The 493,867-nt window shown below is 37.3% G+C and overlaps 1 long non-coding RNA gene across 2 annotated transcripts; it reads right to left on the bottom strand.

Annotated features, from left to right (window-relative positions):
• Nucleotides 1-33,509: 33,509 nt before the first annotated feature.
• Nucleotides 33,510-403,209, bottom strand: LOC140597939 (uncharacterized). Of its 2 annotated transcripts, XR_012000007.1 has the most exons (5): nucleotides 208,492-208,568; nucleotides 152,678-152,796; nucleotides 142,555-142,738; nucleotides 35,540-35,575; nucleotides 33,510-33,620 (listed from the first exon to the last, which is right to left on the bottom strand). It is a non-coding gene; the product is annotated as an uncharacterized lncRNA (long non-coding RNA). The 2 variants fall into 2 exon arrangements; XR_012000006.1 differs by lacking the exons at nucleotides 33,510-33,620; nucleotides 35,540-35,575; nucleotides 152,678-152,796 and adding exons at nucleotides 226,774-226,863; nucleotides 403,075-403,209 and having other exon boundaries at nucleotides 142,609-142,738; nucleotides 208,496-208,568.
• Nucleotides 403,210-493,867: the final 90,658 nt, after the last annotated feature.

A 493,867-nucleotide genomic window follows, 5' to 3' on the forward strand; every position in this document is an offset into this window, starting at 1 on the left:
TATGGCTGTGGAAATTAAAGAAAAAATTAAGAATATAATAGCTTGAATTATTGGTCTTTCAATCCCATGTTATGGCCTTGTAGTGACAAAGTAGAATTTCCTCCCCCTTAGTTTAGGCTTGGTTCATGTTCTGCTTTGGCCAGTTATTTGGCAGACAGACAGGACACTGTCGGAACCTGAAATGAGCTTGTGCATTCTCTTCTGCATTCTGGCCATTGGCAATGGGTAAGGTGTGCCTTAGGTAACCATTGATCAAGGAGGATGAATGACCAGTGGAAAAGACCTGGACTTTAGAGCCACACCCAGATGAGGTCAGCCAAGATCACCCAAACCCCAGCCAACCTGCAGACACATGTTCTTAAGGAAGAAATAAATACTTATTGTCTTAAACCATTGCAAGTGTGTGGTTTTGTATCACACAGTAACTAATAGCTAACTCAGAGAGAGCATCTCAGTAAGTCATTACACAGTTGAAGATGTGCAGTAAGTGGATGGCAGAGTCACAATTAGGTCAGGGCTTCCGACTGCAGGCCCACTGTATTTTCTACTTCATCATGCTCTTAAGTCCTGGTGATCTATCTGTCACTTCCTCCTTATTTCTATACAGTCTACCTGTCACACGAAAGCCAGCAAAATGGGTCTGATCTTTGAGTCGTCTTTGCACCATTTTCTTGAAGGAATGATTTCAGTCTTTGTATACACCTACCAGAGCTCTGAATGGAGTTTTGAGATTTCCACAGATATAAATGAGAATAATCTAGCTTGAATGCTGCTAGACAGGTAAGATTTGCACAACCAGAGTTTGAATTTACATAAAATTAAACCAATCTCTGTGCAAGATGGAGTAGTTTAGAATTACCTCTAATTTAATTGAGGTTGCTTAAATGGCTTGTAATCGGTATGATTGTTGCCAATTGCTCGCATCTTCAGCAAGGTAATCAAAACTTGCTCAGCAATTTCTACCTCTAAATCAATTAAACTGTAGAACATATTCCTTTTATTTTAAGAAAGTTTTATGGTTTGGATTTTATCTTATCTACAATTATGCCTTTATTGCATTCTAATTTACTTGCCCAGAGAAATTCGAATAGTTTTTTTTCTTCAACTCTTCATTCATTTTTCCTAGTAATAGATTCTGTTAAGATTATACCCTTTCAAGCTACCAAGAATAATGCCAACCTCTTAGGGTTGTGACCAGGTATAAATTGTTACACATCACTTACACAAGCATATACACACACAACAACACCAGGCATATGGTGAAAGCTCACTTTCAGCAAGATTTTTATTCTTATTATAATCTGCTGTTAGGTTTACCTTTCTGGCTCTACATATATATCTTGAAAGTAGCCTTACTAAGAATTAATAAAGATAAGCTTGGGCACCTGGCAATGGAATAAATTTCCTGCTATCAACTCTCACCCTATGCCCCAAACCACGTGGATTTATAAAGCTCTCTGACTGTGATTCTAAGTGACATTCATGGCCCACTAGTGTAAGTGATGACATTTACCTATCTGGGGTGATTTGAGTGGTAAGAAAGAAAATTAGAAAATTCTCTTTTGAAGTATTTAAAAAATAAAATATTCTCCCTGAGAGTGCTTAGAATTGCTCAGGACAGTACTTCTCCCCCTTGCATGTGCATACAAATTCCCTGATGATCTTGTCAAAGTGCAGATTCTGATTCATTTTGTTTGCAATGCGGACTGAGATTCTTCATTTCTAACAAGCTCTGATGATGCCAATGCTGATGGTCCATGGGTCACATTTTGAGGAAGCAGTTTTCAAACTCCAGTGTGCATAAAAATCACCAGGGCTGCTTATTTAATGCAAATTTCTTGTACTATCCCCCAGGGATTTTGACACAGTGGATCCAGGAACTTGCATATTTAACAAGTCCCTGAGCTCTCAAGAGCACATCCTGAGAAGCAGTCTCTTGACCTTGAATCTGTGGACTGGCAGATGCCCCCAGGATTGTCACCCTCTAAGTCCCAACCTTGTTCTTCAGAAGAAAGATTTTAAAGATGACTAATATGTTCTATTAAAGTTTTAAAAATGAGAGGAATTATGATTCCATGTGTAAGTGGTTTTAGATCACTAAGTCGGTTGCCTGAAAATCTCTGGGCTGAGGGAAAACCTCAGGGCTTTCAGACCCTCACATGTGATCATGTATATGAAGACATTCCCCACTTGATATTTTTGAGATGCCACACATCATTTCCCAGAAGAATGTTTTTAGAAACATGACTTGGAAAGTTCTACCCTTAACTGGTTTGGCTCTGCTACTCCTGAAGGGAGAATGAAGTGAGCAGTGACTGTTAAAATGCTGGGAAAGATTTTCCAAATCTGGGAAAGATTCCCGGCCAGTAGAGTTGCTGCTCCAATGAAACAGATTTTCTTTCAGGACAGTGGACTGCTATGGACGGTGTTCTCACGAGCTTTCTCAACTTTCTCAGGAATACTGATGAGAACATCCATGTCATGCATTAATGTGTAAATTAATAATCTAGAAGATGTTTTCCTACGTGGGGCCCTGTGTTTTCCTCTTAGTGTAAAACAAACATATCAAATCAGGTAATGCCAAAGGGAAGGGAAGAGACAATGTGAATGTACAGGACCCCTCGTGGGTAAGCAATTTTTTTTAATGATTTCTAAGTCAAGATGTATAAAGATTCAGTGAAATTATTTATATACGTATCTAGTAGCATCCACACACTTATTCAACCTTCTGCTTGTTGACATAGGTGATGTCTCCATGTTTCTTTCTAGAGCTAATCGCTTTGCTACATACTAGACTCCAGCACCGTCACCTACTCAAGGGAGTAGTTTCAGAAATTGTCCTCTCTTCTTTCTACATCGTTTTCATCAGCTTCTAAATGTGCTATTTCTGTTACCTTGAAAACTAAAAACTTATTTTTGTTTCTTTGTGCTTTACAACATTCCTGAAAAGTCATCTCTACTGCCTCTGTCTCCAATTGCTTGCCTCATTTTTTTCCTAAGCTCCCTCTAACTGTGCTTTTCCTCACCATTCAACTGAAGCTACTTTTATCAAGATCTCCACTGGTCCACCCTGAGAATAGCAACAATGGACAGTCATATTCTCATCTTATTTATCGAGAACAATTGATATATTTGATTGCTCCCAACTTCTTGACATATTTTCTTTTGGTATTCAGAACATCACATTCTTGATTTACTTCTTATTCCATTGGTGACTTATTTGCAGTTCTGTGGAGAATTTCTCTCCTTTTTGAATCATTTTAATATCGGATGTCCAGGATCTAACTTTCCCTTCTCTTTCCTTTCATTCTCTTTCCTCCTGTTCTGTGTACATGCTTTCTCTTAGTGATTTTTATCCTATCACATGACTTTCAATCTTTCTAATATATTGCCATTGTCAAAATTATGTGTCTGTCCCATATCTTTCTCCTCAACTTCTCATGCATGTACCTAATTGCTCATCATCTACATATGGTCGCATAGTTAGATCTATCAAACTGAATGCATCCCAGACTTAACTCCTCATTGTCTCTTTCAAATCCACTCCATCCTCAGCCTGCCACCTCTTAGTTGGCTCCGGTGGCTCCAGCCAAAATGCTTGGTGAATCTTAACTCCTTTTTTGCCTCCCATATCCAAAATCCAATCCACCAGAAAGTCCTATTGGCTCCACTTTAAAAATACATCCACAAAATGGCTACTTCTCCGAACTCATTCTTTCTCATCTACACTATTTCTATAGGCTCCTAACTGGTCTTCTTACTTCACCCTTGACTCTTATAGTCTAGATTTACACACAATTCGACTACTAATCTATAAGTTAACTTGTGTAGCTCCTGTGTTTAAAATTTTCTAATAGCTTCTTATTTTACAAAGTAAAATGAAATGGCCTGAAAAGATTCTCTGTGGTATCATTTCCACATTCTGAACTGATCTCATACCACTGGCATTTTGGACTTGGTATCCCCCAAACATGCTGCACACATATCTGTCTTAAAATTGTTGCATGAGCTGTTTCCTCTGTCTGGGACATCTTCGTCCCAAATATCCCCAAAACTAGCTTCCTAATGTAGTTTATGTCTTAAAGATTGCTTTGTTAACAAGAACACTGTTACCTACTCTATTAATTGTTGCACTGTTCACTATCTGCACGACTCCTGGTCATCCTTAGTATTATATACTTGTTCTTTTCCATTCATCATCTTATGCTGTACAATCTAATTCTCTTATCCACTGTTTTAAATCAGCTTCATTGAGTTATACTTTATATACAATAAAATCCAACTATTTTAGTGTTCATGGTAATGAGTTGAAACAGATGTATACATGTATTCATATGTGTACCATACCTTTCAGATTTAAACACTTCCATGTTTTCCCCCAGAAATACTCTTTGCCTTTTCCCCAACAATTTTATCTCACATCTCCCACCAAAGTCACTGTATGATCTGTTTGATAGAGTTGATTTTATCTTTTCTAATTTACTGTAAACAGAATAACACAATATATGGTATCTTGTACTAACTTTCATTCACTATGATGTTTATGAGAAGTATGCATGCTGTTTTGTACATCACTAGTTTATTCATATTACTCAATATTGAGTAATATTCCACTGTGTGAATTTATAATAGTTTGTTTACACATTCACTTGTTCACCATTTGGAGTGTTGTCAGGTCAAAGCTATTATAAATAAAGCTGCTATGAACATTTTTATACAAGTCTTTCTGTAGAGGTACATTTGCATTTCTCTTGTGTAAATGCCAAGTACTAGAATGCTGGTTCATATGATAAGTACATACTTACCTTTGTAGGAAACGCCAAATTGTTTCAAAAGCGATTGGACCATTTTACATTTCTATCAGCAATGTATAAGAGTTCCAGTGCTCTATATCTTAACCTTTACTAGGTATTATCATTTATTACCACTACCATTTTGTAACTCTAATGGTGTGCAATGGTATCTCCTTGTGGTTTTAATTTGCATTCCCCTTCAAACTAATGATATTGAGCATCTTTCCACATGCTTAGCGTGCATGCATATATCTTCTATTGTGAGGTATCCAGGTCTTCTGTCCATTTTTTTGAATCAGTTTGTCTTTGAGGTGTAAAAGCTATTTATAAATCTTGGATGCAAGCCCTCTATCAGATAGATATATTTGTCACTATTTTCTCCTAGAAAAGAGTTGGAAAGAGTAACTCAGTCTGAGATAGAATTGAGGAAACATCAGCTAACTATGTTAAACTAAAGACATATGATCTTGAAGCCTTTCCTTAAGTGTTGAGTTTTAAAAACCAGTATTTGGCACACTTGGGTGGCTCAGTGGTTGGGCATCTGCCTTTGGTTCAGGTTGTTATCCCAGGGTCCTGGGATTGAGTCCTGTGTCAGACTCCCTGAGGCGAGCCTGCTTTTCCCTCTGCCTATGTCTACTCCTCTCTGTGTCTTGCATACATACATACATACATTCATCCTTAAAAAAAAACACCAATATTTTACTTCCCTGGAGGAAAGCCCTTGTTCATTTGTTTGCTTGTTTTGGCTACTTTGATTCTTCTACTCAGGAAAGCAATACATAATTGTATCAGTGCAAGTCTGGTGATGATGCCTTCAAGCCAGTCCGCCCTAATCTCCTGCCCTTACTCTTCATTAGAAAATATGTTATCTCAGGGATGCTGGTGTCTCCTCAGAGTCTAGAATATCATTCTTCTTTAATTTTTGCAAAATTGCAGAATAAGGAAGAAATCTTCAGGACACTGAACCCATTTCATAAAATGGCTCCCACATTACCTTCCCTTCAGAGGTTCTGGGCAATGTCCAGGTCACTGACAATATCTCCAGTATGACGTGATTCTCTGCCGAATGAGTGTGGCCAAACCATACTGAGTTTTTCTCTCCATACGAAAGTAATACAGGCTTGTCCCTACATTGAATTTCTTCACTTGGGTTGAATTGTCAAAGTAGAAAAGGAAGGACAAGATACAAGTCAAAATTTAATGAAAAGAGAGTAACTGCTAATTATGACAATAAACAAAAACAATAGTAAATGCAAAGACTATGCCAGCTCCATATCACTGTTTATTCAAAACTAAAGACAGCACACCAAACAGTTAGTAGATACATATATAATATTTGTTGGACATCATCAAATTAAATTTTGTCTAGGCAACAGTCACTATAGGATCTTTACAGATAATATTCCATTTAGTTTTTACTCTCCCCAACAAAGCATGCATTAGGCAATGTTACTTCAGCTTTACAAATAAGAAAATTGAAGTTCATAAAAGTTAAGTTACCTGCCCTAGGTCACATAGCTGTATAGTTGGAATCAAAACCCAGACTCTCTTGGGGTGCGTACATGGTTTAGTTGATTAAGTATCTGCCTTTGTCTCAAGTCATGATCCTTGGGTCCTGGGATTGAGCCTTGCATTGGACTCCCTCTCAGCAGGGAATCTGCTTCTCCCTCTCCACCCCACCCTCTGCCACTCCCCAAGCTTGTTTCTCTCTCTCAAATAAATAAATAATCTTTAAAAAAAAAAACCCTCTCTAAATGTTTACCCACTGTGCAAAAGTACCCAAAAAGTAAAGGGGTAACATTAAAGTTTTTTATTTGCTGGACTTAATTTAGGAACTCTACACACTTAAAAGTATATATACACATAAGACACTGCAGTTCTTTTAAGTTTTGTCCTGCATAAAGCCTTTAAAGTACCTCACTTTCTGAGTTTCATATACAGTCCAATTCAAAAACTAGTAAAAGTGTATTTTGAGTCATGAGTCAGCAAAATAATTTTTTTAAGTAGCTATTTTACTCTTTGCTATTAGAAAAGCTATTGGAACATGTATATGTGTTCACAGAGAGACAAGGTCTGCTACAGTAAGGATGACGTTTTCATATTTACATTCTTAGGGTCAGGCTTCTTTCTTGGCACATTGTAGTGCTCAATAACTTTTAGCTTTTAACTAGCAATAACTTTTAGCTCAAAAACTTTTAGTTTGTTTTGTTATTCATTTTGTTGCGTATTATTAATGAATAATGATCATTTAGTATCATTACATATGTATATGTATATGATTCAGGGGGGTGCACAAAATAGCTAAAAATCTCTGATTTCCAGTAGCTTACATTATAGTTGAGGAAGAAGAGAATATACACAACGAATAAGTAGGTCATATAGCATGTTAGAATGTAATAAGTTACATGAGTAAAATAAGAAGAGTGTGGATATATAAGGAGTAATGAAGAGCAGGGTTCCATTTTAGTCTAAAGTCAGAGAAGAGCTTACCAGAAGGTCAACATTTCAAGATTTAAAAGAGAGGAGAGAAGAAACTATGCATTCATTAGAAAGAAAAATCCTAGACAGAAGGAACAGCTAATGTGAAATCCCTAATGAGAATTTAGACTTCAAAGAAGAGATCCCTCTGGTGATAAATATTTGAAATTGTCAGCATGTAAATGGTATTCAAAACCAAAGTATGGAAGGAGGTTGAGTAAGGAGTGAGTCAGAGAAGTTCAAGGACAACTATGGGGGCTTTCCAATGTTAAAGGGGCAAGGAGGACAGTGCAGCAGAAGATAGGGGGAAAATCAGGTGAGAACGATAGCCTGTAATCCACAGAAGAAAGTGGTTCTAGGAGGAAGTGATGATGTAAAACAGTTATTCTGTCTCCAGTCTTCTCATACCAACCCATTCTCCATAATGTAATGAGAAGGGTCTTTCTAAGCAAAAGTCGAATTGTATTATATTCTTCCTTAAAATATTTTGTAATTCCACATTGCCTATAAAATAAGGTTCAGTCTTCTCGATATGGCTTACAAAGAGCTTAAGAAAAACCAATTCATTACTTCTCCAATTTCATCTCTTACTACATCTTTATTCATTCAGCAAACTTATTAAGCGCCTCTTAAAATCGAAGCACCGTTCTAGATACTAGGCAGAGAATAATATGGAAGGCAGACAAGGTCTCTGCCCATGCGGAAAGGACATTTTATAGGGTGTGGGTTAGACAGATAATAAGCAAAAAAAATTAGTAAATGAGGTAGAGGCTATGCTCCATGAGAGCAGAAATATGGTCTGTTTTCTTTTGTGCCCTCTCCCCAACAAGAGGACTGGAGCCTGAAATGGCGATGAAAGTGCTCAGCTGGTATTTGTTGAGTGAGTGACTGAATAAAGGTGATTTCAGTTGGCAATGTGTGCTATAAAGGAATTTGATACAGAAAATCAATGGCAACTGAGAGTGGGCTACTTAGTATGATGTAGAAGACCTGAGACCTCTTATTTTCACCTGCAGCCATTTGGTTGTTAACAAGCTGAGGCTTGTTAAGAATACCCATGTTCTGTTCAGCCCCTGGGCTTTTGAAAATCCTATTGTTCTTGTGAAAGAATGCTCTTTCCCTCCTGGTTCTAATATCTGGTCTTTGCCTAGCTAATTTTTTACCTTTTATAGTCGAGCATTAAACTTAAGATTTCAACTCGTCTAAAAAGGCTTTCTGCATCTTTCCACCCCTTAAACTAGGTTAGGTGCTTCTTGTAATTGCTTGAAGCATTCTGTACTTAGCCTGATGGTAGCTCTTATCTTGCTGTATTTTCACTGATATCCTTACGTAAGAGGAAATCGTAGAGAGGCAAGTAACCTGCTATGATTAATTACGGCAAACCTTTGGACACGGTGCTTTTCTATGGTTTCTGACAGCAGAAAATGTAGATGCAGGCTGGTTTCTGTTGGGCAGTCCTATTCCTTTCACAATACTTTGTATATTGGAGGATTTTTTTCCTGAACTGACGATCACAAGCACCTAATTTATATATTTGCTTTTTCTGTTTACTTGTTTATGTCTAACTTTATTCCAAATGATCTCTGACATAGAACAAGCATCAGTACCTGTCAAAGTGGAACTGCAACAATAGTACATTTAGTATTTACATTTTGATTTTAGAGAAGTAAAAACCTTAATCCTTTGTCTTTCCAAGTGTTTTTAAACTATTATAGGACGATGAGACCTTTTTGTTTGTTTTTTCTTTTTGTCTTAAATCTGATGAATTCTTCTCTCTAAAAAAAGGGGGGCATATTTCCCTCTTCACACACATAATTTAACATGCAATTTCTAGGGATTTACTAATCCCAGAAGCTGCTTATGTTTAAGATGCCCTGATAGATCTCAGCCTTTAAGCATGAAAGAAAAGGAAACTTGGCTTTGCAAATTAGGGTCTTTAAAGAAGGAATAGACTTTGAAGAGAAAGATCATGCTGTCATTCTGGTTTGGGACAGGAGATGGACATCCCAGCTCTACCTGGATAGTAGAACCAGTGAAGTATGAATGTACAAACTTAGTCTATCCTCACATTTTCCAGTGGGAGGGAAGATAAAATCAGTTTTCCGCAGAAGACAAAGGGTCCCATCATCTGGCAGCTGGGGGTCAGGTGAGGTGATGCAGGCTCTAACTGGAAGTACAGCCTCCAGGACCCTCTGGGAGTTCAGCCAGTAAAGACAAGTTGATTTGACTGCTGACCCACTTGCAGTATCAAACCACCCAGATTCATTCAGGCATATCATGAGATAATGAAGTGTGAGTTTAAAATAGTCTGAAATATATGAGAACCTGACACTACATTTACTAATGGAGATGATTTATGGTGTCACATTTAGCAGTGTTTTGGTCCTGACAGCACCGTTTATATTCATCTTCTTAGCATAAGAAGATCAGAAAGCAGGTATGTAACCAGAACCTCAAGTATTCTGAATCTTTGCATTTGTCTTTGGTTGAGATTTTTAAAGTAGCTTGCCTCTGAATAGCATGAGGAGAAGAAATGTGCTTTTTATTAAGATTTTTGGCAAATAATTGCATTATTGGAGCACAATCTTTTAGGGTCAGCACTTTGTATCCAATTACCAGTGAACGTAATGGATGGTTCCTCTGACTTGTCATTTCTGCTCTGCAGGCACTTAAGATAATCCTCTGTAACTTTTCCGGTTAAAGTGAATTTATTGCTGGCAAAAATATTCCTGGAATTGGATGCTCTCTCCGAAGTAAGAACACAGTGAACAAGCCCACTGGAAATTGGCTTTTCCCCAAACTACTTGTTTATGAAGGAGGGTTCTCCAGAGCAGAAGAGGCCCTTAAAAAACAAACAAACAAACAAGCTTAATCAGCATAATTTTTATCTTTTGCTGATCATTGACAAAAATGGCTGGATTGGATCTGAGACTTGTGAATGCCTGATGTGTTTCTGCTACTGTCTTTCTAGATTCCCCAAGGAGAGTCATTTAGACCGCTGTGGGCTTTCTTGCTTCAGTTCAAATGCCCACTCTGTCTCTTAATGGGGCAGACAAGTCAGTCTGAGCCTCAATTATAAGTCTGTAAGAAGGAAATGACATCTCTCTCAAAATGCTATGCAAGCTTAAATGAATCATGTGATAAAACACTTAGAACTGAGCTCAGCATGAAGCAGGCGCTCAGCTGTTTGTTGTTATTACTATTGTCTTAGAGATGCATATATGGAGAAGCAGATGAATTGACCAAAGAAGAAATGAGTTGAAATGTCACTTGATTTTTATGATTGGTGTCCTGAAAAGTCGGTATTGGAACACATTCCATGAAAATAGGATTTTTTTTCTTTGGCTTGATTTCTTTAATGAAAGGATGTTCCCGTGAAAGACTATTCAGCTTACACTTCAGTATTTTCATTTATGATAAATTATTCTCCTCTGTTGTTTTATGCTGTAAATACATAATGCACATGGTTTGCTCTAATTAAATTAAGTTAGAGGAGCTAAGCGATAACAATCACAACTTTAGCACAGGAGTAGAAAGAGCTCTGACCAGTGTGTTAAGAAGAAAAATGCCCCTTGCCCACTGCTGCCAAAGGTATCCCATCCTAACCTCTACACCCTGGGAATATGCAAAGTTCCATGGCAAATAGCAATTAAGAATGCATAGGGAGTTAAGATTGCTAATCAACTGATAAGGAATTTTTTTTTAATTATTTCAGATGGTCCATTGTAATCACTAGGGGCCTTAAAAAGTAGGGAAAGGAAATGAGTGCAGAGATTAATGTATTATGTGGAAGACTAGACTCACCTCTGCTGGCTTTGAAGATACAAGAAGGGAGCCACAGACCAAGGAATGCAAAATTCTTCCAGAATCTGGAAAAGGACAAGAAACAGATTTTCCCCCAAGAGCCTCCAGAAAGGAATACAGCCTTGATTTAGGTCCAGTGAGACCTCTGTTAGATTTGTGAACCTACAGAATTATAGGAAAATACATTAGTGTTGTGTAAGCCACCACATTTGTGGGAATTTGTTATATCAATAAAAGAAAACTGTTAAAATTCACAATAATAATGTCTGTTTTATAAAAATCATAGTGGTGTGTGACTTACATGCAGACATGTTTTCAGATATTTTTGAATACTGGGATATCTTCAGTCATTTACTTCATTGCATAGAGCAGTGGTCCGAAGCAGTGAGGAGGCTCTTATAGTACTAAAGCTTGCCCCTCGGCTCCATAGTCTGAATGTTGGTGTCACCCTAAAATTCGTGTTGACATCTTAACATTCAGTGTGATGGTGTTAGAAGGTGGGGCCCTTGGGAGGTACATAGTCATTAGGGTACGCATCCCATGAATGGGATTAGTGCTATTACAAAAGAGACGCCATAGAGCTCCTAAGCCCCTTCCACCTTGTGAGGATAGAGTGGGGAGTATGCAGCTTTCAACTGTGCTGATATTCTCATCTCAGACTTCTAACTTCCAGAACTATGAGGAATAAATGTCTATTGTTTCTAAGCTTCCCAGTTTATTGCATTTTGTTATAGCAGCTTAAATGAGCTAAGACACTGGAAGTAAGAAGAATGGATCAGATTCTAGATATATTGGTGTTAAAGTTATCACTTTTTGCTGGCAGATGAAATGTGGGCCTGAGAAAAAGGAAGATCAAATGATACTGCCATACTTTGGACCTGACCTTCAACTGAGTTACTGTGGGTAGAGCAGTTTTCCAAAGTAGAAAGAAACTGAAGAAGTTAATTTAATTTACTTTAATTTTTATTTCATTTTATTTATTTTATTTTACTTCTCTTTGCCAGTAAGAAGCCAAAAAGGTTTTATTATTATATTCTATTGCAGTATAGTTGACATACAATTTTATACTAGTTTCAAGTGTACAAACATAGTGATTTAACAATTATGTACATTATAAAATGTTCACCACGGTAAGTGCAGTTACCATCTGTTACTATAGTTATTACACATATACGTTTCCTAAGCTATGCTTTTAAAAGTGTGACTTACTTATTTTGCAGTTGGAGGTTTATACCTCCTAATCCCCTTTACCTATTTTGCCAATCTGCCAACCACCTTCCCCTTTGGTTCTCTGTATTTATGACTCTCTCTTTTTTTGTTGGTTGATTGGTTGGTTACTTGCTTTTGATTTTTAGGTTTCACAGGTAAGTGAAATCATCTGGTGTTTGGCTTTGTCTGACTTATTTCACTTAGCATAATATCTCTAGGTCCCTCATGTCACAAAGGGCAAGATCTCTTTTTATGGCTGATTAATATTCCATTGTACCTATATACCAAATCTTTTATCTATTTATCTTTCAATGGACACTTGAGTTGCTTCTGTGGTTTGGCTATTGTAAATAATGCTGAAGTAAACATAAAGGTACCTTTATCTTCTCAAATTAGACTTTCATTTTCCTTAAGTAAATACCCATACTGGGATTACACTTCTATCGTTAATTTTTTGAGGAACTTCCATCGTGTTTTCCATAGTGGCTGCACCAATTTACATTCCCACCAATGATGCATAAGGGTTCCCTTTTCTCCACATCCTCACCAACATTTGTTATTTCTTGTCTTTTTGATAGTAGTCATGCTGACTGATGTGAGGTGACATCTCATTATAATTTTGATTTGCATTTCCCTGATGATTAGTGACGTTGAATGTCTTTTCATGTGTCTGTTGGCCATTGTGTATCTTCTCTGGAAAAATGTCTATCCAGGTCCTCTGCTTGTTTTTAATTGGATTATTTGTGATTTTTTGCCATTTTGTGATTTCTTTATATGTTTTGGATATTAACCGCTTATCATCTATATCATTTACAAATATCTTCTCCAATTCAATAGTCTCCCTTTCTATTCATTTATGGTTTCCTTTGCTCTGCAAAACTTAGTTTGATGTAGTACCAGTTGTTTATTTTTGCTTTTGTTTACCTTGCCTGGAGAGACATATTTATAAGTATGTTGCTAAAGGCAGTATCCAATAGTGTGTTGTTTGTATTTTCCTTTAGGAGTTTTATGATTTCTGGTCTCAAATTTAGGCCTTTAATCCATGTTGAGTTTATTTTTGTATATGACATAAAAAAGTGGTCCACTTTTACTCTTTTTGCATGTAGCTGTCCAGTTTTTCCAGCACTATCTATTGAAGAGACTGTTCTCTCCCTATTATATACTCCTATTGTTGTAGATTACTTGATTATATAAGCACAGGTTTACTTCTGAACTCTTAATTGTGTTTTTTTTTTTTAAATCTATGTGCCTTTCTTTGTGCCAGTACAATACTGTTCAGATGACTATAGTTTTTTAGTATAGTTTAAAATCTGGAATGGTTATATCTCTATCTCTGTTCTTCTCTAATTGCTCATTAAACCTGTGGGTCTTTTGGTTTGGTTTGGGTTTGGCTTGGTGTTTGGTTTTTGACTCTGCCCCAGTTTGGCCAGATCTGTCTGGGACCCTCAGTTTTATCCCTCCCAAGTACAATAGAGTTTCCATCATTATTGTGTCTCCATTTCTCCTGCCTTTATCTAGTTCTTCAATTCTTTGCTTTGCATATATAGGTGTAGGTTTTATATGTCCACAGAAGGAGGTGAGTTTAAGTCTTTTTTCACTTCCATCTTGGGCTTTTCCTCTGGAGACATAATTTTAGACATATTAAGCTTGAAATATCTAATAAATACATAATAGAGAAGTCAAATGGCAGTTGGTTATGCTAGTCTAGTGTTCTAAGTCTGGAATAGTATAAACTTGAGAGTCTATAACATGTCATTAATGTTTTAGGCCCTAAGACTAGATCATCTAAAAAGTATGTAGGCAAAAAGATTTCAGAATTGAACCCTGAGTCATGACAACTTTTAAGGTCTCAAATATAAGGAAAAATAGCCAAGGAGATTCAGAAAGTTTGCTGGAAGAAATAAAAGAATAAGCAAGAAAGTGTTTGATCCCTGAATCCAATTGAAGACAGTGGTGATTCTTCTTCTTCGATGCTGCTTATAAGTCAGGTGGTAAGAGTACTATGTGTAGACTCAAAGTATGATTCCTTTGTAACAGTGTTTGTCTGCCAAGCCACTATTGACATTTTGGATCAAATAACTTTTTTTGCTGTGGGGATTTATCCTGTGCATTGTAGAATATTTAGCAGCATCCCTGGTCACTATGCACTAGATACCAGGAGCATGCCCCTAGTTGTGACAACCAGAAATGTCCACAGACATTGCTTATTTGCTATTTAAATTTACTTTCCAGACCAAATTTGTCCCAGTTGAGAATACTGTTGTAGATTATACATTCTAACTTACATTATTCTCATTTTTTAGCCCTTGCCAAGTTGAAAGCCTAGCACGATGCAGAAGAAAATCTTGGGGTTAAGGTGGAGCTGATCCTCTATCAGGAATATTGCAAATCATCAACAGAAAGCCAGCAGCCTTTACTCTAGACAGAAGGGCAGACCATCCATTTCATGGCTGAATTGCCTTTCAATGATATCTTGATTAGCACCATTTTCTACCAGGGCATCTTGGAAGCACTTCTCACAGTCACTAACTCTACCAACCTTCAGGGTAAAATGAAAATCCTCTGGCTTAATTTTGTCATGCAATTGTCTAGACTCCGAAGTGCCTAATTAACTTTGTTTTCTTGGTGTCTCTGTGCCTGGAGGACCAGAAACAGAAGCAGTTCTGCACACTAAAGAAGAAATTTTCTAGTGGGGTAATTAGAGCTACTGCTAACATATCATTGTCCACAAAGGTAGGAAAAACTGAGGACACAGAAGCTCTTGAAGATTGTGGTCAACCTGTTTCTGAAAAGGATAACATCTAAAATGGAAAAAGAAGCAGATATAAAAATAAGAATGGAAGTACCACATAGCTAGAAATCAAAACAAAGTTCTCACAAGCATAGAATAAAATGAATACGATGATGAGGAGGAGGATGATAATTATAGCCCATTTACTCAAGAAGTTCATATTGAGTACCACCTGGGCTGGTTCTTATTGCATACCTCTGTTCCTAGCATTTGAGAGTATAGTAGTACATAAAATAGAAAAATAAATCCTGCCTTAAGGATGCTTTCATTCCAGTAGAAGAGACAACAAATAAGGTAAGTCATTGCCTTAGTCTATTTGGGTTGGTGTAACAGAATACCATAAACTAGATGGCTCATAAGCAACAGAAATGTATTTCTCACAGTTCTGGAGGATATGGAGTCTAAAATCAAATCACTGGTAGATTCATTGTCTGGTGAGAGTCTGCTGCCTGTTTCATAGATGGGACTCTTCTCACTGTGTCCTATGGTAAAAGGGGTGAGGGATCCCTATGAGATCTATTTTATGAGGGCACTAATTCCATTCAAGAGGTTTCCACTCTCTTGACCTGAGTGCCTCCTCAAAGCCCCACCTCCTAATACCATCACATTGGGCATAGGTTTCAGCATATTAATTTTGAGGTGACACAAATATTTAGACTAGAACAGTTAGAGAGTGATAATGCTAAAGAGAAAAATCAGCAAAGGAAATACGAAATATTGAAGGAGTTGATATTTTAGTGAGAATCAGTGTAAGAGTTAGGAGATAGCATTCTAGGCAGAGGGAATAGCAAGTTCCCATGTGAGCATGTCTGGTATAGGGGAGGAATAGCAAGAAAAGCAGAGTTGCTCAAGACAAAAATGGACAAAAGTCAGTAGAACATAAGATAAAGTCAGAAAGTTAATGAGAGGCTGGATAATATAAAGCTTGTAGCTCTTGGTACTTCATAGTAAGAACATTAACTTTTATGCTGAGTGAGATGGGAAGCCAGCAAAAGGTGGTGAGCAGAGCAGTGACCTGATTAGATTTATATTTTAATAATATAATTCTTTTTTAAAAAGTTTAAATTCAATTAATTAACATGTAGTATATTATTAGCTTCAGAGGTAGAGTTTATAGATTCCTCAGTCTTACATAATACCCACTGCTCATTACATCTCACACCCTCCATGATGCCCATCATCCAGTTACCTCATCCCCCCACTCCCTTCCCTTCCAGGAACCCTCAGTTTGTTTACTATAGTTAAGAGCCTCTTACAGTTTGTTCCCCTTTCTGATTTCATTTGTTTTATTTTTTCCTCCCTTCCCCTATACTCCTCTGTTTTGTTTCTTAGATTCCACATGAGTGAAATTCTTATGATTAATTGTATTTCTCTGACTGACTTCTTTCACTTAGTATAATACCCTCTAGTTCTATCCCAATCATTGCAAATGGTAAGACTTCTTTCTTTTTTATGCTGTTTTATATATACATATATAGTACATAAATATATATATGTATATATATACTACATAGCATATATATGCTACATACATATGTATATAGTATATATAACATATATATGCTTTATATATACATATATAGTATGTAGTATATATATACATATGTATATATAAAACTCAGCTATATATATGTGTGTGTGTGTGTGTATATATACACACACTATATATATATATATATATATATATGTATAAATAAATATATATGCCACTTCTTTATCCATTCATCTGTCAGCAGACATCTAGGCTCTTTTTCCTCTTTCCATCTCTTTCCATAGTTTGACCCATTATGGACATTGCTGCTATAAACATTAGGATCCATGTTTCAGATCACTACATTTATATCTTTGCAGTAAATACCTAATAGTAACATTTCTGGGTCATAAGATAGCTCTATTTTCAACTTTTTGAGGAACCTCCATACTGTTTTCCAGAGCAACTGCACCAGTTTGCATTCCCACCAACAGTGTAAGAGGATTCCCCTTTCTCTGCATCCTTACCAACATCTGTTGTTTCCTGGGCTTTTTATTTTAGCCATTCTGACAGGTGTGAGGTGGTACATAGTTGTGGTTTTGATTTATCTGATGCAGAGTAAGGTTGAGCATTTTTTCATGTGTCTGTTGGCCATTTGTATGTCTTTGGAGAAATGTCTTTTCATCTCTTCTGCCCATTTCTTGATTGAATTATTTGGTCTTTGGGTGTTGAATTTGATAACTTCTGCATAGATTTTGGATACTAGCCCATTATCTCATAAGACATTTGCAAATACCTTCTCACCATTCTGTTGATTGTCTTTTGGTTTTGTCAATTGTTTCTTTGCTGGGCAAAAGTTTTTTATCTTGCTAAAGTCCCAATAGTTCATTCTTGCCTTTGTTTCCCTTGCCTTTGGAGATGTTAACAAGATCATTCTTATAGCTGTGTTGAGAATAGATGCCCAAGGGGAAGGTAGAAGCAAAGAGACTAGTTGGAACCAGTCTAAGAGAGATATAGTGATGCCTTGAATCAGACTGATGCCAATGGGGATGGTATGAATTGGTCAGTCCTATATCTCTCTGGAGTTACAATAGGTTTTGTTGCAGGAAATATGTAGGTTTGGGTGGAAGAGGAGGCAAGGATGACATCAAGTGTTTGGTCTGAAAGATTGGAAACATGGAGATGATTTAATGAATGTGGAATTTTGCAAATATGCTTTTGGGGGGAAGGTGAAAAATCAGACTTTTTCTAGACATGTAGAGAAAGCAAACATTTCAAGTAAGCAGTAAGATAAAGGGGTCTGAAGTTCAGTGGACAGGTATGAGATTTGTGAATCATCCATATATAATGGTGATGAGAAATACATTATTTTCCTTCGTCACATTTTAACCCTTTTAGGTCGGCTCAAGCTACATCATGCCAGGCATGCACCCTGTACGAGGCAGGTACCGCAATAACCAATAACCCAGGCTACTTCCAAATGTGAAACATTTTACAGGATAAAGAAGCAGCTTCTCCTGTTAAGTAATAACACTAGAAAAGGAAAAAGTCTGTATTATAAAAGGAACAAGACTTCTAAGACATAATAATCAAAATAAAATATATGGGAGTTGTTTAGATGCTGAATATAGCAAACCAATTGCTAAAAAACAGGCATTTTGAGAACATTTTTGGGGGGATTTTGAAAGTGAATTGGATATTTGGTGATTTATAGAATTAATGCATATGTGGTTATACTTTGTGTATTATGTATATGTGTGTACTGCATTTATGGTCCATTGTCCCATCCAGCTTACAAAACACAAATTCAAAAACCAAATTATTATTAAGAATGTGAAGATAGTGGGACACCTGGGTGGCTCAGTAGTTGAGCATCTGCGTTTGGCTCAGGGCATGATCCCGGAGTCCTGGGATCGGGTCCCACATCCGGTTTCCTGGATGGAGCCTGCTTCTCCCTCTGCCTATGTCTCTGCCTCTGTCTCTGTGTCTCTCATGAATAAATAAATAAATAAATAAATAAAATATTTTAAAAAAAAAAGAATTTGAAGACACTAACCGAAAAGCATTAAACCCCAAGAGCAGGATACATCTGAATATGGGCCCTGTGTGATGTCTCAGCTCAGGAAGTGGGCCCTGTTCCCATGTTCTAGAGCTTCTTCTATCATGTCTAGCTTTCTGAGCCTGGGAGAGACCTCCTTTTTCTCATTTGTCACCTGAGACAGAGCCTAGCACTGACCCAGACCCTGAACTCAACAAGGGCCATATGGATTTAACAGCCAAAATAATAAACTGGCCGTGTTGAAAGAGGAAATTGTTAGCAAGTTTTAAACTTGTAACCATCACTGGACCACTCAATATCTAGAACCCTGTACATTAATGTGGAAAAAAATCCTATAACTATGAATAATATATCACCTCAAGGTCTTAATGATTTTGAAGGTGTTAATTTGTTAAATATAAATATTTAAAATATGCCAGGGTTCTGCCTTTTTTTGGGGACTTCCTAAGCTTCTCTTATCCTTCAAGAGGATCTGAAAGGAGGACTTCTCACTTACCCTTCCTAGTTTGGGCAATGTTAGAAGCTGGCATTCACTGAGTATCTACTCTGCATCAGTCACAGCATGTGCTTACTTCAATGGGCATTCTTTTACCCACCCCACACATGGCTGTTTCAAATACTGTGGTTCTGTTCTTCCTTTGCCTTCCAGTGAAAGTTGACAGATTAGCACTATATAGGATATATTTTACTCAATATATGCTGTACACTTACCCTAGGACAATTGCCTAATATTTTTCTCAAGCTCAAATATAATTGGGCCTCCTCCTCTGAGTACAGCTCCCACTACACTTCCCAGACAGGAGTAAAGGCATTTTTCTTCCCATTGATTCATCCTTTCCATAAGAGCTTATCACCCATTTATATAAAGATGTGTGGATATGTGTGTGCATATGTGTGCGTTGAAAGAACAGAGAAATAGAGCATAACATCTCACAATGTTTTATATACCAGTCATGCTGCATAAGAGTATCAGAACACTTTTCATTTTATTGAAATGGCTTCATTTTTTCCAAATGATTGCATAAAGTCTACTGCTAACATCAATTGTGTATCAAAAACATCACCAAAATTGCTAGAAAGAAAAGTAATTTTCTCTATTGCCTCCTTCAGCCTCATTGTAAAGTAAGGCAGTGTAACTAACCCATGAAGCCATTCAACAACCTTTCATGAAATTATTTCATTTGTTCTTAGAATCTTTATGGAGAAATGACCACGTGAAAAACATAAGAGTGAAGCAAAGGGTCCTTATGTGAGAAATGGACATCTGACACCTCAAGGAGCTTATTGTCCTGACAAAGATATATTTTTTGATTTACCTATTTATTTGAGAGTGAGAGAGAACATGAGTGGCGAAAGAGAGAGGGTGTGGGGGAGAGAGAATCTCAAGGGGACTCCCCTCTGAGCTTGAAGCCTGATCCCAGGTTTGATCTCAAGACCCTGAGATCACTACCTGAGCTGAAACCAAGAGTTGATACTTAATGGATTGTGCCACTCTGGTGCCCTGACAAATCTCCTATTTGCAAGGGACTGTAGGACCACAGCACATCTCCCAGGTGGAAAGAGGCCCCGGTTACCTCACTTATTTAAGTACTCTGGTATGTTAAAAAAAAAAAAAAAAAAACTGAAGAAATCCCAAAGTAGAGTTTCACAAATTGTAATTTAATGTTTACATTTAACAATGTAACCCTGAAAATTATAACTCAATATCATTGTATTATTCCTCACTCAAAAATGAAGGATTTATTTTTACAACATTAATTCATATTAAGAAGTCTGTGGTCCTATAATGTAACAGGTGCTTATCTAGATCTAGGACCTGAAATTTTCAGCTTGAACTCTAGTGAGAACTGGTGATAGACCCCCATTCTTTTCTAGCACTTTAGTAAATCCCCTCTTCCCTGTGATCATGGGGAGAGCATGCTCTGGATCATCATCAGATTAGAGCACAAGGATTCAAGAGTTCAAAAAATAAAATAAAATAAAATAATAAAAAATAAAAAAATAAATTAAAAAAAAAAAGGATTCAATAGGTCAGATGGAAGTGAGATCGCCTCCAGTTGAACCTGTTCTTCTCTGTACCCTGTGCTGATGGCATCTAGTTAGTCATCCTGAAGAGCATTCTATGAACTTTTTTTTGGTACAAGTAACTTCCCACAGTTATCCTTAAAAATAAATAGATAAAAACCATTTATTTATCTTTCAAACATTCATATGTTTTATGTCTGGCTAGCTTGATTAATAACAAAAGTAAAATAATTAGCAAGAGTTGTTATTCCACTGCTCTGTTCCAGGGCGAAGAGTGAAGTTCTTGCTTTTATTGTATCCCCTTTAATTTTCACAAAAAATTCCATGAGGCCAGTTAATGAATGAATCTTATGACATCACGAATTGGAAGTTCACTCCTGATAACAGTTGATCTTTTTTATTTTGGTTTGATGAAATATGTTTAGGCAAAAGATGAAACTCTCTTTCTTTAGTCACTGAAAATTTAATTGAATTAATTCCCTGATCAGGATTCATGAGATCAGTGACATAAGCTGACATTGGGTTGTCACTATTACTGTCTTTTTTTTTTGTTGTTGTTGTTGTTGTTGTTATTTCTGAGTTTTGTCAGGTTGGAAAAACCAGCTAACCATGTGCTTAGTGACCCAGTTCACCATCCGCATTGCCCAGCCCTCGGGCACCCCCACATCTCCTCCATGCACAGAGTGCTTACATAAGGCTCTTGTAGAATCTCCTGGGCTTTACGGAACAGAAAATGCAAATGTAGAATCACATTTTAACTAGTTGAATACTTTTCCTTAATGACTACTCTCACAGATTGTGAGACCCCAGAGTGGCATGAGTCCTATAAGAAGATCATGTCTCCTGAGATGACTTAAAGTCAATGACTAAGTTATCCAAGACAGATTGACAAGTAGCCCTCTCCAGGCCATTGCAGGCTATAGTTTCCTTGGTTTTATTAAAGCTCTTTTACATGTTTCCCTAGGTTCCTGGGAAACAGGGTTAGAATTTTTTATTACTAGATGTTTTTTGTGCCAGGAATTACAAATCAAAGACATACTAGCCAGATTTGACCTACAGATATATTTTTGTTGTTTTTTGCCTTGCAAAGCGATTTTTAAAAATGAATTAGGATGTGAACATCAGGTGGTTTCACACATACAAAAACACATGTATGGATGGATGAATAAATGGGTTTGGATTTCTGTTTCTTTTTATTAAATTCGAAGTTTTGGCATTGTGGGGTATGTTTCCAGCTTACCAACAATTATTCAGAACTCAGGAGTGGGATCCACTTTAGCCTGGGTAGGTTCTCTCTGTTTTCCACAGTCCTCCTCCTCTCTTGTCCCTTGGCACTGAGGCCAAGTGTCAGCTACCATACATCACAGTGCTAGCATGCTTTCTTTGTCTTCCAATATACCCAAGTTTTCATACATCTGTGGCTCTGACTTTTATTTAATTATAAAGTACTGACTCCATACCAGCTACATATAATGACCCGTGTTCCCTGTCAAGACTCTTAATCCTATGGGACAGATACATACATAAATAATTAATTCAATTGTGTTAACACACGATCTGTGCTTCAGTTAAAGTTCATTTAAAGATATGTGAGACTTTGTCCTGGACACAGAGGGAGAATTGAGAGGGCTTCACAGAGTCAGTGGTATTTAAATAAGATTTTGTAGAAGAAGTAAGACATCAAATGAAGAAGGCGAGATAAGACACACTATACAAAAAGTGAGACACGGGAGTGCATTCGGGACCCAGTTTTCTGAGCTTTTACAGGAGGCTGAAAGGAATATTGAGAAATAAAATAATGAAGTTAGACTTTGAATGCCATGCTCAGTAATTTTTGAATTGCTATCAACCTTTACCAAGGAAGTTAGTATTAATAAGTAAAATCTTCCATGCTTCAATATGCATCCATTTCTATATCTTATAGTTTTCAAGGATTTTTCTTCACTAAAAGATCTTTTATTGCACTTAAAAGTATTAATTTAGACAAAACTTTTCTTCTTCAGGATAAATAACACTAATTATATTTAACATTTTTTTTTAGGACCTATGTTCTATCTCTTAAAGCTTTTTTTTTTCAAGATTTTATTTATTTATTCATGAGAGACACAGAGAGAGAGAAGAGAGATGCAGAGACACAGGCAGAGGGAGAAGCAGGCTCCATGCAGGGACCCTGACGTGAGACTTGATCCCAGGTCTGCAGGATCACGCCCTGGACTGAAGGCAGCGCTTAAACTGCTGAGCCACCAGGGCTGCCCATTTAAAGCTCTTTTATTCATCAGTGGTTCTGTGCATTTAAAAGACTGACTAATCTTTTTCTAAAGTATTATATTAATCACCCAGGTTATAGAGTCAACAGTCTACACAGTCCCAGTGTACGACCTTGGGCAAAGCTGCCTCCATTTCCTCTCTTAAAACTTAATATAATCTTCCCTGCAGGATTGGAAGAATTAAATATGATGGATGCAAAGCACTTAAAATAGTGCCTGGAACTCACTGAAAATCAGTGCTTATTGTTAGAGAATTTTTAGGTAGATACACATCCAATCTTTCGTAATATCCACACCCTAAGTGACCATAACCACCTTAACTTCAGAATGTTTTTATGCTTCTAAAGGGCCTCCCTCATTTTTTAACACTATTTATTAATTTTTTAAAAAAGATTTATGTATTTACTCATGAGAGAGAGACAGAGACATAGGCAGAGGAAGAAGCAGGCTCCCTATAGGGAGCCTGATGCAGGACTGGATCCCAGGACTTGGGGATCATGACCTGAGCCAAAGGCAGATGCTCAACTACTGAGCCACTCAGGTGTCCCTATTCATTAACTTTTTAAGATGACCCCTTAGTTTTGAAATTTTCTTAATGTTTCCTCAAACTATATCTATTATTTATATTTTTATAAATTATTTATATATTTTATCTTATTTATATATATTATATATTTTATTTTCCTTTAATAATAATAGCATACTCAGAAAATGGACAGAGTTTATACTAATTAATTAATAAGACAGATAATCCAATAGAAAAATGGGCAAAAAAATCTCAAACACGTACTTCATAATTCACAAAGAGAATAATACCAGTAGTCAATAGAAATGTGAAAATGAAAATATGATCAGCTTTTGTTAGTTATCAGAAAAATGTAAATGAGAGACACAATGCAGTACTTTTCCTGCACACACATAAGAATGACTAAAATAAAATAGAGAAAAAACGCCAACCATCAGTGAAGATATAGAACATCCAGAGTTTTCATAAACTTTTGGTGGGAGTGTAAATTGGTACAACAACTTTAGAAAATGACTCAGCAGTATATACACTACTGCTAAACATATACTTAACATGACTGGCAGTTCCATGCCTATGTGTATATCTAACAGAAATGTGTAAATACATGAATTTTCAGCAAAAGAAATGAATAAACTGTAATAGCAGTACAGTTTACAACACCACAAACTGGAAGCTACCCAAATGTCTATCAACATAAAATGCATAAATAAATTTTGGTATAGGTAGCAATGGAACAACAAGTTGTTCTATAACATTGAGCAAAAAACAATGAGTATCAACTAGCTGTGGAGGGCAGGGGTTGCAGGGGCAGAAAATTCTAGAAGGGCAAAGTAAGTAGCGGGATGGACCCTATCCCAACAAAACAACAATTTAATTAGTGCATTATTTTAAAAACAAGCAATCATTTAAAGTCTTGGGGAAATATCCTAAGGGTACACAGTAAATGGAAAAACAAAGTTCATTCATGAAAATCTACCAAATCTCCAAACGATGAGCCTATGTCATTTAAGCCTTTTCTTTACACTGCCCCCAGCTAGTGTTGAGGAAACTACCCCAGTGCTCAATTTGAGGCAGGCAAAGCCTAGAAGAGCTGAGTTTATTCTCCTCCCACCAGCCTTCCTGATCCCCATCCAGCATTCTGTTGTAAAAGCTCTATTATGGGGAGGCATGATAGAGGTGGTGGGGTCTACTTGCCCCAACCCTACTCTCACCTATAGGACATGAGCAGTACTCAGCACAGCCGGTCAAGAATAATGAGGCTTGTCCCTGCCCTAGCTTGCTTACAAGGTAAATGTTACAATGGGAGGTATATGCACAGTGTTTACATGCAGAATAGAGAGGGTGTCACTCCAGGAAAGTAAGTCCCTGCCCCCAGCTCTGTGCTTGGGAACAGGTTTCTGCCTGGGGAAAAAGGCCCCAAGAAAGAAGAGCTCCCTGATTCTATTTGAGAGGACTCACTTGACTTGAATGAAATGTTGAGAACTCCATGAATAAATGTGTTGTCAAAAAACATATAATTTTGGCAGAAAGTAGTTAAAAGGAGGATGTTGGCTTCATGACACAAGCAAAAACAGTAAGGTATCCAAAGGTGTAACAGAGAAAACTAGAAAAAGATAAAGCTAAGGAGAACCTCCATGAAATACAGCCAACTTTAGGGGTCAGGGAGGATGCCCTAGAATGTACAAGGCTGCATGCACACAGGAGCCTTAAGATCAGGATGGGGCCAGGTTTGAAAGCTGCACATAGACTCATCAGAACAGAATAGAAGCTTTACTGTCAGGTTGGGCTTAAACCTCTGACCAAACACTGACTGAACGATAAGCCACACTAACCCAGGGTCACCTTCTAGAAATCCAGGCTTAGAAATAAAATCACACACACACACAAAAAGGAAATAAAATCACAGTCATCCCCGTGATTCTGGAAGACTGTGTCCATGTCCAAGGCTGTACCCTCTCAAGAAAAATCAGAGAGGAAACCTTCAAAACACTAATCCCCGATTGAACCTGGAGCAAAACAGTGCACACTTCATGAACTATGAAAACAGCCTCAGCCACAAAGACCTCAAATGGCAAAGGGTGAAAATCTGTTTAAGGAAGCATGACTTATTTGACCAAGAAGTATCTTAAACTGACCCAAGGGGTAACTCCCAGGCACGCTGACTAAAAGAAAACAAGGAAAAAATAGTCTAAGCATGGACACTCTAAAGAAAGTGAAAAGACACCCCTCAGGATGGGAGAAAATATTTGTTAATGACATATCTCATTTGATTATCCTCTTAGAACACACTAAAAAAGACCAAAAAAAATCAAATTCAAATGCAGGCAATGTATTTAATAAGCATTTCTTCAAAAAATTTAATAAAAAGATGTACAACTGGCCAATAAGCACCTTCAGAGATGTTCACGTTATTAGTCATTAAGGAAAGATAATCAAAATGACAATGAAATCCTGCTTCACTAGGATGACTATAATCAAAACCCCCAAATTATTGCTGGCAAAGATGAAGAAAAGTCAGAACTCTCCTACTTTGCTGATGGTAATAAAAAGTGCTATAGTCACTTGGTAAAAATTCTGGCAGTCCCTCAAAAGATTAAACATAAAGTCACCATGTGACACAGCAGTTCTATCTCTGGTTGCATATCCAAGAAAATTGAAAACATACATCCACACAAAATCCTGTAGAAGATTGTTCACAGTAGCATTATTCATAAGAGCCAAAAGGTGGAAACACGCAAATGTTCATCGAATAATGAATTAATCAGAGTGTGGAATTTCTATAAAGTAGAAAATGTGGCACCAAAAAGGAGTGCGAAATTAGCCAGTCACAAATGATTACATTTGTGTGGAATATACATAATGGGTCTCTTTCTGTTTCTAGAAATACAAAGTATATTAATGTTTCCATAGGTTTAGGACCTGGGATGTGGTGAGGGGGATGGGAGCAATTGCTAAGGGTTGCTTCTTGAAGGGACACATATGTTCTAAAGATAGTCATTGAATTATATTATTTAAATCAGTGAATTATATTGTGTTTAAATTATGTCTCAGTAAATGTTTTTTTAAAGGTAGATTGCACTTGTTAAACATGAAAATAATGATGGTGAGGGGGAAAAAAGCCAGACATACTGAAACTATATACAGAATAATTCCTTCTATAGGAAAAAAGAAAGCAGGAAATAACAAAGCTAAGATATGTTGTTAGAAGTCATGATAGTGGTGGTTCTCACAGGCATAGGGTAGTAACTAAATGGGAATAAGAAGAATGCTTCTGGAAGACTGACAATATTTTTACTTTTTATCTGTATGCTAATTTTATGAGTCTGTTCAACTTAGGACAGTTCATCAGGGGACACATTTAGGATACATACATTTTATGCTTGCACAATGTACTTTAATAAACATTATTTTAAATTATGGAGCTATAATAATTTTAATGAAGAAAAGAAGGCAACTATTACTTTACTATGAATTTTCACTTTTGTAATTTCAACTAAAGAAATACTGGCCTATGGCCCAAGTCATTCCATTTAATTCATTGTACATTTATGTTCTTTGTTGGATTCATTCACTCAACAAATACTTGTTGAATGCATGTGGAGTACAAGGCCCTGGGGAAATATCTTTGTTCATCTTGCCCTCATTAGCTTTACAATATATCAGCCTGGAAGACAATAAAAATTAATCACATGTATAATAAATATCACCCAAAAAGGTGTCAGACCTTATGAGAATAGACAACAGAAGACCTGCTTCATTTGGGAGTTCCAGACAGTTATTTGAAAGAATGACTTCCAAGAGTAAGTCATGAGCATTAGTAGTTTCCCAGGTTAAGAGTGGGAGGAGAAAACTGTTCCAAGCAGAGACTAGAACTTGCATCAGGACCCTGAAGCAGGAACGAAGTTGGCACTTTACAGAAAGTAAGTTACCTAAATGTTGAATGGGAGAGTGATTCAAAATCGAACTGGAAAGAGAATCTAAAAAAAAAAATGTCTAGAAACGACATTTACAGGGAGTAAGTGACTCAAGCAAATAAGTCTTTTGATTTGTCCCAAATCTTGTTTAATTAAAATAAATAAAATAAAAATCTAATTACACAATGTTTCATTTAATTTTGTTAATGACTAGCCCTTAACTATTCTATATTCACCTTTCTTCTCACTTCTCTCCTTATTAGCTACATTCCAGAACTACCTGTATAGCCTCAAATGCATTCTCCTCTGTCTTGCCTCTAGACCTCTTTACATGCTTTCCCCTCTGCCTGGAATGCTCCCCATAATCCCTTTTTTTTCTGCTTATCTTTTAAGTTTCAACCTTGGTGGCATCTCTTCCATGCAGGCTTCCTTGGTTTCTTAAGTCTATGGTTAGTCATCTATGCTTTTCAATCAGAAAGTACTTAGTGAACTATAACACAGTTGTCTATTTACTTGGCTCTGTTTCTCAATACACTTTAAACTGCTTTTGATAGCATGGCTCTGTCTTCCATAGTCATCAGTGACTCCAGTTCTTTCCTCAGTGCTAGCACATACAAGTGCTGATATAATTCTGTTTCATTAATGGACTGCCATCACAATGTAGTATCAGTCTTGCCCAGAAATAGAAAAATGAAAATAGCAAGTGAAAATAAAACCAATTGGTATCTTTGTTTGGTAGGTTGAATAATGCTCCTTACGCCCCAGATGTCCACATCCTCATCCCCAGAACCTGTGAATATGTTACCTTCCATAGCAAAAGGGACTTTACACATATAATTAAATTCATGGTACTTATGTGGGGAGATAAACCTGGATTATTTGTGTGGGCCCAAGAGTATTTGTAAGAGAGAGGCAAATGGGTCAAACCAAAGAAGGACACAGGATGACAGGAGAATCAGAGTTGGAGACATGTCAGTGGAAGCAGAAGAGAGAGACAGAGAGACAGAGACAGAAAAAGACAGACCGGGAGAAAGAGAGCAATCACGCGATGCTATATTACTGGTTTGAATATGGAGAGAGGACATGTGAGCCAAGCATTGTAGGCAGCCTCCTGAAGCTGAGGACAGGGTAATAGACTGTCCCCTAGAGCCTCTGTTTATAACATAGCCCTACTGACAACTTGATTTTGGGACTTCTGGCCTCTGGAATTTATAAGATAATAAATTTGTATCTTTTTACCCCACTAAATTTGTGATAATTTATTATAGTAGCAGTAGGGAACTAACATACTTCAGCTTTTCTCATATAAATAGGTACTGCAGAAAACTGAAGATGAGGGCAGAAAGTGGATATGGATGCATGTAATTCCTATTTGGGATCTTCTATGCTTAGTATTGAGTTTATTTTAAATATATCTTTCCTCCTAGCTCATTGGAAAAGTTATTTTGAACAACATCTGCGTCAGAGTATATTTTTCTGGAGCAGGACATAAAACTGGAATAATTATATGCCATTATAATATACAGACTTTTTCTCTCTCTTTTCTATTGAAATAGAGTGGACACATATGTTACATTAGTTTTAGGTGAAGAACATAGTGATTCAGCAGCTCTGTATGTTATGCTCATCACAGTTGTAGCTACCGTCTGTCACGATACAACGTTATTACGGTATCATTGACTCTATTCCTTATGCTGTATCTTCCATCCTGTGATTTATTCATTTTACTTTTACTCTACCTCTTTACCATTTTCCACACTACCTCACACATATCCCCCCCCTCTCTGGTAACCATGAGTTCTTTGTATTTATGGATCTGTTTCTCTTTTATTTGTTTGTTTGTTTGTTTTAGACTCCACATATAAGTGAACTCATAAGGTATTTGTCTTTGTCTGACTTATTTCACTTAGCATAATATTCTGTAGGTCCATCCACGTCATCACAAATGGCAAGATTTCATTCTTTTTATGCCTGAGTAATATTCCATTGTATACCACATCTTCTTTATCCATTAATCAGTCAATGGACACATGGGTTGCTTCTGCATCTCAGCTGTTGTAAATAATGCTGCAGTAAACACAGAGGTGCATTTATCTTTTCAAATTAGTATTTTCATTTTCTTGGGAAAAATTCCAGTAGTGGAATTACTGGATCATATCATATTTCTATTTTTAATTCTTTGAAAAAACTCCACCCTGTGTTCCATAGTGGCTGCACCAATTTACAGTCCCACCAAAAGCACACAAATGTTCCCTTTTCTCCACATCCTTACCAACACTTCTTATTTTTGGTCTTTTTGATACTAGCCATTCCAAATGGTGTGAGATAATACCATTGTGGTTTTGATTTGTATTTACATGATGATTAGTGATGCTGAGCATCTTTTCAGGTGTCTGTTGACCATCGTATGTTTTGTTTGGAGAAATATCTATTCAGGTGCTTTGCTGATTTTTTAGCTGGATTTTTGTTGTTGAGTTGTATAATTTTTAATATGTTTTGCATTTTAACTACTTATAAGATGTAGTAATCTGATCAGATGTATCATTTGCAAATATCTTCTCCTACTGAGAAGGTTGCTTTTTTATTTTGTGAATACTTTCACTCTGCTAAAGCTTTTTATTTTGGTGTAATCCCATAGTTTATTTTTGCTTTTGTTTGATTAGCCTGAGGTGGCATATCTTGCAAAGTATTGCTAAGGTTGATGTCAAAGAGATTCCTGGCTTAGGTTTTTTTTCCAGAGTTTTATGATTTCATGTCTTAGTTTAGGTCATTAATCCATTTTGAGTTTAAGTATGGTAAAAGGGCGTGGTCTAGTTTCATGTAGCAGGCCAGGTTTTTTGGTACCATTTATTGAAGAGACTATTTTTTCCTCACTCTGTGTTCTTGCCTCCTTTTCTATAAATCAATTGACCATACGAGCCTGGGTTGATTTCAGAGCTCTCTATTTTGTTCCATTGATCTTTGTGTCTTTCTGTGCCAGTACTATACTGTCTTGATTATTATTGCTTCATAGCACATATGATATAGGATATCTTGAAATCTGGTATTATTGTAGCTCCAGTTCTGTTCTGTTTTCTCAAATTGCTTTGGCTCTTTGGTGGATCCATGCAAATTTTAGGATCATTCTAGTGTTGTGAAAAATACTATTGATAATATAAAAACTTTTGTATACCATAATTCTTCTTATAGCATCATTTATATGGGATAAATACTACTGTGTGCACAAGGGGATCAAAGAGAGTACATTGTTGCAAGGATATCATTGGGAGATGATGGACCCATATCTTCCATTTTGGTTGTATGAAATTTGTATCAGGTGTATTCTAGGGAAACCAAGAGGAGAACTGAAGCAGTTACTAGTATCATCAGAATTTCCTTGAAATAGTACTTGACATCAGTGTATCATTTGTTCATAAGTTAATTGCATAGTTCATTGAGTTCAGCTGGCATTAGGGTTATATCAAATGAAAAAGAATAGGAAAAATAAAATCAATCACTGTCAGATTTCTCAAACTAAGTAATATTTTTGATCACTTATTCTCTTGGCAGCAATATTTAATCGTTTGTAAAACAAAAAGAATATTTAAAACCTTGAAATTCTGTTGACTTCCACTTGTTCAACTGTACAGTCCCAGCATCATCAACATATGCTACTTTTTTCCAACCATACTCTCCTTTTTTAGATATACAAGGTATTTTAAAGTCAATGTGTAGCATGCCTATTTTAATCAAGTGTATTAGGTCACCACTGGAATTTTCTAAAAACTGTTAGATTTTTCTTGCCATCAGCTATTCACTGAATGCATCATCAAATCTCATGTTACATTTCATTATTAAAATCCCTAATAATGCTGTTTTTTTAAAAAACCAAGATGTGTTATGCTCTGCTCAAAAGTAACCTCGTAGTATTTCCTATAATAATTTTAATCAGATTTTAGCTCTTTACTTTTTATATTTCATTGTAAATTTTCTTGTGTTTAATTACAAATCCATATGTACTTGTTAATAAGTGCTGGTTTGATATTTTCCAGTGACAACTACATTTTATTCAAAGAAAAAAGGTATTACAATAAAAATTGCAAGAGACTAACCCATTGTATGAGATGATTAATTGAATTCCAGATTTATATGCATTTTTGATGAATGATTTCCCATAGCAAAATGACTTGAATGGTGTATCAGGGCACCATTATTCATTTTAATAGGTTTGCACAAAGTGCATATCACCATTATTATAGATCAACTGTGAAGATGTGAATTTCTTTCCACACTCATCCATTTTTAAGCCTGACAAACTTTGTTTTATAAACTTGGAGAAAGAGAAAAAATTATCCTGAGACTCTGAAGTCCTAAGATTGGCTTCACATCCTGTGCAAGAGGAAAATCTTTGATCCCTAATTCTCACAAAAATTCTAGTGAGTATTAGAAACCTATTTGTTTTGATTTAGCTAATGATGATTGTTATGGTTTTGAAAGCTGCAGTAAGGTGTTCTCCTCCACACTCCACCCTAAATAAGAATAAAGAGGCTTTCTTTAAAGTCATAAAATTACAATATTAGTCTTGTGATATGTTTGTGGGAGTAAATTAACATAACATTTCTAACAGTTTGAATAGAAGTTTTCTGAATATTCCTAATTCAAGACTAGAAAATGTTAGATAAAAGCAAATAACAATAATAATTAGTAATAAATGCATGTATAACTTGTTTGAAAAAATAAATGAGAGCGAAAGGATGATTAGCCAGACATGAGGGAATATAAAGAAATCTTTCATCAGTACCCAATAAGTCCTGTCTGCAAAAGTGTTAGTCTAGAGCAGATACTTTATTTGTGCCTTTTTTTTAAAGATTTTATTTTATTATTTATTCATGAGAGACAGAGGGAAAGAGGGAGAGAGAGAGGCAGAGACACAGGCAGAGGGAGAAGCAGGCTCCATGCACCGGGAGCCTGATGTGGGATTCGATCCTGGGTCTCCAGGTTCGCGCCCTGGGCCAAAGGCAGGCGCTAAACCGCTGCGCCACCCAGGGATCCCTAGAGCAGATACTTTATATATACAGTTGACGCTTCAGCAATACAGGGGTTAGGAACACTGACATCTGTGTAGTTGAGAATCTGCATGTAACATTTCACTCCCCACAAGTTAACTGCTGATGTACTATTGTTGACTGGAAGTCCTACTGATAACATAAACAGTTGATTAACACATATTTTATATGTATTATATACAATATTCTTATAATAAAGTAAGCTAGAGGAGAAAATATTAAGAAAATCATAAAGGAGAGAAAATACATTTACAATATTTATTGGTACCGTAAGTTTATATCATCTGTTTACAAAATAAATTATCTGTTAGTAGCTACATCAATGGTGTCTTCATGATACAGAACACTGTAGATTACACATATTAATAACACTACACAACAAAAATTAAAATATGAAAAGGAAATTTATATTTATTTGCATTATGTATATAATGATCCAAGCATTGATAACAAAGAAGCAGCAATATTATTGCTTTATGGGAGACTGATGTAACCAATATGTTTGTTTCATGGTAGCCTAGCCTATACATTAATGAATGTATTGTTATAAAATTTTTATGGCATGTAGTATTAGAGTCATATTTATAATACAGTATTGAAAACATTGTTACATTTAGAAAAATCATTTGTGATGATAGGTTGATACCCAGTTTCTCCAATTATGACAGAGAGAGATATTGTATGGTAATGTGATCCTTTGAAAGCAAAGCTATAAAACAGTAACAAAACTAACACATTATTAGCTTTATATTGAATATCACTCACCTTATGCCTATGTGAGGGTAGGCTATCCGCTTCCATACACATCCTGCCCATGATGTTCTAGACACTGAGTACTTAGGTGGTGGTGATGACACAGAAGCGTGTCCTACAGTTGTCACTGTAGAGTTAGTATATTTCCACACGAAGACACATACACAGCAGGTAAGTTTAACTATACAGCATGATGATTACTTACTATTCTTTTTTTTAATATGTATTTTATTTTTTTTAACTTTTATTTATTTATGATAGTCACACACAGAGAGACAGAGAGAGGCAGAGACATAGGCAGAGGGAGAAGCAGGCTCCGTGCACTGGGAGCCCGACGTGGGATTCAATCCCGGGTCTCCAGGATGGCGCCCTGGGCCAAAGGCAGACGCTAAACCGCTGCACCACCCAGGGATCCCGATTATTTACTATTCTTTAAGTGGAAGTGGGTCATCATAAGGGTCTTTGTCCTTGTTATGTTCAGGAAGCTGAGGAGGAGGATAAAGAATATGGGTCAGTCTTGTCTTGGGTAGCAAAGGTGAAGGAAGTAGAGGCAATGTAAAGGGAGGCAGGAGAGACACAGCACATTCAGTGTAACTTTATGGAAATACCTCATAATTTCTGTCTGACTTTTGCTTTTTCATTTCTCTCAAAATGTTTGTATACAGTATCAATCCTCCTTCCACTGAACAGTTTCATTTCAGTGCCTATATCATAAAAGGGTCCAAGTCTTAAAAGAAGTCTAAAGATTGAAGAATCAGAACCTTTCTACCATATTGGTTATTGTCAGTTTTTTTCTGGCACTGCTTTTTCTACATCTTTTCCTCATTATCTGGCACTGGTTCAGAAGCACTCATCTCCAGCAAGTCATCTTGCTGATGACTGGAGTCATCTCTGTGGTGGTGTCTATTAGCTCTTAAACTTCTACACAATCCATATCTTGAAACTCTTTGCCCCCCACCATTTTTTGCCATATCCTCAATCTCTTGCATAATTTCTTTGATTGTCTCTGTCAAAAATCCTATAAAGTCATGCACAACATCTGGACACAGTTTTCTCCAGAAGGAATTTACTGTTTTGTGTTTGATGGCTTTCATGGCTTTTCTATAACAATGATGACATCTTTATTGGTATCATCCTTCAAGACTTTCATGATGTTCTCACTTTCAGTCTTCTTTCCCATAATGTTGACAATTCCATAGAGTCCTTGTGTAACTAACCTTAAAGATTCTTATGACCCACTGATCTAGATGCTGAATTAGAGATTATTGTTTTAGGGGCAAATAGACCAACACTATTTGTGTTGAATTAATGGGGTTCTGATTGGTTTGGGCATTGTCCAATATAACAAGAACTAAAAAAGGCAGTTCCTTACTAGCAAAGTACTTCTTGACTTCAGGGACAAAGCATCTATGGAAGCACTGCAGAGAAAGGGTTCTCATTGTCTATGCCTCCCTGTTATACAACCAAAAGACTGGCAGCTGGTGTTTTTATTTTCCCATCTAGGCTGAATGCTTATCAGCTTTGTAGATAAGGGCACCTCTGATCACAAACCCAACTACATTTGCTCAAAATGGTAGAGTTAGCCTATCCTTTCCTGCCTTGAATGCTGTGCTTACTTCTCTTCCTAATAAATGTCTTCTGATATTTTTTTTATCCTGAATAGGATACTTTCATCTGCATTAAAAAAAAACCTGTTGCAGGCAGATATCCTTTCTCAATGATATTCTTTCTGGCATCTGGGAACTTGTTTGCTGCCTCTTGGTTCACAGAAGCTGTTTCTGCTATCTTGACATTTTTTAAGCCAAACCTTCTTCTAAAATTATCAAACCATCCTTGGCTGGCATTAAATTCTTCAGCTTTAGATCCTGCACTTTCCTTTTGATTTAAGTTGTCATCTAAGGACTTGTTTTTTTCTCTAATCATATTAGACTCTAGGTATGCCTTTCTTATAGCAGTCTTGCACCCACATAAAAATTACGTTTTCAATATGAGATGAAAAGGTATTTTGCAATAAGCGTAAGGGTTTTGCATTTGCTAAAGTAGCTGCAGTGACCTCTTCACAAATTGCCTTTTCTTTTTCTACAATGGTTCTTAGGCTAGATTCATTTACCTTGAAATGGTGGACAGCTGCAACTGCAGACCTCACTCAGTGTACATACATATTAAATGATTCGACTTGTTGTAATGTTGTAAGTTTTCTCTGCTTCTTGGAAGCACCTCCAGAATCACTAGGGGCACTTCATATGGGTCCCATAGTGTTGTTCATAGTCTATAGTATTATTGCATCAAACACAATGAAAAATACACGAAAATCACAAGACATGCCTCTTTACTGTGATGATACACCATTACTGGGGAGACATATTGCTGTGGCAGAGATGATTCACTTTAAACAAATACTTACAGTAGTTGAGTTCACCACAACAGCAAGAGGAGGTACCTATGAAGTACAGAAGGATAATAAGTGTAATAATACTGTAATAACAGTAGTGCTACAGTTAATTATATGGTTAATTTTATGCATTTATAATACTGCATGTGTACATTCGTTTATGTTTTTCTTGACTTTGGATGGCACTGTATCATTACAGTCTGTGTTTATGTTTGTAAGTTTTGATAAATTTCAACTTTTTATACTAGATTTATGCATATGTTATGATAGTAAATGATAAAAAAGACAAATATCTACCTATATTTTACTCATTCATGACATGCCTAACATTTTTCTTAATTTTAAAAAGATTTCTTTGCTAGCAGCTTGTTTGTGACTTTTGTCAAATTGTCCTAAATCTACAAAAACTTTTCCAGTAGATTTATTTTTTAAAAATCTACATGTAAGTGGATCCATGCAGTTCACACCTATGTCTGGCTTTTTTGTCCTTGAAGTAATTGTACTGTATGAGGGGGACCATGAGACACTATAAGAAACTTTAAACATGAGGCAATTCTGACTCTATCCTCCAACCAATCTGTTGATCATTTGGCTTCCCATGTAACTTGTCCATACAACAGAAACTGTGCTGTTTAAACTAACTCACACATTCTATTCCCCTTGTGGAAGCAGAGTTTTGAAAGTAATATAATTTGCCACATACTTCCTCACCCAATTCTCAGACATAAGCCATTTCACAAATTCAGAATCTCTTGAATGAAAGGTAGTCCAAGATTCAGTATCCTGAACATTTCACCCATCCTTTCTCAAAGGGACCTACTGCTATTTCCAAGGGAAAGGGAAACACTGACATATTTGAGGAATGTTGACAAATGTGTTTGAGACTATATTAATTCTTTAGGAATTAAACCTCCACTATAGTTCATCCAGAAGAATACTATCAAGGAATATTAAAGATTTTTCTTTAGTCCATCTCATAGAGGACCAAATGGGTTTAAGGATCCACACTGTGGTCATTTCTCAGTTTCTTAAAACACGGTTGCTACATACATACTTGATTGTTGTATGAATCCCTGCTTTCACTTCCCAATCTATGGGGTAAGGCCTACTGTGGTAAAAATGACCAATCAGAAACCTTTATAGTTGCCACCACTACTCCTCAAAACATGCACACATATGATCACAAAATAGTAAGTCAAAAGCAATAAATTGCATTACTTGAGGAATTAAAAATTATTCATAGTATCAAAGATATGAAATATGGACTAGTATTACCTACAACATTATGCTTAGCTGTTTGGCCTCTGCAGCAGAAATGTCTCAGAGAATTAGATTGGATTCTCATATACTTAATCAGGTAGTGACTTCAACTTCAGTTGCTATTCCAAACATTGTCTATCTATTAGTGTAAATCAACAGGGGCTCTAGCCTCTGGTTTACAGCTATTGATCTGGCAAATGCCTTTTTGCTTTATACCAATTAGCAAAGTCAGTCAGGTACAGTTTTCATCCACTTGATTTGGGTAATGGTTCATTTCACTGTCTTAGTTCAGGCTTAACAATTTTCTGGCTTTCTGTCATAATCTAGCATGCAGGAATTTTACTTATTTTGATGTCATCCCACATGGCATCATATTGGTCTACAAATGAATGATACAATACCAATCAGATCTATTCAATGGGAGTAATATGTTAAGAAACATGTGTGTCACAGAGTAAGAGATAAAAATCTAAAAATATCCAGGGTTCTTTGATCTTGTTGAGAATTTTAGAGGTTCACTGAGTCTAGGGCATAGCTATGTATACATTCCAACCTGAAATATCAGCTACACCTTTTAGTTCCATTAATAACAAAGAGGAACAATACCTGGAGGGTGTCTTTAGATCCTAGATCAAGAGACACCATATTCAAAAGTGTTTTTTCATTTATGAAACAATCTGTAGGATTGGCTGTTTAGATGAAGTCCAGAGAAAGAAGAGGGTCTTCAGTTGGATCAGGCTGGATTTCAGGCTGTCTTTCTGTTTAGGCTAATGACCTGACTTAAGGTACCCAAGTATCTGTTACTGATCAGGATGCTGTACTGAGCTTTTGATAGACTCTAATAAGATTATCATAACATGGATAACCAGAGGTTGAAAAGAAATATCACAAAATTATTTTTCTATTGAGACATAGTTCCTGCTAGTTATAGGAACTGGTAGAAATGGATACTTAATAGTTGGATAATGCTTATTACTGATTCTGCAACCTAAGCAAACCTTCTAGTCATTAACCAGGCATTTACTGCTCATAAATTTAAGTATGCAGAGAAGCTCTATTTTTTTTTTCTGAAAAGTTCTATTTCTCATGGACCTGAAGTAGTATGTATAAGAAGAAAATCTGTATGTCCTTAAGGTACAAGCAAGTTAGGTGAACTGTTAACTGACTTTCTTTGCATTTACATTGACTACATTGCCACTTCTCCATTAACACACCCATGGCCTCATAGAGATTTTCCTCCATCAGATTACTAAGGGGAAAAAAAATGGAGCTCCATTACTGAGTATATTGCATGATATGCTGATGTTGGCTAGAAACCAATGTAGCATTAAAACCCCCCTCAGTGGTGGCCCTAAACAATACTATGGAAAGGAAACATTTTCAGCAAGCAGAACATGGAACATGCATTTTGTTGAGCACTTTTTCTGGGAAGAGAGGTAGCCTGAAATAGTCTATAATGATACATAGACAGTGGCTAACAGTTTGAGAAAATGGTCAGAGATGTGGGAGAAACGATATTGAAGAACAGTTTGTAGATAGACCCCTTGAGATGGGCACAGAGTGTGAGAATATTTATATCTCGCCTGAATGCTTATCACAGGCTATCCCCTTCGTGGAATAGTCTCAGTACTCGGATGTTGAAGATGACACGTTCTGTGAGTACCATACATAGTCCTTTCCTACCTATTTAGTGCTCAATCAAAAGGTTTATGAATAAAGTGGCCAGTGCTACATGGACAGAGACATTGCCTGGAATTTCCCTCACCATGACTGACCTGGATGCCAAAAGTGCTGAGGGCCTCACCTGGTAACAACAGAGACCCAGTGCTGACAGATCACCATCGATCTAGTGGCAGGTAGCTCACACATAGACCACTTTCATCATGATTTTTCCCAGCTGAAATAAACACCTAGTACATGAATTTTTCTTCACTATTCAGAATGTTTCTCCCAACACCTCATCTCTGAATTTATTAACACTCTCTTCACCATCATGGTCTTATACACATCTTTGCTTCTGAGAAGGGAACTTACTTTACAGCAAAAAGAAGTCAGCCAATAAGATCAATCCTTTGTGATTTACTTCTCTATGTACCCTGTAATCCAGAAGCAACATCCTTGTCAGGAAACATGGAAAAGTTACTAAGGGCTCAGTTGTAGAGCTGACTAGATAGATACTGACACTTAGTAGGGTAGGAAAGCTGACCCTATTAGTTGTAGTATATGCTTTGAACCAATGACCAGTACCTCTTATCTTTTCCATGTAACCTAGAGGCTGAAATAAGAGAAGTTATTTTATTTTGCCTAGCAGACAATTTGCAAAACTTGCATTTTGTTCCCACATGTTTCCATGCAGGAAAGTGTGAGGTCTCACTTTTCAAGGTAAAAAATCAACTAGATACACAAAAACTCTTTGACCAGGAAATACAAAATTATTCTAATGAACCAGAAGCTGAGAGTTGCCACCTGTATGTTTTGAGTTCCCTCTGCCACTGAATCAGTAGGCAGAGAATAAGCTGCAGTAAAGAATCTTAGTTAACAAGGGAAAATATTGCCACACAAATAAGTTTGAATATGTCTGGAACCAGGAGGCTTATCAAGGTTTACTTCCATGTAGAGTAGTGAATGTTAATAGAAAATCATAGCAGCCTATCAGAGACTTAATTTCAATGGGTGAGACCCTTGAGGAATGAAGATTTGGATTGCCCCCACATAAAAACAATCATGAGCATCTAAGGTGCTGCCTGTGGATAAAGATGGGTAATGAGAAAAGGAAGTTTTCATGTATAGTTGTTTTCTTGACTGAACCCTTATTATTATAATGATTCTTTTTAGTTTTTTGACTTAAAATTTCAGAAAATAGGATACTTCCAGACACTTCTGAATATTACAATACTGCCATGTATACTAATTTTTGAGTCCTTCACTTGCTAGCCTTCACTTGCTGTGAACTGTGTGAAATGATAGCAACAGTGGTACTACGAATATCCATGAACCATGATCCTGTTTTCCTGTCTGGAAAATGAGATGGTTAGATTAGATTATGTCTTTTTTTTTTCAGCTTTAAGGTTTTATAATATTTGACGAGTATGAGGACAAAATCCAGTATAGTAATGATGAGTGCATTTACTTTTACCTCTCATTAAATCCCCCTGGTATGATTTTTTTTCCTTAGTTCTTGAGGGAACTTTTTGGCTTTTATCCAAGTGAGAATTTTCAGAGCTAGCATACCAACCAACTTCCTGAAACTAATTGGAATAAAGCTAGATGGTTGACCTTTGAGGCTAACACAAAGTGAATGAAATTCAACACCTGTGTTCTAATCCAACAATGTGGCTGACAAAGAAAGGTAAAGATTCAAACAACTGAGTAAATGCATTTAAAACAATGGCTTTTCATTTTTGCAACTTTATTAGCAACCTGTGCTATAGGCTTCAGAATGGTTTGAAAGCTTCTTAAGTAGTTTTTTTTAACTGTGGGTGAGCATATGAATAAGAATGGAATTAGGCAGAATTGAATAAAGCCCAAGATCCAGTCCCTGAATATTTTTACTTGAATCCCAGCCTGGAGCTCCTTAAATGCCAGTTGATTAGTTTGTTGACTGACTTGAGGCTTAGGATATGAAAGCATGATATGAAGGGAGGCTACGGACCGAAGTGCATTTGTATCCCTCCTGTTTCCCTTTGGCTCTAGTGCCTGAAAATACAATTCTGTGTTGCTCATTTTCCCTATTTCTAAATAATTTCCATTCTGCATTGTCAAGATTAAATGAGATAGATATTGTCTATAAAGTGATTTCTATAGTGCTGTAGTGCCTGGCATATAACAGAGGTCAGTTAATAGGGAGGAAAAAAAGAAAAACAACAAAACAGCTTCCTCACAGGAGATTTCAAAACAAGCGTAAAAATAGAGGAAATGATTTGAGTGAAGAGAGAGTTTAAGCTACACCTAAAGTGCAATTGTTTGTGGTACCACTAACCAAGATGGTAGAAGCACAAATGAAGGCCAGTGGTGAGGCAAGTTAAAACTTAGTGCCCCCACTGGTGGAAAAAGAGCCAGATAGGATACACCCAGAAAGCTCAAATAGCCCTCATTTATCAGGTAAATGGTATGTTCATCTGCAAGTGGTCACAGAGAATAAAGGATATTTTGGATGTAATTTTCAGGTTTTATTCATATGTTTGGCATCATGTAGAGACTAATCAAGCAGACTATAACCCTATTTAAAAATGAATACATCTCTGGCTAGAGCAATGAATAAATATTAGAAAGAAATGAAATCAGTCTTTCTCCTTTTTTTCCCCCTTGATCCATAGGGGATGCCTGGAGATCTAAAGTCCTGCCAGTGAATTGGATGTTAGCTAAGCATTGAGTTTTCAAATAATAGTCTTACACAACTATTCATAGAATTATTTTTATTTTCTAATGTCCTAGGGATTCTCCCAGGAGTTAACTGAGCTCAGCCAATTATCCTCCACCCCTTTTACCTCCACCCAGATTGGATGGAAGGGGCAGTGTACTAATGTTCAGTTATTGACCTCATCCTCAATAGCATCTAATTATAGCATTACACTGTTAATTCAGACCTTCAGATAATTCATATCAGCTAAAGTTTGTTTTTGTTCCTTTGATGAATAAAGCAGTTTCTAAGTAATTTAATTATCTAGAGTAAAAAGGAAGAGTTTATCTTTAGTATCCTTGCCTGCCCACTTAGTAGCATCATTTACCCACCAACATTATGAATCACCAATTAAAGACTGTTTTATTCTTTTCTTTATGAATTTTAATTTAATTGTATGTGTGTTTCCCAGGTTGGCTTTCTTGATTTGTTTAGAATTTGTAAAATTTAAAGCTTAAAAAAAAAAGGTTGGGAGGAGCCTCTGGATCTCATCAAGGTTATAAATGCAATGTTGAGTAAGAATTGCTCTGCATGTATTAGATGTAGATATATAGCTAAATAACATCCTTACACATCTCAGCAGTGCTTCAGCTCTTTAACTGCATGCCTATGTGCACATGACAATCATTATTAGCCATAGCCTAATTATACCACAATCACTGAATCTGAGAAAGCTAATTATAGAATCAGTGAAATCAGACTGAACAGAAAAAAGCTGAAACAGTGCTTCATTTTTGCAAAGAAAAAAGTCTAATTTATTATGCATCTGTACATTCCTGTGAAGTAAACTGGTTTTACTTTTTTCTTGTGTTCCTAGAATTCACTCAGGAAGATAGACACAGAACCAACATTAAAATACTGAGAACTCAGTCAGCAGACTTTCCAGGTAACTCTTCCTATATTTTTAAATAACCAGTCAGCTTGTGTTTAAAAAGTAGGGTTTCCTGTATGCTTCGATTCTGTGCCAGCACCATGGGAAACAGACAAAAAATGTATATCAATTTAGCAATTATTTTACAGGTATCTGGGCAAAAATTCTGGTGTGATTATAGAGTCTCCAAACAGTCATCAATTTATTCAGTGTACATTCAACAAAATATATTTAACAATATGTGTTACTTCCTCACTTCTCAGAGCCGGGGGGAATAACAGTGCTCAATAAGACCAAGTCCTTTCTCTAATGGGACTTACCTTTTAGCCGAGTAAGGAACTAAGTTGTGTTAGGTCTACAAGTAAAAATAGAATAAGAAGTCAGAGAATGTTGTGTACCTTGAGAAGTAGGGTGGACGTTTGAGTAGAAAAGCTACATTCAGTAAATTGTGAGCCATTGAAAGATCTTGGAAAGGACTTTCCCAATATAGGGGAAAAAATATAAATGTCATGAAATGAGAAATAACTTCATATTTTCTCAGAACAACAAGATGAAGTCTTGAGAGTAGATTTGTGCAGGTTAAATACATAAGGAGTTTGGATTTTAGTCTGATTCTACTGGGATTTCACTGTGGTGTTTGAAACAGGGAATTGAAAAAAATAAATAAACAGGGTATTGAACATAACATTTTTCCAATTTTAATTGTTTAGGTATAGCCTACCTACAAAATTTACCCTTTTTAAAAGGGTATTGTTCTGCTTATTTTGACATACACAGGTCATTGTGTCATATCATCATAATCAAGATATACAATAGTTCCACCACCCAAAAGAATGGACCTTTCTGCTTTGTAGTAACCTCCACCCTCACTAAATCTTTTTACTTGACTACTGTTTGACCTTTTCAGAATATCCTGTAAGTTGAATTATATAGTATGTAGCCTTTGATTCTGACTTTTTTCACCTGGCATAATGCATTTGAGAGCCATCCATGTTGTTGAGCGTATTAGTATTTTGTTTTATTACTGAATTATGTGCTGGTAAGTACATATACCACAATTTATCTGTTTCCCAGTTTTTCCTGAGTTTCCTTCCCTATTTACAAAATAGTCTATTGTAAAGACCCACATGCAGGTTTTTGTGTGAACATATGCTTTCATTTCACTTGGGTCAATACAAAGAAGTAGGATCACTAGCATGTACAAGTATGTATTTAAATGTAGTAGTTTCACCATTTTGCATTCTCATGAACAATGCCTGAGTTCCAGGTGTTTTGCATTTTCACCCACACAGGGTTTTGTCTTTTTTGATTGTTGCCTTTCAGAATTTGTTTTTAACATATCACTCTAGTTGAAGAACAGAAAATGATTATATTAAGCAAGGATGGAATACAAAAAAGCAGTGAAGAGGTTTACTGCAGTAGTCAAGATGACAGCTGATAGAGCTGTGACTCAAGATAGCCATGACATAGATAATAAGAAACACCAGTCTCGGGATATAAGTTGAAGATAGATTTGAAAGGACTTGCCCAGGAATTAGACATTAAGTGTGAGGAAAGAAAAGGAACCTGGGGCAATGCGATAAGTGGAATCCACTGAGGAAGAATAGATTTGGAAATCAAGAGTCTCCTTTAGACATGTTGTATTTGAGATGCCTCTTAAACATGCATGATAAAATGTCAAGTAATTAGACGATTATACAAAACAAAGTCCAAAGCAATGATCTGAGCCAGACATACGAGTTGGAGACTTACATTTGGGAGTTACCAGGTCTTTGTGATATTTAATACCTTTGTATGGAATAAGATTGCCTAGAAAGGATTTATGGGAAAGTGAACCTTCTGTCATCATAATGATTAGAATTTAAGAAGAAAAGGAGGAGATTGCCATGGTTAACTCGTAGAAAATGATCATTGGCATTAGAATTCCACGGGGCAATTTTACCATCTAGTCCTTGCTTTGGGCCATTGTCAATTATGTAGACAAAAGGCATACAAGTTCAGATAGCACAAGATTAGGTAGTTCTCAAGAAAAATCCTCAGATTTTGGTGGTGGGTGCTTGGCTGTCCTTCTTTGTCCTCCTCAAACACTTGTTGAAGTTACTTAAATATGAACGAAGAAATGGCTCAGTCACAGCATGAAAGCAGAAGGTCAATCTGAACTCCTATGGACTGAAATCAAAAACTTTTTGGTAGGATGACTAAAAGGCAGACCTGAGTAAGGAGGTTCACATCTTGAGCACCTGAACAAAGAATACTTCTTATTCATGCTCAGTGTTTTCCATAGCACAGAAAATATTGTAAAAGTAATGTAAATTATAGACATGGAAGTATGTGGAAGATATCAGCTTTGGTGTTAGGCAGGTTGGATTCAAATACCCTGTCTGCCGCTCTAGGATCTCAGTAGAGCCCCAGAGTGATATTTTAATGTCAGGTCATATCAGTCTCCTATTCAGAATCCTTTGGCTTTCTATCTCCCTAAAATAAAAAGTCCTTACAAGGTCTTAGAATACCCAACCTAATTGGTGTGTTCCCATTACCTCTGATGTAGCCTACTATAACTTTCCCCTTCTCTCATTTCCTTTCAGATACAATACACATGCTAATTACAGAGCACTGGTAGGCACATTAAACCTCAGATTCTTTGAAATGTTGTCCCTTCTCCCTGGAATGTTCTCCTCCAAGGCATCCTTATGGCTCTTGCCCTTAGCTCCTTTGGGACTTTGCCTCAAGTTATCTTCTTGGTAAGCCTCTTTCCTCAGTCCTTTATAGGATAACAGCATCCCTCTACCCACTTTCTCTGCCTGACCTCACATCAACTGACATATATTTATAACTCAAATGCATTTATGTGAATACATATGGAAGACGTTAAATTTAAGTATATATATTTACATTATATACATATTTAAATTTTATGTGTTCCATTTCCCACTAATACATAAACTCCCTAATGGAATGATTTCATTTGTCTTATTTACTGCCATATCTTCAGGAACCAGAAGAGTCTGGCACATAATTAGCATTCAGTAAATATGTATTGGATAAATGAATTAAATAATGCACAACAGTCACCACACACAGTGTCTAGATTTAAGGCTACTGCAAGTGAATGTGTGGCATTATTGGTGTTATCATCATTAATAGTTTTTCCATTAAATTTCCTAAATCTCAAGTGCAATCAAATTTTGAGATATTCATGTACATCTGTCTTATCCATCTTTATCAAAAACTGAATAGTTAGATTTTTCACTTTGGCTACCTTGAGGTCTAGGAAATCTCTCAGAACTGGGAGTGGCTTCTGGAGCAGGATACTGCATCTACAACGTATCATGAGCTATGTTTTGCATAGGTATGCTTCTGAGGGGTGTTTCTTTCTGTGCTATAAATGAGCTGGGCTTGCAGAACACACACATCACATCTTTCTTATAAGTCTGCTAAATCACCAGATATGTCTCTTAGGTAGTAAAATTGGATCCCAGAAACAGGGGTGTTATGTACCAGCCTATTAACCACTGAGCTTGGTCCCTTCCCCAGCTCCGAGCTGTTAAGAGGTTCTGACTTTCACATGTAAAGTGTTTCCCTCTCATAGATTGTAACATATAAACTGTGTGTCTTAACAAATACAAAAGTCTTGCCATAAAATAAAGATAATAATGTAAAGGCTAATATTTATAGTGAGCTTGGCACTCTGCTAGGGTCTTCTGATTGATCATATCTTGCAACTAATATGTCTGACAAGAGCTCAGATTAAGTAGGAAAGGCCCATTTTTGGCATAAGTGCAACCTTGAAGCAAGAAGAAGAATCAGAGGAGTAGGTTCAGAAATCTGGTGTCTGACTAGATAAGGTGCTTGTGGTAACTTCCTGGCAAGGTTTTAGAATTTCAGAAGCAAAAGTCCAATGAATCTCTGTTTTTGATTATCACTTTCTACTTGCAGTTGCAGTCACCTTCCCTCTAAAGCCCATTTTCTTATAAGGGCAAACGGAAAAATACATTAGAGTATATTTACTCTGTATTAGTTTTCCTATTGCTTCTGTAATAAATTATTACAATTAGCATAAAACAACTGAAATTTATTATCTTACTATTTCAGAAGCCAGAAGTCCAAAATGCATTTCATTGGGCTAAAGTCAAGGTGTCAGCAGGGCTTATTCCTTCTGGAGGTTCTAGGGGAGACTCCTCCTCTACTTTTCCCAACATCTGGATGCTACCCCATTCCTTGACTCCCAAAGCCAGCAGCATAGCATCTTCAAAGGTCTCTCTAGCTCTTCTGCCTTCCTCTTCCATTTATAAGGACGCTTGTGATTTCATTGATCCCACTTGGATAATCCAGGATAATCTCCCTCTCTCAAAGCCAGCTGATAATTTAACAGTGCACAGGTGCTAGAGATTGACATGGGCCAAAAAGCATGACTCAGGTGGTCACCGGAGCTGTTGGCGTTCATCTGGTGACAATGAGAGAAGTCAGGATGATGCTGACTATAGAAGGGGAAGAGTAGACAGTAAGAAAATGAAATAGGTCCTTGTTATTATTCTTAAAATGTTAAATGATGCTTTTCCTGAAATTTACTTTCTTTATAGATATTTTTAAAATATGAAAAATTCCATTTTCTCTCTTGTTTAAGTCAATTTGAGTTGAAAACTGATGTATGTTCTTACGCAAAACACTCAGTGAATACATTATTTGGGAGATGTGATGATACCGGAGCATTTAGATGTAGACAGTTATTCTCTGAGAATTCAATTTTGTTCAAGTTCAGCTTTAAGGGTTTTTATCATAACAATACTTGGAAATCATCTCTACGTTCTACTAACGTTGTACCTTTTCCTTCTACATAACCTCATATGTTTGATATTTTAAGCCTGTTAATAGGAAAATTCAGATCAATAGATTTTAACCTTTCTTCAGAGTATTATACTCTATGCTTTTTACTATGGCTATTTAAATTTTTTTTTCAGTGTCCCCTTATTTCTACATTGTTAATTAGGCCCTTTGGTAAAACTGTTATAACAATTCACTGCTCCTTTCTGCAAAGATTTATTGAACATCTAGTATGTGACTGGTGTGCCAGGTACTATTTATTTTATTATAGGTTCAGGGAAAGTAAATTGGAAAAGATTCCTGCTTCCATGAAATTTATATTCTAATAATGGTAAAGATATATAAATAGATAAAACAAAATAAATGAAAGTAACTTTAAAATGATAAGTGCTATGAAAATATAGCATCTTAGTACCCTTTTGCAATAATAAAAATTTGCAGCATATCAACTGAAACCCGAGTAGCTTGTAGGGAATTTATTTTTATCTGGGAATGGTCTGGGGTCAAGGTAATTCAAAGTGGGTTCAAAACAGTCAGATGCATAACACAGAGCAGTCCTTAATATATGTGGTCAACTTCAATGATAATAATGTCTCTACACTGGTTTGTTCTTTGTGATAAAAATTCCACACTAATGCAGGCATGTATGATCATGGAAAATATGTGCCAAGGGATCGGGTGATATGGAAATTTTTATATTATATGCTGCCTTATGACACCAGTCTAATCCTAATCTCAATAATAAGGTTTCCTTATTAAAACAAATCAGTGATTTTATGTTGTTAATACTGTACACAGACTAGTGTCCAAATGTTAGCTTCACAACCCCTACCTTTTAATTTGACCAAATTTGAGTGGTAAAAGCAGTTTTACTATTTTGGCATAAACTACTGACTGACCATTTAAATTATGAATTTCACATATAAAATGTAAATAATATCGAAAAAATATACAGCCTTGGCTTTAGGCTGTAGGGACTGGCATAGTTCTGTCTTGCTATGCTAGAGGTTTAAGAAAGCAGGTAAAAACAAAAGAGGCCTTTTAGGTTTTGTATTTGGAACTGGCAAGCTCTTATACTTGTATACTATTGGCCAAAAAAAATCATATGGACAAGCCAAAAGAGCAGAGATAAACACTGCTTGAAGATGAAGCTTTGGAAAGGAAAAGATGCTGGGAAGTTGAGTATTCGGGGCCAATAATTTGGTTTATCACACAGACTTATATGATGGAGAAGGATTGGGCTGAAGGGTGATAGTTTACATGAGTATTTAGGTGAAGACATCTCTGAGGTGAGAAATGAATGATGAAGAGACAACCATGGGAAGAGGTAAATGGAGAACATTTTTGTAGTAAATGGCTATGAAATCGGAGTCGTTCCAAAATTGCCAAATGATGGTGTTACCAATCAATCGATCATTGAACTGCTAATTCAGGAAATAGTGAGTGGGCCCTGGCAGTGCCGGGGCCAACTGCTCTGAGTCACAAAGCCGGAGGGTGCTGGCCAAATCAGAATCACAGCTCCTGGCTGGATTTGCCAACATCATTGCCCAACAAACTCAGATAAATTCTTGGCAAGAGCAGCTCATCATTCAAGAGAGGAGGGTTTGGAAAAGAGAAAGGGAGAAATTTTTTTCAGGTATAGACAGATGGGGGAGGTGACAGGTAACAACTGACCTCTCCACTGGCAAGATGGACACCTACAGCATTAAAAGAAGAGATTGGGGGAGGTACATACAAGAGAGCAGGCAGGGAGTATGTGATCATAGCGGCAGGGCACAGGGGGTCAGTGTGTGTTCAGCCCACAATTGTAGGGAGGGAAGTAGACATGTGGGATGTGGTCTTTTAGGCACTCCATGGCTATCAGAGCTTTTCTGGCCTGGCAGTTCAAATGTTCAGGTCATTGCAAAACATCTTTGTCAATGCCTCAAAAAAGTGCAATAGGAAACAAGAACAGTGGGTCTCAGGTAGAGCATCAGTTAAGCAGTCTTGTCTATTTCTCATTTTGACTCTTGAGGTCTACAGTTGAGCAAGTGGGCTCAATGACAATGGGAAGATCAGAATGGTTGAAGCATGGTAAACAAGAGAAAAAGGTTATAGAAGACATTAAAGATGTAGGCAGAGGCCAAATCATTGAGACCCTTGTAGTTCACATATTAATATTAAATTTTATTCAAATTATAATGTGACCCACTGGAGTATTTTAAGCAGAGAAAGATAATGGTATCAGTTATATTTTTAGGATATCACCTTGGCTGCTCTGTGGAAAGTTAGTCACAGAGTCAAGAGAGGAAGCAGGGAGAAATATTAGAGATTATTGTAGTGTTCTATGTTGAGGACAATAGAGTTTACACTAAAATGGTAACAGTAGTTATAAAGAGAAGTGCACTGATGATGCAGTGTATTCTGTAGCCAGGTCCTGTAAGTCTTGTTGATAATAGGATTGCAGCTATTTGTAGGAGTGAAAAAAGTGAAGGGAAAAAATGTCATTTGGAAACTGGTTGCCATTTATTTAGACAAGAAAGGGGTTTTGTATTCATGTGAAATAGTATTATAGTTCTAAACACGTAATATGAATGTAAGTTTCTTTTTCTGTTTTGTTTTAACTTGGATTGAATAAAAGAGTTCATTTCAGTTGGATTAGATTTTGGTTAAGTAGAAGAAATTTCAATGGCTTGTAGGCCTTATTTTTTAAACTTCTTATAACAAAGGTCTTCCTTCAGAATTCCAACTAGAACTCTAGATGACAAGCAGATAAATAAGAAATTAAAATTTGTTAGTATCAGTTCAGCCATGCACATAGATTTGGGTCTCATGACTCTGTTTCACTCCAATTGTCAAAGCAAATGTGTTGGTCATCAATTGATCATGATATAGTACAGGTCAGGAATGTCAAGAGAGGCAGAAATGACATATTGCTAAGAGGCTGTATATGTGGGCCACAAAGGCAAACACAGCCCATTTTGTAGGAGGCACTAAAGAAGCACTAAAAAGTTCAGCTGTCTATCAGAATTCTATAAAGGGACAGCTATAGCAGAATAATATATGCTTGTTATTAGTACCACCAAATTCAATGCCATTTTAATGGGCTAATTCTAGATAACATCCCAAATGAGTTCCAGGCAACAATGAGAAAGTAACCATGGAAAGATGAGACAGGGTGTTTTAAAAGCAGTTTTTAAGATTCACCCTCTGTCCCAGGGGTTTAATGGTCCAAATTAAAAATTAAACACAAAAACATGGATGGGAAAATATACTTAGAAAACTCTTTAATGGCAAATAATAAGCACAGAAATGTTGCAGTGGTCAGAAAGAAGTTGCTAAACACCTGATGGCTGCTAGTGACTTGTCTGGTTCTAGTAGCTCTTCCTTGTCTAAAAGGACTGTTGTCTCTAAGCATAAAATGCTAAGCATACCTTTCCACTAAAGTTTATCAGAGTCTTCATCCCATGAAATGTATATTTGTAAAGTTGTGAAACTTTAGCATTCTGCAACTTTATTTTATTTTTTATGTAACAGTTATGTTCATACCTAAATGGCACCAAAATACTAAACATATTTAAGAGAAAAGTCTTAAATAAAACTGTGTTTAGTCTTGAGAAACTCACTTCTCATGACATTCTAGATTATTTTGGGGGTAGTCCTCTTGGCTCTTCATATGGGTGATGGTTTTGCTTGGTAGATATTATGGGTAGTCAAAAACTTGTGACAATGAAAGAATTTGAAAAAATGAATAATAATGTTTAATTTTAAGTTCTTCATTGAAAGCAGTCATGGGCTAAGCATTTTAGATAAATTATCTCATATTATTCTCATAAAATTCCAGTTGTAGGGCTGGAAAGGAATCATGTTGGGGGAACGGCACCAAGAATCATGCTCCCCATTGACTGTGCAGCTAAATGACAATCATTCACAGTGTTCAAGGAATTCATAGAATTCCAGTTACCTTGAGCTGAAGCTGAAAAAACCTTAGATTTAGTTCTCATCATTGATTAGTGAATTGGGGTCATCTGCAAATGTAGGATAAAAGGAAATAAGAGTGGGACTTGGGATTGACCCTGAGTGTTCTCCAAAAGTCCCTTTTCCATGGACTCAGTCTCTGCTTCAGGGCTTTCTGCCCTAGGTTATCTGTTCTCTGCTACATTAAGAATGGAGTAGGTAACTGGGGAAGCCATATTGTTTCTGTCAATCAAGTGGATCCCCTGTCAGTAATCTGGATGCTGTAAGAAATGGTGCCATACTGGTTGCCAGAGAACAGTTTATTTAGTGAGGGACGCTGGCTCATTTACCATCTCTCAGAAGCAATCTGGATAAAATGAAACAAACAGGCAGAGAATCTTTTAATTATCCAAATCTAGTGATGGAACATCCCCTGGGTTCTAACAGATACCCTGAGAAAGAAGACTTATCCTTTAAGACTTCCCAGGTCACGTAAGCCAACATCCCTCTGCCACTTAGCATAATTTTTACTGAGTCATAATTTTTACTGAAAGATTATCTGATTCAAAAATCTGAAGCTTCCACTGATTCTGAGTTCTCCTCCCCTCTTTTCTGCTGCCAGCCATCTATGTTTTAAGAGTCTGTTACTCTCGTGTCTGTCTTCTTTGTATTTCTGGTGATTAACATAGTGTATAAAAACAGGCTGCATTCTCCAAGCATCCAGGCAGATGTTCAAGTTCAGTAAGGACTGGTGAAAACTGTGTATCCTTCACATTTGTCAGAAAAATATTTTTGTCAGCCAAAAAATGAGGAACTTTATCATCTTTATCAGAAGAGAGAAAAACCTGAGGCCCATTGAGTCAGGCAAAGGGGAAAATACTGTGCAGATAGCAGTGGCTCTCACAGATGAATGTTTCCAACATCATTAGGTTATTCACATTTGCCTGGGAACTTTGAAGGTCCAATGCCTTAATCTGGGGATCTTTTGTAGATATATCACAGGATGGGAGAGAAGAGGTTAAAAGTGTAGAGTCTTGTACTCCTGCCCCTCCAAAAAGTTTCAGATAAGGGCAAGTTTTTCTAATCATGAGAATATGAGATCTATGGGAGTTTGAAAACACGTGTAGAAGATGAGGTTTTGGGGATCCCTGGGTGGCTCAGCAGCTCAGCGGTTTAGCACCTGCCTTTGGCCCAGGGCACGATCCTGGAGTTCCGGGATCGAGTCCCACGTCAGGCTCCAAGTATGGAGCCTGCTTCTCCCTCTGCCTGTGTCTCTGCCTCAGTCTCTCTTTCTCTCCCTCTGTCTATCATAAATAAATAATTTTTTTAAAAAAAGAAGATGAGGTTTTTTAGGATTTCACATCACTTTGCATCACCCCTTGTGTTCATTGTTTTGCCTACACATATAACATGCATATGCTGTAGTTGTACGTTGGGGAGGACATATTGTCTGGGCACCATACAGGCCACCAAAGGGATACAGAGGCACCCAGTATATGTCAAACACTGGAAGAAGCATTTTCACATGGGTTGTTTAATCCTCATGTAAAGGTTGTGAGGGAAAAATGGTAATCCCCAAGGGGAGATGAAACTGAGTCTAGAGGAAAGCAAGTCAGTTGTGACAGCTGCTAAAGGGCCATGGTTTGAATCAGAAGCCAGGAGGGCCTGATTCCAGATCCCACCCACTTGCCCTATGTTTTGCTTTTTTTTGGTCATTAATGCCTCAGGGAATTGCTCCTTGATCACACTTTTGATTCAAGAAAAAACAACAACAACAACAAAAAAAAAACCTTTTTTAAAAATTCTTGATCCAAGAACTTTATGGAAGAATAGAAGGAAGGATGGAGGGAGAAAAATGAGGAAGGAACGTAGGAAGGACCGAAGAAAAGAAAGAAAGAAAATAGATTCTGTGGAATGAAAAGCCACTGTAGTGACTATGTAGAGCAGCCCTCTGGATGCTATGGGTTAGGAGACTGGTTTAGTTCTTACCTGATTCCTCCATAATGAACCACTATGGCACTTCCAAGAAGTTCCCAAGGAACTAGTCTGAAAACCAGTAAGATGGGGTCATCTTGGGGACAAAAGCTACCAACAGATCTGAGGCCTGTGAGCTCAGGGAGCAGCACAGTTGGAGCCATGGGTTTGCGTTAAATGTAGAGAGGACACAACACCCTACTTCCCTCCTCTCCTCCTTTCTTTTCTCGTTTTTTTTCTTTTCTTTTCCTTTTTTCTTTCTTCTTTTTCTTTCTTTCTTTCTTCTTTCTTTCTTTTTTCTTTTCTTTCTTCCTTTCTTTCTTTCTTTCTTTCTTTCTTTCTTTCTTTTTCTTTCTTTCTTTCTTCTTCCCTTGTTGTTTTGTAGACATAAAAGATGGTCATCTAGAAAAAGAGTTGGCAAACTATGGCCCAGTGGTCACATTGGACCCATATCTATTTTTGTATGGCCCTCAAGCTAAAGAATGAATTTTAGATTTTGAAAATGTTGTAAAAATTAACAAAGAATATGTAACTGAAACCATATATGGCCCCAAATGCCTAAAATACTTACAAATTCACCCTTTTCAGAGAAAGTCTGCCAAACCCCTGCCCTGGATGACTTCACTATGACTTCTGTTTTACCATTACCCAACTTAGCAGTGACCATGGTGATGCTGCCAGGAGTGCCTCTGCTGCTGTATTTCTTCTCTGGAGGCGAGCAGCTCAATATGATTCTTAGTGTATTCAATCTCATGTCAAGCCAGATTATGCTTCTGGAGGTGCTAGACTTGGTCTCCTCAAGAGGTGAGCGTATGGATGTACAGAGATATGTTCTTCCCTAAGGATGTGGCATTTTCAAGCTGAAAAGATACTCAAAAGATCTACTTCCACCCCCTTATCATAGTGGTGAGACAGCTAATGGTGAGTCACACATAGTACTTGGGGAAAGGCTATACTGGGACCCAAGTTCTCTGAGTGCTATAAAACAAACATTTATTGAGTATCTGTATGCACCAGAAATTATAGCATATGTTGATCATGAGATTAGTGAAAAAAAGGCAGATAAGGTAGAAGATCAGATTGACTTTTGGGATAAGTCCAGTATTTGCATTAGATATTCCAGGAAGAAGGCACTGAAACAGAGGTAGGAGTGCAAGAGGTTTATGGGGGTGTTGCTTGTGAAAGGTCAAAGGGGAGCATTGTGTTAACTTCCAGACTAAAATGTATATGTGATTCTTGGGAAACAGAAGAAGAAAGATTGAACTAGGACTGTGAGGCAATCTGACTGAGTCTCAGCCAGCCCAAAGGAGAGCCCCCTGGTCAGTATGACCCTTTGGAGGATTTGCACTTTGAGCAGAAATGACCAGGCCCTGGTTACCCATCATATGTAGTCATTGCTGGAGCTCTTGGGGAAGAGCATATTTTTTGCTCAGTCAGCATCTGTTGTGGATCCTAAGGGTGTTACTGATCTTAAAAAGAAAAAAAAGAAAAAAAAAAAGCTAGCAGTACCTCCCATGGGTGCACACTGAGTGAATTCATGGAGATGTTGTGAAATGGAGGGAGAGGGAGAGGTGCCATGAGAGCCTCATTGTCAAATCTTTTTCTCCCTCTGATGTGTCAGTCAAAAATTAGTTATTCATTCTTTTGAATATATATTTATCTTCTCCTGGTAGTCTCTTAAACATTTCCTAGGAAGGGGGGGACACATGAAGTTCTTTTTTTTTTTTTTAAGATTTTATTTATTTATTCATCAGGGACACAGAGAGAGAGAGAGGCAGAGACACGGGCAGAAGGAGAAGCAGGCTCCACACAGGGGGCTCAACATGGGACTTGATCCCGGGTCTCCAGGATCACACCCTGGGCTGAAGGCGGCGCTAAACTGCTGAGCCACCTGGGCTGCCCCATGAAGTTTTTAATACCTTAAGGTGAATGAATCATTCATATTAATTGTCTCCGTTATAAGAGAAAAAGGTATATTAGGACTATTGGAGCCCTATTTCCTTAGAATTACAAGAAAACTAGAAGATGCTCATCTACATCAAGTCCTTCCTCCATTTTATAGGAGAAATTGAACATAAAGTATATACAGTTAGATGGAAGAACATGGCAAGCCAGAGAGAAGGAAAAAAAAATCACACATTTTAAACTTTACGTAGAACTGTTAGCTCTACTTTTAGTTCAATAGACAGAATCAGTTGTCTTTCAATTCATCAATTTATCTCCATTGCTATACCCTGATCCAAGCTACCATGATTAGTCCCCCAACTTTTTGCATTAGCTTATCCACATAGGTGCCAGGATGATTCTCTTAAAATCTCAGTCAGATCATGACATCTCTGTGTTCAAAAAGTCCCAACAGCTGTCGTGTAACTCAGAGTACAAGTTAAAATCCTGAAGAGTTGTACATGCTCCTGCCCCCTTTACACATCCCGCTTGCCTGCTCCATTGCTCACTCAGATCCAGCCGTACTGTGTCCTTGACTCTCTTCTAACATGCTAGAAAAGTTTGTGCTAGTTAATCCTTCTCAGAAATCTCTTTGCATGGTATGTACAATTGATTTTACTTCTTAGTGTGAGATAATTGTAGACTTAGAGAAGAATTACAGAAATAGTACAGAGCTCCCATTTTTCCTTTACCCAGTTTCCCTTAATATTAATATCTTACATAACCAAGATAATTCTTACAGAATAATCAAGAAATAATAATATTAAGAATAATATAATAATAAGAAATTAATGTTTGTATTATACTGTAACTGAACTGCAGACTTGATTGAAATTTTACATTTGTCCACTAAGTCCCCATTTTCTGTTCCAGCCACCATTTAGTTGCCATGTCTCTTAGTCTCCCCCAGTCTGTAACAATTCCTTTGTCATTTTGTGTCTTTCAAGACCTTGAAGTGTTTTTGTTTTGTTTTTTGAAAGAGAAAGTATGCATGCCCATTGAGAGGGAGGGGCAGAGGGAAAGAGAATCTTAGGTTCCATGCCCATTGTGGAGCCAGAGGGGTGGGGGCTGGTGAGGAGGCTTGATCTCACAATCCTGAGATCATAACCAGAGCTGTAACCAAGAGTAGGATGTGCTTAACAAACGGAGCCACCCAGGCACCCCAAAGACCTTGAGATTTGGAGAGTACTGCCCAGTTATTTTGTAAAGTGCCCTCCAGTGTGCATACTCGGTATTTCTTTGGAAGTATTTTTCACTATGTCACTTCCCTCAGATCTTTGCTCAAATGATATCTCAGTGAAGTCTTTTCTGATCTTTGTATTTAAAAATGTAATTCAGTTTCCTCCAATGCCAGAGGTTTTCTTCCACAATTTCCTGGTTTATTTTCCTCAGCTGATGAAAATTAAATATTTTTTACTTCTTAACCAATTCTTTATTTATAATCAGTCTTCTTTTACTAGAATATTGACCCCATGAAGGCAAAGATTTCTATATTCATGGCTTCTTCCCTAGTTTCTAAAGAATTCCTTCACACATGGAAGATGTTCAATAAAGGTTTGTTGATAAAACTCAGTGGGGAAGAACTCGCTGTTCTCAAGAACCTAGGAAGCAAAATGAGCTTACTACAAAGTTAGAAATGGTATGCAACATGACATAATTCCAAGGGTATTGGAATTATCTAGATAAGATACTGGACAAAGCTTCATGAGATGCCTCACACAGAGATGTCAGTTTTCTTTGTCAGGGCAGTCAGAACTCTTATTGAAAATACATTTCTTGCTGAGCTGTGAAGGTCCAATTTATAAGCTTGGGTTTTTCTACTTTTTCCTGAAAAAAAATTGGTAAAATTATGGAAATGAAAACCTCTTAGCCTTTATGACTACTGTAGTTTGCTCAGTAAAATGGATTTCAGACGCAGAAACATTTCACCCTCAAACAGGGCCTTTCAAAATCATTCCCTGACATTTTCACTCATGCAAGTGCAAATGCCTCCTGATTCATGGAGATTTGAAGCATGTTAAAAACCCAGGCTGTTCTCAATTATGCCGGGCTTGCTATTCCATCAGCAAATTATGCAAGACTATTTTTGCTCTTCTCCTTTTTCATCCCACTTTTAGTCTCCAAAATAGTGTTAGAATTTCTACGCAAAGTGGGAAAAGGTAAAAGAAAGTAGACAAAACTTGAATCTGGTAATTTTCTTGCTTACGATCATCTAAGATGTTGAACAGTGGAGGTCCTGTGAGCTAGGAAGCTTGAGAATTACCTAGGAATTCACTGCCTAGGGCCAAGAAGAAGAATGAGGTAATGAAAAGATGTTGAATTCTAACATGAGATATTCTGAAAATCATCTCACCTCCTTGAGTGTAGATTTCTTTGTCTCCAAAGTGAAGCATGACCCCAGTTAACTCACTAACTTATTTATTCTCTGAATAAACAGTATTTGAGTCTTACCATGGCCAATCCCTGAGTGTATATACATGAAAGACATAGGTCTTCTCCTTAAGGATTTCACAGGTTAGGAACATAGATACTAATGAAAAACAAAAATTACATGGTAGTATGATAACATTTATAAAATAGAAATTATAAGGAGCTATAGGAGTACAGAGATGAGGTGGCTGGGGACAATAGGGAAGGCTTTCTGAAATAGTGATGTTTGAGATGAGCCCTAAAAGATTACAAGGGTTGGCTAAGTGAAGAAAACTAGAGCTGAGAATAGAGGAAGGTATTAATTGGAGGGAGCAGCAAAGTAACTTAATAAACATTTACTGGTACATGCTAAGTGTAAAGTACTGGACTAAAAGCTAGAAATAGAACAGAAAAGTAAACAGAAGAGTTTATTTTCTTCATTAAGCTGGCGTTCTAATCGAAGAGGTTTCAAAATTAATTATTCCAAGACAATTGTCAAAAGTAAGAGGTATGAAGAAAGGGTGGGGTCTTCTAAAGGTGATTATAAGAAGGGTGGTCAGGAAAAGATTTTTCTTTTTACATTTTATTTAAGTCTTGAAGGATTTTAAAGTACAAATTAGTAAGAAATTAACTTGAAAATGAGATTAGGGGACAAAGAGAGGGGAAACAGTTCAAGGCATTGGTAATGACAAGATCTGATTAGCTTTTAAAGAAGATCATTCTTGTCGCTTTGTAGAGTGAACAGATTGGTGACAATTAGAAGATAACCCACAACAGTCTGGGAAGCAATGATACCCCAGGGATTTATGAAATCTGTGGATGGTGGAGTGAGAGAGAAGTGTCTTGGATAACTTAGGAAGATGTGACATTGAGAAAAGGAGGTGTAAACTGAGGGATTGCCAGCACAAACATTATGAGGTCAGTCATCAGTGTGATGAGAATGAGACATTTGTGAGACAGCCAAACTGAAATTTGAGAAGGAAGATAGACACACAGGTCTGACCTTTGGGGGAAAAAAAAAGATCCAGAAGGAAATTAGAACCTTGAGTGGCATCAAGGTATAAATGATGGATGTTTCTCATGAAGATATTATAGAATGAGGAGGGCATGGAGTGTAGAACCAAGGCTTGAGCACTGCCAAAATTTAAAGTTAGATTAGAGGCAGATGAACCCACAAAGGAGTTAGAAAAAGGAGGAGGAATATTGTGAAACACCAAGGTAGCTTAATAAAGAGATTGTTATCACTGGAAATGGAAAAGTATCCACTGAATATAGCCAAGTAAATGTCATTGGTAACCTTCATGAGGTCCATTTTCCTGCTGTGGCTAGGGAAGATGGCATATTGAAATAGATACGAAATAGTGTGATGCAACTAACTGGAAAATAGGGCAGGAGAGAAAATGGAGGGCTATTAATTGAGATAATGTGTATAGGAGCCTATGTATTTCTATTGTATTAACCCACTTCATCCCTCATTCTCTTTGAACATGTAGGATTGTAATACTTATATGTAATATGTACACATGTATTAGATAGATAAGTAGATAGATAGATGACAGATGATAGATAGATAGATAGATAGATAGATGATAGATATCAACCAATTTGGACCCTGAATTAAAAGTAAACTTAAAATGGCAAACAGTTCTATTGCTTTTAGATTTTCCTTCTTAGAGAAATTGGGTACATTTCTTCTATAGCTATACTCTTGTACTTACTGAGCACCAAATGAAAATATTTATAGCCTGGAGGGAAACTAAGTGCTTTCTCTTGTGTCTCCCCTATTTTTTTTGAACCTGCAAGACCAAAACTAGAAGCTGTCTGCCAGCTGGTATTGTGGTCCTGCTGTGAATAGAATGAGGTCTCCTTAGACTAGAGTTTGTCAGGGGAACTTGAGCATGTCATGACTCAGAGAACCAAGCTCCTTATGACTTATCAGGAGTAACTACTTCAGGTAGATATTTTGGATTTCCGAGTAAGAGGCTTATTTACAGAGTATGTCCTCTTTGATGTTAGCCTCAGATATTGCTCAATTAAAGCTCATCAGCTTTTGAAATGTCATATTTTAAGTATAGTTTCTGATCACTTTTTTTCCATACCTTCACTCTTTTTAAAAATCAAGTGTCATCTAACTGAATTAACAAGTGCAAATCCAAAATATACAGTGAATCATGGCAAATACAAACATGTAATTCACATCAATATGGAGGTTTCCCCCTTTCCTTAGTTTCTCCCTAGACGTGTCCTAATTTCGAACTCTTTAAAAGAGAGTTATAAACTATGTACAGCTTTTTATTAGAGCAAAAGAGTGCTTAGCATTATATTTTTGAGAATATAGTTATTCTGTGTATCAGCAGCTGAGTAATTTTCTATTTGCTCAACATACAATAATTTGTATTCTTGCTGGTGAACATTTGGCTTATTTCTAATTTGTAGCTTTTATGAAGAAAGTGACTATCAAGACTCTTATTCCAGTTTATATGGGGTCAAGTGTTTTTATTTATCTCAGGTAAATACATATCAGTGAAATTAAAGGATTACTGGTAAGACGCATATTTAACTTTAAAAGAGACTGACCATTTTCCAAAGTAGATATATCACTTTCTATTTCTGCCAGCAAAGTATAAGAGTTTCTACGTTCTATACATTTGTCAACGTATACAAGATTTTGTCCTAGCAATTCTGCTGTGTGTAAAGTGGTATCTCATTGTGATTTTAATTTGCAGTTAATTGATGACTAATGATCTTGAGCCCTTTTCATGAGCTTATTTGTTATTTGTAATATTTCTTTGTAAAGAGTATATTCAAGACTTGTCACCAAATTTTGTTGAGTTAGTTGAACTGTATTTATATTATCAAGTTGTTAAAGTTCTCTGTATAGCCTGGATAGAAGTCCAGTTTCAGAAATAAACATACTGAGAGAATATTTTCTCTCAGTATGTAGCTTGCCTATTCATTGAATTTAATGATGTCTTTGATGAACAGAAATACGGAAACCAGAAGATAATGGAAGACATTTTTAAGTCCTTAAATAAAAGAACTATCAGTACAGAATTCTGTGTCCAACAAAAACACTCCAGGAATGAAGGCAAAAGATAGATACTCTCAGATGAAGAGATATTAAGAGAAGTGTTGTCAACAGACTACTCTGTAAGAAGCAGTAAAGTAAGTTCTTCAAGCTCAAGGAAAAAGATAAAAGGGGAAACTTGGATTTTTACAAACATAAAAAACAGGAATAGTAAATATAGAAGTGAAAAGGAAAAAAGATAGTTTTTACTCTTAAATATTTTAAAATACATATAATCATTTAAAGTAAATACTATCATATTGTCTTGTGGAATTTTCAACATATGTCAGCATACTAGACAGGACAAGTAGAGCAAAAATTTTACTGGTGAGAGGGATAAAGGAAACTATGGATGCCAAAGTTATACATCATATATGAAATAATATGATATTAACTCTGAATAGACTGTGAGAGGTTAGATAGATGTATAATAATCCATAGAGAAATCAATAAAGAAAAGCAAAAAGCAAAATTATATATAAAAAGTCAGTGAACACTACCAACAACAGCAGAATATTCTTTCTTCTCATACATATGAAATATTCTACATGCACACATAAACACAGGTGAAAGAAACTCAAGACCTAAATAAATGGAAAAACATACCCATATTCGTAGGTAGGATGTTTTAGTGATGTCAATACTACCAAAATGATCTACAGATTAAGGCAGTCCCTATCAAAATTCCAATAGCCATTTTTACAGAAATATAAAAAACTGATTTAAAAATTTATATAAAAAAAGGAAAAAATTCATGTGAAATTACAAGAGATTCCAAATAGCCAGAACAATTTGAAAAAAGAATAAAGCAGGACTCATACTAACACAAAGCAACAGCAATCAAACATGGTACTGGCACAAAAATAGACATATAAATCAATGGAATATAATTGAGAGTCCAGAAGTAAACCAGTACACATACAGCCAATCAATTTTCAACAAGGATTCCATGACAATTCAATAGTAAGCATTTTCATTATGATTAACGTGGTTTTTAAAACCATTTTTAGAATTATCCATATTTTCTAATTCTGCTCATGTCATTATTCCCAGTTTGTGAGTTACATGGCTTTGTGTATTCATTCACATTGACACATTTATTATCATAAAGTTGTTTGCTATATTCCCTTGTTAATCTTTTAATAACTGGAAGATCTAAATGTCATCCCCTCATTTATTACTGATATGGTTAATTTGCATTTTCTTTCTGTTTCATCAGTCTGGCTAAGGGTTTATCAACCTTATTAGTCTAGTTAAATAATCAACTTTAACTTTTTATCATCTATGTTTTGTCAGTTTTCTATTTTATCAGCTTTGTGATCATCCTTAAGTTTTCCTTTCTTCTGTTGATTCTTTCAATTTTCCTACTTTTTATTGTATTTTTAAGATGCACACATCAACCATTAATTTCATATTACTTTTCCTCTAGTAATAATTCCTGATTTAACTTAAATCCACACATTTTGATAATGTTTTTATTTTCATTTGTTATTTTATCTGCACTTTGAAGGAAATACTATATTTCCTTTTTCATAGAGAATGAAATCCAGAACAAGAGGGTTAAAGGACTAGCCCAAGACCACTTAGGAAGGAATTCATAGACCCCACAGTTAAATCCAGGTCTTTCCATTATGTCTGAGTGACCTCTCCACTGTGCAGAACCATTTCTTATCTCTATCTGAGCCTACCATTTTGACATTGACTTTCATCTACTTCTAGTCATCGTTAAAAGGACATACACAGGCAGTGCTGTCAAGGTATCTGCACTGTCTCTTCTGTTTGAATTTGAAACTATAGATGTTTCTCTAGAGAGAAATCAGAGAGAGGGATGTGGCTTTTCTTGAATTGTCCTCATTGAGATGCAGAATTTGTTCCATAGAATTCAGAAAGTAAGAATAGAGACAACACAACTGGTAAAATCACATCAGGTAACACTAACATCCTCAATCAGAAGCAGAAAAAGGCAAAGGAGATGCTTTTGATCATACCACATGCACAGAAATAAGAAAATGATAAAGCCCTGTCAAAAATCTGTTTTGTATGTCCCTTATCCTACATGTACTTTTTAAAAAATTGAATTTATTAATATCCTTCTGGTTCTGTAAGAAGAATTGATTTGACCACAAATTTTAGCTTTAAAGCACTACTGTAGTGGTTTTTCCAAGGTTTTGTTTTATTTTTTTATTTTTTTATTCTTTGTTTTTAGAAATACGTATTGAAATCTTTAGAGATTTTAAAATCTTAGAGTAATGTAACTTTAAACTATTGGTTAGAAAAGGCCATGTAGTACTTCCCTTAATTTAAAAATGTGGAAATTTTTCCCATGAGAGGAGAAGGAATTTATCCAAAGTAGTGATCTACACAGGGTTCCTGATCTCAAGCAGTATTTGTGTGTTTCTCTCTCCCTCTGTCCTCTCCTCCCTCTGGGTGTGTATGTGTGTGTGCCTGTGTGTATATTTGGTGAGAATATGGGTGCTTCTTATTTTCATCCTTTCAATTATACTCTTTCCTAATTTTTGACAATGAAAATAATTTTGTATTAGGAAATAAAGCTTGTTTTTGTTTTTTGTTTTTAAAAACCTTAGTCAAAAAAAAAATAAAAAAAAAATAAAAAAAAATAAAAACCTTAGTCAGTGGAGTCAACAGCAGCAAACGGCCAGGGGATGGTCAGAGGGAAAAGTTTGTCACTGCCCACATTGAGCTGGACTGAAACTCCGGGAAATGAGTTGAGGGGACTCTGAAGATCAGCTCTGCTTCCCTTAGCCTGGACTCCAGGGGAGGCCTACCCTAAATCTTCATTCAGAAGCCAGGTTACCCAGGAATCCTCTATCATGTTCACACAAAAACAGATGGAAATCTGAGTCTTACCTCAGTCACACTGCTTCTGGTGGGCTCTGATAACACAATCATGTGTTTCAAAGGTAACTCTCCCCCTGTGGGTTAAGTCATCAAGTAGAAGCTATTTACACAGTCATCTGCACATCCTTCCATCTCACTGAAGCCTGACCCCAAATAGTATGTTCCTTCTCTTATCCTTACAGTGGACTGCTTGCTAAGAAAGGGTTGACTTTTTATTTTTTCCTTTAACCTAGAGCCAACAAGAAGCTTTCTTGTGTATGTTGCTAAAGGTACATGAAACAAGCACTTAATTTTCTTTATTTGAGATATTTTGAAAATTTACTTGGAGAGAGAGAGAAAACAATGAGATAGTGCCAACCTTGAAAGAAGCAGATTAATTAATAGTTATTAAATTATTTCAAGCCACTTCAGTTTGGCACATACACAACTGAGGGCCTTTAGTGTATAACCATTGCTATGTTATACGGAAAACAGGAAAACAATAATAGAATAATAGATTTTTATCCCCCAAAATTCCAAACCCAACCATCCACCTGCATTCCATTTCTCTGGAACTATGTGCTTACAGAGACATCATCTACAGGTTTCCAGCTGTTAGGATCAGCACACTGTTTGTGGAATGATGAGCAAATGTAATCATATTGCTGAGAAAGAGATGGAGCCACATAATTATGATTGCTTAGAGAATAAAGTAACCAACTACATTTTACCCAGAGCTGCTCAGAGCCTGTTTGCTTCAACTTTAAGCGCTAGACATACAGCTCTTAATAATTTATGTCCTAACATTTTGCACCTGAGAGACCTAAAACATATTTAAATGTGGATTTACTCAACTATGAATCCTTACACATGAAATTACACCCACGCACCTTGCTAAATGAAGACAATATATAGCATATCGGAAATACAAGGAAGGAGCAATTTAAAAGTAAAAATACATATATGTAAAATACATAATTTTATTTATAAATAACATATATTAATAAATAAGTTAAAATGAGCAAAACAATATCACTATTATGGACAACTGATACACTTTGGGAACTATCTTGCTAAATATTTCTCAAAAAATATATTTTGTAGGTTGCAGGTCATACATAAAAATTTATATGCATAATACGCAGCTATGATATTTAAAGAAAAAGATTTTATATAAGTGCGTGTAAACACATTTTAGATCTATGAGAATTATGCCCACTGATTTTCTACTGTGAGTGATGCTGTAATCACTCATCATTGATGGAATTTCTTTCTTCCTCACTTCTCGAAAGGGTGTATGTGAGAACCGTTTGAAATCCCTTGAAGAGCCTTCCCAAGGAGGATATCATGTGTGGAAATCATTGAGGGAACACTTCTTCAGAAGTGGTGAATAATGTCTCTAATAAAGGACCATTAATACAAATCTATAGGATTTTCTTTTGAGAATTTGCAGAAGAGCCGTTCATTGCCAAAGGGAGATTCCCTGTGAGAAAAGAGTACCGTCCCAGGTTTTCATGGGACTGCTCTGTGCAGGACCCCAGAAGAGAGACCAGCACCATCTCTCAGACTTCGTGCTGCTGATTTTTAGTCACTCTACCAAGAGGTGGTAGATTGCAGTGACCTCCTCAGAGGAGTGGAAGCCAAGCCCACCTGTCACTTCCCCATACACCCTGACATCTGGGTCACATGTGCTCCCAATTTTCTTGGTTAATTTAGAGAGACTCAAGACCCTTTTAAAGGAGATTATGAATTTTCTGCAGTTAAGGTGTGTGGCAACTTCAGCAGTGAATTGGGTAAAACAAAGGAGATGTGACTGTATTTGTTGCCCAGGTTAGTGCAGTGCCATTATCTACTGGATAGAGATGGGAGGAATTACAGAGCTTGCGCTGTAAACACGGGGAGCAATGGAGGTATTGCTGGGGCTGCCCTTCTGTTCAGCTCCACCATACTGCCTGTGCGTGGTGCTCATGGCCCACAGTGGCACTGATGAATGTACAGAACTCACTATATCCATGATTTTGCAACTGGTTATTAGAGAAATGTTAGTGCATGTGGAAACATTTTATTATATTTTTAGGCAACAGAGTGCTATCACCATAATTTACCTAATCAATTCTTTATTGATATGTATTTCAATCTACTGTTTCCCTATTCCAATCATGTTGTAATAGATATCCTTTTGCATATATTCTTGTGCATTTTCCACTTACTTCAGATAAGTACCTTGAAAAGGGGATTGATGGATAAAAGGCAATTCACATTTGAAATTGGTACATATTTCCCCTCCCTGGCTTCCAGTGTTCAGTAACTTATGTTCCAACGAGAAAGACAGATTAAGCTGATTTGTCATTTGCTTTCTTTATTAATATTATGGCTAAGTGTCCCATGTCTCCTCATTCAGGCCATTTGTCTTTGTGTGTCCCTATGCATATGAATTGTGAAGGAGGGAGTCTGATGGCTGTTGCACACAGTGGCAAGTTGTTCACCGGCAGTTTTACCTCCTGGGCACCTAGCTAGACACCACATTTCCCATCTTGCCTTGCAGTTAATTTTGGTCCCAGGATTGAGTTCTGGACAGTGGAAGCAGAGGAAATGCTTATCATTTTGAGTCCTGGCCCAAAATCTTATCTCCCATAAGAATCACTAAGTTCTTTCTTTTTTCTGGTCTACCTGCTAAGTACAGTTACATGGGGCCCTGAATGATTGCATAAAGTTTAGCCTGCCTCCATCATCAGTCCTTTGCATTCCACCAACCTGCTTCAGACAATGAAAACCTAATTTTTATTGTATGAAACCACTGGTTTGGGAATTGTTTGTTTTGTTTGCTTGCTTGTTACAGCAGTTAGCCTGTTGTGACTATTATAGTTGCTGCTTCCCCAGAGTAAACGTTTTGATGCCTTCTTAGATGTTGCAAGTAGCCACAGTCTAATGTGCTTTCTTTTTAACAAGCAATTTATAACTAGGATGGATCAAAGCACGTGATGTAGCTTATGTATTTTGTCTGAAACATGAGCCTGATTTCAATGCCAGGTGAGTGAGAAGCTCAGAACCACATAAGAACACTAGTTGAAAATAGTGTGTATCCTGTCCATGGCAAGAGGTGGAGGTTTGTCCACAGAAATGTAGACATGGTATTTGGTATTAGTGGCATCTTGCTGATGACTTCCACAGGCTGCCCAGTCACAGCCGGGGTCTCCCTGGAGCCAAATTAGTCAGGATAAGTGGTAGGGATTTGTGGAATTGCATGTGCTGGAAGTCTAGAATCCAGTTCCCATACTATATTTGCCTCTATCCTGCTGTAATCTCGGGAAAGTAAGTCTCCTCAGGACATGAATGTCCTCCTGTATAAAATGAGCCAGTTGAAATAGATCTGAGGTTGCTAACAGTATACATCCTGTTTGCTAACTCTAACTGATCACAATTTCATGAATCTCCATTGAAAATAAGTCTGAGGAATAGAATTCTGAGGCTATATCGCTATGAAGATGGAGATGGGGATGTAGACTCAGTAGAAAAGTGCCAGAGCGGGGAAATGAAGGTGGCCTGTGTGTTGTTTTTTGTCATCTGTATTTACTGAGCCTTTGAAACCTAAAAAGAATACTCAGTGTTTATTTCTCTGTTTCAATTTTATTTCATCGTTTCTGGTCCAGGGGGAAATAGCAGAAGGCTACAAGTTAATATTGACAGTAAGACTAGAGCTTTTAAGTTCAACAAACCGAGTTCAAATCCTTGCTCTGCAACTATCCTTGTTGGTGAGATTCGAGGTAAATTATTTCCTCTCCCTGTGCCTCACTTACCTCACCTGTAAATGTCAAAAATGATATCTACCTCATAGGTTCTTATGGCAATGGAAAGAAATACAGTATATACGAGTTCTACATAAACCCTACCACTTGGTAGGGGCCATAATTCCTGTGGTTATCAGGGGGACTGAGAATGCTAGGTATGTTGGCATAAGGAGATGGGTGAGATCTCGAGGATATTCCCCATAAGCGTGGCTTGTGGATGGAGAATTGAGAAACTTCTCTTCTGGTCTTCACAGTAGGACCTCAACTTTCAGACCCTGATGCTTCATTACACGGTCTCATACAGAATTTGTGTATTCAGATCCAACTGAAAGATAAATTGCAAAATATTCTAGTCATTTTCTACCCTGTACTTTCCTCTAAAAGTTTTTCAAAATTTATAGGCTCCCAACGACTACCCTAACACATGGCTATAGCCATTCAGCTGCCTTTGAAGGAGATCAAGAGGTCTCTTGGTGAAAGACAGTACCCTAAAAGTTTATAATGAAGGTCTATACAACCTCAATTTTTGTTCCATCCCTAAATAAATTCTAATAAAGGAACACCTGCTATCAATTTGGTACCTCTAGGGAAAACACACACACATAGACACATACACAGACATACGCACCAGAAACATGCCTTACCCTACAATTAAAAATTCAATATCTTCTTTCATCTCTCAGCATGTTTATTTTTTCTTGGTAGGTTGGTTGGTTCTTTGGGGTTTTTTTTAGAGGGCAGAATTAAATCAACTTTTAGTGGCCTATGGAAGGAAAAAGTTTACTGCTTTGCATGTTATATTTTGCTGAAGCAATCAGTTCTCACAGCCAGGACATAAGAATTCCTAGTCTGTAATGCACACAGCTGTCAGGTGTCAACCTTGTAGTGTGTGCTAGGTAATCAAGTAAGTGATATGGCAAAACAGCCTTATGAGAAAGGTACTGTTATCATCTTATCTTATCAAAAAAGAAAATGAGGCTTAGAGAAATTAAATTACTACTTAATAACACATAGCCAGGAAGGAGCAAGGCCTGTCTGTCCCTATAGTCTGAGTATTTGACTATATATTCCTCTCTCACCTTTTATATTTTTACTGCTGAATCCACATAAAATAAACATCAAGAATAAGGGCTTCTACTGAATGTTTATTATGTGCTGTGCAATATTCTATATCATTTACCCCATAATTCCTTTTACTTCTACAACCCAATGAATTATTCATTTTTCCCATTTTATAGATGAAGCTACTGAGATATGGAGAAATAAAATAACTTGTCCAAAATTATATAGATGAGTTAGTAATATACCCAAGACCAGCACCAAGGCAGTGGAACCCCAAAGCCTGTGCATTTAACCATACAGTATACCACCTGGAGTACAAATGTGTGGAGACTCCTTTGTTCCTCCTGTTTGAACCTACTTAAGATACACACTGCTGTATTTTTCCATTGCCAGAGAATATATAGTATTTCAACCCATTCTGTGTTTCAGTCTTATTAATTAAAAAAAATAGGAGCTTTTTTCTTCTCTCAGCAGATACACTATGGATATGCATATTATTTTTTTAGTATATTACAAACACACAAAGACAGCAATTATCATTTATTTATCTCAGGAGAAATCTGGAACTCCCAAGCCTGATAACCTTCCAGGTACCCCTCAGGTGTGGATTTTTTTTTTAAGTTTTTTTTTTAATTTTTATTTATTTACGATAGTCACACTGAGAGAGAGAGAGAGAGAGAGAGAGGCAGAGACATAGGCAGAGGGAGAAGCAGGCTCCATGCACCGGGAGCCGGACGTGGGATTCCATCCCGGGTCTCCAGGATCGCGCCCTGGGCCAAAGGCAGGCGCCAAACTGCTGCGCCACCCAGGGATCCCATTAGGTGTGGATTTTTTTAATTAATTTATTTATTTATGATAGACACAGAGAGAGAGAGAGGAGAGAGAGAGAGAGAGAGAGGCAGAGACACAGGCAGAGGGAGAAGCAGGCTCCATGCCTGGAGCCCGATGCAGGACTCGATCCCTGGACTCGAGGATCGCGCCCTGGTCCAAAGGCAGGCGCCGAACCACTGAGCCACCCAGGGATCCCCAGGTGTGGATTTTTAAAGACAAAACATTTTGCTATTTTTGACTGACTCTCCATTCCTAGGGTTCTTGCTTTTCACTCCCAGTTGCCCTTGCTGTCAGCATTAGCCAACTTCGTTGCTTTTGTAAACTCCCGATTCACTGTAATACACAGGCTCATTTCTCCTTGTTTTATTCAGACCAAAGTATACACTCCCTAATCTTTCTTTCATCTCTGTTTCCACTTGGTTTTCACATCATCTACTGATTTTCTGACTCCATAGTCTGTTTTTCATGAGGTAGTACACATTTGGAAATGATCAGAGACTACTAAATGCTCATAGGACAACCATGCCTATCTTCCACTGTCATTTGAGATTCTCCTGGATTTATATGCTTAAACTCCCACTGCCCCACACTATGAGTCATCCTGCTTAAGTTCTCCCAACAGCTTTCTCTTTACCTATCACAGAAATAACTAAAAGCATTTTCTTTAAATGGAAGGATAATTGAAGAATCAGAATGTTTTTGTCCCAGTGTTAATAGTCTTAAAATTCAATGGTGGGAATGATGAATATGGAATCAGAACTACTTAATTCTATTGTGATTGCCTAGTCATAAGATTTGCACCCCCCCCCCTCAAATTGGAGATAGGAACACCTGTTTCTGAGGTTTTTTGGACAATTACCTCAAGTTATGCATGAAAAAGGATTGTGTAGCTATGAAGGACTCTGCAAATGGAACCCCCTCTGGGCAAGCCCAACACTATTCAGTGGGGACACGGATCAGTGAACACCACAGTCACCAGGCTGAGGCACGATGAATAGCACAAGCCCACGGATGAATGCCATCACTGGGTAAACAACATTTACTGAGCATTTGTTATGTAAGCTACTTCACTAGGTACTAAAAGGACAGAGTTGAATAAGATGCAGTAAATCCATCAGAGCATGCTTATTGAGACCTGTTACCTGCTGGTCGTGGTAATAGGTCACAACTGTGAAAAGCTATGTAGTATAGACTACTGGAAGAGAAGCAAACAGGAAATTTAAATATAATGAAGTAGGGAAAAAATAGAGTGTTCTAGGGCAACACATTGAAAGAATAGTTGATTCAGACTATTGGTATTAGGGGAGGTACCTTCACAAAGAAGGTACTTTGCACAGTTATACTCAAAGATAGTTGTATTCGTCTCCTAGAGTTGTTACAAATCCCACAAACTGGGTAATATAAAACAAGAGAAATATAATCTAACATTTCAGGAGGCTGGAAATCAGAATCAAAGTGTTCACAGTATATGTTTCTTCTGGAGTCTCTGTGAGACCAGCTGCCCCATGCCTCTCTCCTGGCTTGTGGTGGTTATAGGTAATCCTCGGTGTTCTTTGACTTGTAAATGCATCACTCCAGTCTCTGCCTCCATCTCCACATTGCCTTCTTCTCTGTGTCTCTGTGTGTCCTTGTCTGTCTCTTACAGGGACATTCTCTTTGGATTTCTTGTCCATCCTAATCCGATATAATATCACTTCAATCTTTTTTTAAAATTTTTTTATTATTTATTTATGATAGTCATATATATAGAGAGAGGCAGAGACAAGGCAGAGATAAAGGCAGAGGGAGAAGCAGGCTCCATTCACCGGGAGCCCGACATGGGATTTGATCCCAGGTCTCCAGGATCACGCCCTGGGCCAAAGGCAAGCGCCAAACCGCTGCGCCACCCAGGGATCCCTATCACTTCAATCTTTATCTGGATTTACCTCTGCAAAGACTCTCTTTACAAATAAGGCCTTATTTTGAGCTTCCAGGTGGACATGAATTTTGGAAGGATATTATTCAACCCTCTACAAAGGAGTAGAAACTATTTTAGAGACTAAGTAACAGAAGGGCATTCCCGGCAAAGAGCACAAAATATGTAAAGTCCTAAAATGAAAAAAAAAAAAAAAGTATGGCTTGCTGAAGGATTTTTTTAATGTCATTGTGGCTAAAGGAAAGAGGGCTAATGGGCAGTTGAAAGAAAAGATGGACAGAAAGGTAGGGTCTGTAAATTAAGCAGAACAATTAGGACTTTTTTCCTAAGAGTAATGAGAGATGATGTACGTGTCAAGGAAAGGATTGACATGATGCACACAATGTCTCAAAGAAATCATCCTGGTCTTGAGCAGACAATAAAATGAAGAAATGAGAAGACAAGAGTCTCTCAAGAAGATAGTAGCTTGAGTCAGAGGAGTCACCATGGAGAGGAAAATAGAGGATGTATTTGGGAATAAGAGATTTCATTGACTAGGACTTATAGGACTTTTCAATTAAATAAAAATTATAACTATGTGAGGTAATAGATGTTAACTAAACCAGTAATTATTTTGTAATATATACATATATCAAATCATTATGTTGTATGCTTTAATACATTCTTGTTTGTCGATTATATCTCAGTAAAACTAGGGGGAAAATAAGAAAAAAGAAAAAAGACTGGCAGGAGTTAACAGGAAGATACAGAAGTACAGATTTTTATATGCCTTAATTTTTTTAGGGATTGTTTCTTTCATATCCTAGCATCTGGCTAAATTTCCGATTGATGGTGGTGATTGTCCTAAGAGATGCAAGTGTTTATTTTTAAAAGTGAGAATATTGGCACATTTTCCTTAGATTTCCCTGTGTTAATTAGGGTTCATTTGCTTCTAAACAACAGTAATTGAATATTAACTAATGTAAAAAAGCACAAATAAATGAGAGAATTATTTACCCACATCCTGAGGAGTGGGCTACAGGCTAGGCTAGATCTCATGATTTGTGTTTGTGTCAAACACAATATTTGCAATTTTTTTCTCTCTTTCTACCCCTCAATTCTATTTTTTTCTTATATAAGAAAAGGTTTATTCTTATATAAGTTCTTCCTCTGATGGTGGAACAAAGGCTGTAGTAGCTCTAGTTCACATCAGCTTAATACTTACAGTCTCCTGGAACAGAGTATCTCCTCCACTAACCTTGCACATTGCCTTGGAAGAAGTCTAATTGTTCTTGTTTCTATTTCTGCACTGGAATACATGAAATGTTCTGTAGACCTAATAATGTGCCAAAGTTTAGGAATGAATAAGCCCATTTGAGCCTCATAGACCAACCAGGTTACTGTAGAATGGGTTAGAGTTTCCCCAAATGAAGGATTATGAAGCACACAAAAATAATAACAAAAGTAACGATATTCAGTACACACACTGCAATGGTTCTAAGCAAAGTAATTATCTTAAGATAATATTCTGAATTCATAATTTATTCCATTGGCTTGTTATTGCCTAATTCATCTAACCATCTATCCATCAATCCATCCATTCACTACATATTTACAAAGTACCCACCATTGAAAAGAAACTCTGGAGTTCAAAGCTGAATAACATATGATTTTTGTCCTCACATAGCTTATGATAAAAAAAAAGAAGGCAAAAACTGCAAATACATGTTTGGGTAGGAATTAAGTGAGACGCAGAGACGCTAATTTATTAATATAGATCAATTCATTTTTTGTTCAGTGGATGAATAAGTCAAGGATTGAACCCGACCTGCTTCATTAAAATACTTGTTTTCAAAAAAGGGAGTGGGGAGATAGATGCTTCATAACTTCTAAGCAAGTCAGAATGAAATAATGATATAAAAAATGAACTACTACATATTAAATACGGAGACAATATTCCATTTGGGAATTCAAGAGCAATGTCTTGGAAAAAAGTTGCATTTCACTGGGAACTAAAGAATGAAAAAAGTTTCAATACCTAGAAGGTTGTTCCGAGCTGGGGAAACATTAGAGATAAAAGGTAAGGAGGTGTGAAATTGCCTGAATAGGTCAAGAAAATAATGAGTAACTTTTATGGCCAAAATATAGGATACCTAGAAGATAAGAGAAATGGATATAATCAGAGAGATTTAGAGACAAATTATGGAGGATCTTGGAATCCAGACCAAATAATGTTAAACTATTTTCCATAGTTACGCTGGAGCCACTGCAATTTGGTGGGCAAGAAATTGAATAATCTGTGAAATCATCTGTGTTTGAAAGTTAATTCAAAGAAGAATAACTGGTACACATAAGTGCCATGGTCCCCACAGTCGTCCCAACTCTTGTGACCTTTCCATTTCTGGGAATCTGGAGAGAAATTGGGCATTTTAAAATATTTAAGAACTATTTTCTCTGAAGAAAAGAGACTTTCACTTTCTGAGCACTTCAGGAGTAAAAATTATTTCTTTACAACTGTCACCAAGAAGCCAAGCCTCTGTGATCGTGTGGCCTACTTTGCTTCAATTTATTCAAGTCTTGAAGTTGCAACAAGGTCAAGGAACACAGAATCATAAACACCTTCATGTTTGTACCTAATGCCACTGGGGGAAATCTCCAGACCCTTTTAGCACTCTCAGAGCTTCTGTGAGACATTAAATAAAACTGGATTTTAGCACTCAGTTTGGAACTATGTTTGTTCCATTTCCACCTCTGTTAAACATGTCCTTATTCCTTCTTTCTTTGTCTAAAGAGAGAAATACTGAGGAATCTGTGTTTTAAGATATAGCGAAGGTACCTCGAAAAAAAAATTGCACTTTGAAAGAAAGGAAAGTGCGAAAACACTTATCTTCAGATTTTATTTTTTTTCCTGGTTGAGACAAGTGTCCAAAGTCATCAGCATACAGTTGTGAATTGACATAGACATACGTGATGCAGGAGAGAGTCATTAGAGCCGTAAACTCTTGGAGAGTGGCATTTCTCCATCTGCAGTGGTGACAACATGAGTCATAGAACCACACCACCTCTTCCCTGAAGACACAGACAGCCCCCACGTGAGATGTGATCCTGTTGCTGGCAAGTGGGATGTGAGTGATAAGCCCTTTGAATGTAAGGCATCATTTCTCACTTTGGAAGGTCTTGCCCACACAGCCTCCCCTCCCCGGCCAATCCCACACATTCTCACCATCACCATAAAGAGAAATTGACAGAGTGTTAAAACAAGAGAAAACTTTGTAGACCACCACTTTCTTTTTTTCATGGAGAAAATAAGATCACCGTGAGATGTATTTATTGCTGGCCACTACTCATAATAAAGCTACCAGTGCTGAACAGTATAATCTCTTGCATGTGAATAGACTTTATAGTTTATGAACATCTTCAGGCCTAGTCTTACCGCTAATTCTCACAGCAGGTGAATGGGGTGGTATTTGCAACCTTCATTTTATAGATGAGGAAACCAGGGCTCAGAGAAGTTAAAATTATTCATCTAGCACCAAGAAGCTAGCAAGAACTGAGTTAAGACCGGAAGTGGGAAATTCTCAGGATTAAGCCACAATTCTTACCTCTCTATTTTATTGCCCCTGGCACGATTTCCGCCAAATGACCCCTTCACTGTGTTTCTTATTGTGAAAGATTCCAAGGGAGAATTTAAAAAGATTTCCCCGAGCTCCTAGGAAGTCAGAAACACTAAGTTTCCAGTAAAGGCAAGACTCTGTACAGGCATAAACATGGTACAGCTTAGAGCTCTTTCTATCACAGAAGAGTTATAATACAACTGGGGGCACCAGACAAGCCCACATTAAATAAACTGAGGGCAATTCAAAGTGAGTCACAATTACATGCTGAGTGTTTATAGCAACATTTAATACAGGAGCTTAGAGAGACATGTGATGAGTGAAGGTTGAAGAATTCTGGAAAGGCCATAGGTAAGCCTTATAGAAAGAAAGTTGGAACTTCAGTGGCACATGAATCCAGCTCTACCTTTGAGTAAGCCATATAAATCTTTTGAACATCCATTTCCCCATCATGTAAAATGTGGTAACTCCTACATCTTAGGGTTGTGACGAGAACCAAATAGGATGAAATATCCCCCATTCTTAGCATAAGACTTGGCACAGAAATATTTATGTAAGGTTTTAAAAAAGATGTGGAACTTAGACCAGCCCAGCCGCATGGCTAAGATGTGAGGGGCTGCTCCACTTGCTGTATGTGCTGATTAGCAGAGAACACAGCCACACATCTCTGTGCTTGCTCTGGGACCCTGCATGTCCACAAGTTTGTTTGGGCTGACTTTGGCAGTCTTGGAGGACACTGACAGTGAGGTGTGAAAAGCTCTGGGCTGATGGTCACACCAAGAGCATCAATATTTGTAAATGGGTGCTTTTAGAGCTTGAGAAGAGCATAACTGAAGTCTGGGTTTGTAACTAAAATCAGTGGAATACTCTGAGGCCAAACATTAATACTTCTGAGGCAGTGATGACTAAAACGCAAGGTAATCTGGCCGCTCCTAGAGTGCCAAAAATTTTCTGGGAGATGTGAACAAGTCTCTAGGGAAGAATCTTCCTTTTCCTGCAAGGGATCACTTAGAGAGTCCTCTTGGTCATACTGCTTGCCATTCAAATATCTGTTTGATATTTGTTAATTTGTCATGAATAGAAATAATGTAATACAAACCCTGCAGACTGTGGTGGTGAGTGGTTTATTAACTTCAGTGAATGACTTATTGAGGGTGAGTACAGCTCTGAAAGCCATTGGCAGAAGTATGGGAAGGGGGCTGGAGGGTTGTTTACATCTGCTAAGGCTGCCGTAACAAGTACCATAGATTGGGTGACTTAAAAACAGCTATTTTCTCACATTCTGGAGGCTCGAAGTCCAACATCTAGGTGTATACAGGGTTGGTTCTTTTTTGAGATGCCTCCCCATGGCTTGCTTGTACAGGGCGCTCTTCGTATTTACATGGTGTTCTCCCTCTGTGTGTGTTTCATCTTCTTAGAAGGACACCAGTCGTGTTGGATTAGAGCCCACCCTTACCACCTCATTGAACTTAACCACCTCTTGCCATATATCCAAATCCAGTTACATTCTAAGGCCCTGGGTGTCAGGACTTCAGCACATGAATTTTGAAAGCACATAATTCAGCCGGCAGCAAGGAAGCTTGAAAAAGCATTGCAGATTCCCTTAGCAGGCCAAGAAGCAAACATCAGGTCGATGCTTGGAGAAGAGACAAAATGGCAGAAATAGAAGAAGGCTTCCATCAGTATAACCACAGTCTGGGCCCACCGAGAACAAGAGCCAAGAAGGAGCTCCCTGTCACAGAGGAAAGGTGGGGAGTTCAGCGAGCCGTGACAGCCAGTTTTCATCACACTGTCTTCGTCTGAATTGATATGACTTCATAATATCTTTACGTTTTAAGGAAAGGTTATTATTCATTCTTACTTGTTTTTAGCCTCTTGTTAGCACTGTCTTGGGAATGAAGGAAGGGCCTATGTCACCGTTTTAAAGGCAAGACTAAAGGAAGAGAGTTTAAGGGACCCAGGAAGGTAGAGATAGAATATCCAAAAGTGAAGGGAGGAACTAGAAGCAATAGTCCAGGGCAAGAATTCAGAAAACCAACCAGGACATGGAAGCATTCCCTGGAAATACTCAGAAGGGAGTATTGGAAGGATTGGATTTCTTCTTCTTCTTCTTCTTCTTTTTTTTTTTTTTTCAGTATAGTTGACACACAATGTAATATTAGTGTCAGGTGTACAATATAATGTTTTGACAAGTTTTAACACTATGCTGTGCTCACAAGTGTAGCTATCATCTGTTACCAAGCAATGTTGTGACAGTAACTGACTGGGTTCTCTCTGTTGTGCCTTTCAACCCCAGAGCTTAGGAGCTTATTCATCCTCTAACTGGAAGCCTGTGTCTCCCTCTTCCCTTCATCCAGTTTGCCCATCCCCCATCTCCTTCCCCTCTAGGAACCATCAGTTATTTCCTCTGTATTTATAAGTCTATTTCTGTTTTTTGTTTGTTTATTCACTTGTTTTATTTTTTTAGGTTCTATATATATGTGAAACTATATGATATAGGTCTTTCTCTGTTTATTTCACTTAACATACTATCCTCTAGGTCCATATACACTGTCAAAAATGGCAAGATCTCATCCTTTTTTACAGCTGAGTAAAACTCCATTTTATAGTCATGTAGGATAGAGTTGACTTGACTTATCTTACTTTGTATGAGATTTACCTTCCATATAAAAGATCTTAAGGGAGAAAGCATGATTTCTTTACAAGTACACAAAAGAGGGTAGTGGGTTTTTTTTTTTTTAAACATTTTTTTTAATCTTTATTTATTTATGATAGTCACAGAGAGAGAGAAAGAGGCAGAGACATAGGCAGAGGGAGAAGCAGGCTCCATGCACCGGGAGCCCGATGTGGGATTCGATCCCGGGTCTCCAGGATCGCGCCCTGGGCCAAAGGCAGGCGCCAAACCGCTGCGCCACCCAGGGATCCCGGTAGTGGGTTTTTTTAATGTAGAAATTGCCACATCAGTTAAATAGCTTTTTGTTGTTACTTTTAAACCATGAGTTTTACACAGTGTTTCCAGTTTCTAAAAATAGTTTTTTTTTTTAAGCCAATATTTTAAAAAGATACTCATATGGTAGCACCAGCAGAGCTAGGAATGGAGGAAAAATGTGTGTGAGGAAAGTCAGAAGGAACTGTGGTGAGCCCAGGGTAGATAGGTCTGAAAGGTTTGACAGTAAGGATATGGGAGCAAAACCAAAATCTAAGGAGGTGAATTGTTTCCTGAAAACCTCCATCTCTGCCCATTTCATTAGTATGAAATTCAGTCTCCCCACCACAGCTGCAATCTGCTTGATCTAGTTTTACCCATCTTTGCAGCCTTACCACGTACCACTCTTTGCTTCTTCAAACTGAACCATTATGCTGGCATTCATTTTCCCCTTCCAATGTGCCAGTCTCATTTTTGCCTCAGGTCTTTTGTCTAGGGGTGCACTCCAGCTTTCATTCTCTTCCTTCAGATCTTTGCACATCTTCCCTTTATTGTCATTCAATTCTCATCTGAAGGGCTGCCCTCACTGGTAAGGTTTCTCTGATTACTCTAAGGAAGCCACACTCCCTCCCCTACTACCATTGTACATCATTTCTCATTACTTATTTCTTATTTATCTATTATTCATATATTTTGTGTTTATGTCCATTTGTATAGAAGATTGTTGAGGGGAAGTATCTTGTTTTCTTGTCTTTTGCTGTGTTCCCACCAGAGGAAATATATGTTGAGTGAATGAATGAATGAATGTCATCTCATCACTTCTCAGGGATGTGGCATCCACACATGCATAAACTCTTCCATGTAAACTGGAAAGACAGACATTGCAACATTCATCTTTGACCAAATATTTAATCTCTTCCTTAATAAGCTTTTTACCAGAATTATTTTCCCTCTTCCCTCTAAAAACAAAACTTTAAAATAATATACAAATCATAGAATTACTGGGCTTGAAAGAACAACTAAAGAGTATAGTCCTGTTGTCCTACTTGGTACTTAATATCCGCTGCATTACTCCCACTAAGAGGTTTTCTCTTGTCTACATGAATATTTCTATGACACCTCTACCATTCTAGCTACTGATTTCAAATATATACTCTCTCAGTGTCCATCAATGGTGTGCCTCATGGAACTGCCAGGTGTATATCTCACTCCCAAGGAGTAAAAATGTGGGAAATAAATAATTGCTGGGAAAGGTGAGTCAAAAAGACTAAAAAATAAAAGAAATAACTATCTGACTTTGAAAGCTTTGAGAACCAACCATATTCCATTAGACTTCAGGGCCTTTTTCTAGAATCAATATACATTGAACCTTATTGCATAACAGTATATGCCACAAAGATTAACCAATAGATTTTAGGCCCAAAAACAAATTTAAGAAACTGTTCAGTGAAGGAAAAATTATGCCTGTCTTAAAAGATGGGCCTATATTTCTTGTGATCACAGAAGGGGGTGATTTCTGAGAGCAGAAGCACAGCCAGGTCCTTCAAAAATACCAGTTGCAGGGACACATTTATTTTGAACCAGAGTATTCTGTTGACATCTCCCCAGGAGAAGGTACAAGAAACTGACATTAGCTTTAGATCTAAGGTGAGGCTGCAGCATGAAATCATATGGACACTCCTGTGTTCTCTTCCCCAAAGAGTTTCATTTTATATAAATTGCAGGAAACCTGACACACATATTAAAATTTACTATGGTTGAGTGAGAGAGAGAGAGAAAAAAAGACAAATGTTGCTTCCAGTAATAACATCCATTATCACCTGATACATGTTTTGTTCTCTTGGGGGCATTTCCTGACATAGATTTTCACACCAACCCAAATGTTGCATTTTCAATGGAAATACAGCATATATATTCTACTACAGAGAAGGTCTGGCTAAAATAAAAGAAAACTCTACTCTGGGTTCCTTTTCTCTTTCTTCCTTGGTGTTTTCCTAACCACTATCAGCTCTGTGAAGTTATCAACAGTACCATTTTTGGAGTGCCTACTTAGAGCGAGAGCCTTGCAACCTGATGCCCCTTAAGTATCTCAGTGCCCCACACACAGCGGTTCCAAATGCATGCAGGAGTGAAAGCCTGGAACCTGCTACTTTTCCCTGCATGGTCATTTCTTACTTTGTCCTAATATGCTACGTGCAGATGCTAAAAATAAGAGTTGGAAGAATGACATGCTTATCCATTACTGAAAAACACATAAACTGCCATATCTAACTGGAAAAATCATCAGGAGCCTAAAAATGCCCAAGACTGTTTATCCAATAAGATAACATCTGGAGCCCTCTTCTGAGAAAATATGTGGAGACTGAAATTGTAAGAATGAAGAGAAATGTAATAAGCAACCTAAATACCATCAGGAGATGAATGATAAAATAATTATTTATTGTGTAGCCTCTTAATTGAGTCATTGCTGTGCACCCCATAAGAAATATGTTTTCAAAACCCAGTCCTGTGAGGCTCAAGCTTAAATGAAAAAGAACCCAGCCATAGTTATTTTATATTTCTAAATTACATATGTAAATATATACACATATAACAAAGCTGAAATCATAGTGGCACATGGTAGGCACATAATAAATTAATTGTTGAAAAAACGAATTTACAACAAAAGCTTAATTGTGCATATGTTTGGGAGATTGATTTTGAGGTAGTTATATTTCTTCTTTATACTTCTCTATATTTTCCAATTTGTTTATAATGAGGACTTAATTCTTAAAATCAGAAAGCCTCTGCAAAATGAGTAGGGAAAGTATTATATCGTATAAGCAAAGTATCATGGAGAAATTGAAATCACTTGCTCAAGTTTATAACAATATTAAAAAATCTAGCTTAGGGCTGCGATGTGAATATCTTTTGTCCTGGGCCAACACATTTTCCATTCAACGAAGCAGATCTTTCTCTAAATTATTCCCTAAAGACCAACGCTGCTAGGCTCTCCCTTACCACTGTTGAATGAGAGAAAACCCAGTTGCATGCAGGTACAGTTTCTAATGAGTGTCTTCTTAGCCTTTCAGAGACCATGATCTCAGTCCTGGACACAAGTAAAAACCTCAGCTCATGTACCTAAGTAGTTTTCTGCTACTTAGAACTCTGAGCAGAAGTGTGACACTGAAAGACCAAAAGTCAGGCCATGTGAAGTATTTCCTGCAGTGTAGCTCACCCATTTCTTGAAGCTCCATGGGGCATTATATTTTAATGGTTGTGAACACTATTTGACTTGAATCTTGGTGTAGAGACCAATCAAAAATACAATTTTTAAATAAGTACTAATGACTATGTCAGTTTCAAGATCATCATCTGCCAGTCAGTATGTTTAGTGCCTCATATAATCCTTTAAAAATCTTTCTTTTTTTAATAATATCTATATATTTTTTATTGAAATTCGATTTGCCAACATACAGCATAACACCCAGTGCTCTGAGGAAAGTGGTATGACTATCCCCATTTTACAGATGAGGAAATGGGCTTGAGAAGCTCATTCAATCTTCATTTTATTTTAAAGACTTTATTTATTTATTCATGAGAGACACAGCGAGAGAGGCAGAGACATAGAGGTAGAAGCAGGCTCCCTGCAGGGAGCCAGATGTGGGACTCAATCCGGGAACCCTAGAATCACGACCTGAGCCAAAGGCAGACACTCAACCACTGAGTCACCCAGGTGTCCCCAAGCTTCACTTTAAAGGCCGCCTTCTTGGACAAGGTTTCTCTGATTATCTAAGGAAGCCATGCTCTCTCCCTTGTCATCATATGATCATGTGATTTTTTTTGGGGGGGGGTGTTTGATGTGATGAATTATATTCATTGACTTTTAAATGTTGAACTAGCATTGCATGCCTGGGATAAATCTCACTTAGTTGTGGTATATGACTGTTATTGCACACTGTTGTATTTAATTTGCTATCATTTGTTGAGAATTTTTTTTATCTGTGTTCATGAGAGAGATTGGTCTGTAGTTTTCTTTTCTTGTCTGTGTCTGGTTTTGGTTTTATGGTAATGGTGGCCTCACAGAAGAAATTAGAAAACATACAATGACTTTACTTACATTAAAAAATAACAGAATGAGGAAATGACTGACATGCATATTTAGGATGGAAGAGATACTGTGATAAGGAAAAGACACATGGTTATTTCAAAGCCACTGGTCTTAACCCGGGTGACAGGAGCAGAAGTTTTTGTTTCATTGATATTCTTTTTTTTAAGATTTTATTTGTTTGTTTGTTTGTTTAGAGAGCATGTGAGTGGCAGGGGGTACAGAAGGAGAGAAAGAGGGAGAATGTCAAGCAGACTCCATGCTGAGCTTGGAGCTCTACACAGAACTCAATCTCATGACCCTGAGATCATGACCTGAGCCAAAATCAAGAATCAGATGCTTAAACGACTGAACCATCTTGGTACCCATCATTGATATTCTTAACACCTGTAAAAATATGTCCCTATATAGGCTATTGTATTTGTAAAGTATAGGATAAAAGGAACCAAAGAGGGGAGGGAACAAGAGAGAGAGGGGGGAGGAAGGAAGAAAGGAAGGCAGGTAGTATAGCCAAAAAAAAAAGTGAGAGAGAGAAAAAAGAGAGAGAAAGACTGAACTTGAGATTCAGGTCACAATTGTGCCACTAACTAGTTATTAGGTCTTAGGCAGTTTACTTAAAATTTCAGAGCTTATGTTGCCTCACCCATAAGATTAATATAATATTTACGGCATTGTTAGAGAATTAAATAAAATGTTTTGAAGTGCTTGGCAGATAGTAAGTGCTCAATAAATAATAGTTATACTTGAAATGCGATGTAGAGTCTTGTATCTTTTCACTTATTTATGGGACATCATTTACCAGACACTGTACTATATACTAATATATCATATAGACTATATACTCATTAATAAAATACATACAGTATTTGCCCTTGTGGAGTTTACAGTTTAGCAATAGAGATGTTAAACAATGAGAGACATATATGAAGAACTAAATTATGATAAATGATAAGATAGTAGCACAAAAGGAAAGGAGAGATTTTACCATGAAGGCACAATTTAGATTGAGAGAACCAAAGGATGTTATGTTTGAAGAAATGACATTAGAAAGAGTCCTGAAAAATGCTTTCCCATCTCTCTGTGTTAAAGGAACTTATCTAGCTAGACCCCTTTTATGTGTAAGTCTCAGTTTAAATGACATTACAGTCTCTGCAAATTCAGTATCTATTCAGAATCTATATCTATCTATATCTATCTAATCTAATCTATATATATCTATTCAGTATCTATATCAGAAAAATATATGTCTAATATTTCCACGTGAATATAAAAATCCCTATAAACACTAAAATTTTCAGATTTGTATGCCTCGTTGAAGTCTTTTACACAAAGATGATCAGTGACAATAATAATCTCTGCATCAGATACCAACATGTGGAAAAATATCCTGGTTTCCAGATCCCTACCAACATATTCCTCAAAGCATATAGATTTAAATTTTTTAAATTTTAACTCCAGTGTAACATTACAGTGTGTGTATTTCAGGTGTGCCGTATAGTAATTCAACAATTCCATATATTACTCAGTGCTCATCATGACAAAAGTACTCTTAGCCCCTTAATTCCTTTCACCCACCTCCCCTCTGGTAACCCTCTGTTCTCTATAGTTAGGAGTCTGGTTTTGATTTGTCTCATTTTTTTCTTTTTGTTCTCTTGTTTTGTTTGTTAAATTCTACATATGAGTGAAATCATATGGTATCTTTCTCTGACTGGCTTATTTAGTTTAGCATTATACTCTCTAACTCCATCCATGTCATTTCAAATGGCAAGATTTCCCTCTTTTTATGGCTGAGTAATATTCCATTGTATATATATATACACACAATGGAATATTGTGTATATATATATATATATATCACATCTTTATTTATATATATATACCACATCTTCTTTATCCATTCATCTATTGATGAACACTTGGGTTGCTTCCATAATACACCATGTGTATAATGCTACAGTAAACATAGGGATGCATATTTTTTTTCAAATTAGTGTTTTAATATTTTGGGGGTAAATACCCAGTACTGTTTAGTGAATGATATGGTAGTTCCATTTAAGATTTTTTGAGGAACCTCCCTACTGTCTTCCACAGTGGCTAAAAGATAAAAGAAGCCAGTCATGGAAATTTAGAAAAGCACATCCAGAAAATAGTAATTAAGATTTTAAGAATAAATAAATAATGAAAGTAGCAAAGACTTTCCTCCATAGATTGCCAATTATGATCCTTCAAGCTTTGCTTATATAATCCTGGCTAGAATTGCTTTTGCTTTTAGAACCAAATCCCTAGACTCTTGTGCTCTTGTCTGGCACAGACAAAGTAAGATTATTGCAGGCAAACCTCCTAAATTCTGAATACAGCATTTTCCTACCTACTACAGTCACAGGTCTATCAAGTAATGGGAAGGAAAGAAAAAGGAGATAGCTTGGATACTAAGTTCATTTAAAAGGAAAAGGTAAAGTCAGTGTTGAATCTTGAATTTAATCAGATGTAACACTGTTTTCTTTGAGCCATGGGGAAAAAGTCTCTAGATTTGGGTAATAGCATAAGTAGAGAAGGAAAAATGAAGCTGTTTATTTAGAACCTTTGACCACCTTACCACAATAACTGGCCACACTGATAAAAAACCTAAAGCAAAGGGAAGTACTATAAAATCTACTTAATAAAAATCTCACACTTGAAATATTGGATTGTATATCAGAAGACCAGGACCATGACTCTTGCTTCCCAAGAGACCTGTACTATTTTGAGAATGTAGCTTCACACTACTGTTCTTCCTTTTTCCCATACTAACACAATGTAGTGCTTTATTATGGTATAGATAACAGGAAACAACAGAAAATATGGAAAGTATGATATTAGTAATGGGAAAAAGATTCAAAATTAGATAGAAGCCAGTAACATTTTGGTCCTTTGAGTTGCTTTCTGACCCTCACCAAAAGCAAAAACAAACAACAAACCAACAAAACACTTCTAGGTAAGTGAAAATGGCATGTGTGTGGAGTCATTACTTACACACAGAGAGGCTTTGCCTATTAATTTTGATGTACTCTGAAAGTTTATAGCACTGAGTAAAAGCACTTTTGTATCTTTGTGGAGACATTAACATTAGCAATCACTTCTGTCTCTACTGCTGAGGGTGAAATTGACTCTAGGAGAGCATCTCGTGTAAATTCTAGATTCTACAATTCCTCAAATTCTACTATTTCCTTTAATTTAGGAAGTACAACCCAAAATTCATTTGCTTCAAGGTGAGAGCCATGATTTGCTCCTCTAGCCACTAAATAGGCTTCAAGTTCTCAATGAAGTAAAGGTGTGTGTGTGTATGTGTGTGTGTGTGTGTGTGTGTGTGTGTACCTGAACCTTTACTTGGACCTAGTTTAGAAAGCAAAACTTCTAAATTTCCATAGAAAAATAGCCAAGCTTTTTTTGTCAAGGCCCACACACACATTCAACTTTCAACTTTGTCATTATGGGCAAAGGAAGACACTTGAGAGCTAATGTTATAACAATAATGACTTTCAACCACCATCACACCCCCCATCTTCAATCTACTAGGAAGAATTTTCATCATCATCATTAATAGTCAGAACAGAAAATAATTGGCATGTCTTGAAGCTCATACCACAAAGCCAGAGATGCTTTAACTGGGACTTGTAATTGAAATATATGAAAAATATACAGTGGCTCTGTGCTGTAGGAAGGAATTCCTGAGATTTAATCGGCGTTCAGTGAGTACCGCCAGTCATAGAAGGCAGTATATGTTATATGGTAAAACATACAGCTTCTTGTATTCTGTGATCACTAATGCCTTTCATTGAGCACCCTCCTTCTTCCCTATCCCACTTGTCCTCTCCCAGAAACTTGAACCAACCTGGGGCCAGCAGTTCCTCTGTGGTTGGCCTTTTACTTCTCATCTATAGCTGGCCCTAGTCCCCCTGTGGCAGAAGGTCTCAGAAATCCATTAGACCTCTGACTGCTTCCAGCTGTCACTTAGGTGATTATAGAAATAAGCCTTTAAAAAGTTCGTTTCTTAATCTGTATATCCTTTAAAGCTGCAAATAGAAAAAAGGCCTAGGATTTCATGTATTTATTTATTCAACAAATACTTATCATGGTTTATCATGCATTTACTTGGATTAGGTCCTAGAGATCTAATCTCCATTAACTCTTCTTCATAAGCATTTATCTGGAGCCAGTTATTTGGCATTAGAATCATGCCATTCAAACATTACTAGTGGTTCACTCTTGCTCTCTGCACTGTATATCATGGGTCTTCTGCGTAGATATCTTCCTTCTCCTCTTTATCTACCAGCCATTCTTAAAATCCCAGGTTGAATACCAAGTCCATGATGTCTTCTCACATCATCTCAATGATAAATGATCTTTTAAAAATCAGACATCTATTGTTATTATTTTTACGACTCATAGTGGACATTATATAATCACTTCCCTTTGATTGTGGGGTGGGTCTAGTACCTTATTTCTAGTGAATAAAATATGGCAAAAGTGATAGGATGTCACTTCTGAGATTAAATCATAAAGGACTGCAATTTCCATCTTACTAACACTCTCTCTGTCTTTACTATTCTCTATCACTTGCTCTGATGGAAGCCAGCTGCCCTATGCTAGGCTGCTTTATGGAGATAACCATGTAGTAAGAGAACTTCTCTCATAACTCTCTTGTAAGTCATCTGGAGAGTGGGAAAATGTCATTTGACTACTGAGATAACTACAGCCCTGACTATCCTCTTCACTGCAGCCATATAAGAGGCTCAGAACCAGAGAACTTTGTTTACCCATGAATTAGTTTCTGATCTATTGTGAGGCAAATGTTTTAAGTAACTAAATTTGGGGATATTGTTATATAGCAATAGATAACTAATAGAGTCCTGCAATTGTAGCTTTTTATCCTATGGTAATTCATTTATCAAATATTGAGTGGGTATCTATTCTTTCAGCCAGGTACTGTGTTAGGAGAGATGAGTCAGAGAGGAGAGGATAGAGAGGCAATGAATGTTACTGTTAAGATCTGAGGCCCAAATAAAAATATTATCATAGTGTATATGTAATTTTTTCAAGATTTCATTTATTTACTCATGAGAGGCACAGAAAAAGAGGCAGAGACACAGGCAGAGGGAGAAGCAAGCTCCCTGCAGTGAGCCTGACTCAGGACTTGATCCCAGGACCCCGGGATCATGGCCTGAGCCAAAGGCAGATGCTCAACCACTGAGCCACCCAGGCACTGCCACAGTATATATGCTTTTATAGTAATTACACTATTTACTGAGCATTGTTTTGGAAATTTATTGATGTCATAAATTGTAGCCATAGTTCATGTATTTCAGTTACTGCATAGTAAATAGCTCATCCAAAAAATATACCACATTAATTATTACATTTATTTCTAATGTATACTTTGGTTGGTTTGGAGCTTTTTCTATTATGTATTTCATTTTCTAATAGTTTTTTATGATATTTGTTCATACATTTTTGAGGGAGAAAAAAGTCTAGTTTTCATTTCTTATGCTATCTTTTTCTGATTATTCTCAGTTCCTATCAATACCTTCCAACTAATTCAAAATACCTGGTATGCATTACTCTTTTTTTCTACTATCTGAAAGAAATTGTGTAAGATTTGAGTTGTTTCTTCATTAAATTTTGGTTTAACTCATTTGGTTTAATATTTTTTTGTGGGAAAAACTTCAAATACTGATTCAACCTTTTTAATGATTATGGAATAACTTAAATTATCTTTTTCTTGAATTAGTCACAGTAAGTTGTATCCTTTAGAATCTAGTTCATTGCATGTAAGTTTTCAAATTTATTGACATGACATTGTTAATATATATTATGTTTAATTTTTTCCTGCCTTCTCTGTAGTTATATCATGCTTTCATACTTATTTTCGTAATTTTTCCTGAGGCTTATTAATTTTGTTAGTTTTGTCACATAAAAATTATTGCATCTACCGATATTCTATTTTATTTTGCTTTTCTTTTTATCTTCCATCTTTCCTTCCTCTTAGTTTCTTCACGCTTATTCTGCAATTTCTTTTTAAACTGAATCCTCTGTGTTTCTGTTTTTTATTACTAGTTAGCAATTCAGAGTCTCCCTTCTGTTACCCTACTTTGTGATGTTGGAGATGGACTCTGCAAAACAAATGTGTCTTTTTCCAGCTGCCTTTATGTTAGACTCTGACAGTGGAGGACACCAGAAGGAGATTAAAGGGCTAAAGAAAGGAAAAGGCTTGGTTCTTTCTGTTTTCCGCAGTAGCAGGTAGGCTGGTACGTGGTGGATCCCTGTAGCCTTTCCAGCAATAGCAGTCAGTTCCATGTGCAGCCAATCTCCTAGAAATGTTCTTTACCATGGGGGCAAGCTGCTCTCCGAATCCTGGTGAGTGGCCTCCAGCAACTGCCATGACAGGGTGTGTGTTTTTGAAAAACTGTGCCATCTCTCAGAGGTCTAAGTTTTATTATTACAGAGTCTTTCTTCTAAGTTTCTCCCTTGTTCATTTTTCCACCAGCCCTAAGGGCAGCAGCTGCTGTCTGCAGTTACGCTCTCTGTTAAGTCTTAAAGTACTCTTTTACCCTTCCAACAGCTTACTTTTTCTCAGCTAACAATTTTTTATACTATATGTTCCCTCCTCAAATTTCTGGTATGGTTTCTGTCTCCTAACAGGACCCTAATCCTTTTAATTCATTAATTATCACACTTTCTTGCTTTTTTTTTTTTTTTTAGAAATGTGAAGGGATGTCTGGGTGGCTCAGTGGTTCAACGTCAGCCTTTGGCTCAGGGCATGATCCTGGCTCCTGGGATCAAGTCCTAGACCCAGCTCCCTGCAAGAGAATCTGCTTCTCCTTCTGCCCGTGTCTCTGCCTTTTTCTCTGTGTCTCTCATGAGTAAATAAATAAATAAAATCTTTAAAAAAATAAAAATGTGAAAATTTAAGGCAGTAAAATTGCCTCTGCCTGTAACTACACATAAGCTATACTACATGAATTTGATCTATGATATTTTATTTATGGCCAAATTATTTTTTTACTATTGAAGGATAGTTCACATATAATGCTATATTAGTTTCACATGTACAATGTAGTGATTAGATAATCCTATACATTACTTCCTGTTCACCACAATAAGCATAGTTACCATCTGTCACCATACAGTGTTACTACAATATTTCTGGCTGTATCTTCTATGCTGTACTTTACATCTCTCTGATTTACTTTATAACTGGAAGCTGGCACTTCCTAATACCTTTCACATATTTCACCAATCTCCTCATCCAACTCCCATCTGGAAACCACCAGTTTGTTCTCTGTATTTAAAAGTCTGTTTTTTCATTTGTTGTTTTTTAGATGCCACATATAAGTAAAATCAGATGGTATTTGTTTCTCTCTTTCATTCTGTCTGACATTACACTTACCATGAACAATCTTCTAGGTCCATCCATGTTGTCACAAATGGCAGAATTTCATTCTTTTTTATAGCTAAGTAATCCTCCAGTGTGTGTGTGTGTGTGTGTGTGTGTACCACATCTTCCTCATCCATTTTTCCTTCGATGGACAGTTGGGTGGCTTCCATATTTTGGCTATTGTAAATAATGCTGCAATAAACATAGGGATTCATATGTCTTTTCCAATTAGTGTTTTCATTTTCCCTGGATAAATATGCAGTAGTGGAATTATTGGACCATATCATATTTCTGTTTTTAATTTTTGAGGATTCTCCATACTGTTTTCCACACTGGTTAGAGTGATTTATATTCTTTGCAGCAGTGCACATGAGTTCCCTTTACTCCACATCCTCACCGACACTTGTAATTTTTCTGTCTTTTTAATACTAACTATTCTGATTGGTATGAGATATCTCATTGTGGTTTTGATTTGTATTTCCCTGATGACTAGTAATGTTGAACATCTTTTTGTGTGTATGTTAGCCATCTATATGTCTTCTCTGGAGAAATGTCTCTTCAGGTCCTCTGCCCACTGTCATCAGATTGTTTATTTTGTTTTGTTTTATTTGGTTTGGTTTGGTTTGGTTTGAGTTGTGTTAAGTTCTTACATATTTTGGATATTAACTAACCCCTTATGAAATATATCATTTGCAAATATCTTCTCCCATTTTGTAGGTTGTCTTTTCATTTTGTTGATAGTTTCCTTCACTGTGCAAAAGCTTCTTGTTTTGGTGCAGTCTCAATAGTTTATATTTCCTTTGGTTCCCTTGCCTGAGGAGACAAATCAATAAATGTGTTGCTAAGGACTATGTCAAAGAGATTACTGCCTAAATTTTCGTTTAGGAGTTTTGTGGATTCAAGTGTCACATTTAGGTCTTTTTTTTTCAAATATTTTATTTATTTATTTATTCGAGAGAGAGAAAGAGAGAGAGAGAGAGAGAAGGAGAGGGAGAAGAAGAGGGAGAGAGAGAGGCAGAGACACAGGCAGAGGGAGAAGCAGGCTCCATGTTGGGAGCCTGATGTGGGACTCAATCCTGGCCTGGGCCAAAGGTAGGGACTAAACTGCTGAGCCACCCAGGGAGCCCCCACATTTAAGTCTTAATCCATTTTGAGTTAATTTTTCTGCATGTCGTGAGAAAGTGGTCCAGTTTCATTCTTTTGCATTTGATTATCCAGTTTTCCCAACACCATTTATGGAAAAGTTTGTCTTTTCTCCATTGTATATTCTTGCTTCACTTGTTGTAGATTGACCACATAAGCATGGGTTTATTTATGGGCTCTCTATTCTGCTCTATCAATCTATGCATCTAGTTTTGTGCCAATACTATACTGTTTTGATTATTATAGTTTTGTAGTATATCTTGAAATTTGGAATTGTAATACCTCCAGATTTGTTCTTCTTTCTCAAGATTGGTTTGGTTATCCAAGGTCTTTTGTAGTTCCATATGAATTTTAGTATTATTTGTTCTAGTTTTGTAAAAAACACTACTGGTATTTTGATAGAGATCACATTGAATCTACAGTTTATTTTAATGGACACTTTAAACAATATTAATTCTTCCAGTCTTCATTAATTCTTCATGAACATGAACTGTCTTTCCATTTGTTTGTCATCTTCAGTCTCATTCATACTGCCTTATAGTTTTCAGAGTGTAAGTCTTTCACCTCCTTGGTTAACTTTATTCCTGCATATATTATTTCTTTTAGGGCAATTGTAAATGAAATTGTTTTCTTAATTTATATTTGTGCTACTTTTTGAGAGCTTTTCATCATAAATGGATGTTGCATTTTGTCAAATGCTTTTGCTGCATCTTTGAGGTGATCATGGGGTTTTTATCCTTTTTTTAAGATTTTATTTATTTATTCATGAGAGACACACAGAGAGAGAGACAGAGAGACAGAGAGACAGAGACACGGCAGAGAGAGAAGCAGGCACCATGCAGGGAGCCCAATATGGGACTCGATCCCAGGACCCCAGGATCCTGCCCTGGGCTGAAGGCAGGTGCTAAACCACTGAGCTACCCAGGGATCCCCGGTTTGTATTCTTAACTCTTATTATTTTGATGTATCACAATTATTGACTTGGAGATAATGAACTCAGCTTGCATGTCTGGAATAAATCCCACTTAATCATGGTGAATGAACTTTTTCATGCATTGTCAGATTCAGTTTGCTAATATTTTTTTGAGAATTCTTGCATCTTTGTTTTTTAGGATATTGGCCTATAGTTCTCTCTTTTTTGTGTACGTGTGGTGTCTCTGGTTTTGGTATCAGAATAATGCTGGCCTCATGGAATCAATTTAGAAGTTTTCTTTCCTATTCCATTTTTTGAAATAGTTTGAGAAGAAAAGACATTAACCCTTATTTAAATATTTGACAGAATTTACCTCTGACACCATCTGACATCATAGAATTTACCTCTGACACCAAAAGTCCTGGACTTTTGCTATTTGGGAATTCTTTGATTACTGATTCAATTTTGTAACTAGTGATTGGTGTGTTCAAATTTTCTATTTCTTCTTGATTTACTTTTGTAAGATTGTATCTTTCTAGGAATTTCACCAGTTCTTCTAGGTTGTCCACTTTGTTTGCATATAAGTTTACATACTGCTCTCTTAAATTTTTTCGTATTCCTGTGATGTCACCTGTTATTTCTCCTCCTTAATTTCTGATTTTATTTATTTGAGTCCTCTCCTTTTTTCTGATGATCTAGCTAAAGGTTTGTCAATTTTGTTTTTGTTTTCTAAGAACCAAATCCTGGTTTAATTGATCTTTTCCCCTGTTTTATTTTTTGCTTTTTTCATTTATTTCTGTCCTAATCTTTATTATTTCCTTTCTTCTACTAATTTTGAGCTTTGTTTGTTCTTCTCTTTCTAGTTCCTTCAGGTATAAGGTTAGGTTGGTTGTTAGAAATTTTTCTTGCTTCTTGAGGAAGGCCTGTATTGCTATAAACTTTCCTCTTAGAACCACTTTTGCTGTATCTTGAAGACTTTGGACCATTCTGTTTTCATTTTCATTTGTCTGCATGTATTGTTTAATTTTCTTTCTTTGATTTCTACATTGACCCATTGATTGTATAGCCTCCATGTTTGTGTTTTTGCAGTTTTTTCTTCTAATTGATTACCTGTCCCATAGTGTTGTGGTCAGAAAAGATGCTTGACATAATTTCAGTCTTCTAAAATTTATTGAGACTTATTTGTGGCCTAATATGTGACCTATCCTGAAGAATGTTCTATGTTCACTTGAAGAAAATGTGTATTTTGCTGTTTGGGAATGGAATGTTCTTGCTCTATATATCTTAAGTCTATTTGATCTAATATGTTGTTCACAGCCACTGTTTTCCTTATTGATTTTCTGTCTGGATGATCTCTCCGTTGACGTAAGTACAGTGTTAAGGTCCTCTACTATTGGATTACTGTCAGTATTTCCATTGTCTGTTAATGTATGCTTTACATATTTTTGTGCTCCTCTATTGGATGTATGAATATTTACAATTGTTATGTCCTTTTCTGGATTAATCCCATTGTCATTATGTAATGCTCTTTGTCTCTTGCCACAGTCTTTGTGTTAAAGTCTATTTTATCTGATATAAGTATTGATACTCTGCCCTCCCTTTTTTTCCACTTTATTTTGCTTGGAGTATTTTGTTCCACCCCTTCACTTTCAGTCTGTAAGTCTGCATGTGTCATTAGGTCTGGAGTGACTCTCTTGTAGAGAGTATACAGATGGGTTTTGTTTTTTTATCCAGTAAGTCACCTTATGTCTTTGGATTGGAACATTTATGTTATTTACACTTAAAGTAATTATTGAGGGGCATCTGGGTGACTTAGTTGGATAAGTATCTGCCTTTGGCTTAGGTCATGATTCTGGGATGCTGGGATTGAGCCCCACATTAGACTCCCTGCTCAGAGGGGAGTCTATTTTTCCCTTTGCCTCTGCCTGCTTCTCTTTCTGCTTGTACTTTCTCTTTCTTTCTCTCTCTCAGATAAATAAGTAAGACATTAAAAAATAAATTACTGAAAAGTATGTACTTATTGACATTATTTAATTGTTTTCTGGTTGTTTTTGTAGTTCTTCTCTGTTCCTTTATTTTTTTCTTGCTCTCTTCACTTGTGGTTTGGTTACTTAAGTTCCAATACATTCTAAAAGCATTAAAGTTTTACTCCTCCTCCATGTTTTACGAATATAATGTCATATTTTGCATCTTTTTAGTTTGTTTATCCCTCGACTAATTTTTGTATATATAACTGATTTTCCTTCTTTTGTATTTTAACTGCTATGCTGGCTTTATAAGTGACTAATTTATAAATATTTTAACATTTCCATCTTGATTTCTGCTTTTTTTTAAGATATAGAACAGTGTTTCAAGCCTTTTTCTTCTCAATGTATCATTTATTGCTATTGTTTTTCTAATTATGTTGATATACATTCACAAAACATGATCTGAATGATACTAATCATGTAAAATATAGTGATGCTTGCTGTTAGGTCTGTTTATAAAGATAGTTTTATCTCCAATTATAGGGTTATTTCAGTTATCTCCTGCTGTATAATCAACTGTCCCAAAATTTGGTAGCTGAAATAATTTATTTTTAATCTCTCACAATTGTATGGGTTGATTTAGATCAGAAATTGGAGTCTCACATGCAATGTCAGTGAAATGGGGGCTGGTACTGATGATAGATATCTTTTAGCTTGAAAGAGGCAGACATCCAAGAAAACATCTGCAGCCATATTTCTGACACCTCAGGGAAGATCCTAAATATGGGGCTAATTGGGCATCTCTCTCTCTTCTCTCTCTCTTTCTCTCTCTCCCCTAGTGTTTACCAAACATGGCTAACTTTGGATTCCCCTCAGCATGGTGGTCCCAAGATAATTACACTTCTTACATGGGAACTGGCTTACCCTGGAACATACATTCATATTGACCAAGGTGGAAGCTGCAAGCATTCTTACCATCTAACTATGTGGAGGTCAGACAGCATTTTACCTCATTTGTTACACAGAGTGTTCCCATATTTAGTGTATATAGGCTACTTATGGTGTGAGCACCAGGAGGGTGTAGTTCATTATGGGTTCATCTTTGGAGACAAGGATGTTCCTCCATGGCTATTAGAAGGTTAAATGTGCTCTTTCAAGCTACTCTATATTACTGTTTTATTTTTGTCCATCTTGAGTTCTACTTTGCCTCAAATATTGTTTAGAATTGTTTTTCTAAATGTATTATTTTTGGTATTGTTTTCTTTTTTTTTTAAATTATTTATTTATTCATGAGAGACAGAGAGAGAGAGAGAGAGAGGCAGAGACACAGGCAGAGAGAAGCAGGCTCCACGCAGGGAGCCCAACGTGAGACTTGATCCTGGGACTACAGGATCATGCCCTGGGCCAAAGGTGGTGCTAAACCGTTGAGCCACCCAGGCTGCCCTTGGTATTGTTTTCTAACTGTATTAATCTGTACTCATCATGACCTGAGTATAGAGTTTTTTAAAATTTAGCATTACTTGTCTGTTTGATTTACCAATATCTTAGAAAATTGCTTTAAAAACTGCTACCCCAAAGCTGGGTTTATTATTTCTACTTAAATTTCTGTTACTATTAGCTTTCTACTTTTATTTAGAATTTTTTATCTCCCTGATGAATTATTTATCATTGTTTATCTTAATAAATTATATTATCTTTAATAATATTTTTACCTTAAAAGTATTTTGCCTGATATTCACATCATTATACTAATCTAATTTTGGTTTCATTTGTTTGTTACACTCTTCCATATTTGTGCTTTCAGCTTTTCTGTGTCCTTAAATTTTAGCTGTCTCATAAAAGCATATAACTCAATTTGCTGTTTTTGTTCAATCCATTCTAACAATTTTGTATTTTTAACTGTAGACATTAATTTACATTAACTGTGTTACACTGATACTTGGATTTATTTTTATCATTTTTTTATTTTTTTGCCCTCTTTATTTTTTATTTTTATTTTTATTTTTTTAATGATAAATTTATTTTTATTGGTGTTTAGTTTGCCAAAATACAGAATAACACCCAGTGCTCATCCCGTAAAGTGCCCACCTCAGTGCCCACCACCCAGTCACCCCCACCCCCCGCCATCCTCCCCTTCCACCAACCCTAGTTCGTTTCCCAGAGTTAGGAGTCTTCAATGTTCTGTCTCCCTTTCTGATATTTCCCACTTATTTTTTCTCCTTTCCCTTTTATTCCCTTTCACTATTATTTATATTCCCCAAGTGAATGAGACCATATAATGTTGTTTGTCCTTCTCCAATTGACTTATTTCATTCAGCATAATAGTTCAGTTCCATCCACATCGAAGCATTTTTTTTATATCTTAAAATTGACATATATCTTCAGGATTTATTCAACTTTTTTCAATTTCTTTTCTTTTTTTTTTCTTTCTTCATTAACTGAGTAGTAATTTGGGTTTTTATAACATTTTTATGGTGGTATAATTGATATGCAAATAACTGCACATGTTCAATGTGTACAATTTGATGAGTTTGGACATAAGCAAATACTTGTATTACCATCACCACAGTCAAAGTAATCAGAATATCTAGCACCTCCCAGAGTTTCCTTGTGCCCCTTTAGGGACTTTTGTTTTTGTTTTCAGTAAGAACATTTAACATTCAATCTACCCTCTTAACAGATTTTGAAGTACACAATACCATATTGTTAACTTAGACAATCTATTGTACGATAGATCTCCACAATTTATTCATCTAGTGTAACTGAAGAACAGCAATTCGGATATTATTTAAAAACTATTTTAATATGCTCACTTAATTAAATGAGGCCTCTCAGGGCATGATCCTGGGATTCCGGAAATGAGTCCCATATTGGGCTCCCTGCATGGAGCCTGCTTCTCTCTCTGCCTCCGTCTCTGCCTCTCTCTCTGTGTCTCTCATGAATAAATAAATAAAATATATTTTTTAAAAATTGAATGAAGCTAAAAATGAACCCCAATGACTTTGCTTTCCATATAAGCAATATAAAAACTTCAGCATGTTTTAGTTCAAACCACCACTACTCTCAATTTGCGTGTATCTTCCCATAGTTTTGTCTTGTTTTGTTTATAATCCTTAAACACTTCTATAAAATTGTTTAGATTTATTTATATGATAAAAAATCATAGTTCTCATTCTTTTTATATGTTAGACTTTCTGAGATAACTTTTATCCCATGGAAATACATCCTTTAGATAATCTTTATAGGGAGGTAAACTCTTGCAATGTTTTTATTTTGTTCTTGTCATTTTAGGTTATTTTTGTCTCAGTACCTTGAAGATATTTCATTGGTTTCTGACTTCCAGTGCATGCTGCTGATAATTCAGCTTTCAGGCTGCCATTCCTTTGTAGGTGGCCTCTCTTCCTTCTCTGGCTTCTTTAAAAATACAATCTTTGTTTTTGTGTTCTACAAATAGATAGATAGATAGATGATAGATAGATAGATAGATAGATAGATAGATAGATGATAGATAGACACACACATTTATGACCATATATATATATGTCTTTTTATATTTTGTTTGTGTTTTATCATGGGTTGTATAACCTTACAATTTGTTGCCTTTCAACAATTTTGAAGACTTCTATCATTATTACTTAGAATATTAACTCTTCCCAATTTTCTCTATTCTCACCTTTTGAATTCTGATCACTTCCTATTCTATTCTCCATACCTCCTGATCCCCACCTCTTAAAAAATATTTTCCATTTCTCTGTCTCTCTCCAAAACATGTTTCTTCAGATCCCTTCTCCAGATCACTATCTTTATTTTCAGCAGATTCTAATTTGTTCCTTTCACACTTCAGTTACTTTTTTACTTCAATTATTATATTTTTCATATCTAAAGCTGTATTTCATTCTTCTTCACATATGGCTGGTTGCTTTATAGTCTTCTTATTCATGATATCAATCCTTTCTGTTAAATCTTGAAACACATTACACATACTTAGTTTTAATTCTGTTGATAATTTCACTAATGAAGACTTTTGGGTAGGATTCAACTCTGTTAATTCTTTGGGTTTAACTCATGGTAGCTTGTTTGCTTACATGATATATGATTTTTGCCTGAGAGGTCTTATACTTTGGGAAAGCCTCTGCAAGAAAAGCCTCTGCAAGAAATCTTTGAAATCTAGTCTAAAGTTGGATTTCTCCAAAGAATATTGCATTTGATTTTGTTAGTTACCTCATGTTATTAGCTATTTGACATTATCTGCTGAGAAAATTTAAGTTATAAAAGGTAACAGGAATTTGAGCTCTAAACCTGAGGTAGGGCAATTGGTTGTTAATTAATTATCTTTTCCCTCCAGTCAGTATTGAGGCCAAATGTGACAAGGTTCCATGTTATCTTCTAGATAATGAATTAATTTCTTACTCATCCTTACGGTAAAAGAATAGTCCTTTGGATCTTCAGATTGATATTGGGGTTTCCTAATATGATTTTACTTTATACAAACCCTCATCTTTTTTTCCATTCTTTTATGCCCTGCATAGTTATTAAAACAAAATCCTAAAATCAACAAGGTTCATATGAGGATAAAATTTATTTACCTTTATGGATCCTTTCTTTGGTCCTTCTTCTTTTTCCTCTTCCTCCTCCTCTTCTTCCTTCTCTTCTTTTCCTTTTGTACATATATATGTTTGTGTCATGGCAGATTACATATACTCTGCACTTTGCCACAGTAATGTTAGATATTTTAAAAATGAGTTTAAAATATGTTTTATCCAGAATATTTTGTTGTTCTTAGTTATAAAATTATTTAGTTACCAATTCATCAAAGGACCAGAAACCAAAGTCATTTCGGGGTTCTATTTGCATTCCCAACACTTACTAACACTGTATCTTTCACAAATTTTGCATTCTGTAAATTTGTGGGGGCAAGGGGTGACTGAGTAAGGGAAGGAGGGTTCTTGAGTCCTTCCATCTCTATTGTACTTTTGCATTAGACTTTAGAAAATTGCTGTGCTGGGGGGCAAATTTAAAACTTCCCCATCCATTAAGAGGTACCTAAGATGGGTATATACTGCCTTATTGAACTGAATTGGGTTGAGCAATTACTTTTCCAATATGTTTTGTATGGGCTTCCTACAAAATACAATCTGTGAAAACGACCCTCAGGCCTGTTCTGACAATCAATCTTGGAGCCCTCTCTGGATCCTCAATTTGTTGAAATGTCCAATTTGCTAATGTTTTTTGCTAAACCAGTAACCTAAAGTGTGAAAATGCCTAAAATGTAGAAATGATCTATATTAACGTTTCCAAAGTTCCCCTGCCTTTAAAATGGTACAAAAGCAGTTTCACCTTGTAGGTGAATGCAGGTTTGGTTTGTGACCTGAGGAAAGAATAAGAAGAGTGTACTTTAAACACCCAGGATGGAAAACATAGTCAGTATTATACTGAAGTTCTTAAAAATCTCCAGGCTGATTTCACATTCCATAAAGGACAGAATCCTTTGAGAGGAGGAGGCAAAAGGAAGGAGAAATAGACATAGTGCCTGCTGCCTGTCTTCCTAGCTAGGATCCAAGTGTTACTTTTAAATTTATGAGTTCAGAACATCAAAAGATATCAGCTAAATATATTCAGGTAGAGTAGAAATTTTGACATAAATTTAGTGACTTATTTTTCCCCTCAAGAAATGAGTGCATGTGTTTTACAAGCTATTTCTTAGGATTTAATATACATAGAGACCCATTTATTTAGGGAAGAATTAATAAGTAGGGTTCCAAGAAAGAGTATCAATGGGGTCAGCTACTCTGGCACTGCAGTGTCACTGGTTACCTACCCTATATGCCTATTAGAGCATACACAGAAGACCTCTCAGAGGGTTCCCCACTGGAAGCAAGCCCATGATGAGGCATCCAACAGCACTATGGAAACAGGTTTCCGTTTTACCCTCTGCAGGGCACTTACTTGAAAGACTTAGAATCTGTGGGCTACTGAACTCTGGGACAGAGGTCGGGTTGTCCAACAGAGCCTATAAAATGTTTGGAATGTAGACATCAGTTGGAAAGCTCCAAACAGTTTCCTATACTGGATGTAGATAAATACACAGTGGGTTTTTGTATAGAAAATATTATAGAGTTGATAAATGAATATATAGAATAACATATCACTGTGGTTAAATCTCAAAATAAATTGCTAAATGGAAACAGCAAGCAACTTAAAAGAGCAAGTTGCAAATAAATATTATCATTTATGTACAAATTATAAGAAATATAGTTTATACTGTTTATCAATATATTCCTGCAAAAATATATTTGTGGGTGATTCATACCATCTTGAGGATAATAGTTACCTTTAGGAAAAAAGGAGGAGAAGGGAAGGGAATATGGGCTTTTCCTTATTTATAATATTTTATATCTTATATTTAAAAAAAGAAAGTCAGCTGAGACAAATATGAAATACAGCAGCATATGTTTCATCTTGGTAATGATTACAATAGATGCATATAATTTTCTTGGCTTTTCTGTAGGTTTAAGATAATTTATTATTAAACTTTCAAAGGTAATAACACTATTGTTATTTATTTATTTGGAATTCAATTTGCCAACATATAGCATAACACCCAGTGCTCATCCCATCAAGCGCCCTGCCCTCCTCAGAGCCCGTCACCCAGTCACCCCCACCCCCCACCCACCTCCCTTTCCACCACCCCTTGTTCATTTCCCAGAGTTAGGGGTCTCTCATGTTCTGTCACCCTCACTGATATTTCCCACTCATTTTTTCTCCTTTCCTCTTTATTCCATTTCACTATTTTTTATATTCCCCAAATGAATGAGACCATATAATGTTTGTTCTTCTCTGATTGACTTACTTCACTCAGCATCATACCCTCCAGTTCCATCCACATTGAAGCAAATGGTGGGTATTTGTTGTTTCTAATGGCTGAGTAATATTCCATTGTATACATAGACCACAGCTTCTTTATCCATTCATCTTTCGATGGACACCGAGGCTCCTTCCACAGTTTGGCTATTGTGGACATTGCTGCTATAAACATTGGGGTGCAGGTGTCCAGGCATTTCACTGCATCTGTATCTTTGTAGTAAATCCCCAGCAGTGCAATGGCTGGGTGGTAGGGCAGATCTATTTTTAACTCTTTGAGGAACCTCCACACAGTTTTCCAGAGTGGCTGCACCAGTTCACATTCCCACCAACAGTGCAAGAGGGTTCCCCTTTCCCCACGTCCACTCCAACATTTGTTTCCTGTTTTGTTAATTTTCCCCATTCTCACTGGCGTGAGGTGGTATCTCATTGTGGTTTTGATTTGTATTTCCCTGATGACAAGTGATGCAGAGCATTTTCTCATGTGCATGTTGGCCATGTCTATGTCTTTCTCTGTGAGATTTATCTTCATGTCTTTTGCCCATTTCATGATTGGATTGTTTGTTTCTTGGGTGTTGAGTTTAATAAGTTCTTTATAGATCTTGGAAACTAGCCCTTTATCTGATAGGTCATTTGCAAATATCTTCTCCCATTCTGTAGGTTGTCTTTTAGTTTTGTTGACTGTATCCTTTGCTGTGCAAAAGCTTCTTATCTTGATGAAGTCCCAATAGTTCATTTTTGCTTTTGTTTCTTTTGCCTTCGTGGATGTATCTTGCAAGAAGTTACTGTGTCCAAGATAGCCACATATGAGTAATAGCTATTGTATTAGCACAAGTCTAGATTATAAAGTCCTTAGTAATGCGGTACTTGTCAGTCTTCATAAGCTGTTATCCTAGTGCTCAGTATCAATCAGTTTCGATACTATTAGGTCCCCAAATGGAGTTTCTAAACTAATGAATTAATTAACCCCAGTGTATATATTCCACTTTCCTCCTTTGTTTTGGTTGCCATATATATGGTATCAAAAATTTACCAAGCCTAGAATTATTTTTGTTATTATCCTATAAATCAGTATTTTCTAGTAACTGTCCTTCTTTTCCTACCTACACTAACAAATTCTAGTGCATATTATAATTAGACTATATCATACATTTTGCATTGCTTTAATTTTGTTTTGTGACTCCTACTGTGTTATGTTCTCTATATTAGATAATCTGTCAATGTACAGGGTAAGGCTAATATTATACCAAATATCAATGACACATTTTTAGAAATTCATAAGATTATCTGAGTGCTTCTAAAACCTGAGCTACTGAAGTACAGTAATAATGAAACATAAATAAATGCTTACCAGAGAAGGGCACACCATGGACCAGAGAAATTACTGATCTCATGTGAAATAAAACAAAAAGTTTGGCAAGAAATAATTTGATAATAATCTAAAAAAACATGTCAATATCAAAAGTAGGTTTAGTGTTTGACTAAGAAACAAATAAAAGATGAGGATAAAAAATATATGACTGAAATGGTACTTTTGCTCTCACTCTTCCATTCCACTTGCTCCAAAAAATACTACAAAGGGGGTGGGTACTTTTTGTGATATGGAAACTATACCTCCATAAAAACTGCTATTAAAAAATACTATGAGGACACCTGGGTGGCTCAGTCAGTTGAGCATCCAACTCTTGGTTTCAACTCAGGTCATGATCTCAGAGTCCTCCCCTTCTCATGCTTTCTCTCCCTCTCTCAAATAAATAATCTTTAAAAAAGATAATATGAAAGAAGTGCATGTTGGAAGATTGACTCAAGCCTGGAAAAGCTAGCATAGTAAAACAGATAAAAGGGAAGGAAAGAAAATGAGCAGCAACATCTCCATGACAGAATTTCCTTTGATTCTCTACCCAAGAAGGAAAAATGTTAAAGAGAAAAGAAAGCTGTTAGTCTCAAAAAAGTGAGTCTGAAAATTGAAGAGACAGAAAATTACCTTCTGCCTTGTGTTTGCATATGAAGACAGTGAGTAGAGGATAAAGAGGGAAAATGATATGGGGACCAGGGGACATATAGCAAAACTTCAGCTATGTCTATATCAATAAGGAAAGTACCATTAAAGTACCATTATTTATGGATCCACAGTACCTGTTGCCCAGATGAAGTAAAATGGGCCTAGGAGGCAGAAGAATCAAGTGTAAGAATGTCAGTGGAATGGCATTGATCCTCACTGATGCAGTGTGATGGGGAAATAATTTGATACAGATTTAATAAGATCTTTTGTTGTGTGGGGCAAACAGAATGAATAAAGGAGTAAATAAAAGCTAAATGTCTGATGTCATGAACTCTCCAAAGCCAATATCAATCAGAGGAGAAAACTTCTCTTGCAGTTTTATGAAATTGTTTAGCTTTCCCTGACAGCATTCTCCAAAGGTCTATGTCTCTTAAAAAAATTAATTTATTTATCTTAGAGAGAAAGAGAGTGAGAGAGCATGTGCTTGTGCACAGGTAAGAGAAGAGGGAAAGCAAGAGAATCTTCAAGTAGACTTCCCATCCAGTGTGGAGCCCATCATGGGGCTCTGTTCCACAACTCATGAGATCACTACCTGAGCTGAAACCAAGAGACAGCCATTTAATCAACTGAACTACCCAGGAGCCCCCAAAAGTCTGTATATTTTTAAATGGCAATGCTACAGAACCAGATGGGGAGAGAAGAACCAATTAGAGTCACTCTAAGCGTGCATATTTGACGAAAGTTGGATCACAATAGCCGACGTCATCAGAGGGAAGTGCCACAAATACTTATGACTAACTCTGTCCATGAAGCAGAATTCCAAATTCAAATACAGAACTTTTTGGACCAGGTCACTCCCCAACCCTATTTTGGAAAATCCATTCATGAGCCTACCATTGCAGATGTCATAAATTTCATGTGGAAAGGAGTCCAGATGTGGAAGAGCATTTCTTTTGAGCTATTGTTAGTTTATTAAGAAGGAAGGTGTGACTTGTAAAATACCTACCTACAGCCTAGTCATGAGAACTAATTATGTTAAGACTGTTTCTATCTTAAATGGCATGGAACTGGAAAGCATTGAGAAAGGAGAAACCAAACTTTTGTCTAAATTTTTCTAAACATTTTGTTTAAAAACAAATTATGTTTTGACTATTTTATTGATCCAACAAAATTGACTAGTTTATTAAGTTTATTGTGGTCCTAATATGTTTCAAAACATTGGGGTGAATGTTATGCAGAAAAACAAGAATAAAAGTAGTTAATACTTAGGACTTTCCACCATGTACCAGTCATTGTGTGAGGGTTTACATAAATTATTTCATTTAATCCTCACCACTCTCTGAAGAAGAGAGACTATTTACCCCCACCCCCTTCTTTTTTTCAGAAGAAAAAAGCAGGTGTAGGGACATGGAAGAGCTTGTTCAGGTGAAAATTGATAAGTAAATCTTAACACTGGTGGACTCCACAGATATCCTTCCCATTTGTCTACACTGCTCTCCAGGGAATGAGATTTTTTTAAAAGACTTATTTATTAATGATAGACAGAGAGAGAGAGAGACAGAGACACAGGAGGAGGGAGAAGCAGGCTCCATGCCGGGAGCCTGACGCGGGACTCGATCCTCAGACTCCAGGATCGCGCCCTGGGCCAAAGGCAGGCACTAAACCGCTGAGCCACCCAGGGATCCCCAGGAATGAGATTTGTACAAGAATAAGCCCATTTTGCTCAGAAGTCTGCAATCTAGTTGGCATATGTGTGTATATAAAAGAGTATGGCCCACATTATATGATAGGAGTGGACAAGGAATATAAGAGTTCAGGGAGCTCTTACTAGCTAATGGCTTTTTAAAACAAGAAGAAAAAGAGTAACATCGGAGTTGAAAAATGAACAAAGGCCATGAACAGTCAGTTTCAAAAGTCAGGAAAATAAATAATAATTATATGTAGTAATATTAGAAGCAACCTATTAAAAAACAAAACAAAAATTCACATTCACTGCTGATGTCATTGTTTTTAGCTCTAGGATTACTAAACTCAACATGTTTGGACTAAAGCTGGTAAGTAGGGCAGCCTGGGTGGCTCAGTGGTTTAGCACCACCTTCAGCCCAGGGTGTGATTCTGGAGATCCGGGATCAAGTCCCATGTCGGGCTCCCTGCATGGAGCCTGCTTCTCCCTCTGCCTGTGTCTGTGCCTCTCTCTGTGTGTGTCTCTCATGAATAAATAAATAAAATCTTAAAAAAAATAAAGTTGGTAAATAGGTAAAGAAATAGGCAGTCAGTCCTCTCAGTAGAAGCAGAAAAAGCATTTGACAAAATAGAGCATCCCTGCTTGATAAAGACCCTCAACAAAGTAGGCATAGATGGAATATACCTCAACATCATAAAAGCCATATAGGAAAAACCCATAGCTAGTATCATTCTCATTGAGGAAAAACTGAGAGCTTTTCCTCTATGTTTAGGAACAAGACAGGGATGTCCACCCTCACCATTACTATTTACCATAGTACTGAAAGTCTTAGCTTCAGCAATCAGACAACAAGAAGAAATAAAAAAATGTTCAAATTGGCAAGGAGGAAGTCAAAATTTGGCTCCTCACAGATGACATGATACTCTATGTATAAAACCCAAAGATTCCACCAAAAAATTGTTAGAATTAATACATGAATTTAGCAAAGTCTCAGGATATAAAATCAATATCCAGAGAAATCTGTTGCATTTTAATATATCAATAATGAAGCAGCAGAAAAAGAAATCAAAGAATTGATCCCATTTGCAATTGCACCAAAAGTGATAAGATACCTAGGAATAAACCTAGCCAAAGACGTAAACTCTGAAAACTAGAGAGCACTTACATTAGAAATTAAAGAAGACATGAAGAAATAGAATAATATTCCATGCTCATGGATTGGAAGAACATTGTTAAAATATCTATTCTACCCAAAGCAATCTACACATTTAATGCAGTCCCTATCAAAATCAAAATAGCACCAGAATTTTTCACAGAGATAGAATAAATAATCCTAACATTTTTATGGAACCACCAAAAAAAGACCCCAAATAGCCAAAGCAACCCTGAAAAAGCACAGTAAAGTTAGAGGCACCACGATTCTGGACGTCAAACTAAATTACAAGCTATAGTCATCAAGACAGTATGGTACTAGTGTAAAAATAGACATAGATCAGTGTAACAGAATACAAAATCCAGAAATGAACCCACAACTATATGCTCAACTAATCTTCAACAAGGCAGGAAAGACACTCTCTTCAACAAATGGTGTTAGAAAAACTGGACAGTAACATGCAGAAGAATGAATCTGGATCACTTTCTTATACCATACACAGAAATAAATTCAAAATGGATGAACAATCTAAATGCAAGACAGGAAGCCATCACACTCCTAGAGGAGAACATAGGCAGCAACTTCTTACTAGACACATCACCAGAAGCAAGGGAAACAAAAACAAAAATGATCTACTGGGACTTCCAAGATAAAAAGCTTTTACATAGAGAAGAAAACAATCAACAAAACTGAAAGGCTGCCTACACAATAGAAGATTTTTGCAATTGACATATCTGATAAAGGGTTAGTATCCAAAATCTGTAAAGAACTTATCAAACTCAACACCCAAAAATCTGTGAAGAACTTATCAAACTCAGCACCCCCAAAAGTAATCCAGTTAAGAAATGGGAAGAAGACATGAATAGACATTTTTCCAAAGAAGACATCCAGATGGACAACAGACACATGAAAAGATGCTCAACATCATTTGGCATTGGCGAAATACAAATCAAAACTGTAATAAGATACCATCTCACACCTTTCAGAATGGCTAAAATTAGCAACACAGGAAACAGCAGGTGTTGGCAAGGATGCAGTGAAAAGGGAAACTTCTAACACTCTTGGTGGGAATGCAAACTGGTGCAGCCATGCTGGAAAACAGTGTGGAGGTTCCCCGAAAATTAAAAAATAGAACTACCCTGTGATGAAGTAATTGCACTATTAGGTATTTACCCAAAAGATACAAAAATACAGAAGGGGTACATGCACCCTGTGTTTATAGCAGTATTATCAACAACAGCCAAATTATGGACAATGGATGGACGAAGAAGTTGTGGTGTATATATACAATGGAATATTACTCAGCCATCAGAAAAGATGAATACCTGCCATTTACATCAATGTGGATGGAGCTAAAGTATGTTATGTCAAGCTAAAATAAGTCAGTCAGAGAAAGACAAATACCATATGATGTCACTCACATGTAGAATTTAAGAAACAAAACAGATAAACATATGGGAGGGGGGGAAATGAGAGAGGGAGAAAAACCATAAGAGATTTTTACCAAATAGAGAATAAATTGAGAGTTGATGGAGGTGGGGGTGGATAGATAGGTGAGTGACGGGTATTAAGGAGGGCCCTTGTAATGAACACGGGTGTTGTACGTAAGTGATGAACTACGAATTCTACTCCTGAAACCAATATTGCACTATGTGTTCATTAACTATAATTTAAATAAAAAGTTGAAGAAGAAAATAAAAAGAGAAATAGGTATTCATACTGTACTGAGGAGCGTGTGAGTTGCAATAGTCTCCTGGGGATGGGCATGATGTCACTTGTCACATTTTAGTGATACTATATAAAATTCTTATGACCTTTTCCCAAGTAATGTCACTTCTATTTATTTATGATATATATATACACATATATATTTAATAGACATACACAATGTCAAGTAGGAAATAATAGGTACACAATTAAAGTCTTGGCTATAAAGGCATCTATTATGGAGTTGTTTTCAAAGTGAAAAATTAAGAACAAAACAAATGTCCAACAAAAAATATGAAAAGTTTTATTAAATATATACTCATGCGTAATGGAATAATGAACTACCTTATAGGCATTAAAGTAAGATTCTTGAAAAATACTTCAACTCAGGAAAATTTCACATTAAGTGAAAAGCAGTGTAAAAATGTTATATATCTCCTGTTTTCAATTATATTCACATATATAATTAACCATATAGACATGTTAAAATGTCAGTAACTTATAGCAACAAAATCTTAACAGTTCTCTCTAGGGAATATTACTATAGACACTTGTTTTGTTCGTATTGTATACTTTGTTCATTTCTCAAATATTCTTAAATTTAAAAATATATGTATGTATTAAATTCTTAATAATTATTAAATTAGTTTTAATTTAATAATTAGTAAATTTAGAAATGAGAGGAGAATCAAAGTTACCATAGGAGCTGAAATATTCCCAGTAAGGCTTTGTGGGAAAATTCTGAGTAAACAGAGCAGAATCAACACAGGTAGGATATTACAAAAGATGCTTATAAAACAGAGACTAGATCAGCCAGGAAGACAGAAAGAGAGCACTGAATTTAGAATGTTCCTAGGAGTGGAATAAGTGCAAACTCTACATAACTGCACTAGAAGACAAGGGACCTTGGGTAAGCAGAGTTCAGGTGGTTATCACCAAGGCAAACTGTGTACTCCTTTATCCATTCACTCAGTGATTTATTCATGTAGAAAGTATCTTGAATACTTACTGTGCACCAGACCCTGTTTTAGTCACTAGGAAATACAAATGGGTCAAACTGAGGTGCTAACTCTCTTATGGAGTTTATAATCTAAGAAAGAAATAATCTTAGAAATTTTGTTCTTCAATTCCCTTCCTGAATTCCACCCAAAATCCCATAGGAACTCTAGGCTCCCATTCTGTCCATTTGCAGTAAAATAATCTATGTCTATGAAAGCTGTACATTTGCTCAAAGGAAGGGAGCATCAGGCTTCATCATGTCAGCAAAGCCACAAACCATACTTTTTTTTAAAGATTTTATTTATTTATTCATGATAGACACACACAGAGAGAGAGAGAGAGAGAGAGAGAGAGGCAGAAACACAGGCAGAGGGAGAAGCAGGCTCCACACTGGGAGCCCAACACGGGACTCAATCCCGGTGCCCCAGGATCATGCCCCAAGCCAAAGGCAAGCGCCCAACCACTGAGCCACCCAGGGATCCCCCACAAGCCATAATTGTGGCCTTTCCAGTGTAAACCATCCTTCCTCTTTCTCTACCTATCAAATTCTACTCATCTTTCCAAGTCATGTTAAATCTCACTTTCTTACAGTGCTCAAACACAATCCTGCCCTCATCTATTTACTCCTCAGCCAGTGTATTCAGAGAGCTTATACTTTATCCTGTGAGCTCTGCAAACCCCTGCATTCACAAGTATTACTGTATTGTATAATTCCTCCCATAAAGTGCAGTGAAGAGTAAATGAAAAATTTAAGTGACCCCATAAGACCTTTAATGATTGTGTAAACATGGGATTAAAGTAATTTATAATACTATTAAAATAAATTCTAGCTGGATACCCAGCTGAGACAGTTTGATCAACTGACTTCTTTACTGGTTTATTTATTCATATTGTTAATAGAGAGCAGTGTTTTTCAAACTGGGGGCTACAAACCATTAGTGGATTATAAAACCAATTTAGTGGATCATAATCAGCATTAAAAATATAAAAATAGAAAGGGTTGGGAAAATATCACAGTACATGACCTACAGTAAAGGCAAGTATTGTGTTATTGAAGTTTTGTTTCATTTTAGTGTGTGCGTGCATGTGTGCATGTGTGTGTATTTATTAGACTGTGAAGAAAAGTTATTTTGTGGATAAAAAAAAGTTTGAAAGCCACTTACATAAAACTTGTGGCACATTTCTGTCATATATCCAAACCCATAAAGGAATGTGACATGTTACTTCTTAAATTATCCAACAGTTCTACATTCTGTAAAGAACCAGCATTTCCTTAGACTGCTTCACTTTCTCCTCACATTTGTCACAAGCACTACATTTGGATTTGTTTTCAAATATAAAGTTTTTATCACTTAATGTGGGTTGTGCACATTAGGGCCATGAGGAGATACAGATGATGAGATGTCAGCATTGCTCACCCATTAATCAGTGATATGCTTCTCTTCCCATAATGACACCAAATCCTGAGTACTTCAATCCATGCTTAAGCAAAATAATAAATTATCCTGGTTTGTGGAACTTCAGTGCTTAGGAACAGTTGAAACCACAAATACTGAATTTTCCAAGATGTCTGATGGAACTTGTCAACTTATACTTAAAATTTGTTGGCATGGGCTGGCAAATGAACACGCAGGAGACTGTGTCTTGTTTTACATATAAATTCCTAGCTTCAGACTGGCCCTAGCTTTTGATGAGTGCTCCATGTTTACTAAGTGAATTACACTGGGGATGGACCCTAATTGAAAAAAAAAAATGTTACCCTTTGTGTAACATTTTCAGCTATCAAATCTGGTCACTCTGTTTAAAAGATTTTATGAAAATTACCATTAACAGTTTCTTGATTGGTGATTCCTAAGATATTATGAAACTGATTTGGAAAAACTCAACTTAGAAGATCACTTTTTTATCATCCACTATCTCTATAACCCCATTACCATTGATCACAGCCTTCTTTCCCTAAACCCTTCAAACATGGCAGAAAAAGGAGTAATGGCCTCTCTAAAACATTCCCTTCAGGAAACTGGTATCCTAGCATGACACATCAGAAACCTTTGGGAATAAACTGTAAGTAGGGGGAGGAAGAAAAAGCATTCTTGTAACAAGTTAGTTGCCACATGTTTAGGCCTGGTTACATCTTAGATGTAGAGACAATGAGCTGTGGTTATGGGGCACTAGGACTGCAGAGTCCAAACAACCTGGGCTTGGGTCCTGCCTGGTTCCCCCTCTTCCACCTAAGTAACCATTGGGATGATTACAGTAACTCCATCTCAGGATTCTTGTATGCCTAGAATCTAATACAGCATGTAAATTCTTTGACATATATATTGGCATGTGCTAAATGCTCAACATAAGTAGCTACTGTTTTGTTGTAATTTCTTTGATTACTATGAATGTGACAGGGATCCTAGCAGATTCATTCTTCCATCCAGCTTCAGAGGAATAACATGAAGACCCTATGTATAAGCATTTATAAGTATTAACATTTCTAAAGTGTTCATTTATAGCTAAATAGTACTTTATGTTTGGGGAGTATGTCTACCAGAACACACAAAATATACTCAGAAGAAAAATTCCACTGAATCAGGAAATTCTTGAAAAGAAGGAGGGGGAAATTAGCCAAGGTAGCAATAATCATCCTGAAGGAATTGGCATAGTTTCCAAGAATTTAATTTACTGCAAGCAAGCATCTTCTTTATTGGAAAAATGTGTTAACAGCAGAATTGGAAAACGGAAGAGAGAAACCAGTTAGCTTTATTTCACCAAAAAAGAAGGTAAAATGTAAAAACAGCAATTTGGGTCAGTTTTCCAAAAGCCCATTACAGTGTAAGGTCTCTTTACCTGCCATTTTAATGGGCTAAAGTGTCACTAATACAGAGGAAAAAAATCACAAGGTTTGTTTTAATGTATAGATTCAGCCCTTCAAGACTAAATAACCTTTAGAAACAATCTTATGGTCTTATTGCCTAGGACTTGGGGAGAGACCTGGGGAGAAGAAAGTTGGATCGTGTCTGTCAGGCAACAAGGAAGGAGGTTCTTTGACTAGCAACTCACCTGCAGCACAAAACTTCCTAAAGGGAAGTGAAACCTGCTTCAAGCGCCTTGTTAAATTCCTCACCTGAGTCTTTACTGGGAAGTTTCAAAGCCAGGGTTGCAACATAGCAGGTTACAAACTCAGATTTCTGAAGAGGCCAAGGAGATAAGGGGTTGGGTATAAATGGAACCATTTGTGATTACTCAATTTATGCCTATTATATAATTTGTGTGCACTTTTACTTGCTCAAAATGCACTTAAGATATTGTTAGCAGTAAGCATGTGTAGCTTTTACTAAGTAATCACACTGAAATAAAACCAATCTGTCAAGAAAGAGAAAGTTTTTCTAGCAGAAAAGCTGAATCATTTCAGGAAACAGATGCCCCCCCCCAAAAAAAACCCACTGAATTAGAAATTATTTCATGATTGGATAATTATGTGAGTATAGACAGGATTGAGAAAACAATTAGAGATGTAAGATGGCCAGAGAGTTGCTAACAGTGGGAATCTATTATCAGTCCTAAGCTTGCAAGGGCAAGGAGTGAAAAAAGGTGTTATCAGACCCAGAAGATCTGGAGTCATGAAGAAGTGGTTGGCTGTTAGATGCAAGAGCTGCAGAAGAGCATAGTTACCTCCAGCACCAGAACAAAGCAAAAGGACAGGCAGGGGATTAATAAATACTCTACCCTCTCTTTCCTCTCACTCTTTAATCTCCTGTCAGTGTCTCTCGTTGGTCAAAACCACGCAGACCAGAGGGCAAAAGAGCCTTCCATAAGTGCACAGAAGTTAGCTTTCCTGGTACAAAGCAAGAGAGAAAAAAAGCAAGATATACCTGGTGGAGGCAAACTCAGAATAAGCAGTAAACCTACAAACCATTCCTTTTACCTGCAAGCTCTCTAAGAATTAGGTTGACCCAAAAGATCTTTGTTCTCCCAGTAAATCACCAAATATTTTGCCAAATCCAGATAATCTGAGATATTTACATTGGATCAGGTCTGCCATATTGGTGGATCTGAGCATCTGGTTTATTCAAACAGTGTATTTCAGGGGGGGCTTACTGGTTGTTTACTGGTTACTTTTTTTGGTATTTCTTTAGATATAGCCTATTACATTTTCACTATTACATTTTCAAAGGTACTATAAGGCTTAAAGATCAGTCTTCTAGAGATCTGTCTGGGCTCCAGGACATTTCTCCTGAAGATGCATATTGCTCTGATAATAGAATTCAGGAGTTAAAGGCCTCTAGACCATTGCAACACATTTTATCAGCTGGTGACTCTCCCATTTCCTATTGCTTGAATGGGCAGCTCAAGATTCATGAAGGCACAATATGCTTTTGCCTGTGGCAGAGGTATGCTACTAAAAAAAGGAAGAGAGAGAGACAGAGAGAGAGAGAGGAGTGAAAAATGAAAAGTACTTAAACAAGCAGGACTACTGTTGCGCTCTCTAAAAGATAGATGATTGCAGTGAACATGATGTCTGCAACTGTAGTTTGCCCAAATTAAAGTGGAACATAAAAATAGTGAGGAAAGGAATCTAATTTCCATTTAAAGTTGCTATCAGTGGTAGTTGTACAATATTCTTTGTCACACCTTCGGGTGATGGACCTGCAGTGCCGCAGAGCTGTGGTAATTCAAAGGTAGCCAGGGGCAAGAGAAAAATATAGAACTTGAATCTGCCAAAAACAGATGTGAGTGTAGAGTTGGCCAGAGAAATGTGGCAAAAGAAATGGCATGATGCAGTTATGAAGAAGTAATCGATCGTGATTAATGGCACCTGCCTGGATAATAGAAAGTGAGGAGGGAAAGATTTTGCATGGATTTTCCCTCTCAGGAGAGTGTTCTAGAAGCTGGGCTATGACTGTTCAATCCTTGACTCTTTTGAAGTCAGGAAACTACTTTGCATATATATATTTCAAAATGTTTGAGTCCTTTTTGTACCCTAAGAAGAAAAACACACCTTGGTCCTACTACTTAAACTACTCCTAGACTTTTCTATGAAAAACCATGATAATCTGTTTCTCACTGGGATTGTGTCCCAGCAGGGTGGACAGAGCACTGGACTAGAATAAGGAGACCCATTGCTATCTCAGTCCTTGTGAGTATACGTTGGACATCATACATAAAAAAGAGTCCTTCAGCCTGGAAAACTCGCTCAAAACAAGGGGCTGAATGGATGGATCCTCATATCAAACTCCTCTCAGGAAATGAATCATCGTCTCTGTGACAGAATCCAAAATGTTGCCCTAGTTTCTGCTTTTAACATTTGCCCACACAGACTTTTCTCACACCTGGTTCTTTTCGCCTGCTAATAACCCCTGACTTCATTCCTCTGGCTGCACATCCAGTCAGTGGTTCGAATTAGCATTCTTACAAATGGGCAGTTTGGGGTAACTCAAATCTTTGGGAGATCTAATCTGATAGCCTGAGAAATGTAGGCTACAATATCATATAAAGCTGATGAGAGAATTAAATATGCTAAAATGAATTAAATGATATAAAGAGTAAAAGGAAAAATGGGTAAATTAAGTTTAATCAAAATTTAAAATTTTTCTCTTTGAAAAACATTATTAAAACGGAAAGGCAAGATATAGAATGATAAAAATATTTGAAATACATTTATCTAGTGACAGAATTGTATTCAAATATTTAAAGTATTTTTACAACTTGTTAATAAAAATTTGCACAATATTTGACCACATGCTTCACAAAAGATTATAAATATAGTGAACAATATCTGAAAAGATGCTTAGCATCATTAGTTATGAAGGAAATGCATATTAAAGCCACAATGAGATGCCATTTTGAACCCTTAGAATGTCTACAATTGAAAAGAAAATAAAAGGTGTTGATGAGGATGTGGAGCAAATGAAATTCTCATGTACTGCTTATGGAAATATAAAATTATACAACTACTTTCTAAAAAAATTGGTAATTTTTAAGAAGTTAAATATAAACCAACTATAGGTCTCAGTCATTCTACTGCAGGCATTTACCCCTAACAAAATAAAAAAACACAGGACATAAATTTGAATACTGTTTGAAGCTTTTTTCAAAATAACCAAATACTGGAAATAACTTAAATGTCCAATAGTTGATAAATAATGGGTAGACAAATATGGTATACCATTGCAATGGAATGCTTCTAATCTGTATAGAGGAATACTTATACACACATTAAAATGAGTGAACACAAACTATTATTCTGAATGGAAGAACTAAATACAAAAGAACACACTATATATTCATCCATTTATATAAAATTCTTTTTAAAAATTGAAATTAACCTGTAGTGACAAAAAAAAAAAGCAGACTAGTGGTTGCCTTGGGACAAAGATAGAGTATAGAATAGACTGCAAAGGGGCATAAGGATCCTGGGGATGATGGAAATACTCTGGATTGAGATAGTGGTTTCACAGGTGTATATATCTGTCATAATTCATCAAATTATATACTGTTAATAGATGCAGTTCATCATAAATGATTATACCTTAGCATGGTTGAGTTAAAAATAACAAAGTAAGTGAAGTGTTGAGATCCAGCTTGGTCCAGAGTTCTTAATATCAGATAAGTATTATTCTTGTGATTATTTCACTACAGCTATAATTATTACCATGGCACCATTGATGTCTGACTCTGTCCCATCCATACTTGATGGCATGTCTCATTTCCATCTTGTGTACACTGGATAGGTTGGTAGTATTAGGCCAAGGTCAGTCCTTCCTTAACCTCTTAATAAAACTTCTTCCTTCCTTAGAGGATAGGTGGTAGGATCACATGATGATACATTATATGGGAAGTTGTACTATAAATATTATCCTTTGTATTTTTATTATTATGTGCTTACTCATCTGATGCCCCCTCAGAAAGCTAGCACTGTTCCCAATAAAGGGCAAATAGGTAAACCAAAAAAAAAAAAAAGACATGAATATCAAGCTTTTTATCTGCCATCCTTATGGTTCTGTCTAGCAGTGGAATCTTAGAATTAGAAGATCTGAAGGATAAGAACAGGGTTTGACATGAAGTGAGTCTGGATTCATACTTCATGTCTGTCACTCACCAGCTGTGTGAACTTCAGCAAGGTACTTAATATCTTTCAAACTCCTCCATTTGTCATAAATAAAATGCAAAAGATAGCAATACCTCATATGATTGTTTTGAGATATAAAAAACAAAAAGTATGTTGTAGAATATATTACATAGTTACAATGACTGGGGCTAATAATCTCACAGCAGATGGTGCCTAATGGTCAGGTTTGATGCGTGTTTAACCACTGAGGAGCCAACTCTGGAGCTAGAGATCCATTTAGAATTGGTGGCATTTTATAGAGGTCTCTTCTTTGCATTGGTATTTCTTTACTCTGCTTGAGAAGCTGTGTGCTAAAAGGTCAGGGTGGAGAATGGTCTCACTCTCCATTCTCTCCTCTTGCTGTAGTAATTTCCTCTGTCCATGGTGCTGTTAATGATGTGCTTATCTGTGCTGGTGGCCATTCGTATGACCTCATCTTAGCCCTCAATCGCAACTCACCTCAACAGCTCCAGATGGCATCTAAACACTCATTGGAAAAAAAAAAAACAAACAGAGAAAGATTCTTTTAAAATTTTTAAAGTGTTCTCTAATCAATTTGAATAATTACCTCAAAAATAATAATAATTCTGAATCCTCTCCATAACCCATATGGAAAACCTTAAGATCATGAAGAAGTGAGCTACTAATTAGCTATTTTCATTTTACCTAAAAAGAACAGGACCAAAGGCATTCAGTCCAGAAACTGAAATCACATCTTCAAAAGCAAGTTTGATTAAGGAAAAAGTGAGGCAAGCATTCAAGAGCTTGCTGCAAATAAGTAGGTACTGAGGCAAATGTTAATGTGCAAAATGGGCCAAGGAAAATGGTGCAGAATCACCCAAATTTGGGGAAAGAAAGGGAAAAGCCATTCGCTTCCTGTAAGTGAAGAACTCAACTCAGCAGTTTTGTCATTTCATAGGGTCAAGATAGGAATTCTATAAAGTAAAAGGATATAATGAATGTGTTATATTGTTTTTAATAAAAAGAACACAACTTGCCCTTCATACTGCTTAATCTGCAGAAATACCAACATTTCATTAGAAGTATTCAGTCTCTTTCAATTAGTGTTGGTGGCAAAAAATGTTCCTGTTGCTTCTTGAGAGGTAAAATGAACTATTACAGATCCCTCCACAGGCAAAGGCCCGGATCTTGATGGATGTCCTGCAGAGTTTTAGATGCACCTACCAGAAAATGCTCTGGCATTACATGTGGACGCATTTAATGAAGCAAAGGATAATGGATTCCTTTTAGGCACAGAAAATACTGCTAAGAAAATGAGGTTTGAGCTGAAAAGTTAGGATTTAGCAGACTCTCTCTTGCTCAAATCGGAACTATATTATCCTTATGAAAATGTTAATGATGTGGTTAAAGAAAAGAAGACAAAGTAAATTTTTTAATGTAATAATCTCACTATAATATTTAGAGAAAATTCTCCTGTGAAAACTGTAGAACTCTTCCCATGAGTTTCAAAGTTTATATATCACAGAATTTATAATCCTGAGACCCCAAAAATACAGTGACTGAATTTTGGGGCCTTACCATCTCTGTAAAATGAGATGATGGTTTTGCTGTATTTTAGGCATCATAAATCCTAAAAGTACTAAGAAAAGTAATTGTGTAGGACAATCTGTCATTTTCTTGCCTGCCACCCATCTTTTTTTATTTTGGTAACACAACCTGAATGTTCCAAGAAACCACTACTATGTTCCTAAGCTCTTTGCCTGGTCAGACATAACATGGCATCTTTGGGCCATAAAATGGTACAAACCTGCTAAAATTGAATCTCACACAGATCAAAGACCCAAGAGATGGAAGAGAAGTTCCAATGGACATGAGTTGAGTCCCTTAACCTAGCCAGACCTGAATCTGGGGCATCCTGGACTCTACTATTGTAGGAACCAATAAATGTTCTTTTTTGCTCAAGCCAAGTTGAGTTGATTTCTGTCACTTCAAACCAGAAAGAGTCCTTGCTAACACAGGAAAGCAATTCTTGTATTTTAAAGTTGGATATGACATCTTGTAAAGGATGTTTAGTTTTCTTTATGTGGAAACTTATTCAGAAATATGTCCTGATTTTTAGATCATTGTCACAGCTCTTCTGAGGAAGAGAACAAGGAGGGGTTGAGAGAGGTGATATTAATGAGCTAGTAATGATTAAGAACTAGAGATTTTGAAGAACCCAGTCCTTTTACAGCCTAAGAAGGCCTCTAGGAAATACATTAGACCCAGAAGGAAGATAACTTGGAAAACTTTTATTGCTAATAAAATCCTGCTTAATTTCCATAGGCACAAATGAAAAAAAAAATCTTTGCTGGCAGGAATAAAACCTTCATGAAGGGGGAAAAAAGATGATATTTATGCATTTCTTAATGATACTGCTAAGTCCACCCCATACTTATAGGAAGGCAGTAATTTATTGAAATCTAAAAATGTGCAATATATCTGATTAAAGGTCATGCAAACATTAAAATGTTTTTTCCAAAAATCTTTCTGAGAGAGAGAAATAAGGATGACCAGATCTTCTCAGAATCTTTCAAGTATACTTAACATTATAAGCTTATTAATGACTCTGGTGACTCAAGTTTTCCTTTAAGCATGTGTAGGAAATACAGAGCAAGGTCACAAAAGCTAAGAAATATTATCTTTGGCATCCATTATTTCTTTGTGGGCTGTGAAAAGAAGTCATTGCTGCAAGAGTACAAACGAGCATACTCCTCACTTTTCACACTGATTACAATTGAAAACTGATGGATCTCTAATGAGCTCCTCATGCGCTGCTCCTGACAACTCTCCATTTCCTGCTACACAACGAGCCCAGGCTCTCATAAACACTAAACACGATCTATACTGGATTTGCACACAGTTCCTCACAGGTACCTCATTGCCTCTTACTTCCAGAATGCCCCATGTCTCCAGAGAAAGCCACCACCCATCTCCATCATACATATTCCTTCGTTACCTGGCTAACCTCTTTTGACATATATTTTTTCCTCAGGGAAGACTTTATTGATGCTCCTGGAATGAAATTAGTCCCTCATGAGCTCCAGAAAAGTCCTGTATTCTGACCTCATGGGCTCCACTGGAACTGATCACAATGTCTATAAGTGCTCATCTACTTTCTCTCTGCCATGCCAGACTGTAAATTGCCTAGAGATGAACATATCTGTCTCTCTCAACATTATAGCCTCTGTTTCTAGAACACAGTGATGCTCAGTTGATGCACATTAGACAATTAATATTTGAATGCTCAACACACTTCCAAGGCCCTACAGTATACTAGAATAATACTTGGCTACATACTAGACATGATCTAAGGCCTGATTCAGTTACTTACCAGAGCGGAGAATTTGACCCAGTTACTCGAACTTTCTGAACATCTTCATCTTTAAATGAGGCATATATTCTCATATCACAGTATTCCCATAAAAATTAAATTAAATGCCACATCAAAAGATTCTACTATTAGCAAACCATCCACAAATGTTCATCCTAATTTCTTTCTTAAAACTTCTTTATTCCACTATCCTCTACTGGGTTTCTCCCTGTTTTCTGCTTCCCTGCCTTCTCCATGATGGCTTGTCAGACCACTCCCCTTCTGGCACTGCAGTTGGAGTATCTATGGTAACCTATGTGGATTTCACATTTTGGCCTTTCACTTCTGGAGGGCAGTAGTTCTCATAACTTTGAATGGACTACTTATGATCTGCGAGAAAGTTTTCACTGTTCAGGATGAAAATGAGTAAAATGAGGTTTTCGGAAAATGAGTTTTTATTTTAAAAGAAATCAGTTGCTTTTTTTTTTTTTCTTCTTTCTTTTAATTGTAGTTCACATACAATGTTATATTAGTTTCAGGTGTACAACTTAGTGATCCAGCAATTCTATACATCACATAAAGCTTACCGTGGTAAATATAGTTACCATCTATTACAAAATTACCACTATTACAAAATTATTACAATATTTTTACTATTTTTCCTATGCTGTACTTTTCATATCCAAGACTTATTTATTTTATAGCTAGTAGTTTGTACTTTTTAATTTCCTTTACCTATTTTATCCATCCTCCACCACATCCATGTGGCAAGCACCAGTTTGTTCTCTAAGAGTATATTTGTTAGTTTGTTCGTTTGGTTTCTTAGATTCTACATATAAGTGAAATCATATGGTCTGTGTCTTTCTCTGAGTTATTTCACTTAGCATAACACCCTCTAGGTCCACCCATGTTATTGCATATGGCAAGATCTCATTCTTTTTATGGCTAAATAATATTCCCTTGTGTGCACATACCAAATTGTCTTTATTTATCTCTTGATGGACACTTGGGTTGCTTTTATATCTTGGCTATTATAAATAATACTGCAATAAACAAGGAAGTGCATATATATTTTCATATTAGTGTTTCTGTTTTCTTTGGGTAAAAAGTAGTGGAATTACTGGATTATATGACATTTCTAATTTTAATTTTTGAGGTAACATCCATAGTGTTTTCCAGAGTGGCTGAACCAATTTACATTTACATCAACAGCACACAGGGTACCCTTTTCTCCATATCTTTGCCAAAATTTGTTATTTTTTGTCTTTTTTGATTCTAGCCATTCTGACAGGTGTTACACTTCATTGTGGTTTTGATTTGCATTTCCTTGATGACTAGTGATGTTGAGCTTCTTTCTATGTGTTTCTTAGCTATCTGTGTAGCTTCTTTGGAAAAATGTCTATTCGAGTACTTGTCCCATATTTTCACTAGATTATTTGGGTCTTGGTGTTGAGTTGTATGAGTTCTTTATATATTTTGGATTTTTAGTCCTTACAAGATACATCATTAGCAAGTATCTTTTACCATTCAGTAGGTTGTTTTTCTGTTTATTAATCATTTCATTTTCTGTGCAGAAGATTTTTATTTTGATGTAGTCCCAGTAGTTTATTGTTGCTTGTTTTCTTGCATGAGGAAGACTGATTAAGAAAAAAAAGAGTTGCTAATGTCATTTTCCAAGAGATTACTGTATACGTTTTCTTTTAGGAGTTTAATGGTTTCAGGTCTCACACTTTTTAGTCCATTTTGAGTTAACTAACTTAATTCAACAGAACCAATGCTAATTTATTTTTGGAGTAAGGTTAAATGAAACTTTGTAGCTTCCACCTTAGATTCATAATGCATCTGCTGTGAGGAAAGCCAGCCACCTTGTACGTAGTTTGACTATTCCACGAACTGACGTGCTGTGAGAAAGCGCAGCTAGCCATCTCAGCCAGAGATCACTTGGAAAGAAAAAGATACTCAGCCAGCTCCAGTTATTCTAACCAGTCCTTTTAAGGTACCAGACATGTGAGTGAAGAAACCATTTTATATATTCCAAGAGATGTGATATAGAGAGTGAATGAGGACTCCAGCAGATAGCCAGACTGACATATGAAACTGCAAACCATCCAGTCATCTTTAGCCATTGAGGTCACACAAGCTAAGGGCCCAGTCATGTTGGAGCAGAGTCCAGCCATCTCCTCTGTGCCTTACCATAACTCATGACTTAGAGAACTAGGCATTTAATAAAACCCTGTCCTGTTATGCCAGTAAACTCGGGTGGCATGTTATGTGTCAGTAGTTACCAGAACAATTTTAGTAACATGGAGCAGCTCATAGAATTAAGAGAAAAGCTTAAGAACTACAGTCTGAAAGCATAAGTAACCAGAAGTTCTAGAAACTTCAGTAACAGAAACCAATAAAAAGTCTCTTCTGGACCCATCATCACATACTACTGTTTTCAGTCTTTGAGTTGTTCTACTTAAGATTAAAGTTCCAGGGAGAGATGATCTCATTGGCTTGTGAATTGTTTCCATTTTTATATCTAGGGTGGATTCATCCCAGCTAAATCACTTGGACTAAGAGTTAAGGAGGAATTCCTTGCCAAAGCAAAATCAAGATGTTGTACCAGATGAAGGAAAAATGCATTGGGGGTAAGAAAACAACAACCAAAAATAGTTGTGGACATAAAGAATATTCTTAATTACTGCCTTTTTTTTTAAACTTGATTCTTTTGGCTTAAGTGTCTGAAAATGCAAAGTGGCAGCTTTCAGAGAGATTTATATGTGAGCTAATTCTTAAATGTGAGCTCTAGAAAAAAGAAGTATCATTTTATTGTTTGAAAGCATTTTAACTTAATTTGTGTCTAACATTTAAGCAAAGAGAATTATCCTCATGCAGCCTTTGGAGGAATCCACCCGTGTTTCATTTTCTGACCGTTCAAAGTGCAACCTCATCACAACCACAGGATGCTTTGTGAGTTAACAGCAGATGAGGACTTTCACAGCAGAGAAGCACATGAAGCAGTTCATCATCATTTGTTTTTGTAATTGCCTAGAGCCAAGTACCTTTAATTATATTCAATGGACCCTCCATATCCGTGCTGGGAAGGCCACCATGAGCACAGTGAGGTAGGCCATGAACCCAGAAAACAGCTGCCTTTTGTGTGGAGAAGAGAGTGCCATGAGTTATTTCAGGAAATTCCCTCTGATTGGATATAATCAGCCTAGATGGGATCAGTGTAGATGAGTTTTCCTAGTTTAGTTTAAAAGATTCTGCTTTGTATGAAATTTAAGGGACAAAGGAGAAACACCACACACAAATCTATCCTTTCGTTTTTCCAGAATTATACCTTCCAAAATAATTTTAACTTTATCCACATTATCCCACTTTTGTATATTTTGCAAGGAAATATTTAAATGACTTATTAACATTGGATTTAAATGCAACAAGTATTATACGTTCTTTGCTTAGTGCCAGACATGGTGCTAGGCACCAGGGTACAAAGGAGAGCAAGACAGGTGAGGTGGCTGACTTCATGGAAGTAACATTATATTAGAGAAAGCAGGCAATAAACAAATAAGTTTAGATAATAATAAATGCTAGGAGGGAAATATAAACACCTTGTGGAAGAGATTATGAGGTAAGAAGTGTCCAGAGAAATTAGGGACCACCTCCCTGAAATGGTGACAGTTCAAATGAGATCTAAAGAAACAGAAGAAATGATTCAGAGGAGAAAACCAGCAGGCAGATGACATCATGAGCAGCCCTGAGCAGGGGGAAAAGCTCAACTCACAAACTAACAGAAACTGCTATGTCTGGAGCTAGGCGGGGACTAGCCACCATGCATCCATGGCCTGTCAGGAGCATGGGTTTTATTCTGTTAGCAATGAGAGTCCATTAGAGTGTTTCAAGTGGGGAAATGTTATGGTCTGATTAATATATTTGAAACATTGCCAGCTGCTATGTGGAAGGTCAGTTAGAGGGATCAAACTGGAAAATGAATGAGAAGGTGACTTCAGAAATCCAAATGAGACAGTGTTGGCCTGAGTGGGGATGTGGATAATGGAGGAAAGTAAACAAATGATCTATTTTGGAGGTAGAACGGTTTTCCTAATTGATTAGAAGTTGGAGGAAGGGATGAAGAGTAGAAAAGTGAACATTTGGGAAGGACAAGAGGAGTCAAGGATGAGTAACCAATGTTTATTTGAATGATCAGGTGGTTACTGATAAGGAAGATGTGGAGGTGAACAGTGTTCAGTGGGTAAAATATTAAAAGTTCTATGTGGGGCTAAATACAAGAGATCTAGGAAACAGGCAGGTAGAGATGCCACAAAAGAAGATAAATACGTCAACTTTGAATTTGGACTTAAGGAAGTACAAATCTATGGGAAGACCTCAAAGCATGAGAATGTTTTGAGAACAGGCTATAGTACCTACAGTTGTCTAAACATTTGCATTCCCACAAAATTCACATGTCGAAATCCTAACTCCAAAACGTGATGGTATTAGGAGGTGGCCTTTGGGAAGTGCTTAAGTCAGGAGGATGGAATCCTCATCAGTAGAATCAGTGCCTCATAAAGGAGACTCCAGAGAAATTGCTGGCTCTGGCATCTGAAGACAGAAAATCTGGACCCAGAGGAGAGCCCTCTGAACATGCCAGCCTCCTGAGCTTAGACTTTAGTCTCCAGAACTGTGAAAAATATATTTCTGTCATTTATATGTGACCTGGTAGGTGGTATTTCATTTTCGCAGCTCCAATCAACTCCAGAGCATCACTAGAACAGTTTTCCTTTAACATTATTTAATTGCATCAGAATGACTTACAGAGCCTGATAAAAATTCACACGTCTCTTATGATTTGCCTCCCCTTCTGTTTTCGTCTTACTTTATTTTTCCTTCCTTCCCCATGTTCATCTGTTTTGTTTCTTAAATTCTACAAATCATGAGACTTAACTCTAGGAAACAAACTGAGGGTTGCTGAAGGGAAGGTGTGAGGGGAGATGGGGTAACTTAGTGATAGGCATTAAGGAGGGCACCTGACATAATGAGCACTGGCTATTGTATGCAACTGGTGAATCAATAATTCTACCTCTGAAACCAATAGTACAGTATATGTTAATTAATTTGAATCTAAATTTTAAAAATTCACATGCCTGAGTCCCATATATTGGATCAGAATGTCCACAAAGGCACCTACGAATAGGCATTTTCAACAGCAACTTGGGTGATTTTAATGCTTTCCAAACTTTGAAAAACTTTTGCTCTGAGGCCCATTTTCAGGAAATTTTACTCCTTGACCCATCTTTTCTTCAAGTTGAAGATAGTTTCTTTGAGTTTTACAAGCAATTCTTCTATTTCCTGGTTCATTTCTACTCTTTAGGGAAATAGAAGAAATCAAGTGGACACTGGGAGATATGTGGTCCTCTGACTTTATTTCACTGCCACTTTCCACTGTGAACAGAAGTGGTTTGAGAAGACAGGGGAATGAGTTGTTAGTCTTTATTAAAATCCCCCCAAGCTAGCCAGTGGTTAAAGTAGTTAGAAAAATTGCATTTCATTTACTCAAAGTATTTCAGCTTTGAGACACAGACTCTTAGAGCTAGACAGGATCTTGGAAACAGCCTAATAGCTAAGCAGCAGGATCTGGCATCTGCTGCTGTGGTTCACCTTCTGCCTTTTGCATTTGCTCACAGTGTGTCCTTGGGCAAGTCACTTCGCATTTATATACCTCATCCTCTATAAATAGGGGCAATAATAATGCCTGACTTGTAAGATTAAAAAATAATAGAACAAGGGCAGCCCGGGTGGCTCAGCAGTTTAGCGCCTCCTTCAGCCCAGGGCCTGATCCTGGAGACTGGGGATCGAGTCCCATGTCGGGCTCCCTTCATGGAGCCTGCTTCTCCCTCTGCCTGTGTCTCTGCCCCCCTCTCTCTGTCTCTCTGTCTCTCTCTCATAAATAAAATCTTTAAAAAATAATAGAACAAAGATTAATACAAAACTACTCTTAATCATAAAGGCATATAATTTTAAAGCCAGAAGAGATTATAAATACCAACCAATACACTAATACTGTAGGTAAGGAAAGTGGGAGAGTCAGCTGGTTTGGTGACCAATGAGAACTAAAGCCTGGATTCTAAAAGGTTCTACTACTATAGATCATTACATAAGTAATTTGATTTCATTCAGTGTCCATTTATTTGTCTAAATTATAGATCATTTAGGAGGAGAATGATTTGTTGATTTATAAGTTTTTAAAAAATAAAATCCCTTTCTTTTTTAAAGTTCTTATTTAAATTCCAGTCAGTTAATATAGTGTAATACTAGTTTCAGGTATATTCAAATATAATGATTTAACATATATCACTGGTGCCCATCACTACAAGCACACCCATTACTCTGCATCACCAATTAAACTCCTCCCACTCCCCTTTGGTAACCATCAATTTGTTCTCTGTGCTGGAGTCTTTCTCTTGGTTTGTCTCTCTCTCTCTCTCTCTCTCTCTCTCTCTGCCTTTGGGTGTTTGTTTTGCTTCTTAAGTTTCACATATGAGTGAAATCCAATAGTATTTATCTTTCTATGAGTTATTTTGCTTAGCATAATACTCTCTAGCTCCATCCATATTGTTGCTTTGCCACATTATTAAAAAGCAGAAATGCTTTCACTGGATTGCTGGCCACTGCGCTGAGGTTGTTCATGTGAAAAATGTGCCTGTGGTGTGGTCAGTCCAAGCCCTCACTCAAGTTGGTTGTCTGGAAGCATTTCAGGACAAGCAGGGAAAACAGACAGATAAGTATTTCCAGTGTGTTGGGAACATCAGCCAAATAGCTCCAATGCCCATTCACATTTGAAATTTCAGAAAAACCCAGGAACAGCAACTCTCCTGCAACTGTGTAAATAACACCCAGGCTCATTTAGTAAAAAGGGAAGCAGATGACAACTTTGCTCTTTTGTTTCTGCCCTGAATGTTTGGGGCTAGTCTTGTGCTTTGGTCATCTTAAGACCTTTCTTCTTTTCTTTTTCTTTTCTTTCTTTGCCATTTTGATCAAGTTTGCTTATGAATCTAGAGAAGTCTCATTTTAGGGACGGGATCTATAAGAATGGAAATTGGTTTCTAAGCAGACTGAATGCTGGCCATGTAATAAATGTCACTGGTGTTGCTTTTCTCTTCTGATGGACTGCTCATGCCTTATATCTGACAGCTAATGAGCTCCACTAATCAAACCAAGGAGCAAATGCTATTTCCCAACCTCCTCTCCTACCTGAGAAGGTGAGGGGTTTTAACCCTCACCCTGGCAGACTGACAGCCCTGAATAGGAGCAGAAAACAAGGAAACTTGGAAGGTTAATTAAGGTAGTACCCAAAAGTTGTTCTTAAATGAATTTAATTAACCTGTGATCTCTTAAAATTAGAATATGTTGCAACTAGAATGAAGGCAAAATTTTTTAAATTTCATCTTACAAGACAAACTGAACAAGTCTCTGGGTAAAAGGTAGTAGGGAGACTGTTAATTACCACCTGGACTTTTTCAAATCCGTCTTTATTCCTTGTGTATCTCTGAATGGATGGTTTCCATTGTTGGAGGAAGAATCCATAGCATTAACATCCGGTACTGTTGTCAATCATCCAAGTTTCTGGTAGCACACTCCACCAAATGAATGTACTATTCTCCTCTCACCATGATTAAGGAGAAATGATCCAGGGACAAAAAACAAAACAGTAAGAGTATGGATAAGAGAGTGATTCAGGCTGCCAGAGTCCAAAATCAGCCTTGACAACTTCCTAACAGCCTGACCTCCTGAATCTCTCTCTCTCTCTCTCCTTTCCTTTATAAAACAGGGTTACCAATAGCATGTACTGTAGGGGATTGTAAGAAGAATTAAAAGACCTAACATCATAATGCAGGCAAATTGTTGAGTATAGGGCCTGGAACATAGTATGCTCTCAATAAATGCTAATTATTAAACAGGGATGGTTTTTGGATGTTTGTTTTGGTTTGGTTTTTGTTTGTTTGTTTTTTCTTTAACATGGTGGTTCATGACACCTCAATATAGAGTGTCATGGATGGGATTCAAAAGATCCCTTACCCACCCTCTCTGACAATTTTTGCCTACATTTATGCCCCATATGCATTCATTCTGGGAGAGAAATCTCAGTTTTCAAGAGTTTCTTAAAAGAGGTCTATGACTCAAATATGTAAAGAGTTAACTTTTACAAGGTATCAGTTTTAAGGATTTCTTCTGATCTGTTTGAGCATTGAGGCCAATACAATGCAGCCACAATCAGTGAACTTATTACTGATTCCTATGCAGCAAGGCTCCTGCCTGCTGCTCTGCCCGATCCCTTTCTTTTCTTCTCCCTGGCCCAGCCTAACACAAATCGCAAGAACACAATATGCAACACTCTGAAAAGCATCATGTCACTAGGATGAGGAGTGTTGAAGGAGACCTTCCCACATAAAATGGGGCTGGAATTAGAAGGAAAGCCCTGAATTTAAATCATTGTGGATTGGAAGAGGATACTGTGTGCCACAGGTAAACTGAGGTGGTAGAAGATATAATTTTAAGTAAATCATATATTACTTTATTTAAAAATTAATATGTATGCATTTATTTTAATGTAATTGGAAAAATACAGGGGATGATATTCAATATAATATAATCTTACAGATATTAGTGTTTAGTATATGGCTGTGGTATTTACCATTTAAGTTTTCTTAAGATTTTATTTAACATGAGAGACACAGGCAGAGAGGCAGAGACACAGGGAGAGGGAGAAGCAGGCTCCCTGGAGGGAGCCGGATGTGGGACTCGATCTCGGGGCCTCTGGGATCATGCCTTGAGCCAAAGGAAGACATCCAATCGCTGAGCCACCCCGATGTCCCACCATTTAAGTTTTTTAAAGTGAGTCAAATAATCACACATATAACAGCAATGTAGGTGAACTTTAGATAGGTAAAATTATGACAATTGGATGTGCATAGCTGAAGTTTTAGAAACATAGGAGTGTCAGTGTCTGGGAATTCCTAGAAGGAATGGAACTTTGTCACCAAGTCATGTAGACTAAAACACATTTAGAATATTCTAGAGATAGTAGAGGAAATAATTTTCTTAATACAGATAAATAGTTCACATGGCCCACTGAAGTCCCTTGGAGATGCCAGTGCTAAGAGGAAAGAGTCAATCAGTGTTCTGTAACAATCCTGTCACACATGTAAATTTACATAGAAGAATCATACAACCATTCCTTTAATTCTTCAAGTATTCAACAAAAGTAACAGAGGCCCTAACTGCTAAAGGAAAGATAGTGTGTACAAGGTGCAATCTTTGCCCTCAAGGTGACTACCAGCTTTTGGGGCAGACTCATGTAGAGATAATGTCAAGGTCTGACCCTCTTTTGGTTGTACAAAAATGCCAGCTGCTTTTTCAGGGCAAGGTCTGCACAGGCTTTGATTTCAGCCGAGGGTACTTTGTTTCCTTACATTTCTCCTATCTAACTTCTCACATGTTATGCCTCAGCATACACTTTACTTCCTCAAGGAAGTGTTTCTAATCACCACACTTAAATTGCAGAACACTTTCCTCACATCTTCAGTGATCACATAAGTCACATTGTTGGCTTATTTAATAGAACTTACACAAATTGTAATTATTTGGCTTATTGCATTCATTATTTTTCTTATCCCCCACTGAATGTTGGCTTTATGGGAGCAGAGACTTTGGGTCTTTCCCAAGACCTAATACAATGCTTAGACCAAGATGTATTAAGATCATTAAGACAAACTAAATGAATGAGGAAATGAGGGAGGGAGTGAAGAGTTATTCAATACATATGTAAAAAACAGGCAGTAAGAAGAAAGCTAGGAAGTAATTGTAGTAAGAATACTCTAGGAAGGAGTTATTTTTATGTATAAGAATATTTTGGTCAAGGTGCATAAAAGTAGTAAGATCTTACTTTAATCTACACACAGATATTCAGTTTATTCACTCAATGTCCAATACCATTTGAGAGTCTTTTAATAAAACCACAGTTGAAAGTTAAAGAAAACTTCGATAACCCAATGTGAATTTGCTAAATTCAAAGGGAAAGGAAGATCTCAAGGAGATGAGAACAAAGACCTTGGCATTTTCCTACTACACATGTATCCCCAGTAGCAGAAATTTATATATTCCCAATTCAGAAAATGATTACAGGAGTACAGTCTAAAACTACGTGCACTGTACTCTATTAGCACCTAGATGACAATAGACAGAGCATGGCCTGTTGCCAACCTGGTCAAGTGTCTGCTGGTCCTAACCAGAATGTTTTAATCATGTTGCAGCTTTCTTTGGTGAAGTTTTAGGTGGACTGGGTATTAAGTTGGAGCATCCTGACAAAGGCAACATGCAGTATGAATGGTGTTCTGCAAGGAAGCTGTAAATCCAAGTAAAATAATACCAAAACTATTCCTTCCAATGTTAAACACAGGCAGATATTTTTGGAGTTTTTTTTCCATTTTAATTATGGCATCAAAGACCCTTTCAAATGTCAGAATTAGTTAAGTTGTTTGTTCATTATGTGAATGAGACAAAGTAGCTGACTCCTACTCTTATTCTGTAGCCTTCCCAAGGAACTCCTATAGGCAGAGAATTGGTTTTACTAATAAAACAATGTCATAGGAAACAAACACAACTTTAATACTTTTTATCCTTATAAACTGAGAAGACAACTGCCTTTCTTTCCTTTCAAAGCACAGATGGAGGGCAGCCCAGGTGGCTCAGTGGTTTAGTGCCACCTTCAGCCCAGGGCCTGATCTGGAGACCCAGGATCGAGTCCCACATCAGGCTCCCTGCATGGAGCCTGCTTCTTCCTCTGCCTGTGTCTCTGCCTCTCTTTCTCTCTGTGTCTCTCACGAATAAATAAATAAAATCTTTAAAAACAAAACAAAACACAGATGGAGGTGTGAATTACAGCATCCTGGGAATGTATTCTCAATTTTCCTGTCTCAAGTATGTTGTCACCTGGTACTAAGAACCCTTAAAGAGTTTAGCTTGGTAATCTTGTTTTAGAAATCTTTCCTAAGAAAATAACCAGAATTATTATGAGGGTTTTTTTTAAAGGAAAAATAGTTTTTTATTGCTGCATATAAGAGTTAAAATATGAACTTCCAGTACTCTGTTGAATAAAGGTGGACATTCTTGTCTTGTTCCTGAAAAAACTCTCAGTTTCTCCACATTGAGTATGAAATTAGCTGTGGGTTTTTCATCTATGGAATTTATTGTGTTAAGGACATTCCCTCTAAACCCATTTTGCTGAACATTTTTTAATTGTAAATGGATGTTGAATTAGTCAAGTGCTTTTTCTGCATATTGAGATTATCATAAGATTTTTATTATTTATTTTGTGAATGTGGTGTATCACAGTGCTGCACTGCAGGTATTGAACCATCCTTGCATCCCTAGAATAAATCCCTCTGGGTCACGGTGAATGATCTTTTAACACATTGTTGAATCGATTTGCTAATATTTTGTTGAGAAATTTTGAATCCATGTTCATCAGGAATATTGGCCACTAATTTTTTTTTTTCCTTAGGATCTTTCTCAGGTCTGAGTATCAGTAGAATGATGTCCTAATAGAATCAATTTGAAATCATTTCTTCTTCTTTTATTTTTCTGGTACTGTTTGGGAAAGATATGTATAATTTATTCTTTAAATGTTTGGTAGAATTCAGCTATGAGTCCTCCTGGTCCTAGACTTTTGTTTGTTGGGAGGCTTTTGATTACTGATTCTATTTTCTTACTGGTAATTGACCTGTCCAGATTTTCTATTTCTTCCTAATTGAGTCTTGGAAGACTGTGTATTTCTGGGAATTTATCCGTTTCTTCTAGGTTGTCAAATTTGTTGGCATATGATTGTTTTGTAGTAGTCTCATAATCTTTGTATATTTCTGTGGTGTTGGTTGTAACTTGCCCTCTTTTATCTCTGATTTTACTTACTTGAGGCCTCTCTTTTGTTCCTGATGAGTACTGATAGAGATTTTATCAATTTTGTTTATCTCTGCAAAGAACCAGCTTGTAGTTTCATTGATTTGTTCTATGGGTTTTTATTTCATTTATTTTTACTCTGATCTTTATTACTTTCTTCTAATAACTTTGGGCTTAGTTTGTTTGTTCTTTGTCTTATCCCTTTAGGCATAGGTTAGATTGCTTATAGATTGGTTAGATTGGAGATTTTTCTTGTTTCTTGAAGTAGTCCTATATCACTATAAAATTCCCTCTTAGAACTGTTTTTGTCATACCCCAAAGATTTTGTTGTGATTTTTTTTTTCCATTTTCATGTTTCCATGTATTTTTTCATTTCCTGCTTAATTTCATCATTGACCCTTTGGTTGGTTAGAGGTATGTTGTTTAGCTTCCATGTGTTTGTGTTTTTCCCAGTTTTTTTATTGATTTCTAGTTTTATAACATTATGGTTGGAAAAGATGTTTTATATAATTTAAATCTTAAATTTATTGACAGTTGTTTTGTGTCCTATTATGTGATCTCTCCTGGAAAATATTCCATATATACTAAAAAGAATGTGTGTTCATCTGCTTTTGATAGAATGTTCTGTATATATCTATTAAGTCTATTTAATGTGTCATTCAAAGTTGCTATTTTCTTATTTTCTGTCTGGGTGATCTATCCATTGATATAAATGAGATTGTGTAGCACCCTACCCTTAATATATTACTAGTAATTTCTCCTTTATGTATGTTAATATTTGCTTGACATATTTATTTGCTCCTGTATTTGGATACACAGATATTTACAATTGTTATATCCTCCTGTTGGGTTGTTCCAACTATTATTATCCCTTTCTTTGTCTTTTGTTACAGTTTTTGTTTTCAAGTCTATTTTATCTGATAAAGGTATTGCTGCCCTGTCTGGCTTTTTTTTGGGGGGGGGGCAGCTTCCATTTGTATGGAATGCCTTTTCCTATCCTTTCACTGAAAGTTTTTATGTGTCTTCATTTTATGTATCTCTATTTTAAAGTGAGTCTCTTGTAAGTATCTTGTAGACAGTTCTAGTTTTTTGTTTGTTTGTTTTTAATCTGGCCTATCACCCTACATTTTTTTATTTAAAGCATTTAGATTACTTACATTTAAATTAATTATTGATAAGTATGTACTTATTGCTGTTTTGTTTATTCTCTTGCCCTCTTCGCTATTGATTTACTTTTGATTTTACTTTAATTAGTATAATCCTTGGCTTCCTTTCTCTTTATTTTATGTGTTTTTATTATAGGTTTTTTGGTTTGTGGTTATCACAAGAGTTAAATATTATATCCAATGTATATAGCAGTCTATATAAGTTGATGGTCAATTAAGTTTGAACACATTTTTAATGCTCCCCTATTTTATATACATGTTTTCATATTTTTGCATCTTACCATTTATGAGTTCCTTAACTTTTACTTCTGATCTTATTAGGTTTATAAGTAATTGATTTACCACTTTTACTGTATATTTGTTTTACCAGCAAATTTTTTTTCTTTTCATTATTTCTTATATAAGGTACAGACTTTTTCACCTAATGAAGTCCCTTTAACAGTTTTTGTAAATCTTATTTAGTGAAAATAATTACTTTTAACTTTTTGTTTTCTGGGAAATTCTTTATCCCTCCATCAATTCTGAATGATAACCTTGCTGGATAGATTATTTTTAGTGTAGTTTTTTTTTTTTCAGTATTTTGAATACATCATGATACCTCCTTCTGATCTGCAGTTTCTGCTGATAAACTAGCTGCTAGCCTTTGGAGGCTTATAGAGTTTCTCTCTATGTAACTAATTGTTTTTGTCTTTGACATTTTAATTATTATGTGTCTTGGTATGGACCTCCTTGGGTGCATCTTGCTTAGGTTTCTCTGTGCTTCTGGTACCTGGAAGTCTGTTTCCTTCTCCAGGTTAGGGAAGTTTTCAGCTATTATTTCTTCAGATAAGTTTTCTGCCCCTTTCTTTCTCTTTTACTTCTGGGACCCCTATAATGTGAATGTTAGTACCCTTGATTTTGTCCCAGAAACCTCTTAAGCTATCATCATGTTTTAAAATTCTTTAGGGGTTTTTTGGCACCCAACTTGAGTTCCTTACTATAACTTGTTTTCCAGATTGCTGATTTGTTTTTCTGCATATTCTAATCTGCTTTTTATTCTCTCTAGTATATTTTTCAATTCACTTATTAAATTCTTCAACTCTGACTGGTTCTTTTTTAATATTCTGTTTTTATTGATGTCCTCACTGAGTTCATGCACTCTTCTCTGAAGGCCTTTGAGCATCTTTATTATCATTACTCTGAACTCTTTATCAGGTAGATTGCTTATCTCCATTTCATATAGTTATTTTTCTGAAGTTTTATCTTACTTTTCCTTTTCATTTGGAGCATATTCCTCTGTCTCCTCATTGTGTGACTTGTTTGTTTCTATGAATTAGGGACTCAGCTACCTCTTCTAGTCTTGAAGGGATGGCTTTGTGTAGAGATGTCCCCTGTGTAGACTTGTGTATCTGGCAGCTTAAACTGGCTGACTGGAGGTGTAGTGGACATGGGCTAGAGTTTGCATGGCACTCTGCACTGGGACCACCCTCATGGAATGGTTAGAGCTAGAGCAGGTAGAAACTGCAGAATCCCAGAGCACTTTGTGCTAGATCCATTTGAGTGAGAGAATGGAAGCAGGGAAGGCATGGGCTGGGGTATTCCATGCAGTGGGTGCTCTAGCATGCTGGTTAGAGTGGAAGTAGGCTTGGTCTAGTGGGTCCTAATGGTCTCCACACCAGTGCTGCCTTGGGAATTGTTGGAGCTGGGGTGGGCACAAGCTGGATAACTCTGCATAAGGGAAACCCTAGTGATATAGCTGGAGCTGAAGCAGGTGCAGCCTGGGTTGTTCCTCTTAGGTGGCTCTGTGATGGGATGGCTAAAGCTGAAGTGGGTTAGGGTCGGTGGTGTCTGGCATTTTTCATACCATGGCTGCCCTGGTAAGGTGACCTGTAGTGGGCACAAGCTGGTGGTTTCCCAGTGTGCCCCATGCCAGGGCAGGCATGTGGGACAGCTGGAACTGGAATATGCAGGAATAGAGGAGCCGTTTTGGAGTAAGAGCAGGAACTGATATAGGCGACAGGGCTCACTGAGGGGTGGACTAGCTGGAGCACATGTACTTTCTCCCCTCCATGTTATCAAGGGGGAACCTAAACAGTGGTGCTTGCTAGTACCTCCAACCCTAGAGAAAGTTCTAGCAGTTTTTCCATTGTTTGGCAGAGCTTTAGCATTAGTAAATAGGTTTCTTTCACTTATAATCTGTTTGGCCTTTAAATCACTGTTTTTGTTTGTTTGTTATGCCCCAAATGAGGCAAATGTGGTTCACAGGCTCCTCAGTCAGGATATCCCTCCCTTATCCAAGTCGCCACATTAGGAATGGGGTTCTCATCTTCACTATGTCTCCATTTCTCCTGCCATTTTCTTTAATTTTTTTTTATTTATTTATGATAGTCAGAGAGAGAGAGAGAGAGAGGCAGAGACACAGGCAGAGGGAGAAGCAGGCTCCATGCACCGGGAGCCCGATGTGGGATTCGATCCCGGGTCTCCAGGACTGCGCCCTGGGCCAAAGGCAGGCGCCAAACCACTGCGCCACCCAGGGATCCCTCTCCTGCCATTTTCTGTGTGGCCCCTGTATCTTTTGTTGTGTGTAAAGTGCTTAGTCAGACTTCAGTTCTTCTTCAGGAGTAATTGCTCTATATATAGGTATGGATTTGGTGTGTCCGTGGGATGAGGTGAGTTCAGGGTCTTCCTATGCTGCCATCTTGGCCCCTCTTCTTTCGCCCTTGTGTTTTTAAGACTTTCAGAACCTTGTAAAGTTTAAATTAAATTATCTTACTATTAACAGATCAGATTTTGAGCACAATATTGACTTATATTTTGATACAACCACTTCATAATATCAGTACCACCCCATATGTATCATCTCTTCTATTGACAGTTATTTGTATTTACTTGTCTTCTATCCCAAAAATGAAAGTTTTGTTTTGTTTTGTTTCACAGCTCTTAATCTCCATGATAATTGCCATGATAAGAGAGCATAAAACAGGAGTTGAATTCTTCTCAGTTACAGCCCTTTATAAAATACCAACTGTGCACAGCAAATTGGATATGCTATGACTCTATGTTGATTTGTGCTTTTCATAGAAACTGTCTACCTAAATGCATTGCTGATTTAAATTCTACAGTAACAGTGTGGCAACATGGAAAAAAGTAGACTGGGAAGAAATGAAATAAAGTCCTATTTGCAGCAAAAAATCATGGAGGTTACCAGCTAGGGGAAATAATATATCCGAAGCCCAGAAATATGAGCACAGAAATTAAAAATTGGCTGTGTAGATGAAAAGATGAATCTTCACCAAGAAAAGAAAAATAGAAAATATAATCCAGGGAATAGGGTATGTGTGTGTGTGTTTTGAGGGAAGGTGACTGTGTGATGCCGAAGAAACTTGGAAATGCTAACACCAGGCAGCAAGTCTGATAAGGGACTTATGGAACTCAGTCTTTTCCAAAGACATATTGTACTTGGGCCTCAAACTATCCTCTTTTTTTAATTTTTTTTTGAAAGATTTTATTTATTTAATCATGAGAGACACAAAGGAGACAGAGGCAGAGACATAGGCAGACAGAGAAGCAGGGTACCTATAGGGAGCCTGATGCAGGACTCCATCCCAGGACCCTGGGATCATGACCTGAGCCAAAGGCAGACGATCAACCACTGAGCCACCAAGGTGCCCCCCACTTTTTAAAACTGTCTTTGAACTCAGGTATACTTCTCCTTAAACAAACCTCATCCATCCCACCATGAGCACACTCACACCATACCTACTTACCGTGAGGAGTTTTTCCATTCATAAATATTTCGTACAAATCCCATCTCTTCTAAGAACACTCCTTCAAGAGCCTGTGTAATCTAATTTTTACTATCATTTATTAACAGAACCCTGTATTTGACATTCATCTGTACTGTTGTTTTATAGTTTTTAGTTTGGTCAAATAGATCCTTCTTCCCTATTGAATTTGAAATTTATGCAAATTCTTATCACTAAATATAGTCCCATGTATTTTATTATTTGTATATCTGACTCCCTGCTATGCTTGATTTATTAAAGAGGAATGAGTAGGTCTCATCTATTCCTGTATTCCTAGCATTTAGAAAAGAGTTTTGCCCAGTAGTTACAGTGCTTGATCGCTATTGTATGAATGAATATTTTCCATTTTGTGATAGGAACATCTGTCTATGGCTTTGTATATTGTATGCATATTCTACTCCTAGTGTTTGTCTATTACTAACATTAGAACCACCTTTTCAATGTCTATGCCACATAAAGTTGTAATCTCTGCAGGGTACTAAGCTAACAGAGATAAAAGTATATACATGGTCACAAAATTATAGGGAGCAGTGTTGATATGGCATCCAATGGTATTATGAAAGCAAATAATGGAATCCATTAATACCATCATTAGCAGCTAATTATTTCTAAATTTTATAGGCCCCAGTTGTGATATTTTCACAATTTCCTCTCATTCTAGCCATTTTCTGCTACATTCATCAATATCTGTATTAAACAGTGGGAAGGACGTAATATAATCAAGCCTCCCAATTTGGAGATTTTTTTCCCATTGAGTTATTATTCAGGGATATTCTATTCTTGGCAAATTGTCATACAGAACCCTCCTGTGAACATTGGAAATTTTCTAAATGGATTCTTGCTCCCTGGCATATTGGCATCTTGGCTTTCTCTCAATTACAGTAGTAAAAAAGTGACAGCAAACTTTCTAAGACAGAAACAGAAGGCAGACTACAATCTGTGACCCTCTTTAATAGAGAGGCCATTAGAGGGCTGCATTTCTAGAAAACAAAAATGCAAATCAAAGCAGGTGTGATTTCTGACTCTCCCTCTATCCCCCTAAGCAGCATTTTCTCCTGTCACTCACTACTATTTCTGAAGAATGGGACAACAAAAATTTAAAAATTAAATGATATAAAATAGCCAGTTTCTTCAGACAATGTGATCACCAATCTGTGATTTCAGTTATTCACCTTTCAACTGGTTATTTTGACAAAAAGATCATATGTCGCCTAAGCCTTGGACCTGGAGCTAGAGAAAAGTAAATATGAGTTTAGGGTAACTTAAGCACACTGAACTCAGTATTCTCATCCATCAAATGGAAATGATCCTACTTATACCTTATAACTTTAGAATTGCTCTAGAAATCAAATGAGAGAAAAGGCATGACAGTGTTTTGAGATTTAGTAAGCACTGTCAACAGGGAATCAGTATTGCTACAATGAGACCAAGAATGGACCACCCCACTATCTATTTCACCCCTCCTTCCCTGTTCAATAGTTACACAGTTTGAAGAGTATTTATCTCCAGCTGCAGAAGGGACCCACCTGGCACAAATCAATTTATGCTTGACATTTCTGTGGCCATATGGGTTGATGCAAGGGTTAGCATGTAATCTAACCTAGTTTTATCAGACTAAAGGAAATCTTTTGTTAAATGGTGGGGAATATATTTCTCCCTCACTCCTTTCTTCCCACTTATTTATAGCACCTTTGGCAGTCACTTTGTGGCTGAAGGAGAACCAATCTTAGGATGAAACAGGCAACATACGAGGAAGAAAGATAAAAAGAATGAAAATGGGGATGACCCTTTTGGGTCACTTTTCAAAATCTTCATAAACTTCTATCTTTGATTACCATGGTTACTGAATATGTTTAATATAAGGAATAAGATCTTTAGTCCACCACTCAAAACAAAACAAAACAACTGAGAAAATAAAATAATGGCTTTTCTTAGCACCATAACAAGTGTTTTATATGACAAAAGTTCTCTTAAATGCCTCATTTGGGGAAAAAAATAATATTATTTGAATAAGTCATCTTAGACTGAAAAATCATCAATGTTAGTTTTGGCTGCACATAAAAGTTGCTTGACAGAATCATTTTTAAAAAAAGAAAAATTTAACATGAATTAAGTATTCTGGGAGGTATGATTCTAAAATTGAAAGCACTGAATGTCATTGTAAGAAAGACTTTACATCAGTTTCAGGATCCATTCAGTAAGTTGCATGCTATAATATATAAATATTCATATATACATTCCACTATAATAAATACATTGTATAATATAGTACATACATACACTATAATATATGCATTAAGATATATATATTACATATATATATACATATATATATATATGTGTAATGCATAAGAAAAACAGCCATCAAAGCCATACAATTAAGTACTTGTGGTTTAGGATAACATTTTTATGATAACATGAGACACAGATCCCAAAAGTGCTATGTCACAAACACCAAATGCTCTAGATAGAAGTGAAAATCGTTTGCCCTGGAAAACTGCTAGAAAGCTCAAAACTTAGTCCTCATGAGGGCAAAGAAGATGAATGTCCAGATACTTCCATGAAAAATGAGAATGGAGAAAAAAAAGCTATATTCCAAATTAATGTATCATTTTAGAATATGCTATTTAAAATGCATAAGTAATTACATTAATACCAAAAGTAAACTTTGATAATAGGCACAGGTAATAGTTTATATATTCACATTTAGACAGTCATTTTCAAGTTTTGGCTGCCATGGCACTTTCAGCTCTGGAGTAGCAATGGGATTAAACCTGGCATCTGGAGTTAGAAAAACTCACCTCTTCACCCACCATGCAGCTGAAGAATGCTGCTAAGTCCCTACAAGCTTCCGCTTTATAAGTGGGGATAATCATAGTATTTACTTCATAAATAGGTATGAAAATTAAATGAGGTAATGTAAGAAATGATTAGCACGCCACAGAACATACTAGGCTCTAAGTATTTATTGAACAAATGAATGAACAGCAAGAGAAGGAAGAACATGATTAAAAATGATTTCCTCTGTACTTTTAGTCATTGAGAGAAAGATTGTCTTCTATAGTTGAACCTCAATACAGGTTTCTAGAAACGCACGCTTACTTTTCTATTTCATTCTCTTTCATAGTGTTTTACCTTCTGACCTAGCCTGTCAGTAGGAACACCAGCATCCTGCTTCTGAATATTTTCATTTGACAGGCATTTTCTAACAATAAAATTGGTGTAGGGTATGTCAAAAATACTTTGGAGGGATATTTAGTTAATGACTAACAAGTCCTTTGAGATCCTTGGATAAAATGTCTCTAACTTTAAGTTAGTTTTCCAGATTGGTCCTTTTGAAGTTTTTGTTTTTTTCCCCTTTGTAGCTGTGAATATTTTTAAAAAATGAATTTCAGGTAGAAAATACACAACTTATCTTACCAAAATCAGTTTCTTCCTTAATCCATTTCCCACTTCAGTAAGAATGATCTGAATTAGAAATATATTTAGAGGGGCACATGGGTGGTTCAGTCCATTAAGCACCCAACTCATGATTTTGGCTTAGGTTGTGATCTCAGGGTCTTGAGATAGAGCCTGGGCTCAGCTCAGACCTCAGCAGGAAGTCTACTTAAGATTCTCTCATTCTTCTTCCTCTGACTCTGCCCCTCACCCCACTCCTGTGCTCTCACTCTCTCTTTAAAACATATATATATGTTATATATATATATATATATATATATATATATATGCTATATATTTTATATATATATATATATAATATTTATTTATCTAGAGTTTAAACACAATGCTTCATAGCACAGAAATTCCTAAGGAAAAAGCAACTTTACTTACATTAATTTTTTTTTTGGTGCTCATGTTTATTGCATTGTTAAAATCACATCATTTTGCAACTAAGCATTTAAAGGAACAGATAATAAAATGGTAGTTAACATTTATTGAGTGCTTCTAATATGCTAAGGACTACTAAAAAACATGTAATACCTCAGTTAAACATTAGAACAACCCCATTAGGTAGCATTTTTATTATTCCCATTTTATGAGTGTAAGAACTTAATTTTACAGAGGTATCAAATAATAGACCTAACATCACATATTGGAACTTGATGTTAAGTAAGGCTGTATGATGCCAGAGCCCATACTGGTAGCCACTACATTACATTGGCCCACTCCATGATTCTTAAAAGAAAATACCAGTTTTATAGTTAATAGTATTTTATGCCAAAAATATAGAATATTGGTCTGTGGATGTTTTCTGAAGACTTCTGTATCTAATTTTCTCTATCTTTCAGTCTTATTAAAAAGTGTCTTTCTTCTTACTTTTTCCTGTACCCTCTATTAACATAACACCCATGTGCCAGGCACAGTGCCAAGTGCCTTGTTACAGAAATGAATAAGACATTGCTCTTGCCCTCCAATGAATACATGCTGATTGAGGAAAGAAACCAGTAAACAAACTACTATATGAGTTGTGTAAAATGCTACATGAGAGAAAAATACAGGTGTTCCTTCAGAGCTGTGCTTCTCAAAGTGAGGTTCTGAACTAGCAGCATCAGCATCACCTGGAACTTGTTAAAAATGCACATTTTCGAGCCCCACCCCAGTTTCGAATTGAATATGCAACATTGAATCAGAAACTCTGGGGACAGGGTCTGACCATCTGTGTTACTACAAGGCCTCCAGGTGATTCCGATCACAGATTTTTGAGAATCACTGTTCTAGGGTAGAGATGTTAGGGCAGGATTTCTAGAGGATCTGATATCTTAATTGAGTTTTTAAGGAAGAAGAGAAATTTGCTGGACAAAGACCAGTGTTTCAATGAATAGAAGCAACCTTACCAGCCCCCAGAAATATGACAGAGCACAATCACAACAGAGATTTGTAAGCCATTCAATATGGCCAAAACCTGGATAATCCTCATGTGGCTCGAGAGGGATATGGGCACAGATATGGCTGGTCAAATGCAATGAATCTGAACATAAAAATTCTTGTTAGTCTTGTTAATGAGATTAAGCTTTATCTTGATAGTAGTGAAGCATCCCTGAAGGATTAGAATCAGAGAAGTGATTCACAGTGGGGCTAGACTAGAGACAAAAAGATCAAGTAAAATTATGGTACAAACAAAAGTAAGGAACAGAGATATTTAAAAATTAATAAGAAAACAGCAGTGGAGGAAGAGGGAAAAGGGCATATTTTAGAGATATTTTGATTAAGTTATATTGGCTTATTGGAGGTAGGGAACCACACAAAAGAGAGAGAGGGTCCAGGATCAGCCCTGAGACCTAGTTTGAGCATTACTGCATATGCCATTCAGTATACATCTTGCCTTTTATCCCAGGGCTACCCTGTTGACTCTGAAGTGTGACAAGCCATAGAACCCTACCCAGGACAGCCAGCCATAGGTAACCTAGAAATGAAGAACTATTACTGCTTTATGAGGCAAATATTTTATGGGAGAAAGAAACTAGTGGATAAAGCATTTTCCTTTTCTCTCTCTGAAACTAGTTTAAACAATTTCTTGGGTGGCCAGCTCGCATTGGTTTTCTCTCCTTCTCTGCTTAACCACCCCTGACCTTCACTCATCCAATATCTTAGATTGAGAGGGAAAGGTTCTCTTTACTTCCTATAGAGTCAAATCTGTAGTCACACAACCAGCATTCCCAGAAATCATCTGTACTTGTCCAGTACCCCTGGGTGATGAAGACCTCCTTCAGTAGTTAACTGAGTGTTTGTATTGTCTGCTGGTTCTCAGTTACCATAACAAGTTCAGTGGATTGTACTCATAAAAAGTGGTAGCAATTATTCTTTGCCTCAGTCTCTGCCTTCTGACGAACTCAGGATAATTTACCACTGTTATACTGAGCACTCTGTGATCACTCTACCATGTGTGAAGTATATACTAGGTGCTAGGGATAAAGCAATGAACAAAACACAGCCACTGCTACGATGGGCTTGGAATCTATGCTATATACGGATGAGCTCACTGACAAATATAGTATTATAAGTACTCTGCTGGAGAAATGTGAGTGCTATGGAAACACAGGAAAAACTCCCTTAAAAAAGAACTGAGAAGACAAGTTGAATTGAAGGCATCAAAGCATTCATGTGAAGAAGTCTAGTAAGCTAAAGAAATTTGGGCTGGAGAATTGACTTGGGACTCATCAGTTTATAGACAGTCTTTAATGTTGTCAGGATGAAAGGGGAAGAAATTATAGGAGACAGTCCTGTTTGGGAAAGAGGGGACTTCACTAAGTAAGTTCACTAAGCTACCATAGAGTCTAAGAAGAAGCAGCTAGAAAGGTTTTTGGCTCCATCACTAACCAGCTCCACAAAAATGTGAGTTACCTCATTGCTCCAATCCTTTGGGCCTTAGCTTCTCCATCTCTCATAAGCGAGTTTTTTTTTTAGATAATTTTTAAACTGCTTCTCCTCTCTGGCACTTTCTTTCATTCATTATCTATTAGATTACAGTCTGCAGGTAAAAGAAATGCGAGAGCTTGAGCAAAATACATCTTATTCTCAATGTGTATCCTATAAAATACTTCCTTAAGTAGATCTCTTGTTTTCTCCATGCAAAACAAGAAAAAGGTATTTGCATTCAGGCTATTTGAGATATGGATAAAAGGCATGTACAATACTGCAAAATATAAGCCTTCCTATTACCGTGTTTTCTCTCCCATGTACACGTGGGATAAATGCACTCAGGCATGACAAAATGGCTCATACGGTTGCAAAGGAAAGCAAAAAATCCTAACTTTCTGATCCCCAGATGTTTTGCAGTGTACATGCTCTTCTTTGTCAGGAAAAGCCTTGCATAATAGTGCAAGGAGCTGGCTTTTCAGCTCTCTTAACAGAGTTCTAGCGATCAGAAGCCAGACTGCATCTGTTGCTCTCTCCCAGCATCACCAACCAGAGCTGCATCCAATTGAGTTGCCACGTGATGGGAGCTGAAGGGGCGGCAAAATACCAAATAAGAACCAAATGTCTCATTGGAACCCACAAAAACAAAGCAGTTTGAAGCAGTGGTTCGCACCAGTGCTTCTCAAGTATGCGAAGTGGCTGGAGAAGTCGTTGACTTGAAGATTCTGATTCAGTAGGTCTGAGGTGCAGTGATGCTGAGAGCTGGCTCCTACTGCCTTGGAAGAAAGCTCATTAACATCTCTCCCTTACTCTGTGGGCAGTGACTTCACCTGTCACGTTGGCAGTCTGCAAGATGGCATAGTGGAAGTATTTCCACCATGGAAATCAGCAAACACTACAAAGGGTCCCTTCCACACACAGTCCCCGCCAAACCTGATTTAAAACATTTACCAGAACTGCAAGGGGGATAAGGTCTGAAATTCTGCATTTCTAACGAGCTCCTTTGTGATGCTTTTGATTCACAGACCACAGTTTGAGGAGGAAGAGTTTCTAGCACAGGTTCTGGAGTCAACCAGGTTAGGAGTAAATTCTGTTGCCACCTGGTAAGCTGGTGTAAATTGTGCAGCCTATACAAGTTACTTAGTAAGGCAGGGTATTTCATGGCATTTGCTTGCCTAAACTGGCCTGACATTTTCAATTTTAATCTCTGTGGGCCTCAGTCTCTCCATCTGTAAAACAGACAATGGGGATAAGTTCCTACTGCCTATTACTGTCTTAAGCAGTAAGTATATTAAATAATGTGCTTAGAGCATAGTGCCTGTACAGAATATGCATCGATAAATATCTGTGCTTGCTATTTTTACTTACCAGGATATAATTCCATAAAATTGATGCCAGCGACAGAGTAAAACCAAATAATATGGTGAACAAATACTTTATTAGAATGGGTCAGCATCATGATATATCAGGATGTACGCTTTAAACATTTTTGTCTCCCACTTAATGCATTCTTTGTTCTTTAAGTCTACGTCGACAATATTAAGATTCTAAGATGTTTGGAGGTAAGGAGAGGATTTGGGGGAGAGAGAAGGAAGAAAACTAATTTTGTACTATGTGTGTCATGGAAAATACAAAAGTTGTTTTTTGTGTTTTTTTTTTTTTTTGAAAAAAGCATTCTCTTTTTGTGCTCTCTTTCATGAAGATGAAAGCATTTCTCCTTGACATAGAGACAATATTAGGCATTTTATATTTCTGAAGCCCATCACATGCCTTTCATCCCCAAGTTCATGAATAACTTACATTCAGAGGACGAGAGGACGGGTTCTCTTTACTTCCTGTGGTGTCAAGTCTGCAGTCACACAACCAGAGTTCCCAGAAATCACCAGTATCTCTCCTGTGTATCTGGGTGATGAAGACCCCCTCAGCAGATAACTGAGTGTTGGTATTACTTGCTGATTCTTAGTTAGCTTAGCATGTCCTCCTCCTAACAAATCCAAGAGGACAGGGTGAGAATATGAATCATGACATATGGAAAAGAAAACTACTTTTTATTTTCCATACAGAATGTGGCTATAAGACTGGTGACATACTATACCTTTCATGATCTTTTAAGTAGAAAAGAAAAAGAGATGGTTGTAAAAATTTTAAGTATAAAAACTACCATATAAAGCCTGTTTTCACTGAACTTTCTGAAGTAGGTGGTAACCAAAAAATTGCATCAATATGTGATGTTACATTATGCTAACAGATCATTTTGACTTAGCCAGATATTTTATTATCAGGACAGAAATTTTCAACTTTTTAGCATCAATACACTGAAAGAACAAGACACGATGCCATCAGTTACAAAGCCAATAACAAGACCAATTCCTAGTAAGACTTGAGATGTTTGTGTCAGGGGTACAAAAGAGAAGCTGACCTCAACTCCCATTATTTCCTTTAATCATTCCTGTTGGGAATTACTTTGTTAGGGAAGAAGGACAGGTATTCCCAAATACCACAGTTCCACTTTGTTTTGGCAGAAGGAACAGTGGCAAAATGAAGAGCTTCTTAAACACTGGAGGCCATAAAACCCAAAGGAAAATGTTAGCACATAATGCAGTTTTCCATGCTCAAGATTCAAAACTTTCATGAGGTCCTTGAAAAGTCTATGAACCAAATTAAAAACAAAAGTAAAACTAAAACAAAGCTACTTCAGTGGTAAGAACATGAAATTCAGAGACATAAAGAATCCATTCAAATTAGGCTCTATCAGTTACTGAAACTGCACACTTTCGTCTATTATTGTCTCTGAGATTTCCTTTCTTTTCTCATCTATGAAATTGGAATCGTGTCAACCTGGAAAAACTGTTATAAATATAGAAATAACCTGTAGAAAATGTCCAGACCAGTTACTGGATTTATAAGATCCTGAGTGCATGTCAGTTCTCTGACACAGCAGCTCAACTATTTTACCTAAAAGAAGAAAGGGAAATGACATTTTCTCCTCAGCAGGACAAGTAAACGTGCAATACTAAATGTGATTTTCTTCTGCTCATCCATCATGGGTCATCCGGACTCAACCAGAGTTTTCCCATTTGGGCTGCCCCAATAACCTTGTCATCACCTAGCTGCGTTCTTATTCAACATGTTCTCTGTGTGACACTCTTATATTCCCCCAAAAGTTAAAGTCCAGATGAAAGAGCCTGAGTACTTGGTCATTAGAATCACTCTGCTGAGTTGAAATCTCTCTGGCTTCATTTCTTTCCAAGCAATGTTTTTTTGTTTGTTTGTTTTTGTTTTTTGTTTTTTGTTTTTTCCCAAACTGTTAAGACATTCTCATTCTACTCCCCACAGAAGAGCAAAGGGATTAGAGGCAAACTCAGTTAACTTTGGCTTTGTTTACACAAACAGGGACATTTGGAAATGAAGAGGACATTAGGGAATGCAGGGACTAGCAGAGCTACCAAGCCTGAAAACTGAGGGTCTAAGGAGCCTCAAACCACAGCTAGCCAGTGGCCCCGTAAATTATGCCTGCCAACCCAATGAGCAAATCGAAAAACCAAAACAGATCAGGAGGAATGTGAAATGTGGCCAGGGAGAGAAATTTAGCTACAGTAGCAATCGGAAGTGCTGCCCAGGAATTGTTCATGGTACAGTGATGCTAATTTCAGAGAAGCAATACAATTAAGTTGCCAGGCTAAATGATAGCCACATGCAGATGAGTATAGATTAGCAGACCTTGGAGAAAAACACAAAATCCACACAGGGACTCGCTGTTAAATAGAATACTTCTGAACCGTATAAACAGAGAAACTGTCTAAGACACTAGAGTTGTCCAACTGCCCAGCTGTAGCTTCTTAGACCAGCCTTTAGGGAGAGTTCATTGTCAGAAATCTTAACTAGAATGGACATCTCTGATGCCCCTCACTCCATAGAGAAACATAAGATATTTAAGATTTTCACCATGTCCTACACACTAGTTGGTTCTCTTAAATATATATCAAAGCAGTTTGGAGTATAATTAAGCTCTTATCCCTTCCTAAATTGTATCTAGAATCATTTTTAAAAATTATAACAGTTGTATATATGACTGAAATATAGATGAGGGAGGGGCTTTCATATGACTGTTTCCAGGAGTTTTTTTTTTTCTAATATAAGTGTAGTTGACATACAGTGTTACATTAGTTTCAGGTATACAACATCATGATTAGACAATTCTATACATTACGAATGGCTTACCAAAATAAATGTTCTCACCACCCGTCACCATACAGAGTTACTACAATCTTATTGACTATATTCCCTATCCTGTAATTTGCATTGCTGCGTTTTATTTATTTTATGACTGAAATTCTAGTAATCCCTTTCACCTATTTTGCCTATATTTTCCCATCATTAACTTTAGTTTGCTAATATTTTGTTGAAGATTTTTTAATGTGTTGATCAGAGGTATTAGAGGCCTATATTTTTTATGGTGTCTTTCTATGGTTTTGGTATCAGGGTAATGCTGGACCAATTCATAGAATTCAGTATGAAGCATTCCTCCCACTTTCACTTCATGTTTTAGAATAGCTGGAAAAGAGTGGGTATTAACTCTTCTTTAATGTTTGATGGTATTCACTGTGAAGCCATCTGGTTCTAGACTTTGGTTTGCTGGAAGTTTTTTTTTTTTTTTTCCTGTAAAAGCATAATTAACATATAGTGTTATATTAGTCTGTTGGGAGTTTAATTACCAATTTGATTTCATTACTGGTAATTAGTCTACTCATATTTTCTATTTCTTTCTGATTCAGTCTTAGAAGACTGTTTATTTTTAGGAATTTATCCATTTCTTTCAGATAGTCCAATTTTTTGGCATATAATTTCTCATGGTATTCTGTTACAATCCTTAATATTTCTGTGGTGTCCATTACAACTTCTCTTTCACTTCTGATTTTACTTCAGTTTTCTCTCTTTTTTCTCTTGTTTTTGCTTAAGTATAGTTGATACACGTTACATTAGTTTCAGGTATGCTGTATTCACCACAAGTGTAGCTACCATCTGTCACCATATAGTGCTATTTCACTGTCATTGATTATATTCCCTATCCTGCATCTTTTATCCCTGTGGCTTATTCATTCCATAACTGGAAGCTTATATCCCTCACTCCTCTTCACCCATTTTGGCCATCTTCCCTGCTCACCACTACTCTGGCAACCATTCTGTATTTATGGGTCTGCTTCTGCCTTTTAGTTTGCTTATTCATTTGTTTCATTTTTTAGCTTCCAAATATAAGTGGAATTATATGGTATCTCTTTCTCTCTCTTACTTATTTCACTTAGCACAATACTTTCTAGATCCATCCATGTTTTTGCAAATGACAATGTATACAAACATATACATACATACATAATATTCCATATCCACATAACCCACATCTTGTCTATCCATTTATCCATCATTGGATACTTAAAATTTGTCCATATCTTCTGTATTATGAATAATACTATAACAAACACAGGGGTGCATGTATCTTTTCAAATTAGTGTAAGGTTAGATTGGTTATTTGAGATTTTTCCTATTTCTTCTTGTAGGCTAGTATTGCTATGAACTTCCCTCTTAGAACTGCTTTTGCTGCATCCTAAAGATTTTAAACCTTTTTATTTCCATTTTAATTTCTCTTACAGGTATTCTTTTAGCTTCTTTGATTTTTCATTGACATTTCTATGTACTTGTGTCTTTTCTAGCTTTTTTCCTCCCCTTGTGATTGATTTTTCATTGCTTATCATTATGGTCAGAAAAGATGTATGGTATGATTTAGGTCTTCCTAAACTTATTGAGACTTGTTTGGGGATATAATGTGTTATCTATTCTGAAGAATGCCCCATGTGTACTCAAAAAGAATGTGTATCCTGCTGTTTTAAGAGGGAATGTTCTGTATATAACTGTTACATCCATCTGATCTCAATGTCTTTCACAGACACGGTTTCCTACTGATTTCTTCCTGGAAGATCTATTCACTGATGTAAGTTGGGTGTCACAGACCCCCACTATTACTGTATTACCATCAATTCCTCTTTTTATATCCATTAATATTTGCTTCATCTTTTTAGGTGCTCCAGTGTAGAGTGTATAGATATTTACAATTGTTATCTCCCCTTATAGGACTGATCCCTTTATCATTATGTAATGCCCTTCTTTGTCTTTTGCCACAGTCTTTGTTTTAAAGTCTATTTTGTTTGATAAAAGTATTGCTATCCTGGCTGCTTTTTTGTGTTGTTTTTTTGCTGTTGTTCTTTCTGCTTCCAAATGCATAGTAACTATTCTCTCATCTCTTTACTTTCAGCTGTGTCTTTTGGTCTGAGGTGAGTCTCTTTTAGACAGAATATAGATGTTACTAGCTTTTTTAAAATCTAGTCTGTCACCCTATATCTTTTGATATGAGCCTTTAGGCCATTTACCTTTAAAGTGATTATTGAAAGTTGTATACTTATTAACATTTTATTGTTTTATTGTTGTTTTTATAGTTCCTTTCTTCTTGCTCCATTTCTTTGTGATTGATGAGTTTCCATTAGTTTTTATTTTTTATATATCCATTACAGGTTTTGGGTTTATAGTTACCATTTTTTTCATATGTAACATCCTAGGTATATAGCAATCTTTATTTATTTTTTTTAATCTGTTTTTTTTTTAAATTTTATTTATGATAGTCACACAGAGAGAGAGAGAGAGGCAGAGACACAGGCAGAGGGAGAAGCAGGCTCCATGCACTGGGAGCCTGATGTGGGATTCGATCCCGCCCTCCAGGATCGCGCCCTGGGCCAAAGGCAGGCGCTAAACCGCTGCGCCACCCAGGGATCCCCTAGCAATCTTTATTAAAGTTGATAGTCATTTAAATTCAAACACATTCCAAAACACATTTTTTCTTGCTCTTCCATGTTTTATGTATATGCTATCATAGTTTATATATTTTTGTTCCTAACTTTCTTTGGTCTAATTATGGCCTTTTCTCTTATACTTAAAGAAGTCCTTTTAACATTTCATTTAAGGCTGGTTTAGTGGTTATAAACACCTTTGTTTATCTGTGAAAGTCTTTATATCTCCTTCAATTCTTGGTTGGTAGAGTATTCCTGGTTGTAGGTTTTCAGGATGTTTTTTTTTTCCTTTCAGCACTTTGAGCATATCATGTTACTCTCTTCTGGCCTGCCAACTTTCTGCTGATAAATCAACTGATAAAGTTATGGAGTTTCCTTTGTGTATAACTAGTTGCTTTTTGTCTTGGTGCTTTTAAGACAAAAAGTCTTTGTCTTTGGTGTTTATCTTGACTGTTTGAAATTTTAATTATATTATGTCTTGGTGTGGACCTCCTTGGATTCAATCTTGGTAGAGATTTTCTGTATTTCCTTAACTGGAATGTCTGTTTCCTTCCCCAGCATAGGCAAATTTTCAGCTTTTATTTCTTCAAATGAATTTTCTTTCCCTTTCATCTCCTTCTGGGACCCCATAATATGAATGTTAGTGTTCCTGAAGTTGTCCTAGAGGTTCCTTAACCTATCCTTATTTTTTTCATGCTTACTTTGGTCCTCTCCAATGCCCTGTCTTCCAGATCACTGATCATTCTTCTGCATCCTCTAATATGCTCTTAATCTTTTCTTGAGTATTTTCAGTTTAGTTACTGTATTCTTCAACTCTATTTTCTTTTTTACATTTTCTACCTCTTTGTCAAAGTTCACACTGATTTCATTCACTCTTTTTTCAAGTCCACTGAACCACTTTATGTCCATTACTTTGATCACTTTATCAAGTAGGTTGTTTATCTCCATTTCATTTGGCTCTTTTCCCTGAATATTTCTCTTGCTCTTTTGTTTGGATCATAGTTCTCTGTCTCCTCATCGTGTTTGATTTTGTGTGTTTGCTTCTATGAAATTGATAGAACTGATTTTTTCAGTCTTGAAGGAGTGAGCTTGTATAGGAACATCTCCAGTCCATTCTCTATGTAGTCCCTCTCTCCTTTGCTGTGTAAAAGCTTGTCAATCACCCCTTTGTTCTTCTTCAGGAGGAATTGCTCTATACATAGGTGCACATTTGCTATGTATATGGGAGGAGACAAGTTCAGAGTCTTCCCATGCCACCATCTTGGAACCTCCCTCTTCCACATGATTTTTATTTTCAAAACTTCTGTTGCTCCTGAGTGAGAATAGGTTATTTTTATAATCAGTACACTAGATATGAAAATTAGTATATATAAATATGCTTTATTACATCTAGATTTCAAGATGTAAGAGCAAATGACTGAAAAGAAATAGGTAATGTTAATAGTAGCTATTTCTGAGGGTGAGGCAGTTGTCGGGTTTTTTCCCTTTTATAATAATGATAAAGTGATTTTATGGTGTTGTTTGGTATTGGGAGGTGCCTTATTAAAGCATTAAAACTCACTATGTCTGGTTGCTGGAATGGCCTGACATTTTCCACTGACTTTCAAGTTGAATAGTTATATAAAAGAATATCTTTGAAAGTGTATTCCTTACAATGCCAGTTCTTGGCATGTTAATAGCTGTTACAAAAAAAAAAAAAGTTTTAGTGGTCAAGTTAAAAAATGCTGACTTATTAATGTATGCTGTACAGTCACATGCCAACAATAAAGTATGGTTTATTTGTGGAACTTACTTGATTATGGAACCATTTTTTTTAATAGTAGATAGGATCTTTAAAGGACTATACTTTGGAGTATATTAATATCATAGCTTAAGTAAATCTAAGATTTATATTTATAATTTTTTAATTCATTAGTTCATTTATTAAAATATTTGTTATGAATGTCCTTTAAAGTGCCTCTTGCCTTAATGTAGTTTAATAGCACCCAATTTATAAAACTATTTCTCTCCTACATGGTGGTGCTCCCAAAGGGCTTTGAATATAGCTCCATTATTGCATTCATATCAATGCCTTATATTTATTTGTTTTCATAGCAGCCTCCACCATTAAAGTATGATCTTTCTGAGCTCAGGGATGTTTTCTGAATCATCTTAGTATTGCTGACACATTAGAGGTGCTCAATAAATAGTTATTGACTAGATTAACTAGACATTATGTAGCTCAAAGTAAGTGCAATTTTGCAAAAATAATGATGGGAAGGCTGAAGTAGAGCTCATATGCTTTGGAAAGATTTTTTTTTTTTTTAAGTAAGAGGAATAACAGAGTGCTTTGGATTTACAAAGAACAATTCCTAGTTGAATCAAATTAGCCTAATAAAAGTCATGAAGGAAAATGAAACTGACAGGGCAGGTCCTTCAAATTGGTTCAAACTTCTCTTGAACCAAGCTTATAATAAAATGTAATGAAAATATTCGAAGCAGAGCAGACAGTTGTATCTTCAAGAGATGTATATTTTAAGATGTGGTAAAATAGTCCATTAAAATGAAAAGAGCTAAAGGCATAGGAGTAAAAGGGACTTGAGTTTAAAGATTGAAAAGGAAAATGTGTCCCTCAGGGACTTAGATGCTATTGAGGGCACCATGTGGACTGTTTTCTGAATCCTTAATTGTTCTTTTTCTTGCTTATGCTTTGCAAATTCTCTTTTGGAAAAAAAGACCGCATTGAAACTTGTGATGCAATTGGAATACATTATTTCAAATGGATGTACTGCCGTGACAGTGGCACTGTTTTGGGTTTCAAAACAACGCAGATAAAATTTGGGAATGAGGCATTAATAAAAATGTTAATTCTAGTACAATTAGCATACAATGTTACACTAGTTGCAGGTATACAATATAGTGATTCTGCAATTTTTCATATTACTCAGTGCTTATCATCATGAGCTTAATACCGTTTACCTATTTCACCCATCCCCCCGCCTTCCCTCTGGTAACCATCAGTTTGTTTTCTGTTGTTAAGAGTCTATTTTTGGGTTTGTCTTTTTATTTGTTTCTTAAGTTATACATATGAGTAAAAGCATATGGTACTTTTCTTTCTCTGACTTATTTTTGCTTAGCATCATATCCCTATATCCATCCAAGTCATTGCAACTGGCAAGATTTCATTCTTTTTTAATGGCTGAGTAATATTCCAGTGTGTGTGTGTGTATACATACATACATATGTATGTATGCTGTATCTTCTTTATATATATATATGTATATATATACATATACTTATACTTATGTAAGTATACTTATGTATACCGTATAAGTGTATATGTAAGTATACTTCTGTATACTGTATCTTCTTTATCCATCCCTCTGTCAATGGACTCTTGAACTGCTTCCATATCTTGGCTATTGTAAATAATGCTGCTATAAACATAGGGATGCATATATCTTTTCGAAAAATGTTTTTGTATTCTTCCCATTAGTACCTAGTAGCATGATTACTAGATCATAGGGTAGTTCTGGTTTTTTGGTTTTTGTTAAAACAAACAAACAAACAAACAAAACACCTCCATACTGTTTTCCACAGCAACAGTACCAGCTTGCATTCATTTTCACCAACAGTTTTTAAATCCCCTGACTCTTGTCCCTTTAGGGGTTTTTCATTTGCATACATGAATGTCTCTGTGCAGCTCCTCTCACTAGCCATGTAGATCAACTTCTGCAAGTATGCCACTTGGCTAAAGAGAACCCTAAACTGATAAACAGAAGATATTATCCCTAGTGAACAAATGCTCTTTTGTGTCCTTGTCTCTCACTTGGAATTATGCTTTTAAATGGCTTAGTATCCAAAATATCACAGGATGGAAATAGAGGCGACATTTTCATTTGACAAATATAATAATAACCCATAGATTTTACAACTGATTGTAGATTAGAAATCTCCATCAACCAGATACTTACCTAAACTGGACAAATATTCATGTAATAGAAAAATAACAAATCTGGCATTATTTGTTAAATATATTTGCATGATTTGTAAACCCTTAAAGCAACCCCACAAAGTATGTGTAAAATATCTCCTCTATTTTATAGATGAGGAAACAGGATTTGTGAGATTCAGTAATGTATCCATAGTCATCTAGCTGAAGCACGGAGATACAAATCTAGATTTTCCTGTTGACAAAAGCCAAAGCTTTTTCTGTCACCCCATTGCTGTAACTTAAACTTATTGGTGTTTTGTTTGTTTGAAAACAAAAACATCAGGGCACCTGGGTAGCTGCCATTGACTCAGGTCATGATCCCAGGGTTCTGGGATCAAGCCCTGTGTCAAGCTCCCTGCTTATCTGAGCATCTGCTTTTCCCTCTGCTCACCCCAACTTCTCTCTCTTTCTCATGCTCTCTCTGTCAAATAAATAAATAAAATCATTTTAAAAATTAAAAACAAATAAAAAACATCAAACTGGTTCTATATGACCAAGACAGCCTTAAAGTTCATATCAACTTGACTAAACTTTAGACAGGTTGCTTCCTAACCCAAAGTGGGCCAACCCCCACTTTTCTTAGGCATTTATTTTAGGAAACTTTCACTTATAAGTCCTTTCTCTGCCCCTTTGAGATGTAAATCTTCTCCAGCTTCTTGCTGGAGTGTTTACATCCCAGGAATATCTTTCTTGACACTGAAGAGCTATCCCTTTGAAATGGAATTATATAAGTAGATCTTGCTTCTATATCCCAGTCTTTGTGGGGGTGTAGGAATTTAACTTTAATAAGCACCAATTAGCAAACACTCATGGTCTAATCACATTGACCAAACTCTCCCCTAAACTCCAGCCAGTACTTTTCCTCTAGGTTGCATCAGTGTTTTAAAATCTCTTGCGTTTTGTTTCAGCAGAGTTCATTCACTCTCCCCTATTGCAGTAATTTTGTATAAAGTCTTTCTTGCCTGTTTCACTTGTCCAGTGCTATTTTTTCTTTGACAGATACTAATAAAGTGCAAGTTTAAAGAGAAATATTTTAATAGAACATCACAACCTTGCTCTTTTAGTTCAAAGGATCTGCAGGACAGATACTATTTGTTGAAAGATGGTATCTTACCGAAATGTTGCATTCCCTCTGTCTTTCCCTGGAGTTCCTCCCTCTTTTGAGAATTCATTTCATCTTGGCATCCAGAGCTCATCATAGAGCGGCTCCTTACTCTGTTCCTAGCTTGTTCTCTGGCCGCAAGAAAACATACCATCAACAGTCCATAATCTTTCTCACCTCTAATCTTTGTATATAGTGTGCCATCCATCAAAAATGTTCTCCTTTTCCCTAACCCTACCATATGCCTGCCAGTATTCCACCTCTTTATGGGTAAATTAAGTCTCTTTCACATTTTAAGGCAGCACTACCTTTTAGAAGTATTACTTGCTACTGAGCATGCCTCTCAAGCCCCCCACATCATCCTGGAAATCACTAGTTTTTCTCATTTAGTCAATAGTTAATGCTTTAGAGGTAGAAATTGCACCTTTCCCCCCTTTGTCTCTTCAGAATACAATACAGTGCCTGGACAAAGTAGACACCAACTCAACACTGGTTAAATGGATGCAAAGAAAGGAAGTAGATTTGATTCTTTTCACTTCTCTTATATGTGTTTCAAGGAAATGACTTTTTATCTTTTCATTTTAGTGGTTCTTCTTGGTAAAGAAATATTCCCTTAGTAGACATAGAAAACTGATTTGGTGAAAGGGTGATGTGTAGGGGCTAAGAATTGAGAAGAGCTAGACTTAAACCCTGAGTTTGAATTCTAGCTGTGCACTTGAAATTTGTACAATGCTGTCAAGCTACTTAACCACTGTTCTGTTTAATCTCCTTTTCAGTGAAATAGGGATGAGATTACTTATCACAGGGCTATTGTCAGGATTAAATTGTCATATTAGTTTCCTAGGGCTGCTATAACAAATTACCATAAACTTGGTGGCTTAAAACTATAGAAATGTATTATCTCACAGTTTTGGAAGCCAGAGTCTTTAATCAAGGTATTGACAAGATTGCTTTCTTCTGGAGGCTCTGAGGTAGAATCCATACCAAGACTCTTCCCTAGCTTTTGCTGGTTGTCTGCAAATTGCCTGTTCTTTCCATTATACGCCCATCACTCCCATCTCTAACCCTGTCTTCGCATGGCTTTCTCCTCTGGGTTTTCATGTCTCAGATCTCCCTTTGTTTTCTTTCATGAGTCCTTCTGGGTTTACGATCCACTTTAAATTGAGGACAATCTCTTCTCAAGATCCTAACTTAATTGTATCTTACATTGGTTTCCTAGGGATCCTAGGTAACAAAGTACCACCAAATCAAGTGGCTTGAATAACAGAAATTTATTCTCCAACAATTTTGGAGGCCAGAAGTCTGTAATCAAAGTGCCTTTGGGGCCATGCTTATTCCAAAGCCTCTAGAGGAGGTTTTTTCCTTGCTGCTTTCAGCATCTGGAGGTTCCTGGCTGTTGTTGGTTTGTGGCAGCATAGCTCCATTTTCATACAACTTACATTCTCTGTATGTTTGTCTGAGTCTCTATCCTCTTCTCTTCTTATAAGGATACCAGTCATTGAGTTTAGGACCTATCTTAGTGAAATAGAAGTTCATTTTTTATCCCTAGCTAATTATATATGCAAGAACTCTATTTCCAAATAATCCACATTCTAAGGCTTGAGGTATACATGAACTTTGGGATGACATTATTGAAACCCATTATATATATGCAAAGACCTTATTTGCACAGGCAAGAGGAAGTAGGACTTGGGTATATCTTTTTAAGGAATACAGTTTTGCGGGAGAAGCACAATTCAACCCACTACAATGGTAGAGGCCTTTTAAATTCTTAATACAAAGCTTGGCACAGAGTAAGTACTAAATTAGTAGAAGTCCTTATTACATGGCCATTTTAGTGGACACTGGCTGGATGGGTGGGGGAGGTAGGAAAATGGAACTGAGACTCCAACATAGAAAACAGCAAAGATTACTAGTGACTCTGTTCTTTTTAAAAGCACTGTAATGGGCCCCTTGCTTGTGGGTCCCCAAACAATGGCACACACCTTTTCCTAACTTCTGCTTTCTGCAGCCTGCTAAAAATAACATACTAGTCCTGCCAAAAAAAATAATGAAACATTCCAGACTATTAGGCCTTAGCAGAGTTTAATCAAAGACTCAGTGATCTATGCTGACTCTGGAGGCCTCTTCAAAGATGAAATCCACAATGTAATGACCGTGACATGAACTACAACCGAGAAAGAGCAGCATCTGTGAATGGTGGAAGACGTGCCTCTTTTCTGGTTAGTTACCCACTGCTCCACAAAGCTACCTGTGACTCAAGAGTGAATTCTAATGATAAATGCATGCATGCATCAGAGTTTATGTGTTTTAAATGCCTTTGACAAAACAACTTATTAATACACAAATTTGTATTATTCTGTTTCTCCCTTCTGCATCTTCTGAGTATGTAGCCAGGTCCTGTGTATTTTCTGGTCCTCCTGCCTCAAGCCAATTTTTGCAGTGTAGAAAGCAAAAGCAAATTCTGCTTGAGTTCAATAGATCTTTCTAGTTTTGGTGAAAGGTGTCAGAACATTTTTTAAAATAACGGGTGTTCTAGAGATGGTGTGGAAAAAAAAAAAAAAGAGCACCACCCTGGCTGGGAAGTGACCTTTGCATGGGGAAGATTGGGAGGAGCAAACATATGCCCCTAGGGAGGATGCTGCCTGGCAGAGGGGCCCAAGCTATGGCAAGCATCTCCATGTCTTAGGGAAGCATGGAAATAAGGCAAATGGGATTATAGACAATGGATATGTCTCATTGTTAGAAAGAGTAAACAAAGGGTCAGTAGCCTGAGGAAATCTCAGTGATTTAGTGATGCCAAGATACCTTCCTATAGAAAGAAAACTCAAAATGACTGAGATTGAATTTTCTGCCAGCCCACTGGGATGAGGGTGCAGATCCAATTTTAAATGAATGTTTTTTGATAAGTTTGCATATCTGAATTCATGAACATTAATTACATTTGCACATTTATTTTTTTGTTTTTTGTTTTTTTCTTTTTTGCAATAGGCTCTGAAAGTGTACCATCAGGTATTATTGTTCCCCCTTGACAATGTAAAAACTGAAGATCAGAGATGGCTCAGCTAAGGTCACACAGCCAATATGTGACTGGTAGGGAGGCAAACCCTGGCATGGTGGCAGCTCACAAGAGGAAGAAATATCGAATATCATAGGCAGAGAGTCACTCCCTGAGAACCAAGGGATTCAGTCCCAGATTAGACACCCCCAGCTCTGGGGACCTACATTGAGAAGACAAACCCACATAGTAATATAAATTTGTAAATCAATGGAGCTTAATTAACCCTTGGAGCTGGAGGTCTATAGGAAACTGGGTCTCTACTCTTAAAGGGCCAGCATGCTATATCACTAGGCCTGAGACCCAGCACAAGAACAGCAGTGTGAAAAGTGTCTGAGTATACAGGAAGATTTATTGACTAATTTTAGGACATACGCCAGAGGGGAAGGGATCTGCAGGAGCTTTCTCTTGGAATGGAAGTGCTGGCAGGTTCCATTTTTCTTGCCCTCCTAAAGCCTCCCTAACCAGATAATGGTGGGAATCAGTTCTGACACCTTCCATCTAACTTGCTTGCACTGCCTAGTCCATCTAGACATTTCTCTACAGAGCCACCGTGCCCACCCCACCTGCCCCAACAGGAACCCCTCCATAGTGACTCCTACCACAGCCTATAGGCAGCCTCAGTCAGGACTGGCACCCCTCCAAGAAATGTTAAAGGGACTTCTTTATGTGGAAAATGTAAGGTCATACTTGGAAGTAGAAATTTTTGAAAGGAGAAATTTCACTGGCAAAACCAAATGTACAATAAAGGTAGTAGATCAGTCACTTGAAAAGCTAGTATATAAAAACAGGACCAAAGTTTATGTGCCTTCTTCAGTAGTCTTAATTGACCTTTTCTTCCTATTTGAGACTAAGGTAGTGTCAGTATTCTGGTTTTCAGGAAATATGTACTATATCGTTTTAAAAGAATGTTATGCCACAGACTATTCATACAAGCAAAGAACTGTAACTGTATACATGAAGTCTCAGCTACACTTTTGCCTTTATCACATAATATTCATTCTATAGCATTGTGCAGGTCCAAGAATGAGCTGCTCTACATCTTTGTGGTAGTCGTTTTAGTTTTTGTAACCTGAGGCATATATTCCAGAGAACAGGGATATTTGTCTGGTCCAGTGACCTTGGTGATAATAGTCATGATTGAAAGCTGCTTATAGCAAGCTTAAGTCACCCCTGTAAACAGATTTTGTTGTGTTGTTTTCAGTTTTTGAATCTATGTAGTAGTTGTATTAACAAATATTTAAATAGATATTTTTGATGTCATTTTAAAAAAATGCTCTGGCCTTTTTTCCCCTTACCATTGTTACCCAGATCTTTTAAAAATTCATCCCACATCCAGAAAGTACTAATTATAGATTGCTGACCAAGCAAAGTTTTGCATCAAAATGTCACCTCATTGCTCTGACCAAAGACTTACTGTTCTGGTTTTAACTCCTCTCGTTAAGTATTTTTTCCCAAGCTCCTTTCTGAAAAAAGACCCAGTGCAAAGCGGCCTTTACTTTCTATCTCCTATTGGTGAATAGACTACTTAGAGGAAATGGGAGTATAAATTGAACAGAATGGATTAGGATGACAAGGGTTTGATGGGCATTTTCAGTCCTGTATTTAAGAGAAAAAAAAAATAGCACAGCTAGGAGCCTCTGACATTGTCTTGTGTTTTATGTGGTCTGTTCATAAAATTCCCTTTTTCAGTTTATAAGAATGTTCATCTAAAAGAAGAAAATGCTGTAAATATTTGTAACAACATTTTTTTTAACCAGGCCAAAAAAGAAAAAAAAAAAAGGTTTTTGGGAACAAGTTAACATATAAAGTGGTTTTATATAAAACATCAATTGTCTTGTATATTTTGATAAGCAGCATTTGATAAATCTAAAGAGAAGATAAAATATTAAAAAACATATTTTCTAAAATAAAATAAAATAAAATAAATTAAAAAATAAAAAAATAAAAATAAAAAACATTTTAAAAATAAAAAAATAAAAAAATGAAAAAAGAAAAAAGAAAAAAAAAGAAAAAAAGAAAAGCTAGTATATAAAGACAAAAGTAGTAAAATAAATTATATATATGCAAATTAGTCAAGGGGCACACAAAATAGAAAGATGTAAAATATAACATCATAAATGTAAAACCTGGAGAAGGAGTAAAATGTGTTCAAACTTAAGAGGCCATCAATAATATAGACTGCCATATACATGGGGTATTATATTTGACACCATCATAACCACAAACCAAAACCTACAATAGATAAAAAAAAAAAAATAAAGAGAAAGGAATCCAAGTATAATGTTAAAGAAAGTCATCAATCCCAAGGGAAGATAGCAAGAGGAAAAACAAAAACAAGAACTACACTACAGTCAGAAAAAAAAAAAATCAGCAAAATGGCAGTAAGTATGGTATACCTATCAGTAATTACTTTAAGGCTATCAAAAAAATTACTGCCTATGTTTTCTTTTAGGTGTTTTATAGTTACATGATTCACATTTAGATCCTTATCATTTTGAATTTATCTTTTTGTGTATGGCATGAGAAAGTGGTGTAGTTTCATTCTTTTGCAAGCAGCCATCCAGTTTTCCCAACACCATTTATTAAAGAGACTGTCTTTTCCTGTATATTCTTGGCCCCTTTGTCATAGACTGACATATAGGCTTAGATTTAATTTCTAGATTTTCTACTCTATTCCACTCATCTATGCATGTTTTTTATTTGTTTTTGAATGTTTATTTTTTGTTTTAGTTTTGTTTGGGTAACAGTACTATACTTAAAATCTGGGGCTATGATACTTCCAGCTTTGTTTTTCTTTTTCAAGATTACTTTGGCTATTCAGGGTTTTTTGTGGTTCTCCACGAATATTTAGATTATTTCTTCTAGTTCTGTAAAAAAATATTTTTGGTATTTTCATAAGAATTGAATCTGTAGATTACTTTGAGTAGTACGGACATCTGAACAATATCTTTCTTCTAATCCATAAGCCTGAACGTCTTTACATTTTTTTTGTGTTATTCAATTTTTTTATCATGTTTTATAGTTTTTAGAGTTATAGGTCTTTCATCCACTTTGTTAAGTTTATTCCTAAGGATACTATTCTTTCCATTGCAGTTGATTGTTTTCTTAATTTCTCTTATGGCTGCTTTGTTATTAGTGTATAGAAATGCAACACATTTCTCTATATTAATTTTGTATCCTACAACTTTACTGAATTTATATAGTAGTTTTAATATGTCTTTGGTGGAGTTTTTAGGATTTATTATATATGTTATCTAAAATTGGATAGTTTTAATTTATTATCTGCAGCTAGAACTTCTAATGCTATGTTGAATAAAAGTAGTGAAAGTAGAAATCCTTGTTTACTTCCTGATCTTAGAGGACAAGTTTTTATTTCTTTACATTGAGGATGATATTAGCTATGCATTTATCATATATGGCCTTTATTACATTGAGGCATATGCCTTCTAAGCTCTACTTTGCTGAGAGTTTTTGTCATGAACTAATGTTAAATTATGAGTAGAAGCTTATTTGCATTTCTTAAGATAATCATATGATTTTTATCCTTCACTTTGATTACATGGGTATTGTGTTGGTTGATTTGCAAAAATATTGAACTGTCCTAGTGTCTGAAGAAGAAGTTCCTCCTGATTGTGGTAAATGATCCTTTTGATGTTTTACTGAATGTAATTTGCTAATATTTTTTGAAGATTTTTATATCTTTGTTCATCAGAAATAGCGCCTGTTAAGTGTCTTTGTTTGGTTTTGGCATCAGGGTAAGAGTGGTCTCATAGAGTACGCATCTCTTCTATTTTTTTGGAATAGTTTGAGGAGAATAGACAATAACACTTTTTATACTTGGTAGAATTCACCTATGAATCCATCTGGTCCTGGACATTTCTTTGTTGGAGGTTTTTTGATTACTGATAGAATTTTGTTACTAGTAATCAATCTGGTTTAGATTTTCTATTACTTCCTGATTTAATTTTAATAGTTTATATTGGTAGAAATTTATTTCTTCTAGGTTGTTGAGTTTGTTGGCATATAATTTGTCATAGCAGTCTTGTAATTCTACATCTGTAGCATCTGTTACTATTCTCCTCTTTCACCTCTGATTTTATTTATTTGGGTTCTCTCTTTCTTGAGGAGTCTAACTAAAGGTTCATCAATTTAGTTTATCTTTGCAAAGACCTAACTCGTTTTTAGTCTCTGTTTATTTCTGTTCCAATTTTAGGTGTATGGGTAAAAGTGTTTGAGATTTTTCTTGTTTCTTAGAAGTCTTTATCACCTCTTAGAAATGCTCTGCCTGTGTCCCAAAGATTTTGGTCCATTTTGTTTCCATGTATTTTTTTATTTCCTCTTTGATTTCTTCATTTGCTCATTGGTTGCTTAGACAGAATAAACTTTAAAACAAATAATGATAAAGGGATCTATCCCACAAGAGGATATAACAATTGTAAATATCTATGCACTCAACATCTTATTAATATATATAAATATTTATATATAAATATATAAATATGAATATATATAAGATATTAAGAGACATTAAGAGAGAAGTTGAGAGTAATAAAATAATAGAAGCAGACTTTAACACCCCACTTGTATGAATGGATTAGTCATCCAGAAAGAAAATTAATAAGGAAACAGTGGTTTTCAATAACACCTTTGACCGAGGTGGGCTTACAAGATGTATATAGAATATTCCACCCCAAACAAGCAGAATGCACATACTTCTCAGTTGCAAATGATACATTCTTAAAGATACATATCTTAAAGATAAATCACATATTAGGATCAATAAATTTAAGAATATCAAGCATCATTTTCAACCACCAGGGTATGAAACTAAAATTCAGTCACAAAAAAAGAAGAGAAAAACTGAGGGGGCTGGGGGTAGAAGGGACATGTACAGGCTAACAACATGCTATGAAACAAAAAAATGGGTCAATGAAGAAATCAAAAAGGAAATAAAAATGTACCTCAAAAGTAAATAAAGTGGAAACATAATGGTTCAAAATCATTGTGAGGTAATAAAAGTAGTTCTAAGAGGAAAGTCTATAGCAATATAAACCTACCTCAAGAAACAAGAAAAATCTCAAATAAGCAATCTAACCTTACACCTAAATGAACCTGAAATAGACTAAAGCCTGAAGTTAGTAAAATAAATGAAATAGAGACAAAAAACAATAGAAAAGATCCATAAAAATCAAGAGCCGAGTCTTTGAAAAGATAAACAAAATAAATAAACCTTTTGCCAGGATGAAAATAATATCTGAAACAAATGAAAAGTTAAAGTCTACATATACCACAGAATTAGAAAGGATTATAAGACTACTATGAAAAATAGAAAATATGAGTAGATCCATTTCTAGTAATGAAATTGATGAGAAATCAAAGAACCTGTCAACAAACAAAAGTCCAGAACCAGATGGCTTCACAGGTGATTTCTACTAAACATTTAAAGAAAAGTTAATACCCTTTCTCCTCAAACTATTCCAAGAAATAGAAGAGGAAGAAATGCTTCCAAATTCAGTGTATGAGGCCAGAAGTACCCTGATACCAAAATAAGACAAATATACAAATTAACAAACAAACTACAGGCAAATGTATGTCTCTGATGAGCATTGATGCAAAAATCCTCATCAAAATATTAGCATATTGAATTTCAAAATATAGGATCATTGACCTTGACCAAATGGAATTTATTTCAGGGATGCAAGGGTGATTGCATATCTGCAAAACAATCAATGTGATATATACAACATTAACAAAGTTAAGGATGGGGTACCTGGATGGCTTAGTCAATTAAGAGTCTGACTCTTGATTTCAGCTCAGGTCATGATCTCAGGGTTGTGAGATTGAGCCCCGTGTCAGGATCTATGCTAGGCATGGAGCCTGCTTGAGATTCTTTCTCCACTCTCCCTCTGTTCCTCTCCCATCTCCCTCAAATAAATAAACAAATAAATAAATGAATGGATGATATAAATCATATGATTATTTCAAAAGATACAAAAAATGCATTTGACAAAATGCAACACCTGTCAATGATACAATCTCTCAACAGAATAGATTCAGAGCAAACATACCTTAACATAACAAAGTTACATATGACTAATCCAGCTAATGTGATACTTAATGGTAAAAAACTGAAAACTTTTCCTCTAAAATCAGGAATAAGAAAATAATGTCTACTCTCATCAATTTTATTCAACATAGTACTGAAGTCCCAGGCATAGTAATCAGACAAGAAATAAAAGGTATCCAAATTGTTAAGGAAAAAGTAAAACTATCACTATTTTCAGATGACATAATACTGTATATAGAAAACCCTAAAGACTCCACCAAAAAACTATTAGAATAAAGGGACTCAATAAATTAGCTGCAGGGTACAAAATCAATACAGAGATATCCACTGCTTTTATGTACACTAATAACAAAGGAACAGAAATAGAAATTAATAAAACAATCCCATTTACAGTTACACACACACACACAAAACCACAAGGAGGTGAAAGACTTGTACTCTGAAAACTACAAGATGTATGGGAAAGAGATTGAAAATGACAATGGAAAATGGAAAGATATACTCCTGAAGAATTAATTTTGTTAAAATATTTATACCACCCAAAGCAGCCTATAAATTCAATGCAATCCCCATTAATATACCAGTAGTATTTTTCAAGAATCTAGAACAAAAAGTCCTCAAATTTGTATGGAGCTACAAAATACCAGAAAAAAAAAAATGAAAACAGTCCTAAGATTAAAGAACAAAGCTGGAGGTATCACAATTCCAGATTTCAAACTAACCTACAAAGCTATAATAATCAAAAGTATAATTCTGGCACACAAAGAGCAAAAGAACAGAATGAGGAGCTTAGGAATAAATATATGTTTATATAGTTAATTTACAAGAAAGGAGTTAAGAATATACAATGGTGAGAATGCAGTCTCTTCAATAATTGGTGCTGAGAAAGCTAGACTCCTTTCTTAGACCGTACACAAAAATAACCTCAAAGTGGATTAAAGACCAAATTTGAGTCCTGAAACCATAAAAGTCCTAAAATAAATCATAAGCAGTAGTATCTTGGACAGCAGACTTAATTGTTTTTTGAGTATGTCTCCCTAGGCAAGGGAAAGAAAAGCAAACAAACAATTCGAAGTACATAAAACTAAAAAAACTCTTACACAGTGAAGGAAATCATCAATGTGACAAAAGGTACTGATTGGCACAATATATTTGCAAATAGTATATTCAATAATGAGTTAATATCCAAAATATATAGAGAATACATACAACGCAAAACCCCAAAATAAAAATTTGATTAAGAAATGAACAGAGGAAAAAAAGAAAGAAATGAGCAGAGGACTGGGAATATACATTTTTTCAAGGAAGACATTTAGCTAGCCAATAGGCACATGAAAAGATGCCCAACATCATCATCATCCATCAATCATCTGGGAGTCGCAAATCAAAACAATGGGATATCATCTCACCCCGATCAGAATGACTAGTATCAAAAAGACAAAATAATTACAAAGGTTGGCAAGGGTATAGAGAAAAGAGAATTTTTGTGCACTATCTCCCAAAACTTAAATAGAAACACCATACGATCTAGTAATTCCTCTTCTGGGTATTATTCAGTAGAAAACAAAAACATTAATTGGAAAAGATATATACACCTCTATGTTTATTGCAGCATTATCCACAATAGCCAAGACATGGATGCACCCCAAGTGTACATTGATAGACAGGTAAAAATAATATGAGATATACATATATATATAAAATGGAATATTAATCTGCCATAAAAAGATATATATAATATGATATATATATATAATAGGAGATATATGTATTAATCTGCCACATGGATACATATATATATAATATATATAATGGAATGTATATATATAATGGAATATTAATCTGCCACGTGGATGCACTCCAAGTGTCCATTTATAGATGGATAAAGATAATATGAGATAGATATAGATTATAGATAGATAGATAGATAGATAGATAGATAGATAGATATTAATCTGCCACAAAAAGAATTCAATCTTTCTCTTCATGAGAGCATAGATGGACTTTAGAGTATTATGCAAAATGGAGTATGTCAAAGAAAAACAAATAGAATTTCACTTACATGGGGAATCTAAAAAAGAAAACAAATGAACAAACAAAAGAAACAAACTCATAAATACAGAGAACAAACTATTTGTTGCCAAAAGGGAAAGTGGGTGGGGCTACATGTGAAACAGTTGAAGAGGAATAGGAGACACAAACTCCATAAAATAAATATGTCATTGGGATGAAAAGTACTACATAGGAAATATAGTCAGTGATTATGTAGTGACTTTTTATGGTGACCAGTGTTAACTAGAGTTATTGCGGTGAGCACTGCATCTTGCACACAATTCTCAAATAGTTATTATATACCGGAAACTAACATAGTATTATATGTCAACTATACCTAATTGAAATATTAAAAAAAATTAATATTAAATCGTTTGCTTGCTTAAATACAGTTTAGATTGTTGCTTTATGCGTGTTTCTATCAGCTGTCCATAAATACCTGAGCTATTCCACCCAATTCTTAGGCCTTAAAACATTATTTCACTTTCATCCTATTTATGAATATCATTTCCTCCCTCCCATCAGATTGACTGTGGCTTTCAAATGGTTCATGATTTCAAGACCCCAAATCTTGCTTCCGATGATAGTAGCACAAATAACAAAATACTGCTAACAACTAATTTTGCTGGGTGAAGATTTGTCATGAGTGATGTTATTAATCCTTCACAACAATGATATAAGTACAAATAAGGAGGAATATTGAATGAATCTCAGGCGACAGATGAGGAGTGACACAGCTGGAAATAGAACTCAATACTGACATAAATCAAAGTCATTACAATACTAAAGATGTCTAACTAATAGCTTTGTGTTTATTGAAGAGTCTGCCCATTAGGAAAAAATTGCCCCAAGAAGAGTATGTGCCTATGCTCAAATGAACAGTGCATCCCCAAATATGACTGCTTCCATTCCGCATTGTTAGGGGCAAGTCAGTATTATGTTGGCCTGTGTTACTTCAGTCTTTGTTCTAGGCTTATGTATTCTTTATTTGGGTTTATTGTCTTATTTGGTGAATTTTTTCAGTAAATTTTATGGCAGCACCCAGAGGCCCTAGAGCCCATGGTGCCAAAGAGTGATTATTAAAATCATAGTTATTAATATAAACATCACCAAGAGATCGCTTATAATGGTGGAAGAAAAGCAAAATACTGAAATTACAGTTGCCAAAGCAAGGCATCACTACTGCTCACTCTTTCTTTTAAATGCCTCCTCTCTGTTCTTCAGAAGATCAAGTTAGGAGATCCTTATAAGGTAGTTCTGGAAAAGGAGATTCCAGATCAAGTGCTTACAAATGGCTAAAGACGCAAATACAAATACATAACTACTGCATGTGGAGAAGCTTATTTATAAGTGATTTATGAATTAATGTATGCAATGGTTATTTCAGCAGGCATTTAGCTCTCTTGCCTTGGATAGAGTAAATAGGTTTGACTGCTGGACAACCCACTTTTGAAATGTTCATCTTCTCAAAATACACCATGGGTCAGAGAAATTATCAGTAAAGATGAAGCAGAGCACATAAAAGACAAAGGGTTTAGACTTCTGTTGGTCACTGAGAAAAAAAAAAAAACAACAACACAAATCATGAAGTAGACTTGTAAAAGAAAAAAGGAGGATAAGGCAGGAGGTTTTCCCAGTTTTTATTGGCTCCATTCCTTTTCCAGAAACAGAACCTGAAGGACAAAAAGGAAAGAGAACTGCCTGTTCTTTACCTACATGCTATCTTGTTTCTCTCTCTTCTCATCATGAGTGGAGGGTGGATAAAAAGAGTGTGGAAGAAGGAGGAGAATGTGATGAAAGACTGCACAGAATGGCATCGGTAAGTTCAGAGGAGAAAGTAAAGGCCCAGAAGAGAACACAAGATTTTCTGCTGCCACCATCTAAAATGTGACTCAGAGAGTGTCTGCAGCTACTGAGAGATACTTCTCCATCCTTGGTTAGATCTCTGTTACCTATCTAAAAAATACCCAATGCTGAAGTCAAAACTAACTGTGGCTAAATATCAAGATCCCTTGGGAAATTTAGCAAGTCTACATATGGCCCATCTCTACCCCAAAGGTGTACAGTGAGGTTGGCAAGACTGGACATTTACAAAACTTTAAAGTAATTTTGATGCCCTTCAGGATTGAACACCAAGGAAATGACCGACAACAATGCCATTTAACTGTTAGGTGCATGCGAAATTTGTGGGAATCTCGGTAAAATGTTAATTATGAATCTGTGACCTGGAGTAGAGCTTGAAATTCTGTATCTCTAGCAGACTTCTAGGTGATCCTGATGCTCTTGCTCTCTGGACCCCAGTTTGTGTGGCAAGGGTTTAAAGAATCTTAGAGTCAGACTATCTGAATGTGAAAACTGGATTAAAAGACCAATATACTTCTCCCTCTCTAATGTTGGCCCTTTCATTCTGGATAATAACGTTTTTAAAGGGTCATTTGATCAGTGGAAACGGAGACTTTTTTTTGTTGTTGTTAATATTGCCCATGCTTTGAATACAAGTTAAAGCATTGTATTAGGAGAAATCTTTATACAGATTTCATTTGCTTCAAAGTTAGAATTCCCCAATCCCTTGCATCTTATTACACCCCTCTCCCAGAACAATGCCATGACTGCCTAGATTCATTTTACAGGGTAGGTTTGGGGAAGGCTAAGAAAATTTTAACTAGAGAGAAATCTTGCGACTGGTGTATTTATCTTCTGTCCCTGAAGGACTTAACTTTGTATCAGTAATCACATTTTACTTTAGCATCAGTATTTTTTCACAAAAACTGAATTTCTTCATCTGTAGAATAAAAAATATAGTGATGCCATTTGAGGCCTAGATCAAGGAATTGATGTAAAGTTCTTCAGCATCTAGCAAACAATAAGAATTCAATAAATGTATTATTGTAACAATATTCCTTCTACTTAGCACTCCCTGCCAATTTAGTCAGAAGATGGCTAATGAAAAAAAAAAAGAAGAAGAAGAAGATGGCTAATGACCCGTGGAAAAGAAACAGGATCAAGTTTACAGAAGTACCCAGTCTCTTCCTCTGGTTCATTTGGGTAAACTGAGTCCACTGTATTCCAATCTCTCTTCCTAGGGCTCTTCCCAGCTCTCATGAAGTTGCCTCCATTGTCCAAACATGGACGAGCTCCCTGGATTTCTCCGATAACAGAACTCGGAGAAGAAGCAGAGAATTTTTTGTCCAATGAGCATGGATAATTAATTGCTGACAGTTTACTTCCTGTGCTTGAGATATGTTTCTAGAAATAGTAAGAAAAACTTCTTACAAAAAATTAAAAGGGGGGTAGCCCCAGTGGTTCAGTGGTTTAGCGCCGCCTTCAGCCCAGGGCCTCATCCTGGAGACCTGGGATCGAGTCCCACGCCAGGCTCTCTGCATGGAGCCTGCTTCTCCCTCTGCCTGTGTCTCTGTCTCTGTGTGTCTCTCTCTGTCTTTGTCTCTCTCTGTCTTTCTGTGTGTGTGTGTCTCTCATGAATAAACAAATAAAATCTTAAAAAAAAAATTAAAAGGGAAAACTGAGTTTACAATTCAGCCTGAAGGTGCAGGACTCTCTACATCTCAGTTCAGACTTGAGCTAAGAATCACACAATCTATAAAACACTCAGTTCTTCATGAGTTCAATTAAAGCCATGGATGCTCAAATGCAGACTATTCTGCTTTGTGTTGTGATTAAATTGCTCTTGTGCAAGTGGAGTCTGGTTTTACTACTTTTTTCAACACTCAGCTGAATTCTATACTTATGTTCAAAAGGCCAGGATTAATCTGATCTCCATGCTGTCCATATTTCCTCCTGGTTTCTCTAGCTAATCGCTTCTCGGCCTTTTGGCTAAGATCAAGTGTGGTTTCTCTAGCTAAGCACTTCAACTAATCTTTGTAGAAGGGGAGATTAATGTAAAAGGAATAATGAAACATTTGACTGATATTAGGTGCTTGTCATTCTTCATTAGCTGCTCCTGAGTCACCTTCTTAAAACCCTGCAAACAGAATAAAATGGGATATGCCTATAGTCCATGTAGCATATTAATAAGAAGAAATGTAAATGGGAGAAGACTTTCATTTTGCCAGAATAAACAGAGCGATATGCACCTCTCCATCTCTCAGCTTTTTGTACTTTCTCCAGGGGCTCGGTCCAATTAGCTATTTCATATTAATCACTATTTGTGCAGTTGATTCTTCCTGTGGCAGCTTTCCATTTTCAGGTGCCCGGAAGATCAAAAGGCTTTTATATTTCCTCAGATACTCTACAGGATCCAAAAAGGAAAACAACAATATTTTCTGTGTGCATTAGGATTTATTCTTTTCAAATTCATTCCATGTTTTAGCTCCTTGACACTCAGATCCCTTAAGAAATATTCAAGCCAAAAAAAAAAAATTGAAATGTTCAAGACATACATATGTCTCAATAAGAGGCATCAAAGATAGTATTAAACTTTGCATCTAGTAGGTATTCAAAATAATTTTTCCAAATGGCTGGATCTCCATTTGACAGGTAAAGGAAATGAAGCACAGAAATTTTAAGGGAAAAAGAAGATAGAAGTATTTAGGGACTAAGGTTAGATGAGCTCCCATTTCTCTTGATAACTTTTTTGGATGCTAGCAAATAAGTAGACCTCAATAAAAGGTTTAATAAAGCTTATACAAGGTATAATTGAGCTACTCTGACCAAGTGAACTACAAGTAAAGGTATGTGAGACAAGTCCACAACAATGACAAATTCAAAATATTTGTAGCACTTGTATTAGCCAAATAACCCAAATTAATTTAGTAATTGGAATTTTCATTATTCATAGAACCATTTGGGGTCAATATACTTTTAGTCTACACTAAATAAATGCATTAAAAGGATAACATGTATTGGTTCTTCCTCAGGCTTATACATGAAACTAATATTTTAAACAAATTAACTTTGGTTATGAAGTTGAAAATTTAGATTCAGTCTCCTTTGAAGCATATGTAGATATGACATCCTCAGACCTCCCTTTCAAAGAGTTTCTAATCATTCTTTTAATGATTAGAAAATGTATTGCATTTTCAGAAGAGCCACCTTATGTTAGCGTTCTCAGTCTTTTTCTCCTGGAGGATACTGCCTTCTTAAAGAGCCTGTATGTGCTGCGCTGGTAAGTATCACATGTGGTAGATGAGCCCAACCGCCTTGACTTCAGGTGATTGGAATAGAATGACCCCTTGACTAGATTACCTTTCCCATAGTTTTCAAATACTACAACACTGAGTGAACTGGTTTGGGAAAGCAGGTTCAGAAGCTAAGGTTTCCTCATTTTGAGCACCTACAGCTGGCCAGAAGTAAAGGAATGAGTTGGGAAAGCACAGGAAAGCAGTTAAAAAAAAAAAAAAGCGCTGAGGACAGAGGCAGAGAGAGAGAGAGAGAGAGAGAAAGTGGTTACAATAGGCAATTCCAGCAAAAACGTATCCGTGACTTTCCCTAACGTAAGAGTATACTCTTATACATAAGAGTGCAAAAACTACCTTAGACTTCATTGTAGTAAGATAGTATCTTACACCTTTAGGCAGTATTTTCACTTTTTTCTTTTTAGGTTGGTGGCTTCAACTTCTAAAACCATCAAAAATATGTAATTGCATAAAAAACCAGCTATCATCTTCTAGAGAAGGGTATTGTTTAAGGAGCATTTTATGCTTTACAAATGAAAAAAATAGACAAGGAGTGCCTGGGTAGCTCTGTTGGTTAAGCATCTGTCTTCAGTTCAGGTCATGATCCTAGGGTCATGGGATTGAGCCCCATGTGGAGCTCTTTGCTCCAGCAGGGAGTTTGCTTCTTCCTCTCCCTCTGCCTCTCTCATGCTCTCAAGTTGATTTTTTTTTTAAAGAAGGATGCCTGAGTGGCTCAGCGGTTGAGTGTCTGCCTTCAGCTCAAGACATGATCCCCAGATCCTAGGATCAAGTAACTGCATGGGGCTCCCCACGGGAAGCCTGCTTCTCTCTCTGCCTATGTCTCTGCACCGCCCCCCCAACTGTGTCTCTCATGAATAAATAAGTAAAATCCTTAAAAAAACAGAAAAGGAATAGATAAAAAATGCAATTGCTCACACACAAAAAAAATCAGAAACCTAGGTCTCTGAATGAAGAACCCAACATTTCTCCTACACTGTATGTAGATGAAGCCAAGTAAACTGAGTCCGTAGAAAGAACTATAGAGTTTGGGGGTTGAGAAGACATATACTGACATAAATATGATGCCACGTTTAATTCAGTAATTCCATTTTCACCAAGTAGACTCATTCAGTAGGACCCGACAATTTGACATGGACTTTTTTAAAACTATATTTTGAATAAAAAAGAAAATCTAAGATTTTTCATTTGAGAGGTAGCATGGATCATGGGCTGTGAAGGCAAAGAGACCTGTATTTGAGTCTTGGTATGACTTCTTTCTTACCTCTTTGCTATCTTAGGGAATTTACTTTGCCTACCGCAGGCTGGATTTCCTCATTTATAAATTGGGCCTGTGATAGTTCCTACTTCTTAATGATTGTTATAAAGAATGCATGAGGAAATGCATGTGATGGTCTAACAAATAATTAGTTTACTGTTGCCTTTTGGTGTTGGGGGATGTGACTGGAGATCTTCTTATATATGATGTAGTTTTGATGTGAATCTGAGTGGATTTTTATTGAACTTAGAATTCGAAGTATCAGAATATCACCATACATATGGCATTCTATGGCCTAAAAAGCATTTTCATGATGTACTATGACATTTAGTTCTCCTCACACACTCATTTACTTCTTCCACAGACATCTGTTAGATGCCTGCCATGTGCCTGATTTTGTGCTATTCAGTAGAGATTCAGCTGTGCAGATGACAGACATAGTCCCTGCCCTCCTGGAGCTTAAAGCCCCCTGAGGCAGATTTGGCTATTTTTATATTTTATTTTTTAAGATGATAAAAATAAGAATTAGAGCATTTAAGGTACTTGTCCAATATGTGCACAGTTGGAGAGGTTCAGACCAACATCAAACTTGCAGCTGACTTTAGAGGTAAAGGAACAGTTGTCCTTAGATCTGTGGAGGGCGCTCTGCTTCTGGAACGGAGGTGCCTTAGACAGAATTAGAACAAGTCATGTTTCTACTGAATATATTTTTACTGATTGAGTTTCATTTGCCTGAGGGCTGAAGCCAAGCTGGTGCTATGATTCATAAGTCTCATTTTCCATATGTTTGACTTGGGATTTTCCTTGACAACAGTTGATTAGCTACTCTTGTGATTTTAACTCACTAATGATAACTTGACCCGATTTCAACTGATTTCTCTTGGTTCAAGGCTCCCCTCCAATGAGAGCTTCCAATGAAAAACCCGAGTACAGCAAGCATTCTCAGCTTCAACCAAACCAGCCATCTCCATGTGCCAAACCTGGTGTCAGTGCTGTGGAGCTGCTTTACAGGTGATAGCCCTGTAGTCCTTTAGTTAAATAGCCCACTAGTCCAGAATGGAGTAATGAGTTCCCAGATCCTGTGTTGCTATAGGTCTGCTGATAATGAAGCTCTGGATTATAGTCTTACCATCTAAGTCCAAGAGGCTTTCTAGTGTATATAATTTCTCTGTTTACTGCCCTCAGCAGTTGTGCACTATAGATGGATAAAATCCAACTTCCTTAGAATGGAACCAGATCTTTCATGACCTGGCCTTGACATTCTTTTAGAGCCTCATCTTTGACTAATATTTTCCACATTTCCTGTGTTTCAACAAAACTAAAACACTTATGGTCCTGGATCCTCAGACATATCATGGTATCTACTATTTCTCACCTAAAGAAGTTAGGTCTGGAAATATTGACTTGCCATTATTATTCTAATAACTAGACTGTGCTATGATTTTGTTCTATGCAATCATTAACTAAAGAATCAGATCCAAAGCATCCATTCAGGGAGAGTGTTAAAAGATGGCAAATGTTTTAAGCTCTTCTCCCTGACTTGATTTCATCCAGTTGGCTTGTAGCTATTTTAATGAAAACCAACAGAAGTCTATCTATGAGAAAAACAGGTTATTGTGAGAAGAAATCAATGTGAGGTCAGGTTCAGTAGGAGAGTGGGAAGTTTATAAGGTTGAATGGGTTGGCATATTCTGTTTCAGTGAGTGCCATCAACCATCTAATGTGACTATGGTGGGATTTTCCAAGACTGGTGGGCAGCCAGGATATGTAAGTGAATGCTACAGTAGTGGGAGTAATTATTAGATATCTAAGCTGGGAACTAAATGAGTGTTGGGTTTTGGGAACCCAAACAATGTCCCACCTCTTAGCAAATTATATTCTTTTTACAGCATGTGTGAAATGAGGAGAAACTTAGATCCTGTATTAAGTCCTTTTGGTAGTTTTTCTAAGAACAATACATTTTCTATTAAAATAGTGCAACTGCATGGTTCTCTGCTGAATTCTATCTTTGGGCAGGAAAAGTCCTTATAAAATAAACAGATGAAAGTTAATAATACTGCACTGTGAGGAATAAGTCCTATAAACTAAGTCCTATAAACACAGATCCTAATAGCTACAAGTATTCATCAAGCATATAGAAACTTACATATTTTAGTATTCAGTGACAATGATCTGGTCTATAAAAAGAAAAGATATTTTCAAAATCTGTCAAGCATGTCCCCTTAAAATCCCTTTAAAATTATATTCCACACTTAACATTATTCACATTGGAATATTTAAACTGAGAAACATTTTGATCCCAATAAGAATATTTAGAAGACAATCATGGTAAACTGAATAATCTTGGATGGGTTAATAGTGATGATCTTGGTTGCATTCACATTTACTTTTTCCATCCTTCTTACAAAGATCATCCTTTTCTCTCAAAATCTACAAGACAGGTATGATTTTTTTAGAGTTCATTCTGTATTAGATAATGATTTTTCCAGGTCATTTATTCAAGGTAAATGACTAAAGGTGATCTTGAGAGAGTTACTCAACTTTGCTGAACCTCCATTTATTCATCTGTAAAATTAGGGGGCAATACCACTACCTGCCTCATAGGGTTGTGATAAGGATAAGTGAATTAATACACAGCATGTAAGGGCTGAGAAGAGTGATTGGCACATAGTAATTTCTTGGTAAATAGCAGCTATCATTATTATGACCCAGAGAAAGACTGAAGTTGTTGTTTTATTTTTCAAAGAAACGTAAGTAAACTTTGGAATCATGCAAGATTAAAAATGAAACATATTATTTCTCAGAACCTGTGTTCAGACCTCATTATGTTTTCCCTACATTGGTGCTACAGGTTTCTAACTGATATTCCGGTTTTACATCTCTCCAAAGACATTCATCCAGAGTGATCCTTTTATAACTTAGATCTTTGTAGATCTGTAGATCTGATCCTTCAGACCACTCCAACTTTCTCAGTCTTGTCATCTCATATTTAATGTTCTGACAGAAACACACTTCATTCTACTCCCATCACCCCTTCCTTCCAATACCCAGCCCACACATCTACACAAATTCATCTAGAAAATTCTGACCAATTGTTTAGGCCAAGTACAGACTTCACAATTTATCCAGGAATTTTTTTCTGATCTTTCTTGAGTCATATCTACAAGTGTCTCATTTATGCACCTTGGCACCTTGTGCATCTCTAAATCAAGCTAGATCGCTAACATAGCACCTATTTTATCTATTGTGCAAGTAGCAGTGAATTCACTTTTCTAGCAAAAACCCAAATAGGGGGCAACAAAATTGAACATACTATAAATAATCACTAAGAGATTTACTGAAATTGAAAGCTCAATGGAATATTTTTAAAAGGAATATGTAAATACCATTACTATCATGCTGAATATTCTTGTTTTAGGATAATCTGCATGATGGTATTACTGAGGAGTACAAAAGAAAGGTGAAATGTGGACATGAATCAAGAGTCATCAACATGCAGCCCCAACACAATATTCCCATCTCCTTTTCTAAGACATCTCTCTTGATTGCTATAATCTAACCATTTTGAATACTATGTGATACTCTGTGCTTACCTTCCATATGCCAAACTTCTCAGCATATATGTAAGATGCTCCTTTTGCCAGAATGCACGCTCCACAGTTCTCTTCCTGGTAAAGAACCTACTCATGCACAGAGCAGCCCACTCGTCACTTTCCTAGCCAGATCTCAGAACAAATCCTGATCGTTCTCCACATCTATCTCTATTCAAGAGTTATTCTGCCTCCTGTCAAAATCAGTCCACACTTGTTGGTCCAGTATGGTAGTCACTAACCAATAGCTATGTGCTGCCACATAAATTTAAATCAATATTAAATAAAATTTACAATTCAATTGTTCAGTCACATTAGCCACATTTCAACTGCCTGGTCATCCCATATGCCTAGTAGCTAGCATCTGGCATAGTGCAGAATATTTCCATCAAGTTCTACTAGAAAGTGCTAGTTTACACCCTGTACCTAGTACATGTCACATATAGGCACCCAATAGATAGTCTGTGATAGAATGGACTTTGAATAAACTAGATCCTCTATGATAGTCCTTGCATCTGCCCAGAAATAGAATTCAGCCCCACTGTTTCAAGTGAAGAGAATTAGAGTAAAAGCCTACTTCTGAGGTGTGCACCGTTAATGGAGTAAACAAGAAATGTTCAGGTATTCAGAGAATAGCAGCAATCCAGGTTGCTACCACCAGGAGAGCTGAAATGGGAAGACTGAATTTGTTTGACAATATAAAAATACTCCTAAGTTTGAAGGCTTCCACCCTTCAAGGGAGAAGCAAGCAGTGCTGCCCAGAACCCCGTGAAGAACTAGAGATTGGGAAGAGCAGAGGATAGAAGGAGCAGCAATCAGAGATGCCCAAAGCCCCTGCCATAAACTAGATGTCCAAGCAGGGAGGAGGGAGTGACAGCAAATGTCACCCCTCTGACCCTCCTGCCAGAAATTCAATTGGCTGACCTCATCTTGAAGCCAGTTGTGAAGGGAGCAATTCACTGGTGTTAACCTGCCTCCCAGAGCACAGAGGGGAGGCAAAGAATGAATCTATGGTGTAGGAAAGTAAAAAAGAGCCATATTGCTTAATTTATCTATGTGTTTTTCTTACCTACAAGACTGAGATCACCTTAACTTAGGGACTGTATCTGACTCACCTGCACTGCAAAGCACACTGCATGACACAGTAGGTATTCAATAATGGCTATTGAATAAATGAAGGAATCTCCATCCTTTCTATGTCAGATGGGTGTTTTCAGAAGTTAGGGTCACAATCTGTATAGACTGCTGCCTTCATTTTATTATGGTACACATGTGGCCTCAAACCCTGGATCCATTTGAAAGAATGAAAATACTCCTTTCATATGCTTTAACCTTTGAAACCATGGTTTCAGGTTTTGATGCAATCATCAATATATCCTCTGACAGGCTTAGCAAATATGCTGTTTTCATTTTTTCCTGACATATATCTTATCCTGATAGCACAAGTTGCTGACAAGCAAGTCCCCAACAGAACAATGTGATCAAACACTCAACAAAAATACCACTTTCTTGAACAATAAGGCGCCATCTGCTCTTAGATCTCCTGGCAGAATTTCTGAATAAAGGGACAGAGTCAAGAAGGAGGAGCACTGCACCACAGCACGGCTTAAAAACAACACAACAGAGAACCTGGGTAGCAAATGCAGAGGGGGCGGAAGGGAATGTTTCATGTCAACAGAGACATGTTCCATTTCAGCTTTATTTTGTTTGCCGTGTGGCACACATGAAGCAAAACTCCATATAATTGCTCACATTCGGTCATCACACTTGATTTGTTTTTATATAATTTTTAAAATTCTATTAATTTTCATTTATGTGATACCTAAGCAAAATTCCCATTACTGTACATGTTTTGAGGACTGAGAGTAGGGGTAGAATTGGAGTAGGATTTCTGATCTTCTGCTATGCTACACCTCCTTTTAGTAACAGTAGTAATTATACAATAACCAGTACCCTTTATAGAGTGCTTTCTATGTGCCATTGTGATATGTCTTAACTGCATTAGCTTATTATAGACACAAAGAAACTAAGGCCCAGAGGTGTTAAGAAATTTGCCAGAGATGTCACAGTTTGTTGCTCAAACCAATGTCCTTGTTTTAACTCCTGACTTCTGTATTAATTGAAATTGGAATTAACTGGAATCATTGGAATGGCTGCAAGAAATCTCTTCCTAATTTCTAAAATGTGTACTTTTGATATTATCAAAATCTCTTAACATTAAATCTCTTATTACCTATTTCTATCTGTAGAAAGACAAAGTTAGAATGCTTTAATAGTAGTGATGACTGAGCTTTCATTGAGAGTAACTATTGCAAACCAGTGATCATTTCAGTGTCAATACTTTTAAAATCAACTGTTCCTAGAAAATGGAATTATTTCCAGAAATTTCTTTTTTATTCAAGGAAATATGGCATTCATAGGACATGTCCAGTCCTATTTGTAGAATCTACATGTACTTAAACAAAAACAGGTTTTAAAAAAAAAGAGTAATCCAAGATATTCTGATGAGACAGCTATGCAGTATCTGAAAATATGTCAGTACATGGTCAGAGTTCATTGAATGGTCCAGCAATTGGGAGAAAGAAGAGCTCCTCCACTGGTCCAAAGTCACTGGGTAAAGCTTGATAAGGGACAGTCATCAGAGTAGTTCTTCATTCTCAGACACAGGATTTAATCTATGTGAGCATCCATTTTCTCATCTGTACATGGGGATCATAGTGGCCTACATCACAAAGTCCATGAGATGTAGACATCAGAGCCTAAGTTATCTCCCACAGCTCCTGACATCCAGTAGATCAACAAAAGTGGTGGAGTATAAGTTGTGTCTTACAGACACAAAAAAACCCAGACTCCAAGTTGATCATAACAGACTCACTTAAACTTTATCTTACAGACTTTGATGACAGAATTTTTCTCAGAACTCTTCCTTCCTCCCTTTGAAACTCATCCATCAAAATTTGATTTAATATTCTCAACATTTAGGGACAATTTGGATGCCTATGGAATATGATATTTGTTTTGCCTATGGCCTATGCTATTTCAGGGGTGCCTATAGATTATGATTTTTTTTACACATTACACATTAGTGTTAATTTTATGCTCTGCTTCCTGGCCTCTAATTTTATGTTATAACTTGCCAAGCCTAATATACCCATTAAAACTATGTCACTGGTTCCTACATCTTTGTTCCATGCTTCTCACTCAGTCATTTATATAACACTAAGCAGTACATAAATCAAGTCCAAACTCTATAGAACTTGCATTCTATTTGAAGAAGACAGACAATAAATAAACACATAAAATATAGAATTATTTCATGTGATAGTGTTAAGAAGAAATATAAATCACAGTAAAGGGATAGAGAGTGGTCAAAGGCATTGTTTTGGAAAAAAAATGGGAATGAGGGAAAGGGTTTTAATGAGTATTTACAAATCTGAGTGAAGTGAGGACAGTCTTTAGAGGCCCCAAGAGATGAGGGTTTCAGGCAAGGGAAGGATCCAGGGTATTGCTCTGAGCCAGGAACATGCAGGCAGCTGGTGTGGCTGGAACAGAACTAAATAAAAGGGAGGGTGCCAGGAAGTGATAGAGGAGAGATCCACATGGCATTAAGTGAAATGGGGAGCCATTTAGAGGGTTTGAGTGGAAGAGTGGAGAGGAATAGCAGATATGACCTGCAATTTAAAAGAATCTACTCTAGCCCCTGTGAGAAAGATAGACTACAGTTCTATCAGGTGCAAGCAAAGAGACCAGTTAAGACAATGTTGCAGAAGTTCTGTTGAGGTTGGCCCTGAGTCGGGGATGGTTCTAGCATTTGAGGCTTGGACAAATCTTACTCACAAGGAGGAGATCCCTGGGATATTATAAGCCCTTAAATTGCAGTAAATTCTCAAGTCCCCTTACTCCATTTTTTTCATCCTCCTGGGCACAACACTTGAACTTAGAAAATTCATACCATGGGAGAGGGGGAGATAGAGGTGAAAGTAGGTCCAATCAAATAAACCATAACAGATTCTTCAGTACAACCTATGCCTACCCTAAATAATCCTAATAGTTAAATTGTCTGTATCAGATTGAGAAAGATAGGAATTCTCCACCCTTCTCACTGATGGTGTGATGGAGGACTGATTAGATGGTCACAAGTCTAAAGGCCTATTCATTTATAAGGCATTCTATCAATTTCCTGGGAATAAACAGAGCTCTACTATTTCAGAAAGGTTGTTCTGCAGAGTTTAGGTAAGAGTGACAAATTCAAAGTATTCTGAGTTTCCTGTCACTCTTCATCAGACTATTCAATTTGAGATTTAAATAACTCAATCCCCTAGAGTTACTCTATTTTATCTAGGAAGGTCAATCTAGTACAGTGTAAGTAAGTTAGACAAGTAGATTCTGCAAACAGAGTGCCTGAGTTCAAAACCCTGTCTGCCACTTACTGCCACCTAATGCCACAGGCACTGAAAAAGCTCCTTATATACCTGAACCCCACATTTCTCATCAGGAAAATGAGAACAGTAGTAGTACCTCTAAGTAATTTCAAACCACCTACCCTAGGTCTTCTCCCAATAAAAGTGTTTAAGAATCTTAGATACTATTAATTTTTCAATTTGATTTCTAATTACTAGGGAGAAACAAACAAGCCAGTAGTCATGTTAACTAAAGTGTTTCTATTTCCTCTTCCACCTTCAGCCCACGTGAGCCTGCAGATGTGCCCAGGGGAAGCATTCCTTAAACAATTTGCATAAGATCATCTGTGCCTCTTCAAACTTGTGCAGATATTCAGTTTGAGCTCTATTCAAATTTCGAGCTCAAGTTCCTGCCAATTTTATGTTATCAAAACAGGCTTGCTCATCTTAGTTAGAAGCCTCATAAAACGATCTGTTACTGAGAGATTGCTCACCCTCACAGGGAGGTACGGAAACTTTATTCAAAATCAGAGATACTCAAATCATTTCCATTTTGAGTTTGGAAATCGGAGTAAGCAAGGTACTTCCACTTTTGTCATACCTCCATGGTTGGTGCTGGAAGCAGCCACAGCACTAATCTAATCTCTGACCTGGCTCCTCTACGTGGCAGACATTACAGCGCAATAGGAAATCCTCCACATAACCCAGCTTCCTGGAATCCAGGCAACAACAGATGCTTTGCATTTGAGTTACTCCTGCATACTGCCTCCTGCATTCATCATCCCTATTCATTCTATGCCACACATTGAAATTCTGACTTGAATTGAAAACCATGCTGATCTGCAAAAATTGCCTATTTTGTTGCATTTCACTGAAGTGATGATGATTCAATATACCTAACAGGCAAACTCTCAGAGCATCTTACTCCTCCGCACATTTGCTGTGGCCAATTCCCACTCTTTCCAAGAGAGAGAAATACACCATTAGTGATTTAGTGTTCCAGTGGGACGTGAGGAATGAGTAACACTAATAATCATAACAGTACTAAATAAATACATAAATACAAAGATGGACGGGAATCTGATTTAATTACAATCAGATTTTTAATTTCATGAGTTAACCAAGAACATATGTCATCCTGGTGGAATTTTTTTTGAAAGACTTGTTTTAGACTTTGATAGGCTTTGTACCTTTTGAAGACTTTTAGAATTTTCTTGGACTTTGTTATTAAAAGCATACAATTCTAAAAGACCCTGTGGTCGAGTGTGAATGAAAAGAGCCATGAAAGAGAAATGATAGAAAAAGAGTATCAAAAGCAGAAGTGAGAACTTGAGACAGACTGAAAAAATAAAGAGTTTTTATTTATGGGATTTTAATCAATATATTCCTTTGGTATTCTTTGGCTGCAGGAAAATTCTCAAATTGGATATTGCATATAGATTGAGGAATGTAAAACATTAACTATAGTATGGTAACAGTAGCTCCTATTGGCAGATCACAATTTAACAAGGGTGGGACCCCATCAGGGAAGTTTGTGAACTTTTTTTTTTTTTTTCTGTAGTGCACAGGGCTAGAAATACAGAGACAGGAAGCTAAGTCACAGATATTCCACAACCCTGGGCAAGTCTCTTGATGGACACTCCATCAGACAGTAAGCATCAGGCAGTGGCTTTGTATTAAACATTGGGCTTGAAGGGTTGAATGGAAGTATGAATAGCATATAAGATGCTATTACAATTCACTAGAGAAAACTGGAATGCACAGTAATATTTGTGTGATGCAATAAACCCTGTGAGTGAAGATCCTTAGAGCTTTTCATATTCCACTTCCAGGCAGATTACACTTTCCACCCCCTGTAAAATTAAGCAGTTTTTTTTTTTTAACTGAGAAGAAAGGAACACAGTGACTTAATCATTTTTCTAATGAATTTTAAGAGCCAGCTCACTCTTTTAGGTGTTCCTTTCCCTCTGTCCTGGAATCATGGAAATACATCAATATAGAGTTTCCATCATCCTCAGGCCCTAAGTCACCACAATGAGAAAAGCTTGACTCACCTATCCTTAAGACACATAGCTATGATGAAAAAGAAACTTTAGCTCTTTTGACCTTCTGACATTTTGGCCTTGTTACCACAGTACAACCTAGCCTACTCTAAAGGATAGACTGTATTTGCAATGTGGATCAGATAATATGTAGGTCAATTTAATCTTTGTCAGACTAGAAGGTTTCAAGAAGTATGCTAGAAGTCTCCAAGAAGTAATTACTACTGGCCTAGATTTTGAAGTTTATGTGCCTTTAGATAGGCAGAGAAGACAAAGTAAGGACTTTGAGGAAGTCAAAATAGTAAGCTGAAAATTACAGAGCCCAAAAAGCTAGGTAGTTGTCTGATGAGGCAGGAGCTCAGTGTTGGGAATATGTGGTGAAGAGACTAGAAAGGACAGATTATATAACTAGAATATTTTTAGAATTTTCATTTTGATATAATTTTTAATTATAGGAAATTTGCAACAACAGTATAAACTATTTCCATATGCACTTTACTAGATCCATCTATTGTTTCTATGTTTTAGTTTTATCTCTTTCCTTCTATTTTCACAGATAGGTAGGTGAATATATAAATAGGTAGATAAGGTAGATGGATGGATGGATGGATGATAGCTGGGTAGATAGCAATGTAGATATTTATGTGTATACTTTTATACACATTTATATATAAATTATTGGGATCCCTGGGTGGCGCAGCGGTTTGGCGCCTGCCTTTGGCCCAGGGCGCGATCCTGGAGACCCGGGATCGAATCCCACGTCGGGCTCCCGGTGCATGGAGCCTGCTTCTCCCTCTGCCTGTGTCTCTGCCTCTCTCTCTATCTCTCTGTGACTATCATAAATAAATAAAAATTAAAAAAAAATTTATATATAAATTATTTATTCTGAACTATTTAAGACTAAGATAGGAGATAGTATTTTTCCTTTACTCATTTATTTCTCAGTGAATTTACTAAAAATGAGAACATCTTCTTTTATAACCACAATGCAGTTATATAAATCAATAAATTTTATATTGATACAGTACCATTATTTAGTTCATAGGCCATATTCCAAGTCTTTCAGTTGTTCCAAGAATGACCTTTGCAACTATTTTTCTGATCTAAATCAGGATCACTTTTAGTTATATTATCTTTTTTATCTAGTTTCTCAACTTTCTCTTGGCTTTGAAATTTTTGAATAGATAGATATTATTAATAATAGGGATATTATTTAGCCACAAGAAAGAAGAAAATCCTGCCACTTGTGAAAACATGGGTGGAGTCTAAGGGCATTATGCTAATAAGCAAGAAACAGCAGACAAATACTGTATGATTTCACAAATATGTGGAATCTAAATAAATCCACAGAAATAGATTGGTGGTTGCCAGATGAGGGGTGGTAGGATTGGATGAAGGTGGTCAAAAGATACAAACTTCTAGTACTAGATGAGTAAGTCTTGGGGATATAAAGTACAGTAGGGTGACTATAGTTAACAAAATAGTATTGTATACTTGACAGTTGCTAAAAAGGTAGAACTTAAAAATTCTTATCACAAGATAAAAAATTCATAACCATGTGTAGTGATGAACGTTAACTGAAGTTGCTGTGGTAATCGGTTTGCAAAATATATATGTATCACATCATTATGTATACCTTATGTACATCTTAAACTAATACAGTGTTATGTCAATCATAGTTCAGCAAAACCTAAGGGAAAAGTTTTAGATCACCAATTCAGGGATACTGCATATTGTTTATGGTAGTTTTTGTAATCCACTAGTACTTTAATAAAAATTTAAATTTAACATATTATCCATGAAATCAAAGATGTGAATGATAACAATTTCATTTCTTTGCCTCATATTATCAGGAGTATTTATTACTTACACAGGGAGCAAAATGGTTTTCTGAAAGGTGAGGCTATTATTCATTTAGAATTGGGGTGAAGGTACAATACTCTGCAATAAAAAAAGGCAATTTAGTCTAGTAAGATTGTTCCATCTCATTTAAATTTCAATAATGTGTTTTTATTAAATAATGGGAAAAACACAGTGAATGAAAAAATCATCAATAATCTGGTCCATTATTTTGGTTAAGGGAATGCAGGAATGTAATTTTCCCTTAAGAATATAGTATTAACATCTGTCATCTGTATTTTAGCATGGGGCTCTATTGTATTTAATGATTTACGTCTAAAACATAAGTTGCTCTTTTTTAATCAGAAAACCAACACATTTTGTAGCACAATTTAGGAAATACAAAAACTAGAAGAAAATGAAAATCACCCATTATCCCACTATTCTGAGAAAACTTATGGTAACATTTCATGCATATGCACGTATATTTTGCAGAACTGGATATGCTACATAGGACCCAAGAATTCACATACCTGGAAGGCAGCAAGTCATGGGTAACAGTCAGGAGTACTGGGGATTTTCATCAGCCAGACAGCATATGCCATGTCTTAAGTGACCAGGCCTCCCCATCCCCAGGTCATTATGGCTTCCAGGTGGGTGAACCCTGAGTATTGCCTTAACTCCAGGATACGAGGAAGTACCTAAAAATCAGGTTGTTATAAAGTGAAATTTGGAGGTGCAGAAAAGATGATGGAGTAGGAGGATTCTGAGTTCACTTCATCTCACAGACTCACCAAAGCAACAACTACATATACTTTAACAAATTCTGAAAACAACCTGAAGCCTAGAAGAACACATTTAACACAATTAGTTGTAGAGAGAAGGCCACATTAGGAGGGGCAAAAACATGGCTGAGAGCCAACTCCCTGAGAGACTAACCACAAATGGGAGGTATAGCACAAGCATAAAGAATTGAGAGGATCAGACCCCACACCAGGTATCCCCAGCCCTGGGGACCCACAATGGAAACATGAGTCCCACACCATTTGGTTTTGAAGGTCAGCAGGGCTTAACTACAGAAGAGTCAGAGAGGGCGATAAGAAACTGACACTCTGCCCTTAAAAAGCCACTACACTAAGTAACTCAGCCTGAGACATAGCACAGAAGCAAAGGTTTTTAAATCATCTGAGGTATACCTGAAGGCAATTTATTGATCGATTTTAGGGTGTGTACTAGAGAGTCAGGGATCTCCAGGACATTTCTCTAGGAACAGAAGTGCTGGTTCTGGTGCCAATTTTCTTGTCCTCCCCTAGTCTAGACAGCCATATGCTTGCAGGAGCCAGTGCTAACAGTGTCTATTATGCTAGTACTGTGTGCCTCACCCCAGTGTTCCCCGAAGGACAGGTCCCACCTGCAGGCACCTACATGCAGCTCCAGGCAGCTCCTGTCCCACTACACCTGGTAGGCAGGCTTGGCCAGGACTGGTACCATGACAAAGTGACTCCTGCCCTGGTGAAGGGGGGGAAGATAACCCTACATATCTGTATGTCCACATTTCCTGTAGCTTGGCGTCAGCTTATTATGCAGGGAGCAAGCCCTGATCTTCAGTGCACCTGTAGCTATCACAGCAGTTATCTGCACATAGCCAGGCTGAATGACAGCCTGCTCACCAGTACACCTAAGATTTCTGCAGCTGAGCCCCTCAAGTACAACAACAATAACAAACACTGCCAAGTATACTTGCAGGAGCTGATTGGGGGTCATTACAGCAAGCTGGACTGATGGCACACTCCACCTACTAGCAGGTCCAGAGCAAATGGAATTCATCCATAACAGGAGTGCACATGCAGCCCATACCCCTTGAGTGCCTGCTTCTTTTTACCATGGGGAGTTTACACTACAGGGCACCACAGTACTTCTACACAAGCCACACAACTTTTAAAACCAGGTGATACTCCTGACCTACCTAATACAGAGAATATCAAACACATGGAGTTACACAGAAAGGAAGAGACAGGGGAATATGTCCTAAACACCATAAAATCAAAGAAAATGAGCTAAACAATATAGAGATAAGCAATCTACTTGGTAAAGATTTCAAATGCTCATAAAGATACTCCCTGGATTTAAGAGTTAATGAGCTCAGTGAAAACCTAAAAAATATATATGTATTAAAAAACAGAGCTGAAAAATAAAATAATTTGAATGAAAAATACACTTGAGGGAATCAACAATAGATTCGAAGATGCAGAACAAGGTATCAATGATCTGGAAGACAGGGTAATGGAAAAGTGAAAAGCTAATAGTGAAAAGAAAAAAGAATGATAAAAAATGAGAATAGGTTCAAGACCTCAGCAACATTATCTCAAATAACAACATTCACATTATAGGGATTCCAAAAGGAGAAGAAGGTCAGGCAGTGAGAGGCAGAAAACTTAGCTGAAGGAAGAATAGGTGAAAACTTCCCTGATCTGAAGAAGGAAAAGGACAGTGAGGTCTAGGAATCACAGTGAATGTCAGACAAAGCGAACCCAAGGTAATCCCCACAAGACATAATAATTAAAATGCCTAAAACTAAAGATGAATAAAGAATCTTAAAAGCAGCAAGAAAGGGACACCTGGGTGGCTCAGTAGTTGAGCATCTGCCTTTGGCTCAGGTCGTGATCCTGGAGACCTGGGATCGAGTCCTGCATTAGGTTCCCCACAAGGAGCCTGCTTCTCCCTCTGCCTATGTCTCTGCCTCTCTCTCTCTGTGTCTCTCATGAACAAATAAATAAAATCTAAAAAAAAAGCAGCAAGAAAAATGAAAATAGATACTTAGAAGGGAGCCCCACAAACCCATTGGCTGAGTTGACAGCAGAAACTTGCTGGCCAGAAGGGAGAAGGTGTGATATATTCAAAGTGCTTGATAGAAAAAAAACCTACAACAAAAAATATCCTATCCAGAAAGGTTATCATTCAGAATTGAAAGAGAGGTAAAAAGTTTCCCAGACAAACCAAGTGAAAGGAGTTCACTATTGAACCAACTTTATAAGAAACGTTAAAGGAAATTTTTAAGTGGAAAGAAAGGAGCATAACTATAAGAAAATTATAAAAGGTAAAAATTTCACTGGTAAAAGCAAATATTATGTAAACATAGTACACTGATAAAACACAAAAGTAGTAAAATCAATTCTTTGTACAAAAATCAGTCAAGGAATACACAAACATGTAAAATATAATATCATATACATAAATGTGGACGGGGAGGAAATACATAGTGGTTTTAGAATGTGTTCAAACTTAAGTGGCTTTGCATAACACATTATCTATATGGACTTAACAGATATACAGAGCATTCCATCCCCCCTAAAAAAATACACATTCTCTTCAGGAGCACATGAAAACATCTCAAGGATAGATCATGTGTTAAGTCACAGAGCAGATCTGAATAAATCTAAAAAGACTGAACTTGTATCAACCATTTTTTCCAACCACAATGTTATGAAACTAGAAATCAATTATAAGAAAAAAAACTGCAAAAAAAAAAACCCCAAACACATATAAACAACATGGTACTAAATAATCAAGGCATCAACAAAGCAAGAGAAATTAAAAAATATACAGAGACAAATCAAAATTTTAAAAAAATGAAGTAAATCTTTAGGACACAGCAAAAGCAGTTGTAAGAGATGCTGCAGACCCACCTTAAGAAACAAGAAAAATCTCCAGTAAATAACATAACCTTACACCTGAGAACTAGAAAAAGAAGAACGAATAAAGCCTAAAGTTAGTAGAAGGAGGGAAATAATAAAGATCAGAAGTTTTATAAAAATAGACTTTAGAAATAGAGGCAAAAAATGAAAACTATCAATAAAACCAAAAGTTTCTGCCTTGAAAAGATAAAAAAAAAATTGATAAACCTTTAGCTAGACTCACCAAGGAAAAAAGGGGAAAGAACTCAAGGAAAAAATCAGAAAGAAAGAAACAACAGGAAAAATTCCAGAAATACAAAGGATTATAAGAGAACACTATGAAAATTATATGCCAACAACTTAGACAACCTAGAAGAAATAGTAAAATTCCCAGAACCATGCAATATTCCAAACCTTAGTTAGAAAGAAATAGAAAACAGGAGCAGACCTATTACTAGTAAGGAAAACTTCCAAATTCATTCTATGAGTCCAGCATTACCCTGAAGCCACACACAGACAAAATACTACTAAAAAGAGAAAGTATCATCAAGTATCTCTGATGAACAAAGATGCAAAAATCCTCAACAAAATAGGCAAGCTGAACTCAATAACACATTAAAAGGATCATTCACCACAATCAAGTGGGATTTATTCCACAAATCAACCTGTATCATGTATCACATTATAAGAATAAACATTATGTGATAATCTTTATGATAAAAATCTCAACAAAGTGGATAAAGAAGGAATATACCTCAACATAATAAAGGCAATATATAAAAAAAAAAACTAGAACTAACATGATATTCATTAGTAGAAAATGAAAGTTTTTTTCTCTAAGATCAGGGCAAAACAAGGAAGACCACTCTCACCACTTTTATTCAACATAATACTGGAAGTCTTAGCCATAACAGTTAGATAAGGGGGGAAAAAACATTCAAACTGGTAAGGAAGAGATAAAATTTTCACTATTTGCAGATGGCATGTTGCTATACAAGAAAACCCAGACTCCACCAAAAAACTATTCTAATTCAGTAAATTTGTAGGACACAAAAATACTGTTGCATTTCTAGACACTAAAAACAAGTTAGAAGAAAAGAGAAATTAAGAAAATAATCCCATTTACAATTGCACCAGAAAGAATAAAATAGTAATAAATTTTTTAAAAGACTTATTTATTTTAGAGAGAGAGTGAGAGCATGCAAGTGAGCAAGGGGAGGGGCAGGGGGAGATAGAGAGAGAGAGAGAGAGAGTCCTCAAGCAGGCTCCCTGCTGAGTGCAGAGCCCAATATGTTGCTCAATTCCAGGACCCTAAGATCATCACCCGAGACAAATCAAGAGTTGGCCACTTGACCAACTGAGCCAACCAGGTGCCCTTGTAGGAATAAATTTAACCAAGGAGATGAAAGACCTATACTCTGAAAACTGACACTGCTGAAAGAAACTGAAGACAACACTAATAAATGGAAAGATAGACCATGTCGTAGGCTACCCAAAGGAATCTACAGATCCACAGCAAACTCTATCAAAATACCATTAACATTTTTTTAGAACTAGAAAAAATAATTCTAAAATGTATATGAAAACACAAATGACCCCATATTTCAAAGCAGTCTTGAGAAAGAAGAACAAAACTGAAAGTATCATAATTTCATATTTCAAAGCTATAGTAATCCAAACAGCATGGTACAGACACAAAAATAGATACATAGATCACTAGAATAGAGAATCCAGAAGTGAATCCAACTTTTATATGGTCAATTAACCTATGACAAAAGAAGGAAGACTATACATTAGGACAAAGAGCGTCTGTTTATATATGGTGTTGGGAAAACTGGAGAGCTACATGTAAAAGAAGGACCTAGACCACTTTCTTAATCCAAACACAAAAATAAACTGAAAATGTACTAAAGACAGAAATGAGAGACCTGAAACCATAAAATTCCATAAAGAAAACATCGGCAGTAATCTTTTAGACATTGGCCTTAGCAATGTATTTACAGATGTGTCTACCCAGGCAAGGAAAACAAAGCAAAAGTAAACTATTGGTACCTCACCAAAATAAAACGCTTTTGTAAAGCAAAGAAAACCATCAGTGAGGATGGGTAGTATCAAAAAGATAAGAAATAATAGTTATTGGCAAGAATGTGGAGAGAAAGGAATTCTCATGCATGACTGATACGAATATAGACCGGTACAGACACTCTGGAAAATAGTATTGAGGTTTCTCAAAAAATTAAAAAATATCATACCCCATAATTTTACTACTGGGTATTTACCCAAAGAAAACAAAAACAGTAATTTGAAATGATACATGCATCCCTATACTTATTGCAGTATTATTTACAATAACCCAGAAATGGAAGCAACCTAAGTGTCTATCAATAAATTTTTTAAAATGTGGTACATATATACCATCAAATATTACTCAGAAAAATGACATCTCATCATTTGTGACAGCATGGATTAAAGGTATTATATTAAGTGAAATAAATCAGAGAAAGAGAAATAACATTATTTCACTTATATGTGGAGTCTGAAAAACAAGACACTTGAACAGACAAACAGAACAGACTCATCGATACAGAGAACAAACTAGGGGTTGCCACAAGGGGTGGAGAGGTTGCATGGACAGAATAGTTGAAAGGAATCAAGAAATAAAAACTTCCAGGGACTTCTGGGTGGCTCAGTAGTTAAGCATCAAACTCTCGGTTTCAACTCAGGTCATGATCTTGGGGTCCTGGCATTGAGCCCTTCGTGGAGCCCTATGTCCAGCTCTGTGCTCAGCGGGGAGTCTGCTTGAGTTAATCTCTCCCTCTCCCTCTGTATCACCCTTCTTGTGCTCTCTTTCTCTCCCTCTAAAACTAATAATTTTTCTTAAAAAAAAAAGCAAACTTCTAATCATAAAATAAGTCATGGGAGATGAAAATTACAGCATAAAGGAATATAGTCAATAGCATTGTATGTTGACAAATGGTGACTATAATTATCATGTAATTATCATAATTAACACTGAGTAGTGTACGGAATTATTAAATGTTGTATGCCTGAACTATGTGGGAGTATGTTAAATATAATAAATATGGAAAAATGTAAAATATTTAGACATATTAAAATAAATTAATACAATCAAATATCCTGTCTTTTAATTTTTGGCAATTAATTTAAAAAATTAACACCATACTGCCAAACCTAACAAACCTATAGGCTATATTCCACCAAAGAGAGTCCTTTTTACCTCCTCTGTATTTTCTTTCAATTTCTACATTTTTAACTTAATTTTACCAACTGAGTATTTCCCTCATGTCATTAGTATTCCTAAATATAAACATTGATTTCAATGGCAATTTAGAATTAAATCATAAGCATATGTCATTATGCTTATTACGCTATATCCTTAATTTTGGGCATTATGTTGGGTTTTTTGTTTTGTTCTTATTAATGCTGTGATAAACATTACTGTATATAAATCTATCTATACAACTCTATCTCTGTATTAATTCCTAGAAATGGTATTACTGGTTCCAAACAGTGACATTTTTAAGGTACATATAACTAAACTACTTTCAAAATTGTTACACCAATTTTTTACTCCCACTAGCAATATTTAAGAACATCGTATCTATGGCAGCCTTATCAGTATTTTGTATTTGCCTTTAATTTTAGAAACTGAGCATGGGAAAGTAATGTTGCACAGCATTTTTTTTTAATTTAATAGTTTGGGATTAGGCTTCAGCAACATTTTCCTTTTTCCTGAACTCGCCATTTCATAATCCAAATAATAACAATTTATGAAGAAAATAATTATCTAGATAAAACAGTAGTTCATTAATAATTACATTCCCATGAACAAAGTAAAAGTCACCTTGCTAGAATATAGTTTAATGTTCACACACTTTCCATTTCTTTCATTTATTCAGCTTTGGGGACTGATTAAGCCAAGAAACAGCCATGGAAAACTACCATGTGTTTGAAGAGTAAATGACAATGCATATTTCAAAGTGTAAATGTCTCTTGCTTTGCAGGGCCAATGCATTCAATTCAGCAAAATTGGCTATAAAGTGAATTGTGTTTCCCTACGGACTTGTGATATAAAATCAGCAATATGTTGTTTTAGCAAAAAAAAAAAAAAAAATGACTAACGTGAGTAATAAAAATAGCTTCACAATAAATAAATATTACCAGGTTGTGAGATGTTACATGGATTCATTAATTCATTCGACAGATATGTGAGAGGCTATAATGTCCCAGAAACACACCAAAGACTGAGGATAGAGCTGAGACTAAAACAAAATGCCATACCTTATAATACTGTCCAAGATTGGAGTTCATGCTTTGCTAGAAGGACTTACATCCCCATGCTTAAGGCCAAGTTTGGTATCACTTTGTCCCTAATTTCCCAGATGAGTTGCCTTCCTCTTATGTTTTGGTTGTTTATGAAATATAAAACAATTAAAACACAACTTTGGAGTTTGCAGGTAGGTGTCAGTATGCAGTGTGTATCATATATTCCTTTCTTAGATGGAGATGTTGGTTTCACAATGCACTTTATCAGTTTTGTACTTTTGATTTTGCTTAAGTGAATTTTCCTAAAATGAAGGACACTTTATCTTAATTAAGAAGTTACTTAATGTTCCCATGTTCACAAAAGTACTTCTCAAACACCTATTAGTGCAAGACACTATAAATGCTGATATCTTGACTGTGATGATCAAGCATATACCCTGCCTGTAGGGGATTTGCATTTATTTTATCATGGAATTCAGAACCCCCAAAATAAGCAAATTAATTAATTACGTGTTACTGTATTAAGCACTATAAAGAGTGTATATACTTCAGGCAGAATGATCAGGAAAAGCATCTCTGAGAATATTGTTGTATCTGGGAGTCTCAAAGTGAAGATTGAGGATATAATGTTGTTCCAGGCAGAGAGAATAGCAAGTCCACAGGTCCTAAGACAGAAAAAAAAAAAAAAAAAAAAAAAAAAAAAAAGGCTTATTTGAAAAACAAAAGAAGACCAGTGTGAGTGGAGTTTAATAGAAAAGGAGGAGAAACACAGGACATGTGTCAGGACAGTAACAAAGAGGCCAGATCCTTTAGGACCTTGTCAGTCATGGTAAAGAATTTAGATTTATTCTAAAGGCAATGAGAAACCATATGACAGAGAACAACTATAAGAAAGCTGCACAAAAATTGGATGGTGTTTTGAGTTCATAATATTGGTTTCCCAGGACTGAAATTTATACAGACAGAGGATAACTAAATTTCACTACTTGTAGTATCAGAACGGGTGTTTTACAATAAAGACTACCTATACTCAAGATTGGGAAAAAAATAGGTGTTTTAATTGTACAAAATAACCCAAAGAACATTTGAATAGGTAATGTGACTACATGAGAAGGACTTGTAACTCTAACTTTTCTAGGAAATAAAGTTAACCACACCAGCATGGCAGGTGCCTCAGAACATAACGCTGGAATGGTATGACTCCAATGCAGGTGGCAACTGTTAAGGAGATTCGGCTGTGAAAATGGAATTGAAAGAGGTCCAACTGCAAATAGGGGAGGGAAGCCACTGCAATCCACCAAAAAAAATGCAGGTATGGAATCTTCTTTGAGATAGATCACGTTTTGCCACTAAACAAATCTCAATAAATTTAAGAATACTAAAAACATATTAAACATCTTATCCAATCTAACACTATGAAACTAGGTATTAATTATAACAATAACAGAAACCTAGAAAAAACAAAAACATGTGGCGACTAAACAACATGCTACTAAATAACTAATGAGTCAATGAGAAGTCCAAGAGGGAATTTAAAAATATATGGAGACATAAAAATTGAAACAAATCAAATCAGTCTTTGAGTTGCAGCAAAAGGAATTCTAAGAGGTAAGTTTATAGCATGATAGGCCTACCTCAATAAAAATAAACATCTCAAGTAAATAATTTAACCTTACATCTCAAGGAACTAGAATAAAAACAAAGCTCAAAGTTAGTAGAAGGAAGGAAATGATAAAGATCAGAGAAGAAATAAATGGCACAAAGACTGGAAAAAGAAAAACAGAAAGATCCATGAAACTAAGACTTTGTTCTTTGAAAATTGATAAACCTTTAGTAAGACTCAGGAAAAATAGAGCATTCGAATAAAATAAAAAATGAAAAAGAAGTTACAACCAATACCACATAATTATAAAGGATTTCAAGAGACTGCTATGAAAAATGTATGCCTACAAATTGGACAGCCTAAAAGAAATGTTGAAATTTCTAGGCTGAAGACTGAGAATTAGGACAAAATAAAAAAATATAAACAGACCAATTACTAGGAACAAAATTGAACTGGTAATCAAAAACCTCCTAACAAACAGAGGTCCAGGACCAAAAGGCTTCACAGGTAAATTTTACCAAACATTTCAAGAAGAGTTAATACCTATCCTTATCAAACTATTCCAAAAAAGAGAAAAGGAAGGAATTCTTCCAAATTTGTTCTATGAGGCCAGAATTACCCTAATACCAAAACCAGACAAAGAGACTAGCAAGGAAGGACATAGTACTGGAAGTCCTAGCTGCAGCAATCAAACAAGAAAAAGAAATGAAAGGTATTCAAATTGTAGGAAAGTAGTATAACTATCACTGTTTGCAAATGACATGATACTATACGTAGAAAACTCTAAGACTCCACCAAAAAATAATTAGAACTAATGAATTCAGTAAAATTGCATGATATAAAATTAATGTACAGAAATGTTATATTTCTATACAATAACAAATAATGGAAAGGGGAATTAAGAAAATAATCCTATTTACAATTGCAGCAGAAAGAATAAAATGCTTAGAAATAAATTACTCTGAAAACTACAAAACGTGGATAAAAGAAATTGGAAATAACACAAACAAATGGAAAGACATACCACGCTCATAGAATGGAAAAACTATTACTGTTAAAATCTCCATATTACCCAAAACAATCTCCAAATTCAATGCAATCCCTATCAAGATACCAACAGTAATTTTTACAGAATAAGAATAATCCAAAAATTTAAATGGAAACACCAAAGACACCAAATAGCCAAAGGAATCCTGAGAAAAAGGAACAAAGCTGGAGCTATCACAAGTCTAGATTTCAAATCACAGGACAAAGCTATGGTAATCCAAACAGTATGGTACTGACACAAAAATAGATACATAGATCAACAAAACAGAACACGGAGCCCAGAAATAAACCCGCACTTACGTGGTCAATTAATCTATGACACAGCAGGTAATGGGGAAAAGCTAGTCTGTTCAATTAATGATATGGGAAAACTGGATAGCTACATGCAAAAAGAAAAAAAAGAAAAAAAAAGAAATACATGGAGACAGATAAAAATGGAAACAAAACAAACCAAAGTCTTTGAGACTTTAAACTGTAAGTTTATAAAATAGGCCTACTTGAGGCCTGAACCACTTTCTTATATCATTCACAAAGATAAAGTCAAGATGTATTAAGACGTAGAGGTGAGACCCGAACCCATAATATTCCTAGAAGAAAATTTTACGCAGTAGTCTCTTAGACATTGGTCTGGCAATATATTTATGGATAGGTCTCTTCAGACAAGGGAAACAAAAGCAAAAATAAACTAGTGAGACTATGATAAATTTCCTTCCTACACAGTGAAGGAAACCAGCCACAAAGTAAACAGGCCACCTAGTTCATGGGAGAAGATATTTGAAAATAATATATCCAATAAGGGGTTAATATCCAAATTATATAAGGAATTTATACAGCTCAACACCAAAATCAAAGCAAAAAATAAGCCACAAATAATCCAATTTAGAAAATGGACAGAGGACTTGAATAGACATTTCTACAAACACATACAGATTTCTAGGAGATGCATGAAAACATGCTTAGTATTACTAATTGTCAGGAAAATGCAATTCAAAACACGAGTTATCACCTCACAGACCAGTCAGAATGGCTGGTATCAAAAAGATAAGAAAAAAAAAAAAAAAAAAACGAGTGGTAGTAAGGATGTGGAAAAAAGGGGATTCTTATACATCGTTGGTTGGGACTGTTAATTCGTGCAGCCACTGTGGAATTAAGTATGGAGTGTCCTCAAAAAGGTAAAAAGAGAAATACGTATGACCCAGTAATTCCACTCTTGATATTTACCTAAAGATAACAAAAACACTAATTCAAAAAAAGTATATGCACTCCTATGTTTATTGCAGCATCATTTACAAGAGCCATCATACAGAAGCAACCTAAGTGTCTATCAAGAGATGAATAAAGACACAGAACGAAGACGGAGGAAGAGTAGGGTCCCCAAGTCACCTGTCCCCACCGAATTACCTAGATAACCTTCATATCATCCTGAAAATCTACGAATTCGGCCTGAGATTTAAAGAGAGAACAGCTGGAACGCTACAGTGAGAAGAGTTCGCGCCTCTATCAAGGTAGGAAGACGGGGAAAAAGAAATAAATAAACAAAAGGCCTCCAAGGGGGAGGGGCCGCGAGGAGCCGGGCTGAGGCCGGGGCGAGTGTCCCCAGGACAGGAGAGCCCCGTCCCGGAGGAGCAGGAGCTGCACCAACCTTCCCGGGCGGAAAGGCCTCCCGGGGAATTGGAGCAGGATCCCCAGAAAGGCGGGGATGCCCTCGGGCTCCCTGGGACAGTAACAGGCACCTGCGCCCCGGGGAGATGCGCGGAGCTCCCTAAGGGCTGCAGCGCTCGGCGGGACCCGGAGCAGCTCGGAGGGGCTCGGGGGCGGCTCCGCGGAGGGGGCTGCGGGGCGGGAGCGCGAATCCAACAGCGCAGGCCCCGGAGCACAGGGCGCCGGGACACAGCCCAGGATCCGGCCTCCCCCGGGACAGGCAGAGGTCAGGAGGGCCCAGGACAGCAAGGACGCTCCTGCCCCGAGCTGAGCAGATCAGCGGCCCCGCCCCGGAGCCTCCAGGCCCTGCAGACGGAGAGCCCCGGAGCTACTGCGGGAGCTGACTCCAGGGTCCCAGAGCTGCCCCCGCCACTGTGGCTTCCTCCCGGGGCCTCACGGGGTGAACAACCCCCACTGAGCCCTGCACCAGGCAGGGGCAGAGCAGCTCCCCCAAGTGCTCACACCTGAAAATCAGCACAACAGGCCCCTCCCCCAGAAGACCAGCGAGACGGACCAGGTCCAGGGGAAGTCAAGGGACTTAAAGTATACAGAATCAGAAGATACTCCCACGTGTTTTTTGTTTTTGTTTTGTTTTGTGTTTTTTTTCTTTCTTTCTTTTTGATTTCTGATTGCTTCCCCCACGCCCCCTTTTTTTTCTTTTTTTTCACCTTTCTTTTTCTTTCTCTTTTTATTCTCTTTTTTCCCTTTTTTTCTTCTTTCTCTTTTTTCTTTTTCTCTTCTCTTTCCTTCTCTCTCTCTCTTTTTCTCCTTTTCCCGATACAACTTGTTTTTGGCCACTCTGCACTGAACAAAATGACTAGAAGGTAAACCTCACCTCAAAAGAAGGAATCAGAAACAGTCCTCTCTCCCACAGAGTTACAAAATCTGGATTACAATTCAATGTCAGAAAGCCAATTCAGAAGCACTATTATACAGCTACTGGTGGCTCTAGAAAAAAGCATAAAGGACTCAAGAAACTTCATGACTGTAGAATTTAGATCCAATCAGGCAGAAATTAAAAATCAATTAAATGAGATGCAATCCAAGCTAGAAGTCCTAACGACGAGGCTTAACGAGGTGGAAGAACGACTGAGTGACATAGAAGACAAGTTGATGGCAAAGAGGGAAACTGAGGAAAAAAGAGACAGATAATTAAGAGACCATGAAGACAGATTAAGGGAAATAAATGACAGCCTGAGGAAGAAAAACCTATGTTTACTTGGGGTTCCCGTTGGCGCCGAAAGGGCCAGAATATGTATTTGAACAAATCCTAGCTGAAAACTTTCCTAATCTGGGAAGGGAAACAGGCATTCAGATCCAGGAAATAGAGAGATCCCCCCTTAAAATCAATACAAACCGTTCAACACCTTGACATTTAATAGTGAAGCTTGCAAATTCCAAATAAGGAGAAGATCCTTAAAGCAGCAAGAGAAAAAAAGTCCCTGACTTTTATGGGGAGGAATATTAGGGTAACAGCAGACCTCTCCACAGAAACCTGGCAGGCCAGAAAGGGCTGGCAGGATATATTCAGGGTCCTAAATGAGAAGAACATGCAGCCAAGAATACTTTATCCAGCAAGGCTCTCATTCAAAATGGAAGGAGAGATAAAGAGCTTCCAAGACAGGCAGGAACTGAAAGAATATGTGACCTCCAAACCAGCTCTGCAAGAAATTTTAAGGGGGACTCTTAAAATTCCCCTTTAAGAGGAAGTTCAGTGGAACAATCCACAAAAACAAGGACTGAATAGATATCATGATGAAATTAAACTCATATCTGTCAATAGTAACTCTGAACATGAACGGGCTTAATGACCCCATCAAAAGGCGCAGGGTTTCAGACTGGGTAAAAAAGCAGGACCCATCTATTTGCTGTCTACAAGAGACTCATTTTAGACAGAAGGACACCTACAACCTGAAAATAAAAGGTTGGAGAACCATTTACCATTCAAATGGTCCTCAAAAGAAAGCAGGGGTAGCCATCCTCATATCAGATAAATTAAAATTTACCCCGAAGACTATAGTGAGAGATGAAGAGGGACACTATCTCATACTCAAAGGATCTATCCAACAAGAGTACTTAACAATCCTCAATATGTATGCCCCAAATGTGGGAGCTGCCAAATATTTAAAACAATTAATAACCAAACTGAAGAAATACGTAGATAATAATACACGTATACTTGGTGACTTTAATCTAGCTCTTTTTACCCTCGATAGGTCTTCTAAGCACAACATCTCCAAAGAAACGAGAGCTTTAAATGATACACTGGACCAGATGGATTTCACAGATATCTACAGAACTTTACATCCACACTCAACTGAATACACATTCTTCTCAAGTGCACATGGAACTTTCTCCAGAATAGACCACATACTGGATCACAAATCGGGTCTGAACTGATAACAAAAGATCAGGATACTCCCCTGTATATTCTCAGGCCATAATGCCTTGAAATTAGAACTAAACCACAACAAGAAGTTTGGAAGGACCACAAACACGTGGAGGTTAAGGACCATCCTGCTAAAAGATGAAAAGGTCAACCAGGAAATTAAGGAAGAATTACAAAGATTCATGGAAACTAATGAGAATGAAGATACAACCATTCAAAATCTTTGGGATGCAGCAAAAGCAGTCCTGAGGGGGAAATACATCGCAATACAATCATCCATTCAAAAACTGGAAAGAACTCAAATACAAAAGCTCACCTTACACATAAAGGAGCTAGAGAAAAAGCAACAAATGGACCCCATGCCCAGCAGAAGAAGAGAGTTAATTAAAATTCGAGCTGAACTCAATGAAATCGAGACCAAAAGAACTGTGGAACAGATCAACAGAACCAGGAGTTGGTTCTTTTAAAGAATTAATAAGATAGATAGACCATTAGCCAACCTTATTAAAAAGAAGAGAGAGAAGACTCAAATTAATAAAATCATTAATGAGAAAGGAGAGATCACTACCAACACCAAGGAAATACAAACGATTTTAAAAACATATTATGAACAGCTCTACGCCAATAAATTAGGCAATCTAGAAGAAATGGACGCATTCCTGGAAAGCCACAAACTACCAAAACTGGAGCAGGAAGAAATAGAAAACCTGAACAGGCCAATAACCAGGGAGGAAATTGAAGCAGTCATCAAAAACCTCCCAAGACACAAGAGTCCAGGGCCAGATGGCTTCCCAGGAGAATTCTATCAAACGTTTAAAGAAGAAATCATACCTATTCTACTAAAGCTGTTTGGAAAGATAGAAAGAGATGGAGTACTTCCAAATGCGTTCTATGAGGCCAGCATCACCTTAATTCCGAAACCAGACAAAGACCCCACCAAAAAGGAGAATTACCGACCAATATCCCTGATGAACATGGATGCAAAAATTCTCAACAAGATACTAGCCAATAGGATCCACAGTACATTAAGAAAATTATTCACCATGACCAAGTAGGATTTATCCCCGGGACACAAGGCTGGTTCAACACTCGTAAAACAATCAATGTGATTCATCATATCAGCAAGAGAAAAACCAAGAACCATATGATCCTCTCATTAGATGCAGAGAAAGCATTTGACAAAATACAGCATCCATTCCTGATCAAAACTCTTCAGAGTGTAGGGATAGAGGGAACATTCCTCAACATCTTAAAAGCCATATATGAAAAGCCCACAGCAAATATCATTCTCAAAGGAGAAGCACTGGGAGCCTTTCCCCTAAGATCAGGAACAAGACAGGGATGTACACTCTCACCACTGCTATTCAACATAGTACTGGAAGTCCTAGCTTCAGCAATCAGACAACAAAAAGACATTAAAGGCATTCAAATTGGCAAAGAAGAAGTCAAACTCTCCCTCTTCCCAGATGACATGATACTCTACATAGAAAACCCAAAAGCCTCCACCCCAAGATTGCTAGAACTCATACAGCAATTTGGTAGCATGGCAGGATACAAAATCAATGCCCAGAAATCAATGGCATTTCTATACACTAACAATGAGATTGAAGAAAGAGAAATTAAGGAGTCAATCCCATTTACAATTGCACCCAAAAGCATAAGATACCTAGGAATAAACCTGACCAAAGAGGTAAAGGATCTATACCCTAAAAACGATAGAACACTTCTGAAAGAAATTGAGGAAGACCCAAAAGATGGAAAAATATTCCATGCTCATGGATTGGCAGAATTAATATTGTGAAAATGTCAATGTTACCCAGGGCAATTTACACGTTTAATGCAATCCCTATCAAAATACCATGGACTTTCTTCAGAGAATTAGAACAAATTATTTTAAGATTTGTGTGGAATCAGAAAAGACCCCGAATAGCCAGGGGAATTTTAAAAAAGAAAACCATAGCTGGGGGCATCACAATGCCAGATTTCAGGTTGTACTACAAAGCTGTGGTCATCAAGACAGTGTGGTACTGGCACAAAAAAGGACACATAGATCAATGGAACAGAATAGAGAACCCAGAAGTGGACCCTGAACTTTATGGTCAACTAATATTCGATAAAGGAGGAAAGACTATCCATTGGAAGAAAGACAGTCTCTTCAATAAATGGTGCTGGGAAAATTGGACATCCACATGGAGAAGAATGAAACTAGACCACTCTCTTGCACCATACACAAAGATAAACTCAAAATGGATGAAAGATCTAAATGTTAGACAAGATTCCATCAAAATCCTAGAGGAGAACACAGGCAACACCGTTTTTGAACTCAGCCACAGTAACCTCTTGCAAGATACATCCACGAAGGCAAAAGAATCAAAAGCATAAATGAACTGTTGGGACTTCATCAAGATAAGAAGCTTTTGCACAGCAAAGGATACAGTCAACAAAACTAAAAGACAACCTACAGAATGGGAAAAGATATTTGCAAATGACGTATCAGATAAAGGGCTAGTTTTCAAGATCTATAAAGAACTTATTAAACTCAACACCAAAGAAACAAACAATCCAATCATGAAATGGGCAAAAGACATGAAGAGAAATCTCACAGAGGAAGACATAGACATGGCCAACATGCATATGAGAAAATGCTCTGCATCACTGGCCATCAGGGAAATACAAATCAAAACCACAATGAGATACCACCTCACACCAGTGAGAATGGGGAAAATTAACAAGGCAGGAAACCACAAATGTTGGAGAGGATGTGGAGAAAAGGGAACCCTCTTACACTGTTGGTGGGAATGTGAACTGGTGCAGCCACTGTGGAAAACTGTGTGGAGGTTCTTCAAAGAGTTAAAAATAGACCTGCCCTATGACCCAGCAATTGCACTGTTGGGGATTTACCCCAAAGCTTCAGATGCAATGAAATGCTGGGGCACCTGCACCCCGATGTTTCTAGCAGCAATGGCCACAATAGCCAAACTGTGGAAGGTGCCTCGGTGTCCATCGAAAGACGAATGGATAAAGAAGATGTGGTCTATGTATACAATGGAATATTACTCAGCCATTAGAAACGACAAATACCCACCATTTGCTTCAACGTGGATGGAACTGGAGGGTATTATGCTGAGTGAAGTAAGTCAATCGGAGAAGGACAAACAGTGAATGTTCTCATTCATTTGGGGAATATAAATAATAGTGAAAGGGAATAGAAGGGAAGGGAGAAGAAATGTGTGGGAAATATCAGAAAGGGAGACAGAACATAAAGACTCCTAACTCGGGGAAACAAACTAGGGGTGGTGGAAGGGGAGGAGGGCAGGGGGTAGGGGTGAATGAGTGACGGGCACTGAGGGGAACACTTGACAGGATGAGCACTGGGTGTTTTTCTGTATGTTGGTAAATTGAACACCAATAAAAATTAATTTATTAAAAAAATAATAAAATAAAATAACAGTAAAAGATGAATAAAGAAAATGTGATGTCAAAAAAAGAAATTGTGATGTCGACATACACATATATATTTCTATATATTTATATTCATATACACATAATAAAATAATACTGATAAAAAATGAAACTTTGCCATTTGCAACAATATGGGTAGAGCTACAGGGTATTATCCTAAGTGAAACAGAAAAAGACATTCCAAATAATTATATTTATGTGAGGAATCTAAAAAACAAATGAAGAAATAAACAGAAAACAGAAATTGATGCACAGATACAGAGTATAAACTAATAGTTTCCAAAGGAGAGGGAAGGGGCTGGGTGTATGGTTGGGGGATGGTGGATAAGCAAAACAGATGAGGAGTTAAAGGAGGTACAATATATGTCATGGGGATGAAAGTACAGCATAAGTAATAGAATCTATAATATTTTAATAACTTCTTATGATGACACATAGTAACTACACTTACTATGGTGAGCATTTCATAATGTTTAGAACTGTCAAATCACTAAGTTGTACACTGGAAACTAATATTGTGTATCAACTATAGTAAAAAATATTTTTAAAAGTTCTGATTAATATCAGTTCTTAAGGGATCGTTAACTTGGTATGGTCCTTTATTTCTTTCTATCTCCTGTGTATTTTTAATGTTATTGGTGTCAGCTTTTATAAATTAGTAGTTTGAAATCTACTACTGTTTTATATTCCAGAGAACACATTTAATGCATTGTTTTTGTGAAAAAGAAACCAAACATCTTAATCTCAAACGGCAAGAGATGAGGCCCATTGGTGAACAACTATCCAATCATAATAATGGACTCAACTAATCCTAGGACCAGTGAAAAGGACATGAGCTTCTTCAGAAATTTAAGGATGTATGTTTACATGAACATTCAAAGATTTCAGTAAAAATGCTTCTCATCCTAATCCTTCATCTACATTCTGTGTAAGACCAAAGATTTTATATGTGGAAGAAATAATCAAGAAGCTTAAAAGAAAGATATTTCTATGGATACATATCCCCAAGAATAACCACCATAACTATTTCAAAGTAGCTAACACATGAGTCCAGACTGGAAAAAGACAGCTGAGCTTAATTTTCTATGGCATTTCCCGTGGTATTATATTTGCTTGTGCCAAATGGATATGGACATTTTTAGCTCAAGTTTTCAGTGGTTTGTTTTTTCATCTCATCTGTGCTCCAATGCACAATTTCATCTGCTCACACCTGCATAGCCAACATGTTGGCTATGTAGAAAACTTCCATGGCTCCTACTATCACATGGGACTGTAGTACTAAATGCTTAATGGGCCAGTTGCTTCCAAAGAAAGCAAAAGATTCATCAGGATTTTTTTTTTTAAGATTCATCAGGATTTAGACTACCTTTATGACTGCCCACTACAAATGAAAACCCCTTTGTTCCATTTATGCCAACATTTCTCCTCTAATGCATTCATTAGAACCTTTATCCCTTTTTAGATGTACTACTTAATTGATAACTTTGATTGGTACTGTTGTGCTTCATGATTTGAAGAATTTTTCAAGAATGATTTATGGGAAGAAAATATCCAAGATTAAGCAATCATTTGTAGATCTTGATAAGAGACTTAAAATACTCCTAAGATCCATATTCATCTCCTACATTAAGTTCATTTTAAAACTAGTCCTTTAATTTTTATCTTCAGCTATGAATATAAAACCAATAGCATCTCTGTTCCAGTTTCATAGAGGTTCACTGGAAGAGCCTCTACCTGCCTCTATGGATTTAACATCTTTAGCAGCCACGTTGCAGAAATTTAAGTAAAGTTTGTATTAAACAAAAGTGTACCCCTTACACCAGAACCAAGTTCTGGATAATGGCGACATATATGTATTCATTCACAAATATGTATCAAGCTCAATGAATAACAGTGAATATAAAAATACTTTTTTCATGAATCTTATGGTATAATAATAAAGTTTAACAACTAAGAAATCACACAAATAAATATAAAGTTGCAATTATGATAAACACTTCCCAGGAAAATTACAGGGTATACTTAGAATATATAGCAGTGAGATCTAAACTAGACTGTGGGGAGATAAGGGTTTACATCCAGTGTAAGTGCCATATGAGAAGTAAAAATAAGTAAGAATTAAACAAAGAAGATTGGGATTGTTGAAGAGCATAGTTTACTATGGCAAGAGGCATATTATCCTGAAAGACAGCAAGAAAACCAGAAAAAGAGTTAAAGGGGAAAATAGTAACAAAGGATGAATTTGGAAAGGTAGACAGAGCCTATTTCCTGAGGTAGTATCAGTAACTTTTATTGAATTCTGTTTCTATGCTAGCTATCATTCTGAACACTTTACTTGCATTTGCTCATTTAATACAACCACCATATAAAGGAGGAGTGTTAGTGTCCCCCATTTAGCTGATGATGAAACAGAGTCCAGAGAGGTTAGGGGTCAGCTAATAAGTGGTTGAGCCAAGATTGGAAGCCAGGCAGGCTGTCCCCAGAGTCATGACTCTTCATCACTATTCTACACTGCCTCTCAAACTAGAGAAAAATTAGAGTGCTAAGAGTATATGGCCTGCTTGAAATTGTTCAAGCTCTCTGTACTGATTCCTCCACAATGGCCTAAATCCATATAACACAATTTATGGCAAATTAAATGAATTGATATACAGGAAGCACTTAATACAGTGTCTGGCATATAATGAGTACTATAAAGTGCCAAATAACAACGTTACTTGTTACTTGTTATTCTGTTGGAAAGTGAATAAAATTAGCTGGGTATGTATGGCATGGTTATATATGCATTTTTAAAAGATTACTTTAGCTACAATGAGAAGAATGGATTGGAAGGAAGGCATATGTGGAAGAAGAAGATCACTCTTGAAGCTACTCTGCTGCCCAGGACTGAAATAATGCTAGGGGGCTAGGATGGAAAACTGAAGATGGAGAGAAATGGATGGATTTAAGAAATATAAAATCATTAGAATTTGCTGAGGATTGGTTATTGAGGATGAAGATCAAGGTGTTGAAGATAGTTATCCAGGCTAGGTGTAGTGCTCTGTCCACTGGGTTTGGGGTTATTAGTACAAGCTTGGGAGAAAATATTTTAAGTTTTATCTTTAATCTGATGAGTTTAAGGATTTTTGACACATCCAAATAGACATATGTCAGTATTTATTATTTCTATGCTGCTTAATTACAAAAACTAACTGGAAGCTACTTATAAGCTACAAATTTATCAATCCTGTGTACCAGAAATTTCAGTAGACATTTTATATCATTTATTTCAATGACAACCCAAAACTATTAACCATTTCTCACATTTTACAGTCACATGTTTACTTCCTTGGAACCTTTATAGCCAGTTTTACTTCTTGAAACATAAGAATATTTGGCTACAAACCAAGCGAAAGGAGTCAGATAAGATTCTTGGATATAACGATGAAGACATGGAGCCCACAGTATAACAAACTTTAAACAGGCAATTTCAACAGTGGTGATTGCATGAAGAAGGAGTTGAATATATTGTAGGAATATGTAATATGTAACGGAGAGGCCTATATTCATCAGGGATATGGGGACATCAGGGAAGGCCTCCTGGAGACCTCCTGGTGACACTTGAGTTGGAACCTAGAAGACAAGGAGCTTTTTGCCATGTGAAAGGGTTGAGATGGAAGGAGGGGAAAGGTAACCAGGGCAGAAATACCCGAGTTATTGTCAATCCATGATTGTCTACAGATTCTTATTCTTTTTTTAAGATATAAATATTTTTGTAAGATTATATTTATTCATGACAGACAGAGAGAGAGAGAGAGGCAGAGACACAGGCAGAGGGAGAAGCAGACTCCACGCAGGGAACTCAACGTGGGACTTGATCCCTGGTCTCCAGAATCCTGCCCTGGGCCCAAGGTGGCGCTAAACCGCTGAGCCACTGGGGCTGCCCTGCAGATTCTTATTCTACAGAAGATATGGCATGTCCAGGAACTGAATGAAGGTCAGGATGACAAAAGCAGTGTGTGTGTGTGTGTGTGTGTGTGTGTGTGTGTGTGTGTAAAAAGGCACTAATGAGGCTAAAAAGGTTAAGCATGGGCTGAATCATCTCAGGACTTATAGCGACTTGAGGGACTTTAGACTTTTTCCTAAGACTGTGGTGGGAGCATGGAGTAAATAATTTCAAACATTTTAGGGAATTCCTCTGACTATGGTGTATCACAGCTCTTTCTTGGCTTTCAGCTCTTCTGAAATATGCTAATTTCACCTAATAGACTTAATGGAATAGAAAAAATTGCAGACCTGCAAATTCCTTGCGGTTATCTATTTATTTATCTGTCATCTATCTACCTACTTACCTACTACCATCTGAATGCTGCCATATCTTTAAGTTTTCTTTTATTTTAAAAGGTGTTCTTTTTTATTTAAATTCAATTAGCCAACATATAGTACATCATTAGTTTCAAATGCCATCTCTTTGTTTTAGGTTTTGTTTCTTTGATTTTGCTTTCCAAAGGAATACCTCAGTCTCTATGTGGATTTTGGTATTTATATCACTGCCAATCACTCTCTCCTCTGCTCCACTTTATTAATTTCTGTATTATATCACACTTGCAACAAAACTGATGCTCATTGGAAAAGTCCATTTTCATTCAAAAGAGGAAAGTGCACACCTGTTTGCTTGAAAAATTTTATCTTGAGATTAAGTCTATACTGGGAAATATCACTTTAAAATTTTGGAAGAATGTTGCAGTTCACTCAAATATCTAATGGAAGTCTACATTTGGCTAACACACAAGTACACATGCAGCATATGCCTCATTATTATACATCGGCCATGCCTAGAATCTCCATAGAGAGTTTTGTCAAAATGTAATCAGCCCAAAGACACCCTCCTGCCTATGACAGGAATTGGGCATGTGTCAGCACGAGCCGTGAGACAATACACAATCACAGTTCAGAAATGAGCATTTATGTTATTGAATGCAGCAAATGCACAGGCCTCAGATTTCTTTTTTCAATCATGAAAAATCCTACAGAAATATGCATGTTCAAATAATAGTGACATAAATATGTTTAAGTTCCAGTTATTTACATAATTCTCCCTAAGAAAAATGAGCCCTATGAACTGAGAGCCTCTCCTTACAGTCTCTCAAGTAGTAACACACTTCTGAATGCCTATATTCTCCATATTCCCACTTTAAGAAAAACGAAGACCAACTGCTGTCTTTTACTTATATAAACCAAGAGAATGTGTCCTCTCCATACTTACTTTGCCACCAACCTCACAAACCCAAAAAGAACAGTGGATAAAAAGAAACATTATTCTCTTTAGTTTGAAGACTTCTTTCAAGGACTCAGCTTCTGAGGCCAGAACTTATCCCTGAGTCTTCTTAGCAGCTTGCAATACCCTTGCTATGACAGTCCCTCATGAACCAAAAGTAAAGGTGAAGGAATTTAATCTGTAGTTATTAGAACTGTTATTGTTTACTAAAATGGGCTTTGTGGGTATTTTTGGAGAATCCTTTCTAAAGTTTTTTTTATTTTTTTATTATTATTATTTTTTTAATGTAAGATGACTGAGTCAAATATGGAGGCTCAGAGCAGTACTCTGCTTCAATAATGCTCTGGAGTCTTTATCTAAAAACAGATGTAGTGTCAATCATGGAGGAGAGTGAGCACATGTTCCCAGATACTTAATAAAGGGGACAGACAGGATCCACCCCAACCTAACAGGATATTATTGCAAAAGTATGTTCAGCTCTAGCAGACCCTAGACTTAAAGTCACACATATGAATTCCAATCTGAGGAGCAAGGTTAGCATTCTATCACTAGCCATGATTTAAACATAAGCTATGCTACAATCTATGGCACCTGGGTGGCTCAGTGGTTGAGCATCTGCCTTTGGCTCAGGTCCTGATCCTGGGGTCCTGGGTTCAAGTCCCACATTGAGTTCCTAAGGGGAGCCTGCTTCTCTGTCTGCCTATGTCTCTCCATCTCTCTGTGTGTCTCTCATGAATAAATAAATAAAATCTCTGAAAAAAAAAGCTCTGCTACAGTCTAGCCCAAAGAGTTGATCTTGTATGTGAATAGTCAAGAGTAAGTCTTGAAACTTGTTTTTCTTCTTAGACGTTTTTTTCTTAGAAATGTAGGCCAACCTGAGGAAGCCCAGTCTATATTAGAACCTAAAAGTTCCATCTTATTCCAGATTCAGTATTTGAACCTGCATAGTTCCCAGAGTGGCAAGCCCAGTACAGGATCATCAGACCTTATTATCTGGCTGCTAAAACTATATTCTGGTTAAAACATATTGTATAATGAACCATCAAGTGCTATAGATAACCCTGAAATCAAATCAACTCTATCCGGTGTTTAGCATATAATAGAGATTCAGTAAAACTTATTTAATCATTAAACTTCTAGATCTTTTGAGAAGTTAGAGTTCCAATGCCCTATTTCCTAGCAGCCCTGATCTCCTGGGTCTACCGTAAGATATAACACTTTTTCAGAATTGATTTATTACCATCATTCCAGAGCAGGTAGCCTTAGTGCTTTTATCTCAGGATAGATAAAAGACTAAATTTACCAAGCAACTCATAGTCAGAACATTTACTGTGTTATTTCAACCAGACTGACCCATTACCCTTTTCTGAACCAACCAATATAATCTCTTTAGTAGGGACCCACTTGCCACTCCACGGAGCAGTAACTGATACTCCCTGATACTGGACACTGCCTGACCAGACCAAATAACCAGAATACAGAATATGAACTTGGAGCTACATATATATCCTCTCAGGTGGACAGTCCCTGGTTTAGGGCCATCAGGAAAGTCCAACACAGAATATCTGGATCAGGGGTGAGGGGTTGAATATGTTATTAGAGAAGGAATAGGGAGTAAAGTATGCCGGGCTACACGGAGGAAATCTACCACCTTGTGACAGTCCTGGTCTCTGGACTAAGGTTTTGAAAGAAGATTTACATTCTGGGGAGGAGTATAGAAGAAAATCAAGGCCAAACTCCAACTTTACAGGGACTACATTACGGAAAAGAACTTCAGGACTACATCTTAAGGAAGAATCCAGAAATCAAATAATGGAGACTGAAATACAATATGGGAGCACAGTCCAGGGAGTGAGGGAAATGCCCAGTGCTCAACAGGGCTAGCCTTGAGAGCAGTGTCAGTATCAGCCCCAGAAGAATGGGCTAGAAGTAGGTAAATGTCTTTTTCCTCAGGTAAGAAACTGGGAAAGACAGCAGCATGAAGAAAATAGATGCCTTTGGCAATTAGAAGAGAAGACATGCAAAGTTTGCACCAGGGCCTAATGAATGGGAAAACAAGGGGAAAAAAATGTGTCTTTTCTTCTATTTTCCTGCTTATGATATTAGGAGCAAACTAGTATAATCTCATGTTTCTAGCTAGGAGCAGACTTCCACAGAAATGTCCTAATTTAGTTCTTCCTAAAGCAGGTGATGCATCAGAATCACCTGGGGAGCTTGTTAAAAATAAAGATGTGTAAGTACCAAACCAGATCTATGATTCAGAATCCTGAGAGGCCCAGGAATCTGTATTTTTAATAAGATTTCTCAGTGATACTCACACACGGCTAGGGTTGGAGCCATTCTCTAACATACCAGAAAAGATTTCATAAAAATTGTAATGAATCAAAAATTTCCCGAAAATGGAAACATGCCCCTCATGTGACCTATGTGTCTTCCATATCAGAAGGTCCGAAATAGTTAAAATATATCTGTTCCTCACTCTACTCTGTCTCTAACACACTCATTTGTCCTTTAAAGTAAATTTCCCACTTAATCTTTTCTGCACTGATCTGTTAAATATTTGAACTCAATTGTTCAAGTGATTATTTGAAATTTGCATCTGGTATTTAAGATCCCCAACTGAATAAATACAGTACTGTTAATCAAACAGATTCATTGTGAAAAGGTAAAAACGTGCTCTGTATTAATTTCAGCAACTATTTCAGGCACTTACCAACAAATTAATACCCAGTATGAGTTAATCATCTAATCCAAAGTCCCTAAAAGTTCACAGTCAAATAAATTGAACCCCCCCAGCAATGATAGATTCTTCTAATTATCTTTATCAAGTTAATATCTGTGTATAATTACCCACAATATAAGATTATGTGAAAACAGTGAGTTCTGCAACTGATTCCTAACAAAAGTAGTTTATCTTGTAAACTTATAACTATGGTTTGCACTTCACATACCTTTTCATCCATTGGTTTCACTGCGAAGATGAATTCATTTGATTGTACCATAACTCCCGGAACAAAAACATTCCTCAAAATAAAAAAAAAAAAATGCTTTCAAATTATTACCATGATGAGAACCCATTTTTTGTACAGTTTCCTTGAAAATGCATTTTTCAGTTACAAGCCTGTTCCCACAATGTATTAAAGAATTAGAGGAAAGAGACACCTGTGTAGCTCAGTGGTTGAGTGTCTGCCTTTGGCTCAGGTCATGATCCCAGAGTCCTGGGATTGAGCCCTCATCAAGCTACCCACAGGGAGCCTGCTTCTCCCTCTGCCTATGTCTCTGCCTCTCTCTGTGTCTCTCATGAATAAATAAATAAAATCTTTTTTTAAAAAGTGGAGGAAAAACGTCTCTGGAGAAAAATTTATTTCATAGGGGGGTAGGACTTATAAGCCAAATCTCTTCATTTCAAGACCAAATTTCTGTCTACAATATCACCCAGCAAGTAAGAATAATGTAAGGGATATTTCAGAGAACACAGGAACTGCACTACTGCATAAGTCTAAGAAAAATTATCTTTATCCACCTGGTCCTCACTCACTGTGTCCCTTCTATAGTCCAAGGAGAGATATCTATTCAAAAAGCCTCCTTCCCCCAAATCTTTCGTAGGTGTTAAGAATTAGGTCCAATCTCAGTATTCCTTTCCCTTAAGACCATTCACATTGATTTTATTTTTATGAATTTATTGAAAGCATACATAATAATCTTATGGACAAAACACATAAGCAAAAAAAGACATATGCTGTTTAAACTAAAGAATTCTTGTTAGGTCGAGAATACTATGCCCATCAACTAAAGATAAGGAAAGCCTCAATTGTTGTTCATAAAAGCAGCTGAGCATCCCAAGTATTCCCTCCTCCATCCTTGCTACAGATTGATTCTATACCCAGAATGTGATCTCAGAGGCAGGCCAGGAAAAATAAATTAGAAGTTAAAGGTGTTAGAAAAAAAAAAAAAATTCAGTGCCTACTTTGGCAGCTTCCACCAACTTCTTTGAATCTATTTTATGCTTTCCAAAAAACTATTTGAAATGGAAAGCATTTTGAAAGTTTTGCTGAAATAAACCACTATTAGTTAGCTATTGCTGTGTGATAAAATTCCCCACACTTAGTGGATTAATACAATGATTTTTTTTTAATCTCATAGTATCTGTGGGTCAAGAATTCAGGCACAGTTTCAGTGTCTGATTCAGGCTCAGAGTTTTTCATGAAATGCTATACCCAAGATGTCCATCGGAGGTACAATCATCTGAAAGCCCAGAATGGAGCTGGTGGCTTCACTTCCAAGGTGGTGCACTCACTGTCATTGGTCCTCAGTTCCTCATGCCATAAGTCAGCTGAATGTCTTTGTGACGTACTGACTGGCTTCCCCCAGAGTAAAGACAAGCAGGAGGCCACAGTACCTTGTATATCCTAATGTCAAACATCACACACCTTCACTTTCTCCACATTCTATTTGTTAAAAGAAAGTCCCTAAATACAACTAACACTTAAGAGGAGGGGTATTAGAGTTCACCTTTTGCAGGGAAGAGTATCAAACCACCTGTTGCTGTATTTTAAATTAAAACCACCGAAGGGTCTTTTCTGGACTTTACCACATTCTTTATATCATGTCAGGGCAGCTCTTAAAAATGATCCATTCCTTAAACTGAATATAATGCTAATCCAATGCATGCCATTATCACTGGCCTATAGTGGAGGAGAGAGTCTGATCGTCAAATAACAAGGGATAATGCAAAGCATTATAATTATTTGTAAGGCTTTAAATAATGGTTTGAAATTGACACTGGCAACTTCAGGACAGTTTGTGAAAGTAACTAACAGGCTTAAACAGTTCTATGTCTTATGGACAGTTTGGCCACCCACTAGACTTGTGTCTGGAGAGCTTCAAAGAATACAATAGCATTGGACTGTCATCCTTCTAATCCCCCACACTTTATTTGAGTATGTTCAATTTTACAGCCTTCTCCTCTCTGCTAAGCTAAAATCAATGTATTGACATCTTGGTGGGAGAAGTGGAACAAGAGACAGATAAGTTATTCCCTGGAGGGAAAACTCAAAAGAGGAAAAGACTTCTTGTTACCACAAGTCAGGACAGTTGAGGTCAAATTCTGCTATAAATTCTCTCTGTGGGGTGATGGAGGACACACACAGACCCTCAGATAAATACTCTGACTGTGCTCTGTATTGCATACGCTGCTTGGACCTTCTAGGATGCTAAGTGCAATGAATAATCTCTCTCTCTCTCTCTCTCTCTCTCTTTCTCTCTCTCTCAGTGATCTTCAGATCTTAAAGGAAAGATAAGGCATAGACTATACTTTGCTTAACTTCTCTTTTAAGTTAGGTAGACGTCAGTGCATTAGGGGCTGTGGAAGGCTTGAGGACATGAAGGCATCTACATATAATCCCTGTTCTTCAAGAGCCTGTATTCTTCTTAGAGGAGAAATCTGGGATGAAGGTAGTACTGCTTTGGACACCATGATGAAGAGCCTGGGATCTTAACCTTTATACAGGTTAGTCAATCTCTCTCTCTCTCTCTCTCTCTCTCTCTCTCTTTCTCTCTCACTCACACATTCATACATACACCACCCTAACTAAAAGATCAGGCCCTTTCAGAACCTGCATTGAAACTGTCAGAACACTTTTGTCTTTCATGGAAGTGTAAGGAATCCAAAAGACATTCCCAGTTAGGTGGAGTGACACCCTCGAGAAGCTTAGCATCCCCAGAAGAGTGCAAGTATTTTTTTCAAAAGTACAAGAGTAATAATAAAGTCTACATTGTGTTTCATAAACTGTACTAAGTGCTTGAAGTACATTATCTCATCCTTTCCTCACAGCAACCTTGAAATACATATTATGATTAATAATAATAGAGATGAATAATATTATTCTTATCCCCATTTGCTAGATGAGTAACTGAGCCTTGGAGAAGTTCAATGAGTCACTTGAGGTTAGCCAGCTAATAACTGGTGAAGCAAAGGTTTAAACTCAGGACATCTATAACCAGACCCCATGTTGGTACCTAGCACTGATTAAAGCACAGAATGAATACCTGAAATAATTACTTAGCAGAGGAGAGAATGGATAAAGAAGGAAGAGGAGGACAGGCCCTACTGTTTACATTTGTATCTCTTATAACATCATGACCACCAATTACATGGCTTGATCCTTCAGTATTTGGACACGTATTTTTTTTTTCTCTCAACTAGACTGGCATCCTGGTGAATAGATTGTATCTTACGGACTCTCTCTTTCCTTGTGAGTATATATGAAATGCTGGACAAATAACCTTCACACCACCACAACAAAGACATGATTCTCAGAATTCTCAGGCAATTTATCACCTCTTCATATTACTCGGTAATTTACTCTTCATTCCTTAATTTCTTATATTTAAAAATAATGGAATCCACTTCTTAAAGTTTTATGAGAGTAAAACTAAATGAGGTAATGTTTATAAAGAGATTAGCAATAGCCATCACATACTAGGTACTCAAAGTAATTTATTCTTTCTATTATTATAATATACATGTCTCCAGTGGTTCAAAATGAACTATCTATATGTATATATGTACATTTATAGTTTACTATATGTACTACTAAGATTGCTATTAAAATAGTAAAAATTACTCTTTCTTAAGTATTTAACATCTTACAGGCGCTTTAGAAGATGATTTATATATATAAATTAGTTATATATATAGTTATATATTAGTTATATATACTTGTCATATATATTAGTTTTATATATGTATATGTACTATGTATATATTAGTTATATATACATGTATATGTATACTTATATATACTTTTATATATATATATACATATATATATATATAAACTAATTTTACAATGAGGCTTAGAAATGCCAACTTAATTTATCCATGATCACATAGCTAAAATGTTCAAGAATTAGCATATAAACTTAGGTCTGTGTGATTTCAAAATCAATTTCTGGTAAAACAAAGGACAGAATCTAAGCCAGGTTCTCACTCCTCTTACTCCTCTACTCCCCTACAAGATGTAAAGGTCAGATTCTGACTATGTATACATACTTATTACTGATAGGAATTCTCCTTGTCTCACAGGCCTACTTCCTATCTTGGGAAACAACATTTCCTAGGAGAAATTCCACCTTTCCAGTGATACTATCACTATCAGATCTCTGGCATCCAAAGGAAGACAGACTAGGAGGAAACAGTAAGCTATTTAGGATCTTGTTGGACATTGGAATTCCTCGTTGATGGGAAATTAAACCCAGAACACAGTCATCTATTCCCACTGTTCTCCAGCTTGTCAGATAGAAGCAGTCTTGTTTACAAAAAAGAAGTCACTGGTACAGCATATCTCAGCACACGCTAGTCCATTTATGGTAGGGAGGAAGTCCACTCAGACCCTGGTTACCTGTTCCCTCAAAGGGCACTCAACATCTTTGCTGTAGCAAAGGACATCCAGTATCACCTACTACTGTGTGATCACAAGGAAAACAAATTTTATTTAATAAAGCCAAATGCCAGTTTCTTAAAAGCTACCCTAACCTGAAGCATAATGTATAATGAACAATCCCTGCTTTTTAAAAATCAGATTAATGAAGCAAGAGTGTTTTTAAAATACAACCAACCTTGGGATTTGAGTAGGACTGGGGAGGGCTGATAATAACATTCACTAATGACACTGCTTTCAGAGTCTTTACATTTATGCTTAGGTTACTTTTCTGCAAAGTGAGTAGCAAATAGACCATCCTATTTGAGTGGTGATTATATTTATATTGATTATACTTAATGTGTTGATGGAAGTGGGAGTTTATAAGCAAAAGAATATGAGTTATCGACAGTCTTTAATCCCATGGCCTTTTAAAATCTGCTCAGATACTGAGTATCATTCTGCTTCATTCTCTTGTCTCTTCTTATTTTCATAGTCAAAATCAGAAGAAATAGAAATTAATAGCACTATTGATTATAACAGCTAACAATTGCTAAGTGTTTACTAAGACCCAACCACTTAAAATCTCACATCTCACAACAATCATATGAGATAGGCGTTATTATTTCCCCCATTTTATACCTGAGAAAACTGAGATCAGCAGCTTTTAACATAACTTTCCCAAGAAGCTCTTACTACTCATCAAAGGTAAAGAGAGAACTTCCTGATAGGTGTGTATGCCATTAGACTGCTCTTAATCACCATACTATAAAGTCTCTGTAAAAGAGGAAGGGCAAGCCCAGAGGGGTGAAAATATTGCCTCTTCAAACACATCTGCTTGGGTTAGAGTACTTCCTAACTAGGAGCTCCAAGTCATACTACAATTTTTTGGTGGCCTAGACCAATCTAAGACCTTTCCTGGCCTCCAAGATAGGGACAAGCAGAGGAAGTAAGAATTCATTCACTCCACCTATTCCATTAATACTTGCTGAGGCCCTAGTCTATACCCAAACCTGTGTCAAGCACTGAAGAAATATCAAGCACTTGAAGACTTTCTTGCCTCAGGAAATTCAGAGTCTCCTTATACAAGATGTACATAAAAGCACACAGCTGGGCACCCAGCTCAGAATGACTCAAGGGAAGTGTCGATGAAGCTAAGACCTGAGGATGACCTGAGGATTTAGCAAGGCAAAGTGTATTTCTTTGAGACATGGCCTCAGTATCTGTTCTGTTCCTACCCCTCCAGCACATTCAGAATGCTCCTCTTTATGCATTTGCCAAAATCAAAAATAATAATCCCAATCATCCATCAGTTGAGTAAGAGGAAATGTAGTATTTCATATGAAAAGAAAAACTAATAGGACAAGAATGTTATGATGGAGGAGGTAGAGACAGAGTCACAGCTGCCAGTGACCTTGGCAGACTATCAACATCTTACTAAACAGTCCCCTTCCTTGATATTGCTATATAAGTATGTATATAAAAATATATAAGTACAAATGTAACTGAGAGTCAATGACTTAGCCTTCAGAATGTAATCAACATAGGGTGCTCACAGGCTGGTGCTCTTGTGGTAGGGGGATAGCCTTTCAGCCCTACAATCCCAACATGTTCTTTTCTTTGGGTAAAATATACAGTTTCTGCAGAACTATACAGCTGCTACTCATTAGTCAACTCAAGCATAGAGTATATTTGCTCCTCCAGGTGCACACAAGCCCAGAGTGGGTGTTGGAATCAGCTATTGCCTTGGACTGAAGGCATCAAGGAAAATCCTGAACTGGATACTTTCCTTCCAACATCAACTACATGCAAAATGATGTGGTAAGAATAAGAAATTAGGATTAAAAAGAGCATGCTTCTTTGTTCTTTAGAAGAAACACTAGTTTCTTTATTTTTGGATTGACAACATGGTCATTTTTTTGGTTTACAAAGATATGATTTTATTTATTTATTCATGAGAGACACACACATAGAGAAAGAGAGAGAGAGGCAGAGACATAGAAAGAGAGAGAAGCAGGCTCCATGCAAGGAGCCCGACATGGGACTCGATCCCAGGTCTCCAGGATCACACCCTGGGCCAAAGGCAGGTGCTAAACTGCTGAGCCACCCAGGCGTCCCAAAAGATATGATTCTATAGGGCAAAAGTAATGGAGTAGGTTTACCATCCCTGGGGTTGGTAAAGGATAGAAGCCACACTTAAGTGTTCATGCAGTAAACCTTGGAGGTCTTTCATAGGAGGAAGTGAATTCCAGGCAAATTGAAGGACATATTGTTAAAAAAATTTTTTTAAGACTTAATATCTAATTTACCATTTCAGCCTTTCCCAGGAATGGAATCTTAAACCACTCAATCCGGAATTACCTGGTTAGTGCTAGAGAGGTAGTCTTTGACAGATTCCTGCCATGTCTGTCCCCTAAAGGAAGGTGACCTTGCCACAACCAATCTGCTTTTTGCTAGTGTAATAACTACTTTGTCTCTCTCCCTTCTGCTTATGTCTTTCATTTTGTACAGCACCTTAGAGCAGCTTTCTAACTGCTAGATAGAATGCTGCCTAATTCATGAATCACTGAATAAAGCCAATTAGATCTTTGAAATAGTTGAATTTTTAACAATATGCAAATAAAAATGGTGTCATCCTGACTTCTCATAGTGTTTTTCTGTCTGGATCATAAAGGTTTTGGTTTTAAAATAAGAGGCCAACAGGATGAACAAGGACCAGGGTTTAAATCATATAAAGAATTTTTGACTGAGTTACCTGGTCTGATCAAATCATCCTATTAGGAGTGTAATCAGAAATTCACCAAAGAGAAGAGGCTATCCCACTATCAAAGAAGTATACTGAATTGCTGGAAGATGATTGACCTCAGCTTTCTATAGCTTCTATCTTCATTACAACTGAGGAAGAAATGTAAAAGGTAATGAGTCACTGTCTGTGGTACATAAAATGCTTTATGCGGCCCTAGTAGAATCACAAGGAAAGAATTTTCTGTGAAGACTACTGTGTTCCCTTCTTCCCTATGAGAGAATGGTACATCCCCGACCACTGCCATGTCTCCTACCTATCCACACCTCCTTGTTGATATTGAGCTTGGCCTTGTCATGCTGTGCTTTGACCAAATAAATGTGAGTGATTTTGACGTATGCCACATCAGAGGAAAAGAATTAAGAGGCATCACTTGTTTCTTTTGCCCTGTTGCTAAACTGCGTCTGCTCCTTTACCCTGGTTCCTAACAATGCAGAAATGAAAAAATGTGGAGCAAGGCCACAGTGGGCTGACCCATAGTCACCAACATGTAATGTACGTGAGAAATAAATTGGCATTACAAATCACTAAGAGAATGGGACTGTGTATTACTGCAGCAAATCTGAATAATGTATCTTCTAAGAGAGCTCTTTAGATTTTGTTGCTAGCCATACAGGGTAAAATCCAACAAGCTAAATAAACACACAAAGGGAAAAAGAAACCCCACCTTTGAGTAGGGTGGCTATATATGCCTGGGACTGAGCTTTCATTCTATATGGCAACTCCTAGGATTTTGTAATGGTTGCCTGGAAGGTTACAAGAATGTTTCTGTAGTTGTCTCCAACCTCAACAGGGAACATTGGCATAATCCATTCATTAGTAATGTCTGCTTTTAGCATGGAATGAGAGGCAGTGACACAGATGACATGTTTGCTGGTCTAGAGCTTCAATATCTCCCACCCTTGCAGCCTTTCAAAGAAAGAAATATTGTGTTTTCCCCACTATCTTTTGCCTTCCTCTGGATCCTTCCAAATACTCCTTACCCGTCACTGGAATCTCACAACTCTGGTAGTGGTAGCTGGGAGAGTAGTGGTAAATGAAACCAGCTTTTTTCCGTCACCAGTAAAATAAAGGGTCAGTGTAAACACTCATCCTTTTTCCCTGGATGATTGGCCCATGTGCTCTTCCTCTCTGATTACTCCTTCCTATACTTCTGAAAGAAGTGATCCATTTTACTGACTCTAACTGGTCTGACATAAAATACGTATAACTCTTTACAGAACAAAAGGTAGCTCCACAAAACCCTATTTCTGCCCATTCTACTAGCTCGTTGAGTTAGGCTGGGATATAAACTGTGGACCACAAACATATTTCATGTAGTAATCAGGCATTAGCACCGAGCATATGGCATATTCCTCACAAAAAGCCACCCTCCAACAAACCACTCTTACATTGTTAGAGCGCCATCTACAGGTCCCTGTAACAAAGAGAGTTTCCTAAGCCTCTCTCTTGGCTTGCTATGAAGAGAGTGACATTAGAAATTAAATTACTCAGCGATTAGAAACGACAAATACCCACCATTTGCTTCAACGTGGATGGAACTGGAGGGTATTATGCTGAGTGAAATAAGTCAATCGGAGAAGGACAAGCAGTGTATGTTCTCATTCATTTGGGGAATATAAATAATAGTGAAAGGGAATATAAAGGAAGGGAGAAGAAATGTTGGGAAATATCAGGAAGGGAGACAGAACATAAAGACTCCTAACTCGGGGAAACGAACTAGGGGTGGTGGAAGGGGGGAGGAGGGCGGGTGTTGGAGGGGAATGGGTGACGGGCACTGAGGTGGACACTTGACGGGATGAGCACTGGGTGTTTTTCTGTATGTTGGTAAATTGAACACCAATAAAAATTAATTAAAAAAAAAAGAAATTAAATGAGGAGGAAAAAAGAAGGTAAGTAATTTTTCCCATGTATTTCTATGTACCAGAGTGTTATTAGAGGAGATTTAATGCTTTATATCACTTATCCATAAAAGGGGTTATTATTATTTCCATTCTACAGATGAGAAAACTGGGCTAGGAATGTGACTTATTTGCTCAACCAAGAAGCTAAGCTATGATTCCAACCAGGGTCTTTCAATGTCAGCACTGATGTTTCTTCCTGTAGTTAACTCTCTCAATTCTTGATTTGATTCAATGCTCTTAGATTTCAGGAAATTTTGTTACTCCTCAAAAGAATATGTCACCTTCCATGAAGTAAATGTGTCTGTGTAGAACTAAAGGCATTTACTTAGACTGTTCCTATCTCTACTTGCCTTTCTTCTCTATGCCAGATATGTACTAAATAAATTTTGTTGGATGAATCTATGACGAAATGAATGAAATGGATTTTTTCTTGCCTTCTTTTAAATTCTTTGCAAAATTACACTCTCAGAATAGTTGCACTCATATCTGACCATTCTTTAAATTTTCATCATATGGAAGGTCTCCCCCACCATCCACCTACACAGCCCAAGTCAATGTCATGCTACACAGTCCTTGGATTTTGAAGTGTAAAGCAATTCAGAGTTAAAATTAATCAGGACACTCCCAATGTAAAGGAAGCCCTCTGCAAAACCACTTTTCTATAATAAAAAAGCCATTTAATTTTCTGAATAACCACTTCCATCTGCTTTGATAAGTTTGATTTTCTGATACTAGTTTATATTAACTAAGATATGGCTATCCATCTACACATTAATGGTCACTTTTCAGCAGCATGCAGTTAAACATGTTAAACATCTAGGATCCTATGCATCATTTCAGTGAGAGTGTGAGCTCTATGAGGACAAGTCCTAATTTTTAAATTATTTTATAACCCTCTAATTCCCACTGCAATGTCTTCAGCTATCTTATTAAATGTTTATAGCTGGCCAAGGATTCCTCCCCTTGTCTAGCTAGTCCTTTGAAAGAAATATTAATGAGCAATTTAATGTTAAAAAGGAGCAAGAGAATGAAGAGTATATTTTCCCAGAATGTAATTATTGAGTGCCTGCCATATTCCAGGAACCACACTGGGTGACAGGAGCACACAGTCTCTGGCCTCAAGGATATAGTCTAATGGGATAAACAGACAATTACAATGCAGTATTCCGGGTCGGCAGAGGCTCAGGGGTATCCTACACTTTGAGGGGAGGCAAAAATGATGGACTACAGAGGTCTCTAATTACAGAGTTTCCTCCTGAAGTGATGGTAAACGCTATAATGCAATTATAATAAATATTACAATGCAATTACAATGAATGTGTGTTGAACTGAATTAAATCAAATTACTACCTTGCTCTTCAGAAACTCGAATGTGAACCATGAAAATTGGATTTTTTTTTAATTCAGGGCTTCCCAATAAGTTTCCCATGGAGATATTTCAGAAGATTTTAATCAATGAGTCCTTAAGAAATTTTATAAGTCTGTCCTACCCTAAAGCCCTTTGGTTTGCTGAATGTATCCTTCCAGAAGCTTCTTTAGAATTTTCCCAGCCATTTAAAGGAATTCAAAAACCTGGCAAAACTAGAATCTAATTTTTCTGCCAATAGAAGATTTAAAGTTGATAATGACAGCTAAATGTGATTGGTGTTATACACAATTTGTACAAAATTATGTCATAAAAATGTGACCCTCAGAAAAACCTATCTATAAATTCTATTCTCTCAGAATAGAGGCATTTTCAGCCCCTTTCCTACCCTGCTGAGTTAGTTCTTTAAGGGCATAGCCTGTGTCCCTTTTATTACCATACCCTGGGTCCTGCCAAAGTGGAAGACACAGAATAGGCATCTCGCATGTAATAGGATAAGTGAGTATATGCTAGCTGAATGCATGAAAATGATTATATTTAACTATCCCTTGGAATGGCCTGAAGTTTTGTGGAATTTATAAGCTTCTACATCTCTTCATCATCCTCCATGTTAGGCAAATATATCTTCTTTTTTTACTTAAACTTTCTGCTTTATTGCTTTCTCTTTTTTGTCATACAAGTAAAACATGTTTTTATAGAAATGTTAGGGAAAAATGAGCAAAACTTTAAAAATCAAAAATTCTACTATCTAAAGTTAACCAGTATTAATTTTTGTTGTATATTTTTAAAAAAAATTTTCTCTTTTTTTCTGTTTTAAAGTTTTAATATGCAAATACACACTTTTAAAAATACATTTTCCTGATGTATGTGTTATTTTGTGACCCGTATATGTACTATTTATAAATAGCAAATAAATATATTTTGTGTCATAAGTATTCATGTATATTCTCATCTGTAGTGGCTACAGAACAATCCATTGTGTATATCTCAAAATGTATTTAATTTGTACTTATTATCAGACAGGTTGTTTCCAAATATTTGTTATTTTAAACAACATTGTGATAACTATTTTATCCTTACAACTTCTTGCATTCATTTGAGAATGCAAGGAAAGTAGGAGAATTTCTGGGTCAAAGGGAAAGACCTTTTTTTTTTTTTAAAGATTTTATCTATTTCAAAAAAAATTTTATCTATTTATTTGAGAGAGAGAGAAGGCTCGAGACAGGGTTAAAGGCAGAGGTAAGAAACAAGCTCCTTGTTGAACAGGAACGAGGCTCGATCCCAGGACCCCAAGATCATGACCTGGGCCAAAGGCAGATGTTTTGCTGACTGAGCCACCCAGGTGTCCTGGGAAAGACCATTTTAAAGGTTTCTGATGCTTGGGCCCAATTTCTCTCTAGAATCACCTTGAACACTGTGCCAATCATAGTTACAGGGATCCCTGGGTGGCGCAGCGGTTTGGCGCCTGCCTTTGGCCCAGGGCGCGATCCTGGAGACCCAGGATCGAGTCCCACATCAGGCTCCTGGTGCATGGAGCCTGCTTCTCCCTCTGCCTGTGTCTCTGCCTCTCTCTCTCTCTCTCTATCTCTCTCTGTGTGTGTGACTATCATAAATAAAAATAAAAAAAATTAAAAAAAAAAACAAAAACATAGTTACAACTATTGTATAAGCCTATGTGATGAGGAAACGTTTTTTAAAATATTCATTTATTTTCTATATTTAATGGACAAGAACATGATTCTATAAACCGCATCTAGGTATAGAATAGCAGAATGTTTAATAGTTAAGAAGTGAATTCTCAAGTCAGATTACTTGATCCCACATGCTGGTTCAGCCTTTCACTAATTCTATGCCTCAACCAAGTTAAATAACGGCATTATGCTTCAGTGTTCCCTCATCTAAAAAATAGAATAATTAAAATATCTATCTCTTAGGGTTGTTTTTGAAGCTTACATGAATTGATCTATACAATGGATTCAGAATACTACCTGGCACTTGTACACATTCAAAAAATGCTGCACATTCTCTCCTTCTTCCTGACACTACTACTAAATTAATTTTTTAGCCTCCCTTGCAATTAGGTATGCCCATGAGACTAGTGTGTGAAATGAACTGATATGTGTCACTTACTGGCTTGACCCACAGATGCCTTTAAGACATGACTTTCATCAATTTCCCAATCAGCTGAATAGAGGAAACTCCAAGGACTTAGAGAAGCACAGGATGGAAGGAACCTGGCTCTATGAATGAATGTGCAGAACAAGAGCCCAACCTCTACCAACCACAATGAACTATCAGTACATCAGTGAGAAATGAATGTACACTGCATTGCATTTGAAATGTTTGTTGCTCCTGTTATAACAATTAGCCTTTCTGGACTAACAGAGTTGCCTATTATCAGTCTTTTACCAGGTACTATCTTTTTTTTTTTTTTTTTTTAATTTATGATAGTCACACAGAGAGAGAGAGAGAGGCAGAGACACAGGCAGAGGGAGAAGCAGGCTCCATGCACCGGGAGCCCGACGTGGGATTCGATCCCGGGTCTCCAGGATCGCGCCCTGGGCCAAAGGCAGGCGCCAAACCGCTGCGCCACCCAGGGATCCCCCAGGTACTATCTTTTAAAGAAAAGAGAATTTTTATCCCAAAATATGAATATGGGGATCCCTGGGTGGCTTAGCAGTTTGGCGCTTGCCTTTGGCCCAGCGTGTGATCCTGGAGTCCTGGGATGGAGTCCCGCATCAGGCTCCCTGCATGGGGCCTGCTTCTCCCTCTGCCTGTGTCTCTGCCTCTCTCTCTCTCTCTCTGTCTCTCGTGAATAAATAAGTTTTAAAAATTAAAAAAATATATGAATAAAGGACAGATCAAAGGGGTTCAAAATTTAAAATTTTCTGCAGAGAGTCCACAACATGAATTCAAGAGTCATTTATCTGTGTAGAATGTATCTTACCTCATCTCTTTCTTAGATTCCCCATTTTGACTCTAGGCTACAGAGGTTAATCTCAATATAGCCAAATGGGTTTACTCAACTTAAAAACCCAGATACCTCATATCCTCTCTTAGCTTCACTGGTGAACATTGTTTTCCTGTATTTACTATAACTTTTGGACCATAAATAGCACAGAAGTAGCTGAGAAAATCCAGGAGGAAAGATTCTTTGGGAAAAAAAAGAGAAATATTCAAAAGAAAAGCTATTGCATTAAAAAAAAGAAAAGGAAAGGAAAGAGAGAAAAGAAAGAAAGAAGGAAAGAAAGAAAGAAAGAAAGAAAGAAAGAAAGAAAGAAAGAAAAGAAAGAAAAATGCAACACCAATGAGAGAAAATTCCCTATAATGGTTCTAAAATGTCTAAAGCAAAGTCATACTAAGCAGGAATATATTTCAGAGTTTTCCTCTTGAGGACAACAAACATGAAAGAAAAATGCTCAATTTGAGGTACTGTTCATTTTGCAAAAATGTTATTTGTTACCAAAGGAAGGGAAAGGAAAAGGGATAGCAAGGATAATGTACACTATACATATACACATATATATGTCACTTTATTAGCATTGAGGCAAACATTTATTGAAATATTAACCACATGATTTATTTTCTAGGTTAGAGCTTCTAGTTGAGACTAGCTGAAATATTTTCCAGAGTATTTTGACTCTCAAGGGACTATAAGACATTAAATAACACTGTCAAATGTATCTTAGCATCCTGCTGTGCAATGTGTTTTGCATATAGGAAGGTATTATCAGCCCCTCCCCCACCCAGGATGCTTGAATCTAGAAAGGTTAAAGGGCTTGTCCAAATTTACCCAGATAATGTTACAAGGCAATGCAAGCAATTACTCATTAAGTGTTGTGTAGGCTTCAATTTTCATGTATGGATATTCTGAAAATGGTCAGAGACAGCTATGGTTAAGTTAATCAATGTACCCAAGATGTGCCTATGAGAGAAAAATATGAACAATAGGATACATTTGATTTAAGACCATTTTAAATCACAGAAAAGAATAAATGAATCATTTAATAAGGAATGAGAAGTGGGTTAAACTCTAATCCAATAATTTCAGTGAAAATATCTGAAATACTAAAGTTTACCAAGCCCCATTCTAATAGCTTACTATTTATAGGAAAGAGTAAATAAAACTAATTTTTAGATGACTAAAGTGATCCAGCAAGTGCTATTTACCTTTAAATGGTATGATTTAACCTCTACCTGTTTTCCTGAGCAAGAGCTGTAAAACATAGGTTTATTCATTTAAATCTTATTTCCCATTTATTTTCATTATTCCATTTTAGATATAATTCTCCAGAAAAAGAAGAGCAGCTAAAAGACTTTTTTATAAAATCACACAGATATAAGAAAAAAAAATACTTGTAAATGATCATGCATTTAAAAGAAAATTATACTTTTGTAAAAATGTAGTAAGAAAATTCCAAACAAAACACAAAGTAGGAATTCAGAGTAAGAACTGAAAGACATTTCAACTTGTTTTGTTACTGTTGTATGATTTTTATGCTAAACTGAATAAATACAAAACAGAACGACTAAAGATAGAAATGCCTTTCACTTCTCAATTGGTTTGGTAAATATGCACTGAATACCCTTTTTTAAAAAAAGATTTTATTTATTTATTCATGAAAGACACAGAGAGAGAGGCAGAGACAGGCAAAAGAAGCAGGCTCCCTATGGGGAGCCTGATGTGGGATTTGATCCCAAGACCCCAGGATCATGACCTGAGCCAAAGCCAGACACTCAACCATTGAGCCACCCAGGAGCCCTGAATACCCTCTTTATTAGTAGGCATGCCACCCGGAAACAGAATTCACCCCAGAAGATTCAAATGAAGAGACTTTAATAAACCGACTATTTGGGCACCTGGGTAGAATGCAGATGCTAGGTCAAGCTTCCTTTCCCAAATCAAGACAAAGAAGAACACAAGTATTTAAGGGTCAAACTCACCATAGTTATTTAGATAGACACCCAAATTTTGCTTTGATATCTTGGGAGATAAGCTTAAAGAAAGATGTTAACAGTTAAATAATCCCCCTCAATGCTATCATCATCATAATCATCATCCTCATAAAAATATATATTATTTATTGAATGTTAAGGGCCTGGCATGGTATTGAATAATTGCTAGAATGACCAGTCTGGAGTTAGTATGGGGGAAATGAAAGGAGAAAAAAAAGAAACCATGAGCCCAAAGTCAAGTGAAGTCCCTAAGAAGCAAACAGAAATGGAGAAGAAGAAATGGAGAATCTTTGTGGACCAAGGGAGGGACAGCCATCTAGAATAGGTGAAAGGACAAGGTGGGGCCAAAAAACACAGTAGGAGAAGGATCCGTGGATGTGATGCATGACTATAGCTGGAGGGTTGTAAGACACAGAAAAAGATGTGCATTTCTAAGGTTCTAATTCCAAATGCCCATAAGAATAATGAGACCACTGACCGTAAGGGAAGAAAGAAGGGCAGAGAAGTTAGAAATGAGAGTGAGGGAATAATGAAGCATTTCTGATCTCACTAGGCATAAGAACAAGAACCTTGTCAGATACACTTGGATTCAAGTCCTACTTCAGCCTCTTACTTGTGGGAAATTAAGCAAGTCTGTGTCTTTGTTTCCTTACCTAAAAAACTAGGCTAACTTAGTGCCTTCCTCAAAGAGCTCTTTTTTTAATTTATTTTTTCCAATAGTTTTAAGTTTATAAAACACTGAACAGAAAGTACAGCCCAATATATTACCTGCCAACTTCCCTTACTCACATCTTGTATTAGCATAGTATATCTGTTAAAACAGATGAGCCACTATTGATATATTCTTGTTAAGTGAAGTGCATATAAGGGTTTATATCATAGTTCAGACAAATGTGTAACATCTATCCATTACAGTATTTCTCAGTACAGTTTCACTGCCCTAAAAATCTCCCATGCTCCACATCTTTATCCCTGCCCTCTCCCCCAAAGTCATGGTGGCCAATGGTCTTTCTATTGTCTTCATAGTTTGGTCTTTTCAGGGTGTCATACAGTGGGAGTCATATGGCATGCAGCCTATTCAGATTGGTCTCTCCCACTTAGACATATGCATTAAGGTTGACATAGTTTGACTAATGGTTTGCAGACAGTAATACTATAAGTTCTTAACAACTTAACAAATGCCAGTTGTTACCATTATTATTAGCACTGTTATTTCACAAACGTTTCATTTTCCTACAGCTCAAAAGGAGATCATGCATTTTTTCTGGAGTCCTGTAGGTCCTATTTGCTGGTCCCTCTGTTATATCTCCTTCCTTTCACTTCCAAACTTTTTGTTATATTTATGTTACTCCTAATTTGCTCATTTAATCCTCTTCTCCCCCCATACACTGATAGCTTTGTGAGAACAGGGACCACTTTTGTACTTTTGTCTTATCTGCTACTCCATTCCCAGCATTAGCACAGAGCCTGGCAGGTGGCAGGAGCTCTATCAACCTCTGCAAAGTGAATGAAAGCTCAATGAAAGCCTGAAGAGGCAAGAAGATACAGTAGATACAGCACAGCTTTGGAGAATGAACAGGAGAGAAGACTGCTATGAGAACGTGTTCCCCCAGACTGGAGTGATGGTGAAGGACTTGATACAGTCCTACAGCCTTCTCACACAGGGACTTCAGTGCCGGCTAACGGAAGCCTGTATTTAAACTATTCTCTATTTTGGGCCACCTGAGTGGCTCAGTAAGTTGAGCACCTGACTTATGATTTCAGTTTAGGTTGTGATCTCATGGATCGTGGGTTTGAGCCCTGCATCAGGCTCCGCACTCAGTGGGGAGTCTGCTTGAAACTCTCTCCCTCTTCCTCTCCTTCTGCCCCTCCCCTTACTCTCTCACTCTGTCCCTCTCTCTCTCTCTCTAAAATAAATAATAAGTCTTTAAAAAAATAAATTATTCCCTATTCTCAACTTGAGCATGTAAATTTTTGTATAGCCAGGAAGGTCTCAAATGGATTTAGACAGTATGCTAAATATGTTATTTAAATGTAAACTTTAATATCTAATCCTAAGTTTTTGAGATGGCTGTTACTTATTGAAGTCCAACTCAGATCAGAGTGAACTTTACCCAAATTTTCCTCTGGATGCAAAACAAATTTCCTACGCACAGTTCTACCTGGAAGAAAATCAACACTGTATCTTGAGTCTTCCTTAGGACTTACTCCAAACAAGAGAAAAAAAAAATTGTTAACAAAAAATAATTGCCATTTCTCCTCTGGCTTATCTCCAAACCATTCAAAGCAGGTCTTTTCATTCCTGGGTGTTTTTCTGTTTGTTCCATTTTTATTTTAAACTAATGATAATGATACCTCACTGATGTCACTGTAGCAGAAAGGTTAAGTGGAAACTTTCCTCTAAATCAAAATATTCCTTTAATCCACTGGAAATTCTTAAAGCTGGATGCTAATATGTCCTGTAATTAAGAAATAATGAGCTTTCCACCATGATTTATCTCTAGCGATTTAGATTCGATGCTGAGAAACTACAGTTCAAATTATTGCAATGCCCAATAGTAAAAACTCCTATAAATCCTCAGAGGTCAACTTTAAATAAACTTGCATTTCAGCAAAAATAAAGTTAAATGAAGATGTCCTTATGATCTTTTCTTCCACCCAAACTAAAGGGACCAGTCAGGCAGGCAAGTGCAGACAGAGAGGTTAGGGACGAGAGGGGGAAAGAGAGGAGAGAAGAGAAAGAGAAAGAAAGAACATTAATATGAAAAGCATTACTCACCGAGAGGTCTTTGGGTGGTGTCTCTGGCTTGGTCTCTCCTCTGAAGTCCTAGGCAGCTCCATTTCCATTCCTTGGGGTGCCTGCAGCTAACTGAACAGTAAGTAAAAGAATGAATGACAAGGTCAGAGGTCCTGATTAAGATACTTCTCAGCTGCCCTGAAGGATTAACGATGACTGCTCAGGGCAGGAAAAAAAGCCACTGTTCACTGGCAAGAAACGGAAATTTAGCAGATCCAAGCAGCTTTTAAATGTAACAGTTACCAGCACAGGCTCTGGAATGAGACGGCTTATTAGCTGTGTGAATTTGGGCAGTTCGCTTAATCTCTCTGAGCTTCATTTTCTTCAACTGGAAAATGTGGCTAATGAGTCTTCCTGGAATGGACTGTGTATGTCAGTGTAAAAAGAATACTGGTACTCAACACATTCCTATTTTTTTTTTTAGTCTATATTTTATTAGTTGAGTCAACCTCAACTCATCTTTAAAGAAGATTCTGGAAAGAGGCCAGGGAGGGAAGTCGCAGAGTCCTTGGCTTTAATGGGGAAACCGAGAGACACATGGTAGATCATGTGCAGGTCTGGGGAACCTTTGACTGGGGAGGGAATAGTTTACTTGGAATGCACAACACTAGGATGGAGAAATTAAAAAATCATAAATAAGGCAAATGAGAAGATTCATGAAATTCTGTGTTATCTTAATTAACATCAAATATATTTCTCTATCATTCCATAACAAGAAAATTACAGGATATTGAGAAAAATAAAACTAGATCTTTCTCACTAACCTGCATACCAAACAAAGGTAAAGCAGAGTGTGACTTCTGACAGCCTGCAGAACTTTGGAGTTTGAAGGAATGTATTAAAATCCTATTCATTTTTTTTTAATTTAATAATTCTCCTGAGGTTCTAGGGATATAATAATGATAAAGAAGATATGCTTTTTTTTTCATGGATCTTACAGTCAAATGGCAGAAGAGAATCATGCATATATAGTCACGCAAATAAAAAAAAATCAAATATAGTAATTATTCTAAAGAGGCAGTGTGATGTATTTAAAGGTATTCTGATTTAGATGGAGAAGTCCTCTCTGGAGAAAGGCGATTACGGTCTCTCCTTCCTTAGCATGGGTTCTGCCGGAGGCCAGCCTGTCATAAAATATCAGGCAGAGGTAGTTTATTTAGTAGCAGGCCTGAGGACAGGGAGCAAGAGAGCCGATACAGGGCTACATTAAAAAATGTGCTGCCATTCCAGAGACAACTGGCCGCACAGTCCCATAGACGCAGCTGAGAAATCTTGTGAAATGCCTATATACACTATCCACCTGAGGGAAGAAGAGAAAAAAAATGTGTCGATGGGCTTCTGTCCTACATTAGTCAAAAGTTGCTCCATGGAGGTCCAACTTCCCTGAATTCTGGGCTGTGCAAGCATGAGTGCCTAGCATTGACTGCCAACCAGGCCTGCCATGCCTGCAGCAAAGAAACCGCCATAACAAGAGCTAGGGGATATGTGCTTCAGACAAGGCTCTGTAACTTGTGTGTGCATAAAGCTGGTCCCTGAAGCAGGCATGGAATTAGAGGAAAGAATAAGAAGGTCTGATGTGGAGCACAGGAGGATTCTGATACGTCTCCTGTCTCTCAACCATCCTACATTCTACTCCAGACTTGTCTTTTACAAGTTTTTATCATGGGACTTCCAGTCATGAAAACCTGCTAGTGGCGCTCTATTATCTACAAAACAAGGCCAAACTCTTCAATATAACACTCAGGCTTTCCCTATTATTTTTACACTACTCTGTCATATATGACACAAACTTATCTTCACTGGCATCTACACTTCCCCAGAATAGAGAGTGTCTTCCACGTATCACATTCCAAAAGTCCTTGTGAACTACATCTCTACAGTGATACTTATGCTATATAAATCGGGATACATATAATATTTAAGTAACACATCCATCACAACCATAGTTCTTTTTAGTTTATAAAAAAAAAATAATTTCAAGGGCTGAATTAGACAGGCCAATCAGAATCTATAAGATCTTCAATTGTTTTTGAGCAAAATTGCCCTGTACATTGCTGGTAGAGCCAGCCATATTGTGTACCACGTAACCCAGGGCTACCCACTTGCCCTAAGGCAGACTGTTCCATTATAAGTACAAATTCAATGAGGGAGAAGAATCTGAGATTTCTAAGCTCCTGATTAGGATAACCAGGTAACAAGTATTATATTGACCACATTACATGAGGATCAAATTTGAGAACTTTTTAAAGTTTGTGTTACTCATGGAAGCCTAGGGAAAGATACTGAAGATACAGAGGAATATAGGGCTTCAGATTCAGGAGGCAGTACTGAACATATAGAAGGGGCTTGGAAAAAATGGAAATGGATAAAATTGATGAAGGAAAAAGGTAAGAACAAAGAAGAGAAGCCAAAGATAGACTTCTGAGGAACATCAACATTTGAAAAGCAGCTAGAATCACGGGAGTTCATGAAAAAAAATAAATCATAGCTTGTGTGTTTTGTGAAGTATTTAACTGTATCCAACAGCAGAGAAGTAGGGTGATAAATGACAGTAAAATATGAAATAGCCGTTAACAATGACATTTTGACAAAGCCTTCGCGATATGAGGAAGTATTCAGAATACAAAAGCAAATGAAAGGGTAAAATCTCTGCATTTTCTTTTTTAAAAAGATTTATTTATTTGTTTTAGAGGGAGAGAGCATGCGCACACATGTGAGCAGGATGGGCAGAGAGAGAGGGAAAGAGAATCCCAAGCAGACTTCTCACTGAGCAAGGACCCCAACACAGGGCTCAATCTCACAACTCTGCTATTAGGGCCCTAAAATCGTGACCTGAGCTGAAACTGAGTCCAAGGCTTAACCAACTGCTGCACCATGCAGGCACCCCTGAAATGCCTGTATTTTCATTACCCTCCCAACTCTTGTATGTGGAGAAAAAAGAAGGATGGAGGCAGGCCCGTGGTAAAATAAAGAGACAACGACATTAATGTTGTTCTCTTTGCTTCAACATACTTTTCAAGTTCTGTACATTATTGTGCTTATGCACATTCTCTTTTATAATGAAAAATAATTAACTTAGAGTTCTAATTATAAAAAATGGGTAATATATTTGAATAGAATGGAGAAGACAACTACATTAATAGGAAAAAAAGAATCTGAGAGTCAGGAATGTCACTGCTTTAAGTTTTTCTTTGGCAGTTCTTTGTGAAATTGAAAGATTTATCTGCTCCCTGGCATTCTCTCCTCACCTTAAACTCCAAGGAGCCAAAAACAGTAGAGCAATAATCAGATGCCAACAACTAAATTTAAGAAGGAGGTGTCTCAGGGACCACAATGAAAACTTCCACTGCCAACCCATCATTTTAGGCCATCGTGTGTTCCAGTTACATAAGCTCAATAAATATTATGCTGATGTCTGTTCAGATTCAGGAGCCGTTTTTTTCCCCTATTGCTGTCAGCATATTTCGTGCATATTAGGAAGCATCACCACATTTCTTATGAAATATAAGCTTCATTTTAAAATAAGTTACAAAACCACAAATTAGCAATTTGCTGAAGAATATAAAAATTTAGAATTTTCCTGTTTTGGCTTTTGCACCAAGCCAAAAGAGAGGAAGCTGATTAAAACTAACATGCCCTCTTTCCAACTCACAAGTTCCTACTAGTCAATAAGCGTTTTGCTGTCATCTCTCTCATGCTTCTTCAAATTCTAAACCTTTTTATCCTTCCATTACTATTAGCTGATAGCATTCTTTTAATTCAGTAGTATTTGGGCTGTCTGAGCCTTATACTTGATTTTGAGCACTTTGAATATATAAATTCTCTTCTATAATTACCTTCCAAATATCTCAGAGGATTGGACAATGGAATGTTACATTCCCAAAGTCGATTTCCTGTTTTAACAGTGAAGGTCAAAATCCTCATTTTATTTCCTTTCTAGAGCTTTGTCCACTTTAGATAGAGGAATTATATTTTTTCTTTTCCACATAAATCTAGGAACATTGCAACTGTTGCCAGGAAAAATAAATTAGAGTTTTAAGCTGCAAATCTGGAGGTTTAAAGGTTCACCTTCCTTCAACATTATTTTAAAGGAAAAATACTATATTTCAGCCAGCTTAGAAGACAAGTTCTTGGGTCTACTTCCCACTATTAAGTTCAGTTCTCTGTTTTGGAATGCCTAAAGGAATCTTATGATTCTTTCCAGAAAAGAAGTATAATTTAAAATCCTTGGACATTGGCCTCAATGAATAGTGAGGTGATTGAAGCATGGGAATGCCATTCTTTCTGAATACCATTTCCATGTATTTTTATACTGTTTCTCTCTATATATATGTATTCCTCTATGTCTTCAATGCATGACCAATTATGTGCATATAACCTTGCTGTAAATATTTAATTGGAAATACAGAATCTGAATTTTCTTCATATAGCTAGAATTTTTCAATTGTGTTGCCTTTATAAAATGCAGTTTGGAAAGGCAATACTATATCAGATTTTGTGTTCTTTCCAGAGAAACCACTACTATGTTGGATTACAGTAATCAAAACTGAAATATATTTTCAAATACGCACAAACTTCATCAACATGAATTATGGGCGGGGGGCAAGAATCAGGTTTGCAATGTGCAATTTTTTGCTCAAATACATCTTCTTTGAAGACTATTTTTTAGCTTAAAATACCTTAAGCATATGTGTAGGGAGTTTATTCTGCATCAATGGTTGTGAGGATTAAGGATGTCTGACTTTATTCAAAATGCAGATGTTTGAACCAAGTCATCTGCTTCAGAGAGAATCAGAGTTAGTCTTGTAAAGAAGCTGCTCGACTGACCTACTTGCAATCAAATCACTGATAATTGAACTAGGAAGTTGAAAATGATGATGAAAAAGGACTTGAAGTTTTAGACTATGGGGTTATAGGGTTGGTCTGAAGGGACAGAGAGACTTAGAGAGATGGTGTAGGTAAGAAGCGTCCAAACGCAATGGTTAACAATGAGAATAGAGTGGTTTAGATTTCTGAAATGGAATACAAATACTGTGCAGCCACACAATAGATAGGTAATGATAGGGGTATTTTCCTCCAACATTGTTAAATTTGAAACTTGGATATAAATAGTATGTGGAGCACGATCTCAATAAAGCCAAATCAAAATAAAACAAAATATTGGATTACTTATGGGAGGTAGGATTATGGAATACTACATTATTTGTTCACCACTATATCTGAAATAAGCACTTAGTAAATTACTTTCATCTTTCATACAGCTGCTTCCAGTTTCTACAATAAATAAGTAGTACCTTTGTGCTAATAAAAAGGTTCTTTAAAAACATACTTGTTTATGAAATGAGATGATTGTGGTAGAGGATAAAGAGTGGATAGCTTAGCAATCCACAGCTGCTAGATAATTCTTCCCCCTACTCCAAGTAAGATGTACGTCTCTAGATGAAGATGGGATTACAAGGAAGGAATCGAGATTTTCTTAATCTACCCAACAACTTCTGATCTTGACTGTACAGATGAGTCTCCATTAGCACAGCAGGAGAGAGCAGTAGAAGACGTATTCCAGGCTGGGATGATATGGATAACAGTGTTTCTATGCAAGGGAATTATCTTCCTAATTGTGACCTTAAACCAGCAAGTCAATTACTTCTCATGTATAGAACACATAATAGCAACATAGCTAACTCTACTGGCCAAGGAAACTTCTGAAGTGAGGGAAGTTCCCAAACTCTGCTTGGAATATTCCACTGGACTCTGACCATCTAAAGCTTTAGCTCCTGGGTAGGGAACTCCCAAGAGTCTGGGTCTCTGCCTATGTAATGTAATCTGCTTTTCCTACATCTCCAGACCCTAGTTTTATTCATGGATATTATACCTTGTTTAATGGTCAAAGTTTGTCTTGACCACCCAGCCTCTCCCTTCAGCTCCCTATTGTAAAGTCAGCTGATTAAGCACCTTAATTTCATCTGGAAACTTAGTTACCTTTTACCAGGTAATCTTACATATGTGTAAATTTCACAGATTAGGACACAAATGTCTTTGGAGGATCTTATTCTGCTTAACACACGTCAATTTATATATTCATAACTCTCAGCAAACTCCCAGCAGACCAAATAGGAAGAAAAGCATACCTAGGAACAAAAATCACACCTAGGCACCAAACTACTGAGATAACTAAGATTTTTTTTTAAGTCTTACAAGTAGGCAAGGGATGGTGGTGAGGGAGTGGGGATACATTATGTGTATGGTAACAACCAAGAAAAACATCAACAAAAGTTTAACTAGAAAAGTATTAGAGGTTGGAAGACAATAGAAAAGCACTGAAAGAAAAACAAATTAGAATTCTATATCCAGTGAAAATTCCATGCAAAAATAAAGGTCAAATAAATATTTCTTTCAGAGAAGACAACTAAATCACCTTTAGTGAATTTGCACCACAAAACAAAAAATGTTTTAAGTTTCTTAGGCTGAAAAAAGAAATAGCAGATAAAAATTTGGTGAGGCAGGAAGCAATGGAAATCACCATAAAGAGTAAATAGGTTAGTAAATATAAAGAGCATTTAGGGGCACCTAGGTGGCTCAGTTGGTTAAGCCTCTGCCTTTGGCTCACGTCATGATCCCAAGGTCCTGGGATCTGAGTCCTGAGTCAGGCTCCCTGCTCAGCAAGGAGTCTGCTTCTCCCTCTGCCTTTCCCCCCTTCTTGTGCTTTCACTCTCTCTCTCTATCTCTCTCTATCTCTCTCCTCTCTCTCTCTCTCTCTTCCTCATTTACTCTTTCTCAAACAAACAAAAAAATCCTTTAAAAAAATAAAGAGCATTTAAAAATCGATTCTTATTATGTGATTTTTAAACCAGTCTAAAAAACTGATTATTTAAATTAAAAATAATGTAATAGTGTAATGTGTGGTTTAAAGAAAATGGAAAAGTAAAATATATGACAAAAAGATACATAAACCATCAGGAGGGTAAATGGAACACACATTTGTAACATTCTTATACTGGCAAGAATACTATTTTGTGAAAGTAGATGTTGATAAATTAAAGATGCATATTATAATCTTTAGAATTACTGCTAAAAATAATGGGAGGAAGTATAATTTCACGAGTCAACAGAGGACACAAAATGTTACTAAAAATACTCCACCAACACAAAAAATGGGGTATAAAGAAGAAGCAGAGGAACTCAGAATGAGATAACAGAATAAAATCCATAAATAAGTCAATAATGTCATAAATGAAGAATCAAATTAAAAGGTAGAGACTGTCAGAAAAGATAAAATTACAAAACACCAAACTCTACTTCGGGAATGAATAAAAATGCAAAACATTTGAAAATAAAAGAAGGTAACTGCTATACCATACAGACATTAATAAGAAAAGTGGCTTAATTAATACTAGAAGTGTACTTCAAAATGAGAAGTATTATCAGAGACAAAGAAAAACATTTCATAATTATAAAAGAATCAATTAGAAGACAAAACAATCTTAAATGCATGTACAATTAGTACAAGAGCTCCCAAACATATGAAGTAGAACTAGAGAAAACCAAAGAATGAAACAAATCCACAATTAAAGTTGGAGACTTTACTCACATGTCACAAATATATGACAGGAAAAAAAAGTAGATATACCAGAAGACTTGAAAAACACTATCAACCAACTGACATAATTTGACATTTAAAAAGCACTATATTGGGCGGCCCTGGTAGCCCAGCGGTTTAACACCTGCCTTTGACCCAGAGTGTGATCCTGGGGACTGGGGATTGAGTCCCACGTCGGGCTCCCTGCATGGAGCCTGCTTCTTCCTCTGCCTGTGTCATTGCCTCTCTCCCTATCTGTATCTCTCATGAATAAATAAAATCTTTTAAAATATAATAATAAAAAAATAAAAAGCACCATATTTAGTGAAAGCAGAATAAACCTTCTCAAGTTAACATTCCTGAAGACAGATTCTTTTTTTTTACCATTTGTACATTTCAGAGTATTGAAATTAAGCAGACTAGAATTAGAATTAGGACTTAGAAATCAATAACAAAAAATTATTTTGAATATCTCCAAATATTTGGAAAGTAAACAATCGACTGTAAGTAAATTACCATGTATCAAAGAAGAAATCAAAGGTAAACCAGAAAATATTTTCAGCTGATGAAATAAAAACACTACATATCAATATTTGTATGTTACAGGTACAGTAGTGCCTACAGAAAAATGTATAGCTTTAAATGATTGTATTAAAAAAAAGAAGAAATTTGTAAAATTGGTGATCCATGTGTCCTCCTTAAGAAAATTAAAAAAGAATGGGTGAAATAGGTAATGGGAGATTAAGGAGTGCCCTTGTGATGAATACCAGGTTATGTATGGAATTGTTGAATCACTATACTCTGTCCCTGAAACTAATATAACACTGCATATTAAGTATATTGGAATTAATTTTTTTTTAAAAGTTCCCAACTTTTGTAAAAAAAAAAACAAAAAACAACAAAAAAGAATCTCAAGAAAGATTAATAATTAAACCCAAAATAAATGGAAAAAAATGAAATAGTATAAATAAAAACAAAAATCAATGAGCTAGAAAACAGATTATAGAATATTAAAAAGTCAAAGATTTGTTCTTTATAAAGATTTTAAAAATTGATAATTCTTATTAGAACAGGTCAAGAAAGAGAGAAATACTAATTATCAATATCAGAAATTAAAGAAAAGGCAACAATATAAAACAAAATATTTAAAAATAACAATAGGATATTACAAAAAATTTTTGGTAAAATATTTCATAGCTTAGATGAAATGAATAAATTCCTTAAGAAACAATACTTAGTAAAACTGACTACATTAGTTTCCCAGGGCTGTCATATCAAAATACCACAGACTAGATGGCTTAATAAACAGAAATTAATTTCCTCACAATATGGAGGCTGAAATCCAAGAGCAAGGTGTTAGGATATAGGATACCTTAGTTTGGTATAAGACCCATCTCCTTGGCTTGTAGATGGTGACTTTCTTGCCACATACATAGTCTTTTCTCTGTACATGTGCATCATTAGTATCTCTTCATCATTTATAGACACCAGTCCTAATGGATTAAGGAATCACGGTTATGATCTCATTTAACCTTAATTACCTCTTTAAAGATCCTCTCCCCAAATACAGTCACATGAGGGGTAAGAACCTTAAAATATGAATTCTGGGAGACACAATTCAGTCAATAACATTGACTAAATAAGAAATAGAAAATATGAATTGCCTTATAACGAATAAAGAATTTGCATTTTCAATTTTAAAATGTTCTATTTCTTAATAGGCATGTGTGTTGTACAATTAATATCTTTGCATGTCACTACATGTAAATTATATCTAAAATCATGACTATGTGAGTTCCCACTTTCAATTATCCCTAAGGTCAAATCTACACCTTCCCTTATTAATGCTTGGTTCCCAAAGCCAACACAGTTTTGGTGTGTACTTGGTTGGGTTTTTTTTTTTCTTTTGTTTTTGTTTTGTTTTGTTTTGTTTTATGTTTAAATTAGCCCCAATTAGTTTAAACTTAAATTAGTTTAAATTTCTGTCCTTTCCAAATGAAGAGGTGTGTATTAGAAGCAGGGGAATGATTACTTTTTTCTTCTATTGTGTTATCTTCCCTTCTGATTTGGATAAATGCATGATATGTTCTTCCACCTACTTGTCCCTTCTTGAATATTAATGCCTCCTTTCAACAAGCCAAAGCCAGAAATGTCACCATTTCTCTCTTCCTCAATATCCTATCCATCTTCAAGACTTGTGACAGTACTTCCTAAATATCTCACTAGGCCATCAAATGTCACCAGTTTTGAGGATATATGAAGTATTTTTATTAGTTAATTTAAGAGATTCTTGATATTTAAGTAGCAGGATTTATTTCATATCCAGTAAATTCCCTGTAGATTACCTCCCTGATAATATTAACTTTCTTTGGTTGCTCTTTCCCCTGTGGATCCCCTACCCACTTGGTATGGAAATCCTGAAATATAGGAGTCTAGGATGAGGGTATTTCCTATTTCCAGAAGCATCAAATGGCCTACCTTGCAACTATACTGTGCTCATTTATTACTTTGACTTATTGGGAAGACACAATCTTTACCTCAGGGCACAGGAACATAAACGGCAATAATTAAATGTGATTATGCTGAGAATATTAACATTTTAATCCTTAGCTGGAAGATAAGATGAAAGGTAAAAGGTTTGATCAGGCTAGGAAGCCATCTTCCAAAACTTGTACAATCTGCACAGAAGATAAATTCAGCAAATGTTACTATGTGATAAGGACTATATCAATGCTACAAAAATTAAGCAAGATTGTTTTTGGTCTTGGATCACTCAGTCTTATAATGGACACACACAAAAATAAACTCCTAGGGAGTGTCTGGGTGGTTCAGTTGGTTAAGTATCTGCCTTCAGCTCAGGTCATGATCCTAGGATCCTAGGATTGAGCCCTGCCTTGGGATCCTGGCTAGGCGGGTAGTCTGCCCCTCCCCTTTTACTCATTCTCTGTCTCTTGCTTTCTTCTTCTCAAATAAACAAAATCTTTTAGAAAAATAAAGAATAAACTACTATATAAAGCATGATGATACACAGATAATAGTTGTTGAAAACAGAACATTGCAGAGGTAAATTGGGTAGTGGTAAAATAGCGTGAGCTCTGGAAACAGGTCACTTCAGTTTAAGTTTCCATTCTGCTTCTATGAAATGGTGGAAACTTGGATATGTTACTTAAGTTTGGGGCCTTAGTTTCCCCATCTGTCAACAGGATTGTTGACCTGAATTATGTTTTATACATATGTTATCATATATGTTATGTTTTATCTATACATAAAACATGTTTACACTAGTAACTGAAACACTACAAGTGCAACATAATCTTTTTTACATAGGTAGGTAATAATTTTTCTAAGGAAATGTTAAATTTTTATAACAACACATATATTTTAATTTTCTATAAAATTTTCCCTTACTCTTTGTGGGATAAAGATCTGTGAAGACCTCACAAAGGGAAAGCATCTCAAGAGAGTTCTGAAGTATGAAATAAGAGTCAGCCAAGTGGAGAGGAGTGGGGAGGGAAGATAAGGGCTAAGGGACCCAGCACCTTCTGGAGAGTTCTCAGAGCACCAATATTGCCTGGACACAGAGCACTGGAGGAAAAAGAGAGAAGCAGTAGCTGATGTTAGAGAAGTAGGTAAAAATCAGCTTATCAGATCACAAGGAAACTGTTTCCCATGCTGAAAAATGCGGGCATTGTCCCACATTATCCTAAAGGGCAAGGGGAATCTCTGAAGCATTTTAAAGTTTGGGCCCATAATTGTATTTTAGAGATTTTATTTATTTATTTGACAGAGAGAGAGGGAGCACAATTAGGGTGAGCTGCAGGCAGAGGGAGAGGGAGAAGCTGAGCAGAGAGCCTGATGTGGGACTCGATCCCAGGACCCTGGGATCATGACCTGAGTGGAAGGGAGATGCTTAACTGACTGAGCCAACTAGGTGCCCCGTATAATTTATTTTAGAAAAATCACTCCGATGGGGAATGGAAGGAAGAAACATCAGCAAGGATAATCTTCAATTATTTTTCTTCCTTGAGTTATACTGTAAGAAGTTGCCAATATTACTAAGAAAGGGCTTTTTTTTTTTTTTTTTTTTTTTTTGTCTTTCAGCTGTTTCTTCCTGGATCAAAAGGAAACAAATGCTTTTTGCATTCTTCTCTTCTGGTCTGAAGCCCTCCCCATCCTCCAGCCTTCCCATTTCTACCACCTACCCCAAATACTGGACAAATATGACCTAACCAACTGATCAACAGTCTAAACTAGAGGTTGAGAGGAAGAAAAGGAGCCCTGAGGATGGTGGTATTGGAAGTATGGAACCAAAGCATTTCAGGATGGAAAGAAGAGTGAAGGGCCCAGATAAGAAGACTGAGTTTAAGAAATAAGCCACTCAAAGGGGGGGTGGGGGGGGAGACAGAAATGTTTTGTAGCGTCTTCCAGACACATGTGTGTGATTGATAGTCTGAGAGAAATGCACCCCTATTTTTGTCCTTCCAAATATTAGGGACAGAGCTAATGGGTTATTGATTTTTAACATAAATATTTAATGTCATGGTGACCAGTACTCTGAAGAAAACTACCATGCATATTTTGGGACCTATTATGGAATCTGTTATGTCCTGGAGTATTCAGGGAATATTTCCTCCAGAAAGTGGCAGTGAAACAAGTTCTCAAAATAAAAGTTATTAGGAAAAGAACATGGGGAAAATGGTCTCAGATAAAAGCAAGAACATGTATAAAAGCATTGAGGGTGGAGTGAGCTTGATGATCAAGGGATTAATAACGGTTGAGTGACTAGAACCTGGTGAGCAAGAGGGACAGTGGTACATAAGAGGATGGTAAGAGTTGGCAGAGTGTGAAGTCACAGCCTTCTGATAAATGTGTAACACTTGATATAGACCATGGGATGCAAACATTCAAGTATTTTGTAAGATTATTAAATTCAAGTGAATCACTTCCTATTTTTGACCACTTTCCATGGAAAATCTTGGTATATTAGATGGAGTAAAATTATTATTTCCCTGAATATCCAAGGCTATACATACGACAGGAGAAGAATGGGGTAAGACCCCATCCTTCTCTATATCTCTGTTTCTAAGCTGAAATTTTATTTGCATTGCTAAAGAATTTCTTTATACTAGGTAGGGAGATTAACAAGCAGTGCAGCAGAAATATGAGAGTCATTACTGCTGATTAAATGATAATTTTCTAGAGCGACATTATGCATCAGAAAAGAAAATAATGAGCTCACTTGAATTTATGGACCCCATGGCAGCTGGGAGAAGTTTTCTCATCTGCTCACGAATAGGTTCCATGCCAAATATTTGAGGAGATTATATAGATGTTTGAGATAGGCACAGACTGGGAGGTTAAAGAGTGGGCACCTTGGAAAGCAAGCTTACATCACTGCAGTCATCCTGCTGGAAATAATAAATAACACTAGTAAAGACAATAAAAAGCATTTGCATATATATTCTAGTCTATCAATTACTTTGAGTCAAGATGAAGAGGAAAAGAAGACAGAGCCGAGTAGATAGAACATAGTAAAAAGGAAGTCTTAGCTTGACATATGGAAAGCAATGGAAATCAGAGTTTAAGAAAGGCCAGTGTGATATAGAGAGTGCCAGTCATTACCCTATGTATTATTTTGCTAGCCCTGCCATAACAAAACACCACCAACTGGGTGTCTTAAACAACAGAAACTTATGTTTCTTACTTTGAATGTTTTGACTCACCCCCTTCTAGACTTGGCTGAAAGCCCTCTTTCTCCTCCCAGACTTCCTTCCCCAACCCTCACTCCTTTCACAGTTGTCTCTACAGCACGTGACAAAGGTATGATTAATTACTAAATTACCTATTTACCTAAAACCCTGTAGTAGAAGCCTGTCTTCCCCCTTACAGTACTTTATTAACCTCTCTAGGCATTTTTCCTCAGCTAGGCATTGGGACACATCATGGTATGCAGCTCATACGTAGAGTTAAATGTGGATACATGTCAAGTACTTTTCACAGTTTCTGGCCCATAGAAACATTCAGTATATGTCAACTTTTCTCATTGTGAGGAACACAAAGAGATTAAATCTACATAACATTTAGAAATCACTTGAAAGCAGGGTAAAGGTAAAAAGCAGAATGCTTTCTTAATGATTGAATCAACAAACATTTATTGATTAGCTCCTCTTTCAGTCTCAAATAACTTTTTGGTTTATGATACGGGTTTCCTTTAAAAGGCCTTTAAAGAAATTGGTGCAAGCACACTGATGACAAATGAGCATTGGTTAAAAGTGCTGGTGTAGTCTTGGAGATTAAATGTCTTTCACCTATACCATTCCATTAAAATGTTTCATCAAAGTTACCTCTCTCTTTTTCAGCAATTTAAAATTTCCCTTCTCAGTTTCGCCTGTCACCTTCGTGCATGTTCCACATGGTCAAAGCGCACATATTTGATATGAGAAAGACTATGATGGAAAGCAATTGTCTCTGAATTAAAGAAGAGGTCCAGAGGAGAATTATTCTAACATTGACACTCTCTAAAATCACCAGAGCCACAGGCTTTACTGTGTAAAATGCTCTCCCTGATGTTAATAGCATAATTTTCCTACCTTGTCAGATAATGGTAAGTTATCAAATTCCCAACTCTTCAAAAATATCAGCTCAATTTCTTATTCTTATTTACTAAGGATTACTTGACCCTTCTGGTTGGTTCATTAATGCTTTTAATTCTGTCATGAGACTCTTTCCACAATAGTAAATGTTCATGAATGCCAGTATGGCATATTTCATATCTTAGAGATGTGATGATAGAGTTCTCAGAAAAAAACTGAATACAAAGTTAGCATGCTGTGGGCGCTCAATAAGTATGTGTTGAATTAATCAGAAATAACTCTTAGAGCAACTCTGCAGGTTAATGGTTATTTCTCCACTTTACAAATGCTGGAGTTGAGGTTATTATGCTTAAATAACTCATTTGAGGCTGCATAATAGTAAACAACATGGGAAATGAAGCCTAGGTCTTCTGATGCAGAAGCCACTGCATGACGAGACATGAAATGTTGAGCATGGTGGAAGCCATCCTGGATGACTCCGGGCTCAGGGCACCTTCTCTGTGCTGACCATCCCTGCTACTTGCCACAGGGCACAGTGTATATCTCTTTCCTGCCTGTAACCCTCACCTGACTACATGAGTCACTTCTGTCCAAGCAGTAGTGTAGCACCTGGCACTTACTAAGTGTTCAGTAAATGTGTTGAGTGGTAAGAAAAAAAAAAGCTTCATTGTCATTAAAAGAAAAATAGTAAAATTACATGTATTATGTGGAGCCAAAGAGTAATCTTGACTTTACCTATCTTTTAAAATGTGAATATCTGCCTTAAAGATCTCATGTACAGTAAATGTTTTGTGTCACTGAATATGCACCTTTTTTTGATGTCTAATCCTTTGTCCTCCAAAACTTTAGAGTGCTGCTCACTGTATGCAAAACTAAATGCTCCCGTTTATCTAATTCCTCAATAACATCATCTCCTTCTTCACTTCGGGGTGTCCCTGGAATTTCATCCCTGTCCTTATCCCTTTTTACTTCTCAGTATTCCAACTTCCTGAGAGGACTCACAGCCATGCACATGGCTTCAGCTGCTAATACAAAGGACACAATCATGGATGCCCACATTCCCTGTATTCCTCCAGCTTCTCTCAGTACTGGCAGCTAATAAGCCTAAGCCCTCTCCAGGAAAGTTCTCTCAGCTGAAAAAAGCTACTTTACCCAAGGTCAAGACTTCACATGGTCAGTCTGCACCCAGTGATCAGCGATAGGGGTAGTATAAAGGTCAAACCCCTTCACTGTCTCATTCCAGCTATGGAGCTCCCCCTGGAGTCCGTGGAAGCCTGTTTTGAGTCTACACTGCATATATATTCTCTCACCATCCCACCCTGTAGCCTTCTCTTCTCATAGAGGTGTTGATTCCAGGACATTCTGAATATAATTCATGCACATGAATTTCCTTCTGAGAGTTTACTTCTGGAGAACCCAATCGGCAAGAACTAGTGACTTCCAAGGCTTGATTTCTCCTTTGACAAACCCCAGAATCATGTATTTCTCTGCCTATTGAACATGTTTCATCTTGATCCCCTTAAAATCACTTCAAACTCTATCTTCACAAACTGAACTCGTCTCATTTTCTAAACCCTTAGACTCCCAATCTTCCCTTAGATATTCCTTCTCAAGGAACTTCACCACCAACACCTAAGCCTCCTAAGCCACAGACTTGGTGTTTTAGTGATCTATTGCTGAGTTACAGTATCATCAACAAGTTAGCTGCTTAAAAGAGCATGCAGCTATTACCTTATAGTTTCTGTATCCCAGGACTAGAGGCAGATCTGGGTCCTCTGCCAGGCTAAAGCCAAAGTGTAGACCAGGGATAGAGTCCCATCTAAGTGGAAGGATTCACTTCCAAGCTCATGTTGTCACTAGGAGAATTCAGTTCCTTGCAGGCTGCAGGAATGAAGGCCTCGTGTTCTTAGTGACTGCGAAGAAGAGGCTCAATTGACCTCATGTGACCTCAGTTCCTTACCATATGCCATAGGCAGCTCATAATGTGGTACTTTGCTTCTGAAAAGCAAGAGCAAGAGAGTTCTAGCAAGACAAGTATTATAATGCTATGTAACATCATCACAGAGTGACATCCCATTACCCTTGCCCTATTCAGGTGGCTAGAAGAAAGTCACAGGTGCTGCCCTCAATGATGAGAAGAGGCCCACAGAAAGATGTTACACCAGAAGAAGGTGGAATCATGGGGCCATCTTAGGATATGCCAGTGACCTGGGCTATATTCTGTTTATCTTAGCCCTACTGAGAGGCACTCTTTCTTAACTTTATCAATAGAAAAAAAAAACATAAAACTGCCTTCTGTGATGCTTTTAGGCTCTTGGCTTTCTGGAATATTTGACCTAAGGTTTGGAAGGAAAGTAAGAAAACTAGCTATCTCCTAGAGTTAAGAAAATTCATATAAGACTAATTTTTCTGAGGAGAGGGGAAAAAATGTGAGCAGAAAATTCTCGCTTATCCAGAGCAGCAATGCAACATAGTATAAACTGCATGGCATCATGAGTCTGCTCTTTAAATTATCCAGAATAGTTAGCCAGTAACATGTATTATCCAAGGAGTTCTCAGTTTCTGCAGCTCTTTCCATTTCTGTCAGGCCATGCATTGTCTTGTCCCAAAGACTTCCAGAATAGGACACCTATAAATCCACATCCCCATTCTCATTTCCGTATCTGCCAGCCATCGTTCTCAGGTTTCTTTTGCCATGTTGGCTTAAAAAGATGTCACCATCATCCTCTCTGATCTAGCAGAGTCACATTCTGAATGACAGGTATGGTAAAGTTCTGAATAACAGGACTTTTGGGGCAGAAAAAAAGATGTGTTCCTCTCCTTTATGTATTGCCTGGCAAGTTCCTTCAGTTCTAAAGGCTTCAAAATCCTTAGCAATGAAATGAAGACAATAACAGCACATTTGCAATTATAAATGGGATTGTTTCCTTAATTTCTCTTTCTGTTACTTTATTAGTAGATAGAAATGTAACAGATTTCTGTATATTAATGTTCTATCCTACAAATTTACTGAATTCATATATTAGTTCTAAAAATACTTTGGTGGCTGCAGGAACCCTGGGTGGGCAGTGGTTTGGCACTTGCCATTGGCCCAGGGCGCGATCCTGGAGACCTGGGATCGAATCCCACATTGGGCTCCCGGTGCATGGAGCCTTCCTGTGTCTCTGCCCCTCTCTCTCTCTCTCTCTCTCTCTCTGTGACTATCATAAATAAATAAGTTGAAAAAAAAATAAAAATATTTTGGTGAAATCTTTAGGACTTTCTATATATAGTACCATAATCATCTCCAAATGGTAAAATTTTACTTCTTACTTATCAATTTGTATACTTTCTGTTTATTTTTCTCATCTGACTACTGCAGCTAGGATTTCCAGTACTCTATTGAATAAAATTGGTGAGAGTGGACATCCTTGTCTTGTTCCTGATCTCAAAGGAAAATTTTACAGTTTTTCATTATTGAGAATGATGCGAGCTGTAGGTTTTTCATCCATGGCCTTTATTACATTGGGGTATGTTCCCTCTAAACCTACTTTGTTGAGAGATTTTATCATGAACAGACGCTGTACTTCATTGAATGTTTTTTCTGCATTTGTTAAAACCTTGATGTTTCCAACAGCATGAATGGATCTAGAGGATATAATGCTGGCATATGATTTCACTCATATGTGGAAACAAACAAAGAAAAAAAGAGACAAACAAACAAAAAAAGCATACTCTTAACTATAGACAACAAACTGGCAGGTCCCAGAGGAGAGATGGCAGTGTGTGGGGGGTAGGGTTGGGCAGGGGGGGATGGATGATATAGGTAAAGGAGATTAAGAGTACATGTATTGTGATGAGCACTGAGTAATATATAGGTTGTTGAATCATTATACTGTACACCTGAAACCATAATGTAATACTATGTTGATTATACTTGAATAAAAAAAATAATAGCACTTATGCAGTAGTGTTGAATGAGGACCAAATAAACAAACCATTCAGCATAGTGCTCAGCATATGATAAAATTTCACAAATGTTAGTGCCTAACAATATTATTGCCAAGAATAGGATCAGTTGCCAGACCAATAAAAATTCAAGAAACATCAAGTTTGCCATTTTTTAAGTTTTCCAAAGAAATTCATCTTTAAAACCATCATTTAATGTTACCACTCTTTTATCAAAGAAAAAATATTTCAAACAAAAAAACTAAAAGGACATAATTCCGAATTAAAGGACAGTCCTGTTACATGGAATATATTTAGCTTTGGGAGGGGGACACCTCTCTCTCCAGCAATGATTTTTCTTATTTTGCCAAGGAATGGTGAAAACCTCATCATGAAAAAAAAAAAAAAAAAAAAAAAGAAAACCTCATCATGGATCTCCACTAATGATCTCACTAGTGTTAGGGTTTAGCAACTGCTCAATTAGAGGTCCAAGCTCCTATTAGACCAAAATGATAGAGCTTGTATTACTACCCTTTGTATCTCAATCATTAAATAAATTATTGGCTTATCCTGCATCAATGCATGTTTTTCATTAAGACACCTCTAATCAAACTGGGCCTCAAACTTGCAAGCTACTTTGATTGATCCATTGTGAACTGAACCAGGGAAACTTCTCAGCAATTGGTCATCGTATTTTTGTGTAAATGGGGTTTGGGAGAGCTATTACAACTTGATGAGTTTGTCTGAACCATGGTAGTCCCATTCTCACGGAGTTGGGAAACTTGAGGGGGAGAGGGGTGGAGGCCTTTACAAAAATCTCGCACATTTTAAACACAGAAACATTATGCAGTCTTTCTGCTAAATTACACTTGATTGGGATGGAAGATAAATGTCACAATTGAGAGCAATTTGTAAAAATGCAACTGGAAATAATTTCTTTGCTCATGTTGTTAAAAAGAAATATACTCCCGATCATAGATTTAAACAGAGTGGTGATGTATGGCATGTATTAACTGAACAATCCTGCAGCTCTGTGTGACAGTTTATTTACATATATATATATATGCATGCATGTGTTTGTGTATTGGCAGTCAAGAAATGTTTGTATTTTAATCTACTATTTCTGTCTGGATGGGAAAAGGAAGAACAGAAATGTGTTTTCTAGACTTGGCCTGCATATAGATTCTCTTAATAAAAAACATGCATTGATGCAGGATAAGCCAATCGCTTATTTAGTACAGTTCATTAAAAAAAAAATAGGGATATTTTCTTATATATTTTTGCTGATTTGTCAAAATATGCTGTATGATTTTGGTTTTAAATGACAGCAACCCAAGTGAAACTGGATTTGGGGGTAGAGGATGAATTAGCTAACGAAATGGAAAAATGTATGGGATATTCTTCTTTAGAAACAGTAGGCCATATGCTCAAATAATGAAATCAAAATTCTCTCTCTCTCTCTCACATCTTCCTTCTTCTTTGTTGGCCCTACTGTCAGATTCTCTCCAAGAAGTGGTAAAATCAGTGACCAACAAATGAACATTGTATCTTAATAGCCTAACAACTTGGGCTGAAAAAGCATGCCTTTTTCTTAGTAATTTAATGATGCCTGGGCTCCAGCTAGGTGCACATGTCCAGTTCAGATTCAGTCACTAGCCATAGAAGCCTGGTGGTCTCATTCATTAAAAATCTGTCAACTGTTTGCCTCCTGGACCTGGAAGTGAAGTCAGCCTCCACTACCAACACTTATATGGTCTGTAAAGTCGGGAGGTACATCTCTTAGAGAAAGGGAAAGGTTCTGCTGAGGTACAGCAGGCAGTCAGAAATAGATATCCTCAACATTTCAGAGATTGTTTCTCTCCACAGCCAATTTAAATTCTGGTCTAGTAGTGCATTGTAGAACCCTTTTAATAATTGACCTGGTAGCAAGTTACCTGAATGGGTAGTATTGACAGCTTATCTTACTCTATATACCATGAAATAAGACATTAATGACAACACCTTCAAAGGAAATGACTATGGAGATGCATGAATGTTTCACAATGTTCTCACCTAGAATGAGCGAGATTACATGCCTGCCTTCATGATTAGAGAGTCTTGTTTATGTTTGTTCCTTTACCGACAAGCTAGTAACCTAATAATTACAGTTTATTAACTGCAAGGAGAAAAAGACAGCGTCAACATAGCTGAATGAGCATCTGACTTAGAACTATACAAATTTGGGTTAAAACTCTATGTCAGGTCCTCAGTAAATTAGAGCTATAATTTTTTTTAAAAATTAATTGAGTGTATCATGCTAGACAAGTTGTTTAGTCACCCCAAACCTAAGTTTTCTCATCTCTGAAAGAGGGATAAAGTATGTACCTTGCAGAAGTGTAGTGAGGATTAGACATAGCAGAAACTAAATGCAAGCGTCATATAGAAATGAAATAAATAATAGCTGTTATCCTTAGGAATAAAAACAGCCTTTAATATTGATATAAAAAGGCTACTGAGGAAATAATTAATGCTTGGAAAACCAACTCTGGAAAAGAGAAGAATTTGTTAAACAACAACAACAAAAGGGGATTAAAACCAACACACACAGGAAAGATTCATTCTGACCTCTCTATTGTAAATGTAACACAAGGTTCAATTTTTAGAAAAGACACATTATAAAGACATTTATATACAGAAAGAGTTTAAAAGGCATTGCTATGTATTTTACTCTCATAAAATTAGGGTAAAACCCCCTACATTTTGGCATCATGACAGGGATTAGCATTGAGTACAGGGTGAAACATATATTTGCATGGGTCTACAGAGTTTACAGTTCATTTGCACAGTCTTTCACAGAAGGGTGGGCAGCTAAAGATAGTTGTCATTGACTTTGAACCTTTGGTCTTCCGGAACACATCATTTTTATAATGGGCTTTCACTAATTCCATGCCAGATCTATTAGTTCCCCGGGATTAAAAGCCAGAGAACCTGCATTCGACTCCCAAGTCTGGCATTTAACAATTGTGAGACACTGGTAAGAGGCATAACCTCTTTAAGCCCCTTTATCTTGTCTGCAAACAATTAGAGTACAGCAGAGAGGACAGCACTGTGCTTACATTAACTTCACTGTTAGACTTCCTGAATTATGATCATAGGTAGCCTTGAAATTTGGGCAAATTACTCCACCTTTCAGTTCTCTTCTCTGTACGTTGGGGAAAACTAACACACCTACTTGTGAAGATCAAGTGATTTAACCATGTAATGTGTTCACTATATTATCTGGTATATAGTAAGTCCACACACTTAGCTATTGCTGTTGTTGATCATAATAGTCATTTTTATGGTGCCATGAAGTCATTATAATAGAATTTCCTTTTATTATCTTAGCACCCTACTAGCATATAGTAAATGTTCAATAAATAGCCCTACCGCATGCTTACTATGATTATCATCATTGTACCTAATCTTCTGAATGGTAGAATGACTATGTAGCTACTACACTGAGAATTTCTTCAGAGATAAAACATACCCTTCTTAACTGTGCATCTTCTATGCTTATAACCAGGCATGAAATATAATCATCTTTTAGTAAATTGAATAGAATCTTCTCAGTTTCACTATTTAACCAAAGATATCAAAGCCAAATTCTACTGGGATGAGTTGACTTTTCAGAGTGTTATTCTTAAGTGTCATTTACATACATTGAGTTTATATATTTGAAATTTTCCCTCTGACATTTTGCTTCAATTTTCCTCACTTTCCATTAGTCCTCCATTAAAAGTTTGTCACTTGAGGGTGAGTAGTTAAGAATGGGTTTGCAAATATCTGCATTATTTACCAAACCACAGACAGAAGAGTTTCCAAAGCCCTGGTTTTCATTTCCCCTGCCTCCTCACAGGGCCACAGCTATGCATTCCATTTATTACAAGTTCATTGCAGCCACCTCCAGAATAAGCCTTAAGGGGCTGCTAAACTTTAATTGGAATGAGGAAGTCAAGACCCTCTGCAGCTTTTTAAAGGACAAAGCAATGCACCTTAGTGGTTTGGGGGCTTCTCCAAACTCATGCCACCATATTAAGAGTCTCATTCCAAAGCATAATGCCTTGGAACAATTCTCCAGAAATACAAGCAATTTGAGTGACAAATGCAAAATTACACAATTGGGGGGAAAAGATTGTCAAGCCAAAACATAGAAAGTAATGATTCATTTTAGAAAATAAAATACTCAAAGAAACATCAGGGAACTTGTTTTCGGCTGCAGTTAGCTTAATGAAATGGTTCTCTAAGTGGATGTTTATTGGAAATCTGTGTTTAGAAGGCTGGAAATAAATTCCATTTTTAAGTTATGCTTTTTCCCCCTCTCCCTCTGCATTTGCTGGCCCATTTTATTCAAAGCTGAACACCAGATATAAATAAGAATTCTTGAACTGCTTTTAAACTGCTGGCATCTGTTAGATTAGAAGGAAGTCTGATTTAGCAAAACTTAGAACAGTACAGAACAATTGCCAAAACGAGAGAATCTTTTATTTATGTTGTACAACAATGTTATGTAACCAGGCAAGTTGTTCATCTTCATTCTTTATGATGAGTATATGAGACAATATATCTCTTAATGTTTGGCCAGCTGAGAGCCCATTAGCTGGTGCTGCATTATTTAGATGTTAAATTGATTTGAGAGGAAATTAATTATGTATGTTCAGCTAAAAACCATCACTGCATTCAGTAAACTCTTATTATAAAGACCTCCCTCTGTTGTTTTTTTTTTTACTTTATTTTACTTTTTTTCTATTTTGAGAAGATAATTGGTGGTTGTTCATTGCCCTTCCTACTTTTCAGAGCCTCCAGAAACCAAGTAGTTAAAAGTAAGAATGCCATAGCCAAAGATACCTTGTCTTGATATGCAGCTCACCATTTTCAAGGTGTTTTATTTTAGAAAGTTATTAATCTAAGCATATCCTCCAACTATAAAATGGGAATAATAATAGCATCTTCTTCACATATTCATTCTGTGGATTAAGTCACATAAACTGCTTAACACCTTGTTTGATACATAGCACATATTCAATAAATGCTAACACTAAAATAATTATCACTACTTCTTCATGAATACAAAGTTAACTTCTGTAACATGAATGCAAAGCAGTTTTGCTTTGTTTTGTTTGTTTTTTACAAATCTCTCTGGTTTGAGTAGGGAAAGTGTTAGCTCAATGATTTTAGATATTTAGAGACATGGTCAGTGCACTGAAATAAATAAGCAAACACAATAGAAGACTCAGAAAAAAAATGTTTTTTTAAAAAAAACGTTTTTAAAAAACGTTTAACATAACTGTTCTAACATTAAAATGTATCAATCATGGCTAGACAATGAATGCTGAATAATATGGATAAGGAATAAAGATAATGGAAAAGTCAAGAATGATTTTTGCTCTTCTTATTTTACTAGAAGGAGAGACCTCTGTCTTGATTAAATAATCAAACTGTGAGACTAGAAGGAAGAACCCCATTTTACCAGTTTAGGAAACTAATCCAAACTTGCCCAAATGAACACAATGAATCACTGGTAGAGCTTATTCTAAAATTAACTATTCCTCAGTTTTCTCCTTGTTCTTCCACCCTTTAACCTAATCCAGGCCCTAACCAAGTAAATATGAAAGTGGTTACTTTGGATTCTGCTGATACTACTTCTTATATCATGGAGATTTCTACACTAAGAATCAACAATTTTTATGTAAACTCCTTAAATTCCAAAAGAAATTTATTAACCCGTCCTTGGAAGAATTTATTTCAGGATATGAAGGATACATTCCATCTATCTGTTATTAATAATAGTGAAAACTAATTTTAATTGAAACCTACCATGTGCCAGGCACTGAATAAAAAATTTTACTAGTATTTGTCCAATTTTATCCTTAAAACAACTCTGAGAAGTAGATACTAAGATAACCGGGGCTAAAAATGCTTTCCAAAAGTCATGCAATTGTTAAGGGTCAGAAATAGGACTTATGCCTGGGTTTGTACAATTAAAACCTGTGTTGTTACTGATCTTGCTCATCCGTATCTATTTCTGGTCTTCTCTGTCTCAAGGAACCAGATGATAGCATATAATACTTGTCTTATAGATATGAGGCAGAATTAGAAGAAGCCATCCCCATAAAAATGGACTACAAAGAGGAGTTCAGTTGGAAATATAATTTGGTAGTTGGGACTTTAGGGGTGGAGTGAGGGTAGATGCTCATTGATGAAGACACTATAAAGATAACATGAGGAATAGAACAACTGCCTCCCAGAGTTCTTCACCCCAATATTCCTTGAATACCCCAAGCAGCAAAATTAACCTTGACTTGTGTATTGTGTGAAAAGTGGGCAAGCAATAAATGCTTAAACGTTTGCATACCGAATTACTCTGATCCAGTGAACACTTTTAAAAATTACTTTTTGTAAGTGAAATGTTTCTAAACGTGATGTAATCATTCAGTAAAAATAATTTGAAGCTATAATATAGTGTGTTCTAGAATCCCATAACTTAAATAAATCAATGAAAGGCCAACATTCATTCCCCAGTTTAATGCGTGGACTATGGAGGGAGGCAGATATCACCTCCAGGACTCAAGTTTTCCTCTGAACTCAAGATCTTGTCAAGTTCCAAGGTTATAGCCAAGAAGGAGGTGGTGTCATGCCACTTCTCAAATGGTAGAGATCCTAAACTTTGGTAAAAAGGCCTAAGATAGTGTGTGATAATGTTAAGCATATGCCAGAAAATATCTGAAAACGGATCCAATCCACAGATATTCAGTTGATTACCCAAATCTGGCAGCATACCAACCTCATCTTTCTCATTGCTGAATCTCCAGCTCTGAGTACAGAAATTTCAAAATAAATTTTATGTGACTTCACAACCATAGCAAAACCAATTAGACAGTTAGCTTGAGGTTCTTTGATACGGACACCTCTGTAATAATCATAATTAACATAATGATTAATTAACATGCCAGACACTTTTCTGCATGATTTATATCTGCTAACTTATCACTACTACAACCCAATGAGGAAGGTACTATTATTAGCACTAACTTTAGGTGGAAACAGAAGCACAGTAAGATTAGAAATGTGTCCAATATTGTGATATTAACAGAAGGTGGAAGAGGATTTCAAAGCCAGGGTGTCTAGAGAGCCCATGCTTTTTTATCATCATGCTTGCTATGCTGCCCTTTGCAATACAATTGTCAGTTACCATTTGCTCAGGGCTTACTATGAGCCAATGTGAATTGTGCTAACCACAATACACGTCATCAATCTAACAATTCAGAAAGACAGATGCAATTATTGGACCTATTTTAGAGATTAGGAGACTAAGTCTCAGAGATGACATGAGATTTTCCGAGTAACAATAAATCAAAATGAAACTCAAACTCAGATCATTTCACTCAGCCTGAGTGTCTAACCCCACTTTTACCGTGCCTTTCAAGAATGGATGTTTCCCATCAGTAAGTCTTTAAGTGCTATGAACCACTGAGCAATAATTACTGACTGAAAATAAACAATGAAAGTGGGATTAAATTCAATTTAACTAACATATACTGTATTATTAGTTTCAGAGGTAGAGTTTAGTGATTCATCAGTTGCATATAACACCCAGTGCTCATTACTTTAAGTGCCCTCCTTAATGCCCACCAGGAAAGTGGGATTAGATTTCCAACATAGTGCTTCCCATGATTACACTTATACATGATTCTCCTGTAGGTATGTTTGAGTTACACTTTGAAACTCTTTTTTTAAACACACTTGATTTTAGAATATACAGTTGACCCTTGATTTTAGTATATACACTTGAACAATGTGGGGAGTATAATCCAATACTTCTTTGGTTATAATCCAATATACTTTATCTGTGGTTCATATCATTCCAGCTTTGACCGCTGAGAGCTCTTTCAGTTGGTTCCTCCATCTTTCTGAAATACTGCCTTTACTGTGTTTTGTTTTGTTCTGGGGTAGTTTGTTAAGTTCTGGCACTACACAATGCTCCAGACTCTGCTTGTATATTTCCTGCCAGAACCTCACTATCAAGTATTTCTCTTAAGTTCTTTTATTGAAGAATGTTATTAGAAATCAATATCTGAGTGTTCGGTGTATTTGCTGCTATTGGCTGTCATTGCTTCTAGCCTTCCTCGGCTAACAGAGCAAGGATACATTTGCATGTATTTACTGGTTTATATACACATATGTAGAAATATAAAATATATATCTGTACTATATTAAGCTAAACAAAAGTTCATACTAAGATTTCCAGCTCTAATGCTATTACCACTATGTCATTATAGCTTTTACCTTTGTCTATAGCTTCTCACAGCAATGGGATACTTGGCTTATGCCATTTGCACCCATTGAGTTGTTCAGTTCCAGGATAGGTGTACAGCAGCATCTGAGCTGTTAACATATACCCCATGAACAGCAACTTTGTCAAGTATATGCAATATTATGTGCATTCCCATTTGTTTTCAGCCTTAAGACACCCACTTTTTTACAAAGTTATTTGGTTAGGACCTTTCCCCACTATCTCCCTCAGTAGGATTGTTTTACACATTTAAAGTACTATTAGATATTTTTTCTCATATTATTCATTCCATCTCGAGTTCCTCTAACTTCCTAAAAGATTGTTTAAAATGCAGACATCAAAGTTCACTCTTTCTGCATGTGGTAGAGTCCTACAGGTTACAATAATTATATACTATCATATATCCATTATTCCAGGATCATACAAAATAGTTGTCCTACCCTAGAAGTTTCCCTGAGCTTCACCTATTCTACCTCTCCCTTCAAATCGCTGCGAATCATGTATCCATTTCCACAATTTTGCCTCTTCTGAAATGTCGTAGAATCATACAGTATGTACTCTTTTAGATGGGCTTCTATCAATTAGCAATGTGGATTTAAGATTCACCATGCCTTTTCATAGCTTGATAACTTACTCACTTTTGCTAGTGAATAATATTCCATTATGGATTACCTCAGTTTATTTATTTAGCAGATATGTGTTTTGTAAGAGGTTTTCCAAATCTGAGGCTTATCTTTTCATTCTTTTAACAGAGTCTTTTACAGAGCACAACTTAAAAGTTTCGATATAGTTACGTGGTAGGTTGAAATGTGTTCCCCATAAAGATGTGCCCAAGTCCCAACCCCTAGAATTTGCAAGTGTGACCCTCATTAGAAATAGAATTTCTACAGATGTAATCAAGTTGAGAATAAGTCATACTGTATTAAGCTGGGCACAAAACCAAGTAAGTGGTGTTTCCATAAAAGAAAGGAGAGAGATCTAAACACAGAAACACACAAGGAAAGATCACCTGATGATGGATGCAGAGATTGGACTATTTCATCTATAAGCCCAAAACACCAAGGGGTGCCAGCAGCTACCAGTGGCTAAGAAGAGGCAAGGAGGGATGCTTACCTAGAGGCTTCATAAGGAACAGGCATCTGCCAACATCTTAATTCTGGACTTCAAGATTTCAGAAATGTGAAGAATTAAACTGCTGGGTTTTTAAGCTATTCACTTTGTGGTACTTTGTTATGACAGCCCTCGGAAACAAATATAGTTGACTTTATCATTCTTATTTCCTTTAAGGACCATTCTTTGGTTTTGTATCTAAAAACTCATCACCAAACTTGAAGTTACCTAGATTTTCTCCTATGTATTATTCTGGAAATGTTAAAGTTTTTTATTTTACATTTATGCATACGACCCATTTTGAGTTCACTTTTGTGAAAAATGTAAGGTCTCTGTTTAGGGTCAATGTTTTACATGCTGATGTCCAACTGTTCTGGCACCATCCATTTTAGTGATGATCCTTTCTTGGTGAAATTGCCTTTGCACCTTTGTCAAAAACCAGTTAACTATACTATATTTGTGTGGGTTTAAGCTATACTTTTTAATATTTGGTTATTTTCCATATGATGTAATCCATTAAATTCTTTCATAATTTTTTTTATGTTTGCAACAGCAGATTTTATTGCTCTTCCTTTCCCCTAGATCATTCATCAAAAAGAAAAACCCTCAATTTCTCTAGGCACTACACAAAAATGGTGATATAAATTTTTTACATCAACTGAAAATGATTCATAATCATTTTCTTATTTGTACCTCCAGGCATTGAAGAAGATAAACTCTCCTTTGGAGTCACAGATTTAGAAAAATATATATTATGAAATTTTAAATGTTGAGAAGGATGCTTTTTATATCAGCTGTGAAGGAATTCTGCATTAGGGCTAAATAAGACAAGAGAGAGATTTATTATGAAATATGAGGTCCTGCCCTACAGAGGACTCATTTTATGACTTCATAAAAATGCAATAATAACAGGACACTCCTCTTCCCCCTCCCCACACACAAACTACTATGAGATACACAGATGTTATAAAGCAATATCCAGAAGGATAAGAAGCTCATATTTCTTGGTGACTATTGTATCCACTACTTCAAGCACAGTCTCACACAGTCACAACTCAGCAAATATTTGTTGAATGAAAGATGATGTCATAGCTTGCACAAGCTACAAAGAAATGGATAACATACTGATTGACCAAGACCTGAATAGGGGTCACAGGTGTGTTTCCAATGTCTCATACTTAAAAAGTAAAAAAAAAAAAAATTTAAAATAACTACATGAATTTCCAGCATTTTCAAATGAGAAAAATTCTCATAAAAACCTAGATTTTAGGAGCACCTGGGTAACATGGTCCATTAAGCATCCAACTCTATGTTTCAGCTCAGGTCTTGTTCTCAGAATCTTGAGATTGAGCACTGTGTTGGACTCCACACTCAGCATGGAGTCTGCTTAAGACTCTCTCCCTCTTTCTCTGCCCCTCCCCCTACTGCATACTGACTCTCCCTCCCTCTCTCAATCTCTCGCTCAAATAAATAAATCTTCAAAAAAATCTAGAGTTTAGTCTTAGCTTGATAAAAGGTGGAGGATGCAGCAACACTGAATCTTTATTTCCACTGAAACTGTTGAACAGTTCTGCTCCATTTGAAATAGGCAGGTAGGTGTTCAATAGTTCACCAGAGACTCTATCACTCCCAATTGTCAATCACAAGGCCAGCTTCACACATTTGCCTTTTTTGCCCTTTTCTCATAAACATTGAGTTTTCAACCCTTGTTATGTGTTTCAACCTACTGGAATGTACCACTACTTACAGAGATTTCTGGAGGTGTTAGAAACAAATTCTTTCAAAATAACTTCCATAATAGGGAAATGCTATTTGTTGATAATTAGAGCTATGATAAGTATTCTATACTAGCTATTTGGCATGAAATATTTGTTTTATTCTTTATAATTATCCTAGTGAGTAGTTCTACTTGTTACTTTTTTCCTATAGTGGTGAGGCAACCATTTTGATCAAAGGCATAGCAAGTATAAGAATAGGTATGGAAACTCACATCTGAATTCATAACCATCTCACTATGATTTAAACCACCTTGTCAGCCTCTTGAGAGCAGGAGAATTCATTCCTGGTAATCCTATGGTCATTCAAATTCGTTCTTGGTGGTTTAGTTTGAGTATAATGGAAAGACTAGAGAAATTCAAAACAACTTTACAACTTAACTAGCTCAGGGACTGTCATTTAACTCCTTTACTCGTGTGTTCAATGTGGATAGTAATAAAATAACCTCACTAGTTCCTGTAAGGGTTTGAAAGATGTAGATTAGATTTCTACAAAATTCTTACTGCATAGTTAATGTTCAATCTGTGGTCACTATTGTTTTTAAATATAAGTCAGAAATATATTTTAGAATTACAGAAGCAAATAGGGAATCCAGATGAAAGAAATATAATGATAGGCATTTTCCCCAGATGAAATGGATTGGGAGATAAGGAGGAAAACAAGGATCATAGGGAGTGAGGAAATGCTACAGTTCAGTGATCTATAAGGGATATAAATGCTAGGTTGATTCCAAACTCCAAATTACAGGCCCACGGATGACCACAGGAGACTAATAAAAGTGGAACAATGACAAGGAAATTAACACCTGGTAACTTTACCCTTTATTTCTTTTTCCAAATGTGCAGATCATTCTCTATAAGGCACCCTGCCATGTGTCACCCTAAGAGGCAGTTAGCTTCCAGTTATACAACTCTTCTCAAACAGTACCAAACACATATATTCTACATCAGGCACTCGGTTAGGTGCCAAAGATTCCATAATGAACAAGATAGAGTTCTGGACCTCCCTCCAATTGCTCATTGTCTAAGTTTAGGTGGGGACAAGGAAGGGGGTCAAGTAAAGAGTCAATTACAATATAACTAAATTAGTTCACAGATTAAGTAAAAGTATCTACTGAGCAAAGGATAGGAAAAAGATCAAAGAAGGCTCTGGAACAAATTGAAATTTATGGAGAGAACAAGGACCATGGGATGTGGGGCAATACCAGGCTTCATCGACCTACTTGAAATGAGTACAAAATACAACAATGAAGGGATGAAAGAATGCCTAAGGCAGAGAAGACAGCGTGTGCAAATACTTACGGATGAGAGAGAGACTATGATTTATTTGTGGGGTTTTAAGCATTCCAAACACCTTGAGCTTAAGAAGAAAATTAAAAGGACAAGAAAAAGAGCCCAACAGATCAAGCAAGAAATAGCTCAAAGAAGACTTTATGGACTATATTCAAATGTTTGGAATTTGTTCTAACAGCTATGGGGACTCATTGAAATTATTAAGAAATGTACACCTGAAGAGGAATGCTCTGGCTCCCAAGTGGAGAAAGAATTGGTAGATGATGGGGAGAAAAGATCAAAGTCAAGAGAGCACCTTGGAGACATTTGCAGTAACCCTGTTAATTCAACGTACTCAGCCCCCTTTATGGTTTCTGTAGCAGGTACTTAGATATGTTGCCCAGATCTCCCATTAATAAAGAACTTTTTGTTCTAGTTGCTGGGAATACTGTCAACAGGCATCGCTGTCTCTTCTGTCAGGAATGAGCTGAGCTGCAGAAGGCTGCCTTGCCCAAGGTCATACATTCCTGATCACCTAAAGACCCATATCCAGTGACTACATGCTGTGTTAGTATGAAGGCCTGGCCATCTGTGCCCAACACCTGACAGGGCTGGAGTACCATTCTAGGTCCAGAGCTCTATGTTGGGTCATCTGAAGAAATCTTTGGGCCAGCATCACAATTTAACTTCTCTCCCTGTTCAATTATGCACTTTTACAGATTTGATCTCAAGAACACTCCTTAAAAAAAAAAAAAAAAATCCTACACACAACACTTTAAGTCTAAATCTGTTTTCTGGAGAATTCAACTTGCGATAGTTTCCACAATGTCCAGTTACCTAAAGAGTTCTACAATTCCAATGCTAACTCTGTATGGGCAATATTTGATCATTTTCATCAATTTACAAGATGAAGACGTTTGTTTGCCATGTCGAGATTATTAACTCAACTTTTATTGGGTAGCTGCTAGAGCTTGTTATTATTTACTAATACCGCAGACTATATTAAAAATAATTTTGTGATTAGCCATATATAAGTAACTTCTGTAAGTAACTTGTTTACTTGAAATAAGATAATCCCAATTCATGTAGTTAGATGACAGAGCCATGAATCTCTATAGCGATGTTCTATTTCTGCATTTAATGCCCTATTTCCCCAAAGCTCTGCTAACTTACGAGTGAAGTCTCTGCTTCAAGAGACCACTAAACTGTATTGACCTAAAAATGAGAGTTCCGGGGTGGATAAATTTTATTTTGACAGATATGTTGAAAAGTCTGCTGGCCAAATGACAAATACATTTTTCATTCCATGAGAGCAGAAAATATATCCAAGTTTTCCAAACATTTTGCTGTGAATGAGTTACCAGGAAGTTTAGATATTGATCACCTCAGCTTCGGGACTGGTTGCCTGTCCTGAGCTGGTTGCTGTTGGCTATGAGCAGTCTCATCCCTTCCGCCTGGTGCCTCATACTGAAGTAGAAACATCTATGGCACCTCAGAATACAGTACAGCAAAGGGTAGACTATACAAATGGAAGGTGAGCATTTGAGACTTATATATACAGCCCTCAAAAAAATTTTGATTTCTAAATTTCTCTGATGACAAGCTTATTTTACAACTATTTTATTAGGAAAACTCAATCCTTAAGCTTAGTAATTAGGCACACACACACAAAAATAAACAACGAAATAGCACATTGATCTAATTTGCTCTCTCTCTCTAATGAGATGAGTAGTGTTCGCTAAGCATATCTGTTTACAATTTGTTTACAAAGTACTGTTTCCCAAACATATTTGATAACGGAATTCTTTTTCAATGACCCATTGGAAAATGATGGTTGAAGTGAAGTCTGTTTTGCTGCCAATAAAAAAGAACCAGAAGGAGTTGTTGATGTCCTGGTCTGAGTGTGATAGAGTACCCAACAGGAAGTACACCCAGGAGGTGAATTAAAATAATGTATGTCAGATTGAAATAAATGATTGAACCACACTCTTCTATAGAATTTTAAAGCTGGAAGAATGCTTTAGAGATCATAAGATTAAACCACATATTTTTCCAAAGTGAAAACTAAGGTTTAAAATGAAAACAAACACTTGTTTGTGTTCACATAGCAAATTGATGGAAGAACCAACCACATTTATTTGTTAAATTAATGAATGAATAAATAATAATGCCATTTGAAAAGTATATTCTGCTAAGAAAAGGAGAAGGAGATAATTTATGAGACTAGAAAAATATTAGGAACTAGTAATTGCTTACAGTGGGAAAGACATCTGACAAGAAGGTTTTAGTTTAGCTTCTAGGGCACCTGGGTGGCTCAGTGGTGCATCTACCTTGGCTCAGGTCATGATCTTGGGATCCTGGGAGCCTGCTTCTCCCTCTGCCTGTGTCTCTGCCTCTTTCTCTGTGTCTCTCATAAATAAATAAAAATAAATCTTTAAAGAAAAAAGAAAAGCTGCTAAGATTTCTAGAAACAGAACATATTCATTAATGGATGAATTCCATGAGGCCAGAATCCCAATAACAGCAGATAGGACCATCCTTTTATTTTTATTTTTAAGATTTTATTTATTTATATGAGATAAAGAGAGAGAGTACACAAAAGTGGGGGGAATGTTAGAGGGAGAGGGAGGAGCAGGCTCTCCACTGAGCAGGAAGCCAGATGTGCAGCTAGATCCCAGGACCCTGAGATCATGACCTGAGCTGAACACAGATGCTTAACCAACTGAGCCACCCGGGCACCTCAGGATCATCCTTTTAAAATAGATTCATAGCATGATAGGCATTTTAATGTTCTATATTTCACTGTTATATGTTTAATAGGTCACATATTTTGTTATTGCTTTAATAGATTTACACTATCAAATATATAATACACTTTACATATTTTACTTCAAATTACAAGTTTAAAAGAATGTTATGTGCAGCAATATAAAAATACAATAAAGTTCATGTACCGTAATTAAATCTGGTATCTTGTCACATTTGTAGAAACCCTGTAAGTATTCCTGAATCAGACACATATTATGTGAATATTTTCTGCCAGTTTGGTTTTGCCTATTCATTTTCTTTGTGGTGTCTTCTGAAGAGTTAAAATTTTAAACTGTGATTAAACTAAATTTATCAGTATTTCTTTTATGGTTCAACCTTTCAGATCCTCTCTAAAAGATCCTTGCCTACTGCAAGGTCACAGAGCTACTCTTCTATGCTTAATTCTAGAAGCTTTGTACTTTCAACCATTATGTTTATATGTATGATCCATCTCAAGTTAATTTTGTGTCTAGTGTGAGGTAGGAGTCAAGATTATTTGATTGCCATTTGTAGAAAAGTCTAGTCTTTCCCTCCATTAAACTTCATTAACATCTTTGTCAAAATTAATTGCCTGTGTATTTTAGGATCACTTTCTAGATTCTATTCTTGTACTATCAACATGAATATCCATTAACCAAAACTATACTATCTGGGTTATTCTAGCTTTATAATAATACATCTTGAAAGCAGGAAACCTTAATTGCTCAACTTTGTTCTTTTTCTCTTATGTCTTTTTTCTCAAGTTAATCTAGGTTGTTTGCATTTTCAAAATAATTTCAGAATCAGGTTGTCAATTTCCACCAAAAAGTAAGATGGAAATTTTTATTGAAATTGCACTGATTTAATAGGTCAACTTGAAGACAACCTATATCTTAAAAAGTTTGGATTTTCCAATCTTCAACTTCATTCATGTAGGTCTTCTTTTAATAATTTTTCACTTAAATTTCATCTTTCTGGATATCCAGATTTTGACCATTGCTCTCCTTTCATTGCATCTTGTCTGCTGTATAGTTTAATATCCTTTTATTTTTTACCTTTCTGAATATCTTCATTTTAAGAGTACCTTTCAATATACACATAGGAATGGAGTTTTTATTGTTAGCCAGCATGATTTTTAAAATTCTAATAGATGAGTTACACCCATTTGCCTTTACTAATATATAAAATGTGTTTGGTCTCAATCTTTTAAAAATACTAGATCAACACATCCAAGCTATCAATAGAACTAGCTTTTGAACCTATGTTCTACTTCATTTAATCTCTCAATTTCACTCTTGAAAGCTTGATTATGTTTGTTCTAATAATTCCCTTTATACTACTATCTTTATATAATACCATTAGTCCCCTCCCTTGGAGGCTTCTTCTCTGCTGTTATCTACTCTGATACTGAAATTATTTAATCCCCATACCTCTCCCACAGGATCTGATTTGAATAGATAATAACTAAAAAAACTGGTTGAAAACTATAAAGCTATCAAAATTATTACACTTTCATACACCTTCCAATTCCCCTCCAACTTTTGATAGTTATAATCTATCTATACTGTCAGAACATACCACTCTAGAGAACATTTAGCTCTCAGATAAAGATATATTTAGTGCTCACCACCAGACTATAGTGAATTATCAATGACTATTACCAGTATACTGTAACTTGATTATTTTTTGAGTTAACATTTTATCATGATTATTTTTCCTACTTATCAACCATTCCAAGATGTTATTTTTATGGTTGAATCATGTAGAATTATTATATTTTCCATAATTTATTTCTGTGATCTTACATTATTGAACCTTTGGATTTGAGGTCATGTCATAGAGCCATATCCCTGACACATAGTAAATAGTATGATATGATGAAAATGTCCGTATAGCAACTATGAATCTTGACTCTGCCACTTACTAGCTATATAACTATGGGCAAATTAACACAGCTCCATGAGCCTTAGTTTCCTCATCTGTAACAGGGTTTAGTAGTATCTACCTCAGAACTGTTGCAAAGACTATCAAGTGTGTTAAATATCTATTCAGGTAGCCAGTACTATTTTGAATTAGTAAAAAAATAAAAGTGTTGAAAGAAGAAGTACAAATTGGATTCAAGTTTTAATGACTAAGAGTCTAAAAAGTACAAAGTATTCTTCTGAATATATTTAAGAACTATGTGAATATGTGGATAACTCTGCATCCACAGAGTCCCTCCTTTCATAATAGAGGTCCCAAATGTCAAGATGGTGCTAATGAGGGCACCTGGGTGGCTCAGTGGTTGAGCATCTATCTTTGGCTCAGGTCATGATCCCGAGATTCTGGGATCAAGTCCCTCATCAGGCTCCCTGTGGGGAGCCTGCTTTTCCCTCTGCCTCTCTCTGTCTATGTGTGTCTCTCATGAATAAATAAATAAAATCTTTTAAAAAAGAGATGTTGCTAATGACATCTAATCAATTAATTATTTCTTTAAGCTGATCATTGGTTTGTTCTTGTTTATCCACTTGAGCCTAGTATAAAGCCTCTGTTATAATCCTGAAATTCAACATGATTAGGACCTTGCATTTTGTGAACACAATACAAATGCTCTTCCCCCATCTGACTTTTTAAGCTCTAGCCTCACAGACAACATTGGGAATATCTCAGTCTTGGAATAATGAAATTATAGATTAAAACTTCAGTTCTATCACTAACTAGGAGGGTTACTTTACCTTCCTGACCTTCAGAACTAGACAAGAGTAATATAAATCCTTACAACATTAGAATTAACCGATACTAGTAAAGCATACCAAAGAGTAGGAGATAAATACAATATTAGCTATATTTTGGTTTAGAGGGAGTGCTTGAGAGTTGTTTCTTATATTTACCTAACAGAAATGGTGAAATCAATACTACCACCTTAACTTCACCACATAATCTTGATGTAACTGCAAGCACAAACAGAAATATGGACACTGGATTGTGTGGCAGTGCTTCATTTAAGGTTATCGTCCAGAACATTCAGAATCTTACATTACTTTTATATTATCAAATAACTAGAAAGTAAGCACATTTAAATTCTTATAGCGAGCTCAGGGTCCCCAGAGAACACATCTGTAGACCCTGGGCTGGGAATCACAGGTTTACTTTATCTTTCTTTCTTTGTCTCCCCAGCAACATGAGAAATGTGACAGCTACAATTGGGCAGCCATCTGTGAGCTTGATGGAAAGCACTGTGTGGTCTAGTATGTCTTTATACAGAAACATTAATTAATAGAATTCACTTTGGGTTCACCAACATTTAATTAACTAGATTAAATGAATTTCTACTGATTATAAAAAGTATGACAGCACCAAGTTGAAGTTGACTTTATTGTTACAATTATAAAGGCTCCGTTTCATGATGATGGCTGTCCGCTAAAACCCCAAAGATGTATTCAGGGACAAGTGAGCCCATTGGAAATTACCATCACAGTGCTATGTCTTTTTATTTCTTCTCTAGCACTCAGAATGCCTCTGTGGGGGCTACATAATTATGCTCAGTGACTGTCATCAGGGTTTGATGGAATTGGAGGCACTGATATGCTGCTTCATTTTCACCTTCCTAATTTGGCTTCTATTTGGAAATATGCAGGTGAAGGAACATTTTCTTCTAAAATCAGTGAAGATGTTTTTTTTTTTCTGATTAAGAAAATGAAGCATACTACTTGTAGAAAATTGGCAAAATAAAGCAAAAAGAACAAAAGAAATAAAAATAACACAAGATGGCTAACATGTATTGAGTACTTAATATGTCAAGCAGTGTCCTAATACTTTATTTTCAAAATTTCATGAATCAAATTCTTATAATGTCCCTATGAAAGTATTAATATTTAATTTGTGCAGTTAAAAAATTAAAGCTGTGAAAGGTAAAATAACTTGTCCAAAATCACACACTAAAATTACTCACAACCCCACTTTACAAGACCAGTACTCTTAATATTCTAATAGTTTTCCCCCATATGTGTGTATCTTATTTGCATCATGACTATGCTAGACAGGTTAAATACTTTATTTCTGTCCATCTTTATGGCAAAATTTTGAAATGAGGTTAATAATTCCTGTTATGGAGATAACAAAACTGAGACTCAGTTTGATTAATTTGCCCGATGTAATTAATACAAGTAGTAAGTACCAGATCCCAGAATTCAACCCATGGTACATCCTTTCCAATATACATCACTGCTCTGTTTTCTCAATATTAAAGTTACATCAGTGCTGAGATTTAAGCCTTATACTCCCAAACACTCAGACTATGCTCTGCTCATTGGGTCACTCCCACTTAAAGATTCCTGTTCTATGGGGTTGGACTAGGTCTGTCATGATGGGACACATTTCTCTACATAGTACAGAAAAGAGATCAAATAAAGGAGAATGTTACTCTCATTTTCAAATTATTAGGATGAAATTCTGTTAATAAGTTGTTTAGTATTCTCATCATTCACATTGAAAGAAATCACGTTTGGCACTCCCACTCAACTATTGCATATTATTTGGAAAACCCATTTTAGAAAAAAATCTGGCCATGTGTTTTAAGAGCCTTAGGAGTATTAATTTTTAGTAAATTTGCATGGTATGTAGATTTTCATGGCTTATACTTTATTGTGCTTCTTAAATTCATACTACAGTGACTTCATGAGTATTTCTCTACATCACTTTAAAAGTTTTGTAAGCAAAACTTTCAATGCATTAAAATTATATAAATATAATTATATAATATAAAATTATATAATATATAATAGTACAACACTTGACATAGTAGAGACATAATAGAGATTCAGAAAACATTTGTTGAGTGAATAAATAAACATGGAAGTGTTAATCATTAATTCATCTTCTATTGAGAACACAAAGGATTTTCCTAAGCTGTAGCTATGATAAACTAACTGTCATGAATGATGGCAGATTGAATAGATACAACTATTTCTATGTTCAGAAACTTCACTGAAAATTATAGTAAAGGGACTTTTACAGCATAGACATACATCCAAAGGATAAAGAGAATATAAGGGTGGTAGGAACAAAGTTTTGAAAGTTAGAAAACAAAAGGATGAGTAGCAATTGAATTAAGGGATACACAAATATGAAATTAGCTGGCAGCGAGAAAAATGGAAAAGCAAGCCAATCAACAAATGTAGACTCCACCGAAGATCCAGAAAATGGTGGCACCAGGTACTTCTGCAATTGGAAGTGAAGATGCTGCTACAGATAATAATGGTCAGTTCAAATATCCAACTCTGTATTTTCAGACAACTGCGCTTTCCACCCTAACCACAGACTGCATAGTAGGTCTCTCAAGGGTGACAAGCAGAGAGTCTTTAGACTAGGAGGCATCAGGCACAGCTAAGTGATTGTACCATAATGAGCACATAATTAGCCACTTGCAGAGAACTTATGTGTAACCACTACTGAGCAGAATAGCTCATTATTGGGAAAGAGGAAAGGAATACATCTGAGGGCTCATTCTCTTCCCTTGTCTTTCATTGGTCAAGGCAAAAGAGGCCATTGGCCTTGGGTGCTGTTTTGTTACAGAGCTTGCCAAGCATAAGCACTTACAGACACAAAAATAATATATTATAAAACACATGGGCACCTCTGTCATTCAACCATGGCATAGAGCAACGCTGAACCCTTAACAGTTGCTCTAGTACTTAACACTGCACAGGTCCCCGGGGAGATGCTTCTCTGCAACTCTTACCCTACATATCATTTTTATACAGAAGCGCATCGTGGGCCACTGCTGATGCAAAGATGGATAGAATGCAGAGTACGATATGATGTGAACAGTGCACACATCAAGGGCAGAGAGTGTAATGAACCATTTTTCTCATACAGGAAGAGTAGAAGGGACTCTTGGATGACTAAGTATTATTTCCTGGACATACTAAGCATCCATATTCTTTGGGTACCTATTCTACATCCTGTAAGTATCCAAAAATTAATGCAGTATTTATAAAAGTAACACATGGTGGTTAAAAGATATTTTGCAGTATTAAACAATATTAGTTTTAAATTTGTGCAAACTATATGTAGATCTGAATATAACACATATGAAATATGTAGCTGATTGGTTACATTGGCACCTAGATGAAGTTTGAACCCTCCCACTGAAAACAGTTTTGCTTAGGGATGCCTAGGTGGCTTAGTCAGTTTAACCATCTGCCTTCAGTTCCGGTCATGATCTCAGGGTCTTAGGATGGAGCCTCATGTCAGCACATCAGGCTCCATGCTCAGCAGGGAGTCAGCGTCTCCCTCTTTCTTTGCCCCTCCCCCTGAGTGTGTTCTCTTGCTTGCTCGCTTGCTCTCAAATAAATAAAATCTTTTAAAAAATGATTTTGTTTAATAAAAACACTTAATGATTTAGAGAACAGACTGCTCATTGCCAAAAGGGAGGTGGGTAGGGGGAATGGGTCAAATAGGTAAAGAGGATGAAGAATACACTTATGATGAGCACTGAGTAATGAAAAGAATTGTTGGATTACTATATTTTACACTTGAAACTAACTTAACAATGTATGTTAATTGTATTTGAATAAAAAATGATTTTTAAAAATTAAAAATTTTAAATTTAATCTATTTTAATTAAGTTCATATTTTAAGACAAGTAAATTTGATTTGATAGTTGATATTAATTTGTATTTTGCTTTTAACAGAGAAATAAGAAGATTATATTATTTACTTGAAAGAAAACTTTGAAAACAAGTGAAAAATAATTTTGTTTTACATCTATTTTACTTTTTTGATAAAATACATTCAAGTTGTGTACAACTGAGTAACCTTATTTTTAATCTTTTAGAGCTCTAGTATGAGTTCAACCCAAGTTACACAAAAATCTTGATTACAATAATTAGGTTTTGCTGAAATAAAGCAAAAATAAGTATATTAATTTATAAATTACATATATATCATTATTTTTAGTACTTCACTAAACATCACTTGTCCATCAACAAAATACCAAGATATATGTCATAGTTCTTATATTCAGCATTTTGATAATTTATCAGTGTGCATTCACCTAAGTAATATAGCTTGACTCATAATTTTTTTCAATCTTGTCATTATAAAGGTGTGCCTGTAAAGGCAGGAGACATTTCTTTTCCAGTTTTAGTGAAATATAATTGGACATATATCACTGGGTGAGTTTATGGTGCACAGTATAATGATTTGACTTATAGTGTGAAATGATTGCTGCTCTAACTTTAGTTATCATACAGCATCTCATACAGATACAAGAAAAAGTAATTGTTTTCCTTGTGATAAGAACTCTTAGGATTATAGTCATTATCTAGTACGTTACATTCCTAGCACTTAATTATCTCATAACTTCAAGTTTGTACCTTTGCCCATCTTCCCCCAATTCTCTTCCTCATCCTCCACCACAAATCTGACCTGAATTTGCTTTTGTTTTTTAGATTCAACATGTAAGTAAGATCATAAGTATTTGTCTTTGTCTTATTTCACTTAGCATGATGCCTTCAAGTTCCATCCATATTGTCACAAATGATAGGATTTCCTTTTTTTTATGGTTGAACATTACTCCATATATATATATATATATATATACATACATACATACCACATCTTTGTCCATTCATCCATCAATGAGTCCTTAGGCTGTTTCCACATCTCAGCTTCTATGAATAATGCTGCTATGAACACGAGGGTTTGAATTCGTGTTTTCATTTTTGGGGGGTCTCAGAAGTGGGATTGCTAGATCATATGGTAGTTTTACTTTCAATTGCTTGAGGATCTTCCATACTGTTTTCCATAGTAGCTATTCCAGTTTACAGTCCCACCAAGGGTTCCCTTTCTCCATACCCTAACCAAAATTTATTATCTGTTGTCTTTTTGATCATGGCCATTCTAACAGACATGAAGTGATGTCTCATGGTGGTTTTAATTTACATTTTACTAATGACTTTAATGAATTTACTAATGACTAGTGACTAATGACTAGCACTTTTTTATGTTCCTATAGGCCATTCATATATCATTTATCTTTTTGGAGAAAATTCAGGTTTAACCCATTTTAGTTGGATTACTTATTATGGCATTAAGTTATAAGACTTCTTTATATATTTTGGTTTTAACGAGATATTATCAGATATGTGGCTTGCAAACATTTCTTTTTCCCATTCCGTAGTTTGTCTTTTCACCTTGTTGATGGTTTTGTTTTTTTGTTTTTGTTTTTGTCTTTGTCATGCCGAAGCTTTTTAGTTTGATGTAGTCCCACTTGTTTATTTTTTTATTTTGTTGCCTTAAGCCTTAAGGTGTCATATCCAAAAAATCATTACCAAACCCACATCAACAAGTTTCATGGTTTCAGGTCTTACATTTAAATCTTTCATCCATTTCAAATGAATTTTTGTGAGTGATATAAAGTAGGTGTGATATTACTTATTTTTAATTTTACAACTGGTTAACCTGCTCTGTAACTTTTACGTATTTGAGTACATGACCTTAGTAGACTTCCCAAGCTCTGCAATTGTTAACAGTGGATCTGATCAAAAAGTGACACAGAGAGCATTAATTTTCCTTTATCTTTGTTATTTATCATCTGGTGCTTAGTTCTTCCAGGCTGTTGCAGAGGAATCCAGGTCTTATGACCTAAGGTGCGATGCCTGACCTCAGACTGAAGCAATGTGAGAAGCTATAGCCTCCTGGGTCTGATTGGGACCTTCAGTCCTAGGTGCTGAAGCCTTCAGACCTCCCTCTGAAGCAGGTACAAAGGAGGCCAGGCCAAAGCCCTGGTCTCACCCTGAAAGAAGCACACATAACTGGTGTCCTGTCTCTCTGTGGCACAAACCACTAAAATCTAGGTGGGTGGAGCCAAGTGAATTTAGGAAGACACTTGAATTGAGTCTGATATACTTAATAAAGGTTCTCTGCTACTTAGGACAAAATGGAGAATACCACTGTGATCTCACCCCTAACATGTCAAGCCTGATACACTCCACTTAGTTCAGAAGCCCATGAAATAGAATATCCTCTCTCTCTCTCTCTCTCTCTCTCTCTCTCTCATTCTCTCTCTGTCTCCCAATCCCAATCTTCTGTGTATGACATGCCTACTCAATTAATGTCCACCCACATCCACCAAAAGGGCATGTTAGCTACATTTGGAATAAGACAATTTGAAGATGAGTCCCTAGGTCATTCAGTTAATGGTGGAGCACTCTGGTTGTTGGGATGAGAGATAATCTGATAGTTGTACCCAACAGTAACCCATGTGTCCTCAGCAAGAAACCTGAGTCATAAGACCAAAACGATCAGAACCAGCAGGAACATCAGGGTAAGAAAATAGGGGAGATTTGCTTAGATTCCACTTGCTTTTGGCATTTTTTTCCAAAACCATGAGAAAGAAACTTGACTGGAGCATCTATGCATGTTCATTCACCAGGCCTCCTGGCAGGGATAGTCTGATGTCCATATACTAAGGACTGTGTGTTTAACACATAATGTCCCTTAATTGTTCCTTCCTATAGCACTCTCTGTGGGCACTCAGTCTAATTAAAGTCAGAGGGGTGGCACAAAAAGGGGTCTTTCTAAGGGGGAAGGGAGTAAAAAACCCTCATAAAAGCTACCACTAACTAGTCTACCAAAGAGGCATGAGCCATTATCAGACTGAGAGAGGGCACCAGCTGCCTCAAGATGACTGATGGCCACCTACCTATCTTAGTCATTATTCTTGGAGACAAGTGTAGAACCCAAATGCCCAGCAGTTCTGGGATATGTACATATATATCCTGTCTGTATGGATGGGTCCATGATTTAGTGCTAACAAACATATCTCTAGGAGGAAAATAGATGTACTAATCGACAAAGATTTAAGCTGTGGAAAGAATCATCAATCTCCCCTGCTGTAATGGTCACTTTGCCTTCCTTTTTTGTAATGTGAGATTTTTTAAGAGATTTTTTATTGCTTACTTCTCAGTTTTCACACATTATAATTCCAAGTTGAATTTCTTCTAACTATATTGCAGGGTACTGCAATCACACTGATTCAAGAGTGTTCTCACAAGGTAATGCTAAAGATGCTGTCACTGTGGAGATCTGTATATCTGCTTATCTACATAGGTAGATAAATATAGAGAGAAAGGATAGATATGTAAACACAGATATCCTTAATTAAGGAGTTGAAAAGTATTCCTTTATCTAACACAACATATTTTTTTCAGCCAATATTTATTGAGCATTTAATAGTTTGAGGACTCCTAATTGAGCCTTATAGTGGGCTCTGAAATATAGTTTCTATAGGGAATTAGAAAATGGATGTCAACTAAAGATACAACTAGGATGTAAACATTTTCTGAAAGGCCCATGTCATTTTTACAAAACTGCTTTCACAAAGCCATGATGACCACAGAGATGTTTTGATGTCATCGATTTTTTTTTCATTATCTAAGTTAAGGGGCAGAATAGACATTTCCTGGGCCCTACTCCATCCCTGGCTCCACTGAGAGGATCGAACAGCGCTCAGAAATGTCTTGAGCTACAAGGATGAATTAAGAGTCTGAGATCCCTTTTGTATATAAAACAGGATCATTAGAAATTGTTCTTACATTTGAACATATTAAAATATAGCTACACCTCACAGTGCTCATGTCAATAATCAAGCTTAGTTGACTACATTAAAAGAGTATTTGATGCCTATAGGCTTTATCTCTCTTATGTATTTGTAAGCAGACATTGAGGAAATACCAGAAGAAATAACACACACAAGAAGTATTAGCAGAAATTGGTATTCCTGAAGCTCCAAAGAGAAAGGGCACTACTGCAAAGCAGGGTGTTCCAAGCAGAGTTTCTGGGCAGGTGACATCCAAACTAGATCTGAAGGATGAACAAGAGCAATGGCACAAGCAAAGGCATAGGTGCTTGTGTGAGGTACTGAGCTGAAATGTCCATGTTGGGGAAGAGCCAATTAAGGACAGAAAAAAATATGGTGCAAGATTGCAGAAGGAAGATTACTAAAGAATTAGAACTTTGCCCTGCTGACAGAAAGAAAAACCCCTGCAACTTTGGGAGCCAGATGCAATGAGTGTTTAAAGAAGGTGTGCTGACAATGATAGGAGGTGGGCCTAATAAAATAAGCAAGAATTATCTTTGATCTGGTTCTATGCTTACTAGTAACAGTAGCTAATATTGATTGAATTATTAACAAGGCCAAGTACTGTGCTCAGTCTTTCTATCTCATTTGAGCTTTACAACTACACTGTGAGCTCCACATTTTATAGCTTAGGCGACAAACAAAATGCTTATTAATTTGTCCAAATTACATGACAAGTTTGGAGTAAGGATGTGACCCCAAGAAATGTGACTCCAATGCCCGTGCTCTTAAGCACAGAGCTGTCTTTCCCTTCAAGCAGTCTTGTTGAAAAATGGCTATCCTTGTAGCTGCCCTACCGGGAAAGTCTAGGCTGGCCAGCCAACTGAAGCAGTATCATTTGGACAGTGGTATGAGACCACATGGCTTCTTATTACCCCAACATCACAGGATGTCCACAGGATAGACAAAGAGTTCATCACAGCTCAATCTCTTACTATTTACATGACCTTGAATTAGTTCCTCAGTCTCTCTCCGCCCACATATCTGGAAAAAAATGAGCTAATAGAATCTTACTTTGGGGGTTGCTGGGAGCACAGGAACACACATAAAACATTTAGAAGAGTGCCTGACACACAGCATTTAATAAGTGTAACGGTCATTATTTCCTTGGGGGCAATTTAATCAATTAGAAATACAGCTTTAAATACAGTTTGAGTAGAGGTCAAGAATGTGATGACTCTATTCTAGTCTGCTTGACATTTATATTTTTCCTTATAATATCAACTCTTGGGACACCTGTGTGGCTTAGCAGTTGAGCATCTGCTTTTGGCTCAGGGAGTGATCCCAGGTTCCCAGGATCAAGTGCTATCAGGCTCCTCAGGGAGCCTCCTTCTCCCTCTGCAGTCTCTGCCTCTCTCATGAATAAATAAATAAAATCTTTTTTTAAAAAATCAACTTTAAATTTGGAGGGATAACAAAAACCCACACTGTGGCAACTTTACCAAAGAAAATGCAACTTCTAGAGGCCTTTTTGAGGGGCCAGACCCCCTACTCAAGTGACAATTACCTTGTGTGATTCCATGGACCTGTTTGAAATTATAAAAGTGGTCATGATTTACATTAATGGACCAATGAATGCCGAACTACAGAGGTGATAGGTAGTCTGTAAAATTTAACTCAAACTACTTTTTTGTTCATAATATTTGGTCACCTTTCCTTCCCTCTAGTTCCATCAGTTAGGTTTCTTGACCCTACCCAAAGGTTACATTCATCTTGATATTTTCTGACACATCTTCTCTTATTCATCCCTGTCTCCAAGGTGGTTTTCAATTGTAGTTATTTCAAAATACATCTTTATAAATTTTTTATCACTCTCCATGACTACCTAGCAACTTTTCCTCCATATTAACTAAGAGGAAGGTGAAGTCTCCTTTCCTCACCCTCTCTTTTCCTCAAACTCTCTCTAAATAAATGTTCTAGTCCTCCTTTAACTACTTTTCTATTATAAGCCTAAATATTCTCGTTCTGATCTCCAGGCCAACTCTTCCAACCTCACCATAGGCAGTCTCTCATTTAGGTTCTAACCTCTTCCTCTCAATTTCATTCATCTGCGATGGGCAACAACTCAGATGAATAAGCCAAAAGGGGCTAGATCTATGAGGCATTAACAAATTAACTCTGAAATCTCAGTAGTTTTTAGAAACAAAAGTTTCTCATTCACTATATGTCCAAAGAGTGTTGGCAGGGGCTCTGCTCCCCATGGTTTCTCAGGGACGTAGGTTGAAAGAGATTCCAGCATTTTATAATGCCAGTCTCACACATGGTTTCAGGAGGTGGCCAGGGCCAGAGAAGAGAAGGGCTAGAATGTTGCCAGGGCTGGTTCACAGCATGTAATGCAGTAGCACAAACTCCTACCCATCCATCCGTTCCACACTTACAGGGGCTTATGTTTGGTTTAATGCTCTACTGTTGCTGTCCTGAAATTAATCATTTTTTTTAACAAAGGGCTCCCTTTTTCATTTTTCACTGGGCTCCAAAAATTATGTAGTCAGTCCTGAGGGTTGCATCAGAACCCTTAAGGCCATGCCTTCCATCTATTGATCTACCCCCACTGGCCAGTACTCAGGTCATGCATGGCCTTAATTTCTGCAAATGTGGCTGACAAATGTAGTTTTTTATACACTGGTTGCTGATGAACACATGATATTTTCCCTACCACATGAACTTCCCTAAGCAATAACCCAAATTCAACAGAAAACTACTATGCTCTGAGTCATACAGTTTGATAAAGGAACAATGTCATATTTCATGCAGTCCTACATATTGAGTGATTCCTATAAATCTAGTTGCTGGATGACACGGAAGAACAGAGAAAGATATGAAGTGTTTGCTTTCTAGAAACTTCTATTTTAAAGTAGTGTTTTTCACACTTTATGGACATACAAATCTCCTGAATAAAATGAAAATTCTGACTTGATAGTTCTGAGAAAGGGCCAAGGACTCTACGTTTTTGATAAGCTCTCAAGTAATTCCAATGTCACCAGCCTATAGAACCATACCTTCAGGTGGCAAGATTTAGGTAATACCGTGAAACATACATAAAATAAGAAATTAATACAATATACAATAGAAAGCATTTCCGCTAAATATTCATACAAAAAAGTTTGTTCTGGTCATTAAAAATATGATTTTTTTCTGTTAGAGATGTTTATCTTTCAGCAAATTTGTTTTCTTTGCATTTTCAGTATCCTTGTATTGTTAATTTGAGAAAGGAACAAAGGGCTCTTCGTATTTGCAGGTTTATTCTTGGACTTTTTCCATAATTGATAGTGTCAGAGGAGCATGATTAACACTCTATTTGTGAAAACTCGCTCACCTTAGAATGCACAATTTGGCAAACTCTTCTCCAGCATCTATTCTCAGACAATAGCCTCTTTGTTCTGCTCAGCCACACTACAATGGCTAGTGTGGAATCCCATGAGGCAGAATTGGCAGCCAAGAGGTTGGAAAGTGGGCTTATTTGGAGCAGTGGCAGGAAGGATGTATTTTCACTTCAGTAGAAGATAGCTAGCCAACAACCTGGCTATGCAGAGAAACATTCATCTTGTTTCTCTCCCACCTCTCACCCCCTAGAAAGTTGAGCATTACATCACTTGGCTAATTTCATGGTTTTAAAATTGAGAAGCATCAAATGGTTTACCCAAGTACTTAGGTGCAGTATAATATCAAAAAATAAAATAAAATAAAATTGAGAGAGGGTGTCAGCATCTTGGTGGTGTGCTTTATTTTTTTTTAAAGGTGGTGTGCTTTATACCTTTTCTCTCTCCCCTGTGATTTACAACTAGTCCAATATACATTACAACAATGACATAAAGTGCCTCTGTGCAGTACATAGAATACTCAAGAGTTTTAACCATTTATGCATTTTGCAGTGGGTGAGGTGGCAGGAGGGAAATAGTGGTGGAGCTGCTGGGGCAGAGGCAGTGACATCAGAGAAAGCAATAGCCAGCCAGGCACTGAGCCAGCATGATCATTCTAGCAGGGGAGATGAAGCATGAAAGAGTGAGTGGGAGTCTGCCCTGTAGGCCATATGCACTGCACCTGTAGGGACCAGTTGCTCTCTTAGGAGAGACTGTGTGAATTAGGAAAGGGAAAAGAAAGAGGAAAAAAAGGCAGACAATGAGAAATAAAGGATAATGTCTCCTGCTGTCTGCCCCAAGAGTCAAGAGGACCACCCAGAGATCTTGGGGACTGCCCAACTTGAGAATCCCCCTGTAAGACCATTGGCACACTCTAAGTATCAAGTGCTAAGTACACACCCACCTCACTCTACCACTGCCATTTCTATTTTAACTATTTATTTTTTAAAATATGCTGGCTCCCAATCTTACCTGGGAGTTCGCTCCCATAGAGAAGCCAAAACCTTATGTTATAATCTCATGTTCTAGAAAACAATAGGCAGGCTACTATCAATCTGTTTAAACTATTCAAATCAAAGTAAACAAACATTGTAACATTGTTTACAATAGCCAAGTTATAGAAGCATTCTAAGTGTCCATTAATAGACATATGGATAATGAAGATATAGTACATGTGTACGTATACACACACACACACACATACACACAATTATAAATTGTGCCAGTTATAGTAACATTGAGGGGACTTGGAGGGTATTATCTTAAGTGAAATAAGTCAGACTGAGAAAGACAAATACCATATAATTTCACTCCTATGTAAAATCTAGAAGAACAAATGAATAAAAAACAAAAAATAATTGGACCTATAAATACAGAGGACAAACTGATGGTTGCCAGAGGAAAGGAGAGTGGAGTACAAAGGAAGTGAAGCAGAGTGAGAGATACAAGTTTTGAGTTACAGAATGAAGTCACAGGAATTAAAGTCTCAGGATAAAGAATATGATCAATGACATTATAACATTGTTGTATGGTGACAGATGGACTTGTGGTGAGCAAAGCATAACATATAAAGAGGTTAAATCAGTATGCTTTACACCAGAAACTAATGTAACAATGTCTGTCTTCTATACTCAAATAAAAAAAAATTTAAGAATCAAAGTAAACAAAGCCTTGCCTAAATAAGAAAGACTTTTACTTCTTTAAATGCAGTGGCAGAGGCACTTCTCATACAACATAATGCAATCATGTAATACGATATCATAAAGAAAATGACAATATTCCAGCAACCAAACCTAAAGACATGAAATATTGTGATCTAATAAATAACTAAAAATAGCTGTTTTGAAGAAATTCAGTAAGCTACAAGAAAACTCAGAAATGCAATACAATAATCTTAAGATAAAATTAATGAGCAGAAAAAGTACCTTACCAAAAAGACTGAAATTCTAAAAATGAACCAAACAAATTCTGAAGCTGAAGAACTCAGTAAATGAGGTGAAGAATGCATTGGAAGTAGAGCAAATTATATGGCAGAGAGAAGTGATGAGCTTGAGGATACAAATATAAACATGATTCAGGAAGAAGGGAAGAACTAAAATTTTTATAAAGTAAAGAAATCCTATGAGAACTGTTTGACTCCTTTAGAAAAGCCAACAACAACAACAACAACAACAAAAAACAGCAAGTATCCTAGAAGAAGCAGAAAGGAACACTGTAGCAGAGAACATATTTAAAGAAATAACAGCTGAGAACCTCTCAAACCTGGGGAAGGAAATGGATATACAAGTCTAAGAGGCTAATAGAACACCTTATTATCTCAATGCAAGAAGACTTTCTCTAAGACATATTATATTAAAATTGTCTAAAGTTAATGATAAAGAGTTTTAAAGTCAGTGAAGGGGATGGGGGCAGAATATAGTAACCTATAAAAGTACGCTTATTAACTTACCAGTAGATTTATCAGTAGAAACTCTGATAGGCTAGAAGAGAGTGGATGATATATTCGAAATACTGAAAGATAAAAACTGCCAGTCACTTTTACTTCTGGCAAAATTATATTTCAGACATGAAGGAGAATAAAGGATTTCCCAGACAGACAAAAGCTGAGGGAGTTCACCACCCTAGATCTGCCTTACAAGAGACATTTGAAAGGAGCTCTTCAAGCTGAAACAAAACCACAAAAGTACACAACACTCTGATTAAAGTGATAGATTTAGAATACTTCAACTCTTAGTAATTTAGTAATTATAGTATACTTACAAGCTTAATTATATCATAAAGGCTAAAGGAAAAGAGTGTTAAAAATAACAAATGCTACTACAATTTGGTAACAAAATCATGCATAAAAGCAGATAATTTGTGACATCAAAAATATAAAAAGGGAAGAGAAAAAAATGCAATCTTTATTGATGAATCAAAATAAATTGCTATCAGCATAAAAAGGACTATTTTATCTATGAAATGCTTTATGAAAACATGGCAACCACAAAGCAGAAATCTATGGCAGAGACATAAAACATGTTAAAAAGTGAGCAAATCACCATGGAAAATCACCAACTTACAAAAGTAGAAACATAAGGAAAAAAGGAAGAATGGAGAAACAAAGTAACCAAAAGGTAAAAGATAAAATGGCATTAGTAAATATTTACAGATCAATAATCATCCGAAGCATAAATGGAATGAGCTCACCCCTTAAAAGGCACAGTGACTGCATGAATAAAAAATAAGACTCAACTGTATCATACCTATAGGAGATTCATTTGAGTATTAAAGACACACAAAGGGGATCCCTGGGTGGCGCAGCGGTTTGGCGCCTGCCTTTGGCCCAGGGCGCGATCCTGGAGACCCGGGATCGAATCCCACATCGGGCTCCCGGTGCATGGAGCCTGCTTCTCCCTCTGCCTGTGTCTCTGCCTCTCTCTCTCTCTCTCTCTCTGTGACTATCATAATTAAAAAAATAAATAAATAAATAAAGACACACAAAGGTCCAAAGTGAAATGATAGAAGATGATATTCCAAGAAATGGAAATGAAATGAAGGTTGAGTGTAGCCACACTTACATCAGACAAAGTAGACTTGAAGACAAAAAGAATAAAAAAGGAACAAAAACGGTCATTATATAATGATAAAGGGCTCAATACATGAAGAAGATGTAATAAGTATAAATATATATGCTGCCAACAGCAAAGCACCAAAATAAATGAAGCAATTAAAAACACATCCTAAGGGAGAAATAGACAACAATACAGTAATTATAAGGAACTTAACATTCCACTATCTATAATGCATACAATGTCCAAACATAAAACCAACAAAGAATCATTCAAAGTGAACCATACTTTAGAACAAATTTACTTAATAGACATACACGGAACATTCACACAACAGCAACAGAATACATATTCTTCTCAAGTGCACACAGGACATTCTCCAGGACAGATCCTATGAGAGGCCACAAAACACATCTTAGGAACTCTAAGAAGACTGAAAAAGAACTAACTGCTTTGAACATGATGGTATAATACTAGTTATCAACAAAAAGAATAAAGTGAGAATATCTACACTTATGTGAAACATAACAACTCACTTCTAATTGACCATTGGGTCAGAAATACTAAAAGGGCAATAGGAAAAATATCTTGAAACAATGAAAATTAAAATACAACATATCAAATATGGGATGCATTAAAAATGATTCTGACAGGAAAGTTATAGCCACATATATAAATATATTAGAAAGATTCCAAATCAACAACTTAACTTTACACCTCAAGTATCAGAAAAAAACAACAAATGAAGCCCTGAGTTGGCACAAGGAAGAAAATAATAAAGGATCTAAGGAGAAATAAATGAAATAGAGACTAGAAAAACAATAGAAATGATCAGTGAAACTCAGGGTTGGTTCTTGGAAAAGATTAAAAAAAAACTGAAAAATCTTGGGGTGCCTGGGTGGCTTAGTTGGTTGAGCATCTGCCTTTGGCTCAGGTCATGATACCAGGATCCTGAGATAGAGCCCCGTGTCGGACTCCCTGCTCAATAGAGAGTCTGCTTCTCTCTCTTCCTCTGCCACTCCCCCACACCCCACACTCCCCTTACTTATGCACTCTCTCTCTGTTTCATAAATAAATAAATAAATAAATAAATAAATAAATAAAATATATTTTAAAAAATTGAAAAATCTTTAACTAGACTAAGATAAGACTCAAAACAAGAAATGAAAGAGGAGACATTACAACTGATACTACAGAATAATCATAAGGAATGACTACAAACAATTATATGCCAACAAATTACATAGAATTCAAGAAATTGACTCATTTGTGGAAACATACAGACTACCAAGGTTGATTCAGGAAGAAATAGAATCTGAACAGATCAATAACAAGTAGAAAGATTTAGACAGTCGTGAAAAGAAAAAAAGAAAACTCACAACACAGAACACTCCACAGCCAAATGGCTTCACTGGAGAATTCTACCCAACATTTTAAAAAGAATCAACATTATGAGCATGAAGTATTGTATATAAGTGATGAATCACTGAATTCTACTCCAGAAGCCAATATTGCACTGTATGTTAACTAAATTTTTTTTAAAAATTGACATCGATCTTCCTCAAACTCTTCCAAAATATTAAACACAGGTAAATACTTCCAAACTCATTCTATGATTCCAGTGTTACTTTGATATCAAAAACAGATAAGAACAAAAGAAAACTATAAGCCAGTATCTCTCATGATTATAGGTGCAAAAATTCTCAACAAAATATTAGCAAACTGAATTCAAGAACATATTAAAAAGATTATACACCATAATCAGATGGGGTTTATATCTGGGATGCAAAAATGGTTCAATATCTAAATATGAACTAATGTAATACATCACATCAATAAAATGAAAGACAAGAATCACATTACCATTTCAATAGATCCAGGCAAACGTTTAACAAAATACAATATCCTTGCATGATGAAAACTCTTAACAGACTGGGTATACAAGGAACATAACATAATAAAGACTATAGATAACAGGGATCCCTGGGTGGTGCAGCGGTTTGGCGCCTGCCTTTGGCCCAGGGTGCGATCCTGGAGACCCGGGATCGAATCCCACATTCAGGCTCCCGGTGCATGGAGCCTGCTTCTCCCTCCGCCTGTGTTTCTGCCTCTCTCTCTCTCTCTCTGTGACTATCATAAATAAATTAAAAAATTAAAAAAAAAGACTATAGATAACAAACTTATAGCTAACATTATACTTAATGGAGAAATTTTGAAAATGTTTCCTCTAAGATCAGGAATAAGGCGAAAAAGCCCCTCTCAACACTCCTACTCAAAATAGTATTAGAAATTCTAGATACAGCAATTAGGGGGGAACAAAGAAATAAATGGCATCCAAATCGGAAAGCAAGAGGTACTACTGTCATGACCTGCTGATGATATGACACTATACACAGAAAATCCCGAAGAGTCGGTCAAAAAATTGTTGAAATTAGTGAATGATTTCAGTAAAATGGCAAGATACAAAATCAACATGCAGAAATCAATTGTTTTCCTTTGTACAAATGATGAAGCATCTGAAAAAGAAATAAGGAGAATTATCCCATTCACAAGAACATCAAAAACAATAAAATACTTAGGAATAAGTTTAACCAAGTAAATAAAAAGTCTGTATGATGAAAACTAAACTTTACTGAAAGAAATTGAAGAAGGCACAAATAGAAAGACATCCTGTGCTTGTGAATCAAAAGAATTAATACTATTAAAATGATCCAACTACCCAAAGCCATTTTCAGATTCAACAGAGTCTCCATCAAAATACCAAAGATTTTCTTCACAAAATTAAAAGAAATAATTCTAAAATACGTATGGAACTACAAAAGACAAGTAACCAAAGCAATGCTGAGGTGGGCAGGGGGAAAGCCAGAAGTATAGCCTTTGGCTTTGAAAATAATACTACAAAGCCAGAGTAATACAAATAGTGTGGTATGGCACAAAAATAGATATATTGACCAATGGAACAGAATAAAAAGGCCAGAATTAAACCTCTGCATATATGGTCAACTAATATTTAACAAGACAGCCAAGAATACCCAATGAGAAAAGGATAGTCTCTGCAATAAATAGCACTGGGAACACTGGAGAAACATATGGAGAGCAATGAAATTGGACCCATATCTCACACCACTCACAAAAATTAACTCAAAATAGATCAAATACTTAAACATAAGTAACCTGGTAACATAAAACTCCCAGAAGAAAACAGAAGGAAGAGCTCATTAATATGGATCTTGGCAATATTAGGGGATGGGAGCATGATGCCAAAAGCACAAGCAACAAAAGAAAAAAATCAACCAATGGGACTAAATCAAACTCAAAAGCTTCTACACAGCAAGAGAAACAATTAACAAAATGAAAAGACAACCTACAAAACGGTAGAAAATTTATGCAAACCAAATATCAGATTAAGGGTTAATATCCAAAATATATAAATAACTCCATCAACTCAGTAACAACAACAACAAAATCTTATTTAAAGATGGGAAGAGGGGGATCCCTGGGTGGCTCAGCTGTTTAGCTCCTGCCTTCGGCCCAGGGCGTGATCCTGGGGTCTCGGGATCGAGTCCCACATCAGGCTCCCTGCATGGAGCCTGCTTTTCCCTCTGCCTAGGTCTCTGCCTTTCTCTCTGTGTCTCTCATAATTAAATAAATAAATAATGTTAAAAAAAAAAAAAAAAAAAAAAAGATGGGAAGAACTGGGGCCCTGGGTGGCTCAGTGGTTGAGCTCAGGTCATGATCCTGGGGTCCTGGGATCGAGTCCGCATCGGGTTCCTCACAGGAAACCTGCTTCTCCCTCTGCCTATGTTTCTTCCTCCGTATGTCTCTCATGAATAAATAAAATCTTGAAAAATAATAATAAATAAAAAATAAATAAAAATGGGAAGAACTAAATACACATTTCTCCAAAGAGGAAGGACATCAAACGGACAACAGACTCATGAAAAGATACTTAACATCACAATCAGGGAAATGCAAATTAAAACCAAAATAAGGTATCACCTCACACCTATTAAAGTGGCTATCGTCAAGAAAACAACAGATGCTGAGGGGCATGTGGTGAAAAGAGTACACTTAATACAGTGCTGATGGGAATTTAAAATGGTCCAACCACTATGGAAAACAACATGGGAATTCCTCAAAAAATGAAAAACAAATCTACCATATGATCTGGCAATTCCACTTACGGGTATTTATCCAAAGAAATGAAAACAGCATCTCACTGAGATGTATGCGATCCCATGTTTAACACAGCATTATTCACAAGAGCCAAGACAGGAACAATCCAAATGCCCATCAACCAAAGAATGGGTAAAAAAAAAAATTCAGTTCATATACACAATGACATATTACTAATTGTGAGAAGGATTTGCAACAACATGGATGCACCTTGAACACACTGATAAGTGAGAACAGAGAAAGATGAGTACTGTGTGGTATCACCTACGTGTGGAATTTTAAGAAGTTAAACCTATAAAAAATAGAGTAAAATGTTGGTTACCAGGCGATGGGGGTAGAGGAGGTAAGAGAGATGATATTCAAGAGTATAAATTTATAACAAGTAGTAAATAAACCACACAGAAATTCACAGTTTAATGAGTACAGACAATAATATTGCAATATTACAATAATTATGCAATGTGCTAAATATCACTATATTGGCAATATTGGAACATATAAATCTATCAAAGCAACATGCTGCATACCTTAAAGCTACACAATGTTACACATAAAATTTGTTCAATGAAAAAAAAAATTTTAAAGAAATAATTCTCTGAGATGGCCCCCAGTTTTCAGTTCAAAGGTGGAACCAGTGAATATCATGAGCTAATAGTACGTTAGGCTCTTCTGATGGTCATTTCCAAGTATCTATTTTCCAACTGAGAGCTTAATATCCTGGCCATAAGTAATTGGGATACACTAGATAGCACTGTACAGTTTACCAAGCATTTTCAACTACTGTATCATTTTATAATTAGAAAACATTTCAAACAGGGACCACAAGACTTTTGCCATGGATAAGGAAAGGGAGATGTTGAGATAGTGACTTAGCTGAGAGCGCAGCTCTACGAAGTAGTAGTGCTGGGACTGAGCCCAGATTTCATCCAGAATCCCCTTGTCTTTGGTAGGATAAAAACATACGCTGTTTATCTTTGCCTAGCTATTCACTCTTGGCCTCACTCTCACTTTACATGTTTCTTGTAAGCAGAACTGTTATATTTGTTTTGTTTAGTTATTTAACATATCTAAATATGTCTTCTAATAACTTATCGAGATATAATTCATGTACAGTAAATCTCTCCTTTTAAAGGTTACAGTTCAGTGATCTTTGTGTATTCCCAACTGTATGACCATCCCACAACCAACTTCAGACTCCGTCTTCACTCCAAAAAGGAAACCTGTACCCATTAGCATTCATTCCCCATTTCTCTCTAACCTTTACCCCTATACCCCCACCTCTAGGAAACAAATCACTAATCTACTTCCTATCATTAACAGATTTGCCTATTCCCACTAATAGTTTCTATTTTTTCTACTTTGCAAAAAGTAATAAAAGGCAAGAGCAAAATCTGCTTTTCAGCTACTAGAGACAACTTACAGTTATTAATTCACTTTAGGAATACAGAGTTATTTATAAATTAGAAAATCAGTAAGAGTGCAGAAAATTTTCAAGAAAGTAACCGGTAAAATTGAAATGGGGTTTTAAAGGGACATTTATTTATTTTTTTTTCATTTTTCTAACTTTTTATTATTACAATTCTCAAAAATTCAGGAAAACATTAAGAACACAACAAATATCCTAAAATCTACCACAACGATTTGACAATTATGATTTTGCCATGTAGTTTTAAGTTCTCTGTATCATTTCAAAGTAAATTGCTGTATTATTAGTAGTCACTGAAAATTAAGAACAAGTTTCACACATGATATTATTATGGCTCCTAAGAAACTAATGTGATTTTGCCTGATTTTGTACCTGAGATTCTAACATTTAATAGGAGAGATTATATAACTTATCCCTAATTTCTTTTTAGTCATCCTTTACCATCTGTCACCTTATTATTTGAGTCTGAATTTTAAATTTCTCTTTTTATTTAATAATAATTTTTACTGTATGGCTTATACTTTGTTTTCTTTGATCTTGAAAGATAGATATAGGGGGCACCTGGGGGACTCAGTGAGTTAAGCATCTGGCTCTTGGTTTCAGCTCGGGTCATGATCTCAGGGTCAGAAGATCAAGCATCATGGCTGCTCCATGCTGGGTGAGTCTGCTTGAGATTCTTTCCCTCCCCCTCTGCCTCTCCCTCCTTCCTAAAATAAATAAATAAGTAAATCTTAAAAAAAATAAATTTAGAAGGTTATAATGGCACGTGAAAACTTCCATTTATTAATATGCTCTACAGTCATTCTTAAATCTACATTTATGTATATGGATATATCAGGAAAAATGACCCCTAGTTCATTTTTATATAAAGTGAAGAATTATGAACATTTTAGTGTCACTCTTTTCAGATTTTTCCTGTCCATCTCTAATTTACCCAAATGGCCTGAAGTTTGTTTTTCCTTTTCCTTTTTTTTTTTTTTTTTTGTTTGTTTGGGGTGTTTTGTAGCAGTCATACCAGATAGAAATTCTTTTTAAAAATGGCACATCCTCACACATATGCACCAAAGTGGCAGTTTCAAATATAGGTGACAAGAGGGGAATTCAGGAAATAACATATATGACAATGAAAAATGTTAAGTAAAGAGTGGCACATTTTATATGTAATGATAGGCTGAATCTACACAAGGAAGGGAGACACTGAAAATGGAATCACGTGAAGGTAATAAATATGTTAATTGGCCTGATTATGGTGGTCATTTCACAACGTATGCATTTATCAAAACACCAAGTCATATGTCATATAGGTAAATTTTATATGTCAATTATACCTCAGGAAAGCTGTTAAAAAAATGAAATACTCAAAATTCCTAATTTCCTAATTGTTTTACTGCATTTGCTACTACCTATGCTCTCAAGGCTATTTACCTGTCTTGTGTCTATATGGTGGAAATACTATATAATGATGTGCTACTATGCTTCTCTTTCCGACTCCTCGCTCAGTGATGTCACACCTCTTGCTTGAAATTGGCCATGGTGGGAATATCTGCACCCCAGGAATCAGCAAACACCATGGATCAGAGCCTGGTTATTGTTTTGTTTTAGTGTCCAGACTAAACAAAATGGATAAAATTAGTAATATTGATTACATTTAAAATTGGGTTGTAATTGTTACATTATGAAAAGCACAAAAGAGGTTATCTTTCTAGTATTCAAAGTATTACCTTAATCAGAAAATAAGTTGTTCATGTCATTGGCAAACCAATAACCCATCTTCTGACCTATCTTTTTTGTTTTCTTTGATTGTACTCATTAATGTTAACCAAAGTATCAGCTGACATTCCTCTTGGAACTGTACTAGGATACATTACTGTTAAACATATACCAGTGCACAGTGTACCAATGCCCCAGTCATACATCAAAAACCCTACCTATGTCTTCCACTCTAGTGTGCAAGGAATGGGAACCTGATGCAGTACTAATTATTAAGTTTGTTAGGTCAAAAAAAAAAAAAAAGGTGAAAAGGACAAGAACAGTTCCTATAATGGCATTTCTATCAGGGCAAGAGAGCAAAGAAAACACCATGTTTCTCAGCCTGTTTGGATGAACCCTGTTTTTGTCAGTTCTTAAAGCCATTTCATATAAAAGGAAAGCTCATATCAAAGTCACCAACCGGAGAAGGACAAGCAGTGTATGTTCTCATTCATTTGGGGAATATAAATAATAGTGAAAGGGAATATAAAGGAAGGGAGAAGAAATGTTGGGAAATATCAGGAAGGGAGACAGAACATAAAGACTCCTAACTCGGGGAAACGAACTAGGGGTGGTGGAAGGGGGGAGGAGGGCGGGTGTTGGAGGGGAATGGGTGACGGGCACTGAGGTGGACACTTGATGGGATGAGCACTGGGTGTTTTTCTGTATGTTGGTAAATTGAACACCAATAAAAATTAATTAAAAAAAAAAAAAAAAAAAGCCCAGTGGGAAAAAAAAAAAGTCACCAACCAAGTTTGCTCCCTCATTGAAAATGTGCATGCATGCAAATGATGTCTCATTTAGTCCTTTCCCCCTCATTTACCACAACTCTACTTAACTTTGAAGAATATAGTCTTGCTCATTGTCTTTTAGACATGAGGGCAGGCTGGGGGTTGGGAAGGGGTCAGGGAAGCCCTGAGTTTTCTGGTGTGGCTGAGGCCAGTGGGGAAGCACGTGTTTGGGGGTGTCTGTGTGTGTGAGAGAGGTTACCCTCAAGCCGCACTGCCGGCCAGACCACCTCGCTAAGGACTGTGTCTGGCCCCTCCGGTGGCCCCAACCCCAGAGTGTGAAGGACTTGGAAAAGAAAGCACAATCGGAGGAGAAAACAGACCCAGAACCAGCAGCGCTGGCACGTGGCCTAGCCCAGAGCGATTTCTATCTGCCCGCCAGGCTTCCTGGAGGACTGCTTTCTCTCTCTTTCTTTCTCTTTCTCTCCCTCTCTCTCTCTCTCTCTCTTTTTTTTTTTTTTTTTTTTACAGTTGCACAGCTCTGCCCCATGAGGGGCTTTTTTACACACTGCGAGGCCCAGCTTTCTGGGGGGACTTTTGCACATATCAGGCAGCTCTGCTGGGAGTCGCTTACGTGGAACACTCCAAATAAAGTGTGGCCTGCCGCAGGAAAAAAAATTTTTCTAAAAGATCATTTTATCTAAGAAGAAATCAAATTCTATCGAGGTATTTCCTGCCCTTTTGGAATCTACTCTATGGATGAGAGTGACAGAAGGAAATAGCCTCCAGTTCGAAGCCCAATGCTTTAAATATAAGAGTGTAGTGGACATAATATCCAAGGTCATTAGTAGATAACTGGGAGCCCAGTGTGGACTCAGGCCAATTCCTGTGTTTGTCTAATTTAAAATGTTTTCAAGTACATTTATCCATTCGGTCATGACAGTGGTTCTTGAAGGTATCAGTTCAGCTCAGCAACATTTTCTTTTTAGAAACTAATGAACTGGGATGCCTGGGTGGCTCAGCAGTTGAGTGTCTGTCTTTGGCTCAGGGCGAGATCCCAGGGTCCCAGGATCAAGTCCCACATCAGGTTCCCTGCATGGAGCCTGCTTCTCCTTCTGCCTGTGTCTCTGCCTCTCTCTCTGTGTCTCTCATGAAAAAATAAATAAAATCTTTTTTTAAAAACCCAGAACTAATGAACCTGGAAGCCAAGCAAAGTTGAATTAGACATTGCCAAAATGTAGAAAATGGTGCATTTCTAAATGGCCTCTAAAAACTCTGCTGCTTAGAAGCTGTGAACCCTAAGAGCAAGCTGTATCTTGTAAGTCAGTTTCTTCTTTACCCAGGCTCTGTTTCCCTCAGATCCTCTCCTTATTCTTAGCTGGACCCTCATGAGGGAAGGAAGATGACTGACCTCTGAAAGTTTTGTTTACCAGGATACCAGGGCATCTAGCTTCTGTCTGGATTCTAACAACAAAGGGACTGATGAGAAATCACTGGGTGGAGGGAAGACAGAAGCCAGAGAACTGCTCTCTCTGGGTCTTGAACATCTTCACCAGTGTGGCAAAATCTCTCCTGTGACACCAGTTCACTCCAGAAAATTCTCTGGAGGTTCATACTTTTGTCAGACAACCTTGTCCCTCAAGGAACAACACCTTTACTCCCTGCATTTCACCAGCTGAGGAATACTATTGCTTTCCCGCTGGTAATCATTTCTAGGGCATTTCTCTCATTCTGAGATGTTTGACCTCCAGCAAATCCTTCACCTGTCTACCCAATGCCTGCTTTAAATTTCATATTTTGCAAATGCTTAAAGTGATTTCTGGGTTCCTACTTAGGTCCTTACTAATACACAGATAATCAAATTCTAGATCTGTAGATATAATAATAATAATAATAATAATAATAATAGCAATCAACTTCTGCTTAAAGCCTATTGGGTGTCAGGTGCTGTTCTAAAGATTGGGGATTCTCAGCAATCCTGTGGGGTAGACATTTTTGTCATTACATCCTACACAGAGAGAAACTGAGGCAGTGTATACCCATCTTATATTATCCTCAAATTTTTAGTAAATTTTATTTAGAGTTCTAGTCAAGTCTTAGCTGGATTACTGGGAAGTAAAGGAAGGATTATTTCTCAATGGTTAATTAAAGCATTAAAAGAGTATCTATGTTCCTAAAAGGCTAATACAGGGGTGCAACCCATAATAAGGAAGATAAAGCAAAAGAATGCAAATCTCAGTAACTGAGCCAAAGTTGTCTGTTCCAGTCTTCTCCTTCTACACACACAATTGTCTTTCTTTGCTAAAACTCTCAGGGTCTGAGTTTTATTTAGTAATGAAGGATCAATTCCATGTGATTTATAATGTCTAAATCGAATTGGATACATTAAGAAAGGTAAGATGACTCAACAATCTAGCCTCTTGTTATTCCATAGCAAAAGCCTGGAAAAGAAAGGTTTCTGAGGATGAGGGTAAGGACATCCCTTCATATACCATTGTAGGATAGGAAAACTTTATCCTTCTTCCTTTCTAGGTTCTTTGGTCTAAAATTAAATTGACATGAGACAAATTAATAGGAGAAAAACAAATTTAATTTCCTATGTAGAGGAGATCATAGAAACATGAGACTCAAAGTAGTGAGTAAATTGGGCAGCTTTTCTATCCTTTAGACAAAGAAGCAATGAATTTGTGAGCAATTGACAAAACAGTTTGGATGTGGTACTAAATCGATGAAGTCACACCTTGGTTGGTTGGTTTGTCTGTTAAATAAACCTTGCATATACAGCCTTCTTGGCCCTAAATTCTCTATCTGTGATGATAAGCATCTCTCTCTGTCTCTTGGTACAAGGGGTAACTTTCACGTGGGAAATTTATTTCCTGGTTTCAGGGGGCAAAAGAGGGTCAGAGTTGTCCTTGCATTGGCTGCTTCGTAAGCAACTTTAATTCAAAATAACCCATATGCCACAGTGGCATATTTGGGGGCAGCCTGCCCTGAGCCCCATCACCAAGAGTTCTGTTACAGTGCTTATGGATTCCTTGTGAACCCTAAGAAAAAAGGATTAGAGTTTCCCTAATAATGTCAGCTGAAGCAAGTACTGTCTATCCAGCCTACTCCTGAACCTTTTCTCCAGAGAAATGCAGTTTTCACCAGTTGGAAACTAACCCCACCAATGATTAAAGATGTTTATTTGGGACGCCTTGGTGGTTCAGTGGTTGAGCATCTGCCTTTGGCTCAGGGCATCATCCTGGAGGCCTGGGATCAAGTCCCACCTCAGGCTCCCTGCATGGAGCCTGCTTCTCCTCCCTCTTCTTATGTCTCTGCCTCTCTGTGTCTCTCAAGAATAAATAAATAAAATCTTTTTTTTTTTTTTTTTAAAAAGGTGTTTATTCATGAAATTACTTTGGTTTCTCAAAGCTGAGCTCTACTCTGGATGATAAGCATGCCACCAGAGTCCAGGTGTCAGAATATAAAGCATCTCAACTTTTACCAGAGCACTACTTTATGTTCATTACCCCTGCAAATGTGTGTGAAATATATGCTACTGCCTTTTTGTCAATACCATTTTCATCACTACCAAAAGCCAATTTAATAAGCTTAGTTCATCAGCCCTATCCCTTTGAGTACTTCCTTTCCCAAAGGGAAATATAATCCATTTTTAACCATTCAGATATTTAAGGGATTCTTTTATGTGTAGTCTCAGTTCATTATGAACAAAATACATTTTATTCTTCTGTTCCATTTACTCTGGTTACACGCTGGATTGAATTTAAGGTGCAATGTCTTATAGTATTTTTAGTCAGGAAATAGGTTTCCTGTGTGCTCCTTAAGCTACCTGTACTTGGTATTTCCTGCCTGCGGTTGCCACATATCAAAACCTGTCAGGGCTCAACAGCTTTGTCTACACAGACAAGTAAAAGCAAACTGTTGAACAATGACCTGGGAGGTAGATTAGCATGGAAAGGATAATCCATACCCAAGTAATTCATACAAAGGGTACACCTTTCCCAACAATCATCACCAAGACATTTCTACCCTTGATTTCACCTGTATTGTGAGTAATGCTGAAAAAGCAATGTTGGGAAAATTTTACCTTGCTTTTTTTGTCACTGTAAAGAGAAAATTAGGAGATATTATAATTTAGAATAATTGTACTATAATGTGTAAAGACTGAAAAATGAGGAAAAAAATGTTGAGGTTTTTTAAATTATTATTGTTTTCCCCTCTAGTTTTGAGAGTGTATAATCCAATTAGACATGTGACTCAACTCATAAGGTTAACTTAGTTATGATGGGCAGGGTCATCGTTATTAAAATTACTAACTACCATCTGTTGGGTACTGTCTACATACCACGCACGGCGATAAACACTTTTCTGCATGATCTCTGCTAATGCTCACTTCATCCCAAAAGTCAGTACTGTTAGTCCCATTTTAGAGATAAAAGAAATTGAGGACTAAAGAGGTTAAATTGGTCAACAATTTAGTTTAACAATTAAATTAAAAACAGATCTTCCCATTTCAAGCCCCAGGTTCCACGCCATTATCTCCTTTTAATAGGTCAAGATAGCAGAGTGTTACTTCACATTGACTGGGAAGAGACCTGTTAGTGATCAGAAATTTAAAAAAAAAAAAAAACTTCAGCTCTTCTGTACATACAGACTTTCAAAGTAAGAGAGGGGGAAGAGAAATTACATATTAATGAGAATCCAGACACAGGCAACAAGAATTCCATTTACAGAGAAGCTAATTTAGATAATACTTTTTTTGCAATTTCTTCCTGGGTAGCTGACTGTGCTAGAGAAGTCAATTGAAACTGCCTGTTGCACTTCATAAAAGTCACTGGACGTGTGACCCAGTTAAGGTGAGTACACAGCTTATACTATGTAAATACCGATTAGGTAATTTTTATGGCCCACTAACAATATCAGTTTGAGAGCAGCAACATGACATTTTGCTACTCCACGTATATCCCCCCTAAAAATGCTTTAGTTTCTCCTTTTGTTACCCAAAGGACCCTATTTTGTAACATCAGTCATAAGAGACAATGGAAAGCACTGAGGTCTGGATATTGATTTCAACTCAAGCCATAGCAATTGCCCCTCAGTAAAACTAAACTTTTCAAAGCTATAATTTGCCAAGTTTTTGTCTTACAGGAGAAATACGAAACTATCTCTGTGCTGAGAGGAACTCTCTGTGATATGAGGTAATTTGTGCTGCCCCTCCTTCTCATGCAAATAAATTAATACACAGAAATGGAATCTGGAAGGCACTACTTGTATATAAGAGCCTAATAATAGCCAGCCCAATTCAATGTGGAGAGTCCACCATCATGTGGCTTTGGATTTCATTGCCCTCAGCAGGAGATGTATGTACATGAGTTTGAAATTTTGATTGATTTTTGTGTACAGACATTTTATAGTTTGAGTTCTACTGCAGAACGATATTTATTCTATTTTATTTATTTGCATGTGTTTTTCAATTCTAAATGTATAGTAATAACTCTTAGTCCTTTTTATGAATTGCTGAAATGATTTGAAAGTGGCTAAACATGCCCATAGTATAAAAAAAAAAAACTATCTCAGAATAATGCTTACCATAGTAAGTTTCTTTGCCCTTTGTGGTTCATGTGAAAGCACTCAGCACAAGGATTTCATCATTCCAAAATATTCCTCTGGTAACTAGACACTAGGCTGTCCTTTCCTTGCACATGAGAACCTCTTAAGGACCTGAGAGAATAAGGCTTCCACCCTCCACACTGAAAACCAGTTCCCAAACCTCTCGATAACTTCTTTTTGATCTGTTGCATAACTTCCTCTCACACATAATGCTTTTATGGCTAAGTCAAAATGAGAAGTCCACTGAACAGAGTCTACAGACCAGAAAACAGTCATTCACAACTACCAACCCACTTTTATGTTAGTGTATATCATTTCAAGATACTCACCTCCCTGCCTAGTGACACAAGAAAAAAGATAGAAATTAAATTTGAAAATGTTAGGTAATACTTCATCATTTCATTAAATATTTACTAGGAACCAGCCCTGTGGTTGGCACTGCAATCATAACAGAGAGATAAAATAAAACCTATAAGTTTTAGGGATCCCTGGGTGGCGCAGCGGTTTGGCGCCTGCCTTTGGCCCAGGGCGCGATCCTGGAGACCCGGGATCGAATCCCACGTCGGGCTCCCAGTGCATGGAGCCTGCTTCTCCCTCTGCCTTTGTCTCTGTCTCTCTCTCTCTGTGACTATCATAGATAAATAAATTTAAAAAAAAAATTTCCTCATTTCCTTATAAAAAAAAAAACCTATAAGTTTTAAAAGTTAAGAAGTTTTATAACTTTATATATTTATCGGGAAAGTGTTTAGTCCAATACCACATAAACTTATATGCTATGAGCACAAAAACAAACCAAAAAGAGCTCATTATCAAATGCTTAATTAAAAACAGTGGTGAGAAAAAAAAAAAACAGTGGTGAGTGCTAAAAAGCATGCAGAGTGCAATGTGCCAATTTAAAAAGGGTTTCTCCTCCAGCATAGTTCTCAGGACCTGAAAAGAAGAAAAAGCAAGCATGTGAACACTAATGGGGAAGTGAGCACCAGGCAAAAGAAAAATATGGGCTAAGGCTGTAAAGGGCATGCTTGAGGACCTCAGAGTTAAGACTAACTGAAGCACAGAGAATAAGGGAAGAATGGCTTCAAGTACAAGTGGAAGATCACCAAGAGCTAACGCAGGAAGGCTCTAGAAGCCAGAGCAATGTGGTTTTGACTCCAAGTCCAGTGGGAAGACACTGAAGAGCTTTAAGCAGAGAAGGTGTATGATGAGACTTATGTTTTTAAACAATTTGTCTCGCTGCTACATGGAGAATATATTTAGAAAGGGTCAGAAGCAGAAGTTCTCATCAAAGTCACTCTCATAGCTAAATATGCATTCTTGAGATAATGGCATTGTTTCCTTCTCCTTAGGTCTACTTGAATTCCAACTCTGTCCTTGGAGCCAACAGCATAAAGCATGTGCAAAACACTGAATGAGGGACATGAGTGGGACAGACTACAACTTCCTAACGTTTTTATATCTCTCTTTTTACTACTCACTTAAACGGACAGCCAACATAAAAAGACAGAAGGATAAGACTTGAGTGCAAAACCAGGAATTGATTTCATACTAATTTTACATTTACTAAATACCTAATAAGTGCCAGGAACTGTGCAAGATGCTAAGGGCTCAAATACCTCTTTCCACAAAGAGTTCAAACTAACAGGGAAGCCAGACCTACTAAAACAAGCAAGTGCAACTCAAAGAGAGAAATATCATTCATTGGAGGTATTCACCCTGTGCTGGGGAATTAATGTGGACATTGTGATGTCACTGCTGGGAAGCAAGGGCCTAGCCCTGTCCCGTCTCAACATTCAGCCAAGGCTGTGATGAAAAAGACATGTCCAAAGATACACAGGCGTTCTCACTCCCCCACCTGTGAAACAGTTGGAACTCTTTATATTAAAAAATACACTTTGAATTCTGAGATTCAGACTCCAAGTTATAAACTGCATAGACTTAGATACTCTAAATATTTCCCCCAACAACTGGTATATTCAATTTTGTTGATGGTGAGTTCCAGGAGTTCCTTAGATCTGGAACAATACTAACTTGGGAATGTCAGGATGCCTATGCACCCAATTCAGATTCTCCAAAAGTCGAAACGTTCTTACCAATAAATTTGTTTCTACAATAAATTTGGTACTATGTATACTAAAAATATAACAAAAGACCAGGAGAGCATTTTTGATAATAATGTTTATTGAATCCTTATATACTTACTACACACAAGGTACTATTCTAAGTAATTTATATAGCTAAGTGCTTTATAATATTATTATATCAGGGGCATCTGGGTGGCTCAGTGGTTGAGCATCTCCCTTTGGCTCACGTCGTGATCCTGGGGTCCTGGGATCAATTCCCCGCATCAGCCACCCTATAGGAAGCCTGCTTCTCCCTCTGCCTATGTCTCTGCCTCTCTCTCTGTGTGTGTCTCTCATGAATAAATAGATAAGATCTTTAAAAATATATTATTATATCATTATATCATTCAATCTTACATCAACTCTGTGTGTTGGTACTCACATTTTACAGATGGATAAACTGAGGCCTAGAGGAGGGGCTCGGACTAGAGAAGAGGTTTGGCTTCAGGCTGTAGAGTATATAGAACTAATTAAGAAAAACTGAGTATCTGTGGGTTCTGTTTTCTTTGGTAGAATGAAACAAAGTTACTCCTTTATCTCATAAAATAAGCATTTCTGAAAAATCATGGGCTTCTAGTCTGTTGGAGATGACAAACACTAAACCCAAAACAATTTCTGTTATCAATATATGTAGTCATGATGATTTTCTATAAACAATGTTTTTTAAATTTGATTTTAAATGTTTTAAAGATAGACAAAAATGTCTTAAAAATAATGACATCTTATAAAATGAAAATTATCTTTTTTTCTAAATGAAAGGAAGGTTTTCTTGCTGTAGCCGTCATGATTGGCTGAAAGCCGAAAGTATATTATTTCTCAGGCCTAATTCCATTGAAAGGAGGAAAATTTTCCCTACAAGGTAAATGCTTTGGAGAGTGTTTCTTTCCAGCTGAGTGCTCAGAGGCGTCCTTGTCTTACTGCAAGCTAAAAAGTAACAGAAAAGAAGAGGCATAAAAGAATCCTGAGACAAAGATCCAAGTAATTGAAGAGGTGGAGAGAAAACTGGTCATCTGAGAGATTTTATTTTACCAAAGAATAATAGAAATAACACTTAGTTGTGTTTGGTGCCTTTGAGTTAAAGGAATGTTTCCACATTCATTCCTTATTTTACAAGGGTCTTAAAATACCCCTAAAGAAAAAGCAGGATCAGATTAGGATCATTTTTCTAACAACTAACTTAAAATTGGAAGAAATTAAGTAGCTTGCCCAAGACCACACCAATTTGAAACAAAGCCAATACTCAAGCTTTGGTTTTCCAACCTCTTTCTCTCTCATTTACCTTTCCTGTCTCCTTACTAATAAACTGTAGCTAACTACATTAAAGAGAGTTCTTCAGTATTCTTTTTTATTCCCTTCTTTCAAGGGGATGGGGGGAAATGTTAAAACTAAAACTGGGCAAATTTTATTTGCAGTTAGAGAAAAATTGCTAGCAATGGCCTATTTGGAATTCTTTTTACAATTAGAATTGTCAGTTTTCCCATTCTGCCATGATAGAATAACCAGGATCGCACTAGTCTTTCTAAAATCCATATGGTAGTACAAAGAGCCTAGTCCATCCAGGATAATCATGAAGAAAAGCAGAACAATATTGGAAGACGTTATTACCTATTTCAAGACTTACCATACAGCTATAGTAATAAAACAATGTGGTACTAGAGTGAAGATGGACATGTAGATCCATAGAACAGAATAAGGAGTCCAGAAATAGACCCATATGTACAGTCCATTGATTCTTGACAATCATATCAAAATAAATCAACAGGGAAAGGAATGTCTTGAACAAGTGATGAGTGAACAATTGTATATCCATGTGAAAAAAACCTTAACTTCCTACCACTACACAAGAAAAGTAACAAAAATTGATCTCAAAACTAAACATAAAAATATTTAACTCCTAACAAAAGATAGGAGAAAATCCTCCCAATCTCATGGTAGGCAAAAATTTCTTAGAGAAGACCGAAAAATTTGCTAATTGTAAAAAGAAAAGAAGAAGAAGAAACCAATGCATTGGAGTTTTTCAAAATTAAAACAGCTGTTTTTCAAAAGACATGAATAAGAAAGTGAAAATGTAGGCCAAGAACTGGGAGAAAACATTTGCAAAACACATTCTGACAAATACTTCATACTCAGAATATATAAAGCACTCTTACAACTCTAGAATAAGAAAGAAAACAAACAATCCAATAAAAATGGTCAAGGAATTGAATACATACTTTCCCAAAAAATAAACTTTTAATGGCCAAAGGTAGTTGAAAAGATGTTCAGCAACTTTAGTCATCAGGAAAATATAAATTAAAGCGGCACTGAAATATCTAGTTATACTCACTCAGACAGCTAAAACTAAAAAGTGTGACAATACCAACTATTGGTGAGGCTGTGAAGCAACAGGACCCCTTCTGTATTGCTTGTGGGAACGTAAAATGATACAGCCACTTCCAAAAGCAATTTGGCAGCAACTTTGCATTTGATCCAGCAACTACACTTCTTGATACTTATCCAAAATAAATGAAAGCACAGTCACTTTTACATAAACATTCCTAGCAATTTTATTTACCATAGTCAAAAACAGGAAACAGCCCAAGGGTCCATCAATACAAGAAATGATAAACAATTGATATATGCTTATGGTGTAGTAGTTAGCAGAAGAATGAATGAAATGCTAAATAGCAAATGAGTTAGTTCAGGTTCTACAAGAAGCAGACAAGATAGAACTGAACTTGTTGACAGACCTCTGGGGAAAACATCTTCAGAGAAAAATGGAAGGGTTAAAAGGAAAAAGCCAGACATCAAACAGCAATGGAAACCTGGCTCCTGTGAAGGAGAAAAGAAAGAAGAAAGGATTAGGCAAGAAGCCTTTCACAGGGCAGCAGAGTTCTCAGGAGATTTTAGCCAAACTAGCAGAAGATCCTAGAACCTAAGTTGCTAGTTAGAAAGGGCCACCGGATAGGTCCTGCCTACCATCCCTGCCATCTGCATTTACTGGCTGGGAAGAGTTTGAGGGAAGTGGGGCCTCAGTTACAAACACACTGACGAACCTGAGGCACAGCAGCTGAGGCTCTTGGTCAGTTACATTCCCTGCAGCAAGAGAGCTGAGTGGCCCATTTTCACAGCCACCATAATGCAACAACATGGATGAATCCTAAATATATATACTAAATGAAAAGAAGCCCGACAAAAAGAATATATAATATATGATGCTATTTATATGAAGTTCTAGACCAGACAAAACTAATATTCACTAATATTTAGTATTATTCACTAATAATAATCATTGATATTTCAATGGTAGTATTAAGATCAGTAATTGATCAGGCTGGTGGTGATAAGAATGTAAACATTTGTCAGAATTCATTAAGTTGTCATGCTCAAAATGTATGTACTTTAATGTATGAAACTTCATTAAAATTCATTTAAAATGTAATTTAGAATTCCAAAAAAGAAAAAAATGTTTAAAAGTACTGTTCAATAAAATCACATGTATGGGGGTACCTGAGTAGCTCAGTGGTTGAGCCTTTGGCTCAGGTGGTGATCCTGGGGCCCTGGGATGGAGTTCCGCATCGGGCTCCCTGCAGGGAGTCTGCTTCTCCCTCTGCCTATGTCTCTTTCTCTCTCTCTGTCGCTCATGAATGAATGAATGAATGAATGAATAAATAAATAAAATATATATAATATGCTTGCATTTATTTATTAGTCTGAAGTAAAACATTAAAACATGGTCACAAAAAAATTTAGAAGTATTACTGTCACTCTTTTTGATCCCTATTGACATAGTTTCATTCTTTCACGTTAGTTTGACCCATTAGACACTGCCCTTGCAGAAGAACTTTGCTACTCTAATTTCAGACACAGATGCTTCCTTATTTGCTTCTCGGTTGTAATGTTTGTGCCTCTGACTCAAAGTTTGTACAGTTGAACCACCTGCTACACATTTTCTTGTAACAAATCATAATGACCTGCTGCTTTTAATAACCTTGTGAAATGAAAAACAATCTTAACACACACACACACACACACACACACACACACCATATAACATATCAGCTTTTATCCTCCTCTGACCAGGCTTTTTTCCCCCCAACATATTAGTCTTTCTTTCTAGCATAACATTTAACATGTGCTTGAAATAAATTTGCTTGACAAACTTTGATGTTTAATACCCTATTAGAAATAATTTTCCTTTTTAAAATCTACGCCTGAAGCAAAGAATATTAAGTATTACTTTTTATCACTTACTATCTTCCAGGACAATATCTAGCATATTCTATCTGATTTTCAATCACAGTGAGCCCTATTTTCAAGATAGTAGTAACACTTGCCCAACATCAAACAGCTATTGATTTGTAGTCATAAGATATGAACACATATTTTTCTGGCACCAGTGCTTATGTACTTAATCACTCTGCCCCTGTATGGATACTTTTAACAACAGTATATATAAATCAAGGTGTAGATGTAAATAATCAGCTAAACTAAGACTTGGTCATTGGGATTGGAGTAGAATCTAGCTTTATCCATAATTACTTGCATATTTGAAATGAATGGCTGAAATTATATATATATATAGCTATATATATATAGCTCAATTTTGACAAGGTTTTAAATATAGGCCATATATTTTAACATACTGCATTATCACTCTCCCTTAAGTATCCTCTCAGCTAAGAGGAGATAAAGTATTTTTAAATGAGTTACAAAATGAGGGACTCTTCCTTACATAACCCAATTCACAGTACTTCATAGGACCCACGAGTTCTTTCTTACTCTTATATATTCATTACTCTAACATACAAAAAAAATTATATTGAAAGAAAACAATGCGTTCTACCAATACATATTAAGGTTATTTGTAAACAAGTGCACTGTGCTGGACTATTATAAACTTTATTTTTGAAAATTAATGACTTTAATCTCAATTGAGGACCCTGAGATTCAGATGACAATTTTCTTTTTTTTTAAGATTTTATTTATTTATTTGAGAGAAGGCATAAGCAGAGGGAGGACTAGAGGGAGAAGCAGACTCTCCACTGAGCAAGGAGCCTGATGTGGGGCTTAATCCCAGGACCCTGGGATCATGACCTGAGCTGAAGTCAGATGCTTGACCAACAGAGCTACCCAGGTGCCCCTACATGACAATTTTCAAAATAGTTACCACCATTTAATCTTCTACAACAAAAGGAGCTCTTGGTGAAGTCTGGGCCCAGTGATTCTATGTGAACATCTTAAGAGGAACAATTAGCAGCTAAAGTAAAGAAGTGGCATTTTTGCCCCAAGAAAATTTGTCACTTTACAATTGATATCACATACTTGTTATACCATATGCAATTATGCCACCTGAGTTTTGTGGGGGCCAAGGGCAAGCCACTCCCATAGGCAACACTATAGCATATGGATTATTGTGAATTAAAGTTACTTAAGAAATAGCAAATGCAAGAGCACCACTTTGACCTCCCCCTACCTCGTCTCCAGAAAGCAAGAAATAAGTCCCTCATGTGAAAAGTATCCCCTCCCATGCCAGGAGGTAAAGAGACATCCTGATCATCAAAGATAGGTAATTTGGAACTGAGAAGAGTATATAAACAAATCTTGTTACTTTTACTAACTTACTACCCAGCCTAAATTCTGTTGACAAATCATTACTAATTGAAATTCCCAATCATAAATGTTCTTTATCCTATCAACTCCTTGAAGATTTATTGGTTTAATTTTTTTTTCTAAAAAGTATAAAAACTGACTCCCTTGGTCATTTCTTTGGATCTAAGTTTTATTACTGGGCCTCCGTGCACACAGAATTTAACTTCGTTTTTGTTCTATTAATTTGTCTCATGTCATTTCAATTCTTAGACCAGCAAGAACCTTAAAGGGTACAGAAAAATTTTTGTTCCCCAACCATTTCTTCTGTAAAACTACTATTTGCCTGAGAGTCTTTGGAATAATTACTCCCTTTTTCTCTTGCCAGAATATAGTGGAAATGGGTGTTTTCAAATGTTGCTCTTCAAAATCCTATAAGAATGTTTTTACATAATAAGGACAAAAGGTTTCTTCATCTCATTTAATCTGAGCAGCACCACATTCATTTTTTTTCAATGTATTGATCATCCTTATAAACTCTCATTAGAAAGAAATAAGGCATACATGGCTTAGATTCATTTAAAAACCACTGGGTCAGACCCTATTCTTAGGTGGAGGGTAGTTAGCAAAAGGGACAAGGACACAAGCATCCTGCATCCTATTTGTAATGGAGAGAGCTTGTGTACTTGTCATGCTTAGAAATGACCATGACAAAGATGGGCCTGGTCACCATACAAAGAAAAAAGTCCTGGATGCAAGTTAACAGACCTGATATTTGAGGCTGGCTCACAACCATTAATTTAATGACTCTGTGGAAATAAACATCTTTCCTTTCATGACCCAAAATGCTTTCCCTATTGATCAAGAAATTTCTCCAATGTAGCAGAGGCTGTTGCTACTCCACCAGGGGATTTTAGCCTTCACTATTTCTATGCATGCCAGTCTGTTTCCAACTTCCAGGATTTGCATCTCTTTACCTGGCAATAAAGAAGGCCAGACATTCTGTGATTTAACATATTCCAGGAATAACTCTCCCCCAGTAACTGATATTAGTTGGTGAATAAATATCCCAGCTCTCTTTCCAATTAGGTGATATTAATTCTGATGTGTGTAGTCCTCACAGTATCCCTCAGTTCCTTAGGAGAGTTAAGCTCTAGTTCCTGACAATAGTGACCTCCTTCATAATGAAAACATAAGCAACTTTCTTTCTACCCCTGTGTGATTTTCTCACTGCCCTGGGAATGTTTCCCAAATTAAAAACTTGCACTTGATCATTGTCTCAGACCCAGCTTCTGGGGAATCCAAACTAAAGCTTCCTATATTCTAACATTTGGCCTTTTGAAAGCACAGATAATTCTATAAAAGATCCAATATGGTTTTAATAATATCCATGAAACAATTTTGTGTTATCCTTCTGTTTTTTTAATCTTATTTCTTTATAAAATTCATTTTTATACATATTAGGTATAGAAAAAAAGAGTGAATACATAGAAAAAGTACTTTGTTTATAATTAAAGAACCACTAGTAACCCTCCTCCCTCATCCAGAGATAGCTACCTTCAGTATTTTGATATATTTGGAGCATTGCCCTTGACATCTTTTCAATTCATATATCATCATATACTTATAAACATATAAAGGTTTTTTCATGCAGTAACAGATTATAAATACATTTCCATGTCAATAATTATAGTTCTACATCATCATTCTTTTTTTTTTTACATCATCATTCTTAACAGGAGTAAAAGGTCCCATTATATCATTCCATTATATCATAATTTTAGGATTCTAATACATTCTAATATATTATGATTTTTTAAAGTAAATTCCCTGTTTTGGAACATTTAGGTTGTTTCTAATTTTTTATATTATAAATTGTGCTTTAGTAGATACTCTTGCATATTCATCTCTGTATACTCTCCCAAATACTTCTTAAAAGTGCAATTGTTACATCAAAAGGCAAGCATGATTTTAAAATACTGAATACAAAATAGGTTTCCCAAATACCCCTACCTGTAGTACCTGTGACATCCCATCAATGCTTAGCATTATGTTCTCAAAACCTTTGTCAATTTAAAATCTACAAATGTAGCTCCTTATTCTCAGATATGTAATTTTGTTTAATATGAGTCAATGTGTTTTCATGTTTATCAAGCTCTTAGATTTCTTCTTTAGTGAATTGCCTGTTTTTCCCCTTTTCTCATTTTTTTCCTATTGGGATATTCATCATCTTTTACTGATATTTAAAGGTTTGTTATACATAATAAGATTAACCTATGCTGTCCCAGTTCCAAATCTCATTCCAAATTTTAATGTTCCTTTTAAACTTTGTCTTGGGTTTTCCATATAAGCACTGAACATTTCACCTGATGGAAACAATCATCCCTCATTTGTGGTTTCTGCCTGTGGCATTACTTCAAATTTATACAAATGTGCACTAGTATTTTCCTCTAGCATTTTTCTGTTTGGTTTTGCTTTCTACATTTAAATCTTTATCCACCTGGAAATAATTTTATTTTTAGGTATGAAGTAAAGATATATCAGTCTTTTTATTTCAGTAATTATTATTGCATTCCTACTAGACCCTGAGGGTACAAAGGAATAAGGTATAGCTTCTCTCCTCTTGCTCAGGCTGCTGAGAGAATGTATGTTCTTGTCTATTTCCTACTCAAGTGACTCTTAACATCATAGGCTCATTTTTTGAGGCACCTGAGGCTTTGCAGTAAGAATGCCCAAACTGACCCATAAGTGGCAGGAAACTCTTGAGATTCACAGACTTGTAGTGTTCCTTCTCTTCAGGAATACTGAAGGAAGACTGGAGGGTCCAAGAATTAAGTCAGGACAGCTCCCACACTAACCCTTTCTTAGCATCGTAATTTAAATATCCAAGTAAAAGACAACTCTCTTTAGCTGGCATTGCCTACCTCCAGGCTAATAATAACCTTCTCATTTCAGCATCCTATGTACACAGAGCACAATCTCTGGAAGTGGAGTGCTATGAGAAAAAAAACCACACACACATTAACATAATCTCAAAGTAACTGCTAACTGCCAGGCCATAAGCTTTTGACTTGTGAAACAGGAATTCTTCAAGATTGGTGAAACTGCAAAATCACCACCGCCCCTCCACACACACACACTCACACACCCTTACTCAGCCATTTCACACACTTCCCACATGCATCAGAAGCACACTGTGAGGGCAGGCATTTTTATACCAACTTCCAGATATATAAACTGAGGCTCAACTATAAATGAGCAATGGAAAATCACAGTGTCTCTTGGAGTCTGCGGGGTCCCTAGGCTTCTGCAGACAGTGACAAAATACAGAACATTTCTCCAACAGCCCACAACACACTTTTCTCTTCTTCTTTCTGCCTCTTTACAACTCTGCAACTGAGGGCAAATTACTCAACCTCTCAGAACTGTTTACTTATCTCCGAAGCAAAGAGACTGGATTAGGTATTAAAAGGCCTCTACCACTAACATTTTATGAATTATTTTTCCAGTGCTAACATTTGTAATTCCTCTACAGCTAACAGTAAAAACTCGAGGCTCTGAAAAACTCACAGGAAGTCAAGCCTACATTTGAGTTGCAGTCAGTAAGAGCTTGGTGATCTTAATCTTCTATTTATTGGGTTGCTCAGATGTGTAAGATTGATGGCATTCATAACTTCTCAAGAAAGAGCTTGAGGAGCAGGACTGCTAACACTGTCCATTGCATTAGCAACATCATTGAAGGAAATTGGCACTCCTCCCCTTCTCCTATCTCTGCCTGAGATAATGCACTAAATTTTTTCAAGAATGGGAAGGGAATTATTGACTAAAGATAGTCTAACAGGCCTGTTCCATTTTAGGAGCTTTAAAACTAATAGCAGCTAAGAATAAGATTTAGAGGGGCTATAATAGCAAAATGAGCATCAGAAACCTGGATCTCTTTTCCTAGAGCCCAGCTATTTCTACACTGTCAGAGTAAATTATTGACAAAACCATCTGGCCCTTTGCAAGAGTACAGCCTACTCCCCAGTTCTGAGCAGGTGATATGTTTTAGTCTGTCAATGTAGAGAGAAGCTGATTTTGTTCTCCAAGCATTGATAATTTCTCTCGACTTGCATTTCCTATGTGTGAACTATTCTTATCTCTAAATGCCAGAAGGGAGGAACATCAGTTTGAAGGCTGAGAAACATGAAATAAAAAGCAAACAAATTGATTGCAGGCATACCTGGACTATGGGTATTCAATGCTGCTTGACCTGGATAAAGCAACATATCTACATTCTCCAGAGCAAATGTGCTCACAGTGGTCACAGTGCTGCACCCTCCACTGTTTTTATAGCATTAGAGTGTCTGTGTGTGTACAGGAGGGAAATGTCTCTGGTTTTCTAGGGGAAAGAGAAGTTTTTTTTTTTTTTTCAAGCCAGACCAGATCTTCCTGGGTAGATATGCAGTCAGAGCATAAACTGCTACATCTCAGGAACTTTCTATTCAGCAGGACAGTGCTTACTTATTTCTGCTCAACTGGTTTCACCCAGGAGTGGTAAAGCTAGATCTGGCTCCATCGCAAGCCTGGCCTCCAGGCTGCCACTCCAATTTAGGAAGCTGAGTGGGAGAAAATAAAAATGGCCTAGCCATGTGCTCTTTTCTGTGCCACCTCTTCGAAAGCTTTGTGATGAGGAAATGAGCCTCAGAAGCAATGCTCGTCTGTTTGTCCCCTAGTTCGTTTAGGTCCACAGTTACTGCGAGTACAGCAATTATACTGCCTTCCAGATCCCTTTCCTGAAAATAGCCAGCTACTCAAGAGTAAGCAGATGCTATCAATTCAGGCTTCCTCTTTGAATTCAGACAAAATTTTGCTGTAGTTCAAAAACATTCTGGACTTTTGATAGGGGCTTATGATGGCTATTTCACTGTATATGTAGTCTTCTTTTTTCTATTTTTAGTTATTTGTACTCATTTTTAGAGTTTCAGAGTAGTTAGGTGAGTGTTCACTTGCTCATGCCTCTTACTAGAAGCTCTTACCCTCTTAAATAAATGAAAAGATGCTGTTTAGGGGGATTTTCAGGGCTTTGAAATTATTTTTTTGATAGTACAATGGTGTATATATAACTTTACATATTTGCCAAAACCTATAGAACCTTATGGCACAAGTAGTGAATCTTACTGTATGCAAATTAGAAAAAAATCATTTAATATTTCAGGATCCCAGGAATGAATGCAGGCTATGACAAGAGAATCTAACTGTGTTACAAATATATGAAACAACAGCTGAAGGGTATGGGAAGGAAGAGGTGCTGACCTAAGTAACTCTGGAAATAAGTAGATTTTGTAAGGTGAGAGGCAAAAAGAACTATATACTACGAACACTGTAGTCCAGCTGATAATATTTTTGCCCATAGGACGGTAGGTAACAATTCTGACCTGCTATGTGTATACACTGGAACTGAACAATTAAATTAAAAGATGGTAGGGATCCCTGGGTGGCGCAGCGGTTTGGCGCCTGCCTTTGGCCCAGGGCGCTATCCTGGAGACCCGGGATCGAATCCCACGTCGGGCTCCCGGTGCATGGAGCCTGCTTCTCCCTCTGCCTATGTCTCTGCCTCTCTCTCTCTCTCACTGTGTGCCTATCATAAATAAATAAAATTAAAAAAAAATAAAAATAAAAAAAAAAAATAAAAGATGGTAGATTATAGAAGTGAGGATTCTCCCTGTTTGAGTTTTTACAGATAAGCAAGGGGAGAAGCTATAAAGATTCATATAGTAGTGTAGAGACCTCAAGAAGAAATCATGTTTAGCTTAATATAGATACAGATGATTACATAAATATTTAGACACACATGTTATACATGGGTTAATACATACACATAAATTTCTTAGCTCCATCAACTGAGAGGGCATAAAAGAAATGATACCCAATAGCAATAAGCACATCTAGCATCCAGATTTTAATATCTAATGCCACTCTCCAATAAAATGAATGAGAACTCCTTGAAAAGTGGCTAATTCTAGGACTAGAGCAGGAATTATGCAAGGTGAGTCTGGAGCATCTTATAGTGCCAGAAGGTAAGGATGTGGGAAACATCACACTTGCAGTGACTGAAGAACACAGTCATTCAAAGGAACACAGAGGCCAAATTCAAGAGCTCCTAGTAGCCAAAACTAAAGCAATCTAAACAACAAAACAAAGCAGTACTACATTTTAACCTCAAGTATAAACTACATTTCCAAGAGTCCAATGATATAAATAAAGAAGTGAATAAATAGAGAAAGGTCCCATGCAGAAGAATTCCAAATACCTCTCTGCTCCTTAAGTATAGGAGTGCATATAGTGACTTCCCTCCAAAGAATACTATGTAGAAAGAAGAGAAAATCATAACTTTATGGTAGAGAAACCTTGCAAATACTTAGCTATGTGCTAACATCAAGAGTATCAAGTCATAATGATAGTATGTATTCTTGATACAGTATGATAAGAATAGTGTCTTACCTTTGTGTTCTTCCTCCCAAATACCGCAATACCAGTTTAATTATGAGAAAAACATTACTTTTCAATATAAGTGAATACTTTTCAAAATGTGAATGTGAATAAGTACTGGCTGTCTTCAGCCTGTGGCTCAGACTTCTATATGGCCCTTGAAGTCTGGGAGGGACACTACACAGCCAAGGCCAACATCTTTGCCCTGGGAATTATCACCTGAGCAATGATAGAAAGAATCACTTTTATTGACTCTGAGACCAAGAAGGAGCTCCTGGACCTATATCAAACAGGGGACCAAAATTGTCCCTGTTGGTGAAGCGCTGCTAGAAAACCCAAAGATGGAGTTGCATATCCCCCAGAAATGCAGGACTTCCATGTCTGAGGGGATCAAGCAGCTCTTGAAAGATATGTTAGCTGCTAACCCACAGGACCGGCCTGATGCCTTTGAACTTGAAACCAGAATGGACCAGGTCACATGTGCTGCTTAAAATTCAGGGCAAAGCATCTTGAATGTTTTTAAACTAGGTGAGTGTCCTCTTTTTGTTCTGCATGCCCACTTCCTGGCCTGGATTCTTCATCTCGGGGCCCCACGGTGGGCCCTGTGGAGCTGGGGGGAGATGCAGGGTTGAAGACCACGAAGTGCTTGTTATGAGAGACCCACACAAGTCTTGAGATCTGTGGGGTGGAATAAGAGCTGGAAAGTCTAGAGAAGTTTTCTGAGTGGACATGGCATTTGAGCAGAGTCTCAAGTGTTGTAGAAATACTTCTTCTCATCAATTAATAAATGTTTACTGGAGAAAATGTGCAAAAAAAATATATAGCTATGATATAGCTAACCAGTATTCCTCAAACTGCCAAGGTTATCAAAAACAAGGAAAGCTGAGAAACTCTCAAAACCAAGATTAACCTAAGAAGACATACAACGAAATGTAATATGGTATCATTGGAGAGGATTCCATGAAAGAAAAAGGACATTAGGTAAAAACCAAAGTCATATTTTATTTTATTTATTTTTTAATGTGGACTTTAGTCAATAAAAATCTATCATGTTGATTAATTACTTATAATAAATGTACCACACTACTATAAGATGTTAAAAATAGAGCAAACTGTGTGACGATGTGGAGGAACTCTCTGAACTAGCCCTTTAATATTTCTGCAAATCAAAACTTCTAAAATATAAAGTCTATAAAAAATATAACCATTTTCTAAATATAGATTTTCCCCTAGCAGAAACAAAGAGTGAGGGAGATTTTAGAATCTTAACCCGAATGTCTTCCATGTTTTAGCTCAGAGGCACTGGCATTTTTTACTTAAAAAAAAAATAAAAAAAGAAGAAGACTAAGCAGGCAGGGAGAAATATCCCCCAAAGAACAACTTAGAAGTCATTACTATGCCATAAACAATTTATCCTGAGATCCCCCATGTCAGTAACTAATCCATGATCAGTTAAAGACATCAGAAAATTAAGTGGCAACAAACAGTAGAAATAAAAGTGTTGTCAATAATGATAAACATGCTAGTAAATGTGACCGTAGCTTTTCCATCAAAATCCCTCCACCAACACCCTTTACATTTAAGTCCATTCAAACACATTCAATGCATCCAAGGATGAAATCACAATATTTTCCTCTTATTCTAGTTTTCATTCTGTGTTCTTAATCTGAGAAAATAATATCATGATTCATCACAGTAGCAAGCAAAGGACTTTGGGGTCAACCTTCAAGGCTCCTTTTTCAATACAAATCATATCCAAGCTAGTACCAAATCTACTCATTAACCTCCTGAATATAATTCTCAAATCCATTCATTTCTCATGCCTTCAAGAGCATCACAAAAATCACCAGCAGAATCACTCTACCAAACTACTATTATCTCCCACCTGAATTAATGCAATAAATTCTTAATCATCTAAATGCATTTGGACTGGCTCCTTGCTAATCCATTCTTTATTATGCAGCCAGATTGGGCTTTTCAAAATGCTGAAGTATTTATAACTCTTATTTAAACTTTTCAGTATCTTCTCATGGTCCTTAGGATAAAGATTAAAGACTTTAGGACAGACGACAATGCTCTGTATAATTGGGCTCTGGCCTACCCCTCCAGACTTCCCCTTGTTCTCAGCATTCCAACCATAGTGATCTTCTTTGAGATCCTCAAACTCACCATTCTGCCTTCTGTCCTGAGTCCCTTGCACATGCTCTCCTCTTTTTATGAATGCTCTTTCTCCTTCTTCTGCCCATTTTTCATTACTCAAGTGTCACTGTCATAGGACTTGTCTCCTAACTTATAGCATCTCAAAAGCCAGATGCCCTTAGTTCATGTACTCTTAGAACTTTGTCCTTTTATTTCATAGCACTTAGCTTGTACAAGTATACTTCTCTTTTATAATTATTTGAATTATGCTCACCTCTCTCAAAAGGCTACACTCTATATGAAAGAGGCTGTTTAGTTTTTCTCATACTCAAATATTTACTGAATGAATAAATGAAGCATAGGAACTTGTTCCTATATAAATATAGGAATTTGTTCTAGGATAAATTCCTAGAAACATATACTCTTCTAAAGCTGAATCAGGAAAAAATAGAAAATCTGAAGTTGACCAATGACTAGTAATGAAATTGAAATGGTAATCAAAAAAACTAACAACAACGTAAGGATCTAAAACCAGATGGGTTCACTAGTAAATTCTACAGAACACTTAAAGAAGAGCTAATACCTATACTCTTCAAACTATTCCAAAAAATAGTACTATGTATTTCTTTTCAAATATATTCTACATTGCCAGCATTACCCTGACACCAAAACTAGACAAGGGCATCAACAAAAAATGGTAACTATAGGCCAATATCCCTGATTAATATAGATGCAATATCCTCAACAAAATATTAGCGAACTGAATCCTACAACACATTAAAAGATCATTTCACCACAATCAAGTGGAATTTATTCCAAAGATACAAGGATGATTCAATATTCACAGATCACTGTGAAAAAATAACGTCAAAAAGAGGATAGAAATCATATGAGCATCTCACTAGATGCTGAACAGGCATTTGACAAAATTTAAATTAGTTCATGATAAAAATTCTCAATAAAGTCCCAGAATAAGATAAGGATGTCCAGTCTCACCACTTTTATTCAACATGGTATTGAAAGTCCTAGCCACAGTGACCCCACAAGAAAATAACAGATATCTATATCAGTTAGAAAAAAAGTTACACTGTCACTATTTGTAGATGACATGATGCGATATAGTGAAAACCCTAAAGACTCCACCAAAAAATTACTGAAATGAATAAATTCAGAAAAGTTGCAGGAAACAAAATTAATACAGAGAAACCAATAGCATCTGTGTACACTAACAATGAAGTGACAGAAATAAAATCAAGTGTTAATGAGGATGTGAGGAGAAAGAAACCCTTGTGCACCATCTGTAGGAATGTGAATCGGTAGAGACACTATGGAAAACAGTATCAAGGTTCTTACAAAACTAAAAATAGAAATACCAAATGATACAGTAATTCCATTACTAGGTACTTATGTAAAGAAAATGGAAACACTAATTCAAAAAGATATGTGCACTCCATGTTTATTGCAGAATTATTTACAGCTACCAAGATAAGGAGGCAACCCAAGTAGCTATTGATAGATGAATGGATAAAGATGTGGGGTGTGTGTATCCATATATACAATGGAATATTACACAGCTATAAAAAATATGAGATCTTGCCATTTGTGACAACAAGGATAGACCTAGCTGGTATTATGCTAAATAAAATAAGTCAGGCAGAGAAAGAGAGATACCTCATGATTTCACTCATATATGGAATCTAAAAAACAAAAGAATAAACAATCTAAAAGCACAATTAGATCTATATATACAGAGCAAAAACTGATAGTTGCTAGAGGGCAGGGGGATAGATGGGATGGGCAAAATGGGTGAAGGAGAATAGTAGATATAAGATTCCAGGTAGTAAATGAATAAGTCATGAGAATAAAAGATACAGCACAAAGCATATAGTCAATGGTACTGTGACCGTGTTTTATGGTGACAGATGGTAGCTACACTTGTGATGAGCACAGTACAACATACAGAGATGCTGAATCACTATGTTGTATGCCTAAAACTAATATAATAATGTCATATAGTATGTCAACTATACTCAGTTTTTTAAGTTTTTTTTTAAGAGAACATATCTGGATGATATTAGCCAACAGTTATTAAGCCTTTGATATAGGCAAATCATACAGGTAAATCAATGAATAAAGGGTTGGAATGCCTATGTGACAATGTTCAAACACAGTAGGTTCAATTAATCCCAATTTACAAAAGAATAAATTGAGGCTGTAAGATTAAGTGACTTTCCCAAGCTAACATAGCCAATGGGTGTCAGAACTAGGATCCCAACTCAGGTCTGTCTGATTTAAGAGCCCAGAGACTCATTCCCTCAGAGATTCTGGAAGAGGTATAAGAGCCTCACTGACAGTCATAAAGGTTTATTCTGAAGTTTCTTCTCCAATCTTCTAGATTATCACTAATTTTTCTGAGCTGTCCCTGCTATATCCAATGGTCACTGTGAAATGAAGCCTTTGTCCTTCTACTCTAGGGTTGGAAAGGCAAGACGTTTAGAGAAGTTCAAGTCCTGGGAAAGCAGCCAAGGAATCTGGCTTCAGCACCACAAATCATCTCATTTGGATGGCACTTGGTCATTTCAGAGTGCTTTCCAAAGACTCTCACTTGATCTTCCTAATAAGCCCATGAGGCTAGAACCATCATCCCAACTCTTGGGGATGAGGAAACTGAAATTCAGAAATACACAATGACTTTCCTTGAGGTGGCACAAATGGCATAGGGCAGAAATATGCTGCTGAACCAGAGTTCATATTCCTAGTCCACTGCATATTCCACTCTCTGAGACACTGTCCAGCACAATTTCAAGAGGTTGCCACAACCCATTTTCATATTTTATTTTTAGGGTTTCCTACTTTTTCTTCCTTTTTCTTTCTTCTTCGAAGAGTATGAGGTGACAGTACTCAGGATTCCTATGTGCTGAGAAATAAAGAAGATTCCTGGTTAAAAACAATCCTTCTACCTTCTTAGATTTGTATTTTCCCTAATTTACTAGTTTTTCTCATTAATGAACCTTTCTACTGACCATCTGTATAATTTATTATGGTAGATAAACACTACAAATTTCCATACTCAAGAGTAAATATCCATTTGCTTTTCATCTCAACTCCTGTGCAAAATTACTTTAATAAGGCTTTTAAAACCCCAACAACAAATCCATCACATACATAGACTGATAGAGCAATAAAGGTAGATTTCCTAAGTAACCTTGACTCACAGTATGCCAGAGAGAGGGATGAATAGATGGATCTATATAATCCTTAATAAAATCATGGATTACTGTTAAACGTTTTCATTATGTCACTTTAGGGAGACAAAAGAGATTAGGGAGACCCAATCAACTAGGCAAATTAAATTATCACACAATGTCTCCATTGTTCATTTGAGCTGCTCAAATGATTGAATAAGCTCTCCTTTTATTTGATCCTAACAATGAAGTGTATCTCAACTGGTGCTATTAAAGACCAAACAAAATTGATGATGGAATGAAAATTGGTTCAGTGGCCAGAATCACTAACTAGTATGTAATGAGGCTTTTTATTAAATATAGTGTTTAATATTCATGATTTATAACAATTAGTGATTTATTTTATAATGGGATAGTTAGTTGGGCTTTTGTGTTGTATATTGTAGCAGTGAAACTTAATAATATTTTTCTCTAAAAAGTAATCTACTAATTAAAAAAAATACACTATAAAAGCAGGAAAGTTTTTTTAAAAACATGGAAAAAAGTGTCATAGGATGAACTAAAATATTGATAGGATGGATTTTGAGCCAATCTTCTGACATACGCAGTAAGCACACAACTAATTAAATTAATGGAAATATTAAACCTTAAGGCAAGTATTCAAGAGGATTTTTAACAATTTTCTCTCTCCGTGTGTGTGTTTATGTGTGTAGAGATTGAGGAAAATAGCTATATTTTATTTCCTTTCATAAAGTGATCCTGCTAATGACATTGTCTCTTACCAATGAAAATTTTTAACATTTCAGATGAATTCAGAACACAAAAGAACCTCGGGAATTTACGGAAGGTAGAGGCAGCAGGCCACGCATACATTCATATTCATGCTTAAATGTTCCAACAAGAAGATAGTTGTCTAGACATTGAGAATACAACAAAATGAACACAGACTTTGAGAGTCTGGCAGTCACTGATTTAAACCCAAGTTCTGCCATTTACTAATGTTGTTACCAGAAGTAAACTAATCTCTTAGAATCAGATTTGTGAAATCTGGATAATGGCATCTGTTTTATAGATTTATTCTGAAAGTTACATGAGGTGGTAACACCTTGGCTAGCACAGTGTTGCATATTATGTATGTAAGTGTACCAATTATTATTAGCACTATAAATACTGCTAGTATCACTAAAAATACATCATGTACATACTCTATGCCAGAAGGTTCTAATGGACCCTTCAAACATAGCAACATTTATTCGGTGCAAAAACAACTTATGGCTCTGGACATACTGGCTTCAGTGTGAGGAGATGATTTTTCCTAACGAACTTGGCTCTGAGTCCAAAAAGCAGTTGTAATCTGAGTGTATAGGTGCTCTGAAAGCATATACCCAAATCACCCACTTACGAATTTAACATACAATCATTTCCTCTGAAATTCTTTAAGAGATCAGGTATTATGCATTTTTCACAGTCTTTTCTTAGCATAAAGTATAGTTTAACACTAACTCAGAATGTATGTTCCATAAGTATGGGGATCTTGTCTTTCTTTGTGACCACTACATCCCCTGCACTTAGCACAATGTTTGCCACATAGAAAAAACCATTTCTGAATGAAAAAAAAAATGCATGACTGAATGGTCTTTCTGAATGATATTGCTCCTATCAGCCAATGAAGTACAATGTATTTGAAGACATGGATTTCTGATGCCCCACACACATGTAGTGACACAGTAAGAACCACAAATATCTATTCAAAAACAAAGAAGGAAAGATCTTAGAATTTATGAATGGGACAATCTCCTTTGGCTTTATGAACTACATCATTTGCAAAGATCTTATTTCAATGAGGAAAGAGAAGTATATTAAGGGTAAAAGTAATAAACTCTCAGAAAACCCAAAGCCAAGCAACCATAATGAAGTGAGCATTAAGAAATCAGATAACATTGGCAGGTTCTTAGAGTGCAGCTAATATCCATAATGAAACCTTATGTATTTGTGAGATTCCAGAATGTTAGGGATATAAAAATTGAAAGATAATGAGACCACAAAAAAGTAGGGATTCACAAAGGAAATATATGAACCGAGACAAGGCAGGGGCAAACTAAAACTTCGTCATAGGTTTGGATTTTGGCCTCTTGCCCTTGTACACTATACTGAATTATGTGGAGTAAGAACAATGCCTTTACAATGTGAGTGGTCCAGGTTTTCCTTTTCCTAGGACTCAATCTGGCTTCTGCTGGCTCTTTAAAAAAGCAACAGGACAAAGCAATCAGAAAAGACTTCTTACAGAGATAGCAAAGACTCAATTGTTTTTGTGTCTCAATGGTGTAAAAAGTAAATAAATAGGGGATCCCTAGGTGGCTCAGCGGTTGAGCGCCTGCCTTCGGCTCAGGGCATGGTCCTGGAGACCTGGGTTCGAGTCCCACGTTGGGCTCCCTGCATGGATCCCGCTTCTCCCTCTGCCTGTGTCTCTGCCTCTGTCTCTCAATCTCTGTCTCTCATGAATAAATAAATAAGATCCTTAAAACAAACAAACAAACAAACAAAAAACAACAAGGGAGACAGAGAAAGATTGGACTGTTTCTTTCCCAGGTGAGGCGTTAGCCCATGTTAACTCTAGCCTCATCAGTGAGTATGACCAAAAGGAGAACAGATGAAAGCCAATGAAGAGAGATGTAATGTAATGGAACTAAAACACAGCACCCAAAGGTGGAATCCCATAAGAGGGAGAATGACCCCTTCAATGTTGATGGGTTTTTAAAAGATTATATTCGTTTGTTTGTTTTTGAAAGAGAGAGAGCAGCATGTGCACCCACAAGTGGCAGGGAGGGCAGAGGGGGAAAGAGGGACAGAATCTCAAGAGGACTTCACCCTGAGTGTAGAGCCTACATGGGGCTTGATCTCACTACCCTGAGATCATGACCCAGGCTGAAACCAAGAGTTGGCCTCTTAACCAACTGAGCCACCCAGGAACCCTGACACTTTCAATGTTTTTGACAGTAATCTTTGACCAGAGAAGTAGAGAGAGGTATTGATTTTATTTCCCAAATATACATGCAAAATTGTGATTGACAAATCCAAGTTTCTGGAATTAAGTTTAAACTGGTCCCCTGCTTCTGTTTGTAAACTTTTGAATTACCTGTTGAATGGATTACCCTTAAAAGAGGATTAAGGGATGATAGCACTGATCGTTGCCAAAAAGGTCATCTACTCAACTCAAACATAATTAATAATGAGGACTGTGGGCACCTGCCCATCAAGAAGGGAAGTATCCCAGTAGCAACTCTTCTAGTTCCCTGCTCAGCTGTCAGCTTTCCTTCCAGATGGTGATGATGGATAGATGCAATGACCTGGACCGATCTTTAACTGGTGCTCCAATCCTGTTCTTTTACTGAGGACTCATTAATGCCAGTTATAATCTTTGATTAAGCTTGCACTTGACAAATGAGCCTTATTGCAAGTCTTCACTCAAGACAAGAATTTACAACTCGAGGTTAGCATAATCAATACTCTGGACAGTATATTGTCAGAAACAGGATTGGCCAGAAAACCTAGTGCAATGCACCCAGTGGCATTCAATCCATCACAGCTGCCCACTAAGAATGAACCATGGTCATTCTCTATTAATCTCCCCCTGTTCTCAGATGTACCACATTCAATCAAGAGCAAGGCTGCAGGAAATGAGATTGCCTATTAAGAAAGACACTGTTTAGAATTCCTCTGCAAATGTCCACTAGGAATATCAAGAAAATGAAATTTTCCTTTGCTCTTCTCAAATTAACAAAACATCAATTATGACCATGTGGTAGAAATAAGTTGCAGAATCAGTTTTTCCAAACTGTTTTCAGAACTATCCTGTAACAGTTAAAAAGTCATTCTTTGGATCAAGTTAAAAAGCTAGAAATCTATATACTCATTATACATTAGCCTCATAGAAGACTCCTTGCTGAACTGCTCTTTAAAGACTATTATCAGAGGTTGCTAGAAGAAAAGGAACTATGAAATCTATTTCTGCTTCATTTTGCAGTGGGATCCCAGCTAGGGTGGAGCTCAGGCTCAGTATGCCGAGTCATGTAACATCATGGGAACAAGCCACACCCCCTGCTCTCCTTGGTCCAGAAGAGCCTCATGGGAATATACTTAAAGCATGTTCACAGTGAGGTTCACTCTCATACAAACATATTGGACAGACTGAGGCAGAAGCCTGAGAAAACAGAATTTCTGAGAGAATGGGTGCAAGTGACAAATAAATCAGATATGCCACAGTGTATGAAATCTGGTGCTTCTGACAGTCTTGGAAGCACAAGTAAAGTTGAAAGAACTATTATAGCGAGGGGTCCAGCCACACTCCAGCAGGATCCCTTTCTCCAATAGCAAGGCACACAACAGGAAGGTAATGAGCAGATGGAAATAGAGAGGATGATGTGGAACTAATGAGGAAAACAGCCACTCAGGGATTCTTTGGATTCAAGGATAGGTCAGCACTGCTATGTGGGCAGCCTGTAACAGGTGGCAATAGGAGACCCGTCCTGACATCTCTAAGGTAAAGAGTAAAATGAGAGAGGAAAACAGAGCAGTGGCAAAGGACAACACTCAGTATGAATAGTAGGGAGGCAGGGATGTGGCCAGTGCAGAATTACAAGAGAGATCTCACAAAGAGACCAAGAAAAAGGATGAACTAAGATCCAAGCAGATGACCTAGGGAAAAAATTTTCCAAGTGTCCTGAGCTGGAATCCAGAATGAAGAGGCCTACAATCTAGTTACATTTTATTTGTAAAATAACAGCTTCTAAGACAATTAATTTCCATTCAATAAAATGTTGGGTGGGGAAAACCTTTTCAAAATTTCTGCTGAGGAAATAAAACAATGTTGACTCCCCGCCCCTTAACCAACATCTGTTCTTCCCGACCATAAGAGATCCATCACTTTTCCATTTTTGACTTGGTTTTTGAAAGCTGATAAGTCAGTTTTATATTTAATCATTATAATAACCCTACACATCTCTTTCTAGATCACAATTTCTCTTTACCATGCTATTATACTAACTTTAGTCCATGTGTCTTTTTGTTTTAAGAGCTGGCATAAGAGTAAATAAGCATGATGTTCTTGCCTATTCTCACAGTAATCTAAACTCCATCGAGTTATAATTCATATCTGTATCTTACTTTAACTCACAGAGGATGGACTTAAGTAGATAGTTTTACCTCAGACCTCTCGTTACCCACCTACAAGGCTATTAAAAGGATTAAATACCATTTTAGAAATAGTTTGTAAACCTTTACAACACTGCCCAAATGTTCAAGAGTGCTCTCACACAAAAGACATGGGAAAATATCCTTTATTGTATGTCATCTCCCTTATGTTTATGCTGCATTATTTGATACTGGTATCTTACTCAAATCAAAGCCTTGTTAAAACTCTAAAACCTGATGTTAAAAAAAGCAAGTATTTTCTGAGAGGGTGGCATTATAAACTATAATCAGTGCTTCATACCTTAGTTCAAAATCACATATAGTTTAATCTTGCTAAGCTTTAGAGATTGAGAAAATGAGATCTAGAACAAGTAAGTTTGCAAGGAAAGAAAGTAGGAAGGTTCATGGTGCCTGGGACCAACGATCATTTTGGGATCCTCAGCAGGCAGCCTATAGGGATTTTTGTGCCTGGGAGGAAGTAAGAAATAAAAGGAAGGAATAAAAAAAATATTAAAAAAATAAAAAAATAAAAAAAATAAATAAATAAAAGGAAGGAATAAGGTACAGAAAGAATTCGTCGATTCATCTGACTGCACAATTCTACCCATGGCCGGTAGCCTTATTTGTGGAAGGCATCACGCAGGTGGAAACTGGAATCGGGAATACCAATTAGTCTATTCCAGTAATCAAGTTAAGACTGACTAATAGTGTGTTTAAGTAAAGCCTTCTCCCATAATTAGAGCCTGCGTGATAAGTTTACATCCTCAAACACACCTTAGCTAAAGTTTAGAGTAGCGTTTGGCAATAAAAGTAGCTAGAGTGAAGTCAACATTGGGCGACATGGAGAGATTGCCATGTTCAATCACATGGTGCCCAATTATGTATCCATTGTCCAGAGAAAGTCTTTAGTGTTGGAGGCTGTATGCCCAGTGGAGAGAATACAGTTGCAAATGCTTTTAAAGGAAAAGCAGGAACACAGAGGTATTTTGGTTTATTCTGTTATAAAAGCAGTTCTAAGTGCTTTCTAAATGAGGTTGGAGAGAAAGCCTCATACGATCTCCATGATGTTTCCTAAAGATGCCTGCCCCAATGGGTATCTTCCCCTGACTACTGAATCTCCTGGAAGAGCTGGCAAGAGTCAGATGCCAGAAACAAAGCTCTGGTCCCTATTGAGACTTTATCCATTTAATCTTGTATTCAGCATTCCTTAAGGAACACAGCCAGATATGTAAAAGGCCCCAGAAGAATCTTCCTTTGAGCAAATCTCCAAACAACAGCCAGATGACTCTTTTTCACATGTAGATTGGAGAACTCATTCTGTGTTTCCCTTCTATCCAAACCTTAAAATCTTTGGCTTTTCCCCTTTTGTCAGATCTTTTAAAATGACCCACTAGATGGGGTGCCTGGCTGGCTCAGTTGGAAGAACATGTGATTCTTGATCTTGGGGTTGTGAGTTCAAGCCCCACGTTGAGTGTAGAGATTACTTAAAATAACCCACAAGGCTCCTCATATACCAGCCGTTACAGGGCCTTCTTGAATCACTTTTTTCCGACTTTTCTGAGCTCTGGCTTACACTGGCTGGCCTTCATTCTTTCTTTTTTGCTTTTTTTTTCCATTTGTTTTATTGAAGTTTGATTTGCCAACATAGAGTATAACACCCAGTATTCATCCCATCAAATTCTGGAGATTTCACTCAAGCTGTCATCTTCTTTTTTGTGTTTTTTTTTTTTTTTCCAAACTGCCGTATTTCCAGGAGAGCGACCTCCTCAGTCACCTTCCTCCCCAGTTTGTGTCTAAAAAATTCTAAATCGGGATGTCTGGGTGGTTCAGTGGTTGAACATCTGCCTTTGGCTCAGGGCATCCTGGAGTCCTGGGATCAAGTCCCACCTCAGGCTCCCTGAATGGAGCCTGTTTCTCCTCCCGCTACCTATGTCTCTGCCTCTGTGTCTCTTGTGAATGAATGAATGAATGAATGAATGAATAAAATCTTTTTTAAAAAATTAAAAATTCTAAATCATGCTTCAGATCTCAATTGGAAATGTAGCTTCTCAAGGGATTTCTTCTTTGACTCCAATCCTCTAGATTATCCCAGGTCCCCTATTACATGGACATAGAATGCTTTGTAACTCTCATGGTTCATGCTCAACACAATCAGGATTAAATAAGCACTTAGGTTATAATATATTTATGTTCAGTTTCCTCACCAGAACATACTTTCCGTTAGAGTAGGTCCATGTCTGGCTCATTCGCTACTATTCTCAATGTCTAGTTAGTGCTGCGCATACCTTAGGTGCCTAATAAATATATGTTACATGAAGAAAGTAGGGAAAGCCAAACTAGGAATTACATTCTAGACATGAAAATGTGTGGCTGTCATTAATCTAAATAAATAAATAAATAAATAAATAAATAAATAAATAAAAGTAATTTTTTTTAAAAATGGACGTTGGGAAGGGAGACACTGGGAAGTCTGATTACCTTCAGGATTATCCTATCTATACTTCCAGTTTCAGCTCACATAGTTGAGACACCTTCTCTGGTATCTTCAGGAATAAGTAAGTTCTTGCCACTACATGTTTCCAAAAGCCACATTCATACCACTACCACAACCTCATTGTATTGCATTGTATGCACTTTCTTGTCTGTATGTTCTGATTCCCTGAAAGCAAGTTTCTGATTGTTCATCTTTGTGTCCTCAAAGCATGACCCAGAGCTTCATATTTAATATGAAATAAATAATAATTTTGAAGTGGTTGGATAAATGAATAATAGAACATATTGTGCTGAAGGAAATCCTGACTGCTGTATGTAGGTCAAGGATCTAGGACTAAGGGAGAAAAATGAGAGTCATGTGGTGATCTTAGGCTTACTGAATACTTTTGTGACACCAAGAAAATCATGAAAATAGACATAATCCTCTTTTTTCCATGATGTATCAGTGACAAATGCTGGGCAAAGACTTTGAAAGATATTCTCATTTATGTGCTTTTTTTTGACTACCATGAAAGGAACAGATCTTGTGAAGACATGGACAGTGCCTTATGGCTAGAAGCCAGCATCCACATGAAAGAGATCATGAGAAATTTAATTGTATTTGTTTCAATACCATACCAAGTGCCACCCTTCTTCAAACCCTCTACCTCTTAATTTAAATCTTTAGACCTTACATTTGTAACATTCAGAGATGTGGATCTGGTTTTCTTCCCTTCAACATAGAGGTCAGTTAGTTCTTCAAATAAGTAATTTCCTCATTATTGATTGTAGCCACACATACTGAACACAAGAAGAACCAGAGAAAAGGATGTGGCTAGTTCACCACCAACATATCACCACCTTAAGAAAGAACAGGGAACAAACATGAGAGACTCCAAACTCTGGGAAATGACCAAAAGGTAGTAGAAGGGGAGGTGGGTGGGGGGATGGGGTAACTGGGTGATGGGCACCAGGGGGGCACTTGATGGGATGAGCACTGGGTGTTATACTATATGTTGACAAATCGAACTTCTCTAAAAAAAATTTTTTTTAAAGAAAAAAAAAAAAGAAAGAACCGGAAATATATTATGTGGCTGACATCAATAACTGGTTATCATTGTTAATACTCAGGAGATGGATCAAAGTTCTAGAGACTGAATAACTCAAGGTCCCCAAAATAAATGTACATTTGGCCCTTGAACAACATGGGTTTGAAATGCATAGGTCCACTTATACATGGATTTTTTTTTTCAATAAATGTGTGTTATCAGTAAGGCTTATAGTTAACTGTAGGCTATAACTAGTTAAGTTTGGAAAAAGTCAAAAGTTACAGGTGGATTTTTGACTGTGTGTGTATCAGTGCCCCAACTCCTGTCCCTAACCTCCATTTGTTCAAGGGTCAACTTTGCATCCAAATTAGGGCAATTGTTGCTTTCAGTTTTTGACTTGTTACTGGCTAATTCATTGTGACAGGTTCTCTATATTCGATAGCAAGTAAAATCAATCTTATAACAGCGACTGAGGGACTAGCCATGCAAAATAGGCAAACTCATAAGTGTTATGACACATTTATAGGTAAACCTTTAAGTTTAATTTAGGCTAATTATGTGAGTGTTATGACAAAGCTCATGACCTTATAGGTCATTTAAAATGTTTCCTCCAACGTTTAATATTTATTACAACTTTTTTTGAGTAACACTGCTAAAGCAAATTGAAGAGAATTTTTAATAATTTCTAATAATTTATTAATTTAAATTATATAAGAATGTATCTATTTCTTTATACTTACATTTTCAAATTAATTAGTTCTTTGGTATAGAGTACTATAATCATAATCTGAATCATAGTCTTTCACTTAAGCAGTGTTGCCTTCCAAATAATATTTGACTTGAGTAGAACATTTCACTGTGTTGATATTCTCAAAGGAAGGCTTATGTTTACAGGATTCTGTACCCAAACAATATTTCACTATCAGAGAACATTTTGAGTAGCTGCACATACCTATTCAAATTCTAATGAAACATAGACTAGAAACATTTAAACTTTCAGTAGAATATTATTTGGAGAAAAAACTCAATCTTGTTTGGCTGATTGTATGCTATTGCTACATTTGCAAATAAATTATTCTTGGCTGCAGAAAACTTCACACAACAAATTCTGCTTGGAAGATTAAATGACTTTGAAACAGATACTCAATAATGGAAAAGTCACTATTGCTTCATAAGAGCTACTTTTAAGTTAATGGGTTATCAGAAGAAAATAAGAGCTTGATACAAGTATCAAAGGTAAACAAAACTGGAAGGAAAACTATTTGGCTTGAAATAAATGTAAAGAGAAGTTATTATGTCAATACCCCAATTGAAATGCTCTCTTTTTCCACAACCCTTTAAGTTTCTGGATTCTGGTGATGATTTGATTAGATTTTTTGGCATCTGGGGGATATGCAATAGCTATTGGATTCCAATTTCCAGCAAATGGATAATTTGCCAAGCTCTAAACAATCAATGCCAAGATTCATATAAAAGAAGTTATGTATTTGCCTAATTGTTTTGCCTTTGAATCCTTTAACATATTTTTCTTGTTTTATTTTCCTGCTCCTTGACCAGAATGCCAGCTTCCTGAGGACAGGGAATTTGTGTTATCTCCTCCTGGCTTTTACAAGACCATCAAGTATGCAGCAGTACTCAATAAATATTTGCTGAATGGATGAAATGAAAGGAGTAAATAGTAGACAGAAAACCAGTCTTTTTCTGTAGAAAGACTGCAGATGGAGGAGAGGAATTGTTCCTGGGGAGCAGAGCTAAGCCTTTTAGGTTTTTGCCCAAAACTGAAATTTTATGACATAGATAGTCAACACTCGATGTCACTAAATTATGTAATATCTCATAGATCTCAACTGTGACATGGTCGAAGTTCTCCCTGTTCTTTGATTCTCTGTATACCTTGACTGCCTGACTATAACCCACCACACCAAAAGTCCTTTAAAAAGTCATTTCCGAAAATTTCTAAAAGCAATTATTAATCTAGTACCCGTCAGTGGTAAATAAATATAGGTAGGAAATATAAAACTGTTGGACTATGCAGCATCATCTGAAAAGATTTTTAGTTATGGGCTCTTGATATCTTTCTGGAGAAAACTAAGCTGAGCCATTCACAGATAATGGTGATTTGCACATAGAGCCAACTGTCCATAAGTTCACATGTGGTACAGACAGAGAAATCCCTGAAGGGGACCTTTAACCCAATTTGGGCTTAAGAACCTGCCTTAAAAAGTGCCTGCTGTATTCAGGCTCAGCATACAACAGCAAGAATGTACCTGAATAACCAAATCCAAATGAGACCATAAAAACAATCGGATGGAGTTATTCTGGGACAGGGGACAAAGCACTGGTCTGGCAATGCCTGGCCTTTCTCTATCACTGCCACATGGAGTGGCCTTGATCAACATTTTCAGTATTTAGGTTCAAACCTAAACAGGACTGTAGGATAGGATGATTTTTCAAAACCTTACTAGGCTAAACTTTTTGGGAATCAGTGAAAATCCCCTGGGCCTGGGCAATCTGCCTGGGTGTACCAAATCCCCAAAATAGTTAAGACATGAAAAAATTAGCCTGACAAAGTAGAATAAGTGATTCTCTGATAAATATAGGTGGCATATAAAAAAGGGCTCTCTAGATAGCCAGGGCAAAATGGGTGGGTTTTTTTTCCTAAACAGTACTTTTGCTATTTCTAAAATATCTGTAGGATTTATCTCACTTCTCTACTTCTATTTACTTGTGTAGACTTTAGGTAAATTAACTTAACATGGAAATGTTGAGGACAGAGTAGGAGAAAAGGATTTTCATGAAATTGTGGGAGGGCATATGTTTCACAATTATTAGACCAGGTTTTTGTGATGTTTTCCATCCACAAATTCTCTCAGAGGATATTCTGAGAGAGGATATTTCCAAGGAGTAACCTGAACATAAATAACTGGAACGGGTTCCCTAAGACACTAATGGCTCTATATTTGTGTCTGCAATTCTGATTTGCGTGCACATTTATGCCTTCAGAATAGGTCCAATTGTTTTCCACAGAAAATTCTGACACTTGAGAAAGTATGAGTGGAGGGAAAAAATAACAAGAATTTGGAGTATTTCTTAGTTGACAAACATGTGATTTGTCAAATCCCACCCCACCCCACCCCCAGGAAATTAACTAAGTGACAATCTGGAAGGAAACAGGGAAGTTCAATTGTCACTAAGTGTTGTTGGAGGATTGAACAGTAGGATTCCTTCATTAAAGTATGTCAAGTAACATACCAGAACAAAAAAAAAATCCATTATAATTTGTTTCATCATCTTGTTCCACACAGTTCTTAGGCTCCTGACATATCCTGACTATTCCTGTTGTGTCTACATTCTCACAAATCACAGCCTATCTCTATGCCCCATAAAGCAACGCACCATGCTCAAAGTCACCAATCTTGTCTCCTCTTTCTTCCAACAAATGAAGATTCATAGATAACTCAGAATGAGATATATCCATAGATGTTTCATTTCATAGAATTTAATAGTCTCAATGAAATGCTCAAAAAAAAAATGACATTCCTAATGCTCCTTACTCTATTGAAATACTTTTCTGACTTAGCAAGTTGGAGGGTGCACCAGGAATCAAAAGGCTTATAAAAAGCCATCATCTGGCAAGCTAATCTAATTGGAACATTGTTTTCTGGAAAGTTGTACATAAGCTAGTTCCTCATCTACTCAAAGCCAGCCACACAACATAATATTAGTGCTTTGGTACATCAAGATCTTTCTCCAAATGTTTCCTCTATCTGAAAATGTCTTGCTCTAAAATATGCACATGACTCTTTTCTTACATTATCTAAGTCAGTGATGAAATATCAACTCAGAAAAGTCTTCCTTGACCACTTCCTTGACCACAAATTGTACATCCTTTCAACCCAATATATATTGCCCTAGTTTCACTCTCCTCAAAGCATTAATTGTATTGTATTGTTATTGTTTACATATTTTGTGCTGGTCTCCTCCAACTGGAACTTGAATTCCCTGAGAGCAATAACTATTTGCCTTGTCCAAAGCCATAACCCAGCAACCAATGTAATGCCTAAAATAAGCATAGCACTCAATAAATATTAATTGATCGAATATGTTAGATTAAGTGCCATAACAAAGTTTTGGGGGTATAAAGTCACCAACTTGCTGGTTGGTCAAAGAAAATGGAAAGAGAATGGCTAATCCACCTACTTCTAGCTGCAAAACTCTACATCCGATTTCCTAGTCCAAGGTCTTCAATTGGTGTCAAGGCACTCCAAATTCATCATGTTCAAACCAAACCACTGCCTTTAACCAGGTCCTCCTCCCACATTCCTCATCACTGTACATGCACCACACCCAATGCCTTAGAAACTCCAAACCCTCAACACCATACTTGACTTTTTCCTCTCCTTTACAGTTTTAACATTCAATCTATCACTAAGAACTGTGTATTTTATTTCATAAATATTTCTCATAGCTCAGTCACTCCCGGGTCCCTCGGGGCCTTTGCTTATACTGTTCCCTCTCAGATAAGGGTCCTTCTTTGTGCCCCACTCTTTGCTAATTAACTTATAGTCTCAGCTCTAATATCTTTTCTCAACAAAATCTTCTGCAATTTTCATTCTAAATCAGTACTTCCAATCTTATACACTTATAGCAAATGCTTTTTTACTACATTTTACAGACTTTTCTGGTTTATTCTGGTTTATTCTTTAGAATTCATCTAGTTTTTAGAGCAGAAATCATTTCAGTTTTCCTGAATATAATTAGCATTAAATAGTTGAGTGAATGAATGTGATTGAGCCTTAAAAATTTTTTTACCTCCACGAATGCATAAAACATTGCCATCTACAATACAGGGGCTTAATAAGTGTTATATGAATAAAATATATCTAGTTACCAGTGACTTCATAACTATGAGAGATACTGAATTTCTGTACATATCTTGGAATAGCAAAAACTAGTTCCATGGCATATGAATGAATAGTTATCACAAATTTCTTAAAATGATCTATTAAAAATTCTGGATCCAATAAAACAATTTTATTTTGTACACTATTAACTTTTCACAGTTAACAACTACAAACTTTGAACAAATTATTTTTTAAAATGCATTAATTTAAAGGCCCTAGGGAATTATCAAAAGCAGGCAAAACTAAAATGACTTTGAGCTTTGAAAGCCTGGAACCAAACAGGATCAGATCCATGATTACACATCTTTTCAACAGAAGCCACATTCCAACAAGACATGTGAATCTCAAGCAGAAAGATGCAGTTTTTCTGAACTGAAGTGTTAAAGAAAAAAAATCCAGGATTGTCAGGGAAGGTAAAAAATGAAGACAAAAATCCTAGAAAGAAGAGTGTCACAGAATGAGGAGCCACAAAATATACATATCAACTTTTCTTTCATCCTTGGCTGATACATGTGTTATACCTGTGTAGTAGACACTACGTAAGCTCAGCAGAAGCCAACACTTAGAAGCTTGAAAAGGTTTGGAGGTAGTTTAGCTGCTACATACTATAGAGGAAACAAAATAATGCTTCAGGAAATTAGAGAAACTTGGTATTTGAAATTCCAGAGCTTTCTCTTGAAACCTCAGAAGGGCCATGCCTCAGGATTAAATACTATGATTTAGAAACAGGATTTTCCTTACAAAATGAAATAGATACCCTGCATAAGAGTAAAATCAAGACACTACAAGTTCAATATCATTAGCCTAGGACAAATATCAACACTGTACAGAGGACCAAAACAGAATATAGTGTCTCTATATAATATCACCCACAGGAAATAACTAGATGGTGAAAAATAGAAAATTGGGATGTATACTCAAGGGAAAAATTTATAAAAATAGACCCTGAGATGACTCAAATGCTTCATTTAGCAAGAAATATTTTAAATACATTAAATAGCCTTAATGGGAGGGGGCATAACTAAAACCAAGGAATGAATGGGGAATCACAGGGGAGAAATGGAAACTTTAAAGAAAGAACCAAATAGAAATCCTAAAACTTAACAATACATATCAGAAATGAAAAAGTCACTAGATGGATTATAAACAAATTGAAGATAACAGAAGAAAGTATTAGTTAACTTGAAGACAACATAAAAAGTATCCAAGCTGCATATAGTAAAAGACTGAAAAAAATTCACAGACTCATGACTTGTGTAAATAATGTCATGCAGTCCAATATAAATATAATTGAAGTCTCAAAACAAGATGAAAGTGTAAATAAGACTGAAAAAAATTAATGAATAGCAGGAAGTACCCAAGTTTGGTAGAAAATGTCAGTTTAGAAATTCTAAAAAGCTTGGAAGAGGATAAATACTTCACAGAAAAATTTCTGAAAAATGTAAAAAACAAACAAACAAACAAACCTTAAAAGAATACAGAGCATAATGATAACTTACTACAGAAATATAAACATTACACTTAAATTTTCATCAGTAACAAGGAGACCTTACAACAAGAAAATAATTTTAAAACTATAAGCATCAATATTAAATAAACATCAATGTTGAATTATAGTTCTAGAAAAATGTATTTCAAAAATAAACATAAGACAAAGACATTTTCAGACACACAAAAACTGAAAGAATATATTACCAGCAGAACTGTACTATGAAAAATGCTATATAAGGACACCTGGGTGGCTCAGTCGATTAAGTGTCCAGCTTTTGGTTTTGGCTCAGGTCATGACCTCAGGGTCATGAGATCGAGCCCTACACTGGGCTCTATGTTCAGTGGGGAGTCCACTTAACATTATCTCCCTGTGTTCCTCTCCCCATTCTCTCTCTCACTTTCTCGAGTAAACAAATACATCTTTAAGACAAAAAATGCTACATAAAATTTTTCCTTTTGAAAGGAAATCAACCCAAATAGAAACTCAAATCTCCAAGAAAGAATGAAGATTATCAGAAATTTTGTTAACAAAATTAAAAAAGATGGGCCACAAAATAAGTCAAAAAATATTCAAACATGAGGAACTCCTATAGACTTTGTTTACTGGTTACAACAAAATTTGATTAAAAAATAAATAATCAAAATATATATAGATACCCTCTTCAACTATTTGGAAACAACATACTTCTACATATACACAGATCAAAGAAGAAAGTACAATAAAAATAAAAATTATTTGAACTAATGATATGTAATAAAAACATCAAAATCTCAGGGGTGAAACTGCGTTTATAACAATTTATGTCTTTAAGTATTTGCATTAGGATGGAAGCTAAATTAGCAATCAAATTATACCCCAATTAAGTAGAAGGAAGGAAAAAATGAAAATGGGAAGAATCTATGAAATAGAAAACTATGTAGCGAAAAAATGCTAAAAATCTAATAAGACCAACCAAAAGAAAAAAGTAAGTATAGTAAGGGGGGGAAATAAATCAAAACAATATTACAGATATTAAAGATGCTAAGGGAATGTTATAATTGTATGCCAATTAATGTGACAATATACATGAAATGGACAAATTTTTAAAACATAGCTTACCAAATGTGAGTCAAGGAGAAATAGAATATACAGTCTTTTAATGATTAAAGAAATTGAATTCATTATCACAAAAAAATCCTCCCACAATAGAAAATTCCAGAGCCATATCATTCAGTGTTGGATTCTAACACTTAAGAGGTATTAGTATCTACAAAAAGTACAAAACCTTTCTGAAAATAGAAGAGGAAGAATCATTTTTCAATTCATTTTATTAGGCTACTCTAGGCCTGACACCAAATGAAAACATACACATAAATAAGAAAATCATGTCATATATCCATGCTATCATGAACACAAAAATTCTTAATATTAGCAAATCAAATCTGACATCGGTAAAAATAATAATAATATACTTTAACACAATTGGTTTTAACCAGAAATGTAGATTATTCTTTGAAAAACAAATCAATGTAAATTACCTAATAAAAGCATAAAGTAGAAAAACCATACAGTTATCTCAATAGACATAAAACAAATATCTGACAAAACTCAGTGTCTATTCATGATTTTTTAAAAGACTCTCAGAAAACTATGAATAAAGGAAAAACTGCTCAATCTAATAAAGAACATCAATAAAATGGCTATAATGAGCATTACATTTAATGGTGACTATTATCTTTGTAATATTAAGATAGATAAAGATTTCTTAGATGTCCTTGTCAGAGAGCCCAAAAATTTCTCAGAGGACACAGACAGGCAAAATGTACATATATGAATACAGAATGCATAATGAACTACTATAAATCATTAATAACATGATAAACAATGCAATTAAAAGCGTAGAACACTCTTCATTAAAAAAGATATATAAATGGCCAGTATGCATTTGAGAAGATACTTAAGTATCATTAACCTTCAAGTTAATGAAAATAAAACCCACAATAATTAATCATTTTACACTCAATGGAATGGATAAGCTTGAAGAGATTGACAATACAGAAACTGAACCTTGCAAATATTGCTAGAGAAAATGTAAAATTGGACATACACTGATCAACTTCCTTTGTACACATTTGTCAAAGTTCAGGGAAAACCTAAGTCCACAAAAAAAAAAAAAGTTCCACAGTATTTAAAACTACTGGATCTAGAGAGTATATTGCTAAGCAAAGTCAGTCAGTCAGAGAAAGGCCAATATTGTATGGTTTCACTCATATGTGGAATTTAAGAAACAAAACAGAGGGGAAAAAGAGGCAAATAAACAAAACAAAAAACCCCAGACTATTAGCTATAAAGAACAGACGTTACCAGAAGGGAGACTGGTGGGGGGATGGGTGGAATAGGTGAAGAGGATTAAGAGTACATTTATCCTAATGAGCACTGAGTCATATATGGAATTGATGAATCACTATATTTACACCTGAAACTAGTATAACGCTGTATGTTAACTACAGTGGAATTAAAATAAAATAAAAAATTTTTAAAATACTTTATTCATAATATTCAAAACTGAAGACCATGTGAATGTTCATCAATAGTAAAATAACCAATTTGCGCTATATCCATACTATCAGATACTTCTCTAGTAACTAAAATGATTGATATATAAATACGGTAATATGGATGAACCCCCAGAACATAGGTTTGAGCAAAATGAGGCAGAAACAAGCATTTCATACTGCATAATACCATTTATATAAAATGTAAGAGCAGACAAAATGATCTGTGATGACAGAAAACATAATGGTTTCCAATGGAGGGAAATAAACGTATGTTTTTTAAAACAAATTATACACTTAAAGGTCTGTGTATTATTTTGCATGTAAACTTTACCTCAACAAATGTATTTCAAAATATAAATATGTGTCTTTTAATAAAATTGGACTGGAAAACACCAAGTTTACTAAAGTTAAAGAGATCCCATTCCTGCGGGACTTCTCAGAGCCTTTAAGGAGACAAATATGCATTTTAAGTGTCTGTGAAGAAATATAGTCTTATTATTGACCTGAATTATTTGCCTGTTTTTTTTTTTCTTCTTCTTCTTTTTCTTCTTCTTCAAGAGTGACTTGAAGCACTAGTGTTTGCAGAAAATGCTTTTGGAAGTGCTGCTCTAATGGCATCTTCCATCAGAGGAGATAGTTGCCTCGGCAACACGGTAGGGGAGGAAAAATGAAAAGTGACCACCCTGCCTGATAGGATCCTGGTTGGAAACCAATTCGCCTTAGTGACGGACGAGAAATCTTAACCATCAGATTTTTGCAACTCATACATTTTTTATTCCTGTAACACATGGTAGTAAATAATGTAGGACTTTCTCCTCTTACCAAGAACTCTTGGCCTATAAGTACAGATAGTACCAGAGAACTATTGCATTTTACATTTCCATTCATGGAAATTCATCCAATCGAACTGTTCTCTAGGAGTGGAATTATTTATATTTAGACCATAAATGGTACTGTACCCTTCAAGGCCCAACTTAAATGCCACCCTCATGAATCCTTCATAAAGGCTTTTCAGATTCTCTACAAACATTAACCACCTTTCCTTTCTCTGAACATCTCTCTCTTTCTTGGCATCTATCCCTTTCTGTCTTTTATGGACATTATATGTATAGTTTGCATATCTCACTAGAGATACAGGAGCTCTATCTCTCTATTACGCAAATATCCCAGAGTAAATTCTTAATTCTTGTTGAAATAAAACATGAGCACTTGATATGATCATTTTTTTTTATATGATCATTTTAATAAAGGAGCTTCAATCTCTAGAATCAGAACAATGTATTCCAGGGAAGTGCTTATTCTACGTTACTTTATCATACTATTTCTCCTGGGAGTGCCTGAACAAAACTGAATGCCTGGTTTGTCTCATTCAACTCAGCAGGGCACTTCATTTTAAGTGCTAAGTTCCCTGCTAAAGACATAGATCAGGAACGTAGCTTGATCATTCATTATCTTCCCAAAACTGTTTTATGTGAATTAGCAACTTCCCCAAAACTGTTTTATGTGAATTGTCTAACAATAGACAATAAGTAGATATTTTCTTGGCACCTACTTCATAAATCACACTTAACTAGGTAATGTAAATTATCAAATATACTAACAAAGTGATATGATTGGTTGTATCATCAAAACTGAACAACTATAAATTAAATGTTGCTCTGATATATACCCTCCCCCCAAGAAAAACCCCAGATATTTGAATTTCTATGTGAATTCTTAATTAAGCCTTTTGTTTCTCCAATGGGCATGTACACACATGAGTCCCTTGAGTCATACAAATTCCACATACAAGATAAAGAGAGCAACCATGGAGCAGAACCTTGGTTTTCAGTGAGTCATTCTACACTGAAAATGGAAAGGACCACCCTCTTACCAGTAAAGACAATGCCAGAAGTTAGGTGATATACACAATGTGATAATATGAGTTAAGGAGAGAGGCACATCTAGAATTCACATCACCTGATGCTTGATCCAAGGACATTGCAATTATAGCGCTCACACTATTTCTTTTCAGAGAATTTATACTCAACTTAACCAGTGAATGCCTATGTACTTGAAAACTGAAGATGTTTCCTTACGACTATATTATTTTGCTACACGTGGCTCCTAACCATCTGGATAGTGGCCTATAGACAATCTAATATTAAAAATTTAAGAGTGACAAAATACCTTTTTAAAAAGAACATTTAGGGAGGCTTGTCATGAAAACACAGTTAAATAAAGTGCTAAACATTTAGTAGAAATCAGAATAGGAGACTGAAGAAATGAGGCACAAGGTAAGAGAAACATTACAGTAAGAATGCATCACTCAACATTAATTTTCCCTAAGATGTGGGTGCCTTTGGGATGAGGAGAAAGGAACATGTTTCACTTTTTCTTTTCTATTTTGAATTCTATGCCCTAGTGTTACTTATTCAAAATATAAAAAGAAACTATAGGCATTTTTGGTATTTTAAAAATTAAATATATAACCCATCTGAAAAGCTCCAATAACTGAGTGTACCTTAGTCCAGCTAGTAACGAGTGAGAATATGGAAACATTACAGAGAATAAAGCTAACAGGTCTCCAGGCATTTGAAAATGATATTCTCTTGCTGCAAGTGCTCTTCTTTTTCCCTCTTTCATTAATTGGACCCATTTTACAAAGCCTAGTGTAATCTCCATCACCTTCGAAATGTCTTTAAAGATTGCTCCAGCTCTCATGAAGTTCTATTTCTTCTCTAAACTTTTGCTGACTTTGCCATCTGCACCACCCACAGCAAGCCACAGCCTACATTCAGTCACTCCATCACTACTCCTCCGCCCTTATTCTTCTCTAGCCACAGGTGGCCTTTTCTTTGTTTTTCAAACATGCCAAGCTCATTCCTGAGTCAAGGGTTGGTCCTTATTATTCCATCTTCTTGGAATCTGTTCCTCCAATTTCTGCATGGCTGGCCACTTCTTGTGACTCAAAACTTCATTCACAGCCTTCTTTGTCAAGTCTACCTGGACCACCCAACCTAAAGTAACACTTCTCCCATCCTCCACCACTTAGCATTGAGGTCAGAACTTATCTTTTTCATTTCTATGTTTACTTATGTTCTGGTTTTCTCCACTATTTTATAAACTCCATGAAGATAAGAAATCTTTCTTATTTGCCACCATAGCTCTAGCTCCTAGTACAGTGCCTGACAGATAACAGATGCTTGATAAATGCTTGCTGAAGGAATATCCTACATCATATCCTGCAGTGCTGTCTTGCAGTACTTACTTATTATTTCATTCTTTATCTCCCCAATTAAATTCTAACCTCACTATAACTAAGAATCATACTTCATATTTCATCTGTCTCCGCTGTGGCTTGTAGCAAAGATCGAGGCAGATCTGCCTTCTGGAACTACCTGTTGATTGATCAGATCTTGTGACTATTACACAAGATGGTAGAAAGCAGGAAAATACAAACAGGTGATTTTAGAAGGGCTTGTGGATGATATAATTTAACTGCTTCCACATCTCCAGAATGATTGACAAGACAACTTATCATCTGACACAGAGGCAATAAGCACCCCTGCTCTGCAATACCTTATGAAAGCCCAAATGTCAATACCCGTTCATGTCTGAGGTTTGCTGATCCCCAGAGTGTTTTTACTAAAGAAATAAAGTAATGCATTAAAATGTAAATTCTGCCATTCTGCTTGCTTTGCATTTAGGAAACATCTTCCTTCCAAAAAACTCAAACAAGTGGTTAAAAACTCTATTTAGCATAAAATACAGTATACATCTCACATACCCAAGTGAACTGAAATTAAAACCCATGGGAGTTGTTCTAAAATACTTTCCTGGCAGCATGGCATACACACTTGAAAAAAATGTGGATACGGTTACTAGGAATGAAAGTTAGATTGCTCACTTAGTTAGTCTCTGAAGTTTAAATTCTTAGAGGAGTCCAGGGGAGAGAGGTTGAGGTGGCATAGGAGCAATACCTGCACTGCCACCTAAGGCATCGACACACATGTAATGGAGAAAGTCAGAAACTTACACTGGACCCCATTAAAATGCCTCCGATAAATAATAGTAATTTAATATATGAAGAACCTGTATGATTTAAGTATTCAGGTAATATTTATTGAGTACTTACTACATAAGTGCTAGGATTTCACCATGAAAAATCAAGATAGTTGTCTGCTTGGCTAGGGGCTAGGGGAGTTTGGCTAGGGGGATAGGGAGTAAAGAAGCATCTCCAGTACAGTGTAATGGAGCTCTGATGGGGATAAAGATAGAGTACCTAAGAAGGATACCTAATCCTGTTTTGGAAGATTAGAGAAGCTTCCTCCAGGATGTGATATCTCAGCTGGGACAGAAAGCATTAGGAGGAGTTAGCCAGATTAACAGCAGGGAGAAGTGTTCCACACCAAAAAATGGAATGTGCCTGCAGAGGAAGTATGGAGTGTAAAGGTATATTCAAACAAATATTACAGATGGATTTTAGAGAATACAAGACACTTCGAAAACAGTCATAATGTAATTGTAATTCATTTTATTAAGACATACGAAAACATATCCTATCGTTAAAAAAAAAAAAAGCCTTCATTGGCTTTATAGCCAACCAAATAACACAGTTCCTGAAAGACAAGGATGCTAATATTCTCCAAGCATACTATTCAATTCCCCTGAAAAGAATATCCTGTCAACCACGTTACCCACACTGCTGTAGTGGATGACATGGTTCCCCACTGTCCAGTGGCAGAGCCTGAATGTATGTGTCCAGACACTTTACCTCTGTCATTTGCCTAGCTGAGGACTTTCATCTCCTGACCCCTCTCTCTCTCCCCATTGTACCTTGCTACTTTGTTTGGAGAAGCACCAAAACTTCTCACCAAGAGCAGCTTCAGTTTTTGATTATTCCCAATATGCAAAAATAATGCGTGGAACAACATGAATCTGGTATAATCCATCACACAATCAGATGGTGGCCCTTTAATGAGTGCATTACTGTGAGTGACAATATTAATTAAGTCACAATATGGTAGAGCAGGCATATCAAGGAGAAAAGGCCAACACTATGAGTAGCCATCTGTAGATTCTTTGATTTCAGAACCACAGCCCAGATGTCACTCTTCTCAGGGGACATACAACTTGGCAGGGTCCACTCTACCAAGGCAAGCATCAACGGAGCACCTCCATATGGGAAGAGAATAGCCTGGCTCTGAAACAAGCCTGCCATGGAATGACTGTAGTGAGGTGAAGCACAACTCTGTGCAGTGCATCTGTTGGTGAACCAGAGAAGACATTTGTAGGCATGTATCAAACATCTAATAGATTAAGTGTCTAAACTATTTAAGATAGCCAGGGAAGCAATGCAGTGGGGTATAAAGAACCCAAGAGCAGGAATCATATAGTCTGGACTCTAGTTCCAAGTGAGCTAGCTACTTATCTAAAAATTCATGCTTCATTTCCTCAAACCAGAGAGTTGCTGAATTATATTCCAGTATTGACATTCTGTGACTAGCTATCATCTTTGCCATGGTTCTACAGTGAGAACCGCCTCTATACTACCTCCTATACTGCTAATGGCTTCCCCTGCCTTACTTGCTTTAGTTGCTGTGGATTCTGGGAAGTCTGAGTGAAAAAGCAGAAACGGATCTGGAAAACAGAACCTCGGTTAGATACACTAACCATCGGCATCATAGGGGGATGTCATGTTGACTTCCTAAATCTAGTTCAGACAGCAGTCTTTTACAAAGGTTTACATATGATTAAGCATACTTTCTTCCAACCTCATAATTTCTCCAACCATCATGAAAATGACCAACGTCCTCAATCAAGCTACTGAGACATTATCAGATAATTGATCGTGAAAATGAAATTATACTTTTTAGCAGAGCTATGTGTCCTTCAGAATCTCATGGGAACCTAGGAAAAATTTTGATGTTTTATTATTGACAATACTAGTAACCAGAGTCTCAGGGGTCAGCAAACTGCAGCCTAGAGATAAAATGCATCCTCTGGCCTAGAAGTTAAAACATACAGAAACAAATATAAACTTATTATATAATATATTCTATATACAAATATATAAATATATAAATAAATGTGAACATAAAATATATAATATAAATACATAAAATATATTTATGCCATATGTATATTATGTGTGTGTACATACACATATGTATGATAGAGACAATATTGACTCTACAAAGCCTAAAATATTTATTCTCTGGCACTTCATAGTAAAAGTTTGCCAACACTTGAAATAGAATAAATATGAGGCTTTAATTACTTAAAATTTATATAGTAGACAGAACACTAGAGTCTTCTTTTATCTATGACTCTAACTTTAAAGCAGATGGTGAAGATACTGCCCTCCCCAAAGTAAAGCTATCTGAGACAGAAAGAATGAAAGCTATGGAAGAATGGAGAAATTTAAGAAATCACATCTGAGAATCAATAACATGACATTGAGGAAGAGAATAAATCTTCCAGATGAAGATGAATAGAAGAAAAGCCTCAGAAGAAAGACAGTATGGGAGCTTGAGAAAATACAAGCAGCCCTGTTCGAGTCAGAGTGCAAGGTATTACTTAGATTTAAGGCTACATAAGCAAATAAAGGTTAGAAATGACAAGACTTATACTCAAAAAAATACCTAGATATTATCCCAAGGGCACTGGGGAGAGAATGGAACTACAATCCTTGGCTATCCCTATTATTACTAATCTTAGGGCATGCTCAGATGAATGACTCAGACCCTCTCCCAAATGTGAGGTTGTAATGGTAGTTGTCGAGTGGAGAATAGGGGATATTATTGGATCTCAGATCTGCAAGTACAACTGGGGCCTTCTAAGATCCATAAAACATCCATTTTCCAGCTCACATGATCCTAGAGCCCCCAGGTGAGTCCAGACATTTCAGATAGAATTAAGGATATCAACAAAAATACTCTGAAAATAAAAATCTGAGACTCAGGAGAATCTCCCAGGGAAACATATTTTGACAAAACACACACCAAAAGAAATAGCATGTTGCTTGCTGTCAAGGAATGGTTATCATACTGTCCACCATGGGACCAGAAGGAAGAAGTTATCTCATTTATCATGTATCTAGGTAGGGGAAAAAAAGAAAAAAAAAAAAACTCTACTCAGTAAACTGCAGTGTCAAAATATATTGCAACTTGCACCCTTGCAATTTTCCTCTCCATGTAGAATCCACATCTCTTTTGACAATACTTCTGCAAACTCCTCTGCAAATGCACCATTTTCTGATAGCCAGCTTTCCATCCACAAAGCTCCACAGGGACTCCAGGAGAAAATGTGAGCATAGAGGGACACAAGACATTCACCTGTACCTTTGCCAGAACATGTAGGAAGTCATGAGCCTGCATTTCAGTGTCTGTCACAGGTGCCCACAAATAGTGGGTCTAGAGTCATGAGCCATTCCCACCCCTGCCAGTATGACCAGAGATGAGGGAACTAGATTTTCATTTTCTGAGAGAGCCAACATAGCTAAGACTAGCTCAGAATCAGCAAAGGGAGCTGTGGTAGAGAGTGCAAGTATTAGGAAACGAACCTGTAAAATAGATCATGCCAAATCTATCGGGTTGGGTAAGAATAAAACTATAACATGATGACTGGTGAAATAAAGAATTTATTTAATGAACCAATTGCTTTTCAAAGAGGCTAGAGTGTGAAATGACCTTTGAGCACTTGCTATGCATTACTCTCTGCCGCATCTTTTTCCGGCCATGGCTGCAATTACTAGTCCTGTGTAGACTTCAACCAGCTCAACTAGTGTAACCTGACAGTCCTTCATCTCAGCCAATACTTTCCACCTCCCACTTCCTGCTCTGGGTGTCCATTAGGGAACCACTGAGCACTCACTCATGTGCAATTCAAGAGTGCAAAAGAGTTAATACCCCATTAGACAACTGTTGAGCCAAGAATGAGTCATGGCTGCTGGTGTATCATTCCCATTACTTTTTAAGATGAGTAGTTCTCAAATGCATTTCATCAAGCTCCACAGAAACTCTCTCAGAATCAATTACCAGTTGATTAGCAGCGCCCAAATCAATAACATACCTTTTTAGTGGCCTTCCCACCTTTTAGATTGTCATTCCCTTATCTCTCGTGTCTGCTTCCTACAATCACATTCCTAAATCAACTATGTGCACACCACTCTTTCCCCAGGTTCTGCTTTCAGGGGAAGTCAGGTTAAGACAGGAGCTATTCAGTGTCCTCTAAAGCAGTCATTTTTAACTTGTGCTTCATGGTACTTTTGGTTTATTAATTAATGCAACATACACTTACTCTACTCCTACTATGCACCTGTCACTCTTCTAAGTTGGTGTTGGGGAGATAGCAAAGAACAATGTTCCTATTCACATAGAGCTTACATTCAAGTGAGGTGAAACAAATAATAAATAAGCAATGTCATCTGGGAAATTGATGAAAAGAAAAAACGAGATGAATAGTGAGTAAAGGGAATACAGCTTTCTCTTAGTATAATGAAGGATGTCCTTTATCACGAAGTGACATTTGAGCTCAGCCATGACTCTCAAGAAGGAACTAGTCACAAGAAGATCTTACAGAAAGATGTTCCAAGAAAAAGAGGCAGTGAGCACAAAGGCCTTGAGCAAGGAAACATGTAATAGATCTTAAGACAGCATGCCTGTATTCTACTGAGCAAGTGGGAGATTGGCCATTCCAGAGACTGGGTAGCTAAATGGTTAATTCAAGTGGCTAACATTAGACTGCACCCAAAATCACCCCTCCTCTTAAAGCATTTGTACTGAGTCAAGTTCACCATTCTTGTCCTCTTCCCCTGAAGGGGAGTCTCCCTCTTAGTCATTATGTAGAAAAGGTTCTGTGAGTCTCTTCAATGTCAATGTCTTAGCTACCACACCATCTCATGCTCCGTGGTGATGGAAAATGAGATTGGTCTATTAGCTGCAAAAAAAAAAAAAAAAAAAAAATGTCAAAGGCAATCCTGGTTAAGAGGGTGGTAGGCAAAAGAGAGCTGTCAGAAGCCAATCAATACATACACATCACACAGCAGAATGGGCTTTGAGAAGTCAAAACATCTGTTCCTTCACCCAGCTAGAATGATAGCAAGTTTTACAAAATGCTATGCTCTTCCTTGTAAGACCAAGGAAATTCTGTTCCTCTACCCAGAACCTCAGCAGCTCTCTTCTTCAAAAATTTCTCATTGGAGGGACACCTGGATGACTCAGTGGTTGAACATCTGCCCATGGCTCAGGTTGTGATCCGGGGGTCCTGGGATCAAGTCCCACATCAGGCTCCCCACAGGGAGCCTGCTTCTCCCTCGGCCTGTATCTCTGTGTGTCTCTCATGAATAAATAAATATTTTTTAAAAATTCTCATTGGATCTAATATGAACATCTCATTTTATTGTCCAAGCGGGGGGGAAACCATTTGTCATGTATACGTGCAGAATCCTGTTTCTGGTGTGCCATGGCTAACCCCGCAGAATGACCCTTTTACTCTCCCACCCCTTCATCTCTCAGGGATCCACATGCTCACACTCACTTCTCATTCTGTATTTCAGTTCCATGCTTGTTTTCCAGCCTTTCACTGGATTAGAATGTAAGGGTCCATTAATGCCTAGAAGTGTGAGCCCTGACCAAATTCAGGCATTCATCATTAGATAAGTGAGGATTGTTTGTGAAATGTATTTACAGTTGTGCAGTCAATAAATGTGCACGGGTAGCCCAGAACTCAAGGAGACAAAACAAAATATTATAAAATGTAACTTTTTCCCATTATATCCTAAAACTTTCTCTTCTACTAGTACCTAGGGGGCTCTGCATGTGTAATCAGAGGCTTCAGGCTGAAGAAACAACAGCCTCCCCAATCAAACTTCCTTCTTCCTAGGTTTTGAGAGGAACTTTTTCCCTGTCACCATTTGAATTGTTAATCCTCTCCTGTTGCTGTTGGCAGAAACATATATCTTATGTCATTTTGATAAAGTTGTGCATTTAATGTTCCTACAGTTAAGTGAGAAGGAAAAAAATCTTAACATTTTTAAAATGAGGTACTTCAAGCAGCAGAGAGAACACGATGTGGAAAGACTAATTCCCAGGTAGTAGGTTACCCCAAGGAACATACATCATTCTCCAGCCTGCAGAAAATAACAGGCATTTTTCATTCTCCTTTGCATACATGCTTAGTTTTAGTCCCTAGTCTATCAGAAGGAGAGTGTTTGGCTTTGTTTCCTTGGACCACCTGAAACGGAGGCAAGAGATATGTTTTCCAAGTCTTTCCCTCTCAGAGGAAGGAAAGACCCCGAGACAACCACATTATAGCAAGAATCTAGGAGCATTTCAGTAAGGTAAAGTGGCTTTCCAAGAATGCAGAGGATTTCAAGTGCCCCTACTAAAATCAGACTCCCCGTGAGCGGGAAAAGATAGGAGAATCTCTGTGCTCCTTACTCTCCAGAGTAAATTCATCAAAACTCACTACATTTTGCCCTGAGCAGAGCTACCTAAGAATTCACACTGTGAAGGTTACCAGGTACTTCTGTAAATATTTAGAATCAGTTTATCTCTGAAATATATATGCCCTGAGATTTAGGCCAAAAACTGAATTTATGCCAGTAGACATTTTAGATTTGATTTGAATGGAACCTAGGAAAAAGGAAAATCATGGGAAAAAAATCTAAACTGCTCAGTATAGCAAAGTATGTACTTCAAAGCAAACTTGCTTTGAAACTATTCCTCAATGGTTGTGTGACCTTGAGCTTAACCCCTCAAGATTCAGTTTCTCATTTGCACAATCATTATAATAACAGTGCCTGCTATTATTAATTATTAATAATAGTGCCTACTATTATAATAGGGTTTATGATAGGATTATATGAGATAAAGCATGTAAAGGGCTTAACATTGTATCTGCCACGAGCGAGTTCATACTGAAGGTCAGATGCCCAAGGTGATGATCGGGATATAAGGAGTAGATACAACACTTGGGTACATACTGGATGTCTGATCCAGGCTTCCTGCAGTTAAGTCCTTTCCTGGACATGTGAGTGAATAGCCAAAGAGTCAAAATGGTCAGGCTGGGCCATGCAGATGCTATAAACTATGAGGTAGGGTTGTTATCATTTTGTAGAAGGGGAAATTAGAGTCCAGAGATACATAGACTCTTCAGCACTCACTTATTGATTAACAGGCAGAGCTAGGACTTGGATTCTATGCCCATACATGTTCTTCCTACTTCAAAGCTCTTCTCCCAAGGGCAGAGCTTTCCCAAGTGGTTACAAAGGAGAGGAAACCCCAAAACCTCCAAACACTGTGAGGAGTCACTAGAAAACCAAACCCATCTACAGGGGACCCAAAGTGGCTTTTCTCCCCTTTATGATATGAGGAAAAGCCCACAGCCTTGCCAGTGGTTTTTCAAAGAGCAAATGCTGGCGTGCTCCTTTGCCCATGCACAGCAGCTAGTGTAAGGAAGGGGTCCTGTCTGGGACTCTCCTTGTGCTGTTCCCATTCCTCACTGGCCTGGTTTACTACCCCTGAAGAACAAACTGCAGTAGGAATGCCCTTGGTCATGGCAGGAATGCCACCCCATCCCTCTGCCCAAACACAGAGTATCTTCACTCAAGACTAGTGGGCAAAAGTCAACAAGCTTCACGTCAGAGGTGCTATGTGCCAGGTTCTGTGATGAACCCTTAACAGTCTCCATCATACTTAATCCTCTCAACTATCCTATGACATGGATGATATGGTCTTTTTTTACAGAAGGGAACATTGGTGCCCTACAAGGTTGGGTATATTACTAGGATCATTCAAATAATGAGTGGGGGGTCCAGGATTCTACCACAGGCCTATTAGGCCAGACATAACCTGTCTCACCCCAAATAGAAAGTCCTCAAGAGACAACATCCTTGCAACAGTCCATGTCAGCCCCAGGAAAGCCAAGTGGATCTAGAGCCTTTTTATTAGGACAGTACATCTTTCCCTGGAACAACGTTGGCCCTTCAAACTGCTACAGCATTCACACTGAGAGAAATGTGTGTCTCCAGCTGTCTCATTTGCAGATGGCGGCCACCCTGACTTGCAGGGGATTAAACATCAGCAATGACATCTAGGACTTCTGTGATTTCTAAAGGCTGGAAGGATAAAGTAAATGTAACTTTCTCCGCACTATCCTTTATTACTACTGAGTGGTGGATTCATGCACTCTGAGTAACAGAATAAACTGAGAACAGTGAAAATGTATGATATATCAGCTTTAACTTATGCAAGAAAGATAACTTATTTTCCTCTTCCCGTACCCTGTGCACCTCCATCAGCTCAGGCACCCACTGCAGAGCTCTCCTTTAAAGACAGAACAGAGGTGCCTGTGTGGCTCAGTTGGTTGAGCTTCCAGCTCTTGACGTGGACTCAGGTCGTGATTTCAGGTCATGAGATCAAGCCTCGCATCAGGCTCCATGCTGGGTGTGAAACCTGCTTCAGATCCTCTCTCCCTCTCCTCTTCCTCCACGTGCACACACTCTCACTCTTTCTCTAAACAAAAAAATAAAAGGATAAAACAAGGAACAGAGAATCTAGGACCAAACAAACAGGGATTTGCATCTCAGCTTTGCTTTTTCCCCTGCTGCATGACACTGGGCATGCACATTTTTTCATTCTATAAATATTCAGGGTATATCCAGGAGCGTGCTAGACAAACTGGACATAAGGAAGTGTGTCCCTGCCCTCAAGGAGCACAATGTAGTAGGACAGACAAATGAACCTATAATTATGATACAGTATGGGATTTCAGGAAGAAAGATGTGAGCAAGGTTAATTGCATATCACTCTGTTGCTCTCAGCTTCTGTTTCCACCTCTGTAAAATGGGAATGAAAATAAAAATCTATTTCACAAGGTTGGTGTGAGGCCTCATTGTGATGCAGAATGCAAGATATTTGAAACCTGGCAAGGAGAACACAGGTTGTAGTATTGATCAGGTGTGTTCCAGTTTAAGGGAGAAACCTAATAAAAGTGGAACAACATGGAAATGTAAAGGCGAGCCGAAGGCATGAGGGGCAGACAGAGGTGGTATTATGTACCCACCATGCTCTGCAGAACCTCTTAGATCTCCCCCCATTAGCTCCCACTAGATGCAGAGAGAAGGGGGCAGAATGGAGGCAGGACTTGGGGCTGAGAATCTGCGGTCCCCATTCAAGTCACTGACTTTTTTCAGGTTAATACTTTGGGGCATTACATAAGGTTTCATTTGAAGAAAAAACTCAACAATTAAAAAAAAAAAAAAAAGTTGGGAAGCCCAGGTGGCTCAGCAGTTTAGCGCGACCTCCAGCCCAGGGCGTGATCCTGGAGACCCGGGATCGAGTCCTACGTCAGGCTCCCTGCATGGAGCCTGCTTCTCCCTCTGCCTGTGTCTCTTCCTCTCTCTCTCTCCTCTCTGTGTTTCTAATGAAGAAATAAATAAAATATTTTAAAAGATAAAAATTAAAATTAAAAAAAAAAAGCTTGAAAACTACAATATGTCAAACTTCCCCAAATTCACAAAAGCTCTTTGGTTGAAAGGTGGGACTACCATCCAATCGGAGACTCCCAGAAAGGGGGAATGTCTGCTCTTATTGTTGGGTAATGTAATTAGAAACAAAATATTTTCCCAACTTAAAAATCTCTCCACAAAGAGGGAAGAGCAAAACAACAATTTTATTGTTGAATGAGCATTAAGTCATAATGGGATATGTAACATAAGAAAGCCACTAGGAGATTGCTAAAACAGAAAGAAATCTCACCTTTTCATACAGGCAAGCAGATACAATCCATTGCATTCAAGTCAGAAGACTTGACAGCACCATTTGTCACAAGGTTCATCCTAAATTCACCTGGTAATTGGGATGACCGCCTGTGTTAGCTAATTGCCTTTATACAAAGGAAATATAAACCACTCACATCTGTATGACAGGAGGTAGTTTTGCATTTAGAAATGGTACCCACTGAAGTTAGGCTCCCAGAAAGCAGGTGATGCGATGTGATCCCCCTTGATGTCAATATTTCAAAGGAGTGCCCCCTGGATCCCTGAAAAAGACCGTCTTAGGTTATAAAACTGCCAAGAGGCTTTTTAAAAGATTTACCTGTCAAAGGTCAGAGAAAGAATTCAAGTTACAAGTTTTCTCAATGTTATAAGTTTTCTAAAATAAATGCTCTAAGAAAAGGGAAACCTAACTTCCTCATTTTTAATCTGGAGAATTCAGATTCTTTTACTTGTCCATATACTTTCTGACCTTTTTTTTTTTTTAATTTTTATTTATTTATTTTTTGAAGGACACAGAGCTAAAGCATCACCAGTGCATTCATATTCCCTCCTTCCCAGCTGGACAAGAAAGAAATTTCCACCATTCAAAATCTCTGGCCATATGAAACTCAACTACTTATGAGGACATGTTTTCTAACATGACTCCTAAAGAATCTTGGCTTAAATCTGATTGGCCATCCTTAATGTAGCCAATGGGGATACACTTCCAGGACCAACACACTGAAAGTAGCCTTTCATACCTCTTGAAAACCTGTCCCCTCATTCAGCATGCTTCTAGAACAGAATGCCTCAAAATCTATAGTAGCCTTCTCCTTCTATTTTCTGCTCTGTAAAACATGTATATTTGTTGAATTAGTGAGTGAAAGGGTGAATACATGATGAATTCCAATATCTAATATCAAGTCAGGCTAATTCCTCTATTATGCCTGAGATACATGCAAATATAATTTGGCAAAAGTTTAAAAAACCAACTCTGCCTTCCAGCCTCTGCCCAGCCTTCCCTTGGAGACCAGAAACACTCAAGCACATGGGAGCTAGCTCATCATCGTCATTATTATTTTACCTGGAGCTCAAACCAAGTCCCACCTACTCCTTTCTTCCTTCCCTGAACTCAGTGTGCCAATTGTTTTCCCCCAACATCCCACTGGGAAAAGAAGAGGTCTCTGCCCCAACTAAGAGAGCTGGCAGATGAGAGAAGAGAAATATAATCCATTTTTAAAGCTACCCTGTGGTTTGCCTGCAGGGTTGGTGTCACTTTCCTCACGTTTCTCAGTGATGTCCAGCCCAAACATCAATGCTCTCTAAAACAGAAATAAGTTGTCCCTCAAGATCAATATAGAAATAACTGACATTTCCTTCAGACATTAAATTTTCATTTCAGTGAGGAAAAGACAGGGAACAGGGAGGAGTAGAGAGTTCTCAGAGAAAAAAAGACTTTCAGCCAAGTATTAAATGGCAAGCGCTCTAACATGAATCGAATGCCTAAAGAGCTGCAGGATCAGGATCCAACTTCCTAGGAAATCCCCCAGGAAGGGCTGAATGTGAGGAAGGATCAGGGTTATTCATTTCTTTCTCTGGTGTAATATAGAGGGAACATTCCAACTAAGGACAATAATCAGCATTTATGGTGCATTTTCTACAGGTTGGGTAGAAGCTAAGCTATCTCCATCCAATGTAGAACCTCCCCCCCCCCCGCCCCCATTCTGCATGGCCTTCAATCCTACTGTGATCATTCTTTTACAGGTGAGGATATGTTTTTTGATTACCCTTTCTCTCCCTGGTGCTTATATACTTAAGATCCTTTAGCCAAACCCTTGCCTATGACAGTATTTCAGTCACTAGTTCTCACTGTTTCCTCTGGTCATTGGGCCTTTGGAAAAAAAATCTCACAGAGCTTATATGTAATGGGGCTTGGTTGAACAGATGACTTCCTGTAACTGTACCTCTACTTCTGGCTTCTCAAAAACAGTGGGTTGGCAGTAATGCAGTGTGGAAGTTTCCCCATTTCTCAGTGACCAGATTGTGAATATTTCCAAATGGATTTTCTATTATTAATGTTACTGTGGTTCTTTGTTTTGAAATAAAAATTCTGAATGTATATGTAAAAAAAAAAAAAGTGGCTCGGAAAGGTGAACTCACTTGACCAAGGTCACATAGCTAATAAGTGGCAAAGTCAGCATCTGAATTCCGATCTGTTTGACTTCGGGGCTCCCAGTCCATTGTACTGCATGGGACAGAAAAAAATATGCAAGAAGAGAAGGCTAGGAGGGAAGAAGGTAAATTTGGCACTTTCTCCCCACCTAGGGTTCCAGGATTCTAAGATGCTGTGGTAGGATCTCATTCCTAGAGGTTTCTAAAGACAAGCAGTTTACCTATTGCTGAGGCTTTTTTTTTTTTTTTTTCCCTAAGCCACATTACTCAGTAACTGAATTTACTTGCCTACGCATCATAATTGGGCTCGGTACAGCACAGCTCTGACCTACTTTAAAATCAATTTTAATGTACCCCATAGACTCTTTCAAGCTACTTTACAAACACCACTCTGTTTTTGTTAAATAAATCTAATTGCTCCTGGGGTGTTAACAGATGACACCGCCTCCCAGAAAGAGTTTGCCAAGATCAGAGCTTCTGTGCAACACTGTCTTGCAAGAAAATCCCTAAACCCTGATTTTTGACAGCCTCACAAACAGTCTGCAGGGATGGACACCAACAGTACCCCAAATGGTTGACTGTGAGTTTTCAACCTCTGATAAATATGTTATCAAAACCCCCTGCAACACAGTCCTTTTTTAAATCAGATTTAAGATTCTTCTCTCCATTCAACCCTTTATCTCAGTCTCAAAATTTTTTTTTGAGACCAAGGGCTAGGAAGGATTTAAAATATATTTTAAATATCCCCCTTAGAATTAACTGGGGGTAGGAGAAGCATCACCGATCAGAGAACACTACAATCTGAGTAAGATAGATTCACATATTCAATCTCATATTCAGTCCCTAAAAGGTATTCATTGTTTGTTGTGAACCAGGCCCTGTGCTAGACTCTGTGTATGTACTGATGAACTGGTGAACAGAACCAACTAGACTCACAGAGCTCCCAGCCTAATTGGGGGAAAAAATCTATAAAAACAATCACGGCAATAAAAGCATACTTTTTTGTCATTATCACAATTATCTCAATGCTATAATGAAACAGCAAACAGTGCTATCAGGTAATGTAAGGAGACTATGGGCAGAAAATTCAAGGAGGTAACCATTGAGCTTAGATCTGAAGGAAGAGAAAGTTAATTAGAAGAGAGGCAGAGAATCATCAGATGTAGGCACCAGTGAAGAGAACAGATTGGAGGGGACAACAGCAATGCTAAATGCCAGTGGATTTCAAAAAGAACGTCTAAAACAGCTCATTTTCTACTCCCATTGGCATCACAGACTATTTGTTGCACTAACCTTGAAGATTATCTCATCCAATCTGTCATCCATTGTAAGAATCTCAAGCCCTATTTATACAATGGTTTAAAAAAATAGATCTAACATTTCCGGGGATAGAGCAAGCAACAAAGAAAGTCCTGGTCTGCCTAGAATTTATGTTCTAGTTAGAAGAATCAATGATAACCAAACAAACAGGCAAACACGGAACATGTCAGTTTGGACGGACTCTGAAGAAGTAAAAGTACAGGATGGAGGTAGAGTTCTGGGAGGTGCTATTAAGTATACAGTCTAAAAATTCCTCATTGGGAAGAAGATGACATCCAGGTAGACACTTGAAGAAAATAAGAGAATGAGGCACGCCAATATCAGGACAAATGGCAGTTTTGGCAGAGGGAAGGACAAGACTGAAGACCTTGAGGCAGGTGTGTGTTGGTGTGTTCCAGAAGCAGAGAGGAGATCTGCATGGTTGGAGCCCAGTGAACAGGAACAGGAGAGTAGCAGGAAATGAGGCAAGTGGTAATAGGAGACCAGTGCCCTGTAGAGTTTTTTCAACTCTTGTCAAGACTTAGGTTTTTACTTTCAAGGACTGAAAGGGAGGAAGGATCGGGGTTATTCATTTCTTTCTCTGGTATAATATTCAAAATACTCTTGAAAAGTCTTAATCAGGGAGGTAACATAAAATGATTAACGTATCTTAAAGAACACTCTGGCAACTATGTCAAACGATTGACTGTAGAGGCTATAGCAGAAGTAGAAACACAAGAGGAAAGGCTGTTCCAATAATCAAGGAACATGGACCCAAGGACAGTGGGAGAGAGGCTGAGAAGTAATTGTATGAAGGACATGTACAGAAAGTAGAGGGGATGACACTTGCTGATGGTCTGAACATCAAGTATGAGAGAAAGAAGATGACTCCAAGGTGTTTGGCCTAAGCAACTGGAGCAGAGCCGCCAATGTCTGAAATGGGAATAACACAATAACATCTAGCAGACAGGAACATAAAGAGACCAGGTTTGTACATGTGAAGTACAAGGCTGCCCATATAAGAGTTAACTGAGATATCAGGTAGGTCACTGCTTTAACAGGAGACACTTCAGGGAAGAGACCTGGGCTAGAGATCTACAGTTGGAAGTATAGGATGAGATTACCTTCAGAGGGAGTGTAAAAAAAAAGTAGAAGACAAGAGTTCCAAAGAACTGTTGTCCAGGCAATCTGGTCCACTATTTATACATCATGCCACCGATGTTGAGCACCTTCCAAAAGCCAGAAAATGGAGATCAAGAAGTGGAGACTATTTTCCCACAACCCAGCTCACAACCCAAGCTGACTTTGTGACTTCCACTCACTAATACAAAGGGGTACAAGTGATGTTGTGCTAGTCTTCAGCCTGTAGCCAAAGAGGCCTTGTGTGCTTCTACTCTCCCTTCTGGGATCCTGCCCTAATTTATGCACCATAAATGCAAACCAAGGCAGGCCCACTGGAGCATTAAAGACCACGTTGAAGGAGAGGCAAAGAGTAACACTCAAGAGCCAAACAACCTCCAGGCATATGAATAAGGCCAACCTAAACCAGCCAGCCCCCAACCATCCCAGCAGCTGTTCACTGATACATAAGAGACCCCAGCGTGCATTATCTGAGTCCAGCCACAAGAGCAGAACCATGGAGCTGGCCCATTGTCTTATGAGGAATGACAGGTGGCAACCACTATGTTTAGAGGTGGTTTTTTATGTAATAGTAGTTAACTAATACAGCTTTTGCCTTCCCAACTCAACATTTGCACATCCTATCCATCCCATTTTGTATGTATCATCCTCCATGCAATTTTGGCTGATGCCGACAGCAAGAAATCAGCTCTCACTCCTCTGAGATCCTAATGGCATTTGATTCGTACCTTTCTGTACTTGTCAAAATAGGCTGGACCGTAACAAATCCCAGTGGCTCAGAATAACCAAGATTTATTTCTTGTTCATGGTACATAGCTGATGGGAGTTGCCAAGGAGCTCTGCTTCCCACATTCACTCAGGGCTCCTCACCGATGCAAGGAAATACCACCTTGTGACACTTTTGTCTCAGAACGAGGCTTCAGAGAGTGCATGGAGAACTCAAACTTGTTCTTCAGCCTATCTATTCATTATTCAGGCCTGACAATATGGCCTCATCTAAATTTAAGAGAGCTAGGATTTTAAGGGAGCACAGGGATACTTCCTTATGTCTCTGCTATCCTTTCTCATGGCATTCATTGTTCCCTCAAACTTTTGATATGTGTGGCTTTCTTGCTTATAGCAAATGTAGTATACCAAGGTCTAGCTGCATGGGCACGCATGTCAGACAGTCACACAGGACACCATGCTTAGAACCCCACATTCATTTTAACAATCTGGTGTTTTCATCTTAAAATCTTAATAATTTGTTTAATAATAAATTTATTTTTTATTGGTGTTCAATTTGCCAACATATAAAATAACACCCAGTGCTCATCCTGTCAAGTGCCCCCCTCAGTGCCCGTCACCCATTCACCCCCATCCCCTGCCCTCCTCCCCTTCCACCACCCCTAGTTCATTTCCCAGAGTTAGGAGTCTCTATGTTCTGTCTCCCTTTCTGGTATTTCTACCCATTTCTTCTCCCTTCTCTTCTATTCCCTTTCACTATTATTTATATTCCCCAAATTAAAATCATAATAATTTTGAACTAGAGATCTGTCAGTTTCATTCTGCCTTGGGCACCACAAATCATGTAGCTGATCTTATCCAATTCAGTAGTCCTCAGTACAGTGTGGTACTCAACAGAATCACCAAGGGGATGTTAAAAAAATACAGGGACACAAGCCCCACTTAAGAAGAATTACATCAGGCTCTAGGAATGGAGTCCTGGAAAAAGTAATTAAAAAAAAAAGAAAAAGAAAAAAACCTTCCAGTGATTCTCATGTGCAGCCAGGGCTGAGCATAGCTTCCCTAAAGTCATGGCCCAGATAACCTCTTTTGGTATTTTTTCAGAATAAAATATAGTAAGAAATAAAAATACGGCAAGAAGAAATCACAGTCAATGCCATTAAAATAGTCTGAAGAACTATTCCAGATTGAAGCAGAGCAAATAGACAAGTAAATGCAAGACAGGATTCTGAACTGGATGGCCCCACAAAAGACCAGGTGATCCCATATGGGTCTTATAGGAACTTTAACACAAATAGGTAAAGGCAACTGTACAAGGATGTTCACTTTAGGATTGTTTCTGGTCATGAAAAAGAATAGTATCTTAACGTCCACCAATGGGATGGAGTTGAATTGTGAAAACTCATGCTGTGTAAAATAAAGGGCAATCTCTACGTGATGACCTGGAAAATATCTCTCACATACTATTATCTGGAAAATGATAATTTCAGACTAATAACGTGGCTCACAGTTGTATTTTGCATACATGTATATTTGAGTTATGTGTCAATACACATATAAAAATGCTGTAATACTAACAAGTTTATTTGTGAGGAGAAAAGAATTTTACTTAATTGATATATTTATGCCCTTAAGTAGATTGTTAACAATTTTAACTTTTTTTCCCAGAATTTACTAAGTAACAAATTTATATGCAAGACTGACAATTGACCTTCCTTTTGGCTGCTCTAGTTTAGCCAGTCAATAATTCTTTGTAACCACCCTTGAAGAAATCCATGAGAGCTTTTAATTTTAAGGAACTGCCCATCTAAGTCTTCTGAGTCAAGCAGCATAAAACATAAATGAAAAACCTGACTTGGAAAAGAGGCTCAAGTTGTTTTAGAAAAACTAGAATAAAAGGAATAAAGTATCTGCAAGTAACTTCCATTTCAGCAAAGAATCAATGTTCTTAATTTCAAGAAATTCAAAGCTGCCGGTGCACTAATTACATGCATTGAATTCCTCCAAATGCAGATCTATTACATGTTTGTGTGTATCTCTTGAGGCATAAAATAGAGAAATGGGGGGAGATGGGGGACACTGCTCTAAGCTGTTTTCCTCCCTCCTTCCACAAACAATAATTTGGGTGTTGTAAGGATTTGCAAAATAAACAACAAGCTGCACAGGGCTTTGTGTTTTGAAGCCACAAGCATGAAAATCCATGTAAGCCACTATCTCTCCCTCTGCCGAGATAAACAGGTTCTAAGTACCCTATATAAATCTCCAAACCATGGAAGAAAATAACCCCAAACTTTTTTCCTTATTTGGCCCCAATTAAATTTCAGTATAGGGGATTTATAATCCCCATCTAAACAGAGCATCTGCAATTTGTGGCCTGAAATAAATAACCAGCTTTAATGCTGTAAAAGGACATGAAGGGCCAATTCCATATATTTATACAGAATAGAAAGTGATACCAACATTCATCAGCACTCTACCAAGACTTCTCTTACTAAGGGGCCGCAATGGATATGTGGCATTTTGCCTCCCCTGCAACCATTCATTCTGTATAGTACAGCCTGTATTTCCTCACGCAGAATTACTTCTTCCCCAGGGGTGTAGCATTGGAAAACAGTTCCAGGAGCCCATTTCAATGATAGAAGAAAATGGTCAATGCTCCCTATCCCTACCCCAGTGAGCCAGAGGGTGAGCACTTGCCCTATGTTCTGCCAATGTTTAGCTCTGCAGATATTAGGTCACTGACTCAGCTCCAAACTCCCTTGTCTACCCAGCTTTGTAATACTCAGCTCCAAACTCACTTTTCTCTCCAGTTTTGTAATACCCTGGGTCTCTGTAGACCATACTTCACTGGTCAGGTGGCTTCCTAACTGGTTCTGTTAATAGGGAAACCGGACAACAAGAGGAGGAAAAAAGCAAGCTGCTCCTCTTCATATGCTTGCTCTCCCTTCAGCATCTCCCAGGTGCTACTCTTCATCCTGGAAGTTCATACCAACAGCTACTGGTCCCTTTCCAGCTTGTTTCCACAACCCTAGAACCATCTCCTCTTGCTCCCTCATAGGTACCAGCCAGGAAGCTCCTGATCCTCTAAGACTGCATGCACCCCAGCCCCATGAGGATTCTTCGCCAACTCTAGAGAGAACAGCAGCTGGCCATGGTCTTCCCCTCAAAGGTCTGGGCCTCCAATCCTTCATGCTTCCTCTCCAAGCTTCTAGTCCAATGACACTGACTTCTTCTCATTCTCCAGTCAGAGAAACACTAGCTTCTTCCTGCAGGTATCATGTTATATCAACACTTATTTTCACCACTGCACATTGTCCAACTTCCCTACATCGGAGCCTCTCTGTTAAAATAACTAGCATGGATTCATTTTCCTTACTAGCCTGGGACTACTTCAGGCACACTCTCTAGGATGTTGGCCCCTGTGTAAACTGCTGAGGAAGATATGGTTGGAAGTTTTCATTACAAAGTGGATGCAGTTGGGGATGCCTGGGTGGCTCAGTGGTTAAGCGTCTGCCTTTGGCTCAGGGCATGATCCTGGAGTCCTGGGATCAAGTCCCACATCGGGCTCCCTGCGTGGAGCCTGCTTCTCCCTCTGCCTGTGTCTCTGCCTCTCTCTCTCTCTCTCTCTCTCATGAATAAGTAAATAAAATCTTAAAAAAAAAAAAAAAACAACAAAGTGGATGCACCTGCTGGATGGTCTTGACTCCGTTTTTCCAGTGACAGAACCTTTGCCTGCCTCCCCTTTGCAAGCTCTCCCTTAATCTCTTTGTTTCCTCCTCATCCCCCAGACTGGATCTCCAACCTCTTTTGGATTCTGCAAGTCCTTTGAAAACCTTCTAAGAAATTCCTCTCACTTGGGTTAGCTAAAATTAGTTTTTGTCGCTTGTGAATAAGAAAATAAAATGATAATAACACCCTAAGCAGGAAGGTTTGAGCAAACTCCTTCATTCAATCCACCTTTCAATCCATAAGGATAAGTCCCTTAGGACAGTGTACTTGGAACAAATAAAATTAACTCCAGGTACACTAAGTACTTCATCTTTAATCTTAAATAAAACCAGAAAATGTTATCATTAGTTTCTGGTATCTTCCTAATAACCTCACACACCCACAAAGAGATACACATGCCATGCTCAGGCTCAGCATTACCAAACTCACACTGAAACACCCATCTAGGAATCTTTTATTTATACATCATTGAGCTCATTTCCCTCATTTAGCAGGGCCAGAGAGAAGATGCGATGGACCCAAGGTCATACAGCAGGAATCACAGCCATGACCCGGAGATACAGCCTATCTTCCACCATATCATCTGTATCTGACACAGGGAAATCTTCCTGAGAATTAAAAGAATATGAATAAGTGAGATTCACAGAGTAGTGCATAGAGGAATTACAACCCCGGTCATTACATAAATAGTTTTTAATCTGGGGAATCCTATATCCAAATGTGACAGTCACAAGGGAATCTTCTTTATGAAGTAGCTGACAGGGGGCATTCAGTGGAGAAAGGAAGACTCTGTTCAATTCCTGACTCTACCCTTTACATTTATTATTTGACTTTGAACTTGCTATATTACCACTAAGAGCCCTATTTTATTTTCCATAAAGTGAAGATTATAAAACAAATGCCTACTCTACTTCACAGTCATCTTAACCAGCAAATGCACTCATTCAACAAATATGTGGACTAAGCATGATTTTAGGAGGTGGGAACCCAGTAGTGAGCAAAATAAAATCCCCATCCTCCAAGAACTTATATCTAAGTAGAGGCAGGCAGATAGTACACAAATAAGCTCATTAACAAATATGACATCTCAGAGTGTAATAAATGTTACGGGAAAATAAAATAGGATAATCTGATAAAGAATGATTAGGCTCATTAGGTCAGGAGGTCAGGGAAGACCTCTGAGAAGCTGACGCTTGAGCTGATTCATGAGATAATGAAAAAGAGAAAATCTGGAAGGAGAAGGTTCTAGACAGAGAGAAGAGTGATTGCCAGGGCCCCCAAGTGGGAAGGAGCTTGGCTTTCTGAGCAAGAGAAAAAAAGGGCTGGTATGGCTGGCTCTGAATGCATAATGGAAGAGTGGAACAGAGGTGACCATACAAAAATAAAACTCTTCACAATTTGTCATCTATCGAGACATACTTTACACACTGTACTCAATCATTCTGTTCTTCTCATTACTCAATTTTAACTTTCCAACTTCATATTGCATAATTTATTAATTTACAATGGACAATGACTTCCTAATACTTTCTCTTTAAATTTTCTATGTTTGGGCAGCCCCGGTGGCAGCGGTTTAGTGCTGCCTGCAGCTCAGGGCATGATCCTGGAGGCCCTGGATCGAGTCCCACGTCAGGCTCTCTGTATGATGCCTGCTTCTCCCTCTGCCTGTGTCTCTGCCTCTCTCTCTCTCTCTATGAATAAATAAATAAAAATCTTTAAAAAATAAATAAATAAATTTTATATGTTCTTCCTCACTCTGACAAATAGGCCCATTCAAGTTTCCTATAAAGGGATTCTAGGATAGTTTTGTTTGTTTTTTAAATAATAATAATAATTTTTGTCTTGTGAGCCTGAGAGGCAGTGTTCTACAATGGGTAAGCAATTTATTTTTATTTTTATTTTTTAAGATTTTATTTTTTTATTCATAGACACAGAGAGAGAGAGAGACAGAGACACAGGCAGAGGGAGAAGCAGGCTCCACGCAGGGAGCCCGATGTGGGACTCGCTCCCGGGTCTCCAGGATCACACCCCAGGCTGCAGGCGGCACCAAACCGCTGCGCCACCGGGGCTGCCCCGCAATTTAGTTTTAGAATCAGTCTCAGATTTGAATCCTATCTCTCCCAGACAGTAGTAAGATTAACCTGGAGAGGTTAAATAGCTCCTCTAAGCCTTGGGTTTTTCATCTATAGAACAGATTTAAAGATTACTTATGTTACAGTATTGTTCTGAAAATTCTGTGAATGGATATATATAAGACACAGAGTTTGGCACAGGGAAAGGGTTCAGTGAATGCCAACTAGAGGTGGTCCTTTGCACAGTATTTCTTCTTCAAGACTAAGTCACATATCACTTGGTTGCCATCCCAAGACTTCCAGGCTGAGTTAAGGGCTCACATTATTTTATGGCTTACCATCTATTACATATCAAAATTTCCAGCTTCCCTGTCTATTGTATTAGCTTCTTAATGGCAAGTAGTATGCTCCACCCTCTCTGTGCCCCAAGCACAGAGCTCAATATCTTGCACATAATAAAGGCCCAGTGTACTTGGTAAATTCAACTGTAAATTGTTCTTGACCACTCACCAGCCACTGACGATCTCTGATCTGGATATCTCACTAATGAAGAGAATAGCCTTGGTAGGACTTGAAGAAAAGAAGAAACTTTATTATCCTGGCTGAGAGATTACTTTAATGTCTTGTTTGTAACTCAAGGCATGTGCATAATTGCACCATTTACTGAATTGTATGACTTTAACTGTTTGTGTTAACCCAAAGGAATAATCCTGTGATTGCTTAAGTGCTTGGTAATATTATCAGTGCAAGAAACAGAATTCTTTAAAAAACGAAACTGAAGAGAAAAATTCACCTAATCTCCAAAGACTGCTTAAAATCTGACTTTTCAAAGTCAACCAGAAAGCAATTAAATGTCATCAGTACTTTAAAGCTTCCCTGAAATGAGACTTCTACCCATCTCTCAAGTAAGCATTGGCTATACAACCAAAATCATCCCCACTAAAATGGTGAAGACAATATCCCTTAGGAGGGATATTATTTTAGCTGCAGGACTCCTACAAGAACCATGGTTCAATCTACCACATGACTCAACATGCAGTTGACAGTCTCAGAGAGACCTGGGAGGAACAGCTCCCTCTGGAGTCTTCTGTGACCCTCCTTCCCTTGGTCCATTCCCTTTCACTTCATTTTCAGAGTTAAGAGCCCACTAATCTCAAAAAAACATCAAGTGTAAGAATCCATGCTTGTTGTGAGAGAAATGTCTTCTGATTTTCTGATTTTTCCACCCAAACATAACGGAAATAGGTTGGAGGCAGTAGATGCAAATCTCTACCTATTTATGGAAAACAGTGCATCTTAGTTCTGACAATACTTCCTTCCCTGAGAGCCATTCATCCCCAAAGTTGAACAGTCAGACAAATGTCATGCTGTTTTCTGTGAGGTTGTTACATTATCATGTCCTCCCTTGCAGAAGGGGAAATGCAAAAATATATCCTCAGTTCTCTTCACCTGAGCCTGGAAGCTGCTTCTGCAGTAATTGAACCGAGGTAATCAAATGTGGTTCACAAATTGATTCTCCTATCAGTAAAAAGCTCATTTAAATAAAATGATTGATACCAACTCAGGACAAAGACACTATTTCCTTTATCCCTCAACAAATAAATCTGTCCTCATTGTTAATGTCAGAAATTCTGGGGGAAAAAAAAATAGCAAAGCAAAGGGAAAAAAAAAGACAAGAAATCAAAAAGCAAATATAGAGTGTATTATCAGGGAAAACTCTATTTGATATTCTGCTGCATTCCCAAAGCCCAGTTACAAAAACAGGACAAATCTCCCCTCTTGTACCACCTGTCCTAAGAATCTCACTGTTCTATTAACCTCTTTTCTCACTCCTTAGGCAATCCGAAGTAAGCTCACACAGGAGAAGATGCTCCAGCTACAGAGACTATCTCACTGTTTTAGAGAAATGTGCCATCTCCTAATGTAAGCAAGTCAGAGTTTTACTTATTTATTTTTCATTTTTATGCTGGTTGCCAAGGACCCAGCAATTGAAATAGGGAAAACCTGTCAAAAATAATATAAAGTAATATCCCAAACTGGCCTGTTAGTATTTATTAGTTTGGAACCAGGTTCTACTTTTAATTTGCTCTTTCCACTGGCTCTCAGAAACTCCATCCTTGCTTCCCTAGAGAAATTACAAGACCTGTTGAATTGCAGTTATTGACTCAGAAATGGACTGTGGAGAAAATTTTCTAGCTCTTTATGCATCTTTGCTTGCTCTTGAAAGCTCTCTTTGACCTCTTTAAGGCCCAGGCTTTCATATTATCTTCCTTAATTTCTTTGTTCAATACTGATTTTTCTTTCTTGAAATCTTATTCTCTATAGCCCTTAATCACATTACGTCCTGCATTTTTTTTTTTTTTTTTTGGCTGTTTCATCAGCCTGGTGTCCCAGCTAAGTTGTCAGTTTGTTGAGGGCAACAGCCACGGACTATATCTCCCAGTCTCCGGCAGGATGCTAGCAAAATTATAGCCTCTTGGAAAATACCTCTCCAATGATCTAGTTTTAGCTGCCTCTTCCCCTTCTGTACCACTTCATAGTAATTCAGGTTATTTCATTGAATCTCACACTCATTGCCCCTGGGCTGCACTGCAGACTTGCCTGGACTTGGGTCATTCAGAAATTTAATAAAAAGAATTTAATTGCATTTAATTAAAGAACTTAATTTATCTGCCAACATTTAAGAATCAGAAGACTTGATATAACATTTCTGATGTCTGGCTACTCTTAAGGAATTGTATGATTTGGTAATACTGGCCCTATTCTTGCTCGACAGCAACTTGCGAGACATGAGTTATAGCTGTGCCTTTATGTGGGGCTTGTTCTCCAAGCTCAAAAGCTCTAAATTCCAGTCTGCTTAATTTATGTATTTTTCACCTGGTTCAAAAGTTGTGTGAGTTTAATCAATGTCTGCTTTAGAGGAAAATCAGATTATTTTCCCAAAATGTCTCTCCCTTTTAAAATCACTATTAGTCTTTCGATGGACACTGAGGCTCCTTCCACAGTTTGGCTATTGTGGACATTGCTGCTATAAACATTGGGGTGCAGGTGTCCCGGTGTTTCATTGCATCTGTATCTTTGGGATCAATTGGAGAAAGACAAACATTATATGGCCTCATTCATTTGGGGAATATAAAAAATAGTGAAAAGGAATAAAGGGGAAAGGAGAAAAAAATGAGTGGGAAATATCAGAAAGGGAGGCAGAACATGAGAGACTCCTAACTCTGGGAAACGAACAGGGGGGCGGGGGTGGAAGGGGAGGTGGGCGGGGGGTGGGGGTGACTGGGTGATCGGCACTGAGGGGGGCACTTGATGGGATGAGCACTGGGTGTTATTCTAGATGTTGGCATTTTGAACACCAATAAAAAATGAATTTGTATAAAAAACAAATTTAATATCCCAATTTTAAAAAATCACTATTAGTTGTTTTGATTAAAACCAAATCCAAAAAATAAATAAATAAATAAATAAATAAATAAATAAATAAATCCAAATCCATTGTCTCAGACTCTGGGAAGGTACTGGGTTTCATCATTCCCACTTGCTGGCCACACCATCCTAGTTACGATCAAAATGTTGAGGTTTCTGAAACTACACCCCATCCCTCATTAAATCCCCTCCACTCCATCCCAGAAATATTTCCAAAATCCATCCCTTCCTTGCTGCTTCTATTGTTCGGCTTTATCTCCTATATTTCTTACCTGGATCTCCTAACTTGCCCTGTATCCTTTAGTCTCTTTTCAAACTCATCCTTCATATCCCACCAAATGGTACAAGGCTGATTTTGTTACCCCTCTCTTCAAAAACTCAGAGTCACCCCATTGACTCCAAAACCATCTCTAAACACCATGGCCTCCACCATTTGGTCCTAATTTACTTCAATGGCTGTACAGACAGCTTATCTTCCAAAGACACCTCCATTCCAAGAGACTAGCCTTCAGCCTTCAAAATCATCCTGTACTAGTCCATTTCAAGGCTCTGCTCCAAGGGAGGCAAGCCCCTGGATGAGAAACACAATGATGTGTTACCCCTCCTGGGTGAATGGACCATTTAGGAGAAAGGAACTCAAGAACATCACTTTGGCTCTTACCATGGTAGAATTATGTTACTCAGGATAAGAAATCCACTTCCTAAGAAAATAAAACTTTCCCAGAACATCTTGAATCATCCCAAGCAGGTAGTGATCTTCTGTAAGACCAACTTCAGTCATTTCTCTGATTTGGGGTCCCTTAGAATTCAATATAGAGACTTCCATTGGAAAAGAAAAAATGTGGTTGATTTATTTTACTTTCAGAAAGAGAGTAAGAGTGAATGTGCCTTTTAGGAATCATACTAGGTATATCCTGCTTTCCATTTTTTTTGGTTTTTACCAAGGTTTGATTTTCATTGGCCACATTGGCCACATTGTTAAGCACATGAAAAATTCTTACAACAGGCTGAGGAAAATGCTTTTTTTCCGACCTCCCTTTCTTTGTTTAGCTTTGTATTTCTGTTAATGGTCTTAAAGCTAATTAGGGTAAATTAATTCCTCAGAATAATAACAATTGTCAAGGAATTGCACACTAACACTTTAGTCTTGGAGATGAGAGTTTCCTGGGGGTTGGGAAGCGATTGCAACTTCTTAATGGTATATGGAAGTAAAGGATACTGGATTTGTATCAATTATGTTTTATTTATTTGTTTCAGACACGTTTAATGAATTTAAGGGGAAAATTACACATCCCAATGTAAAGTGATTACTGTCTCTGAACTACAGTCCCCTCATGGTCACAAGTAGCTCATCAGGCTAGCCTTACTGCATCTGGGACAGTGAGAAAGCACCAGAGGAAACTGGAATGAGTACTGCCCATTATTTATTCATGAGCACTTTTTTTTTTCCTAATTTTCCACTTGCAAAATACTTGAATGTCATCAGCATATGGGATCTTCTGGAAAAATGTCCGCTCACCAAACTGAAAGGAAAAAAGGTGGAGAAGGCTGAGTCACCCAACAGACAAGGGAATCTAACCTTTAATTTTACCCCTAGTTGTTCTCTGACCCAGTTTCAATAATAAGTAACTGAACTATAGTCCTGCAATCAAATTATCTCTAGTTGGACAAAAAACATTAGCATATAAGGCCAAGAATGCTCAGTGTTTCTGTACTGTGAATGGTCTAATGGCTGAAAGAACTGGCATGTCAACCTCATCTCCAATATCTCTCTTAAACATGTTCCTTTCTGACCATCAACACAGCTGGAGACCTACTATCAGCCCATATCACCCTGAGAATCTCTTACTATCCCACATCACAGTTGGTATATACAATCAGCCTCATTCTAATCTCAGCTTCCTATCTCACCCTTCTCCCATCCTCCACTTACAAACTAGTGTCTGACATGAGTCCTATTATTGCCACTGTATTGTATTGTATTACCATAACCAAAAAATCAGTTAGGTCTGAACTGCAAGCAGCAGAAAGGAACACTGGCCAATTTAAGCATAAAATGATGTACTCTGGGCAGCTCCGGTGGCTCAGCGGTTTAGCGCCACCTTCAGCCCAGGGTGTGATCCTGGAGACCCGGGATCGAGTCCCACGTCAGGCTCCCTGCATGGAGCCTGCTTCTCCCTCTGACTGTGTCTGTGCCTCTGTGTGTGTGTGTGTGTGTGTGTGTGTCTCATGAGTAAATAAATAAAATCTTTTTTAAAAATAATGTACTCGATGGCTAATGAGTAGTTTTCATACTCCCTATGAACTTCAAAGATCCATGTTTGACATTATATAGGCAGCATTCCCTTCTCAAGAATGGTCTATTGAGGGCACGCAGCCTCCACTACCACACAGAGTGTACAGTTAGCACTGTTAGTACCTCTGAAGCAGGGCTTTATGTGCTGTTAGAACTCCTGGCTCTGTTGACTTTAACGCCATGTGCATCACCACCACTAGCACCACTTTCTCCAGAAAGAAGATGGCATGATTAGTATTCCATTGCTAAAGGTGTTTCAGACTCAAAGTCTGTATCACAGCAGCTAATTCGTGATGCCTCAGCTAGGTGCCCATGGGTGCTTGCCATTGTCAGCCTTTAAAATAGGTTCTGACTAATTAAGTGGGAGATTCCCCAAACAAAGGAAGAGGATTTAGATGCTGAGTGGCCAAAAACAATGACTAATATCCACTTTCATATAATTTATTTAGCACCTACTATATGCCAAATACTTTATATATATTATCTTCACAATATCTCAGCAAAATAGATTTTTGGGGGTTCATTTTATAAATAAAGGCAAAAAATCCTAGGTTTTCATGATCAAGAGAGAACACAAATGACGAAAACTTAACCTAGACTGGAAATTTGTTGCACATATAATTGAAATGTGAGTCCTATGAAAGTAAGACATATTTGTGTCATACAATGATGAATCTCTAATGCCTTTAGTTGTGCCTGGCACAAACCAGGCATTCAATGAAGAATCTCAAGTTGGAGCCAGGAGGCTAGATCCAAGAACTCAAAATATGTCATTGCAACTCAGCATCACCCTCTCTCTCTACTCTGCACTATGTTTTATACCTGCCAGGTTACATTCCCAAAGGCAAAAATCATCTCTTTTCCATCATCTCCCTCTATATACAACAAAATCAAGTCTCACTGTCTCGGCCTAAGTCATATGCCATCTGTGAATAAATCACCAAGGCCCAGGTAATAGAATGCTCAACTGGCCAAGCCTGGGTCATATAACCATTTATGAACTTTTAGAAAAAGCAAACTGAACTACATGGACTAAAATAAAGGGAAAAGCGTTTCCCCCAAATGAATTTTAAACTCTTTCACCATTAATAAAAGCAGTAGAAATATCACTAGGCAAGTAAAATCAACAAATGTCCACTAAGTAGAGCACAATTCTACACAGAACATTTTCAGCTTTTAATGTACTTAACTCCTAGTTCCCTCTTTTGAGCCCTGAAGGCCGCCACTGAGGTAACACAAACTTTACCTTTATAGGTAAGTAAGGAAACTAAAAGTGAAGATCAGAAAGGGTAAGTGCTCTGCCCAAGATCACAAAGTAAGACAGCAATAAAGTCAGAACTTAAGGCCAAAGCTTCTATTTTTGCCCAGTGTCTTTTCTTCCAGGCCCTGGGAAAATCTACAAAACTATGAGAGAATAGGGAATAATTAGCCTTCTCAAGAGTAGACAGTCTTTGAACTGAGGAACCTATGTTCAGGTAGGACTTCTATTACAAGAATGTTTTATTTTCCTAAAACAATCTACATAATTAATTTAGATCACCTTATTAGCTAAAGCAATATCTTACTGCTTTCACCACTTGCAGCCACAGTGCTGATTAGTGCCTTTCATATCCTATTTAGGAGAGGATATTGTAGGTATTACCATGCCCTCTGTGTAACAAATTTGACATTTCAGATGGCAACAAATGGCTAGAAAATTGGCCCCTTGAGACTAATAGCCGAGCAGCATTTACATGTAATTATTCTACCCAAGAATTTAATTTTGTTGGGTACAAAGTTGTGCTGAGTGAAAAGACCCTGAACAGTGAACCCTGGACTCAAGTGGTAGACATTAGCATGAGCACTAGATTCTGGAACATTCTTTCCAATACTTAAAGATAATTCCCTATGGCTGAATGTGTTTCTGCAACAAATTTAGATAATGTTTCGCTCTGTGTGGCACTAATTACTCAGCAAATGTTACAAATGGGCTCTTTTTGGGTCCCCACACTGTCATTTTTGTCACTGTTCCATAGCTCTGATTGCCTGCCTTCCGAGTCATGGGTCATGAATTAACAATTTTCCCTGGATATTTGTACTGCCCCTGCTCTTTCCACTTAAAGGCCTTGTGATCCCACCAGTTGAGGAGGGCAGGGTAGTTTCTATTAGCTCCCTCTTTTTTTTTTCTTTGACAGATTAAGAGAATAAAACCTAGAGTTATGCAGTGTTTAGCCAACAACATATAGCTAGACAATAAGAGAGAAGTTTATCTGATCCTGTAACTATACCATTCTTATCAGCACATGCTCATTTCTCCATTCATTTTATGCAATTATTGAAGGTCGACAACGTGCCAGGCATCACATTAAGTACATAAATACAAAGATGGACCTGCTTTCAAAAAGCTTATGTTCTAATAGAAGACACACAAAACAAGCAAATTAATAATACAAAAATTTAAATTTGTGATAAGAGCTAAAAAGAAAATGATGTAATTGGCAGGAAAGAAGGAACTGGCAGTAGAAAAAAGCACTGATTCAGATAGAGTAGCCTGGGAAGGGCTCCAGAAAGAGCAATGTTTAAAAGTGAAATCTAAGAAGGAACTAGCCATAGGAAAAAAAAAAAAAAAAAAAAAAAACAAGGACAAAGCAATAGGGATAGTAGAAGCCTCAAGAATCAATGTCCTAGCACACAAAAGAGCTTGGAATGTTCTAAGAACCTACAGAAGGCTGATGTGCATGGCGGGTAGTTTTCAGATACAGTTTGTAAATAGGACTGGCAACTTGCTGGTGGATAGGACACAGACAAGGAAGGAGAGAGATGGGTGAATTCTACATTATCATCTTGAGAAGCCAAGTACCTTGTGCTGTCATTGACTGAAAAGGGAAAGTCAGCAAGATGAAAAGGTTGAGATGGCATTTGGGAATCAGAATCCCATTTTTGCCATGACAAGTTTGATAATCTGCAAAAACAACAAATTTGGGTCATCCAAGTAGTACTTGGTTATATAGATCTGAAACCAGAGGGTGAGATTTCTACCTTCACTGAGTTTACCGGGCTAGATGAGATTGAAAAAATCTTTCATAATAGTCAAAGTTGATGATGTTAGAACCTTAAGTAGTGACACTTCACATGACTTAACTCAGGAAATATGAGTGATGGCAGCCATTGCTACCTTTCCTCTCCATCACAGGAAAGAACTCTGGACAAATAGAATTTCTGGTTGTGATTCTCAAGCAAGTGCTGTTACCACTGACAGTTAGAGTGCAATATCTTCCTACACGTGGGAAGTATCGCAGGGTATGAGCTTTAGAGTCAGACTGCTAAGGTGTGCTTTGAAATCTAGAGGCAGGGATATCCTTTACAAATACAAATACATGGACACCTGGATGGCTTAGTGGTTGAGCATCTGCCTTTGGCTCAAGGCATGATCCCAGGGTCCTGGGATCAAGTCCTACATCAGATCAAGCTCCCTGCAGGGAACCTGCTTCTCCCTCTGCCTGTGTCTCTGCCTCTCTCTCTGTGTCTCTCATGAATAAATAAATAACATCTTTTTAGAAAGAAAAAAGAAATATAAATACAAATCAAATACTGTTATTCACACTCGAGTCTCTGGGATGGCTTGCTCCATTCTCTGAAGATGGAAATTACAATTCTTGCATAAGCCTACCAAGCCTCCATGTCATTCAGCCCCCACTTATCTCTTCAGCCTCAATTCATGCTATTTTTACTCTCAATCTCCAAGTTCCAGACATGTTACCTCACTTCGCCTTCTAACTTTTGTTTTTAGTTCTGTCCAACCTCAGGAAATTCACTTATTTCATTTATTCTATCTATTCCTAACCTTCTCTACTTTTTCTTCTTTATCTTATTGAATCCTATATCTCATTCAGCTAAGTGTTCATTTGCCTCTCCTTCAATAAATCCTTCGTAGAGCCCCCAGATTACGTCAGTTCCTAGCAGAGGTTCTATTAGCTCCCAGGATTTCTGCTTGGTAGCAAATATCATCATATGGCCAAGTAATTACACTCATACAGCCTGTAAACTTCCTCAGGGTAAAGACTGGGTTGTCTTGGCATTCCTTTTATCTTTAGTGCCTAGAACAGAGCCTGCCACGCTTCACTTGCTAGATGGTATTTGCGAAATGAAAACATGAATTTTTGACACTGGTCTGCCCCCCTCTGGAGAGAGGAGATTGCTGTTTCTGGGCACCTCATTTGCAAACGCCTAAAAATAAAAATGAAATGCAAACAAAATGTTCCTTGTCAGAATGAAGCTGCTGAGAAAGAGCAGTTTAAAAAGCTGATTCCGAGCAAAAGAACATGGAAAACTAATACTCCTTAAATAGCTTCTTAAATACAGTCATCAATCAAAAGTCATGTCTTTGTGGATCTTCATTACATGGGGAACCTATTGAAAAATGCACAGCCCCTTATTGCAAAACACACAGAACAGTGCCTTGCAAAGAATTTACAGAAATTAAAGATTTAAACAGACGCAGCTGAGCCCAAGAAGGTACAGTCCTGCTGTCAATGAGACATAATAATTGAAGTCACCCAACTAAGTACTCTTTTTTATAATATCTTGACCATCTAAAAATATTAGCTAAAGGCTATGATGGAAAAGCTGCTAAGCCAGCACTTTGTAGCATAAAGAGAAGCAACAATCTACCCTCCTGGGCAGTCAGTCAGGAACTTGAGTAGAAAAGGCATCGGTTACCAAGGCTGCACAATGTACTACTGGGAACTCTGCAAGAAACAGAACACTCAGGGCATGACTGCAAACTCCCAATGCTCAGATCAAAAATTAAATATTAGTTTATATCAAACCACCTCCATGTTTTTTAAAGCTGAATTGAGTTTACAGTTTGTTTTGTTGGGTTGTTTCATCAGACTGCATTCTGCCAAACCAGATGTGTGTAAGATGATAGAGATGAAAATTTATCAAAGGACACAATCTACTAAAGCTGGATAAAGAATTCTACAAGGCAAGGGTTGTGAAGTAGAGGATCTCTGGCAGGGAGCAGCAAGAGACTTCAATGAGTCAGCTCTTTGAACTGAATTTTGGAAAAGGGACTTTGTCAAAGACATGGAAAATGTGAGGGTGCAACAGTGTTGGCAGCAATAACTATGATGATCACATGGATCACAAAGCATTTTCACACCATCAAGGTCATTCAACAAGATGCGTCAGAGGCAGGAGGAAACACAGATGTGGATTGAGTCACTTGACTTGTCATGACGAATGAAAGCAGGTGAGTTAAATTATAGAAGGAGTATGGAATAACTATTCTCTCCTACCCATAGGGATAGCTTATCATTCTTTCCCTTAACACTTCTACTTTTTAGGGACTTCACTGGGTCTCCATTTTTTAAAATTTCTCTCCGGACTTCAAAGCCATCCATTATAGCCCATGCCCTGCCCTGCCCTGCCTGGTTGAATTTCTTTCCACTTTCCTGGTACTTTGCCTTCACACCTAAAGGCCCCACAGTAAAGTACCATCAAAATGATTCAGTCATTCACACCTTCATGACATCAGCTCTCCAGCCTACTGACCTTCTGCTCTGCCCATCCAAGGCTTAGCTCACATATTAGCTCCTCCAGAAGGGTTTTCCTACTGGTTGTCTTCATCTTCTGAACTATTAGATATTGTTCTTAGTGACTCGATGTTCTAATACTCATTTTTTTGTTAGGTCTATTGGTGAAGTGCTTTTATTCTTTTTTATTGAAGTATAGTCGACATACATTATATTAGCTTCAGATGTACAGCATTGTGATTCAACAATTATATACATTATGAAATGCTCATTTGCTTTTTTCTTTCAAACTAGACAACTTCAGGGTAGAGACTATGTCTTGAGTCTCTTTGTTGTCCCCCATGGTGGTTCATTCTGCATTGAGCTCACAATAGTGCTGAACACACACTTGTTATTTGATTAATCTCCCTTCTTTCTATCATGGGTGTATGTTGAGAAACACCTTAAGGGGACAGATTAAAATCTGCAAGGCTTGATACAACAGAATTTCAGGATTAATTTCCAATTATTCCCTTGACAGCTGCCTGCATAATATCCCCTTCGTTATTTTTTAAAGTCAGTTTATATTTTAATGCAGTGATAGAATATTGGACAGCTCCCAAGAGTAAAATTATTATCAAAGAGAAACTCCCTACTTTAAGACTGAGAAAAACTCAAGCTATTTGGGATAGCTAAGGGAGCAGGGAAAAGGAGTGACGATTGATCTCAAAGCAAATCTACCTGGAAAAGCAACACACAGATTGGAAGACCTGGCCTCTGTTCCTGCTTTCACTAATTATCCTATGACTCCCAGAAAATCAGTCAGCATTTTTCTGAGCACCTAGTTAGATACAGCATCTCACTATCTGCATACATAATGCTCTAATTTGTTCATTCTACATTACCATTCTTATATACATCCTTCTATGTGGTCCCCTGACTCCAACCTTACCCCCTTAACCCACTCTCCTTCCCAGACCCAGTATAATTTCTTTTTTTTTTAAATTAATTTTTATTGGTGTTCAATTTACCAACATACAGAAAAACACCCAGTGCTCATCCCGTCAAGTGTCCACCTCAGTGCCCGTCACCCATTCCCCTCCAACACCCGCCCTCCTCCCCTTCCACCACCCCTAGTTCGTTTCCCCGAGTTAGGAGTCTTTATGTTCTGTCTCCCTTCCTGATATTTCCCAACATTTCTTTTCCCTTCCTTTATATTCCCTTTCACTATTATTCATATTCCCCAAATGAATGAGAACATACACTGTTTGTCCTTCTCCGATTGACTTATTTCACTCAGCATAATACCCTCCAGTTCCATCCACGTTGAAGCAAATGGTGGGTATTTCTCGTTTCTAATTGCTGAGTAATATTCCATTGTATACATAAACCACATCTTCTTTATCCATTCATCTTTCGATGGACACCGAGGCTCCTTCCACAGTTTGGCTATTGTGGCCATTGCTGATAGAAACATCGGGGTGCAGGTGTCCCGACGTTTCATTGCATCTGAATCTTTGGGGTACCAGACCCAGTATAATTTCTTAAAAAGCAGACATCATCATGGCATGCCTACTGAAATCACTCAAAGACTCTGTCACTGTAAAGATGAAGTCCACACTCATTAGCATGATGTATAAGACCTTTGTCACCTGTCTTCCACTTACATCCCCTACTTCTTCCACTTCCAATTCTCCCTTTGAATTAATCCCCAGTCAGACTTAACTTCTTTTATTTACTGTAACTCACATGTTCATTATCTCATCTCTAAGCTTTCACATGCTGAATTTTTACTGAGAATGCTCTGCCCATATCCAAACCTTTAACATGATAACTTTTTATTCTTTGGACCTCAACTCCCAGAAGTTGTCCTGACTCCAATTCTAATATTCAGCTACAAGCTATATTCAGCTTATATTCTCCAATATGCACTCTATTTCCCCCCACTGTGCCACTGATCACACTGGATTGCAACTTTCTGATTACTTGTCTGTATCTCATCAAGACTTTAATTCCCTTTTAATTCCCAGAGACTCGTTTTGTCTTTTTGACTGAGCTATTTCCAGGGCCTGACATAGTCCTTAAACATGGTATAAATGCTCAGTACGGAGTTACAGAGGGAAAAAGGGAGAGTACGGAGTTACAGAGGGAAAAAGGGAGAGAAGTAAGGGAGGATGGGGGAAGGAAGGAAAGAAGGAAAAATGAAGGAGAAATGGAGGAAGGATAACAGGGAGGAAGAGAGAAAGGAATTAAGGAAGGAGAGAAGGAAGGAAGGAAAAATTAAGGAACAATGGAGGGAGGGAGCAAGTCAGAAAAGAAGCAAAAAAATGAATTTAGGGAAGCAGAAGGGGGGAAAAAGTGGTTATTACTGGGGCACACAAATCAGTGACATAGCTTTTCCAAAAGATGAAGTCATTTCCTGTGTGATAAGAAAATGAACTTACATTAGTGAAAAATACTAAAACTCTCTCCATGAACAAAGTTTCTAGATTTTTAGCAGTTGTTCTTTTTAGCAAAATATGTACAAATGGATAATATGTTAGTAATAGGTTCTGTAGTTGTGAACATGAAAAGCTATGCTGCCAAAGGAGATTTATTTTGAGATCTCAGACCCCTGAGATTGTGACATGTTACTCATTTACTTCCCCAACACAGAATTTTATTTAAGTTAGAAAGTGGTAACCTCAAAATCATGTTGCACAATATTTTGCCAGAAAAAAAGTATCATGCCACAATATGGCCTCAAGGGATGCATGACATATGTTATTTAGATCAGTCTAGGAGGAGACTGTTGGCAGAATGGCTAAAGAAACCCTGATTAAATGAGATTATTGAGTCAAAACTCACAGTCTTCATCACTTTAGTTTATAAAACATTTTCAAGTGCTTAAGAGCACCTGTTTATCTCAACAGTGGATCATTCCATTCTTCTGTTTAGAACTACCCATGGTTTCCTATTTTTAGAATAAAACTCAGATATCTCATCATGGCCTCAAGGCCTTGGATGGTCTAGCCCCTGCCTTCTCCAAGTTCATCTTATAAGAACTACTAAAATTAGCTCATCTTTGAATTGTTACTGGGACATGAGTTATGAGGGCCAGAATGCACATCAAGTACATAACAAAGCATCCTGGTACACTCAGCTGCCTTGTTTTTCAGCAAGACTTTCCAAATAAAGGAAGCCTTGTATTGATATATACTCCTGTGAAAACTCCTAAGTTTGTTGTAAACCATAAACAAAGAATGTGAAGATGGCCACTAGTCTATGGGGCCACATTTGAAAAGCAATGCTTATGGCCTTCTTATCCTCTTTCAATCTCTTAGTAACACTAGTGTTCACACTTTAGAGCCTTTCTATAGCATCATTTTTGGTGACCTTCATCTCTCAGGTCTTCATTACTTCCTCAACAGGTCTTTTCTGGACTGCTCTACCTAAAGTAGCACCCTCAAGCTCCAACCCATTTGTTTCATTTTTTCCTAGTACTTATTGCAATGGGTAATTATGATATTTGCTTTTTTTTTGCTTTCTTATCATATGTCTACCACATGAAATTTCCCCTAACATCAAAAAAAAAATGCTTAGTGCATAGTAGCAGGACAATAAATATTTATAAATGAACAATATAACAATTCTGTAACTGGTAGTTATAATCCCAATGTTATAGATAAAAACATTGACATCAGAGAATTTAAATGTCTCTTCAAGTATCAATGTTTTACTTTTCTTGTTTTATTGGATATTGCATAAATATGAGCTTTAAATATTATGTATTAAGTAGTACAGCATTTGTAGGGGGAAGATGATCACTCAAAGTGGTTAATGACTAGTAACTAGTGCAGCAAATTCAAACCTAAAGGCTAAAGGGCAAGAAAACAAAGTCATGTCTTCTAAATCCAAGATTGGTGTTTATAAAATTAGATAACATGACCTTGTAAGAGTGATTTAAAAGCCCTCCAAAAAGTGATGTATATGTTTTTAAGGGAATACAGAGTGTTAAAGTTTTATTGGACATAGGGGAAGTACGGTGTTGGGTAAGATGGGAAGCATCTTGACTCAGCTTTCCTTAAGTACCACATGCAATAGAAAGATCAGGCACTTTGTCCAGGTTCAGATGCCACTTACTGTCTGTATGACATGATTATTACCAGTAACATAATATCAATTATCTCTCAAATTTATTATGAGGATTAAACAAAAGTATGGAAGCAAAGTCCCTGGAACAGGATTTGGCAAAAAGTAGATACTCAGTCTCAGGAAATGCTATTATCTTCCTGCTTTTCTCATCTCTACATTGAAAAGCAATGGCATGAACATAGGTCACAAAGAATACAACTTAGATACATAGTCACTGTATTATCATTTATTCCAGGGAAGACAGCTCATAAAAATTGTTTCTCACTACACTGGGAAGTAAATTGTGATCAAACTAATAGATGATAACATGTGGATAAGTTATCTCTGAAGCCTCATGCTTGATTTTATATCCACTGGATACTACTAGGGGCAATAGAAAGGACTTGAAAAGCAAGTCAGTTTAGTTTAGAAAACTTAGATCTCACTTGTCTAACACTACCATGGCCTAAAGAACCAAAAAAGTCCTAACCAAAGAGGTAAAGGATCTATACCCTAAAAACTTCAGAACTCTTCTGAAAGAAATTGAGGAAGACACAAAGAGATGGAAAAATATTCCATGCTCATGGATTGGAGGAATTAATATTGTGAAAATGTTGATGCTACCCAGGGCAATTTACACATTTAATGCAATCCCTATCAAAATACCACGGACTTTCTTCAGAGAGTTGGAACAAATCATTTTAATATTTGTGTGGAATCAGAAAAGTCCCCAAATAGCCAGGGGAATATTGAAAAAGAAAACCAGAGCTGGGGACATCACAATGCTGGATTTCAGGTTGTACTACAAAGCCATAGTCAAGACAGTGTGGTACTGGCACAAAAACAGACACATAGATCAAGGGAACAGAATAGAGAACCCAGAAATGGAACCTCAACTCTATGGTCAACTAATATTCGACAAAGCAGGAAAGACTATCCACTGGGAAAAGGACAGTCTCTTCAATAAATGGTGCTGGGAAAATAGGACAGCCACATGCAGAAGAATGGAACTAGACCATTCTCTTACACCATACACAAAGATAAACTCAAAATGGATGAAAGATCGAAATGTGAGACAAGATTCCATCAAAATCCTAGAGGAGAACACAAGCACTTTTTGAACTTGGCCACAGCAACTTCTTGCAAGATATATCTATGAAGGCAAGGGAAACAAAACCAAAAATGAACTACTGGGACTTCATCAAGATAAAAAGCTTCTGCACAGCAAAAGAAACAATCAACAAAATTAAAAGACAACCTACAGAATGGGAGAAGATACTTGCAAATGACCTATCAGATAAAGGGCTAGTATCCAAGATCTATAAAGAACTTATTAAACTCAACACCCAAGAAACAAACAATCCAATCATGAAATGGGCAAAAGACATGAAAAGAAATTTCACCAGAGAAGACATAGACATGGCCAACATGCACATGAGAAATGCTCTGCATCACTTGCCATCAGGGAAATACAAATCAAAACCACAATGAGATATCACCTCACACCAGTGAGAATGGGGAAAATTAACAAGGCAGGAAACAACAAATGTTGGAGAGGATGTGAGAAAGGGGAACCCTCTTGCACTGTTGGTGGGAATGTGAACTGGTGCAGCCACTCTGGAAAACTGTGTGGAGGTTCCTCAAAGAGTTAAAAATAGACCTGCCCTACGACCCAGCAATTGTACTGCTGGGGATTTACCCGGAAGACAGATGCAATGAAACGCCGGAACACCTGCACCCCGATGTTTATAGCAGCAATGTCCACAATAGCCAAACTGTGGAAGGAGCTTCGGTGTCCATCGAAAGATGAGTGGATAAAGAAGCTGCGGTTTATGTATACAATGGAATATTACTCAGCCATTAGAAACGACAAATACCCACCATTTGCTTTGATGTGGTTAGAACTGGATGGTATTATGCTGAGTGAAATTAGTCAACTGGAGAAGGACAAACATTATATAGTCTCATTCATTCAGGGAATATAAAAAATAGTGAAGGGGAATAAAGGGGAAAGGAGAAAAAATGAGTGGGAAATATCAGTGAGGGTGACAGACCATTAGAGACTCCTAACTCTAGGAGACAAACAAGGGGTGGTGGAAAGGGAGGTGGGTGGGGGTTTGGGGGGATAAGAACTTCAGGGGGGCACTTGACAGGATGAGCACTGGGTGTTATGCTATATGTTGGCAAATCAAACTCCAATAAATATACCAAAAAAAAAAAAAAAAAGAAAAGAAAAAGAAAAAAAAGGTCTCACTTTGGTGCCTCCAAAACTTATCTTTAATGTAGCTCTTTAAATTTATTGGACAACTTTAATTTTATTAATTTAATTAATAAAAATAAAGCTCATTGGGCAACAGGCTTCCAATTCTGACATACTTGTGGTCGTGGATATATCCCTTAATCTTGGTTTCCACAGCTCCCTGTAAAGGCTATGTATATGTCATGTCTACCCCTTTGTAAAGCAGGAACCAGGTGCCTTTGTAGTGGGATTCCTTCACATAAGGTCTTTAGCTATTTTTCATAGGTCTACAACCCCAAAAATTGTATACAAAATCACAAAAAAGAAAAAAAGCCATCCAACAAAGAATTAAAATTGTCATTATTTGCAAATGACATACCACATAGAGAAAACCCTAAAGACTCCACTAGAAAGAACAAAAGTAGAATTAATGAATCACTAAAGGATACAAAACTAATATACAGAAATTTGTTGCATTTCTATATGCTAATAATGAGGTAGTAGCAATGGAAATTAAGAAAACAATCTCATTTATACTTCCACCAAAAAGAATGAAGTATCTAGGAATAAATTTAAGCAAGGAGATGAAAGATCTGTACTTTGAAAACTCTAAGGCACAATGAAAGAAATCGAAGATGCCTCAAATGAAAAGATACACCATGCTCATAGATTGGAAGAATATTGTTAAAATACTTCATACGACCCAAAGCAATCTACAGATTCAATGGAATCCCTATCAAAATACCAATGGCATTTTTCACAGAATGAGAACAAATAATACTAAAATTTGGATACAACCATTAAAAATAAAAAAAGAAGCCTGAATACCAAAGAAAACTTGAGGAAGAATAAACCTGAAGTTATCACAATTCCAGATATTAAACTATACTATGCTACAAAGATATAGTAATTAAAGCAGTATGGTACTGGCACAAAAATACACATATAGATCAATAGAACAGAGAGCCCAGGAACAAGCCTGTACTTACATGGTAAGTTCCCTTTTGTTCATGTACAAAAGGGAAAAGACAGTCCCTTCGATAAATGATACTGGGAAAACTGGAGAGCTATAAGCAAAAGAATGAAGCTGGATCACTTTCTCACAACATATACAAAAATAGACTCAAAATGATTTACAGACCTAAATCCGAGATCAGAAACCATAAAACTCCTGAAAGATAACAAAGGTAGCAATATCTTAGAATCAGACTTAACAACATTTTTATGAATCTATGACAAGAAAAGTAAAAGCAAAATTAAACTATTGGGACTATGCCAAAATAAAAATGTTTGTGCCCCAAAGGAAACCATCAAAAAACCAAAAAGGCAACCTACTGAGTGGCAAAAGATATTTACTAATGATCTATCTGATAAGGGTTTAATATCCAAAATATATAAATGATTCATACAACTCAATACTAAAACACGAATAAGCTACTTACAAAATAAGTAGAGCACGTGAATAGATATTTTTCCAAAGAATACCTGCAAATGACCAACAGACATATGGAAAGAAGCTCAAAGTCACAAATTATCAGGGAAATCCATATCAAAACCACAGTGAGTTATTAGATTGCACCAGTCAGAATGGCTGATGTCAAAAAGATAAGAAGAAAATGTTGGTTAGGATGTGAGGGAAAAAGGGAACCCTGTGTACTATTAGTAACAATGTCAACTGGCACAGCCACTGTGGAAAACAATATGGAGGTTCCTCAAAAGTTTAAGAATAGAAATACCATATGATCCAGTAATTCCACTACTGAGTATTGATCCAAATGAAATGTAAACACTAATTCAAAAAGATATATACATCCAAGTGTTTATTGCAACATTATTTATAATAGCTAAGATATGGAAGCAACCCAAGTGTCCATTCATGATGAGTAGATAAAGATGTGTTCATACACATACACACACACACACACACACACACACACACACACACACACACTGGAATATTACTCAGCCACAAAGAATGACATCTCCCTATTTGTGAAAACATTAATGGACATAGAAGGTATTATATTAAATGAAGTAAGTCAGACAGGGGAAGATAAATACTACATGACTTCACTTACATGTGGAATCTAGTAAACAAAACAAATGAACAAACATAAAACAGAAACAGACTCATAAATAACAAGAACAAACTGGTGGTCGCCCAAGGGGAGGGGAACAGACTTGGTGAAGGGGATTAAGAAGCACAAACTTCCAGTTATTAACAAAAAAAATAGGGGGATCCCTGGGTGGCTCAGCGGTTTGGCACCTGCCTTTGGCCCTGGTGTGATCCTGGAGTCCCGGGATTGAGTCCCGCGTCGGGCTCCCAGCATGGAGCCTGCTTCTCCCTCTGCCTGTGTCTCTGCCTCTCTCTCTCTCTCTATGTCTATCATGAATAAATAAATAAATAAATAAATAAATAAATAAATAAATAAATAAATCTTTTAAAAAATAAGTCACAGGGATTAAAGGTATAGAATAGGGAATATAGTCAATAATATTATGATTATGCTGTAGGGTGATAGATGTTAAGTATACTTACCATTGTGAGCATTGCATAATGTATAGAATTATGGAGTCACTATGCTATACATATGAAACTAACATAACATTTTATGTCAACTCTACTTCAAACAAATAAATAAATAAATCCATCCATCCACCCATCCAGAGAAATACAGCCAGTAGAACATCATCATTTCAAGGCTCTTTAATGATATAGGAAATTTTCCACTATGCAATGTTAGCTTAAAAGCAGAATATAAAATTGTACAGTAAAATTATAATTGTTTTAATATCAAAAAGTAATTCTCAACAGGGGGCAATGTCTGGAGACATTTTTGATTATTACATTGGATGGAGGGGAGATTCTGCTGGCATCTCTACTCTGCTGAGTACAGGCCAGGATGTTGTAAACATTCTAGAATTCACAGGCCATGCCTCAACAACAAAGAATTATTCTGTTCAAAATGTCAGCAGTGCTGAGGTTGAGAAAGAAATCTTGATATGGAAGAGAAATATTTTCAGAATATATACTCTACTTACCAGAGTTCATCTATGAATTTATTATTCATTCTAAACATTTCTGTACTTTATAAATGGTCTGAAATGAGCCTATTTTTCTTTTATAAGTGAATAAAAATAACATTTAAAGAAAAAAATCTAAGTTTGCCCTTTCCATTTTGAAACAAGTCAATAAGGAATGAGGTCAGCATAGAAACAGGTTGAGAAATTGGTCAGGGCATCAAAGGAGAGGATCAACAGAGCATGAACATGAATTATCTTGGGACTTTATTTCTGCTCTGAAATTCCATGGGGGATTTGGGGGGAAATGCCATCAGCCACCTGGGGTGTTGGGAATAAAAAGCAGCATGTTATTATGTGATTCAGATACTGACCTTCATCTTGAGTCAAGCAAAGGCAATCACAAGAGGAATGGGAAACTACTAGGCTATTTTGTATAAGTATCTAAAATATCTCTAAAATATCTGGACATCCCCCAGGAGCTGTATCTTGGAATCTCTTAGAAATTCAACAATTTGGAGTACATATAATTTTCAAATTTATACAATCTTCATCTGTTTTTCTCTAGAGCTACATCACAACTGAAAACTCTTGAGACACTACAATTGCCCTGTTAGCTTGAGCAACAGTCTTTTCTTAAGCTGACTCAGAGAACACTTTGATAGAATGTTTGAGAGGGGGAAAAAATCCTACTTTCTTTTCCTGTTAAGTCTACCCTAATCACAGAAATTCACCATTAATTTAAATATGACTTACTATATCTAATAAGCAATTTTAAACTAATTACCAATTTAAGTCAGAGAAATGTATTATTTTTAAATATTGACTTTTTTATCCATGTAGCAAAACTTCCCTGAGATGTAGAAATATTTCCAGGTTTGAAATAGCTTTATTCTGAAATGCACAATGATTAAAAGAAAGGAAGAAAAGCTCATTCACTCCCCCAACAACCCTGGATGTATCCTCTTGCTTTTTCTCTGTTTTCTGTAATTTCTTAAATGAAATTTATAGAAAATACTTGCATAATTGCAATTCAACATTTTAAGAGTTGTTACTGCAGCAATGTGAATATGACCCAGAGTCCTCACAGTTATGTTGTGAGCCAGTGAGACTACAACAACTTGACTGCAATCTCCTGTCATTTTCCATGCTACCTGGTCATGTCTCTTAGGGAAGGCCAGTGATTTTAAAGAGAAGTCATGGCCAGTCGCACCACCATACACACCATCCCAGAATCACAGCAAATTGTCCTTAGTTATTATGATAGAAAGACACACACTATATATGCATATTTCTGGGGATAGATTGCAAAATAAATGGTAACATATAACACACCCTTTAATAACACATAAACCTATAATACCCCAAAAAATGGATTTGGATTGAAATGCAGACTTTTTAATTCTATACTTGGCTCCATTTGCCAATTTTTCTTCCCCTAACCTATCCTACCCTGGCCCCAGCTCCACGTTTACAATTGTTTACTTGGCACTCTACAGACATCATTCATTCACTTAACAAATATTTCTAAGTACCTACTATATGCAATCCCTCTTTAATCTTCACAAAAATACAGAAGGTGGGTGATACTTAATTCATATTACAGATCAGAAAATTAACATCAAAGAAATATAAATAAATTGTTCAAGGTCATGTACATACCAGAAGTGTAACAAGGATTTAATTCATCTGCTGAGTTCAAAGTTCATTCTTTCTATTTTAGGGATAATAGTAATATGCCTTTTTCAAATAAGCTCCTTTGAAGGGGTTTTCTATCCCACAACTAGAGATTTATTCTTTTTGGTGGCAAAGTTTTCTTTTTTTAATAAATAAATAACTCTTAAACAGAAGTTATTCAATCATTTTTACTTTAATGTGAGTGACTTTCTGGACCTTCTCATGAGAACAACTGATAATGGAGAAAGAGAATGAGAGCTTAGGGCACATGAGTTTAAGTAAGATAAATTGAGCATAAGAGAAGAATTGCAGAACAGTATGAAAAATCAATTCATCTTATTTTCAACCTGACCTGAGGTACATCCTTTCTTTTATTCCATTATTGGCCAAGAGATTATATAGATAAGTACTAAGAAGCAATGTGCATATATGGAATTGATAGGTTTAAATCTTTTCTCCACTGCTTCTTGATTGTATATCCTTGGTAAAGATGTTTAACCTCTAAGCTTCAGTTTTCTCATCTGTAAAAGGGAAATGAAACTACATATCCAACTAGATGGTCATAAAGTTTAAATTATAGAGTATCTGTTTCATGACTGTTATTTTATAAATGGTAATGAATGTCATTAATGGAGAAATATATGTGATTTCAAAACTATATATTCAAAAATGTAAGGGATTCAACATTGATCAAAGGATTGCATCTAAAAGTTAATGCTCACTAAATATTCTTGTATTCCCCATATTTTTAACTGCCTTATGGCTAGGTTGGGGTCATACAACTAATTCCAACCAGTGAAACTTTAGCACAGGTACACAGAGGAAGCTTGGGGCATAAGTGAAAAATAAACTTTGGTGTGGAAAGTCACTGTGATGTGGGGAGTTAATTTGTTACTGTAGCACAACTTAGTCTATTAATGACTGTTATCCTTGAGTACAGACTGTAGTATTACCCTTCATTTCTCCATCCATAGGTATGCCCAAGATAACATTATTGTCAATGATTGGATAATCATTAGAAGCTGATCATACTTAAGCATGACAAAAAGCCGGGAAAAACATCAGATAAAAAAAGATAAAATGTCAGGCTCCAGAAAGATCACAAGAAACTTAAACAGTGACCCAAATTAAATTTTATAAAACTAAACTTGTGTAAATATTGAGTCTTATATGCATAGCTCCAAATACAAAGCTGGAGAGAGATGATGGGGCAGTGATGTGTATGAGGAAATCTGCAGGATATTAACCTATAATTGTTCAGTTAAGGTATATATTGTAACTACAAAAGTTAATTTAGACCTACATTAAAACGTGTCTTAAATAAGCCATTAAAAGTCCCTTCTCTTACGCTAGCCAAACACTCCTGAAGTACAGAAAGCTGTCTTCTTTATCTGAAGATAAGTCCTGGAAAAATGCCCATTTAAAGTTGATCCATTTCAAAAGGTATGCTGAAATTTTCCATTTGCCCTCATGAACCCTACTCTCCATCTTTAATCTGCTCTGTGCCCAAGGAATCTGATCTATTAGCACTCTGGCATCCAATTAGTTTAGGCCGTTTGGAGGCATTGGTGGGAGAGGAGAGGGCAGGAAGAGAGGGGAAGTCAGACGATTTTTCAGCTCCCTCTTTGTATCACTGTGACTTGGCTGTGTTCCTAGCCTCTACCAAAGGCAGCACTCTCCTTACACTTACTCTCGTAGTTCAAGTAACTGTTCTGCAACTGGCCTCCCCCTATTGCTAGCCCCAGGGTACTGTATTATCCCTTGGTAGTTTCTCTAAAACCTTTCCATACCTTTGTAAATAGTAAATTCTACTCAACTGCCAGTTTCACTGTGCCTTCTGCTTCTAACCAAGACCCAGACTGGTATAAACAAAACAAAGAGTTCACCGTACACACAGAGTAAACAAAAAGATAGTTTGATTAGGAATTTTTATGTTGAAAAATGAAACTGAACAAAGAAGAAAACAAGTATGTCTTATGTGCCCTGAATTTATGCTGTTTTCAACTTTTTACCTTTTTTTAGAATAAAGAAAGAAAAAAATCATCTTTGGTTGTTTTTGATGTAATTTTATCAATATAATTTTATGACATCACTATGCAGCACTCTTCACTTTTGTTTATTGTTTCTTCACAATTACAAATCTTTGCAAAAAATCTTTTTGATGTCTTTGCAACTTTCAGCAAGACATCTTACCATTTTTCTTCAAATCATCCTATTTGAAGCACTTTCCTTTAATTTTAATTGACACAATCCCATCAAATTCTCCTTTTATAGTATTTCCCCATGTGCTGGGATTAGCCCTCCACTTTCACATTAATTAATTTCATAGAATTCTATATCTTCTGCATACTTTTCAATTTAATTTTGCAGTTACCTTGCATTGGACAAACGGTCACATTAATTAGTGAAATATTATTATGTTATGATAACTATACTCCCCTATGCGATTTTATTATGGCAGTAACTCTAACAGGAGTCCTGGACAAAGAAGAATCACTGTCTATCAGGACCCATCATGGGCACAAAACTTTGAGAGACACAAAACATACAGAATGCATCCAGCAGCCTACAGAGGGCTGTGCCCTTGTGGCTGAAAATACCGCCAGTATTAAGGCCCTACATCTTACCAGTTATACCCCACAAAGACCTAATGATAAACTAAAAGAAAACAGAGAACAGCTAAGAGAACTCTAGGGAGTATTCTCTCCCATATCACATCCACTATGATGGGAATCCAGCAATAATTTAGTCCACCAAGCCTGATACTGAAAGAAATTTTACCAAAGACTTTATGCACATTAATACTAAACAATAGGTCGCCCAATTCCAATCTTCTCTGACCACTACAACAAAATACCCTGCAAAAGAATGGTGAACAGAATTTTATATTTTCTAGGAGCCTTACTTTAGACTCTGCAGTCCAAAGAAACTAAAGGCAGGGACTGCAGTGCCCCCAACAGCCTATGTCAAAATCCAAAACATTATAACCAGCAGATTTCATGTATCAGATAGAAAACTCTACCATTTGTATCTTTACTAATATACTAACATACATGTTGATTCATAGAGGGGCTCTTATCACCCCAAGAAAATATGCTTCCAGATAGAGCTTAGAAAAGATAGAAGAAAAAAAAAAAAAGAGCCATTATGCTAATGCATGGGCCTTCAAGACTCTTTTGCACTGAAGACATCATGTCAGAACAAGCAGAAGGGGAGCAACTATTCACTTTTCTTAGTGCCAAGTCCATTAAAACATTAGAAACTTAGTGATTAGTAGGTCTCTACTACTACAGTCTCAAGTCTTGGCAAGCTTAATGTTTAAATATTCAACACCAGGCGAGTGAAATATTTTCCATCGAAAAAGTTAAGTCTGTCTTCATATACCTGCAGGTTTATCCTATAGAAGGAAATTCAAGTGAAATTCTTTCCCTCTTAAGTATTCTGTAAATGGTCCTTAGGACTGTATTCATCCTTCCTTGACTGTATGATACGCTATCTCTTTAGAAGTCTTTTCAGTCTCAATCAACATTTCCCACCTGTGTCTCCATAGTATTTCTCATAGCTTTCCAGAGTCCTGGTCTCAGGCTACCTCATAGTAAAACTAATAGCATAGTTACCTGACCTCCTGATATTATATTGCCAGCAATGTGTGTATCAGAATCACCAGAGAACTTGTTTCAAGTCAAAAATCCTCAGGCCACTATCAGAGAGTCTGATGCATTAAGCCCAGAGAGCAGACATATTTTTTTAAATATTTTATTTATTTATTTATGAGAGAAACAGACAGAGGCAGAGACATAGGCAGAGAGAGAAGCATGCTCCTTGCTCCTCGCAGGGAGTCCGATGTGGGATTCAATCTCTGGACCTCAGGATCACACCCTGAGCCAAAGGCAGATGCTCAACCGCTGAGCCACCCAGGTGACCCAGTAGACATTCTTTAGCGAGTACTCAACCTGTATATCTGATCCCCTCAAAATCAATAATGAGAAAAAGAAAATATTCAAATCAAACCAGAAAAGTTGAGAACCAGGTGATAAATTCCATCAGGCAAAACGTTGCTGCATCAAACCCAGCTGTACATGAGGCATGCTGAAGATGAATAGCAACGAGACAAGTTGACTATGAGCATCAACTCAAGAGTTGACCTGCCAGAGTCTGAACTCTGACTGCAATGGACTACTTAAGTGACCTTTCCAAGCTGCTTAACCTGTCCATGATTCAGTTCCTTCCTGCTCAAGTAATCATCTTAATAATGACTGCCTCACTTGGGAGAACTCCAAGAGTAAAGGACATATCTAAAGTACATGGAACAGTGCCAAACAGCGAGTGAGTGAGTGCAATGTCAGTTAACAGTAAATACTGGCTGAAGAAAGGTTATGATGGTAGCTGATATAACCTTTTCTTAGACTCTTCAAATCTCCACAGGTGATCCCAATGCCAAACCAGGCATGGAAGCAAATTCAGGCAGCTTAGTAAGTTTCAACTTTATTTTTCCAAAGTAAAATGGAGGGTCCCTACAGCATTATGATACCATTTATAAATAAATTTCTGACAATCTGACCATTATGAATTCAGCTTTAGCGACATCTATAATTATCCTTTGGAAATTTGCCCTAAGCTGAGTCTTGACAGAATCTGTATGAGCAGATTCTGCCTCAGAAATGTTTCTTTCTACTGCTGTTCCAAATAAGCTAGTTGTTCAAGACACTGGAGTAAAAAAGTCCTTGGAAGGTGAGCAATTTAACAGTTGACCATGATTAATAAAGTGAATGAGAAATGCAGATAAGAAACATCTAAACAGATACTGTAATAGGAAAATCATCTTACTATAGGAACATAAAGTATGAATAAAAATATAAGTGAACCAATTTGGCAAGACTAGTACCTTGAAAGAAATTATGATAGTACTGTTTTTCATTATGATTAATTTAAGAACTGAAAAATAAGTGGCTTTGTGATGCAACTAAAATGAACAGTTATGCATATAGTTTACTACTTGGGAAAAAATGATCAAAGTAACATTAAATAACACATTGGTAATTAAAGTCAAATTACAATATATATTACACAATATACATGTGTATATATATGTATGCATATATGTGTGTGTATGTATGATGCGTGGGTAATACAATAGAAACATAGTTCTCCTCTAAGAATATAAAATTTCCATCTCATTTTAATACTGACTGGTGGTTAAACCACAGTAAAATAATTTAAGACCAGGTTGCCACTTGACAACTCTTGATGGAAACATTTTGGTAGCAAAGAGCTTTTCCCAGGAAATAACACTTTTCTTTTTTCTTTTTTTCTTTTTTTTAAATAACACTTTTCTCTTTAAATAGGCCATGAAAATAACCAAATCCAAGGCTTAGAGTATTTCAGGACAGATTTCTAAAATGCACCCATCCAGACCTCCTCAAATGCAACCATTCAACTTACCAAGCAAGAAAGGTGTACCTCTACCATTACAACCTCTCTCCTACCACCCACCCTCAAGTTCCTCCCATCCCTAAAAATGAGAAATCAACCTAGTACCATGTCTAAAGAAATATATTACTAGTACCAGATCAACAGTCTCAATTTTTCTTGACCTTCCAGGAGCCCATGTTGAGTCTGAAGGGCTGAAGGGTTTTTGATGATTTTGATGATCTTATAAAACCCACCAGCATCTCATAAGAGTAGCTGGCTGCAGAGATTTGTGGCACCAAGATCCTCTCTACATTAAAATATATTTCAAAGTTCTTTTCTGATTCAATCCACCATCCTGGACCACAGGTCCTAACAATCATCGAGGATTAACGTCCAAGCAAAAGGTATTTGTTCTTAGAGACAGAATATGTACTAACTCACAAGCATTGACTCCATCTGCATCATGCAATCCCCAGGGCTTTGGATCTGGATATGCTGCTCACAGTTTTCTGGACCCTCAAAATCCAGTCATAATATGATAACACTACAGGAATTCATAGTGATTATCTGGGAAATAAATGTATGGCAAATAATTCCAAGTCTAAATAGATGCTAATTCTGAAGATAAAATAAAAATTCTAGATCAGTAATATTATTTCACAAATTACAGCCTTATTTTACATTTTATGCTACATTTACTAATATGTATTTAGCACCTACCATGCATCAGGGACTGTGCAAGTACTTTACATGCTTTCTCATTTAGTCCTCGAAGAAAGATAGGGATGGCTTGGAGAGGTCACTCTCAATGCTGGTTTGTCTGATGATGGAACCCTCGCTCTTAAGAATTCATAAATGTTTGTGGCCTTAGTTTTGAATGTCTCATCGTTAGTCATTCCATTCCTATTCTCCAACATTCTAGCTTCTAACCGTATGCTATTTTTCTCTCTCTCTTCCAGAGTCAAAACAATCAGTGCTATTTATGACTGCTATGACTTTGGCCTATGCACATCCACATTTTAAGCTCTTCCCTGATCCCTGGTGTGCTAGTTTCCTTTAGAAACTTAGCTTTCTAGTCCTGTAACCCCACCCCACACACTTCAGCCTCACCCTAGACCTTCTCAGCTCTGATACTAATTTCTAAAGCAGACATCTTAAACTGATGGCTTAGCGGTGGGATCAAACCAGAGGACACAGTCCAATTGCTCTGCCATATTTTTTGTTGTTGTTGTTCATATTTTGAAGTAATTGCAGACCTCTAAAACTGGGCTGAGATTTTTTTCTTTTGGAAAAATGAGGTATGTCAACAATTGACATGGAACAAGATGGCAGCTTCTGTCTTCAGATGGGACATGAGCTCTTTCCACCTTACCACTAGTATTGTCTGCCTGGCCCCTACAGCTTTTGAGTTTAAAACTCTGGATTTAACATAACAATTTGTTGTTTTGTCTTATGTGGTTGTTGTTTTGTCTTGTTTTTAAATATTATCCAGACAGAACTGTGAATCTCTACCATCTCTTAACCAATATATCATAATCTTGTACAGCAATAGGGAATCCTCAGCTGTGTCTTTGCAGTTGCCATCACCTGAAATATGTCAAAAGAAAAAACAAAGGTGCCTCTTACTAAGGCTAAAATTTGTGTTTCCACAATCAGATTTTCTTATCGAGGCATGTTTCACGAAGGAATAGAGTTTAAGGAGAAGAATCGCCTTGCATAAAAGAATAATATTACAGTTCTCTTATCCAGAGTTATGCGCTCATAAGCCTCTTTATGGACGACAGATGTGATGATCCAGATGGAGAATTACATTAAGCCTGATGACTCTATCCGAGCAACCTATTAGAGGGACCCGGCGGCTGCCACACTGAACAGAAAGATGGAAGCAATGACCAGCCATGAGATTACTTGTGATAGGTAGGAACTTTGATAGTTAACTTCATCTGACAAGTAGTCAATTCCTTGAGCTTCAGTGTTGTTTTTTTCTTTGGGGACTGCAACCTCTGGCTCGATCAAAGAAGCTAATTAATGATAAACTCTGTTACGGGGAATTAGAACTGACAGCTTAATTCTGTACTCAGTTCTGACAACTTTGGTGGGATTTACTATGTCCCATCAGTATATCTGTAAGCACGTCATCTGAGGCGACTCAAATAATTACCTCTATGTATTGCCTGTGTAGGAAACTATCCTATAGATATATTCCCATGTCTGCTGTGTCGTTTATAGCAGAACCACTTACAAATGAAAAACAAGTGGAAACTTTCTGAAGGTCTATTAATTATGAGTAGGGTGAAGAATAAACAATCAAATTACAACCATATATTATTAAGTAAAATCAGATTAAACTGGGATTTTCATCTATTTTTTCCCCCACAAACACCAGGGTTGGCACATTTTTTCTATAAAGGGCCAAATAATAAATATTTTGGTTTTACATGCCAAAAGCACTGTATCGTAACTAGTCAACTCTGTTTTATAGCACAAAAGCAGCCATAGGTATTATTATGCAAACAAATGAGCCTAACTATGGTTCAATAAAGCTTTCTAAAACATCTGAGGCAGGCTAGATTTTACTCAGGGGCCACAGTTTGTCAAACCTCTGTCAACAAGAATCCTATAACATTGCAATTGACCTACAAAGCACCCATCCACAAATATCTTCATGCCCCTCTACTAAATCATAATAGTTAACATTACATAATTACTCTGTACCCTGCTAAGCCTGTCACAGGCACTAAGTAGAGTCATCCTTATAACAAAACGATGAGGTGTGTGTTGCTATTATTCCCCTTTGCCAAATGAGGAACTGAGATTGAAAGGGTTACACAACTGCCCTTGCTTATAGAGCTGGAAAGTGACAGAACCAGGATACATCACCTCATTAAATCTACAGCCCATCTGTGATAAGCTGGGCCATGTGAAGATGCAGCTTTAAATCATTAAGCATGATACAAATGGCAGTCAAATTATGAATAATTGCTTTTGCTTTATAGAGAAGGCGGCAGGCATACAAGTGGAACTGCAAAATCTACACAACAAGTAGGTCTGGAGTCACTAATAGACCCCTGCCTCTTGATCTGGCTGCCGTTCATTATCACACTATCTTCCCATTAAGTCATTGCCACTGTCAAGTCAAAACAGTGACTTAGAAAATTGTTTCTTTAGGGCATTTCTTTGTCTTCAGTGAAACAGCCTCAAATCCTCACTCCTCCTATGGCTGCTTGTCACTCTTACCTGCTTCTAACCCTGGAGATAAATTTTTACTTCTGCTGGGGCAAAAATGAGAATTACATGGCAGGGGGCAGTGATTATTAAGCTATTAACCAAGACTGCCAACAGAGACTTACATAGCTTAGTAATAAATTGTAAAAACACCTAAGAATTAGCTACCTAACAAAAATGAATTTGATGAGAATCCAAACTGACAAGTCTCTCCCCTCATTTCCAGGCTAATTTTTCACCAACTATATGTGGGAAGCTATAAAAATATCTCACAAAGATAGGTGCCCATTAGCTGTACACTCAGAACAAATTCAGAGAGCCTCTCCCTATTGCTGCATGCTATTTTCCTGCAAACCTCCCACTCACTATACAGCAGAACTGCCTTCAACTTCTGGAAATCAGCTAGCAGCCAGAACTGAAGATTTATTACACCAAATGGCAAATACATTCAGGAATTCTCAGAGGAGCCTTCAAGAGATTTTTTACGATGGACTCCTCTGGGCCTGCCCTATGGCTCCATTGGTGTGGAAAGGAAAATCTGGTGCAAAAACCTACAAGGGACTCTAGGACACCTCTGACAGCTTCTCTCAGACTGCCCATAATGGGAGAGAGGGGATTCTCGAAAAGGAAATCATGGTCTAGTTAAGAAAAGGGGAAGTACGCTGAGTGTAGCCACAACTTGGAGATTGAGATCACTTTCTTATCAGCTATAGCCTCGGGTTAGATGTTCTCAACTGCCCTGTGAGAACATCATGCTAAGTATTATTATCCTCATATTCCACAAGAGGACATGCAAGCCCAAATAGGGTAAGTGACCTGGTTTATCAGCTGGTATGGGACAGAGCAATACTCAAACCTGAGCCTTCTGACTCACAGTTTATACGCATGAAGTTGAAGACCAATACAACTGGGGAGGAGAAAATCTCTTTCATAGTAAAATCTTTCCTAATGCCTTGGGGGAAAATTATCTTCATCCACAAATTTAATCAGCCTGAGTAATAATCCCCAGGCGTCTTGTGCTATCTAGGGTCACGGAGAAAAACTAGGCAGTAGAACCCAGTTCCACTTGTTGTGTGATCTTTGATAGGAAATTGAACTTCTCTGGGCCTCAGCTTCTTCACTTATGAAATGTGGAGAATGCTTTTCTCAATGATTTCCAAATTTATACAGGTAACACGATGTAAGATTACACAACTAAGTTCTTCGAAAAAAGCCCCAAAGGCCTTTTAGTTGCTAGCTTAAATATGATCTGCTGGTCTGCTAAGTACACAGTCACAATTTGGGGGCACAATTTAGGTTTTCACTAAAGGTTTGTTTTGTTTTGTTTTGTTTTCCAAGGCATAGTTTCTTATTAATTTGTTCTATATTGCTTTTTTTTTTTTTAACCTAGGGTAACATATGAGCTCCTAAGCACAGAAAGTAACATTTTCATTTATAGCAACCCACTATCTGTGCTAAATGACAAAATTCAAATTTCATTTACTGTGCATACTCCTCATACACTAAATTCTACCAGAATATGGCATAGGCTTGGTACTCACAAATGTCAAGGATTTGAGGAGTTAATTGATAGCTGATTTTAGGTAAAGTCATTGGCCAGGATCCTTTGAAAGATTTCATCTCTTTCAAAGAATGCTTTACAACAATGTAAGCAAAGAATAAGGGTTTTATAACCAGGTCAATGTGGATTCAAGTCCTAACACAGGCTCTGGCTGGCCATTTCATCTACAGCCAGGCACATAAATTTTTTAATCTTCATTTTCCCATATACAAATTAGGAATTAAAATACATACTTCAGGGGCAAGAAGGCGGAGGAGCGAGGTCCCCAGGTCACCGGGCCCCCAACTCACCTCGGTAACTTTCAAATCATCCAGAAAACCTACGAATTTGACCTGAGATTTAAAGAGAGAACAGCCGGAACGCTACACAGAGAAGGGTTTGCGCTTCTAACAAGGTAGGACGGTGGAAAAAATAAAATAGAAAAGAATCCGGTGGGGGAGGGGCCCGAGGCGCGGGGCTGGGGGAGCCTCCCGGCCCGGGGGAAAGGCGCTCAGCAGGGACTCGGCAGGACCGCAGGGGCAGCGGGGCCTCCAGGTCCCCGGGGGCGCCGAGAGCAGGGGCCCCGGGGAGGGGAGCGCGGGGAGGGCTGGAGCGCCCGGGGCGGGGGCAGCTCGGCGGCGGCTCCGCGCGGAGGGGAGGCGGGGAGCGGTTCCAGCGGCGCAGGCCCCGGAGCCCAGGGCGCGGGGGACACGGCCGGGATCCTGCGCCCCCGGGACAGGCGGAGGGGAAGGGCCCAGCGCGGCGAGGACGCTCCTGCCCCGGCCCGGAGCCGTGCGGGTCAGCGCCCCCCACCCCCGGGGCATCCAGGCCCCTGCGGACTGGGAGCTGCCTCCAGGGCTGGGGACCGGGCCGCCGCCCGTGGGGTTGTCCCTCCTGGTGTCACCCTGTGCCCGGGACGGAGAGGGGCCCTCACCGGGTCAACAGCTCCCGCTGAGCCGGGCACCTGGGGGGGGGGCGGGGCAGCTCCCCAGGTGCACACACCTGAGAGTCAGCACAGCAGCCCTCCCCCCCCCCCCCAGACCAGCTGGGAGGGCAGGGGGAGAGCAGGTTCTGGACCGAGCGGCGCTGGGAAGCTCCAGGGGAAGCCGAGGGATTTACAGTGCATAGAACCAGAGGATGCCCCTCCTTGGTTTTTTCTTTTTTCTTCCTTTTCCATTACAACTCGTTTTTATATCAGGCTAAAAGTTTCCAATATTTTTTCTCTTTTCCCACCTTATCTACACTATTTTACCAGCTCTTCATTTTTAAGTTTCTTCTTTTTTGACTTTCATATTTCTACAATTACAGGTCCTAGACATATTTTCCACTTCTAGATTCCCTACAACATACTCAACTTAATTTTGGGAGATATACAAGGTTTTTTTGTTTGTTTTGTTTTGTGTTTTTTTCTTACCTCTGCCTCATTTTGTTCTACAATGGCGGAAGTTTATACCTTCTAAAACATGATCAGCATGCACCCAGAACCAAGTGGTGTACCGTGCTGGTTCATTCTGTGAGATTCATCATTCCCATTCTGGCCCCTCTTTTATCTCATTTATGCATTGGTGGTCAATGTTGAGGCCCTCTACAAGTATTTCTGGTTTATATAAATTTGGGACTGAGCATCTTCTAACATACAGAACTTAATATACTCAGAAACAAGAGGATCACCCTCTAGAACCCCTCAGGTAGACTACATTCTCCTTCCACTACAACTTCGTCACAATCGCCATCTCCCAGTACCCCCACCCTTTTTTTCTTCTCCTTTTTTTTCTTTTTTGTGTTTCTTTTTTGTTTTCTCTCTCTTCTTCGTTAGGATTCCTGGCCTTTTATTTTTTACTACTTTGTTTTAAAATTTGTTTTTCACTTTAATGGTCCTTTTGTTTTATTTCCTTCTGATCTTTGTTTTCAATTTCTGGTCTCTAACCTCAGCAGAATCATCTAGGGTGAAATTTACTTAGGTTGTGGTTGATATTCTTGACTCAGCCCATCCATACAGCCACCTGCACTGAGCAAAATGACTAGAATGAAGAACTCACCACAAAAGAAAGAGTCAGAAACAATACTCTCTGCCACAGAGTTACAGAAATTGGATTACAATTCGATGTCAGAAAGCCAATTCAGAAGCACAATTATAAAGGTACTGGTGGTTCTGAAAAAAGCATAAAGGATTCAAGAGACTTCATGACTGCAGAATTTAGATCTAATCAGGCCAAAACTAAAAAATCAATTAAATGAGATGCAACCCAAACTGGAGGTCCTAACAACTAGGGTCAATGAGGTAGAAAAAAGAGTGAGTGACAAAGAAGACAAGTTGATGGCAAGGAAGGAAACTGAATAAAAAAGAGAAAAGCAATTAAAAGACCAAGAGGAAAAGTTAAGGAAAATAAATGAGAGCCTCAGAAGGAAAAATCTACATATAACTGGGGTTTCAGAGGGCACCGAGAAGGCCAGAAGGCCAGAAAACGTATTTGAACAAATCATAGCTGAGAACTTCCCTAATCTGGGGAGGGAAACAGGCATTCAGATTCATTTGGGGAATATAAATAATAGTGAAAGGGAATATAAAGGAAGGGAGAAGAAATGAGTGGGAAATATCAGGAAGGGAGACAGAACATAAAGACTCCTAACTCTGGGAAACGAACTAGGGGTGGTGGAAGGGGAGGAGGGCGGGGGGTGGGGGGGAATGGGTGACAGGCACTGAGGGAGACACTTGACGGGATGAGCACTGGGTGTTATTCTGTATGTTGGTAAATTGAACACCAATAAAAATTAATTTATTAAAAAAAAAAAGATCCAGGAGATAGAGAGGTCCCCACCCCCCTGGGGGGCAAATCAATAGAAAAAACCATTCAACAACTCGACATTTAATAGTGAAACTTGCAAATTCCAAAGAGAAAGAGAAAAATCCTTAAAGCAGCAAGAGACAAGAAATCCCTGACTTTTATGGGGAGGAGTATTAGGGTAACAGCAGACCTCTCCACAGAGACCTGGCAGGCCAGAAAGGGCTGGCAGGATATATTCAGGGTCCTAAATGAGAAGAACTTGCAGCCAAGAATACTTTATCCAGCAAGGCTCTCATTCAGAATAGAAGGAGAGATAAAGAACTTCCAAGATAGGCAGAAACTGAAAGAATATGTGACCACCAAACCAGCTCGGCAAAAAATATTAAGGGGAACTCTGTAAAAAAAAGAGGAAGCCCAAAGAAACAATTCACAAAAACAAGGACTGAATAAGGTATTACGATGACACTAAATTCATATCTTTCAATAGTAACTCTGAACGTGAATGGGCTAAATGATCCCATCAAAAGATGCAGGGTGTCACACTGGATAAAAAAGCAAGGCCCATCTATTTGCTGTCTACAAGAGACTCATTTTAGATGTAAGGTCACCTACAGCCTGAAAATGAAAGGTTGGAGAACCATTTACCATTCAAATGGTCCTTAAAAGAAAGATGGGGTAGCAATCCTCATATCAGATAGATTAAAGTTTATCCCAAAGACTGTAGTAAGAGATGAAGAGGGACACTATATCATACTTAAAGGATCTATCCAACAAGAGGACCTAAGAATCATAAATATTTATGCCTCTAATGTGGGAGCTGTCAAATATATCAATCAATTAATAACCAAAGGAAAGACATACTTAGATAATAATGCATTAATACTGGGAGACTTCAACATGGCACTTTCTGCAAACGACAGATATTCTAAGGACAACATCTCCAAAGAAACAAGAGCTTTATTTGATACACTGGACCAGATGGAATTCACAGATATTTACCGAATTTTACATCCAAATGCAACTGAATACACATTTTTCTCAAGTGCACATGAACTTTCTCCAGAGTAGACGACATACTGGGTCACAAATCAGGTCTCAACAAATACCAAAAGATTGTGATTGTCCCCTGCATATTTTCAGACCACAATGCTTTGAAACTTGAACTCAATCACAAGAAGAAATTTGGAAGAAACTCTAACACATGGAGGTTAAACAGCATCCTGCTAAAAGATGAAAAGGTCAACCAGGAAATTAGAGAAGAATTAAAAAATTCATGGAAACTAATGAAAATGAAGATACAACAATTCAAAATCTTTGGGATACAACAAAAGCAGTCCTAAGAAGGAAATACATCATAATATAAGCATCCCTCAAAAAACTGGAAAAAACTCAAATACACAAGCTAACCTCACACCTAAAGGAACTGGAGAAAGAACAGCAAATAAAACCTATACCAAGCAGAAGAAGAGAGTTAATAAAGATTTGAGCAAGTTCAATGAAATAGAGACCAGAAGAACTGTAGAACAGATCAACAAAGCCAGGAGTTGGTTCTTAGAAAGAATTAATAAGATAGATAAACCATTAGTCAGCCTTATTAAAAAAGAAAAAAGACTCAAGTTAATAAAAATCATGAATGAAAAAGGAGAGATCACAACCAATACCAAGGAAATACAAACTATTTTAAAAACATATTATGAGCAGCTATACACCAATAAATTAGGCAATCGAGAAGAAATGGATGCATTTCTGGAAAACAACACACTACCAAAACTGGAACAGGAAGAAATAGAAAACCTGAACAGGCCAATAACCAGGGAGGAAATTGAAGCAGTCATCAAAAACCTCCCAAGACACAAAAGTCCAGGGTCAGATGGCTTCCCAGGGGAATTCTATCGAACGTTTAAAAAAAGAAAAAATACCTGTTCTACTAAAGCTGTTCCAAAAGATAGACAGGAATGGAATACTTCCAGACTCATTCTTTGAGGCCAGCATCACCTTAATTCCAAAACCAGACAAAGACCCTAGCAAAAAGGAGAATTATAGACCAATATCCCTGATGAACACAGATGCCAAAATTCTCAACAAGATACTAGCCAATAGGATCCAACAATACATTAAGAAGATTATTCACCATGACCAAGTGGGATGTATCCCCGGGATGCAAGGCTGGTTCAACATTCGTAAAAAAATCAATGTGATAAATCATATCAACAAGAGAAAAAACAAGAACCGTATGATCCTCTCAATAGATGCAGAGAAAACATTTGACAAAATACAGCATCCATTCCTGATCAAAACTCTTCAGAGTGTAGGGATAGAGGGAACATTCCTCAGCATCTTAAAAGCCGTCTACGAAAAGCCCACAGCAAATATCATTCTCAGTGGGGAAACACTGGGAGCCTTTCCCCCAAGATCAGGAACATGACAGGAATGCCCACTCTCACCACTGCTATTCAACATACTACTAGAAGTCCTAGGCTCAGCAATCAGGCAACAAAAAGAAATAAAAGGCATTCAAATTGGCAAAGAAGAAACCAAACTCTCCCTCTTCACAGATGACATGATACTGTAGGTAGAAAACCCAAAAGCCTCCACCCCAAGATTGCTAGAACTCATACAGCAATTTGGCAGTGTGGCAGAATACAAAATCAATGCCCAGAAATCAGTGGCATAAGGAATCAATCCCATTTATAACTGCACCCAAAAGCATAAGATACCTAGGAATACACCTAACCAAAGAGGTAAAGGATCTGTACCCTAAAAACTGGAGAACACTTCTGAAAGAACTTGAGGAAGACACATAGAGATGGAAAAATTCCATGCTTATGGATTAGAAGAGTTTATATTGTGAAAATGTCAATGTTACCCACAGCAATTTACACATTTAATGCAATCCCTATCAAAATGCCATAGACTTTCTTCAGAGAGTTGGAACAAATCATCTTAAGATCTGTGTGGAATCAGAAAATGTCCCAAATAGCCAGGGGAATATTGAAAAAGAAAACCAAAGCCAGGGGCATCACAATGCCAGATTTCAGGTTGTACTGCAAAGCTGTGATCATCAAGACAGTGTGGTACTGGCACAAAAACAGACACATAGATCAATGAAACAGAATAGAGAACCCAGAAATGGAACCTCAACTCTATGGTCAACTAATATTCGACAAAGCAGGAAAGACTATCCACTGGGAAAAGGACAGTCTCTTCAATAAATGGTGCTGGGAAAATAGGACAGCCACACGCAGAAGAATGGAACTAGACCATTCTCTTACACCATACACAAAGATAAACTCAAAATGGATGAAAGATCAAAATGTGAGACAGGATCTCATCAAAATCCTAGAGGAGAACACATTTTTAATCTTGGCCACAGCAACTTCTTGCAAGATACATCTATGAAGGCAAGGGAAACAAAAGCAAAAATGAACTACTGGGACTTCATCAAGATAAAAAGCTTCTGCACAGCAAAAGAAACAGTCAACAAAACTAAAAGACAACCTACAGAATGGGAGAAGATATTTGCAAAAGACAAATCAGATAAAAGGCTAGTATCCAAGATCTATAAAGAACTTATTAAACTCAACAGCAAAGAAACCAAAAATCCAATCATGAAATGGGCAAAGGACATGAAAAGAAATTTCACCAAAGAAGACATAGACATAGCCAACAAGCACATGAGAAAATGCTCCACATCACTTGGCATCAGGGAAATGCAAATCAAAACCACAATGAGATACCACCTCACACCAGTGAGAATGGTGAAAATTAACAAGACAGGAAACAACAAATGTTGGAGAGGATGTGGAGAAAGGGGAACCCTCTTGCACTGTTGGTGGGGATGTGAACTGGTGCTGCCACTCTGGAAAACTGTGTGGAGGCTCCTCAAAGATTTAAAAATAGATCTGCCCTACGACCCAGCAATTGCACTTATGGGGATTTACCCCAAAGATCCAGATGGAGGGAAATGGCAGGACATCTGCACCCCGATGTTTATAGCAGCAACGTCCACAATAGCCAAACTGTGGAAGGAGCCTCAGTGTCCATCGAAAGATGATTGGATAAAGAAGATGTGGTCTATGTATACAATGGAATATTACTCAGCCATTAGAAACGACAAATACCCACCATTTGCTTCGACGTGGATGCAACTGGAGGGTATTATGCTGAGTGAAATAAGTCAATCAGAGAAGGACAAACATAGGTTTCACTCATACGGGGAATATAAAAAATAGTGAAAGTGATTAAAGGGGAAAGGAGAGAAAATGAGTAGGAAATATCAGAGAGGGTGACAGAACATGAGAGACTCCTAACTCTGGGAAACAAACAAGGGGTAGTGGAAAGGGAGGTGGGTGGGGGGATGGGGGGATGAGAACTTCAGGGGGGCACCTAACAGGATGAGTACTGGGTGTTATGCTATATGTTGGCTAGTCGAACTCCAATAAAAAAATATACAAATAATAATAATAATAAATAAAATACATATTTCACAGGATTATTATAAGACTTAGAGATCATGTATCTAAAATATCTGGCACTTATGAGATCCCTGATATTCCAAGCCAGTAGTTATCATCATCATCACCACCATCTTAATATAATTATGTAGATAATATTGTTTAATCCCCACAATATTAATAAATACTAATTGTTTTCAACAGATATGGTAACTGAGTCTTAGAGGATTTAAATCTCTTGCTCAAGATCAATTACTAAATAGTAGACTTGAGATCTACATTCCATCAGAACACACACACAACACTCAACTATCACATAATTGTTACTGTTCATGGTCTAGCATTTTCTTCATCTTTCTTACTGGATATGTCTGAAAACAGATCAGAGTAAACTCTGGAGAGCACAGCTCACTCTGTGGGTGGTATTCAGCACTATGGGAAAAGACCAGGTTTTTGGATTAAGAGGACAGGTCTGCCTCTTCCAAATTATATGACCCTAAAGACCTCTTCTGCTGAGCCTTAATATCTTCATCTGCGAAGTAAGTTTAATAATAATGACCCTATGGCATAGCTTTAAAAATCAAATATAAAAATATGTTGGACAATACTTTGTATAGTGTAAAATACTGTATAAGCATGTTTATGTTAATTGTTTTAGTTTTACTGCCATTACCAGGAGCCATGTCACAAGGAAGTCCTATAGAAGCTGCCCTACTCTGTAATAGAAAGTGAGGGAAAACATTTCTGGCTTTCTTAAAGGAAAAACCTACATCAACTTTATCCCAGTATTAATTGACAAAAGTATCCAATCCAAAGTCTTGAACCTGCATGTGCAGGATGCGATTCCAAGTCCTAGAAAAGATTAAGGAATAACAAAAAAACTGCTTAATCAATCTGTCTTGCCGAGATTAGAGAACACAGAATTAACAATGTAGGATGTAGTTGTGACTAGTCCTGTTTAATTTTGTTATTTAAACATATCGTTAAAGCCAACTCTATACGGTGTTTTCATGGCCTCACCATTACCACCAATGTTCTCTTATTTTCCTGTTATTTGATAAAACTAGAAAAAATGGATTGACTTTCCTAGGCACCAATCCTCAAAACTCTATCTTCTTGTTAATTAAAAACACAAAGCAGCTTGGAAAGTTAGGGGAGAATCATTGGACCTTAGCCAGACCTTGCAGGCCCTCCAATCGTTGAAGTATTCCTTGTGAGTCCTTCCTCCCTGAGAAGCTATACTCTGTAGAGGTGAGCAAGTACTTACACCTACTTGACCTGGTCTAACTATCAGCCTAAGTAGTACTGATGATACTGATGATATCAGCCCCCCTTGGCTGATGAAACCCAACAAGTAGTTCACATCACAGCTGGCCCCTCAAGACAGGCCTCCTGGTCCTAAAGTTAGTCTGGGGGTCAATGTGCATATTGAAACTCCTTTCTAATGCAGTACACCAGGGTGTGCATGCTGCAGAGGATGAAGTTGTAACTTAGTAAAGGGTACAATTATCTTGTAGTATTTGTGACAGGAATCTCTGCAAAAAAGTAGTCTGATAATGATAATTAATGGAATAACCTATATATTCCTCATGTGGGGCACTTGATGAAGATGCACCATCGTACAGTATATAAAACAAGGTACCACCATGCATGTTAGATGAAATATCTAGTATACTAACAGGTGTCTCATTTGTAGGAACGAAATAACGTTTTTCTGAAAAATAAGAAAAACTATGTCTGCACATAAGACCAGATGGACAGGTAAGCATCATCACCTAATGATAGACCATCAGAGAGCAGGACTATGTCCATGTTATTTAAAACTCCATCCCATGTGCTTAGTACAGTGCCTGGCATACTGCAGGCACTTTATCAAGACTATTGAATGAAGTCAATAAAATAAGTGAGTTAGCCAGAAACAGAAGCTAACATTTGGGGTTATTTACCAATTCTTGAGAATTAAATCTTTTCCCACCTGGTTTATTTAGCTTTGGTGTTTTATCCAAGTATAAACTATGCAAGAATTTACCAAGGCATAGAAAGTATTGTGGGCACAAAGTTCCAGTTGGCCTAAGGAATTGACTAAAGCAGCCCCTAAGCTAAGACACTGTGAGCTTCTCTCTCCATCCTCCTAACCAAATCCAACTTCAAGTGGCTTTGTCTACATTACAAGATCTTATTCTCACATCCACCCTTACTATCAGGATCCATTGTACCAATTTTTTTTAAGGCAATACAAATTTCAAAATAAAATTGAAAATTCCAAACTCACATTAAGATAAAAGAAATTTAACCAAGATGTTCTAAGAATTGGAATGAAATATTTAAGAATAAAGTTTAAGAATAAGCCATTTTGTTTGCAAAATGTAATATAAGCTGAACTTTTCTAGCTTAAGCTAATATTGGTGAGCTAATCCCTCATTATACAGAGTTCAGATGCTAATTAAATTAGATAATTATGATTAGGATCTATACTGCTTACCCATGATTAATTAATAATATTCTGCTAACACACTAATATGTGAATATTTAGAAAGTATTTTTGTGTAAAATGTTTATGATCATTAAAAATAATCATTTGCTATCAGATAGACTAGAGTAGATAAATAATATTTAAATGCTGATGATATAGTTCTCAAAGCCAATTCATGACTTCACCATATCCTAGCAAGCTTATGGAATTTTTTTCCTAAGCAACCAGGTAATTCCAAAACTACAGCATGTATATGATTCTCCAAGAGGGCTGATTAAAACACAAAATCTAAGACTCTACTCAAAAGACTCCCTTTAGTATGTCTGAGCAAAAGGAGCCCAAGAACATTCATTTTAAATAATCATCCCAAAAGATTCTGATTCACTAGGTTAAGGTCTAGTCCTGGGTTTCTTTTGCTGTCCATTTATTCTAGTCATAATTTTGAGAGATGATCAATTCTTAAGCGTTCTAAAATTATAGTCAGACAATTATGGAGAAAATTAATATGGGATATGTATAAAGGGGGTAGGAAGAGAGGAGTCTGGGAGAATTAACTGTTCCTTCTTAAAGAGCATGTGACTTGCATAATTTTAAAAAGAATGAAACTCTTCCTACAGAGAAATTTTGCTTTTATTTTTAGTTCCAAAATCATAGTTTTATTTGAGGTTGGGAAAGAATATTTTACCCACCAAAGGACTGAAGAGCTTTGGGAAAGACCATCAAGTATTTATTGGTATAATATATAAAACAGAAGATTTCTGTTATATGTATAAAAGAGTAGATTTCTAATAAACATTTGTTGAATAAAATGAACAAATGCCTTAAAGAATAACTATAGTTGCTCACGAGATGAAATGTATTTTATAGATCTTAGAATTTTCCATTCAACAAAGTTGTCTCATAACATAATTCTGGGATCCATTCTGTGAAATTGTATTAATGTTGACAATATATCTATTTTAAGTTTTTAGCCAGTACTGTTTTCATTCTAAGTAGTGGAAACCCTAATTGAGAGTCATTAGCACAAAAAGCAATAATAATAATAATAATAATAATAATAATAAAAAGACAATAGAATCAGAGATTTACAAAAATGAGAAGACCAACAGATTTTTTTTTTTTACTTCAGGTACAGCTAGATCCAGGAGCACAAAAGATTTTTTTCATTTTTATTTTTTCAATATTCTAGCCCTCCCATCTCTCTACTCTGCTTTTATGTTTCCTCCACTCTCAAGAAAGTTTCCTTTCCATTGTGAAAAAAGTCTGCCATTAGCACCAAAATTGGATCTATCCTACTAATACTTTGAGCAGTAGGAATAAAACAAACTACTTCTATTCCAATAGCTCAAGCAAACTTCCCTCCAATGAGCCCTGATTGGACCTGATTAATGTGACTTAGGCCACACTTCCATCACTGAATCAATCACTTTGGCCAAGGACACAAGCTTAGGCATGAGACACAACTACCCCTAGACTCATAACATGGCTAACCACACGAGAACAACATGAATTAAGAATGGAGGAATGAGGGACCCCTGGGTGGCACAGCGGTTTGGCGCCTGCCTTTGGCCCAGGGCGCGATCCTGGAGACCCGGGATCGAATCCCACGTCAGGCTCCTGGTGCTTCTCCCTCTGCCTGTGTCTCTGCCTCTCTCTCTCTCTCTGTGTGACTATCGTAAATAAATAAAAAATTAAAAAATGTTAAAAAAAAAAAGAATGGAGGAATGGTAGTTCTCAAAGTGAAATTAAAGCAAGATTCACTGTATCAAAGTCTACTAGAGATATTGTCAAACCAAAGCCCTACCGAACCAAGGGAAATGGGCTTTAAAGAAAAATTCATGTGAAAATAAGTACCTTCTTTATGGCATTCCTGGGTGAGGCATGTATAAATATACCTTTGTAATTTAAAAAAGAAGACAACAGTAGCAAAATACATTTGAAATTTTAAGGTAAGAACATTCCGTTTGGGTTCTTTGTGGTCCTACATTGAGATAGGATAGAGCTTCATACAATTTTACAGTAAGAAGGACCTTAAAGACCACTTATTCTCCTTAACTGGGATGCAGATGAAAAAATAAAAAATTTCAGGATTTGGTTCCTTTCTACATGTCCATTTCCCATCTCTCCGCCTTGAATCCCTTCCTTTACTGTCTAGCCCACAACTGTCCAATGCAGTAGCCATGTGGCTACTGAGCACTTGAAATAGAGCTAGTTCAAACAGAGATGTGCTGTACATAGAAAATACACAGAGAATTTCAAAGACATAGTGTAAGAAAAGTCACACAAACTGTCTCGGTATTTTATAGATTACACGTTAAAGTGATAATACCTGGGACATACTGGGCTAAATAAAATATGTTAATTTCATCTATTTCTTTCTACTTTTTTAATGTGACTGCTACATAATTTGAAATCATATAGTCTCATTTGCCTATATGACTTATATATGTGGTTCATGTTAGGTTGGGGGGGTCGGCACCATCTTCTCACATGGTTTTTTAGTACCTAGAGTGTGCCATCCTCCCTCTCATCTCATGGTTACCACACGTATTGGGATGGCTGCCTTGGGACACTTGTGCTTCCCATTCCTCCTCAAGTCCCAGGATAAGGTATCCTATCAGGAAGACTTTCCCTGACTGTTCAGTCCCCTTGTTTGTTTTCTCACAGTTCCTTGTCATCACATTCCTCACTGCACTGTTACCATCTATGTAACTACCTGCCTTCCAAGTTCTTTGAGTTCAAGGCACCATGTTTTCCTTGTTCACAACTGTATCCTGAACACTGAGCCTGGCACATAGTAAGGATTTGGTAAGTTGTTACTGGACTAATGCTAAAGAACTGAGGTTAAGTTACTCTCATAATTGTACAGAAACTTGTCCCCCCTCTCCTTCCAGGAATAAGAACTGTAGCCCATATACAAAGTTTCTAGAACTCATGATCCTTTTCTTCACTCCTAAATGGCAAGAGCAGTTCTTTTGTTTTTTTTTTTTTTCCTTATAGGTGACACAATAGAGGGGTTTTGTTGCTAGAGACTCTAGACTCTCTTCTGTTGCAATCACAATAGCAGGTTGCAGAGCTAATGGATACTTCAATCAAAAGGCTTGTGATCTAAGCATCAAGACAAGCAGCTATCATAACATTTAAAACACACTCTATATTTACTTTCCATCTTTTTAATTATAAAATCAATCGAGTGTTAATGATTTAAGCATTAGCTTGCTCACTGGGAATTCCCAAACTCCTCTTTTTGAGGCATAAATTTCTAAGTTGCTCAATTTACCCAATTTGTCAGAACAATTTCCATTAGAAAATATGAATATTTAATGAAAAGAAAACTGACACAAGCCACTTCCCTTAAACATCTAATGACTTACTGGAATAAATGAAATATATTAATGAATTATTTCATTTACTATTTCCATCATGTAACAATCATCTGCAGATGTCTCTGAACATTGTCCCTTGCTTTGAATTAGAACTGGGTTTTTGTTGTAATGTGTTGATTTGGTTGTGGATTTTTGCTTGTTTATTGGCAATAACATAAATAATAATAATTATAATAATTTATTGGACACCAACAATATACCGTTTTTGTAGATGTTAATCATCACAAAAATATTTTAAAGTTTTCTCAACCTCTGTTGCAATGTTTATTCACACCAGACCTATTGTGAATGACATAAATTAAATATATGTGTGTATTTGTAAGAGATTAATTTATGTATCATTATATTCTCTGCATTTTGTAGCTTAAAAAGTGTCTTCACAAGTTTTATCTTACTGACCCTTAATGGAAGTTATCATTTTTCCTAGCTTACAGGTGCATTAACCCAGAATTGGAGAGGTAACATGCTTGCCTAAGTGCCAGAACCAAAACTCAGTGCAAGATTTGAAGTTTACTCTCTTTACCCAAAACCTTCCTGATATCTGGTATATTTTAAAAAGAATTTGCTTTCACAAATTTTATAATTTCATCTCGATTTTATTATTTGCCTTTCTCATTCAACTCAGAGTGCTTGGCAAATAGTAAGTACTCATTAAATGTTAGCTATATTATTATCCTTTCCTTTAAAGTGAGTTACTAAATAGAAATGGTAGTTTTTTAAAAGCTGGATTCTATTGCACTGAGATTTCATTGTATTATTGTCTTTTTAAGGCACGTAACTAGATTTCTTATTCCATGGCTCCAAATTTATATTGTCTGCCTCTCTATGGTTCTATGATCCTCTAAGGCAAAAGGCAAATTCTTCAAGTAATGTCAATAGCAGAGGTCTCTTAGAATTGTCATAATTTAAAGCCCAATTGTCTCACTGAAGCTTCTATAATGGTGCCAATTAGTACAAATTCTTCTTTCTGGGCCAATGGGAGGGCAAATTTCATACTCTTTGGTTTCTAATTTCCTTCCCTTTCCATTTTTAACTCTTCTCTTTCCACAAGAGTGCTTACAACCCACTTTCAGAATCCTCTAAGAACTTCCTTAACCCTTCAATTCTTGACAATGTCCTCAGAATTGAACAATAGAGGCCCTGAAATAAGCATTTTCCATCTATAGAAAAGACCACCTCCGTGTTGTTTTTTTTTCATTTTCCCTGAAAACATTGTGTGTTTGTTTGTTCATGTAGATTTAAGTGGGTCCTAATAATGGTACTCTAACCAGAGAATTTGATCTTCTGGCCCAGGTTAGATGTACATTAACCCTACAGTGACAATCTGGTTTGACCAAAAAGAAACAAGGTTCTCTGAGTGGAAGCAAAGCAGAGAAATCAGAGACAAAGAGGGAAGACAAAGAGCAAATAGGACCAGAAAGCTTATGTTTGGTTTTAGAATCTTCTCCTTTCTTCAATGAATGTTAAACTATCTGATGTGTGCAAAATATCATCAGAAGAGTCTTTACTATCTTGAGTTGTATAGCATAGTGTTTTAGAAATAAAACTCTATTGCTTAGTTTGTCACCGCTAGCTATAATGGGCTGGTTTGCTAGCACTAGTTTAGGTTTGTAACACTCATTTAGTGTAGGAACTATTAGTTTGTTACAGCCAGCATTAGTCACTTTGTTACAGCTAGTTTGTTACCACTTAACCATAGCAGTTAGCATATTACTGCCAAAACAAACTGTAACACTTCACTTGGCTATTCATAATAAACATTTATTTCTGGCCTACTAAAATTCAAAACCAGTTTTTCTCATCTGCAGGCAGTTCTCCTTTGTGGAAATGGAGATTCTGAGTACTGGACTCACTACCTCCTGAGCCATACTGCTCACTGTGGGTTAGACCAAATCACATGGTCACACCTATAGCAAGGCTGGTATGTAGTCTGTTTATGTGTCAAAGAAACACACACACAAAGAAAAGCCAAAACCAAACACCACAAACAAACAAACAGATTTGGGGAACAGTTAGAGAGTTTCTGCTACAGGGATGCCTGAGTGGCTCAGTGGTTGAGCATCTGCCTTCAGTTCAGAGTGTGATCCCAGGGTCCTGGGATTGAGTCCCACATTAGCTCCCTGCAGGGAGCCTCCTTCTCCCTCTGCCTGTGTCTCTGCCTCTCTCTATGTGTCTCTCATGAATAAATAATCTTTAAAAAAAAAAAAAAAGTTTCTGCTACAAACTTTTCAAGCAAACCTTGATTTGAAACCTGGCCCAACTGACCATGTGATGAGGAACAAGTAACAAACTATCTTGTAAAGTGAGGATTATAATACTTCTAGGTGGTTGGTATGAAGATAAATGATATGATAATAACAAATTTGTAATATTTCTGAAGTGCCAGGTAACACCCCAGCCTTTCCACACAATTTCATATAATTTTCACAATCCACAATCCACAATGTACTATTATCATCTCTATTTTATAGACCAAGATTATACTAAATGAAGGACAGAAAGAGCCAACAGTTGTTCATGGCCCCCTGTAACCATATCCTATATAACGTGACTTTACAGTAATTCTCATAGAAAGATGGAACCCCTACCTGATGAATCTGGTTTGTTCTTGTGACTTGCTTTAGCCAATAAAACGTAGCAAAAGTGACACTGACAATTCTGAGCCATGACGATCAGCTGTTGTAGAGGTCCACAACCACCATGTGGACAAGTCCAGGCTTGCACAGTGGAGGAAGACAGACTATGTATACAAGAGCTATCTCAGGTGAAGCTATCTTAGACGGCTCCATCCACCTAGCTGACTTGTCAGTTCAACACAGACACCTAAGCTAGCAAACTGAAACCAGCCTAGCCTACCCCAGACCAGAATAACAACTCAATCAATGCACAGGCTTATGAGCTTAATAAATTCTGTTTCGTCTACTTTCATATGGATTATTACACAACATTATTTGTGGTAATAAATAATAAAGGCAAGAAGTTGCATTATCAGCTTAAGGTCACATATCTACTAAGCAATAGAGCCAGGAGTGGAACCATAAGGGGTATGGAATCTAAAACTCATGTCCTTATCTACTACAATATGCTAAGATAATTATCTTGTCAAACTGGTTGCTCAACAGATAAAAGCCATTAATACTGTGCTCTGTTATTAAATTCTACAATCCAGGGCAAACTAGTATTTGCCTTGTCAATGTCAGTTGCTCACATTGTTTCTCCAGAACTAGCATTGTACCTGACATGTAATATGTTTTCAGTAAATATTTATTGAATGAAGTACTGAAAGTTGCATACTCCAATAAATCCGCAAAAAGCTTGCCCTTGAGGAGCGAAGAGTCTAAAAGGGAAGACCAAACAGACATAAATAATGGTAACACAAGATAGAAAGGGTTAAACACCACAGGCAAAGAATCATTAGAACATTCCTGAAATTCAAAAATAGGAGAAATTAGTTATTGCAAGAGAGGTAGTAAAATATTTCATGGAGAGGATCATGTTTGATTACTATCTTCAGCACACAGACTTTGAATATACAAAGATTCTAAGCATGGGGCATTCCAAGCATGGCAATGTGAAGAAGGCTTGAAGTAAGAAACAATAATATGAACACAAGGAAACAGTGCATGGTTTCCACTGGGTGAAAAATAAATTCAGACTATGCACCAAAGATTTCATGGGATCAAAGAGCCCACCTGGCAATAGACTGACAATTAGCTGTGTCTGGTTTCTAACTCCTACCACTTAATTCATTTCTTTCTTATTCAGTCACTGATTCTTACTTTTATTCATTTTTCCATTCTTTCAGCATTGTTTACCTAAGAACACATCTAAGTACCATTTTGAAAGAAGGGGTATTTTCATCCACTATTTTACAACAGAGTCTAAAATTTTAAAAGGCAAGGGCCCACTTTTACTCTTTGATTTTTTAAAGCACATATCACAAAAACGGTTCTCAAATGTAAGCTGAACATGCAAAGACACAAAAACAGCAATAGGATTTAAATTAATTTATAATTTGATTTAGTAAACTGGCCCCTTTTCCCCCCATAAGGTGCTCAGTTAATATTCACTATTAGTTACCTCTATAAAACTTAATTCTATTTCTCATTAGAAAATCTATACATTAGTGGGAATCTTTTATACCCACTTACTCTCCTGGGCATCAGGCTGAAGGAGTTGTCCAGGATGTGATCCTTGTCCTCTCAAGCATACAGAGATAAGTGCTAATGAGTCTTCTAGGCTCTGAGGGTCCCAAAGTGAATGACACAGAGAAGGCCCTTCTTCTCAGAGTGCTTCCAGACCAGAAGGAGAATACCTACAGTAAAGAAAAATATAATTTCAAAAACCTTAAGACAATTCCTAAAAATAATACATGCCACAAGATAATAAAACAAATGCAATAGAATGAGAATTGAGTCTTACTTGGAGGTAAGTGCTTTAAAAAACTTAAAAAAAGATGCTGGCATACTAGCCAGTCAGAGATTAAAGCCCAAAGCTAGCCACACACTCCGCTCAGACCATCTCACTCAAAACGTTTCCAGAATGAGTATGCAGAGAATGAGTTTGCTCTGTTAACCACAAATTATCCTTGGCTGTCAACCCCAAATTGGAGCCCACCCCTAACTGGCTTCTCTTCTCCAGCTCTATGTCATGCTGTCAAGTTCTTGGCACCCCTAGATGCCTGTGCTAAAATGGCAATCGTAACCACTGCAATCCACCCACCCTTCCACCCGCCACATGTCTGTCCCTGACCAGTGTCTCCTTAGCACCTCAAAGCCATCAGCCAGCACGCTTTTGTCCATGAATGTAAGATAGGATGTGATCACCCTCCCGCCACATCAAATTGTTTGTAGTTATCACCCCAGGAAACAATTTGTTGATCAAGACAAAAGAAAAGAATTTCATTTAGGAGTTTTGTATTATTAAAAAAAAAAAAAGGAGTTTTGTATTAAATGCCTACTGCGATCTTAATTGAAATTTGTATGTTATGGGTGAAAAATTATCTATATAGATCTATCTCTGCCTGTAACAAGGACATAGAAACATGTGCTTTACTTTCAGACACACTTCCAACTCTCCTCTCTCCTTCTTTGTCACTGATCCCGATTTTAGAGTGGAAATAAAGGCAGTCATGTTCCTTTCTATGTGAAGTCCCTGATTGTTTTCACCTAGAAATTGGTCGAGGTGACTAGTTAAAGCACAGGGCCAAAGAGCCAATAATTTCATTAAAGAGGACAGAGCCAATTCAAAATCAAGATGGTAACATTTTCCCAGAACCCTTAGATTAGGTGTTCCTTCTACTCATTTCCATAAGTGGCTATACTTTTGTTATGATAGCATTTATGACACTTAATTGTTACAATTTATTTAAAGGCTATCTTTTCCATTAGAGTATTAAGTCAGTAAGGCTAAGAATTATACTGATCTTGCTCATCACATTACCCTCAGGGTCTAGCCAGTGCTGGAAAGCTTATATTCATAATTTGTTGAATTAGTAAGTAAGTGAAGCAACTCCTCAGAAACACTTTTTCAATCTAAAACAAATTCGGGCAATGAGCCTCGTGCCCTTAAAATCTTCCTGCCAGTCACAACTCTGAATGTCACATACCTCATCCTACAGCAAGAACATTAGTTCCATCTTGGTGCATTTTCCTTTAAAAGAGCTCATGATGAAAATTTGTTGGAGGTACATATACAATGTAAAGTGGTATATATGGAAAACTATATGCACGAGTAGGATTATATCTTCTGCTGCTCCATTCATAGTTGTATTTCCCACCAGTCATAGTCAGTACTAGCTTTTCAGCGGAGCGACCCCCACAAAGAGTACAAGATTTTCTCTATAAGTAAAGGACTCACCAAGGGTCTAGGAATCCACAGAGTTACACAGGCTAGGAACTACCTAATCCTAAGAGCACTACTCACTTTCTAGATGTCATCAATTTCTCTATTAGGACAATTTTAAGACTGATGTGAGCAGTATCTGTTGTAACAAAAACACCAAAAACATCAATTTTCCAATAGATGGAAATAAGTGTCATGAGCCACTCTATGAATTTGTGTACCACAGATATCTTTTGAACAATTTTTTTTTATTTTATTAGGCAAAGTAAGTTTCTTTTCACTCCAAGTAAGAAATTCCACCTGGTTTATTAAATATCACCATTAGCTATTTAATTCAGCTTCCAAAAAAAAAAAAATAGTGTCAGGTTTTCCAATTAGCATCCAACAATAGCAAGCCCTGTTCATTTTAATAATAGTGATAGTATTATTCAAATTAAAAATACTTGTATCCTGTATTTGCACATTTTACATATATAATCTCATGTAAGATTCACAATAACTTTGAGAAATAGATAGTGAGGTTATCGCCATTGTACAGGAGAGGAAACAGATAGTCTGATGAAAATTACTTTCCCAAGAGCCACAGGCAGTATGAGGTAGAGGTGGGATTATGCGATGCCCAGCATTCTTTCCTGCCCCAACAAAGCTCTTCCTCTTAAACCTGAAAGCCACCGATTACTGACTACTCAACCTGAAAGAGAGCAGGGATCACATGTACCATCACCTTACTCTCAATATTGATACACCATGATTGTCCCTAATAATCACCAGGTTACCAAGCAACCAGCTGCAAGATGAATAGTACAGTGAGAAATGAAATGATTAGGCAGAGAATTAAGTGATCCATTTTACCTTCAGAATTATGCCTCAGACCTTATTCTCTTCCATTAGCTTTCTTTCAGTAACACGATAGTGTTATTTTCTCAATACTGGGACAGATTATATTTCCACTGCAACCCCCCCAAAAAAATCCCATTATTTTAATGACATCAAATCTTCCTAAATCAGGACCAACTTTGTGCAAGATCTGATGTGAGTGCTTATACTGGAGGATCTGTTCAAATTTTTATAAATGATGCCTCAATCTACCTTATTCCAATGTTATGTTTTTCCTGATATTTCTTTAAAGATTTCGGTGAAAATAAAGTCAACTGAGCTATCATCACACTGCCATATAAAATATATAGAATTTTTTTATCATTAAGTTGATGTCAGCTTGTTAATATCCAGTTCAAAGATCTTTCACCCAGACCTTATTCATTTCTTTACGCTTTTCCCTAGATGTTTTAAATTCATCTTTTGTGTACTTACAGTTCAAGTCCTGGAAGTTCAAGACTGAACTTCCAAAATGTAATTGTCCACACTTTAATTACTTCAAAAATGTAATTGTCCACACTTTGCCTTGTACCTGAACTTACATAAGCACACACACAGATACACACATATATACCCCAGTCTGAAAAAGACCTTTATTTCAGAGTCCACATTTTCAATATTTTTATCACTTCTTTAAGATTTTACTTATTTATTCATGGGACACAGAGAGAGAGAGGCAGAGACACAGGCAGAAGGAGAAGCAGGCTCCCTGCAGGGAGCCCAATGTGGAACTCAATCCCAGGACCCCAGGATTATGACCTGAGCCAAAGACAGATGCTCAACCACTGAGTCACCAAGGTGGCTGTTTTTATTACTTCTTAAGAATTCTTGAAAGTAGTATCTTGCTGAAGAAACCATTGGTATACAAATGCACCATTTACTTGCAATATGTAATAATAGTCATCACTAAATATGCCCAATATTCATCCTAAAGCAAGAGACACTGGAAAAGTGTACGTAAATGCTAAATGCAAACAGTAATTTAAATGGATGAGAACATCAACCAATCAGGAACATTGCAAAGGCCTGTTTTCAACTCTTCCTCCTTGCTTTGACCTGCAATGGTGTCTAAAAATAATCAAATCTAAAAAAAAAAAAAAAAAAAAAAAAAAAAAAAACCCAGGAGAAATTATTCTTAATTTTGAGATTCTGGTTTTTCTTAAAAATTTAAAGATCTGGTACTATTGGACAGAAATTCCTCCATGGTAAAAGCTGGACAATGCTGAGGAGATGCTGCTGCCCTTAGGAGAAAGCACAGTTTCCACAGTCCTGACTCCTCCCCATCATATTTACAATCTAACTCCTCCCCGTCATATTTACAATCTAACTGGCTTCATTCATGCCCCTTCCTGCCCAGTCCCTAGAGGCATGAGGGTTTATAGGCCCTAGTCTATCTCCTTCTACCAAGAAGGGTCTTCAAATCGTCTCCTGCATCCTCCATATCTTGAAACATTGGTACCAACTGTAATATTTTCCCTCCTTACTGCCCATGTCCACATGGTTACCATATCATTTGAGGGCCACCTAGATCTATTTCTGTCCTTCCTGTAATTCCAAATGCCTCTGCCCAGTGTTATCACTGTGGCTCATCTGAACTACTCTACAGACCACCAACCAAAATGCCACTTCCAGGTTCCCCTGAATCCTCCAACTTACTGCTTCAGTGTCCTGATTTTATGATTCTCTTGCCTAAAACTTGGTTTCTATCATTGCTTATAAAAAGTACGAACACCAAAGCATGGCTTTTAAAATCTTCTAAGATCTCCTTACCTCTACCCCAACACACCTGCCACTGTCACCTCCCAATTCAACTCACCTCTCACTCTCTGCCCCAGAGACCTGGAATCATTTACCATCCCTTGATCCAGCTACTCTGCCTGCAAAGTTATTCCCTCCTTTCCCTTCACTCGTTTCTATGCTTCTCTTCTTCCTTAGCCTTCTTACCCACCAGACAACATCCTAATTCTCAAGAATATCATATTCACAAGGGTGCCTGGGAGGCTCAGTTGGTTGAGTGTCTGACTCTTGGTTTTGGCTCAGGTGCTTGTAATCTCTGGCATCGGTCTCCATGCTGGGTACAGAGTCTGCTTGAGATTCTCTCTGCCTCTTCCCCTCTCCGTGCTCGCTCACTCACTCACTCACACTTAAATATATAGATAGAATATCATATTCATCATGAAGCATTCCTAAAACCTCTCATTGGAGGTACTCCCGTCCTCTTTGCATCCTCTTACCTCTTGGCTTTCATAGGTCTAACTAGCTCCCATAAATTCCCTTGGATTCTGTGTCAGACGTTCTCATTGGAGTATAAATTCCTTGATGTCAGGTATCAGGTTACAACATTTCCTTAACCCTTTAAAACTCAGTCAGCCACTCTTTCATAGTAGTAATAAACTCTTGAACATTTTCTTAGCTGTGCAGACTGTGTTTAACATTTTACAAGCATGTCTTCTTTATTCCTCACAAGGATCTTCCCATTTTAAACAAAAGGAAAATGAGCCTTAAAGATGCGTAGTGACTAGCAGAAAGTTCTAACAGTAGCTGATGGCAGAACCAAGACTGATAATTAGCTGGGTCCTAGTCCAAAGAACATGCCCTACTAAACTTTATTCCATGTTATGCTTTTTGAAAAACAAACAAAACAAAACAAAACAAAAGTTATTTTAAAATAAATAGATTTAACACTAACCAAACTTTCAAATACCTGGGCACATTAAACGAGTAGAAAAATACACACAAAGCAGTATGCAAACTTTAAAAATCTTCCTTAGGATATTTTCCAGATATTGTCAAATTTCTAGCTGAAAACAATATGGGATATTATAAATGTCAACCCTAGTATTGATATCAACATTTATGTCCTAATTAGTTAATAGTGGCTTAAACCAAAATCTATCCTGTAGATACAACATCCTGACAAGATCATGCACATAAATTAATGGTAATTGACAAGTCATATCCAAAAGGAAGTAAAGGAGCTAGCTCATCAAGTAATCTAGAGCCATTATAAAAATGATTTTGTGAGCAGGTGAAAACTTTAAAAAAGAGAAGAGAACACTGTTTAAAAATATCCTTACTAAAGATACTGTCAGTAAACAGATGTGTAATATGTACTGCGAGAAGAAAATGAGATCTTATTTGAAAAAAAATCAATTAATTTCCTTGGGAAAAAATGAAATCATAAATGGCTACTTGCTAGAAAGCTCATCATTATAGAGATAAGGATTAAGAAAATGAGGAGTGATTTACGCAAAGCCATAAACCTAATCAGATTTTAAGATAGGCCTGATACACAGGTCTTAGGATTCCTACTGCATATGTCACCATGCTGTTCTTCTCTGATATTCTAATACCTCCAATGTCTAATACCTGAGTACAGTAATTCTGAACTATTAGAAAAACATGTAATTTGAGCTGTGGGTTGTTTTTTTGTCTTTTTTAATAGTGAAGGTAGCTATCAAATCATTCATGGAGTTTATCTCACTATATCAGTTTCCTTTCCTCTCATTCTATCCTTAATCTGCTTCCACAAATTTTTTTGCCTCCACTACTCTGCACAAACCACTCTTCTCCAGGCCACCAAGTGTCACTAAATCCAATGGCAATTCCTCATTCCTCAACTAACTCAGTCTTTCTGTGTGATGGGCACAGTCCATCAGTGGCACCATTATCAGGCCCTCTGTCTACCCATACTTGTGGGCTTAAGATTATTGTGCATAAGGACAGTAGAAGGAAAGAAGAGGGTATGAATGGAGCACCCACAGAGTCAGCTATCACATCTATTTTACACAAGACTGTTCAGGAAATGGGGCACTGAATTTCCCACTTGGTTCATCAAAGCACTCTCCTGACAAAATTGCTCCAAGACCCAATCTTGGACTTACTCTTATTTTGCTTTAAATAACCTAAGTGCAGAACCTCTTTTGGTTCCCTTCACCGCAACTATTTCATCATGAATAGACCCAGAGTCACTTGCAAAGCTTAGAGATGCTTCAGATCAGGCACCTAAATTTTCACTTCTATCTCAGAAGATAGTATAAGAGGAGAAAGGAATCTGGGATCAGATAAACCTGGATTGAAACCCATATCCTTTAATTTCAGAAAGTTTCCTAAGTGTTCAGAGGCCTAGTTCCTTCAGCTACTAAACAGAGGTAATGGTGTATGTATGTCTTTTACGTGGCTTTTCTGATTATGGCCATGACTTATATAAAGCACTTAGTGTAGTGTATTAATATTGTTAGCTTAATTGTGCTCATTGGACTAGTCTCTGCTAGGATGGTGGTTTTGTTATTTCTTTTAAGGCAGTGTGTGTTCTTTAAAGAAGCACTCAACTCTTTACTGCCTCTGGGTTTTGCACCAACTTTTCACTCTTCCTCACTGAATAACAATTATCTGGGCCCATCAGCTTAGCTCATGAGACTGAGAGTCAAGTATTCAAATACTGTGTGCCCCTTACATAATGTTGCCTTGTCTCCTGCCCCAAGGGTTAGGGAAAGTCATTTTTTCATTTTTTCTCAAAAAGAAAATAGAAATTAGTGTGTGCTTTCTTGGGGATAGAGATTAAGACAGGCAAAACCCCTGTCTTTATTGAAGCTTACATTGAAATAAAGGAGAAAGAATTAAAAGTACACATCAGGGAAATATACAAATTTGAGTTGTGTTGGGCTCTATTTTGAACTTATTAGCTCTGGGATGCCTATCAGCATCTTAATATAGAGTTGAATATGTGAGTGGAGAGCTCAGAGACAAGGTCTATGCCAAAGATATAAAACTCAAAGTGGAAGTCATGAGTATATAAATGATCATTAAAATGACATGTGGAGTGAATATAAACAGGAAAAGAGAGAGAAAAAGAGAGATGGCCTGGGAACTTCAACACTACGAAATCTAGAAGACGAAGATAAACCAGCCAAAGGAATTGAGATAGAGTGGCCAGTGAGTTAGGAGGAAAACTATGTCCCTAGTCAAGACCCCACTGGGCTGGACTGTCCCAGACAATGACTGGGTATGGTGGGGATACCAGCATGAGCCCATTCCCACCTCAGTGGGTTAATGCTGTTTGGGGACTCTCTGTGGGCCCCACTGGTGTGTCTTCAGAATGGTGCTGTGGTCTGAGGCTCTTCCTATTGTGTCCTCCTTCCCTCTCCCCCTTCATCAGCCCTACCACGTGGTCTGCAAGCTCCCTTCCTGCTCCTGCTCACATTCTCCTGACCTTCTCATAGATATTTGCCCCACTAAATACCCTCGCATGTCTTTTTCCAACATAGTGTCTGCTTTTCCAACTACGATAATTTTCAGGCTTGTATTTTGCATTGTTATTTCAGAGTTTCTCCGGGGAATACGAGAGTTTCTCATCCACTGAGCCTCTGGGCTAATAAGCTCTTTATTTCCGCCTTTCCTTCCCTGTATCACTTCTTCTTTACCTACCCATTTCCCTCGTACCTTCCAATAAACTACTGGCATTTGAAATTCATCTCCAGGGAAATCCGTACTAAGACAGATATTACAGAGAGAATAATCATCATAATTTTTTAAACATTTTCCAGCAGTAGGGGCGGTATTCTTGTTACATGGGGAGTTCTATTCAGGTAGACAGAAACACCAGCACATTAGGGGAGCTTGGGAGGCTCAGTCAGTTAAGCATACAACTCTTGATTTCAGCTCAGGTCATGATCTCAGGGTAGTGAGACTGAGCTCCACATCTGGCTCTGCACTAGGTATCAAGCCTGCTTAAGATTTTCTCTCTTCCTCTCCCTCTGCCCCTCCCCCACCTCTCTCTCTCTCTCTCTCTCTCTCTCTCTCGCTCTCTCTCTCTCTCTCTTTTTGAGAGGGAGAGAGAAACACCTGCATAGTAGTCAGTGAAAGTTTCAGATGGGCACAAAGCTGCCTGTGCTCACTGTGTGTCTCAGATTTCCATGTTCCCAATCGCAAGAGCCATCAGCACACAGATGGCTAAAATATTCTGGGATTTATTTATATGCAGAGATTGTGTAGTTAATGGGAAGAAGCTTAACAAGTGAGCCAAATGCTAGAGCACACATCTGGATGGATGCTTTGGGCAGCTGGTCATAGATCAAGGAGGTTATTACTACTGTCAGAGAACTCAGAATTGCCATAACCTTCTCACGAAGCATCTGTGGAAGTTCCGTGCTTCCCAAAGGGTTGGCCTTGGTCAACCTGAGACCCTGTGTACCCATTTGTCTATACTAGTTCTTCACTAATATTCCTAATCCAGTGTTGGGCAGAATTAGGGCCTGAAAGCCTCCCTCCATGGGCACCACTAACTCTCCAAGGCCCTGAGTTTTAGTGAACTATTAATAATTGGATAATGCATTCTCTATCACTAAAAACTTTCTCATACTACCCAAATCCACCTCAGGATAACTTACTGCTATGGTCTAAATGTCTATGCACCCCCCCCCCCAAAAAAAATTCCTATGTTGAAAACCTAATTCCCAAAGTGATGGCATTAGGATGTGGGGCCTTTGGGAGGTTATGAGGGTAGAGCCCTCAGGAATGGGATTGGTACCTTTCTTAGAGAAGCTCTGGAGGGATCCCTGGGTGGCGCAGCGGTTTAGCGCCAGCCTTTGGCCCAGGGCGCGATCCTGGAGACCCAGGATCAAATCCCACGTCGGGCTCCCGGTGCATGGAGCCTGCTTCTCCCTCTGCCTGTGTCTCTGTCTCTCTCTCTCTCTGTGACTATCATAAATAAATAAAAATTAAAAAAAAAAAAAGAGAGAAGCTCTGGAGAGCCAGCTCAGCCCTTCCAGCTTGTGAGGATCCAACAAGAAGTCTGCACCCAAGAGGAGAGCCCTCACCAGGCCACGCTGATATACTGATTTCAGACTTCCAGCCTCTGAAATGATGAGAAATTAATGTCTGTTGTTGATAAGCTATCTCGTTGGTGGCATCTTGTGATAGTAGCCCAAACAGACTAAGACTCTTGTCAAACTGCAAAGCCATTTTAAGAGATCTAGGAGCCATATTAGGAAGCTAACTGTTCCTTGAGCATCTTCTAGAGGAGCCAGTAACTCTATTTGTAAAAATTTATCTAAGTGAAATATAATTAAGAATGATCAAGATTATCTCTATAGCAAGAAAGGCAACATGAATGCTTAACAATATGGTATAAGTTAAATAAATAACGATGTATCTGTATGATTAAAATACTACACAGTCAATTGAAAACTATGAGGGGATGTTCCTGATACATTGGTGAATAAAACAAAACTATAAAACATATACAGAATTCTATGGGTACTATTTTCAAAGTATATTATATGTGTACGTAAATATATTACTTATAAGTGTATGTGTGATATACAGATCTGTGTCTGTACATATTATATGTAGAAAAAAAGAATAGAAGGATATCACAAATGGTTATTTCTGCATGGTAACATTATTAGTAATTTTCTTTTGCATATTTTTTTATTTTTTGGGAGTTCACAATTTGTATAAAAAATAAACATGGTTTTCTTTGTTATCAGAGAGGAAAAGCAGTATTAGTTAATAAAGAGAAAGTAATTCTTAGTGTGCTCCAAAGACAACTGGCATCACCTCGATAGGGGGCAGGGGAAGGGATGGAATCCAGGGTCAGTCACCTACACTGAACCTGGCAAAAGCAAGACTTCTCTGGGTTTTTTTTTTTTCCTTCTGTGTCCTAAGCTGTCTTGCAGGGCCTGAGGGAAGCTGTGGTCACTCTGCCCAGCAAGAGAAGAATTAGTAACAGATGTAAGGAATCATCAAGTACCCTCTGGGTTATAGGAAAAACAAATCTCATCTTGTATAAACTCTTGACCCTGCAACAAAAGGACATCACAGAAGGATCCCAGTTGTTCCCCTGCTACTTCCTTTAGAATGAAGAAGGTTAATTCCTTCAAAGACACATAACCAAGGGCTTTGCACTGTTATACTATACTCAAGTGTCAAATTCCATAGGCTGAGCTTTCTGCACACATACCTGTAAGTCAAACATGTGACTTTAATCTTGGATTACGAATGGACTGGCTCTGGTGCCCTGGGCTTGTCATTTAACCTCCCAGGACTTCCCATTCTGCTATCTGGAAAAGCGTGATCATTATCCTGCCCTTGCTGCCAGGGAGGTTATGTAGCAAGGTGGAAAAATAGTTGCAAAGGGTAGAACTCTTGGACACCTTATTAACTTTCTGAGCTAAGTAAGGGCCTTCCTCAGATCATATCTTTGAGCTACTATTGCTCTGCTCACAGCATAATTAAGGAGACCTTTGGGCCCAAGGGTCAGAAGAAGTTCTTGGTTCTCAGTAACAAATGTATTCTGAATTATTTAAGACAAAAAGGATTTACTGGAAAATTATCAGAGTAGGAAGGTGAGGAAAGAGTGTTGGGGCACGAGGCTTCAAAAGGAGCAGAGATTATTTTAAGTCTGGAGGTCCAAGAAGGAGAGTAACTGCCTTGTAGCTAGAGCAGCTACCAGGTGAGGCTAAGTCCACTGCTCCTGCTATACATTATCTCCAGCATCCTCCCTTGTCCTTAGGTCACTCACTCCAGTTGCAACACCCCAGGTGGCAGAGCATAAATCACATGGCTGTCTGATGACTTTACAAAGGCAAGAAGGAGGAAGATCTGGCCTCCTTAAAACAGCAGTGGAAAGTAGTTTCCTGGAATAACCCTGCCAGCAGGCCCATTCATGATGGGAAAAAAGCTAATGCCCTTTAAACTCTTTCTTACAAACACAAAAAGCCAAACAAAGAATCCAGGTCACCACACTATCAACTCAATTGAAGAAGGAAATATCGTGTCCAAAATCAGTGCTCTATTAGAAAACTAGTTCACTGATTTCTGACCTCAACGGGCTTTTCCACTCTTATTTCATTACTGCCTATAGAACATAGACTTCTTATTCAATTAAAGAGGAGCTTTTATTCATCACATAGAGCACAAATACAGGATATACTTATTAATTGTTTCCCCTAAAGAGAATATACTTTATTTTTAGAGAAATAGAAGATCAGTCATCAGGATATCTTCAGTCTCCTAAAAACATTGTTCCACTCTGCAACTTGATACTTAGAAAGTATCCCTTGCCCAGAAGACAGTCTCCCTACACACTCAGTTATGATACAGGAAAGTCATCCATCCTTTTGGGCCAAGTTCAAATGCCATCACCTCCATGATGCTTACCTGCCCATCCACTATCATGGCAACTCTCTAGCTCCTCTGAATTCCTCAGGGATTCCAGGTCTATGATTCCAGAGAGGCTCTGACCCATTTGGTTCAGTCTCAGGGGGGTGCCCCATTGGAACAAGCACAGCCTTCACAGGCAAAACAATCTCTCGTATCCTAATTCTAAGGAGTGCTCAAACACCAGACACACTGTTCATCATGAAAGCACTCCTACTTGACCCCAGCAATCTATTTCCTGCTTTCTTCTCTCCCATCTTTATTATGTAAATAATAAACTTCTCCACCAAATCTTTCTTTTGGTTTTCTCTGTACATTTTCTGGTTTTGCAGCATTCCCTCCCTCACTGTCTATGTTTCTCATATACACCCTGAGAAACTGGCAGAGTCAGACTCTAAGGGATAGAAGAAGGGAATTAAGGTAGAGGTATCAGGAAGCTCTATTCAAAGGGGAAGTGGTATTAGAGCCAACACCAGGATAATAAATTGTATCCTGCTTACCCATCTATTATGCATTTGGAAAATTACCTTGATTTCAAGTTTTTTGTTCACATTCAATTTTCTTCCCAGTGGAATTTTGAGATTTTCAAGGGCAGAGACCGTGCTTCATTCATCTCTTTTACTCTCCCAGAGCTTAGCACAATGCCTGATAACCATGTGATATACATGCAATGACTAACCACATTCATTTATTAGTTACCAGTAATCAGCAGGTAACCAGTAGCCACAACTGTTCCTGTAACCAGTAGCCACAACTGTTCTTCCCAATGGCGACACATAGAAGCAAATTAATGATTATCTACTCTTGATCCCCAGAAGTTCTATTTCTGCCATATCTGTATAGACATCACTAATACAGACTTCAAATGAGGGCTGAGAGATAGGCTCCTGAGCCCAAAACCCATTTTGATCTTTCACTTAAAGATGGGTAGCTATGACTCACGCTGTACACACTTTGTTAAAATAAGCTTTAATTTCTTTGCCCCTGGCAGCTCTTAGAAGCAGAAGTGAATGGCTAGGAGGGGATTCGCAAGGGGGTAGAGGCTGAATCGACTTCAAAGTTGGGAGGTTAGTGACAGCAGACCCCTGGCCAGAGGTGTGAGACACAACTCAATTCCCCCATCACCTGCTCCTTGAAAGTTCCAGTAAAAGGGAGAAAAACTATTTCACTGGAGTGGATCTTTCTCCTTTCCCAAGGCCATGACCCCATTTAAATCTTCCTCCAAGCAATTGTGAGGCCCCGTTTCCTATTTTTATGCAGACCTACCTCCATCCCCCTAGTTTCATACTCTACAGCCACATATAGTAAAAAAAGGCACACACGGTAACCATAGTAAAATATAGAAACATGTATTTGGGCTACATAAAACATGCATGGTATCAGTGCGCATACTCTTAAATAGTGGTAATAACCATGAACTCATATTTATTTAGATTCTATTAGCTGTCAATCACTTGCATGCATTTAATCCCCACATTACCTTTCAAAAAAAAATGCTGTTGTTGTTCTATTTTACAGATGAGAAAACCAAGGCAGAGAGAAGTTAAGATACTTGATGAAGGTGACAAAGCCAGCTAGGCTAGTATCCAAACCCAATTTTCCAGTCCTGGGTACTGAGTCACACCATTAACCGTTTCCAAGGCAGAATCAATGTAGGAAACAATGAACCAAACAAAATATCTTTATTATAAGACTTCACTGTTTTTAATATGTTCGTTTGCATTGCAATTCCGTAAGGGTTATTATTCTCAAAATTCATCTTGTGATACACTTTTGTGCTTGTGAAACTAGTGTGCTAGTTTGAGGAACATGCCATAGGTTTAGCCTCGGCCTGGAATTCAAAGTCCCCAGAAAGCTATTTGATGTTTCCAAGGAAGGCACCAAGACTCTCATAACACATGATGAAAAATAAGAAAAAGAAAAATCACCTGCCATTACATCAGGCCAGGCTCTGTAGTAGGTGAGATTCTCGATTCTGAAATGAAGAAAATGAGGCTTAGAGAGGCTTCCCCAATTTGCCAAACTGGTGGAGTCAGAACTCAAATCCAGGGAGGCTGACCTCAATGCTTTGAATACTGAACTATGATACAATGTTATGGTCACACTGAGCAGTGAGCAAGCCAGCAACTGAGAGCAGCAGCATGTTCCTGTGGCAAAAACACAGGCTAGAGGACAAAGCCTGGCTGTGACATTGAGCTGGATCAACTTAACGTCACCAAACCTAAATATTTCAGTCTATAAAATGGAAGCAATAAAATCTACATTCTGGAGGTTGAAGACAGCACAGTAATTGGCCCACAGTACAAACCTGATAAAAAATAAACTAATAAATTCACTTAATTCCAAACAGAGCACCTGTTTTCTAGAAAAGTTTTATTTTTCAAGGTAATGTGGGGGCTACTATCTCCCTTGAAATTTATTCCAATGCACAGATGAAACCAGGCAGGACAGGGAAAGCAATGTGGAATCACAAACACCTGGTTCATTTGTCTGTTTCGCCCAGTTGCCACAGGCAGACACACTTGAACACACAGACTCAGTATGTCCCTTTTAGTTAGTAACTGAATCCTTCCTCATAATCTCCTTCCTTGTCCTCTAATCACTGTTTCTACATTCCACTGAGATCCTCTCTCACAGCATAGCATCTCTCTTCATATCTATATCCTTCTTGCTGACTGTTCACTTAATTTGCATATGGCTTATCTAATCATATCATCACCTAGCCAGGTCCCTTTAATTTGGGCTACCAGGAGTGGGGTCGATGCAGCTGAAAACCATCCAGACTTTCCCCAAATGGTTGACCTCATTATGTTCACTTCACTTTTGTGATACAGGCATGTAAAAACTCCAGTCTCTGCCCTGACCTAGCCTCTGTCTTTATGTATGTAAGCAAGCACACCATATTCTCCCAAACGCACTCATTTGATATGTTCTCTCTCAATAACATAATGTCTCCAAGCATTAATAAAGGCAAATGGATACGTTTGCAAATATACTAGTTTCATACCTATTATGTACTTAATTTGATACATTTCTATACTTAATCTGATGCTTTTCTTCCTCTGGTGCAGATTTCTCTTCTGATGGATAGGACCCATCAAGTAACCATAAAAGGGGAAAGAAATGACAGAGATCTACTACCACCCTAGTGCAAGCCACCATGAATGCCAAAGCCACCACTAGACCAAATGATGCTTTCACATAAATAGGCAAAAGTACTTCCTCTGGAGTGGGCCAAGTCTGGGTTGGGCTTCACCTCTCAATGTCCCACCCTCTGGATGATCTAGCAATGCACATCCCCAAGAACTATATATATGCCATGATTATCTTTTACTACATTAGTATAGTGACTTCTTATCTGGTCTTCATTCTTTCTCATTCTTGACAACCTGTATCCTAGTCTCAATATAGCACTTAGATTCATCTTTGCAAAATGTAAATCATGTCATATGATGTTCCTGCTTAAAATCTTCATCCTTGAAATACAATATTAAATTATTTTCTAAAAAGATTTATTCATTTATTCAAGAGAGAGAACACACACATGTGAGCGGGGTGAGGGGTAGAGGGAAAGGGTGATTAGCAGACTCCGTGCTGAGTGAGGAGCCCAATATGGGGTTCAATTCCAGGACCCTGAAACCATGACTTGAGCCACAGTCAAGAGTCAGACACTTAACCAAGCCACTCAGGCATCCTACAATATTCAATGTTTGATATGACCTACAAAGACCCTACCAGATCTGGCCCCTTCCTTCCTCAATGTGAATACTGCAGTCTTGCTCACTCTGGCTCCAACTACAATGGCCTTCTTTCTGTTAATGGAACACTCCACATTTCTTCCCATGTCAGGGTTTTATTCCTTCTATTAGTCAACTAAGCTGATTAACAAACCACTCACCCAATCAGTGACTCACAGTAAACTCTGTGTATGGTAGGGGGAAAGATGGGAGATGTGCATGCATGGGTATGCAGGTCAGCTGGGCCACTTCAGCTCTGCTGCAGGCTACAGGGTAGATGAGCTTAACTTCAAGCTATACATTGGATTCAGACCTGCCCCACATATGTCATATCCTTCTTGAAACAATGCTACCCAGAGCATATTCTTTCCATCAAAAATAGGAGGAATATAAGAGACTAAGCTGAACCATGCAAGCATGTTTAAAGTCTTAGAGACCATTTCATTGGCCAAAGTAATCACAGGACCATTCCCAGAATTGGACAGGAAAGAAACTACATTTCACCACAATAGAAGGGCCTGCAAAGTCACCTGGCAAATGGGATGGATATATAATCCTCTTACAGAGCAGTAAATCACCAGGACCCATTATCCAATCTACTAGACTGCTCATGGCTAGTACCTTGTATCTTCATTTTCAATGTCACCTTCTCATGGAGGCACTCTCTGGCCATTATATTCCTCATGTACATGGACTCCCATATCTATACATGGTCCCAAATGACTAGCCCCCAAAGACTCTCTAATCTATTATCCATTTTCATTTTGTTCATGGTATATATAAATTAATTTATTTATTTATTGGCTTACTTCTTTATCATGTCTCTTTCCACTAAGAATGTGAGCAAGCGCATTCCCTGACTTACTGACTGCTTTAACCACAACTAGAGCACCACGTGGCACAGGGAAAGGGCTCAATAAATCGGGGTTGAATAAACACATTCCAAAAACTTGATTCTTATGAACACGTGCTTCCCTATTTCTCACTCAGTGTTAGTTTCTCACCATATTTGCAGTCAATCATTGTCATAAGTGAATAAATGTTGTAAATATAAAGGTGGGAGAGTCAGAGAGGATGATTACATCTATAATGTAATATAGCTGAGAACAAAGGATTTGGAATCAACCTCCAGCAGCCTATGACCTAAGCCTCAGTGTTGTTCTATATGGAGGAGGAATAAGAACTCTGTATTTTCTGCAAGGATTAAATGTGATGATACATATACAACACTTACCTAAAGATGGGAAAGCAGCATGAAGTAATATGGGAAAGATAGACATAACCCAGACAGTGAAGGCCTTGCAGAACCATATAAAAAGTTTGTTAATGTGAAATTCAGATGGGACATGTACTTCTGAGCTTTTTCAATTCCCCCTATGTCTTTTTTGGAAACAAGCAGATCAGAAGGTCTCTAGTCCTGTTGTCACATAGACTCTGCAGTTGAAGCTGAGAATGGCTACATTCTCTAGATGGCCGGCTCACACTTCTGTGCTGAGGGACCCTTCATGTCCTTTCATTTGACTGGTTTCCATTCCCCAGGCATTACTTCAGGTTGTGAAACAATCTCTAAATCAATCCTTAACTATATGGCCACATTTTTTTCCATCAGATCCTAATAAAATTCTATTTTGAGAATACAGAGCTGGATTAAAGCTTTGCTTTGTTTTGTTTTGCAAGAAGATTCTAGGCCCATTTCTGAAAAGCCTGCCTCATAGAATAACTGTATTGACAAATTATGTTTCCCATGAAGTAGGGAAGAAATCAACCAGGCAGCCCTATTTTGGCAAAAGAATAAATTAAGGCCAAGAGCAGGAACTCAACCCAGAGTTGGATCTCCTACTTGAGATAAAATGAAGTTAATTCTTTCATTTTAGGACTGATCTTCAATTAGTATTGGCCTCCAATAGAGTCAATTCTCTCATTTTTGTCAAGATGACCAAAATCACATAATATGATAAAGCTTTTGTTGCAACAGTATAAGATAACAGTCACTCTTGTTTACAGACTGAATATACAGTCTTTCCCAAGAGCAATTTGGCAATTCCATTCAAATTTTAAACACACATTCACTTTGGCCAACAAATTCCATTTCTAAGACTCTAGGCTACAGTTATTCTTGTTCAAATATACATCATATATATACATACCCATGTAGTAAAGAGCATATAAAGATTACATATAGATAAATCTTTTTCTCAGCATTGCTTGAATTTAAATAAACAGCATAAGCTTGTAAATGCTCAGAAAAATTTTAGAAGCCTGCAGAAAACAACCATTCAGAAGGGTGAGGGGCAAATCAAAGGGATGGTGAATGGAGACGCATCAAATAGAAAGGAGAAACTTTTATTTTCCACTTATGGAATGATAATTTAATTTTTTAAATAATATTTAAATTCTGTAAATACATAATTAATAAATGAAAGGGAAGGAAATCTGTCTCTACAGGATTTTGTGGAACAGGCAAGTGAAGGAACCTAACGTCTTTTGACTTCATGTTCTTTGCTCATATGTGCCCACATTAGACAGCATACATGTTCTTCTCAAAATGAGAGGACTCACTTCAGCATCTCAAGTATCCATCCTCAAAGGATGTGAGTCAAAGGAGAAAACAAGCAAGGAGTCCCTGGCCTGGGAGGGTCAGCAAGCATGATTTTACAACAACTTCACCCAGTGTCATCCTGTGGGAGAGCATCTGAACTGTTCTAAAGAACAGCTTTCTCTTCTAAAGGTCCTTTCTGGAATGTAAATTTGTTTCCCCCTATCTGAGGTATTAGAACATAGTTGGAATACTGGCCTTAATGAGTCCAAATTTATAAATATAAACCATGGAAGAGCTTCTAAGAGGGTCACTCACTTAAAGTCAAACACACAGGAGGTAAGAGATGGAGTAGGCACCATCCATCCAGCACTGGAAAATTCAGACTGTTGTAGGAATGTTGGCTGAGTCTCTGTGATATGGACTGAAAATCCCAACAACAATGGCTGTTTGTTGAGTATGTACTCAGAGCCAGGATGCTGCTGAGCATGCTACCTACACTTTCACATTGAATACTCACAATAGACTTATCATGTTTATCTTACAGATTAAAGATTTGTACAACAGTTTCTCCACCATTCTTGGTGGAGCCGAGAATAAAAATGCACCGACCAGATTTCCCAAGGCCGTGCTCTCAACTACTCTACTCCAAGATGCTATCATTTTTGCCTTGATTTCCTAAGTGCCTTTTCAGAGAGGCAGGGCTGCAATGATGGTGGAAAATTCCATGAGTCTGAACACTCATGATCTAGGCTTTCTGGGCCAAGGCTCATTGTACCCTCTCTGCCCTTCCATTTGGCTACTTCTGAAAAAGAAGTTGTGCCAGTAGCATAAGTGATCACTACATGTGAAGTGCACAGTCATCATGGTATTGATCATTTCCCAAGCTATTTTGGTTTGTCTGGGCTCTAAGGATAGAAACCCAATCCTTTGCTTCTTTCTTCATCCCCCTTCATTCTGTTCTTCACAACAACATAACGCTATAAAGGACATGCTGTTTTCTTCCCTTTCCCGTTGCGGAAATAGAGGCTCTGACACATCAAGTGTCTTGCCCAGAGCTATGTAACTCCTTTCTTAACCTCTCAGAATCTGTTTCCTTGCTGATACACTGGAGATGACAATATCCAACCCTTAGAGGTGTGGAGATCAAGTTTTTAAAGTGCGGAGCACAAAGGTCACATTCATTGCACTGCATCTGCTTTTGCTGATAAATAGTTACATCACACTTGGGAGGGATGTACAGCCTGCATGACCCTGCACAAGTGACCTAACTTCTCTAAACATCATCTTCCCAATGGAAATATTTTCACCTGGCTCAGGAGGCAATTTTGAGTATTAAATAGAATAAATACATAAACTAAGCCATTGCCTGGTTCACACTCAAAACTGAATAGTCATATTCTCCAAAAAGAATGCTGTTGATTTGTACCTATGTACCAGTGCCGTATATTTGTTGTGTTGAGTATGAAAGCAACACTGCCCCCTTATCCTACCCCATCTTCTCCCAGACTCCTTTGGAAAATATAGAATATTAAGTGGGATTTTTTTCTTCTACCTCAATGTTGCTTTTTAGTATGATAGAAAGCTGTAACAGGTTCCAGCTTTTTTTCTCACCCTCCAAGTCACTGAGTGCTCTGCAGTAAGATGTCTCCGAGGAGGCTGCATTTCAGGCTTGGTCTTATTCAGAAACACTGTTGATGTGATTCTCAGCTCTGGCCATACGCTTGATCATATTCCAGCACAGCATTTTATGTGAAAGGAAGGAAGATTCCCTCTTACCCATGGCTGAAAATAATTTCAGAGCGCTGGAGACAAAGCAGAGGTGATGCCAACCATCCCTTACAACAGTTGACAAACTGACACCCTCCCGTGAGCCAATTTCACTCATTTTCTTTTCTATCATTTTGCTTCCCCATCTACTTTTTTTTGGTGGTGGGGGGGGAGCCTCACAAATTAAACTAGGAAAATCTGGGTGTCCTGCCATCTCCTATTCAGCCTGAGGTTGTAGTTGCCCCTTTGCAAAGTCTTTTCATTGAGTCAGTACCTGATTAGAAGATGTGTTCTCACATGCACAGCCTTGAGGTACCCAGTTTTAGAACTCAGCAGCTCCACACAAAATATGTCATATCTGACAAGAGGCTAGATGATTTATAGATGCCTGGAAGCAAAGCAAAGAAGGCCAGTTACAATATGTGGTGCAAGAAGCAGGCAAACAATACCACCAGGAAGCTGCAGACATATAGCTCCTTGATTCAGAAGGGTAGCAGCATCAGCTTCTAACTGCTCTCCTGAACCCTAGTTCAGCTGAAACTGTCCCTGGCAGCAACTTTCTTCATGGGAACAAAGGAAACTATTTTCCACCCTCTACTTATGATGTGATTATCTTTGTGAAATGCACAGGGCTAGCTGGGACCCAAAGAGGCCAAAGAGGGCGGGTGTTCTAATTTAAAAATTACTATCAGTATATGTTTTCTGAGTGTCAAATGTTACCTCTTTTAAATCTCTCACTATCCGATCAATCCAGTCATCATGAAGCTATGGTCATTTTCACATGGGAAAATAAAGAAACTTGTCCAAAATAAACACCTTGTTCAAAAATCAAGCTAGTGGATCAGTGTGTAAACCGTCTCTAAGGAATAGAAAATTCAGAGACAGTGACTTAGCCAAGAGGGGAATTGTGTTTCTTATGACAGTATAATGGGAGCCAGGCAGCTAAGGCCCATCAGTTTAATAGTTCAAAAATAATCTCTTTCTGGGCTTTCTGGGCCAAGGCTCATTGTACCCTCCAGGGGGTCTGTCCCCCATGGTCACAGAATGACTGCTTCAACTCTGGACAGGAAGCCTGTATTCAAGGTGGCTGAAAGCTACCAAGGGGTAATACCAGAACCTTTGTGTTTCTTCTAGAAAAACAATGTCTTCCCAGAACTTTCTGAAATCTCTCTTCTCCCCTGTAATGTCTAACTGGTCAGAAATTAGTCACATGGCCATCTCTACTTGCAGGAAAGCTGGAAAATAAGTTTCTAGCCTTTGCAGCCTGCACAGCAGGGGGAGACCAGAAAGAGCTCATGCTGATTTCTACCAAAGCGGCAGGGCTGGTGAGAAGTAAATGCCTCAAGAGATACTTGGTGATAAAAATCAGACAGAGCTTCCTGATTAACTGCATGCTAGAGAAGGAGAAGAGGTCAGGAATAAATCCTAGATTTCTAATATGGTGTGTTCATTGATACTGGGAGTCTCAGTAGGAAGGAAAAGATTCTGGAGATGGGAGGTCATGAGTGTGTTTGGAGCATGGTGACACTGAAATATCTTTAACATTTCAATTAACGTCTTTAATATGAATATCTTTATATAGAGATTTTTGGCAATTAAATTCAAGATCCTGAATTAAGAGAAGTTGTCTAGCCTGGAAATATGAGAGATGTAAGTGTGTGTTTATCAATCTATTTTCATCAACTTGGGCTTCCCACCTTTTTTACCTATATCTTTGCTCTCTTAAATTCTCTATAGTGGTGGTTTTCAAGCAAATGTACTTTCATACCCAGGTGAGATTTTAAGTGTCAAAACTCATAAGTGGGGGATTGGGTAGTGCTAATGGCATCTAGGGGGTAGGAGGACAGAGAGGCTGTCAAGTGCTCTACAATGCACAGGACACCTCCCTGCCCCTACTCTCATCCATAACGAAGATTTATCCAGTCCAAATTGTCAGTTGTGCTGAGGAACCTTGCTCTATGATAAACTCATTTCTGATCTTGACATTCATCTGGCCCACATGGTCCCCTCATGTTCCACTTTTGAGCTTCCCTTAACTCCCTCATACCTCTGCCATCCCCACCATCTTTAAATTGCCATGACATCATTCCACAGCAATTTTCCAGAACTAGCTTCTAACACAAAGACTCCTTTGGTGCTAGTGCATGGAGATGAATATGCTGTTGACCTGACTAAAATTATGGTACAAGTCATCCCTAGAAATAGGAGGCTGACCTTGTTTATAATTTACAATTTAAGTATCTCCTGAACATTGAAATCATGGAAGAAGTTATTGTAAGTGAATTTAATCACTACTCCTAAGACATGGAATCTAAGATTTCCTGTTGTAAATCCACCCTCTGAAATGTACATAATCTAGGTTATTTCTTGGAGTAAAACACTCTGCCTATAGTAGTAATTCCTTTTACATGTTCTAGAGGTTACTTTTGAGGCATTCAAGGTGCCTCTTAGATTCCCTAAGTTTTTGAGTTTGATGGCAAGAACAACCATGTGCCTGTAAACCACTACGTGATTTCCCTGTAGCGGTAACTGTCTCTTACACTTTACTGATGAACCACTTGAAAAACATGAACTTGCCTTGCCTTTATTAACCATGTTAATTTCAGAAACACATTCTCAGGATAATCTGATTGAGTAGGAACTCTTTTTAACTTGACTCTAATATAGCCTTCATATGATTCTTAAGGACTTATTAAAAAGCTCAGCTACATGTCTGAAATTGTAGACTCTGATCCAATGACGTGGAGAGCAGACCATTAAAATTAATTGAAACTACTGAACCATTTCAAGATTGATTTATTTTGTATTACAAAAAAAAATTAAATAAAATAGGAGGTGCTAGGTTAGCCTCTGCCCTGAAGAATTAGTCTAAAATTACAATTGAAACATCTCAAATGAAATTATTGTAAAACTCATTAAGATATATATTAAGTTTCCAAATCACACTTATGCCCCTTATAATTTAAATACTGAGCTACTCTTATTTAGAGATAACTTGAATCTCAACAATGAACAAGTAGTAGCCAGGGTTCCAACTAATATGAGCACCTGGTGAGAATCTGAAATATCTAACCCCTGTGTAAACCCATCTATTTAAGAGAGCTTCTTTTCTTTTTGTGGGGTAGGAAATATCTAAACAGGAAAAAAAATATTTTCCCAAAATGGAGACTGTACTCTTTCTTTGTTTGTTTGTTTGCATTTTGCATTTTGCATTCCTCTTTATGGTTCCTGAGAAAACTCAAGTGGGAGCTTGCTGAGTAAACTACTCAAGAGAAAGATGAAAAATGTAGAGGCCTTTCACCCCAAGCATCCAAACTGATTCCAAAAAGTGGGCATTCCACTGTCATCTGAGCTGATGGGTAAGGCAAGGAAAAGTAGGAAATCATCTTTCTATAAAATCATCTGAAGCAAAGAGATAAAATGACAAGCTTGAACCCTCATATTTGCCATCCATCCCAGGGTACTTCTCAGGCCGCATCTCATACTTCAGTGTTCCTCCACACTGCTCCAGACTTGCCAGCCTTCCTCAGTTCCCCAGACACACAGCACTGCCCTTATCTCTTCACCTGCAGTTCTCATCAGCACAACGCTCTTCCCCCTTGATCCTTTCACCTTCCCCTCCCCTTTTCCCTTCCTTTCTTTCCCACTATTTCACAAGACATGAATTCCTGTAGTTATAACCTTCTTTAGCATTCTGGGCTTCCCATGATGCGATGTAATTGTAACTAAATGATCATATAAATATGTTTTCATATCTCTCATTTAAGCCTCAAGAAGACATGGATTTCCTGCTTTATGTTATCATTTTATCCCTAGAAACTAGTACATTGCCTGGAACAGACTACTCATATTTGTTAAATGTATCAATCCATGAATCATGACCACATCCTCTCTGTGTTCATTTGCTTCTTTTCTTCAGTATATATGATTGAGTGCAGTTTACATTAAAAATGTAATGAGCTGCAAGCAAGAGAAGACCCCAGATATTTCTCGGGGACATAATTAGCCAATGTGCATAGAGATCCTAAATTGACAAAAGTTAACAAATCTGAAGCCTTCACAGGTAAGGGCAGCATTTCAATCACAGAAACTAAAGATGAAGAAAGTCAGTTAGTTAGTTAATCCCAGGCTGGGCAAAAAGAAACCTTGCAGGCTGCTGAGATTCTAGTCCTTCTTTTGTGGCATGTTTAAATGTTCCAACCATTTACTTATAATTAGACACAGTGGGGAGCTAAAATGAACTTTCCCATATAACGCTTTGCCAGCATTTCTGTACAAGATTGGCACGGTCTACTGCAAAGTGTTAGCTATTGCCTGTCACGCAGTTCCTCTTCATGGGGGACAACATGCTCAAATTCCTGTAGGGGCCAGTTAAGGCCAGCAAAGCTGGAGAGGGAACAGCCCAGCAAACTGAAAGCCCACACCTCAGAGGAAGGAGCAGGCTCGGGTTAGCTGCAGTTGACAGCTGCCATGTTAAAAATGGGGGCGCAGTGTGGTTGTGAAATCTCCCTATTTTTAAACAATTTAAAATCACTTTAAAAGTCACCGTGTAGGCCAAACAAAACCTATCTCTGAGATAGATACATCCGAGGGCCACCAGTTTGGCAATTCTGCTCCCTAATCTTTATCTTTGTGGCTCAAGGACCAGGGAACTGGCCATGGTGGAAAGTGATTCCTGGGGCTGACCCAGATACTGTGTAGGGCAGAAAAAGCAGTCACAGCCAGGTGGCATCTTCTTGGCTCAATGTGCAAAGAAAAACCCTTTGCCAACAACTTGTCGATCTTCCCTCTCTCCCTCTCTGAAAACCAGGTTGGTGAAAACACAGTCTTAATTTACTCTACAGATGAAAAGCACCAGGTTGCAGCTTGTGTTTGACCACACAATGGTGCCCTGCTGGAGAAAATTTTAACCTTATTCAACTTCTCATTCCAATACAACTTGTCTCTCTACCAGTGAAAGAAAATTATTACCACACTGCTTTTCTTTATTTCTTTTACTCATTCATATGTGTCAAGACATTAAAATAACAAAAATATTGAAAAAGACATGTATCCATTAACCAAGAAGTAAAAACTGTTCAAATGTTGTTTGCTTCAAGCCTTTTCTTTAAACAAATGAAATAACATAAATCAAAGTAAAATTTCTGTCTTAATTCCCAATCACATTATCTTCCCCCTTCCTCAAAACTATGTCTTTCAATTATATCTATCCAATCCCTTTTATATTTTTACATGTGAATATATAAGAACAGCTCTAGTATATTATTTTAGGTGTTTTAATTAGGACAAATGTCATCATACTCTATGTATCATTATGTAATATGGTTTTCCACTCACCTACATACTTAAAATCTATCCATAGAGGGAGGGAGACAGAGAGATAGGAAGAGACACTTTATTCCTTTAACTTCTGTATTGTATTTCATCATATGAATATATCTTTTTTTTTTTTACTTTCCTAAATGATGGCATGTGTACCAGAACATAATGTAGAAAAATTCCCCAAAAATTAACACTCAAAAGAAGTACTCATATATGAGATTTGACAAAGTCTTTCACATTATGGCACAATCTTGCAATTACTTTCCTTTAACCTAGCATCATTGGGGGAAGACACAATATCCAGAAGGAAAAAAAAAGAAAACAAAAAATGATGCAACATTAACTTTAGATACTAAAAAGAGGTCACTAAATGGAATATATTTTTTAAAAGATGATGACTGAGACATTGAACATAAATCAAGTAATTATTTATGAGGATAAGACCTCATAACTGCCACGTGCTGCATCCCATTATACAGAAGCTCTTTACAGATCACTTTAGATCAATACAGTAATTAGTTAAGTTGTTGGAAAACAACCACATAACTATAGGACAAATGAACAAATAATCTGTCCCAATGTCAAAGCAGATGTGTTCTTCTAGACAGAATAAAATTTCCAGGGGAAAGATCACTGAATCATAAACTACACAGAATGATATGCCCTCTGACACTATAGGATGCAGAAAGTGGGTCTTTTTGATGGGAACCCAGATGTCAGAGGCACACAGGAGGAATTGAAGTCAAATCGTTCTCTGAAATATATAATTCCAGAAAAAGAAAAATACTTTTTAGTTAACATTTTATGTAATATATGATTTCAAATATGTATATTTAACATTATAAACAAAGAATTGGCTATTTCTTTTATATCCCTAAAAGTTTCTACGTGCAATTTTGTTCCAAACCTCTTTTTTAATTTTCTCAGTGAAAACATGGGAGTTGGGCACTGTAGATTTGGAACTGCCTTAAATTTAGTCATATGATAAACCATTTTCATTTTTTTCTTGATTAAAAGCAATATAGCAATGAATGCCCTGGTACAGGTTTCCTCCTGCAGGTGGCCACAATAAGAATTTCTTTGGTGCGCATGCCCAGAAGGAAAATTGGCACATCACTTCCTTACTCTGCTATGTCTGAAACTGCTTCTAAAGGACTTCTTGTATTCCAGGGGTCAAAAACCCACCGAGAAAAAGGTGGGAATCCCAGGTCAGCTCCACTCAGAAGTTTCTCTAATAAGGGAGCTTTTCACAGCACAGCATCTGTTGTGTGAGATCATCATCTCTGGTTGACCCCTCACCCACTGTTTGTGAATTAAAGGCTGGCCAGAGTCTCCATCTCAAGACATCATTCACAGGAATGGGTCACAGGTCAGTTGTAAAAGACTGTGGCCCTTACCTATGGTCCGTCTCTGCAGAGTAGACCACCCTTCTCATTAGCATGGAGTTCAGTTACCAGAACAAGAAGCAGTGCATGGCCTCTGGACACTTCAGTTAGAGCACTTGAAGGTCTTGGCCATTTCCAGAGTAGAGCGAGGCCTCAAGAGGCAAAGAGGCCCTAGGTGAAGACAAATCCTCCCCTAATTAAGCTAAATAGTGAAACTAACTGGGGACTTGAGAAAGAGTAGGAGCCATTAGTAGCTTGGAGAAGCAGCAGATCCAGAAGCAAATTACAAAGAGAAAACTTTACTCAATTCTCTAGGTGGTGATTCTGTAAGTCTGCCCCTTGCTCAAGTGCAAGTTCAAAGTGCATCAGAAAGTACATAGGCCCACAAAATGAGATCCTTCCAGAAAAGGCCCAACTCCAGGGTCCCTGGAAAAACTCAGGACCAACCAACCATTCATTTACAGTCATGGGATCTGATTAATGGTTCTACCTCTGGAGAGCTGTGAGGCCAGTCGCCTCAAGACTCAGTTTCCTCCTCTACAAAATGAGAATAAAAATCCCAGTCTTATGGGATTACTAATGAGGACTACGTGTCATAATGTATGCACAGTACTGAGTTTGGCTTCCGTTACACTAAGAAGTGTTTGATACAAGTTAGCTCTATTTTTTATTTTTTATTTTTCATTTTACAAGTAATCAAAACCAGTACTAATGCTAATATGAATACCAACACTAATACTAAAGATATCACCAATGAACTTTTATTGTTCTGTGCCACTGACCTATGTCATCTCATTCAACCTTTACTGGCAGGATGTGACTTATTTCATGTTCATTTTTACCAGTGAGAACACCCAGATTCAGAAGTTTCAGTAACTTGTCTAAGGTCGACACTGCGTGAAGGGCAGAAATGGGACTCATACTAAAATGAGGCCATTTCTAAAACCTCTCTATTCTTTAACAAGAGTTTTAGTTATTTAAAGTGTACCACACGATGATTTATGTAGAGTGAAATGATCACTAAAGCCATGCTAATTAAAACATCCTCTCAATACTCACTTTTTTTTTAATATAGAATGAGAACACCTGCAATCTACTCTCTGAGCAAATTTCCGGTATTCAATAGTGTATTATTAACCACGGTTATAACTTATCTCTAAACTTATTCATCCTACATAACTGCAATATTGTACCCCTCACAACATCTCCTTGTTTACCCATGTCTCTGCCCCTGGTAGACGCTGTTTCTATTCTCTGCTTCTATGTATTCAATTTTTTTTTCGATTTCATGTGTACCTGAGATCATGCAGTTTTTCTTTCTTCTGGCTTATTTCACTTGAAATAAGGTCCTCTAGCTGCATCTAGATTAGTACAAATCCCAAGCCCTTTACCATCATAAACCACCCTGGCACAGCTTTTCCTGCTGCAGGTAAATTGGAGTGAGAGCAATCTCTGGGAGGATCTAATTTATACATACTACCCAATAGTGAGGCACAATTCAAAGTCCCAAATGATATTGGCTTTTTTAAATTTCTAAGTAATGGGAAGTTAAGGTTTCCCCACGAAGTCTTCAGTCAGTTTATTTCTCTCACCTCTTTACCTCAGGAACTCTGGGAGCACAACAGGGAAAGCCTATCATGAACACTCTTGTTCTCAAGCATGATTGCAAGCTCCAAATCAGGTCGGTGGTTGCCACATGAGACAGTCTCTCAACCTCTTTTAAATCCTTTGCTTCTTCCCTCAAGCAAAAATCAAGGTTTTATTCAAAGACTCAGAGGATTCAGTTTACTCTTAATGATCGAAGAACAACTATGTGAGTAATTAAAAAAAAAAAAAAAACACCTACAAGAAACTGACTGTTTCTGCCGGGGCTAAGATGAGCTTGGGACTTGCATTTAAAGATGGAAATGTCTAATATACTAAAAAATTGACTTGAAGCCAAACAATGAAGTTCTCCAAAAAGAACTGATCCATTTTATTTCCCTTCTTAGTTTACTTCATTCATTCACCTATTTTTTTTAAAGATTTATTTGAGAGAGAGAGAGAGAGAAAGGAAGTAGAGAAAGGACCAGAGAGAAAGTAGGGAGTCAAGCAGACTCCCCAATGAGCAAAGGGCCCAACTCAGAGCTCCATCTCACAACCCTAAGATCATGTCCTGAGCTGAAATGAAGAGTCAGATGCTCAAGTGAGCCACCAAGGCAACCCATTCATTCATCTGCTTCTAAGCACTCACCATGTAGAAGGTGCTGGGGATCAAGGGCAACAAAGCACAGTCTTTACAAACAAATTAACACGTAATAGACAGTACAACTTATGCTATGCCAGAGGGAAGCAGAGGGTGGTATAATAGTTCCTGGGCTCTGGTCCATAGCAGACCCTGTGCCTCTTGTGTGGTATTTTCTTTACCTCTTACAATCTAGCAGGGTCCTTATTGTCACAAATATGGAAACGGAGATTTGGGGAACATGACTCATGCAAGATCACACATTTACTAAGTGACAGAGACAGAATTTAAGTTTAGATCAACCTAAATCCAGAACCTGATTTTTTTTAAGATTTTATTTATTTATTCATGAGACACACACACACACACACACACACACACACACAGAGGCAGAGACACAGGCAGAGGGAGAAGCAGGCTCCATGTAGAGAGCCCGACATGGGACTCGATCTCGGGTCTCCAGGATCACACCCTGGGCCAAAGGCAGCGCTAACCCGCTGAGCCACGCGGGCTGCCCAGAACCTGATTTTTTTTTAAGATTTATTCATTTATTTGAGAGAGAGAGAGAGAGAGCACAAACATGCACAGGCAGGAGGAACAGAAGGAAATAACATCCCAGACAGAATTCATGCTGATCATGAAGCCAGATGCTGGGCTTGATCCCACAACGCTGAGAGCACAACCCGAACCAAAACTAAGAGTAGAATGCTCAACTACCTGTACCACCCAGGCGTCCCACAGAACTTGATCTCTTTGTAACTTTGTAATGCTTTCAAAAAACACAATAAAGGCAAGATTTCATTCTTTTTGTGGATGAATAATATCCCATTATATATATTTATATTCATATATATATTCATATATATATACATATATATATATGAATGTTTGGCCTGCCTCCATAGTTTGCCTATTGTAACTAATGCTGCAATAAACACAGGGGTGCATAAATCCTTCAAATTGGTGTTTTCATATTCTTTGGGCAAATACACTGGGATTAAAATTTTTAAGAAAGCCAGCAAGCACAGTAAAGGAACACAAAGTCTACAGTCAAGGGCAATCAGGGAAACCTTCTCAGAGAAAGCAGCCTCTCAAGTTGAAAAGTTATAAACAAGGGCTGGTGGGGAAGGGATAGCAACTGGCTTCCTGCACCTGGAGAGGCTGGAGAGCAAGGTAAGGTCAGAGACATCAAGAACCTACTTGTGGCAAGCTAAGAAGATGGAACCTGGTCCAGAAAGTCACAGGAAGCTACTGAGTGATTTTAAGCAAGGCTTAACATGTCTGGATTTTACTTTTATAAAGATCACTCTGCTCTGTGAAAAATATATTGGGGAGTGGCAAAACTGGATGACGGGAGATCTAATAACAATACCATCGCTAACAGCAGCAGGTAGCATCAATGCTGCAATGACTCAGGAGGAAAGGCTGAGAGCCAGAAGGGCTATGCAGAGCACAAGGATCGTACAGCTAGTAAGTGATGGCATTAGAAAAGATGCCTTCTCTTATCTGAAAAGCAAGATTTTCTAATTTGGGGAAGTCTTTAGTTTTTTGCTGTTTGTTTTGTTTTTGCAGTGTACTGCTATATGAAACAGCTAATCAAAAGTCAACTGATATGTCTTGTTCATTAGTCTCTCTTCAATATGAAGTAAACCACTTACTACTGAACAATATGAAAAGATGTCTCAGACTTATATGATAAATAATGATAAAGTAATATACAAGCCTCTTTTATTCAAAATAATCTGGACAGGCATTGGTGGGGGAAGGAAATATCTGTGGCTCTAAGAGGGTAGCATAAGGAATCCTTGTGATGGAATTGTTCTGTACCTTAACTGTGATGGTTACTATGCAAACCCACATATGCTAAAAAGGCCAAGAACTAAATTGTCTCTCTTTCACTCATTCACACTCACACACACACACACACACAAGTGAATGCATGTAAAATTGGTCAAATCTGAATAAGGTTAGTACACTTTATCAACACCAATTTCCTGGCTATGATGCTATACTGAAGTTACACGAGGTGTTACCACTGACAGAAAGTGGGTGAAGATCACAAAGGGTCTCTGTGTATTATTTCCTGCTCCTGCATGTGAATCTACCATTATCTCAAAGTATTTTAGAAAATAATCTAGAATACTTGCAGTTCTCAGTTTAAGTTACAAGGAGAATGTAGTAACAACTACAGACTTTTCCAGAAAAAAGCACATGCAAAATTTTTCATAGAATTTCATCAACTTCAGGGCACCTGGGTGGCTCAGGGGTTGAGTTTTTGCCTTTGGTCAGGTTGTGATCCAAGGATCCTGAGATGGAGTCCCACACTGGGCTCCTTGCAGAGAGCCAGCTTCTCCCTCTGCCTGTGTCTCTGCCTCTTCTGTGCCTCTCATTAATAAATAAATTAAATCTTAAAAAAATTAATCAACTTCAGGAAGACCCTAAGATTCTTTTGAATCTCTACACTTTTCCATTATACAGATCCAGACAAGAATACCAGAAAATCAATGCTTTGCCCTTCCAAGGATAGAGTTGGGTTAAGAGCTTTTACTCAAGACTGCATTCAAATCTTGACTGTAACATTTCCACTACTGGACCACTGACCTTGGGCCAAGTTTTTTTAAACTATGTCTCACTTTCCTGACCCATTAGAGGAAATGTATAATTTTACATACATTTATAAGGATTAAATGAGTTAATGTAGTAAAACCTTTACAAGAGTACCAGTCACACTGTTATTATATATTTAGCTGCCATGTACCAGTTTCTTCTCATTTTTTCAGTCTCATCTTGTCCCGTGTTCCATTCCCATGCTCTGCTTCAACTGTAACTGCTCCCACTTCAGAGCCTTCACATACACTGTCCTTTCCCCTAATCATCACCTACTCACTCTTTCAACATGCCAATCTTTCCAGGTCATCCTTCCAAACTTTTTTTTTTAGGATGATTAAGAACTTTGTAAAAATTGTATTTAAATTCAATTAATTAACATGTAATATATTATTGGTTTCAGAGGTAGAGGTCTGTGATTCATCAGTCTTATATAACATCCAGGACTCATTACATCACATGCTTTCCCTAATGTCCATCACCCAGTTACTCCACCCCTCCACTACCCTCTCCTCCATCCTTCTCATCTTAATGTAACCATTAGTTCCTGAAGAAATTCTCTGATCTCACTACCACTGTTGGTAGTGAGATCAACAGTACATTGTCAAGTTGTTCAGGATGTGTTTTCATGAATTCCAGCTTAAAATTATGACATAGAAAGACCCTGAACTCAACTTCTCCTTGAAACTCACCAAATTACACTTTTGTAAAGAACAATTTCTCCTGAAGAAGAACTAAAAGCCAATATAACAGTTCCTGAACAACCAAAGACAAAGAGAACAGTGATAGAGAACAGCAAGACAGAGAAATGGTCACAACCCCAATGATGTGAAGAGCAGCAAGAAGGGACAGTATGAAAGGATTAGGAAACATCCCTCTGTCCTTGGACACAGAAAAGAAAGTGCAGTTTAAAAAAGCAACTAGCATGTGAGGGAGACAATGCCAGAAATTCTGTAGAGCAGAGAAGGGTAGCTGTGTTACTTTAGGAACTTAAGGTGAGAAGGACTGGAGAACAACATGGTTTACATTCCCACCCCACCTTAAAAGCCCAACCAGAGCAGGACTGGACATTAACCAGAGAGAGCTTGTGACCTCAGCAAGCTCAGAGTCTATAAGCCCACATCAGCCCCTATGGCTTTATGGACAGAAAATAAGCTGTGGGTTTGAGAGTTTTTTCTCTTCTCTTGTTTTTGTGGTTTTTTTCTTTCTTTTTTTTCTCCTGTTTTTCTTTTTCCTTTTTCTTTTATTGTCATTATTACAATTATTATCTTTCTTTAAAAATCCATGGCTTAAAAGAGCAACTAGCATATTAAAGAATCAGCCACAGATCCTCGCCAAATGGTGGAGGTTGCTACTGGATTGCTGTCCAGGTAGGAGGGGCTAACTGACAGGGCCTGTACTCCCAGTCACCTGGAAAGCATAGACAAGTGCACAGTCAAGGCACCTTAACCAGCCTGCCACCTCACTGGGCACTGGGTCCCTAACCCACACCAGCCCCCACTGTCCCACCAAGGTAGCCACAGGGTGGTGCAAAACATAACCCCCATGGGTAGTGCTCACTACAATTCCAGCCTTTATGCCAAAGTGACACAGGCACAAAGATCCCCTGAACACTCCAGGCCATCAACATTTTGGCTTCAGACTCCTTGCTACAGTGCCCCTAGTGCAGAGCACTCTGGAACATCTTGGCTGATGTCTGCTTCAGATGTAGCCACCCTACCAGGGCACCTACTGTATAGAGCATCCTTGAACACTCCCGCCTATGCTGGCCTTGGCTCCAGCACCCCCTGCACTGAACACTTTGGGACCTTGGCTTATACCTAATTCAGTATCAGTTGTCCCACCACGTCAATTTTAGTGTGGAGATCCCCAGGACATCCCAGCTGGCACCCAATGCAGCTTCAGCTCTCCCATCAGGGCACATTTTGTGCAGAGAGCCCAGAGACTACATCGGCTTATGTTTCTTTTAGCTTTAGCTTTGCTGCCAAGATGCCTCCTACACAGAGCAACCCAGGGCCTCCAGGCCCATAACACACCTCAATTCCGGCCACTCCTTCAGGGCACCCTCTCTATATAACATCTGAGATCAGCCCCATTTACATCACTTCTACTTTAGCTACTCTGCCAAAGTGTTTTCTGTGTATAGAGCCCCAAGTCCACCCCGCTTGCACCCACTTTAGTTTCAACTATTCTGCTAGGATACCCTCTGTGCAGAGCATTATAGGACCTCCTGGCCCACACAGTTTATCAGCTACAGCCACTCAGAAAAGGAAACCCCTGCACAGGACACCCCAGCCTATTTCAGTTTTAGTTGTCAGAAGGGGTGTCTGCTACGCAGAAGGCTTCAAGGAGCCTCAGCCTATGCCAGCCAGGGCCCTAGCCAGCCCACAAAAGTCACCAAATATACACAATCTACATAGGGAATGACCATATGCAAGACCATTCCTTTAAATTTAGGACAAGTAGGTCTTCCACCTAATCCACAGAAACAAAACAAAACAAAACAAAACAAAACAAAAAAAAAAAAAAAAAAAAAAAAACAAAGTCAAGCAAAATGGAGAAACAGAGGAATGTGCTCCAAAAGAAACAATAAGAAAAAAAAACTCAGAAAAAGAGCTAAAAGAAACAGAGATGAGCAATATGCCTGATCAAGATATGGTAAAGATATTTGTGATCTTCAATAAAGAGATAGGAAATATTAGAAAGAACCAATCAAAGTTGAAGAAAGCAATAAGTAAAATAAAGAATACCTGATGAACATAGATGCAAAAAATTCTCAACAAAACCTAACAAACTGTATACAACTATACATTAAAATGGTCATTCACCATAATCAAGTGGGATTTAACCTGGGGATGCAAGGATGGTTTAATTTTTGCAAATCAATCAGCGTGACATGCCACATCAACAAAATGAAGAACAAAAATATGATTATCTTAAAAAATACTGAAAAAAAATTGACAAAATTCAACATCCATTCATGATAGAAACTCACAACATAGTATGTTTACCTCAACCTGATAATCCTAGTAAAACATAATGAAAGCCATATATAAAAAAACCCACAGCTAACACTGTACCCAAGAATGAAGAATGGAGAGCTTTTCTTCTAAGATCGAGAACAAGACAAGGATGTCCACTCTCACCATAGTACTGGAAGTTTTAGCCATAGCAATAAGAAAAGAAGAAGAATTAAGAGGCATTCATATTGGTAAAGAAGAAATTAAACCATCACTATTTGCAGATCACATGATACTATACACCGAAAACTGACAACTTTACCAAAAAACTACTATAATAAATGAGTTCAGTAAAGTTACAGGATATAAATCTAACACTCAGAAATCAATAGCTTTTCTATATGCTAGTAAAAAAAAAAGAGCAGGGATCCCTGGGTGGCTCAGCGGTTTGGCGCCTGCCTTTGGCCCAGGGCACGATCCTGGAGACCGGGGATCGAATCCCACGTCGGGCTCCCGGTGCGTGGAGCCTGCTTCTCCCTCTGCCTGTGTCTCTGCCTCTCTCTCTCTCTCTCTCTGTGACTATCATAAATAAATAAAAATTAAAAAAAAAAGAGCAGAAAAATGAACCTAAAAAAATGGCACAATTAAAAAAAATAGCACAATTTACAATTGCACCAAAAACAATAAAATAATGAACCAAATAAATAACCCAAGAGGTAAAAGGCCGATACTTCACAAACTATAAAACACTAGTGAAAGAAATTGAAGCTGACACCTACAAATGAAAGATATTCCATGCTGATGGTTTAAAAGAATATTGCTTAAAATGTCCATATTATCCAAAGCAATCTATATATTCAATGCAATCTCTACTAAAATATCAACAGTATTTTTCTTTTTTTTTCTTTTTTTACCAGCAGCATTTTTCACAGAACTAGAATCAATCTTGTAAAAGAACAACAAAGCTGCAAGTATCACAATCCCATATTTCAAGATAGACTGCAAAGCTACAGTCATCAGAACAGTGTCGTACTGGCATAAAAATAGACACAGAAAAAAAATAGACACAGAAAAAAAATAGACACAGAAATCAATGGAACAGAAAAGAGTCCAGAAATAGCCCATATGGTGATATGATCAATTAGTCTATGAAAGTGAGGCAAGAATATACAATAGGGAAAAGATAGTCTATTTAATAAATGGTGCTGGGAAAACTGGACAGCAACATGCAAAAGAATCAAACTGGACCACCTTCATATACCACACACAAAAATAAACTCACAATAGATTGAAGAACTAAATGTTAGACCTGAAACCATAAAGAGTCTAGACAACACAGGCAGTAATTTCTCTGACATTGGACATAGCAACATTTTTCTAGGTATGTCTCCCAAGGCAAGGGACACAAAAGCAAAAATAAACTATTGTGACTACATCAAAATAAAAAGCTTTTTGCACAGCAAAGGAAACCATCAACAAAACAAAAGACAATCTACCAAATAGGAGAAAGTATTTGCAAATGATTTATCTAGGCTAAGGGGCTAATATCCAAAATATATAAGAACTTCTATACTTAACACCGATAAAACAAACAGATTTTAAAAATGGGCAAAGGATCTGAATAGACAATTTTTCTAAAGACTACATACAGATGGCCAACAGATATCTGAAAAGATGACCAACATCATTAATCATCCAGAAAATGCAAATCAAAACCACAAAGAGATACCACCTTACACTTGTTAGAATGGCTAAAATGAAGAAGAGAAGGAACAATTGTTGCCAGGGATGTAGAGAATAAGGAACCCTCATACACTGTTAGTGGGAATGTAAAGTCGTGTAGCTACTGTGGAAATAGGTATGGAGTTTCCAAAAAAAAATCAGAAATAGAAATACCAAAGGATCCAATAATGCCACTATTGGGTACTTATCTAAAGAAAACAGAAACACTAATTCTAAAAGATATATGCGCACTTATGTTTACTGCAGCATTATTTACAATAACCAAGATATGGAAGCAATGTAAGTGTCTATCAAGAAACAAATAGATAAGGAAGATGTACTGTGTGTGTGTGTGTGTGTGTGTATAATGAAATATTACACAACCATAAAAAGGATGTGATCATGTCATTTGTGACACCATGGATGGACCTAGAGGGTATTATGCTAAGTGAAATAAGTTAGAGTTATACCATAAGTAGAACTGATAGTTGCCAGAGATGGAGGTGGAGGGTTGGGCAAAATGAATGAAGGACAGCAGGAGATTATGAATGAATAAGTCACAGGCAGAAAAGGCACAGTGTAAGGAATAGTCAGGGGTAGTGTAATAGCAATTTAGGGTGACAGATGGTGCCTACACTTGTGAACATAGCATAATGTAGAAACTTGTCAAAGCACTATCTTGTACACTTCAAGCTTATGCCACACTGTATGTCAACTGTACTCAAATTTTTAAAAAAATAAGTGTTTCATTATATTTATTGTGGAATGCTTATGTGACTAATATGCCTCTCCACTAGATTTTAAACTCCATGAGATTAAAAATCAGATCTGATTTTGTTCTCCAGAGTGCACTCAGCACTTATCTCATTCCTGGACTCATTATAAACACTCAGTAATTATTTGTTAAGTGACTAAATTTTTAAAAATCAATAAACCTATCATGACAGAAGGTGACAGACATATGCTATTTCATAAAAAGGCTGTTCGCCCATGAGAGGGCAGGTTTTCTTCTCCTTCATCAGTGCACAAGAGAGAGCACTTGCGCTCAAAGGGATCTTATAGTCTATCTAGAATTTCTGTATCTTTCATCTTTTTATCATAGTTAAGGGATTTTTTTACATTTTATGCTTCCATTAATTTTTTTAACTGAATTATCCAACATATATACATCATTAGTTTCAGGTGTAGTGTTCATTTATTTATCTGTTGTGTATAACACCCAGCGCTCATCACATCACGTGCCCTCCTAATGCCCATCACCTAATTACCCATCTCCCTATCCTCCTCCCCTCCATCAACTCAGTTTCTTTCCCATAGTTAAGAGACATGGCTTCCCTCCCTTCCCCTATGATCCTCTGCACTTTTCTTATATTCCACATATAAGCAAAACCATATAATTGTCTTTCTCTGATTGGCTTATTTCACTCAGCCTAATACCTGCCAGTTCCATCCACATCAATGTAAATGAAAAGTATTGATCCCTTGTGATGGCTGAGAAATATTCCATTGTATATACATATACATATATATCACATCTTTATCCATTCATCTGCTGATGGACATCTCAACTCTCTCCAGCTGGGCTTTATAGACATTGTTGCTATGGCACAATGCATGGGGTACGTGCCCCTTCAGATCACTACATTTGTATTTTTGGGGTAAATACCTACTGGTGCAATTGTTAGTCTTTCTAAGGCATACTAGAATACACAGAAAATAACAGAGTCATAGACAATCAAAATGCCATTCTGCTTTGGGCCATATGCCTTCATTCTAAACTACATACATGCCTACACACGCACGCCACACATGGTCTGTCTCATTCACTCACAAAGATACCCAAAGAGAATATTAAATTTTCCCCGATTTTTTCAAGACTCAGATGCTTATTTCATCAATATTTATTCATATCCCCACTGTACTGATTCTCAAGGAAGTAAATGGTATTTAATAAGGAAAGAAGAAGCAACTTCGAAAGAAAAAATAACGCTCACATCAGGCTCACCACCATCCCCCAATTATACTCGTAATCTTTCTAGACACTGTGTCCAACATCTCCTCCAGTTTTCTATGCTACGGTGTATTAGCAAAAAGGTCCCACAGTTGGATTAATTGGATCAACGCGGAAGTTTTCATTTGCTATGTGAGTTTAACAAATTAATCTGGCATATAATGAAATATTGTGTAACAGTTTCAGAATGGATATTGCAAATACTGCCTTGTTCAATTACTGTCAAAATGCACATACAGGAAAAATATGAAAATCTGAACATATAATTGCAGACTTAATTACCACTCTGTGCTAACCAGAGGCAATCATACTAAATTTGTCAAAGCATTTAAACTAGTTATAAAGTCTCTATATAATTCCAAGAAATAGGAACACATGACCAAATACAACATAGACTTACTGAGCCTTATTTTCCTTGAGTTGTGAGGATGGCACAAGAAATGGCGATTAAAACCAGAGCCAGAGAGTAGGGGAGGTAGGGAGATGTTAATCAAAGGGTACCAAGTTTTAGTTATATAGGATAAGTAATTTCTAGAGATTTACAGCATGGTGACTATAGCTAATAATATGGTGCCTTATACTAGAAATTTCCTAAGACAATAAATCTTAAATGTTCTCTACATACACAGACACACATCTTAAATTTTCTCTTCTTAATCAAATGATCATCCTAAAATTTAACATGGAAAGAATACATACACTGAGCCCAACAGGCCTGACTTATCCTGTCTCTCGCTCTGTATCCTTAGGCAAATCACTTCATCTTTCTGAGCTACATTTTTCTTAGATGTAAGATTGATAATATCTATTTCACAGGGTTGTTGTATATATGATGATGACCATAATAGCAATAATAATAACAATAACATAGGGAAGGAGCCAGGATTTGGCCTCACAACTATCTACTATGGTGGGATAGTTTTGGAGATACAGACCAAACACTTTGGCAGATGGAAGGGTTTCCATCCAACAGAAAAATACTCACAAGCACACCTAAAAACACTGGCATCACCTGTCCTTTGGTTATTAGTTGGGATGCAAAAGTGGAGCAAGCTTATTAGTTGTATACCTAACATGAGGTTCTTCTGTAATTCTCTCCTCAGCCTCTGTGAACAGCAGCTGCTTCTTGAGGCAGTCTGGAGTTTGGCAGAGGGAGATCTGAGGATGCAGTATCTCAGAAAGAGGAACTTAGCCTTTGGATTCATTTGCCAAACTGGAGTCACAAAGCAAGCTAGACATCTGCAGATGTCTCCAGTGTGAACAACTGTAGTGTACCCTGGTTTGGCTCAGGATAATGAATTATGAATTTAAACTGTTGAAAAATGAAAAGCCATAAAAAAACCCAGCACCTGTCAAATACCTACCATGTGCCAGGAACTTCTGTTACCACATTTTCATCTGTGGAATAGGAATGGCAATAAAATAGCAACAAGCAAGCAGGCAAAAGAATGGTCAGACAAGGAATTTTCATTGGACAAAAACTGTGAGCTCGTATAATTTAATAGTTTACAGAGTGCTTAAATGTACATTATCTCACTTGAATTACCTTGAGAATTGTGATTATGAACATGTGTATGTGTATAATTATGTGTATGAAATTTAGCAATCCTGTCATTTGTCCTCAAAGATGGACTATTCACTTACTAATGATCATTGATTGAATGCCTACTAGGTCTCACATACTGTTTTAAGCACTAGAATACAGATATGAACAAGACAATGATCCTGCTCTAAGGAGGCTGACATTGTAGTCATAGATATAAACAGCAAACATAGGTGAGCTACAAAAACAAAAATGCAACATACAACATAGAAAAAGTGTGTGTCTATTTTAGATTGGGTGGTAAACAAAGAGACAGCATGTGAACAAGTACTGAAGTACATATTTGCATGTCCAGGAATGGTCTCATTCCTACATACCCTGTAAATTTTTTTGTAATTGAAGTAGAGTTGACACACAATGTTACATTAGCTTCAAGTGTACAATATAGTGCTTCACAAAGTATACTCATTTCCTGATTAAATATCGGTGATATTTTAGATCAGTTAACAATCAAGATGCCTTAAGTGACCATTTATGTCGATCTTCCTCCTCACACCTTCACCAGAGCAAGTACTACATATAATCACTATGATCTACTTTACTAAAAGCAACAGTTTGCACTAGAATATTACTTCACGCTCTCAGAGATTTTCACATCTTTTTTTCCCTTGATTCTGAGAAATGGATATGTTTATCTGTGGTGCAAGTGAAGAAAGTGTGCTTGCCTCCTGTCAGACAGCAAGTGAGTGACTCATTCTCAAGACTGGTGACTTCTAGTTCCATGCCTTTTCCAGAATATACTTCTAGCAGAGACCACTCCATTTAACTAACATGTATTAAGTCTCTAGAGTGTTTTTTTCTCATTGCTAGTAAATAGAGATTACTCAATGATGAAGATATGATATTTGCCTTATCAAGCTCCTATTCTAGTTGGGAAAACATTTAAATTCTAACATATAAAATTGTTAGAAAAGTGTAACATCTTAAGGAATAAGAGTATTTACTATAGCAAAAGGAAATGGCAAAGCAGTGTTTCATGAGGGCAGGGTTTAATCTAGGCATTGAAGGAGGAACGGAGGTATACCAAAGACACAATGAAGCCAGGGGTTGATCCAGAGGAAAAATGACTAAACAGAAACAAGGACAATGATGAGTTAGCAAAGCAGCAATCTGACTCTTGTGACTGAGACTGAGAGTTGAGAATAACTGGAGAAAGGCAGAGGATGAGTTCTGTAAAGTAAGCAGAAGCTGAACTGTCAGTGGTACTGAATGGTCAGCTAAGAAATCGGGACTTTGTTCTGTCTGAAATGGAAGTCACTGGTGCATTGAGAGCTGTGAGTAACAATAGACCATCAATAACTTCAAAAAGATGTCTGGAGCTAGAAAATGCACTGAAGCCAGGCATGGCTGGTGGCAGGAAAGCACTAGTAATAGTTGTAATCACCCAAGGAGAAACACAGCTGTCCAGAACTAGGACATACTAAGAAGAGGAGCACTCTATTGTGGGTGGAGAAATAATGCGAAGAGGAGAAAGCAAATATCTAGACATCTTATCTTTATCAAAGCCCTCTCCAGGTCCTGGTCTTGAAAAGTGTACACTGGTTTGTTTTATTTGGAAGTTAACTCCCTAAAAGAGCACTGAAGCCCTGAGCTTAAATTCTGCTTGAGAGTCCATATATACATTTATATTCAGCCACTGGGAGAGCTCTTGGATATACCTCATTATATGGATGACGATCATTTGTTGCTTGTTTCCAGAGCATTAATAAATACATCGGAAGCCAGAAACCATCCTGCAGTGCATGCATATTGTCGTCTAACCTTGTGTATGTTGACGAAGCCTGAGCAAGACACCTCCTGGTTCCCACCTTGAGTTGTTATGCTAGGTTTCCAGCTTTGGACTGTTTTGATTTAGACTTAAAGGCATTGCCCACTCCTTCATTTACTTTCTCTCTCCTAAAAGACACTGCTTTGACAAATGAGGTAATTGCCATTTACTTATGGCTAGTGTCAAAAGCCACATTTTGCTGGTCACGTGTGAATCAGGCGCTTCCCCCAAAGGGTAAAGACAGAGAACTCTAACCTTGATAATTGAAGAAAAGGGCTGGAAAACTATTTGCCAAGTCTCATCCTGTACTGGGAGTGTGACTCATCTCAAAGCAGTCCCCACTCATCTCAGGCCAAGAGAAAAGTAACGACTGAGGAATCTGGAAGGCTCTTGCTCATGCTGATTTGTAGTTCCCTGTACACTGCATCAGCAAAGCATCTCCCCAGACTCTGCAAAGCCTCTGGGCTGTATCTGGAAATACAAATTCCTTTCTCAGATATAGAAAAGGAACCAGTGGTTCCTGGATCAACAGAACTTTTATGTAGATGCGGGATAAGTCTAAACACCTACCCTAACTTGCTAACCAACATCGACTCTGCAAGTTCTACTCTTAAACTTTTCATAACAAAAATAACCTAATCCAAAGGATCCAGATTCGAATCTTAGCTCTACAACTTGCTGGCCATGTGACTTTGAGAAAGTGTCTTTAAGCCAGTTCCTCAGTAAAAGGATGATAATAGTAGAAACAATTACACAGTGTTACAAAAAATTAGACAACGAAATATAAGGCACTTAGTATACTAGCTGGCACATAATAAGTGTTCAGTAAATGTCTGCTAGTATATTACTGTTATCCTCATTATTATATTATCAATATTCCAATATCCATCTCTTGTTATGTTATTCCTCTATTCTAGTAGTTAAAAGCCTCAGTTATATCAGAAAGGGAGACAGAACATAAAGACCCCTAACTCTGGGAAACGAACTAGGGGTGGTGGAAGGGGAGGAGAGTGGGGGATGGGGGTGAATGGGTGATGGGCACTGAGGGCGGCACTTGACGGGATGAGCACTGGGTGTTATTCTGTATGTTGGCAAATTGAACACCAATAAAAAAATAAATTTATTATTTAAAAAAAAGCCTCAGTTGTAGGATTAGCACTCTAATCTCACCTAGGCCATTTATTAGGTGTGTGATAATTCTTCTTTCTCACCAATAAGGATGTCAGTAAGAATACTTACTCATAGAGTTTGGGGAAAGATTAAATAATAGACTTAAGACAATTAGATGGGTCTTGACACATGGTACATTTTCAATTTATATCATTATAGTCATTATCTCCATCAGTATCATCACTATTTTCAACACCATCTCAGTTTAATTGCACACACACCAGGGATAAGTGCCATAATATCATGTATGTGAATGGAACAGCACAGAAGGCCCTACTCTTATCTTTCTACAAATTATTCCTTATGACCCCTGTCCCTAAGGATTTGAAGGAATCTAGGCCTAAGTTGGAGTTTTACTTTCAATTCTGATATCATCACCAAACAAGGGAATATGGAAAAGGAATCTTTACACAGTTGATCTCATTATAATGACATCAGATGGAGAACCCTATGTAACAATTGGGAAGTCCTGAGAGAAAATGTCAAAGCCACTTGATGTTGATGTTGTCTCTAGTATTATGAATAGTGAAAATCAAAGAAGGAATCTAAGGTAGAAGAACCCTCTTTAGGCAGGCTAGAAATAAAGGCTTTACTAGGTATTACACACTTTTTCAATATTTTATAGATACTAACTCACTTCCTCCTCAAAATTAGTCCTAAGAGCATACAATTATTAGCCCCAAGTGTGATTTAGGCTTCAAGGGAATAAGTGACGTATCCAAGGGTACCCAGTTTTTAGACACAGCACTGACTAACTGCCATCTTAAAAACTTAAAAAGTATATAAATCTGCTCAAGCTAGATATTATCAGAGCCAGATGAAAAAAGTGGCATATTCAATCAACAATGCCTCGTGGATCTTTGTATTTAAGGTTTCAAATATGTGTATATTGGAAAATACTTGATTCTCTATTGCTACTCAAAGCAAGCATCCACATGACCAACTGATTGGATGTCTCTTTCCATTTGCAAGTCTTAGATGTGCACAAAGTGATTCAGACTGCCTTGAACAGGCTGTCAACTAATGAGCTTACTAGAAGAGAAGTATTCAATTGAACACTTCATAGAAGTATTCACGCACCAGTTGATGGATGCCATGACTGGGAAGATTCTATAGGGGGTAGGAATTTGGACTCCAATTTTTTATTTAACTTCCAATATGACAGAGTATTTACTATAGCAAAAGGAAATGGCAAAGTTAATAATCATTTAACAAATGTATATTGCTATGAAAGGAAACAACAAAGCAGATAAAGGTCCTTTGATTCATTCACTGTTACATTTGGAAGGTAAGAATTTTACACTAAACAAGCTGATACCCAAGGGAAAAAGAGGCAAGCATTTCTCAAATTGTGTTCCATGATGCACAACCATCTCTCCTTCAAATGTGTTTCTTGAGAAACACAGGAAATAGGTATTTATAATTATAAATAGTAAAAAAAAAAAAAATTAAACCTATTTTTAAGAACCTCAACCATATGACTTTGCTGAACATTTGACCTATTATTGGTAGGTATTGAAAGTATCTAAAAAGGGACTAGCATGGAAATAATTTTATCCAAGTTATTTGATCATAAAGCCTTTCACCAGAACAGTTTGGGAAAACACGGGTGCTCTAGAACATGCATGGGCCATAGAGTAAGCCAAGTGATCCTGCCTCCTCCCTTACCAGTTAACTACTTAGAATGAGTCCTCATTAAACCAACTAATGTACTTCAGTTAAAGAAGATAATAAATGAAATATAGCTGGGTCATTGCAGTAGTTGCCCGATAAAGGCTAGTTTCTTTTTTGTCCTAACCAAGTTGAGAAGATCAAGCTTACTTGTATTGCAAAAGTGATTGAACATCCCGTGCTCTGTTATTTTACCTATAAAAAAGTCTCTTAAAAAAAAAAGTCTCTATTAGGTGACAAAGTATCTCCAACCTGGAAATGGAGCCAGCTCATTTTGTGAGGTGACTTTAAAGACTTTCTCCCTATTAAATCTGTCATTCTGTCAGTATTTTTCTGTTTTTGTATTCTAAGACTAAGGTTTAATATTTGTCTAAGATCTTATTTGTCTGACAGAGTTTCCAGGACGCCTTTGACATAAGACCTTTTCTCTGGTCAACAGTTAGCAAATTCATCTCTGCTGTTCCACTGAATTATAGACCCTGCATAGCTTCAGGACTCCCAGAGGCCTTATTTCTAATAAAGTCATATGTGGCTTCTCCTGCTATATATCTCCTTTAAATGTAATTGATTTAATCATACTTGAATGTGTTATCATCTCAACTTTGCTCTTCATTCAAATGGCTGTCTCTGCCCATCAGTTTCATTTTTTTCCTTTGCATCTCACATTTTCAAAGACCTTTTGGTGATCATGTCCCTCACAACCCCCTCACAATGTAGATAGTTTCAATTACTAACTTGCTGTAGTCCAAAGAACTGAAGTGACTTGCCCAGGATCACACAGCTCACTAAGAACAAATGATACTTAGCCCATGTGCTCCCCACATAGCATAGTCCTCAGGCATCAGAAAAACTAAATTCAATTCAATAAACATATTTAGGACGTCATATGTACTAGGCATGCAACAGCAGATTTTATTGCTCTCTCCAATATAAGGAGATTTTTGTATTATTTTTAAAAGGGCAAAATGTCCTGAACTTATTTACCAAGAGCTATTCTCACAATTGCTTAATTTCAAAGGAAAGAAGTCCTCTAGGGCATGAGAAGGAGTTGATTGGAAGCAACTATGAGATATGTGCATAATTTCATAGCTGCCAATATTCTACAGATCCCATTTTGACCCCTTCAGGGAAAAGATCTTACTCTAAAGATGAAGCAAATGGTCTCAGCCATTCATCATAACCAATTGTTTCAGTCATTTCTTCCAGAACAATAGCTTATTTCCTTTTATCGTTCTTCCTTTAGTTCTAACATGTGACATAGTACAATCTAAGAATGGGCTAAGTTATGTGCACATCCATATGCCTGTATGGTATTTAAAGGCTTGATATTTAAAGGGCTTGACATTTCCATCACAACCAATTCCTCTGAAACCAATTTTAGGGGCTAAGATGGCAGACCAGCCCCTCGCCTCACATCTAATCAAGGTTAGTTAAATGTGCAGTGGAAAAATACCACAAAGTTTGTGTTGGCCTGGCTTCCACAGTGTATGTCTCATTGACCAAAACAAAGCTCTTTAGAAATGAAGACAGTAAAAAGACCTGTGGTTCTCTCAACTGCTCTGTTAAAGGAGGCTAAGGGACAGCTCCACAAAAAGAAATGGGTTTGAAAATTGCTGATGCATCCTTTATCACTGCAATTTCCACAAGGTTATAAAAGTCATGCTTGGATAAAATCTTGAAAGTGCCAAAGCAATGATCTAAGAAATGAATGCAGATAAGCCTTCCCCGTTTTAAATTACGAGCAGTGGGACTGGAATAGAAATGGTATCAGTGCTGAAGAATCTAAAATTAAGTATGTGAGTTTGCTCATTTGTATACAACAGGACAGTAAATCATTTTATGGACATAATGAGTTTGAAACACAGCTGCCAAGAACTCTCAACCTTGGCGATGTTGGTTGGCACTGGTGAAAAAGGGTCTTTATTTCTCTGTGATTTTGCAAAATATTCTAACATGCCCATTGCTTCAAGTCATTCTCTTGTTAATTTCACATGTGGGGACAGAAGCTGGGGTTTGTTTTCTGTGTCTTTAGCCATCAGGAAAGAGAGAAAAATACGGTGCCATCTTTCTTGCAGTCCATAGAGAACAGGCTAGTTCTGTGAAGTTCAAGACAATTAACTTGGTCCTGGCCCCTTGGAGGCTATAATAAAATATTTGCTTTCATGCCCACATGAAAATAAGAACACAGCTATCTTTTCAAGGCTTAAAAAATAATAAAATGACTCAAAGGGTGAATAAAAGAAGATGTATTTTGTATCTCTTTTCCGGTTCCTTTTGGTTTATATTTCATGAGCATATGAGTCCATGAAAGATTTCTGAGCATTTTCAGAGGAAGCCTAAATGAAAAAAAAAAAAGAAAGAAAGGAAGTAGAAATTATAAAAATTTTGTTGTGGAGGAGAAAATTTTAAAATTTCAAGTTTTACTGAAATTTTTTAACAAAATAACACAAATATTATATAAATTACTTGTAGAAATGATTTAGAAAAAGAAAGAATTCAAAACAAGAAAATTAAAGTCAACTGTAAAGCCAGAGATAACTACTAGTGCATTTGTGAAAGAAAGTTTTCTATGCATAGTTTTTCCTTAACAAAATTGCATGAAACCATCCACGTGGTTTTGTAATCTGCATGTTTTACTCAGTGACTTGATCGATCCTCAAAAAACAAAAAGCCGTGAAATTTTTGAAGGGACCTTGGGGCAAGAGAAAGGAAGGCAAAAAACCAGGCAGTATGGATTCTATCACCTGATTAAATGGAAAAACCATCTTTTGAACTCTTAACTATCTAATTGCAATTCTGAGTGTGTCTTCAAATTGGGGGGTGCAATAAGAGGACAGAGGAGTTACATTTACAATAAGTAAGACTAAATTTATTTTAAACTCGATCTGGCTGACCTTTATATAATTCAAAACAGTGAGCACATTCCCTGAATAGGTTAAGGTTCAGTGCTCAATATGGTGGCTATTAACCACATGTAAATTAATTGAAATTAAATTATATTAAAATTTTAGTTCTAAATCATGCCAGCCACATTTCAAGCACTCAATAGCTACAGGTGACAAGTGGTCACAGCATTGGACAGGGCAGATTATAGAATGTTTCCATGACAGAAGATTCTATCACATAGCACCGGTTTAAAGTGCTCAGCTACTAAAATATCTGTAGTACCAGAAGAGGGTATATAGTTGTGTATGTTACCCTGTATGCCATCATTCATGAGACTTTTTAATTCTGGCAATAGTTGGTGTTAGATTATTCCTACTTTCATTTATCCTTGCTTATAATTCATGGAGTTACCTGGAGAAATATGAAAGCCTCCTTGCCTGGATGGATGGATGGTCCTGTGCTCAGTGGCATCCAAAGACAGAGGAGTGATTTCAGCAACCAATCTTTCCTGTGCGAAGTTTATTGATATGAGGACACAGTTATGAGCTTCCATGAATGAAGCAAATTTTTGAAGCCCTTGTTAAAGAAAAGATTTATAAAGGCCATTTCCTGCTCAAAAGCACATACTCCATCAGCAGAAAGCCTCACTGCATAACTCAGTACACAGGACAGCATCACCACAAATCATCTTGACCAATCATATAAAAGGCCTCCAGGGAACCCAAGAGCAACCTTACCTGCAAGAATCAGAATTACTAAACACTGGGCTTCTGAGGGTGTAGAGGCAATAAAAACAGAAAACCAGACCCAGCCAGAGTGAGGAGTCACCCTCTTCAGAGGAGGAGTCACCTCATCAGAGATAAAAGGATGACCAAGCCAAACTACTTTCTCTTCCAAGTTCTCCCTCCATTGAAGCAAGGCTGCCTGGCAGTAACGGGGATTTTCAAACACTTTGATGTGTCCTCACCTCTCCCACGTAAAACAGAACTGTTTTTGTAGCCAGAGATTTGCTCCTTGTCTTTTGCAGAAAGTCAGCAGTGTTTTTATAATGGGAGAGATCTAAGTGGTAAACAGAGCTAAGGTGAGTTACTCATAACACATCTATTACCAGTCCTTGAACAGTTTCATTTTGAGGATGCGCAAACAGCCAAGAAACCACCAACATATGAGTACCTGAATGGAAATGAATATCCATTTTTCCCAAATTGTGTGCAACAAACCATTCGGGGCAGAAACATCCACAAATTTGCTTAAAACGAAATCAGGTTTTTGACCCCATCTAGAACAATTACATAAGCATCTGGGACAGGAGCCAAGAATCAGTATTATAATGCACACTGAAATTTGAGGATCATTGCACCAGGAGACAAATCTGCTTCCTCCTACTCCACCCCTCCCTTGCCTTTCTTCCTCCTCTATGCCTTTCTCCTCTTCCTCTTTCTCAGATTAAAAAGAATATACTCCAAAACATGGGAAGAGTTTTACATCTGTCATTTAATACGTTTTAACAATAAAGGCATTAATATTTGTTGAATCATAATATTAGCGAAAATGTTTATAATACTGGAACTCTAGCAAATAATGAATACCTCATAATTGTAATATGGTTAATTATGATGAACCCACTCTATAGTTTTATGTATTTATTAAATTTTATGTTTGCACAAGATTCTTACTAATGTGAGAGAAAGCACACTGTCAAGTGAAAAAACAGCCTACAATATTATTTATCAGGTACGCTCACAACTATGGAAACTGTTAATAAGTAAAAAAAAAAAAAAAAAAAAAAAAAAAAACAGGTACAAAAAACAAAATGTTAGGAAAAGTAGTTGGCTCCCAGTAATGAAATTATGGGTTTGTTTGGGGTTTTTTAACTTATTTATTTCTATTATTCTTACTTTTCTCTATTCCCATTCAATTAGCATATTAAAAGATTATAATTAGTAGGAGGTGAGGTCCCACCTGGCTCACTCAGTCAGTACAGCATGCAATTAACTCTTGATCTGGGGGTTGTGAGTTCAAGCCTCATGTTGGGAGTGCAGCATACTGGAAAAAATAAAACTATGCTAAAATACACTAATTTAAGATTCTACAGTGCCTTCTCTATCATATATCGTACATATGGACCACACTGATCTGCATCTGAGCCTTAACGTGTATGTATGTAATTTATACATACTGTTTACAAATGTTGGAACTAGACTTCTAATTTTAATATCCTGCAAACTAGTTTCTATACATTCTCTTTAGCTGATTCTACCTGTATTTTCTATTATCCATTCATAAATTTTTTTAAAAAGAAAAAATAGTAAGGGGAAAGTAAAAAGCTGTGGATTACTTTATCTCAAAATCTGAAGCCTATCATTTTATAACAGAATTTGCACTTCCCCTCATACACAAGTATATGAAGTACCTGCTCACAGCAGCTCCTTGTGGCATTGTCCATAGAACAACTAAATAAATTATGGCACATTCACCCAAAGGAACACCCTCAGATGGTTGAGAAAGAGGAGTCATACAATGGGACAACAGACTGGGATGCCTATGAAGTCCAAGTAACTAAGACTCTAGATCTAACTACCAAGCTACAGGAAATATGAGAAATAGACAAACAAGCTAAATGACACCATAAGGAAGCAATCAGCCAAGCAATATATGAGCCATTAGGAAAGATTTCATTTCTCCAAGAAGTGAGTGGCAAAAATGAAAGGGGATAAAGGGAGACTGGTATGAGACAAAAAGAGCATAAAGAGGCACAACAATCAAATGCAATATATGAATTGTGTGTGTAATTTGGTTTGAACAAATCAACTGTAAAAAGACATTTTTGAAGCAATCAGAAAAATTCAAGTATGGATCAGCTTTCAGAAATATTAAGGAATTAAATGTGAATGGAGGAATTAAATGGCATGGAGGGTTTTTTTTTTCAAAACATATCTTTTTTTGAACTGTAAAATATATGTAAAAATGCTTTGGATACTCTTTAAAACACCCATTTAAAAAGTCATGAGAACAGATAAAACAAGTTCACAAAAGAGTTTATTTCTAAAGCTGAGTGATCAGTATATGAGGATTCTTCATGCTATCCTCTCCATTTGTTAAAAAACTTTCTTAAGGAAAGTTTTAAAGCAAAATAATGTCAAACTCTACATGATAATAATAAACATAATACAGTGATAGCAAATGAAATGATGTAATAGTACATGTTGATATGTTTGTTAACAGCATACAAAGCCTAGTACTTATTAATTACTATTATAATCATATTGTGTAGATTAGCTCACTTCATTTTCACAGTAACATTGTAAGAGGAGGAGGTACTTTCACAACCCCATTGTAAAGACAGGAAAACTAAAGCATTAAAAGGTTAAACAAATCCCCTAAGGTCACAGACCAGGTAAGAAGTAGAGCTGAGATTTAAACCCATATTTAAAAGAAAAAGAAAAAAAAAAAAAAACACCTGAACCACTGCTACTCATGGGATGCAAAATGATTCCAGGATGTTCCAGGATGTTTTATTAAGGGATTTAATCAAGGTACAGTCTCTTGTACAGAGTGCTTTCCCCTTTTTGCTGTTTTGTGTATCTGTGAGTATGTGTTATATGTGCATTACGAAGTGGGTTTTTTTCCTTCTCATTTTGTAAATAAGGCAAGAAATGATAAAGGTAATTCACTTTAGGAAAAAGAATCCAGGGGTTGCAGACATTCCATTTTTATGAATTACTGTTCTTACTGTTTTGATTTTTTTAACCACATGCATAAATGGCTCTTTTACATCAAAATGATGACTTGCATTTTGAAATAGGTGAATTTTGCTTTCTCGTTTATAATTTTCTAAAAAAGAGCTTCTAAAAACTTGTTATAAATTAATAACATTTTTAAATTATGTAAGTATACTTAAATGGAGGAAAAGGAGATACATCTTTGGGCTACGAAAGAGCAAACTCATGATAAGTTAAAAAAAAATTATGTATTTTTCTTGCATTTTAGAAATCCATATGCCAATGTGAAAAGTGTATTTTAAATGGTCTGGAATGATACACACCAAATGAGTAATGGAAGTTACCCCCGAAGGTGATTGTCCCTATTTGATGCCTTTAAGCTGTCTCCAGTCCTGCCCCAGACAAGCTGAGCCCACCTTTTGGTCTGTAGGCCCACCCTCTGCTCCTTCCAGTCCTTTCCCAAACAGCACCTCAGTGTGGCTGCCCAGACTGCAACATGTTCCCAGCAGATATAAGCTCTATGGGCAGGCCGTTAAGTGCTACAGAGTGGCAGTTGGGGAGGGAAGGCATTCGCCTAGTCATAGTTTTATTACCAGTTTACAAAGGCAAAAGTGGAGATTCAAATGGGAAAATGGAATTTATGTTTTTCAGTCATTTAATTCAACAAATATTAGTAATGACTTACTCTGTGCGAGGAGCTCAATAGACAGAAAGTCACTAGCAGTGAATGCAATTGATCAACCCCTGGCTTGACATTCACATTTCCACTCTTCTAAGAAGAAATGATTCCCCAATCATTCAGTCCTTGCAAATATTACAGAATAAGCAAAGATTTTGATAGCTTTGCCTAAGGATCACATGGAAAACCAAAGTAAACCTTTTATCAAAAAGCAGCATGCTGAACAGTTTTGCTTTGTGATTTTCGTCACCTTATTCAAATTTTTGACATTGGCCTCTTGCAACTATTTATGTGCCATTTTTTCCCATCTTCTAGTAAGAACTCATGCTATATACATGGTAAATACACACTGCAACTTCTCTTTCTTTCTTTGTTTTCCTTTCTCGTTCCTTTGCATATGTTACACTTTTCTTAGGACACCTTTTTGTTATTTGTGTGTATGTGGTGCAGATCCTATCAGACGAAGTCCCAAGATCTCTGAACTTCAGTGCTATTCACCTGATTTTAGTCCCATGAACTCACTGCACTGTTCTTGACAAGTGGCCTTTGTTTCATGTTTTACATCTCTACTCATTTGTCACTTCCTTGGGGACAGTTCTCCTTGACCTTCCTCTCTAGGTCAAAATATCCCTATTATATACTCACTTGGTATCATGGCTGCCTTTATAACCCCAATTCCATTTGAAATTTCACATTTGCTCCTGGGATCATTTTTATACCACCTCACTCTCCCCACCTGGCAGCACTCTCCATGAGAACAAGTCCATTTTGTTCACACTGTATCACTAGTGACTAACAAACTGTGAACACTTAATAACTATTCGATATATGTCCATTGAATGCATTAAGGAATCAAAGGCATTTATTTTAATGACCTGTTTCTTTCTTCCCAAAGTTTACTGTTTTCTGTTAGGGCCTAAGAGAAGTTAATCAATTAATATATTCATTATAACATATTCAATACATCAAATAATATGTTCATGGATTTTAAATTGTAGCTCTTTATTCCCTTGGTATAATTTGTGGCGAGCAGACCTTTCTTTGATTTCTGAGTGTTTAGGGAGGTTTGTTTGTTTGCTTGTCAATGACTTTCATCACCTTATTCAAATTTAAGTGACCTGCTAACATAACCTGAATGAAGTAAAATTTTTATCTCCTTTTCAAATTCTGTCTCTCTGAAAGAACAGTAACCAGTAAAATTCCAATTTGGACTGCCAACAGCTTCATGTTGCATCTGCAGGAAACATGGAGAGGTTAATGAGGTCTTGACAACAGTCACTGAGTTGAAATTGGCGGGGGTTTTTCCTTCAAATAACCTTCCTGTATGAAACCTTGAATATAAGTAATTGTCACATTTGGAGGCCATCTAGAAAAAAAATGCACTAAAGCTTCACTTTTCTTCCAGAAGTCAAACAGTTCATAAAGTTGGTCATTGGGTTCTTTTATGAGATAAGAATTTTCTTGCAGTCCACTTTTCTTTCTGAGAAGAGGTAGGGCAGTAAAATTTCAATTTGAAGTTTGAGTGGCTGCAGGGGGTGACACTGAGATGCACTCCAAAAACCAGGAAATAAGGAAGATTGGATTTTCTACCACAAGTCAAGAACTACAAAAAGAATAAAATGAAGTAGAATGAAATTTTACAGAAGAACAAGGTGAGGCTCAAAGTATAAGAAGGGTATCAGAGGTCACACAGCTAGCAAGTAGCAGAGTGAGACTTTGATCCAAGGCAGCCTGTGTGCCAAGTTCATGACCGTGACCACTATGATAAGGATGCACTTAAGTACATGAAGGTGGCTTACCATATGATGCGGTAGAGATGGAAACATCACTGTCATAATTTAACCTCTTATAAACTATCAAGATCTTTCAATTGAACTATTACTCTAATCACATGCTCACCCGGCTGATTGTAGATAACAATTTTGGTTTCATGTATCCATTTGTATGGTGAGGTACAAATGTACTGATTAAAAGAAATCCATAGTCACCCCCTTATAAATTAATATAAGTTAACAAGTTGCATCCTGTTATTTTATATATCAGTTGTTTGTGAATTCAGTTTAATAGAGTCCCTTCTAGAGACTAGAGTGTCACCAGGACCTGGCTTAGGACCAGAGCTAGTTACTACCACACTCTGGGGATGTGTCTGCCGGACCAGCTGGCTTCTTGAAGATAAAACATGTCCCTCTGTGGTGATGTGTACTTTTCTGCTCCCACAAAATTAAAGAGAGTTCATTTTAAGTTCACAGTGGAACCTTTGTGAGGTCGTATTATAGAAGATAACAGAATTCTAACTGCTTAGAATTTTTGTCAAATCATCTTTCTCTCTAAGAGCAAAGAGGTCAAGAAATGTCCAATTTGGAGGGATCATTAGTGACCAATGAGTTCACAGAGAGGTGAGTTGAGACACAGAAAGATCAATAAACTTAATGAGGGTGACAAAAGTGCCCTCAACAAACTTTACTTGCTTTAAATTCCAGTATAGGTGTTCACGTCAAGTTGGATTTTCTTTCTGCAAACCCACACTCTGATAACTATTTGCAAGTACAAGTTCAATTTGAGGCCAATGAATTCATACAGAGCTCAAAGGGAGTTTAGAGAATCACAAAAATCCTTTGTGAATAAGGTCAATAAATTTAGCATTGGATCGTTTACATCAAAAATGCAATCACCTTTTTGGTAAGTATTTTTTTTCCTTCAGAACACTTTTCTAGTCCCGAGACATCAGAGAACATCCAATTTGGAAATTGAGGTCAGTGCATTAAATGGCAAATTTGCTTCAAGAGCTTTCTTAGATCATGAAATCAGAGAACTGGAAGGAATCTCTGGCATCATCCAGTCTATTCTCAAACTCAAGCCTAGAAACCCCTGGGATGTGAGGCAACAGGAAGTGAAGCCATGGGGTTTGGTTTTTACTCAATGTATTTAATTTCAAACATTATTTTCACACTGCAGTAAGCATTCCATATATGATGGAGTAAAAGGCAGAAAAAAAAAACTCTTATTTTTCAAAGTAAGACATGACGCTTCAAAGAATTTTTATCCAGTAGTGGACACTTGCAACTGCAGTCAAAATTCTTTGAGGACCTGAAAACATTCCTCTGCTCTATTTTGATGGGAGAATCTAACAAACACTGATCGAGCATCCCTTAACAGATAAGAAAACAGACTCAAAGAGGTACAGATTTGGCCAAGGTCATGCAGCCACCATTTGTAACCGAATGAAGACACACCCACACCCACACCCACAACCCCCTGGCCTGTCCAATGTGATTTCTTGCCATTTGGCAGGGTGCCTTGGATTGTCAGTGACTACTCCATACTTGCTCAGTTACCACACCCAGAACAGCACCATTCTCCAAGCTGGAGATTTTCATAGGAGGAGAATCAACTTCAATGTCATGATAAGTAAGTTTTATGTTACACATTTGGTGGTTTCCCTGTTTCTTCAAATTGTTCAAGGTTATTCCTATACAGAGAAGCATAAAGTAACATAGCTAGTTTGTATATAAGGATATCCTGGAGCCTACTTCATAGGGAATGCATGCTCATTCATGGAACAGAACTAAGGCCCATTAAAGCAGTATTTCCCAAAATATAACACACAGAACTCTTGGGTCAGATTTATCTGCGATTTTCGTCAAATATATGCATTCTTGGGCCCTATCTTACTGATTCAGAACCTCTGGGGACAGAAACCAGGAATCTGCATGTTTAACCACCACCCTCAGGTGATTCTTACATGTTCTAAGATCGGAAAACTATCACCTTACATATAGTATAGGACAAGAGGGGGCAAGGTGGAGTCAAATGATATAGTCTTAAGGCTCATATGACAAAGTACATCCATATCCAAGTTCTCACGGGGTTAAAAAAAAACTGTGACAGGAAGGGCAAGGGAAGGGGTCTTGACTTGCAGAGGAAGGAAATGAGAGTCAACTGACCAAATGGGTTTTAAACTAAATGTGAAAATGGAGGAAGAGAAACATTCATATGAATACCCATAAAACAACACAGCAGGTGTAAACACAAGGATAATGCGGGTAACAGATGGGTAGGTGGGTATAAGATGTACTTCCTGTGTCTGACATTCTCATTCAGATTCCTTTCCCCTATATATAAATTGGAAATAGCATTGCTTCAGATTAAAAGAAAAAGGGAGGTTCACAAAATATAAAATACCAAAGCATGTATAAGTGTATGACATTATTACCATCACACTATCAAATGTTACCATGATATCAAGGAAGAAACATAGAAGCAAGAAGAAAAAAAAAATGCTTTATATAAGGAACTAGAAAACCGAAAATAAATTAAACACAACCATTTTATCACTCAGTAGTATCTCTTAACAAATGTAAAAAACAAAGTCACTCATCAGAGAAGACACAAAATTAAACCACAGGTAAGTAAATATGATCTCCAGGATTTAAACAAGTTTCAGAAGAAGGATACCATGTATAGCAATGTGGAGATGAAAGGTTTTATCTACCCTTTCCAAGACATACACTTGTGAAGAGGGAAAACTAGCATAGCTGTGTGCAAATTCACAAACTTGAAGTAGAACAGCACTGAGGAGGGAGCAAGAGGAAAGAGGAGCCAAGTGAAAGGAATTAGTTAGCGGACAAGACCAGAGAGTCTGGTCAGAGAGACGAAAATGGTCTCCTCTAGACTCAGATTCCTAAGTTGGCTCAGCATCAGGTAGAGAGATAGAACACTTCATCTCCTTCCCTGCCATCATGATTTCCTCAACCACAGGATCTCTCTGGTGATTTCCAGGTGTTGGACAGTAGACACCTTTTCATCTGAGCTACTTCTCATTGAAATCGGAGGCAATGTCTATTCTAATTTAGATGAGATGGACTCATGCTCATGCTGGAGAGAAGAATATCACCAACAAGTGAGGAGAGGACTCAACTAGCCTCAAGTTAAGGACAAGCATTGTAATCTGGAACAAATTCATCTTTCCCTACTTCATGGGCTTTCCTTAAGGATTAAATAAAATACATGTAAAATACTTAGCATCATGTCTGACATATAGTAAATGTTCTATCATTGGTAAGTTCTTATTAGATCTCAGGAAGATATCTCCAAATCAGAATGTATTTTGAATTGCTCTGGGTTCTCAACATTTGATCAGCAAAGTCTGCTGAAGACAGTTGATAAGAAAACTGGAGCCGCTACCTGTGATGACCTACCTTTGTTTTCTTAATTCTTAGGAAAAGATATACCCAGGGAGAGTGACATGGTGTTTCTGTTGCAGATCATATAAATATATAAATAAAAAAATAACTGGGCTAATAAATGGGGTCCTTTTCATCTCTTGTAGCTCTGAACACAGCAGCCATTCATAAAAATTAAGCCTTTCCTCGGGCTAAGACAAATTCAAGTGAAAAACACAGGATTCTTTTTTCTGATATTTGTATAATAAGTGTGCATCAACTATGCAATAGAAAGTTGATTTGCAGGTAATTTAAGAAATAAAATTGCCTTCAAGAAGAAAAGATATTTCTTCCTTTCTCTGTGTTCTCCTAGAAGGATAGTTGCATGAAGTTAAAAAAAAATGGGTACAGAGTATGTCTAATAAGATTTTTGTACTTATTTGCAAGATTGCAAGAGATGAAAATGAAACCATATAACAAGGTGGATGTAATTATATGCTCAAATCAATATCTACTCTCTACTGCAAATTCTGCTCAGTCTTTTCCCTCTGGTACCTCATGTTGGTTTGGTTTTATCACTGCTTATAAAAATTTATCTGAATAAATTAAAGGAACCAGGCGGCCTTTTCATCAGAGTATAGTCATACAGAGATCATCTGCCAAATGTAATGTTCCTTTCTTTTTTTGAGACCCTGGAAATTTTCACCATTTGACATGCAAGAATCTTCACTCTTTTAACAATCAGTGCAGAGAAAAGGCATCGTAATCAAGGAAAATGCCTACCAAATTGACTCCTCTCCTAAAAGCCATCTGTGTATAACGACTCCCCGTAGCAACTGTAAAGTCATAAGCAATCGGGAGAGTTGCTCAAGCTAAGAGAAAACGCAAATCACAGAATTGAGAATTATAGGACAATAAAGTCAGCCTGGCCACAGAAGATCTAAAATCACCCAAGTTATAAAATGTGGAATGATAAATCTTGTGTTATTTCATGCTTATGAAAGCTAACATATTTACCAGCTTATGCCAGCTCCCCACTCCCTTTCTTTTGTTTCAATTTAAATACTAAGCAATACAAACATTTTCTGTTTTCTGTGTTTAATTGGTAACTAAAGGCTAGATTGGTTAGATGCCTGAACAGCAAGAAGAAAGGGGAAATAGAGAATTTCTCTACAGCTCTAAAATTGCTCTTTGACCACAAGAAGACAAAACAAGATAATCATACAATTTCATTGCTGTGGATAGAACCTTCTCATTTTATAGCTGAGAGAACAAACTTCTCCCCTTCATCATCCTCCCAACCTCAGCCTACTTATCTTGCCATGTTTCCTATTTCAGGGAAGAGCATTTCTTAACACCAGAGAAGAGCACATGAAGAGTACATGTCTGTTGAGTCCACCTCTACACATCTCTCATGGATAACCACTTCCATCCATTCCCATGGTCTCCACCCAGGTCACAGCTTCATCATCTCTCTGATGGATGACAGTGCTTGCATCCAACCTCTTGTTCCACCCTCCATCTTTCCCTCCTGTCCCAATTTGTGCAACCTTTTCAGTCAGGAGGCCAGAGCAATGCTTCTCAAGTGCTAAGCGCATCACTCCACTGTTACATTCTTTGATCATTTTCCATCACACTCTAAATAATCCTCACAGTCCATAGTAGACTCACAAGACTCCCTGATGACTTTTTCAACAACATCTTTTCCATGTTCCCCATTCTTTTTTCATGCATCACATTGTACTTCATGTAATTCCATGCTCCCTCTCACCTTCCCACATTGTGCTCCTTCTGCCCAAAATACTTCTCCCCCTTGTCTTCAAGTGCTGACTCCCACTCATGATGAGGTTGCAGCTTAATTACCATATCTAGAAAACCTTCCTGACCACTCTCTCAGATGCAATTCAGCACTCCTATAATGTATTTTCAAACCTTTCTCTTCAACTGTGACAAAGCACTTGCCCTACTTTATTGCTACTGCTCATTAGTTGTTTGTCTTCTCAGCCAGACCACAGTGTTATGATAGCAGAGACCAAGTCTATCTTGCTAATTATTTTTAATATTTTATTTATTTATTTGAGAGAGCAGTCACAAGCAGGGGGGAAGGGCAGAGGGAGAAGCAGACTCTCCATTGAGCAGAGGGCCCAATGTGGAACTCAATCCCAAGACCTTGGGATCATGACCTGAGCCAAAGGCAGACACTTAACCAATTGAGCCACCCAGGGACCCTATCTTGCTAATTCTTATAGCTTTCATTTTTAGGATACTTTCTGAAACATAAAAGTTATTTAAATTCTATTTTTTGAATTAATTAATAATTAGTTAGCAAAGTAATTGCTCAAATTTTGAGTGAACTAGTAGTGGATTGAGGATAAGATACCAGACTCCCCATTTGGGGGATTTTTTTGTTACCAATTTCAGGCTCTTAATTCATTCAGTGAATATTTTATTAAATGTTACAGCACAAATAACCAAAACCCATATTACTTTGCAGTTAAAGTATAAAGCACTTTACTGCTTAATCCTAAAATCCATCCTAAAAGTAGGTAATTTTTATAGTCTCATTTTAAAAGATGAAATTATTCCCTTCCTTATTTCTTTTCTCCCAATTCCGTCAAAAGCCCTGCCACAGAGCTGAAGAGAGTTGGGAAGGGATTCCAAATGGGACAGCACACTGAGGGAGTAAGGAGTTTGTCTAAGATTTGGGGGATTAGCACTAAGTAAAAGTCTTAAGGATAATGGAAGCCACACTTCCCACTGGTGAAGAAGGACTATAAATATGGTAAGAAGGAAGGGATTCACATGAGCCCTATGGTTTATATTTGAGTTAGTGATATCAGTGTGATATAAAGTTACACTGTAAGAACCCTGGCAAAGGAACAACTTTAATGACTAAGGAACAACAGGGGAGCCTCTGTGTCTAGAACATAATGAGCAAGGGGGAAGAGTGGGAAAAAATGAATACTGGGGCTTACCAGGAAGTATGAAACCAAAATCTCAAAAACTGAGACCAAAGCAAGAATCTATTTCACAAACTATTTTTAAGCATTCAAAAATTCAAGTTTTCTCCCACTAAAGAAAGAAATGTAAGATACTAACACAATCACTCTTACAAACTTTAATGACACGAGAAATATATCCAAAAAAGAAACTGGCAAACCATGGATTATCCACTCAACACTCTATCAAATGGCCCCAACCAGCCACCGATTTCTTCAGTTCTAGAATCATTATCAAAGACTTGAATCCTAGAATAAAAGAAATAAAATGTTTACTCTTCTTACAAGAATGTCAATATGATTTTAGGCAATCTGTTCTATACATTAAGTTCAATAGAGACGAAAATTTCCATGAGTAATAAGAGTGGTAAATACCACTTCATGACTATCCAACTACACTAATATTCTTCCTTTAGTAGTTAAAAACTGCACTAATAACTACTGAGAATAAAAACTCCTGCTAAAACCATTGTGAAACACTAAAATACTAAACTAAAATTTGCATTTTTATTTATAATTTGTAGCTAGATGAGTCAAGAGGAATCTTGTCCAATTTGCAAATGAACATGCAAACTGAAAGGAGGCACCTCCTTAACAACTGCTATAAAAAGTCTAGCCCCTCCTGGCCATTGCTTTTGTCCTCAAGTTGCAAATCCCTTAACTTGGTGACTGAATCACAAGTGATCAAAATTGACTGGGGAAGCTGTTTTTGTCCAATTAAAGAAAATTTACCTTTGGCTGATATCATGGTAGTTCTATTTTGGAAATGTGTTACTGCCGTGATTGAAAATATGCTAGGAGAGAAATGATTACCCACTGTATCAGTAAGGGTCTTGGCAGAAAACAGATGGTGTACTCCAACTGGGTAATTTGAGACAAGTTTAATAAAAAGAATCTTTACAAAGGTGTAGGCAGAGTTTAGAGAAATCAACAGTGCAGAAACCCAGGAATAGCAACAGCATGAAGACCAAGAAATGCAAAGAATGATTTAGAATCCAGAGTAGGTATGTAGAGAGGCCTGCCTGACAGAAGCAGGGACATAGCCAACCCATAGTCCAGCAGGGAGAGAGTCAAAGGAATAAATTCCCCAATCTTACCCTCCTTCTGTCTTCTGGTCTCCCTATTGGCCAAACCAATCCAGAATCTGGATAACTTGCTGAAGCTGACCATACAGGTAGGTCATCCTTCCATGACAAAGAGCAGACAATATCCAGTACAGCTCCCTTTTAAAATACAGAATGATATAGAGAAGTGATCCATTGGATGGTTTGTCTTACTCCTTGGAAACAGGAATGAGTTGTGAGTCATCTGAAGAAAGCATGGCAATCACCTCAACATCACGTTTTCCCTTTCTGATCTATTATCATAATGGTATTTGGAGGTCATTTCACTAGTTTTGGCTATCCCGAATTCACTTGCCCTCCACTTGGGTTAGCATTCAGGCTTTTCTTAAAGTGCCCACCCTTCCCCCTACAGCCCATGTGCTTGAAAATAGCTGGTACCACGCCAGACTTTAGGATGGGGTGTGGCACAGGACTATCTGATCCATGTGGAGGAATCACATTCCTCCACTACAGTTGACTATCAGGGGTAGGTTTGACCTAAAGTAATGCAAACCAACTGAATCATGTTGATTAATGGAGAAAGAAACCTACTCCTTTCTCCTAGAATGGATGAGCAGGTGTGTAACTTTAGAGCCACAAGAGGAGATGCTCTGTGAAAATTATCCAAAAAAGAGAAAAAAACACTATACCTTATTCTCACCAGAAGAAACCTCATCCTGCCACTGTTCTGTTCTATATAACATGAGGCAATAAATGCCTCAGGTTTTCTGTTGTTTATAACAGAGACATGTCTCATCAGCACAGTTGACTGTTTCAGGCAATTGACTATATCAAGGGTCCTGGGTGCTTCAATTGGAAATAACTTTCTAGGTAGTCTTACTTAATGTTCTTGAAAATGCCTGCTCACAACACAGTGTTAACAAACTTTGAGCAGCATACCAAGAGGCTGTGATGATTGTAGATTGACACCTAAACTATTACACTTGGAAATGTTTAGGTTTGACAATAACGATTTAATGAATTATGAAAATACTCCTCCCTCTACATTCTGAAGATATTTCCTGAGGACTTACTATGTACTTGACACTGGGAACTTGAGAATGACTGTCATCAGAGTTCACTTGAATTTATCAAACAAGTATCAAGAAGCTCATCTTATACAAAGTGATATATTATCTTTAAAAAAAAATACACAAGATGTCAAGAGAACTCAAGGAGCTATTAATCCTACTATAAGAAGTCTGATAAGCATTATAGCCTTTTAAGCAGAGCCTTGCAATAACGCAGAGGATCTTAACAAGGAAGTTAGACAAGGCAGGCTGAACAAGCAGCATGAAGAAAAGCACATTCACCTGTAAAGGTTCAGTGTGGTTTTAGACGGAGCAGTAGGGTGACTGAAAAGTTTGGCTCCAACCTGGTTCTTCATCCTGTGCGACTTAAGTAGTCTTGGACAAGTTACTTTCCTTGGTACCATTTTCCTAATACAGGACTAATAATACCATGTTCATATTAAAAGTGGCATTACATGAAAAATATCTATCACTCAAAAAATATTGGGAGAGAGATAACTGATGAGGCTGTAAAGGCAGACTGGTACCAGATTGTGAAAATCCTTGTAAGCTCTATCACATAATTGGGTTTGCATAATATAGCCAATATACACCAAACATTACAGATTTTAGGTAGATGCAAACAAGTTTGTATCTTAGAAGTGTAATAACAGGACTCTTGCACTACAGTGAGAATATTAAAAGCAAAGAAACTAGTATATTACAATAGTCCTTACAAGAGATGATAAAGGCATGAAAGCCTTAACTAGGACAGTAGCAGGAGGGTTGGAGGAAAAGTGACACAAATGCACAAGGGATCAAGGGTGATTGCAAAGTGTCTGGTGGATGCTGGTGCCTGTAAAAATAAAGGTTTTTAAAAGGAATAACAGGATCAGGGAAGAAAAGAAAAAGCTCACGTTTGGGACCTGCTAGATATGAGCAGTCTATATGCTATACAAATGGAAAATCACAGCAGTTACTGGAACTGTCTCTTGACATCAAATTTCCAGGAAGGAGGTAGATATAGGAGAATCGAGTACAAATATTCCAGCTAAAGATACGGACACGATGGGCCTGACCAACAACAAGGCTAACATCATGAAAAACATTAAAGCAAAAAGGAGGAAGAGCCAGAAAAGGTTACTTCACAGTTACCACTGGCATGGTAGAGGTTGAGGAAGAACTAAGTAGGGATCTCAAAACTTCAAGGAACAGTCTGTAGAAATAACAGGTACAGAGAGGTAGTACTTAATAATAGTTCAAAAGATATCATTGTACTTGGCAAACAGGCATCATTTTCAACCCTACAGAGAGAAGTTTCAGAGAGGTGATAGAAGAAGAACCAGACAGCAATAGCTAAGGGCAAAGAGCAAGGTGGGGAAAGGAAGTGGAACCAGGTTCAAGGAGCTGGTGGGCACCTCTTTCTGGCTTTCCCCTCTCTAAAGTCTCTAACCTTAGAGTAAGACTCTGTTGTAACTAAACAGTGCATGTAATGAGGCTGTCCTGTTAGCTGGCAATCATCAAAATGGATCTTTTATAATCAGAAATGCTTGTTTTTGAAAAACTAGGCAGTTACAAATAGCATTCTATTTAACTTGCCAAGAATTTTCCTCTATTCCCTCTGTAAGAACTTTCCTTTGAATAAGGATCAATGATTTAAGAGTTACATTTACAGTTCCTGAAAGCTGACAATAAAACACTGATAAGGTCTGATTCATTTTGGGGTCATCATCAGGAAATAGTGAGTAGTGAAGATGAATTTGATGTTCAATCAATATAGAGGCTGTCCAGATACATATTAACACCATCTTTCATATTTATGGCACTAGGAAAGAAAGGTCAAAGCTTACTTCCAAAGTTATCTTATTAAGCTACAAATTCCCTTTTGAATATAAGAAAGAGATAAATATTTGGCCCATTATATGAATGGAGAAAGAGAGGTCCAAGATCTAAAAGGAGCTCCATGTCCAGAATTCACAACAGAGATTTCTGGGCATGATTCACCAACACATTAGAATAGTGTCCAACAAAGTATGGTCCATGGATTACTTGCATCAGCTTTATGTTGGGTACTTTTTTAATACAAAGGCATATTCCTGGAGCCCTCTTCAGACCTACTGGTCTGTTCCTGTGAAAGTAGACCATGAACTATGAATTTTTTAAAATGCCACAGGAGATTCTGATGTGTCTTCACATTTCAAAAATATTTAAAAATCTCCAATGACTCAATAAGGATAATATTTGTTGAGTATCTACTAGATGCCACTTGTTTGTTACTCACTCTAAAAAAAAATGTCAAAGACCATAGCATTTCTCCTGCCCTGAAGCAGTTTTGCTATACTTATGTACCACTATGTTCTCTGTTCACAACCCCTAGATTTGGGGCGGCACCAGCTCTAACACAGCCCTGACGATTAGAACAGGGATACCACACTGGACAACTGACCATGGTTCTCTGTCGACTCTGACTCTCTAGTTCTATCAGTGATTTTATGTAAGATACAGAAGCTGTAGACAGTTTGGGATGAATGTTGGCAGTGATCAATTAGGATTCCATTTTGGAGCTAGATATGCAAAGAGAGACCACAGAAATGTCTATTCAAGAAAAAGAGAAGACTGGAGGAGTCTCAGAGAGAAGCAGAGATAAATGGGCCTTGAGAGCCAGAGAAAGAGATCCTAGCTCCTGAAAACCTTCCAGTTTCTTTTCTAAGGCCATGCACTACAGCTTCCATCCTATTCCCTGTATCTTTACATAAAAACATTTTATTCAAGCTATTACATGTTGAGTTTCTACTCCCAGAGATTATGAGCTTTACCTGGAATAAGTAATTTATAATTGAGTAAATCCAGTTACTTCAGTTTCATTCTTCTCCCATTGCAGTAAAGAGAATCACTTTCTGAATAGTTGTGCATGCCAGGAAGTTCACCCTTACCCTTATCTATCATATCTCTATCACCAAAAGTGCTCATTTCCTCTCTCCTCTCTCTAATATCACTCATTTCTTTCCCTCTACAACAGCTATCCTAGTCAAGATTACCAACATTGCCTACTCCTTCTTGTTCTAACCGGTCTACCCTTTATCCACTGTCCTGTTCAGATAGACTTGAGCAAAATGACAATCTGATCATTTCCCTACTGCCCCACTGCCATCCTTACCACCATTCAATGGCTTTCCATTTCCACTTAGTATAAAGACCAAAAACCTTAGCATAGCCTACAAGTCCCAAAGTGATCTCTCCCAACCTCATCACATCTTCACCTTGTTTTCCTTTGCTCTCTGTGTTTGAGCCTCACTGGCCTTCTTTCAGGCATGAATACTTCCCAGGCTCCTTTCCACCATAGCTCTCCTTCTTCCAAGCCGCACCACTCTTCTCTTCCTTTTTGTCTAATTAATTCCCAACTATCTCCTAGACCTCATCTCAGGCACCATTCCCTCAGAAAAGCCTTTCCTGATCTCCCTGACAAGATCAAATACCCCTAGTATGAAGTTTCCTAACACTGCGTGCGTAGCTCACCTTTATAACACTGATCACAATTGCAACTTTAAATCTGTGGACTATTTGGAACCTGATAATTATCCATTACACTATAAGCTCTCTGTCAAGTTTTGTTCATATGTTATCCCCAGTACTCACACTGTGCCTAATACACAGTAGTAAGATCTCTGAAATATTTATTGAATAAAGGATGCAAAACTGAGAAAGGCAAGGAGTATATCAAAAACAATGCATGAGAACCAGATTTTTAATTGACAAAGCAAAGGTCTCCCCAAGCTGAGGACCAGACGGGGAAAGAAGTTGGAGTATTCAGTCATGACTATAAAAAACACGGATTCAGGGCAGGTTGAGACTAAGAGCACTTGGCTATCTGCGGCTTGGATAGACAGTAGACCAAAATCATTAGTTAATTGAAGTTGAAATAGGAGAACAAGAAATATGGATCAGGAGCCAAAACAGAAATTAGGAATATTTCCATCTGAGAGAGAAACTCCAGATGAGGATATAGATAATTGAGTAACCACAATGTAAATGAACTGGTTTGTCCAAGGGCCAGAAAGAGCACCAAGAGGAGATGGTGCTGATGAAATATAATGAGAAACTGTAAAAAGGACTAGCCACATGGGTGTCAACTTGGTAATGATAGCCATGCAATGCTCTTAATGTATACTTAGTATATGCCAAGTAGCCTTCTAAATGCTTTGATAAATTATTTCATTTTAATTCTCAAAATAATCCAATAAGGTAAGCAGCCTTACTGGACCAGGTTTACAAATGGGAAATGTGACATTCAGAAATTTGCTCCAAGTCACCAATTAGTAAGTGATTTGAATGCAGAAAAACTAATTCTATACCTTTAAACACAATAGTATACTACTTCTTTATGAGATTAAGACCAAAATGGTAATGAGTTGGCCTCTCTCGTCTTAGTCACAACATGAGATCATAAAAGGGTTAAATTGGCAAGGATCTAAATAAGATGGGAAAAATATCTTATCAAAAGGTATCAAATGATCCTAAACAGATTTAGAAAAATGACATTATTTACTGCCACATGACTTAAGGAACAGTAAGCCATAGTGGTTAACAATATGGGATTTGCAATCAGGTGATATAGTTTCAAATACTGGCTATGCCACAACCTAGCCTTGTGGCTCTTCTGTAAACTCTAACGCTTACTTTTTGTTCTTAAAGGGAATATTAATACTTAGCATATATAGTTATTTGAAGGTTTAAAAAGGTAATGTATCTGAAAGTCCTTAGGACAGAGCTAATGAATGTACTCAATAATTAACCAGAAAAGGTATTTTGCAGAGCTAATAGATCATACTGAAGAATGGAGAATACAGAACTTTGTTGTTCTTTTTATCATACCTATGGACCACATGGTCCATTACCTCTGACTTGACAGATACACCTATGTACTTGGATAGCCTTCTTATTAGCTTAATATCTTCTATGGGAAGGTTGAACATCCCCCAGTGAAGGCTGTTGAATGAAGTTGGCAACTGTAGATATGTTTTGCTCTAAGATATGCTGACAGCTAAAGTGAACTCAACTTCTATGCCACTCAGAATCCTCCCAGCAGCTTTAGAGCTGGCTTTACAAGTATTTCTAAGAGTCAAAAGCTTTAATACTTCCACATTAAAGACATGACTTGGAGCATACCCATAAGAGTTGCTCTTCCACAAAGCAGAGAGGGTGGCTTTCTAAGACTATTGTGCCCATCTTTAAAGAGAGAGAGAGAGGGGGGGGGGGCGGAGAAAGAGAATTTGAGTTTTTGATGCATATTCATCGATGGCACTGTAATTCCTGCCTCAAAAGAGGGAGCTAATGAATATATAAAAAAATATATGAACTTTTAAATCCTCTATATGGTAATGTGACACATTTTTAGATTACAATTTGGCAAAGTCTATGAAAAAATTAATGTACTTTCTTTATGATCCAGCAAATCAACTTCTAAGAATCTTTTCCACAAAAATGTTTACACAAACATGGAAAGACATAGGTTAAAAGACATTCTGGGAAATATTATTATGAATATGAATAGTCAGCAGTTAGAGAAATAGTTTTATGAATTTGAGCATCTCCAGGAAATAAAATACCATAGGGTTAATTTTTTCAAATGAGACAGATATAAATCTACTGGCCTGAAAATATATTATAATATTACATTTAAAAAGTTGCAGAAGGAGGTGCCTGGGTCGCTCAGTGGTTGAGCATCTGCCTGTGGCTCAGGTTGTGATCCTGGGGTCCTGGGACCGAGTCCTGCATCAGGCTCCCCACAGGAAGCCTGCTTCTCCCTCTGACTATGTCTCTACCTCTCTCTGTGTGTCTCTCATGAATAAATAAATATAATCTTTTTTTAAAAAGTTTACAGGGGGATCCCTGGGCAGCTTAGCGGTTTGGTGCCTGCCTTTGGCCCAGGGCCTGATCCTAGAGTCCCAGGGATCGCGTCCCGCATCGGGTTCCCTGCATGGAGCCTGCTTCTCTCTCTGCCTATGTCTCTGCCTCTCTCTCTCTCTCTGTGTTTCTCATGAATAAATAAAGAAAATCTTTAAAAAAAAACAGTTTACAGAATTTCAAAAACACATAATATAGCTTCTTTTCTCTAAAATACATCATATTTGTGTGTATATATGTGAACATATATATTACTATGTATATGCATCCGAGCTGCAAAAACATTAGTTTTAAGATGGTTATTTGTTGACCAAGGACACTGGCAAGGGGCTTGAGGTAACAAGGTAGGGTGACAGGCAGCTTTTGCTCATTAGTGGATCATCTTTGGTACTGTTTGAATTTTTAGCAATAAACAGTTACAACTTTTGCTATTAATAAAATTATTTTTCTTGGAAACCATCAATAAGCAACAAAAAAAAAACCCCACAACAATGCATTTTACAATTTTTCCTTTGGCATTCTGGCTCATTTCATGGCTTCTGCACTGCTTGCCCTTTTCCCTCACTTTTTTAGGCAAACTCCTTTTGCTCTAGTATAGGTGCCCAGCATGAGCATCTCTTGTCTTTCCCAATCTATCCCCTCTTCTCCTGTTATTATCTACTTCTTTCCTTTTTCCCAGCTTATCATCACCAACTGATAAAAACAACAACAACAACAACAACAACAACAACAACAAAAAAAAAAACAGTCCATCAATACAAGACAACTCTTAGAGGGAAAAGAAAAAAGTTATCTAATATTTTTTCATTGGTAAAATAAAGTAAAAAAACTCTTCACTGAACAGGAAAAGAAAAGAGGCTGAGGACAACGATACACTAATAAGTCCTGTGCCATTATACCTGTATTTTTCTCCAGCCTTCTCCACCCCTCCCTCAAGTTTGAGTCCCAGGAGAAAGAAACTGCAGCTTCGTTATTATATCCCTAGGATCTACCACACACCCAATAGTAGGTACAGAATAATGCTAGTTGAATATATGCCTGAATAAGTCATATCCTCAAGTAGCTTATATCCTATTAAGGAGGTATATAATTTCAGTAATTTCTTTTTAATATTATATGTGCTCCAGACTCACTATTACCTGAGAAGCAGTAGCAGCTTTAAACAACCAGCCGCCAATAACTAAGGATTTGCTTCTGCAAAGCCCTGCATGCTAATACAGGCTGTCAGCCAGGGAACCCAGCAGAGCTGTGCTTAGCAACCAGTCCCTTTGCTATCTATTTTGGTTAGCTATGTCAAAAGTTATTCTAACTTCACTCAATCAATGGCTTCATGTTGTGAAAGAAAGACACCACAAAAAGATGAGAAAACAGAATCAAAGATATGTATGTTCAACACCTCTAAAGGCTGTTCCAAAATGCCTTTCTTCTTTCCCAGTGAAGCAGAAGCTGCACTGCACTCTTGTTTACAACCCATTTGGGAGGGATCTGTTACACAGAAGGAAGGTGTCTTTGACCTTCATCTCTCTGGAAGGAGAAATACAGAACAGCTGTCTGTTTACCATTCCGATCTCATTTCCATGACGTTGAACCACTCATTTGGGAAACATGAAAAATAGGATTGATTCACTTTTTTTTTGGTAAGATGTTTTCGAAGACACTAGACCCTTGGTGAGCCAAAGGATGATTGAAAGTGTACGGCCACAAGTGTTTTTTAGGTGGAAACGGAAAGATGCTCAGACTTCAGATTAGGAATAAAGTGCAGTGTACAATTTGTGTATTTTTGTCTTTCAACGTCTTTTGTACTTCTAACATGGTATCTTGGCTCATAATTTCCAGAGAGAAGCCTCTGAATGCAAAGAGATATAAACTTCCCCACAACATGGCACAGGCTCAGGATGAGACCCTAGAGCAAGAACACACTTTCACTTTTCTTTTTTTTTTCTTTTTTTAATTTTTATTTATTTACGAGAGTCACAGAGAGAGAGAGAGGCAGAGACACAGGCGGAGGGAGAAGCAGGCTCCATGCACTGGGAGCCCGATGTGGGATTCGATCCTGCGTCTCCAGGATCGCGCCCTGAGCCAAAGGCAAGGGCTAAACCGCTGCGCCACCCAGGGATCCCCACTTTCACTTTTCCTGCTGCATTCCTTCCTGGTCCAGCTGAGTGCAGACATGACCGAGCCAGGCCACACTGCATTCCCAAACACAGTCCCCAGAAGGGAGCTCTGTTGTTTCACATATTCTCTAAGAGCCCAGTGAAAATGGAAAGAAATCCTGCTCTTTCCTTTCAACAAACTGTCTTAGGCTGGAAGTCAATCTTTTTTTTTTTTTAATTTTTATTTATTTATGATAGTCACACACACAGAGAGAGAGAGAGAGAGAGAGTGAGAGAGAGAGAGGCAGAGACACAGGCAGAGGGAGAAGCAGGCTCCATGCACCGGGAGCCCGACGTGGGATTCGATCCCGGGTCCCCAGGATCAGGCCCTGGGCCAAAGGCAGGCGCTAAACCCCTGCGCCACCCAGGGATCCCTGGAAGTCAATCTTGATTTCAAAATTAGTAGTGCCTGATGTCAGTTTGGACTGGAAGGCACCACAGAAATCACTGAGTCTATGCCCCTCATTTACAGAGGAGCAAAATTAGGCCTGAAGAATGGAAGAGAGTTACCTAAGGACACAGTTGGTGACAGAGCAGAAAGAAAAACTGTAACAGCTTCTCTGCTGGGTATTCTTTCCACTGTAGGACATGGCCTCTTAGTCCTGCCTTGAATGGAAACAGCAATCAACATAATGAGTTATCAATTCAATACATTTCTATTAATGCCTCCTATGGCCCCAGAATTGGGCAAGGCTTCTGAGAGAGACACACAAAAAAGGATAGGTCTCTGCCTTTGCCCTCAAGGAGCTAACTCCAGAGATACAAATGGTGCATTTCTGAGGGGTGAATGAGGAGTGGCTGCTATTAGGTTTTCTTTTCAAGGTAATGAATATATTCTGGAATTAGACAATGCCGATGGTTGTATAACTTTGCAAATATATTTTAAAACAGATAAATTATATACTTTGAAAGGGCAAATGTTATGGCACAGGAATTATAGCTCATTTTTTAAAAGTCATGCATTTAAAATAATTAATAATAGTCCAGAATTTAATAGCAAAAGGTTTTTTCTACTAAATGGAAATCAGAAAGGCAGACTAGCAGATGCCAATACTTCATGGAAAATCAAGAACTAAAGATATATGGCATGGCAGTAAGTGTAACAAGAACCAAGGTAGGAATAAAGGTAGAAATAATGGAGTTACTTTGAGGAAAAAGATGGGTTATGTTAAATAGCTGTCTTGATGTTCTCTATGAGAAAATAATACAGTGGGGTATACATGTGGTTTTTAAAGCATTTTCCAAGTTCTATTAAAACCAAGGCAAGTCCAGAATAATGCTGAACAATAAGCTAGTAAGTAATTTTTCTAGCGATTTAACAAATAATTCAATATGAACAATATAAATGAGGAAGCAAATTCTGGCTCTGCATATTTGCGCAGCCACCACGTCGATGGGTACACCAAAGCAAATTCTTCCTAAAGTTCTGTGAATCATTGAAAAAAAATTATAGCAGGTAGTCTAGGTACATGCTGAGTTTAGAGACAAAGAGCACATAGTGAAGAAGCTATTTGGTAACTACACAGTTCACACAATATTAACATGCAATGCTGGCATTTAAGGCAAAAGTGGAGGTTTCTTATGGACACAATGGCTAATTTCAACAAGAATGAGGGGAAGGTGCGAAGGACTGGTTCTCCACTACAGGATTCGTAGAATTGTTTGAGCCAAAAAGAGTATGCATGAATATGGCTTGTTTGCCTACACCAAACCCATTCCCTCTTTTTCTGTTTTCATATGAATAACCACCCCTGCCTGTTCTAGGTTCATGGGGGTTCACATGAACTAGGCTTTAACCAAGATCTTATTTCCCACACCTTGGTCACAGTTCAGTCATAGGCTCATGCTCCAAGTCAGGATGGGCCCCAGAACTTTTATTAACACAATTTAGGAGAAAAATATTCTCCTAAGGATTTTTAGCCCTACAAATTACATTAGCCTGGAGCTACTGGGCATTATCCATAGAAAGGACCTCGTACAGAGTCAAGTCAATATAGAGATGAGACATGGAGAAATCAGATTCCTGGTGACTTTATCTAAGCTCCTGGATCCAACATATCTGGAGCCATCACCCTTGGATTGTTCAGATAGGTAAATATATTCCTTTCCGCTTATGTCCTTTTTCCCCAAGTTCCTAGCACTTTCAATAGTGATGAATACAGCATCCATTCCAACTTTATCATTTCTGATGAGGAACTGAGGTCCAGAGAGGAATATAAACTTGCTAAAGTTGCACAGTAATCAGTAGCAGAATCTAGACACAAAAGCAGACACCTTGAATCTTAGTCTGTCTTTTCCCTATGCTGTCACTGAAGATTCAATTTGGAAACAATCGGATGTCCAAAGTTGAGATGTCACCCACAAGCCAAAGCTGTTCAAAAATAGCATTGGTTTTTCCACCTCAAAAAATTACACACTTGTTCTCAGAGCAGCAAAAAGCAATCACCATCAGCAAACATCCAAGGCTTCCCATTAGAATGAAATTCAACCTTTCTATAGTCTTCACATACCTGACTGCACCTTTGACTGTCTTGCAACCTCATGTCACAGAATGCTCCCTTTCTGTCACTATGCTACAGCCACTCTGGCCTTCAGGCCAGAGAATGTCCCTCACTCTTATCTGTCTACAGCCTTTGCATGTACTCTTCCCCGCTGGCTAAGATGCTTGTCCTGCACTCTGGGCATAGCTGTCTCCTCCTCGCCTTAGCTTTACTATCACTCCATCAGGCAGACGTTCCATCAAAACAGAGCCCTCTGCCTGTAACTCTTTAACTCAGAACCGTTTATTTGAATTCTAGCTGTATTACATTATTGCTTGATTCACTTGTTTATGTACTTGTTGTCTTGCTTCCTCGTGGACTTCATGTCAGCAGAAATGCAGCGGTACAGACCACTATTAAAACCCAATGCCTGGCACTTAAAATGCATTGAATAAATATTCAAATTGAAGGAGGAAATAAATAAAATAAGTTCCCTTTCCTAAACCGAGCTCACCACTTCCTCCCCAAAAGGCCTTCATCATTATCCCCATCACCAGAAAGCTTCACGGTGCTTCCATTACCTTTCAGAAAACCATTGCAAGAGCAGTTTTGCCATTAAGACAGCACTGATTCCCAAAAGCCATTTCCTAAACCTAAATTGGTTGCCAGCTCAGCTTTACCCAAAACTGCATCTAGCAAAGGAAAGCAGGTGGCTCAGTGCTCCATTTGCCAGTGGCGATAAGGCCAAAGTGATTGAATTGCCCTTCCAGGTGATTTGCCCTGTTATTGTTTTGACATGGAATCATTATATTAATTCTGACATTGGCACTGCTTGCTGCATCAAACCAAGTGTCTTTGCTGCCAGCTTGAATAGCTAAATATTATATTTTAGCCCAATTCAATTGTAAATCTCAAAAGCTAAGTCTTCAGAAAAACGTGTATTTAACCTCTCATATATTGCAGACAATTGCTAAATCAGTAATGCAGGCAGCTATAAACCAAGAAGTTTGGTCACTTCTAGTCAGCTGGCAGATACATCAATTCTTTAGTTCACACAGACCTTGTTAGGACCTTTTTGGTTGTAAGAGACAAAAATAAATGGTTCAAGCAAAAATAGAAATTTACTGGGTCACTTAACTAAAAAAATCCAGGAGTATATCTGTGCCTGGACTCAGGATTTCAGATGATGTCATCCTCAACTCGGCATTCACATGCTTCATATGCAGGCTCCTTATGGCAGCAAGATGGCTGACGGCCATTCCAAGCCCATATGCTAACAGGTCGCAGTCTGAGCACAAGTTTCTCCAAGTTTCACTGGCTCTTACTGGGTAACATGTCCATCTCTGAAATAATCAATGTATCTAGGGGAAGATAATGCTCTAAAGACCAGGCATGATCACATAGCCACCCTGGAGTTTTAGAATGTTATCAACTCTACTTGAAGATTAGGTCAAAAAATAGGAAACAAATTATTCCTCTAGAGGAATTAGGATGTTGTTAAAAGAATAAAGGTTAAATGAAGCTGGACAACAACACCAACAGATTTCTGCTATACAGCTCAAGATACCAAGGCCTCCAAATATTCTGACAGTGGTGACAGCTACTGCAAAGTAACCCCAATATCCTCAAAAAGCTGGGGCCAAATAGAATTAAGAGGCAAGAGACTATGGGATACAGAGAACCTTATAAGGGATATATTCTTAATGCTTTCCACACTACAAATGCTTCTGTGTATGTCTTTCTTGTCAGATGAGCCACACACTCACTCTTCCAACTCCATCAGAAGAAACAGCGAATCCGGGGATCCCTGGGTGGCTCAGCAGTTTAGCACTTGCCTTTGGCCCAGGGTGTGATCCTGGAGTCCCAGGATAGAGTCCCATGTCAGGCTCCCTACATGGAGACTGCTTCTCCCTCTGCCTGTGTCTCTGCCTCTCTCTCCCTCTCTCTCTCTCTCTCTGTGTGTCTCTCATGAATAAATAAATAAAATCTTTTAAAAAAAGAAACAACCAATCAAGGACTTGGAATGAGGCACAATACAAATGTCCCCAACATCAGCTCTTTGCCATTCACTCATGGACTTCTCTGGGGGAACAATCGAGATAGTACAAAAATGAAAGAGAAAAAGTACAGAGAAGAGAGAGAGGAAGAAGTTACAAAAAGGAGAGTCATCTGCATTTAAAAGGAGTTTTCTATTTATTTTGTTATCTTTGTTTTCTAATTTTCTTTTATAAACATGTATCACACCAGATGCGGGCTTAGTGATAGAATTTCTTTCGAGTTATCATCTCCTATGGCCAAAAAATATATATCATTTTTATATATTAGAGTTTTAATAGTAATAATAAATAACATTTCCATTTTCTTGATGAAAATTCAGAGACATTTGGGAAATAATCACAGGAGCCAAGATAACAAAAATTAAAATATTAATATTATTACCAATAAACATGATAGTGGAGAAATTGCTAAGCTTGCAAGACAATTGTGTTGGATGATACTTCACTCTCTCATTTAAGGCAGACTTGTGGACTCACAGCTACTAATAATTCTGACAACACTGAGCCCTACCTCTAGAGGCCTGCTCCTCAGGGCAGAAAGGAGAAACACAGAAACAATGCTTCCAGCTGGCAAAGGTCTTCCCAGAGACAAAGAAGACAGTAGAAGGTTGAGCTATGAATGCTTAGATGTTTTTCCCAAACTCTCCAACCGAACCCCTCAATCCCCTGGGAAAGAGTGAGCAATGGAGTAAGGAAGAAGCCAGCTAAACTCCAGTGGAGATTCCTTCACATGGAATACATAGCCAGAAACAGAAGGCTCACCCCTCATGCCCCAGCAGACAAGATTGTCAATTGTAAGCTAGACACCATGTATCAACTATTAGTTCTATCAGTGAAATTAAGGGAAAAAATGTTATTTGGTTAACCATGTCTATTCTCAATGACTGGAAGTCAATAATGAGAAGCATTTTCTCTAAACCAACCAACCAATTAGACCAGCAATCATGACAAATAAACTTGCTCCAGGGAGAATGTGCAAAGCCTGCACTATGATTTTATACTATTTACCATCTGTGAGATTAAGATGATAACATGAAAATGAGTGTGACGCCAGCCTCTTCAGATTGTCCCTCCAGTCCACTGTTTTCTTGAGGGAAGGATGGTGTTCGCTAAGGCACTTTAAGAGCCTCCTTCTTCTCCCAGGCTTGCCTCATAAATAATGATGAAGCCTCGGCTACTTAGACTTTTGTTGCAGCCAGCTGCTTTTATTTATGAACAAGGTGGGCAGCCGATCATTGTCTGCATGCTAGCACACTATTACCCTCAAACAGGAGGTATCAGGTCACTGGGAAAGCTGGCACAGGCTGTTGCACACTGTGCTGCCACTCTACCACCATCTCGGAGCAGAGATTTATTCAGCCTACTGGAATTGACATATATTTTATTGCTGCTATCATAAAGAAACATGGCAGTCTGTTCCTTCTGGTCTATTGCTATTTGCAACTTTTCCCCATTTGCATGCTTCCTTCATGAGGCTTCAAAGAAACACCATCAAGATTTTACAAAGGTTATCAATTACATCATCACCTGGAACATCAGAGAGTATCCTCAACAGTTATGACCCACTGAGGGACAAAAGGTGCAGACTGAAAAACTGTCAAGAACAGTTTGCACCTAAGACATTTATTTCAATAAAATTAAGTTCAAAATTACTTTAATACAGGGCCAAGAAATCAAGGTGGCTAAAATGTACCTCACTCTTATAGATGAGTTAACAAAGAGGGAATGTACTAATTGATTGGAGGTCATAAGAAAACCTGGGTTTATAAAGGCAGAAATTCTAAACCTAAACTTTTTAACAGAACATGCCCAGGTAGATCCATCCCTTAATTATAATTTTTAAAGGACTATAATTATGTTGCTAGAATTTTTACTTCCCATTTCTATTCTCCATTCTTCTCACTACTATGGTCCATGAGAAATAGAGGCTTAACTCTAAAACTTCCTAAAAGCTACTATTTTTGCACTGAAGTATAGCATCTTTATATAATGACAAGGAGTAAGAGAAGACCAGAGGCCCTGTTGGCTACGAGATCTGACTGGGTGACATTGAAACATTTGCTTCCAATTCTGGCTTGCTCTAGAAGGTCTCAAAAATCCAGTACAGCTTGCAATGGTTTTCAATGTCCAAGCTTGTTGACAGGGGAGAAAGAAAATTGTATCTGTTGACTGCCTGCAATGTATTGGGTATTCATATACATTGGACCTCCTAATCAGGCACCCAATGTTCACTGAGGGTTTACTGTTTGCCTGACACTGCACTAGGTGCTATATCGACAGTACCTACTTAGTCATGAGCAAGAAGGCAGCTCAGCATTCATCTCAGCATGATCAGTCACGGGAAGTTCCCACTTCTTCCTCCAGCCCTCTATCACAGCTCAACTGTGGTTTTTGAACATCTTCATTCAGAAGCCTTGTATTCACTGGTGAGGGCTTTCATACCCAAGTACCCCAGACTGGGTGCCTTAAACAAAAATTTATTGACTCACAGTTCCAGAGAACAGAAGTCCAAGATTTTGGTAGGATTGATTTCTTGTGAGGACTTTGAGTATCTGACTCATGCCTCTCTCCTGACTTCTGGTGGTTTACTATCCATCTGTGGTGCTTCTTGGGCTATAGAATCCTCACCTAGATCTCTGCCCTCATGTTCACTTGGAATTCTTCCTGTGTCCTTGTCTGTGTTCAAATTTCCCCTTTTTATAAGGACACCAGTCATATTAAATTAGGGTCTACCATAATGACCTCATTTTAGCTTGATTACCTCTGTTGAGATCCTATCTCCAAATAAGGTCACATTGAAAGATACTGGCAGTTAGGACTCCAAAGTATGTTTTGTTTTGTTTTAGGAAAGATGCTTCACCCCTAATAGTGCTACAGAACAGAGGTTCTCATATTTTTCTAGTATTACACATGAACATGACATTCACATGAGGATCATCCTCCTATGTCTATGTTTAAAAAAAAAAAAACAAAAACCTTTTTACTCTATTTTTGCCCTTGCCCTTATCAAAAAACTTTGCTGGAATCATTTTTCCAATTATTATGAAACTATACTTCACAAGAATTATCATGAGTACAACCTCAACTATCAAAGGCTCTGATGCCAATGAGATGCACTTCAAGTTTTAAGTTACTCTTAGAATTAGTAGTAACTCCAAGGGTGCCTGGTGGCTTAGTCGAGCTTAGTCTTATGATTTGGGCTCAGGTCATGATCTCAGGGTCATGAGATCAAGCCACATGTCAGCTCCATGCTCAGTAGGGAGTCTGTTGGTATTGTCTCTCTCTCCCTCCTTCTGCCTTCCCAAATAACAAATAAATCCTAAAAAAAAAAAAAAAAAAAAAAAAAGAATTAGTAGTAACTCCATTCTTTTATCTCAGATCTCAAAATCAACTTATCAATTAACCATATCAGCCCTACCTTCAAAATATATCCAGATTCAATCCATGTCTCATTCCCTCCTCTGCTACCCAGGGGTCCTACTATTACTATTTCTTTCATGGATCAATACAACAGTTTCCTAAATTGGCTTGTTAGCATGCCATGCTTGACCCTCTCCACCCCCAGGGCAGGCAATTTTAAACATAACAGCCAGAGTAATACTTTTGAAATGTAAGTTAAATCATATCACTCCTCTGCTATACACCTTCCCAAGGCTCCCCCATCTTATTGTAAGTAAAACTAAAGTCCTTACAGAAGCTCCAAGACATTAAATAGTCTGGCCCATTACCTCTCTTACTTTATCACCTACAACTCTCTCCCCCTTGCTTATCTTGCTTCAGCTGTTCCTTAAAAACACTGGCTCTTAATAAATATTTGTTGAATAAATGAATCAAAAAGAATAGAACTCAAATGACTGAGGAAAACATTTTTATACTAATACCCATAAATGTACTACAAAGTTTAAAACAAAATCTTTGAAAATGTTAATTTTTTGTATATATATTTTTATTGGAGTTCGATTTGCCAACATATAGCATATCACCCAGTGCTCATCCCGTCAAGTGCCCCCCTCAGTGCCCATCACCCAGTCACCCCAACCCCCCACCCACCTCCCCTTCCACTACTTCTTGTTCGTTTCCCAGAGTTAGGTGTCTCTCATGTTCTGTCATCCTCACTGATATTTTCACTCATTTTCTCTCCTTTCCCCTTTATTCCCTTTCACTATTTTTTATATTCCTCAAATGAATGAGACCATATAATGTTTGTCCTTCTCCGATTGACTTACTTCTCTCAGCATAATACCCTCCAGTTCCATCCACGTCGAAGCAAATGGTGGGTATTTGTCGTTTCTAATGGCTGAGGAATATTCCATCGTATACATAGACCACAGCTTCTTTACCCATTCATCTTTCAACGGACACCGAGGCTCCTTCCACAGTTTGGCCATTGTGGACATTGGACTGCAGGTTTTCCAGCGTTTCACTGCATCTGTATCTTTGAGGTAAATCCCCAGCAGTGCAATTGCTGGGTCATAGGGTAGCTCTATTTTTAACTCTTTGAGGACCTTCCACACGGTTTTCCAGAGTGGCTGCACCAGTTCACATTCCCACCAACAGTGCAAGAGGGTTCCCCTTTCTCCACATTCTCTCCAACATTTGTTGTTTCCTGTCTTGTTAATTTTCCCCATTCTCACTGGTGTGAGGTGGTATCTCATTGTGGTTTTGATTTGTATTTTCCTGATGGCCAGTGATGCAGAGCATTTTCTCATGTGCTTGTTGGCCATGTCTGTGTCTTCTTTGGTGAAATTTCTGTTCATGTCCTTTGCCCATTTCATGATTGGATTGTTTGTTTCTTTGCTGTTGAGTTAATAAGTTCTTTATAGATCTTGGATACTTGCCCTTTATCTGATATGTCTTTTGCAAATATCTTCTCTCATTCTGTAGGTTGTCTTTTAGTTTTGTTGACTGTTTCTTTTGCTGTGCAGAAGCTTTTTATCTTGATTAATGAAAATGTTAAGTCCAGTTCTACCACTTATATCTGTGTGATGTGGGACATGCTACTTATCCTCTCTGTGCCTTGAGTTCCTCATCTGTCAAACAGAATGAAGTTACCTTAACTGATAGGATTTCTTGGAGGATTAATTGAATACATAAAAAGCACTAGTAATGTATAGCATCTGAGTGCTAATTGTTAGCTATCATTATTGTAATTATTTTAACTATGGTAATTTTCAACTTTAAATTGATTCAAACAGTTAATGATATTTTTTTCTAATAACTTCTCCACCTCCTTTTATCATTCCCAGGGTAGAATAAACATTCCTGGCTCTTTTGATGTAACTTGCAGGGGAAAGGTGTGGCCTAGTCATCACCTGCCTTCTTACTGGGGCCTATTCCCTGTGGTGTTGAGTGGAGACTATATCGTATCCTCCATGTTATAACTCTGAGTAAGGTTCCCTCACCTCCAAGCTGGTTGTTGATCTGTGAGGCTTTCTACAAGATAGGCTTCCCTTTGTAGGTGGGATTCAAATTCTTGTGAGCTACACTTTGTGAGTATTCCTCTAGCCCAGGAAACCCAGTTCAACCTCTTCACTGTCACCAGCTCTTTCCTGGGTACCCCAACCCACAACATCTTGCTGTTCATGTGTAGATAACCCAACAGATTGCCCTCCCTTGGGCAAGAGCACATAAAACAAGCTGCAGGCCACCTTCTGAGGTCTCTACTAATCCAAAGTGAAATTCATACATTCTTCTGGACCTCAGAGTACAAATAGGGACTGCCTCCTCTTTACCTTTCCCACAATACATATAACTGTATCATTCCGTCTCTCTACTGACTGTTTCTCCACATTCCAGTAACCTCTGGCAACATTCAAAGAGGAGAAAATAATCATGAAATAATTGAAGAGAATGATTCAGCTACCTTTCATCTATTAGAAAGGGAGTGTAAGAGCCCATGTCAAATTTCCATCTATAAGAGGAGGACGGTGGGTAGACATTTTCGGCCACCCCAGAAATTGCTCATTCCCTCTGTGGTATGCAGAGTTATGAGCCCCCAAGATGTCTTATAAACTTTAAATATGTTATGCTACACAGCAATAAGGAATTAAGGTTAATCAGCTGAACTTAAAACAGGAAGATTATTCTGGATTATCCAAATGGGCCCAATATAATCACAGGGGTTTTTAATAGTGAAATAGGGAGACAGAAGAGAGAAACAGAGATTACAGCATGAGAGGGAGTAAACGAAACATCACTGGTCTTTTGGCAACTATTATACCAGTAACTGCTTTATTAGAATGTAATTAGCATACCGTTCAATTCACCCATTTAAAGTGCAAAGTTTAATAGTTTTTAATTCATTCACAGAATCTTGCAACCATTAACACATTCGATTTTAAAACACCTTCATCATCTCAGAAAGAAATGCTTTACTCATTAGCAGTCAGTCTCCATTTCCCCCAACCACTCTAATCCTAGGCAACCACTAACGTACTTCCTTCTTAATGAACTAAGTCTCTTAAAGACAAGTTACTGTCATTGCTTCCTGCTCACCATTGTGTTTTGATCAACAACTATTAGTCAAATATAAGAACAAATAAATGCATAAATCAATTAATGAACTATAGGAAACTCAAAGAAAAATGGGAGTAACCAAAGAGGGCTTTTATTCTCAATATAGGGATCCCTCCTTTCAATTTTCCCAGGAATCTTTCTCACTAAATGCCCCCAATCTTCTGCAAATTCAACTTTGGATGTAACACATGCCAGACACTCTATCAGTTTAGCTAAAATATGGACAATATGACTTTTCTACCATTAAGTCTTCTCTCAAGAGAGCAGAATCTTAAAGAAGGTATGTCCCACACTTGTCATGTGCTAAAGGCAAGCATTGGTTACCCCATGTATACTGACCACAGTTACCTGCAAACTTTTACTCAGAAAACATCCAAGCCCCTCTAAGTAACAGCTTGGTGGAGCGGCAAGTGGTAGAAATGAGAAGCAAGTACAATTCAAGGCTCAGGCTGCCAGCTTTTCAAGCATGCTCAGGTAATGTCTAGTTCCCCACTCACCCCCCTGGAGTCAAAGGTAAATGGGGCCAACTTGGAACAATCACCACAGCTTGCTCTGTAAGATGTGTGAAAAGCTAAACCTTTGCCAGCAAAGAGTAAGAAAGAAAAAAAGGAAGCAGACACAGCAGTCCCTGCTGGGGAAAACAGCTCTGGTGAATGAAAGTTGCCTGCTGTTGAATGCAGACAGGGTTTTAAGCTGCTGCTGCTTCCCTACTTGTTTTCTTTTTTATTTGCTGAAATTTCAACATGCCATACTTACAGATCTAGACCATACTACAAAACTATGTGGAATGCAGACCTGGATTCAGCCCTTGTGTTACCTGTGTTCATGTGCTTATTAGGTGATGGACACAACACTAAACACTGAACACCCATCAACTTGCTGAATCCTCACAAATGTGTCAAGAAATAGATTTTATTTATTTATTTATTTGTTTGTTTGTTTGTTTATTTGTTTGTTTGTTTGTTTTTATTTATTTATTTATTCATGATAGACATAGGGAGAGAGAGAGAGGCAGAGACACAGGCAGAGGGAGAAGCAGGCTCTATGCTGGGAGCCCGACATGGGACTCGATGCCGGGTCTCCAGGACTGTGCCCTGGGCCAAAGGCAAATGCTAAACCACTGAGCCACCCAGGGATCCCCCAAGAAATAGATTTTATAATTAATTCCATCGTCTAACTGAGAAAACCAAGCATTTGAGGGGATATAAACTTTTTTTTGAGGGGATATAAACTTCAAGCAAGTTTGTAGCTGGTAGTGCTAGAGCTAGGACTTGATCCCAGGCAACAATTTTAGTTCCATGCTTTTACCATCATGCTAAAAATGTGCAGTCAGAAGACCTGATTCTAGCGCTAGGGCTGAAACTTACTAGCTGTATGGACCTTGAGTGACTATCTTACTCTGTGCCTCTACCTTTTTATTTATAAAATTGGAGAATATTTAGTCAGTCTTACAGGGGTGTGAAGATCAAGCTGTCCTAAATGCATATCAGAGTGTTATGAAAAGTGTGAAGACATCAGAAAAAAAAACAAGGAAATGTATAAAACGTGATTATTATCATGCATACAGTTGTCACTAAGAGTTAACTTACAAACTTCAGGGCAGGAGGGCAGAGGAATCGATATCCATATATATGCTCCATATAAATTATTAGTTTGGTTGTAGAGGGTTTATAGTAGTTTATTTTTTTAATTTATTTATTCGTGGGAGACACAGAGACATAGGCAGAGGGAGAAGCAGGCTCCCTGTGGGGACCCTGATTAGGAACTCGATCCTAGGCCCCGGGATCATGACCTGAGCCAAAGGCAGATGCTCAACCACTGAGCCACCCAGGTGGCCCGGGTTTGTAGTAGTTTAGTTTTACTAAAAAAAAAATGGCATTCATGGGTGCTATGTGGTCCTGCTTATGTCATCCTAGCTAATCCTCATTTCATACAGTAGTTATATTGCTCTTGGTCAGAGCAATAATTGTGCAATTGGATTTTTTGGTCCACTGAAGTTTAAGGATACTGTCAAGTCATAACAAGGGGAGTCAAGTATTGGGTGTATTGAATATATAATTTAACCATATGGTCTGCATCCATTTAAAATCAGGAAAAGCAAATAGAGCTGTCAATGGACACTGGTTATAGTGAGCCACAGACTCACCTATCTCTTGATGCTAAATTAGTAAGAAAGAACCTCTTCACATCTCATACAGAAGCATACAGGAAAGAAGCAGAATCAAATTTTCCTTTGTCTATGGAGGTGTGCTGACCAAGTTTCATGACACTTAACCACTCATCCATACTCAAGGGAAAATCTTTCACGTTGTAACAACACATTCTCTCTCTCTTGATTTTTCTCTCCCTTTCTCCTCTGGGTTTTAAGGCAGAACCTCACCTGGTTTCTATCTAATTCTACCTTGCACCTAGAAGAGGGCCCTCTATAAAAGAGACTTTTGTTATATGATTAATAATTGACTAAGTTGAGAGAATAATTTTTCCAAATGGTAACTATCCCTATTCCTCTATAGAATTGAGTGTATGGGTCATTCCCAAATATTTTGTGGTAGGCCCAGAGTCATTTTGAGACTGGTAAAGTTCAGATCAAGACTGCCATACTCCAAGAATCTGTTATAGCAGCTTGTGGTGTCTTAACTCATGTAAGTAGCAAGACTTCACATTTTTGCATGATGTCACAATAGACTACTGATAACCAGAAACAAACAGAGAACAAGAAGGCCAAATTACAAAACCTTCGGTCAGGAGAAGAGCTATAAGATAAACAGCCAACCCCCTAATCTTAAGGTCAACATTATACTGGTTTATTTAAAAGCTGAGTGATGCCTATTCCACTGTCCACTGGTCTATAAAGGTTAATGCAAGACATTCAGACAAGAAGTCAGTCTGGCTTGACTCCTATTCTGGATTGCTAATATCTACACACAACTCCCTAAAACACGACTCATAGGCCTAAGCTACACTTTTCAGGCCACAAACTATGCCACTAATCCCTGCTGGTCTGGTGCCTAGTTGAGCCATTCCACACTCATCCATCCTCTGTTTAGAATACAGAATGCATCTGTAAAACTGCTGTATTACCAAAGGAAAATACCCAGACCATGAGGGGACCAAGTCCTCAGGCTTGCTCTTGTCACATTCCTATCATCTCAACTAGTCAGGTCCCTATGTTCAAAAATGCCCCATGGACCCAGGTGACATCTGAAACATGGGATCTTCTGCAATTGAAGGAGGAGGCTAATTCAGGCAGACAATCCAGGAAATCCAACCAAAGATAATTCATTTTGGAGTTGAATGGATGGAGCTAATTATCAGCATTGCCATGTTCTATCACCAGCTGAAATTTGCTTTACAAAATGCCTGCTTGAAACATTTCAATGATCCTTATTGCTCTTAGAATAAACCCCCAATATTCTTCACAATGACAAAGCCCTCTATCATGTGGACCCTGCCTATCTCTACTGTTCCCCTTCTTGTCCCTCGTATTCCCCCTCTGCCTTCTTATGCAACAACCTCCACCACCATGACAACACAAGACACCTCTCTGCTCTGCCTCTTACCCAACCCAACTCTCCTTTGCTTGGTCAATTCCTACTCAAGTTTCAGGCTGAATGGAGATATTCCTTCCTGAGGCTGCCTTCCCTGACTCTCATTTCTATTTCCCATTAAGTGCTGTCCTAACATTCTGTCCTGTTCCTTTCAGAAGAACCAGCATACATGGTCAATGTCATCACACATTTATCTAGGCCATACCAGTAGCTGAAAGTCACCAGGAATCTCTTCACATCTTCTTCCTGTTTTCCTAGTGCTGAGCATGATGTCTTGCATAGTATAGGTACTATATTAATATTTATTTGATACTTAACATAGAAGAACAGGTCAGTTTTGTCCCAAATTGGTACTGCTTTTAGGCAGGGAATTGGGAAGAATGATACCATTTCCATTCACAGGTACAGGTTTGTGTTCATGTAGTCAGACAAGCCTCCTACATTTTTTTTTAATTACCTAACATCCATTTTATAACTCCCTCTATTGCACAATGGATACTTGGTGCCTGCCATGTCCCATCCTTCTCCTCCCACAGTCCACACATTGGTAGGTGTTGAAATCCTAATTCCATCCATGTGAAAATCATGCCCCAACATTTAGGATAAAAGTGTTTAATCAAAAGATACATTACTCATTCAGGGTCCCTAACCAGATGGAGAAGCCTGAAAGTCACATGAGAGTGATCATCCCATCATTTTACATCAACCTATGAGCTCCCAGCAAATCTGAGTGCATCACCTGTGTTCTGCACAAAATAAATTGAGGACCAGTCACACACCACATCATCAGGGGAAAATATCATTATTCTAGTCATTATTCCAAATAGCAAACGCTGTTGCTCAGCAAGGCTGGAGGGTTCTAGTGTTACCAGTTATTTTTCTCCTCCAATTACCTGATTTCAAATTAGAAACATTCAGTGCAACTTAAAATCACAGGACACAATTCTCCATGTCAGTGTTCCTCAACTGCAGGGTCAGTCATACTTTCAGGTTATGATCAAGTGTTCCACATGATCTTTTAGTCATATTATTGTGCGTAAGAGCACAGTCTCTCAAGTTAGAGAAACTTAGTTTGGATTGCAACTCTTACTTACTACCAGGAAAACATTTGCTTGTACAAGTCTTTTTCTTCCTCAGTCCATTTCACTGTCTATAAAATGGTGATAACAATAGTAAACATTTTACAATGCCATGATTAGAATTAAATAAGGTGATATATTTAAAACACTTGATACAATATCAGGCACATGGAAAAGATGAGCGTAACTCTCCCCACCCTATGAGATTATTACAATGCTTAAATGATATAATCTTCCTCAAATGCTTAGCATAATACCTAGCACACACTAAACACTCGAAAAAATGAGATCTATCATTGTTATTAACTAAAAAATGGTTATATTACCCAAATTTGTAAGGGAATACAAAAATGGCGTGAACTAATGTAGTTCGTAAGCATTACCACTTGTCCTTACTTGCAGTCTGATATGCTTTTTTCTATGGAAAAGGATGGGGAGAATGCCAGCACAGCAGCTAGGAATACAGTCAAGACTGAGTAGTGAACTCAGTGTGAACTACCCCCCACCCACCCACCAAGTATCATCATAAATGAAAGGTTGTGAGTCCATGAATCACCACTGTGATCACACAATACATCATCTGTGCTCTTGGGACCTAAAGAGTTGCCATGCTCATCTAGAGCTTCTGAGTATGTCATTGCAGACTCTTGATAACCCTTCCTTAGAACTGTTGAAGTAGGAGAAGGCAAAAATGAGATTTGACCCACAAAACAGATTTCTTATAAGCAAAGACATAGTGAAAAATGCCAGACAGAAGCCAAACTCAATGTGTTTATCCAATATCATCTCTGCTCCTGATTTCTTTGCCAAGAACAGATTTTGTCACTGTGTCCTGCATGCCCACCCTCTATATCTCCACCTGTATAAATTCTTTCTGTGCATAACTTCTCCCATTAGAATGGTTTGTCCTAGCCCTACCATGACTACTCCATATTCATTAATAGCATCATCTGAAGAGACCTTAAATGAATGTCTAACACAAAGTTTCATATCCACTGACCACTCAACTGCTAACCATTCATTATAATCCCAAAACAGCTCATTTTGTCATTTAATTATTCCCTCCTTCCCTTTAGGAGAATATATACAACTCATGAGCATGGACTGTGTTTTATGCTTCTCTTCCATCCCTTCTAAGTCCCTATGTATCACATACCACTGAGCATATGATAGATCAAATTCACTGCATTTTAGTAAAAGAAGGTAAGAATATTACATCCAACCCCATGACATTACTGATGACAAATCCCAGCCCAGAGAATTTAAATAATATGCTCAAGTTCAAAGATACAGATGGTTATAGAACCCATGGCTGCAACCATAACCTTCTGAAGCACTATCCAGTGTTTCAATAATTCTTGCTGTCTCTAATCTCAAGGAAACCATGACAAAGAAAGAAAGGAGGAACTAAACATAAAATACCCTATTCAGTGAAAGTCACTTGTTACTATAAAAGACCAATAGTCCTAGAGTGTGATCTGGCCTGCCATGAGACCAATGCTATCAATGACTGGTGAGTCATTACCCACACCTGGGTAACTGTGGTCAATAAAATGCAGATAGAGCATGGAGGTAGGGACACTGGGAAACAGAGATCCAGCTACATCATCATTCATTATCACTAGCAAAGAGCACTACACATGGCAGTTTAAGTTGGCCTGGCCCTGATGGCATGGAGCTGGGAAAGGCCTACTTAACAGCTTACTACTTGATGCATGATGGGGTTTTTTTTGAAAACCATTCTATCCAAGCTTGAAGAACACAGAGATTTACATTGTTCTTTGGAGCAATGCAGTTTACCTCCAGCCTTTGGGCTCTGGTGGCTGGGAAGTTTTTATACCATCAGCAAGCATGAAAAGCCAATGTCAACTTGACTTTCTCCTCTTCATGTATCTTCAGTTAACATCTGCTGACAGAGCATTTACCCATGAAAAGACTCATAAAATTCAGCTCTAATTTTGCAGGAGATACTAAAATGTATCTTTCAGGGCAATACAGAACCTAGTCTTAATGATGTTTACATAGAAGCATAAATACAAAAATTTTGCTTTTCAGTATCACTTAGAGAAAGCCTAATACTTCATACTCAATTTTTTTAGCTATCCCTGTTGGGCTTCTATGACATTATAATGAGGTACACTGGGCAAGCTTCACAAACAGCCCAATCACAAACTCCTTATTCAGGTGCAACCTAACAGTAAAATGTCATTTCCATTTCCTTGGTTCCCTAGTAACTAACTCAGATTCTCCTTGGATGACAACAAGCTTTGAAGATAAGTTAATTTTTTCAGGTCACTGGGGTACCAGTGAGCCATTTACTTTGAAGTATGATAGCAAATGAGTAACAAGGAAAACTTCATTTCTGCCATACCAGCAGCCACCAACTTAAGAGAGAAGTAGAAATGTTTTCTACCAACATTCTTATCTGGTTTCTGGGTTTTACGTACATACAAGAAGCTTCCAACTGCCAGAAGAGAAAGAAGAAAATTGTTTTCCCTCCATCACCCCACCAGTGTTTGGTATGTTTCCCTTCCTTTGGAATGACTCTACCAATCCCCATTAATGATGTCATTATCAACATCACTAGCATTTATTGAATGCTGCGATGTGCCAGACATTACCTTATTTACTCTATCTTACCGTGTGAAGCAGGTACTTACTCTACTTTATTCTATGGAGTGGGTATTTTTCCCATGATAGAAGTAAAGATAGTGAAGCTTAGAGGTATTAAAAAAACTATCCAAATAATTCAGTCACTGATCCAGAATGTGAACCCAGGTCTGTCTGAACCTACAACCTAAGATCCTAATTGCTACTTCATACCACCCTCTGCCCAGCTACCCAGAATCATAGATTATTCATGTGGGTGAAAGATCCTCTCCCACAGCTCAACTCCAGATAGGCTCCTACATAACAAAGAGCACCATATGCTAAAAAGCCCTGCCTTTCCCTTCCCATGAGCAAAACTCCTTTTCTCTCCAATATTTTCAATCCAACCGCTTTTGTCCTAAATCATACTAAAGTATGGAGTATTTGCCAGACCCTTATTCTACCCATATCTTATCATTCTTTACTCAGACATAAGAAGTTATTATCTCAAGTTAAGCTCTGATAGGAGTTTAATGCAATAAGGTGGCATCGAAACAATTCAGGGAATTAGGGTAGATGTATTTTTAAAATGAACTGACTTGGCCAGTGGCCACATGGCCAGTGACCAGTCCTGACTCATACTCTTCTGAAGTATTTTCTCTTATTCATTTTCATTCCTTTGCCCTATATGGAACTCCTGGGTTCTCTATAAAGTAATAATAATGACTCTTTCCCATCCTTCCACACAAGGCTGGCCCAGCAAGAGGCAGATATAGAGAGGAAAAAGAGTCCTGTTGTAAATATCCAACACAGACAGTTTCAAGCCTGCATACCTGTGTTTCAAGGGATGCCAGTGATTTTTTGAGGTAACAGCAATTTTTTCCTAATTAGAAATGTAACATGTGTTCTTTATAAAACATGTGGAAAATACAGAAAATAATAAAATCTATCTACAACCTTACCTTCAGTTCATTACCAAGTCAACTATTGGTTACATTTTCTTCCAGAAAGAGGGAGAAAGAGAGCCAAAGGCAATGAGCTGTGGATGGCTGTCTAAACACAAAACTGACATTTTTTTTTTGCATGAAATACCTACTGCAGAGTTTAGAATTCTGCTTTTATGCCTATCATCATATCACAAGTATTTCCCCATCCTTTAAATATCAACAAAAGATCCATTTTCATGGTTGCATAATCTTCCTGTTGTACCTTTCCCCTACTGTTGAGGATTTAGGTTGCTACCTGTCTTATTCTGCTTTAAACCATGGGTTGGCCAATATTCTTGCATTTACATCTTTATCTCACCTTGTATTACTCCCTTTGAAAAGGGAGTAACAGATGTCAAATTACCTCAAAGGTGAACTTAAATCTTAATTTTTTGATACACATTCTCAAAATGTAAAGATTACAGTTTGAAGGGGTACCACTGACATGAAAAGTACTTCAATATGTGAATGCCAACCCGCCATCAGAATCACTGGATATCATCTTTTTTTTTCTTGGCCACCATCATAAAAACCACATGACTCCTCTTGTTATCTATAAAATGTCTTTCTACCAAGGCTGACTTTTTTTGCAGTCTAAGTTCAAAGAGTGTGTATATATTCCTATGTGAATCACTTACCCATGTCACTTACTGTTGTATTAGTTGAAATGTTAGGATACTCTTGGTTTATTTTGTGAGCTTTATGTGCATTGTCACATTTACTGCAGGTGTTTTCTATTGTTTTCCTTTGTGATTTCCTTGACTGCTTTTATGAAGTTCTTCCCCACCCCAAGATCACATACATACTTATCCATATTCCTTTCTAACATTTCATGGTTTCATTTTTTATGTTAAAATTTTTCATCTACTTGTAATATACAGAGCTGTCTAACACCACTGTTTAAATGGACCATCAGCTCCTCGTTGTTTAAGGTGTGTTCCTTAATATACATGAAATTCTTATATATACTATAAATAAACTAAGTACTAGGCTTATGGAGGGAGTTTTGAATTGCACTTAATAAGTCTCTAAAACTCTAAAGATTATCAAGTATTTATTCTTACCCAGTGAAAATTACCCCTCAGGTATGCAAGTATTCCCTATCACACTACTTCATTTTCTCATAGTACTTATCATGATATTTGTTTATTTATTTATGTGTTTGCTTATTTATTATTTCCCCCACTAGTATGGAAACCTTAGGAAAGCTGTGACCTTGCCCATTTTGGTCACTTCGATATTCTTGGAACCTAGAAAATGGTAGATAATCAGCAAACATCTACTGAAAGAATAAAGGGTTTCAAGAATTTCATCAATAGGTTAGTCTACATTTAAATTTGTATCAGACTTCCTAAGTAATTGCAACTCTAAGAAATCATCTTACTTTTGGGGGGCAAATTTTCTTCATTCTATTCTTTTTCCAAAATTACTTTTATTAGTCCACAAATCTTTAGAATCAGTTTTTCCAGATTTCTTGCTTCACCCTTAGCCCACTTAGTACTCACATCCTGAGGAAAACACTGACATTAAATTAAACCATGAATACATTAGAGAAGAACTGATGCTGTTTTGTTCAATGGTCAGTATTGTTCATGAGACTCATAAGATTATAGGAAAATACATGAAGCTCGAGCTTGTAGAAACATGGATTCCTAAATCTGAAATGATCAATTTACTGCTTTTCCAAATATGAATTGGAGACC

This window comes from Vulpes vulpes, chromosome 2 (genome assembly GCF_048418805.1).
Source record: "Vulpes vulpes isolate BD-2025 chromosome 2, VulVul3, whole genome shotgun sequence".
In the NCBI taxonomy this organism is placed as follows: Eukaryota; Metazoa; Chordata; class Mammalia; order Carnivora; family Canidae; genus Vulpes; species Vulpes vulpes.